Source organism: Chelonia mydas, chromosome 22, assembly GCF_015237465.2.
Source record: "Chelonia mydas isolate rCheMyd1 chromosome 22, rCheMyd1.pri.v2, whole genome shotgun sequence".
NCBI lineage: Eukaryota > Metazoa > Chordata > Testudines > Cheloniidae > Chelonia > Chelonia mydas.
This window is the reverse complement of record NC_051262.2, coordinates 14,774,705-15,244,308: the sequence shown is the minus strand read 5'-3', so window position 1 is coordinate 15,244,308 and position 469,604 is coordinate 14,774,705. Positions and strand designations below refer to the sequence as shown.

Genomic DNA, 469,604 nt, shown 5'->3' with positions numbered 1-469,604 from the left:
CTTACTGGATTCACAATGCACAGCCAGGCCTACAGTTTGAACTGCTACGTGGAGTTTCAGCCCTAAATTCTACAGAAACGGCCAATGCCAGGCTAACTTTCCTGCTTACAATCAAACATCTTAGAGTAACCAGATGATATAGTTCTCAGATAAAAATGCAGCAGATGATCATCAGGCATCCAATGCCCAAAGTTACACAAACAACTTTCCTTTTTAAGGGTAGCACCTATGTTTTTTGTTTATAGAAGCACCCAACGGCGCCGATCACGATCAAAGCCCTGTTGTGCTGGGCACTATACATAGAAATAATAAGGGGCAATCGGCTGTCTCAAACAGCTTACAAGCTAAATAGACAAAGACTCTGTTCTTTAGATAGAGGCTTAAATGTTGGTGTCACATTCCACCCTCCCCCAGGCCCAGACCATCCAGCCTGTCACTAGACACAGCAGCAGCTCCTCACTCTCAGCAAGTGGATGATAGGAACACTCATGATTAATGCACAGGAGCTCCAGAAACAGACACTGTGCAAGACTAGCATACGTCAGCCCTTCATGCCTTGCCTTTTTTTTTTTGGTGGCACTGTCTGTTCTTAGGAGATTAAAGGGGGTAAAATAAACCCCAGAGGCTTGTGTAATGAATGCAGGTCCTGGAGAACACAGCACCAATTAGGACTAGCTCTGGGCTTTTTAAAATATTATATATCTACTGAGAAACATATAGTTCTGTTTTCAGTCACTTTATTGCAGAACCTCGAGCATTGCCAGCAAGGAAAACATCTTCAAACCCATACTGGAGCACAAATGTCCTGCCGAGGGAGGGCTATCCATCTATGCCTAATACTCTTTTAATGTTATATTGTTGGCAGTTTAACAACAGCTAAACAGCGTAAGTCCCAGCAAGAGATTTCTGAGCTGTTTTAAGTATGAAAAGTATGACATTTTAATTAAAGGAGAAGCTTTCCATTTGTGGCATGCACCCCCCTCTGTTTGATCTGGAATGCAGAGTCCACCTGTAATTTACATGTTTCTGTTCAAAGGTGCATTAACCAGAAGCCAGGGCCAGTCTGAAATGAGTTTTGTAGGGTCTCAGACCAGTGCCTTCTGGATGGAGTCTACCACAAAAATGCTGTCATCATAACTGGGATTAATTGCCTCCCTTCCTGGAAGGCTCAGCAGAGAGGCCAGTCATCAGCTGGACCTGGAATGTTAATTGCCTGATCTCCTGATTCACACTGCGGTTGGGGTACAGCTCATATGACAGCAGTCCAGTGAATAGAGACAGGACATAAGTTTTCAGGACTTGCACTGAAATTGACTTGTGAGATGATAATACTGGCTGATCACAAGACAATGGCTGCGTCTGAGGTCAGGACAACAGGTGTAACAAAATAAGACATTCTGTAGGAAAACTTGTTGGGCCAACTTTTGCAAGGAAAATGTTTGGGTCAGATTCCCTCAGGGTGCAGATGCATGTCATCAGGAATTTGGACCACTGAATTAGTTGGATCAATTAATTATTGGGTTGCAAAGTTCCCAGTGTTTATGGTGCCCTCGTGTTTATAAACCAACTATCTCAGTTGGACAGACTGGATGATTCTTTATAGAAACTATACTTATAACAAAGTTTAATTATTTTCTAGAGGTATATAAAGTATGACACACACTGTATCTGCTCCGCTGCGACTGATCGCACACAAGCTCTATGTATCACAGTGGGAAATGTCAATTGTAAAGAGAAGACAAGTGGATTTAAAATCTCATTGGTTATGAAGATGTTTTAGAGACAGAGTCACTTTCTCCACTGCCCGTTCCCCGTTTTACCTACCCACCTTGAAATGGGAGTTGCAGGGTCTTGGATCAATGGCTTTTAACATTTCAGTTCTCCCTGTTACTTCTGTTCTAATTTTTTAACAGCAGTACTCCATCCTCAGTGAATCCAATTGTGAATGACCTTTTCAATGTCCCACTTGCAGGCTCCCTGGCATGTAAAACAGGTTATTGCCTAGATTTGTGCCTCCTGTATAAGACATGGATATGAGTTCCTGGGTGGGCAGCACCGTGTTTATCTTTCTATTCTATTCTCTTCCGTATTGGTTCTCATACCGCCCATAGCCGCGTCCCTTACGGTAATGCATTAAGTGCCATGAACAACATCTGTCCTTGTGTGAGTGTGTCTGAGAGTGTGTGTGTCTATCTCTAAAATATGGCTGCATTAGATGGAATTTTCCTTGCTCAATATATTGACAATGGAACTGGTGTCGAGGGATTAAGAATTACAGCAAACAGACAGAACAAGAATCCCATCATGTCCCTCCTGCAATGAACAGTTGTGAGTAATTTCAGCGCATTAAATTGCCAGGCTTTCCCCAGGCACTTAATGAGAAATGACTGACACCACCAAGTCATCTCCACGAGCGAAGGGCCTGTTGGAAGAGAATGGCACTCGGAGAAACGACTGGGACCTTGGCATTTAGCCTTCAGTTAGCTGAGTTCACGCAGCTCCTGAGGCCCTGACTTCATGCGAAAAAGACAATTATCCTTCCTCCATTTTGCTTCATTGACAAGTAAGAAACAAAAATAGCACAGAGGCAGCTGAACACATCCAGCAGCCATGCCCTGGGCTGGAGCTTTGACAGCACTACCAGTCAACATTGGCAGCACGCTCCCTAATTTAAGCAGGGCTTGCTAAAGACCAGGCTCATGGACGTAGAATCAGGGGGGCGTATTGCCGTAGTGACGGAACGGGAGGAAGGAGCCTATTCAGCCGTTGACGGTGTTTCTCTGCAAGACACTTCGTTTACATCAAACATTTTAATTGCTCTGCTTTCTGTGCCTCTCTCCTTCACACCAACAAAGAACTAACCTTTGACATGAAAAAACCGTGGTGCCCACAAGTTCTGCATCACGCATGCAGTCTCTCTCTCCCTCCCCACCTCAGCCTGCTGTGCGGGCAGGCTTCAAAGAGCCAGCCCCATGGCCTGCTGGGTAGAGCCGGTCGGAAAACAGAATTTCTGGTTCCTTGGACATTCTGACCTTTCCAGATTTGCTGCCATTCCTAATTTCAATGGAATTTTCAAAAATTTCCCATGGAATGAAAATTCTGACAAATTGTGATTTGAAGCCATTGAAATATGTCACTTTCATTCATTTCAACTTACTCATTTAATATAATAATGTTAAAACATTATAATATAAAACATTAAGCCTGATGTATGGATACATATAATCAAATATAGTGCTGAAAATAATATACTAATCTAATATAAAAGTCCAAACATAATGAATCAGATCAACAACATGAAACATTTTTACCTTATTGAAACAAGAAAATCAAAACAATTTGTTTAACAGAATCATAGAAATGTAGGGCTGGAAACGATCTCAAGGGTCACAGAATTTAAGGTCAGAAGGGACCATCTAGTCTGACTTTGTGTGTATCACAGGCCACCAACACCATGCAGCCACTCACACACTAAACCCCTCACAACCGAAATTAGACCAAAGTCTTACCGGCCTCAGGAGACTACGCTATTTTATGCTACAGGCAGAGACTAGGAGGGATGGAAGTGCACCAATGCCTGAGGGCTCTAAAATGGCAGGGAACTGGTTAATTGATTTGACAAGGTCCCTCACCAAAGGCTCTTCAGCAAAGTAGGCAGTCATGCAATAAGAGGGAAGCTTCTCTCATGGATTGGTAACTAGTTAAAAGATAGGAAACAAAGGGTAGGAATAAATATAAATCCATAGTACGCCCACAGCTTGAATACTGCGTGCAGATGTGGTTGCCCCATCTCAAAAAAGAGATATTGGAATTGGGAAAGGTTCAGAAAAGGGCAAGAATAATTATTAGGAGTATGGAACGGCTTCCGTATGAGGAGCGATTAATAAGACTGGCCCGGAGGCAGGGAACTGGAGGGACCTAACAAAAAGGCAGAGCTACTGATGTTGGCCCCAGTGTTCCAAGCCGAATACTAGACCTCTCTTCTGACCATAGCAACAAGCAAAGGCCTGCCAGCTCTGTGCAGCAGAAGATGGGAAATGGAACTGGCCGTTTTCTGCATCCATGTCCCGCAAGAGAAAAATAAAAATCACATTTTAATTAGCGCAATTAAAGCGCCGCATCTAAACCCTTCGCTTCCCAGCCGGCAAAATGTCAGCATTGTCTAACAGCAAAAAGGTGGCTGTCCTCCCTTGGATTCTCTTCACAGACAGACAATGTCCAAAGGGAGACGAAGGTTGCCCCCATGCAGCTAAACAGTGTCAGGGACTTGCCGGGGAACAGGGTCCTCCCGTCTATCGTGTTTGTCAATCACTCCCCAAAAGGCCAGGCGCTTGGCAGCTACAACCGGGCACAGGCTGTATCCTGTCGCAGTTTTCAGCAATGTCCTCGTTGCAAGCTCCCAGGCAAAAGCAAAGGGAAATACATGCACAAGATTTTTAAGGCCAGCAGGGACCACTGTGATCATCCAGTCTGACCTCTAACATCACACAGACCAGAGAATTCCAGCTAGTGGAGACTCCACTCTGGAAAACAGCAGCTAACTGGAGCAATAAATAGGGACATAATTCAGACTGTGAAATAGGCTTCAGTTTTCATAAGGTATTTTTAGCTCTGTCATTTCCCTTGCTTCCTCCTTTCCCTGCTCTAACCCTCATCAGCCCTTCCAGGAGAAAACCATATGGTGATTTATTGGACTAACCATGTCTAGATATGGGCACAGTTAAGAAATCCACTGTGCCCCTCAAACAGAACCTTATCCGAATAGGGTAACCCGGGCTCCTGCCTAGCAATGGAAAGCAGCTCCTAATCCCAGTCCTGCTCACCTTTATTTCCCTGGGGTGAATTTCACCACCATCCCCTTCCCCTCCGTGCAGAGAGCTGGCGCCTCTCAAATCCCACCTCAGACTAGGGGCCTGGCTAGAACTCCCTTTGCGTTAAAGCTGTGTTGGTTCTTCCAGTGCAAAATTAAATTTCCTTTCAGTCTGAGCACAGCTACCAGGGCTTTGGTAGCTTCAACACTTCTTTGTCCAGAGCTATGAAGTCTGCTTGTCTGGTGCCTACAGCTCTCTCATCAAAGGGAGCAAACGAAACATTTACATGGTCACTTAGGTCTGTTTGCTGGGACAGAAAGCTTAAGCTGAGGGGAGATGATATTATTTATGATTTCCTGAGCTCCATGCTATACAAACATATGTTACAAGCCGGGTCAGAACCTGAGTAATGAGAGCTGCATGAGCAAATATACTGTGGCCTTCCATCATCTGGGAAGGGTGAGATACAGCCCTTGCAAACAAGTTCATCAGGAAAGATGAGTCTCCTCCCACCTGGGGCTACAGGGTTGTTTATTTATAACACTGCTTCTCAGCAACTGAGATGACAAAGAAAGAATCACCATCTCGGGCATGTGCAAGTTGACAAATTCATCATTATTTCAGAGTTCTCACTGGATAAAATAAGGGCCATCAAAGGCTGCTCAGAAGTTTTCACCCACCATTGTAAAGGCAATGTGTGCACAAAAGACCACACTCCAGTTAACTGCCTGTCTTAGGAGCAGGGGCACTTCACTCAGAAGCCGTAAGGCATCCCTGCAAATAACCGATAGCCCAGCCAGAGGCTCCTTTGCAAAGAAAGGCACTGCTAAGTTGCTGAAAGCAGCCCAGATGGGCTGCCTGAAAGGAGCACAAGGCTGGGTTTCAATGCAGCGATTCTGGGGAAAGGCAAAGCTGAATTTCTCTAAGCCTGGTGGAATGATTGCTCTTCCATCTCTGGTTTCACCTGGACCAGTGGCACTACAGAGGCTGGAGTCTGATCCAAAGCTCATTGAAAGATTCCCATTGACTTCAGTGGGCTTTGGACCAGGCCTAAAATCCACCTTCCAAGCAAATACTTAACGAGAATTAAGTCCCGTTAATGCTTGGGCTAAAATGAAATTCTCTCTCGCAATACAGTGCATGTGGACCAGGCACTATCGAATATCGTCAATATATTGCAATTAATATCTAATATATTCTAATAATTCATAAGAATACAATGACTTAGTTGTGATGATGATGCATAGAGGACTGTTCCTCTCCCAGTTCCCCAGCGGGTCATCCCCCTTAAAATCACATTTCTTCTCTGAGGCCTGCAAGGTCCACGTATATAATTCAAAAAGAAAAACACACTGAGTCCTCTGTTTCCTGGCTCTTCTATGTCTCTCTCTTAGACTTCAAGCTCTGTCCTCATTTTGTGCCTGCACAGTGCTGAGCACAAAACAGACAAGTAGTAAGGAATTAACCTCTTGGGTGCTGCACTGCCAGGTCGGGGCCGCACACTGGTTACTGCAGCCCTCCACCATTGTTAGGGATCTAGCAAAAGGCAGAGAAACCAGCTGGCCAAGAGAAGCCACTTTTTCCCCTCCCCATCAACAAAAGATGAGCTGAAAGACCATTTCGTCCCACACTCCTCAAAACACTGGTCCTGGCTCTGCCAAACATGAGGCTGGAATAAAAGGCCCCCCTTTTATTTATGTATTCACAAATATATTTGTGTCCCATTGCTGTGCCCTGTTCCAAGTTGCAAACTGATAAATACTCTACACCATTCCCGGCTCTTGAAGGGCAAGCAGAGAGGAGACCAACTGACCCCGTGGGACCACCCTCTAGGAAATCTCCCAGACAGCTGATCAAGAATCCCAGTCTAGCAGAGAAAACACCTTGCACCGTTTCCTGAAAGCTGACGATTCTGTTGCGTAACAATAAGTCAGTGCTGATCATTTGGAGGCACAGCACTGGCTCATTTGGGCCAGGCAGCCTCCTGCAGTTATCTCTTCAGCATGGAGAGGACTAAACACGCGAGCAATGGGAGGAATTTACCACAGAACCTTTTCTGACCCCACACACAAACACACGCAGGCCCAAATTTTCAACAGGGGCTTCTCATTCAGAGCTTTGCATCCCCAGGTTTGGATATCCAGTGCCTCTCTATAGAGTTGCTGAGCACCTCCAGCTCCCATTGTCTTCATCCGCTACTCAGCATTGGAGAAAAACAGGACATCTCAAGTCGGACACCCAAAATCAGAGGCTGCTTTTCAAAGTCTGAGCATCTGTACCCACATACTGTAAAACTCCACTCCTGGCTCAGATATTTGTGGACATTTCAACAAATCTGTTGTGAACTAGTATATCAGTGGCCTGGAGGGACAGGGGATGAGGGTTGAATTCATGTTCACCTCTTAACCCATCCCTAGAACCAGCCCCGTGGCGGTAAGTCCTCTGCTCAATGCCTCAAAGTGTGGAGAAATCTGAGGACATAATTTGAAATGGTTAGAGAAACACTCTCTCCCCTTACCCTTTTGGTGGGAAGAAGGGAGGGGAATTCTTTTAGGATTTCCCCTCCCTCACCCCAGTTGTCCATTTCAGGCATTATTTTTCCCTTAAGTCTGTTTTGTTTCCTTGTTTCATTTGCAGTGGCAGCTGCTGGTATGAAAGTGGGATGTTGGAATAATGGACACATAACTGCACCATATGCTCTGTGTCTATTTCCAGCAGTGGGTGGGAATCACAGGGCCTCAATTCCTGCTTACACTAAGGCCCCTGTGCACCACTCTGATTCCTGTAAAAGCTTCCCATTTAAGGGAGGAATGGAAGCAGGAAGCTCTGTGGGAGACGTGGGAATGATTGTCACCAGATGTAACTCCAGCAGGGTCCATACAAACAGAGGTGTGTAGCTTTTGCATCCACTTCCATCTCCCAGATGAAATTACTAGCATGGAAGCACATACACATGGGTCAAATCCAGCACTCCCACCCCCAAGCCTTCAAAAACATGAGTCAGACCCCAAGAATAACCAGTGTTGGGTTCTTTGCGTTTGCCCTCAGGCGCTGGAGACTTTAGGATTCATGTCCTCCAGCTTTTCTCAGCAAACACGTGAACTAGAAATGTATTTACTTTTAAAAAAATGAAAGTTGAGATTTTCCTACAATCGCCTGACTCCAAGAGCTAGTGCTTGAAGAAACAACATCTAATACTGCGAGACTCAACATAAAATTGCAAGAGTTGGTGACTCTACAAATCCATCCCACCTGTTGACCATGTCAGGGGTGAATTGGAGCTCACAGTTTTAAGCTTTTTCACCACTCCATGTCACCCTGCTCCCCATGTTATTCACTGGCAAGTCCTTGCCTTGCAGCAAGGTAGCAATGTTTTGCTTCTGATTCCTAATGGCCAGCTGGAGGGGCATCCAGCCCACCTTGTTCTTAACATTGATGTCTGCTTTGTGCTCCAGAAGGTTGATGGTGCTCAGGAAGGCACCCCGCTGGACCGCGAGGTGGAGAGGGGTCAACTCTGATTTCTCAATGATGTTGGGGTCCACCCTACTTCTCAGGACCTCACAGACCACAGACTCTTTGCTGTAGCGGGTGGCCACATGAAGAGGTGTCCAATCCATGCCTCCTTTGACATTCAGTTTAGCGTGGTTGTCTCTTAGCAGACAGACGATTTTGATGCAGCCCTTAAAACAAGCCAGGTGTAGGGGGGGTCCACGCTTTGTCTGTCCTCAAGTCCACATTGGCCCCGTATTTGATCAATTTCTCGCATATCAGGTATTTCCCCTTCACTGCGGCCATGTGCAAGGCACTGTAGTGATTCTCATCCAGGCGATTGACAGATGCCCCACTTTTCAGCAGGTATTGGACCACCCTGAACTTACCCCTCTCCACGGCAAAGTGCAGCGGGGTCCGGTGGTTCTTCTGCTTCCTCTCCAGGTCAGCTCCTTAGCTGGCCAGGAGTTTCACAAGGCTGACGTGTCCGAAGCAAGCTGCCATGTGGAGGGCAGTTCTCCCATCATTCTCCTGGCAGTTGGGGTCAGCCTGGCGGGAAAGCAGAACCTGAGCCACGTTCTCGAAGTTGTTCTGAGATGCCAAGTGGAGTGGAGTCCAGCCTTCATGTTCTTGGGAGCCTGCCTGCGCCTGGTGGTCCAGCAAGAGGAGCACAATCCTGTCATCCCTGTTCTGAGCCGCAAAATGAAGAGGGGACCAGCCGTCTTTGTCAGCCACGTTGACATCTGCGCCGTGCTCTATTAGAGCTGAGCAGATCTCTGGTGACCTCTTCTGGACAGCCACGATGAGTGGGGTGTAGCCACAGTCCAGCTGGCTGTCCACGTTGGCCTCCCGACTCAACAGAGACTTCACCTTCTCCACATTTCCTTGAACCACCACGAGGTGAAGCAGGGTGAGGCCATTTTCCTGGGCTCTGCGGACTTCCTTGGACATTATGAAGCTCTCCAGGCCCTCGACCTCGCTGGTGGGGGAATGTGGGTAACCAGTCTCTAAGGACAGAGGAAATGGAGTGTGAGAAAGAGAAAGCAACTGAGTGATATCACAGCTTGAGGGCTCCCAAACTACGGTGTGCATAGCACTGGGGAATTCTGGATGCGCACAGCTCAAAACAAAACCCAAGCATGTGGATCTGCAGGGTCTAAAACCAAAGGAAATGCACCTGCCTGCCAGTCTGCTATGGGACAGGACTGTCTGGGTAAGAGCAAAGGAAACACTTGGCATCTCTCTCACGAGGACTTTATATTTGTTCTTTTTTTGGTTTGCACTTTTCCTTAACCTGAAATTAAAAATCACCCAGTCCGAAAGCCATGGATTGCTTTTTTGTATGGAGACTATCATAGGGGAAAGGTGGGAAACAGGGCTGTTCTGTTCTCTTGCCCACTTGATTCTCATCTAAGGTTTATGAGCAACAGTGCCCCTACTCACCACTACTACTTGTGTCTTGGGAGAGGATGGATCCTTGTCTTTGGTTCTTGTTTTCAGGAAGGAGAGATAATAGGAGAAGAACATTATGGACAGTTTGTTATTTGCAATTTACCATTTGTGTGTTTCATGTTCTTCCCATTTAGGGAGCTAGGATTTTGTGCCATCATTTATGCATAATATTGGGGGGGTTTTATTGTTACCTGAATATGGCTTCTTCTGCATAAGAACCTCCCAAATGACAATCCCAAAGCTGCAGGCAATGAAAGATCACCAGCAGCCGTCCATGTGGCATCCTTTTCTTAAATAAAAATTAATCTCACTGCTTGGTGGGATACTCTCATCTTCCCCGGGAATGGATAGATTAGGGAAGAGGCTATTCAGATGAATCTTATCACAAGGGAACCAGCCCCCATGCCTCCAAAGGGGAGGATTTCTCAAACCATCACAGAAACCTCAGATAGCCCAGCACTGCCAGGCTGCGCCAATGCCAGAACTGAGGTTTCTCACTGTAATGGATTGCTCCACATGACAGCCGCTGCAAGAATCAGGCTCTGAGCCCCATTGTTTTGACCCAGTTCCCATTTGGAACCTATGCTTGTCGACGCCAAAGTCCCAGCATTCATTTGACCCTGGGATGATTCTTCGCCTCTTGTTCCGCAGTGTGTCTGCTAAACAGCTGGTGCATTTCAGGGGTGGGTAAATGGTCCCCCTATATCTAGTTTGGGATGTAAGGAACAAGGGGAACCGAAGTCATTGGCCTTTCTCCAGTATGGCACCCCATACTGACCAAAGCTAAGCTGATACCCAAATGCAAAGCCCGAACAGAACCTCAAATGCTTCAGCACCAGCATAACTCTAAGCAATGCCTGTTGAGCAAGAGATCCCATGCTGCCTGCATTGTGGCTTAATATTATTCCTCTCCTCCAACCGCTCTTGCTGACCTAACAGGGTGTGATGGAACCGGAGGCAATGCAGCATACAAGTCGTGCCAGGTCAGAACTGTACAGAAATGCAGCTGGTCGGAGCCAGATGACTCTCCACAGATAAACTCACCTTGATGAGGGGTAAGCAGCACATGTCGCTCTTGGCATGTTCCCCACCAAGTACATTATGCAAGGAAGAGAGCCAGAATGTAAACAAAATTAGGCGATGCACAATCACTCTCACGTCATGCAGGAGTGAGATGGCAACTCTGGCTGACCCCGAACAGATATCCCCAGCTGCTGCTGCCTCCCATCCAGTCACTCCGTGCGCAGCCCTTACCTATACTCATCGTATTCAGTTCCTGGAGGCCTGGTGTTCTGGAGAAACATTTCGGGCGGGATGTAGCTCAGGGTGCCCCTCAAGGCTGATCTCTCAATGTACTGCATCCGGCTCACTTGCTCCATCCAAGTGGACAACCCGAAGTCTGAAATCTGAAATCAGGGCCAGTTATAGCCTCCCTTTTGATCACCCAGCACACACCCCTCTCCCTACTTGCTCTAAACAGCTGTACCCTAGATGGCTACAGACAGAGGGAAGGTTTTGTGATTAAGATGTGGGGAATGAACTCCCCGGCCTGTTGAATCAGGGAGAGATTTGCCATTGAGCTTGATGGGGGCCAGGATTTTACCCTGGATTGGCACTGACCTGCATTGAATTTCCAGCTATGCCACAGACTCCACATTTGATCCTGGGAAAGTCATTTATCTCTCTGTCTCCGTTCCCAGTCCCACCTTGTACGTTATATCCGTGACTTCCATCCTCTCTTTAGTTTGTCTATTTCAGCTGTCAGCAAACCAGGGCCGGGGCTGTCCCTTGTTATGTGTCCGTCTCTGATGTTCTTTGGGGTCTCTAAGCAAAACAAGTAATAAATAGCACTGGTAACAGAGAGAACCCATTCCTATGCACACAGACCCAATGCCTTACCTTAACGTGCACATTCCCATCTAGAAGGATATTCCCCGGTTTTAAGTCTAAGTGAAGTAAAGGTGGTGTCGTGTTATGCAGGAAATTCATAGCCAACCCCATCTCATGGATAATGCGGAACTTGAGCTGCCAGGACAGTTTGTGGGTGGGGAACACTGTCTCCAAGGACCCCTGGGCCATGTGTCCCATCACTATCCCCAGTGGGCTGTTGCAAATCCCATAGATGGAGACAATATGCTGCAATTTTATTTTCTCCATCTTGGCTGCCTCTTTGACAAGGCAGTTCATGCTGGTTCTGCAGGGAACATAGAACGGAGAGATATCAGTGCGGATTCACAGGCAGCATGATGGGGCTGCAGCCCAGAGCACACCCAAACTTCCCGAGCAGACTGGCCCTGTACACCCATCCACCTCCAGGATCAATGACAACACTCCGAAGCAGCAGCCTGTCAACCAGGCTAGCGTGACCCTGCAGATGGCATCTGGAAATGTGTTGCTCTGTTGCAGGCCAAGTTCTAAGCCAAGTTCTGCTTTAAAGGCCATGGGTTTCCATAACCAGCTGGCAACTGTACATGCCAAGTATCTAAATGAAATAGGTCAAAGCATATTGACCCCCAGCCTTCGAATAATGCCATATCGGGGACCCAGCTCTCAGAGCAGTTCACAACCTTCCCATCAGTTATCTCACAAAGCCTCTAGGTGTTGCTGCCGCTACGCCTTGATTAAATTCATAAATCACACCCACTGTGTCACTCAAGTCTATGCACCTCCTAACCCATTTGACCGGTCTGGGTGTTCCCGGCATGTTCAAGGCAGCAGAGCAGTTCATGTCAAGAATTCAGTTACACAGGCAGGTTGGGAATGAATTGCATAGGGGCACTAGTACTCTCAGACCCAACAAAAAGCAGAGAGAAATCTAGACAAAGGATTTGCTAGTATGAACAACACAGTTAAACTCAGCTGTGTTCAGGGCAATGTCTTTCATGTTTCAGGCCAGGTTTACAATAGCGCCCCAACTCCAAAGCCCTGGTGTGGCATGCAGACAGCTATACACACATGCAGATGAGAGCTGGCACGGGCATTTTACCACTTTTGGAAGTCTGGCCCTCAGTGTACTCCAGACACTATCCCAAGTGAAGTCTTCCAGTCACAGGTATTACAGGGCAGATCATGCCACAGCTGAATGTAGGTACTCAGGGAAATCAGGGGAAGTAAGCCACAGCCGAGATCCCCTTTTGTGGCTTCCCTGCATCTCAGCTTGGTTGTCCAGTGTTAGCCCAAGAGCAGGTGGGTGCGGAGAGAGGCAAAAGGTGTTTTGAACCTGGGTTCTGCCCCCATCCCAGGAGCCACCTGGCTCATGCAGCCCGGGAATAAGCTGCGCCCTGAAGCGAAGGATGCTGCCGATTCCTGTCGCCCATGAGCAAAGGGAAAGCAGAGAATGAATTTTACCTCACTGAGTCACAGTTCCTTCCTTGGGCTCCTCCTGGGGCAGTGCAGTGTACTCAGGGCTGGGAGCAATGGCTCAGTCTAGGCCTGAATTACAGAGAGAGAGAGATGGACAGGCTAAGCTGTGGTTTGGGATGGGATTTGAAATCAGCTGGCCAGTCTGTAACAGCAAGGTTGTACTGATGCAAAGGAGGTGGGTTTCATTCCCCGCCCAGTGACACTCTGAGACAGAACAGAGAGGAGGCACTGGCAGAGGCTAGACAAGCCGGGGGAGCAGAGAGAAACTGAGCTGCATGCCCCGGTCTGTCTGTATCCCTCTGTTGTCTCTTGTTTCATACTTAGATTGTCAACTCTTTGGGGCAGGGACCATCTTTTTGTTCTGTGTTTGCACAGCGGGATCCTGGTCTGTGCCTGGGCCCTAGAGGCTACGGTAATAACAAACAACCACCACCACCCTAAAATGCTCCCAGTGCAGGGTTCTCAAGCTTCTCCCCTCCACAGCACCAAGCCCCTGCTCTGGAAAGGCCTCCAATCCAAATCTGAGACTCTTTCCTGTTTCATGTCCCCATAGCATTCCCCACCCCAATCGGCGCTCTGGACTCCAGAGTCTCCTGGGTGAGTAGAACAGGCTGGCAGTCAGTCCTCAGGCACCGCCCGTTCCACTCGCCAGGTCAGTGCACAGGGAGGCTGGTGCCTGTTCTATTTGTTGCCACCCACATGTGGCCATGTCTCCCATCTTCCCACTACCTCAGCCCCCCTTTCCTCCTGACAGGTGAGTCTAGCTGAAGTTAGTAAGCTCACTGACAAATGACACCTCCAGTTTGAGTGACTGGTGCAGAGAGGTCACGCTGAGACAGAGTGTGAGCGGATAGGAGTCTCTACCAAATGCCTCCATTCATTACTGATCTGTCAGCAATCGCAGCCTCATGGTTCCTGGCCAGGTACTCAGGTGACTTTTAAAGGCTCTCTTGAAATGTGCTACTCTGTCTCTTTACAACAGGGTTTCTTCTAGCTAATTCTTTGAATGGTTTGGAACCTTTTCTCTTCCTCATCTTGGGGCCTGTATGGAATACAACGGTCCATCTAGCCCCATATCCTGTCTTCCGACAGTGGCTGATGCCAGGTGTGTGAGAGGGAATGACCAGAATAGGGTAATTATCGAGTGATCCATCCCCTGTCATCCAGTCCCAGCTTCTAGCAGCCAGAGGTTTAGAATCATAGAATATCAGGGGTGGAAGGGACCTCAGGAGGTCATCTAGTCCAACCCCCTGCTCAAAGCAGGACCAATCGCCAACTAAATCATCCCAGCCAGGGCTTTGTCAAGCCTGACCTTAAAAACTTCTAAGGAAGGAGATTCCACCACCTCCCTAGGTAACCCATTCCACTGCTTCACCACCCTCCTAATGAAATAGTTTTTCCTAATATCCAACCTAAACCTCCCCCACTGCAACTTGAGACCATTACTCCTTGTCCTGTCATCTGCTACCACTGAGAACAGTCTAGATCCATCCTCTTTGGAACCCCCTTTCAGGTAGTTGAAAGCAGCTATCAAATCCCACCTCATTCTTCTCTTCTGCAGACTAAACAATCCCAGTTCCCTCAGCCTCTCCTCATAAGTCATGTGTTCCAGTCCCCTAATCATTTTTGTTGCCCTCCGCTGGACGTTTTCCAATTTTTCCACATCTTTCTTGCAGTGTGGGGCCCAAAACTGGACACAGTACTCCAGATGAGGCCTCACCGATGTCGAATAGAGGGGAACGATCACGTCCCTCGATCTGCTGGCAATGCCCCTACTTATACATCCCAAAATGCCATTGGCCTTCTTGGCAACAAGGGCACACTATTGACTCATATCCAACTTCTCATCTACTGTAACCCCTAGGTCCTTTTCTGCAGAACTGCTGCCGAGCCATTCGGTCCCTAGTCTGTAGCGGTGTGTGAGATTCTTCCGTCCTAAGTGCAGGACACCCAGAGCATGGGGTTGCATCCCTGACCATCTTGGCTAGTAGCCATTGATGGACCTAGCCTCCAGGAACTTATCTTGTTCTTTTTGGAACCCAGTTATATTTTTGGCCTTCACAAAATCCCCTAGCAACAAGTTCCACAGGCTGGCTGTGCGTTGTGGGAAGAAGTACTGCTTTATGTTTGTTTTAAACCTGCTGCTGATTAATTTCATTGGGTGGCCCCTGGTTCTTGTGTTATGTGAACATGATTTATTCCTCTATAACACTTCAAACAGAGGGAATGTGCAAGCAGACAGAGGGCCTCCATCTTACTTACACAAAGGTCTTTTTCTACCTCTCTGGCAGCATAAAAAAGGAGCCTGAAAATAGGTGCAATCTGTCCTCTGACAATACCCAGCTGATGTAGAAACTGCATAAAAGCTCTATAGCAGTCCTACGTTCAGCCCCTGCAGTTGGAGGCAGATCTGGGGCATGGCCAGAGACACTGTGGCTAGTCTCTGTATCCCAGGGGCCATGGAAGCAGAGCATAAATTAGAGCAGCCCCAAGGTTGCTCTGAGTTAAACTGAGGGCTAGGAAGACCCCCTTGCATAACCCGAGAATATGGAGGGTGCAAAGGTGGCTTAGTTCAAAAACAGAGTAACTTAAATCCCAGAGAGATCTGTGCAGTGTATACTAAAGGGGCACATTGATAGGTAGTTAATCCAAACTTAGGTTTCAAAGTAACAGCCGGGTTAGTCTGTATTCGCAAAAAGAAAAGGAGTACTTGTGGCACCTTAGTCTCTAAGGTGCCACAGGTACTCCTCCTCTTAATCCAAACTTAGGTATTCAAGTATTTTTCAAACCCTAGTCACAGTGGAAAAATTGTAATGATTTTCCTTTATTACTTCTCCCCTGCTCCTCAAAATGTAACTATCTTTTTTTTTGCATGTAGGGACTCCTCTGTGGTTTATCTACAGAGCTGTGCTAGTTTATGAAAACCATTAAATAAAAGTTACTGGGAATGCCTCTAAACAAAAGTAAAACAGACTCTTCTGACTTCATTTCCCAAGTGGAGTGAAATACAAACAAACAAAGAGCATAAACAATGCAAACTCAAAGAGAGACAGCTAATGCTCAGATTAAACGATCTGAAACATCATTAGCAACATAGAAAAAGGGAGGTTTATATAATATGTACGCATGTGCAAGAGAGATTTAACCTCACAGAGTCCTACCAACATAGAGCTTATAACTGGTGAGGGTCAGCAACTTTGGTACTTTTTCATCAGGACTCCATGAGTTACAGACACACTCTCAGCACTGGCTTGGAATTACCTGTTTTTGCTCTGGGTCTGTCCCAATGCTGAGGGTTAATGACATGGTTCCTCCTCCATGGGTCCATGCAGGGAGCTGAATTAAAGTCTCTGCAAGTGTGAGTCTTGACTAGGAGTTACTGGGAAGGCAGATGCGCACAGCAAGGAGCACCGGGAGTGTGGAAGGCAGGGCTAGTACATGAGCACAGAGCATTGTAACTAGGAGCTCTCTGGGCCTAGCAAAGACACCTGGAATTTATACTTGTCTGCGCTGCCCTTGTTCTTTGTTCCAGTCACCTTTAACCCTCTCTAAGCACTGGCTAAAAATCTGCAAACCCAGGGACTTAACGTTAGGCATCTAAATCCATAATTGGATATTTAAACAGAAGCAGCCCAATATTTGAAAACATTCTCAGCTCCCACAAAGCCCACTGATGTCAGGAGGAGTGGCAGGTGCTCTGCACATGGGGAAATCACTTGAGGCATGGCCAGAAGCTGTTATGGAGGCACCTACATAGATTTTGGCCTCCAGGTTTCAATGTTTGGGCCAGTTTTCTTTGTATTAAATATAGAGCTATGTTCATTTTGTGCATGCGCATATGCACACAAAGGAGAGAAAGCAGATAGGATTTCATCTAACAGTTAAGTTTCCTAATCCCTTCTGCTGCCAAGGAAATGATTCCGCTCCACAGGGGGCAGATGGAGAAGCTCTGAGAGCCCTTTTCCTTAGAGCTTTGTTACCAACTCAAGGCAGCTGGGGCCGTATGGCAGGTTGATTGACACCTCAGACTGAGTTCTGAGGGACTGGGGAGTTACCTGTCTGAGCTGGAATCCGGCAGCAGACATTGGGAGCATTTCACAGCATAGACCATCCTCCACCGCTTGCGCTTCACTTGGTACACCTGCCCAAAGCCTCCGCTCGCCACCCTGACCCACTCCCCTTCAAAATCCTCCTTATTAAAAACGGTTAAGCTGCCCAAGCACCAGTCCTTTTGAAGCCACGAGGAAGAAAGCAGCCCTGCCGGCTGCCTCCTGCTGGTCTGGAACCCAGGGAGAATGCTTCCTGCTACTCATTTGCATGAGGAGGAGGGTGGGGAGATATGTGAGATTTGTGAGCCACGTTATACACTGACAAGAGCTGGGTCCTAAATGTGACTTTTAATTGTCTGCCAAGGAATCATGTTAACAAATCCTAGCAGGTCACAACAAACCCTGAGCAGTGCTCAAATGCTATAGCATTGAGGCCAGGAGTACCCCTGGCCCACATCCTCAAAGAGAGTTAGGCTCCAAACATCCATTGATTTCAATGGAAGCCTAAATACTTTTGGGGATCTGGGCCTCTGTCTTTAGGTTTTTATAAGGTTGCCCATCCCTCTGAGTATTTGAGTGCATATGGATAGATACAGTGGAAACTGCAATGCAAAGAGGAACCAGGCAGATAACCCTTTTGCACCAAAACTGCACTGTCGATAAACATAGGCGTGTGCTGGGTTGAACAGGATCTTGGATTTGCAGCTAAGAGAGTCGTCCCGGGACTCTCAACTCCTCACCAGGAAGTTTGCAGGTCAAAGGTAAAGGGGGGTTTATTTAAATCCAGAAGGTTCCAGTGCTGCAGATTTGCAGTGTTCCACCTGACAAAGGGGAAACACGGGGGTAGCGGCTGTAAGTAAGGGAATATGAAAAATACTCCAGGTGACAAAGGAGAAGACAAATGAGAATGGCTCAGTACAGGCCCATGGGGAACGCTGGAGCATGAACCTGAGAAAGTGTTAAAAGAAGTACAGAGAGAGAGAAAAGAAAGGGCTGTTACCTAAGGGATTAACCTGATATTCAAGTGCCTGAGAAGCAAGGGGCATTTGAGGAGATGAGAGAAGACTCTTGAGAATTGGTCAGAGGAGGGGGTTAACCAGAAACTGTGTGAACTCTAGTGTTCCGAACAAATTATCTACATTTTGCCAATCTAAATATTGTTTCAATAGGCTAGGGTGCCCTGCTGCATCTCTTCCTGCATAAACTATGCTGTCTTGTGCTTCTCAGCAGCTACCATGCTTCAAGCATGGCTGCCTTTCAATGGAGAATGAAGTAATGCCCATTTATAATCACATAGGGCCTGATTTTCACTGGCACTAAGCTCTGGCAGCATAGAGGGGCCTTAAAGAGGGCACAGACCCCAGTGTCAATGAGGATCAAGCCTATCATTTGTAATCAGCCATTTATAAATTGGGTGAAGGGATTTTTGTTCCATCTTCTCCTGGAGAGAGCCTGCTGCCTTAAATGGGGAGTAGATCTTTGCAGCATGCTCTCACATATCCCATCCATCACAAATGCATCTGGACTCCTGAGACTATACTTCAGATGCCTGGATAGACACGTACCTGCCAAAGCAGACACAGGTGTGCGTTGCATGGTACGTGACTTTCACTGCTACCTGGCAGAAGCAGGGAGCTTCTCCGTCTTTGTCTCCTGATTCTGGTTGAGGTTCTCAGGTGTGTTTACATTTCTGAGGCCAACGCCCCTGGCAATGGAATCCTTGCCTCTTGCACAATGGGACTGCACATGTTTTCTGCTTCTCAGAAGAACAAATGTGGTTTCATGGCATGCCACAGATTGTTGCTGGGTTTCCTTGGCAGCTCTCCATCTGGCTGGATCCCCATCGGAGCTCCCCCAAGCTGAATCTTTCACCCTGTTGACTCACTTCCTCCTGAGAAAGATTCCCCTTGACTTCAATAGGCTTTGGAAGGTCAGGTTTCATGAGACTCAGAACTGAAATCTGGGGTTGTCATTCTTTCACTATAAATAGGGTTTCCCTATAGCCAGATTGACTGTGTGGAGTACCGCTGCCTTAGAGACTACAGGCAAAGACTGAACATCTACACTGCAATTTTACAGCCCGAGTTAGCTGACACTGGCCAGCCCTGGTTTTTAGTTGTGGTGTAGACATACCATAAGACACAGTCTTTAAGAGGCTCACTGCCTGGTCCGAATGCTTTCAACCAGGAAGGTCCTAGATTATAAGACTAAACAGATGTTCTAAGTACAACCATGATCTTAGTACTAGTGCCACAGCAACAACATGTATCTAAAAAAGATAATGATTCCTTTAAGACTCAATATTGATTAAAACTCTCCTGATAACTCCTCATGAATGACAAGTTCTGCATTAGGGCTTGTCAAGGTTCCTTCCCCACTCTGAAGTCTAGGGTACAGATGTGGGGACCTGCATGAAAAACCCCCTAAGCTTATTTTTACCAGCTTAGGTTAAAACTTCCCCAAGGTACAGACTATTTTACCTTTTGCCCCTGCACTTTATTGCTGCCACCACCAAGCGTCTAACAAATATATAACCGGGAAAGAGCCCGCTTGGAAACGTCTTTCCCCCCAAAATCCTCCCAAACCCCACACCCCCTTTCCTGGGGAAGGCTTGATAAAAATCCTCACCAATTTGCATTATGAAGAACACAGACCCAAACCCTTGGACCTTAAGAACAATGAAAAAACCAATAAGGTTCTTAAAAGAAGAATTTTAATTGAAGTAAAAGAATCACCTCTGTAAAATCAGGATGGTAAATACCTTACAGGGTAATTAGATTCAAAACATAGAGAATCCCTCTAGGCAAAACCTTAACTTACAAAAAGACACAAAAACAGGAATAACCATTCCATTCAGCACAACTTATTTTATCAGCCATTTAAACAAAACAGAATCTAACGCATATCTAACTAGATTGCTTATTAGCCCTTTACAGGAGTTCTGACCTGCATTCCTGCTCTGGTCCCGGCAAAAGCAACACACAGACAGAGAGAACCCTTTGTTTCTCCCCCCCTCCAGCTTTGAAAGTATCTTGTCTCCTCATTGGTCATTTTGGTCAGGTGCCAGCAAGGTTATCTTTAGCTTCTTAACCCTTTACAGGTGAAAGGGTTTTTTCCTCTGGCCAGGAGGGATTTAAAGGTGGTTAGCCTTCCCTTTATATTTATGACAGGGCTGTATTCACCAATGCACTCTGGCTGGTTTGCCTCACTCCCCTGACACAAAGCAGCTGTAACTCTGGGTGAAATGGTGAATTAAACCGGGTTTAAAGATGCATTGTATTGCTGTAGCAGCACAAAGAAGGCAGAGCCTCCTGGTTTATCTGACCCATCCTCTTCAGATCAAAACCAGACACTTCCTCACCTTTATGGTGTGGTGTAAAGGGCCATTGTTTTTATGAACATATGTTCTCTTTTTTTCCTTCGCATTCCTGGGCATTGCCATTCCCAAGCGTGTCTTCCCAGACAGTGACAAGCATGTTAAACAGTGCTGGAAGGCAAACAGAGTGAGTATTTGCCTTTCAGCGCCTGTTTGCAAACTCAGGTGGATGAAGCTAAAAGGTGTTTCGGCTCATAGTGAATTAGTGCATTTGACAAAAGGCAAAACAGAAATCAGGCCACAGCATTTTAAATCAAACCTCTGAATGCTAAAGCCTGAGGATTTCGGCTTCAGAGCACGGACCAAGGTTGGCATTTTTGGTCAAGCCAATTCTGATTAGGAGTAACAGGTAGGAAGAATCTTTGCTTGGAGAATGAATAAGACAGCTGTCAAGTGGGAGCAGTTTATCGAAAGCAATATAGGAGATTTAAAAAATGTAATCTACTTTGATATTCTAAAGACTGGCGTATAAGATACTGAATATATAAAATATCAATTTGAATGATGATTTTGTAATATGGAAACAAAACATCGGTCACCGTTCAGGCTCCAATTCAGTAAGGTTCTGAAGCACATGCTTCATTGTCAGTCTACTTCAATGGGAGCTAAGCACATGCTTCAAGTTAAGCAGCTGCTTGAGTGCTTTGCTGAATCAGGGACTTAAACATTTCATAGGTGTGTGTGTGTGTGTGTGTGTGTGTGTGTGTGTGTTTTACAAATTATTAGCATGGGGGTAAAAGAGAGATGAGGAAAAGACTAAAGGGTGGAAGATCCTTTGAACACACCCATGCTTAGCTCTGCTCACGCAAGCAGTCGTAGCGACGTCAGAGAGACTGCTTATGTGAGTAAAGTGAAATATAATTGCGTTTGCAGGATATTCTCCTAGGTGGATTATAAGTGTTAAAAAGCAAAGACCCTTACCCCAGTATATGAGAATGACAACAGCTCTTCTATTCTGTTTTAGCTAGAACAGCACTACGAACTTGTCTTTGATTTTACAATTGTTTCATATGTGGTTGGACATTCCGCTCCCAATGAAACTGCAGAAAGCTCCTCTGCATTGTGATAAGGGACCAAAAAGGCCACTTGTTATGGAGCAGATGTCAAAAGACGCAGCAAGGACACTAATTGGAGACTCACCTATTCCTGGTTCTGCTGTGTGATTTTCAGCAAGCCACTTCATTTCTCTGTTCCCGCTCCTACCACTTCTTTATTTAACCTGCAAGCGCTTCAGGGCAGACTCTCTCTTACTCTGTGTATGTACAGCAGCTAACACAATGGGGCCCTGATCTCCCCTGAGGCCTCTAGCCCTTCCCTGCTTCTAGCTCTTCCCCATTTTATTTTAAACATTAATCCTTCAATGAGTGATGAACAAATAGGGCTGAGTGGCTCCTTCCTTCCTAAGTCTGCCACACACAAGGAACTTGGGGGCATATTATCAAGTCAGCTTTTCCTTTTGTTAACTTTACTACATGAAAGGGAGGGAAGACAGGTCTTGAATCAGGAGCAAAAAGAATCACTCACCAGACAGACCAAGCAGCCCAGCAACAATCAGAAAGAAGACAGGGAATTTCTCCTGCATTTTGCAGAGCAGCTTCTGATTCATAGCCCCATAGACTTCGAAGTACTGACAATTTGCTCAGACAGGTAGCAGCTGTCCCAAGAGATGCTGCTGCGCTCCCTTTCAGCAATGGGCTTTGCACAGTTTTGCTCCCTAAATGGGAGCAGAGTACTGGGTTACTTTATATCAGTTTAGGCCAGGGAGTAGCCAATAACCCCATCCAAAAAAGGCTGCACCAACTGGGACATGCTGATTGATAACAAAGGGAGTGAGGCAATGACAAAGTAAGAGGGTCCCTGTCATGCTATTTTTCTATCCCAGCTTATTTTGAGATGAGCAGGAGCTGGGCTCACAGAGGTGGGACTGATTCTTTCAATACAGTTTTTTTCTGCCTCAGCACAAGTCATCATTTCCCAGGACAGTGGTTGGTTTCAGGGGGGCCGTGAGCAGGTTTCAGGGAGGCCGCCAAACAGGACCAGCATTAGACTCACTGGGGCCCAGGGCAGAAAGCCAAAGCCCCACAGCATGGTACTGAAGCCCGGAGCCCCAAGCCCTGCCATCTGGCGCTGAAGCAGAATCCTGAGAAACTTAGCTTCTCTGTGCCCCCGGTGGTTTGGGGCCCTGGGCAATTGCCCTGCTTGCGCCCCCTTAACGCTGGCCCTGGCTTTTGTATGCAGAGAACCAGATGTTGTGGCACAGGTCGGGTCAGGGGGGCCCTCAGGAAAAGGTTGAGAAGCCCTGTCCTAGGAGACTTTACTTATTTCAGAGCTGTTGTCTGCACACAAGCGTAGATTGAAAAACCAAGCATGGGGACCTGATTCTCTGTTGCCCTGCAATTTACATCTGTGACAAAAGGGTGTAAAACACTATTGTTCTCATGGGGGAGCATTTTGTACTCACTTTTCAGTGTTATAAATGACTGCAGGTGAGTCAGGTCCTTGGTGTTTAGCTCTGTTGCGTACCTGGATATGGAGGGGGTCAGTGCCACTCCACGAGCTAACGCAGATCAGCGTGAATCAGGATCTACCCAAAGGCCTCTTTATATTTTTTTATTTTTAAATTATTTTTTGAAAAGATCCCTTTACTTGAAATTTTTTTTTTTTATTTTGGAACAGGAAACTAGCAAACTCCTGATTCTTCATGCCAAATCTAGCATCAATGGAACATCAAGGCTGAGAAATCAGACAAGCAACAGTCAGAATTAAAGTTGAAATTATGCCTTTTGGGAGCATATTGCCTTAAAACATGGTCTCTCCTTTTACCATTATAAAATACTCATCAGTCAATACAATACACAATATAATACAAACCAACATTTCTCATGCAATCTTACAAATGGTGAGTTACAATGCAACCCAGGCACGGTCTGATTTTCAGAATGGCTGAGCACCCACATATTCCATTGAAGTCTCTGGGAGCTGCATCAAACTGGGAGCTCAGCATCTCAGAAAGTCAGCCTTGCACAGGCTTCAGACTTGACATTATTTTCAGTCTCAGAGATCTATAGAGCAAGCCAAGCTCTGCAGGAAATCATTTCAGTAGTTGTAAAGTCATTAATGCCTAGCGTCAGCAAGTTGAAACTTTCCTTTAGCCTTTTCTTCAGCTCCCAGCTAAAGCAATCCAGATCCAGTCCTGCCTCTCTCACCCCAACTTTGCTTTGCACCTGAGCGTGGTGAGCAGCTCTCCCTGCTCCTCCAATCCTGCCCCACCACACCCAGCTCTGCTGGTGCACCCCCCATGCCCTCTGTACCTGCTGTCCTAACCCGTGCCCATCACACAGCGCTGCCAATGCATTTCAGTCCTTTTATGCAGGGCCTGTGCTGTTCCAGTCCTGCTTGTTTGACTAGCACCACGTGATGCAGGAAGAGCTGCAAGAAAAGGAATTGTTAGAGGCTGAGAGGCCAGGCTGAGCTGGTCCCACTTGAAACCAGACCCTCTTTCTATCATTCAACTCATCCTGCCAGCTACTGTGCTTGCTCCTCGCCCAAACGAAAGAAAGGGGGACTACAGACTGGAATCTCTTCCTCCAGGAGCGTTTTCTGATGGTCAGAACAGGAGACTAAGGCTCTGGATACACAACAGAGCTTGCAGCTGCGTCGCTGTAGAACCGCTAGTGCAGACGCTCAAAGCCGACGGGAAAAGCTCTCCCAACGACTTAGTTACTCCAGCCTGCGAGCCGCGGTAGCTTGTTGGTGGGAGAAGCTCTCCCACCAACATAGTGCTGTACACAGGGGCATTTAAGTCAGTGTAACTGACATCACTCACAGGGTGGCTCATTCAACCCCCCCCCCCGCATGACATAACTTATACCGACCTAAGCCGTACTGTATAATAGCCTCAGTTCTAATACTTGTTTTGAGACCTTGGGCCTGAGTTTTTCTCCCTGTGATGTGGGGATCATCCTAGATACCTACATTCCCTGGGTGTTCTGAGGCTCAGTGACTCAAATGCTTGTAAGATTCTTTTAAGATCCTCAGTTAAACTATATAGAATACGGGTGGCCAAACTTGCTGGCCCTCCAAGCTGTATATGACAATCTTCAGAAGTTCAAGAGCTGGGGTGCCCCTGCCACGGCTTAGGGCTTCAGCCCTGCGGGAGGGCATCATGGGGCTTCAGCCCTGCAGGAGGTGCCTGCCAGGGTTCGGGGCTTCAGCCTCACTCCTGCTGAAGCCCCGAGCTGCAGCAGACACACCCCACAGGGCTGAAGCCCCAAGACTCCCTTCCCCACTGGATAGAAGCCAGAGGCAACATATAGGGGGGCACGTGCCCTGCTGATTTTTGCCAGGGTTTGCTGGACCCGCTTGGTCACATGGTGCCATCAGGCTCCCACCCTGCACAGCAGCTGCTGGAGCCGGCAAGCTGGGAGCTGAGGCCATGGGGAGAGGCAGCGGCAAACAGCTGGGAGCAGCCAGGAGAGCTGCTGCTTTTGCTCCTACCTCTTCCCCACTCCCCCGCACCGCCCCCTGCCCAGCTAAAGTAGCAGCCCCTCGCAGCAGGTCCCAGCTGTTTGCTGCTGCCTCTCCATGAGGACCTAACACCTGGGAGCTGCAGGGAGGGGCTGCTGAAGATAAGAGGGGGGGGATGTGCCTGGTGGGGGGGTGTTCCTCAAGCTGTTGGGGGGTGGGAGGGTGAACCTTTTAAATTTTTCCCCCCACTCTCAGCAGGCAACAGTCATCTCTGGCAGAAACCCCAGGCCCCACCACCCCACGGCAGGGCAGCAGCGCCGCGCTCCCCCGCAGTCAGGTAGGCAGAGAATGGGGGGAGTTCCGCAAGCCCCACTTTAACTGTAAAAGAGGTGCATGTGGCTCGCAAGCTGCGGTTTGGCCACCCCTGATATAGAAGCACAAGTTGTTACGATTTATTGGGTTAAATTTAAACGTGAACAAACACTTACATTCCCTACTTCAGGGGCACTTCAGTTGCTGATGGTAGCGCAGCTTATGGCTATAGCCATCTCCTCGTCTGGCGGCAAAGAAAATTGCAGAGCAATGCTTGATTATGCTCAACACGTTCGCTTAATATGATTTGAAATATCGGATAGAAAAATAATCCTCTCAGGGAGAGAGATTTAAGCTTTTACCCAGCAGACTGTAGGCAGATTAAAAGAGCTTCCTAATGAAATCTGAAAAGGTTGTATTTTATTTCAACCCCCACCCCCCGCCCACACAACCCCACCCTCTTTAACAATCCGTTATAGGTGGTATCTTTGCATTGCTGCTTATTAGACAGGACTGGAAATGGCAGGACTGTGACAGATCAGCTCTATTTAGCACACTTAACTGTCCTGAAATTCAGGGTCAAATTTAACTCAGTCGTATATGGACTCACTCCCATTCATTGCACCCTGCTCCATCTGCAGTCATTTACCAAGGCAATATAAGTGGAAACTGCTATCAAATCAACACAGTAGCATTAGATTAGATTAGAGCTGGTCAACATTTTTTGCAATTGTTTTTGGAATGAAAATTTTCCTTACTATTATTATTAGACGGACGTTTCCACAGACATTTTCAGAACAAATGATTTCTTCCCCATTTCTTGTGAAATGTATCATGGGAAATAGTTCCCATTTCCCAGCCATCTCTAGTAATGATGAAAGCGGCCTGCTCTTTAGTGCCATAGCCTGGAGGCACATAATTGCTGGGAGTTGGGGGCTGGTAATATAATACAGAACTTTTCACAGCTGGAGTCAAGAGTTCATACCCTGCCCAGGCTAACAGGGACCAAAAATTGTTGCCATAAGATGGCTGCTCAGTGGCCTCTAGGAAAAGAATTTGGAGGTGTTGGTTTGGTCCCCCTATAGAGGTCACAGCAGTTACTATTACTCACACTAAGACCCAACCCAGAATGGGACGCCATTGTGCTAGGCACTGCACAAACAGTAGTAGAAACCACAATCGTCCCATTTCTTTGACCGTCTTTGCTGAGACACAAAGGAGAGAAGACACTTTGCCTTTTCCAGGTGGGGTCCTCCAGGGTAGGGCTAAGGCACCCTGTTGTGTAGGCATATGGCCCTGCTGCTGGCTGTATCAGTTCTGTGGCTAAATAAATAAAGGGCTTTGTTCTCCAGACCTGCCCAGCCAGCACCCTTTACCAGACCTCAGTTCACCCGGCAAAGAGAAATGCTGACTCATGACAACACAGCTATAGGAAAGGTTTGTCATGCTAAAGTAATTAATCCCCCCTGCTCAGAGCTGCCTGGACTAATATTTCCATGCACTAGGATTACAATCAGTTCAGCCAAACCCCAGCACAGGCAGAAGGAGGAGGAAACAAATACCGCCCAATTGTTTAAAGTGTGAATAATTTATAGCATACTTAAACAACACCATGGGAAGAGCAATTAAAGGCTCGTTATGAAAAAGCCACGTTTACAGGCCTGGAAATGTTTCCTTTCGGAAACAGTCATCTCTTACGGGATCACACGTCCCTGTATTCTTGGCAGTATTTGGATTATGATAGAAGCTGGAGGCCCTAACTGAGATTAGGACCCTATTGTACTAGGATTTGTACACACGTAACAGGAGACGGTCCCTGTCTCAAAGTGCTTGCTGTCCAAACAAAGCGTGACCAGTAGTGAGCATTATATTTACAGCAACATGTGCTGGGATTGTGACAGATGCTGCTTCCCAAAATGGGCAAGAACTCAGATAAGGGGCATGGTGACAGCACAGGAAAGCAACTAAAAGAGACATCAAGCAGGGGGCCTCCAACCGACAATAAACCATTTTCCATCCTTCAGCAAACCACTTTTATGCTGCTGTTGAATGCAGACTTGCAAGAAAAAATGATATTTCTCTCTTCCCAAAAGCCTGTCTCCCTCTTCTGATATTTTATTCTGGTGCTGGAATTTCTGGATTCTTTCTGAGAACAATTTAAAGATATGTGTTTTATTGCAGCCTGTTTTACAAAAAATTAAAATTCAATAAATCAGCTGTAAATTTCAGTAAAGTTTAATGGCCAACTTTGGAGAGGCAGCATGATCTTGCGGTCAGTGCACTGGACTAGGGGTCAGAAGATCTGGTTTCTACACTAGCCTTGCCACATATCTGCTGTATGACCATGGGCAAATCACTTCACCTTTCTTTCCCTTCCCAGCTTTGTGTAATCAAACTGGAAGCTCTTGGGGGCAGGGACTGTCTCTTACTATATGTTTGTACAGCACCTAGCACAAACAGGGCCCTGATTTCTGTTCAGGGCTCTAGACACTGCCGTAACAGATAAGGAGGACTTGTGGCACCTTAGAGACTAACCAATTTATTTGAGCATGAGCTTTCCTGAGCTACAGATCACTTCATCGGATGCAGTGAGCTGTAGCTCACGAAAGCTTATGCTCAAATAAATTTGTTAGTCTCTAAGGTGCCACAAGTACTCCTTTTCTTTTTGTGAATACAGACTAACAGGGCTGCTACTCTGAAACCTGCCATAACAGATGATAATTTACCAAATTGGATCCCAGGTTAGAAGCGTCCAACAGGCTTCAGTTTCCAGGAGGGGCACCTGTCCGAGATCTGTTCCACTTGTTCCCCCAGCCAGTGTTCTGCAGGTGTCTTGGGACTTCTCTGTGCACAGCTTACACTGGGCTACAAAATGTTACCCAGGCTGAATGTGGTGTAGAGGTCAGTGCAGACCAGGAGAAACCATGTTCTGACTCATGGCAGCTGTGATTAAGTCTCTAAATTTATAAGCCATAATTCAACCTATAAATCAGGCTGTTTGACGTGTAATAACCATTATAATGAGTCATCAGGAGACACTGAATGTGGGACCTCTGATACAAATCCACTAAAGAAATCTATTTGCCAGCTACCTCTTCTGCTTAAATTGCAATTTCAGTTGCTGTGCTATAATCCATATGCACAATACCAGGCCATAGGTTAGTTTGCACAAATGCTGCAATTACTTTCATTCAGTAACTTTGGGTCAGCTCTTTAGCTGGTTTAAGTCCACGTAGTTCCGTTGACACACGTCAAGCTTAACCAAGGTGTCCAGGGTGAATCGGTATCACCTGCTTATGGTGAGAAGGAGCCTTGTCTGTGCCCAATGGGGAAAACACTGGTTGCCTGCAGCCAGTGGGTACAAACCAGCCCACTGCTCGTTCCCAATGCAGGCTACCACTTTACATACCCTTTGTGACGCTCCAGTGCCCAGTCCCTTGTCTTCTGGACACCCACAATGCACCCTGATCGGCTGCACCCTAGTTTACTGGTTTCACCTCAGTTCAACTCTCTTTGCAAAAGGCACAGACATTTCTACAGTAAAACCACACTGAAGTTTATCTAACAAAGCTTGGGTTAAACATTCAAATAAAAGTAACCAAGTGGATTTGGATACACAAGTTTATGGGTAAAAGAAAAACATAAAATGCAAACTGTAGCCTACACTAATTAACAGGTTACGTTCCTGTCTCATAAGGTATTTCCCAGACAGTGGTCAGTCCTCACAGAACTGGTCCAGTTCAGAGAGCTGGGATTCACTCTTCAGGAGCCATTCCCACCGGCAGAGTATCTCTGCTCCCCGAATGGATAACACCGTATGCCCTTTCTTCTTCTTCTCTTATACGCTCCCAGACTTTTTGTCTCATTTCATAATCAGGCATTTCTTGAACTTTAGCTCAGCCCTAAAAGTCTCCTGTTCAGACTCTTTTTGTGGGGTTCTTTTGTCTGTGTAAACATTCCGGCCTGCATCTGTCCAGACTGAAAATACGGGGCTGGACTGGGATGAAAGATGTTGACTGATCTCACTCTTGCCTGTGTTGGTGAGGCCCACAACATCTCAGGAGACATGCTTCATCTCCAACACCTTGGAACAGAATATTCTACCATTTTCATCTCTCAAAATATTTCCCGTCCAAACATCTTGCAATAACCATGAGGTTCAGCTAGTTCTTAGATTTCAGCGAGACCACACGAATTCCTCACTGGTAAAGTGTCAAGAAGCTGCTCCAATATACATGTAACATTCCTGCCTGGGCACGCCTATGTCACAACCCCAGACAAGGACCGGGCCCCTTGTTCTGATTTCACATGGGGATTACCATTCTACTTTTCACTTCTGGACTTGCCTCCCTAGGCATTTCCCAAAGGAAACTTTTGTTTTCAGCACCAACAGACTGACTCCTAGAGCCCATTAGCAGTTTACCACCTGATTAGAAGCATTAGCACCACCCTCGTTCAGAACTAAAGCATGGGATTTAGGGGGATGTTCAGGAATGCTGACTATCTATTTGTCAAAAACATAAATGGCTCACATGGACTACAGCAGCAACAACCTCTCTGGCAGAGTGACACACCCCTCAGGGGAGAGGTACAGAAACAGACACAGTGGGTTTTGATCAGTACAACTATGAAGAGCCAATTACTGCAGACGAGGTGGCCACAGCAATCCTCCTGGGAATTTCCCCACTATAAATACACAGGGGCATTTACTGTAAGCCAAACTAACCTCCCAGATCACTCCAACTTCCTGGCTCACATTCCTGTCTCTTGGGCCTCAAGCTAGAGCTGCTGCTGCCTTTGCTTTCACAGTCACTGAACTCCCAGCCACGAGAGCACTCCCTGATTCCTAAATACCAGAGACTATGGAAATTCCCCACTCAGTTCTATTCTTTCCATCCGTTTGAAAATGTAACGTTGCCCCATTGCCCGGGCCCTAGAATAGAGAGAGGGGCAGGGCATCGGGGGCAATTTTTAGAGAATCTGACATGTAGATCGCTAAATATGGATCGTTGTAGGGTTTGGTATTTGCACAGCAGAGTTGTCAGCCTGTTGCTGGACCCACAGCTTTCATGGATGGCCTTCCAGTTCCTCAGACTTGCTTCCTGCCTCTACAGTTCCACAAAAGCAAAGCTGCAGTTGGGATCACATATTGCAGGGCGCTCACTTTACTGACCTTAAATGGGGGATGTAGTGATCAATATACAAGCGATCGAAACATCAGTCATCCCATTCCCAGTGGGAGGAAGGAATCCCCTGTCCCATATTCTGCATCATACACTGTGGCTCTGCTCTTCAGGGTTGTTCAGTTGTCAACATTTGCCCCCCCAAAAAAGTGGTGGAAGGTGCAATGGGCAGATTCCCCCAAGTCACAATAGGGAAGAGGCTCTTCTAGGAGGTACTGGGGACAAGGCAAAACTTTGATTGCATTAGGAAATCTGAGAACCTGAGCAGAATTTAGAATTCTGTTCTAATGACTTTGGGGCATGATTTTCCATGACACTATGGATCTTTGCACTACACTGCTGTAGAAACAGCCCAGAGGAGCCTTCAAGTAGTTGTGCTTCCATCAGCCCCTTCATGTTGACTAGCCAGTTGTGTGACTACAATGGGCAACCACCCACTCAGCAGTCCTGGTAGTTTTCAACAGCGGAAAGTCATATGACAGTTCTCATTATTGTTCCCTAGGTCTTTCGCGAAGTAAACATACTTCTGTTCAACTGGTGCTCTTTGGATTGTTTTGGTAGAACCAAACATCTCTGTAAGGCTCCTCAGCTATAGGACTGCCACTGATGTCAATCTGTGCTCTGCTTTTTCCTGTAACTTTCATCTAATTGCTCAGTTGGTGTCACCTGGATATTGTTCCTAAGTAAAGTAACTGACATATTTTTCCCCACAAACTTAAGCTATTTGAATACCCTCAGGGCTAAAGAGTTAAATATGAGTAACCAGTATGCCATCTAGCGGCTGGAATACAGCACCAGATTCCATAGTCATTGCATACATCAAGGTGAGCACAGCAGTGGAAGAAAAGATGATTTTGGAGCACCAGCTGTGTTTGTGCAATAGGAACCACTATTCTGCAAAGCTCACAGGTAAACAGGCTTCATGTGCTGTGGCTTAGTGCAGTTCTGCAAACACCCACCTGCCCATAGATCCATGAACTACAACAAGGCTGAAGTCTTCAAAGGGAGGAAAAGGAACCCAGCCATAGAATGATAATTCGGCTCTCGCACTGGCGTAAATCTGGAGTAACTGGAGGACTACCAGAGTAAAACCAGAATCACAGCCAGCGTATGTGACAGGGAGCCTCTGAGGATGCCCATGACTTGGCTGATCAGCAGAAGTGGCCAAGGGGAGGCTGTGACTCCTCACTTCATGCTGGCAGAAATGGCGACAGGTCTGTTGGGCAGAACACCTCTTTCTGATAATCTGTGGAGCATTGTAAGAATCCCACAACAGTAACTCCTTTTTGGGCACCTACCTAACTTTCTGGGCTCCTTTGAAAAAAATCCTAGCCTGAGGTTTCAGGAAGCTCACTTTGTGCATCCATTACTCAGCTTTTAACACACTTGCTAGCCGACAGCTGCCTTTGCATACCAACGTCAATCTCATTTTTAGGCAACGCCTTTGGAAAATTTAAAGAGGGAAGAGCTCTTCAAGAAGTGAATCAGACACTGAACAATAACATTATGTGTTTGTTCAGTTGATTTCCCATGCTATCTGCAAGCCAATCCCTGTATTTTAAGGGTAGCGGGATTAAGAATGAGACCATCCCAGCACTTCAGATTACTACATGTACAATATCCAAGGAGAGAGGAAAAAACCCCAGGTGCAGCAGCATTTCCTTCCCCTGAAATAGGAAAGATTAGTGTATTAAGCTGCTATTCCAAAGAGAAGATAATAATATATAATTTGACAGCCACTACTCTTTGGAGAAGAGATTACATACATAATAGCCATCTACAAGTGTCACAGAGGGAGAAGGGAAGAGTCTATTTCAAAATGAAACAAGACTGTCCTATGTGCTAGCTGCTTTATATAGGTTTCAGAGTAACAGCCGTGTTAGTCTGTATTCGCAAAAAGAAAAGGAGTACTTGTGGCACCTTAGAGACTAACCAATTTATTTGAGCATAAGCTTTCGTGAGCTACAGCTCACTTCATCGGATGAAGTGAGCTGTAGCTCACGAAAGCTTATGCTCACTGCTCAAATAAATTGGTTAGTCTCTAAGGTGCCACAAGTACTCCTTTTCTTTCTGCTTTATATACATACACATTATATATTTTCTGTATTGCAAGCTGAAAGCTAAACATCTAGCAAAGATACTGAATTTACCATCATAAATTCTGTTCTTGCCTAGTTTGGATTCTGCAGACTCTTACCAGAGACTTTGAGGTGTGTGTATGTATATAATGGGGTGCCTCTTAACAGTGACTACTATTGCTGCTCTTAAGTCAGGGCTCAGTGCCATATGGCATCTGCACTGGACATATTTTCCACATCCTGAATGCTAAGCCAAGCTGTCTTTTCCAATTCACTGACCATTAGTGGGTATGCCCATTGCCTCATCTTGATCCTACCTTTCTGATTCTTTAAAGCTGCCAATCTACTTCAGCAATAAAGAACCCAAACACAATTTCAGATCCTACTATCTCTTTAGACAAACCTCTCAGTTATGTGGTTTGTGCCGCCGCTACAGAACAGTGTCTAGTTGCAGTGGCTTCTCTCTCAGCCAGGTCTTCAGATGATTAGTAGTTATGGTTTGATTTAGCTTTGAAGAGATTAGAACAATTGATTACAGGATAGTTTGCCAGATGGAGTTTTGAATAGCCACTAATTCAAGGCCAACCACTCCAGGAAACAGACAAAAAAGAAGCACATGCTATTTGCATTATTATATTTTAAATCATACTGAGTTTGATTATACCGAGGATTGGAACTGTTGAGTTTATAGAGATGAATAAGAGAGGATGTGACAGAGGTAAATAAAATAATGAATATTAGTGAAGGTAAATTGGGTGATCCTATTTATTCTCTCAGAAGACAAGAGCAAATGGAAGTGATGAAGCTGAAAGGCAGGAAGCGTAACACTGATACACGGAAATACATGGATATTTTTGATATCAGCTGATAATTAGCCTGTGAACTTCATTGCCACAATCTCATTGAGACAGCGTTTGGCAGAATTAAAAAAAAGATGACATTTATATGTAGCAAGAATATCCACCATTATGTTCCATACATTTGAAACAAGTTATATAAACCCTCAGGCTTCAGGACTTAGCCAACCACTGACTGACAGGGGTTAGGAACAAAGGCAGGTTATTCAATAATTGTCCCTTATGGGGACTCTCACACCTTCCAGTGCTGGCCACTGTCAGAGCCTGGAAACTGGATAAGATGGACCAGAGGTCTGATCTGGTCTGAGAGGTGGTATGGTGCCAAGGAACTGACTTTCATTCCCCTGGCCATGGGAGCTGCAGTTTGATAAAGGACTGAACGACTGTTTAGTCTCTTTGAACAATTTTTATTAGAGAAGAATGAGCAACAGCAAACAGAATACTACAGTATTAACAACCTATATTCAAAAACATTTGGGGAATTCAAAGACCTTGCACGTATTTCATAGAAGAGTTAATGATTGCCATTCCATTGAGCTCCCGCAGTTGAAGAATATGCCTGCAACAACCACAAAAGAAAGCAAGGATCAGATGTCGGCAAGGATGGCATAGGACTGACATGCAAGAAATCTAAACTTCCATTGCTCTATTACATCCCATGCACAAGCTGTCGGGAATCGTTAATGCCTTATCCAATAGATTCCCCATAAGAGGGGAGCAAGACAGACAAAGCTTATATATTACTGTTCCCCACACAGCAGGAGAAAATAAAAGAACATTAAACACACAGAGATACTTTATAAAAATGTTCAAGCAGAATAGTAGGTTTTAATCTATTACAGCAGACATCTAAGGTCAGTAGAAGTAGTAAGAGTGAGGTCTCTCCCTTTTACTCTCTAGCAGCTTCTGATCAAGGGTTTGCACTACATTTTCTCTGCTGAAAGATTCAATTTGGGAACATTTGCTCTAACTGGCAGAAGTGAAGAACTCATCAACTGGGAAGCCGAAACCTTACACCCTGATCTTTATTCAGTAGCTCAGCATATATATTAGTACGTCCATGCTCAGCTCCTATGACTGGACTACAGGGTGTACAGTAATTAATGGGTAATGTGCAGTCTGCTAGGACCTCTCCGTCTCTCTGTAAACATTCTTTCCAGACGTTTACGCTCTTGTTTTGCTCTCAGGTCACTTCTCTGATCTCTACAATTTGTCATACCATTCCTTCCTCTTTCATTCTTTCAACAGAAGCAACATTATAGAGCCGTGTAAAACAATTCCCAGAAAGCTATCCAAGCAAACCAACAGTGAACAACACAGACATCCAGTGTCTTCTGGCTTCACCAACATGCAAAGACCCATTCAGACAGCAATGTGGACAATTAACACTCTGCCTGCTAAGACCACTCCAGGCAGCAAAAGCAAAGGGCACACATGCACTGCGATACTGACTACAGCTAGACGGGTTTAGCTGGAACTATTATATGCACTAGATGGACAACTATCATACAACCCCATTTTAAGCCCTGGGATCCTCTACCCCATGCTTTCACACTCCCTCATGCTCATAAAACATTTTGTTTTGACTTTTTCTAAACATTTCTGAGATGGCCCTGGAAATCCACTCAATGGGGAGTCAAGGCTCCCAGGGCATCTGGGCTGCTAAGGAGCTGGAAGCCCTGGCTCTGGGGCAGGGGATCTGGTGGGCTGCTCCAGAGCCAGGGAGCTGGGTCTACAGAGGTGCAAGAGATCTGGGAACAGTTTTCCCAACAACACTGAAATATTCTGGCAGACAAGTTTTGATTTTGTGGAAAGTAAGTTTTCTATCAGACAATCATCCCTATGGAAAGCTCCGGGTCTGCTCTGCTGACCAGAGCCTGTGAATCTTCTGCAGCAGCCGAGGGAAGCCGACACGTGTCTGGTGATGCTCCGGAGGAATGAGCCTGTGCTGCCCATAAGGCTCCAAGCATACAGAATACGGAACGGACAGCATGCCCCCTCTGTCCCTCCCGCCAGGAGACAGCATGAGAGCTCTCTACTCCCTGTCAGGATACAGGGGCAGACGGCACCTGCCCAAGGAGACACAAGGTGGGGGAATGTCCAGAGACCTCCCATCCCAACACCCATAAAACAGGGAGATGAGGAGACAATCTCTCCTTCCGAGAAAGTAAGAAATTAGGAGGAAAAGAGAGAGATGCCTGCCTCCCTACGAGCAACTGAACCCACAGAATGGTGAGAATGCCAATGTACTTGCCATGACTGAAATGAAATTTGGAGCCTCCAGGCAGGACTCAGGGACAAAACCTGGTGGGAATCCCAGCTAGAGGGAAGTTGATGGCTCTCTCACTATTTCTGTAACATATATGGTATCCGCATGGCTCTGGGGGCCCTGGTTTACCTCGGTCCATGCTGCTGGATCTCCCGTCTTTTCCACAGACCTCTGGTGGTAGAGTTAGCTCTCTAGCTAGTAGGTACCTGGTAAGTTTTCAAGCCCTGGTGCCTTAATATATGTATTTTTTTAGGAAGACGTCACATAGGCTGGACGGTGCCCAAGGATAATAGGGATCAGCCCCATAATACCTTGGCTCGGCAGTGCAGAGCTTTCCTAAAGCAACTGCTGCGTTCTCTTGCACAGAGGTTTTCTTGGCTTCACCACCTGCATGTTTTAATAAGATCATCACAATGTTGGAATTCAGCAGGGATGAAGCAGCTCCAGGTACTTCGAAGCATCTGCTGAGGCAAAAAGCAGCGTTCCCCACCACCATCTCGTTCTCGGAGGCCAAGAGCTTCAGCAACACATCAAACTCTGGGAAAAGAGAAAGGAACAACTTGGAAGGGTTGTGGTACGTCCAGCAGAGGGCCAGGCCCCAGAGACACCAGCAGAAATAGCTCTTTGAAAATGGATGGCAGAATGGAATAGTGACATCTGATACCATGGTGGCAGCAATAACTAGTCAGCACTGGGAACTGGACAGAGAAGAAAATGCAAATGAAAAGGAGAGCATGCAGCATGGCAACGCCCCATCACATGGGGCTGCCCCACCCAGACCCAAGACCCAGTTTTGGGAGGAGTTGCAGGCTGCTTGCTCTGTGGAGTGGATAGCCAAGCACAAGATCTTGGTATCTGGGAGTAGGTCAACCAAGTCGCTCGTGCCCATTTCACTGAGCATCACTGACACCAACCCCTGAGGAAACAATCTAGTCTCCCATCATGGCTCAGTGGCAAATGAAAAAGGAGGGAATGAATTGCATCAACCTCCTCTTCTCCAGCTGAGAGCCAGGTGTGGTTCCCATGCAGAGAATTAATACCATCCTGAGTGCGATCAGAGCGGGGTCTGACAGCTGTGCAACAAGCTCTTTTTTCCTCTCCCCGAGCATCCTCCCTTCGCTGTGCTCCTGCTGGCCACGGAGTTCTGCACTGAATCTGAAATTCAAAGTCCAAGCCCTCTTCTGGCAGCATAAGCTCAGTTTATGCATCTACAGCCATGCTAAGATGGAAAGCCACTGCACTAAGACTACCACCAAAAAAAAAACAAAACAAAACCAAAACCAAAAACAACAAAAAAAGCGCAATGCATACAGCCAGATCCTCAGGTGGCCTAAAGCAGCACAGCTCTGCCAGCTTCAGTGGAGCTATGCCAATATACACTGGCACAGTATCTGGCACACCATCTTGGTACGGAGCTGCGGCGCTGTTGGCAGCTCCTGCAAACAGCAGCAGCATCTCCTAAGGCCACAGGTTCCAAACAGCATTCAGAGAGGCTGCTTTAAAAAAACAAACAAACAAAAAAACGATGTCCTTCTCATGCTAAAGATTCCCCACGGGCTACACAAATCTGCTCTGATTTTTCTTACATCGTCCCTTCTGTTCTTCCTAATCACATCATCCTTTCTCTTTTGTTCTGCTGTGACAATAGCTCCCGAGAAGCTGGGCTGCTCCAGACCGCAGCAGGGGCACCAACAATGATCCGTTTCAGAAGCTGAACTTGCTAGCCTGATTGGAATGCAGTTTAATGTCAGAGAACTACAGCTTGACCTAAAAGGGCTCCCGGCAGCAAAACAAAATCTGGGCTGCTGAACTGAGCTGACAGTATAATGTGACTTAGCACAAGATGAACACCCAGAGCTCGGTTGGAAAGCATCACATTGTAGCATTATTAGTAACACGAAGAAAGGACGTGCATCTCTCCACACCCCACATCAATTAACAGCACTTACATGGGGTGTAAAAAGGAGAGAAGGTGCTTCAAGTGGCTTTTAATGGGCCAGAGTCCTTAGGGTTCAAGTTCCTCTTGACTTTGAAATCTTTCCCTTGATGCTACCAGGAAACAACGCTCTCAGATATTTCTTTGTAATTGGCTAGTGAGAAATAAAGATCTAAAAACCTAGAGATCTGCTCTGAACCCCCTGCAAGAATGAACTTGCAAATAAATAAACCCCAGCTTCATTATGCTGTTTCCTTGTCATCTCATCTTCTCACATTAATGGGGCACCACACTGTATCTCATTACCCAGTCGAACAAAAGGGAAAGAGAAGCATAGAGTTTGGAATTAAATGATCTTTTACTTTTATCAACATGATCTGCACTCAGTCTGTCCTTAACAAAGAGTTGGTTAGTCATGCAATTAGGATTAAGGTCTCTGGAGTTCCTAGAGGAAACTCTAAAGCACTGAGCCCCTGTGGGATAAAGTTTTACTCAGTTCTGCATCTGAAGTTACCAGACACAGAACAGCAGAAGCAGGTCTTTTGCTTCCAGACTGTTGGGGCCAGTGGATCAGACAATGGCCTGTAAGTCAGGAGATCTAGACTCTATTTTCATCTCTCCCATTGACTAGGTGGGTGACCTTGGGCAAGTCTCTTGACCCCTCAGCTTAGTTTCTCCATCTGTAAGTGGTGGATAATAACGCCTGCCTACCTTTGCACAATGCTTTGAAATCTGACAATGAAGAGTGCTACATGCAGGCTAGTTATTATTATTAGTAGTAGTCAAAGAAAACTGAGGCAAGCTTAATTTATATAGATAGAGGGAGCAGGATGAAAATACTATAAAAAGGTACCTACAGAGCCATAAGAATTAGTCTGACAGGAAGGAAAGGGATAATCCATATTAGCGGAGATCATCAAAATAAGGTGGTATGGCCCAAGAAGAGGAAAGAGAAAGATGTGACACCATGCATCTTTCTGAGTGCAATGAGGCATATCTGAGATTGGAATTCGCTGCTCAGAAAGAGAATCTCAACTACAGCAATAGCAACATTCAGAAATAGTAGAGGCAGATGTCTACTGCGATCCAATAATGATATCGGCAGTTGGACCAGGTGATCCAAAAGGTGCTGGCCAGGTTCAGGTATAACACAGGCATTCTAAGGTCCTGCAGAGTGGAATGGACTAAAGCTAGATTTTCAAATGTTCTGAACAGTGGTACTGCACACGATCACAACTACATACTCAAGTGCTGATAACTCAGAAAGACTTAAAGGCACTAACACGAAGGAAACGTTTGTGGTGACACTCCTTCCACCCTCTGTTATTTTACTTAGGCCAATCTTTCAAACTTGCAGTCCAAGGGAGCTGGAGCTGCATGCTACCTCTAAAAGTTAGGCCACTTTTTCAGATGCCTAACTATGGTTTAAGTATCTTTCTTCAGTTGCCGCACTGGGAAATCTGAACCTATTTCTTTAGCCTTTTCTAGTAAACTGCTGACTGGATTAATTCCCGTTAAATGTTGTTCAATGTATTTCTCCCAGTCTGGGGATCTGCAGATCGAGCCATTTTACTAAGCTAAGTGCAGCCTCCATATTCTACATTCATTATCTGCTGTGCACATTTCCACTTGCACATGGCTGGAAGACGAATGAAGCACTAAGCTAGGAAGTGAAATGGTACATTTTTCTGTAAACATGGTGGCATCTGTATGGGAGTTTAACAGAATTAATGCTCAGCTCCATTTTAGAGGAAAGAGCATTTCTGTGATGGGAGCCCTGGGATAAACCTCTGCATTCAATCTCGGGCTAATAAAGTTGTCACTTACTTTTATCTGAGTTCACCACCTCCTCTTGAGCCTGGCTGTTGCTTTGAGTACAGACAGCAAGGGTCTTTATAGCATAACAGGATGTGGTCTGTCCACCAGCCTGGATTTTAATTAGGATTAAAAAAAAAAAACATATATAATTTACAGTCCACACATCACAACTTTTGCAAGAACAGAGAGAACATCTCAAGTACTGGAAGGTTGTTTGTGGATGCTTTATGCCTGGGCATAAGTATCAAATCAAGATCCTTCTAGGAGATGCTGATATCTCTTTTAAACCCACCAGCTCATAACTATGCACAGAAATAGACTTTCAGCAACTCAAACCCTCTTGCTATAATCATCTGACCTTTGATAGGACTACGTACACCCACAGGAATAAATCTGCTATGCAAATTTAAATTAAAAAAGAGCATTGTCATAAACGAATAGCTGATAAGGGAATAAATCCATCAAAGGGCTAGATTTACTATCCCACAAAGGTCTTTCTTTATACTTCCATGTACGAAACTCATTTGTTCTCTCTGCTCTGTGAACATTGCAATCTTAAATCACTTCAGGAGATGAAAAGCTAGTGCATCTGCCATTGAGTCACCAGCCCACTGGATATCTTTTGTTTTGCAAGTGACATTTGAAATTAAGAGCTTTGAGCACGTACACATGGGGCACATTAGCTTCTATGTTCTTAGATAGCGCTCAAAGTGGCAAAAGCCATCTTCTCCCTGCACGGAACACACAGGTACGACTGCAAAGCCAAAGCTCTGGTATTGGACTCATTTCAAAATTGGTAATTAACTCCATTACCATGCCAGTTACAAAAGCTGAAGCTGGCGTTGTACTTTTCCATGCCACTTATTATTTGTATTACAGGAATATCTAGAGCCCCAACCAGGCCTGGGCTCCGATCACCTGGATGCTATACAGACATATTAAAATCACAGCCCCCTGACTTGTTCCACCGTTCATTTAAGATTCAGTGGAAAAGTTCCTGTTTACTTCCATGGGCTCTGAACCAAGCTCCCTATATTAGGATCCAACTGGATCTGCATCAGTGGACTCCTGTGTTTGCTGAGAGCCCCACTGACTGAAGTTGGGCTACATCTGAGCACAGGTGTCTGCCCCACATGGACAGTTACAGAATTGGGGCCTTAGCTAAAGACAAGAAACAACAGGCGGGTGAGACACGGGCAAGGGAGAAGGCAGCAGGTGTGTATGCTTTCGTATGGACTAGCTATGTGCACACTGTCTGTTTAACACGCTGTTCAGGAGGAGTGATCACAATCCCTGCCTAAACCTTCTCAGCTGGCGTCACCACAGAAAGGATTTGAAGGGAGACTGGTTAGTGGCTTTACAGACTTTCAATTAATTTATTTCACCTTTGAAGCTTTTGGGCATTGGATAAGGACACTTTTCTGAATGTTCAGTTAGTGACATACACCCAAATGATTTATAGGGGATGTAATATCTATAAAAAGCAATGCCCTGTTTCCAGTCAGTCCTGTAAGATTCCTCTGTGTCTCCTTCACATTTTTACAGGTGGGGTTCTCTAAACAGAGAAAAGAAGAACACGTAATAAATATAATAGGGTGGGATTTCTGCAGTCCCAGGGAAAACCCTGACTCTGTGGGAGTGCTATGAAGTGGAATCAGTTCAGGAAATTACCTTCAAGAATCTAAGCATTCTCTTCACCACACCTCCTGTCACCGCCTCTTCTACTGCCATTGAGCTCGCTGGCAAGATGTGACTTAGAACCCCAATGGCTCTCTTAATAAAAATAAAAAAATTAAAAGGTAATGACTTTTCTCTTAAGCGATTATGTCTTTCTGCCCTGTGCTCTTTTATTAGGCGTCCCAATAAGTCCTTTGTGTAGGTGGCTGGGTAAGGCCAAAGTGGGAATTAAAGGGGCAAGAAAAATATATATCCTTAAGGAAATGTTATTACAGAACAATAGCTTTAGCATGTTGCTCATTTTAGTATCTAGACCCAAACTCAGCAAAGCTCCTAATGGCTCAGCCTAGGGAGAGGTGATTCCAAGCTTCAGCATGACTCCCGCCAGCTTGAACTATGGGAAGAGTTAAAAGCAGCTCAGTAGAGCTACCACTGTTTCAGAGTGGTAGTAAGTAAAATAGATCAGCATGGCTTGTATTAGTTCAGTCAGAGGAGAGATATTCCCAGCTGACACCGCATAAGCACCACCAGCTTGCCTTGGAAGAGCTGGTATTAATGGGAGTTACACACATGTATGGACTGGGGTACAATACCCTGGAAATGATTCAAGCACAACAGCTGAAACAGAAGACACCGAGTCTGCAGTTGGTGCTTTGCTTCTGGATTCATTTCTTTGCCTATCTCTGGAAGAATTTTAATAACTAAAACCACCCTGGTGATAATACATTGTAAAAAAACTTCCCTGACAAGCTGTTCCAGTCACAGAACACAGAGAGCCTCTTACATCAAAATAAAAGTCCAAAACAGAGCAAGGCAGAGAACTACGTTGAATTTGTGTTCTACATCAATAACACATTCAAAAAAAAAAAAAATCTTGGCTTTAGGATCATTATGCCCTTGATCCTGATTGTGCAGATTACCTTGACTGGAGCCACAGAGCTAAATCCACATGGGTGCAACAGCTTGACCTAAAGAATTCAGTTGTAAATTCAGGGCCTGAAGCTGCGAATTTAGTGCAGGGTTGGTTACACAATCTTCCCTTAGCTCATAGGTATCCACTTACCGTCACAATCCTTCCGTCTTTACTGCCAAGCAGAGACAAACATCTCCTGCTAACATCCACAGCATGCTCCTGAAACAATAAGCAGTATTAGAAATTCAGGTCTAAAGGGTCACAATCAAGCTTTAATTAGAAATGGCATTAAGAAGGCAATCACATGGCAAGGAAGCTTTCAAGGGAGATTTCCACAGCCACAATTGACAGTAAGGTGCCTAATTGCCATTTGTGCAGTTGAAAAATCTCCCCCTCAATCCTTAGGGCATGGGTAGTTTTGGCTTCAATGAGCTTTGGATCAGGCCCCAAACTTGCACTCAGGCAATATAGTTGAGATCGTGAAATAGAATACAACCTTTCCTTGGTGGAGAGGAATGAATGTGCATCATTCAGATTTCCACTGGTCAGGCTCTAGAGAGGAACTTTACACTGTACTTTCTGCCACAAAATATTAAGGAAACATTAAATGTTTATGTTAAAAAAGAACGTAATCAAAAAGGATCCCAGAGTTCTCCTCACATTAATCATTTTACAGAGGGAAAAAGGGGACAGGGTGAAGAGCCTTGGTAGAACAGAATGTTAACTGCCCGAGGGCTAGCTCTTGAGCCCCGAAGTTCACTCCCATGTCTGCTGTGCAACAACCATTTGAAACAGATGTTCCTGATCCGTAGCAGTGTAATTAAACTTTCCTTCCCAATGCAGACTGAGAGATTCTCAATATCCACCAGTAGGATGACCACAGTAGTTCTCCTTCCAGCCTCCTAGTCCATCTAAATGCTCTGAGATTGCAAAGACTCCCATTAACTTCAGTGGGCATTGGATAAGGTCCAAATACAATAATGAGAGAGAAAGGGGCTGGAACTGTTCCTGAGGCTTTGAGGCTTCAGGTAAGTGGTAAAAGCAATCAGGAAGCTTCTTCAGAACATCAATAAACCTTGCATGCCATACCTGAATGACCAAATTTGATTCCAGGGATAAGTTCATCATCAGGCCCAGCACTGCGAACAAACACTCTTGGTATCCTGCTGAGTTGCCAGTGAAGCAACACTCATCCTACACAGAGGAGAACAGACTATTCAGCATCTGATTCAAAATGAACAGGTTCAAAATCATGGATGTCCTCAGCCCACCTCACATCTGCCTACTGATCAATAATTGTCAGATGCTCTGAGATCCCTGGAGGAAACACTGTTGAACTAGTAGTATTCATTAAGTTAATTACCACAAGCTTTAAACAGGCCTGCCAGCATTCCTGGTTTTCAGCCATCTGCAGTCGGATGACTGCATCAGCACACAGGTCCCCCATGGTGCCAATGCACTGGGCGAGGGCTGGCTGGTTCACCTGGTTGATGGTTTTCTTTAAAAACAAGAGTAGAGAGAAAGAATATTCAGGACAACAGTGATGAAACAATAATAAAGTGCAGAATACTCCTTTGTCATTGTTATTCCTGCTGCTTTAGCTGTGGAAACAGGAACTCTGTAATTACTCCTCTCATATAAATCATAGAGGTGCATCATACTTGGCAAATTACCTTGACTGAAGCCACAGAGCTAAATCCCTGCATATCGTTTCGAAAATTTACACCAATGGGGAACTAGCAATTGTCTCTCTGCATCCTGACCTCAAAATGATAAAACTCCCTCCCCCACCAGGTTGCGTCCAAACTGCGTGACAGACCCAAGGGTAGTGACAGTTAACAATTTTAACATATTTTCAAAGGGAAAACAAAAACAGGTGAATCCCAGCTATTGTTCCATTTTCTCGTCACTCATTTCAAACAGTAGAGAGAGAGTTTTTCCTTCTCATTATATCCATTTTTGTCTAATGCAACCCATGCCTAACCTGAACCACCTCCTGCTGTTCCAACAGAGGCCTATTAAAGGACTATGCATTTGAAATGTGAATAAACTATGGCTAAAGAAAAGATCAAACCACTAAACCCATTTAATTTGTGACCTAAAGTTGTCTTCAGATCCATATCTCCCTAAATAGGAAACATGTAGAATAAAAATCAGTCAATGAGACATTTGAATCTGGGACAGGGTGAACTAGTTAGTGACAAGTGTATCCAAAGTCACAAAAAGGACTGGGGGGAAAAAAAACCCTCACACAGGGTGAAATCTTGGCCCCACTGAAGTCAATGGAAGTTTTGCTACTGGCTTTGTTAGAGCCAGGATTTCATCTCAGGAGTTTTGTAAAGTTGCTTTCTTGCTTCAGAGCATAAGCCAACTTCTAAATATTGGGGAGGAAACTTTCCCTAGGGGTAGGATGCCCTGTAGCAAGCAGCTGTGGGATTTCTTGCAGCTACTGGACTGGAAGGATCCTGAGATGATTCAGCATGGCAATTCTTACATTCCTAGGACTGACGAATCATGTGAATTCCAGATGTGAACAATCAGCCCCAAGGCTAAAAGGAACTGATAGAGCAGAAATTATGCAAACAGCACTTTTCATGCAAAATATGGAAAAACTAGGCTCTTTCTTACCAACAACTGTGCGAACAGAGGCAAAACACTTGTGGAAAGTTTGATACGACACTGGATTTTGAACCTGTTGGCAAAGCAATATTCATCAGCCAGTTGTGGATCTAAACAAAATTAGCACAGAAAAATGCACCTTGTAGCAACCAAAAGGCTGGCTCTAATCTTATCCCAACTGGAGAGGATTCAAAATAACAATATAAATGCAATTTTACACAAAACCATACATCCTTGGTTTTCCCAATATCCGGTTTTAATTTTGCATAAAAACTTCCTTACTATGTAAGAGTTAAGGAGTGCCCTCAGCCACACTTGTGCAAATCCAATGGAGTGACACTGGTGAGAGTGGAAAACCTCAGGTTACTCTCTTGTAAAAAGTGCAAGATGAAAAAATCCTTCCATTTTTGCCAAGGCCTCGTATTTAATAGCACAAGCATGAAATGGCTCTTTGCCCTATCAGACACATGAAAAGAGTATTCTATATGCAGCTCCGCAGGTTGTTTTTTTCTGACTTAGCGTTGTATATTCTGGGGCTAATCAAATGACCTCACAATTCTAAAAAAAGTGAATGGTTTAAGAAGTACAAGTTACTTTTCCTCCTTGATTAGGTTAGATAGCAGGCTCATGGCAGAGCTAGCTCTGTCATCCATAACACTGACGAATGCAATCAGCATCTGCAGCCACCTGTAAGAAAGTTAATAATGCTCATGTCAGATAGATTATACAAATATGCACCAGGGGTAACATTTACAAGAGCACCTAACTGATTTAGGAGCCTATGTCCCATAGAGTTCTAGTGAGATTTAGGGCCAAATCCTCAGTTGGTTTCAATCAGGAAGCCAAGCTGATTTACACAGCTGAGAATCTAGTGTAAAGTTTTCAAAAGCACTTAACCGATTTAGGAGCCTAAATCCTTTGAGAGAGATTAAAGCTTAGTCACTTAGACTCATAGACCTTAAAGTCAGAAGGACCATCATGATTGTCTAGTCCGACCTCCTGCACATTGCAGGACACAGAACCTCACCCATTCGCTCCTGTAACAGACCCCTAACCTCTGGCTGAGTTACTGAAGTCTTCAAATCATGATTTAAAGACTTCAAGTTGCAGAGAATCCACCATTTACATTGGTTTAAACATACAAGTGAGCCGTGACCATGCACCTGCAGCTCTCAGTGACTTCCGTTGCAATTGTGGATACACAACACCTAGGAGAATCAGCTGAACGTGTGCATTTTGCACACCTGACTCTTTTTTGACAATCATGCACAAACTCTTTCTTCATACAAGGAGCTGTCATGATATTTTACACCATGAAAAAATTAAATGACATTATTATTAATAAATGCATCCAAACTTTCCTTCAGACATGGCTCATCTCTTTAACCTTCCTTTTGATTAAAAATGTCTCTGGATTAATGTTGTACATATTTTACTAAAGTATGTACATCTGTTTAATCTTTTCTGCTCATCAATTATTTCCAACTATTTCATTTAAACCAGTCCATTAAAATTTATTCTCTGTTTAATTGTAGCAGTAGGCAATGGTACAGTAACAGAGATAATTGACTGTGGTTTCTTTCTCCATTCAGTGAGTCACTGCAATCCTCTGAAAAATCATAAATTTCAGTTACTGGACGATGAGAGACTCAGCTTGAAACTCAACACATTGAAAGATAACCTAATAAGCTCTTGATGAAGAGAGAGAAGTGCACATATTTGATTTTCACCTAAGGAAAGGTTACTTGAGAGGTGCCCTGAGGTTATCTAAACTTTTCCAGTAACAAGCCCTTTTCTATTCAGCTGTAAAAACATGCTTGGATGTGAAATCTGCCATGTGCTGCAGAAAGTTAGGATGTCTTTCCCCACACCGCTAACTATCTTAAGTTGAAGCATGTTGCATGGTATTCCTCTCACATTGCTGCTCTCTTTGTTTTAGTGCGTTTGCTCAGCTGGGCCTGCCACTTCAGAAACTGTCCAGGGATAGTTCTGGTGACAAGCTGAAGAAATCAGGCATGACTTGGGGGAATTCAAGAATTTTTTTGATGTTAGTTTGTGAACTTAGTACTGGTGAAAGCTGCCTGAAGCGCTCTAATACCCTGTGGTTAGGTCACTAGCCAGTGGGCACTGGAACGCAAGAGACTTGGGTTTAAATCTCCTGCTCAGCCACAGACTTCCTGAGTGACCTCAGATAAGTCACTTGGTCCCTCTGTGCCTCAGTTCCTCATCTGTAACAGAGGCAATTGCCTCACAGGGGTACAGTGAGTATAAATGCATTAAAGATTGTGAGGTGGAAATGGAGGCCACATAAGTACCTAAGATGGGTAGACAGCTGAAGTCCAAGCTTCCCTGTTACTGTGCCTCACCCCTGATCTGGGGATACCTTTAGGGAAGAGTGGAGTTAAGCATTCCTGGTCTAGTCAGTCTCCGGCCTCCAATGCTGAGGCAGACAACAATTGTGCCAATAATTGCCACCTGTGTTGGTGATTTCTGTCTCCTGAACAAGAACACAGGAAGTGGGATGAGATTACCATATTCATTTGACAGAGGTCACGAAATCGCCATCAGAGGGAACTGACTTTCAGCCACTGTTCACCTGGGGTAGGTTCAAATTCATGAGATGTTCTGTGCTGTTAAAGTCACGAGCCAGAGCTACAAAAGACATTCCCTGTTTTCAGGCCAAAATTCTCTCCAACATCACTGCAGCCTTCAATGCGTATGTGGCACTCTGCCCAGGTCGTATCAAATATGACCATGGGAGCCAGTAGCAGAGCCAGGTTTTGAGCAGTGGTGGAACCGCGGGCCAGAGGGGCACGTGATGGTAATCAGTGGTGCCACTTTAATTATACCTGTTGACTTGAAAAGATGCCACAAAGTCTGCCAGGTGGGAAGAGTCACTCTCCCATTAGCTCTACCACTGGAGGGAGCCACAGAAGGTCCACCCAAGGGAGAATTTAGCTTCTGGAAACCTTTTTTGCCTGGACCAGGGGTCGGCAACCTTCTACTTGCAGCCCATCAGGGTAATCCACTGGCGTTGCTTCCCGCAGCTCCCACTGGCCGAGAACAGCGAACTGCAGCCACTGGACGCTGTAGGGGGCTGTGCCTGCGGATGGTCGTAAACAAAACATCTTGCGGCCCGCCAGTGGGTTACCCTGATGGGCTGCATGCCAAAGGTTGCCAACCCCTGGGCTGGACTTTATATTCCCTTAGATAAGATGTGGATACTGAAGTGCTCCCCCTATGGGTTTGGATGACCTGGAGATAATGGTGTTGGAAATTTTGTCCAGGAATCCAATAATTCTAATCTAGTTGATTTGGGCCATAAATTTCAACTTCCTGAGTGACACGGCTAAGCGTGAGTTCCTTGTTGTATGTTATCCTTTAGCTGTGGACTGCAAGCGTACAACCGTTTATGGATTCTAGCAGAATACAGTACTTGGTTAGGTTCTGGTGCCTGACCAGCAGACTTCTTCCATTCTCGGTCTGAGAGTACAGAGACAGCAATGCCAAGCTCTGCTTCTGGATATCAGGCACGTCAGATGATAGCAGCACGGGGAGCTGCACATTCACATCAGGGTGAGTTAACAACAATCGCTGATTCTCCTCTGAAAAAGAAAAGGTCTGCGTCGTACATCATGTGCCATAAAATCCCTCTACAGCAATTAAATCAGAACCTGTAGAAAATCATTCAAATGTATTATTATCTTTATTTCATCCACTTAGGGCCCTTACTCTACGTGACTGGCATACAGGAGTGTTCATGTCACATAATATCATTTCAGGAAAAGACAAGGCTAGAGTACTGCCCTCCATACATTATTCAGACTCTCCAAAATGGACAAAGCAGCTGGTCCCTTAGCATATTCACGCAATATTCAAAATCTGCTGTCATTTGCACCAGTTCAACCTCTTGGATATTAGCTGGGTCATGTGGGGGGGTAAATCAATGTGATTTTGGCCCCAAGTCTTCAAAATGTTCAATATTTTCCTTTTGTGCCATTTGGTATACCATCCCTTACCTTGCTATTCCCTTTCTGCCTACCTACAACCCCTCTAGAATTACAGGATTGAGGGTCCTGTTACACACCCAGTATGCTGTGCAGGTGAAAACAGATTTTCTGGGTCTTAACAAGTTGTGCTTTATCATGCTACAGTGGCACCTATTTATGGCATTCAGCCTTGCATTGCTGTAACTGGTTTAAGAAAAAGGACCTCAGCTTCCAAAAAGAGCATAAACAAAAAAAATATGGATCTTCCCATGAGTTTAATACTATTCCACAGAGAAATTGTACATGGAATCTCACCACCAATATTTTGCTACCACTCTTGGTATCTGCATGGAACTTCCAGGGCAAGAGAACAAAATTTTGCTTGCACTATTAGATGTCCTCTGGCTTCCCATTTTACAAGAACAGATATGAAAGTGCCAAACTGTCTGTCTGTCTGTCTGAATGGGCCCTTCATACCATATAATAAAATGGAATGAAAGCTTCAAAATTAGAAGAATGGGCAGAATGCAAGCCAAAATCATCCATAGTCAGACACAATGAGCCACAATTTTAATTTAAGTAGCTACACAAAGTCAACAGAGCTATGTTGATTTACTCCAGCTAGGTATCTGGCCCTCTGTTTTAAAAGTTAGGCCGGAATGGATCAAAAACACACTGCAAAACATCACTAAGGCTTACATTTACTCCAGACAACAGAATACTCAAGAAGATAAACAGCAAATGACTTCTCCTTGCTGTTCTGCACTGGCTTTGTTTGTTGAGGTGCACGTGTGCGCAGCCCTAGAAGGGGCTGGCTGCAAGCCTTCGTTGCTGCACACCACTCCCGACATTAGCTAACTAGAGCTAGAAATTCCAGCAAACAGGGAAGAATTTGCTCCTGACAAATAGGTACTAATGATGGAAGACATGAACCCAAGAGCAAATGATGTCCCCAGAACAGCAACTCACTTCAGCCTCTGCAATAGCTTTAAGCCATCCATTAAAATAGATAATAATTTCATTGCCTAGGGGATCCACAGCCATAATTGTATTTTCTGCTAGCTCTATGCCTGCAGCAGTTGCATCTGACCTGTAAATCTGTGGTGTGCTACAAGGTCTAGACCCAAGTTCTCTGGGGAGTGATATTAATTGAAAACAATAATTTCAGATGTCGTCAGTGCCATATTAGCAGTACATTAACAATGATTAATGCTGATTACACAGCCTTACCATTCCCAGCACAGACTGCTTGCCAGAGGATGAGAAGAGAAATTGACAATTCCACTTCAGCGGTGTTTTTCTTTGCTACAGAGAGGCCCCTGAAACGAAAATATTTATCTACAAAACAGCAGAGGAAAATGTGGAGTTAGAGAAGCCCATGGGGTTTCTCTACCTGAGGATCTGCCCCAGGATTTTTTCTTTAAGTTCTCAAGCTCCAAATCTGGCTATTTTAATAAACATGTTTAGGAACGCTGGTTCCATTTCCCAGTCAGATTCCTTTGCCACTGGCTTTGATATATTGCCTGTATAAACTGGCTGCTTCATGGACCCCTACTGAGACAGAGTTCTGAGCTCATCCCTGCACTCTATGGATCAGTGAGAGCTGGGCTCACCAAGAAGCCACATACTTATGTGGGTAAGGGGGCAGATTGCTTCATATCTCAAGCCACCACCAGTGGCTGACAGAGAGTGATTCTGATAGACTCTGAAGGGATCACCATGATGCAGCCTTATTTGGAATCCTAATGCGCCACTCCCATCCATTTCAACTTCTTGGGACCAACTCAAATCTCTCTGTGCTAGACCAGTCTCAAACCAGCAAAAATTTCTAGTCGTCATGTCTTCTGCATAACATTTTGCAGCCAATACCTCACCGAACCTTTCCAAATATATCACCAATGAGTCCGTCATCTCTTTCCCAAAAGAATTTCAAAAACCAGATTTCAGCACTAAGCAAGTGGCTTTGATCTCATGCAGAGCATCTATCCTCTCATCCATGAGGCAGACTGAATAGCAAAGGGGCTTAAAGTGAAATAAGGTCACTAGCTCCTGTGCTTGACTAGTAAAGTACAATACAACAGGCAGCCAAGAATATACAACTGATAAGCAGCAGAAAATATAAATCTTGGAGGATGAGCCTCTCCCTCGATTATAGGGCTGAAACGGGGGCCCAGAAACGGTTGTACAGCTCACGTTACAGCACTACGGAGCCACATCCCCAGCTGGTATAAGTCAGCATTTGGCATCAGGACAGCTCCATCCATTTACCCCAGCTACGGACCTTGCCCTCAGTCCATTAAGTAACTGAGTTTCTACATCTGCGATTCTTTTATGTTAAGTTTTACAACCCTACTCTCATCTTCGCAGCTACGCAGAGAAATGAAAAGGACTAACCCTACAGGAGTACCCAGGAGACTAAATCTGAAGCACAGCAGGTGTTTTGTCCGTTATATCCAAAAGCGCATTATTTGTCTGAAGGTCAAATAGAAGTCAATATAGTGAGACATGAAAAGGCTGTCACATTATCTTTTGATCATTTCATCTGAATTTCATGAGAGGCGATTGTGTTTCTTTAAAATATCTTTTCATTTCCTCATGTTGTAATACCGCACTGTTCTCCTTACGAGATCCCTTACCGTCTTATGACCTTATTGTCACTGATGATACTGAATCCATTGTTTGTTCTAAATAAAGTTTGTTCAGTGCCTGAAACAAATTCAGAGATAACCACATAAGCCCAGCAATCCATCTGCCTGATATATCATCATGAAGGCACACTCCTGTTCTCTGGAAACAGAGTGTTAAGTGACAAGGTTACAATCAACAGCTTTGGGGAACAAATTATACATATTTATATCGCAAAAAGGGAAAATCCTCTAAACAGTATTTGGAGCAGAAACAGCACTCTGATTCATGTCTGTAATTGTACAGAGTGACTGACTTAATTTAAAGTGCTTTGCAAGGAGTCAGGAAGATTTAAACACCAGTCAGGCTTTGCAAATCAATTCATTTCATCTGTGAACTGTAAACATTTTTAAACAAACAGCTGTTAAAGGATCCAAATCAACACCAGAGTCCACATGGGACTGGAGGTGATAAAGTAGGAAGAGCCCAACCATCTCACTGAGTCCAGGCCCTTATTAAAGCAGAATACAGGTCTGAGAGAGAGGACATCTCACATACTGGATGCTACCCAGTTAGAAGAATGTACATTTAAAGGGCCAGATCCTCATCTGGTGCAAGTTGGGTAGCTCCATTGGGAATTGGCCTAAAATTTACAGTATGCTTTAAAATTAAATCGTAAAAAATCAGCTCTCCCTTTACTTATCTTGTTAGACCAGAGTTTTACAACAACTGGTGATACTCAACCACCTGAACTCTTTGCTGTAGATTTAGCAACATTATCAACACATGCAATGGAAACACCTGAACTCAGAACTTGTCAGGATTTCAGTAGAGATGAGTCTAAACTGTGATGATCACATCTGATACGCATTTGTCCAAAGTCTGAGTGGCTTTGGGTCTAACATTCTATTTGGAGCCCATTTAAAAGCCTTTCAAATTCAATGTTCTCTTCAAAAGGCAAAATGTTGGTGATTTATCTGATCATTTACATTATGTTAACAAGGATTAATTCACTATCCCAATGAACAGAACAATAGTGGCCAGTTTCAAAAGAAAGCTAGAGTACTGGATACAGAATGGATTCACGTGGTTACAGTTTACCATACATTTATGAGAGAAGTTTGCCATCTGGGTTTGTTCCTGAACATTTATCCTGATTTCCCAAACTATGGGGTGTCTTCTCCTTTGATGTGGCACATATCTCCTCAACGGTCTTGAGAGTTAAGTGCAGATCTCCCATTTAGGGGGAAAGAGAGCTGCCTTTCAATATTGACAAAGTAAGCTCTTCATGTTATTCTGCACAGCATGCCCAATTTGCACACAATTGTGCTCAGATTTTAGGCCCAAAAATATGTGAATGTTTCATACATGCATTTACTGGCCCAAAACTTTTGAAATATCAAGCCCATAATGTACATTTTTTTAAAAACAGAGGTAGAGTTTTTATAGGCCTGATCCAACTCTCATTAAAGACTGCCATCTATTTGAATCATGCCCCAAATTAGCACATTAGACAGACAGATTTGCATAAAATACTTACAATCTTTTATTGATTCAGTCAAAACTCTAATCCCGCCTGCATAATAAAGGATATTCTGGTCAGGTCTATTGAGTTTCTGGAGCAGCTCTTTCACAGACACAGCAGTGTACTTTCCAGACTGAAATTCCTCCAGAGCTCTCTCTTCCTCTTTTGCTTTTCTTTCCTGTAAGTCTACTTCATTCATGCAGTCTTCAACACCAAAAGAAAGAGAAACTAAAAATGAAATTCAGTAAAGAGGCCACAAATTCTTGATACACATTAAGAACAGTGAGGAAAGAAATGAAACGCCATTTGATATCCTGATGTTGACCAATATATGTTGGGAAAAACATATATAATCACATTGGCAATATGTATTATTGACACCACATATATTAATATGCATTAAGCATACAATATCAGTATAATGTTATATTGTATATATTTCTAGCAGTTACATATCTTAAACTGGCCTATGTCTTTCTATAATCCTGTTCATTTATGCTAAGAATCCTGCAACACTTTTCAAAGTTGAAGTCAGCTTTGGCATGAGAAAATAAGAAGCTTGTCAAAGGCAAAATGTTCTGCCCCGCAACAAGCTGGGAAGGTACCTTCACAGGCTGGTCCCTGGAATGCCAGTATCGAAAACAAAGATAAGGCAGGTACAAAACAACAAATTAAGAAACTGGCACAAATGAATGGGTTGGATTTTAGTGAAGAGTTTTGGTAACTTGTAAAATCATCCAATAAATACTCCTAGCTAAAATGCATAACTTGGGAAGCACACCTTCTGTGTAAAGTGAAGGTAACAACACAGCACAAGACAACTTCTTGGAAACTAGCATTGTATTGAACCTTTTGTCCTGTGCTATATTATTACTGGCTTTTAGCAATAAACCTGACTGATATTGGTTATTTGGTCTCTTGAGTATATTTCATAATGAACCAAAGAACAGTCAAGCAACTGACTATATCATTTATCAACCATGTCAACTGTACAGAAAGATTGCGAGGCAAAGAGGGAAGAAGTGGCTCAGTGATTTGGGGCAACATTCTACTTTCTGCACATAGGCCAATAAAAGTAGAATGACTCTTAGCTGTGGCCAACCACGGGAAAGGTTAGAGAAGAGAAGTTAACTGGAAGAAGAAACAGCTGGATACAGAAACTGGATGGAAAGAGTCCATAGAGAGGCTTAGAATGCATAAGGTTGGTTTTTAATTTAAGTTCAATTTTGATGACAGGATAAAGGTACCAGAAGGACCCTGACGTTAGACTTCTTGCCTTTAAATAAAAATAAAAGGGGTACTTGTGGCACCTTAGGTTTCGTGAGCTACAGCTCACTTCATTGGATGCTTATGCTCAAATAAATTTGTTAGTCTCTAAGGTGCCACAAGTACTCCTTTTCTTTTTGCGAATACAGACTAACATGGCTGCTACTCCAAAACCTACCTTTAAATAGACTTTCCTTCTGGGGATCAATTTCTAAGATCTTCTGATAGGACTTCCTGGCCTTAATAAAAGAAACCCAAGGCTATATGGTTAGTTGAAAACAAAACGGAAAAGATTATGCAAAAGATGTCTAACTTGACTGGGTCTGATCTAAGACCCTTTGAAATCAATGGACTAACTCCCATGGACATCAGTGGACTTTGGATCTGGACTATAGAGCTTTAGTCTTTGTTCTTCGCTCCCTGCATTTTTTTATTTAACATCTCTAATCCAAGTCGTGACTCTGAACTCAACAAGGAGCAAAACATGAATTCAGACCCCCCTTCTTCTGGACTCTTCAAATCTATGAAGTTGGGGAATGCTATTTTTTTACAGCCCAGAAAAAATAAGCTTTATAATATACAATAGAATCAATCTGCAGCAAGGATGGTTAAACTTTCATGGTTGAAAACACTAGGCAATCCTCAGTCAGTATGTCATTTTAAAATTAACAAGATAGTCAAAATATAAATCTAAAAATCCATCATTGGGAAAAACAGAATGAGCAGATCATTCTCTGCGAGAAATGAACAAATACCAGCCAACAAGTTAATAGCAAAAGAAATGCAGCTACAAAATACAGCACCAAATGTCATGAGAACTGTACATCTTAGATTATTTCTCTCCCAGGTCTAGCCTCAAAGTATAACCAATTTAGTAATTTCATTTTAAAAAATGATTAGAAGAGTTCTTTTTACTGATTAGAAAATCAAATCAAATTATATTTTAAGAACATTCAGGTTATAGCTACTGTTCAGCATAGGCAGGAAATGTAGAATTAAATGGTCTATACAACACTTAACCCCTTCAGAGATTTGGCAAGAGTAAAATTAATATTAGGGTCTTCACTAGCATACTCCACCCTAACAAATCCCAATGTGCTACACTGGGATCACTTCACCCACCACTGAAAGGCACCCACTGCTGAGTGAAATGCAGCAATAACTGCACCACAGACTCCTGTAACAACTCAGAGGAATGCCACCTATAGAATCACCACCACCATTTCCTGCAGCATGGACATGTTCTTTGGAGATCTCCCAAATCCTAACCCAACCTAGCCCTGCTTTAATTGAGGAAGGCAGATGGGGCCACTGCACAACTTGCTGGTATAGCTACAAGTCAGGTTCCAGGGCAGAACTGGCGCCAGGTATAAGCAGATGAAGCAACTGCTTATGCCCTGATCTGCTCAAGTGGCCCCCCTATTTGCTTTTTATTATAAGAACTTGCCTGTTTTAATATTGGGTGGGGACTATTCCTGCTTAGGACCCCCAATGAGCTAGCGTCAGCTCTGTTCCATGACCTATCACGGCAGAATCCAGTCCAATGAACAGGAACCTGTCCATGCTTTTACTGCTTATTGGTCAGAAATGTGGGATGGAGAATTCGGTTATTCTGTTTCCATCCAAAACTGACCAATAATTTAAAAAGACAGAACCACTACAAGTTATTATTAAAGACTAATACAAAGTACGACAGTGAGGAAGGGAGAAAAAAAAATCAAATGTACAACAAAATAGGGAATAATTGGCTAGGTGGTAGTACTGCTAAAAAGAATTTAGGGATTCTCGTGGATCACAAATTGATTATGAGCCAACAATGCGATGCAATTGTGGAAAAGGCTAATATATGGGGGGTGTATTAACAGGAATGTCGTATCTAAGACATGACAGGTGGCTCTGCACTGGTGAAGCCTCAACTGGAATAGCATGTCCAGTTTTGGGTGCTACACCTGAACCTGATAAGAGACTTCAAAAACGTGTTAAGGACTGCTATAAAGAGAACAATCAATCGTTCTTTATGTCCACTGCAGGTAGCACAAGAAGTAACTGACTTAATCTGCTGCAAAATAGACTTAGTTTAGTTATTAGAAATAACTAACTAATAACATTTTGTCCCCCAAGCAACCAATGTATGACAAGACATTAGCATAACATGCTACCATAAGTCAAGTGTTTAAGACCATTTCTCTCTCTTCCATTGCCTTATAATGCCAAACAATGGGCAGACATATATTCTGCTTATTCTTATACTGGTATAAACCTTATCTAAGTTGCTAAACCAATGGAGTTACTCCAGATTTACACCAGAGTATTTAAAAAGAGAATGTGGCTCAACCCCAACAAGGTTTGTGCAGCTTACCTCATTGTAGTCCTTCAGGGCCAGATGAGCTTTTCCCATATGGAAATAGGCTTTAATACATTTTTCGTTGCACTGCATTAAAAAGAATTAATCAAATAGTTTAGAATGTTGAATCATTACACACTGCTGTCTAACCTCCTGGCTAATAAAGTTACAGCAATTGCCCAAAAACCTATAAACATGGAGTGTGCTGCCCTTTAAGTGAAGCTGGCTGACTTTCAGTTAATTGAATAACACTTAGGCTGCCCTCTGTAACACAATCAATTGCTATCATACGGAAATTTCTCAGTATACTTTTCATTTCTATTCATACAGAATACTACTAAGGACCAGATCTGGTGTAAGTTGATGTAACTCCATTGATTTCAGTAAAGATACACAGATTTACACTAGGAGAAGACATGGCCCCACATATTCGATTTTTCAGGCAGGAACCACATCCATATCTGGGAAAAGCAGGGTCACCCTTCTCCCACAGCACCCTATAAACTGCAAAACGTAGACCCAGTCTCATCATTTGATAGCCTTAGGCCACAACGGGAAGAAATCAACAATATGACATTAATCATACATACAGACTAGTGGTTTGATCAGAAATAAGAATGTGGACCCATACTCCGCATATATTAAAATTCTTTAAAAACCTAGGACCATATCCTCTGTGGGTGTTAACTAGAATACTGTCATTGACTTCAGGATCATAACTTACATTAGATGAGGATCAGGACCACCGTTCCCTCATACAAAAATCAGACGTCAAGAATTATAACATTCAAAAACCAGTCGGAGAACACTTCAATCTCTCTGGTCACTCGATTACAGACATAAAAGTGGCAATTCTTCAATAAAAAAAACTTCAAAAACAGACGCCAATGAGAGACTGCTGAATTGGAATTAATTTGCAAACTGGATACAATTAACTTAGGCTTGAATAAAGACTGGGAGTGGATGGATCATTACACAAAATAAAACTATTTCCCCATGTTTATTCCCCCCTCACTGTTCCTCAGACATTCTTGTCAACTGCTGGAAATGGCCCACCTTGATTACCACTACAAAAGGTTTTTTCCCCTCCCCCCGCTCTCCGGCTGGTAATAGCTCACCTTACCTGATCACTCTCGTTACAGTGTGTATCGTAACACCCATTGTTTCATGTTCTCTGTGTATATAAATCTCCCCACTGTATTTTCCACTGAATGCATCCAATGAACTGAGCTGCAGCTCACGAAAGCTTATGCTCAAATAAATTTGTGAGTCTCTAAGGTGCCACAAGTACTCCTTTTCTTTTTGCGGATACAGCCTAACATGGCTGCTACTCTGAAACTAGTTATACTCTGTGTCCTACCAACTGATTGAAGAAACGGCAAAGCACTTACCTTTAAAGCCCATTCACAATCATTGATTACTTTCTTGTACTCCTGCAACTTCATGTGAGCCTGAAATAAAGCCAAGATGGGATACAGATCAGCAGACTTATCAGCCCAAAGAAGAATTAGAATACTGTGTATCTCTATAATGTTTTTCCAAGTTCAAAGCACAGACATTAGTTTAATTAAAGTGATATGCTTTAACCCACAAAGAGTGCCAACATATTGACTGATACATAATTAACTGCTTCTGGTGTTTTACCATGTCTGTACATCAGTGTGCAGTGGATTTTCAAGTGAGTTAAACACAAACCAAGCACAAAACTCACATGGGTCTGTGCTAAACTTAGGGCAGGAAAAAGTCCTCATTTCACAATTAAAAATTTGACTCATCTTTCCAAAATAAGGTAATTTGAAAAATATATATACCCCACTGAACTTTCTTTTCATGTCGTGGTGCGGATGGGGGATGACCTGTGCATTGTGCTGTCATTGAATGTGGGGTGGGGGGGAAGGGCAGAGCAATGGAGCTTGTGGACAAACAACCCTTCCATGATTAGGCTTCATTCTGACCCTCCATGCAGGAGACAGGCTGCAGTCACAACAGGAATAAAATGAATTTAAGAAGACTGCTGAATCATTCCCACATGGTCAAGGGAGTAGCCAAAGTCTGGGTTGTGTCTTTCAGGTTTGGTTTTGCTTCCTGGAAGCCAGAGGCACAGGCCAGGAATTAAAACAATAGCTGTCCAATGATTTTCTGAAGTGCAACTTTTCCTTTGAGATTATAAAAAGGCAATGAGATAACCTGCTGAACAGAAATAAATTTACATCCATATTAGTACCATAATCTTCTGGAAAGGACCCAACCACAGATACCCACTGCAGGCAAAATGCCCACTCCATAGGTTGCATGCCATTGAGTGAAAGTTTCACAGAACCTACTGCTTCTCACATTATTAGTAGTTTTCTCAACACAAAATCGGCTTATACTAGTCAGTCCTTTAGCTAGAGAGGGAGAGATCTGTGCAACAATGCTGAAAATTTAGGGTGCAGGCCCTGTTGCTGATGCATGATAGGGAGGGGTCTTACAGTTACACACAATGGAATGGGTTGCAAAGCTTTTGGAAGTGGTTTCAGCCGTCAAACATAACATTGACTGGAAGTACTGAAGTAAGAGCAGGATTTACACTTGGGGAAGAAGGATGCCCCTGGGTTTAAAGCTAGGAGGCATGAGACTTGAGTTCTGTTCCCAATACAGACTTCCTGCGTGACTGACCTATCTAAGGTGTGTGAAATTCTATGGCCTGTGTTATGAAGCAGGTTAGACTAGATGATAAGGTCTTAGGGGAAGACACTAGCTCATGACAGAGGCTCCTAAGGGCTATGATAATACAAATAAATAATGATCATCCTAAGGTCCACCTTCTGGCCTTAAAATCTATTAGTCTATTATTAAAGATATAATATTTGGAAAATGGAGCAGATAGGAGCTCTGCCAGCCCCCCTTGGCATACAAGGTAGGTAAAGAGCTCATCACCTGTGGTAACATTCAGCTCTCTACAGCCTATTTAGAAAATACCAGGACGACAGATTCTTCCCTTCATATGGGCATGTCAGAGAATTAGCCTCCATTAGAGATTATGATAAAAAGAGAGGCAAGGATGGTTAGTGGCAACAAAAGGGAATATAGAGACACTCCTTGCACAAAGTTACAAAAGATGCATGACTGATTATTTTTGCTTCCTGTTTTCCTTTAGTACCAGCTATTGGGCACTTAACAGCAGGTCTCTGATACCATGGCAATTGGCACGGTATACGAGGATGGATATTACATTATAGGCTGATGTTCATGGCTCAATACTTTCTGTTAGACACTTGCATAGAGAGAGCATAAAATGTTTCACATGACTGAGGAATTAGTTCAGAGCCATAAAAGGCAGCATGATTTGCATCACAGCCTCTCCAGTGAAGCTGAATTCTTGATCAGTGCAAGAAACTAAAGAGAAAGTTTCAATACAGAGCTTAGTCTAAAGTACTTTGCTGGTAACTTTTAATCATATTAATATTCACTGTTGCTAACACGGCAGTAAAGTAGATCCCATCAACTCCTGTTAGCAAAAATGAGACCTAAAGCACCACTGTGGAGAATGGCCCGGGACAAACTACCTTATGTGCTGCTCTTCCTCCCTTTTCCAGTTCATCTGCAACACATCTGAACTCCTGAAATTGGCTTAGACAACAGAGCAATGATTCTCATGTGCCACCTGCAGGTAGCTTAGGCTGTTTTGTACCTAAACAATACATCTATAGCAGATTTTTCACACACTGACCTGTGCTCTGTTCGTGTACAGCACCTGCATATCCTTCTGTTTCTCCAGCCCTTCGGTGTATCGCTGGATAGCTGTGGCATAGTCTCCTTTACTGAATGCATCATTTCCCTTGTCTTTCAGGGCTGCAGCAACAAGAGTCATGTATTGCAAATGTCATTATTTCCAGTTGTAAACACAGTGGACAGAAACCATGTTCTCCTGCTGCAGCTTGCCCTGAGATTCCCACTGTATTGCCTCTATCGGAACTGTGGTCATCGGGCATAGCATGCAACAGACTTTTTTCTGTGCATTTTCATTTACGTGCCCCTTTCATGTCCTAAAAGACAAACTCAGGCCATTTGTATTTTCTCTTTATAGCCTATTACTTACATCTTCCCACACACCACATATCTCTCACTCCAAACCTTAAGTCTCTTTATCATAAAGGGGAGAGCCATTAAGAGGAATGCGTTCCAAAAGACCTCAGTACCTACTATGTATAGCCCATGTTCTCTTCTAATCAATGCTATACATAAGATCATAGGTACTATGGAACACCAAATGCCTGCTTCCTTGTCCCCAGTCTCATCAATGTGCATACACAACGCACAGTCAACCTGTGGAACTCCTTGCCAGAGGATATTGTGAAGGCTAAGACTATACCAGGGTTAAAAAAAGAACTAGATAAGTTCATGGGGGATAGGTCCAGCAATGGCTATTAGCCAGGATGGGCAGGGGTGGTATCCCTAGCCTCTGTTTGCGAGAAGCTGGGAATGGGCGACAGGGGATGGATCACTTGATGATTACCTGTTCTGTTCATTCCCTCGGGGGTACCTGGTATTGGCCACTGTGGGATGACAGGATACTGGGCTAGATGGACCTTTGGTCTAACCCAGCATGGCTGTTCTTATGTTCTTACGTTCTTATAAAAATGTGGCTAACAGGCTAGTTTACCAGCTTAATTCAGCTCTGTTCTTTTTAATAGTGCTTAGTGGACATCAAAAATGTAAAACTTCAGCAATTACCATTTGCCAAACGTTCATTTTTCTTCCTTCTTTTGGCTCGTTCTTTTGCATCTTTCTTTAATGCTGACATGAAGCTGTCTGAGAGCCAGCAGAGTTAGGGTAGCATTTCAGTCAATGAAAGAAAAGATTTACTCATTACAATCAAATTGCAGATGAGAGAAAAGTCATTTCTGAGACACGTTTTCTCCATAGAGAAAATCTTAAGGACGTATTTCATTAATTTGATATAACGCGGAACGTGTGTGATAAACTATTACACACAATGGCCATAATGCTGCCCTAGATTTGCATACCTGCCTCTTTAAGTAGCTCTTCTCTAAGAGATGCCTCTTTTTGATTCAGAATAATGAGGTTCTTAGATGAGAGGCAGAGAATATGCTGAAAATATTCTTTACTACGCACAATCCAGCCAGGCACACAGGACTTGTAAGCAATTATAACTTTCTGATACAGCTCTCAGAGTCAACTGAAAGATTCACATTGACTTCAGATGGAGTTGGATCAGGCCCTGCATGAGGCAGCTGAATCAGGGAAAGCAATCTGCAATCCTTACTCTAGCTTTACTGATACAAATTGAACAGGGGATAATTACTGGAGAGGTGAACCCTGTCCTACCTCGTCTCACTGTCTCCATATTCCGCGTGGTCTGAAAAAGTTGGATGAGTGACACACAAACACAGATACAAAAAGGTTAGGTTTGAACTGGAATGAAAATAAATTTAAATATAGTTATTTCTAAACTAGCTGCAATTTTCATGAGAAAATATGGATTGCAAAAAATAGAGCACATTCATTTTTCAAAGCAGCTTAAAACGCAAAAGTATAACAACATGAGTCTAGTAACAAGAGAAGCATTTTTTAAACTTGTCAAAACTAACTCCATCAGACGCATTTAAAGTCATGGAACAAAAGAAAACAGTTCAATCCTCAGGTGTCCTCTTGCAAAATCAATTTGGCTAAGAATTTCTGTTAGACTCTTCACATGGGAAAATTCACCACTGCAATCTGATTATTCTAACTGCAATAGCAATCTGCTGGGGTACACTTCATAATAAAAGCATTTCTTTTAATAAGAATAGGCGCAGCCGCACAACACGGAGGGCCAGCTTTCAAAGATATGTAGATGCCTAAAGATGCAGATACATGCTTCGTGGAATTCTCTAAAGTGCCTAAGCAGGATAGGCGCCCAAATGCTATTGATTTCAACAGGTGTTAGGTGCCTAACCTGCTTAGGTACTTCTGAAAATCCCACTAGTCGACTATCTGAATCTTTAGGCACCTGAAAATCTAGCTCCTAATGTCTGAATTAAAGCCTCTCAAGACTTTGACTGGCTTTGGATCAGAAAGCAGCAAACAGTTACATGTTACAGCATCTAAGCACCTGCTTCTTCTTTGCTATTAGCACCCAGTGATCTCCTGTCGATCTCCTGAAGAAGAGGTATAGGCTGTAAAACATGATGTGGGGTATTCTCTCATATGCTTTCCAGTGAGGAAAATTAAACATAGGTTTAAGCTACATTCGACCTTTATTTGTAACAATACTTATGAGGTTTGTCTTGGGTTTGCATAAGTGGCAAGATAGCTGCACTTATATCATTTGAAAGACTCTAACTGCCTACATCTGATACTCGAAAAGAGATCATAAGTCTTACCACATCTTGTGAGTAAACAACTGTTCTGTTCAACTTGGTCTTGCATTCTCCATCATCTCTGACCTCCTGGAGATGAAGTCTTTTCTCTGTATCAGAGATGGCTTTTTCCTGGACAGCTGGGTCTGTGGAGTTCAACCCTTGAACCAAGTTGGCTAAAACAAAAACAAACAAACATGAAATAAAATGAACTCAGAGAGACCAGGAGTCAAGTTTTCCCTTTGGTTACACATGCCTTTGAAGCCAGAAGGAGCTGAATGTATGATTGAGAGTATGCCCATGCTCTGAGGTGGGGCGTGATTCCCAGCTTGAGGAGACAGTGCACTAGTTCTCATCAAGCCAGCACACTAAACACAGCCACACAAGCTGTGGTACTCAGGGCAGCTAGCCAGTTTATAACCATCTGAGATCCTACACACATACTCAGGGTGGCTGGCTCATTTCACAGCTTGTGCTTCCACGGCTACATTCTATTTGTAGTGTGATTACTCAGTGACAGCCAGTGAGAGTATGTCTCCTCAACTTGGGAATCACACCCCGAGCTCAAAGTGTAGATGTGCACTAAAAGACGTGACGTAACATACAGATGACAAGGACAACATTTATAAACTAAAAAAAAAAATCATCTGTCTTTGGCCTTTTGGCTATGGTTCAGGGTAGCTTCGTTTAATATCTGATACTCCCTCCATAGGTTATAGCTCCAAATGTTAGCAGGGGGATGGACTCAATCTAACAAGTTTTTTCCCCATCTCTAAGTTCTACCAATGATTTACATGACTCTAAAAATAAAATAATAACCGGAGGCATTTAGAGCCATTGCCAGTATCTGGCAAGATTCACATCTCCAAGCACTCAGAGATTTCAAAAACTAAACACAGTGATCAAAACTGTATGATCTTTTCTTCTTTTGTTTTTTCTTCCTTTTGCTCTCTAATTCTCTTTATTTGTCCACCTCAAATGATTTCGGCTTTCTATTTGGGTATTTATCACTGAACAAAGATTAAGGCTATAATGTGACACAATAACCAGCATTTCAGTGAGGGTAGATGCCCAAAGATCAAATTTCACTGACAAAAATAGAGCAGTTTCAAAAATACAGAGTTCTTTTCTGTTTAAAATACAAAATCCCCTATTTGGGTACATTTTGATTTATTTTTTATCATTTGTTATACGTTCAGTGCCAAAGACACTTGTTTTCTTTTGCCTCTGGCTGGGAGTCTAACTTCAGAAACAGCAACAGGAGAGAACACAAAAGAAGCCTCCAAACCATAGTGCGTACTGCTGTCATTTGGACATCAATGAAGTTTTCCAATCTTAGTAAGAAAGACAAATATGCAGGTCTCTCAGGCAATTCCCTTTTAGACCTAAATTTCTGCTGCAGTTTCAAGTGGCTATGTTATTCTTCTAATTTACTTCCTGTCCTAAACTGCTGCATAGGATTCCTATGCTCTGCTAAAAAAACTGTGGCAATCCTTCCAGAGATGGCTACAAGTCAGTGGTGGGTCCCTTAGCTACTTCACAGAGGTGTTATAAGACTTCAGAAGTTAATGTCTGCAAAATACTTTGAGATCCTCAGATGAAAGGGGCTACAGAAATGCCATCTATTACCATCACTTATCAAAAACTCCAATTTTTTAATTTCACTTCTTTGTTTGCTAGCCCAGCTACTAAGACCCCCATTCCTGGAAGTGACTGCCTGCATTCATGAAGTGCCCCACTGCCTTCTGGACTGGGGCCTCACTCTATGAGAGTATTTTTTATAAACATTGTTATACATAAGGAAAGAACATAGCCAACATTTTCTAAAGCAAGGTCTGATTTTGACTGTTCCGTTACCTGGTGCCCAACTAAAGACCATTTGGGTCTGGTTTTCAGAGGTGCTAAGCACTCACAGCTCTTATCACGATCAGCTGGAGTTAGGAGCTCAGTATCTCCGCAAATGTCTTAAGGTGGGCACTAAAACCAGAAGCCAATGCTGTCCTTAATGCAGTGACTTCACCTGAGCAACACTCCGACCAAGTGTAAATCTGCCCCACCATGTTTACAGTACACTTACTAATTTCATCCACATCTCTCAGGAATTTCTGCAAATCTCTCTCCTCCAGCTCATCAGCCATCATGGTACAGAATGACTAAGGGGGTGGACTGGAACCTAGAGGAAGGAATAACAGAAGGAGAAAAAAAAAAAGAAACTTACAAAGCCTAAAAATAACCTCCTGGTTATTTTAATACAGGTTTGCCGCCACATCTGGGGAGACTGGATGATTCACAACATTCATTGGAATGCATCCGATGAAGTGAGCTGTAGCTCACGAAAGCTTATGCTCAAATAAATTGGTTAGTCTCTAAGGTGCCACTAGTACTCCTTTTCTAGTTGGGAACATTGGTTCACTTTCCCTTTACCATTCTCACTTGGGCTTTGACAGCTTGTTTCCAGCCCAGAACTAGAGTACCATCATACAGTTACTCAGAGTATTACATAATGTCAACCTCAAGCCCCACAGGACAGGGGTCTGTGTCACAAACTCACCACCACTACCAGCACTTAGTTGATCACATTTTCAAAAGTGGTCAGGACCCAGCAGCTCCCACTGAGAACCAAAGAGAGTCCCCCTCCACCCTACCACTGAGAATGGAGAAACCTCATTTAAAATTACACAATCCCTCCCAGTCCCCATTGAGAACACTGCAAGCTGAGCTCCTTTGACACTCTGGCTCCACAGGCCCCTTTCAGACAGCATCATGCCTGAGGGATGATTGGGATATGGAGACTGAGTTCTCCTGTCACACTCCCTACTCCACACCCAACAGGGCCAAAGTGGGCTGGCAGGGGAAGCTGGCCCTGCTGCTGCTGCTACCCCAGCAGACCAGAAGGCTCCATCCGCTAGCACCTTTGTCTGCAAGGAAGTCATGCACAGTGGCCCGTTAGAGCAGGGAGAGATGGGGCACTGTAGGGACAGGGGGCTGCAGGCGTGGGGGAGGTTAATGGCAGGGAGAGGCTGGGGAACTGGGAGGTGAGAGCAGAGAGAGGTGGGGCTGGGAAAAGTTGGGAAGCAGTTGGGGTACTGTGGGGTGGAGCAGCAAGGCTGTTGGAGGCAGTGGTAAGGACTGGGGGGCTGCAGGGTGGGGAGCAGGGAGAAGTGCGGGCTGTGGGGATTTGGGGTGGGTAGAGATGGAACAGAAGGCCACAGGGGGAGGTGGGGGCAATGAGGGCACTGTGGAGATCAGGGCGAGGTTGGGGCTGGAGGGTGGGGAGCTAGGAAGGAGATAGAGGTGGGGGGCCTGCGAGGTGGGGAGAAGTGGGGCAGGGGCTGCAGGAAGTGGGGGAAACGAGGGTGCTGTGATCAGGGAGAGGTTGGGGCTGCAGGGTGGGGAGCTGGGAAGGACGGGGTGGGGGCTGCAGGGAGAGCAAGCAAAGGTCAGGACTGTATGGCAGCATGGAGAGGTGGGGCAGGGATTGCGGGAGGTGGGGGGCTGGGGAGCAGGGAGAGGTGGGAATGGTGTGGTGCTGCCCGGAGGGAGGAACGGTGGGGCCACAGGATGGGGAGCCTGGGGAGTGGGGAGAGATGGGGGATGCATGGGGGGGGGGGATGGTGTGGGCAGGGGGTGGGGAGCAATGCGGGGCTGGAGAGCAGAGAAAGGTGGGGAGCAATAGGGGCTGCAGAGAGGTGAGGACAGTGGGGAGCAATGGGGGCTGCGCAGAAACTGTGGGGAGCAATGGGGGGATGGGGGGCTGCATGGGGGAGAGTGGGGGTGGGTGGGGGGAGAGATGGGGGGCTGAGGAGAGGCGGAGCAATGGGGGCTGCGTGGCGGGGGGCGGTGGGGGTGGGCAGTGAGGAGCGATGGGGGGCTGGGGAGATGGGGGCTGCACGGAGGGGGCGGTGGGGAGCGATGGGGGCTGGCGAGAGGCAGGGCGACGGGGCTGCGCAGAGTGGGAACAGTGAGGGCGGGCGGTGGGGAGCGATGGGGGGCTGGGGAGAGGCGGTGGCAGTGGGGAGATGGGGGGCTGGGGAGAGGCGGGGGCAGTGGGGGACTGGGGGCTGCGCGTAGGGGGGCGGTGGGGAGCGATGGGGGGCTGGGGAGAGGCAGGGGCAGTGGGGGACTGGGGGCTGCGCGGAGGGGGGCGGTGGGGAGCGATGGGGGGCTGGGGAGAGGCGGGGGCAGTGGGGGACTGGGGGCTGCGCGGAGGGGGGCGGTGGGGAGCGATGGGGGGCTGGGGAGAGGCGGGGGCAGTGGGGGACTGGGGGCTGCGCGGAGGGGGGCGGTGGGGAGCGATGGGGGGCTGGGGAGAGGCGGGGGCAGTGGGGGACTGGGGGCTGCGCGGAGGGGGACGGTGGGGAGCGATGGGGGGCTGGGGAGAGGCGGGGGCAGTGGGGGACTGGGGGCTGCGCGGAGGGGGGCGGTGGGGAGCGATGGGGGGCTGGGGAGAGGCGGGGGCAGTGGGGGACTGGGGGCTGCGCGGAGGGGGGCGGTGGGGAGCGATGGGGGACTGGGTAGAGGCAGGGGCAGTGGGGGACTGGGGGCTGCGCGGAGGGGGGCGGTGGGGAGCGATGGGGGGCTGGGGAGAGGCGGGTGCAGTGGGGGACTGGGGGCTGCGCGGAGGGGGGCGGTGGGGAGCGATGGGGGGCTGGGGAGAGGCGGGGGCAGTGGGGAGATGGGGGGCTGGGGAGAGGCGGGGGCAGTGGGGGGACTGGGGGCTGCGCGTAGGGGGGCGGTGGGGAGCGATGGGGGGCTGGGGAGAGGCGGGGGCAGTGGGGGACTGGGGGCTGCGCGGAGGGGGGTGGTGGGGAGCGATGGGGGGCTGGGGAGAGGCAGGGGCAGTGGGGGACTGGGGGCTGCGCGGAGGGGGGCGGTGGGGAGCGATGGGGGGCTGGGGAGAGGCGGGGGCGGTGGGGGGCTGGGGGCTGCGCGGAGGGGGGCGGTGGGGAGCGATGGGGGGCTGGGGAGAGGCAGGGGCAGTGGGGGACTGGGGGCTGCGCGGAGGGGGGTGGTGGGGAGCGATGGGGGGCTGGGGAGAGGCGGTGGCAGTGGGGAGATGGGGGGCTGGGGGCTGCGCGTAGGGGGGCGGTGGGGAGCGATGGGGGGCTGGGGAGAGGCAGGGGCAGTGGGGGACTGGGGGCTGCGCGGAGGGGGGCGGTGGGGAGCGATGGGGGGCTGGGGAGAGGCAGGGGCAGTGGGGGGCTGGGGGCTGCGCGGAGGGGGGCGGTGGGGAGCGATGGGGGGCTGGGGAGAGGCGGGGGCAGTGGGGGACTGGGGGCTGCGCGGAGGGGGGCGGTGGGGAGCGATGGGGGGCTGGGGAGAGGCGGGGGCAGTGGGGGGACTGGGGGCTGCGCGGAGGGGGGCGGTGGGGAGCGATGGGGGACTGGGGAGAGGCGGGGCAGTGGGGAGATGGGGGCTGCGCGTAGGGGGGCGGTGGGGAGCGATGGGGGGCTGGGGAGAGGCGGGGGCGGTGGGGGGCTGGGGGCTGCGCGGAGGGGGGCGGTGGGGAGCGATGGGGGGCTGGGGGCTGCGCGGAGGGGGGCGGTGGGGGGCTGGGGAGAGGCGGGGCGATGGGGGGCTGCGCGGAGGGGGGCGGTGGGGAGCGATGGGGGGCTGGGGAGAGGCGGGGCAGTGGGGGGCTGGGGGCTGCACGGAGGGGGGCGGTGGGGAGCAATGGGGGGCTGGGGAGAGGCGGGGGCGGTGGGGAGCGATGGGGGGCTGCGCGGAGGGGGGTGGTGGGGAGCTATGGGGGGCTGGGGAGAGGCGGGGGCAGTGGGGAGATGGGGAGCGATGGGGGGCTGGGGAGAGGCGGGGGCAGTGGGGAGCGATGGGGCGCTGAGGAGGGGGGCGGTGGGGAGCGATGGGGGGCTGGGGAGAGGCGGGGGCAGTGGGGGGCTGGGGGCTGCGCGGAGGGGGGCGGTGGGGAGCGATGGGGGGCTGGGGGCTGCGCGGAGGGGGGCGGTGGGGGGCTGGGGAGAGGCGGGGCGATGGGGGGCTGCGCGGAGGGGGGCGGTGGGGAGCGATGGGGGGCTGGGGAGAGGCGGGGGCAGTGGGGGACTGGGGGCTGCGCGGAGGGGGGTGGTGGGAAGCGATGGGGGGCTGGGGAGAGGCGGGGGCAGTGGGTGGCTGGGGGCGGTGGGGAGCGATGGGGGGCTGAGGAGGGGGGGCAGTGGGGAGCGATGGGGGGCTGGGGAGAGGCGGGGGCAGTGGGGGGCTGGGGAGAGGCGGGGCGATGGGGGCAGTTGGGGCACGGGGGGCGGGGTCCCTGCTCACCCCTGCGAGCCGCGCCCCCCACGGCAGGCCGGGCGGGAGCCGGCAGTTACGGGTCAGCAGCGTCCTGCTGGTCGCCTCGGTAACGAGCCCGTGATGCTCCGCCCCTTCCTCCCTCGGGGCCGCCGCGGCGCCGTCCGAAGGCGCAGCCAATAGCGGCCGCCGGTGGGCGGGGCCTGGCCCCAGGGAGGAGGCGGTGCTGTGCCGGGGTGGGCGGGGCCCCTCAGAGGGACCAGGCGGCGGGGGCAGCTACGGAGGAGATGCAGAGAGAACCTGGGGGGGGGCAGAGGTCAGGGGGCAGAGGTCATAGCCTGTCCAATGGGGTTGGAGGAGCCAGTAAAGCACCATGAAAGCCCCTCCCTTCACCCCCAGAACAGAGCCCCCCCCAGCCCGGGCAGCGCCACCCTCCCACAGCAAGCCCCCAGCCCCCAGCCCAGGCACTGCCTCCACCCCCCATTGCCAGCCTCCTCCGCCGCCCAGCCAGACCCTGGGCAGAGACAACAGCCGGGCACATGGCCGGTGGGGGGCCGAGTGCCCATGGCCACACCCTGCGGCTCAGCGCCCCCCACGGCCGTGACTGATCCGATGCAGCCAGGTTAATCGCAGGCGGCTGCGCGGCCCGTTGCCAGTCCGTGACCAGGCAGCGTCCTCTCCTGACCTCAAAGCCAATCAATGTACGGGCACTCTGTCTCCAAGGCAGGCGGCGTATTCAGAGACTGTTATATGGCAACAGCTTCAACCAAAGCTGCCCCCTGGGCCCCGCAGCGCCAGCCACGACTCCATCAGTGATCCTGGGCCTTCAGAATTGTATCTTTATTTTAGTTATGAACTCTAATAAAAATCCCTCCTCCCTCACTTCTCGCTCTATGGATTTATTCGCTCTTTGAGGGACGGCCAACAGCTATTTTCTCTTAAAGAGCACATTTCATTTAATGGTGTTTTCAGATGATGTGACAAGGGAGACAAGAAACAAGAAAGAGCTCTCGTGATGAGGTGAACCCACAACTGTCATCAAACGCTCAATAATAATTGTCAACAGGGAGCAGGTCAGAAATCCCCCCTGTGAACCATCAGTTGATACAGAAGAGGAAAACTATCATTCTCTGTCAGAAATAATGGTTCATTTTCATGCTATCTAGTGGCAAGTATTCACTCTGAAGAACCAAGTAGGCATTGCAGAAATACAGAAAAGCCCTTTGTTCTCATTGTATATCGAGCTGGAACCAACTAGAACTCACATTACACTGTCGTCTGTGTTGTAACACTTACTCAGGGAAACTGGAATTTTATTTTTAAGCCTAGATAAACTTGCTCATGTGAAACTAGAAATTGGTCTTTCTTGCTGCGATCATCACGTCTCAACGGAAAAAATACTTGGAAATACTGATTTTTCTAGGGACTTGTCTTTTTGTTGTACAGCACCTAGAACAACAGGGTCACGGTTCATGTGTGGAGTACTTAGGTACTACTGCAGTACAAATAATCATTTTCATTTTGCTTCAGTTTGTGTGTTTGTAATGTGCTTTGATATCCTCAAGCAAAGGATATTTACAGTACAGAAATGCAAAGTATGAGTTCATGTAACACAAGAACACCAGTGTAAGCACAACTGGATACCCAAATTATGAGAGTATTTTGACTTTATAGAACAAAAATTTCTTAAGACTGTTGCAACATTTTGTTGACTTTTTCTTTGCAAATACAACTCTGATAATGATTTTCTTTAGATGACCCTCCTTGTCATGGAGAGGAATCAAACAGCAGCAAATCAAACAGGAACATTTCCTAACAGAGGCTTGGATGGAAAGCTCCTGCCCAGGGAGGTTGAAACGGCTGCCCGTCTTGAAAAGCCCTAAGACAGCATGGCAGTGCCAGGTACCAAGCCCCAGCCCTAAAGCTCAGGGTCCCATGGTTTGAGGTGAGCACATTACTGCTCCGCAAAGCAAAGCACAGTCCGCAAAGCAAAAATCTGATATGCACTAATCCCCAAATTTTGCTGTATTCCCCAAAACTAAGTTGCTGGCCTTTTGCAGGAGCAACATGTGTTTACTGTAGCTGTCATTTGCCTCGGCAGTTGAAAGGTCTCCAGTGGAAGGAGCCCTGTAATGTGTCACTTACAGTACCCATCTCAGGAAAGACACAGCTGCTGGATGTTGCAAAGTAGAATGCAGCAAAATCCCCAGAACTTTCATAATGGTGCTCCTTTCCCCAGGCTGACATTCCCCAGTCCCCATGTAAAGTGGGTCAATACAGCGTTCTGCCAGCTGGTGCACAGGTCCCCCTTGTGCACACAACCATAACCTTTCAAACATCCCAAAGCTCCCTAATTACTAGCCTGCTTTCTATCCGTCCACTGTGATACAGAAGAGCCAGAGGGGCAGTGGGAGAGTGGTCGAGGGGAGATATATAAAACCTAGGCTAATTAAGGCGTGTTTCCTTGTAGACTAAGGAAGGTTACTACAGGTTAATTGGAGCACCTGTAGTCAATTATCAGAAACCTAATAAAAAACCCCTGTTTTAGGCAGATGGGGTTTTAGGCAGGTGTCAGGAAGGAGAGAGAATTGGAGTTTGGTGGTGTGTTGCTGAGAGCTGAAAGACCAGAAAACCAGAGGAAGGGAGACTCCTTCTCCAGCGTCAAGGACTGAGGGTAACCCTACCCAGAGGGTAAGAAACCTGTAGGGATTGAGAGGGGCTATGGCTCAGAGTGAGGTGTAAACCCAGACTGCTTCCCTCTTCTGTCACCTTCCTGGGCCACTAGTGGGGCCCTTGGTGCCCCAAGAGCAGGTGAAAGGGGTGGTGTTCTAGTCCCCTACCAAGAAAAGCATAGGACCCACCATACTAACATGGGCCATTCTGCCACACACTCTAACCACATGGAACAAACCTTTTGCTTCTCTGTGCCTATCTGGCTCCCTGTCCTATTCACATCCCATCTCCAGACAGGTCTTTTTCATGCTACATGGCTCCTGAACAGCCCCCTCTGCTGTAAATGTTAGCACCATTCACTCAGTCTTGGCTGAATGGAGGCTCAGTCTGTGAGTTTTCATCCTTGCTCCAACCTGTTTTAGACATTTCCTAAATCCCTTGAACTTCACAGGGCAGGGAAATTGATGCACAAATAATTGGCTCAAAGTCACTGAGACAGTGGTGTAGCTGGGAATAGGTCCCCAGAGCTCTGGCTTGGAGTCCTCTGCTCTAAATGTCATCTCTAGAACGTGAGCTTGGCTTTTGCACCTGAACCTTCACTCTTTCTATCATATGGTGAAAGCCCATGTTTCTGCACATCTCAGAGTGCAGATTGCAATCATAGTGGGAGTAAAATGTCAGATTAGAGACAATTACTATCTGCTTTATAAGCAACACTAGCATTTGATTGCTCTTGGGAGACTGACTTGATAAGTGCTCATATGTCCCCTCTGTATATAGTACATTATGTGGACAACCGCCATAAGGCAGGTGTACACTGCCCACATCTCGTGATAAGCGATCATCTCTTCAATGCTATCTGCTGGTAATTAGCTCCTCTTGGGGGTGGTGTCTTTGGAGCAAACTCACAGGGCAAGGAAGCTGTGTTCTCTGTGGCGCTGCCCGTTTAATCGCTTCCCAGTGTGATCGGGAAAGAGAGAAGCAATGTGACAGAGCTTGTGCAACAATGCTGCTGGCGAGGTAGCATCAATTTAGACCTGTTGCAAGCTCTTAGAGCAGCAGCTCAGGCTGGGAGAAGAATATGGAGTGTTCTCCCCCATCAGAGCAGCCCATCAGCCATGCCCAAGATGGTCTCTGGAATGCTTCCCCTTTGCTCACCAGGCAGGGCAGGCTACATAAAGAAATGCCCTCTGCTCCCTGCTTGCTTATTTACTGGGAGGTGTGAAATAATCATGTTAATTTCTCTCACTCCTCTCCCCAGGCTGATCATTGGCAATGCTCAAAGTTGCTCAAGCAATCAAAATGCAACATGGAAATCTCGGCCTTCCAGACTAAATTCAACCCATGCTGAGGTTCCCAGGTACTGCTCAATCCCTACTCAGCCCTTAATGTGGCCATTAAACCCTTAATGTGGTAGTTATTTGGTGATTAAAGCCTTGGGCAGGCTCTCTGTGCAGAGGTGATGTTTCCTCTGCCCAGAGACTGCTGGACTATTTTGAATGCCACCCTTAAGGCTTTTAGAGATGTGCTGCCCCAGGAAGAAACGTGTTTTCTGGGTCTCTTTTTACATGTGCTGTTTCATTACACCTTGTTTAACAGCTGCCTCTTCCCCCCCCTCCCCCTTTTTTTAGAGAAGTCCTTCTGATGTTATTGAATATTTATATTTCAGTTGCACCATGATGCCCTGACCTGGGGCCATGTGTGATAAGTGTTACACAGCAAGGCAGACATGCTCCCTGCAACTAAGAGCTTTCAGCTGAGCCAGTGAGGGATACCTTTGACAGGCAATGGGGCTCCTGCTCTCTAGGATGATACATATCCACTCTCTGCATCTTTCCTCCCAGACTTGAATAATTTATTGGCTTGAAATGTCACACAGAAATGTTTTCTCTGCCCCACAGCCTTGTTGAAGTGCCTCCTGGTTTTCCCATAATAAATGGGTCTGCACTTGCTTTGCAATTTGTTGCAAACCAAAAAGAGAAATCTGCTGCTGCCGTCTTCTGTTTGTCAAATCACTGAAACACACATCCAGTTAGATTTGCAAGGACCAGAGTGGCTGTCTGTACTGCTGTGAGCTCATCTCCTATAAACAAACACGAGAGGGTCACGTCAGCCCTTGCTATTTTTCTTCAGGGGACCAAGATGCTTCAGCAACCTGACAGCAAATTAAGGAGACCTCTTTGGTTAAAACGTAGCACTAGTTGAACAGGAGAGGGAGCCCATGGCTGGTGTTGAAGTGTGAAGCTGATCTGCTGGCCATTAGTGGGTCAAAGTTGGTTGTGAGGCGTGAAAAATAGAAAACACTGTTGTATGCTCATTTTATCAGCTTCAACAGTCTCCGCCCCCTTAGCCTTCTTTTTCATACCAGGGTGGATTTCTTCAAGTTGTCTGGTTCATGAGGATCCAGGTGGGGGATGGCCCATTAAGAGCTGGGGCCAGATCCCAAGCTGGTGTGAAGAAGAAATTCTGCTGTGATAGTGCGGTGTGGTGATAGGCCAGAGGCCACAGACAGATGTGGGTAGAACCAGTTGAAGTAATGGGAGGATGCACATGTCTCTGGATTGGGCTAGCGTGCTCAGGATCAAGACCTGACTGAGTACATGGGATTTATTGTAACTGCCTCTGACCACCTTTGTGAAACTTACTTTCATTCTCTTTGCTCTGAGAGCCTGGCATCTCATCTGCATAGCACCAGCGTCAGTGTCCACTGTTCCTCCTTATATATCAAATATTGCAAGTGTCCAGCTAAACTGCAACAGCTATGTTGCCATCCCCTCTCAGGTTTGCTTTATCCACCCATTGTGTCCTGCCATTCACCAAGTAAGCGCTATGGGACAAGGTCTGTATATACAGTAGTTAGCACTCTGGAGCCTTGACCAGAGATTCTCAGTGCCACTGCTATGATCAAGAATCATATATGGAAGGCCCAGAGCTAGCAGGTTTAAAGGGAACAAGAATGTGTCTGCTCCCCCACAGGAGAAAGGGGGAAAGCTAGCTTGAGTAAGCTTTACATAAATTATCAGATTGCACCAAGCAGCATCATAGAAATGTCAGGCTGGAATGGACCTCAAGAGGTCTTCTAGCCCACCCCCCTGCACTGAAGGAGGGTTAAGTACACCTAATCCACCCCTATGTCTTTGGGGTTGGGAGGAGGATGGGCCTTCTCCCCCGCCTCCCCCCCAGCTATTGTGCCACTTCCTGCAGTCACCCCTTCTCTCGGAGCATCTTGCACTCTGCTCACATACATTCCTGGTATAAAGGTCAACATGCCTCAGTGACCCAGGTTAAAAGTGAGCTTTGTTTTCATTGTGCCTTGAAGACTAATGCTGTGGCCATTCTGCAGAGGAACAGGGAGGAGGAAATCCAAAGGAGGGTCAGAAACAGTGAGGATGGCTTAGACCTGTTGATTACAGACCATAGAGCTGGACAGAAAGCCTGGGGAACTGACTGCATTCCTCCTGCATAGCTCTGCACCATGGATTCCCAATCAGCAGCAGATAGGCCTGTGCTGTTTCCTTGGCTGATAAGCACCATGTGTATCCTTGTTTCCACTTTGTTGCACAAAGCCAGTGTGATCTAAGGATGCATTTGGCTGCGGGCACAGCAAAAGACAGAGGGTGTATGGAAAAGCAGCTAAGTAATGCATGCAGCACTAGGCGCAACTGTTAAAGGGGGACATATCCCATCTCAGTTTCTTACCATCTTGCTTAGGGGGCTGGAGGACTATTGGATTGTCACTCCTAGTCCTCTACCGTTTCTTTAACTTGGTTACACCAGTGCATGCTGCTAAAGATTTTGGCTGGGTGACTGCATGGCTTTTCAGAGATTTCTCAGGCCTGAGGGGCTGTTTCCTGCTCAGAGAGGAAGTGGCTCAGGCCTTAGCCAGAGAGTTGCCTGTACGCTGGGTTACTGTTTCATTTGTTACACTGCCATGTTGAGGATTTTGAGGTGAGCCCTTCTCCTGGAGGAGCATGCAGTAGTTCTGCTCCAAGGAAATGCCTGGAACATTTGGCTTTTCACAGCAGGGGGTCCGGCTTTCTCCAGCGTTCGTCTCACGGTAGGGGCTGGGCTCCTCTAGAAGCAGGCTCTCACCCTGTACACTCTTCACCAGTGCCACACATCACTCATCTCAGATAATAGCTTCCCCCTCCCTCTCCTCACATGGACCTCTCTTTCCCTTGATTTCCATAAATTACCAGCATCAGAAAGGTGGACTCTAAAAAGTGGGGTTCTAGAGAACTCAGATACCATGGTGATGGGCACTGCAGAAAATCCTAAAGCTAGAAAACCTCTTCCCCGCACCATACCAAGCTAGCTCTGCTGTCCCCTCTGCCGCCTTCAGGTTTGCAGCCAACACAGCAAAAGGCCAGTGGTCACATAAGGTCAGAGAATACTGAGCTTTGGCCCTTGGAAGTGTCTCTGTGCAGAGGATTCTGAGCATCCAACAGGCCAGCCATGTAACTGAGCTGCACTCATGCACCCAGGATGAAAATGGAGCACTACCTCCACCATGTGGAGACTAGGAATCACAAGGTCTCTGCAACCAGCTGCACTGAGACAACCCTGCCAGCTCTCTGGCTCACTCAGAGGCTGGGTGCTCACAGCGTGTGTTGAGATCCATGCATGGAAGGGGCTGTAGAGGCGCAAAGAGCGGTCATGTCCCTGTCCCCAAGACTGAGTATCCAAAGCCAGGTAACAATGTGCCATGGGTCCTGTAAGTGACATTTTGCATGAGAGTGCAGAGTCCTGATCCTGTGTTAGGAGGTGAAAGGGTTAAACCTCCCTCCTTTGGCAAGTTGGGATCCCAGGTATGCACCCTCAGTGCAGAAATTGGGCCAGGTGGGGGCGATTCTTCATCAAGAGGAGCAGCCATAGCTCAGCAAGCAGAAGCAACAGGCTGCTTGCTGAGAGGGGCTGATATCCCAGGAGCATGGTTGGGCTGGCTGCTGGCAGTGGGGGCAGATACCACAGAATCACAGTAATGTAGGGCTGCTAGGGACCTCAAAGTCATCAAGTCCAGCCCCTGCGCTGAGGCAGGATCAAGTAAACCGAGACCAATGGCTCTCAAACTTCATTGCACCGTGACCCCTTTCTGACAAGAGAAATCACTACATGACCCCAGTGCCGTGTGTTACTCAGAATAGTTAGTATTTTAAATAAAAATTGCATTACAAGGCCAAATCTACACAATCCACCATATCTGCCGCCCATGAAGCTGTGGGCTGGGGCTTCAGCCCCACCACCAACCCTGGAGTTCCTGGCTAGGGGTTTCTACCCTGGCAACCCCATCAAAATGGGGTCATGACCCACACTGAGAACAGCTGACCTAGACCATCCCTGACAGGTGTTTGTCTAACCTGTTCTTACAAACCTCCAATGATGGAGATTCCACAACCTGCCTTGGGAGCTTATTCCAGATCTTAATTACTTTTTTGGACTACCAGGTTTTTCCTAATATCTAACCGAAATCTCCCTTGCTGCAGATTAAGCCCATGGTTTTCTAAACTTTTTATCATTTTTGTTGCTCTTCTTTGGACTCTTTCTAATTTATCCACATGCACCCTGAATTGGACACAGTACTCCAGTGCCCAACAGAACAAGATAATTGTCTCCATGTCTTACATATGATCCTCCTGTAATAAATGCCAGAATTATATTAGCCTTGTCATAAATATAAAGGGAAGGGTAAACACCTTTAAAATCCTTCCTGGCCAGAGGAAAAACCCTTTTACCTGTAAAGGGTTAAGAAGCTAGGATAACCTCACTGGCACCTGACCAATGAGGAGACAAGATACTTTCAAAAGCTGGGGGGAGGGAAAAACAAAGCCTCTCTGTCTGTGTGATGCTTTTGCTGGGGACAGAACAGGAATGGAGTCTTAGAATTTAGTCAGTAATCTAGCTAGATATGGGGTAGATTCTGTTTGTTTAAATGGCTGAGAAAATAAGCTGTGCTGAATGGAATGGATATTCCTGTTTTTGTGTCTTTTTGTAACTTAAGGGTTTGCCTAGAGGGATTCTCTGTTTTGAATCTAATTACCCTGTAAGGTATTTACCATCCTGATTTTACAGAGGTGATTCTTTTTTCTTTTTACTTCTATTAAAATTCTTCTTTTCAGTAACTGAATGCTTTTTCATTGTTAAGATCCAAGGGTTTGGGTCTGTGGTTACCTATGCAAATTGGTGAGGATTTTTATCAAACCTTCCCCAGGAAAGGGGGGGTAACGTTTGGGAGGATTTTGGGGGGGAAAGACGTTTCCTAACGGACTCTTTCCTAATAAAATAATACCGGTTAGACGTTTGGTGGTGGCAGCGAAAGTCCAAGGGCAAAGGGTAAAATAGCTTGTACCTTGGGGAAGCTTTAACCTAAGCTGGTAAAAGTAAGCTTAGGAGGTTTTCATGCAGGTCCCCACATCTGTACCCTAGAGTTCAGCGTGGGGAAGGAACCTTGACAAGCCTGTTTTGCAACTGTTTCACATTGTTGGATCTCATTCAACTTGTGATCCACTATAATCCCCAGATCCTTTTCAGCAGTACTACCCCCTAGCCAGTTAGTTCCAATTTTGTAGTTGTGTATTTGATTTTTTCCTTCCTAAGTGTAGTGCTTTGTACTTGCCTTTCTTAAATTTCACCTTGCTGAATTCAGACCAATTCTCATCCTGTCCTCCAAAGTGCTTGCAATGCAACCCCTGCCAGCTTAGTGTCCGCTGCACATCTTAAAAGCATACTCTCCACTCCATTATCCAAGTCATTAATGAAAATATTTAATGGTACCAGACCCAGGACTGACCCCTGCAGAACCCCATCAGATACATGCTCCCCATTTGACAGCAAACCGTTGATGATGACTGAGTATGGTCTTTCAACCAGTTGGCACCCATTGTACAGTAAGGTCATCTAGACTGCATTTCCCTAGTTTGCTTAGGAGACTGTCATGTGGGACTGTTTCAAAAGCCTTACCAAAATCAAGATATAGATCTACTGGTACACACCATCCATTAGGACAGTAACCTTGTCAAAGAAGGCAATTAGGGTGGGTTTGGCATGATTTGTTTTTGAAAAATACAGGCTGGCTATTCCTTAACCCGATTATCCTCTAGGTGCTTACAAATTGATTGTTTAATATGTTCTATCTTTCCAGATATCAAAGTTAGGCTCACTAGTCTGATCCCCCAGTTCCTTTTTGTTCCCCCTTTTTAAAGATAGGTACTATGTTTGCACTTCTCTGGTCCTCCAGGATTTCACCCATTCTCCATGAGTTCTCAAAGATAATTGCTAGTGGTCCTGTGATTGCTTCAGCTAGTTCCTTAAGTATTCTAGGATGAATGTCATCAGGCCCTGCTGACTTGAATACATCTAACTTTTCTAAATATTCTTTAACCTGTTCTTTCCCTATTTTGGCTTGCATTCCTTCCCCTTTGTTAACCTTTTTAGTGAAGACTGAAGCTAAACTGGCACTGAACACCTGAGCCTTCTTGCTATCATTACCTTATTAGCTCTACCACACACCATGTCCCACATCCTGTAAGTGTTCCTGGATGAACCCCTATCCAAGGACTGACCTACACTCACCCTGCTTAGCTCCTGAGAGTTGAGGCGATCACAATACCTGGCCATTGGGCATAAACTGTTTTAATATATTACACATATAAATGACCAGAGCCACAAGGAGTCAGGTTTCACCAGCAAGATCTTGGTCAGCATGGCTTTTTTTCCCTTGGCAACCTGGAAACCTGTGCCTATTGAAAGGGCCACAGAGTGGCACCATCTACCCACACAAAACAAGCAGCTGGCTGTAACTCTGAAACGTTCATTGTTTTAATCCCATGATCACCCACATTCCACCCAAAGGGGGGTGTCCCAGTCAGGTCTAGTGTTGAAAATTATTTGCATCAGAATTAGTCATGGAACTCATGTTGCAGAAAAAACAAGTTATTGGGTTCAATACAGGGGAAAGTGGGTGTAATTTAATAGCCTGTGCTATACAGGTGCTCAGACAAGATGATCTAATGGTCCCTGCTGGCCTTAAGTGCTATCGGACTATGAAGAGTCCTTTATACCAAAGGAAGGAATCCCACAGTGTTTTCACTTCCATACCAATTTGGGAGACCCCTTACCTGTGTTCCACCCACTGGCCCTCACTGTCTTCTCTGTGACAGGGTTCAAACACCTTGGGGATTGGAACTCCTTTGTTGGGGAGGAGCATTATCCAGACCTCGACATTATCCAGACATTCAACAGGAAAGTAACACCTGGCAAGCTCAGGAGGCTATACTGCAGGGACTAGTTCTGCACTGGCCCCAGGGAGATTGACTAGCTGGGCTAGGTCTGCGAAGTCTCTTCCATCTCCGAGGTCTGTGCTACATAGAAGGTGGTTAGCAAATGATTTGCTGGTGGTGCCACCTAATGTAAATGCAAAGGCCTATGCATGAGGGAAGCTCTCCTAGGGGCCCCACTTCTCCACTGTCTGTACCACATGCCCCTGTGGTTCCCCTCCTGCTGTATGTGTAATAACCCCCTTCTTCTGCAGCAAACAGTGACAAAGAGTTACAGTCCAACAGGGCTTTCCCCAGCCCCCTCCCCACTGGAGCTAACAGTTAAGTTTGGGGCTTAAAAGACTTCTTAGCATCTCTTTATGGTGGGATTTTCAAGGACACGAGTCCCATTGCCTTTCAGTGCAAATAGCAAACTGGCTTTCAGTGGGACTTGTGCTCCCATGCACACTGGCACTCTTGAAAAGCCCACCATTACATTTTGGCATAGGTTGGTCCAGGCTCACATCGTCCATCTCTAACAGGAAATGGATATGTGCACTGTTTGACCTAGTGGTTCCAGCAGGGACATCAAGAATCAGGACTCCTGGGGTGTAGGGACTGGGGCATGCGTGGTCAGAGCCACACTCAGAAGCTAGGAACCAAAGCCAGAGTCAGAATCACCCCAAGGTTTCAAGGCCAAAGTTGGGGGTCACACCAAAGGATACACCAGAATCCGTGTCAGGAGTCACACTGAGGGTCAGTTCAGGATTGGAGTTGGAGTCAGACAGCCATGCCAGGGGTCAAGCCAGAGTCAGCTAGCAGTTGCAAAGGTCAGACTGGAGATAGGGTCCAGTCCAGCACAGCAGCCCATCAGGACCTCACTCAGTTGCTCAGAAAACTTCCTGCGCCTCTTTCTGGCTTAAGTAGTGTGTCTAGGCCAATCGGTGGAGCCGGATGTCTGCTCCAATCAGGAGCTTCATGGGTGGAGCCCCTGGTGGGCCAGAGTTACACTAGCCCCCTCCCCTGCTGGTGCCAGAGAGCTGTCACATGGCAGTCATGGTCTGCATACCACTTGGGGACCCACAGGCCTGCATTCAAGCTCTGCGCTCTCTTATGCTAAGTTCTATCCCTTGCTCTCAGACCAACAGAATCCAACCCTAAATTAAGGTCAGTGAAAGACTCCCACTGACTTCAGTGCGGGTCAGACCAAGTTGTAGTTGTGTGTCCTTCTGTAGGTCCTGCCTCTCCCTGTGCCTCAATGACAGGAGTTGTAAAATTGGTATGCTGGTAGGCCAAACAGTGTATAATTCTCAGTTCAGAATGCAGGCTGTGTATTTGTCTCTAGGCATGTATTGACAGCTGACTGCTCCAGGGGTGCAGTGAAAATGAATCAATGCTTGTAAAGTGCCGTGGGACCTTTGAACAAAGACAAGCATGCTAGCTGCCCATCGTTATGATGTTACCAATAAACCTCTTATTTCCCTGGAGCTGCTATATTTTGGCCTCCAGGTAGGCTAAAATATTTGGTTTGCTTTCCTCCTTTAGTTTCCCAAGCTGAGCCAAGTGCACTGATTCTCTGCATGGAGCGAGTATGGGGTTTGGATGCCTCATCATGGCAGTAGTGAGCTTAGCGCTCATGTCATGAGTGGGAAGAGGGGCCCTGGTTAGCGAAGCCTGTTGCTTGCATACACAGCTCTGCCCATGCACCACTGTCCTGATCTACTACCCCCTGCTATACCAGCCCTGGGCTCCTCACCACAGCTGCACAGCTTGGGCGGTGCATTTCAATCCTGACCTGAAGCCCCCACCCTGTATTCCAGCCCTGCCTGCCCATCCTGCAAAGACTTCCAGCCCCATGGGAGGCCTCCCAGTTCAAACTGAGCAGCATCCGCTGCAGCCCACGTGTCTGTTAGAAAGTGAAATGAGATCAGCTGCTAAATTATGCTCTAGAGCTCCTTCAGCAACCTGACCATATCGAATCTTCTACTGGGTGAACCCTTAGTAGGTTCTGGGGAGGATGGACTGACTGGTGATGTTCTGGATGGATCTCTCCATCCACCACCACCCTATTGGGACTCTAGGTCAGGGCACAGGAGAAATGAGACCTGCCATTCTCCTGGATTTGCAAACTGCCCCAGCTGGAAGACACAGCTGGAATTTGGAAATGCATTCCATGCTAAGAATGTGTTTCTGTTCCATGAACAGGGCAAAGCCCATGCAGTGATCGATGAGCCTGATATTAAAATACAACACTGCTGTATTAATCTAAACCACAGCAGTGAGGCTATCAGAAGAAATGCTGCTTTGGACCATTTCTGTAGAATAGTGTAGTCATTTTTTATGAGTGGAAGCAGTTGTGTGCTACCACTGAACCACTAATTTGAATTCAAACAGTGGAGCTCTGCTGCAGGAAGCATTTGTAGTTTCCTCCAAGGCACTGTTTGCTATGCTAAATTGCCTGGCTTCGCTCTGCTCTCAATGGGCGTTTCCCTTGGCATGCTGTCAACACACCCTCTGATTTGACACATACCCAGATCCATGCCCTGTAAAAGCAGCTTCCACCCTGCATCATTTGCTGTCGTCATTATGGACACTGTTGTTGTTGCACTTGTAGAAGGTGAGGCTTTTAGAGATGTGAGCCTAACTTGGCTTTCTTATCACTTGGTGCTAGAACAGAAAGGGATGAGGGAATTAGTGACCTTTAAGAGTCTTTGGGAGACCAATGAAAAATCACCTGCCAAAGGAAAACAATGAAGAGAAAATAACCAACGATGAGACACCGCTACAGAACATGTTAGTTCCGTGCCAATATTCTCTCTTTTACACCCAACTCAGCAAGGCAAGTAAGTAGCTAATTAGGTTCCTAAACCATTGACAGTGTTGTGCAGCACCTCTGGAAAGCAGCCTGGTCCAGGCTTCCGCCTTAGCTGATGGGATTTGTGCTGAAGATGCGTCCTTGCGACTCAGTTGGAGAGCGCTGGCCTGGGGTGAAGATATCTTGGCTGTCAATGGAGCCTGCTGCTCAGCACAGAGTTAGGTGCCCAGCAAGCAGCAGCTTATTGGCTGATTTTAGCAACCAAGAGCAGCTCATTGGTTGCACAATGTGCTGAGTGATGATGCAGAAGGCAGGTAGATCGGAGCTGGGTTTTCCCACCCTGCACAAAACTGTGGCTCTGCAGGCCACGGCCGCCAACTGCTGGCACTTCCACACTTTAGGCAACTGCGCCACCTATAGGAGATGCCCCAGCTGCCTTGATCTCACATCCTTAGGCTCCAGTTCTGTCCCGATTATGGTGTCTCTGGAGTAAAAATTCTCCTGCACCGTGACAATACTCACAGTTCCTTTGGCTGCTGAAATTTTCCATTACCCTATACACCACCTCTCCCCGACTCTGGTAGTAGGGCCTTGTGTTAAACGGGGACACGTACCCATCTGGAAGGTGACGTTGGTGCCAAACAACCCCAGGGAAGTCTATGGAACTGTCCTCTTGCTGCTGGCTTGGGTTTAGTTTAACCCTTTCACTCCTGGGAGGCTCTGTGCACTGGCTCTATCAAGTCAACTTTAGCGAGAGAACAATTCCATGGAAACTGGTGCAACCTGAGGATGCACCTGATCAGTCATTGGCATCTGGGAAGCCCCAGCTGCTCTACCTGGATGTATTTGGACTCTGCCTCTGTGCATGTCAGTGTGAGCTGGATGTCCCTGGAGCATTCAGCAGCTGACCGGTATGGTCTAATTCACCTTGCCTGCAATGCTTGTCAGTGGAACTTAGCTGGCCTGCTCTCCCCCAGCCCGGCACTTTGGGCTCTCCTTTACACATGTGCAAAGGGCAGCCAACATGGGTCTAAACTGCTGCGGAATCAGAGCTCTTCTCTCCCTCACCCCTTTGATAGCATTTTTAGGCTCTCTGTGCACAGGGGTAACTGATGGCGTAAGGTACAATCCAATGCAGGATTCATCTTCGTGTGCTCTACCAAGCCATGCTTACCACACTGGCTCTCAGAGGCATGTGTGATTCCCACAGAGGATCTGAATAAAGAGGATTCAAAGGAAAGGCTTAAGCAGACTCAGGGCTAAATTCAGCTAGACAGAGCTTCCCCCCAGAGCTCGACTCCACCCCTGCACTGAGCAGCTAATGCTGTTATTTGCATCAGCAGAGGATGCCAGGCTGTTTTCGGTGTGAGGAACTTGCAAACAAGGCGGGGGCTAAAGCAGCAGGGAGGGGTGTGTTAGAGCAGCGGGCATGGTTCTTGTTCCTGGCTTGGCCACAGACTCACTGGGTGACTACAGCTAAGTTGCTTCAGCTCGTGCTGCCTTGATTTCCCTGTCTATGAAATGGCAACATTACTGACCCACCTTTGTAAAATACACTGAGGCCTACAGTGGAAAGGAGCTGTCAGTTCAAAGCACTGGTATTATCTGAGAAGTGCTGTAAGTCAATGTATCAGTGAAGTGAAATGGGAGGGGTGAGGTTTCTTTGCTGAAGGCTGGACTGAATCATCTTCTCCTTCCTAAGTGTTGTTTCCCTTCTCCCTCTCTCTCCAGCCTATTTAGCCTATAAGCCCAGCATGACAAGAACCGTTAATCACTCTGCACATCATCTGGCACAATAGGGCCCTGATCTTGGTTGTCTCTGCGCACTACTATAATACACCTAATAAATGAAATTACAAGGTTTCTCTTCCCCTTTGACAAAGCTTTGCTAAATTTAAGCTTTTGGAAACAAACGAGGCATTTCAGCCCAGGCCTTGTGGTATGCAATAGTTACTTATCTCCAAGGCGATAGCCATGAAAATAACTCTCCCCCCCCCCCCGTAAATAATGGGTCACAATTCTATGGCCATGCACCTCACAGCTTACTGAAGAGCTGCAGCCAGGTCTAAAGCTGCCTTGAACAGGAGGTGTGTCCTTGGGAAGGGGCCCACAGCCTACAGAGAAAAGTGCAAGGCATGTCAGACATCAGGCTGTTCTCTTCTCCATGAGCTCAAGTGCTGACAGACTAGGGTCAGGCTACTGTAGGTGCAAACTTCTCCTGTCCATTGGCCCATTCACTAATGTGCTTCAACTCTGCCTTGGGGGGGGGGTCCCCCTGCAGTAGGGGGCATGGAGTTAAGTTTCTGTGGCCTAGGCAGACCTTGCTCTGGCTCCCACTGAGTGGACTACACAGTAGCAGGTGGGGTTTTGTGCCATGGACACCTGGCTCACTAGGAACTGGGCTTAGATACCTCCAGCCTGTTTCACAATGGCCAATGCGCAAGTGGGAGGGGAGCGTTTTGGCCACGAGCACTTGGAGCAGCTTGTTCCAGGCTGTTGTGTTTCTATAGCACCCATCACCACCATATCTGCAGCCCCTGCACTTCCTGGGGGGCAGGAAATGCCTCACACTGTCACCACGCTGGTCCCAGTGGCCCCGATCAACAGGGGCTGAGACTGTGGCACGGACAATGCCTTTAACCTCAGAGTAAGAAAAGGTCTGGGGCAGCTCTCCAAAGACCCTCTCTGTTGCCCTAGGGTCTCTGGGGGAGCAGGCTCCAAGACTGGCTAATCTGACGGTGGAGCTTTTGGAGGGGCAGGAGACCAAGTGGGGACCATAGGTCAGAGGATGGGATTCAGGAATCTCTGGGGTTTCCCCGAATCAATGAGAGGAATAACATTTCTACGAGGTGAGTTTAGCAATCCTCCTTCCTGTGTCCTGCGGCTGACCTCATGGTCTGAGCCTGTGCACTGACGCTGCACTGAGAGCTCCGGGGCGGGGAGCTCATGCTCTATCTCCACGCCCTGTCTCGACCACAATGCTAATGCTCTCGGGAGAGGAGGCTGGGCCTGGAGTCTGCTCTCCTCCTGCTGCAGGGTGGGGCTTGCAAGGTCTGGGAGCTGCCACAGCCTCCCAGAAACAACCCCAGAGCCCAAAAGGTCAGCAGTAAATCAAGTCTTATTAAAAGCGCCCAACGTGTCTGAGCGTGAGAGGAGCTGGGAACGTTGTGACGGGCCTGTTGGGTTTGCAGGGTCACTTGGCATGTCAGAAGAGGGCCCAGCTCAACAATATGAGAACAGATGGAGGGGAAATAAAGAGGATTTGCTGAGCTGCACCTATCCAGCCAGCACCGTGCAGCAGCCTCATCCATCTCCCTTTCACGAGCAGGACCCTGAGCACTGGCTATTCACTCAGCTAATTAGCCAGCGCTCCAAGGCCCCCCTGGGCCTGCAGCTGCGTGAACCTGGCTGCCTGGAGCAGCAGAGAGAGAAAGGGCTGCCTCCGACTGCACTGGGCTCGCTGCTCCCAGGGACCCCGGGGTCTGTCTCCACAAGGCCAGGGCAGTATTGTTGTGTCCTTTCACTCCTCTTGGGCTGCTTCCACGGGGGATGAGCGGATGCTGCCAGCTGTCACTCGGAAAAAGACGATTAGTAGTAGTGTCAGCGTAGCACCTAGAGGCCTCCGCCAAGAGCAGGGTCTTGTTGTGCTAGGTGCTGTACATACACATAGTGAGAGATTCCCTGCCACCAAGAGCTCCCAGTCCAAGGCGACAAGACAAAAAGGGCAGATCACGAGCCCCATTAGCCCCACAATGGGGGCCTAAGGTACAAGGCCAGGGACCCACCAAGGTACTTCGGTGCTTAGGTAATAGGTACTGTCCCAGGAGAAGAAACGCCCAGACACTGCCTGCAGCAGGTCTGCTCAGAGCAAGGCTTAAGCACGTCTCTGAAACAGTGCAGAAGTCTTGGCAGCATCTGCCGTTAAGCCATAACCCTGAGCACTAGCTCAGTTGCACTCATATTCCCATGCAACTGCAGCCAGTTCCGGGTGCATTTCCTAGGGGAGATCAGGTTTAGACAGAGGCAGCCCTAGTGCTGAGCCACGCCAGTCCCTGGGGCTTGACTAATTTGACCGTCCTAGTTTCCTAGTTCAGAATCGACTGCCACGGAGTCCGGTTCATGGCCAGAAAGGAAAAGCAACAGCGACACCGATAGTAACAAACCTGCAGCATTTCCCACCGGTTCACACCGAAAAGAAGATAAATACCGTCACAGTGCTGATGTCACACGGGCTGGCCATGCTGCCTCAGAGCCAAGCAGGCCCAGCAGAGGAAAGGGAAGAGGGCATGCTGCCAGGGGAGAGGGCTCCTGCTAACGCAGAGAAGGAATAACAGTCATAAAAGCCTCTGTGCGACGTTCCTGCTTTGTAACTGTGCTGGATAAAATGATGTCCTAAATTTCTCCGAGGACACGATTCCAGCAGACTCAGTCTCAGATAAACCGGTGCGCTACTCACAGAGTAAGGCACTACTTAGTGTGAGCAAGGGTGTCAGAATCTCGCCCAACATTTGGGGGAACCCCCCTCCAACCCACTAATATTTCACTACCATCCCTTTGAACTCTGTCCCAAGAGGTGAACAGGTGCACATCCAGCCACACGAGCACCTCACACACACACGTCCCATACAAGGCCCCGCTTCGCAAGCATACTCCTCCATACAAGCAGCTACACAGACAGAACCACCCACCCCGTGGCCTGTACCTGACACATCCATGAACAAACACACAAGCCAAGAGTGTGTCACACCCCCATCGCAACGCAGTTTCTGTGGCACGGGCAGAGCCAGTCGCATTATTTCAAACCCCTCCAGGCTGTGGAAGGCCAGGGACACTGTGCAGAGCGGGACACTGTTCCCAGCCTTCTTGCGCCCTGGTGATTTGGGCTTATAATCACAGTCACCGTGAGCTCTCTAACCTTCAGAGTCCAGAGGGGTTTTTTTTTTTTTTTTGCTTTCTTTGCCACTACAAAGTCTATTTGGACCCTAACTGTTCCCATGGCCCTGCCAGGTGCCTGGGGGCAGCTGCCTTTAATGTGAACTTGGGCTGAATGTACACACCTTTCCCTGCAGCTCTCCAACAGGCCCCGGCAGCTGAAGGGAAACAGACAGGTCCAGTCGCAGCACCTCAGAAGACGTGCGGGTCCGTCTGGCTCTTTGACCAGGTTATGGCTCCTGTCTGTAATCATAACTCAACTGAGCCATCCAGCGTGCATTTCGGTTGACAGACTCTGCTGCATACGGCCAGGCAACAGCATCTTATCAGGAGGGAATGACAGCAAGCTTGATGGCAGCCACGGCTTAGCACAATGCAGAGGATGGGCCCGGCCTTCACTGGCATTACAGAACCACAGGGTAACTGTCCCTATATGACATATGGCCATCAGCCCCTTATCAGTCTGGACTCCATGCAGTATGGCCCATGGCTCTGTACCTGCTGTGGGGACAGTGGGTGGTATAGCTCCATGCCGTGAGTATTCTCCACATACAAATCACAGCTTCATAGTTGCGGTCTCCATACAAGTCCTAGATCCGTAAGCGTTGGTCCTATATCAGTTACAGAGTCGTACCGTCCCCATACGAGAGCCATGGGTGCAGTACCCCTACGAATGATACATTCCAAGCACTTGCATGGGGATAAACATGAACGCAGTGCTACTGGCAGCCCACAATGGTAATTTAAGCTTACCAAATTGAGACGTGGGCTATTTATGCAGCACTCCTTTGTGGCATAGGGGAGCTGGCATCAGTGACAGGTACAGTAAACAATCATGATCGGACATATTGACATGTGACACTATGGTCATGCCAGGACACACGTGACACATGGCGCTACTGGTGGACGTAGGAGGATCTTCTGGCTGAGGTGATGGTCTGATTCCAGGTGGCAAAGCCTGCCCGTGTTCCTAGTTGCAGGATGGAACACTTTTCTGGGTCCCTATTTAATGTAGCCCTCGTAGCATTTGAAGCAAGATGAAGAGGATTCCTGCCTCTCATCCGATGTAAACCCACCAAGTTGTGTTAGGGGAGATTTAGGGTTCCTTTAAGATTTATCGGTAAATCATGCAGGAGATGCTAACGGTGCATTTCTGACTCAAGCGTGCTGGGTTCCTGTGGCGCTGGCCTCAGACCAGCTGCAGCCAGTCAGTTCCCCTTTTTAATGATTAATTCACAATTCCCCAGAAAGCGCCTTTTTAAAAGCCGTGCGTGGCTCAAATGCTTCTCGCTTGCCTTTCGCTGCCACCTCTCTAGCACCGTGCGGAGTTGAACATGTCACAGCGAGAATGAAGCACTTCCCATTAATGGAGAGCCGAAGGCTGGGCTGCAGAGTCGCCCGCTCCTTTCTGCTAATTTATAATCATCTTACAGGGTTGGTGATTAGACACAAACCAACAGCAGGTCACCAGACACTTTGCACAGCTACAATAGGAAGCAGAAGAAGTGGCTCTACCAGACTCCCTACCTAACCTAGGCAAGTAACTTAATCTTTCTCTGCTTAGCTGTGAAATGGGCATAATAACGCTGCCTTTCTCTCACCCACCACCTGCCTTGTCTATTTAGATTGGAAGCTCTACAAGGCAAGGGCTGTTTCTCACTGTCTGTACTTACAGCACCTAGCACAATGCAGCCCACAATGTCCCTCTCGCTTGGGGCCTCTAAGTACTACTGCAATATAAATAATAATAATAAAAGCAGAGCAGTACCTCCGCTCATCCAGGTCAGAGATTTCTAGGATTTAAACACTTTGAAGAATGCTTTGGCCAGGTCTCAAGGAGCCTTGGGATGTTACCTGTAATAAGGCAACATTGTACATTTTGATATTGACCATAATCTAATCCAATCTAGCTTGGTGTGTATGCGGCTAGATAATCTAGCTCTCTCTCTGAGCTATTTATATGGCCCCCCAATCACTATAGTATCTGAGCGACTCTCAACGATGAATGTCAAAGCCATGCTTCTCATTCTGCTCAAACCCAGGCTGAGCTGGGCAAACTGTTGGAACTGCAGAGCACAGCTCACCCATCTGCCTGCAGGAGGATCATTGTGCCGTGATCGTTGTTTGTTACGAGCTGGCAACGGGCTGTTCAGAACAAGCAGTAGGAAAAGTCTCTGCCCCGCGGCGGTTACATGCTGCTAATCAGTTGATCAGAGTGAGCTTTCACATTGGTGGGGGCGCAGTGTATCTGGTGTCATCCAGTCCTTGTCAGAGCTATCCTTGGAAAGAGCCTTGGGATTCCAGCAGAAAAAGGCAAGGATAATAAATAACTAGAATAATAAAACAATTGTTTTAAACAATAAAAATAGGTAAAGTCCGGGTTAAAAAGGCAGATTTTAAAAAATGTACCAAGTACCACATTTTATTAACATTTAATTTGAAATAGAAGGGTGGGGGGAGGGGAGGCGAGTATGAAATTAACGAGGCATGTGCTTATCATCCTAAGTGCCTTGCTTGTATCTTTAATCCCTTTCCTTCCCCTTCATCTTCTTCAATTGTAGGTACTTCTGGAAGGGCCTGTGCCTTCCTAATTGTTTGTGCAGAGCCCAGTTCAATGGAGCTTTGATCCTGATGGGGGACTTTGGGTCCTACTGGAATGTAAACAGTACATGAGAATGCTAATACTAACAGGTCCAGTGCAGTTTGGTTCTACCCTGTTGTGCCTCCTAAACTTGGACCATGTTAGAAACTCCCTGCCATTAGCAGTAATGCCTCAACTTTCTAAGTAATTGCTCTCTTTAATTCTTAATGAGCTGCAATTTCAATTTACTCCTCTTTAGAGCACTTGCTCTCCTGACACATCCTCCTTCATTCTAATTGCTTTTTTTATTATAATTACACCAAATGAGAAACGTATCCCCGGGTTCCTGCAGGACATCAGTTATTTATTTATTGAACTCACCAGGTTTAAGAGCTTATGGCTGCAGGCCCCTCTTCATCAGCAAACCCATGCAAACGTGCTCCAGGAATTTGGCCATTACAAATGTCAGGCTTTTAAAGGCGGTGGTGGAGTTTGCTTTTTGGTTGGTTTGTTTTTTAATCAGCTAAATCTGCAACAAAAATAAAAATATTGTTAAGCACCAGAGAGGGGATGATGGGAGCTTTAACATGTGGCTCTGAATTTCGAGCTGGGAATTCAGGAGGAAACAGGCAGGAGAAATGACTCCAAAATAGGATGCTCAGTTTCTCTGCATATTCAATTCCATAGTCCTAAACTGACGGCAGCATGGTAGAATTCCTCATTCACTGAGCAGCTGTGACCTTATGCCCTTGTGGGTGGGTTTGAGACTGTGTTTCAGACTAGAATGGAGACAGCCATCCATTTTACTTCAATGGAGCCAAGATTTCACCCCCGATCTCCCTGGTAGCCACGGGGGCTCACAAAGTTGTTTAAAGCCTGGAGAGATCTCTCTAATTTAGCATCAAACCTTTTGATCTTCTCTCTAATGCTGGACCCACAAAGCAACTCATGTCCTGGTCGCCACTGGAGGTCAAATGTTTGCATCAGAAGCTGGGAAATTAACTTTGCTTTTCACAGCCATGTGATGCGGATGGGATCTGGGTGGGATTGATGCATATCCTTCTCTTGCTTGAAATATGTCAATGGCAAAGAATTATTCCTGCTCTTCGCCACTCAGATTACAGTAGATTTTTATGCTCTCCTCGCCTATTTCCAATTGCCACGCATCATCAGGTCCTAATTTGGGCTGTCATGTCATCTGAATTGTTTAGTTTTTAAAGTGTGATTTTATGCAAATTTCCCTGTGCAGGAATGAAAATTACCCACTCTCACATTATCCAATGATTTATCAGCACAGCCCTCCATTCTCAGTAAAAAACAACATTCATCTCCCAGGAGCTTAACCTCTCAGGTGCGGAGCTTCCTCCACCCAACTGTGCCAAGGAGGACTGAGACCCAGCTAAGGCAGCGGGCTCCTGGATTCATTCCCTGGACTGGGGATTTCTGATGGAGAGTGGAAGCATGAAGACCAAAGGGTTCAAACTGGTGAGTCAACACAGCAGAAGAATTCAGCAGCTGAGGTTTGGTGACATCTCTCCCAGAGCATTGGCAGAACACCGGGAGGATGGACAGCCAAGCATATTGTACCATGTCTATATCTATGCAGGCTCATGGCAGAATTTGTTGCATCTGGGGGCTTCTCCAATAGAATCATAGAAGATGAGGGTTGGAAGGACCTCAGGAGGTCATCTCGTCCAACCCCTTGCTCAAAACAGGACCAATCCTCAACTAAATCATCGCAGCCAGGGCTTTGTCAAGCCTGACCTTAAAAACCTCAAAGGAAGGAGATTCCACCACCTCCCTCGGTAATGCATTTCAGTGCTTTACCACCCTCCTAGTGAAAAAGTTTTTCCTAATATCCAACCTAAACCTCCCCCACTGCAACTTGAGACCATTACTCCTTGTTCTGTCATCTGCTACCACTGAGAACAGTCTAGATCCATCCTCTTTGGAACCCCCCTTCAGATAGTTGAAAGCCCCCCTCATTCTTCTGCAGACTAAACAATCCCAGTTCCCTCAGCTTCTCCTCGTAAGTCATGTGTACCAGTCCCCTAATAATTTTTGTTGCCCTCCGCTGTATGCTTTCCAATTTTTCCACATCCTTCTTGTAGTGTGGGGCCCAAAACTGGACACAGTACTCCAGATGAGGCCTCACCAATGTCGAATAGAGGGGAACAATCACGTCCCTCTATCTGCTGGCAATGCCCCTACTTATACAGCCCAAAATGCCATTTGCCTTCTTGGCAACAAGGGCACACTGTTGACTCATATCCAGCTTCTCGTCCACTGTAACCGCTCGGTCCTTTTCTGCAGAACTGCTGCCTAGCCATTCGGTCCCTAGTCTGTAGCGGTGCATGGGATTCTTCCGTCCTAAGTGCAGGACTCCGTACTTGTCTTTGTTGAATGTCATCAGATTTCTTTTGGCCTAACCCTCTAATTTGTCTAGGGCCCTCTGTATCCTATCCCTATCCTCCAGCGTATCTACCTCTCCTCCCAGTTTAGTGTCATCTATAAACTTGCTGAGGGTGCAATCCACGCCATCCTCCAGATCATTAATGAAGATATTGAACAAACCCGGCCCCAGGACCGACCCTTGGGCCACTCCACTTGATACTGGCTGCCAACTAGACATGGAGCCATTGATCACTATCTGTTGAGCCTCATGATCTAGCCAGCTTTCTATCCGCCTTATAGTCCATTCATCCAGCCCAGACTACTTTAACTTGCTGGCAAGATAGTTGGGGCAATAGTTGGAAGACATGCCCCATGGCCAGCTGCACTGTGACACCACAAAATTACAGACACTAAGTCATAATGCAATTGACTCACACACCCTCTAGCTCACTCCAAAAGGGAGCCCAGAGGTTGCTGAATCAACCCAAGTGTATTGGGAACTGGAAGCAAAGAAGCCAAAGGCTCTGAGAATCTAACTTGCAAAGCCCTAGTGTGATGGATTTGTATGCGTCTACATTTATCTACAGCAAGCTGCAAACGCCATTTGTTCTGCAAAGGTCATTTTGATTGTAAACCTGTTTTGGGCCTTCACCTTGGCACTGTAGCCTCCACACTGAACTGACACACACAAGAGGTGTCAGGTGAAATTCTTGCATCTAGTAGAGGGCTGTTAAACCTGGATGCCCTTTCATTGCCCCGTGGCAACCTCAGTAAAGGTATCCAGTATCCAAAACCAGGCTGTTCTGGCACCTGACTCGGAGGCCAAACTTACCTGCTAGCACAGCCAGAGGAATGGATAAAACTAAATGGTGTGCATCCATTCATCTCAAATGCAGAAGGGACTCACCCTTCAGTCAACTCAGCAATACAAAGAGAATCCCCAGTAATCAAGGGTTGTACGTAGGAAATTGATGGCAGAGGTGCTGTGGATTCAGCAAAGGGAGAGAGAAGTAAAAATTCCTCTGGAAGGTAGAACTTGAGCTTGATGAATGGTTGGAGAAAATGCAAAGATCTAAGGAGGATTTTTTTTCAGTCCTATTTGTCATTGAGCACAACCCTGACTCCAGGGATTGAAACTCATCACCTTAACACATAGGCCTGTGCTCTGCAGCAACAGTCAATTGGGGCAAGCATTCCAGGTGCCTCTATTAATCTCTTAGCGAACAGGAAAGGATCTCAGAGCCCATAGTTCATTAAGACACTGCAGCAGGAAACAGGCTTAACACCAGGCAGTGGAATCCAACCATAGCTAGGCCCTGCATGGCTGGGGAAATACCTGCTCTTGCTGGCTAGCAGGAATATGATCCAACATCAGAGACTTGCTTATGAAAGAGAAGTGTTGGCTTATCGATTAAAATGTCCTTGCTAGAGTTTGGGGGTTAGTCTAAAAATTGTTTTTCCACTGAAAATGATTTTTTCACTGCAATGGAAACTTTTGCCCAAAAAATCTTGTTTGTTGAAAATTATGGTTCTGTGAAGAAAACACTCCCCCAGGCCAAAAAAAAAAAAACCCTGAAAAAAATTCCAGTTTGAACAATTTTTGACAAAATCCCCCAAATTTGGAAGAAAATGTCAGTGAAAAAAATTTTTTTTGTCATCCAAAATTTCCCTTGGAAAGAAAAAGATTCCTGAGCATTGCCAGCCTTTGCCCCTCTCCTAAAGCAGTAATATAGTCAGTTTCAGAGTAACAGCCGTGTTAGTCTGTATTCGCAAAAAGAAAAGGAGTACTTGTGGCACCTTAGAGACTAACCAAATTATTTGAGCATAAGCTTTCGTGAGCTCACGAAAGCTTATGCTCAAATAATTTGGTTAGTCTCTAAGGTGCCACAAGTACTCCTTTTCTTTTTGCGAATATAGTCAGTGTCACTGGGCAAGGGGATGCTAGGCTAGCAACTGCATGACGGCACGAGCTGGCCTTATTTCACTAGGAGGGTGAGGAAACCCTGGAATGCGTTACCTAGGGAGGTGGTGGAATCTCCTTCCTAAGGGGTTTTTAAGGCCCGACTTGACCAAGCCCTGGCTGGGATGATTTAGTTGGGGTTGGTCCTGCTTTGAGCAGGGGGGTGGACTCCTGAGGTCTCTTCAAACCCTAATCATCTTTGATTCTATGATCATGGTCAGCTGTGCAGTGCTATCAGTTTACTGGGTGTCCTCATTAAAAGTGAAGCATTGGTAGCATAGCAAGCATCAGTTTTCCCCACTAACAAACAGATAACAAAATGGTATTGCAATAGGGTGCTCTCCCTTTAAGAGCACGGTGGGCTGGGACCCATCCCCAAAGTATAAACGAGAGGATTAGCAAAGGGAAATCAGTCTAGGAGCAAAGGAAATGACAGCACTAACAGGGCCCCTCCTAGAGCATCAATCTGCACCAGTGAAGTCAATGGACAGGGCGGATGCTGGCAGTTATGTCGTTGACTTCAGAACCAGGCACCTAGTAAAGGAACCTGCTTTGTGCCTGGCTTCTTTTTTGTATGTGGTTTTTTCCTGTGGCTAATAAACTGGGGGCTGCCCATGTCTCCCTGGAGACTTTGCAGCTTTTAAACTGAGGGCTCTGGAAGCCAGATGACTCTGCATCACGGGCATGATTTTGGAGCAGCGGCAGAGTGGTGGCTCCCTGAAATTAGAGTGAAGCTGGTCCCACATATTCTTGGTGTGGGAAAGGGAACAATAAATCAAATGATCCAACGTGATGCTCTCATTCTTGACTGCAAGTGGACGCGGGTGAATACCTAGGAGCTAGCACAGAGCCGGATGTATATTATAATGTAAATCCATTGTGACCCCACTGCAGTCATCAAATGAGGTCTAGGATATCCAAACTGAGTGACCTCCGTAGAATATCAGGGTTGGAAGGCACCTCAGGAGGACATCTAGTCCAACCCCCTGTTCAAAGCAGGACCAATCCCCAACTAAATCATCCCAGCCAAGGCTTTGTCAAGCCGGGCCTTAAAACCTCTAAGGATGGAGATTCCTCCACCTCCCTAGGTAACCCATTCCAGTGCTTCACCAACCTGCTAGTGAAATAGTTTTTCCTAATATCCAACCTAGACCTCCCCCACTGCAACTTGAGACCATTGCTCCTTGTTCTGTCATCTGCCACCACTGAGAACAGCCGAGCTCCATCCTCTTTAGAACTCCCCTTCAGGTAGTTGAAGGCTATCAAATCCCCCCTCACTCTTCTGCAAACTAAATAACCCCAGTTCCCTCAGCCTCTCCTCATAAGTCATGTGCCCCAGCCCCCTAATCATTTTCGTTGCCCTCTGCTGGACTCTCTCCAATTCGTCCATACCTTTAAAAAGTGTTTGACCCCCACCGCAGCTTATTGATTACACTCCACAGGATCCTTCAGTGATATTTCCTCCCACACGTCTGCATTCTGATGCTATGTGGCTGCCAGCAAGATTTTGCTTACATAATAGGAAGTTTTTTCATAATGAAAAACCACTGTATGCTATTCACTAAATGTACAAGACCAGTTTTTGCAATCATTTTGCAAGCGGCACAGCAGATCAGCACACTGGTCACATCTAGGTCATCATGACTCTTCACTGGACCTCACTCATCAGTTCCTATGTAGAATGCATTCATGCCTGTCAGGCTATTTCCCTATTAGCACTGGGGTTAGCTGGAATTCATGCTGTAGTGTAAAACTCAGGAAGAGGAACTCATCAGGTGATAACAGCTGGTAAAATATTAATAAAAGAGTTTTCTTTAGCACACATTGTCCCACACTGAGCTGGGATTGTGGGGAAAACGGCTCTCCACAGATGGAAAGCAGATTATTAAGACTCATTCCGAGATATTTTTTTTTTTAAATGGGAGCCTAAAGCCAGGCTCCTTAATTACATCTTTAGGCACTTAAATTAAGTAGCCTGATTTTCAGATGGTCGCAACACATGATAGGCTCCCTCTAAAATCAACGTGGGATTTTCAAAAGCACCAAGGTGAGTTAGGAGCACAAAATCCAAGTCAATGAGTCTTATGCTCCTCAATCATATAGGTGCCTTTGAAAATTTCAGCCAACAGGGACTGCTGGGAACTTGGAGCTTTTGAAAATCTGCCCACTGTTTCAGGTGCCTACATATATGGTCTTTCAGGCCTCCATTTTTAAAACCCTGACCTATGGCTTCACTGCATGTTGCATGGTTTTCTCACGCGCAGTTTTAATTCACTATTCAATCAAAATGACCCGTGAACTAAGTCAATATTGCTTCAGGCTGGGATGCAGCCCAGATGTACGAAGCGCGAGGACCCTGGGAAGTAGCAGTCGTTTCACAAGCCGCCTCGTCGCTGAGTCTGGCCGCAGCGGTGCGGGACTGTTTTCCTCTGGGTCATTGCCGGGACACTGTTCAGTCACATCAGCTGCAGTGAATGTGGAACCAATCAATAACCATCGTGCCGCCAACCTATGCAATCTGTAGGGTAACAGCCTCCCTGCAGGTTGCAGTGTGGAATATCAAAGCAAACGGACCAGGAGAAAGGGCTATTCTGATGCATTAATAAGCAGAGTCAGATCAGACTCTTGCCTTTTGTATTTCTCTTTGTGAACGATTTGTGCACCCAGGTACGGATACAAATCAGAGTTCTAATCCCTCTTACCCCCGTGTCCCTGGAGATCAAATCTGGGGACTGAATTACAAGTAGTTAGCTTCATCTAGTGCATTAGTTGAAGCACTTTTGGCAAGGTAAATTATAGCGCGATTTCCATAGGAAACACTGTCAGCAAAGGAATCCCAGTTGCTGCTCATTGGAGCTGTTCTGAGAAAGCAATGAGATGTCGGAGAGCAGAGTTAACTTTACCCACAGGAAAGCAAATTGGAGGATTCTGTGTGATAGGGCCGCATTCTCCATCATAAACAGATATCGCTCATTACAGAACTCACACCTGGGAAATGCTGGTTTGTGATTCAGGATGCTGTTTACAACAAACACATACCCAGGTATGTGCATGGTTGGTGAACTGGCTCACAACCTTTCCAGCTCACTCTAAATCCGCCTCCTGGGTTCACACTGGGAAATGCTGGGCTTTACTGAACATTTCCACATTAAATGTCTTGAGGACAGAATCAGGGGCTGAAAAGACCCAACCTTAAAAATATTCTCCTCTGTGACTGGGTTTGAGTGTTTTACCAAGCGGTCTATGAGGTGGAAGAAGAGCCTCCAGCAAAGGTGAGGAACTGGAACAACAGCTGGTCTTGGGAGAGTGCATCTCACAAGCATCACCTCTCCCATGGTACAGATCCAAATCCTTCTCTGCTAAAGAACATAAGAACATCCATACTGGGTCAGACCAAAGGTCTATCTAGCCCAGTATCCTGCCTTCTGACAGTGGCCAAGGCCAGGTACTTCAGAGGGAATGAACAGAACAGTTGAGTAATCCATTTCCCTCCACTCCACTATCACGATGACTCAGTCTCTTAACTGGAACTAACAGTCCCTATTGTCACCACTGTGCTAGTAACAATAGAAGTTGGTGCCTGAACCCCTTGAAGGATCAAATATTAAACACTAGAAAGGCTCTTGTGGGCCTATGTTTGGACACACGACACACCAGGCAACAAAAAGCTTAGACTTAAGTGGGCTTTTTTTTTTTTGTAATTTTTATTTGAACACAAGTATTCTGACAGAATGCAAAGTCAAAATTCTCAGTTAGTATCAGTATTTACACCGGTGAGAATGGAAATAAAGGTGGTATCAATGTTTCACTTGGTAAAAAGTTTTTTGTTTTTTTATAACAAGAGAGAAGGCCCCCAAAAGTAGGGAATGCTGGGTAGGGATGTCAATGGAGGGTCTGAGAACCACTATCAAAACAGCCTATTGCGAAAACCTGGGGTCCGAAGGCTCCATATAAAAGTGTGAAAATAAAACTCCAGCCTAAAAGCTGAACAATTGGATGGGCTGTTGTCTTGGTATTGTACGTATGGTGCACCATGAAATGCAGTCACTCCACTACCAGAAGCTGATCAGTCTCGGTGGCTATATAAATATATGTGTGTGGTAACAACACATATATAAATATATACAATGTAAATGGTGTCAGGTTGGTCCCTCTTCGAAGATTAAAAAAAATAATGAGGACTAAACTATTTTAGTTCAGAAAAGTGGAATGTTTCTAAATTAAAATGACATTCTCTGGTTATGGAAAAGTATAACAATGCTTTCAAGAATCGATACGCAAGTACTGATTGTTGAGAAATCTCAGGTCAGCATTGACAAGGGGCAGAATGGATTTGTCTCCTAGTCCAGTAACCACAGCTTTTGCGGATATCTAGAAATGATGTCCCACTTCAGGAGTCTCAATTCAAAGCCCACTGAAGTCAACGGGAGTCTTTCTTATTGACTTGGATGGGCTCTGGATCTGGCTCTGAACTGGCTTCCTATTTGAGACAAATGCCAATTTAGGTATCCATATCACAAGTCCAAGTACTTATCAAACAGACCTTGGCCAGTGTCAATGGATTTGTATCTAATCATTAGGATTGTGCAGTATTTGCCTCATAACAGCTGCTCAGCTCTCAAGGGGTAATAACTTATGAGGTATAGAATATAGTTGGCAAAGCAAGTCAAAGCCATCAACAACTTCACACGAATGATGAACAGATTCTCTTGGTAAACTGAGGTACACACACTCTCTTCCAACTCATCGATTCCCCCATGGCTATGCGGACTCTTCCTCTCTAGAAGCCACGGTGGCCTTTCATGCCACATTTGATCAATCCATCTCTTAAAAAAACGTTTTCTTAGGGACCATGGGCCAAATCTTCCCCCTAGTTATACCCACACTGCTCCAATGGGGATAAGCAAGGGTCAGATTTGGTCCAGGATGTTTAATCAAACATCCATCCATCCTAGTGGCATGTTAAGGATGGGCGTTGTGTTTACATCTATGTTTACATAGATGCACACACACAGATAGCCTCCATTTCCATCCCCAGGAGCTGAGAAAAAAAATGCAAAAAACCCCCACATTTAGCAAATGACAAGACCATTATTTTTCACAGTTTGAAATTATAATCTAGCGATGCCACTGTTAAAGACTGCGTCATTATAAGAGTACACTGAAAAGAGTGGTTCAATGTAGCTGAGCCAAACTGCAGTCTCCCCACCCAAAATCTTCTTTCATTTGTTCATTACCATAGCACAAAGGAATATATGCTGTAGTCAGGTTTGTTTGTCTCTCATTTAAAGGCTTCTGTTCCTTATAAGACTTATTCTCTTTATTTATTTTCCTGAATAATTTTTTTTATCTGCACTATCCGCTACACCTTCCACATCCAAACTATGTTGAAGTTTTTTTTTATTTTCATTATTTCAATACTATGACAAAAACCACATTTCACACTAAAATACTCACGCGCCCACAGTGCACAAGCTTGCAGATCTAAAGTAGAATGGAAAACAAAACAAAAAAATTAAAACCAAAAACAAAATAAAAACCCAAAAAAGGGGGAAAATTTCTATACAAAGGCTGGTCTTCCCCCAACCACCCTCTCTTACTCCTCTGCCCCACCCCTCATTCGCTCTTTTTCGCACCCAAAATTTGCAGTTTTTCTAGGATTCCAAATAGCAGTTGTCACTGATGTTGCTGTAAGAGCAAAGTTCACCCCTGTGCAAAGCTTACGCACCGCATCAGCCTCATTTTGAGCACTACAGCTATGATCCAAAGGCCAATGAAGTCAATGGGAGTCTTTCCATCAGTGTCAAGAGCCTTCGGATAAAGTCTTTAAGGCCCTGATCCGGCAAAGCATTAGTGGATTACTCAGTGAGCATCAAATCATGCAGTTAAATCTTTACAGGATCAGACCACAAACGTGGCGCATACACCTTGTGTTGGTGAATTTCACTCCTAGTGAATGAAAGGACTTTTTAGTGTTTCCACTCCCCCAAAGAAATACTAGTTTCCTGAAGTGCACAAGCTCTTTCCTTTTAAATCCTAGAGTAAAAGAAAATAGTATTTATTTACTACTTTTTTTTTCTAAAAAGGGGGAATTGGTTTATTCAAACATCTATTCACCGAGACTAGACCAGCCCTGACTGCACAAACTCCCTTCTGCTTCTCAGAGCTGAGGGAGGATTCCTGGAAGGAACAGGGGAGAATGTCTAAGAAAAGTAGAGAACATATTTCTCTTATGCAGTTGGTCCCCGGGCCAGCAAAGGACTTAAGTGCATGCTTAACTTTAAGCATACCAGTATTTCCATTAACTAGGCCCATGCTTAAAGTTAATGCACTTAAATGCATTGCTAGTCACAGGCCTTGGTTGGTGACAAGTTGTCCACCCACCAAAAGTAAAATGAACGGTGTTACTTATCTTCTTACTCCAGTAAGAAACAATAATTATAATAATAATAATAATTAAAAAAGATAAAGGGGAAACAACTATTGTAAACATCCATATTTTAAAATGTCTCCCTTTGCAAAGCAAGCATGCTAGTAAATCTAATATCTATAGACTGTATTTACTTTAAAAAAAAGGCAGCTATTTTACACGTACATTTAAACACAACAAAAGTAAAAAAAACATTTGTCGATTGTAAACACTGGAAAAAACAAAAGTTGGCAAAAAGATTTAAAATAAAAATTTTTAAAAAAATGTAAAGTCTGAATACTGCAAATTGAAATATATCCCCAAAACTGCAATTTTGGCATTCTTCCTAAAAATAACAATAATAATAATAAACCCCCAAATAACGGTCTAAGCTGGAGATTGGATTCAGTCACAAAGGGCGAGAGACACTTTGCCTACTGAACAAATATAAAGTGAACAGAAATGTTAACTTATTTACGAGGCTTTACATATTTCAAACTCGACTGAAAAGTATAAAAATAAATTGTGGACTTTGATCATTCAGTACTGGCCGTACCTGATGGTACAGCTGTTTACTCTGTTAGGCTAACCAAAGAAAAGTCAGGGTTAACTTCCCACCCCGCCCCTAAATCTAGTAGGTTTTGAGCTTCCTAACCATTTCGCAACTGATGCTTGTGACCTTGTTTGTTTGAATATATGCAGGGCTCGTTGAGCCCTGATCGGGTTGTGGGATCAACCTTTTTTTAAAAACATATTTTATTTTTCCTTAAAAGCAAGTGCACAACAAACAGAACCTTCCTACAAACCTACAAAGAAAAAAAAAAAAGAGATCCCCATTTATGTATTTTTTCATTTTGTCTGGTTTTCTTTTAAAGGCAAAAGACACTAGAGGAATGAGATGTGTGGTGTGTTTTAAATGCTCAGGTGAAGTTGTTCTGTCATTTTTTTTTTCTTTTCTGTTGCTGATCATGCTTTGCTCTCGTTTTCATTTGTTTGTGTGGCTTCGTTGGGGACCGTCTTGACTTCTGCTGGAGGTGTCTTAGGTTCCGTTGCTTGCACCTCAGATTTTTCTTCTACAGGGGTTTTCCTGTGGAAAAGTCACCAAAACAGCACAGTTTAGAGAGAGTTTATTTACTTTTTTAGTTAGATGTGCTATATACTTCTGGAATGGCTCCCAGGTGTTCCATACAAAGCATCACCCCACCTTCTACAGCAGCGTGACTAGAGCTGGGGGAATATTGCAAAAGACCTTCAGCTTTGGAAATACATTTGCTTGGACTTCATCCCCATCCCCTTTGGGTTTGCTTTCCATGAATGCTCCACAGAACCAGGCTGCTGCCAGAAGCATTTGCAGGAAATGCAAACGCCGTGTGCATCTGCAATGGAAACTTGATTCTACAAATCACCTCATCCAATCAAAGGACAGAAAAAATACCGTGTGACCTGAGCGCCCAATCAAAACCGGTTGAATTTTGAATAGCGGGGGTTTTCTTGGAGGAAGTATTCTGAGAGTAAATCTGAGAACACCATGGTACATGGGCAGAGAGAAAAAGGGATGGAGTTTATTCTCCCAGCTCTGAGAGTGACATCCTCAGAAATGAAGGCTGTAATTCCCAAGTGCAACCTCCCGGGGCTAGCAAGGGGACCCAACTGAGTTAGAGAAACCACAGGGCTACCTGAACGTACACCAGCTACAGTGGTGCCATAGGGGCTCTTCTGCTGGGGGAGGGGAGACTGGTACAATGCATGCACCCCAGCTTCACCCTCAGCCAGCCCTGGGCCCTCACGTGGCCCTGTACAGCAGCTTTAAGGTGAGTGCCCTTCTCCAGCAGTGCAAGCTAATGTGAGTAGAGACTGAGGATCTGGCCCTAACTCTGTGACACAAGAGAAAGCAGTGGGGGATTTCTGGATTTGAGCGACATCTACCTCGGCTTCCTTGGGAGCCTCAGATCCTTCCTGCTCGCAATTAGTTCACTTTTTTCACGTTGAAAACTGTGACCTGGGATGTATTTATCTAACATGAATCTAAATTCCAACAAAGCCAGTGCATGCTCTCCTCCCCCCCGGAAACGGGGACAGCATGCATGTGGGGGAGAGGCCACAAGACTCTATCGCCACCAGCAGAGGTTGCAAAGCTCATTTCATGCTGAGCCAAGCAGGACTGGAAACCAGGTATCCACAGATGGAAGCAATCCCCATCCGTTGCTCCTGCCAGGCTGTGTGGTGCATTTACAGCACACTGGCCATCTCCAGCTGAGGGGTCTAGCTAGTGAGAAAGTTTCCTGGGTTCACTTCACAACCGCTGCTTTGTTAGCTGGAGCTGTGGACCAGCCTGCTCGTTGTTACTGATGTGACTGGCTAGGGACGGGGATATTTGAAGTGTAGAGATTTCCTCTCAGAGTCTAGGATGCAGGCTGTGAATTTGCCCAGGGGTTCCCCTCACATAGCCCTGCCGGCCGGGGGGCAGACTAGCCAAGCGAAGAGAATACCCTGATGCCAAACGGGTACATTGCAGGGATGCTTTTTAGTTCCTACCTTGGATTCGTTTGAAGTGGGCAGAGGGCAGGACTGGAAGGACACTCTGCCTGTGCAAGTGGGAAGAGGGGCTGCAGGTGGACACGCCGGCTCGCTGCTGGCAATGCATCCCCTGAGCTTATTTCACGTTCATCCCAGCAGCACATGCTACAGCATCCTAGCACTTAGGCTGCAAGCTCTTCAGGCCAGGGACTTCCTTATATGGTGTCCGGCACCTAGCGCAAGGGGGCCCTGGCCGACAGGCACTACTGCGATACAAATAAGTGAACGAGGATTCCTCTGCCATGGAGTCACTTAGCTTTGGTCACTACAGCTGTGTGGTCAGACCAGCCCAAGTACATCTGCGGTGCTGCTGACCCTGCCAGGCTGACCGTACCTGCTGCACTGTGTGGGGCACGTGCTGCCCCACTGAACAGTCACTCTCCAGGGCGTTAGTGGACGGAAGCAGCACGGCAGGCTTGATGGGGTGACCAGAAGCCACGAGGTGCCAGGCACCTATAGCTAATGCTGCGGATCCGCACATACTCTGGCAAGAACTGCCTGCAATCTGCAGAGCGCTTAGGGCCTGACTGAGCACTGCCCACACCAGAGGAACTGCACTGAAATCAAACCGGAGTGCCAGGCCTGTGCTTTGTCGGTGCTAATACACAAAGCTGTGAGCACAGGGGTATTTTTCCTGGGAAGGGGCCGGGGGGGGAGTTCCAGCCAAAGCCACGACTCAGCATCGTGCCGCATCAAACCAGCTTCTCCAACAAATCTGAGCTGTTCTTCCAACACAAGAACCTCCTTTCCCTCAGGAGGGTACCAGCCCGACTGCATTTGGGAAGGAGTGGTTGCTTCCTTCATCTGATCCTGTCTCTGACAATGTGCGGCACCCAACCAGGCAGCCAGAAGGCAGTGCTGAACCCAGACAGTGCAAACACCCAGAACAGGAGAGAGAGTCCAAGAACTGCCCATCAGCACTCGCAATGCCCCTGCTTTGCTGGCTCTCCCAGGAACTGCTGTCCAGGCTGAGCCAGCAAAGCAGCCCTATCCTCCCACCTCGCTCAACCTTCCCCCACACCACCACCCCCAAACCAACCAGAAATAGCTAATGCTGCAGCCAAAGTTATCTGCAACTCCCAGCAGCACAGTGTCTCTTGCCAAACACAAGGCACAGGGTGATGCCCGGGGGTGGGAGGGGATCCCGTCCAGATGGAACGAGGCTGTGTCCCTTCATGCCTACAGGCTTAATGGCTTTCTCTTAATCGCTTGTGGGAGCCGAGGGGAGACTGGATGGAGGGAAATTCATCACTGGCTCACCAGGATGAGACAAGGCCAAATGGGCCAGCCCCAAACAGCTGTGCTGGTCCCTCAGGCAGGCTTGCCCCAGGTCCCTCACCATAGCGAACTTGCTAACGTAGGGCCTAATCCTGAGACGTACCGAGCACCCACAATTCCCCTTTTGGCCAGGTTATGCCTTGCCTTGCGATAGAGTAAATCTGGAGTGACTCCAGTTTAGCTGCTCTGGATTTACATTGGTGAAATTGAATTTGGTCTGTTGTCGCCAGTGAACTTCAGGAGCACAGTGTTTCTCAGGATCAGGCCCCTTTTTGCCACAAGGAAGTGATCCTGAGCTCTTTCCCAACAGAATCAGGAACAGGATGGAGCTACTGGGAAGTCTAAAAGGTAACACATTATTAATCCATTTCTTCATCTCTCTCTGGGGACTAGACACCTGTCTGCACTGCACCCAGGGGCCCCCTACTCCTCCTTTCACCTGACCTCCCTAGTGCTGGGTCCTGCCGTAGTGGTTAACAGGTGAGTTAGTTTGCTAGAGAAACAATGAGGTTAGTTCAGAGAACATCCAACAAGAACACAGCACTAATGCACAAGACACACAGCACACAACCCACAGAAGATTAAAGGCAGCCATACTCGGTCTTTGCAGGTGCCAGCGGTACAGAGCTGTCTACAGTGGAAGAAGCAAGCTCGCGAGCTTGCCCACTAGCCACACTGGCAGGAGCAGTAGTGCCAAGAGCTGCAAAAACATCCTTTGCAAGGTCAATGTCTGGGGTCTTGAAGGTCCCTTCGTCCATTTTAAAGTCCTCGTTCTGGGAGGGGTTTGTGGTGCTGCCTGAGGCAGCCTCGCTCTTCAGGTTAGTTGGGTTCTTGGCTGTTTCTGTTGGACTCTTCACCATGCTGGGCTGTACAGCTTCCTTTTCTGGGCTTTTGGTGCTTGACACCTCCTGCTTGGGCTCTGAAGAAGCTGGAGGGCTAGTGGGGTTTGCAGGGGCTGGGGCAGATGGCTTGCTACCAGCTGGCGCCTTTGAGGCCTCAGCCATGCTGGTGGCAGCGCTGGGGCTGAGCACCGCCCCTTGGTTGGCCAGGACACTCGAAGACAAATTACTAGTGGCTGGAGTAGAAGTTGGGGTGTCGCTGAGGTCAACAAGGGGGGCGACTTTGGGGGCCGAGGACAGTGGCGAGGAAGCGGAGGTGGCTGCCCCTTTGGCCGGAGTGGCCTGGCTGGGCGGCACGGAGTTTGAGTCAGGGATAGCTGTGGCTGGCAGGGCAATACTGGAAGTCAGGGTGGTGGTCTCGCTGGTCGGGCTGTTCTGAGCAGTGGCAAAGGTTTCGGTCATAGTGTCAGAATTAGTGGTGCCCGTGGTTACGGAAGGCAGCATGTCCTCCACCGTAGCTGTGGTGTCAGCTGGGTGCCTGCGAGGAGGACAGGAGTAGAAGAGAAATAGACAATGAAGCCCATAAATGATAGGGGGAAATGAGTGGAAGCGCAAGAGGGCGCGAGAGACGGCGCAGCGCAAGCAGCAGCGTAGCATGCGGTTGTAATGCACACAGAGGACATAGAAGCAAGAGAAGAGGAACCTGCTGAGGCCAGATGTGCAACTGGGACCAGGCACCAAGTGGGCAGATCAAAGAGCGACGAGGAAGAGGAGGAAGAGCAGAGAGTACATGGCATTCCAGGAGCAGCTTGCTCACATGGCGTTTTGTGCATCAAATCTCAACCCAAACTTCACCCCAACCTATGCCCTGCAGAAAGGCTCTTCTCCCCTAACCTAGCCTCCCTCCTCCTCAACAGCCCATGGACCCTTGTCTTCCTCCTGCTCCTGAGGCCCCAATCTTGTGATCCAGTAACACACCTCGGCCTCACCAATGTTTCTGGTCCTGATCCAGGGCCCTGAGTCCAAGCCTCCTGCCTTAGCCCTGCCCTGGTATCTGTGCACCTCTTATTTTCATCCAGCCTCAGAGAGTATGAGTCCCACACACTTTGGGCCAGCACCTTCCTCCCTTTTGACCAAGTCTGCCTTTAGTTTGGTTCCAGCTAGGGTCAGTGTTACTTCAGGAAGACGTGTGACAGCACAAACCATGCTTTGGCAGCCACAATGAAGCCTAGACAGCTTCACTGATGGGAGCCTTTCTGAAGCTGGAAGCTTTAATGAGGAGGGAGAGGGAGGGAGAGCGGGAGGCACGCTGCTGGAAAGACAACGGTTAATCGAGAGAGAAGCCAGCGCTTTCCACACCACCGCTGCTGGCTTATTAATTGGGGGCAACCTCCATAAAGGTTAATCACGTCATTAAAAGTTCAACAAAACAACCCACAGAAAGCTCAACACATTCAACAGCAAGAGCACACCCCAGGCCAGTGCTGTTGCGTAAACATGGCTCCTGCTTCTCTCCTAGCCAGGCCCAGACACCCAGTTCGTCAGCAAAGCCATAGCACCAGTTATTCTCACCTCTCACCCCAGCAGGGAATAGAGCAGCACTACGGATGGGGAAGCCTAGAGACCCAATGACTTGACAACCCAGCGAGGAAATAAGAAACCCACTGGGTCAACCCCAAACCAGAGCCAAAAAATGAACTGGACATAGACATTATTTCTTCTTGGAGAGCTCAGATGATATCTATGTCCTGTTCCACAGAGCCCAGGAGTGTCTGTAAGACACTTTGCATCCACACACAGAGATGGCCCAATACCCTGTTAGAATGGGCCATCTTCCAGCAGGTTTAATAAATGCTTAAGGATAAACCGGTCCATCACAGCCAGTTTAGTGAATTCAAACAAGTAGATACAGTTCAAATACTCTGCCCATTTCTGCCACACAGTACACCGGTGGCCTTCTGAAATCTCCCAACATGCACTGCTTCTGGGAGCTGAACTGGGAATGATGGAGTAGGTGCCCAGAGGCCACTGCAAGTACCACAGTTTAGAACAGTGCTAAATTGGATGCTGGGCAAATCTAGTTAATCCTGGCTAGTGTGGATGCACCAAACCATGGCTCATGACCAAATGGTTCCTTTCTCTGGTGCACACGAGACCCATGGGTAACTCCCAAACCCTCTCTTGGCCCAGTGCGCAGGCAGCCATGTCTGAACTTGCTATGTGCCCTCCACACAGCTGTAAATCTGGCACAAATCCAGAGCACAGCTGCTCTGTTGCTATCAATTCCAGGAGGCCCTTTCGCTCGGGGCAAGCAGGCGTCGACGTGGTATCGTCAGAGCAGCACTAACCAGCCATTGGCACAGCATCACGCCGCCAGGAGGCAGCGTGATATGGGGCATCTGCCCCGGAGCCCTTGCAATAAGCAGGGCTGGGTGACATGGAAAGCAGGGCTATACCATGGAAAGCACTTGGCACCAACGCTTTGGTCTCGTTCTTTGCAAACATTACAAAGGAAATGGTGCCGAGGGAGAGAGGAGCTCCTCACTATGACAGGGCAGGGACCCAGCTCCGAGCCTTGACCGTTCTCCTTCTCTTGCCTGGGTTACCTACGTGAGAGGCCAGAGGTCACAGTGGCAGATGGGGCTGCACTGACCACGCACTAGAACAACCGAATGTCAACCTACTCAGGCTCCGTCAGCGGCGTGGTCTCGTTGGGCTCTGTGTGTTTGCCCCCGTCATGGTTCGGGGTCCGCTCCTCCTCAGTCCGCACCTCCACAATGGGCTCCTTTGACTCGTCTTTTCTGAAAGGAGATTGCAAGCTTGGGTGAGTGGTTCACAGCCTCAAACAAGCACCCTTCCCTGAGGGTGGGAGGGCCATGCTAGCAGCAACTCTCCACATGGTAGGGCGAGGCTGGCCTGGAAAGTGGCTTGGTTCTCAGTCCTAACACATGCCCCCTTCCCAAACCCAAAACAAGGACCATGGCAGTGCCCAGTGTCAGTGAGTAGCTCATCCCCTCCCACCCCGAGTCACCCTGGGACGCTGCATACGCAATGCCCTCTGCCCCTGACAAGGACGTGGCACCTGGATATGTGATCTCCTCCAGCCGAGCTTGCTGGATTCTAGGTCAGTCTGATGCTAGCTTTGGAGGAGAATGGGGCAAAAAAAAAAAAAGGGGGGGGGACCCCAGAAGAAACAGCAGAGCAAGAGTGACCCCCAACCAAATCCCCTCCCTGCAGTAACCCCCATGCAGTGCCAGAGCAGCACAGCTGAAGTCAGCCCGATCACCGGCTTCCCCAGAAATGCAGCCTCTTCCGAGGCTGGAATACGCTGTGGGGAGGCATGAATCTCTTGGGGGAAGGGCAGCAGCCTCAAGGCACTGCGGGAGCTTGTGGCTCCCAGTCAGGCCGCCACTTGGCACCTGTGGCTACAGGACTGGATTAGAGGGTAGAGGTGTTGCAGTGGGGGGCTGTTCCACGCTAGGAAGTTCATGGTTAAAGGAAGGACAGGTCAGAGGCGAGCAGAGAGATTACTCACGAGAAGGCAGCTTTGCCCTCTTCCATGTCTTTGCCCTTGGCCCCAGGCCCGGACTTGCCGCACAGGTTGACAGCGATGCACATCAGCAGGCCGCACTTGTTCAGGAAGTAGCAGGTGATGTCCACAGCCACCAGGAGCAGCACAAAGATAACGATGAGGATGCCCACGATGGCAGCAGTCCCGAGGCCTGACGTGGGGCTGGTGCTGGCTTTAAAGACCAAAGGAAAGTGGGAGAGGTGATGCAGTTAAATGAAGGCAGTCTTGGTCCTGGAACTGCAGCAGTGCTGTGGGAATAGCTATGATGGTGCCTTGGCCTCTGCAAAAATTTTCAGTGACCAGGGCTCTGGGAGTGGGATGGCGTAGGGGGATCTGGCCCCACCCTCTCTAGGAGTGCTGTTATTGGTGGCCCCTTATCCTGGGAATAGACTGCTCTGGCTCCCGTCCTCCTGTCAGGGAAGGACTGGACAGGGCTACCAGGGCTTTTCGCAGCTCTGCTGGGCAAAGGTCTGGAGAATACACTGTAGGGAACTATCCTACCCAGTCCTCTGGAGCATGAGATGGACAGGAAGAACCTAAAAGGTCTCTGTCCATGTCTCCCATCTGAGTGTTCTCCAGAGCTTTCCCCAGGGCACAACCTGCCAGGGCTGTACAAAGAAGGGCGCCATGCGGGCACGTGAAGCCCGGGCTCTGGAGAGTGGCTGTGTCACACTGGTGCAAGGCCATGTTAAAAGAAACTGTAGGGTCTCAGCACTGGTCTGTCCTTCACTGGGGAGAGGGGGAAAGGCACAGGGCCCAGCTGACTGGCCAAGAGACTCTATTCCGAACACGGTTATTACAAAGGGGCCTGTCGCCACATGGGACTCACTGCCCCTGCACATTTCCCTGGTGCCAGGCAGACACCAACACACCAAGTGTCCTTGGGAGTCCTCTCACCTGACACCCATTCCTTCTAGCATGGATGAGGCTGATGGGAAGCCGCTGGGGGAAGATGGATTAACACTCCCCAGCAGTGAGGGGCCCAGCTGAGGTTGCGCAGGAAACTGTGGGAGGAGCTAGACCTCTCTCACAGTGGTGCTCTCCTGCTGCCCTGCTCTAAGAGTGAGCGAGCTGTGCACATTTAGGCTCAGCTACTGAAGTCAGCCTGAGAATGCCCTCAACTCATGCAAATACATGGAGACTCTTTGGGGCGTGAAAGCAATAAACTACTCTAGGATTTTTGAAAACAAGGGTTTTTGGGAAGCAGCATGAGGGAGCACGTGGGGCAGGGAGAGATGTGAGCCAAATTCTGAGACTTCATTAGCTACTTGGTGACCATGGGGGCTAGCACCTGGCCTGCGCTGAGGGTGGGGAGAGGTGTGTATATGAGGATGGGCAGAGAGCTTGTGGTATTGCCTGGCATCTGTTGCTCACAATCATGAGTATGAGATTTGTACTAATAAAAAAAAGTAAGTGATTTTGCAAGGCTGTGACTAGTCATTTACCAGAGAAATCTCCTGTACAAACAAGGGATCTATGCATGCATCTATGCACACAGATCAACTTGCACCTGTGCCCACACACGCGCATTCTAGCTGCACTGGCTATATATACAAAAGAACGCAGAGTCCAATCACTACAGTGTAAATGCTCTGGCCACACAATTGCCTCACTTGTGACTGCAGAAAGCACCTGGGAATGCTGTGTGTGGCCCTGCCTGGGATCAGGCTCTTGGTCTCGAGAGCTTCACTAGCAGAGTGTGACACAACTGGTGGGAGGCAACAAAAAATGTCCAGGGAGCAGCAAAGACTGACTGACCAAAGAGAGAGACAGTCTAGCCAAAGCACAGTGAAGTCAATGTGAATTCTTCTTCTGCCTTGAAAGGACTGGGCCCTAAAAGGGTTAAATCTGCATCTCTTGGCTACAGGGTGGCTAAGAGGTCTATGAGAGAGAGAGACAAGGTGGGTGAGGTTAAGATCTTTTACCGGACCAACTTTTGTTGATGAAAGAGACAAGCTTTTGAGCTACACAGAGCTCTTCTGCAGCTCTGGGAAACTAAGGCTATGTCTATATTAGCACTTTTGTTGGTAAAACTTATGTCGCTCAGGGGTGTGAAAAAACCACCCTGTGTGACGTAAGTTACACCAAGAGAAGTGACGGTGTGCACAGTGCTATGCTGGTGGGAGAATTCTCCGGCTGACATCACTACCGTCGCTCTTGGAGCCGGTTTTATGATGTCGATGGGAGAGCTCTCTCCTGTCACTACAGCTGTGCCACTGTAAGCTTGTTAGTGTAGACATGGTAATATCAGGGAAGATTTCCTGACAGAGAGACAGGGGAAAGTCTCCCAAGGAAAATGAGGGGGGTCCCATTGCTGGAGACATTTAAGTCCTATGGTAAAGACGAAAGCCCCCATATTGCCTTGAAAGTGACACGCCTGCATTCAAAAGGAAAGCCTTGTTGATCCTGTAGGTGTTTCTGATTCTCTCTGGCTTCCCTGTCTCAGAGACCAGCCACATGCTGCACAGGGGAATCATGCATCTTGGAGGGGAACGTCAGGATTCCCTTGCCTTGTTTCATTGTCGGCTGGTTTTCCTGCTGCTACTGACGCTTGCTTCTAGTATTTTTAAAGAGGAGAAAACCATTTTCTATGAGCTGACTAGGGGTGTATAAACAATCTACACCACGGAGGCACCCAACACAGCTCCTTGGGCAGCATCCAGATTTCAGCGCTGCTCCTGAAATTCTTATGGATGTGCTTAACTTTCCTGACATGAGTAGTCCCTTTGAAGACATTGACATAAGTATAGTTCAGGTTATGCACAAGTGTCTGAAGGAGCAGAGCCTGGGTTAGGAACACAATTTAGCCTCTAGCACAAGGAAAATGCTTTTTATGCTGCATAAAAAACCTTTGAGCAAATCTGCCTGGTAGCGGGGATAGTACGCTTCGTCTAAACGGGGCAAGGCAGCAGGTAACGGGTGTTACTTGGCACCTGGCAGTGGCCCTGTTAGACACAGTTTGTCTGCAACCATTTCTTGGCCCAAATCTTCCAACAGTGCACCTGAAAATGCCCCAGATCTAGTACAGTGGTGTATGAAACTGCCAAGCTTAGAGAACTTCAAGACTTAGAAAAGGGTTGGACGTTTATGTGAATAACAAGAACATTCAGGCTCACAGTAACGAAGAGCAAAACAACCCAAAGGGTTTTGGGTGGCACCTAAATCTTCCTGCTTCAGGGCCTAAACCAGCCTCTAATGGCTACACTGCAATTAGACACCTGGCCAGCTGAGTTGGGCTGCAGGGCTGTTTATCTGCAGGGTCCTAGAGCCTGGACTCCAGCCCGAGCCTGGACAGCTACATTGCAATTAAAGAACCCCACAGCCTGAGTCAGCTGGCATGGTCCAGCCGTGTGTGTCTAAGTGCAGTGAAGACAGACTCTTATTAACAGGCATCAGGAGAAAACTTTCCTTAAGGTCACGTTCCATAATTGCCTACTCTACTGCAGGGATTCTTGTACCTTCCCTCTGAAACACGTGGTGCAGGCCACCAGGACAAACAGGCCATTGAACTAGATAGACCCCTCTGATTTGGCCAGTCCTGTGCACCTAGTTAAAACACTCTGTGCTGCATGCAGAGGGGCTGGCAGCCTGAATGAGTCTGGCTGATGGGACAAATTCTACATCTTCCTCAACGGAACAAGGTCCCACTAATAAAACTTTGGTTTTAGTGCATCTGTTCAATTTATAAGGTCAGTGACTATGTGTCCCATTGGTCCCTGTTGAAGTGTCTTGGGCACAAGCTCCTGCCCTCAGAAAGTGAAGGCACAAGCAGTAGCAAGTTCCAAGAGCACATGGGGTACAAAGATCAAACAGATCTGACCCAGGTGACTCCCAGAGCCACTATGGTATCAGACCATGGTAGTGTCAAAGCACCTGATGCCCCCATAGCCCAGTTAGACCTTCCTGCATGTGCGTGCATGCAGTTCAATGGGTGCTTGTGGGCTACCAGCATTAACATCTCTGTGGGCTAGTGTCCAATGAGCTTGAAGGCTACATGGTGTGTTCAGGTGTCACAAACCCCTTCAGGGATAAATCCTGGGCTCTCTCTTTTCCTCTGTCTGGGGGAGATGGATTTATGGCTCGTCTGGTTTCCACATGTAAATTCGTCCTGGTCTAGAATCCTCAGCTCTGGCAGGAGATGGCAGCAGAACAGAGTAAAGACCGGAAATGGCCCACAGGGGTGAGACTGGGGGCAAAGCCCACCTCCAACTAAGAGATGGCTCAGCCAGGAGGGTCACAGGAAGAGGAGTGGGGAGGAATGTTTCATGGCCACCTATTTGCCCAGCTGAAGCGATGGGTAAATGACCCATAGTTTTTCTGTGCACCTGGGAAATGCAAATAACAATGTGACGTGGACGCTCAGATACCCTAATGCCAGGAGCCTTCCGAGAGGTGAATTGGCTGGATCGAGCTGCATGTAAAGACCGACAGATTGGCACCACCAGAACTGCACTGAGCAGGACACGGTGCCACCCCATAACCATCTAATCATTATTCTGACTTCCCTTTCACAAACATTTCCTACCTGGCTGTTCCTCCCCCTATACCACCTCCCTATTATGGAGAGGCCCTGAATTCTTAGAATTGAAAGCCCTGCAAGCACTTGCTTTGCCAGACACTGCCCCGTGCAGGAAGCAGCTGGGACATTCTTGTACTCCGGCAATTTGGCATAATGATCTGCAGATTAATGTGACCCAGCCCAACAGCAGGTAGGGGGTACTGAATACTCCAGAAGGGCAGAGCCATGGGGACACTTGGGACTGTCTGATTCTATTCCTGGAAGCCAAACTATGCTGCCATAGACTGACACGCGCCACGAGGTCCTCTCCTTCCCCTTTGCTAACCCAATAACCCGTCTCTTATCCATGGCCCTTGACTCCCGCCATAGCCAGATGGTGTTTCTTGTTTACCCAGTTATAAAACAATGAATGCAGGACAGTAACTGGGGCAATTAGCATGTCTAAATCCCAAGGCCACCTGGAGTACAGAGAGGAGGCATGGTCCAGTCGTTAAGGTGTTGGCCAGAAACCTGGTTCAGACCCCATGTGACCCTGGCCAATTACTTAGCCTGTTTGTGCCTCAGTTCTTCTCCTGTAAAACAGGATAACAGCACTGACCTAGCCCAGGGTGTTGTGAGGATAAATACATTACAAGATCATGAGGTGGTCCCATACGGCAGTAATGGGGGCTGAAATGCACTGGACATAGCCCTTGAGTACTGGTTGGTCTCCCTAACTGCTCCCGAAGTGCTGTGTGTCCTGCGGGCAGTGGGGTGGCATGGACGTAGTTCCATCTGGGAGCTGAATTCCCTGTGGCCAAGGTGGGCAGCAGCAAGCGCAGTCTTCACACAGCCAGAGCGGAGTGATTTCTCCCAGAGTCTTGCCACCAGCCTGTGCACACAATGCATTTTAAAGCAAGCGACTTGCTCTTCATGTTTTATTCAGAATTATTCTTCCCAAGCCATTGAACAGCAACCGCAGCATTTGGCACTAGCGCAGGATTCATCAGACCCACCCAAGAGCAGCCATTTAATACTCCTGCCAACTTCAACAGCTGCACAGTCTGCTTGCGCTCGGCCCAGGCACGCACGGATGGACCATGCAGCAGAGTTGGTAGCTGACATTTATGTGGAGCTGGCTGGAGCACTCTCCAGCCTCCTCACGGTTAGTTTTTTTAAGAAGTCAGGAGGCGATTCTATTGCTTTCTATTTATTTTCTTACTGCTAGTGAAAGGCGCTGGATTGGCAAGCCTGAAGACTCTCCTCCTCTATCCACAGTACAAGCACACCAGGGAATGCTCCGCACCTGTTTTGGGGCCAATGCAACTTCGCCGTGCCATGTGGAAGGACCAATGCTAGGCCTGAGAGAGGGTTTCCCCCCTCCCCACACACATTTTATTATTTGGGGATGGATGGAGAGCACATCCCCAGCACGCCCAGAGAAATCTTGATCCCTCTTGCCACACTGACAGGTGTGTGATCCGGGAGTTCACCAAGACGGGTCTTTCTCTCTTCAGCTCTGTCTAAAAGCTGCTTGCAGGGCCAGATGCTGATGCTTACATGAGGAGGCCATTAAATACTCTGCAGAATGTTTGTGCTCGAGAAAGCCGCACCCTGCCAGCACCATGCATCAAGCTGCATAATTAAACACATTCATCACCTTTGGTACTTGCAAAGAGAGATGGTGCCATACATTCGCCTCCACTAATGTATTCAGAATTCATGCCTGGCTGGGATTCAGTAGTTAAGTCTTTCACTTGGACCAGCTCCTGGGGGACAAACTGTGTGGTGTGTGTGGGGGGTGTGTGGTGTGGTGTGTGTGTCAAACAATCCTTCTGCTCATCTGAAACGTCAGACTGGGAATGAGAAACGAGTTATTCCGCATGGCGGCGGAAGATGCACGATCGCAGCCCTGTGTGGACATGGGGCTATGCCTCCCTGCGGTGCCTGCAAAGAGCTCTCAGCTGAAGGGTTGGGTTGAACGGGTCCTCCGCACAGTGTGACCTCGTACGTATGGTACGTGTAAGATCACACTGCAGAGAATGCCATTTTGTAGAGCAAAATGGTGTCCTTCACGCATCGGGACCTCACATAGACTGTACGCGTGATGTCATGCCATGTGGTGCAAAACGGTATCCTCTTCACACCAGGGATTACTGCAACCTCCTCTGCTGATGGCACGACCCCATCTGGGGTCATGACCCACAGTCTGGGAACTGCTGCACTATGCCATACAAATCCCCAAGTGTACTCCAACCCCAAAAGACCACACAGCTGCTCTGTGGCTGCAGAATAACCCTTCCCCTGTACAATCTTGTTTAGATCCTGGACGTTATCAATGGAGCCTCACTAAGTGCACGGCATGGCTGCTGCCTGCCTTGCACTGACTAGCCGAGATGAACAACACTGGAATATTCATTAAAAATGTCTCAGTGTGAACTTTAAAGAATTTCCTGGTTCTCATTTAATACAACATGACAGGTGGTTAAAATGTATTAAACCAGGAAAGAATGAAGGATGAGAACACAGCCTGGAAGGCACCTGCTCATGGACTTCCAAACACTACCTTTACTAATTTGATCCCCAAAGCCTCCTCTGGGGTCTCTTCAGTGGGATGAGCTAAGGGTGGCTGGGACAGCCAGGAAAGGGTTAAAGAGCTACCTGCCTGTCATATGACCTGGCAGGTGGTGTGGGGCAGAGAGAAGTAAGGGGAAAGCCTCTGGGGGCGGCAGCCCTATTGGGCAGGGGAATCCTTTCATTACTGCGTTACACATTTATGTTTGGAACAATAAGTTGTATACTGAGGCAAGGGCCTGAAGTGGACTTGGCTGTGGCATTGGGCCTTTCCTCCAGCTTACAGTGACTCGAAGATCTCCCACACCGGCCTTGGTTTACTAAATCTAATTCTTCACATACGTTGCAATTTTAAAGGCTTCAGAGTCCGTGGAGATGCATTAACACTTGAGGAGGGTTTTACTACCTCCGGTGGACCCATGAACTTGAAGGAAATTGCTGCTGTTCCTATTTTTTAACGTGTCTGGAATTCTTTTGTTTTTTGCAAGGGCCCAGGGAGACATTTTAATTGTTATTCCTACAACTGGTTTCTGGTTAAAATGAAGTGACCCACAACTTTAAGCTCTACCCTTCACAGCACCCCACTGAATCTAATATGGATTTGTATTCAAGCACTCTGACAGTTAGGAGGAACCCATCTCTGCCAATGGAGATACGGCCTCTTTTTAAGAAACTTCACTGGAGTGTACATGGGCTGCTCTGAGCCATTTAGTGCCAGGCAGTAAAACCAAAGAAGAAGAAGAACACATCAATAAAAATTGCTGTTGTCATGCACATTGGTGGAGGTGGTTTCTGGCCTGATCCAAAGCCCATTGAAGTTGACAGGAATCTTGCCACTGACTTCAACAAGTGCTGGATCAAAGCCTTTTCCTGGAAATTTGGGGCAGGGAGAGTCTTTTTATTCTGAGTTTGTACAGCACCTAGCACAATGGGGTCCTGGTCCATGGCTGGGGCTCGTAGGTGCTAAGTAATACTGATGATAAATAATAATACAGAAAGCAGCCTAACATATATGGCCCATTCCCATATGCAGAGTGTGTTATTTTGCGAACTACAGACCCAAGTCAATAGCATAAAACTGTCCATTTTTCCCATGTATTTTTTTCTATTCTGGGGTAGAGCATGGAATCCCTTCTACAGGTCAAACAAGTGAACACAAATATTAAAAAAATGATTGAGTCTTTAGTTCTAAAGGAGTGGGAAAAAACCATTTCATTTATTAATCGTAAATGATTCATCAATGGAACATAAGCTTCTGTCAAGAAAGACCTTTCTAGCCACCCTCGCTTTACAACATACAATAAAACGTCCCATAGGCTTTACTCCTCACATACTTTACATGCATCCATCCTGTCAAAAAGGGCTGTACCACTCAGATAGATCCTCTCAGCAGGAGGCCCAGCTATAGTGTGCATAGGAAGAATAGATGTAGGCAGGATAGAGAAAGGACAGGATTGGACAGAAACAGGCATGATTCACAGGCCATAAGAGAGGCAGCAAATGCATTTCAAGGGTTCTGCAGGGTGTTTGGTGTCAGTGAGGAACACATGAGATAAATGAATATTCATTTTGGTGCATCATGGAGAAAAGTACAGCAGAAGCCAGGTGAGCATAACCTTTGCTATCAGAGGATAATTTTCCTTTGCAGATACTTTATAAGTACCTTTCAGCCTAAAAACACCAGATTAGAAGGATTTCATTGTCTCCTGTGTCCTGCATAATTTACATCAGAGAAAAGCAATAATGGCAAATGCAAGCTACCATCCATCCCATGTGATTAGAGCATCTATTTTCACATAGAGAGATTTGCTCACTTTAGTCTCACTTGCTGGTAGCAGAAAGACGTAAGGGTCATTGGCTGCTGCCCAGGTGATAAGAGAGTGTCTGCCGCTGTTTAAGTTATGAAAAGTGGGTATTTCCATTGAGTGCTAAAGGCCAGGTGTGACACTGCACTCCATATTCTTCATAATGATATGATTATGACATAGTTATGATGTATTTTATGCAACATAAGTCATGTGAGATGTCATTGGAAAGGTTATTTTTTGCTGAATATAATTATCCTATTTGTGTGCATGTATCATTTTTGTCCCTGAAGTTATGAATATTGACTATGTCTCTGCATTTCAAATGTAGTTACACTTGGGGAACGCCCACTAGACAAGATGCTTTTGTTCTATACAGTAGGTTGGGAATGGGCCATTAGGAAAACAGTAGGCCTTGGAAGAAGCTTATCTCCCACCTGGGAAGCCTTCCTGAGAACGCTCCGAACAGCCTGTGAGGGATGGTTGCCATGACTCTACAAGGACATGAGATCAGACCACATGTCTCTAGATTCCATCACTGGATGTCAATAATTTTCCACAGACCAGTCTGGGGACCAAGCTTTGAAACAAAGGGTTCCTGCCATGTGCAAAAGCTATATAAAGGTGGGGAGTGACATCATCAGAGGTTCTTCGCTCCCCACATAAGACGACTCCTGCAAACACCTGAAGAAGAAAGACTGAACTGGGGGAAGTGCTGGACCCAGGCTAAAGGGATTTTTAGCTTGTGAATGGAACACCTGGGGATTCCAAGCTGTAAGCAAGTGCAGCTTTTCCTTTAAGAATCTGCAGCCTGTTTGTATCATCTGTTAGGGTGAGAATTTGCTAATTCATATCCACTCTATTTAGTATAATAAGCTTAGTTTGTGCTTTTTGTTTAGTTGCTAGGTAATCTGCTTTGATCTGTTTGCTATCCTTTATGCTCACCTAAAATCTATCTTTTATAGTTAATAATAAACTTACTTTTGCTTTATCTAAACCAGTGTGTGGGAATCATAACTCAGGGGCAAAGGCTGTTGCATATTCCTCTCCACACTGAGGGAGGGGGTGAATTTTATGAGCTTACGCTGTACACTTCCCTGTGAAGCTCAAGATGGTATATTTTAGGATTTATACTCCAGAGAGGGTGCGTGCCTGAGGAGCTGGTAGTTGCCCTAGCTCTAGCCTTCCCATGCGGGGGCTGGTCAAAGAGCCTGCATGTAACTGCAGTTGGGTGTGTCCCTACCTGTAGGTATGCCGATGAAAGTGCAGGCTAGAGGTCTTTGCAGCTTGTCACAGCAGCACAGTGTAAAAGGGAGCCCAGGCTGGTGGGACGGGGGGTTCAATGCCAATTCCAGGGGGAACCTGTCACACCAGGTTTACCCAGTGTCACTCCATTAACTTGAGTGGTGCTACTTCTGGCATATAACGTAAACAAGAGCATTGGGCTCTGTTCCATCTCTGGAGGGAACTTCCATTTGAATGAAAGAGGGGACAATGGACATACAAAGAGAAAGCAAGAGAAATTCCTGCTTTGAAGGAAAATACCAAGTAAATCTAAATACCCGAGGGATGCGGGTGGGAGTTTACCAAGGCTGCCTTTTCTCTGCACTGCCCATCCCACATGCTGTACGCACTGCCCTTGGTTCCAGGGGCTGCTGCAGCTCACTGCACTAGCTCAAGAGCCATCAGGTGCACCTGGAAAGTTTGGAAGTGTCCTTTAGCGCAGCGAAATGCTGGATGGTGTTGAGCACATAGCTGAATCATAGTGAGCCTCATCAGCCACGGCACTGCAACTGAATTTAACGTAGCCAAATGCCTGGATAGACAACGCTGAAACCAAGCATTTAGGGTTTAAAACCAGCTGTGGGACAACAGCAGCTGGAATTCCACTGGCAATGTGAGATCCTGCAAAGCCCTGCAGTTCATTCTGTGAGGAGCCAATGACACGGGGTTACTCTGTCTGATGGCTGAGGTCCGGTATTCCCTTTTGCAGGTATGATTTGCTCCCACAAATCTTGTGTTTGCAAGGCGGATATCTGCCTAAAAATCTGAGCATTTGTACCACTCTAGCACTCCGCTTTGCATGCAGATTTCAATGGTAAGCACCAAAAAGGGAGATGGCTGTTCTGAAAACTGTGGCCAATAAAGCAACAATTACACTTCGGATCCTATCAAATCTCGCCTCTTACATGGTGCACACCCACGGATTATCAAGTACAATGTGATTTTCCTTGTAAACTGGCAGCAAAGACAGCAGTGCCATTCGTTAGTTTTGTGGCTATAGAGGGGAAACTCTCTTTGTAAAAGGGGTTTTACTCCTGTATTCGCTTTACACAGTCAGTTAGCAAATTCTGGACAGCTAAGAGGAAGCCCATGAAATGAGCAAGGAAACTCATCTACAGAATAAACTCAAATGCATCGGACAGTTCATTTGACTCGTTATTTTAATAATGGAAATGGGTAAACATAATAAAGGCCTGACTGATATTCTACATGTAAACATTGCCATGTTAATAACCAATCTGATGAGATATTGTAGTATAAATATTGCAGGTGTGAACACACCAACCTAAGTGACATGCCCACAAACTACAAAGCGTGGTATGGATCCGAAAGTGGCTATGGGAACTCAGGGCCCTTCGTTCGCATTACAGCAGCCTTCACTGAAAACTACAGTCTTTGTTGTATCAGGACGGTGCAACGTAACAGAAATTCCCAGCAAGTTTCACAGGACACCACAGCAGCACGTTCTGCATTTTCAGTGCTGGCTACTGTGCATATGGTCAAGAACCATGCAAAATATAACTGTGTAACTGTTAACACTTGGCACAAGCAAGACACACTGACATTTGTTCTTATGGCACCTCACGGGAGTGACCCTTGAGGCAGTCCCTGATGAGATTTTGCTTGGCCATAGCAATGTCCTGAGTAGGTAGGCCTTCCCCAGAAACCTTCATTACATCTATTGAAAACTGTGGGTTTTCCCAATGAACCTCCATATGAAGTTGGAGTTAAATGCACATGTAACTACACCCCTTCTGCACACCTCGTATGCATGCAAATCAAGTGGTCTTCCGAGTCTAAAGGTACCCACATTCATCTCTGAGCTACATACTGATCTCTCAGCCTAAGCAGAGGTGCATAAACACTGCCATAGGAAAGATCAAAAGGGTTTTTAATGGAACTTGGTGTTGGAATATAGTTTATACAGCACAAAGCATTTAAAAGGGCATTTTGATGGATGGTGAGGTGTCCCCTTCTAAAGGGAACTGTTTGTGTGTGAGACACACACACACACCTGTATGAAGTTTTTGTTTAAAATTCTAAACAGAAACGAATGGCGCAGATTCCAGTGAACAAAGTCAGACTAAATTTCAGAGACAAGATGTTATATGAAATGCATAAATTCACAACTAGACATGATTAATAGGGGGCTTGATTTGGTTTTGTACCCAATCGGGAAGATTTTGTTAGAAAGGAAATTAACCCTGTTTAAGAGCTTTGATAGCGTAAGAGATTCCGTACAGAGGTTTCCCAACCATGTCCAATATATGTTTCCAGTCTCATCCTTTTCTTCCCCAGGTCCTTGCAGAGAGAGAGTGAGAGTGAACACGAGAGAGCTGTGTTCTCAGAAAGGCTTAAAGGAGCGGCATAGCCAAATGGCTTTCCCCGTTACAAAAACAATTCATGAGGGACACCACATTAAAGAAAAGGAATGTCAACTGAAATTGCTAGAATGAAATGAGATACACAAGACTCAGAGAGGAAGCTGTAGATATTGCATCAAATTACACCACAGATTAATCCTGCCTGGTGGAGTGTCAAACGCACAGTTAACCATGAATATTATTAAGGTTCAGTATTAACCATTTAGCCTCTCAGATTACTTGTTCCCAGCTAATCTTTTTTTAGTTAAAAGGGAAGAAAAGCCGTTTCTATACTGATTTGACAATAAAGTAGTGGATAGCCAGACAGAACGTTAGACAAGCATCCACTGTAAATCTGTACACTCACAAGCGGTGTTATACTCCAAACCCCCACATGTCATGGTCTTGAGATGCCTGATTACACAAGGGCCAGTGAGGCTCCAAGGATTCAAGCACATGAAAGAAAAAAAATAATTCCTCAACGCACATCTCAACAAGACACTTTAGGTCAGACAACATCCTCAGAGGGATGTTCTGATGACCATGTGTTTGATCCACGCGCAAAAGCCCTTGAAAAAAAAGACCTCCAATTCAGGCACCCCAAATGGTGATAATTGCCAAGTTTTCTCTCTTTTTAACCTGTATTAGGTGTACGGATGGGGCTTTAGAAACCTTTTTATTATGGTTACCATCTTTGTAATATCATTCATAGGTATGAACAGACAATGGTAATCAGCAACAGATGTGTGGAAACGTCAATAGAGACCAGGTTTTTAAAAGCTTTCAATATCATACCTTCCTATAAAAAAAAGCCAACAAAAGATTTTTCTTTACATCCATTACAAAAGGGCAAATTCATTATAAGCAACACAAAAAAAATGTTAGCGAGAAAACGCTTGGTTTAAGCTTTTCTTTTATCCTCATTACAAAATACTCAATCTTTCCAATAAAATGATCTGTTGTGTTTGTTTTTCTTGCACTGACATGATCCTCTGAAGGAAAAACTATCTGCTTTCACACCTGGGTAGGAACCAGGCCTTTTTAGGCAAATTTGTTTGTTGTTTATTTTTGTTGTTGTAAAAAGTTTCTAACAGAGCAAAAGCAGAGTCACTGCAGAAAGAAGCAATGAAACAAAGGAGGACGACGTTGATGGGCTTCCCAAGGTCGCTGCAGGTGCCAAACAATGGTTCCCAGGAGGGGGAAAAATGGTTGTTTAAAACAAATTTGGTGCATGTGGCAAGTGTGGATGTTTCCCGTGAGGTCCAAGGTGACATGTATGACAACAGACACAGGAAAGGAAACAAGGGGGAGGGGAAGAGAAGAAAAAGAAAGAAAAAGAAAGAAAGAGAGAGAGAGAAAAAATAGATAAAAAGAAAAAAATAGGTCAAATATAGAAAACATAAGAATTAAAGGTTTATTTAACTTAGTAAATTAAAATGGCCAAAGGTTAGAGAAGAGCTTTAGCGCAGTAACACCAGCAAAAAGGCCGACGCGGCAGCTCAGCAATGCCAGAAGCAGCACAGCAAGTTAAAATTCAGGGGGGTGAGGGGTTAGCGAGCAAATGGATCAAAATAAATGACGGAACAGGAGGCTCAAATGTGAAACATGAGAAAATGATTAGCTGGTATTTGAAAGGACAACGCTGCCTTTTTCTAAGAAAAGACCTTTTGGAAGCAGACACTGCACCTAACAGCCTGTCCAAGTCCTGACCCAATGCTCACTACACTGAGGGTTTGGGGAAAAGATACACTTAATTACAGCCTTGCAAAAAGCAGTATGGATGCAGGAATACCTTGCTGGCTCTTCCTTAGAGAAATCAAGCTCCACTGGCTGGAGTGGCTGTAGACTACCCTCAAACATACTGCTTTTATAACCATCTTTCTCCTTATGTCAATTTGAGGACACCAGAAAACTGGCCCCAGGACAGTCTCAAGGGGTTATATATAACAAAGATATGTTTTGTCTACATGAACGATTTTCTTCTTAATGTAAGAAGGAGCAATGCTGTGTTGGAAACATTGACTCCAACCCCTGCCGTGGAGAAGTGGGGGACTCATTCTGGAATCAAAAGGGAAATACTAAATAACCGGCTACGAAATAACTAAGTGGCCCCAATGCAGAACCAGATCCTTGGCCGATGTGAACTGGCATTACCACATTGACTTCAACGGATTTACATAAGCTGGAGATTTGGCTTGATGTTCTTCCCCAAGCGCCCATTAGGGGGATCTGCCCACAGAGGCTCTGAGTCTACTAATTATGTAAACCACAGTCCTAAACAAGACCAAACAGCTAAAGCAGCAAAATCTTCTGCCCACTGCAGGTAACATGAATAATTTCATTGCATGAGGCTCTCCTCTCTGAAGCAGGCTTCCATTCTGAGAAGGCAGAAAGGCCACGTGCTGGAGTACATTGAATCGACACTGAAGGAAACTACACTCCAAAACAAGGACCTCTCCTCCAAGAACTCACTTAGATGGTTCCCACTCATGTGGCTTGCTAGTACTTTGAACAACAGCATTCAAAATGGCATGGTGATTCAAAATCTGGCTCCTCCTCTCCTTTACAGTGGAGTAACAACTCAGAAGTAGTTCCCCTGAAGTCAATGTGGTTACATCAGTGAGATCAGAATAGGGCTATTTGAATCCATCTATGGCTTTATTAAGAAGCCTATAAATAATGTTATCTCTGCACTCTGCCTGGCATTTCAAAGACTGCATTTTCAAAAGGCCTGTCTCGCTGCTCCTGCTATCCTTAACCACTTAACTGTTACCTGAATGTTCCATGTACATCAACAGAGCCGCCAGGCTGCTTGGTCATTGCTGATACATCTGGGCAGAACATACTAGTTTCCCCAGGTACGTTCCAGCATTCCATTGGACTGCAGTGGAGTGCTAATAGACAATGCCAGCCCAGGACATTTGCAGGGAGCCAACCTCAAGAGGGCTGATGGAACTGAAACACCATTCAGCACTTGGACGCTTCCTCTTCAGAGACCCCCAAGAGCACAAAGTAACTAATTTACTGCTGATCTCAGCCTACTGCCATTGGTTTCCTAGACCTGAAATGATCTTACGCAACTCCCCACCTCCCTCCCAGCAATCTCAGTTGTCCTTCAAATGCATGAGGGTAATAAGTATTAGAGCTATTGAAAATGCAAAACTGAGAGTGAGTTGTTTAATGAGTTACCAAATGTCCTTCCATCTGAAACTACAGACCTGTTAAGGGCTCATCCCACTCTCTCTCTCTCCTCCCCCCACTCCCTTTCAAGCCCCAAGCATCCAGTGTTAACAGGTCACACTCATTTGTATGCTTAATGCTGCCAGTGGGCTTTACCCAGTAAAGTTTTGTCATGCAGACTGCACAAGCTCTCAGCTGCATCCCTTGGAAAGGGGAGGGAGGAACAGACCAAGGCCTAAAGTCTCAGCTACAGGACAATGTGGGGAAAATTTGCTAACTGCTTTGAGGAAAAAAAGTGAGAGACTCACAGATAAAGCTCTAAAGAAAAAAATAAAATGAAATCACATCCTTAATACAGATCACAGGCAATGATCGCAGCATGGATGCTCTTCACTCAGGATATGCAATGAGGCTGTCTCTACTGCTCCAGCTTGCCAGCTTTCAGACTTGTACATCTAACGTTAACTTAAAATCATTGCTGGTCCGAGGGTCTTACCCCCAAAGGAACTTCTGTGGCTGAATTATTATACGGGCCAAGAGAGATCTGGAAAGGAGATTCTCCCAAACCTTTTCTCTCTCCTGCAGGCTACCAAACTGCTGGCAAATCTCTGTACTTTAGGGACTGTTTGGCTATTGCAGTATTTGTGGTTGCACCTCGCTTTATGGGGAAAGAAATCCATGAAGGACGCATCAGTCTGTCTGCAACAGCAGCTCCCAAAAGGACTGCTGACATTATTCAATTTCTTTTGCCTAATGGGCTACCCAGTGTAATTATTTTAGCAGCAGGTTCGCTTTAGGAAGTGCTTTAATTTGGTCTCCATTTCATTTAATAAAGGCCATGCAGCACAGAACAATTTTAACCACACCAGCCAGCTCTTTATGCCTTTATGCCACTGACAACTGTCTTGTATCAGCAAATGAGCAAAAAGCAAGCAGAAAGCAGGTTTGAAGGGGCAATCCATGTTGTGAAAAGCACAATACCAGATATCTGAATTTTCCCTTTGCCTTGGCTTGAATCAGGGACTCTATTTGCTAGTTTCAGAAATGCATTTTCTACCCAACACTTTTCTCATCTGCATGTTTTGTTAGTTTATACTGCTACAACAGCAAATATTTCCTGTGAATAGTCAGACAACAATTTTTCATGGAGCATTCCTACCAGGTTTTTGCTGTGCTATACATATGCTTCGAATGGGTAACCAATTATGATAATGTCTTTAAGCAAGCAAGTTGTCAGGGTTTATTCAGGCACATTAAGGGATGCAGCATAGTTGCATTAATTGGAAGCAGAAAACAATGGTAAAGCTTGTGGCTGTCATACCTGGGATTACAGTAGGCTGAGCTGAAGTCCTGAAAGCATAGTGTGCAGGCTTGGATTTCCCTTGCTGGTTCTCAGCTATCACGTAGACCTCGTACTCTGCATTCCAGTCTAGGGACTTAAGCATTACGTGGTCGCTGCCAGAGGGGAGTCTGATCTCTGGTTTCCAGTCTGAGGAATGCTTCTGGGGGATGGTGAGAGGAGAGATGGGGATACAAAACACAGTGCATGGTCTTAATGGTCAGTTCTGAGATAAGAGGATGATCAACTAATAAACATCACACACGATGTAAAATAAACAGGGAGGCTTTTAAAAAGGCACTGGGTTCTCAGACAACTCAGCAGGTGGAAAATGGGAAACCTACTGCCAGAAGCAGGTGAATCTGTCCCTAGGAAGGGGTGGCTTTGATTGAGAATTTATGAAATCTAAGCAACATCTTCCCTACTCATTTCCTAGTACAGATCTATCCTGTCTAAAGAAAACCCTGCTGCTTGTTCCTCTCCCCTCTGCCTGACACCAGATCACACACCTGTTTTAGAAAGACCAAGCCCCAGACTCCCCATACACATTGCCAAAGTGTGAAACATACCAAGGATTTTCAGAGGATTCTTTGCAGCACTAGTACATAGAATTCAGACCATTTTGATGACAAAGGTTTGCTTCCAAACCGGGGGCGGGCCTAGCTTACCAGTTTTGTCTAGTCTGCTCTCTGTAGTCTCTTGGAGATTTTCAATGCTGCCTAAAGAGATCTGGATTCCTAATTTCCAATTTTAATGGAAACTGGGTGTCCAAATCCTTTAGGCAGCTTTAGCAAACCTGTTACCAAGATATTCGGCGCACTCAGTCTCCGCTGAGCTTGCTATTCTATGGCATCTCGATGGCGGATGAGGGCTGCCATTATCTCAACTCTTGCACAGCAAAAATGCAATTTAAAACCCAGCAGTGAGTCCTGCTACTTGCTATCATCACTGGGCAGCTCCTTTGCTCTTCTACTGAGCCAGCAAGAGCAGTGAAATGGCAGTGGTGACCCTCAAAGACCAGCTGCTTGGTTTCTCCTCACAGCCGAAAATGTGCCCCATGAAATAAATGATCCATATAAAGGACGGGTCTAACAAGAACTTATAAAATCACGTGGCCTCCTCAGTGGCCAATTAGCATCCAGGATTCCACAGCATTCCAAAGCACTTGCTATTGGGGAACCTCACTTTATGGCAAAGGGGAAGCCCTCACATAGACAGAAAGAAAGACAGAAAGACAGAAAGAAAAAAAGAAGCTTTCTTCTCCTAGCTCATCCCCAGCTGCATGCATCAATTATTCTACCTAGAGGTACTTGCATGTAAGTCAGCTATTTATGGTAATATTTCAGGCCATTCATTGGGAGAGGGAAGCCAGTTAATACACAACTCAGTTTAGTGGGGAAGTTATGGTAATCCACCAACAGATGAGCAGAGAAGACGGAAATGTGCAGCAGGGCTGGGAAAAGCCTTAAGAGGCTGGAGAAAATGCCTTCTACTCAGGGCAGATAATGTCATGAGCCAGCAGTCAAGCTTGGGACAAGGTCACGTGGGTACATGGCAACACTTTTTTTTAAAATGACCTGGTCATTAAAAACTAAGCGAAAAGGTTTTCATAGATTTTAAGACCAGCAGGGACCATTACGCTCATCTAATCTGGCCTCCTGCATAGCACAGGCCACAGAACCTCAGCCAGTAATTTCTGCATCAAGCCCATCATATCTGCTGGAGCTATAGCATAGCTTTTTAAAAGACACCCTCAAGTGACGAAGAATCCATCCCATCCCTGGGATTTACATCCCTGAAACTGGAGGTTGATAACGTAATGGATTTAATCAGGGCAACAAGTTACAGCACACAAGCTTTCTATATAAAACATCATTTCTTCCTCAGAGGATGAGCAGCTTGTTGGTTTATAGGTGGGTCACTCATTTTAATTAATTTCAGCATCAACAAATTAGGGAATTGTCCTAGATGCAGAACAGTGTATGTGTGGATAAAAACAATACAGGATATCCCATTTTTTTTATTACTACTGCAAGGTATTCTATGCAAGTTTTTTGTAAACCTTTCATGAAAGAGAAAACCAACTCAATTAGGAACAGTCACAGTGCTGGGTGCATCTGAAAAACCCTCTGAAGCCTATCTACTGAGATCTAGTGCTTTTATGTACCTTGGAATTACCTTCTGCACACTGATCACAGTGACATCTAAGCACTCTGACAATGGAGAATTCCTCCACTAAGTTGCAAACAAGCCTTCTCATTAGCGAAGGAGGGTCCCCAGAGCAGCGTAACATGTGGCTGCTTCAGAACATTGGCAACACACGGTTTAATGAAAAAATGTGAGGTAGAGCAGCGGAGAGAACGCAGTGGGGAAGTCTGGCTGGGTGGGGTTTCTTCCTGGAGGAAGATTTGTTAGTGCGAAGTGGTGGGGTTGGTTTTAGAATAATAAATTTAAACAAAAAAATCAAAACAAAAACCCACCAGCAACTGAGAATGCTTACTCTGTGCAAGCCCCTTCCCTTGGCAATGGCCTAAGAAAGATGGCTTGGGTGATCTAACAGGTCTTCTTCTTTATCTTCTGGATTCTATGAAGCTAAAACACCTATTAAGAATTTAACAACTCCCTCCTGTCAGAGGGGTGTTGGGAGGGCCCCTGGGGGGATGCAAGAGTGCCTATGTCATTTCTAGCACAAGTGCCAGGATTACTCTGCTTGCTTCACTTAGAGGTTCACTCACCCCACTGCACAAGATGAGTCTTACTGCAAAAGTGGTTTCCCGATGGCTGGTACAGAATTAATTCATGAGAGGGTCTACCAGGCTTAGTCTTTAAGATCTGCTTTGTAAATGCCCAAAAACTTCCACTAAAGGCTCTGATACAGTTTAATTGCTACCAGGCACATTAATATTGGAGCAGATTGTCCAGACAATAGAAACAGCATCAGTAATTGTTAGGAAAACTTCCCCCAGCCCTAGAGATCCTCCGGACCTCAAGGCTACTCCATTTCATTCTTATTCCTTAAGGCTGAGCTGTCATGTATTCTCTGATTAGGTGCTTTCCCTGCTGTAGAACAGAGGACATCAAACATCGCCTAGCAAAAGCCAAGGTTAAAGTTGCCTTCATTTGTTCAGCTTGCAGCAATGTTACCTACTCATAATAAAACAATCCTTCCATTAGGCATTTGCTCAAAATACAGCAGTGTGGGTTTCATAACCCTAGGCAATTATAGAGATTTAATTTAGTTAGGGCCCAATGAGGAATATCTTCAGACAGCGCCCCCCAGATGGCCATGAATACAATCGCCCTTATATTGTCTCCATCTAACGTTGAATACAGTTGATCCAGTCACCTCACCTCGTATTCTTTTTTTAAGTCACTAGTGCACAATAATTTGTTAACAATATGTGGATTATCCAAGCATATAAGGTCAGCAGGGAAACGCAGCACGAAAGTTGTAAATTGTTACGATAAGAGTCTGAAGTTAAATAATGCCCCAGGTTTCAAGCCACTGACTAAGGCCTATTCAAAATGTTGCTGGCTATTATGTTTCATAAGAACATGAAGTTAAAAAAATAATAATCGATGTGCTTATCATCACCCATAGCAGTGGAGCCAGGGGGAGAGGGAGGAAGCAAAGGAAATGAACGGTCAAGGTCAAAGTCAAGGAGAAAGTGGTGAGAATTTTCTGCTAAACTCCGTGTATTTTAGTGCCTATCTAATCCAATGCCACCTCATTTGTCTGTTGAGTCCATCGGTCATTTCCTGATGCCTAGACTGCAAGCTCCCTGGGGTAGGGACTGTTGTGCTTTGTTACTTGTCTGAATAGCACCTAGCACAGTACTGCCCTGGGTCTTGACTAGACTTCCTAGGTGCTATCTAAATACAAATCAACAACAAAAACAGCCCAGCAGCCTTTGCTATTGGTCATACTTACAGCTTTGTATTTGATCAGATAGTGTCTGATTGGGGAGCCTCCATCATCCTGCTTGATAAGGTTCACTTTAATGGAGTTCCCGTCTTCTCCAATCTGGCCCTCCAGTTTGGGTGCGCTGGGTTCCCCTGAAATAACGGTTTGACTCATATTTAATTTCCAGCCACTTCATAAAAATAAATGCATAAACAAACCAAAGCCAGTAAAAGTGCACCATCATCCTGAAACGCTTATGGGCAGGTTATCTGCTCCACCCTGGCTCACGTTCGCATGGAAACGCAGGTACACAGACGTGAGAACGCATCCCCGTGCTCCTGAGAGATTCTAATATGTGCAAGGGTTAGAATTTTTAGCAGGTATTTGTGCTTACAAAATTCAGGTGAAATTTTGCATGTGGCTAACCAGAGGTAGGGCAGAAGCTGGGCTTAAAATATAGCTCCTTGGTGTCTGCGACTCAGAAGCAGTTTTAAAGGTTTTCATTCTGAAATTCTTATGTTAAACAGCAACAAAACAAAGTGAGTGAGAATCTGTCAAACCAGCAGGGCCACTCTTCTGAAGTTTACACAGAGCAACCTCTCTGTTGAAAGTGTCTAGCTCGCCTCTCCACTGAGAGACATGTTCCTCCTATATCATTTTTCCTGGGTCTGCACATTGAATGCTTTTCAAATTTGAAAAAAATCTCAGGATTCTCCCTCACCCTGCACCTTGTACTATCATGTACAGCAGTGAAAAGTGGGCATAAAATATTCCTGCATTAGAATAGAAGCATTTTACACTCAGTTTACATTGGTGTAAATGGCTACACAGGATGCCCGGCAATGGGGAATCAGCCCCCTTGTCTCCAATTTAGTAATTTTTAATTTTTTTTTTAAAAGAGAAAACATTCTCCTGATTTGCAGCTCAGGCCAAGAAGAGGATAGTCTCCTCCCTAAGACTTCCATTTACCTAGGGCCATTTCCTGCCATTCACAAGTGGTGGTTCTTGTGATTCTCAAGGAAAATGGTGAGTCAATTCCTGCCTATCACATTTGTACAAGACCTGCAGAGGACACTTCCTCACCCCCACACAGTGAACATTTCCTCCTTGTGCTTTTATAATGTCAACTCTTCTGCATGAAACAAAAATTAACTCACTTGACTTAATTATGCTGTTGCAAGTGCTAGCTCCCATCTAGAGAGAATGCAGCTAGAGTCAGATTTCTGTGTACACATTCCCTGTAATACTCCCTTGGGTATTTCTCCAGGTTTCAGCTGTTTCTAATTCATATTGATATTATTTACCCCCTGAAGTCTGTTTGGAACTGGCATTACTACTATTTTGTTGTTTATTCGTGGATTCTAAGGCGAGAAGTCACCATTGTGACCATTTAGGTTTGACCTCCCGTATAACACGGGTCATAGAACTTCTCCAAAACAATTCCTAGAGCAGATCTTTCAGAAAAAAACCCCATTTAATCTTGATTTTAAAATTGCCAGTGATGGAGAAACCACTATGATCCTTGGTAAATTGCTCCAATGGTTAATTATGCTCTCTGTTAAAAATTTATGCCTCATTTCCCATCTGAATTAGTCTAGCTTCAACTTCCAGCCACTAGATTGTGTTAGACCTTTCTCTGCTCGACTGAAGAACCCATTATTAAATGTGTGTTCCCCATGTAGGTATTTACAGACTGTGATCAAACCACCTCTTTTGCAACAAGAGAAGAAAAAAATCAATGAATACAATTTTCCAAAGCACTTAAATGATTTAGAAGCCTTAGTCTCATTTTTAAAAGTAACACAGTCACTTGGGAGACCAATTCCCACTGACTTTCAATGAGATGTAGGTGCTTTTGGAGATTTTACCATTCATCTTATTGAGAGGCAATGGGATTTAGGCTCCTAAATTAATTTGAAAACAGGACTTACTGTAAAATTTTGAAAAGTGCTTAAGTGAATTAGATGCTTAAGTCCCAATGTAAGTGAATGGGTGCTTTTGAAAATTAAACCTACAGGCACCCAAGTAACTTTAACACTTTAGAAAATGTTATCCCCAGTCTTGCTGAAAGTGAAAAGGACATGGCTCTATTCTGTACTCGTCCCCTTAGAATCTGAGTGCTTAAATCATTCTTGAAAATGTTACTTAGGCAATTTAGAAAGTGTTACCCAATGTCTTTGTGGGCATCCACTCCGTGCTAGTCTGAGTCTACAATTAAAGACCCAACTCCCAGTTCCATGAATCCAAAATCCATAAGGACGACAACTCTGGAAGTTATCAGTGGTGGGGTACCAAGATATGACAATGACTCACTATTAAGACTCAAATATTTGTTGTGTGAATAATTTTGGCTAATGTGATTAAAACATATGCTATGTTAAAGAGAGCTAGCACTGGCCTTATATTATAAGTGATGGAATGCCGTCAATCTACAGGTTTTAATGATAAAACAAACCAGACTTCCATCTAGTCCAGAAAAAGCAATGTGACTGGCAGGGACTTTGTCTCCTTGTGAAGTGAGCTCGGGCAAATGCAGAGCTACAACATCACAGTAATTGTTTCACTGAGAAGCACGCACCATGAAAACACTCACTGTCTTCTCCTTTCCATAGCTTCTGCATCAATGGGGTTTTTGTGCACATCGCCTCCAGAAACGAGTGTTCCCTCAACCCCCCCTTATTTGTTATGGCATGTTTTCTGCAGACTTAGTTCCCTTTGGCACACGAAGGAAAAAATAAAAAGGATGCATGATGCAAGTGCCACTGGAAGCAGGGAAATTTTCATGAAGAGAGGCTTAAAAAATAATCAAAAATAAATCTTGCCTCAGCCATTGTAGAGAGATGCGTATAAAGTACACACAGATTTTGCTTCCTTAAAGAATTACTAATGAAGGCAGATGAATCAGTCCAGAGAGTAACAGAATCCTGGCACTACGGACTAGCTACCAAGTACAGGTCTACACTGAAAAGCGGATCTGTGAAATTGGCACCTTCTTATTCACCAGATCTTCTCCCTGAAAACTTTTGGGATAAACCTATGTTTGTAACTACTTTCTACTCCTCTTACCCTTGTGGATTCAGCACTGCTAAGAAAAAATGAGCTGGATTCTTATTCAATGTCACACATCAAATAGAACTATTAACCATCTCCAGTGCCAGTTTCTGCCCTCGGTTATCCTGTGCAGCCCCATTGAGCTAAGGGCGGCATGTGGCTCACAGAATTTTTGTTACTGGGGATGTAATGCATGAGAAGTAAAAATCTGAGCTTGACTCTCAGATCCCAGCTTGAGTTTGCAAGGCTGGAACCTGGAAGAAAAAAACCGAATACCTATTGTAAATTGAGCAATTTACTGTGGAGTCGTTCCCGGGCAGGTTTTCAATGGGAGTTAGGCACCTTGGCGCTTTGCCTATCTGCATCTTATGGCACCTAAATACCTTTGAAAAGATTTTAAAACAGAAGAATTAATGAACTATCTGATCTCAAATCTGCAGCTGCCATTGCCTGAAAGAGCATTGGACTTAGAGACCTCAGACCAGGAGGAGAAAGGATAGGCCATTGGGTAGGGAGATCGCCTACAGCTTGGAAGAGCTGGGATCAGTTTCTCACTCTGCCAAACGTCCTGAGTGAGTTTGGGCAAATCAGTTAGTCTCTCCTGGCCTTAGCGCCCCACCTGTAAAACTGTTCTCACCATGGGGTCTTTTGGACATTAATACATTCATAGATATTTAGGTAAGAAGGGACCATTATGATCATCTAGTCTGACCTCCTGCACAACGCAGGCCACAGAATTTCACCCACCACTCCTGCGAAAAACCTCTCACCTATGTCTGAGCTATTGAAGTCCTCAAATTGTGGTTTAAAGACTTCAAGGAGCAGCAAATCCTCCAGCAAGTGACCCCGTGCCCCATGCTACAGAGGAAGGCGAAAAATCTCCAGGTCCTCTTCCAATCTGCCCTGAAGGCAAATTCCTTCCTGACCCCAAATATGGCAGTCAGCTGAACCCTGAGCATATGGGCAAGATTCACCAGCCAGATACTACAAAAAATTCTTTCCTGGGTAACTCAGATCCCACCCCATCTAATATCCCATCACAGGCCACTGGGCCTATTTACCATGAATATTTAATTACCAAAACCATGTTGTGAGGCACCTGGATACCAGTGGGGGCTATATAGGTGCTTACATAAGAACAGCCATACTAGGTCAGAACAAAGGTCCATCTAGCCCTATATCTTGTCTTCTGACAGTAGCCAATACCGGTGCCTGAGAGGGAATGAAGAGAACAGGTAATCATCAAGTGATCCATCCCCTTTTGCCCATTCCCAGCTTGTGGCAAACAGAGGCTAGGGACAGCTAGATAGGCGTGATACTCACAGGGATTCTGCTTTAGTGCAGCACTGGAGAAGTGGGATTTGCCTTTAAAATGTCCTTTTCCTCATGTGCATTATTTAAATATTCCTGCGCATAAGGTTACAGGATGTTAGCTATTAAAAATCATCTCTCTTTTAAAGATACTGAGCCACAATATATTACACGGATAGCCCCCATGCGTCCCTTGCCACTGCAAGTCTACGTCCGATTGCTGGCTTGCTAGCTTTGCCACACCACTCTGATTCTATATTGCCTCCCTGCAATCTGCCTGCCAGCTGGGACAGCATAATGATGGAAGGTTAAATCAATAAAAACCCTCTCAGCATGCTGTACTCCACCTTTTTGGGACAAATTGATTTACATCTGCTCTGCCATTTGCTCCTGATGACGTGCCTTTGACTGCTCTGCAGTATTTCAGCCCATGATGAGCGATTACCGCCATTAAATTACTTTGGATACTTGTGACCAGGATTATTTTATAAGATGAACAAAAAGAAAAGAAAAATACCAGAGAGCAGCACGAAAACTCAGGCCTGTAACATTGAACAGCAGAGTCTCGAAAAGGGCCTGATTAAAAGCCAATGAAAATCAAAAGGAGTCTCTCCCTTGACTTCAGTAGGGTTCAGATCATAGCTCCATTGACTGCTAACATGCACACCATATAATTCACACTCAGAAAAGCTGTTCCCTTCTCTTTTCTCAGCAAAGATTTTAACAGCAGAGGGCAGTTCTAAGGTCTTGTAGTACTAAGATTTCCATTACTTCTGCCAAAGATATTACAGTGCATTTGTTACTAGTATATTACAAAGCGGTGTTAAAAATAATGGAAAATAAATTACAGTTGTCAAAATAAATGAACAAAGTACATTGTGAGAGGCATTATCCTAGACTCTTTATTATTCATAAACTCATGGGTAATTTACATTGGGTCTTCCATTAATTAGTGACTATTAATGAAGATGTCTTGCATATCCATGTAGTGCTAATCCCAGGTTTAAAATGCCAGGGTATGTAAAAGGCCAGGCAAACTATTATGGTTTCACTAAAAATGTTTTAATAGCTGAAATTATTTATAGATTTCCTGCATGTTTCTATTTCTCGGAAAGATACTCTGATTGACTTCATTATGGATAATTTTAGCAAAACCAATGCTATAATTATTTGTAAATTAGAGTTTACAATTCAGCTGCAGTCGGCAGACAGGGCTCCCAGCAAACTCCTAGGACTAATTATACTCTATCATCTGGTCTCCTTTTGGAGCCCTAATTCTTGCAGATATTTTATCTAATCATTAGAAAAAGCATCTCTGTCAACTATAATTATACAAATGTTGAACACACTTTTTGGTATGAGTATTTATTTATTTGAGCGTGTCTTAATGCAAACCACAAGGGACCAAGAACAGACACTATATATGAGAGGCAGGCAGTTCTCACATGCAGCTCTTCTCATTCCTAACCTGCAGCATCCCTGCTATTCCAGCTCTGAGCCCCCACAGCTCTGTACCTCCATCTGAATGTGCAACACTCCCTGTTGTTCCAATCATAAAAGACTGATCCCGGACCACTGAAGCTATGAAAATCTTAAAATAACATTTTGCCACAATTTGGTGTGACTGTCAATCTCTGCTCAAGACAGGCCCGTGGCTGGAACAACAGGGAGTGTTGCACATTCAGATGGAGGTACAGAGCTGGGCACAGGATCAAGTTCAAAGAACGACAAGGCTGAGGCATTAAAGACAGAACATTTGTGACCAAAAAGTCTGATCCAACATCCTGAATAGGAAACTCAGATCTATAGTTTGCTCGTCAGACGTTGTTCTGTTAGAAGATCCCAAAACACGTGGTGGTTAATAACCTGTAGGCTTTATTAGGATACAAATGCACTTGGAAGTTTAACTGTAGCCAATTACTAGGAATTTGCAGGATGTCCCTTGATAGGAAGAGCTCACCTTACATTCTCATGTTTATCAGTTTGGATTTTGATTCAGATATTTTTCACCAACAAATCAGAACCCTAGCTTAGTTGGATGACCATGCCTGGAGCAGTCACTAGATCACTGGTCCAGTTTGAAGCAAATGACACACAGAAAGAGTTTTTTAAAACTCCACTCAGGGTTTCCCCTGGTCTACAGCACAAGGGCTGCCTTATGTTTGGGCCTATGCACTACTGCTGGATATGCACCCATCATAAAAAAGGACAGGATTTGATGAATTGATTACCAAACTGGCCATCTAGATTTTAATCAAAGGGGTTTGTTATCATTGCTGCCAGTTTCCTGAGACCATATGTTTGCAAATCTCATTTCAGCTTCGGTTTCTCCAGGAATTATTAGTGCTTGGAGAGTGAATGCCATTACACAGAGTGCAAATTAAAGGGAAACAAATGAATGTTCACAGCAAATACACATTTAGTTACTTCTCCTGGGCATCCTGAAAACACCAACAGCTTAACTGATCAATTCTTTTTTGTTCCCTCCCCATTCCTAAATGAATACACAACCAGGAAGGTTACTACTTGTCATTATTGAGTTGATTCAAGTAAAGGAAGCTATTACAGAAATAATTGCACCAAGATTATTAACCAATAATTAACCAAGACCGAAGCAAATGTCTTGCCCAACCACGCTGTTATTTAAAGGGAGTTTAAATGCTTTTCCAGACTAGCAACTGGCTTCAACAACAAACCGGGGCACCTATCGCTACTTATTACGCTGGACACTGAGCCATTTAGGCGCTACTGAAATATCCATGAGCTGCAACGCTTAGTCCTGTCCCCATACTGTGGCATCTTCGGCAAACTTGATCAATGGACCAGTAGCTAACACCAGGGATAACACCAGATCCACACGTCTCTGTTATTCCCTCCCGCCATAACCTCACAATGAAGAGACTATATTAATACATGAATAGATCTGAAGGCCAGAAGGAACCATCTAGACTGACCTCCTGTATAACACAGGCCAGAGAGTTTCACCCAGTGATTCCTGCATTGAGCCCGACAACATGTGGTTGATCTAAAAAACGTCTCTTAGAAAGATGTCCAATCTTGATTTAAAGATTTCAAGTGATGGAGAACCCATCATATCCATTAGGAAGCTGTTCCAATGGTTAACTACCCTCCTATTAAAATTATTTCCAATTTGAATTTGTCTACTTTCAACTTCCAGCCACTGCACCTTGCCAGGGCTCGTTCTGCTAGGCTGAAGAGCCATCTACTACCAGAAATGTTCTCCCCATGTAAGTACTTACGGCCTATGACCAATGACAATCAACACCATGTCTGAAACCAAAAAAATCATAATAGTGCAAACCCAGGTGAAAAATATTCACATCTCTATCCATATATATTTCACATATTTGTCTCAAAAAGGCAGGTGTAATCCATACACAGGGGCTGTAAAATAAAAGTGTGTTAGTACAATGTTTCAACCAAAGAAAGAAGAAGTTTAGTGTAAAAACTTTAGTCCGGCAGAACCAGCAATCCTATCATGAGTCAGAGTGTCAGTAGCTGAAGAGAAAAGGTCATTATAAGATTAGAAAGAACTCATGCTCAGAACATGCATCTCATCCACATGAAGAGGGCTGGCAAGCAAGGGTGCATTAGAGGGGTGTTTATACACATGCCAGTCAAGTTCCCATTTACATTGTGGCTCCTATGGATACTTCAGAAACTTGCTTACGCTTGTGAATTTTGGGCTCCTTATTGGAAACTCCCTTATAACAACTCTATGGGCCAGTTTAAGGACATTCCTCAAGGGAGTCATTTAAATAAAGTATTGAGCCTGTTAGACTTGCTCTGTATAATCAGTTTACAAACACAATCTGCCCAGGGAGGAAAGCCTTTTGGGGAGATTCTGCAGGGGCAGTGCTGCAGGATGGGAAGGGGTTCTGTGCTAGCTCTGGAGATAAACCACGAGACGAGACCTTTGTGTCCATATAGATTCAATAGCTCCAAAGGACACATAAGGGGACAGCAGCCTTTATTTCAGCCCAGAGGCTAGAGTATTAGCCATGCAAATGGGGGTTGCACGTGTTATGGTGGGTAATTTCCAAGACCCATGTGCTTAATTCCCCACAAGACAGGGGTGGATTTCACCCAGGTATGTAAAACATACAAGTTTAAAATCAGTCTCCGCTACTCTGCCCATCACTGGAGACAGGCAGGCTTATCCCAGGTCTGCATTTGCCCCCGGGTGTCTGCTCCAAGAAGTGGAACTAGAAGTAAGCCCAGAAATGCTTTAACTGTGAGGATGAATTAATAGCTGCAGACGGGAAGCGATGCTTGTTCTCTTTCCCAGGGCTTGTCCTATTTCCAGCTGATTGCTCTCTCCTGAGTTGAATATGAGAAGAACTTGGGTAGCTCGGGGGGAGCCCAGCAGTTTACAGGGCACCGAATACACTGTGACCAGCAAGGCTCTTCCCAGCATTTCATCCTGCCACTGCACAACACGACAGGTTAAGAGTAAACTATGTCACAGTATGGGCATCTTGGGCATCCCCGTAAGCACTGCACTACTTCTTCCAGCGTCCAGGTCTGTAACTTTGGGAAGGAGAAAAACCAATGCTTGGCTCTGCTAAGAACGGCAAAAAAGCATTCACACCTAAAGTGAATCAGCTGCCTTTCTTACTCCAGGCACCACCATCTCAGAACAGGTCACTGCTGTAGCCACACTGGTTTATCACTTCCACAGCGGCCCACACCTTATGTTTCATAATGCATCTGGACAACTCAACAGGGCTGTACATGTGTGAAGGGGGCATTTTTGACTATCCCAAGATGCTGATCATTTGCACCATCATGAAGCATCAAGGTTCAGTCTTAGCTTTTATACATGGCTAATGTAGTGCAGATATCATTCCTAGTCATGTTGTTCTTGAATTCTTTTCTGATTCTTCCTGAATAATTAGCGTCAGTAATATCCTGCTGCAGTGAATCCCACAACCTGCAAAAATGCTTCCTCATATCTTTGTTAAATAGGCTGCCTTTTTTTTTTTAATCAAGTGCTTCCTTGATCTCACGTTGGACCCACGTGGTCAGGATTTTCAGAAAAGGCCAGTGACTTTGGGACACTGTAAATAATCCCTAACTCTTATATAGCATTTTTCATCAGTAGATTTCTGAGTGCTTTACAAAGGGAGGTAACTATCATTTCCCCCTTTTTATTGGGATGGGGAAACTGAGGCACAGGGAGGTGACATGACTTACCCAAGGTCGTACAGTTGGCCACTGACAGAGTAGGAACAGAACCCAGATCTCCTGAGTCCCAGTCCATTGCTCTATCTTGAATGGCTAAAATGGGTCTTATTTTCAGAAAGTGCTGAATATCTGCCCTCTGAAGAGCAAGGCCTTTTAAGACAGCTCTAATTGGGCACCTGAAAATTGAGGCACCCAGTATTATCAGTCAAAACACTCAGCCATCTGGCACTAATGCGAGATCTGGCATCTTTATTTCTCAGCACACACAATTATAGTCTGGTTATCTATTTCATTTTTTGCAAAATGTGATCAAAGGAGCAGCTCACTTCCTTACCCTGAGCCACCAGGTAAATGGGACTAAATTGTGACAAAGGCTGCCACAATTTGAAACACAGAGCAGCCACATCTACACAATCAAAGGCATCAGGAGTAGTAAATACACTAGAGTTGAGAGAAAGAGAATAGGAAAGAAGGCTACGTAATGCACACAAGAGAAGCAAACGAAAAACAAAACAAGAACAAAAGGACATGCAAAACGAGACAGCCAAGTCTTCATTCCTCATGGATGTCGCCCAATCAGTTTTAAGAGCGGGATGAGGGGCTTGGGGCATTGGGGGAAAGGAAGGGACTGCTTCCATGCATGTGGTAAGGTTACTGGTGTTAGTTTTGTTTCCTAGTAAAACCCCAGCCCAAATGCTTTCCTGGCAATGTCCCAAAACAATAAGATGATTTAGAGTTAATGGGTAAAGAGCCAATTGCTTTGTGAGTTTCCAAACAATTTGTTTGCCTTACCAGGGAAGCAGAAAAGCAGGGGTTTCCCCCTCTCTTTACAGTGTGCATGGAGTGTTAAGTGAGGTTGCAACAATCACAATGTTAAACTAATTATTTTCTGGCTGCCATGAGCTTTAATTAGAAGTAATTTTATCTCCTTAACTGCAAGGATCAACCGTTTGCTTCCTGATTTCCTGGAGACCACCAGTTGCTGTAACTGTTAAATGGCTCTGATCTGGATTAATTCCCTTTCCTGACTGTGACAGATATTGTGTAGGAAGGATACAGTACTTTGGCAGGTGATGACCAGCAAAATATAACTTCAATGGCATTACTTCCGATGTACAAACTTTAAAGCTTGGGCACTGATTATAGTGGTGGGTGGGTGGGTGTGTGTGTGAATATAGGTTTCTAAAAACAGTTTCCATTCTTGCCACATTTATGCTTTTCTCATGATAAGAGAAAGTTCTGGTTTATGTTTATAAATGGATTAGCTTTTGGCGGGTTTTCATAGGCTTTTTTATTTTGTGCCTTTTCATAAGCTAAAAAAATTAGGGTTATCTAAAGAAAATCATTATCAGAATTGTATTTGCAAAGAAAAGGTCAACAAAATGTTGCAACAGTCATATGGAATATGCTGCTTTACACTAGCTGAGGATCTGGCCCATATTTTCAAACAAGCGTTAAGTAAAATTCAGAGGACAAAATCCCATCCCCACTGACTTCAATAGGGCTAGGATTTCACCCAGAGTATGCTTCCAAAGATTACAGTGTTCCCAGACAGCTGATTCTGTTGTGTTCTCAGACTGAATGAATCAAAAGATTAAGCCATAGGTTTTCTGCACATAAAGCTATCTTTCTAGCTCAGCGCAGATGACTGGCTTTTAGTTCTTCACATGCAGATAACAGGTGGTGAGCAATCTCTCCAAAAAGTTTACAGAAGAAATTTTGAGCAATGGAATTTAGAGGTCCCTAATTGCCGGGGGTTTTTAATTCCCCTGAGATCTAGTCAACCAATCAGAACAAAGTTTTTTACCTTCTGTTCACCAGCGTGGACGACATCATCAGCACCATGCAAGCCACATGACAAAGTCACATGATACGCACGCACATGATTGGTTGAAAGGAAAGTGGAGGAGGTCACATGGAAAATACAAAAAATTAAAAAACTGATGTAAACAATGGGCAAGGGAAAAAATCAACAACAGAATTACAGACTAAATAAAAGAGAAACAAAATTAAAATTAGCCAGTATATATAAGAAACATTGGGGAGACAGTAAAATTGCCTGGAAATAGAAGAATATTAAACCAGAGAAAACACTGAGTTATGACACCAGTAAGTGTTAGGCATAGCTGCATAACTGCTTATTAATACCAAGTCAAGGAGCGAATAAACATTATTGAAGTGAAGGACCGTTGTCCCCGAACTTGGACAGCAGAAGGAATCCACAAGACTGTTGAAAAGAAAAAGGGAAGACATGTTATTCAGTAACAACCCAGGCACAAGAGGAGACACAGAAACAGTCATCGCCAATGGTCTAGCAAGGATGGACTTTAGCATCTCGTATCAATTGAGCCTCGATTTCTGTAGGAACAAAAATCTTTCTTAATAAGAAAAAAATCCATTCATTACTGGAGGCTGAAGTTGCTAATCACTAAAATGCAACCACGACTTGCTAAGTCCAACAATCAGTTCTAAAGTACATAAGCTGTATCTAATGAAACCAGCCTAAAGACTCAGAAATAGATCAAACAAATCATACCAAAAAAATCCCAGTGATAATATGACATGGGGGCAGTCCATGAGTAAGGTGTTGATTTGCACTGAAAGTTAATGACACGTATGGCACAAGGAAGACATGGACATTGCTAAATGGAGAAGGGAAAGTGAACAGATTGCGCAAGGAGGGAATCCAGGACAGGAGGGAATGCTGGACTGGAGTCCATTAAACCTATTCTTGGGTTCCCTCTGCCCAAATTATTGTCCCCTTTAAACTTTACTGTCTGCATTAAAGTGTTTACCTGTCTTTGATTATACTTTGGGCGGTGATTCCCAATCACATGAAAGCTACTCTACACCCTGCAGTGTAGCCTTAGTATAACTGAGAATTAAGCCATTGGTCTTCAAGATGCTATTACTTGGCACGATAGGACTTTACTACTTGGGCAAGGAGCAATGGTTAGAAAACAACAGAATTTTTATAATCTTTTTCTATTGTGACAAAGTTCCTCTTCTACCTTGGTGGGTCTTGCATTTATTGGAGGATTTGCTCACCTCGGAGATTCTCGGCAGCCCTCAGTTTGGCCGTTTTCATGAACCCCCAGTCCAGGTCAACTCCTCCTGTGTCTGACCAGGAGTTGGGAGGTTTGGGGGGAACCCAGGCCCGCGCCCTACTCCGGGTTCCAGCCCAGGGCCCTGTGGAATGCAGCTATCTAGAGTGCCTCCTGGAACAGCTGTGCGACAGCTACAACTCCCTGGGCTACTTCCCCATGGCCTCCTCCCAACACCTTCTTTATCCTCACCATAGGACCGTCCTCCTGGTGTCTGATAATGCTTGTACTCCTCAGTCCTCCAACAGTACATGTTCTCACTCTCAGCTCCTAGTGCCTCTTGCTCCCAGCTCCTCACACACACGCCACAAACTGAAGTGAGCTCCTTTTTAAACTCAGGTGCCCTGATTAGCCAGCCTTAATTGACTCTAGCAGCTTCTTGATTGGCTGCAGATGTTCTAATTAGCCTGTCTTAATTGTCTCCAGAAGGTTCCTGATTGTTCTGGAACCTTCCCTGTTACCTTACCCAGGGGAAAGGGACCTATTCAACCTGGGGCTAATATATCTGCCTTCTATCACTCTCCTGTAGCCATCGGGTCCAACCCTGTCACAAATCCCCCCGCTCGACTCAACACCATGGGGTTGGGCAACTTGGGACATCAGGCAGTGTACTAGTGACAAGCCATCTGCATTGCCATGTTGGCTTTCAACCCGGTGTTGTATGGTGAATTGGAAAGGTTGTAGGGACAGGAGCCATCTGGTCACCTTTGCGTTCTTCTCTTTATTTCACTGCATCCACTGGAGGAGTGCATGGTCAGTCACAAGGGTAAACCGTCGTCCCAAAAAGTAATAACCTAGTGTTTCGATGGCCCATTTCACAGCTAAGCACTCTCTTTCAACCACGGCATACTTCTGCTCTCTTGGGAGGAGTTTCCTGCTGAGGTAGAGGATTGGGTGTTCTTCATCTCCGACCATCTGCAATAGGACAGCTCCCAATCCTACTTCAGATGCATCTGTTTGTAAAATGAATTCTTTGTTAAAGTCTGCGGTTATAAGCACAAGGTTACTGCAGAGGGTTGTCCGTAGATCCATGAATGCTTTCTCTGTGTTATCTGTCCACGTCACCATGTCTGGACCCCGGGCTTTTATCAGGTCTGTCAGGGGACTCGCTCTGGTAGCAAAATGGGGAATAAATCATCGGTAGCACCCCACCACACCCGGGAATGCCTGGAGTAGCTTTTTCCAATTCGGCCGGGGCCAATTTTGGATAGCCTCTAGTTTGTTTAGTTGGGGCTTGCCCATGCCCCTTCCTACAATGTAGCCAAAGTATTTAGCCTCAGCTAGCCCTATAGCACACTTGGCTGGGTTGGCTGTGAGGCCAGCCCATCTTAGCGGGTCCAGAACCGCTTCCACCTTTTCTAAGTGGGTTTCCCAGTCAGGGGTGTGAATAATCATATCATCATCCAGGTATGCCGCTGCATAACTGGTATGGGGCCGTAGAAACTTGTCCATAAGATGCTGGAAGATGGCAGGTGCCCCATGCAGTCCAAAAGGAAGAACCGTATATTGAAACAGACCCTCTGGGGTAGAGAATGCTATCTTTTCTTTTGCATCTTTGGCAAGGGGAATCTGCCAGTATCCCTTTGTTAAATCAAGGGTGATCAAAAATCAGGCATTGCCCAGGCGGTCAACTAACTCATCGATACGGGGTACGGGTTTGGATCTCTCACTCAGCTGGCGAAAGTCATTACAAAACCTAGTGATGCCATCGGGTTTGGGCACCAACACAATCGGGCTTGACCACTGACTGTGGGACTCTTCGATGACTCCCAGCTCCAACATCCTTTTCACCTCTGCCTTGATCTCCTCCCTTTTTGCTGCTGGGACCCAATAGGGCCTTAAAGTTACGTTTGCCCCAGGGTCTGTGATAATGTGGTGATATGCTTCGCTGGTCCGACCTGGTTTGGTTGAAAATACGTACTGGTACGGTTGATCATCTCAGTTACCTCCTTCTTCTGGTTTGGTGTCAGATCAGTGGATATGCTGATCTGCTCCTGCATGTTATTTCCCTGGATCAGGGTCTCTTGGGCCACTACACATGCCTCTCGTTGGTGCCAAGGCTTTAAGAGATTAATGTGATAAATTTATTCTTGTTTCTGGCGTCCTGGCTGCCGCACCTTGTAGGTTACTTCCCCCATAGGTTCAACCACCTCATAGGGCCCCTGCCATTGGGCCAAAAGCTTGCTTTCTGCCGTGGGTACCAACACCATCACTCGATCCCCTGGTTGGAACTGTCGGACTTTTGCCTGACGATTGTAATGGGTTCACTGGGCCTCCTGCGCCTTTTCCAAATGTTCCTGTACAATAGGGGTGACCCAGGCTATCCGATCTCACATCTGCAACACATGGTCAATTATATTTCTCCCCTCATTGGGTTCCTCTTCCCAGATTTCTTTTGCAATATCTAGTATGCCACAGGGGTGGCGTCCATATAATAATTCAAAGGGGGAAAACCCAGTTGGGGCCTGAGGTACCTCGTGGATTGCAAACATAAGGTAGGGTAGTAGAGTGTCCCAATCCTTCCAGTCTCGTCTTACCACTTTCCTTATCTTTCCTTGAGGGTTTGGTTAAACCTTTCTACCAGCCCATCGGTCTGCGGATGATAGACTGAAGTTCTCAGGCTATGTTTCTGGAGCAGCATACAGAGGTCCTTCATTAGCTTCAACATAAATGGAGTATCTTGGTCTGTTAATATCTCCTTAGGTAGCCCCACTCGGGCAAAGACCCCCACCAACTCTTTAGCTATTGTTTTAGAGGCCGTGTTCCGCAGGGGAACGGCTTCTGGGTAGCGAGTAGCATAATCCAGAATGACAAGTATATATTGGTAGCCCTGGGCTGTCTTCTCCAGTGGTCCCACTAGGTCCATGGCTATTCGCTCAAAGGGGACCTCTGTGATGGGAAGGGGTACTCAAGGTGCACTCAAGTGGGGATGGGGACTGTGCAGCTGACACTCCAGGCAGGACGCACACTACCTCCGCACTTCTTCACATACTCCGGGCCAAAAGAATCATCGCAGGACCCATGCCAGGGTCTTCTCTACCCCCAAATGCCCCGCCAAAAAGATGACTATAGGCCAGACTTAATACAGCATTCTGGTGTTTTTGAGGTACTAGGATCTGCTGTACCTCCTGACCCTGTACTGGTGCAACCCGGTATAAGAGATTCTTCTTCATTATGAAGTAAGGTCCTGGTCCCTGGGTTTTTTCTTCCACGGGGACCCCATCTATTTCGGTCACCTCCTTCCTAATGTTGTCGTACCTTGGGTCTTCAGTCTGGTCCCATCCAAAATTTCCTCTCCCGGGACTAATCTGCCCAAGATCTAGGGGGCCAGTCTCTGTTGCCTCTACTGGTTCAGAGGCATTAGAGTGTGGGTCAGACTCGGGTCTTCTCCCTCCTGGGTGGCCTCCTTTTCAGCCGCTCGGGTCCGCCTCCCTACGAGAGCAACCCTCTGGCTTTGGGCCAGTATTCGGGTTCCCAAGGCCTTAGTTGCCCTCCTTTCCCTTTTCAACTTTCTACCCTCTCTGGGAGTGGAGAACAAATCTGGGGATATTTCAGAGAAGACTGGGGGTTGACAGTCTATTGTGGATGCCTCACTAACTTCAGGGCTTCCCCCTTTCTCCAATTCCTCTACCAGGAGTGAGTCTCCAAACCCTGGGAAGTCCCTCCCTATGAGCACTGGGTATGGGAGTTTAGGGACTACACCTACTGCTACCTCAGTAGTCTTCCCCTGAATCTTGATTTTTACTGGGATGGTGGGGTAATAACCAACTGTCCCATGGACGCATGTTATCCCCGCACACTTAGCCCACAGCAGCTGACTACACTTCACGAGCTTCCCAGAGACAAGCATGATAGCACTCCCTGAATCAACCAGTGCTGTGGTCTCCACTCCATTTAGCTTCACTGGTCTGGTGTACATATGTTGGGTTAGTGAGACCCCCCACAAGGTGGATTAGGGAGCATAGGTCTGCCCAGATCCCCAGGTTACACTGCATAGGCTCCTCAGCATTGGGACACTGTGCAGCTATGTGTCCCCATTCCCTGCAGGCGTAACATCTGTATGGAGCCCTAGGTGTTCCCTGGTCTCTTGGTTTGGGTAGTCTAACATCACGATCCTCTTCCCCCTCAGTGCTCTGACTCTTTGTGGCTTCTGGTGGGCCTTCAGCCCCTCTCTTTTTCCACCTGGGTTCTCCTGGTGGCCCAGTCACCTGAGCTCTAGGGCTTGGTGCTGCTAGTTTAACCCGGGGTGCTTCTTCCTTAACTGGTCGGGTCAGCTCCCTCGCCGTCCTTTGCCTTTCTACCAGCGTGACAATCTCGTCGCAGGTGGAGGGTTCATTCTGGCTTACCCAGGTGCGAAGGTCTGGCGGTTGTCCTCTCATGTACCAGTCGATGACAAGAACCTCTCGTATCTCCTCCAGACTCCGGGACTCAGTTCGTAACCACTTTTGTGTGAGATGGATGAGGTCATATAATTGGGACCACGGGGTTTTGTTTTCCTGGTACCTCCAATCATGATATCGCTGGGCCCGCACTGCGGTCTTTACCCCAGATTTGGCCAGGATCTCTGCTTTCAGCTGGGGGTAGTCTGCCGCAGCCTCTTCAGGCAAATCATAGTAGGCCTTCTGGGCCTCCCCACACAGGAATGGAGCGAGGATGCCAGATCACTGTTCTCGGGGCCAAGCGTCCTGCAGGGCTGTCCTCTCAAAGGCCAGGAGGTATGCCTCCACATCATCCTCCCGCATCATTTTCTGCGGCCAATTGCTGGCCCGCATGATCTGCGTCCCATCATGGCCGCGGTTCAGCTCTGTAAGGGCCTTTACCTGGTTTACCAGTTCCCGCAACATAGCCCGGTCTTGAGCAGCCTGGTCCATCAGCAGGTAATTAGTCTCTTGCTGCAGCCGCACTGCCTCCTGTTGGGCGGCTGCCTGGATACAGGAAGCCTCCTGCTGGGCAGCCGTGGCTTGTATCAGTGCCCGCACTCCCGCCTCCATTGTGGTGAGAAAGAAAAAAAAACCTCCCCCCCGCCTTTTTTTTTTTTTTTTTTTTTAAAAACACCCTCCTCCTTCCACCACACGGAGATTCTCGGCAGCCCTCAGTTTGGTCGTTTTCGTGAACCCACAGTCCAGGTCAACTCCTCCTGTGTCTGACCAGGAGTTGGGAGGTTTGGGGGGAACCCGGGCTTGTCCTCTACTCTGGGTTCCAGCCCAGAGCCCTGTGGAATGCAGCTGTCTAGAGTGCCTCCTGGAACAGCTGTGCGACAGCTACAACTCCTTGGGCTACTTCTCCATGGCCTCCTCCCAACACCTTCTTTATCCTCACCACAGGACCTTCCTCCTGGTGTCTGATAATGCTTGTACTCCTCAGTCCTCCAACAATACGAGTTCTCACTCTCAGCTCCTCGTGCCTCTTGCTCCCAGCTCCTCACACACACGCCACAAACTGAAGTGAGCTCCTTTTTAAACGCAGGTGCCCTGATTAGCCTGCCTTAATTGATTCTAGCAGCTTCTTGATTGGCTGCAGGTGTTCTAATCAGCCTGTCTGTCTTAATTGTTTCCAGAAAGTTCCTGATTGTTCTGGAACCTTCCCTGTTACCTTACCTAGAGGCTAATATATCTGCCTTCTATCACTCTCCTGTAGCCATCTGGCCCGATCCTGTCACACTATGTAATTATGCCATGCTCACAATTACAGAAATCCAAGTGGGCAGACTACAGGTACACTCCTCTGCCTGCCTTCTGAAAGAAGAGGTTTTGCTTACAAATTACAAGTATATGTATTAATTATTATGACAAATTCACAGGTTTTGCATTTCATGAAGGAGGTGGGGAGCTTAGTGGTCACTGCTGGTTCTTCTAGAAGGGAGTTCCATGGCTGTAGGACAGCTGCTGAGGAGGGTATATTTCCAAATTCCCTATCATCTCACCTTATTATTCTTTTGTACTACAATTATTGTGGATGGTTTGGTCATGGACAGGAGAGGTAGCCTCAGAGATCAGACCACAACCTGCCTAGTGAGAACTTTATTTGAGGATAATATTTTAAAAAATGCCTCGAAGTCTTAGGAGAATAAGTCTTATTGAAAGCCATGGGGATGTAGGATCCCAAGTCACTTAGGCATTTCTGAAAATTTTACCCCAAGACTAGAACCTTAACCTTTATCATGTACTTGGTGGGCAGTCAACCAGGTGATCAGAGAACAGGATGATTGCTCCAGCCATGGCTGTGTTCTCTGCACCAGATGGAATTCTTTTGGAGTCTGATCTTTCATTTCCAGGTAGAGTATGTAGTGAGAATCTGGAGGTCATGGATACATGGGTCACTATGGCCATGTCTGCATCACACAGGATGGAGCTAAGCAGACTGACTGCCCAAAGTATTTTCAATCATGGGGTCTTGAGCCCTCATTATCTTATGTGTGTGTGTTATTACGGCACATTCCTGGGTCTTGCATTGCAGCCTGAAGGTGGCAAGCTTAGCGGTCATTCTCAGTTCTTCTGGAAGGGAATTCCACAGTTGTAGGGAAGTTCCAGATTCCCATTGATTTCACCCCATTATTCCTATGGATTGCAACTACTGCAGGTGACTGTGATCACAGAGGGGTACAACCACCAGATGAGACACTACTGGGCAGATTTTCAAACATGCCTAAGGGAATTAAAGTCTAAGTCTCATTGTAAGTCAGTGGAGACATGCTCTTAAATCCCTTAGGTGATTCTGAAAATCTCCTCCCATATGCTCCATATCCTGCACAAAATAAACTCCAAAACATCTGGCCTCATCCAAAGTCCATTGTAGTCAACAGCAAAGTGACTTTGGGAGGCTTTGGATAAGGCCCCCTGTTCGTTTTTCTGTTCTGCCTTTAGGACTAGGGGTATTAAGTAGCTATTCTCATAACTGGTTGGCCTTTAATTTCACCCAGTCTCAGTTTGAAAAAACGTTAGGGCAATACTTGCGCTGCTGTACCAGCATTAACAGTAAGAAAATGGCGCTAAGCCTCTGGAATGGCTGTTGCCAAGGTGGGATTTTTTTGGTCTTTGAATACAGCACAGTAACATGCTGTAGAACAGCTTAGCATGGAAGGGAACCCCTCTGCTATTTATATAAATGAACTGAATAAACTAACGACAATGGGGCAGTAAGAGGCAGGACTCTGCACACATCTAAAAAGCTAAACTCCCATTCACGGTAAAAAACAGAGACTTTATCTCTATATTTTTAATTTTTTGGGATGAAAAATGTTTGACACAAACTAACAGTTTGCATATTTCATCTGAAACAAGCCATGTTCCTATTAAGCCACACTAAAAGATTTTGCATTTCTGACAGGGAATTGTATCTCCTAACTGTATCTGAGTCCAGAAATTAGGGAAAGGGCTGCAATCAACCCTTGCTTCCTGCAAGAAAAAAAAAACTGCATTAGTAGCACTACTTATCGCCCCTCCAAAAAAACCCCAGGGAAACAGTGTGAGCGGAATAAAAAATACTCTTCTGCAAAATGGAACAGCTCCCATTTTAAAAGCATTGGAAATTAGAATTCTGCCCATTACACGCACAGGAAAGACACAGAGGAAGGAACTGTTAACTGCGTTCACTGGCAGAGAAAAGGCGATTCCATGCTATATGCAAGACCAAAGACAGGGCTTGTGAAACACAGCATGTTTTTTTTTCTCTTCTTGCAGCTTTGGACTGAACATCCTCCCAACCTCCCCTAAAAAAGACGCGTGTTTCATGCTTTTAGTATATCTGCTTCATAGCTTCCAACCCATTGCAAATAAACACGGCTTCATCTCAGGCAAACACACACACACACACACACAGTGTTACTGAAAACCAAAGCAAGCTAGCACACACCTGCCTGAGACTTCAGTGTTTGCAGAGTATATAGCTATGTTTTGCTCCATCATCTTGCCCCATCTCCCAAGATTGTATTGCAAATATTTGCCTGGATTGGTATGAAATGTGAAATGCTACAAAGCTCCTGAAGATATGGATTGTGCAAAATGCATCTGACATCCCTGTTCAGTGAAGTGGCCTGTGTGTTGCTTACCTTTCTGCCAGACACTGTGCAGTAAAGCAGTTTGTGTTTTTTTTGTTTAAAAATCAACTAATGACACTGTGCTTTTTAGCTGTTTTTGTTATTCTGCTCAGGTTTGTCACTGGACTATCTAGGCCCATGAGGAAGAGCAGTCTAGTGGATAGGTCACTGAACTAGGATTCAGGAAACCTGGGCTGGATTTCCAGCTCAGCTACAGACTGATCTTGTGGCAGCTGTTTATTCAAGCTTGTGCCTCAATTCCCCTCTGTGTAAAATGTGGACAGTATTCCCCTCTTGTAAAATAAAATCCATAAATGATTTGGAGGTGCTTGGATACCAGGGTGATGAGGGTCATGTAAGTATCCAGACTGATCCATCGGGAGAATCCCAGCCCTCCTGATGAGGAAGTGCTCCTACCTCCCTGTGCTTCCTTCACCACTCCAATGCAGTATAGATGGTCAGAAAAATCATTCCATGAGCTGCCTCCCTGATGTTCTATTTGCTAACAGTCCTTCCCCTTCTGACAGTCTGTCTCCTGGTCTTTGGTCCGTGTGCTGTTCTTGGTCTAGCCGATGACTTCAGCATGGCTGTGCAGGGAAAACCGCCAAGGGGAGTGACGGTAGACAGCATCCTGAATCATCATCTTCCTTCTCATCTGCATCACCACCACCACCACCACTTCAGTTTTGACTGGATTCCCCTCAAACCCTCTCCTCAAAATGCTTGACGGAAAACGATCCTTTGGGGAATGAGTGGATGTGTTCATTAAACGTTAGTTTACACTGTTTGATTTTTAAAAACTAAAAATCTCTGTGTTTCTAGTAAACTCTGTGTTTGCAATTTCCAACAAATGCTTGGGATGAGGGAGTGGAGGCGGGGGGGGGGGGGGGGGGGGGGGGGGGGGACATGCTGGGGCCTTATCACCCTCATGCTCACACATCCATTAATGCCAGATTGTTGCTTAAGCCTTAAAAGACATCAAAATAACAAGGCATGTGTTTTGATTGCTGATGATGGAAGATCTACACTGTAACAACCAACACTCAGGACCAAGGGGGAGCAGTTCCCGTCTACTCACTCATCTGCTCTGTGCTTTCGGATCTGGTAGGAGGCTGGGTTGCTATGGAAACAGGAAGGATAGGACAGGACATGTAAAGGTGAAGCATAGCATGAAAATAAAAAAGGGGTGGGGGAAGTAAATAAGGAGAAATGAAGCCTAATGAGGAGACGACAGTCAGGGCTGCACACAATCCATGCCCCACATTTATAAATATTAAATAAAGGTTTCTATGCAAGTTGCATCATGCTAGGATTCCCCACCCCCACTGCAACATCTGAATTCCACAGACAAACAAGGGGCTCTTCCCTGTTTTCAGAACAGTAAGGCTGTGAATGCAGCTGTGTGGTTCTCAGAGATGACAGAGGCTCACACAGACCTTCGCAACGGCTTTGTTTCCAGGGATGCTTGTATCCCCAGAGTTCTGAGCTCGAACCAAATCTCAAAGGAGCCAGACAAAGCTGCTGCAGTTTCACATGTTTTCTACCCAAAACAATCATCCTCTGGCATTCTCTGAAACCCAGCCCATGTTCACCCTAAACTTGGCTCTGTCTAGACCAACATCAGAATTGCCAAGAAACCCTCCAGTGCAGGATGCTGTCTCCGACACTGGCAAATACCTGCTGCTTCAAAGGAAGGTGCAAAAAGACCCCACAGTGGACAATTATGAGATAGCCTGCCCCGCCGAGATGGTTCTTCCTCGCCCTCATTTCCCCCAAAATAAAGACTTTCTAACCCTTCTATATTTGTTGTCCCATGCAGTGTGACTGGGTGTTCTCTGCCCAGTCCCTTATGGACTCCCGCTGAGCTCCTGCTCTCAATATTACCAGTGCCAGTGAGTTCAGGAGCATCACAAACCTCTCAGTGACCTCAGGCTGACTTTCAGGGTTTGAAACACAACTTTTGCACAGAGCTGGCTGTGACAGACAGTGGCAAAGCAGCAGCAGGCAAACCTCCAGCCTTACCTCCCTATTGTACCTAAGTATTGCCACACGCATGGCAAGCAGCATTGAGCCACAAGGCAGGGCTACACGAACCAGCTCAGCTCTGACGGAACATGGCCTGTCTTCTGCTGTTTGTGTTACAACCTCCAGGCTCCTTTAAACTCGTCTGTGCTGCTTGTTCATACCCTTCCCCTCTCTTTCTTCCAGACAATGGCCATACTGGGAACTGAGGCAGAATCGAAAGAGGTGAGGTCCCAAGGGAAGAGTTCACTTTCACTCTCCAGAAAAAAAAAGAATGGCCTTAGAGGAAGCAATAAAATATTGCACAGGTGGCATCTTTGAAGAATGAAAGATTCAAAGCCCCTTACAAATGTTATGAACAGCAGTCGTCACTCCACACCAGAGGGGAAAGGCAGACAGCACGAGCACGAATGCCAGCATCACTCCTGCATGGATCACTAGGAACAGTGGACCCAGAACAAAACAAGTCTCCATTTCTAAATCCCAGAGGGGCCACAGCATGACCCACAGTTGGGAGGGATCTTTTTTTTTATAACACTATGTAACATCCTTATTTTTTTTTAAAAAATAGAGGAGCTGATAGTCTTCCCCATGGGGCACCATAGCTAGTGCTGCAGGCTGGTGTGTAGGCAGCTAAGCCTGGGTTTAATTCCTCCTCCTTTCTCATGCTGGCATCAGTCTTGCTGACCTGAGCCAAGAATGAGATGGGAGAGAGCGATTCGCAGCCTAAATCTGATGATGCAGATTTAAGAGGATCAAACAGGATTGAAAGAAATTATTTCCTTCCGCAGCCCAAGGAGGCAACTTAGCAGCAGGCTTAGCTGTTAGCCATTAACTGTTATCATTTCAGTATTTCCCCTTTTTGGCTAAGATGCTAACCTCTCTTGCTATCTGTTTTGCCAAAATGAGCTCTGGAAACTACCCTTTGACCGCACCAACAGGATACCCCCACAAAGTGGGAATGGAATGCAAAATGCTAAGGGTGAAAGGTCCCACTGAAGACCATGGCAAAACTCCCAATGATTTCACTCTACATCTTTCTATTGACTTCTCTTCCTCCATCTGGCTGGAAGGTTTAGTACCCATTTGCCTTCCTGTCTAATGCTTAGGAATTCAGCTTATGCTATCCGCAGTCTCTTTACTGAGAGGGTTTGGTCTTCGCCCAAGTAAAAGCAATGATGTTAGGCAGACTGCACCGCAGCTGGTGGTGAGACACATGCAGAGCACAGCAGAGAAAAGCCAAGGCTTCCGTCATACTCACTGTCTGCGAAATGGAAGGGAGGGGCAACAGTAGTTGCTAAAGAAAGAAAAAGGAAGGTGAAAGGGGGAAGAAATTCTTGTTAAATGCAGCCAAAGGAAGGAAAACAGGAAAGAGTGAAATGGCAGGATCCCCTTGGAGTAAGGACTTTTTGACAGGCCTGTGCATAAGGAGAGAAGAATGAAAGACAAAGCTACCTTCTGTTAAAGGGAAAGTGACAGGCTCTGTATCTTGCAAGGCCTGTGTTCCTCTAATGTAAACTAATTTCTCCCCACTGCATCTCCACTGAACACCACTTACCTCAATAAGTTTTTCCAGCTGTACATCATGAGCCCAAACCAATGGCCATGGATTGCTATGGAGATCATGGCCAATGCATCAGGCCTTGTGTAAGTGAGAGCAGAATGTGGCCCCTGTCAACTCCTGCAATGGTCAATTCCATTGATAAGAGACAAAGCAGGAGAGAGACATGTGTCCCCTTCCTCGGGTTTAGGGGTGAGGGGTGTGACCAAGTGTTATAAGGGAAGCAGAATCCTGAACTTGGGTCTTTGCAGATACAGAGTAGTGAAAACTAGTGTCATCCTTTATTTTGTCTTAAACTGGATTTATTTGTAATTTTTAATCCTTACGTGGGTCTGGGATCATTAAAGTGTTGTTCTTTTAAACTAAGGCATAAACAAACATATTTTAGTTCCCCTTTGAGCCCCACCTGCACTGCAGCAAGAAGCTCAAGGGCCTTGAACTGAAGCAGCACGTGAGGCAAGTACGCAGCTCATGTTTGTTTTCAAACAGCGAGGAGGGATGCTAAAAATGAGTCTGGGGGGGTGGGGGAGTATGCGACCAACAAACCAAACCAGAGGCATCCTTCCAGCACCACAATCTGTTACACTATTAATGATCTGGGGGCCCATATTCCTCAAGGTTAGGGAGAAATGGCTTTACTCTGGTGATTAGTGAGAAAAACAAACACCTCACGCAATCATCACAACAGCAGACATTACAAAACCGCATCTCTTTGACATTCAAACAGAAATTCTAAACAAGAAAACAGAGTTTTGGCTATACTAAAATGCAACTCCAGCATTCCCGTCCATCAGGTCTCTTGAAAGAAACCATGCTGTGGTCTCTATGTCAGACTAGACCCTACTCCTCGAATGGTATGCTAAATCCACCCATATGAGACCTTCCATGTTTATTCCAGATGGATTTAGTTCAACAAACAATGAGATTACAGTTAACACAGATTTCTCTGCATGTAAACACAGTAATAGTTATTCCTTTTAATTTCCAAAATGAATAGTAAGTATAATATATAATTAATCATCCAAAAGCAAAAGCTTTCTGTTTCAGAGGTTTTCCATTACTATCTACTTTCTCCTTCTCGCTCCCCAGCGATGCAGCAAATTAAGAAGTAACATTCAAGCAATTAAATTCTAAAGGTTATCAACTCAATCACTGAGGAAAGATTTAGTGACAAATCTTAACAATACTGACTCTCCAATCTTTATTCCCCTTACTCTCTCCAAACTGCAATCAGTATGTTCTTAATCAAGCAGATTGTCTGTTTTCCAGCTGGCAACATTTGATAGCAGATACTTAAAAAAAAAAAAAAAAAATAGAAGAAATTGGTTGCTGTGTTTAGATAGTTTCAGGGAGTGTGTGTGTGGGGGGGGGGGCAGGGGTGGAGGGTGTCTAGCCTGTGATGGCTTGTCACCAGCCAGCTTTGCTTCTTGGTTAATGGTATCACAGTACAGGTTCAAATCACTGATGCTTTCTGTAACAGAATGCACCTAATCTGGTGGCCAAATACGTTCATTTTAGGCATTCGGCCTTGGACAGCTTCGTTCTTACATGCCCTGTTAATGCTCTAACTAGTTTAATGTATTAATGCGAACAAAGTTCACACAGCAGACAGCTGTCAAAAAGGTCACCTTGCTGGCTAAGAACATGTCCCATTTACCAGTATGTCTCACTTTATTCTAAGGCACAAGAATCAGCTTTTCCTGATGTGATGTGTTAATACAGAGTGCATTAGCGCCAAGGCGGGAGCTTCCAACCCACTGGGCAAAGAGGTGTCAAACAGAATTTTGGATACGGTCCAGTGGCCAAGCTCACATTTTATTCCTTGAAAATTCCAAGCTCACTGGATTGTCCCATAAGGGATCTGACCAGTGACTTCAGCTCTATCTCACACAGCTGCAGCTCTTACTCCAAGTTCAAGAAGTACACACTAGATTAATGAAAAACAGCTGGAATAGTAATAACCTGGAGGCTTGAACACCTTGGAGAGTCCTCAATCTCACCGATGTCCATGAATTGGGGGATCAATCTTTTTGAATAGGTTGGAATTGACTACAGTAAACAGCTTTGCTTTGTATGTTTGAGCAATCCTGATGCTACTTGCAATCTGGTCAAGAATGCCCATAGGCTACTGCTGTTTTATGAGATTTCCCACATGGTGCTGTGATGGTGTCAGTCACCAAGGGAGTCAGGGTGGCATCTGCAGTAACCATGTAGTAATCTGCACCTGTGCTTTCTGTTCACTGACTCTTCTTAGGGGGTGTATTCATGTAACATTATGCTGCCTCCTCCACAATTCACTCTAAAAAGTTCTTAGACTATCAGTGGCGGTCTAAGATGTCAGAAATGTTGTATCATAGGTGTGAAGCCTTTCCTTGAGGTAGCTCTCTGCGGCACAGCTCATAAGCTTGCTCTTGGCTGGAAGGTCTTCATGCGACCCAGCTGCACCAGTCCGCTAAAGTGGTTTGTTTTGTTCTTTAATTCTTTAAACTCATTCATTTAAGACATGGTTGAGGATCTCAACATTATTGCTAAGCTACCCCTCAAACCACAAGCCGTTTAAGAGCGCTGCCATCTCACTTCTCTCATGGTTAACTAGGGCTGGCTGACTCACTGCAGCACATTGGGAGAGGTGTGACCACCAATATATGTTCATAACCCCAGGACAAAACAGTGACAAACTCAAACGTGTTTTGTTATTCTATAAAGGTGTTTGCTCCTGGAGTTTAAAAATATGCTCTAAGTTTCGCATCAATGACGTTTTCAATAGCTTTCAAAGAATAAACTGAGATGATGATGATTTTTTGAAGCATTTTGTCTTTGCTTCTGCAAACTTATCTAAATGGCAAAAGGGGCATTTGGGACTAAGAGCATTGGCTACTGTTCCTGGGGCAACTTCAGATAATGAAACGGAACTGAGCTTAACCAGAACATTTTCTGTTTTTCTTCCCGCTGAGTAGCCATGTAAGAACTGTCAAGAAACTGGTCGTCTTTAACTTGAATTAACTTATTTATCAGGATTGAGAGACAGAATATAATGTATTTGTCAGGAGTGACACGTTCTTCGTTATCGGCTTTAGATTTAAGAAACATATGCAAACCTGAAAATCTTATGTCAGTATCATCGTGCAAATCAGTTACACAATCCCCTACAAAAATAAGTGGTAGGGGGCTTACAGCATTCTTTTTGCAGGACTCACTTTCTGTCTGGAAAACTGCTGCCTGATAAGTAGCCATTGCTTCCTGCCTTCCTGTTGAGGGCCAGATTCTGATCTCTTTACTCATGGGGAAGGCCATCGTTACTCCACAAGTGGTTCCACTAATGTCAGGACTATTCTATCCTTGTCTTTTTAAGTTCTTTTGCAGCTCTCCTAAACTGACCACCAACTTCTTTCGGGGAGAGAGACAAGCTTTTGAGCTTACACAGCTCTTCGTCGGGTGTTTCTCTCACCAACAGAAGTTGATTCAGCAAAAAGATGTTACCTCACCCACCCTGTCTCTCTAATATCCTGGGATCAACAAGGCTACAACAATGGTAGGATTAATAAGTCACGTAGGCATTTCTGAACATTTTACTCACTGTGACCAGCATCTGTCAGGTGTGGTTCTATCTTTCTCATTTCCTGTCACCAGGGGAAGTCATGCTGAGTTTTCAAAAAAAATGGTGTCATTAAATATTTTACATACCCCATGCTGTGTGTTTATATTAGCATGGACCAGGCTGACGAAGACTACTCATGGAACAAAGTCCTATTCAGCATGAATAAAAGCATGAGATTGTGGCCCTCAGCATCCATCTCGGACTCCTTTCTGCTACTCCTTCTACAACGCTGAGTCCTCAGCCCAAGACCCGAGGAGGCAGCACCGTGCCCTGCTTTCCAAGGAACCTCAGCGCATCACATACATCCAGCAGCATTCCCTTGGGGTCCCTTTGCCACAATATTCCCAAATAATTTAGAAGAGCAAAGCTGGTGTGAAATTCCTTCCCAAAACCTTGCTGACTCCCTGCTGTGAGACTATGAAATCCCAGAGGGTCTTTCCTGGTCTGATCTTCAATCAGTTGCATGAACAAATCAAACCATTTCAAAAGCCCCTGAAGTAATACAATGCAGTGTATTCTTATGGAGCCACCTTCACGCCCACATTCACAGAGAACACAAGAGTCTGTTGTAAGCTGAAGAGGAAAGGAAAGGAAAGTTGCGAGGAGAGACTGAAAGATGGAGGAGTATCAGAGGGAGAGACAGGGTTTCTGACAGATAGGGTGGTGCCAGTGAGTGGAGTGCCACTGTCAAGGGAGAGCTGTCAGAGAGGAGGCCAAGGTGGAAGGAGCTGTTCACAGGCAGGAGAAGTCGGCTGAGGCAAGGCCATGATAGGCCGTGAAAACCAGGAGGGCAACTCTGAGCTTGACTCAGAGCAAGGTGGGATGGCAGAGAAGGGGATGGGAGCAGGTAGGAAAAGAGTGAAAAGAAAACGGTATTGCAATAATGATGCTCCAATCCCTCAGAGCTCTTCTGCTAAGCAAGCTTGTCCAGTGTCTGCTCTAATTTCCTCAGCTCCCTAGAGGCACTGGGCCCTGCACAGCCTGATCTTCATTCCTTATCAGGGGACTGATTCTGCCACCTGATTCAAGTGGCATCTGGTGCTTAACCAGAGTGGTCGCAATGAACACAGTGGGGTGGCCTATGTGAGTACATGCCACTCACCATCAAGATTGCAGAGTTGGGCTCGAATATTAGAGCATGTTAAATCACTATTCTGGTTAGATTTTGTGCACTTTCAGGTGCTCGATCCCCACAACAGATTTCAGCCATCCTGTCTACACAATCACAGGACAGATGACTGTGTCCAGCCTGCCTGACCTAGGCTCTATGAAGTTGCACCATGGCGAGTCTCTGTGATCATCCATCATCATTTCCATGGGTGTTTCTACAACGACCTACAGGAGAACCCGACAGCACTCCTGACCAAACCTCTGACATAATTTATCCTCCTCTCTCATCACTCTACGCTTTGCTCCTCCTTTCACGCTATTCCCCCACATGGAACAACCTCCACACATCATTTCACATCTCCCCCTCAGGCCTGGTCTCCCATCACCATCTCCTCGTCTGCTCCAACAATCACATTGCAAGAGATAAGCGGTGCATTTGTCTGGATTACACTGTGAAAACTCCATGACCAGGAGTATGTCTTAGCCTGTATCAGCTGACGTGCCAGGGCACCTGCAGCTCTGTCCCATCGAACCGGAGAAGATACATTTTGGTCCAGAAAACCAAATTCTAGATGATGGCGCCATACTTTAAAACACAGTGGAAAAATGCCGTATTACAGGTGTGATTTAACTCTTCTGTTGTAAGAGCCACAGAATTGTCACTGGATAATGAGCAAGTGGCTTGGCAGGCATATCTGGAGCTATGACTGTGAGCATGGCTTTTGATATCCGTTTTTGCTGCCTAATTCAGCCCCCCTCCCCCCTTTTATGGTATTCATCATCAGAGATCTGAGTGGCTGTGTCTTTATCTCCCCAGCATATCACTGCTGTTGTTCAATTCAGAACACGCTGCCAAACCAATTGCTAGATGGATATAATACTAACTGTGATTAACTCTGTATGAGGTATAAATTACTTCTGCTAAAATTACAGGTTCCAAACAATGTAGGCAGAATACTGCACACATGTCCAAGAATCACAATAGGTATGACATTTCTTCCCATTGACCTTATCCTATTTGTAACTGGTACAATCACAAATTCTATCCAACCATCTCTATACAGATCTATCTAGCTATCTGTTAGTCAACCCACTGATCTATCTAGTGATCTACCCAAACTTCGATTTTCCTAGAGGGCCACAGTATTTCACCACCAATAGCTCAAGACTCCTATGGGTAAAATCCCGGCCCTACTGAAGTCAACAGCCAATCTCTTAACTTCAGTGAAGCCAGAATTTCACAATATATATCTACTGATACACTTTTTGGGAGCTGCAATATCTTCTGGCAAGTTTTTGAGAACACAAACATGGTGGTAACAGCCCAGTAAAGGCTGCCAATAGAATTCTGGCCACCGGATCAGCTCACCAGAAGGGGGTATGTCGTAATATAGCAAGCAGCCGCTACTGCAATTCTCACCCAGCTGAAGTGGCATCTCCTCACTGCCATGCTGTTAATCTGAAAGGCAGGAATAGCTATGGAATATGTGATGAATACTTTTTGACTAAGCCTGGATGATAAACCTAAGTGTTCTAAACAAACAAACACATCAAATCCAACATTAACTGTCTTCAGTTAATTTTGGATTTTTGCTGGTGGAGAAGGAGATATGTCTGTGCACTAAAGGGAAAGTGGCTGCAATCCATTTGATTGCTGGAGGATTGCAAGTCCTATTAAGAACAGAGTTTGTTAAAAGGAGGGGGGAAATTGTGAACATTTTCTCAATTTTTCCCCCTTTTTACTTCCAAATTTTGAAAAAAATTCAGAATCTTTGAAAATTTCTGAGTTGGCTGAAAAACAAGAAAATTCTTCTTAAACATTAAAGCTCTTTGCTGTTTGTTTTCTGAACGTCTAAAATTCATGAAAACTTAAAAAATGTTAATGAGCGCTAACCAAGAAACATTTTGCTACTCTACTCTGAAACTGCTGATCCAGCAGTGCCGTTACCTTTAGAAAAATCATTGCAAGCGACGAACTGTTGATACTGCATGCTGCACAACGGGGAACAGGCCTCTGAGCTCAGTTCAACAGAGAGCCACATTAAGCAGAGCAGAATGGCTACTCTAGGGTCAGTGTTATTAGGAGATGGATAGTATGGGCTACGTTTTTCCTAAGGACAAGGAGAGGGAGAAAAAACTACATTAAATGCTAGAGCTCTGGCACGTTAGGGGAGCATTCCAGGGATGGCTAGAAAGAAAGAGATGCAGTGAGGCACTTACGTGAATGAGGAATGCCTGCGGTTTTCCATAGATGGAACACAGACAAAAAGAAAAGAGATACACCCAAAAACAAAAATGTCAAAGAGATGGAGAGGCAACAGAGACCATGGAGCTGGAAATTCAAAACAACAGGTGCTATACTCAGTGGAGAGGGGTCAGGCAAGGGGATTACTGCAACAAGGTGAGAAGCTTTTCTTATGGGACTGGGTTCTCTTGGAATATGATGCTTGCTCCATTCTGTAGAACCTGCACTGTTCAGTGCTCCTGGGCTTGATAGGCAGGGTGATCAGGAGTGTGGCTACCTTTGGGACTGTGCAAAACTCTCAGGAGCTCCAGAATGATCAGTGGCAGTGTACTAGAGCATCATGGAGGAGATAGCTCTGAGCTCATGACAGTGCCTGCAAAGCATCATTAGCTTGAGCAGAGTCAGGAGAGCAGGAGATGCATGTGGACATATTCAGGCACATCCCTATGAAAGGGGTGAACGCCACATCAAACACCATGGGGGAGCATGGCAGGAACTCGCAAGGAGTCAACTCGGGCTGACCCAGGATCTTAAGTCCTTGGCTGGGATCAGATACAAAAGAGGGAGGGACTCCATATAAAGCAAACATCAGCTCTTCCCTTCTGGCTCCAGTATGCTTCTTCATGTACACGGAATGTCATTATTTTCTCTTTTTCCCAGCTGGCAGAATTCACACTGAATCCCACCTCCAAAAATCAAACCTGATTTTGACTCCAGGGCTTTTTGCTCATGATCAAGATGGGGAGGGGAGGCCCCAGGCTGCAGAGAAGCATCCCACTGACAGAGGGAGATGATGCAGAGCAAGGCAGGTGAACATTTTAACAGAGCAAACAGCGGCGCAGTGAAATAACCTTCCCTCCTTCCTGCAGTTTCGAACACATTCTCATGGCAGATTCTCTGACACCCACCCGATTCCTCCTCTAGCCCCCAAGCAATGAAAATAGCCTGTAGCTTCAATTGGGAAACCCAGCCCTTCTCAATGGGCTGCTTGCTTGTATTATGAAAATGCCATCTGATTGACTGCTGCCCAAGTCTCCTGGAGAGTAGAACATTTGTTGCAGTCCTGGGGGTGCGGCCCAATACAAAATCTCACCCTAGGGAAAATATTAATGATGGAATCTGGCAAAATCATAAAAGCTCAATAGACTTTGCAAAGGGTGCACCAAGACCTGCAAGAGAAAGAGGGGGGAAGGGCTGGTTTTTACTTACGAACTGGCTGGGTCTTGAACTCAGACACCGGACTGATCTCTCCCAGGCCTTTGCCGTTGATGGCTGACAGTCTGATGTTATAGATTGTCTCTGGCTTCAGGCCCATGATGGTGATCATGCCCTCCATGTTTGCTGTTGCAGAAATGAGAGAGGGGAAAAGGGAAGAGTGGGGTTTGAATGGACAGTCAGTACAAGCCCATTTTCATATCCTGTAATGTCAGGCAAACAGATGTAGCGCGGGCTGTGCCTGGCCCTGCATGAAAGCCCCAGGAACAAAGCCACCCTCTTTTATGGATAGTGTAAAGACTGCAGGGCTAGCATTGCCGCCTGGGCCTCTCCAAAGGAGATGAGATGAGGTGAGGCCCAGAGCAAGCACCAAGGGGAGCAACCGCTGCACCCGTCACTGGGGCTCTCCAAGGAGTGATCCTACATACCCCAATGCGGGGCTGTGGCTGCAGAGTGCACAGAGCCCAGTGCTGGTCAGCTGCTGGAGTGTGGCTTCCAAGCCCAGGCTCCCCGAACGTTTCACAGAAACAGTCCAGCAGCAGCCAAAGCAAGGCAAGTGACAGAGGGACTGGGAATGCAGATGTGGCAGCACAAGCATTCACATGGCGTGTCTGTGTGCGTAGGGTGCATACCTACATCTGCTGCATCCATGGGAATGGATAGCTTGCTGTATTTTAACCACACTGTGGAATAAAGCCACTGCTCTCCCCCCCAGACAGAACAAGGGGTCTGCACAGCATGGGGGCACGTGAAGAGCCAGGCACACTCCAGGCTCCTAAGTGTTCCCATCTACCCCTTTAGCCCCTCTTGCATCAATGTGCAAAGCTCAAGGTATGACATCTGGGCTTGTAATCAGTGCAAGTCACTGAGAAAGAACCTGAATGGGACCCTGCAGTGAGAACAGGAGCTTTGTTCCTGCATGCTGGGGAGCATACATATGCAGGGGAGGCTGATTTGTCAAGGCAGCCACAGTGCATCTCTGCTTAGCTGACAAGAATAAACATGATGTGCTGGATGGGTGAGCCATCAAAGGGAGGATCCCGGCAATGGAAAAGATCTGGGAAAAATCACTGCTTTCCACCTGAATGGCTCACTGCTCGATGTGCACGCAGGGTTTGTACTTCATGTTATTTGTGGGCCATTGCTTGGCATATGCAAGGCAGAATGTCTCACTCCCCTTACAGACCTCCCAAGATTCTGGTTGTAGGGTCTAGGCCTCGTTGTGTTGCATCATACAACTTAGTATTCAATACCAGTTGGGAAAAGCAATGCCTCAAGGGGAAACCAGACCCCACAGAGCACACCGTCACTGTCACATGCTGGATTCTTTAGAAGGAGGGGCCGAGAAAACCATTTGCTATTTGTCTACAGTATCGTGTGTGATGAAATGGGCAGAGACCCTCAGTTTAAGCTTTGCAGGCTGGTGGTACTCGACAGGCTCTTGCAGATGCAGCCAGACTAGAGGTTTTACACATCATCTGACTCCTAACCCAGCTCAAAGGTTGACAGGAATAATTTTGGATTCCTCACCTTGCCCCAGCTACCACAGCCTCTGCATGACCCTGAGCCATCACCGTGGGGAGAGATTTCCCTTCTTCCTGACACAGCACAATTTAAAAGCAGAAACCCTGGAGGCGCAAGCGATTGATGCGGGAGAAGAAGTACAGCTATCTGTCTGCTCAACTCCTGTCGAACTGACTGGGAGCCAAGCCTCCAGCAAGAGAAGAGGCTGCAACCCTCCCTTAGGAATCAAGCCGTGAGGCTCAGACACAGTTTAAGGAGAGAGGTGGGCAGGGGGACTTAGTGAGGTTTTTATTGGCTGAACTAAAGAAAATCTATTTCCACTTCATAGAAAGGAAGAAATGGAGAAACCCAACCTGACTGTACCTATGGCGATGTAATTCCTGTGGGGGGAAAGGACTCTAGTGTGCTATGGTAATGCAAATAATAATACATATGGTAGAACCCTCTGGAACAAGATTCTCCCTCCACCAGTGCCAAACCGCCTTGGTTTACTGGACTCCAGGGGGAATTTAAGGTGTATAGATTTGCACAGACTGTCGCCATGCTGCATGATTTGATGGGCGTTAGACCTCCTGGGGGAAAGGGAATTTGGACTCTGCTGACTGGTCGCTTTCTGTAGTTTATGGCAGCGCTGCACAGAGTGCCTTGGGCAGGAGATACAAACCAATATACATGAATGAAACCATTATGCAGATTAATGGGGTAGCTCCATCTGGGTTCCTGTGTGCAGAGCTGGTCACCCCATCTTGAATAGGGTATTTAAGATTCTTTAAGTTTTCACTGAAAAATTCCCAGGCTTTAAGAAGGTATTATTTGGTTTTTTACTGATTTTCACCTCAATTTTGGACCAAATACATGAAAATACTGATTATGTAAAGAAAATGCAGCACACTATGCTAGGCAGATGTGTTTGTTAATAAGTTAGTCTAAGTGTAAATGTGAGGCTGTCTGTTAAAGGAAGGCAATATAGTGGCAGATAAATACACATATGCGTTCATATGTGTATGTATTGTTAATATACAGTTCATTAAATAAACCATAGCATTAAACTGCTTTTACGTTCAATACTTTATTTTTCTCTATTAGTTGCTTTTATTCGGTTTTCCAGTCCCCCAATGTTAAATGTGATATTGACCCAGAAAAACGTGACGCTATTTTTTGCATTAATTTTCATCCATTTTTAAAAATTTTTGTAGTAACACTTAAATTCCTGAGAAATTTTAAACAAAATAAAAACTGAAAATGAAGGACCTTTGGGATATTCCTGAACTAGGGAGAGTACAGAGACCGGCAAAGAGAATGACTGGGGGCCTTGGAGGTTGAAAGGCCTGGGACTATTTACCTTAGAAGACGAAGAAGAGGGGACTTGATAAAATTATATAAAATAATGACTGGTCTAGACGGGACAGACCAGGAACTTCTGTTCTCCCTGTTTCACAACACAAGAACAAGGAGACGTTCAATGAAACTAAAAGATAGGAAACTCAAAACTGAATAAAGGAAATATTTTTTCATGAGTGATTGGATTGTGGAATTCACTGCTACCGGATGTCACTGAGGCCAAGAACTGTGCAAGATTTGAAAAGGGATTATACGTTTGTATGGAGAAAGAATATCCCACTATAATAGTTAACACTAACAAAAAACTTTGGGAGGGATATTAAACTTCATGCTTTCGGTCTTAATCCGATTATTCAGTATTAGAGATTAGGATGAGACCTTCATAGGCATGCATGTTACCACACATCTGCCCACCATGGGGTTTCTCACACTTTCCTCAGAAACAACTGGTACTGGCCACTGTTAGAAAAAGGGCACTGGGTTAACTGGACCATGGTGACTCCTATATTCCCAAATAATGTGTTCGAATGAACAATATTTTAGTGCTGAATCTGCCCATGGAATGTCCCTGACAGATGACCTGGAAGGTCCATTAAAAATGTTAAAGCTGGAGTTAATTCCGATGCTTAAAAGGGAGGGTTCTTCTTAACCACCCCCGGCTATATAGATTTCTGTCTAATGAGCGAGTCTCTCTCTCTCAGCCCAGATTCATCCTCCCTACGAAGCATGGTGGTACCTTTCTCTTAAATGAGCTTCTTGCAAACCAGTCTGATGACCCTTTGACCCAGGGAAAACTGGATCTGGAACTCAACTGGGTTTGGCTTTAAATGAAAAGATCAGGTGAGCACAATACTATTTCTGTTGCTTAGATCACAGTTACTTAGACTGCAAGCTCTTTGAGACAGGGACTGTCTTTTCACTTGTGAACAGCAACTAGTACAATGGGGACTGATCCTTGATTGAGAAATCCAGGTAATACTGCAATACAAATAAATACATACGTAATAAGAATAGGTCTAGAGTCTTTGTTGACACTATTGTTTTCTGATCCTGTAAGTAGTGGGGCTCTGCACTGCTGAATGGCAGGAACAGAGCACACAGCAGGGTAACTTGAAGGCATACACTTCATACCAGTGGGAGTGATTTTAGAATACCACCAACACCTGACCATGATGTGGATTCCACTTTGGGAATCCCGAAGAGCCTAGAATGGATGCTGAAGTTAGAGGGGGGGAACTTTCTCACTCCAAAAACAAGAAGCGACTCTTGAGATGCTAAGAGGGACAATGATTTTTCACACCCTACCTTCTTTGGCATCATACCACCTGGAATGCCAATCCTCCTCGCCCCGTGCTCTCCATTCTGCCTTATACTTGAGGATGGGCACCCCACCGGTGGCCTCGGGCTCATCGAACTCCACCTGGGCAGTGCTGGAGTAGGGCTCCACTCTGTCAATGGAAGGAGAGGACGGAGTATCTGGGGGAGGAAGGAAAATAATAAGCAGTGATGTGGAGAGGGCAGGTGGCAAATGTCCATACAGCCTGTGCCCTTGGAGAGCAGGTGTCTGTGGCAATCCCAGAAACGTCTGCCTGCATTCTGCCTTGTGCTCAGGCCCACAGGTGGGACCCTGTCCTCATCCAAGCTTGCTACAGGGACTCCTAGGAGGCAAACAGGTTCTCTGTGAATTGTGGAGTTTTCATTTCCTCCCTCCCATCAGGGACAAGAGACTCGCAGCATTTCCCTCCTGGTCACTTATTTACTCTGACGAATAAATACAGCTGGCACATGGCTATGCATGCACCCTGGAGACTATTCTGCTGCTTCGGGCCTTCCTCACACAACATTTGAACGCACAGCTGGGTAATTCCTAACTATTTCCATGGCAACCGGGCACATTAATTATTGAGGGCACTCTGAGTTCAGGATAGTGGAGCCCCTCCCAGCCTGTTTGGTTACCAAGGCAGGTGGAGACGCCTGTCTGGCTGGCATGTGCTGCTTTGGGATTTGTGTGTGGCAGCAGTTTTATGGAGGATAGTTCACGGCGCTGCTATTAAAAGCCAAAAAGCAAGATTCTGTCACAGCACCAGTGGGTACTGTTGGGTGCATAATGGCCTACTCGGGCAAAAAGCAGGCACCTCCAAAAATGGGGCAGCAGCCAAAATTCCTGGAATTGACACCACCTTCAAACTTGTGAGCTACAACTGGCTGCTCTGATACCCCTCCAGGCAGACACTTGGAGTAGAGAAAGGCTTTCCCTTCATCACACCACTGCAATGACTGCCTGTGCATCCCGCCAGCCCTCCTCCTGTCAATGGATCACGGGGCTGTGTGGGACACTCACCTGCTTGCACAAGGATGAATTCTGAGGACTCCTGGCCGATGCGATTCACTGCGGTGCAGTTATAGTTCCCAAAGTCATTCTCGGAATCCGGTGTCACCTGGACGTTTAAGGATCAGGAGTGGAGGTGTTTAAGGATGCACCCAGATCTCAAAGCCCAACTTCCCCAACCCCTGCTGGGTTTTATTGAAGGGGGAGATACCAAGGTACCATAACATGGATGCTGAGCATCAGAGACACGTGCAGGCTGCCCAGGGGCCCTGTGGTGATAGGTGAGAAGCTGAAGAGAAGGCCCTGCCTCTGCTCCACAGGCTGTTCAATTTACAGGGGTCAAAGGGCCTTCTTTAGCCTCCTGCCCTGTTATCTCCTCCTTTCCTGCACGCTCTCTCCTTTAATCAAACTGCACAATGACACACACATGTACCACAGTGAAGAGGGAGAGACTGTAGATCAGGTGTCTCCACAGATATCGTCCCGAGATACAGAGCAAGAGACTGTGTCTTCCTAGGGCTCTGTGCAGCACTCAACATAAGGGGGTCTCAGTCCTGACTGGATCCTTTGAGAACTACCAGAATAGACACAACAAATGAACAACAATTCTATTTCATTTGTAACTTGGGTGCTTCCTCCTGATTCCTTGCCCTGCCTACAATGATGCGTCACTCTCACGTATTCCCTCTTGTCCGACATTTAGACTGCAACCTGTTCAGGGCAGAGAATGGGTCTCTTACTGGTTTGCAGCCAAGCATGCTTCTGACCACTAATGAGCAATCCATTCTTCAGCCCTTAATTGGAATGGTCCTGTCTCTTGGCACACAGTGTGCCATCTCTGCTCCTGCCACAGGCCAGGCCATAACTTCTTGCCACTAGGGGGCTGGAAATGCTTCTTCCCTGTTTACAGACGGGGCAACAACAGACCGCACAGAGTGACAGGGAACTCCCATCAGGGCTCTCGGTGCCACAAACATACATTAATCTATAACTCACGAAGGCTGTACATTCATATCCCTCCCCTTGAGAGCCCCCTTTCCTCACCTCCAGGTAGCTGGCTGATGGGGTGTTGTAGATCTTGATGTTACTGTAGTTGGAGCTTGGTAGCAGCTGTCCATCCCGGAACCAGGAGATGACAGCACTGGGGTAAGCAAACACCTCGCATGTGATGTTCACTTGATTCCCCTCCCAGGTGTAGACTGCCACAGGACCCTGCAGCTTGGGGGCATCTGGGAACCAAGACAACATCATTTGAGGCAACTGGAGCCATAAATGCCCCCCTGCACCAGCCCAGTTCCCCAGCTGGGGTTCTGTACTCCCATGCAGGAAATCCAGGTCTGGTTCCTGGGCCTGCTGTCCTGACCTCCACTCCTTGGCAGGGGATAGGAGTTGGGACTGGCAAGGGCTGGGAATGCTAAGCTCCTGGGGGTGGGGCTCAGCAGACAGTGCATTACACATCCAGGGAACAGAGTGTGCCTCCTGCCACTCACCCCTGGGTGCACGCCCTCCAGCTGCTCAGAGAGCACCAGGGGATGCTCTACCAAAGGGAATGATACCATGGGTGGAGGACGTGGAGCAGAGGGCTCCTCAAGTCCTGCCAGGCCTCAGTTAGGCTGTTCAAAAACGGAGTTGGGGGAAGGTTTGAAGAGCAGCTGCCCTGCTGTACCAAGCCAATGCACGAGGACTGAGGAGGATCTAGCTTCCTTGCTCTACCTTCAGGAGGCACAAACCTGGCCCACAAACACCTTGGGACATGTAACCAGATGGTGTAAACTGATGCAGCTCAGGACTTGCACTGGAGTGGTGCTGATTTACACCAGCTGAGGGCCCAGGGCCCTTCATTTGCGCACACAGAACTGTTTATGGATCCTGCTTTATTTGTCTTCCTAGAAAGCAATATGGCTGGTTCTTACCCCAGAAACTGATTCTAGACTGCGTGGACTCCCATGACCTTCGCTGAAACAGAACATGGCTCACTGCCATCTAACAGGCATCAGCCTTGGGACAGCATGCCCTGCGGCCACCTGAGCCACTCCTTAGGGAATCAATACTGCCCCCTCTGCAGACAAGAGCGCATTGACCATACTTACATTGCACTTCAAGATACATGGCCTGGGAGTCTTGCCCGATGGTGTTGCTGGCTGTGCACACATATTCTCCAGCATCCGTGTACTGAATGTCCTTGAGCGTCAGGGAGGACACTCGGGCGTGGCTGTGCACCACTATGCGCCCATCCAGAGTCTAGTAGGAAAGGAAGACAGTACGAGACTGGGCCCCTGTGGCTGCTTGGGGCAGACAGGGTGTAAGGAGGCCGGGCCGCTGTGGCACCAGAGTTTAATACAGTTCTATTCCCCCATCAGCTCTCCCTGCCCACCCGCTTAGCCCCCCATGCTCAGTACTTTAGAAGCGATCACCTGCAAGCAGTCTAGAGCTGTATAGTAGTGAAATTTACCAAAGCAGCATTACTCCTTGCTGTACAGGGCTGAATGCAGCAATCCCAAAGCACCAAGGAAGTGGGAGAGGAGTTACCTATCCCACGCTGGCACATGTCAAAAGATACGCAGCTAAGGAAGGTGGTGTCTCCTGTTGAGAGGTGTCCAAGCTTGGCAAGCCATGGCTCTTGTGTTCAGAGTTACAACGCAAGGCTTGATAGATACTAGCTAAGGGATTCCCCACTTACTGCACTCTTGTAGAGCCCTACTATGACTAGGTCAGTTTCCAACAGACCTGAACACCAAGATCGCAGGCTTGATTCTCCTCTCACTTGTATCCGTTTTACACCGGAGTGACGCTACTGATTTCAGGGGAGTCATTCCCAATTCACATCAGTGTAAATGAGCACAGAACCAGGACCCTGAGTTTGAATCAGAGGCCATGTAGTGTGAAAGTTCAGTGCTCCTGTCTGAACATGGGGCTGACCAGCACAAGATTTGTAAACAGGGTGGGAAAATATATGAGTCTTCGAATACCCTTGCTTGAAGTTTTCGTAGGGTCTGTGAGTTTAAACAAGTTCTGTAATAAGGTGATTGGCTTCAAGCCGATTTAGGAATTGCTCCTACATGCGGTGTGTGAGTATATATATGTCAGGCAGCATACAGATAGGGAGCATTACATCCCGGTTACAAGGTGTTCAAAGAGATTACAACTGTCTGTCAGAATCACCTTGTTCCTTAACAACTGAAATGTTGCAACTCCCAACATCCCTGAATCGTAAGAATGAATCATTCAAGACAGGCTCTTCCAACCCATATAACCATGGAACTTTGTCACCTTTCCCTGCTCCTTGCTGCTTTTGCCTTACCGACTACTCCAATTTAAGCCCTTTGAAACACAGACATCTACTTGTTTGTGAGTGCCTAACAAGCTTCTGGGCGCTACCAACTGGTAAATTGCACTCCCTTGTGTGTGCACAACTGCGTGTTGTGATTACAACAGTAAGTGCTCCAAACTCCCAGCTAAACAGACTTACAATCGCGAACCCCAAAGAAACTCTAAGCCTTAGCAGAGAGCGCTCTATTGAGATCTTGGGTGCACAGCTCTTCTGGGTCTAAGATATCTTTTTGTTTAGAGGTTGCAGCCTGGGAAAAGCTCGAGGCTGAAAGAGTTAATTATAAGTAAAGATGATCATCCAGCTCTGAACAAGGTGTGCTGAAAAGACAGGCCCCGCTGTTTCCAGCTCTATCTCAATCCATTAACTCAGCACTTTTTTGTCCTTTAAGCCTTTCATATCTACAAGCAGAAAATTGATATCCATTGATAAAATATGGAAGCAATTCTGCCTCTCTCTCTCCTGTCCCCCCTGCTCCAAGAAGGTTTGCGGCAAGCTTGACGAAACCAAGCCAAGGCCACATGCTAACAACTTTGCCCTCTCTCCCTGGCACAGTCTCCAGGACACAGAGACATAGAGCTCTATTTCATGCATGCATGGGACAGTGTGCCAGTCTGGATCATTACGTTTGGTAGCTTTACAGGCGCTGTGAAAGGTTTCCTAATGAGGCATTAGTCTATCGCACTATGTTTTCCATGTGAAACCATATTTTTTTGTCTTTGCTCATTGTGCTGTGGTCATAAAAGTCAGACCAACAGTACATCTAACCCAGTATCTTGTCGTCCACCAGTGACGGGTGCCAGATGCTTCAGAGGGAATGAACAGAACAGGACAATTATCAAGTGATGCGTCCCCTGTCGTCCAGTCCCTGCTCCTGATAGCTGGAGGTGTAGGGACACCCAAAGCACAGGGCTGCATCCCTCACCATTCTGGCTAATAGCCATAGATGCACTTATCCTCCATGAACTTATCTAGTTCTTTTTTGAACCCTGTTATAATTTTGGCCTTCACAACATCCCCTGGCAACAAGTTCCATAGGCTGACAGTGCATTGTGGGAAGAAGTACTTCCTGATGTTTGTTTTAAACCTGCCACCTGTTAATTTCACTGGGTGACACCGGGTTCTTTTGTTATGTGAAGAGGTAACTTTTTCACTTTCTTCACACCAGTCATGATTTTCTAGACCTCTGTCATACACCCTCAGTCACGTCTTCTCTAAACTGAACACTCCCAGGCTTTTTAAGCTCTCCTCACATGGAAGTTGTTCCAGACCCCTCATCATTTCTGTTGCCCTTCTCTGTACTTTTCCCGATTCACAGGGCATTAGATGCTATCAAAAGAGTTGGCCTGGTTTTCAATACTCCAGAGCTAAAGGGACATTTACTCCTATGTGGGTCAGGAGAGTCTGTTTTTAGGATGTTTGAGTCCTCTCCAAATAGAGCACACAGGTACAACCCCTTGCCCCCGCCCCCTGGCACACAACTGCCTCTCACACATATTGGCATCATTAGCAAAGTGGCAAGCACCACCAGGCAGAGTCACCCTGAAATATTGGACACAGTTGGAAAATCAAAAGGAAGGAGATGAGGGACCGATCCTAGCTCTGCGCTTTCATTATCCCAGTCAGAGTGCACTTAACTGGGAATTAGCTTTGCCTTGCACAGATATCAACAAGGCACCATTAATTTGGGACTGGATTATGTTGGAGTGGAATGTTTCAGATAAGTCCAGTTCACAACTCAAGCCATAATAAGACTGTCTGTTTTGCCTTAACTGAGCTTTTAACAGCTGTTTGTGATAACACTCTGTTTGGTTCATATCTGCTGCTAACTTCTGACGCTCTCCCTTTCTCCAGTACATTCTGGGCTGGAATGATGAGGGAGGATTTACAGGGCTATGTCGAATGAGAGCATGGCTGATTGGGGTTCGGAAGCACAAGTAGCTAACAGCTATTTCCCCTCCAAAGTAGCTTACGCAAGGCAAGAGTATAATAAAGTATCCTTCACAGACCCCCACTCAACTCCTTTAGAAGTCAGGGAGGGAAACGATTTCAGACCGACTAAGCTTAGTAGCATTACTTTTGAAATTAAAAAGGCATGAGATACACAGTGCAATGTATTAAAGAATATACAATTATAACATGAATTAACTTAGGCATAAAGAAAGGAAACTTATTAAAATTCCAAATCCTCCAGTAGAAACCAGCATGAATATTCTACGTCTCCATCTTCCATGTTCATGGCTCTCCAACATACTACTTCAGAACAGGACGAGGCAAGTTCCCATCGTCCTCACCTGAAGCAGATGTTGATGGGCTTGGGTAACAGCCGAACCTTGTCTAAACCACATCGCCCTCTCTACTTCCATTGGGTTAAGATACTCAATCAGGCTTCCAAAATACTGCTGCTAAGAATACAAAATGCAGTCACCAAGCTCTAACCACCACTGCTATTTGCTTGGGAATTAGGTTCCCAGGCACATTTGGAAGGAAGAAGTCTCTCTACAAATCATGAATATGTAAAAATAGAATATTTTAAATACATAATTTCATGTGAAAAATATCAACCGATTTGCACCAAATTGTGTTATTTAAGTACATTTAACTCCCCCCAAGTTTCCCCTCCTCCCCACAAAGAGATACATAGATAAGGTAAATTTAGGAGCATTTTGTGGAGAAACGCAGCCTGGGGACATGTAATTGCATTGCTTTTGAGATGGAATGTGATGCAATTGTTTTTTAAGAGAAGACTGAACCTAATGAGAGCAATGAGCAAACAGGTGAGTTGGACTGGAGTGGAGGCAGCCAAGTTCTTAGAGGGAAGCTACTTTCCCAAGCTACATGGAAGGGAAAGTCTCATAATTCCAGCTAAGTGCCACCTCTCGGGTGGCCATTTGGCTAAATGGGCTTTTGTCTATTTGATTTCACATCCACTGAAAATTACAGTCTTGTGGTTTAAATGGCAAGTAGGATTCTCACGCATGACCTCTGCCAACTCCTGACACAGCTTGTTTGCTCATCCAAAGATGCGTCACTATAAGTCAAGCAACTTCTACCACTATCAGCTGATCTTTTTTCTTTTTTTTAATACGGTTAAATTACTAATACTGGTTTAGCTGGCTTGGTTACTGTACTAGCGATATGTTAATCTGTAATACTTTTAAAAAAACCTAAAGGGATTGGCTATTGGTCTGGTAATCTTATACCTCTTGCTTCTCGGGCCGAGTCCACGAAGCCTGGAAAGAACAGATATAAAACACACACACACAAAAAAAGCAATAGAAGTTTATCAAGTGTTGCATTTAGGTAACATACTGTATGCATCACACTGCATTCTGTGCACATGCAGGCTCCAATTTAGATCACTTCTGGGAGGGGAAAGGGGAAGATGAGGAGGGAAATAGCACTGATATTTCCATTTCCCAATATAACTTCAATTTGGATTTGCATTCAGCATTTTAATTTTTTAAAACTGATTTTAAGATGAATTATTAATCAAGGGCTAATGATATTTGAAGACTTTGTGCTTCTGCTGTTGCACATTAAGCAACTGTATATTTTGCTCTGGTGCATCTCACCACTTCTATAAACATGTCCCATGGAAGGAACTCCGATGACCCAGGTCACTCAATGCAAAGATATTTATAGAACTGGTTTCCTAACGCTGATTTTGTTATTTGCACAGATACACTGGTTATTAATGCTTGCACTGTTAACACGGCCATGCATTTGTACCATTTTTACATGCATGCTTTGTCTGGAATAAGAGTTCTCATATTACACAGCTGAGGAAAAATGTGAACTCCAGAATCAAACAAAAGACAACAACAATGAACTCTTTACTCCACTAGGTAATTCTCCAGCTAGCAGTCCACTTAGGGATGCTCTCAATCCTTACTGGGGATGAAACAAACAAATAGCAGGCACTCTCTCCAAACATGCACTAGCCTTATCAACAAAGGTAAGTTTCAGAGCGAGCCAGCAGCAACCTAGGTCATAATCACCCCTGTTCAGAAAGACCAGGGGTTGTTGGGTTCACTTTTCCTCTATCAATTGGCTTTTCATACACTTTGTCCTGCCGTCTGTTTCATTTGCAGCTTGACCTGCTTCCATTCAGGAGTCAAAAATCACCTGCTAATATCACAGCCGTGAGGGCGTTAGCGTGCGACCCAAAGGCATGAGTATCTCTGACGGTTGGATGATAGCGGCATACACAAAGAACAGGAGATGGCAGAGACAGAGATGGACATTCAGTTAATGAGGATGGGAAATGCACCATTGTTTCCAAAGTGCTTCCAGTGAAGTAAATGTGATTAGCAAACAAAATGAGATGGAAGTACTAACATACAGTACAGACTTGCCTGATTTTACATTCTCTACTGTTAACCCATCAACTTCTGCACAAGTTGGGACTTCTGCATGTTGATTCCAACCCCCGACCATTTATATTTATCTGTATCCCAACCAAGCTCAGGTCCCATGGAAGCCTAACAAGCAAGTTACACTAACTCAGCATCATCCTCATTGTATATGTCTGGACTCACTGTGGCTACTCTACAAAACGTTTATGCGATTTCCATAGATAGGTCCTTCCCCTACCCCAGAACATTCATTTCATTTCAAATCCCCTTAGAAGAGGTTGCAGAGCTCCCATATGAAATGCCAAGGAGCATTCCAACCTGACATCATCCTAAACCTTTGCCTGTGGTTTTATGCCAGGGCATTCCTTCGCTGGCATTCCCGGCTACTGCACTTTGTGTCAGTGCATGGATCTCATTGCAGTCATGTATTAATCCCCCTCCAAACCCTTTCATCTGGGGAAGAAGGTTTTAGATGAATCCAATTTGGGGTGGTGAGGGCAATGCACCCGATACATCTAACATCTCCTTGCAGCAATTGTCTAACTTTCCCCTTAACTGGTTTACAGTCCCTGCAAAGTTTGCAAGCAGATGAACATAACATAAGAACGGCCATACTGAGTCAGACCAAAGGTCCATCTAGCCCAGTATCCTGTCATCCCACAGTGGCCAATACCAGGTACCCCAGAGGGAATGAACAGAACAGGTAATCATCAAGTGATCCATTCGTTGTTGCCCAGGCCCAGCCTCTGGCAAACAGAGGCTAGGGACACCATCCCTGCCCATCCTGGCTAATAGCCAGGGATGGACCTATCCTCCATGAATTTATCTAGTTCTTTTTTGAACTCTGTTATAGTCTTGGCCTTCACAACATCCTCTGGCAAAGAGTTCCACAGGTTGACTGTGCGTCGCGTGAAGAAATACTTCCTTTTATTTGTTTTAAACCTGCTGTCTATTAATTTCATTTGGTGACCCGTAGTTCTTCTGTTATGAAGAGTAGTAAATAACACTTCCTTACTGATTTTCTCCACATCAGTCATGATTTCATAGACATAAATCATATACCCCCTTAGTCGTCTCTTTTCCAAGCTGTAAAGTCCTAGTCTTATTAATCTCTCCTCATACAGCATCCATTCCATACCCCTAATATTTTTTGTTGCCCTTTTCTGAACTTTTTCCAAGTCCAACATATCTTTTTTGAGATGGGGCGACCACATCTGCACGCAGTATTCAAGATGTGGGGATACCATGGATTTATACAGAAGCAATATGATATTTTTTGTCTTATTATCTATCCTTTTCTTAATGATGATCAACATTCTGTTTGCTTTTTTAACTGCTGCTGCACGTTGAGTGGATGTTTTCAGAGAATGATCCACAATGACTCCAAGATCACTTTCTTGAATGGTAACAGCTAATTTAGACCCCATCATTTTATATGTATAGTTGGGATTATGTTTTCCAATATGCATTACTTTGCATTTATCAGTATTGAATTTCATCTGCCATTTTGTTGCGCAGTCACCCAGTTTTTGAGAGATCCTTTTGTAGCTCTTCGCAGTCTGCCTGGGTCTTAACTATCTTCAGTAGGAGAAAGCCCAGCTCTCTCTCCAGGATAGTTGGCCTATTTCTATGCAGCAGCCTTTACCTTTTGGGGCTGGTAGCAGTTCAAAATTAAACTAGAATTGCAATCTCAATCCTAGACAGTTTCATGCTGATTGCCCAATCCCCCAAAGGCCAGGGAAAAGGGGAGCCCAGATCCGTGCTGCATAGGACCAAAGAAGCTCAAGAGCTTAGTAAATTCTTAGGAAGTTTCTCTCTCTCATTGGATTCAAGCAATTAAATGAGAGCAACTTAGAAAATAAGGGATTCCTGGGAGCATTTAATGGAATTAACCCTCCTGACTATTACATTTATATATGGATGATTTTGAATGTAATTAAAAGTGGGGACACATTGCAAATCAAGATTAGGAAATCCCATGCTGAAGGGGCACCATATGCTTGAGAATCAGCACAATGAAGATTCTTGCTTATGTTATGAATACCACCACGGATTAAAAATTAAGGGACAGATCCTCAGTTGGTGTATCTCGGCATAGCTCCACTAAAGTAAATGCAGCAGTGCTGATTTACACCAGCTGAGGAGCTGGCTCAATTTTTAACCTGTCTCCTATTTCTGTTTATTTCTTGCATTTCACTTAGCCTGGACCATAAAAAGGAACTAGTCACCCTTATCCACTGCTTCTCATGCGCTAATCCAATGCTGCAATGATTGGGTTGCAAATGCTGCAGAGAGAAGTGCTGAAATTCCAACAAACAACAAACTCTGTTCTCACTGAAAGTCTTTCCAACTAATTTCATTAAAACATTTCCAGATATTAACCAAAATTGGTTGATTTTTTTAAAAACAAAAACAATTTGGGGTCTCAGCTACCCTGCAGCACTGCTAATGCCAACAAATCCCTGAAACACGGCTAGACTGAGGTGCTGGGAAATTAATCTTAGAGTAGCACCAACATACCTGTGCAATTCACCCTAGAAGATCTATCGGTCAAATTAGAACATACACTCCTTTAGCTAGACCAACTGGTACCTACAGAATGTACATTTCAGACTGTTACATTCAGGAAGTATGAGTTTTGCACAAGCTTCTCTACATCAGTAACTGTGGACCTTGTAAGAGAGCCTTGGTGAAAAGAAGGCTTAACAAGATGATGTTGACACATCCACTAAGCTCTCAGTAGCACAGAAGGAGGCAGAGAATCCAGGGCGGGTTCACTATGCTCTTGAATTATCATTCCAGATTTTAGCTATTTGATTAGGGAGAGACTCAGCATGGGATTGTATTGGCAAGAATCATTACCCTTTATTCTGCATCTCCACTGAAAGGCAAAAATGAGCCTCAATACTTATCTAAAGTGCCAAAGGGCTTTCCCAAATTAGGGGAGAGGGGGGCTGGTTAGGATTGGATTTAAGAGGACAGATTGTTTATTGCCCATTTCTGAGGTGTGTTTTCACACAACCACACTGGCGAAAAACAAAGCAATGGCACTGCATGAGGCTGACATCTTCCTCCTCCTCCTCCTCCAGGCTTTTTAGTTGATAACTTCAACACTCCCTCATCTGGGAACAATGGGCCAGGATTCATGCTTGGCAGAAGCAAACCCTTTCATCTTCCTAAACTGGCTTTGATTTGGCCCAAACCTCTCACTCACTCTCTTTGAAGTGCTATCTGTGACTACGTAGGATATGGCTAAGTGCTGACCCTCCTTACAAATACCACATTCCCACAGAGAGCTGGGCATGGTGGCACTCCTAATCCCCTTCCAGGGGGAAAACTAGCACAAAGCTCTCATTGGCTGTATGATCACTGATTGACTGAGCAGAGCAGAAGGCACTGGCTCCCACACTGACTAATGAGAACATGTGTACTCTCTCTTTGGCTAGCACCTCTCGTTTGCTGTTAGGCAGATGGTAACGGTAACATGCAATGCAGATTCTGATGAGAGGCTAGGGAGCAGTAATCCTTCAGTATATACCTGGCCAGCCTGCCACCAGCATCGGCAAGATTTTAACAGCAGATACTGTACCCGACGACATTATTTTTACACAGTGCAGCTGAGAATCTTGCATGGGAAACCTTCTTTTGTGCATTAACATAAGACACTCAGCTAATGTTTCCTGGGCACGTGTGTAAGAAAACAGCCTGGTTAGTGAGAGTGTCCATCTGGAAACCTAATAGGAAACAGGACTGTAATGTCTCTGCACTGAAATGGTGAAGCCTGAACATACTGACATATACCAGATCAAAACTAACTTTACTGCACCCTAATCATTGTCTTGCAAGAGGGACAAAAGAGAGTGGACTGAAATATAGCTAGCCACTTGCCCTGACTGTACGGATATTTCCTCTTGTATCATGCAAAAAGACATGATCCTGTTTTCCAACACAGCAGTGATAAATACTCAAGAGAAGATAAACAAAAGGTATTCCAAATCAATAGGAAACCACTCATTACACCAACCACTCCCTTGGGCTATCTCTGCTAGCTAAGTTCTTCTGTAACGGAGATAGGCAAGTATTTTAGGACATGACTGCACGGTTCTGTAGACATGCCCGTAGTCTGTCATGGCCACAGAATTCACCTGGGTTAGTTGTTTCCACAATAGTGCTTGGGGAAAACTGCCCAACTCTCTCTCTCTCATTTAGAACATATGCATTCATTCTTCTGCAAAACACCAGACTCACCAGCAATAGGAATCTTATCCCAAAAGATCTCAGCACTGACAACTTCAGTGTTCACTGACTGCCATTCCTGCTCCCATTGTCTGTACACTAGATGATGAATTCTTTGAGACTGGGACATAAGATAAAGTGTTCAAAGTGCCAAAGTGACTTAGGTGCCTAAATCCCATTTCCAAAAGCAACATAGGGACGGATTTTCAAAAGTACGTAGGCACCTGACTCCCAGGTAAGCTCCTAAGTGCCTACAGGCCAATACCTAAGTCACTTTTGATTTGGGCACTTTGAAAACAGCACTCTTTGTCCCAAAGTTGAGGCTTATCTGTTTCTCTGAGCTTTGCAGGAGCAGGTGAGGAGGTAGGGGAGGGGAGAAGGGTAGAGAGTGTCATTTCCTGGACATTTTGACCTATTGAGTTTTTTTGAATGTCTGTATCATTAATCTGCACCTAACGCATTGCATATGAGCTTTTAATAAACAGGAACCAATCACATAAATACCTGCCGGGAAGGTACCTAACACACTGGAGATTTATACATAAAACAAACAACCCTGGAATGAGGGACTCTGCCAGTACATCAGACATATGGTAGTAGTTTGAATCTTTGCATTTTCCTCCTATCTACATAAGGAACTATCCAAATACGCACCATAGTTCCTTAATATAGATCACTGACTCAACAGCATCAAACAGGATATGTGAGTCTCAAAATAATTAGCAGTTTTGCAGCTGAGATCTCATTAGCTAAATTGGGCTAGACAGGCAGAGGAATATGGAAAGAGCGGGTTCCTCTGGGAGATTTCTATGCGATTTAGTCTTCTGTTTTCAATTTCTATTCACTACACAAAAGTTCTTTCCCTAAGATGCAGGAAATCAAGACTCCAGATCCCATTGTCCCTGGCTTCTCAAATACCTTTCCTGGATGGAAGCAAACCTGTGAATACCCTGGTCCAGTTGCCCCAATGCAATATGGGTCTGAGCCAAATACCACTGAAGGCAATGGGATCTTTTCATTGACCTCACTGAGCTATAGAGTAGGCCCTCTATTGAGCCCAATGGAACTTATCCCTTTCCTAAAGGGGAGGGGGAAGCCTGGTTGTTTTTGATATCTCAGGCAATGGATTATGCATCATCACTACACTGAAAAGAGGAGACTGATGACACAACACAAAGGGCCCATTACCGCAGGAATAGGCTGTGTGGTTGGTTCTAAGACAGTGTCTTGCTCAGTCTATGTTTCTACCATGCACTCCCAAGTCCCCTTGTCTTCACACTGACTCAGATCCTCTAAAGGGTTCAGGCCGCTAACCACTACAAGTGGCCTGTCGTTACAGAATTAGCAATGAGCACTATCTAATTTACTATTTGCCTAAAGGTAGTTCAATGTTGAAGCTAGGTTCTCCCTTCTGGCTCAGTTGCCTTTTATGTGACTCTCATAACAATGGACAGAGGTCCCCAAATCTCCACTTATTACGCCCTTAAGACAGCTAGTGTAAATAAACCATTATTTACAGAAAGCCTGCTAATTATTTTTGCCTTTAAAAACAAAATGATATCAGTATGTGATTCACGATACAGGCGAACACAAAGGCAACCAGTGTCTGTGCCCAGAGTACGTGCAGTGGGAGTGTATGATACAGGGGGGCAAGAAAAAATTAACAGGCTCATTTTGGTCCATAGCATCTTTGAGAGATGCTTTTTTCCCCTAGGATGGTTCTACCACCATGATGAGGTCACTGAGCACACTGGAATTGGGCACCCGTTTCCACCCACCACAGTGGAACCAAAGAGTGGACCGTTTCCTGGAAACTCCTGTGTAAAGGATCCCCAGTTCGGTGCTTTAATGCAATTCTCTGAAGCCTCAGTAGTAGGAACTAAGGAGAGAGAAACATGGTGGGGGCAGAGCTGCAACGAAAGGGTATAGCTCCACTGACTTCAATGCAGCGAGGCCAATTTACACCAGCCAGGGCTCTAATGACAAATACCAGGCTCACAGGTGCCTTGTGCAGCACGGCAGGGTCTTATAATAGACAGAGAGGGGGAACTGCCCGGATTTCAGTGTGCATCTGCATGACATCATCATGTCTTTCTGGCTCAGCAGAGAAGAGTGGGAGGCATGGCAGACATGAGCTGCTCTGAGCCATGTTACTGAGGTCCTGGCTTTGGGAGCTGTTATACCTTCTCTTCATTGCTGATGTTCCGGGTGGAGGTTCTCCAGGTGATGGAGGGGATTGGGTCCCCTGAAGCCTCGCAGGTCAGTGTGATCTGGTCCTCCAGTTCCATGGCAGTTTTGTTCTCCACATAAGTGATTTTGGGTTTTGCTGGAAAGGAAGCACAATGGGTTTTTTGGCCACTGCTAAGAAGCAAGGCTGCCTGGAATTAGCTAATTCTGAACTGAAACCATCAATTAGACAAAAAGGTTTTTGCATTGCTACTTTCAGAGAGAATTGCTTCAGCAGGCTGAGGGGCAGCATGGTGTGCCCTCCCCTCCTCTGCTCCAGCTAGCCCTGGCTTCTAGTTGAGCAAAACTAAAAATGAGCCCAGCTCAGCCCCTGGAGCAAGCACACCGAAGCTGTTTCAAGAAAGCCGGGAAGGAGACTAGAAAAGCTAAGGTTAACTTTTGTTGTTTGACAACCACCTTTGTGTGAGCTGGGTTTTTTAACTCAGATCTCTGCACACCTGCACACACACACACACACACACACACACACACACACGGTCGTGATAAATGGCAATAAACAGCTGGAAGAAACTGACAACTTCACAAGGGCTAACTATAATGTTTTCCCTAATGCAGCTAAGGGTGAAATTCACCCCAGTGCAGAGCTTTCAAAAGTCCCACTCAAATCCTAAAGGCTTGACCTAATGTCCACAGAAATCAAAGGGAAAATCTCCCATTGACTTTGGATTCAACCCTAAAAGCTTGAAAAGCATCTGAGTGGCACACAGCCTAGTGCTGACCCCCGGCAGGGGAGGGTAAAATTTTAGCCATAAGAGACAAGAAATGGAATAGACTCAGTATTTCACAGTGACCATCGGCATCTCTTGTCTGGTACACAGCATAGTGCTGGCATGGAGGCTGACACTAATTCAGCAAGCACACCCAGTGTCTGAGCCAGACATACCTGCTGGGTAGGTAGGGCATGCTGCTTCCAGTTTATAGCAGTGAGCTGCCAATGGCCAGCTGGGGTCTCTGACCAGTCTGTAGGGAGTGGGGTGGGGAGGGAAGGAGCTATATCAAGCCTGTTATTGCCCTGTTTACCGAAGACTTTGAGGTGGATAATGGCATCCTGCTTTCCGGCCTTGTTCTCAGCGATGCAGGTGTACTCTGCCTCATCGCTCTTCTCTACCTTCTTGATGGTCAGCTCGGAGCCATCATAGTTGAAGTCATATTTCTCGTCATCGTCCCCCCGTTCTATCAGGTCCCCATCCCTGCAGGGCACAAAACAAGCAGGTTGGGTGGGAAGTTAATGCTGGCTGGTTTTTAGAACTCATCTGTATTTCTAAATTTAGCTTCTTTGTTTGGGAGGAAGGACAATTTCCGCATGGTACCACCTGTCTCACACTTGTTTTCCTCCTTTGGTTGCATCCTCAGTACCCTTGCCTTGGGGTCCTGTGCCATGGAGTTCTTCACCTGTAAACATCCCTCATGCCAACTAGCTAAATTAAAATTGTGCCATTCCCCGCTGTGACCGGCTCTGCTCAATCAGAGCTGCAGATGGAAGCAGCACTCACGTCGAGTGCCTCAGTTAAAACATCCATACTCTTAAACCATGTAAACTGTGCTTAGAGTATCTTACTTCATCCAGCGCATGGCTGGCTCAGGAAAGCCATCAGCATCGCACACTAAGGTGACAGACTGGCTGAGGTTGGCCGTAGCATTCATGGTGTTCTGTCTGGCACGGACAGAAGGAGGCACTGGAAGAAAAAGAAGCTGAGTTAGAGAGAGGGGAAAAGAACAGGTGGGTAAAAAATAACCAGGTAAGGAAGTTTCCTGCCCTCTGCCATACACACAAATCAGCCCAGTGAATCACAACCTTGCGCCAAAGGGAGTACGTCACCTGCAGGTTTGCACCTATACATTTGATGCACAGGGTCTCTATCAAATGGTGGGAGGAAGAGGACCCACATTGCACAGAAGATGGTCTGTTGGACAAAACCATCCATGAATCAAAATGAGGGCCATCTCTCACTTTGAGCTATGAGACATTCAAGCTTACTCCTGACATGATAATTTCCTGTAAACATCTTGTAAATGCCAAATTGATTTCATGGGTGTGTTTATTTGACACAGCAGAGTGAGATTAATAAGCCTCATGGATCATGATTCTGACAGTTCACGAGTGTGAACTGATGATCATGTCTCTCCTTCCAAGACAAGTGTGCAGCAGCCTAGAACCCAAGTAGCACAGGTCCCCTCCACTGCCAGGGCTCCAAGCTGCTCACCATTCACAATGACCTGAATATCCTTGAAATTGACCTCCCCACGAGCCAGGATTCTGCCCTCACAGCGGTACGTCCCCTCATCCGTTTTCTTGATTCCCCGGATTTGCAGGAAGTTGTTGGGCAGGACTATAAATCGGACTAGAAGAGACAAAAGGAAGCTTCAGTCAAGGATCATTTAGAGAGAGCTCTGCAACCAATGGGCACTTCCCCACCCCCCTTACAGCTTGGAGACAGAACTTAACGTAATGTAACTTCCCTTTCCATCAGGGTAATGAAAGTCACCCCCATAATCAGATCTGACATTGCCAGGAAGAACTCATCCAGGAGAGATTCCCTCACACAGCAAGCTAAGAGGCAGTGGGGACAAACCGCTTTGTTATTTTACAACCAGCACTTTTATTTTACTTTAAGTTTAATCAATACCTGGCTTGGGCCAATGAACCATTTACTGCTTGTCTCCCAGGGGAGTGGAGTCTGGTCTTAAATAATGATAATACCTAGCTCTAATATAGCATTTTTCATCAGTAGATCTCAAAGCACTTCACAATCCTTTAGTGCGTGTATCCTCACACCACCGCTACGAAGTAGAGCAGGGCTATAGCCCCCTTTTCTAGATTGGGAGCTGAGGCACAGGCAGGCTGAGAGACTTGCCCAAGGTCTCACAGGGAGACTGTGGCAAAGCGCCTAGACTGACGGACTGGGAAACGCTGCAGAGGCAACACTGCTCACATGCTCAGGGGAGACAGTGCTCTGGAGTGACATCAGCCCATAAAATCCATAGATGGGCTCCACTGTGTGCGGCTCCTTGGCCCGGGGTAGGGGAAATGGGAGGGCTCTGGCCAGGACAGGCTAACTACTTGGCGTCTTTAAATCCAGACTGGATTTCTCTTTCAACTCTATTTCAACTACTAGATGCTGTTTTTTAATGCAATTCCTGGGTGAGGTTCTCTGGCCTGTGTTATGGAGATCAGGCTGGATGATCATAAGGGTCCCAGGAGGCCAAACCTAATGTGTGCCATTTTACCCTCACTGCTCTGAGTTCCCTGTGCCTACTTGTCCATTTGCCACCCCGGCAGACCTACACAAGGCCTCTGAAAGGGCAAGTGCCAAGACCTCTCATTCCTTACCATCTTTTTTCAGGACAACGTCCCTGTCCTTATGCTTCCACATAATGGTGGGAGGCAGCGAGCTGAGCACATCACACACAATCACAGCATCTTCCCCCTCCTGGAACTCCTGAGGGGTGGGAGCATTCCTGAACATCAGCTTCTCTGAAAACAAGGAGACCAACAGGACAATGGAGCTGCTGCCCCAGCGAGTTGTGGGCACCATCTGAATTGCAAGGCACGTTGCCAACTAAAAGCACAGATGAAACAATGATACACGTGCACGAACCCACTTGGGATGCTCACGCCATAGCAACGTGTGTAGCTTGGCATTGGCATCCTGCACTATGGTACAGGAACCCTGTGCTAGTTACACACCAAGAGGCAACTGGATTCACAAGAGTGTCCATATTTGGATGTTGTGTTATGGGAAAGCCAAACGCAAAACCTCCCAGCTGGTAGAGAAGGAACAGCTAGGATAGCTTTGCCAGCTGAGGGCTACTATGAGCCTCCTGAATGCAGGATCCCCCGTGGGGCTGTGCTGAGCCCTGATCCTGCCTCATCCCAACACTGCCTGATCTGCACCAGGCACATCATTCCATGCTTATCTCCCAGACATTCATGTCACATTGGGCTCTACCTTCGCACCTCACTATCTTGCATCAAAGATTTTAGTGGGGTCTCCAGCAGGGGTGAAGGACCCTTTCTAAGTTCCAAGCACGTTCTGCAAACTGCAAAGACCACGGGATTGTCCAGCTCTGTGATTTGGAGATTCTGGCTGTTCTGTTTCTACCCAGGTCTCAAAGCAGTGGGCCTGAGGGCAGAGGCTCCAGAAAGTGGCTACAACAACCTCTGTTGTGGACAGGGACTGCTGGAGCTGGCTGTCTCCCCGGCCTACTTGCTGTGCAGAGACCCTGGGTAACAAGAGGCGAGCAAAGCATGTACGATAGTAACAGACATCACAGCCAACCAACCCCTTGCTTTATCCGTCGCACACCATTAAGCAGGTCAATGCAGGGTCGCTGAATGGCTTAAGCAAAGGGTGTGTTAGGAATGGCCTTCCTGGCCCTGAACTATTCAGCTTAGCCTGTGGATCCCTTTGCTTGGCTCCTGACAGCAGTATGGGCCAGGGACCATTCACACAGCCAGAAGTAACCCTCAGGATGAGCTCTCAGTCTCCCCGCTAACAGCATGTGGGTGACACCAGGAGGGTCTGGTTTGGATGGAGGAACATGAATTAGATGGGGAAGCGCAGCAAATGAGGAACGTGGCCCTGAGGCCAACCTGACAAATCACAGGGTTAACTGAGAGGAAATATGGAAGTTGCCCACTGCTAGCTGGCCAGCTTGAGACACAAAGGCCAGCCTGGCCTGGGCAGTGATGTAAACACTGTCCACGAATGGCTTTTCAATGCTTCTGTTTCCCTCAGTAACTCTGACAACAGAGATGGGCGGTGGGGGGGTCAGTCAGACAAATACCATGACTACCTCCGTCCCATCTCCCTTTGTGGGACAAACTCTCCTCTTCCCATATCCTTCACAGACCAGCCCTTCTCCTAGCTTCTCACAGGTGAGCGTCTCCTCGCAGGCAAGGTTGCCCACCACTTTCCAGCCTCCTGTTCATGTCCCTCCCCACCCTTCTTCACAGTCAACACTCCCCTCACTGCTAAGGGAGGAATGAGCTCCACTTTGACAGCCTTCCACTTCCCAGTCTGTTTGGGAGGTAGCTCCCCTTCCTGGCCACCCCTCACTAACAAGAGCCACACCTCCCCAGCAAGTCCCTTGGCCTCCCCGCAGAAGAGCCCGACCCCAAAGCAGGCTCCCAGAGCCGTGCTCTTACGGAAGATTTTCACGTTGACGGTGGCCTCGGAGTCGCCCTCCTCCTCACTGGTGACGACACACTTGTAGATGCCAGCATCATCGATGTTGGCGCTGTAAATGGTGAGGGTGGAGGAGAAGTCATCGTTCCGCACCACTGAGATGCGCTGCTGGTTGGGCGTCAGCTTCTCGCCGTTGGGGGAGAACCAGGAAATGTCTTTGGCTTTGGCTTCCCCAGTCACTAGAGATGAAACAAAGCACATTGGACCTGCTCCCTCTCAGCCAGCCAGGGCCCTGGCGGCCATCACCTGCAGGGTTGTGGAAAGGGCCCAGACCAGGCAAAGGATTTCTGATGCCCGGGCAGCGTGGGGCATGCTTACTGAGCTGGGTTTGTGAGAGTGCCTACCCCACCTGAGGGGGCACGTTTAAGCCCCCTTGGATTTGTTGACAAGCCCAGATGCCAGAGGGCTAATCCCAGCAGTGTTTCACACATTATACACCATGTTCTGGCTCCACCAGGGACAGCTCCCCACCCTCACAGAAAGACATCTATTAGCTGCTGCCCCATGCAGCCAAAAGGAGCAGCTGCCCATTTCAGGCTTGGAATGGCCTCATATACATCCCTTCGGTCTTCTTCCCCCACCCCGCTCAGCATGGAAACACAGCACTCCTCCTGCTCCAATAAATATCCCTGTTTGCAGGTTGTGCTGGGGCATCGCATTGCAAACCAAGCTGGTTAAATTGCTGCACCAGCACATCAAGCAAGTTAAACCTGCCACTGCATCTGATGCATATCAAAGCAGCTTGTAAGGACCCATCTCTTGGAGCTCACGTTTCATGGTTTTCCCATGTGGCTTTGCTGTTTGTTCAGAGGAATCTGTCAGAGGAATTTTAACCAATCCCATTTGCTGAGACCAAGGTAGAGTCATCATAGTAGCACTTACTCAGAGGACACTTTTGCCTTCAAAGCACTTTACATACATTAACAAATGACACTGCGCTGCGCTAGCCTAGGTCCCACAGCCTCCTCCCTTGCTCTAACGAGGAAATGCTTGGGGAAGTCAGACACTCCACCACTGGAACTTGGCTCCAAGCCATGTTTTAATGTTTGCTTAGTGTCATGCTTTGGTTTAGGGGTGACCTAGGATCATTTGTTATCATGCCAGTGTTGCACCCAGGCAACCAATTCACCCAGGCAAACCAGGCCAGTTGCTTTACAGGGAAACCTGTAGCCAGTAGCATGTGTGTGTGCTGAAATGGGGTGTGCTGCAGTAATTGTGCAGTACCACACGGGATGCATGCTTCTTTCACCCAGCTGGTTGGAGCAAGTGGCAGGAAGGGTGATATTAAAAATGCAGGATTCCTGTGGTATTAAAATCCTTGGGGGCTGAGGTGGAGATTTTCAAAGCTGCCCAAGGGGCTTGGAATCCAAGCTCCCATTCAAGCTCTTGGAAATTGGGTATCAGAATCCCCCAGATGATTTTGAAAAATCTCGGCCCTAATACAAATACTTCTAAAACAAAAAAGACCAATGCTGAGATGTGATGTAACACATTTCTGGGGCATCTCTTCTGGGGTCTTCGGGGTTCTGCGATGGCTCGTTTTTGGTTGTTTTATTGTTACAAAAACCTGCTAAGAGCTGCCTTCTCTTCCCAGCCCCAGGAAGTGGATCTTTACTCTCCCAGCCCAACCACCTCTGTCACCTTTGCTATTATACCTGCGATTGCTTTTGATCTGCTTGAATTACAAAATAAAAAACCAAAAACCCAACAACATGGAGAATTAAATGGTATGTCCCTGTACATGTGAATATGTCTGGGGCTGAGTGGAGTGGGTTCCCCAAAAGCGACTCAACAAACATGGCTGGAAAATCCTGACAGCAGCAGCCGACAGCACTCACCTTGACATAAGAAGAATTTGGATTCTCCTACGCTGATCTCCACCTGACTTGGAACAATATCCACTTGTAGAGACACTGGGAAAGAATGCAAAGCAGGAGTTAGGCAACTGGAGTCATCCAGCAGAAAACCGTCCTGCCTCTTGGGACTCTGTCAGCTCAGAAATGGAAGGGCAAGGGCTCTTAACTCCAGTTCTAACGCTCCCAGCCAGCATTTGATTATACACAGCCTTCCATCCTAAGGATCTCAAAGAGCCTGTAACGATATGAGCCACTTCCACCTCTTCCTGTGCCTACACAGAAAGGCATGGAAGGAGCTGTGTTACCTGGTGATCTGTTGTACACCAAGATATGGGCTGCACGTCATGCTTGGAGGTGGACTGGAGAGTGCAGTAATAAGACCACACCATTTGGGCACCCTATTATTTGTGGTTACTGCATCACATGGAAGGCATCGTGGAAGGAAGGGGCTGCAATGAAAAGAAGGTGGCGGCTTAGTGGGCTTGAAATGGGAGGGTGTTCAGTGCATAAAGGGGAAAGCAGAGAAAGGAACAGAGCTGGCAGTGGGAGAAGAGAATCCCAATTTGAGTCTGGCAATGAAGTAACACGCTTCAGGCTGTTCAGCTGCTCAAGTATATACTGACTCTGTGCTTTCCCTACACACTCAAGGTTTGTGTGCTGCTTAGCTTCACAGCTGCTCTCACCCTGCCATGTGTTTGCCTCACATTTGCATACAGAATTATTGCCATAACACACACGTATCAGTGCTTGTGTCAATCAAAACAGCAACTGCACTGTCCAAGATATGGGTGTGAGATTCTGAGCATCACTATTTTTCTTTAAAGTTTGCAGGCATCATGTGTTGAGCACTGGCAGACAGCAATGACACATTGTTCCTGTGACTTGTGTTGAGGGCTTGCAGCTCAGCAGAGGACAGTCCCTATCCTGAGAGACTACTAATATTCACTCTTCCTCAAAACAGGGCAAAGCTACTGGAAGTGGAGCAAGCTCTGCGACAAGCAGAGCAGCATTCAGAGACAAGTCATTTACGCCTCATAAGGCTATTTAGGCCTCTTCATTTTTGCATTGTCTTTGCTCTTTGTGTTGCAGAAGCACAGTTAGTATCCGAATGATCTAGGACTGGACTCCTTGGCAGGCTCAGGCTGCTTTGCACTGCCCTGGCAGCTATAAACCCAATTTAAATGGCCCATTAAACCAGGTTAACGGCTGCTCTGTGTCACCAGAGCAGTGCAACACGGCCAGAGGAGAGTACCAGCGCATCTGGCCCTTTGAGTCCAAAGAGAATTGTTTTAAAAATAATCCAGGTACGAATGTAAACAGGCTGGATCAAGAGTCCAGAGAGAACACTGAGGACCCTTTGGCTGTGAGAGATGAAAACAGTTCTTAGGACTGCAGAGCTCCAGCGCTTTAAATCCTCCTCTTGGAAAACTCCACTTCACTCACACATCTTGTCTGGAGGTTACTGTCGCTCCTTCCTGTTTTCAATAAAGTACAGGCTGCCCTTTTAGCTCTTGCATTCAGCCCATTTTATTTCTGTGTAATCTAATTTCTCTCAACCATATTACCTTAATATAATTCACTCCCAGACAGAACTGCAGGTACAAAAGGCCAGACATAATAAACGGCTAAAGGTTTATTAGATCCAGTGCAGTGAGAACTAAATAGCCTAGTTCTATTAATCCTCCTGACATTGTGCAGTTTACACCATGCATCGTGTATGGAGTAGCTCCTTCTCAGTGGGTCATTGCTCTGTGAAGCAAGTACAAAGGTATTAAAAGAGTTCTTACCCTTTGAAACCCAGGCCACCAAAACCCAGAGCACCATGTCTCCGCAGCACAGCTATGGCTGCTTACAGGGGGATTAGCATTCTGCTTCAGAACAGAACTAGACAGAGGGGGACACCATCAAAAACTCAAGGCATGTCAGTCTGCAGCAACTGCAGGATTCTCAAAGTATGGAAAGATGCTACAATGATGCATTTATACGGGGGCTGAGTTTTAATGGTTCCTAGTATAAATGGGCCCAAGTCTAAGAGGTAGGGTATCAGGAGAGGAGAGGCAAGTTTTTATAAACTAAATTAAAGCCCACTATTAGAGCCTTTATAAGAGGTTTTCAGTTCGATCAGTTTAATCTATCTTGGATGCCATTTTGTCTCCAGATTTTGAATGATGGCTCCAAATTTAGAATTGGACTGTCTGGACCAACGAATCCTTAGTATGGCTCAAGTGCTAACAACTTACTAAGAAGCGTTCAGGAATCTCTGAGTGAGCAATTTGCTGTGTATTTCTGTGTTTCACTGAAACAAGTTCAAAGGCTTCGGTAATCAACATAAAACAATCCTAGGTAAATATTCAGTCTATAGCTATTCTGGACTAGGCAAAATCTGAAACAGAGACACAGGCTAAAATTTACAATGGCAGGACCCTAAATATTGGCTCCTAAATTGTATTTAGAAATCTAAACAAGAAGCCAGGTTTTCAAAAGCAACCAACAGCTCTGATTGAAGGCATCTGGAGCTGCGGGGTGCTCAGCACTTTTGAAAAGCAGGTCACTTAAGTAAAGATTTAGGAGCTTACATTTAGGTACCTATGACTGAAAATCCAGATATTTTTTTAAAAAATGGATTAATATTTAACAAAGCAAAGAGAAGCAACTGATCAGTAATGTCAACAAACCAAAACAAAAAAGGGGAAATAACATCTACTGAAATAATCCTGTTTGGGTCCAGCAGGGCGAAGGTTGAGATGCAAATCAACCAACGGAGGAAAGACAGGGCCACAGCCAATTCCCCCATCCCAAACTTGCCCAGTCCTGCACCTCACTATAATCTGAGCAAGGCTCCGAGTTTCTGCTCATTTTCTGGCTTCTGTCTGATTTGCGTTACTCTTGCAGCACTATCATACAAACAAGAAAAGATCCTAACTCACCCTTTCCTCTGCATCCCCAATCGAGCAGTGCTCGGTGCTCAACACCCCGGAAGACAAATGCCCTTTCTTCCAGCACCCTGAATCTCAGAGCACCATTCCTTCATGGTGTAAGTTATGAGGCATTAGAAATAATTGGACACTCGCTCTCTGCCAGATGGAGCCTGATGCTGCATCAGCTCCCTGGCCTAACAAGACCAGGTCAAATAAGAATTTCAGGAGGCCAGACCTAATGTGTGTTGTTTTTAAATCGCAGCCATTAGTTTGCAGAAAACAATCATCTAAATGGAGCTCTTTTTCCATCCTGCGTTGCCAGAGCATTTCTCATCCCGTCTACTGCAAATGCTTTATCTGTCACCTTTAGTCTTTTGGTTCCACAGTATTTGTGGCCTTTTCCCAGGGGCTGCTCACTTTACTGTTAAACCATGAAGACATTCGTCTCAGATGCCTGCTCTTTCTCAGTCTTTAAAACATTCCTCTCAAAGGAATCGCCGTATCTCATAGATCAATGGCATCGTTCCTTATCACGACCGAGGAAAAGGACATGTGCTGCTGAATTACTCAATGACTGGACTACAGGCATTAAGCCCCAGAGCTCTTTGAATATACAGAACAGATGCAGGAGCTTTGTCATCATTCCAGTGTTCAAACAAATGACTAAAGAAGGGCAAGAAACCAAATAAAAAGCACAAAAATAATAATAATGGAGGTGGATGACTATTTTCAAACATCACAAACACTTAGCTCTCACTTTTTATCTGCAGAGGGCCTCGCTCACTCAGATGTAAATCCCACTGAAGCCAACAGAGTTTATTATAAAAACACAGTACAAAGCTTTTAACAAAAATCCTTAAACATAGTCCATTTGTCACCCCAGTGCATGTAGTCCTTAAAATCCCACAGCATCTACTTCAGGTGAGCTGGTAATGGAAGATGATAGGAAGGCAGAGCTGCTCAATGCCTACTTTGCTTCAGCCTTCTCACAAAAACATATGACCAGACAACTAGCGAAGTTACCATAGACAATAAAGGGGAAGGGATGCAGATCAGGATAAGAAAAGAAGACATCAGAGATCTTCTGACCAATTTGAATTAATTCAAATCAGTGGGGCGGGATGCTATTCACGCCAGGGCACTGAAGAAATTAACTGAGGAAATCTTGGAGCCACTGGCAATAATATTTACATGCTCATGGATGACAGGAAAGCCCTTCTCCAGTCTTCCAGGGCCTAACATAATGCCCATCTTTTAAAAGGGGGAAAAGGAGGAGCCAGGAAACTACAGACCAGTCAGCCTGAGTTCGATGCCTGGAAAGCTACTAGAGCAATGTATAAAACATTCAATTTGTGACTACCTGGAGGATGAAGGGGGAAGGTGGTGGACATAATATACCTGGACTTCAACAAGACTTTTGACACAGTCCAACATGACATTCTGATAAGTAAGATGGAGAAACGCGGGCTCCGCAGAACTACCATTAAGTGGACACATAATTGGTTAACAACTGAAAACAAAGAGTAACTATTAATGGAATGTCGGATTGGAGGGAGCTCTCAAGTGGGGTTCCATCTGTTCTGGATCCAGTGTTGTTTAACATCTTTATTAATGACCTGGATGTAGGTACAGAGAGCAAGTTTGATCAAGTCTGCAGATGACACAAAGCTAGGGGGTTTGGAGGATAGAGCTAAACTTCAGAGGGATCTTAATAAATTGGAGAACTAGACTATAAACAACAAAATGAAATTCAACAATGACAAATGTGAAGTGCTACACTTAGGGAAGAAAAACCAAATGCAAAAATACAGACTGGGGGAAAACTGGCTTGGCAGCAGCACTGCTGGGAAGGATCTGGCAGTTGTGGTGGATCACAACTCAACATGAGGCAACAATGTGATGCTGTGGAGAAAAAAGCAAATGCAATTTTAGGTTGTATTAACAGAGGCATAGCATGCAAGTCACAGGACGTGATAATACCATACCGCTCTACTCAGCACTGGTTAGGCCTCAGCTGAGCAGTGTGTCCCATTGTGATCACCAATGTATGGAAAGGATGTAGAGGAAACTGGAAAGGATCCAGAGGTGAGAGACAAACATGACTGAAGGGATGGAATGCAAGCCATACGAGCAAAGGCTGAAGGAACTAGGTATGTTCAGTTTAGGAAAGGGGAGATTAAGGGGGGACATGCTAGCCGTCTTTAGATACTTGAAAGGCTGCCACAAAAAAAAGATGGAAAAAATTGTTCTCTTTCGCCACAGAGAACAGACAAGAGGCAATGGGTTCAAACTACAGCATAGGAGATTTAGATTAAATTTCAGGAAAAAACTTCCTAACGGTCAGAACAGTAGGACAATGGAACAGAGGCCTCGAGAGATTGTGGAAGCTCCTTCACTTGCGGTTTTCAAAAGGAGGCTGGAGCCATCTGCCTTGGATGGTTTAGACACAACAAATCCTGCATTTTGGCAGGGGCTTTGAGTAGATGACCCCTGCGGTCCCATCTAACCCTATGATTCTATGATCTGCTTCATTTAAAGGGGCCAGTCACCCTGTGACATATCCTTAGCTGAAAAGAATAGGCTCCTGCATCAGGGCTCAAATTCTCAGGCTCTGGCTAAGTGTTTCTACAAATTACATCCTCTAATACATAAATTGTGGCTGAATGTTAAATGATTCCTAATCACGCTGCACATGCTGCCTATCCAGGCTGCGGAGTGTCACTTGACTCTTGCTGCAACGTCCCACAGGGCTCATTCAGGCTTCTAACGATCCAAGAAAATTGTTCGCTCAAGACCACATGGAGACAGGGCATTTTGGGGTCCTGGAGAGCCCCAGAACTTGTCTGTATCTTGTTCAGGCAGCACTCCACAGAGAAGAGGAATCCCAGTGCCATGGCAGCTGCAGTGGGGTGTCAGATGAGAGTCACACTTGCTCGCATGCAGAGTTTCTGTCTCTTGTCATATAGTTAGACTTGAAGCTCTCTGGGGCGGAGAACGTTTTTGTTGTTTTTGTACCACCTAGCAGAACGGGGGCCTGGCCCATGACTGCAGTGTCCACACGTTAATGCAATGTAAATCATCATCATCTCCTCCTTACCCAGCCAGGTGGCATATTTTGGAGGGGATGTGCCTGGGAAAGCAGCTGAAAATACTTTCTGAAGCAGCAGCTCTTCAATTTGCTTCATGCTGCATCAGCATCAACAGGCTGCACACCCCACTCTTTCCTCAGCTGTTGGGTGGGGATGAGGGAGGCAGAGAAAGGGGTTGTTGGTTGAAAGCACAATAAGGAAGTCAGATGTATGAGCAGGACACTCCCAGCCAGTCAGATGGAGACAACTCTAAGCAACACACAGACACAGACTGCCCTACGTGGAGAAAGAGGATGGCTGGTTGTAGCCTGACATAAGTATTTTGCCTGAAAATCCCCCTCGTGCTTATTGCATAAAAGGCGTCTCATGCTCCAAGCCAGACGATAAAGACAAAGAAAAATCGTCTTGGTAAAAGACATTTAAACAAATCCACCCCTCTGGCGTCAATGGAGATTTCACCGGGTTTAAATCTGTCCAGCGATAGGAAGCCCATGCAAGATCAATACCTGTTCACAGATGAACTTTGCCATATGACTTATATGAACATGGATGGAATAGCCAGGTGGGTAAAAGTCCCCACCCTATACCATGCGTTAGAAATGAAGGGCATTCTTTTTCTCCTAAAACAGCTTTGCCTAAAATATGTAGAGATTTTTTTCTACCTACAATTTGGGTCTCAATTCAGTTACCCAGAACAGTTGGCAGCTCTCCTGTGAGTGACACAGATGTGAAACAGAGCACAAGAACAAAGCGGGGTAAGAAACAATCATTTCTCAACATTTTGGATCACTGTGAAACTCACCCAGGGAAACAGAGATAAAGCAACTAACACCCCTCCCCTCAATTGCTCAGCAAGACACGGTTACTGTTTTTGTACAAAGTCTCCCAGAGGGCTAAAAGTGCATCCACTTCCAAAGCACATCCCCCTTTGAGGTCGAAGCTGCTTGAAATTAAAATGACTGAGCACAGGAATCCACTAGCACCAACACATCATACACAGCGTGTTGCTTCCTGACTTGCGTGTCGATCCTTCCACCTGCCAGCAATGGAAAGGGAGCAAGCAAGGAGTTCAAGTGACCCATGCGACAGGGGCTGGCGGTGTTAGCGGCAGCGTTGCTGAGAGCTCTGCTCTCTGCTGCAACAGGAACAAGGAGAAGGGTTGCAGAGCTGGGCACTTCTGCATCTGATGCTCCTGATTTACCTTGCCACCAGAACAGCATCATTAACAATGTCACTGTTTGAAACTAATGCCAGGAGGGGTGGGGTCGGGGGGGGGGAGAGAACCTTCATACACAAAGTTATAGGCCTCTTCACAATTGAATTTACAATCACAAATGGTGACCCCATCTAGCAGCAACAAGTCAACACACCAACGAATTAGCTCCTGCCAGATGGCAGTTTGGTCCTTTTATCCTAGATCGACCTTCCAGTCACACAGGTAACATGCAAAACCAAAGCCAACTGCTAACCAGATGTCTGCTCTGCCTGAAAGAGCCAGTGAGTCCTGGCAGGTGATCACTGCTGAATCACTGCAAAGACAGCAGCTCCCACTTACAGCAAAATAACCTGCCCTCCCACAGCGTAGCTCCACGCGGCGAGCATCTGCACTCTGCAAGCAACGAGACAATAAATCAACATGGGGCATCTCCTCTACACCACAGTACATCAGAGCTAGATGTCATCAGAAAGCTACAGCTCAATCCTCCTCCCATGGAAGTCAGTGGCAATATTCCTTCAACAACGCTGGCTAAGGGCATGGTGGTCAACCACCACTAGGTTTTGGGAATGTCTAGAGCCAAGCCGATTCCTATCCTTGGGCCCATGTCTGATGTTGCTTCTCTTTGCAGGTCCTTCTGTACATATTTCCCAAATACACCAACACCTTGAGAAGGCACACACACTTAGCAGGGTCCATACAACCATTTTACAGATGGGGAAACTGAGGCACAGGGAGGGGCTGTGACTTGCCCATGCTCTCCCAGCTGGCCAGTGGCTGAGCTGGGAAAAGTATCCAGGTCTCCTGAGTCTCAGTCCAGGGCTCTGTCCACGATGCCACACAAATACTCAAGTTTGATTCCCCATGGATTCTGTGGACAGCGATGTGTGTCCCCGTGGGCAGTGATTCGTTCGCAGGAAGTGCTGCAGCAGGCAGGCAGAGTTGGAAGGTAAGAGATTTTTGTTAAGCATGCTGTGAGGCCGGTGTGACATAGTAAGGCTCTCTGGTTTGAGAGGCAGCTTCCTGGCACCAACTTGCACCCACAAGCCTCTGGTGCCACCTACCATACTCAGTTCCTCCTGAACCCTCTTTCTCCAGTTCCGTCCGTCACACTGCAGAAGGGAAGGGAGGAAGCTTAATTTTCATGTACGGTTCTGCATTAATGAAACAACTCTCCTCCATGCACATGTCACCCCCGTCCTCCGGCCATCCTGTGTGCATTATGAACTCATGGAAAATACAGAATCAAATCTTCCTTCCTGCAAAGCTTCATTAATGCAGGGATTCTGACGGTGTCCCAATCTGACCAGATGCAACTGCTGGGCCCCCATCTGCACATTCCCTGCTTTGAAGAGTCATTTCTCCGCCTTTATTTCCCATCTGGTGTGTGTCTGCTTCCTTCAGCATGGGGAGATAAGCTGAAGCAGCCACACCTCAAAGACTTTTATCAGAGAGAGAAAGTGATGACTTGCAAGAAGCTGCTCCCTCTATATTTGATTTACCATATCCCAGCACAATGCTGGCATTATCCCTATAAACGAACCCTTGCTGTCAGCCATGTTGATCTGGCCTTTAAAAATGTCAGTGTCTCATCGAGAGCTGCTATTAAGCAGTGACAGCTTGACAACAAAACTTACAGTGCAGATGGTGCTTTGTTAGTAAGGGACCAAGGAGAGAGTACAGAATACAGCTAGCCTAGCCCCATAATGGAAAATAAAAGTCACTGAAACACATTCAATTTCTTTTATCCTCTGCTCTGCTGCCCTGCCTGTTCTATATAGGGGGGGATTATGTGTCTTCTGTCCTAGTGATAATAATCTGGCTACTGATGGACTGTGGAAGCTGGGGGGCTACTGTTGGACTGTGCGGCCAGTTTTGTTCAACATTTTCATTAATGATCTGGATGATGGGAAGAATTGCATCCTCAGCAAGTTCGCAGATACCACTAAACTGGGGGCAGAGGCAGATACGCTGGAGGGTAGAGATAGGGTCCAGAGTGACCTAGACAAATTGGAGGATTGGGCCAAAAGAAATTGGATGAGGATAAGTGCAGAGTCCTGCATTTAGGACCGAAGAATCCCATGCACTGCTACAGGCTGGGGACCGACTGGCTAACTGGCAGTTCTGCAGAAAAGTACCTGGGGATTACAGTGGACAAGGAGCTGGATTTGAGTCAACAGTGTGCCCTTGTTGCTATATTGGGCTGCATTAGTAGGAGCATTGCCAGCAGATCGAGGAAAGTGATTATTCCCTTCCATTTGGCACTGGTGAGGCCATACCTGGAGTATTGCGTCCAGTTTTGGGGCCCCCACTACAGAAAGGATGTGGACAAATTGGAAAGAGTCCAGCGGAGGGCAATGAAAATGATTAGGGGGTTGGGACACATGACTTATGAGGAGAGGCAGAGGGAACTGGGCTTATTTAGTCTGCAGAAGAGACGAGTAAGAGGGGATTTGATAGCAGCCTTCAGCTACCTGAAGGGGGGTTCCAAAGAGGATGGAGCTCGGCCGTTCTCAGTGGTGGCAGATGACAGAACAAGGAGCAATGGTCTCAAGTTGCAGTGGGGGAGGTCTAGGTTGGATATTAGGAAACACTATTTCACTAGGAGGGTGGTGAGGCACTGGAATGGGTTACCTAGGGAGGTGGTGGAATCTCCATCCTTACATGTTTTTAAGGCCCGGCTTGACAAAGCCCTGGCTTGGATGATTTAGTTGGGGTTGGCCCTGCTTTGAGCAAGGGGTTGGACTAGATGACGTCCTGAGGTCTCTTCCAACCCTAATCTTTTATGATTCTATTATTCTAAGCTGGTTTGAGCCACTGTGGAAGAATGGCTGTGGAATTCCTTTCCTGAGGGGAAAAGTTTGGGCCTGAGCGGTCAAAGAAAACAGCATATGTACAAAAACTAAATAAACTGGACCCCAAAAGGGGACTGTTAATTTAAGTACTTTGTACTGAAAACAACTCACTTGAAAGAAGCAAAAGGAAGCTGAGGACAGCATGCCTGAGGGCCTTCCTCTGTGTCACAAAGAGGCATGCTCTGCGATGACACCTAACATAGGCACCCGACATGACTAGACAATTCTTGAAAATTAAGCCCTTCACATAATCTCAACATTACACAAAACTCTAAAAATACACTGGTGCGACTTAGTGTATGCACTGATTCCCTCAAACTGCTATGGGGTCTGCGGGAACACTCTCAAGCGCAATTAGTATGACCCTGCTAACAAGCCTTGATAGAAATTAGGAACCACTACTACATTCAACCCTTGATCAGAGGCTGATAATAAAGTACTCAAGAGAGCAGCCTCCCATTAAATATGTGACTGGTGTAGGTTTGGGGACACTGGGTTTCCTATAACCATCTAAATGCCATCGCACTCAGTCATAAACACTGTTAGAGACATTCATAGAAACTAGCTATTCATTTGCCACAAAGTCCTTATAATTTAGGCTGCTAAATTCACATAAGGTCACTTGGTAGGTATCTCTCATACCTGTCCCCCAACTGTTTTGTCCACCCTTGCTACAGTATTATTTCATTAGAGACTCAATTTCTCAGTTCATAAAAATGACTTTCATATGAAGGTACATATCACACAAACTGTTGGGTCTCGCAATCTGAAGTGACACAGCAGTGCCAAGGCAGGACAGGGCTTTCTTTTATACTTGAGCAGCTCCTATTGCAAAGAGACCTGTACAAACCTCATCCTCAAGATGCAGACATATCTTTTGTCAAGCCAGGACCGTCTTTTTTTTTTGCCAGGGTAGGAGCCAGACCCAGACCTACAGCATGCGTTTCTGAATGAAGATACAGAGCTGTACAGAACATGAAAGTGATAACACTGGTGAGCAGACTCATTTTGCATTTTTTAAATATATACCCGACATAAAGGAAGGGCCTAATTTGAAAAGATGGCTAATCAAGAGATTAGGGTGCTAGCCTGGGAGAGTTGAGTCTGATTCCTTGCTCCACCACAGACCTGCGATGTGACCTTGGGCAAATCACTGTGCCTCAATTCCCCCTCTGTAAAATGGGGATAACAGTGCTATCTTATCTCACAGGGGTGTTGTGAGAATAAATACATTGGAGAACATAGCTCACATGCTGTGGTAACAGGGGCAGGATTTTTCAGAGGTGCTGAAGTCACACTGAGAACTACAGGCCAGGCCCGCGGTGGGTTGATTTTATTTACAAATTTGAAAGAGGAAATAAACCAGATATATTTAACGGTGCCTGTCAATTGTCCAAGCTTTGTCTCTCCAGCACTGCCCCACATGAGCTCTGAGAAAGTCAATATATTCTATAACATTTCACTGAACGGATTCCGTCAGTCATGCATATTATACACACCCCAGATCCCAAGCTATTTAGTGTCACTATACTCTCTATTTATAGGAAAGGTCAAACCCCAAGGCCTTGTTAGATCCACTGAACAGCAGTCTATACTATCCTGGGCCCTGAGAATTATTGGCTGACATTGAAAACAGGTCTTGTAAATCAGAGAGATGATTACTGCTCTTTCCACTCTCCTTTGGACTAGAAAGGAAGAGCTGAGAATCTGCCCCGTCCTCCAAACTTCAGAATCAAACTAACAGCCATGGTCAGATTCTTAACAGTGCTTAGCCACCACAACTGAGGTCAGATATGTTGGCTGAACATTGGATGCTGAACTCTTTGGAAAAATTAGCCTTAAAGCATCACAATGGGAGCTGTTGGGTCTATGTGTGTAAATAAAAGAAAATAAACTGCACTACTTGGAAACAACATGGTGGCAACAAAGTAAACAAACACACTAACAAATACATAGATAAAAGCAAATATAATACAAGTCTGATGAATCAAATGTCCAAACAGTGGGGCAGCTGCATTTGGGGCGATGGGCCTTGCTTCATCTAAAGGACAAAGCTGTAGCTTCAGTTTAGTGCCTGGAGAGGTGACTTCAATTGGTCTGAGTCCCCAGTGAGTTTACATGGTGGGCCTCTTGTCTTGGAGCACACACCTGTCCATACGACAAAGCCGTCGCACAATTAAGAACCAGTAACACACATTGTTCAAGAAAGGCCGAAGACTGCCACATGAAGGGATGCTGCAGGTCAGGGCTGAAGACTATTGTTAGAGCTGTGGGACACATGGGACTGGAAGAGAAGGGGGTTCTGTGGGCCAAGAACAAGGCTCATTGTTGGAGGGCATGGCTACCTTAAACACACAGTGTTGCCAGTTAGGAGAAGTGCATTAGCAGAGTTATGAGGGGGCCCTAGCCAACCTGATTGTTCCTTTCTTTTCAGGCGCAGTAAATTTCCAAATATTGAAGACAGCCAAATCAGTTCATCTTCAGTCAGGAAGATTTTATATTGAGTCCCTCTGTGTTGTCAGGATTGAACGTGGATCGCTCAGCAGTCCGACTGATGTAGTGGTGGCCACATTTGCTAGTGCGAAATCAGAACACAGGTCCTTTTATGTCGCAAATCAATCAAAGCCCATTTGCAAGCAAGAGCCAATGAAGATTTTAGATACTGGGCATGAACGAGAAGAAGAAAGGAAAAGAAGAGATCTCAAATAAAAGGCTTCTCAAGTGGGGGGGGGGGGTTCCTCTATTAGTCTTTCAAATAAACACTATTTGTTTTTGTTTCTCCTGGGTTACAAAGACCATTCCTAGGGACTTAAGTAAAGACTTCAGTACATCTGTGTTAAGCTGGTGAACTCCACTGATTTCAGTGTAAACTGCAGTAACAGAGGTGTGAACCAGAACGGAGGTAAGTGAATTTCACTAGTTGAAAGTGTTCTTGCCCAAAGTGCTAGAAAAGAAACTCATTGTGAAATACCTCTGTTTCTTTTCCCAATACCTGAATTGGCACAAATGCTATTTGTATTGATTATTTTTAATCTCCAACCCCTCAAAATGCAAACCTGATTTAAAAGGCCAGAAATGAGTCCGTCAAACGACCTGTCAATTTCCAGACATCTGCCCTGAGAAACAGCTTTAAAAATATGACTTCAAAACTTTTCTACATATTTCTAACCACCTTCTTAGTCCCCTGTCTCCACTCTTAGTCATGGCCATTAGCTCCTTTAAACCTCCACAAAAAAACCAACAACCAACAGATCAAAATAAGCACGGACGCTGCCTGCCCCTTGTCCTTTTATTAGGCAAACTAGACAGACTAATTAGTGGATGATATTATATCCCCTACTGCCAGGATGTATTTTGCGCAGGAGACGTTTGGAGCCATCCCTATTTTTTTGCATCATTCTGCAGCACAGTGGGTGAACTGAAGCCAGTGTAATTTTCCAGCTTGTTTTCTTGTCTGCAGTCACATAGTTGCTGAGCTATACAGACTTAATTCTACTCTCAGTGTGTCACAGCCACCTACATTCTTACATGGCATCACCACCCCAGAGTAACAGCATCTAGACAAATATAACAGATGTAAATAGGTTCTTATTTAACGCCTCAAATCATAAGTAATGCTGATCATCCTTTATCCCTTATCTTAGGTATCTGCACTCATCAGGTCATTTGTGGCAGAAATGTAAATGAAATATAGATGCTATGTTTCTCAGACCAATCCAGACAAACCATTTTGCATTGTCCTCCCCTCTACCCCCCTCTTTCCCAGTCCACTAATCCAGCTAATCTCAAACACAGCCTGAAGTGGCGAGAGTTAATAGCTTTGTATAAAATCAAATCAAAGCTGCACAGTTAAAGGTGATTTTTATTTCAGTCTGTCATTAGCAGCAGGTCTGCAGAATTAAAGAAACCAGGGCTGTTTTATGAAGCACACACAATAGGCTTAAGCATTCAAGCTGTTTAAAGTGGCAAAAAGACAGTAGCAAGGTAATCCCTGGGGCAAATGCAAAATCTCAGGCAGATCTCACTGTCTGGTATCACCACCTCATCCCCAACCCTTCAGAGCTGACAAACCTCTTCTGCCACTGTGGGTTTGCTACTGATAGGTATTTGGGGCAGCTCTTAGATTGCTGGGGCAATTCTGAATGGCTAGGAGGCTACTTTGGTAGGCAGAGACAATTCTCCCAAAAATGTATTAGGACTGGGAACAATATTTCACCAGACAGCACTTTACAAACAGTGGGCCTGATTCTGATCTCCTCTGCAATGGTGTAAACCTGAAGGAACTCAGCTGAAGCCAAAAGACTAACACCATAGTAAATCCAAAGTAACCAAGAGTGGAATTTGGCCTATTCATTCCCTGCAGGCCACCAGACGTGGTTTTTGCAAGCTAAAATCATGGTTTTTACTACACCAGGAAAAACTAGTTAGTCCCTATTTAAGGCATTTTCTATTTTATACCCTGTTTCATGACTGAACAGCACATTACACTTAGTTTTAGTTACACATTCAAATGGTGGTTACATAAGGCAGTAGATTTGGAGATTAATTTAGGGCTGTACAAACAAAAAGTAAAACTGCATTAAGAGTAATACTAATAAATGTAATTATAGTGCCTAACATTAGAACTGCACCTACTTTGGTTGGGTATTTTCTCAAGGAAGTTATACATGTCATGACTCATATTCCAGTTTCCAACATTATAGAAACAAAAGTCAACCATTCGATTATATGAAAATGACAATAATGCAGTGTTATAGGCATGAACCATTAAGCAATCAGAAGCAGGCGGAGTTGTAGACAAGTCCAGGTTCATTTGCCCTGGAGTATTCCATAGCAGAAGATCAACTTTGATGTAGTGGACAGACTGAGTCTATTCCTCAGTTTTGACACTGATCTTACTGCACCACCAGTTCTATGAAATCAGATGGAATATGAGTCTTCCTTCAGATTTTGTGACTATGTTACAGGGGACCTCTTCCATGATAGATTAAAACACTTGTTTTGGATACAGACCTTCTACTTTAAATGCATGTAAATATGGCAGAAAGTCAGGATTTTTGCTGAGCAACCACTGCCTTGCAATTTCTCGTTCAGTTGATAATTTCCTTCCTATGTATTTTGGATGAGGGAGGCTGGCTAACATATGACAAGAATAATGGCCTTAAGAAATCTCTTCTGTACGTCTGCTTTGCGTGGTGCAAGACCTTCATTTATCAATCGATTCAACGATGCTTCTCATGCAACAGCAATTGCTGATGTGTCCCTTTGGAGTGTGCCAAGTGCCACAGCAACTGGTTTCAACTGACTGATCAAGTTCTTCAATTCTCCATAAATCCCTTGGTTATTAATTATACTGACCACTCTATCTTCGAGTTCTGGCTAGCGATCACTCACAATACTGAGATAATGTGGCCAATTTTTTACATTTCCAGGCATGTTATTTGACAGTTCCAACATGTCATCGGGGATTTGGGTTTTTACACATCCTTGGCTGTCTTTTATCGAGGCTGATGGTGATTATAAAAGTGTGTGTAAATCTATGTGTATTACCAAAGCACTTGACATAAGGTCTTCTCCAAGTAGATTTAGCCAATCTGACGCACACGTAACCAAAATATCATCTTGTTCCAAATCGTTTGTCATACTTAACAATACAACCATACAGTTCTTTTGCTAATGCTTTAGCTTCTTTTGCCAGCGTAACATTTCTTTCCAGTCTTCTTATCAATTGCTGATACATAAACCACAGTTTTCTCTGTCTGCACATAGTTAGCTGTCTCTGGGTCATTGTGCACATTACTCCAGCCATCTTGTACTAATGTAACTGCTTTTCCGTGTAATTTGTTGCATGCGTCCATCCTCAAGCCAACAGTAACAGAATCGAACAGTTCACCTGCTACTTGCTTTCGACTGGGTGCTTTGTAGCCTGGCCTAATGCAACTGATCGTTGCTTGGAAAAGTTGGATGCTCAATAACAGAAAAGGGAATATTATAGCCATAAAAAAAAATCTGCAAATTTTCAAGTCTATCATTTGTTTCCGTTCTAGCATTGTTTTTGTTACAAACATATTCACATGTGGTTGAAAAACCATGACACTTCCTCCTTGCTGTCCTGGATCTGTCTTTCTTCTGATTTGCTTGGCAATGGCAAAGCAGCACTATCAGTATCTTTGTCCTCTGAGACTGATACTAATAACCAGATACATTTAGTCAAAGTATCTGTTTTTTCCACTGCGTTTTGCAAAATGTTTCTTCATACAGTCTGCCTTCCCACTCCCTTTTTCTTTGCAATTTCTGCATTTAATACACTCTGTGCCATCTTTGTGAATTTTCTCAACATAGCCATGAATTGGATCAGCTGGTCTTCCGTCTTTGCTCATGCTGAAATATTTTGACTTGCTTCACTGTACTCACTGAATTCAGTTACAGCAGCTGCACTCCAGCCAGCCACACCAAGGGACAAAGTACTGGACTGGACAGTTTGGCAGTTTACCTCAGAAACGGAAACGTCTGAATCTCAGAATTCACCATCTGTTTGCGCTAAAAAATATGTAATTTTCATTGCTAAACAAAGGAGGACTTCCCAAATTCAGAAGTTTCTGTTTGGCAAGGCAAAGCACACAGCTTTAGGCTGAAGCTCTTTTTAGGCTGAAGCTCTTTTTTGTTTTATTGTATTTCCCTTAATGAAAACAATTAAATTATCTAATTGCTAAATAGTTTTTAGTAATTTTCATTCGCATTAGTCTAATAATAATTTTATTTTCCCAGTTTCAACCAGTATCTACCAGTGCCCTGTCCTAGGCTAGTTCTTCCCAGGACACTGCCAATCTTGCCTGCAGGACATGCAGGTCTATGCCTCCATTTAAAATGCTCCTGCGGCACAGCATAGACATTTATTACAGCAATAGGAGGGGTTCTCCCAATCATTGTAGGTAATTCATCTCCCTGAGCTGTGGTAGCTAGGTTGACAGAAGAATTCCTCTGTCAGCCTAGCACTGCCAGGGGTTAGGTCAGTTTGATTGTCTTTCAGAGGTGTGGATTTTTCACACTCCTGAGACGTAGCTATGCCAATGCAACTTTTCAGTGTAGACCAGCCCTAGGTGTTACCAATAAAGCATTTAAGTGACTTGACCAAGGCCACAAATAGTCAGCATCAGAGCAGGGCCTAGAACACACAGGACTTCCCGGTACTGTGTTCTGGCCACTAGGCCACAATTCTCATTCCCAGTACATATTACATATACGGATGAGGGGATTAAACCAGATGCATAACTGTCTGCACTATTAATAACTCAAAGGCAATACAAAATGTAAAAGAATTACCTTTTCTAAAGACCTACCTGAATGATACACCGTGCTGGAAAGGCCTAAGTAATGCAAAGTGGGTACAAATCATGTAAATTGCTCCATTGTTTTGAGAGAACAAAGCAAAGCAAATAAAGGAGATAAGGAACAGAACATTCCTTGGGCGGTGCAGACTTCTCAGGGGCACAGTTTACAGACATTAGGAGATTGGCATAAGGCTACATCTGCTACAATCTTCAGCACTATAATTCCTCGGCAGCCATACAAAAGAGAAAGTGCAGCAACGCCACTGACTGATTGCTTCTCCCATAACAGACTGAGAGATTAATATTATGTCCATTGTGGTATAACGAAAACAACTGGAAAACATCCACCAGGCTAGTCATTTGGAATTGGCCTAGTCCCAAACTACCACATAGGAAACATCATAAACTCATTCTCACACACAACAGAGACCCAGAAACACAAAAGCCCCGTTAGCTAATCTGAATAATTTTCAACAAGCTTTCCTATAATTCTATAAAAATAATGTCCCCTCAAACCAGAAGGCTAGCTTAATGAGAAAAACAGACCCCAGCACCTTTTCTCACTAGCAATGAGGATCATCTCTGCACTTGGCTCAACTGGTCCCATGAAACCATTGCAAGACCTGGAAACTTCCCACTGTATTTGTCCAGAATCTGTCTTCCACTGGAGACCAAGTGGGCCAAAGGGAAACTAATGTTTTAACACCTTAGGTTTGTGTTTAAACATAGATCATTATATCTATTTATCAGCTTGGGGCTGATGTGAAGTTTATTTCACAGCGATATGTTCCAAGCATATTCCAGTTGCCAACAACAAAGGGCTGGGGGGAGGGGAGATAACCCCACAGCATCTGTTTTGGAACGTCTCCAGTCAGCACCACTGAGATCTTACTGCCCACCAATATCACTGCATGAAATCAGCACTGATCAGAAAGGAGGTTTCAAATATTCATACCTGCATATATGCCTATATGATCTAGTCACTACAGGAGCTTCCTTGGGATCTGAATTCCCATCATTGTGCAAGTGGGTTCTGTACATGAGCATAAAAAGGAGATCACATACTCTGGGGCAGCGGTATTAATGAAGCCTAATTTAAAGCGTGGAGGCGGTTTCCAGAGCATGAAGGGATATTAAAGTTTGAAGATATTGCCACTCAATAGGGCTTTTTAATCCCTTTTTTCTATCCCTTCCCCAGGAGTTACGGAGTCTGAAGGATCTATTACAGCTCAGTACTACAGATGGGTCCCACAGGTCTCCGACGACATGATGCCCTAATGATCACATGTATGATGAGCACCAGTATCTCCTCTTCCAAGCTGTCGCTCTATGCTCACTTGCAGATAATTTCAATCTGCTGCATTGTGAAATGCTTCCGAGTGGCAGACTGTGGGCACATAACAAACAGCAGCAAAATAACTAACAAGCTTTTCATTCTGACTGAAAAGAGTCCCATTTAACGACTTATAAAAGTGCTCCCAGCATTGAAATCAGGTCTGTCCCGGGTATACCTCATCCCACAAAACTGTACTTCTTTCCCCAAGCACCGTGTCAGAGATCTGAACATCCCAGTGTAGGTTACAGTGGAGCCAAAGTACTAACTTTGCCCACTGAAAGTACTGTGACCGGTTCCCCCCAGGGTGCCACCAGGAACTGGGGTACCACTGAGCCTCCTGATCCACCAGCCTGTGCTACCTTTCACACTGTACTGCTGTGACAACCTGAAAAGCCCTCCAGCCTACACTTTCACCAGTCCACATACCAGTAGGGACACACCCACCTGCAGTTATATGCAGGCTCTCTGACCAGCCTCTGCATAGGAAGGCTACAGCTAAGGAAACTCCCAGCTCCCCGGTGTGCACCCCCTCTGGAATATAAACCCAAAATTATACCATCTTGCGCTGCACAGAGACCTGTACAGTGTAAGCTCATAAAGTTCAGCCCCTCCCTCAATGTGGAGAGGAATATGCAATAGCCTTTGCCCTTGAGCTATGATTCCCACACACTTCACTCCAACTCACTGGTTTAGATAAAGCAAAAACAAGTTTATTAACTACAGAAGATAGATTTTAAGTGATTATAAGTGATAAACAAATCAAAGCAGATGACCTAACCAAAAATGCAAACTAAGCTTAATATATTAAATAGACTGGATATGAATTAGCAGATTCTCACCCTAAGAGATGATACAAGCAGGCTGCAGATTCTTAAGGGGCAAGCTCCACTTGCTTTACAGCTTGGAATCTCCAGGTGTTTCATTCACAGGCTAGAAATCCCCTTAGCCTGAGTCCAGCACTTCCCCAAGTTCAGGTTTTTTTCCTCAGGTGTTTCCAGGAGTCTTCTTGCGTGGGGAGTGAAGAACACCAGTCCCTCCCTGCCTTATATAGCTTTTGCATATGACAGGAAACATTTGTTCCAAAGCTTTGTTGCCAGACCAGTCTGTGGGGAAAAATACTGACATCCCAAGATGGAATCCTGCACCAGGTGGTCTGATCGTATGTCCCTGTCGAGTCAGAGTAGCTGTTACTCATCAGCTGTTTGGAGTGTTCTCAGGAAGGCTCATCGCCAGCTGGGAGATAAGCTTCTCCTAAGGCCTATTGTTTTTTCCTAATAGCCCATTGCCCCAAATAGGCCCTTTCCCACCCACTATCTAGACTGAAAACATTTTGTCTACTGGGCGTTACCCATGTGTAATTACATTTGAAATACGGATACATATTTAAAATGATACGTGCACACAAATACAAAAATGATACCTGCCTAGAAATAGGATAATCATATTCAGCAAATCCTAAATTTTCCAATGACACCTCATAGGATGTATCTTGCATAAAATACCTCACCATTATGTCAATCATTTCACATCACTATGAAGAACATGGGGTAGAGTGTCACACGTATATCATTGCCCAGGGCCACGCCCACATGCCTTGTGCAGCCACCATGGCCACTGTTGCCAGTGAGCATTTAGGATGCACCAGGGATACAGAACACCACAGATGGACAGTCTCACGAACAAGGTACAAAGCCCAATTGCATTTGAGACCCTCACGAGGAAGGGAAAAGCACTTTTTATGGACTAGGCCATCATCTTTTGCATTCCTTGAAAATAAAGATGCTTGCATTACAAAGGAAGCCCGCTCAGATGCACAATCACATTTTATTTTATAAATATACCTCACCTGTGCTGCTAATACTGACCCAACTGAGATCAGTATAGATACATACCAAGTACTAAGAGGCTCTTTAATTTAGTGGAGAAAGGAACAACAAGAACCAATGGCTGGACATTAAAGTCAGACAAATTCATAGTCAAAAATAAAAAAAAAATTTACAGTGAGGCTGATTAGCCATTGGAACAATCTACCAAGGAAAGAGGTGGGTTGTTCATCTAATGAAGTCTTGAAATCAAAACTGGATGCCCTTCTGGTCTAGTCAAACACGTTATTGGGTTCAATGCAGGAGAAACTGGATGAAATTCTCTGGCCTGTGCTATACATGGTCAGACCTGATGATCTAACAGTCTCTTCTGGCCTTAAACTCTATGAATCTATGAAACTAAAAAAGTTTTAGTAATATCATGGGTTTTCTGACCATTATGATGTTGCTTTCTATCTGCAACTTGGACAGTGCAAATAAAATGTTCAGTATCCTTTTTAGAATCCTAGGCACTAACCTTGTTGGGTTTGGGTTTGACAAACTGCAATATCAAAATCTCTCTCATGCTCTTTCCACTGAAATGATTAAAAAAAATCCATGAGCACATGCTTACTCATATTAGAATCCCTACATCAGGCTTTCTAAAGCACTGAGGTGTAAATTACTTGGCAAGGTCCCTTTAGGAGAACATAAATCACAGTGTCTCCATTTCAAAAGTCTGCTTCAAAAGCAAGACACGCACTTACAGATGGTATAAATAAAGGCACATCTTAAATTGAAGTTGCACCAGTCAAATGCCGGGGATGCTTGTATATAATTGCAACTTACAAGCCTGCAGAAAAAAGGACAATCCTGCAACCCGAAAGGTGCAGTGGTTTCTCCGGTGTAGCAACTGAATAGACTACCAGCTCAAATACATCATTTTTGGCATCCTTTCCTTGTATCACATTCCAATGCAGAGTTTAATAATTAGTTTGTTAGGATTTTCCACTTTACCTGAAGGCACCAGCTACTGAATTCCCTATACTCTAGAAAGATATAATTATTAAATGCCTAAATTAACAAAAATCAAGTTTCACCTCCTAAAGCAGTTTCCACTCTGCTTCCGCTGCTTGCTATTTGATTGCATGGATTTTAAGGAAGTTACTGATGTATTGACTTCAGCTGACACGTGAATGTCTTGGTCACATTTCCAGCCACATGCAAGGGATATTTTCCTGTGTTCCTTCACATAAATAACCAGGGATAACATTTTCAAAAGTAACTAAGTGATTTGGAAGAATAAATCTAATTTTCAAAAGTGACAGATATTTAGGAGTAAAGTCCCATTGACTTTTGATAGGACTTATGCTTCCAAGTGTCTAACCTACTTTAGAAAACAGGACTTAGGCACCTCTGAAAATTTGGCACCCAGGACATTGAGTTTAGTTTCCTTAAAACTGATGCAGACAGGACACTCTGAAACCTACAGTAGAGGAGATCTCAACAGCCAGCCAGTATGGCCTTTATATTCTGCTGGAATGCTGGTAAACCTGTTTCTCCCTGAGCCTTCTCCACTGCTCCTTGTGCCACAACTGAATTGCTGAAAGTCACCAAAAATCTTTCGAACCTGAACTACACCCAGTGCTCATGGGTTTCACCTTCATGCACCGATGAGGTTATCAAGGAAAGGCTGGGCATATATGCACTGCAGGTCATGTATGGTGCACAGGGTGACCAGAGAGCAAGCGTGAAAAATCGGGATGGGGTTGGGGGGGTAATAGGCATCTATATAAGACAAAGTCCCAAATACCGGGACTGTCCCTATAAAATCGAGACATCTGGTCATCCTAATGGTGCACTATGTACACATGGCCCCTAACAGCTCCCCCTTGTTTGTTATCTGAAACACTGACATGCAGTGCGGAAGAACTGAAACATTAGGAAGCCAGGAATCTGCAATTAAAGGAATCGGCATAAACCTGCAAAGCGATGTTTAAGCTTAGCGCCTTGCAGGATGGAGTCCTCACTGCACAAGGTGCAGAGGCTCATTCTCAAGGGTCACACCATGCTGTTGCCTGTCCCACAGCAGAACACAAACACATCTGTGAATCTTTTTGAGCATTATTAATGTGCTAGCGTTTTTAGTGCATTTTCACCATCCTTCTTTCCGAGGACAAAGTGAGGCGGTAACAAGCGTGAAATTCTTCTGCATTGACAAACTACTGCTATTAAATAGCATCACTTCAGAGGGGGAGCTTTAACTATTTGCAAGGCTGGATTCCAAAGCTGACCCAGCAGTCCAGCTACGTGGGCTGCAGCCCACTGCCGTGGCTCTGAAGATAGAGGCGCTGCCACCATTAATTCTAGGGTTTCAGGAAGCTTATAACTCCACCATCAATATTCACCTGGTGTTTGGTTTCTGAGATCAAAGACTGTCAGTAGGTTTGCAACTAAACTTTTCTCTCAAATTAATCCAATCTATTTATAATGCAATTAAGCGAAAAACTCAAGCCACTCTGTGGCCAGATTGCAGCCTCCCTAGTCATACTGAGTAGCACTTCTCTGCACAAGCAACTCCCCAGAGATCAGCCAGGACAGAGTGCTATTCAGTGAAAGAAGGGGATCAGGAGCTAGCTCTAAGGGCTCATCTCTGAACTTCCTATGCACCCACACTGGGGAAGAAATGTAAGGCACCTACTGACCCCTTTTCCTTGAGCAGACTACTAACATTGTGGGTCACTACACCAGAGCAAGAAAGCATCCTCTCTCGAGCTGCTATTCCCTTTCTGGGCAGGTGAATAAGCGATGGGCAGGCAGGGACAGGGAGCGGATGTGGCCTTGACTCAGCCCCACTGTGTAGCGGTCAGTGCAGCGGTGAGGGAAGTAAGTTGCACCAAGAAACGGACTGGCACATTTAAAACTCTGAGTCATGATTTGTTCCCTGCTCTGCTCCTGGAGCAGCACAGCAGTACGCAGGACACATGGCAAAGTGCCAGTCCAGCCCATAGCCATGTCACCAATCAGCCCTTCTTCACACTCTAAAAGCCTTTATCCCACGCCCAAGGCTGCTTCCACTGAAGTGAAAGGGAAAACTTCCATTGAATTCATAGATTCCAAGGGCAGACGGGACCATTCGATCCTCTACAATGACCTCTTGTATAACACAGACCACAGGACTTCCCTGAATTAATTCCTTTGAACTTTTAGAATAGACAGCCAATCTTGAGTTGGAAATTGCCAGTGATGGAAAATGGACCACAACCTTTGGGAAGTTGGTCCATTGGTTAGTTACTTCACTGTTAAAAATATACACAATATTTCCAGTCTGAATTTGTCTAGCTTCATCTTCCAGCTACTGGATCGTGTTCCACCTTAGTCTGATAGACTGACAAGCCCACTATCAAATATTTGTTCCCCACGTACGTATTTTTAGACACTAATCAAGTCACCCCTCAAGCAATTTGTTAAGCTCACTAGATTGAGCTCCTTCTGTCTATCACTATAAGGCATGTTCATCAGGCCTGACATGTCTATTTCTCATAAAGGAAACAGCTTTTTTTCAGTTCTCTGTCAATCTAATACACTCTAAACCTTTCCCAGCGCAAGCGCTTACCTCTGCTATCTGTTTGGTGGAGTTGGCCCATTTACAATCTTGGTTACTCCAGCGTAAATCTGGTGTTACTCCAGGTGCCATCAACGATGGAGTTATTTCTCCTTTATGTTAGGGTAGCTGAGATCCAGGATCTGATCCTATGGATATAGTCTGGAGTGCGGAGAAGAACCCCTGTTTTCTGAGCTAATTGTGGATTCAGAAGCTCATAAAATCAAAAAAGTTCATCAAATTGAATGTCTCAAAATGACAGCAGCTTGGTGCACAGGAGTGCTTCTTTCTCGTCCTCCAAACCATCACTGTAAAGCAATTGCCAATGCACTGAACGCATCAGAACACGAAGGGAAGTCAACATGTTCTTCACTGACACCATTTGCATTATGTATGAGATTTCTTTATGCTTTATTTTTATTCCCATTGGGGGGAAATGATTTGTAGAACTGGTCATTCGTAAGATTGGGGCTTGTAAAATTAAAGTTAGACTGCAAAAGCCCCAACAAGAGCAAGCGTTTAGTGTTCCAGATAGAAAGAGCAGCGCCAGGGACACCTGGGTTCTGGTGCCAGTCCAACTACTCTGGGCCTTATTCCCACTGGTGAACACTTACTCCTATGAGTCATCCCTTGGAATCCAAGGGGGCTCCTTGTTCGTGTAACTGCTCACTACTGTGAATAAGGAGCTCATAACTGGGCCCTATGTGAGCCTGGGCAAGTTGGCTCACCTGTCTCTGTGCCTAAAGCCCCTCCTCTATGTAGAGGGAGTTGAACGTACCCACCTGAGACAGGTTAATGCTTCTAAAGCCCTAGATACTTATTCCATTCTGAGTGCTGAGACACAGTCGGAGCTGTCAGGTATGGATCATAGCTTGCTAAGTGCCTCCCCGTTACCATTGTATTATCTTTCCTAGCTCAGGGTTATAACACAATGACCAAAGTGTAACTGCAAACTAAAGTGGCTATACTAAAATCCCACGCTGCTCCGATTTCCATAGGGTTGGTGACTTCCTGGCACTCACTCACCCAGCAACATGTAGGAGGCAAAGTTGCAGAGGCCAAGCACAGTGCTTAGTGCCACTGCTTGCACTTGGAGTGCGCTGATGCTTCGCTCCCATGAAGAGAGGCTGGTGGAATAATCCAAGGACCCCTCTTTTGGCAGGTCTGAGCCACACTCTAACGAGCCCATCTTGAAGGAGAGGAGTTGCTATTGCTTGCTCCGTGCAGCATGGTTTGGAACGGATTTAATTCTGCCTTCACAAGCCTCTCAGTGTCCTAGTTTCTGGTGCGCTTGCGACCATCGCTTGGGGACCTCTTAGCGCACACATGTGCAGCCTCGTGGGACACAAAGGAGCTACACATCCAGCCTGAACCCCAACCTGCCTCGATCCTGTGGAGCTACAAATGGTGGTTGAGCTCAAGAGGCGCCGGCGGTGGATTTTGTTCTTGAGGACACCGTACAAGCAGGAGATGGGAGACCGACGCTGCCTTCGCCACATGCTCTAGCTTGTCTCATTACAACAGGGGCCAATGATCTTGTGTGAAGAGCTGCATGTTATAAACATGCAAAACAGTAATCAAACCAGCAGAGATGAGCCAGTGTTTTGGCCTGAGCAGCATTTTCCTGGTTCTAAAAGCGGTGCAGACAGCAGTTCCTCACTTTCGAAGAATGGCCATTGCCTTCAATGGGACAAGATGCTATTCATGAGAAGAAAGGGCATCAGGCAACTGGCTCGTAGTTATTAAGAATATCGCAGCCATGTCCCTGAGAACTCTCAGGTTGCCATTCTGTCCTAGACTTTCATGGGGGCAGATTACCCCATAACAGCCCACTGCAGGGGTTCTTGCACCTTCTTCTGAAGCAGCTGGTGCTGGCCACTGTCAGAGACAGGATTTATCCCATGGCAGATCCAGTGTAGCAACTGCTCAGTTCTATTGAAATGCTCTCCCTAGCTCCCAGACATAAAGGAGCACTGCACCTGGATGTGTCTGACCTCGACCCACCCCGCGATACAGAACAGCCAACCGCAACACACCCAACTCAGGGAGACCTGAACGGAGGCACAGAAATCAGGCAGCTTCCAGGAAGCTGCTTTCCTGTGAATTATTAACGTGATGCTGATCTGTGCTGTGATTTTACATCAGGGAGAGTTCAACCCTAATTGTTCTACCAATAAAGGCAGGTTGAAACGGTCTGCCAACATCGTAACCTGGGTAAACAGATCTGTCTGAGCTATGAATTATATTACATAAAAATTACTCCCTTTCTGCAATACTTTACTGCTTAGTATATGATTGGGGTAATGAAGCCAGCCCTGCTATGGATTTTAATCACTAGAACATAAGAATAGCCATACAGGGTCACACGAATGGCCCATGTAGCCCAGTATCCTGTCTTCTGACAGTGGCAGTGCCAGATGCTTCAAAGGGAATGAACAGAACAGGACAATGTATTGAGCGATCCATCCCGTCTTCCAGTCCGAGCTTCTGGCAGTCAGAGGTTTAGGGACCCCCCCCCCCCCCCCCCCCCCCGCCCAGAGTATGGGGTTGGGTCCCTGACCATCTTGGCTAACAGCCATTGATGGACCTATCTTTCATGAATTTATCTAATTCTATTTGAACCCAGTTATACTCTTAACTGCACAATATCTTCTGGCAATGAGTTCCACAGGTTGGCTGTTGTGCATTGTATGACTGAATGCACTTCCTTATGTTTGCTTTAAATCTGTCTATTAATTTTATTGGGGTACCTCTGGTTCTTGTGTTATGTGAAGGGGTAAACAACACTTCCCTATTCACTTTCTCCACATCATTTACAATTCTATAGACCTCTGCTGAGCTCTCCCTCTTAGTCATCTCTTTTCTAAGAGTCCCAATCTTTTTAATCTGTCCTCCTAAGGAAGCTGTTCCATTCCCTTTACCATTTTTGTTGCCTTTCTCTGTACTTTTTCCAATTCTAATATATCTTTTTTTTAGATGGAATGACTAGAACTGCACACAGTATTCAAGGTGTGGCCATTATGATATTTAATGTCTTATTATCTATCCCTTTCCTAATGCTTCCTAACGTTGTTTGCTTTCTTGACTCCCACGGCATACTGAACAGCTGTTTACAGAGAACTACCCACAATGACTCCAAGATCTCTTTCGTGAGTGGTAACATAGTTTAGACACCCCCCCCCACCCCATTTTGTACACACAGTTGGACTTATGTTTTCAATAATACATTATTTTGTATTTATCAACACTGAATTTCCATCTGCCATTTTGTTGCCCAGTTTTGAGAGATCCTTTTGTAAATCTTCACAGTCAACTTTGGACTTCACTATCTTGAGTAATTTTGTATTGTCTGCTAACTTTGCCACCTCAGTGTTTACCCCATTTTCCAGAGCATTTCTGAATAGGTTGAACAGCACTGGCCTCAGTACAGATCTTTGGGAGACTCTGCTATTTATCCCTCCCGCCTGTGAAAGTGGTTCAATTATTTCTGCCCTTTGTTTCCTGATTCCACAAGTACTCCTTTTCTTCCTGTTTCCAGTTACTGATCCATGTGAGGCCCTTCCCTCTTATCACAAGACTGCCTACTTCACTTAAGAGACTTTGGTGAGCCTTTTCAAAGGCTTTCTGAAAGTCCAAGTACACTGTATCTACTGGATCACCCTTGTGCACATTTGCTGACCCCCCTCAAAGAATTTGAATAGATTGGCGAGGCATCATTTCCCTTTATAAAAGCTGTGCTGACTTCTCCAACATATCGTGTTCTTCTATGTGTCTGATAATTCAGCCAATTTGTCTGGCACTGAAGTTAGGCTTACCGGACTGTAATTGACTAGTTAATCATTATTTTTCCTTTGCGGTCTGGCTCGTTCGGGAAATTGAGAAGGACTTATTTTTCTACTCTTCCTTTAATAGACACTGTGAGCCTATTTGTATTCTGCCTCCAAGTTCATGCAATAAAGGCCTTTTTAGCATCACATAACTCCATTGAAGGGCTTCTTCTCAATCACACAATAACACTTTTTAAGCTCTCCCCACCCCCACATATTTCATCTGGATACAAAGTTCCACAGCCCCTAAATAAAGCTGAATAATTCCCCATTGATTGAAAATGCTGCTAATGCAACTTCATGATCAGCTGTGGTTAAATATAATTAGTTTTGCATTTCAACAAAAGAAATGAGCTCAAATTACCCTGTGATTTCAGTAAGAGGTGGGTAAGATTTCTCCCTGCTGGGCTAAGACTAAGGCAGACGCAGCAGGCTCTACCTGCTCAGTTAATAGCATCCCATTTTAAGAGGGGAAAAATGCGTTAATTGCTGGGTATCGTTGCAATAGCTGTCTAAATTCACGTGGACTCAGAATGTAAACGGTTCGCAGAAAGGGGCGGTGCCCCTCTATGTTCGAATCAGAGGCAGGAGGTCTCAGGCATACCCTCACCCAGCAATCCCAGCAGATGCCATGAGACCTTTGTCATTCCAAATTACCAGCTACTGTGATTTGCAGCACTTCGTCAATGCAACAGAAGATCACGTGAGGTTCTGTCCAGCCCTGCACTGTAGACCATATGGCTCACTATACTGAATGCTCCCCTTCCTCACCATAACAGCCACAGCTCCTTTATTCCTGCACTGCTGAGTTTTGCTACCGACTTCAATTAATGCAGAAGTGATTTTTAAGTCTTTTGGAGGTAGCAGTCTTGCTTTGACAAGTCAGCTGTGCTGTTCTGAGTCAACCACAAGGGGGTGATAATGCACAACAGATGACTGCAGCCTCTTGGCCATGTCAGCTGGGAGTTGCTGCTGTTCCAAAGGAGTCAGCAAGCTACTGCATCCAATGCAATAAGGCAACAATGGGATCAGGCAGAATTGTAGGTCAAGAAGCAGAGCCCAGAATCAAGCACTGTAGGACATATTCATACCCCCGGAGGGGTAAATTCAGTTGATGTCTTCAGCAATGGACCTTTCCTCCAGGAGCCTAACTGCACTCTTTTGCACAGCACATTCATTTCAATACAATGATGGGATCAGTCCATGGAAAGATGTGTCCTTTCCAGACAGATGCCCACGTGGACAGATGGACAGAGCATAGATGTATCCAAAGCAAACAGCTGGATGTGCATTGCTGGAGAGAGGTAAGAAAGGGTTTACCCTCCCCAAGCGCACTGCAGGAGTCTGTGGGTTGCTAGATTAAGTAGCATACGTCACCCATGCATTAAATCCATTTAGGCTCCTTTGAGCTGGTCTAACCTCTTTTCATGTCCTCTCCGGCAGCTGGGGCTCGATCTAATTGCCCCCACCCAGGCAGTGATGGTGGGACACTCTCTATGAAGGGTCCTTGATTTGAGAACAAATTCTCTCCACCAAAACTCCTTGGTCTGACAGCGTGAACTGTCTAGCATTCAGGGCTGCATGGCCCATCTACTGAGGCCTTTGCCTGAGGGATTAGGTTGGGGAGAACTGGGGCTGTTTCTTTTTAAGTGTGGTGGATTTTTACTCAGGCTCTGTCCAGCCATCTTCTCTCTCAAGGGGCCAATGCTATATCATCTCGGAGCCTTCATACTGGTTTGGGAAGGGGTGTAAACCCTCCCGCTTCAGAACAAAAGTGAACCTCCAAGTAACCGGTTCAGCGGGCAACTTCCCCTGTGGCAGGTTATCCCATGACTGCTGGGTTTCGTGGACCTTCCTTGGAAGCAGCTGGTGTTGGCCACTGTTGCATGCAGGATACCGGTCGAGGTGGTGCCCAGGGCTGGTTCACTCTGGCTATTCCTATGTACACCTTTGGGTGAATGTGTTACTTTGGGTTCTGTTCATGGACTTGAAGAAATCAAATAAGCCCATCCCTTAGCACGTCTCTTTGGGGACATTAAATAGATTAGTGTTGTGCTGCCCCTGGAAAAAACAATGGTAAAATGCCAAAGACCCACCTCTCACCTGCCAAAAATAATAAATAGAAGTCCTCATGTGTCTGTCTTTCACAAACGAAACAAAAACCCTCCATTTGTTGAGTGCAGGAAATTCAGTTGGGGGAACTCACCACAGGCTTCTCCACATTTGCTCAAATTACCTTCCATTTTCTCATCATAGTAGCACAAGATAATACAAGTACTGAACAGTATCCCATTTTAACCAGTTTCAAAGTATCCCTGCTCTAACACTCCAGGCTTCACTTTCGTTCAGACAGAGGCTGTTCCCCTACAGCTCACTTCCAGTAAATGCTGCAGGTGGGACTCTCAGTAGCACTCAGTGTGAACCTATTTCTCCTCCCTCCTTGACTTTGACGGGCATTTGACCATTGATTTCAGTGGGAGTCAATGGGATGAGTGCTTTTGGAAATCCCAAGTGCTTATTCCAAGCACAGGGAAGTTATCCTCCCAGCCAAGCCTATGTGGCATTACAGTATAAGGGAAGATTTCCCCTGACTAGTAATTCCCAGGAGCACCTGTTGGAAATCTAGCAGAGATGAGCTGCAATATCTCACGGTAGGCTCTCGGAGTGAATCAAGGAGGCTAGATTCCGAGGCCAGAGTCCTGCGCTTAGAGCGGAAAAATCCCATGCACGGCTACAGGCTGGGGACCGACTGGCTAAGCGGCAGTTCTGCAGAAAAGGACCTGGGGATTACAGTGGACAAGGAGCTGGATATGAGTCAGCAGTGTGCCCTTGTTGTTGCCAAGAAGGCTAACGGCATTTTGGTCTGCATTAGTAGGAGCACTGCCAGCAGATAGAGGGGAATAATCACTTCCCTTGATTTGGCACTGGTGAGGCCTCATCTGGAGTACTGCGCCCAGTTTTGGGCCCCCCCACTACAGAAAGGATGTGAACAAATTGGAGCGAGTCAAGCGGAGGGCAGCGAAAATTATTAGGGGGCTGGTGCACATGATTTATGAGGAGAGGCTGAGGGAACTGGGCTTATTTAGTCATACACACAGGCCACACGGGGATAGAGCTATTTCAGTCAGCAGGGATGGACAGATATAGCAGAAGGAGTGGGGGGGGATGAAAGGATTAGTGGTCACTGCCACACACACAGCAGCTTCATTGTCACATGGTAACAGTCCCTCTCCCCTTGCGCTGATGCGGTTTCCTTGTGCTTTGATACAATGTGCCAGACTTGCTCCAGTAACAGGCCATGTCAATGTGAGATGTCCTCACAGCAAAGCCCGGCAAATGCTGTGTCATCCAGATGACAGATCCCTTCACAGCCCAGCATCTGATGGCAAGTAAAGCTGATGCTGCCCAGCTTGGCTCATGCTGTGGAGCACTTTCCACTCATACTCCCGAACGCACAACTGGGACCTGGTTTGCACAAGGGCCAAGGCTGAATTTCATTTATTTTATTCTCATCCTCACTTCATTTGGCAACCATCTCTCCCAGTCTAAACGACAGCCCCAGTGTTCACACGCTGCCGAGGCACTCGTCACTGTAGTATGGGTACGTATGCACCTCTCACAGGAGGCAGGATCGCCTCGGAGACATCCCTGGCTCCTTCGCAGTCCTGAGGGCAATCACACCTGAACAAGGGGTTCATGATACACAGCTGTAGTACAGTGGCCAGTCCCACAGAGACATGTTAGGCCCATAGCATCCTAGGGGAAGCCGTCATAAAACATTACGTCTCACCCATTTGCAGTATTCACTCTTCTTTGCACGTCTCTTCCTGGCTGTGATGTGGAACAATTCTGATCACAGCCTCTGCTCACTGCCCACCATCTACCTCTTATTTTTGTAGACGCTGACCTCCTGTCAGGGTTAGGAGAGGTACCAGGAGCTACATTTCAAGACACAAGGACACCCCATCCTGGCCTCACTGCACGTCCCTCCACAACTCAGGAATCAAGGCAATTGATTTCACCTTCTCTTCTGCTTGGGAGCTGTTAGCTCATTCAGCCACCAGGGTGATGTACTGAAACAGCAACAAGACATTGCCACCATCTTTGCAGCACTAGCACTGTAGTAGCTGCTTGCTGTGCCGACATCAACAACAAAACCCAGATGGATTGTGGGAACATCTGCAGCGTTTGTGACTGACCTACATATTGCTGCTTTCGCCTTTATCTCCTCGCAGCTCATCCTTTCCCAGCTGTTACCCAATTGGCTATTAAATAGCATATAATTTTTTCAGGGAAACAATGACCCTCTGGACCATTTACACCTTATCTAGGAAGGGGAGGAAAAGACAAAAAGGGAGCTCTCCCTGCTAATCTCCAATGTTATTTATTAGGATAGGGACTTGCCACCTCTGGAACAATCTGTACTGATAGCAGCAGGCTCCCTTCTCCTCTCCCAGCATCTGAACAGCCAGCTCGAGCTGCTTATTATGCATGTGTTCCAGCTCTGATGCTGTTGCAGTCTCTCGAAGATTAAGCTGTCTTCACGAACAGTGACAAGACAGGAGACTCCCCTCAAGCCAATGAGAAGGAAGCAGAGACAAGGACTGGGGCAAAAGCTCACTGTTGTGTGTTTTCAGCCAGGTTTCCAAATGATAAATTACAGTAGCTGTTTGGCCCCTTGCATGGAATAGGCTGAGAACAGCCTATTCCTCCTGCCCTCCTTGACGAATAGAGCAACTCAAAAACAATGCACAGAGCACCTGAAAGCAATCTAGGGACAGATCCTCAGTTGACAGAACCTGGTGTAGTCTCTGGACCTCCAGGCCTCAAAAGCTTTTTCTACCGTAAACAGAAGAACACTGACCACCACCACCTCAAATAAAACCCTGCCCCAAGCAGGGCTTTCTAGGGAGAAAGTCAGAGAGCTCCATAAATCCCACTAGGGATTTTGGCATTACCTATTTATTTCACCTGGAAGGTGCTCAGCCAGAACAGTGACACACAATAATATAAAGCTTTAAGAGAGACATAAGATCTGGTCCTAAATTCATACAATATTATGCGTGGGCCCCTGTGTATGATTTCAGTTGTCTGGATTAAAGAGGAAGAACAATACATTCTAATACTACAGTGAGAAATTAGTTTCCAAGTGGGCAATATCTAACAGATACTCCTCAGGAGCTGCATCTTTCCCTGTAACACAGACTCAATGCACAACTGATATTTCCTATTAATCTCTCTGCAACCTCCAGTGTCATATGCCACCTGGAAAATGGAAGATAAGCCTTATTTGTGGAAGAGGGAGAAGTACATGGAGCTCCTATGAAACACTTAATCACAATATAAGGATGAAGAGATACCCAGACTAAGGAAATGCCCTGTAACCAAACAGATGCAGAGAAAGCTAAGACTGATGACATTCCAGAGCGAACATCACTACATTTAAGAAATGTATCACAACCTTTTTCTTTAGACCTTGTCTGATGGCAAGACTGACTGATATCTGAGTTCTGTGCTAGACAGAACAAGGTAACAGCAATAAGGTGAGAATTCAGAAATGCGTGACTTTTACACCTTCTGGACAGCATCTGCAGGGTGACAATGCTCTTGTACCTTTACCTGCACCTGTCTCAGAAATGGGTGTCAAGGAACATTCTGTTTTGTGCTTAACACCACTGGGCTTCTGATACCAAGAGTCAAATTCAGAAGGGATACACAGAATGGTGTAAGTTACCCACCCCCCATGCTTCCTCAGAACAATTCCAGTCCATTCTACTTGATGTGTAAAGGAGTCTAAGGGCTTGTCTAGACTAGAGAAATTTGCACTATTATGTACCGACATCTTTATGCAGTTACAAAGCCCATGTAGTGTGCATGGACAAAATCCTCTGCTTTACCTCATAGTGTGTGTGTGACCTTGGCAAGACACAGTCTGTCTCTCAAGTCCCCATCAATAAAATGGGTGCAGGAACTGCTGTAGATACAGCAGTGCCCTACCTCATAAGGGCCTCTGTCAAGATAAATACATTCAAAAGAGAGAGCAAGGCACTCAGATACTACAGAAACGGGGCTATCAAAGTACCAGATAGACAGGAAACTAGCAGCACCAGAGAATGACTTAATAACTATAAGTAGCCAGAAGGGTAAGTATTAACTATGAAGCTGGAAGGACCCTGTAAGAAAAACAAGAGAAAAGGCAGAAAGACGAGTAAGCTTAAATCTTGTGGCATAAAACTTGCAATAGGAAAAAAAGAGCAGTCAGTCAATATGGGATCATCTCAGCAGAGGTAGATACTACAGTAGTGAGGGTCAGAAATTCCTTGGTAGATATATACTTAGATAGACACTTGAGAGACTAAGACACCAGTAAATCTCATCCATTTGTTTACCAGTTAAGTTCTGCTAACAAACTATAGTTCACACTTACCAACCATCTATCTAAAGTACACGGCTCTCAGCTCTTCCTATAAATACTGCCAACATGCACAATATTTTTCTACATGGGTCTTGGATCCACCTCAGCAGTGGAAACAGTACAGCGCTAGCCATTTCCCTTGCAGGTCAATATTCTGGTGGCTATAGTAGTAAGTTTCTCTCTCCTAGAACTAACAATTAGCCCTTGAGAGAATAAAGATTGACTGTTCCCAGCCACTTCTCTCAGATAGCTTGGGCACCGAGACTCTATTCAAACAACGAGCCACTGTGCCATCGATTTGCAATACAAGGGCCTCCCATTAAGGCCAGAGGGATCAATGCACATATATAAGGGGAGATCAGGCACAAATGACAATAAGGCACCTAGCTCCCCATGAAAGTCCATGGGAGTTAGGCACCTTACAGCCATTTGTGCCTCTGAAACTCTCCTTCATGCACTTGAAATCTATTTTCCTTGGGGTTTCTTCTACCCAGAAACACACTACATGGGGAGAGCACGTGCATGTGTCTGCGGTCAGTTCAGCCCCACCACAATTCCTGTGCTTATCCACAGCTCTGGCTAATCCGTGGACAGTATGTGGTAACCTCTTTACAAAAGCTGCAGTATGTAAGCAATACAATTCCTCTGTGCATCCGATGATGTGAGCTGTAGCTCACGAAAGCTTATGCTCAAATAAATGTGTTAGTCTCTAAGGTGCCACAAGTACTCCTTTTCTTTTTGCGAATACAGACTAACACAGCTGCTACTCTGAAACAATTCCTCTACTATTTCTTGCAATTTCCTTCTTCTATCATTAATACACTTGCCACGGACAAAGCAAGTGGGTCTTTCCACTCATAAGACCCACAGTGCATATTGCAATTGCAGTGCATAATAGAAAGCCACAGCAAACACAGCTCTGTTTTACATTTAATGGTGTGGGATTTGGGCTGGATCCCGACAGGATAGCTTGGGATACAACCAACCAATGTCCCTCCCTTAGACAGATGTCTTATAAAGTGGCTTGAAGCTCTAACAGTTAGTCAGAACTTTTACAAGGTTTTTTCAGACTCCAGATTTTTCATTCTCAGTCAATATCCAAAGGGAAATAACTCAGATACAGAGCCACTTGCTCATCACTCTCCAGACTGGAGTTTGGTCTGAGGGCAATACAAAAGAATAATCCCTTGAATGAGTTTCTTCCAGGCCTAAAGAGGCTACATGCTGAATCCCTTTGCGGTATATACCTGACCAGCACATTCATTTCTGAACCAAAGAGAAAACTGTCACCGAATTTTCATTAAAGTGCATCTCAGTCCTTAAAATTTGAAAGCCACATCAAACAATGCTTGAGTGACAGCTCGATTAGCATGTCCATGCCAGAGCATGGTCCACCCTGCTTTTCCTCCTGGCATCCTGCTTTTAACCTCATATGTTCAGAATTACTGGATTGGAATGCATTGCTGTTAAATACTCAATTCCCTTTAGGTAGATAAGGCCCTGGGATATTCATCTGCCTTGGTGCTGTAAGACTCACAATAGCCTGGAGTGTGCTTCGTTGAGGCTCTTCCTTTTATATAGGTTCTGGAGAAAGAATTGCCGTGCCAGTAATATATGGAATGGCCTAAACAGGCTGAGGATAGGGAACAGAGGAAGCTAAGTTCATCTCTTACATCAGCACGATGGACAGGATTGCAATAGAGAAGCCACCCACCACAGAATGCTGAAGCAAATAAAACTCTTTATGAGCCGAGCCTACTGCTCATGCACCATTCCTGTTGTTCAGTCATGGGTCTCGCTACCATCTCTTAATGCCCCAGGGCCATATTATTGACCAGACACCATAACTACTGCATTTGTTTAAAAATTGCTTTGTTATGAAATGGGGCCAAAAGAAGAGATCACTCATCTTGCGCAGTAACTGTGATTCTTTGAGAGGTCTGTCCCTATGGGTGTACCAGTTCAGGTGCACCAGTTCAGGTGCACGTGCACCTCGCAAGCCCTTGATATGCCATCGGTATACAGGGCTGCACGGGCAAACCCTCAGTTCCTTCTTTATCCAAACGCCCAACAAAGAACAGTCCAAAGCAGAGGGGAAATTGGGCAGGTGGTGGAACACACATAGGGATGCACATCTCAAAGAACCACAGTTACTGCCCAAAGTGAGTAACGTTTTTCTTCTTCTTCCAAGTAGTGTCCCTGTGGGTGCTCCATTTCAGATGCCTCCCAAATGATTGGAGGAGGGAGCTGTGGAATCAAGCCCAGGACTGAAGACAGTACAGCAAAACCAAGTGCCACATCAGATCTGAGGACATGGACCAAGGAGCAATGTTTAGAAAAGGTATGCACTGAGGCCCACAAAGCAACTTTGTATAACTCAGATACCAGAATGTTTTTGAATAAAGCTGTGGAAGTTGCCAATGATCTGGTAGAGGGCGCCATCATCCTTTGGGGAGATAAAGCACCAATTGCATTATAACAAGCAACACCACACCCAGAGATCCACTCGAAAGTCTGAGAAGAAACTGTGACCCCTGGGATCTTTCTGCAAAGGAGACAAACAGTATAGGTGATCTCCGAAACTGCTTGGTCCTATCCAGATAAAAGGCCAATGTTCATTTCACACCTGACATACAAAAGGAGGTCTCACACTGAGATTTATGTGGTTTAGGGAGTAATACCAGTAGACGAATAGACTAGTTAATATGGAAATCTGATAGCACCTTAGGTAAAAAATTTTTGGATGCGACCCATAAGGAGACCTTGTCCTTGATAAATATCTTAAATTGGGCATCTGCCATTAAGGCCCCAATCTCCCCAACCCTGGAGGCTGACATGATAGCTACTAGAAAGGACATCTTCATAGATAAACAATGCAAGAAGCAGGTTGTGATAGATACCTCACGGGACATCTGTTTGAACCTAAGTACCAGGCTGAGATCCCAAGTCAAAGCAGGATCCTTAACCTGGGAGTAATGATTCCCCAACCCCTAATAAATCTAAAGGACATAGAGTGAACAACTACAGAAAATCCCTTTCGTGGGGAATGAAACGCTGATATGGCCAGATGAACCTTCACAGAGCTAACTGATAATCCTGATTTCTTCCAGTCCAGCAGGTAATCCAAGATGGCTCAGAGCAGAGAAGACTGAGCTATAAGGTGGTGGCGGTGACACCAGTGATTGAACCTTTTCCTTTTCTGAAGGTAAGTAATTCAAGTTGACTCCCTTTCTTCTGTTTAGGTTTACAGAAGAGTTCAGCACCCAATAAGGCACCAAATTAAGTACTCAGATTTTCAAAATAGCTCAGCATGTTGGCTGATAAGCTCTTTTGAAAATTTGACCCCATGTGTGTCTACCTACTCATGCTGCTTTTTCAAAGATTATCATAAATTTCATGGCCAGAAGTGACCATAGTGATGATCTAGTCCCATCTCCTGCATCACACAGGCTATAGGACTTACCTGTATTCACTTCTATTCTGAGTCCAATAGCTATGCTCAAACTAGCACTTTTTTTTTTTCCTTTCTTTCTTTTTTTTTTTTTAAAAGAAAAAACCATCCAAACTTGATTTCAACATTTCCAGTAATGGAGAATGCACCACAACACTTAAAGTGTTCCAATGATTAATTACTCTCACTGTTAAAAGCTTATTCCTAGTCTGAGGCGCAAATGTTTCTCTGCATGCGGAGTAGTTTCACATTGCCAGTACACTTCTTGCTTTCCACCCTGTGGAATTCTTGTTTCTTTAGGGCAAGGTAAGGAGTAGAGATCACTGAATCCTCTGTGTATCATCTCAGCTTTTTCTTGAAAGACAAAAACAGCTTAAAAAATCTGTTAAATATTCATCGTTCAAAGCGGCATCTATCCCAGTGCATTTTCCTTCTGGAAAACCAGGGACTGGCCAGCCACCATTTCCATTTGATGCCTCTGCACTTGCTGTATTAGCTCAATTGCAGCTAAATTTACTTCACTTGCTGATGCTCTCACTATTCCCCGAGTCCCTAAGCTGCAAAATTAGCTCTGAGCCACGGGAATACAAGTTTGTATGCACCCACGTTACCATCGTAACCTGAAGTCACAGATGTGACACTTTTCCACACAGCCAGAGGAGGCCAATTTAGTTAATGACATTACAAACAGGTTTCTTCATCTTTCTGCAAGTACCAACCATCAGAAATGCCTGCTTTTTGGGATGCTCATCACAACCAAGTCTGGAAGTTACCTCTTTACATTTTATTCATGTAAAATAAAAATAAAGATGCAAATTTCATTAGAACTCACTTCCAGGCTCTTTGACGCTGGTCAGAGCAGTATAAAGGGGCCTTTCTGCAGATGAGAGTACACCCTGCTCAGTGTAATGAATTATAGCTGCTCATTTTGCTGCATGACAATTTAAAACATTCAAATACTGTAAATCAGCTGCAACCAGATTAAGAACAATCATCTGCCATCGCGTGGATGATCCTTCTTCTGCTAAACTAGATGGCATTTGCCACTTGGAAACAAATGGATTTTTTAGGAAATTCTTGGAAAGAAATATAGAACAAAATGTAAGCCAAGCAATGACAGCACACATGTTACCAGGTAAAGCATGACAGTCTCATTATTTTTACTGTTTCCTCTTTGGATCATGTTAGTTTGGGTACACATATAAATAAAGGGAAGAAAAAGATACGGTTCTGGCAACAGAAAAATAGTGAAAGTAGAAGGAATTTTGTGAACACGAGAGGTGGACGGGTGGGTTAGCAAGACTTAAGTGGTGTACGTGCCTTGTGTTCAGTGACAAAGTGTGATTATTATTGTTATTTATTATTTCTATTTATATAGGGTCTAGAACCCTAGTCATGCCAGAATCCCATTGTGCTAGGTGCTGCATAAACACACAGCAAAAAGATGATCCTTGCCCAAAACAACTTATGTACCTTGTGGATAGTTCTGGGACTCAGGAGACCTAAGTTTTATTCCGAGCTCTGCATTGTGACTTGGACAAGTCCCCTCATCACTCCATGCCTCCCTCCACTCCCCTTATCCTTGATCTATCTTGTCTATTTAGATTGTAAGACCTTTGGGACAAGGACTGTCTCCCACTGCATGTACGTACAGAGCCCAGCGCCGTGGGCCCTTGATTTCAGTTCGGGTCCCTAGGTATTACTGTAAAATAATAATTGTATTGGCCCTCAGCAGAAGACTGAATTTCACTAACTGTGCTGGAATAAAGATTTGTGCCATTAACAATCTGGGATCTCAAACAGATTTTTTTTTTTGTTTTGCTCGTTTCTAGTGACAGTTGAATTGTGAGCTGTATGAAGTATATCAGGAAAAAAAACAATCGTCAACCAAGTCTAATGCAAGGTTGGGATTTGCAGGTTAGTGAGCTCAGTAGATTAAACGAAAATAGTGAAAGTGCTCAGGATTTAATACAACAAAAGCCTGAAAAAGACAGATCCCTCAATGTCACTTTATTAAAACTATGCAGACTGCTCTGGAGTGGGAGGCAGGGATTGATCTCAGCCAGTTCGCAGATCCAATTCCTCCACCAGTTGCCATGGTAACCACTCTACTCCCAGATGTATTAGAGGAGAGGAGAGTTGATAGCTTGGGGGAATATCAGAACACAAAGATTCAGAGAGGCGGGGAGCAGCGGCTTACCACAGTGCCATGTAACAAAGCAAGGAGGAAGAAATACTGTACAGGGCAACATCTGGGGAAGGGTCTGCAGGAAAATGAGGTCTGTTGTCTCAGCAGGGAATTGCAGCTGGCGCATGCTAGGGAGATGCCAGTCCTCTCCCAGGGGTCTAACTCCCTCCCCCAGGTACATCCTCCTACACAGATAGGAGTTAATTCATCCCGCATGGAGCATAGGGACCAGTCTGCTGGTCACTCTCCATCTGGCTTCATGGAGGCTCTCCTGCCAATGGTAATAATTGGGTATTAAACACCAACGGCCTTCTCCCATTTAATCAGCATTGGCACGGGATGGAATCTGCCTTCAGGGCAAGGACATCAGGGTCAGGGCTTGCCAATGAGGTCACTTCCTGGCAAGATGGCTGTCACCAGCAGTAGGCCCAATATAGCCAACTAGAACGAAGGCACCATTTTCTAATATGTTTCATAGCTGAACACAGCTACTGAGGAGGGTCTTCCTCACTGTAGCTTTGTTGAGCAAACTGGATTTTGTTCTCCTTAAAGTAAACATGCTCTAAATCATTATATTAATAACACGCACAAGCCATTGCAAAACCTCCCAAGCAACACTCGCAAGCTTGTTGTTTCGGTCTCCAAAAGCTCTGGTATTTCTCTAATATGCAACTCATGTATTGGGTCTGACTCCCCATTGCCCTGCTCCTGATGTCATCACTGACACAAGTGGAACATAAGTTTAAATACTTACTGCTGTCATTTAGCAGTGTTTTTCTCTACTTTGCATTGGTGTTAATGACTAGACAAGGTATAGGGCAATACTGAATCCAGCGCTCTGTGCCTGAATGACCAGTGCAACTGATCTGCTGATGAATTCCAAATATCTGGAGGACAATTTAACTCCATGACTAATATTACTGTATATGAATGGGGAAGATCATTTTAATTTTGCCTCCATAAAGTTATTACTATTAATAATATGTATTCGGACAGTTCCTGGCAATCCAAAATGAGATCAGTACCTCACTGTGTTAGATGCCGAACTAACACAGTAAAAGAAAATCCCGGCCCCACAGAGTTCACAACCTAAATGTACAAGACAAAGGATAGGAGAAAGGAAGCATTCCAGATGGAGACTTGAAGCAGAGGGAGAATACAGCCCCAATCCTGCAAATTCGCACATACTTAATTTTGAGCATTTCAGTAGCCTCGATGACTTCAGTGGGACTGTTCATATGCTTAGAGCTAAGCATGTTCTTAAGTGTTTGCTGGTGAGGGCCAAAGTCATTTGCCACAGGTCACACAGAGAATCCATGGCAGGGCAAGAAACAGAACCCAATCACCTGAGTCCGAATCCTGTACCACAATGACAACCCAATCTTTTGTACCTAATGAATTTTATCCCCATTGGTCTGAATATATTTTATTTTTTAAAGTGACCCTCAAATTGCAGTAGAAAATACATTATCAACATACCCTTCCCTATAGCAACCATAAAGCACAGCAAAGCTTCTCAGAGATATCAATAATTTTATAAGGAATACAGTTTTATGCCTCATCTGATCATGTTCTTGATAACTCTTCTGCTATGAGGTGGGATCATAAAACTAATAGCCCTGCTATTTGCCACGGCAAATATTTTCATTCATCTGAGGCAGAGTAAGCCAAGACACTTTATGGAGCCATTAAATCAGACCACAGACAATTTTAATTAAAAACTAAAGGTGGCTACATTTTTCTACGAAGAGAGGCATGGATGGGTGAAATCCCGTGGGAGGTATATCTCATAGTCCAGCGAGGATTTCAGAACAGAACAGAGAAGGTAAAAACATTGCGTGCAAAATCCCTTCATTGTTACGAATTGCGATGTAGCTGGAGCAAGTTACTCAATAATTCTGTCTTACAACACACACAATCATTAACAAATGCTAGCCTGGACTTTATTCATTGACAAATTAAGCAGATGTTGAATCAAGACCTGATTCTCCAGTCAAGAGAACTGAATCTTTTATCTTGAGTAAATACCTGAAAAAAGGCGAAACAAAAACAAAACAAACGTTCTCCTTTTCTACCACATGACACTGGTTAAAGTAGGGCTGGTCAAAATTTTCTGAGGGAAAAAATTTATTTCAGCAGATTTTTCCATAGGGAAAAAACCCAAATCAAAATATTAATTTTGATAACATTAATCTCTGCATCTACCAGAGTGGCCATGGTGCCTCATGGGAGTTTTAGTTCCGGGTCCTTCATGCCACAGTTCTCCATTCCCTGACTGGACTACATCTCCCACCATGCAGCAGTTCTCCCTGCAGCTAACTTGCCACAGGATATCACGGGAATTCTGCATGGGATGGAGACTGCATTTTTCAGTCAGCTCTAGTTAAAAGGAAAAGGGAGGAAAATATATTTTATATCCTATCCCCTTTTTGTCTCGCCAAACAGGCCAATTATTGGCAGAAAATTTAGCATGTAGACATTGTTTCTCTAAGTACATTTTCTTAACTGACATACGAAGGCATTTTCAAAAGCACTGGTTCGACTTTGTTCCCATGGAATTCACTGGTAAAACTTCCACTGACATCAATGGGAGCTGAGTTAGGCCAATGCCGAGCACCTTGGAAAACGCCACCGACAAAGAACGAGACTTTTTTTGTTAAATTTGTTCTCAGGGTTGACTAACTTCTGATTAAGGAATATACCTTTTCCTAAAGTTCTTAAGTATCAAGGTAACAGGCACCAAAGAATGAGCATCGTCAGATCCAATATGGCAAACAAGCCAGACCTTTTCTGCTCTTTGATATCGGGTGTATGTGCCTTGCTTAGAGTTCACTGGTTTGTACACTACTAATGAGGGAAGCAGCTGTAACAATAGGTGAAAGATCATGTCAGAATCAATTCTGTCTAATCTGCTGCTTTGCTACATTGCTGTAAATTAAGAGATCCCATGGATACAGTAGTTCTGATCTTGACGACAGAAGCTCTGACAACTAACGTCATACACAGCCTTTTCTAACCTATAAATCCTTTCATCACAGGACTAAGAGGAAAAAAAGCAATCTGAGGATTAGTGGGAGAAGATACAGGATCAAGATTCTCCCTCTCCCCCATAAGGTGACTAGCAATTTTAGGAGCCTCACTTTTTGGATGCCGAACTATGAACACCTTAATGAGATCTGATTTTCAGGGGGGAAAGCGTTCAGCACTTTCTAAAAATCAGAGCCCTTTACATTATTATTCCTTGTGTTAATCCCATGAAATAGGTCTGTGCTACAAGTCTCCTCCCTCCAAAGCGCTTTTGTTCAATACCATGTCCTCTATCACACCACAAGTTAACATCTCTTCCTTTATGACATCCCACCACTTCTTAAATCAGCCTCCATGTCTTTTCCCCTCAGTCTTAATCTGTTGGACTCCCTTACCCGCATTGCCGTCAGGACTGCACTTTACGTGGCCGAACTATCTGAGACGATACTCACTCTTTTTTTATTTATAAATGTAACTTTGAGCATTCTTCTAACACATTCCTCATGTCGCCCTTCTTCTACCACTCATCCCTCCCAAAACTCGCATTTCTGTGGAACAGTCATTTGCTCATGTTTCTTCTTTGGTGCCTAATATTCAGTGCAATACAGTCAAACTGGAAGGACCCTGTTTTATAGGCTTTCCCTTTTAAGCTTATTGGTGTCTTTCTGTCACATACTATACCATACTTTTCTCCCTCCATTTGCTCCAGGCATTTATTACCCTAGCTCCAATTTCATCCTCCATTTCCCTATTATTAATTATTATTTGTATTATAGTGCTGAAGAGCCCCAGTCCTGGAGCAGGACCCAACTGCGCTAGGTACTGTACAAACACAGAACAAAAGGACAGTCCTTGCTCCAGAGGGATTACAAGCTAGCATCTCAAATTGAACACCTAAAAACACTAGCCACTTCAGAATGTATTGCCTACAGGCATTTTTGTTCCTCTAAATTTGTTTGCCTTTGTCAATAGACAGTGGCTTTCCTGGGCTTTGTGTAGATTCAAGATGTACCATTCCATCCACTTGTCCCTTTAATTCAATTTAGAGACTCAACACCTGGCTTACCACACTCAGCATAGGAACAGTCAGAACAATCTCACCTTAACATTGCCATAACTGGCTCACACACAAACAGTTGCCTGCAAGTTCCCTCTGAACATCTTTCCCTTTATAGATGGACTGCAATTCCCTTTATAGCTGCCCTCATTAAGGGGGAAAATGTGAAAAAGCTGCTCTATTGAATATCAATTCCAGCAATACTGCCTCACCTGCAGAGTATAACTGGGGATGATTAATCAATTATTTACTTAGTAGGCATCTTTTTCCTCATCCCTTAAATCATATTTAATATCAATCCATTATTCTCCATTATCAGCACTGAGCCAAAGCTCTTTACATATTGTTTGGCTAGGAGAGGATTTCACACTTCTTCCATCAAAATCCTTAAGTGCTCCATGTATATTTCACAGACATACTGGCCCTGATAAGCTGTGGTTCATATACTCACTCCAGAGAGAGCTCTATATACTCTAATAGTTTAGTTTCATATCCGGGGCCATTTCTGGCCAAGCACAAAGTGACAAAAATCAATACTCCATTTAACTTGAAAATTAATCTTTCATATCTAGTGGGACTGAAGCAATCCCCTGGGAGCTGACTATTATCATTTATTTAATTGCATGTTTGAAAGAAAAAACACCTCAAAGCGTCATTTAAATAATATAGATTCATACTGAAAACCTCAGCTAAAATAAAAGCTTTTCTCCTGATAGGTAACATACACCACAATTTAACAGGAATTGTAACGACATAATCCCACTAAAATATAGTGTATGATGCCTAAAAACAAAGTAAGGGTGAAAAATTCCTGATAGATTCATAGCGAAATTTGGAGCTGTGTGACTAAAAAGCTGCTCTCAAAGTGATTTTCTTTCAAACATGCAATTATTTAATGGAACAATAATAAATAACTAGTTTTCATCATCATGTGTAATGAGTCAAGGCCCACAAGTCATATTCAGAGATCTCCCCACCATGCTAGGTAATGTACAGACACAACAAAGACACGGTGCCCCTGTCTTCAAGAGCTTGGTCTACGCAAAGTAGAGAAAGACTACTGAGTGTGTAACACATGTCTCAAGAGCAACTATTTGGAGGTGTGGTCCATTCAATTTGCTCTTCAGAGTAAACAGTGCTGAACTGGACAGCACTCTTCTGGGGGCAACGGGAGCTTATACTTAGACATGAGATGATGTAGCCCACCTATGGGAGAGCCTTTTCATTCTGAGAATTAGTTGACGTGATGGAGGGAGGCAGAGCTGGAAGGTGGTCGCCTGCTTTTCATTCATCCCACATTCTTAAACCTGACCCTCCCACATTCTAAAGAAGGTTTTCAACGTCACTGACCTCATTCAAAACCTATTACAAAGTGATAGTTTTATAGAGGTTCTGCGGCCAAAATCAGGACACAGAATTCTTAGCCACATGCAAGGTAATGGTCTTACATAGAGAGGACATTTATAGCAGTTACTACACGTGTCACTCACTGACAGACTCCTTGCACCACAGAGCAGCCTGTCCAGAACGCTCCACGCTACCTATGCAACACTTTATTCTACATCACAATCCAGCTTTGGTTGTTATTGCAGGGAAACTGGGATAGTTAAGGGTGGACGATGCTAAAGATACTCGTGACGATTTTTCAGTACAGCCACAGGGAGAGCCTTGTATGCTTGTCAGCAATAATGAAATGGAAAGATAACCCTGGGTACAATTATCCTATATAACCCTATCATTCACTCTCTGTACACATTTAACTCCAGGCAATGAATGTTTGCCCCTACTTACACTTCCAAAACTTTGTGCAGTGCATTGTGCGCATCAGGGAGACTGATGGTACTATAAACATAAGAGGGAAGGAGGAAGCATGGATGGGATTGAGACCAGAAATATACTTTCCCCCCCAATGTGGAGAAGACATGGAGCTAAGCTAAGAGGTGGATGCCTTGTGCAGGGGGCACAACTTGGGCTTCTGCTCCTAAGGTCATAGATTTTAAAGCCACAAAGGGCCACTGTGACCATCTAGTCTGACTTCCTGCATCATATCTCAGAATGAATCTAATAAACCACTTGTTTTTAAGACATTATTCTCTCTAGCATATGGCAAACCAAAGGATTCCTGACTGTGTAACGATGCACTCTGTCTCTGCAGGTTTCAGAGTAGCAGCCGTGTTAGTTTGTGTATTCGCAAAAAGAAAAGGAGTACTTGTGGCACCTTAGAGACTAACCAATTTATCTGAGCATAAGCTTTCGTGAGCTACAGCTCACTTCATCAGATGCATACTGTGGAAAGTGTAGAAGATCTTTTTATATACACACAAAGCATGAAAAAATACCTCCTCCGGGTTTGTGGGGGAGGGGTGAGAAAACCTGGATTTGTGCTGGAAATGGCCCAACTTGATTATCATACACATTATAAGGAGACTGATCATAGAATCATAGAATATCAGGGTTGGAAGGGACCCCAGAAGGTCATCTAGTCCAACCCCCTGCTCAAAGCAGGACCAAGTCCCAGTTAAATCATCCCAGCCAGGGCTTTGTCAAGCCTGACCTTAAAAACCTGTAAGGAAGGAGATTCTACCACCTCCCTAGGTAACGCATTCCAGTGTTTCACCACCCTCTTAGTGAAAAAGTTTTTCCTAATATCCAATCTAAACCTCCCCCATTGCAACTTGAGACCATTACTCCTCGTTCTGTCATCTGCTACCATTGAGAACAGTCTAGAGCCATCCTCTTTGGAACCCCCTTTCAGGTAGTTGAAAGCAGCTATCAAATCCCCCCTCATTCTTCTCTTCTGCAGACTAAACAATCCCAGCTCCCTCAGCCTCTCCTCATAAGTCATGTGCTCTAGACCCCTAATCATTTTTGTTGCCCTTCGCTGGACTCTTTCCAATTTATCCACATCCTTCTTGTAGTGTGGGGCCCAAAACTGGACACAGTACTCCAGCTGAGGCCTCACCAGTGTCGAATAGAGGGGAACGATCACGTCCCTCGATCTGCTCGCTATGCCCCTACTTATACATCCCAAAATGCCATTGGCCTTCTTGGCAACAAGGGCACACTGCTGACTCATATCCAGCTTCTCGTCCACTGTCACCCCTAGGTCCTTTTCCGCAGAACTGCTGCCTAGCCATTCGGTCCCTAGTCTGTAGCGGTGCATTGGGTTCTTCCGTCCTAAGTGCAGGACCCTGCACTTATCCTTATTGAACCTCATCAGATTTCTTTTGGCCCAATCCTCCAATTTGTCTAGGTCCTTCTGTATCCTATCCCTCCCCTCCAGCGTATCTACCACTCCTCCCAGTTTAGTATCATCCGCAAATTTGCTGAGAGTGCAATCCACACCATCCTCCAGATCATTTATGAAGATATTGAACAAAACCGGCCCCAGGACCGACCCCTGGGGCACTCCACTTGACACCGGCTGCCAACTAGACATGGAGCCATTGATCACTACCCGTTGAGCCCGACAATCTAGCCAGCTTTCTACCCACCTTATAGTGCATTCATCCAGCCCATACTTCCTTAACTTGCTGACAAGAATGCTGTGGGAGACCGTGTCAAAAGCTTTGCTAAAGTCAAGAAACAATACATCCACTGCTTTCCCTTCATCCACAGAACCAGTAATCTCATCATAAAAGGCGATTAGATTAGTCAGGCATGACCTTCCCTTGGTGAATCCATGCTGACTGTTCCTGATCACTTTCCTCTCCTCTAAGTGCTTCAGGATTGATTCTTTGAGGACCTGCTCCATGATTTTTCCAGGGACTGAGGTGAGGCTGACTGGCCTGTAGTTCCCAGGATCCTCCTTCTTCCCTTTTTTAAAGATGGGCACTACATTAGCCTTTTTCCAGTCATCCGGGACTTCCCCCGTTCGCCACGAGTTTTCAAAGATAATGGCCAAGGGCTCTGCAATCACAGCCGCCAATTCCTTCAGCACTCTCGGATGCAATTCGTCCGGCCCCATGGACTTGTGCACGTCCAGCTTTTCTAAATAGTCCCTAACCACCTCTATCTCTACAGAGGGCTGGCCATCTCTTCCCCATTTTGTGATGCCCAGCGCAGCAGTCTGGGAGCTGACCTTGTTAGTGAAAACAGAGGCAAAAAAAGCATTGAGTACATTAGCTTTTTCCACATCCTCTGTCACTAGGTTGCCTCCCTCATTCAGTAAGGGGCCCACACTTTCCTTGGCTTTCTTCTTGTTGCCAACATACCTGAAGAAACCCTTCTTGTTACTCTTGACATCTCTTGCTAGCTGCAGCTCCAGGTGCGATTTGGCCCTCCTGATATCTTTCCTACATGCCCGAGCAATATTTTTATACTCTTCCCTGGTCATATGTCCAACCTTCCACTTCTTGTAAGCTTCTTTTTTATGTTTAAGATCCGCTAGGATTTCACCATTAAGCCAAGCTGGTCGCCTGCCATATTTACTATTCTTTCGACTCATCGGGATGGTTTGTCCCTGTAACCTCAACAGGGATTCCTTGAAATACAGCCAGCTCTCCTGGACTCCCTTCCCCTTCATGTTAGTCCCCCAGGGGATCCTGGCCATCTGTTCCCTGATCACTTTAGATAAGCTATTACCAGCAGGCGAGTGGGGTGGGAGGAGGTATTTTTTCATGCTTTGTGTATATATAAAAAGATCTTCTACACTTTCCACAGTATGCATCCGATGAAGTGAGCTGTAGCTCACGAAAGCTTATGCTCAAATAAATTGGTTAGTCTCTAAGGTGCCACAAGTACTCCTTTTCTTTCTGTCTCTGCAGTGATCCTACTGTGACTTCCACTGCAAATGTACATACTGCATTCTGTGACAATGACTAGGACTTGCATGCACAATGTGATAGTGGTGTTTGGTGAAATGAAATTAACATGGCTGCATTTGTTTGCCCATTTTGGCAACAGCTTTTCTCCCATCAGCTAACAAGAATTTTAGTGTAACTGATATTTTAGATTGGAGCCCGTTAGATATTTCTCATGTCCATAGTCAGCTGACTGTGTCAAGCACATTTATAAAGATTTTCTTGGTGAACATTCCAGCCTTCACTTTCATTGCATTGATGTCTTACTATACTGACAGGTGCTACTTATTCCAAATTAAATTGTGCAGTTTTGTTTTGTTATTTTGGCTGTAAATACTCCTGGGAATCTGGAGCCATTGGTACTGTATCCTATCTTATCTACCCACTCAAAATGACAAGAACAAAACAACTAGGTTAAATAATACACTGGAATATATTGCACAGAGTCCCAAAGGGAAACAATATGTTAGGGAGGAAGATGTGTGTCTTTGTGTGTGCATGAATGGGTATGTATGCATATATGGATCAGATCCTGTGTTGGTGTAACTGGTGTAGCTCGACTGCTTCAAGAAGCCACGCTGACTTACACATTTATTACTACTTGTATAACAGTAGTGCCTCAATCCAGGATTCGGGATCTATTGAGCTGGCTGCAATACAGACAACAAAAGAGAACAGCCTCTATCCCAGAGCACTCACCATCAGAATGACAGACCAGAGGTGGACAAACAGATCTGGCCTGTATGTGGGTGGAGGTCAGAGGCTAACAAGTAATCATTCAGCCTGTAGACCACCTTATTCAATGCACTGCAGATGTGCTAAGTATTCTTAGTAATTATTATAATGATGGTATTCTGCATGCATCTTACTGACTGTTCACAGCAGCACAGAGTGAATCTGACAGCGAGACTTACTTGGTTTCTCAGAGCAACACAAGAAAAACCTATATTTTATTGAAATTGATATTAAAATTAGAAAAAGTATTTTAAAAACGTAGAATGGCAAAGCTGCCAAGATTACTGCCCTGGCAGTCAAACTACATACGTCAAACACACATACACATTAAGAGGCTAGAAGTGACAAGAGTTCTCAGACGTAAGGTGTTATTTTAATGTAAGATATTATTTGAATTCAGGGAGCCACAAAATGGCGATGGTACACAGTGTTACAAATTATTGTACTTTGCATGCATGTGAGCAGTGTACAGCCTGAAGAAATGTTGTATGATTATCAGTAGTTTTGTTATGTGGGTTATTTGGGGGAAACTGTTGCAAACAACAAGAACGAGTCTGCTCTGTCTTAACCTCTCTAATGAGAGTGAGTTGCTTCCTAGGAGCTTGGCCTCAGCGTGTTGGCTGAGATTTGTGGAAGAGGGGATTGACTGCCGGTTTGTTGTTGGTGACAACCTCTGTTCAAGGACTGGTGTATAGTGTGGGATTAAAACAAGTTACACTATGAAAAAAACCCATTCTGCATGACTATTTCTCCACCAGCTAGAAACCAACTGCAAGGCCTCAAAAATCTCCTACCCCTTTGCAGAAGGATAACATTCCACTCGGGTACTGAGTTGAAACAATTGTAGTCTCTTTGAAAAATAGTGATACATAAGAATCAGACTAAGGTTGACTCCACCTGGAACCTAGTGTCAGCTGCTGTGTTTTTGGAGGGTCTTGACTAATATGGCTCTTTTCTGATGATTTTGGGCCACAATCTGAATCTGTGCAGTGAAAACCTGAATGGCACTTATCCACATGCTGTGCATTGTAGTCTGCCATACATCTGCAAGACAAAGTTCTCCAATGTACTTCCCCCTCCCCACAAAGGAGCATTTCCCCCTCTAGAGTTAAAGCTAGCATTAGAAGGGTGTGTGTATTTTTTTCTTTTCACTGCTCAATACAATTCAGATGTTTCATTTGCATTTTCTCGCATCCCCCCTCCTCCCCAGAGCTTTGTTAACTGCTCTCCTTCTGTTGTCTGCAGGACATGGGAAGAAAGATGCAGTCTGGGAACTGTCCCAGCTCTGTCCTGTTAACTTGACTGTACATATTTTTCAAGTGCTTCATTTGCAGCAAAGCAACCTTTCATCTGAAGAGCATTTCAGATTAAGGAAATGCTTTTAAAAAAAGTTTAATTCCCCTACTGGGATTTCTTTTTAAAGTTCTAATTAATTGGGCACAGTAATGAAACCTGTTAACTGGAGTGTTTTATTAAAACCTTTTTGAGCTACAGAAGGACCTAATAATGAATCTACCGCAACCCAGTATCAAGGCTGAAAAGAATTAGGAAACCTCCATTCGAAATTATTTTAAGAGCTGTCAACTCTTCTCTCAGTGCAGTATTACCACACCAATATTTGGTGCTTAATGCTCACAAAATGTCACGCTAACTAGTAATTAAGGTTTGCACACACTGCTGTTTTGCTCATTATCCGATGGCCAGAGAAGTAATGCAAAGCACAGCCCATTGGAAAAACCTCCCAATGAAGAACAGCTTACAATAGTTTTAATTTGAAAATCACCCACTGCTGCTGGTTACTTAATGGTTTTATTTTAATGGTCAGCAAACATTTGGCTTTCCAGATAGTTTAGCAGCCATCCAACACAAAAGTTACGCTCATTTTCCTGTTTGTTCGCATTCATATTAACGAACCTACAGCACAGATCATTCCATAGCAGGGTTTCTTCTTTAGCCGGTCATATTCTGAATATTTTCTCTAGTAGCAGCAGTAACTATTTAGCATGATTAGCTGTTTGACTGCCTGTTAACGTTCGTGGAGAGTCACTCATCTGAATCTCACTGCATGTGGGTCTGGATCCATATTGTAGATATGAGGGTACACTGGGAATGAGAGCATTCCGCAAGCAATCACTCATGCTCTCGTTTCTCTCTTCTCATAAGAAGAGAATGCAGAAATCTGATTAGTTCATTATTATTGTTTAATGCCAAACAAAGCTGGCTCTGCTTGTCACTGACACACAGGGGATGCCACAGTCCCTGCCCCAAAAAGAATACAATCAAAAGACACTGTTACCAAATTCCATTAACATCACAAATTAAACATATTGCAGGGACTCATCGAGGAAGGTTTCTCATCTGGATTATTAGAACAGAGTTTGCCTTTTTCACCCACAACCTGGGATAAAAACCTTTTCTTCTAAGTAACTGCTCATCTCAATGAATGCTTAGCTTTGGGTCTTCGATCCAGCCTGCGGGTAATCAAGTGTTCAATCCTGCGAAGTGCTGACAAGTCAGGCCCTGATACAGAAAATCGTATGTCCTTAACTTCAAGCATGTGGGCAAATCTGTTGTCTTCAGTGGGACTAATACATACTTTAAAATAAACATGTGCTTAAGCGCTTTGCTGGATCGGATCAGAACACTCAGCACCACACCCTTACATTATCTAAGGGAGTTTAAAGGCTCAATTCTGCCACATAAGTATCCCTGCAAATCAACTGGTTCACAGGCGTGTATCCAATTATCCAAAGTACACAGCCTTGCCACAGAGCCCCGTGCATGCCACTGGCCCTTGCACGTACTGCTGCCTACATCAAAATACATTATCTGCTGCCAGTGGAAATAACCTCGACTGCCTCAAAGACTTGCATTCAACCCCATCAGTTTTGAAAGAACCTGACTTCCCAATGTGAATATGATACACATTTAAGTACCAGTGGGCTCCCATGTTAAAAATACCAAGATGCCATCGTATCGTTGTCCAGAAGTCTTCTCAAAGCAGTTTTAATAATTCATCTTAATTGGTCTTTCCTGTTAATCAGTAAAAGTGCCAGCAAACCAAACAGTGCAATCAAAAAGTAATATGGAGTCACTGGTTTTATATAGTCCCATATAAAACAGGCTATTAATTGTACTTGATTATCTGTTGGGAAGCACAGCTATGGGCATATATCATGTTGAAAGAACTACAGGATATTCTACTTTCCCTGGTGAGAAGGATGCTGCAAGAGCATTCTTATGCCTGATTTAAACTACAGTACTCAGAGCCATCTTTAGAAAACAAGAGGAGGACATGATATATACGCTACATTATTTCAAAAGAAAGATACACAAGATTTGGCTGGGTAATCCCAGAAGGCCAAACCTCTCCTGGTGTAACTTGACTGAAGTCAGCGGCATTACACCAGCAATGAATTTGGCCCAGAACGTCTAACAGCTGTATCTGAACATAGAGATACTCTAGCCTGGTTCATTTTCAACATCCTTAAGAGCAGCACCGCTCCTGGTGCATACGCAGCACTGCATCAGCGTTACTGAAATAAACCCCCTGATTTCAAGAGTTTATCACTTGGCTATAAAAATTCACCCTGAGCAGAATCTTGTCATACAAGCTATTTGGCTCTGCAGTGTTCAGGAAGTCAACTGAGCAAGAGCAGCATAAGGAAAGGAAGGATTGCATGGCAGAGGAATTGGGCCTGGGGAAATTATTTTTGCTGCCTGTGAAAGATGGGTAGGGGTAGTCAAGGAAGTGTGTCAAGCATGCTAGCCTTGGCATATCGCTAGCCTTGGCATATCTCTAGCCATATGGCCTGGCCAATACCGTTCCTTCTAGAGACCTTGTCTGACTGTCATTAGTCAAATTAGGATTTGTGAAGTATCCAAGTTGGATGCAGCCACTAATGAACACACAGACATTGGCCACGAATGCAACGTTCAGGGAACAGAACTTCCAAAAAGTGATCTGTGAGCATTTATCAATGGTACTGCAACCAGAAATATACTGATTGCTATCAGGGAGCCAGACAAAATGAGACATGTTTAATACCAAGCACAGGTAACACACAAAAATGAGTGCTAGGAGGTTTTTAGCCAACTTCTGTCCAACAAATGGGAATTACTGAGTGTGCCTTACATCCAATATTGCATCAATAAATGTTTCCAATTTTTCTCACTGTAGTATGCCAATAATAAATATAATTCCTTACCTTTACATTGGGATGTCAGTCAGATGCAAGTTATTTATTCCGCCAAGAGACAATGAAGGGAAATTACATTGGAAGACGGTGAAAGAAAGGAGAGAAGAAAAGAAATGTATTAGTTTTGGGGGAACGGTGAAATATTTTCATTAAGGTTAACCGATTTAAAAGAGCATCTCAATAACATACACATAGCAAAGCTTGTTATAATTACACAGGCTCCTGACATCAACAGCTTGCTTAAGATGCATTTTATGGCAGATATCTGTGCATTCAGGAAATGACTGATTTATTTCCATCTGTCGATCTTTCTCTCTCCCTCCATGCATCACCAATTACCATGAGACGTGAATGGTGACCATGCACAACAGAGGATGCCTAGTTAAGCTCTTCTCCTTAAAAGTGATGGGATCTTACAAAACAGTTCTCTCTATAGTGCCAGTTTATCAGATCATTACTACTTGTATTCCAGGAGCATCCAGAGGCCTTAGTTGGGATCAGGGCTCTATTGTGCTAAGCCTTGCGCAAATGCAGAAGGTGGCCTATGCCTTAGGGAGTTCACGATCTCAGCCAGGAATCTCTAAATCCATTGTTGAATTCAGCTTGATTTCCAGATTCGATGAAAGCGGCCTTTGCTGTCCAGGAAGTAACCCACAACAATTCCGCTATAATCAGCAATGGAGTGGATTTCCCCACACCAATCCGCTGGACTATGATGCAGCAGTTGCGTGCTCTAAGATGCTTCCAGTGAGAAACACTGAGTGACCACGGAAATCAATCTCTATGGCTCTGCAAAATGGTGATGTCTCTGCATTTTCAAAAAAAGAAATAAAATCTACAGCCTCATCTGAACACATGCCTGGTGACTTGTTGCATAAGAGCCGGGCATTCTGGGAATTGGATCACAATTCACAAGAAATAGGAAACAAATGTTTTCAGACTTTTGCGGCTGAGAAAGGAAGGCAGCATTGTCAGGACTCCTCAGGTCTATGACCAGCTCTGCCACTAAGCCACTGTGTGACCTCAGGTACGTCACTTACCTGGGTACCCTCAGTTCCCTTAATCAGTAAAATGAAAGTGACAATACAAGGCACTTGCATGCCACGTTTTCAAAACTCTGAGGAACTGCATAGAAAATGCAGGGAAAAGACACATCTGTGGTAGACATTGTGATTTCCAGATGGTGCCTAGTACAGTAAGTGCACAAAGGTGAGAGTAGCGGCAGCCTCTCCCCTCTCACTACGCACACAGGCAGACACTGACACAACTGCTAATGCTGCATCAGAAGGGAAGACATTCAAAGTGGTCCTTGGAGGTCTGGGAACCGCTGTGCCCCTCTGTAGTACTCTGTGTCCTTTGGAAATGCCTCTTGGGCACTTCAAGGCTCAACCAAGCCCTTACCACCACCTTGGTGCTGTACAGTAATGAAAAGCCACTACAAAGCCAAAGGCAATGGCACTTTCTAGGAGGACAAAGGCAGATTTACAACAGAAAATGCATTGCAGTAAAGAACAGAAATGTAGAGACAGTCCCAGGCTATAATTGGCCACTACTAAGAATTCCTTCATTTGTTTGCCTTTGAGATTTTCAGCTTTGAAAGCTATTTTTCCCTCCTGTTGCACCTGAGGAAAACCAGAGAAGATGACCCAAACTGGCCCACAGAATCCAGCTGAAAGAGGGATAGCAACTGACTAGCCTTCAGAGTAAGAAGGAAAAGTTCAAGCTGAGTTCATCAGTCAGCAGAGTCATTTTACTATGACATTTTCCTATTTCTTTAATTGTTCTTCCTCTATCCTGTGCAAAAGGCCCAAACAAGCAACAGGTGTAACTGACAACAAAGTGATTATACCGAAGACAGTAAAACTGACTATATACAAACTTAAAAGGACAATGCACTTTCTTCTCTAACGTCTCTCATTTACAGTAATTGTAGGTGTCACTTAGTGATCTCAAAAAGCCTATATCAGGGAAGTGAGTTTGTGACAGTGGAGGGGTGCCCCGCTCTTCAAGCAGCATATTTCACTAGTTTGTGCTGGGATATTTTTTATGGGAAACTGCTTCTTCAGAATTTTAAGACATATCAGAGTAATCAACAACTGAGGCCTTGACTACCCGCTGGGACAGCTATTATAGCACAAGGAAAGGAGGAAATATAGAACTTAGGCTGTAAATGCTCTTTGGAGTGGGGGATATCTTTTTGTTCTGCATCTGAAGAGAGCCTAGCACAATGGGGTCCTGGTCCATGACTTGGACTCACAAATGCTACCACAATATAATAATAAAAAAATAACTGCTGGTAGTATTAGAGTGGGAGAGGGTATTTTGTCCCTTAGATCTCTAACGTAGTCACTTTGCAAGCAGTCCCATACACATCATGAATAAGGAGTTCTAAATGAGCATCATTTGTGTGTTAACAGATTTTGAAGTTTTGGAGAAAAACACCGAGCTAGATTGGTGCCTACACAATTTGGGGAGGGGGGAGGGTTTATAGGCTTCACTCCAGCCGCATTTCTGAAAAAACAATAGCGTAAAGCATTTTAACTGAATTTTATTTTATCGCACTGGGCCATCTTCAGCTGGGGTTTATGAGGATTTCTTCCTGTTGACACCTATTCAGAGGACGATGTAACACCGTTTTCTTTGCGTTTCAGGATGTGCAGCTATATCCCAGGACAAACAAGATCCCAAACGTAGTCCTTTTTCAGCAATTCCGAAAGGTTAGAGAACACTGGAGAAATCCAGTGTAACCACACAAGTAGCCAGAAGAATACTCACATGAGTAAAGCAAATGGGACTTGCTATGTATAAAATAAAACTTTAAAATAAGGATTGGACTTTGATACATGTGTTTGTAGGGCTTGCAACTACTAAAATATTAATGCATCAGCTGTGATCTCACCAGCAATTCGTATTTTTTTAGATTCTCTGTTCTGCTTAGAGGAAAGCTGCAGAAATCACAGGAAAGCACCTCACAGTACAAATATTGGCTTGAGCACCTGATGGAGCCAGGACCCCTTCAGCAGGAGCACTGTGTATAAAAGCCACTCGTTTCCCAGTGGAAATGAGCATCTCCCAACCTCTGCTACTTGTGTTTCATTGCCTCCATTCTGACTTCCCTAGTTCCTGCCTCGGTGTTAACGCCAAACCCTTATCTGATCTCCTCCGCATCTGATGGGGTGGGAAAAGCTTCCTCCATCCCGAGTCTTTATGAGAGGAGCCAGGAATGATGGCAGCACACAACAGTTCTCCCTAAGAGGCCACTGGCCTGGAAATAATTTAACAGGTTTCAAAACAGGATGACAGTGTTGTCACACTGATTAAATGAATGGCAGAGAAGCATGCTGGCAAATGCAACCTGCCAAATTCCTCTCTGGAGAAATTCCCCGGTCATCTGTGGGGTGGCATCAGGGACAGGCTTGGCTCAAAAGGCCTGGCCCGTTGAAAGAGGTAGCAATTTTCTGGGCTTGTAAGCTACAGTTTAAGTTTAACTTGAAATGTGCCCTTCGACTCTCTCCTTCGGGGCCATTAATACCCATCCCAGAGTCCTTGAAATTCAGCACATAAGGGACTAGACATATTACTAACTCCATCTGCCCAGACAACCGCTATTGCAGAGGTTCTCTCACACAGCCATCAGTCCGTTCATCACTTTGCCCTGCTAGAGTTTCACAAAGTCCCTGTGGTGGGAGATCTCTGCCAGACCCACAGCTGGACATACACTATGGAGATCTTCTCCACAAGCTCCACTACTGGCTGGAGCTCAAGAGCCTGCCTGTTGTCCTAAACTGGGGGCTGAGGAAGAAGGAGAACAGCTGCAGTGGGCCAAAAGAAACTTTGGAAGGGAGAGATGTCCTGCTCCTTCCATGCCCCCTGTCCGGTCTAGCCTAGGAGATCTGGATAGAAGAGAAGAAAAACTTCTGTCCAAGCACCCAGGAGGGCTTCTTAGAGGCAGAATTGAGAAGCTTCATGGCAGAAGGTTCAGCTGGGGCACATGCAGGGGTTACCCTGGCCTCATCTCCCTCTGAGGTCAGGCTGCAGACCATGGGAAGGGTGCCCTCAAAAGATCATTCCTCTCAGGTAGAGGAAGAGAGGGACCCATTAGGCAGCACAATATTGCAGCTTCCACTGCGTCTTAACCTCAAGAGTTCTTGCTCCCGCCCCATCCTGCCAGGTCCTTCTAAGGAACGATTGCTGCTTTTGCCATCCCACAGTGAGCTGAGTTACTCAAGCCCGTGGAGCCAGGAAAGACTGATGAGAAGTGGCACACGGAGCCTGTGAAGGGGGAGTGCTGGGTGCAAAGCTTCAAACATCTGGCTGGCTGACAAGCGGAATTAGCGGCCCCTGCTCATGACCGCAAGAGCCCACAAGCTGCAGTCTGCATTTCGTAACATTCCAACACAGGAATCTCAGCAAGAAGGACAGACCAAAGTATGTAACCTCACAGCCCTGAAAACTAAAGGCAGGGCTTTCGGCAGCGATCACCACTGGCTTAACTCCGCTCCCAAAGAAATCAAGGGCATCTTGACCACAGACTTCAATGGGAGCAGAATTAAGCCAACGCTGAGTGGTTTTTAAAGTTCCATCCTACATGTTTTATAAACATTCCCCCGGTGCTAGAGAACAAAGCAGGACCAGCTCCTACCGTGGACACACCACTATCTAAGACACAGGGAATTAGACCTTGCCAAGATGGTGGATACTTCTATTTGTCCTCTGGAATTTCAGTGACTCACTTAACATGCTGGTGGCTTCTGAAATATTGCTGTAATTGATGGTTATGCTATGACAATATTGAAACCCATGTGCTAACTGGAAGACCTTTTGCGACTACACCACTTGCACCTTCAGAATTCCAGAGACCATCAGAACTGTTAGCATCATTAAAAAAAATCCATGCCTTGAATACAGTGTAAAGCGTTAATATAACGAACGCCAGAAACTGAAAGATTAGGTAGAATAACATGCTAATGCACTAGCCTATTTGCTTAACAAGTATAGGCCTGAAAAGTGCCTCAAGGCAAAGGTGAGATTAGTTTGTTTACTGCCTCCTTTGTGGCAGTGTTTTCAATTGCACAGTCATGTCAAAGAGATGTGATGAGCTACAAGCTATAAATGTCTGTCCTTTCCTAGCCTTCACAATGCAGTCACCGTAACACTTAGAGAAGGAACAGCCTAACCAGACTCCTCTTTAGAAGCCACTTTAATGGAAAAAAAGCTCAGAAAGGAGCAGTCCTCAGGAAAAATAATCAATTCAACATAGAATATTTAAACTTGTATTTGCATCACAGCTGTGACTGATGGGATAGGTCTCTAAGCTAACTGCCAGCAGGCAGGAAAATGTAATATATCTATTCTTGTCTAGAAAGTATCCAGGAAACTCAATAGGAATCCACACCAGCAAATATAAAAACCTAATTTATGTTCAAGGACGTAGCAAGTGGCTTTGTACAGTTATACATGGAAAACTGCAGAACCGACAGCACCAAAGGAACCACAGTTGCACTTCCAATAGGACCAATCCTGATCTCAGATAACAATATGATAATGGATAGTTTCTCTGGAAATTTACTGACGCAGCAAACCTTGAGGCTCCTCTTCAAAGAAACAGCTTCTCCAGGCAACGTGAATGTGGAAGGAAAAGCTCAGTGGCAGTGGGCTAGTCACTCAAACGCACTCAAGCCACAGCATCACAAAAACATAGGACTGGAAGGCACCTCAAAAGGTCATCAACTCCAGCCCCCTTCACGAAAGCAGGATCAAGTAAACCTAGACCACTCCTGACAGGTTTTTGTCCAACCTGTTCTTAAAACCTCCACTGACATGGCTTCCACAACTGCCCTTGGGAGTCTATTCTAGAACTTTACTGCCTTTATAGTTAGAAAACTTTTCTTAGTATCTAACCTAAATCTCCCTTGCTGCAGGTTAAGCCCATTACTTCTTGTCAATGGTCATTGAGAGAGGAGAAAAATTGCAATGAACGCACAATCTCCTTGCTCAAGGAGCTGAATACATTTTCCTGTCTGTTCACCCTAGTCCTTATTATCCACATATGGCCTGTTACATAAAAATGGCTGAATTTGCTGAGCACTGTCTGAGAGATGGTCCCAGTAAAGCCATGCAGGTTTCTATAAGATTCTCCCTGAAGTGATTCACCCCTACGAATGGTCTCATGTGTGTCACTGAAAGAGCTACTTTCGTGTTCTTTAGTCTATGAGCTCTTTGGGGGAGGAACGGTCCCTTTTCAAATGTCTGGAAAGTATCTGGCACATTGTGTATGCTACTGTGAAACAAAGAATGGTGAAATAATTATCCTCAAGGTGGCTGCTGCCTGGGATCAATGTCAGGGGTCAAAACTATCCAAATCTCAACCACCAAAATGGGTTTTTAAACTTGATTCAGAGCAAGATGGTAATTAAAAAACCCAACCTATTTAAGCTTCACAATCCCAAATCCTGTTTTACCATGCAAATCAATCAGCAAGTAGGGCAGCTCAGTTTTCCGTTACACTGTACTTAGGGAGGCATTTTTTCCACAATTGATCTCTCCACAGTTTTAAAAGTACACTGGTCTCTAATTTTATTTTTAGTTGGGATAGTTGTGTCCAATGGGAATTTTCAACCCGGCATCCTCCCTCCCTCCCTAAGCAAAAGGCAATGCTATTTCTCCCTGGGCATTGGTAATCTTTGCCTCTGATCTTGTTATATTTCTTTCAATTATCTCCACCTCATGAATTATGTAAGGCAGAGGAAAAATGAGTTAAATGAACATTTGTACTTAAAAATAGTAAGGGATCAGCAGCACTGAGAACTGAATCTCACTGGATTGCTACAAAGCAGGTTGCATATTTGAGGCTTGCTACTTAAAGTCACGTGATCAACTAGGAATGCTGGGCTTGAATCTCAGCTACTTAGGCCCAGATCCTTATTGGTATTTAGATACCCATTCCTGTAGATTTCCAGGAGAGTTAGGCTTCTAAATATCTTTGAGGACTGGGCCTCCGTTCCTATGCTTGGCATGGGAACGGAGGACAGTAGGGTTGTTTAAGCCAAGCTTAAGTCAAGCTTTTGAGCTTTTCGTATTCTGGGTCTGTCATAAATATAAAGGAAAGGGTAAACACCTTTAAATCCCTCCTGGCCAGAGGAAAACACCCTTTCACCTGTAAAGGGTTAAGAAGCTAGGATAACCTCGCTGGCACCTGACCAAAATGACCAATGAGTAGACAAGATACTTTCAAAGCTGGAGGGGGGGAGAAACAAAGGGTTCTCTCTGTCGTTGTGTTGCTTTTGCCGGGACCAGAGCAGGAATGCAGGTCAGAACTCATGTAAAGGGCTAATAAGCAATCTAGTTAGATATGTGTTATTTTAGCAGCCATTTAAACAAAACAGAATCTAAGTTGTGTTGAAGGGAATGTATATTCCTGTTTTTGTGTCTTTTTGTAACTTAAGGTTTTGCCTAGAGGGATTTTCTATGTTTTGAATCTGATTACTCTGTGGGGTATTTACCATCCTGATTTTACAGAGGTGATTCTTTTACTTTTTCTTCAATTAAAATTCTTCTTTTAAGAACCTGATTGCTTTTTCATTGTTCTTAAGATCCAAGGGTTTGGATCTGTGTTCACCTATGCAAATTGGTGAGGATTTTTATCAAGCCTTCCCCAGGAAAGGGGTGTAGGGTTTGGGAGGATTTTGGGGGGAAAGACGTTTCCAAGCGGGCTCTTTTCCTGTTCTGTATTTGTTAGACGCTTGGTGGTGGCAGCAATAAAGTCCAGGGGCAAAAGGTAAAATAGTTTATACCTTGGGGAACAATAAGCTTAGCGGGTTTTTCATGCAGGTCCCACATCTGTACTGTAGAGTTCAGAGTGGGGAAGGAACCTTGACAGGGTCTATACAGGGGACTGCCATTTTTAGTGCAAATTTGAGTAGCCTTAAGGCTGCTCAAACACACACTCTCTGCAATCCAAGGCCCCCAGGAAATGAGAAATAACTGAAGTACAGTGCACTCTGGATGCAACCTGAATCTGTCCCTTATCCAAGGGACTGGGAGGACAGTGGGAGTACAGCCTCTGTGCCAACTTTGCACTGGCAAGGAGCTCCCTGCACAGGGGTATGCGAAGGGGCCATTTTTTTCCAATTTAAGGCCCTATTATACTGCCAAAGTGACACAAAAGGGTCTTTGTCAAACTGAGAATCAGTTAAGCTACAGCAAGCTACATTAAGCTACAGCAGCCACTGGTTTTAGTATATAACAGTTACTGCAGAGTTAAGAAGGAAACCAACCCTTAATAGCTGTGCAGAAAATAGATTTCACCATCACACAACAAGCATGGATACATGGAAGGAATTAGTTTAATAAGCTTCTCTCAAATGGCTTCATTCTTGTCTTTTTATTTCCCAAAATTAACCTGGCTCATAATGGGACAGTTTCACTTTTTTTTTTTTTTTAAAACCTTCAAAGAAAAACTGCACATATCCCAGTTCCTGGAGTTAATCTACATACTATTCTTCCATAACCCATCTTGTCTATTTTGGGAAGATGGAAACATTACAGCTTGTGATCATCAAGACAAATTAAAGAAGCATTATTTTTTTCTGGAAGTTGCAACCAAGTTCAAAAGATTAACATAGTCCTGTTGGTAACAGTTTGTAGGATTCATGGTGGAGATAAGGACTGAATTTCTGTATTATTTGCGTGACCATCTGCTGATGGAAAGAGATAGGTCAGGTCAGCCCTTCTGGCCTCACTTTTTGATTGATCTGTAGACAACAATCTACCCTTGGCATTTAAACTAGATGGAGTGTTGTGTATCCCAAATGCCCATCAGTCCATAAAGCTGAAAAGATCACAGGAAAGAAGCTTTTTATTTTTGCTATTGCCCATGCATGATATTACTAAACTCTTCAGTATAATAAATCCAAGTCAGGGATGCAGAGCAACTATGAGACCTAGACCTCTTCTTTACCCTGTCTGCTTTGGTGACCGGAACATAGAAAAGGCAGTAAAAGCTGAATGGACTAGATTTGACCAAGTGATGAATGGACTCAAACCAGTGACTTGATGGGGTTTTGAAAGCTAAATCCTCAGAGAGAGGTCTAGTTTTTTTTACATTTAACCTGGACCCCCTATCCAGTTAATCTGCACAGACCAATCCTCTGGTGCACTAGGAAAACTCAAACAGAACTAAGAAGTGGTTACATTTGCTCATTTATGACTGATCAGATTCACTTACAATCACCACAGCAGAAAGGAAGACGCTCTCAGTATGGTTAGAGTGACTTCAGTTACAGTGTTGGCTGCAGGCATCAAACGCTCTACATATATAATTGATACCACATATGTGCAACAACCCATAAAATATGAATTCTTTGCTCCAGCGATTTTCAAGGGGAAGAAAACAGGAGAAAGATTATAAATTATGAAAATTGAGGCTCAGTTATGGCTAATGTTGCACCAAGATCAGACACTGACAGCCCTGTCTTGAAGCAGCAAGGGGTTTATAAGACAGCCGTCTTCAGCCCCGTTTTAAAACCACGGCAACCCCACTGCAGTGACCCACCAGAAATTAGGCCCACTGTGGTAATTCTATCATTTTAATTTTTTCCACATTTTCTTCCTCGCCCCCTCCCTCCCTCCCTCTCTCTCTCTCACACACACACACACACACACACACGTTCGTTATGTCTCCACTTCTATCGTCATCCTTCCAGAACTGACATCAGAGGATGGTGATATCTGAGCAATTTGGCATGTGACATTCAGAGCCTGGTCAGGAACGACAAGATCCCTCTGTGTGTCTTGTAAAGAACTCCCTCAAAACACCAGGACATTTTAATGCCCACTCTCTCTCAAGTAGGCTATTGTTATTCCCTGTGCTACTCCAAGCCCTTTCTAGAATGCAGTGTTTGTTTCCATAGTAATGTCAATCATGCCCACCCTTCATAGATTTTGAAGAAAGAATAGCTCAGCCTCAGCTAAACTTTATCTCTTCAGCATAATAAAATCAGCATGAGAAGTGAGTCTAAGTATTTTGATTACTGCAGTGATGCAAGAGGCCTGTGGTGCTCATCATGCGGCAGCTTATAGTTTTATTTAGTGGCTAATTATGACATCTGAATAAAATTAGTGAGAATTCATGTCCCAGCTCTTTAAGGTATGGATTATTGCAGTAGCTTGCAACTGTCTCAGTCTTACATGCAAGAGGGAAGAGAACTGCTATCAAGCAACTACATGCCTTTCCAAACTGAGCTTACTCTCATCCATAATAAATAATATCTACCTACATCATCTATAGCACCTTTCATCAGTAGATCTCAAAGCAGGTCAGTATCATTAGATCCATTTTACAGAGTGGAGTAACTGAGGCACAAAGAGGGGAAGCAACTTGCCCAAGGCCACCCAATAGGTCAGTGGCAGAGCTGGGACTAGAACCCAAGTCTCCTGGGTTCTACTCTAGTACACTGTCCACTAGGCCAGACCTATGGCAGAGACAATGGTAGAGACCTGAAGTCAGCAACAGCATTAATGGAGCAAGTTATTCCTCATAACAGTTGAAGTTACTACAACAGCAGGACCAAGATTTTCAACAATGAGGGCCTAAAACCTGGGTTGCCACCCTATGATTTTCAAAGGAAAATAACTCCTTTAGGCTCCATTAACAATCTCACCCCAAATCCACATTTAGGTGCATAAGTGCATGGCCTAATTTTTAAAAGTGTTCAGTGCTCAAAACCTTCCACTGAACTCAAAAAGAGTATGCAAGGTTCTCAGATGTGGAGCCTAGTTCTAGGAACTTAGGAATGGCCATCAGAGACTGGACTAGTGCTACATCTAAGATCTTTGGGGCAGAGACTGTCTTTGTTCTGTTTGTACTGTACTGAGCACAATGGGGTCCTGTTCTTGATTAGGGCTCCTAGGCACTACGATAATACAAATAATAAAAAAAAAACCTAGTTCACAGTCTTGTCTCTAACAGTGACTGGTACCACGTGCTTCAGGCAAGAGCAAGAAAAAAAATGCATGGGACAGATATGGCACAAACTGCCCCAGGGAAAGATTCCTCCTGACCCCTATAAATTAACGGTTGGATTATGCCCCAATGCATGACGGTTTACCTCCCTTCCAAAGTTCCTATTTATTTATTCTTTAATATTCAATACGTTTTAATATTAAGCCCCCATTTTTGAAAAATTTTGCCTCAAGACATGGCTGTTCACCTCTCACAGTTAATTTTTTTTCCTGGTCAATCAACTAGTGCATTTTAGTAGCAGAGAATTGTAATTCTTTTGGACAACAAAAGGAACACTTTAGATTTAATTCTTTTGTAAATCTGTGAGTTCTAATTAAGCCCTAAAGCCAAAACAGTAAATGCAAATGTTCCTCCTATTGCACTTTCATTTAAGTAGCTTTTCATTTTTCTCTGCATTATAACTAAGCATTTTATTACTGGAAATGAGAAGGGATATTAATGCAACCAGCCCCGGAAAACTGAATGCAGACAGGATGATGCTCTGGCTGGATTGTAAATCTTCTAGGCTGACGTTAATAAAACTCTGTTTATCTCTGGTGTATTAAAATAATATTTTATAGGAAATATTCTGGGTAGCACAGAGACGACATATTGAACCCACTGACATTTAGCTAAGAGAATTTTTAATAGAATCGAGCTGGCCTAGTAGACAGGAAAAAAGGAACAAAATGCCAGCCAAATGAGTCCAAGGCGAAGAATTCATTTTGGTTTATGTGATATTAAATATCACTTCTCCAACCAAGGTTAACACCTGTATTAGTCTTAATAAAGCACGTTCCTCCAACTTATTTCTCTTCTTCAAAACTCTGCATAACTACCAATCTTTCCTATGTTCCGCCAACACATTTTTGACAGCACAGGGAGGCCACATGGGTGCCACAAAAAGTTAAAAATATGCAGTTTTGTAGGCAGCAGCACAAAATCAACACGTTTATATTGCTCATATACTTATAGTTTATAACCACCAGGAAAATAAAAACCAATGCACAAACATTTCTGAGAGAGTACACCATAGAAATGCTCTAGGTAGTAAATTAGTAACACTGGTTACTATACAATATGGTAACTACCTTCTTATCCACGGTAATTCTAGGTTATCCATCACTAGTGGGTCAGAGAGGAAGGATGGTCTTGTAGTTAAGGCACCAGACTGGGACACAGGAGATATGGCTTCAGTCCCCAGCTCTGTCACTGGCAGACTTTAGGCAAGATTGTTAACCTCCTGCTATACCAGTAGCCTCCCTGAAATCATGGTGAATAGGGGGTTCATAATCTGGCTCTTAAACAACCTGTGCCTCAGTATCCCAATTGTAAAATGGGGACTGTAAGGCGTCTTCCTCCCACTCTTTGACTTGTGCATTTAGATCATAAGCTCTTCAAGACTTCAAGGGATTGTCTCTTACGGTGCGTATGTACAGCATCTATCACAGTGGGGCCTCTAGGTGCTGCTGTAATATAAATAGTAGTGGAACTGGTCGCGTTTTGTTATTTATGTTGCAGTAGCACCTAAGAGCCCCAGTCATGGACCAGGGCCCCCTTGTGCTAGATGCTGTACAAACACAGAGAAAAAGTTAGTTCCTGCCCCAAAGAACTTACAATCTAAATAACTATTAACCCGTTAGCCATTGAAGGGCAATTTTAATGTCAAAGAGATCAGATGTTCACAAGGTCAGAGAATGATACACAACTGGGATACAGCAGGCAGCCTATTCCTGAGTGAGTGAACATGACCAGGAGGCGTTACAAGGCCAAGCAATTTTAGGCATTCAAGAAACCCAGTAATGCCTTAGACATGCACAGCATATTAGTGTAGTTATGACCTGCATTTTTAAAACAACATTCCCCTGTGCTGGAGGAACACACATCACCCCAGAACCTGTATGTAATGGACCCCTGCAACACTGGAGGCTTGTCTTCACTGCAAAACTGTATTGTGTTAGTCCACAGCTGTGACGGGCCATGGTCGTTAACACGAGGCTCACCATGACTGTGCCGTCAGTGTAGACCAGAGCAAGTCACGTTCAGCATCCTGTCAGCTAGTCATGGACAAAGTGATGGGGAGCGAGAGTTTGCAGATGAACCCCAGATTTCAATGTTCTGATACTTTGAGGCAGCTGTGGAGTCTCCATCAAATAGCGCCCCCAAGGCACCAAGTAACTCAACAAAAGCTCTGATGTTGTACACTACACAACGGCAGAGGGGTAAGTGCAGCAGGAATGATATAAATGTCCTCAGAGTGCAAGGAGAAGGAAAAGATGAACAAATGGGGGGGGGGGGGGGGGAGAGCAAAGTAATCAATGTAGAGGGTTGTTGAAAGAGTAAAGCTAAGTAACGTACTGCCATGACTGAAAATAGCAGGAGATAATGTACCAGTAAAAAAACCTCTTAGATTCACCATTACCATTATTAATCACTCTTTACGCTAAAAAGTCCCCAGGGAACACTGAGATAGGTACAGGCAACTGTTTGAGATTCCCAAATAGAATATCCTGCTATTATCAATGAGCCAAGATTTGGTTTTACAGCCAATGTCTCAGTATTTCGTTCCCTAACCTTGCCTGGATCCACACCTATGCAAATAATCACTCTCTGTGATTTGTCGCAGATTAACACTGGTTAGTTTCGATCCATTTATCATTTGCATTCAGTTCAAACTCAGAAACAACAAGGGAAAGGAAGCCTCCCAGATTGGTAAGGGATAGGTACTTGTTCCTCTAGTACATGAGATTTATGGGTGACGCTCTACGTGAAAACTAAATTGGATACAACAAAGTTGTTAAAGTTAAATTGATAATTTCCATTACCTTTACTTCCCCAGGGCACAGCCGCAGCAACCAACAGCATCGGTGGAGAGTAGCTGAGCAATAAAGGCAGGTCTTTGAGGGCGGCACAGCAGTCCCCTTCCCTTCCCAGAAAATATGTGGGTTGGGTTGGACACTTCCACAGAACTTCCCAAGAGGAGAGTCGAGACACGGGGCCCATTGTATGGGGGAACTGGGAGGATAGTTATATGTGGAACAAATAATGCTACAAGAAAATAGGGTGAGATAAATAATTAAAATTAGCATGCCAGCTCTTACAGGGAGAGTCTCTCACCATTTGTCTGTACAGTGCCAAGTACAAAGGGGTTTCCTGGTCCACAATGCAATCAAAAAACATTGACTAAAGCATTCATAACACTTCTGGCCTACAGAGCGGACATCTGTGGCCTATAATAACATGGTTGAGAGACGTTTGGGAAATCTACTAGAAATTTACATTTTTGCATTCTGAACCTGAATTATAGCACTAGAAGTCTATATTCAGCTCTCACAGAAGTCTATGACTAGTCTCCCATGGAACTTAAATGGAACAGGCCCAAACCCAAATTTAAATTAATGTGTAAAATCTGTAGCATGTGCCATTCAATAGACGCCAAAGATCCTGTAATATTAGCTGGGGAGACTAGGACCATCCGTGTTACTTTCGACATTATTGCTGAAGAGCAAATGTCTATTTTTAACTTCAACCCATGGGTGTTGTATTTTCTTCCATGAATTTCGTTTCCTTTAAATATAATCTGCATGGCACATTACAAAACATACAGCCCTGACCAAATATATCTATATTTAGGCTGCCATCAGCATGTATGAAGATTGACTTGATGCATATTTAGGCAGCGAAGAAAGGGAGCTATTTTCTTGGGCATGTGAATATTTTTGAGCACATATGAAATTTGGAAACAATTATCGGCAAGACCACTGGCTCTTTTTTGAGACAATTATGTATATGTTATTCTGGACATGTTACAGTACTTAACCAATAGATATCAGCATTCCCTAAGGCATCTGTTGATGTTCATTGTATCAGGGCCCAAGACACCTTTACACACTGAAGCTTCCAATCCTGCAATCAGATCTCTGTTTTGAACGCAGGATCAGGACCTAAACCACTGAGTGCATGGAAGATTTGCACTGAAATTGTGTTTTAAAAGCAGTGTTCAACAAGGACTGCCTGACTCAATATGGCTGTGTCTGAACTCAGTCTCAGTCAAACTCTTCACTCCAAGCTGTGTTGTTCGTTGCAGTGTGTAATTCTGCACACTATCATTTTAATTTAATATTCAGAAGCATATATGAGACATTGTGGATACTGTCACCCTGAAAACAGCACCAGACTTTTGAGTTACGGGTAGCTACACTAATCCTATGACAGCACGGAACATCTATTGATTTTCCAATCTGAATACAAGAACCACCTGGGAATTTTATTTATTTAAAATGCAATAAATAAAAATTTAATTTTAATTTTGCTCTTTAGAGGAGAAATAAATTTTGAAGGTCTCTCGTCCCCATTGAATCATAAGCCCCTGGAAATAAGGACTTAAGAGTGGGAAGCATCAAACAATCTAAATTATAATGTATTAAATGAGTGCCTACACAGTTTGTGTTGGATCATCTGGTTTGGGACTGGGGGACAATCTACCTCTGTACTGGAGCAAAGAACTATTGATCCAGTCTGGCTCTTTAAAATGAGCAAAGCAACGCTTGACTAAGTCCTTTGTGGTATTCTGTAGCTTTAATTTTACTGAGTCAATAAGTTTAAATAAATCAAAAGACAAAATGACGTCACGGGCTCGCTCAGTAAACAGTGTTTCTTTTGAAGCCCCCACACCATAGGAGCCTGATGAACCTAATTTTTGCTCCTGAGATCATACAAACTAGTTCTGGTCTTTGTTTAGCTTCAAGCTGATGCATTTGGGGACAATGATTTTATTTATTTTTTTCTGAGCTTGGCTGGGAGAGACACCCTGGATGAGGGCAGCCTTCTTCTTAACCTCTCTGGCTGCGAGTTAAAAGCTGGCTACGAGATTGGGACGACCATTGACATTAATGGAACTGGGAGTCTGGGCAACTTGAAAAATGAACCTGTGTCCCCCTATTTGCAAAGCGGGGTCGGAAGCGTCTTCTGTACCTCCGAGGGGCTTGAAGGATTAATCAGATGATGTTGTGCACATATCTGATGGTGGGGTGTAAAATATTAGTGCTATGGCTATCCTTTTTACTGTTTGGTTTTACACCAAGCCATACCCATTCCTCTATATCTAGAGCCTTTTTGTTAATGAAAAAAGTATTCCTTTTTCTAAAACTGACTTCACATCCAAAGGCTGTTGCCAGCAACTGATCACTGAAAAGTTGTTCCTGCCAAGACTGACCTGTCTCTAACCATGACATAGAAATGTCATTCCCCTCAGTTCCATGTGTCTGCCAGTAACAGAGAGCTAACTCAACCAGGGATGCCAGCAGATGTTCTCACTGTCATTCCTTTGGAATTCGAAAGGAAGTCAAAGAAGTCCACATTTCTACACACCTGCAAGCACGCAGCCCATTCCCTTCCTATGGCCACAGAGGCAGCAAATGTCTCCAGTGCAACATGCCAGAAAGGGAAACATGGTCCCTGTCCCAGCCAAACTTAAGACTGGAATTTCTAGTCACTTGGATGTGGCAATCCAACCCTTGAACTTCCTGATGTCACTGAAGGTACAGGATTGCCTATGGGCATATATATATTGCAAGCCAGGAAGAGAAAAGCAGGTGTGTTACTATACAACACTCCCTGCCCCTGAGGAAAACATGATTGTATGGTTACAAAAGAATTGCCCTACGAGATCACACCATCTAATCCAGTATCCCACCAGTACCAGGTACTACAGAGGAAGGTGTCAAATATTGGTAATAGACAATTTATGCACTAACATGCCTTGGTTTCTCACTCTACCCACCTGTAAAATATGTATTGCAATAACAATCAATCACTTTGTTCGCAGGGATGTTGTAAGGATGAATTAACTACAGTTTGTGTGCTTCCAGCACTTTTCATCCACAGACACAGCAATATATTTAAACATCATTAATGGTAACTGCACGTCCAGCATGGTTCCTAATTTAGAGCCAAAGCGTGCCACCTTAGCACGTAGTATCTTATTCCATGAGCAGTCCCTCTGAAACCAAAAGAGGGAATTTATATTCCAAGTGAAGAAGGGTGGCATAATCTGGCCCTCATCTTTACAATACTGGTTGGATGGATTAGCATCAGCAGATGCTTCCACCACCAGAAAGAATTAGCTGCTGACCTCTCTGTTGTGGCTATATCTTGTTCAGTTCTCTACTTAGTGCATGCAATTAGTGTACGTGTCTACCACTTAGATTCAGACGGAATCTATCAAACCCATATGTATCATCCAGTAAGAACCAGGTGACACTTTCTTTGGAGAATCTTTCACAGATGTATAACATACACAATGTATTTCATAATGGTCAGCCAAGATTGGCATTAACAGATGCTGCAGAAATGACTGCACAAATTTCCTTTCAAGACAGAAATCTGTCTGATTTGTTCGATTGAACAATAAAAGTAAATGCAATTATTTATTAGGCCTTTTTGATATTATTTTGAAATGTAAAACCAGCAGTAACATAACCTGTAATTACATATATTAAAGCTCATCCATTATTCAAAAGCAATGTGCTATGCTCTGATGAGAGCTCTGCATCACCCGGTGATTGGATGCCTTATCTTTTCATCACCGTTGCTCTGCGACAGAAAGAAGTTATCCATCTGTATTGCTCAGTGCAGACATGAATAATCCACTAGAGGGCATATGCAGCCTACAGCCCAGGGGAGGAGAACCTGCTACCTTAACCGCAAAAAATTACCAAAGGTCAGTATAAGTGGGATGACCCAATAACAGGGGGGACTCAGGGGAAGATTAGGAAGAGTTAAAAGAGCAGCAAGAGCAATGACCAAGAGTCAAATTCTTCATCAGAGGAGCACACATCAGAGATCCTCACTGACTGGTGAAAACTGATGGCTCATCAAGGTGCCTCTAGTTTATCCTGTTCTATTCCATCGTTTATACTGTGCCCATCACGGTGATACTGGAGGCACCTGAGATCCAGTGAATGAGCTCCAACCCCACCCCTATCTGCTGGAGATTGCTTGTTCCTTAAATATGTTTTTTAAACTCCAATAAACCTCTGTCTACGCTCCCCATCTCAGTGGGTGTTACTGTAAGATGTACTCTTCTGCCTTAGTGACTAATAGGTGGTGCTAATTAAATGCAGCTGGGCCATTTTTTGGTGAATCCCGAGCACTAGAATACTTCGGCCCATAGGCATGTGTTCATGATGTAAGCTCAACCAGCCTGGCTGAAACAATGGTAACTAGCTTCTGCATCAAGTGTGAAATATACAGCACTGCAGATATCAGTGCAACTCACCCAGCCCAGCCCCACCCCACAAGTTGAGAGTTTTCTATTTCTCAGAACCGTTTATTTATGTAGCCTTATTTTGTAATCCCAGCTAAAAGAAATGGGTTTGCCAAACCCCGCTCAACCAGACATTATTATATGCATTTTAAGACATTCATCACTGCCTTCTGAGCAACAATCATGCAATTTAAGAGAAGATTCTTCAGGAGGGGAAAGCAATACTCTGAGTCCTCCCCAAAACACAGTTACATGCCATTACTCCATCAAAACTAGGCCCTGCACCAGTTTTGTAGAAGACCTCCTAGAAAAAGTGAGGCAAGTATTGTGTCCTAAAATCCATACATTTTAGTGCCAGAAGGGGCCCTGCGATCATCTAGTCTGACCTCCTGTATAACACAGGCCAAAGAATTTCACCCAGTGATTCCTGAATCAATTCCATATCTTGTGGGTGAGCGAGAGCATATTATTTTAGAAAGATATTCAAAGCTGACAAGGGTCAGCCTGACTTTGGACTCAGCCAGATCCCAGGCAGCCATGCATTCCATGGTTTCTCAATGAGAATACCCTGTATTTGCATTCACTGAGTTTTAACCAGGTTTCTGCCAGCTTCCCCATACCTGACAAGTGCAGGTGCCATGGTGGGGCATCCTGAGTGTTAGTCCAGTGGCGGTATGGCTGGCTCCCAACTGGACCCACTCCGGTGGCTGCCCACTCCATGTTGGACCAAGTCCAATTTCCAGGCAGCACTCAGGGGTGAGCCTGGCTAAAGGACATTGCAATGACATGTTTGTTGTTTGACTAATACATGGATCTTGGTGGGCAATTCTGCATCCAGGGCGCAGGCACTTGGCCACCTAAGATGAGTTAAACATGCCTGAATCTGCTGCTATCCTGTGTTTCAGTGAACAGCAACAGACTCCAAGCTGCATATGTCCTTCACCATCCGAGGGCATGTGTCCCCTGTCCAGGGTGAGAATAGGCATATTGTTAGCTTCACAGATGGCTGCCCCTGCTTTCCAGCATTGCCTCCATTATTCCTGGATGACTCTTCAGCCAGCTTTCTCTCACACAGGCCCCTCATTCCCTCAAACACCAAGGGTCCTGGGCAATGTTATAAATCACTGAAAGATGACGGCAAGAGAACTACCAGTTAATTTTGCACACAGAAGCCACCTGCTCACAGACTGCTCCATTCCAAGGTTACATAGCAGAAAAATGAATGAATCAATTTCAATGAACCTAAACCTAATTTTCTTAGGTCGCCAGTTAATTTTGTTATTTCATAATGCAGTCCCCATAGCATATTTATATAGTACTTGGACAGACTCTGTCTTATGAGACACATTCCCAATTCTAACAGAACCACCCCATTTCATGGTCCTCTAATCTGGAACAAGACCTATTCATACATATCATGTAGACAGAGGGGGCCACTTGACACTATGTCCAGATATAAAACAGGTAATTTTCTTTACTTCTAATGCAAAATTAAAAACAGAGTATCAGCATGTTCTTAAACACTTGTCTGGTGTAATGAAGGGGAAAGAATGTGTCCTAGTGAGTTAAAACACAGAGGGCTAGGAATCAGGACTCCACGTTCCAATCCCCAGCTGTGCCACTGATTTGCTGTGACATCACAGGCAGGTCTTTTCACCAATATGCCCCAGTTTCCCAATATTTCCTTAACTCAGAGGGATGCTGGGAAATGTAATTAAGTTGTGCTTAGAGATTCTTGAATGAAAGTCACAACGTAAGTGCAGATTATCAGTACTGCTACTAATAGAGTACCTCAGCAACAATCTGCTACATCCGTACAGATAGGAAAAAGTTTCAGAGTAACAGCCGTGTTAGTCTGTATTCGCAAAAAGAAAAGGAGTACTTGTGGCACCTTAGAGACTAACCAATTTATTTGAGCATGAGCTTTCGTGAGCTACAGCTCACTTCATCGGATGCATCCGATGAAGTGAGCTGTAGCTGGTATGCATCCGATGAAGTGAGCTGTAGCTCACGAAAGCTCATGCTCAAATAAATTGGTTAGGTATGCATCCGATGAAGTGAGCTGTAGCTCACAAAAGCTCATGCTCAAATAAATTGGTTACTCTCTAAGGTGCCACAAGTACTCCTTTTCTTATAGGAAAAAGTATGAACCTTGCTGATTGCAAAATGTACCACCAGCTGAACCTGTAAAAATCATTTTGGAATAAAGTCAGTGCCCATCCTGCAGAGCTGTGAAGTTCACTCTCTTCCGCAAAAACTGACCTGCTTTATAAACTAAGATGGTTCCTCTTATATTTCATTTAGTTAATGAAGTCTGAAATGCTAGATCATCCCTGTATGGCTGATGAAATAAGCGAAAGCCTATTTAATTTCCTAAGTGGCTATATCCTATGTACCTCCGGCTCTAACGTGACTTTCCTGCTGATATTTAATTTAGAATGTAATGAGGTTGTTGAGAAGTACATCGGTAAGATACAATTCCTGGACTGTTCTAGGATGAGGAGTTACAAAGGGAATGTATTGCATCTTCCTGTCTGTTTCTACCCTCCTGCTACCTCCTCCTTCCAATCCATTCCAACCATGTGTACCTATCTACCTAAGGTACTTATTTGGCCACCATCACAGCAGTATCTGAGCACTTCCTCATCATTGATGTATTTATGCTCACAATTCCCCTGTTAGGCAGGGCTACTATCCCCATTTTACAGGTGAGAAACGGAGGCACAGAGAGACCAAGGTTCACAAAGGCTGTTTGTGGTGCTGCAGGAATCAAACCTGGGTCTCCCATAGCCCAGGCTAGTGCTTAATGCTGGAACATCTTTTCTCAATTGCTTCACTTTGTTTCAAAGGTCTTATCGTCTACGTGATGCACAATCTGTCAAAAACCAAAAGGCAAATAACAATGTTTTTTATTCATTTTAATCTCATGATTTTTAAACCAATCATGATTTTGGGGGACCTAACTCATGATTTTGGAACTCTTGCAGTTGTCAATACTGGATAGCTGAAGAGGCCAGCATATGAATGTCACTTTGATTGCACTCTGTATCTTGCCAGCTTTGCTTCAGTAGCTAAAAAATGTACAGCATTATTATCTTCCCAAGTGATGATCAAATGCAGGCTGCTTGCCCATCCCCCAATCTGAGGTTCCTAACTATAGCCACTGCCCACCTAATTAATCACACTTACCTTACAGGTGCTGTGTTATAAAGCTGGAAAAACCAAAAAAATAATTCTGGCTTAATGCCCTACTGCCTTATAACTGTGACTTCCATAGGAATTCAAGGCAATTATGAGGTTTGTTTTGGTGGGGAAGGGTTTCTCCATTACTATGATCTTATTTTCCAATGTTATCAATGGCACTGACCTTATTTCCTCACTGCAGTGCAGGTAATGAATAGTCCTCTTTGCACTCCAGTATGTCTGTAGGCCCTGATGAAACTGTCTGAACATGTGTCAGATGTGTCTTACAACATGTGCCTTACAACGCTGAGGAAAAAAGGTTCAGATTCCCAGCCCACAATGAGCATTATACTGTCTGGCTCCAAAAGAAGTCTAGAGAAGGGAAATTAGGAAAATGTCTTACCTGTCAGTTTTTCTTTTCTCTTTACAGAGCATGTCCACCAGCCCTCACATGTGGGTTATTCCTGCTCTGCTGGGATAAATCAAGGGTCAACCAAGCAAGAGGCCAACACCCAGAACACAAGCTTCCAGTGCTGTAAAGGGGGCTACAATGATTTACACCAGCTGAAGGCTGACCCTTAACCTCCAATTAGAAAGGCACACACTGCTTTAGCGTCAGATCCTGCACTCATTAACTCCAGTGGTGCAGCATGACACCTTCATTGATAGGGAGTAGGATGTGGATTTAGGATTTGCAATTCAAGAGAAAATACGTTGATTATTTAGAAGTCTAGATAACATTGCTCTCCATTCACTGTCACATCTCCAGATGTTTTCACATCCGTCCTACGTTTCATGAACAAAAGTACGCTAAGCTAACTGACCACTCTGCACACCGCATCTGGCTAAGCCTAAAATCACTCTCACAGGATCGGGGGAATGCACCTTGATTTCCTGAAAGGGACACTGTAGTTATTCTTCCAGATAAATAAGGATCTGATCCACTAGGAGCTTGTTTTCTTTGAAGCTTTCTTTCCTGTACTTCTAGGCTGTACCGTTACAAAGACAGCTGATTTTGGCCTCAAGGGGTCCTCAGATAAACATCCAAGACAACTTACCTAAAGACAATTTACAAGCCCTTTTTCCCCTCAGATTCAGGATGCAGCAGAGGTGATAATGCTAATTCCTGCAACCTTTGAGAAATGAAATGTGGTTCTGAATGGTGCTGGAATCCTTAGCACCACGTTATCTACAAGAAATGCAGTTTGTTTCTTCTGCTGACAAGGCACCAAAGCTGAGGAAACCTCCTGTGAATGAGAACTTTCAAGAAGGATGCTTTTTAGGATATGGGTGAAACCTTGCTGAGGGATTCATATGCAACGGTGAAAGGGGATTACAACCTAGTTCAAGTCCTAAATGGGGCATATCCCAAATCTGAGGTGGTTTTAATGATTTTGCTGCATCCGATTACAACCTAAAAATGAACATTCCCCTTCCCCAACCCCATGAGTGCATGCACACAGTCTGCTAAGGATGGTTGGTTGCACCAGCCAGAAACACCACAGATGATGGTGCTGCACTGAGCATCATGTAGTGAAGTTCCCAGATCTGACTCTATCCTGTGAATCCATGAATCTCTGGGGCAGTCCCGTAGGTGCCTCCAGGTAGTGTCAGGGGATGCACTCCTCCGCACATTGATGGAAAGTCTACGTACACCGTGACCTGGGGTGTGCCTGTTCATCCTGGTGACATGGCCAAAGAGCACACAACACTGCTTTTAGATATGACAAGTGACTGAAGAGAGGCCAGATGTTTGTGAGATTGTGACATTCTGCAAAATGTCAAACCACTTTATACCCAAGATTTGGCACTGACAGCACATGCGGAAGGTCTCTAGCTGCTCCAAATCTGTCAGAAAGATGGCCCAGGTTTCTGGCCCATACAGTAATATAGGTCATAGACAGGATTGATAGTTACTGAACTTTGTCTCAGCACAAAGCTATTTTTGCACCTAGAGGGGAGATGTGGACTTCATGCAGGAGGCAGCAACATTCGGTTTGCTACAACTGTTGGAACTCTGCTTGCAGCCTAGGTAGATGAACTCGTCAACGGTCTCCACGGTACTCTATCCCACCTGCCCTGGAGGTTCTGGTGACCCAGCTCTGAGGCTCTGGACATTGTTCTTCTGCCTTGAGATATTGTGCCCAATAATGGGGGGGGCATCTTGGAGAGCAGGGCTGAAATTCTCTGACTTCTCCACAAGCAAGGCGGCATCATCAGCATAATCTTGATTGGTAAGCCCTTCTTGACCAACCTTGATTATGACGTGTGGAGCGGCAAGTCCTAGTATCCAGTCGATAGCTCGACAGGACAGTGCCCCACCCCTGCCAACAGGAATAGGAAGTGGTAGAGAATTCCTTTTTAAAAACTATTAAAATAAGACCAGCTGATGTCTTTTCACAAACATACCAAGAACCCTGTAGGGGAAATACATGTCCAGTGATCCATACCAGGCATCATTCAGTCCCACTTAAGTCAATGAGAAAGCCTCCTCTCCTGGAAGAGGCTGGCTGATGAGCTTGGTCAGAAAGAAATTCCCACATCGCAGCCTATTGTGAAGCAGCATCTCAAATGAGGCCCTAGAAACAATGCTGCTCCCCACCACCTTAGGTAAATCCTCGGCATGCAGTGAACTTTATCAGGTAACATCTCTCAGTTCTTCTGGTGCTCTAACTATGTGCTGTAATCCACACCCTGGAAAAATCACTATGGATTTTAGACCATCAGGTTTGCAATTAATTTGGGTATTACGTTCTATTGCCTTGAAACACCCATAACACAGTGCAAGAGTACATCATTATGATGAGGCAGAATTTTTTTTTACCTACTCTACAGAACACAAGCCTATAAATAGCTGCATGCATGGATTCCAACTGGAGTTTCTGAATGCTCTCAGCTCCTCTGAAAAATCAGGGGGCTAGCTTTAAAGACACCCAATTTTTGAAATCTGGGACTATTTTCCACTTTCCTTTGTGCAACCATTGTTCTCTCTCAACAGCCGGTTGGTGCATTTTCCCTATTGGATGAGTGGGTCTTTTGAAAAGCAACAAAGGAGAGAAAAAACAGTTTAAACAATAGTAAATCTGACTGTAAAACCACAAACACTGGCATGGGGGAGAGACAGGAGCAAATGAGCTTGATGCTGGCTTTAACTCACTGTTTTCATATTGATCAGAGTTCAAGCTGCCCCCTTGTGTAATGGCACTGACATCAATGGTGCTCCCATACATTTGCACCAAGGTAACTGACAGCAGGATCTGGCCTAGAGTAGTCAGTCTTTTTTTTTTTTTTTTTTGGGGGGGGGGGGGGGAGGAGGAGGGCACAGAGCTCTGAGCTCTTTTATATCTGTTTAAGTACCAAGCTGTCACTCCAACATGCTTTACTATTGCGTGGCTCAGGCTGTGAAAATATTATCGTATGTAAGCCCTACGATAGTAGCAATTGCACAAACACATACTAAAAGACAGTCTCTGGGCTGTAGAACTCACAATCCAAATGTTGAGAGAGACACAGAGAAGGTAAGTCAGTTGTTCAAGGACATAGAGCAAGTCAGTAGCAGAGCTGGGATCAGAACCCAGTCTTCACTTCCAGTTCAATGCTGTGTCCGCTAGACCACACTACCTAAAGTCTCTTGCAGATGCAAATACTCCTGTGTTCAACAAGGCTTCATCCAATGTATTACTCTGTATACATAGCTATAACTGGGTTGTGATTAATTCCCATAGTTTCAACAACAGCTTCCTGTTTCTCAAGACAGTTCTAAAGCCAGCACTGTGCAAACCACTTCATCGGTTCTAACCCACGAAAGCTTATGCCCAAATAAATGTGTTAGTCTCTAAGGTGCCACAAGGACTCCTCGTTGTTTTTGTTGATACAGACTAACATGGCTACCACTCTGAAACAAGTTAGGAAAGTAATTTATGAAGGGCTTTGAGATCTTTGAATAAAAGTTGCTCTATAAGGCCTGATTCTAACTCCTTTGAAATCAAAGGAAAGACTCCCATAGATTCCAATGGGCTTTGGATCAGCCTTTGTGGGCAAAACAGAATGTATTTAAATAGTGAGTCAAAGTAGCCCTCACCCCACTCTGATACTCAAGTCTTTACCCTTCTATCAGCAGCAACCACTGTGTGGTGGTGTTTTGACAATATATACGAATGAAAACTGGGGTGACCTCCCAAACTCATTTTCAGCTGGAACCCAAGTCTCCTGTGGAGAAGGCCAGTTACCAAGGCCATGCAGTAAGCTGGTGACAGAGCCAGGAACAGAACCCAGATCAGCTGGCTCCTACACTATGATCTCTAATCGACAGTGCCCCACTGCATCCTTACAAAAAGGTCCAAGTGGCATCCTGAAAGTAACATGGCACAAAACCAGAACCAAGAAATAACAGCTGCTACACAGGGTGCCCCAAGAAATGGCAAGGTTTATTAAAAACAGTGTTAAGTCTTTTCATTTCAGTATATTCCTTTCACAGAACCTTAGGGGGTTCTGATTTTACTTTGCTGCTTTGCTGATTAAACATCAAAAGCACTTCATAAATGTCAGATGTTTCTGTCAAAAGAAAAGCACTTTCTTCATCTTCACCTGGGAGCAAAACAATGCTCCAAAACCCAGGTGTGCATGGAGCTTGATCTTAAATAGAGAACATTTTGAAAGAAGAATTACAGAGCTTCATTTGCATGAGAAAATGGGAGAACGGTTGATGAGAACCACAAGATTCCAGACATGGTTCACTGGCTGCAGATGGGAAACACTGATTTACAGCTTTGCCTCCCACTCTGTGCCATTTCCTAGGGTGACCAGAGTTCAGAGAAGTCTCAGTCCCTTTTAGTTCCAGTTACATGTAAACTGAACATGGTAACACTGGTAAATCATTAAGTAATAATGATAAACCCACTTCACTAGGGAAGTGCTAGTTTAGGAACTAATTTAACACAGAAGCAATATCACACTCTTTGTTTGAAGTCTCATCATGCCATCAGTCTTAAGATCTTCAGGTGGCTGGAACTGAAGCAGGGGAAGTGTGCTGTGGCTGGAAGTTCAGCAGAGGGAGGAGAAAGTGACAGAAAAAAGGCACATGAAGATTCAGCACAATAAGGAAATGAGCATGGGACCTCAATCAGACTCCTCCTGGGACAGGGATCCATGCTATCAAATCGGATGCTGGATCAGGGTGTTTAAGGCAGCAAGGATCAAAGCAGAAACTGAGACATGGACACTACCAACTAGCAGCGGTGCAGAGAGGGAGTTTTTCTACGCAACAGGGAGGCTAGTAGCAATCTGACAGTGAAAAAATTAACAGCTAATGCTGATAATGAAAACGTCAAGAAAAATAGTTCAACTCACCCCCGAAGTGTTCCTAACTCATTCTGGTACCTAAACATTTCCCTCTGGCACTGATGAGTTGTAATTTTTAAAAAAAATGTTTTATTGCAAGAGTTAAAGCCAAATCTCTGCCTTGCTACTGTACAAAATGGGCTGTGCTATGCACACTGTGTATAGTGAACTGAGATTCTGCCAAATTATGGTGAAAATCACCACTGAAATCCCTCCAATTATATTTTGAAGGCATACGTGGCACACAGCCTTCCACTGGGGTGAATTTCACCCTGAATAAATGTCTCGTTTCCACAAACTGCTTCTAAAAATGTACCACTATCAGCACAAGTAGGAAGAGATCTTATGGACAGAAATTAGCATATAGAACAATCAGCTGTGAAAGGTACAAGGGAGTCATTGTTATTTCAAGTCATCATCATACCATTTAGTCTCCGCCACTTCGAGTAACAAAAGAAAAAAAAGAAAGAATTATTGATAGCTGCTTTGGCTTTTCTCTTGTCAAATTTGAGTCCCTTAAAAGATTTTCTTTAGATCAAAAAGATTCCTCATCTTAACCTTCCCCTTTAATTACTGCTGTTATTTGTGGTACCTTTAGGGAAACAGGTAACTCATGAATCTCAGATATTAATGGAAAATGAAGAGGAGCATGTTTACTGAGAACCACAATGAGGTTCTGAAGTATAAAGTTCCCTATGGTCTGATGGGCTTGAATTGATCCCCTGCCTCTGCACTAGAGCTGTGCTAGCTTTGTCCTGTATACCACTGTCTCTGACCCTGATGCATCCTGCACAGCAGAGAGATCATGGACATTACCCTCTTATGGAGAAGAATCACATTGCCTTCAAAAAAACAAAAATGAAATACTTTAAAAGCTGTTGTCCTTCTACACAATTAGTCAGATCCCCAGCTGATGTAAATCAGTGCAGCTCCAGCGACTTCAATGGGATTGAATTATTTTGTATCAGCAGAGAATTGGCCCAATATATTCTTAGCATTTATTCCAAGGCCATTCATTCAGCCACCCATTATAAGTAGGAAACAACGGATATTCCCCTTGCCCATGAAACAGAGCAGGACCCCTCTATTACACTCAAAGGAGAGCTAAAAAGAAGTTTCAGAGTAGCAGCCATGTTAGTCTGTATCCACAAAAAGAAAAGGAGGCAAACTAACAAAAATAAATTTGTTAGTCTCTAAGGCGCCATAAGTTCTCCTTTTCTAAAAAGAAGAGTGAGCTAACATGCTGGCCCATGTGTATCATTTCACACAAGTTGACTTGTCTACAGGTTAGCAAGCCTTGTCTAGCAAGCTGGCATTTTAGCCAAGGGTGCCCTGATGCTGGCAGAATCTCTGCTTCCCTTCACATCACCAGCTGGGCAGGACTTGGTTCTAGGGAAAGACCTAACATCCAGATTAGATCAATAGGTACAGAAGGTCTTTACTGCACCCATCACTGTGGGATCTGTACATTTTCAATACATATTGACACAAATCCCTGCAACCCCATCTCTTCACACACTCTCACTCTCTCTCGCCTACTAATTTGGATATAAAACACCACTCTGCAGAATAGCATGTCTTTGATAACTAGGAAGCTACCTGACTTCATGCAGTAGAAATCAATAATATATAGCAGCCAATACAATTAACTTCACAAAGTGATTAGGTTTTGTATAATACATATGGGCCCAGTCCTTGGCTGGTTTTAAATCGGTGTAGCAGCACCAACGTCAGTGCAGCTGCACTGATTTACACCATATGAGGATCTGGCCCAAAATTAAACCTGTCTACTGAACTTTGGCTTCTTGGCAACACCTATGGTTTTTGTTTTATTTTTTTCTCCCCACAAAATGTTTCTATGGTCTTTAAACTTCAAATAGGAATTCATTATAGCTGCCCAGTGCTTATCAGCAATCCTGCAACAACAACCCAGCATGTGCAAGTAACTCTACAATAACAAACCAGTGTGCATGAACAATGAGGGAGAGAGGGAAATTCTCAGAGAAACAGATTCCAGTTTCAAACTTCTCATGGAAAAAACATTAGGAAATGAAGAAAAATTAGCAGGATACCTTTAAGAACAAGGATATCAAACATTATTGTTACTGATCATATTACAGCATCAGGAGTATTCATAGAGCCATATGCCAGAAGTATGAATGCAAACTGTAAAACTGTGAACTTTAAGTCACATCTGGGCTCTTACCTTCACAATGCACAGCAAAGACAATAAAGCAAGACATGGTTCATGCAAATATGTATTAATCCATGAGTCTTAGGTAAACAGATGAGTTGTAGTATGAAGAAAACCATGAAAAGGAAATAGAGGTTTTGTCAGGGTGTTAATTAATGCAGCATCATTCACATTAAATTACTGGCTGTGAAGTTAAACAGAGAATATAACCAGAGACTTCAACCACGGTAAGCAAGCTAATGGTTCCATCAAACAACAATGTCGGACATTCTGCTGCTCTGTTAAATTGGGACTTCTTGTTGTTATAGTGCAACATTAAAAGGAATTTACTGGCACTTCTACATTCACTTTTGGGACATTACAGTATTCAAATTATTTGGCATTCAGCGTCTACTGCAACCAGGAATATTTTGTCTTTGGTAAAGCAAATGAGAACAGAAAAGACAAAGATAGAAAAAACAAAGAGAATCAGAAGAATTACAAAGCAACATGACTGCACTGAAGAGAATATCATGTTGGAATTTGGAGTGGAAACATGTCTCAAATAATGGCAAGCAGCAGAGACTCAACGCACACACAAAAAATTACACTGCCGGGGTAATCCCATTACTTTTCAGCACAGTTGAATTAATACCATATACAAGCATACTAAATAAAAAACAAGCAAGAGAAAAATTTTAGGTCAGCCCCTTTTGCTCTATCTGTGCTGCACACTGATTTACAACTATGCCCTGCAAAAGCTTCTTTTTATGTTTTACTTGAAAATTAATCTAGCTCAAGGCTGGATAAAATTTCAGAGGAACAGCTTGGCTGTCAGGGTTGGGAGATGGAGCCAATAAAAAGCTGTTCATGTTTAAAGGGAAAAGAAAGCCACTGTTTTTCATAAGCCGGGTTTTCTTCTTTTCAGGAACATTTGTTTATATTGATCTGTACTGTTGTGCAACAGTGCCCAGGCTATCTTTTAAATACATACTAACCAATAAACACATGTGTCAGTTACCCCCCAGATCCGATAACCTGGAGAAATCCACACGCACTGCTACCCAGTCCTATCCACCACCCTTCTCCTTATCGGTTGATGGGTAACCAAGTCCAGGGACTGCAGACCAAAGGTGAAATTCTAGCCGTACTGAAGTCAATTGCAAAATTCTCATCAACTTCAATGGAGCCAGAATTTCATCCCAAGAGGGACAGCAAGTTCCAAAGGCCCTAATGGAGAATCACCGCCAGCAGCCCCTTTGCTTTTATAGCAATGGATCTCCAGCTCAGATGATTCTGCTGACCACCACTGTAACAAGAACTCAACTGCTTGTCATTTTAAATACAGATGTCAAATCACGCCAGTCCAGCAGTTAATGGGTAGCGTGGATACTAACCATGTGATGAACTCAACGTACAAGACTAGCTTGTTCCGCTGGATCATACTTATTATTGAGATAACTTCCTGGGCTTGGAGAATTCTAGGTGGGTAATTCTAAGGGAATGGGGAAGGTTTATCCCACAGCACCAGCCATCTCCTCCTTTTTGGGAGGGAAGCTCTAGTGCTGCGGATGGTGCGAGTGGGTGTCATGTCTCACATGGAACAGGCCCTTCTGGCTGTTTGGTGCAGTCACCTGTCGGTAGGAATGCTCCTTGTGGGATAATGGTGGACCTGGGAAGGCAGCAGCCTCAAGATTGTGACCTTCTGGCAGGGCCTTTGATAAAATCTCTCTGTGAAAGGGCAGCTCTACAGGGCACCCAGTAGGATACAACATGTATTCTGGTTTGCAGGCTTATAGAATAATACCCTGGTTTCCTGCCACTATCCATTCATGAGACACTGTCTGATTGCAGGGGTGTTTTCGTGCTCAGCCTACATGGTTTTCCCTTCAAATGTAAATGGTGTGGTGCTTGGATGTGTTCGGTATAACAGGGAACTATAGCAGATAAGGAATACTGCAGACTTTAGAGGGCTCTCATGTTAAATGGTGTTATTCACAGAACAGCATTCTACATAGCACATGGCAAAGCAAGCATTTCCAGCTACGAAGTAAAGCATGGAGTATGTTGCATTTAAATCTTCCCTACCACCATTAAGCGGCACAGTGGCATGCACAAAAACGCACACCGAAAGTCAAGGAACAGTAGGTGTGTAACAATAGTATGGGCTGGGATTTTCAAAAAGCACCGAAGTCTCTTAGGAACAGAAGTCTCCTAAATATCTTCTGCAAATACCACCCATAATCACATCAAAAACCTACACCACTGTGTTAGGAAATGGAGACACTACAGGCCGGGGTGCAACTGAACTGGAGGTGAAAACTACTTTACCACAAGCGTAAATGAGAAGCAGGAGCATTCAGCACCGTTTCAGAGTCAGTTGTTGAGCCCGGGTTGCAGATGAGGCTTTTCTGTCCTCTACTCTGCACCACTGTTTGATATTTCCCGAGAACCCGTGAGAAGCTTAATCAATATTGCACAAACAGCCCTCCCCCTCCCCGATGAAAAGCAAAAGGCTTTGGTATCCGACTTCTCCCTTAATTCCACCCAGAAACCCCATTGACCATCACTACGACCTAGCTGACACAACCCCATCAGTCATGTATACAGTGGAATGTTAGCATAACTAAAGCACACAGAGAAGGGGGCATGAAAAAAAAAAAAGCCGCAAACAAGAGTGCTCAGGTCACTGCAGTAAATCACAGCCCCTAACGGCCAGTGAAAGAAGGGAATGCTGGGCTGACACAGGGCTCAAAGAGTTCTTTGTTGGGGTGGAAGCCTGTGCATAAATATGTTGGAGACAGCTGGAAAAAGGAGGTTTAGAAAGGAAAATGCTTCTGAATTTTGGCCTTATTTTAATCCCATTTAGACAGTAAAAAAAAAAGCTAAAAATCAGGCAAATAGCTAATTAAAAAGAAAATTCTCAAATCACTAGCATTGCACAGATCATACTTATTATTTAGATTTCAGTCAAACACCACACCAAAAAGCACCCTTGTCACGCATTTAAAAATACAAGAGCATAGGAAATACAAAGCAAAAAAAAAATCAAATCGAGCAAAAGCACTTTTTCCTCCCACCCGACCACAGGCCATCTGATTACCAGTCATCTTCTTAATGCAGCTGAAAAGTCCTACTGCACTATCTCACTAGATAAATCCCTAATTAGTCAAGGACCAGCCAGTTCTACATGCCAAGCTTCTGTAAAGTTGTTGGGTTGATTTCCCCCTCAGCCCCTTTCATTTATTTATTGCAAAATGGATCTCAGGCGATGCTATAAATATCATAACATGCTTGTCTCCCCTAAGAAACATTACCCCTGATGGTCTGCTAGAAATCTTCCTACAAACAACACTGACCAGGCTAGCACAGATAACTGTCTTCAGGATTGGTGGGAAGAGACTTGTTTTTGCTGGACATTTGGTCATGAGCTCCCATTTATTTAACAGAAACCGTACACGGAAAGGTTATATTTGACCAACGGGGTAACTGAATTACCACAGCTGCAACTTCCTCAGTCTCAGTGCTGTATTTTTCATTTAACAGCCATCACACAAGGGATGGACAGAGCCTTCAGGTCAAGAAAGCCAAAAGCTAAAAAGTCCAGGGCATTATGATGGAGCTGGAAGACTGAATAATTCTAAACTCTCAAAGTATCAAAACAGAAATATATTGAGGGACCATAGCATCTTCACAGCAGATTAATGCAGGTAGTCAAGGGAAAATTCTCTCCTTTCCAGGAAGGCAATTGTGCTGAATACAGAATTGATGTGTGCTTTACTTATATCAAGAACCTATAACCAATCCTGCAACATGCTCCACATCTATGTTGTTCTTAGAGGGGAATTTCATATCTTACAACATTTTAAGACAAAGAACGTGTGAGGGGAAATGGGAGCATTTCTAACAAGAAATGAACTACTCTATTTTCTGACACAGACTGCTGGGATCTGTAATTAAATACCCGCAGAATAGATGTGGAGGTTTTCTAAAATCGTATCCCACATGAATTACACCCTCGCAAGTGCATACTACATTGCTGTGCGTTACAAACTGAGCAGCTATCAGCACATGATCTGGCTGGTAATTAAAACAGGTGGAAGTAAAGCAGTCACACTCTTATTCCTTAGGCACATACTCTATGCTTCTCTCCAAAGGAAGAGAGTCCATTTCAGGATGGCAGTTTAAAAGGCATTTAACTTTTCACCATACACTGGTTGCTTGTTGACAGGCTCTTCAGGCCAAAGATCAGATCCAGAATATGTTCAGCAAGTCCTCAACCTTCATCAGACGTGCTACCAAATGCAGCTCCATAAAATGATTTTTCCCCAGCTATGCATGTTTTGCCTCTAGGAAACCTTTAGCCTTTAAATTACTGTAACTGCCAACAATTCAGGACAGAATTCCATGGTCTGTCATTAAGAATAATACCACAAAGTTAAACCATTCCAAGGGCAGCAGACACAGATGATGGGCAGCCTCCTTCAGAAACACCACCACTTCCCTGCTCTCTCAAAGATCAGCAACAAAATGGTGGCATAAGAGAGAAAAAACACTTCCAGTCCACCACAGGCGCCTCTTCTCATGCCCATTCATTGCCTTCCTCTTCCACAACCTCGGTTAGTTTAACAAATATGCTAGTGAAGAACAACAAGTAAAACAAATCACTATCCCACCAAGGAACTCAGTACTGACACTAGCCTCGATCCTGCAAAGTACCTGAGCACATGCTTAACTTTAATGATGTGAGAAATCCCAGTCATTTCAGACCCTCACTCCAACCGGAGTGATGTAAAGGGGCCATAAAAGCCACAAATCCAGCCGAGAAAAGATTCTCCCAGACCAAACACTAAAGAGACAGCCAGAAAGCCGCTTCCCAAGGACCTCCTGGCATGTCCTGGTGCAGGCGGAATGCCAGGGGGCAGGAGAGGCATGTTGGGACCAGAACTGCAGCATGCAGCACTACAATCCCCAGGCAAGACAGGGAGACTGCCATAATTCAGACAGACCCCCAGAACTGTCTAAGTTACATCAGGGCCATCTCCAGCAGGAAACATCCCACGATCAGGAGGGGACACTGCTGGCTCAAAGCCACCCTTACCATTCACACTCTGGGCTGAGAGTTCTGGCCTTTACTCCATTCTTCTCTTCTTCACCTGGGCCTCTCTGGTATTGGGAGCACTGAACAAACCCTAACTCCTGGTTTGGAGAAGGAAGTACAAGATCCAGGCACCGCCAACAAGCAAGGGGACAGGTTTTCATACATGCTCAACAGCCACAATTGGGGCCAGATTTTCCAAAGGGCTTAGTACCCATTTAGGTACCTAAATGAAACGGCCAGGTTTTCCTAGGAGATCAGCAGCCTCCTACTGGTTTGGCTGGGAAAAAACGGTTACCTACCTTTCGTAACTGTTGCTCTTCACGATGTGTTGCTCAAGTCCATTCCATTCCAGGTGTGTGTGCACCCATGTGCGTGGTGATCGGAGATTTTTGCCTTATTGATATCCATAGAGTTGGCCAAGGCACCCTCTTGAGGGCCACACTCATGCGTCGGTATATTAGGCACTGCCAGCCCTATGCCCTCTCCTGGAAGTTCCTTCTTGCTGGCAACTCCAACAGAGGGGCAGGAGGGCAGGTAATGGAATGGGCATGAGCAACACGTCTCGAAGAACAGTTATGAAAGGTAGGTAACCGTTTTTTCTTTTTTGAGTGCTTGCTCATGTCGATTCCATTTTAGGTGACTCATAAGCAGTATCCCTAGAGGTGGGCTCAGAGTTCATGGTCGTGCGGCTTGAAATACTGCTCTGCTTGCTGGGTAAGCACATAATGAGACGTAAACAGTGTGGACAGACGACCAGGTAGTGGCCTTGCAGATATCCTGAATCTGCACCTGTGCCAGGAAGGCTGCCGACAAAGCCTGTGCCCTAGTGAAAAACTGCTAGGTCTCGCTAGACAAGGAAAAGATGCTCCGATTAAACACCACGGGTGGTAAGAAGGAAATGAGAGGACGTAAGGCCGTCGGTGCCTAATATACTGATGTATGAGCGCGGCACTCAAGAGGACATCACGGCAGATCCTACAGATACCACTAAGGCAAAAATCTCCGACCACCAAACACGTGGGCACACGCACACCTAGAGTGTAAATGACATGAGCAAGCACTCGAAAAAGAACTGCACTTCTGAAAATCTGGCTTGCGGCTTTCATACCAGCATTTGTAAGAGAGTATGTAAATCATGCAGAGTCCACCAGCCATAAAATCAAGTCATCTGAATTATAAACTACCATTTACCAGTTCCCCACATTCCAGTGGCTACAGAAAGAACATATTCCTCCATGAAGAATTGCTTCCCGCTGCATCTCCGCTTTGAAACCTACTGCTTCCTCTTGGCAACTCTCTCTCCTATAAAATACATGCATTTTTGTAGATTACAAAAAGAAATGCAAAACAGAAAAGGTGGGGAATTTATGAGAACAAACAGAAGAAACATAGAAAAATCAGGGTGTTTTTGTATTGTCTCCTTAGGGTAAGCTTAACTCTAGTGTAGACACTTTATTATTATTTATTTGTATTACCACAGAATTTAGGAACCCCTGTCATGGAACAGGAACTCACTGTGGTACGTGCTTTACAAACACAGAACAAGAAGACAGTCCCTGCCTCAAAGAGCTTCCAAGCTAACTATAAGACAAGAGACACTACCTTCTTCCTGTTAAAGCCAAAGATTTGAGACAAAACCTATGACACAAGACAAGTTCATTCACTAAAATCATTCTGAAATACTGTTTGCTTTTCATTATGGAAGTTTTCTTGGCTCCTTGCTTATTGAAAACATCTTGGGACAGATTATCAGCTGATGTAAAGTTGTGCCAATCTACACCTGTTGATCATCTGACCATTTTGTTGTCCCACACCCTCTTTGCTTCCTGTAAACTTCCTCTGCCTTCCATTTAGTGCACTAACATTTAGAAAATCCATACATTGTGGAGCTCTCACAGAGAAAGAAAATGGGCATGATACTAATTCATTTAGCCCCTTGCAATGATCAGGTACTACCTTATGGGAATAAAAGGAAAATGATAATAGAGAAAAACAGCATTCAGTAAACAAGCAAGTCTTGTTACTGTCAGTCAAAAATGAATTAATTTTGATCATTTTTGAGATTCGAGTCCATTTGGAAATCCATGATCTAATTTATGTAGCACAAGCTGGACACAAAAAGCGGTATGTTTTCAAAGCCCCTTTATACCTTTGCCAAAGGAAATACGCCAATAAAAAGCTTCTCTTCTTCAAACCACGTTTTCTTGCATTATTGTGCAGCGATGCAAGGCTTCTCCTCTAGTGAAGATGTATTGTTCTTGATCCCATTAATATGGGTCAGTAATAGCATAAGTCATAATCTATGCACTGCGAAGTCATCATGAATGTTAACTCAAATATACTGCCAATAACCAACACAATACATCTTTCATTCCAAGGTACTCGAATGCATCAACTAATAGTCCACAGCAATCAATATTATTAATGGGTCAGAGAGAAAGGTTCAACATTATTTTCATAGAATAATTATGAGCTGGGTCGTTTAGATTTTCAGAGATTACGTGAAACAGGAAACATGTTTGGGCTGTCTTTGAAGTGGGGGCGATTTCATGACAAAATGAAGATCAGTGGCCTTGCACTGAATATATGGATGAGAGAATTAGGCATCTCTGTACAATAATAAAGAAAGGCATAGATAATAGGACCGAAAATATCATGTTGCCTCTATATAGATCCATGGTACGCCCACATCTTGAATGCAGCATGCAGACGTGGTCACCCCATCTCAAAAAAGATATATTGGAATTGGAAAAGGTTCAGAAAAGGGCAACAAAAATTATTAGGGGTATGGAACGGCTTCTGTATGAGAAGAGATTATTAAGGCTGGGACTTTTCAGCTTGGAAAAGAAACGGCTAAGGGGAGATATGATTGAGGTCTATAAAATCATGACTGGTGTAGAGAAAGTTGATAAGGAAGTATTGCTTACTACTTCTCAAAACAAGAACTAGGGATCACCAAATAAAATTAATACGCAGCAGGTTTAAAACAAAAGGAAGTATTTCTTCACACAACGCAGTGTCAACCTGTGGAACTCCCTACCAGAGGATGTTGTGAAGGCCAAGACCATAATAGGGTTTAAAAAAAGAACTAGGTAAGTTCATGGAGGATAGGTACATCAACGGCTATTAGCCAAGATGGGCAGGGATGGTGTCCCTAGCCTCTGTTTGTTAGAAGCTGGGAATGGGCAACAGGGGATGGATCACTTATGATTATCCGTTCTGTTCAGTCCCTCTGGGGCACCTGGCATTGGCCACTGTTGGCAGACAGGATACTGGGCTAGATGGACCTTTGATCTGACCCAGTATGGCCATTCTTATGTTCTGTTCTTAACACTGTGGCAGTGTTGCCCATTTATGACAATTTTCAGTCCCATATACAGTCCCGAAGCAGTGTAAAGGGACCTCCGTGTAAATGAAAATCACTCCCATCTCCGAAGGATCTCCTATTTTCTCATTAAAAACATATGCTGGGACTGCATCCAAAACACAAATAAATGAATATTGCTCATCCTTCCATAGAACAGTAAAATAGTAATGGCAAAATTGTAATGGGAGAAGCCTTATTTGATTTGCATGCACACTTTTCTCAACTCACCAAAACATTTGTTCAAATACAGCAAACACCATAGTGCTGATTTATTCCTCTATATTAGCTTGAGCATGCCATTACCCAGTTAGCTATTACTACTTAATTCACCTTTCTGCACCAAAATGACTATTTTTTATTGATTCCAAGCTGCTAACCCAGACTCTTTCCTACAACTGTGAGTCATGTCAACCCTTACATTTTGAAAGTGCTACACAAAGTCTGAGCTACATGAATCTCATTACCATTACTGGGACATGAGTAGCTAAAGCTCCATGTGCTGCTTTGAAAATTTAGGGATCATTAATTCTCACTGACAGTGAAGATCAGGAGATTCAAATTTGCCTGAGAGATGTGGCAGGGGAAAAAAAAGTGAATACTTTAATAAAAAATTAATGTGAAAAAAGAACCCAGATCTTGCAACAGGCTGGTAATGCTCTGCTGTGCATACACCCTGCCAGCAGACAGAGAGACATTATGTCAATCTCACTCACTCTGTCACTCATTAAACTCCACCATAGACATAATGGAGGTGGGAGTGGTCCACTAGTCGGAGATGTCTTGGATCTACAGCAAAGAGGACATAAGGTGTGGGCTGAACAACCATGAGAGAAAAAAACCTCAGAACAGCCCAGCCTGGAAAGAAGGCTTGGGCTGAACTTTATGTTGCCTGATTGTTATTTTTTTTGGTTAACCAAGCCAAACCCTAGGAAGGGGTTGAGTTTTGACAGTATGTGAGGGCTGTACTTTAGAGCAGGATGGGAAAAATATCTGCTCACAGACCTTTTATGAGGTGAAGAATCAGCTAAGAGGAGGAGTAGGAGAAAGCACTCCAAAACTATCACACCCCTGTCTGAAAAGTGATTTTTAAACCATTCTTCTGCTGATGTAAGGAGATCTCCCTCCCCTTGTCAAACCCACAGTAAGATATGGTTTCACCAGTAGATTGTTCATGCCCCTCAGTAAAACACACTGTATGTCGCAGTTAGCAAAAGGCATGGTGGGGTTGCACTGTTTGTTGACAGAATGAATGCAATTGTGCACACACAATTAAGAAGCCTATGAGAAAAGAGGTGGATGTTAAAAGGCAGGGCTCATAGAACATAGAATATCAGGGTTGGAAGGGACCTCAGGAGGTCATCTAGTCCAACCCCCTTCTCAAAGCAGGACCAATCCCCAACTAAATCATCCCAGCCAGGGCTTTGTCAAGCCTGACCTTAAAAATATCTAAGGAAGGAGATTCCACCACCTCCCTAGGTAACGCATTCCAGTGTTTCACCACCCTCCTAGTAAAAAAGTTTTTCCTAATATCCAACCTAAACCTCCCCCACTGCAACTTGAGACCATTACTCCTTGTTCTGTCATCAGCTACCACTGAGAACAGTCTAGATCCATCCTCTTTGGAACCCCCTTTCAGGTAGTTGAAAGCAGCTATCAAATCCCCCCTCATTCTTCTCTTCCGCAGACTAAACAATCCCAATTCCCTCAGCCTCTCCTCATAAGTCATGTGTTCCAGTCCCCTAATCATTTTTGTTGCCCTCCGCTGGATGCTTTCCAATTTTTCCACATTCTTCTTGTAGTGTGGGGCCCAAAACTGGACACAGTACTCCAGATGAGGCCTCACCAATGTCGAACAGAGGGGAACGATCACGTCCCTCGATCTGCTGGCAATACCCCTACCTATACATCCCAAAACGCCATTGGCCTTCTTGGCAACAAGGGCACACTGTTGACTCATATCCAGCTTCTCGTCCACTGTAACCCCTCGGTCCTTTTCTGCAGAACTGCTGCTGAGCCATGCGGTCCCTAGTCTGTAGCGGTGCATGGGATTCTTCCGTCCTAAGTGCAGGACTCTGCACTTGTCCTTGTTGAACCTCAGATTTCTTTTGGCCCAATCCTCTAATTTGTCTAGGGCCCTCTGTATCCTATCCCTACCCTCCAGCGTATCTACCTTTCCTTCCAGTTTAGTGTCATCTGCAAACTTGCTGAGGGTACAATCCACACCATCCTCCAGATCATTTATGAAGATATTGAACAAAACCGGCCCGAGGACCGACCCTTGGGGCACTCCACTTGACACCGGCTGCCAACAAGACATGGAACCATTGATCATTACCCGTTGAGCCTGACAATCTAGCCAGCTTTCTATCAACTTATAGTCCATTCATCCAGCCCATACGTCTAACTTGCTGACAAGAATACTGTGGGAGACAGTGTCAAAAGCTTTGCTGAAGTCAAGGAACAACACGTCCACTTTCCCCTCATCCACAGAGCCAGTTATCTCGTCATAGAAGGCAATTAGATTAGTCAGGCATGACTTGCCCTTGGTGAATCCATGCTCACTGTTCCTGATCACTTTCCTCTCCTCTAAGTGCTTCAGAATTGATTCCTTGAGGACCTGCTCCATGATTTTTCCAGGGACTGAGGTGAGGCTGACTGGCCTGTAGTTCCCAGGATCCTCCTTCTTCCCTCTTTTTAAAGATGGGCACTACATTAGCCTTTTTCCAGTCATCCGGGACTTCCCCCGATCGCCATGAGTTTTCAAAGATAATGGCCAATGGCTCAGCAATCACATCCGCCAACTCCTTTAGCACTCTCGGATGCAACGCATCCGACCCCATGGACTTGTGCTCATCCAGCTTTTCTAAATAGTCCCGAACCACTTCTTTCTCCACAGAGGGCTGGTCACCTCCTCCCCATGCTGTGCTGCCCAGTGCAGCAGTCTGGGAGCTGACCTTGTTCGTGAAGACAGAGACAAAAAAAGCATTGAGTACATTAGCTTTTTCCACATCCTCTGTCACTAGGTTGCCTCCCTCATTCAGTAAGGGGCCCACACTTTCCTTGACTTTCTTCTTGTTGCTAAGATACCTGAAGAAACCCTTCTTGTTACTCTTAACATCGCTTGCTAGCTGCAACTCCAGGTGTGATTTGGCCTTCCTGATTTCACTCCTGCATGCCCGAGCAATATTTTTATACTCTTCCCTGGTCATTTGTCCAATCTTCCACTTCTTGTAAGCTTCTTTTTTGTGTTCAAGATCAGCAAGGATTTCACTGTTAAGCCAAGCTGGTTGCCTGCCATATTTACTATTCTTTCTACACATCGGGATGGTTTGTCCCTGTAACCTAAATAAGGATTCTTTAAAATACAGCCAGCTCTCCTGGACTCGTTTCCCCCTCATGATATTCTCCCAGGGGATCCTGCCCATCAGTTCCCTGAGGAAGTCAAAGTCTGCTTTTCTGAAGTCCAGGGTCCGTATTCTGCTGCTCTCCTTTCTTCCCTGAGTCAGGATCCTGAACTCGACCATCTCATGGTCACTGCCTCCCAGGTTCCCATCCACTTTTGCTTCCCCTACTAATTCTTCCCGGTTTGTGAGTAGCAGGTCAAGAAGAACTCTGCCCCTAGTTGGTTCCTCCAGCACTTGCACCAGGAAATTGTCCCCTACGCTTTCCAAAAACTTCCTGGATTGTCTGTGCACCGCTGTATTGCTCTCCCAGCAGATATCAGGGTGACTGAAGTCTCCCATGAGAACCAGAGCCTGCGATCTAGTAACTTCTGTGAGTTGCCGGAAGAAAGCCTTGTCCACCTCATCCCCCTGGTCCGGTGGTCTATAGCAGACTCCCACAACAACATCACCCTTGTTGCTCACACTTCTAAACTTAATCCAGAGACACTCAGGTTTTTCTGCAGTTTCATACTTAAGGGAGCAGTATGACTGCTCAGAGCTCACATACAGTGTAACTCCCCCACCTTTTCTGCCCTGCCTGTCCTTCCTGAACAGTTTATATCCATCCGTGACAGTACTCCAGTCGTGTGAGTTATCCCACCAAGTCTCTGTTATTCCAATCACATCATAATTCCTTGACTGTGCCAAGACTTCCAGTTCTCCCTGCTTGTTTCCCAGGCTTCTTGCATTTATGTATAGGCACTTGAGATAACTCGCTGATCGTCCCTCTTTCTCAGTATGAGGCAGGACCCCTGCCCTCTCGTGTGCTCCTGCTCGTGCTTCCTTCCGGTATCCCACTTCCCCACTTACCTCAGGGCTTTGGTCTCTTTCCCCCGGTGAACCTAGTTTAAAGCCCTCCTCACTAGGTTAGCCTCATCAAGTGATGCATGCAAAGAGACCCATGAATGTTTAACTCGGGGGTGGAAATGTAAACAGCATGTTGCATATTTAACTGTTTTCTGCTTTGAATCTATTATTTGACCAATGCTTCTCACCTCGCCCTTCCTTCCGTGCTTGTTTGGAAGAGTGGAAGAAGATGGCAGAGACAGGCAATGGGAGGCAGGAGAGGAAAGGAACAGAGGTCAAATCCCCATCTCTTCAACTCTCTTGAAATGCTTCTTTGCCATCTTCCCTTCATGCTTTTGCTACAAAAGCAAATTTCCATTAACGTAAAGAGGCTAATGCCGTTACCAGAGTTAGACAGCATGTTCAAAGCAGAAGGAACCTAAGTATGCTACTATCCTGATGTAGCATCTTCTTACTTTTTTTTATTATTATTACTATTATTTCATGTAAAAATAACAAGGCTTCAGGGACTGTGGAGAAGAAAAAGTGGAAGCAGCCTCACTAATCGCTACACGAACTGTTTATCCAAATGTTAAAGCTCAGAGTCAAATTTGAAAAAAAAGCAAAGAGAACATGGTTAAATGTATAAATCACTGAGAGCTGCCAATGAAAACGCACTTTATAGTATATCAAAATCAGAAAGCTTTTTAAAGTAAATGCTCTTTTACAAATGGGTGAGAATAGCAAAAAGTGTATGGAAATTACTTAACAGATTCTTAAACAGTCATGGGTAACTCCTTAAAATCTGAAGGTCACACTATTTCGCTACAAACAGAGGCCTAAACACTGCTCTCCAGCAATAGATCTGACTCCCACTGGAGCCAGTGGAAGTTGTGTAGGCACACAAAGCAGAATCAATCAAAATTACTGGACAACAGACTGAAATACCTGGGTGAAATTCATCCCTGTGCAGAGGGGTCACCAGAAGTGTCTATGCGCCATTTTAGTCCCCAACCCTGTACACAGGACCTGCACAAGGCCTATGTACTTACAGGGCTTAAGTCAGACTGAAGTGGCGCATAGACCCCTCCGCACATGGGTGAATTTCACCCTTACCACTGTATAGCTGTCATGGACATCAATGAGGGAGATGTAGGTGTGGAGAGAATACAAAGAATTGGGAAAATTTTACACTGTGGAAAACAAAAGAACAGAGTCATCATCAGCTTTTCTGGGTAAAATGTAGAAGGTTCAATATTTAAGTGACAAAATTCTGACCTTAGCACAAAAATCACGCAACTGCACAGCGTAAACGTTTGGCTTTCTCATGCCCAGATTAATTTTTCCCAAAGGAAATTTTCTCTCTTCACTCACGCAATTTGTAATATCCTATCACTCAGGGATCATGAACAAAATATTTCGATTAAAGGTATCTAAACAGGATGGATTAGAATCTTCACAACAGCTTCTAATACAAAATGTTTGACCGATGGGAATATTTTGAGGATCTAATTTTGCGTTTCATAACTTAAAATTAATTTCAGAAATAGGAACTTTCAGTGAGTGCCTCACTCAGCCATGACTAGAAAGCCAAGAATCCTATATAAGAATTTTTCCAGCCTTTCTAAGGCTCTTATGAAGAAACCAAGATTCTCCACAGGCAACGCTTAAAAACGTCAGTTTTGACAAGAGAAAGAATTGCTTTCATTTCATTTTGCAGGAAGCATAAGCTAGTCTCTAAAACAGAGGTCAAAAAATCCTAGCTCTTGGGTTCTCTTTCCCAGTGTGATGAAGATTTTCTGCACAAACTTGAGAAAATGGCTTAATCGCTCTGTGCCTCACTCTCCCAATCTGTGACACGGGGACAGTAACGCTCAACCACCACAAAGGGAGGATAGGTGATGTAACTAAATTAACTACCTGCTCAAAAGCAATTGGAAATTCTCTGGTGAAAGATGCTACCTAAGTATCAGGTATTATTACAGTATTTACAGATTACTTCTATATGCACATCAGAACATGATTCCATGCTCTGAACTATGATGCACAACTCTAGCTGATGTTGCAATTTTAAAAGCACTTCATGGAAAAGGAAAAATTCAGGTGAAGATGCACTATCTACTAGCTAGGGCCATGTTCACATCCTCAGAAGAATGCAAAGTGTGAAAGACTCAAAGCTAGCTGGAAATTGAAACGAATGCTGGTTGCTCCAACACCAGCTAATTTAGAATCTTTCGAACACACAAACCTGCTTTCTATAGAACAACTAAGCAGAACAGCAGCACTCCCGGGTGCAGAATACATTTTTACGTGACCTTGCAAAAGTAGGTTCCAGTGACCGACACGATCTAGCATTGTTCAGCATTCATTTGAATGATGCGTCAGTCATGTTCTCTGTGCACAATGCCTTCTTGCTTTTGTTACTTTTTATGAAAGGTTTAACTGAATTGCTTATTAAAACTGCTTAATATAAAACCACCCTATTTGAAAGATCTCCCTGGCTTGACTCCAGATCAATTAGCAAACTCTGTATCAGCTGATGAAAAGTAACAAGTCACTATTGGATTATAGGTAACAACTACTCACAATAGCAATGCAATTGAACCTCAAGGTATAGGGTTTTGAAATAAAACACTCCAAATGACATTTTCATGCTAAGAAGCCACAGCTTTGCACCAAACAAAGAAAAAAGCCTCAGATGAAGAACCTCTCTTTTCTTATCTTGTGAATTTGATTTTTTTTTTTTTATTTACAAAAAAAAAAAAAAATCAGAGAAGTGGTACCTGGGGTTTTCACAATCTAAGGATTAAATACTCTTAAAAGCATTCAGGAAACTGAGCCATCGGAGAACAGCAGTGAGTTGCTACAGATTCACCACATGGAAATCTAGAACTGGAACAGCAAGCATGCTACAGACCAGGATTCTAAGGTGCACGGGCAGAGCTGTGGGGAGACCCAGAACATGTATAGCAGGGGGCACTGCAGCAACAAAAGATTGAATGATAAATACCATCACCTAGCTAGCTCTGATCTAGCACTTTTCAACCACAGGTATCAAAGAGCTTTACAAAGGAAGTCCTCACTTTACAGAAGGGGAAACAGACACAGAGAGGGGACGTGACTTGCCTAAGGTCATGAAGCTGGTCTATGGCAGGGCCAAGAACAGAACCTAGGTCTCCTGAGCCAAAGTCCAGTGTGCTAGCCACTACTAGCATAATTGCATGTTGCAAGCTTACACAGCAGGCCACATGATCTGCTGATGTAAAATGCTACAGGTCCATTAAAGTCAATGGAATGCCAACAATTTACATTGCAAGAGAATTTGGCGCTGCGTCTGCATATACTAGGAGATCAATTCCTGCTATGAAACACTTGTTGATCGCTGCAAGCTGCATGCAAAAGACCTAGACCAAAAATATTATAATCTCGTTTTGAAGATAAACTCAGTGACAAAAAAAAGTCCCAAGAAAACATGAAGTTATTTCAGAGCTTATCGATTAAGCACGAAAACCCAGCTTCATTCAAGCCAATGGGAGTTTTGCCACTGACTTCAATGGCATAGGATTTCATCCTGAGTGACAATATCAAAGGTCATGCCTCTGTGATGATTATCAAGATTTATGATCCAATAATGTTTACAAGTGCCAACAGAGAATGCACAAAATACTTCTAACACTACAGCAAATGACTAGATTATCTGAAGTTCTCCTCAGCTCAAATATTATCATGAATGTGTGTTGTATTGGGTGCTCTGACACTGGGCACTGCAAGAAAACTAACTGAAATCACTCAACTAGTCAAAAAGAGAGACACTGACATATTTCCATACAAGCATTTAGAGCATGCTCATCAACATGGCATCTAAGCAAGTACCTGACAAAACATCCCAGACTTCATCTGTAGTATCCTGGTTTGACTAAGAGCTCCTTCCCCTCTGTACAATCTTATGGTTCTAATATCCTCCCAAATTATCAATGAATGTAACATTGACTAGATATTGTCTAAATGAACTACCCACTGAGTGTACCAATGCACACCCTTCCCCAATCTACCCTTTGTGTGCTTGACAAAACATTAAAAAAGTAATAATTTTATTCAAAGACTCTATTACACTCTTCATTTTTTTAAAAAAATCTTCATATTAACTGACATCAATTATGAAAACTGTATTGAAAATAAACCTGTAAAAATAATGACCTACTACCTGAAATAACTTAACTCCACTTCTTGAAAGTGACTCAATTTCAAGTTGATGGCATTCCATTCATGCTTATGCATTAATTGGGCACAGTCAGACTTTCAAAGAACACAAAGTAACACTTTTGTGCCTGTAAATAGTTATGACATGCTAAAATTTAGCTCAAATTGAAAAAAGGAGTAATTTTCAGGATTTCATGTGTTTGGTTTGACAGCCCCACAGTACCTGGATGCACGTCTTTATACTGAAAATTGATTAGGGGAAGTTGTGTGTGTTTGTTTTTTAAGAAAAAGAATTTCTCTTTAGAACCATTTCTATATTGTTGGTAAAACTAATTGTCCAAAACATCAAAATTCCATTATTACTGACTACCAGGTAAAACTGCCATTTTGTTAACTGCTTTTTTCCTCCGCAAATGTGTACGGATTTATTGACTCGAAACTGTCAGCCACAACAATTCCTTTGTATAATTTTCTATTCCTATTTGTATAAGGAAAATATAACTCAATACTTTCCTTTCATCTTACCACTTAGAACAAGAATTACACCCCAATCCAGCAAGTCACATGTATGACTGAAAGCATGGGCAGTTGCTGCCGTGTAAGAAAGTGCACCACTGAACCGGAAGGAACCCCTGGCCTGCGCTGACAGGGAGTAAACTGCAGTATACAGCAGGCTCTATTGTGTTACTATTATGGAATAGTTAAACAAAATTCTTGTGGCTCCAATGCAAAGAACTGAACCAGACAGCTAGAGATGCTATTTGTTTTGGACTTCAACAAACAGGAAAACACACCAAAGGATTCTCTGAGGGGCTCGTGTAGATAGTTCTCCAAGATTCAGGTTCTTCAATAGGCTTTGCTGCAGCAGGTCTGGCAACAGTGCTAGAGGAATGGTGGTCCAAACAGGGACCTTCACAGCCTGAACAAAGTGTGTGAAATGAACCCTCTTGCCCTACTCTTCTTCAAATTCTGGGTTATTGAAGGCTATGGAAGGAATGCACATACCAGCTGGATGTGCCAGCTGACTTACACAGAACACACCGCCTTGGCCCTAGAATCTTTCTAGCATTCAGTCTTGCCCGGCAGCACTCTTTACACAACCAGCTAGGAAAACCTCCATGTGCAACTGACCCATCTTAAGTGTGCAGACTCACAAGGTCTCCCAGGCAGATGCACAAGTCCTCTTCTCTCCCAGAATTAAAGGGGAAAGCCATCTCTATGGGGCCATTACTTCCCCTCCTTCCCACTCCCACATGTTGGTGGACAAGGTTTTGGCTCCATCTCCAACAAAGCAGCCAGTACAGCTGAGACACTGCCCCATGGGCAGTAATCTATACCAGCCTTATAGCTGGCTCAGATTATTCCCTTGACAACGCAAAGAGGGAACCAGGAACCACAGTGTAACTGAGTCACATTATGGTTCCCGGTTTGCTCCTGTGGGAGGAATCTATCCCTAGCTACATGATGCAAAGCCACAATCCAACCCTTAATGTTTTACATTATGTTTTTAGACTAATGTCTTAATTTAAAATATTTGTTCCTCTCACTTGGAATTTGAATCTTGCCCAGAAGTCATGATGATGGGCATCCCATGCAGCTCTATAAATAATTAATGAAGCTATAAGAGGCCACATACATTTTTAACATCAATATCTTTGCACGTTTGCTTCAGCTATCAAACCCTGACCCACACTTGGTAAGAGGTTCCCATTACTGAAATCATAACTGAACACACAATGAGCAGAAATAGACATATTACCATCCTTTCATAGCACACAACTCTCATTCATAGTATAGCACAAAGTCCTTTCAGAATCCGGACAATAGGGTTTTTGGGGAGGGGGTAAAATCTTTTAGGAAATAAAGGAAATTGCCCAAACAAGATGCAAAAAACCATAATGGAATAATGTCATTTTTTGTTTGTGTAGAAGGAGATCTTTAAGCTGAAGACTCAAATTCACTATATTTGCCTCCTAAAGTAAAATCTGTTGGTGTCTCAGACTATTTTACATTAGCAAGGAAGAAATATTTTGGTTCAGACAGCTGCCTAGCCAGTGCAGTATCAAGAGAAATGGTGGGTTGAGAATTGAGAAAGGAAGAAATCCTGAAAAGTGCTCAGTGTGTCAACCCCCCTAAATGACTTCACTAGGAGGCAAGAGCACTCAGCTTTTCTCAGAACTGGGGCCTGATTATCAGAGAAAACACAGTGGAGGGAGAACACCCACATATGTTTAATTAAATGAAACACAAAACACATCCTATGCAATGCACTTTGTAAGCAGATCTATTCCTGAAACACAAAAAAGCTATAGCATTAATATGTGAAAAAGTAATGCATCCAAAATGAAAGGTTTTCTATAAGAAAAACAGAATATTCAAGTCCCCAGTCTACTAACTTGATAGGATGACCTCTCCTCTGGATGTGTACAGGAAAGCACGTGCTTTGAAGTCAGAGACTTTAAGGACATACTTAAGTGCTTTCGCCTGGGGTTTTCAAAAGCATTTAACTGATTAGCAGCAGAAGTCCCCAGTGGGTTCCCTTCCAGCATGAGGATGGACACAATTACGTTCTTAAGTGCCTTCCTGAATCAAGGCCTAAAGAACTGAACATGGGGCTTATAGGTACAGGACTAGTTCTTGAAGCTGCATGAAGTGCTCAGCATGATCCAGGAGAGGACAGATGTTACCCTGGGAGCAGCTGACTCGTAAATCCTAGAAAAGGGGCTGAGATACTTCCCCAGATCCAAGAGTAATATTCCCTCCTTCGTATAGCATTAGTCTTCCCCCCAGTGCACTTCCTACATCATCAAAATCATCGTGCATGTCCAAACTGTAAAGTTGTTTTTTAATCATCAAATGTTAATATCAGACTTAGCTGCTTAACAATAAACATTTGGTTACTTGCTCACTAAGGTTATGGGCTTGTTCAGTTTTAAAAAAACAAAACAAAGGACTCATACAGTACAATGAATTAAAATCAATATGCTAATTATGTTAGTATGATAGAACGCAATTGATAAAGAGAAAAATTAATTACAGATAGTCTCTCTTCCAATCAGCTTTACATATTCCCTTTTTCAATTAAGTTACCCTAACACACTTCAGATTTAGAATCAATAAGAAGTCATATATATATTGTATATTTTCACCTAAATAATTACACCGCAGTCCTCTTACTATGAAAAAGGGACATAATGCATTCTGCCATTATCTCAGGGCTCTCGCTAGAAGTTGTGTCAATAAGACATCCCAGCTAAGTAGCTTCACATCTCATTTCTCCAATTGTTGATGTGGTAAACTAACATTTCACAGATGAAAGTCTAAAACACTGTGATGCCCTTCTCATCCCAAAGTAACGATTACTTCTACATTAATTGTTCATCCTCAGTCTACAATAAACTAAGGCAAATTTAATCAAAGCAAAAGAAGACATAATAAAGGGTGAATCATGATAGTTGTATCGAATTATGGATGAGTACATTTCACAACAGAACCACCACCAGATCTTCATGATCAAATTATCCCTGTGAAATTGTTTACTTGGATAATTAAGCAGCATGATGAAAAGGTTTGTTCTGAAATATCAATATATATTAAATGTATTTATAATAAACAGTTCATAGCTTGTGATCTTATACAAGCTTAGTACAGTCTACTAAATGCAGCAACAAATATTAACAGTATGTTGTGAGTACAGAAGAAAGGTTGTTTATTGTGTATTGAAGCAATTTTCCAGGTGCAGCACAAAAGAACATACTGCTGCTTTATCGCAAGGCAAAGCAGATTTGGGAGTCTTGCAACAAATCAATTTCCCATGGGTAGAGAATTCAGTGACAGAGGTAGGATATTATGTAGTAATGTATTTACAAAGTGTACACCAGCCCTATTTGTCGCGAACAGAGGTAGTCAAAGCTGCACACCGGCAACATCTCATCCAAGACACCACTGTTCTGCTAGCCAGTATCATCACCCGTTGTCGTTTTGCATCTTTTTCTTTATAAATGGTTAGGATCACTGTTCCTTTCTATTTCCCAAGACCCTGAATTTTCAATCAGGGAGAACTGACACACAAATTTTATACATTACACCACCACCTATGCCTTGACAATACAACAGGACAAAAATTCAGGGCTACAACTCACCAGCCCTTCTCAATTCATCCATTGTACCTTATGGCAGTGTGCAGTGGGGTATGGTGTATAAGACAATGCTTGGAATCCCTACCTCCATCCACACACCCAATGACTTTAATAGCAATTTCAGTGCTGTGTTCATTTGAGACATACATTCTATTGGTGCGATGAAAAGAGAAAGAAAAAACCTACCCCCAACCAGAGCTCTTTATGAAGAAGCTAGAGATTCCATGATGTCCACTAGGAATTGTTTTGACCAATCTATTTTATGTGGAAGGTGCTCAAATTATACAATGAGGGGTGGGAATATATGATAGGTAGATACGTAGGACAAAGAACTTGAGAACATACATACTGCAGGAAACAATCCTTCAGTGGCCCACAGGGAATGGATTAGATGTGACCTAAGTGGCCTTTTCCACTCTCAATTTCTATGGCCCTATATAACAAGGCTATAATACATACTAAATAAGAAGATCAATGAAATTTTAATGAAAAGCAATATGAAGTTGCATGAACACATTAACCCTTCTTAAGGGACTGAGCCCACAAGTGGCAAGTTTCAACATCTCCAAAAGAGTGTTTAAAATGGAAATCCTACTATAACCTTAACTGTGGGGTACGATCAGAGATGCCAATTTCTCGACAAACTAATCCTCAGACTTGCAGACTTCTGCATTTGTATTCTATTGAAATATTAATGCTTTATTTACTATGAGTTTGGAAATGCAAGGACGATTATGAAAAGCAAAAAACAGGGGGGAAAATAAGAATGCAATTTTTATGATAGGCAATCTCTTAATGAAAAGAGATAGTACTGAAGAGACCTGGACTTCCCATTGCAAGAAAATATCATGCCGGGCGGGTAAACAGCTCCAGAAGAAACCCAATGAGATGACTGGCAGATTAAAGACACATCCAAGCTAACAGAGACTTACAAGGCAAATCAGAATTATATTGTGCTTCTAATGATCCCTAGAAGATATTACCTAATTCTCCCTTAGAGTAGAAATGTGTTTTGAATTGCTCTAGTTAACCAATTAGTAATTCATAAGATCTGACATAATACAAATACATTCATTTGTACCATTTGGCAGTCTGTAAGCAAGTAACATAGCCCATGTTTTCATACATTACAAAGGTGTGTTATTAGCAGCAGCATGGAGAAATGTGACTGTATACAGCACAGGGAACATAGCTACATGTGGGAAAACCAAGTCCCAACAACAGGACATGACAGAGGAGTTAGGTTTAAAATGTGCCTAGTCTGTTTATCTGTCTCTCTCTCGCTCTCTCTCTCACACACACCCCCCTCAACCCTGTGTGAAGCATGAACTCAATGGACCAACTAGAAGCGCTTGGTTCAACAAATGATCTTCTAATCAAGGTGATACAGAATTCCACGCCATCTGGGCCCCATTCTCCTCTACAGAATGTATTCTCATGTGGAGTCTCCTGTGTGGGAATACATTCCTCCCCAGTGGAGGAAGTTGGGGCATCACTCTGAAATCTAACCACAGGGAGCAAGAGGCAGCTGCATGGATGCCTTTTGTCTCTGCTGTCCAACCCCATCAACTCCTGCCACCCTCTGAAAGCACAGAGAAGGAAGCAGTTTGGCCATGAAGTGAATCTGGAAGAGACCAGTCCGCTCTTCCCACTCCACCCACAGGCTCAGTTGCCCCTCAGAGGGGCTTCCACCTCAGAAGGGTGTTAAAAGGAAAGCAAACCAAAGCATTCTAATGGATGCAGGCAAAGACAGGAGTAAGGGCTCCATCTCAGAGAACAATTTTTGGCTGTCTCTTAAAACATGGGGTTGAATAATGGTGGTTTCTCATACAGATTTCACCATTTTAATATATGGACTGATCCACAGCCCACTGAACTACACAGGACTTTGGATCAGGCCTTAGTTAGATAGCCATGTAGATATATATAAAGAAACACTAAGGACCAGAGTCTGCTTTCCTTATGTTGAGCAGTCCTTTACTCTGCAAGTGGAGTCGTAGAATTGTAACTAATATGATGAAACCAGAGCAAGAGCACTTTCTAGTAATGCAATCTTCTGTATGTTGAGATTTATTTCAGTGGGGACTAGTCACAGAGTGAAGTGCTACTCAGCACAAGAATAGGTGGCAAAATCTGACTCTAAAAAAAGACAGCTGCTAAAAGGCATTGCTATCAATGCAATAAAAAAAACTTTTCAGAACCCTGAAACTATTTTTCATTGATTGGCAGTTCTATATGGGATTTCAGCGTTGAAGGAACCCTATTTTTAATTAGCCCAACCTACAAATACCTTAAGACATTATCTCCAGTGCTTGCATTTTAACATGTTCCCCTTCAAACATACTGACGTGCACATTTGTATTACAGGAAAATGAATGAGAACTTTGTTATCCTTTACACACAGCAATTCCTTGAAACCTTTTATAGTAACACAATTTATGGGGGGGGGGGGGGGGAGTTGTTCAGAGAAGCAATAAGCAAAAAAGGTAAGAAACAAATATAATTAATAAAGTGAAAGTAAACCAGGTAATAATAATTATAATCACATGCGCATTAATTTGTTATGGCTGTCAATAAAGCATCCTGTCACCTAGGTCAAATACTACAATAGCAGATTGGCATGTACCATGTTCTGTGTTTGTACAGTGCCTAGCACCAGAGGGCCCCAAGGTGCTAAGAATACACATATAATAAAAATTATGAATACTGTTGTTTTAAAGGCCTTATGCATGGTTTGAAAATATCTGCCATTCCCTTAACTCTCTAAACCGCACACCTATCCTTTCGAAACCAGCAGTTTGAAGGCAGGCTGTGAAATTTTCCTGGTCTGGTAAAGTAACATTAGTCAGGATGCAGTGTTAGTCGCTGGGGACCAGGGCAGAAAGCTGAAGTCCCACCGCATGGGGCTGAAGCCCAGGACCCTGAGCCCTGCCACCTGGGACTGAAGTTGAAGCCTGAGCAATGTAGCTTCCTGGGGGGCCCATGTGGCGTGGGGCCCCAGGCAATTGCCCAGCTTGCTACCCCCTAATGCCAGTCCTGGCTTTTATATGCAGAAAACCAGTTGTGGCACAGGTGGGCCGTGGAGTTTTTATGGCATGGTGCGGGGAGCCTCAGAAAGAAAAAGGTTGAGAACCCCTGGGGACTAAGTCACATTTGACTCCCAGGGCTATTTTTGTCCAAGTACCAATAGACTGTTACTTTACACAAAGAGGAATCAGAACTATCTACGCTTTTCAACCTTAAATGCAGTGAGGATTTTCTAAATTCAGATTTCACTGGACGAAGATTAAGTTAATAAACGAGACCTGTTTCCATTGAAATGGTACCCAGAACATGACAAAGCTGAGACTTTTATAGCCTCAGTCCACAAAAATAGTAGCGGATACATAACTTTTTTTAACCATCTGAATTTTAAGATCAAGTTTCATCTGGGCCATTCAGTACAAATAGCTGATTGATATTATAGAAAACTAAGCCTTAATAAACTAAAATAGCATGGGGCCATGCTATAAAACACTGTTCCTACATTTTTGCTCCATATAATTCCAATGCTACAATGCAAAAATATTATCCAATACAGAATACGCTTTTCTGGACTGGGACTCAGGGGACCTGGTTTCTATTCCCAGTTCTGTCACTGACCAGTTGTGTGCCCTTATCTCTTTGTGCCTCTGTTTCTGCTCCCACCCTTTATCTGTCATATAGCAAACTTACCGGGGATACCGTCTACCTCCATGGGCCCCTGACACCGAGAGTGTCTACTGTAGACAAATATTTATTCATAACCACCAACAACAACAACAAAATGAATAACACAGGTGACATGTAGAATTGTATATCACGCTGAAAATACATCTTTTACTCTAGCTGTTGGTTACTTGTACCTGGAAGAAAAAACAACTCACTGAATGTGTGTATGTGTGACAGAACATCAATCAAAATCAAATTTGCTTCTATTAAAGACACTAGACATATATAAACGTGTCAAACAGACTACTCAAAGGGCTGTATGCTGGCACTGTTAGAAACCAAAGGATGCAAAAATAGATTTCACCACATGGTGACGTAGAAGACTAAGGAAAAAAATTAATCTCAATTTTGCTTATGATGGTACATTTTCATAGTGGTCAAATTCATTCTTAGTTTCGTGGCTCAGTTTTCCCCTAAATACCCACAAATGTATCACTAGAAAGAAGAACCACCACCTAAGCATTTAAGGAGCTGGCACTTTATAGTTTCTCCTCTTTTTTTTGGTGCAGAGAAGGAAATATTTAGGCGGCCAATATGTGTCATCCAACAGCCTCTGTCTGCAATCATCCGTATGAAAATTCTCACAGACCTAACTCCCTGCTAAATAGAACAAAATGGTGCTGACCCAAAGAGGAGCACTGCTGAGTAACTCGCTCCTCTACCCCAGTCCTGAGCAGCATTTTACATGCCGACAACAGAGATATTTGCATCTATCTTCCAATGATTATCATTGTTTACTCACATTTCACTGAGATCTAGCAAAGGTATCTGAATAAAAATGCAGGGATATGGGACTGGAAAGCACTCAGAGTATGTCTCCAAGGCAGAAAAACCCCGCAGCAGCAAGTCTCAGAGCCCAAGGTTACAGACTCAGACTCACACTACACCACCAAAAATAGCTGTACAGACATTTGGGCTCAGGCTGCAGCTCGGTCTAGGCAGCAGAATCCTAGGTGACTATATTCCCAGAGGCTGCAGTAGGAGGCAACAGAAACAGTAATTTAGTTGGAGGGTTTACTTTTCTTTTATCCTCCATCTAAAGTCTCATATCTTTTCTTTACTTTTTCTGCCAAATGCTTTAGGAAGAAAACCTAAAAACAGCATGTATTGATTTCTTACAATTAGACTCCACATTTCAAAAGGGTTTAGTCAAACTGAGGAATGGCAAAAATTTCCAATTACGCTGGAGTCTCCTTATTTACCTCTACGCTAAGAGGCTCCCTTTCAAAAATGCAGGGTTTTTAGCCCATTACAGTGAATGGGAGACTTATGTCTAAACTTTCAAAATGTACAACATTTTCAAAATGTACACAGCAGGACGTTCTGTACCATGAACCGGACTGAGGAATCTATAATCGTGTAATTTTATACTGTATTTGATTTTTAAAGACTCACACTAATGCACAGATGAAATCAAATATAAATTTCATTGAAGTTCGCCATATTTTCTATTTCTCCATGACAAAGAAATAACCAAATCTGTCGGCATGACATAAAAAATCCGACTAAATCCTAATTCCAAGGGCTAGAAAGGATTAAAGTTACAGAAGCAGATCCTCAGCTGGTGTAAATTGTCATAGCTACAATGACTTCCCCATAATCCTCCTGTACATATCTACATTTTTATTCTGAGACTACAAAGTCCCAACACTCATGGTGAGGAAAGACAGATGTGTGGCTGAATATATAACCAATACTGTGTGTACTTCTAAAAATGCTTTGAAAGATTAATGAATTCATTCGTGCAATAAATACCAAGTGATCGATTTCCACGGCCAAGGACATGTTATTTGAATCTCCTTCGCTCTCTCGCTTAATGCCATAAACTGCACCCTCTAACACTGGGGACTGAATTCATCACTTTGGTATGCCAGTTTTATGTTAGTGTAACTCCACTGTGATTGTGATAACATTACAATGGCATAACACTAGTGTGAGAATCAGGCCTGTCAGTGTTTTGAGGATTTTGAGGCCAGCTCATTGGCTAGTATGAGTCACAGCTGCTACTCTGAAACCTATCATAGCTCTAGTAACTTCAGTGGAGGAAAGCCAAAGTATTCCAACTGAAGATCTGACCCTTTGTATCTAAATGTAAAAGAGGAGTCTTTCTTTGCATTCAAATATTTAATGTGGAAACTTCTTAATGAACTGGATTTTACCTGCTGTAACACATCTAAAAATGAAAGAGCTTTGTTACAGTGGGTACAAATGAATAAAAATTTATCCCAGGGATAATTTTTATGTAAACTTAAGAGTACTGTGTTTACAAAAAGAAAACAAAACCACTTGCAACACTTCTCTGTAATAATTACAGAGGTAATACCTAGAAAACTTTTAAAAGACACCCACATTAGTCAGAATGTGCTTTTTAAAAAAATATAAACAGACATACAAAGTTACAATGAAACAATATTAAACATGATGGGTCACATCTTGCTTTGTATCACACCTGTGGTGTAAAATGACCTAAAGCCAGTGTAACCAGCCCAGGGAGTGAGCACTCTCTGCAGACACATAGCCGGCAAAGAGGCCACTCTTCTTCCTACTGCAGCAGGGAAATGAGGGTGTGGGCAGAGAAGAAGGAACAAAGATGCCTCTGTTTACACCAATCCCCAGCTGCATTTTTAGATCACTGGGCCCATTTGCAAGTGGCATAAAGGAGAATAGCTTTCAGGCTGCTCAAACCCAGTGTAAGGCTGCCCCTCTACAGCGCTACAGCAAGCAGAGAGCTACAAGGGGAAGCCATACGCCTTTGCTCTACCCAGACACAGTGAACAAGGGCATGACCAGCCAGCACCAGTTAGAAAAGCCAAGGCTCAGGCCAGACCCAAGAATCAAGACCCAGAATTGAAATAACAGAAGGATGCCACCTTAGGCCTCCCAGGGAGCTTCAGGCTACACCTCTTAGCTAAGCACTGAGCAAGCATACTCTGGAGGTAACTTTGTGAGGCGTCTGACAGATCCTTAGTGTTATTTTCACCTCGGTTTTGAGCTGTGGTATTTTAAGAGGTGACAACTACTCTTGCCCTTGCTTTTAATAGGTACAAATGAAAACAGTAAAACTTTGTATAGAGTTCACAGATTTCATGGCACTATGTGGTGAAAACAGGTCTATAACAGGTCTAGAAAAGACACTGATAACAGAAACATGTGTTTTATGTGACTAAAGACACAAAGATTGATATTTTCAGTTATGCTAGATGGATGCATGTCTAAATCCCTTAGGCTGGTTTGAAAATCTCAATCCAGAGTTTTAAACCCTTAAAATTAGCTTTATAACAAAAACATTTCAGGACCCTTACTTATATAGTAAAAAGAAAAGGAGTACTTGTGGCACCTTAGAGACTAACCAATTTATTTGAGCATGAGCTTTCGTGAGCTACAGCTCACTTCATCGGATGCATACTCATGCTCAAATAAATTGGTTAGACTCTAAGGTGCCACAAGTACTCCTTTTCTTTTTGCGAATACAGACTAACACGGCTGTTACTCTGCTACTTATATAGTGGCACTGCCAGTCAATGATATAACTACGGGTTACTGTATCACACTGAAGGCTGTGAACCTTCTGATTTTGAACTCTAATCATATGGGTAACTACTGATAAGAGGATAACAAGACAAGCTTTTAAAATTCCCAGTCTAAACCTGTTAGTCTAATCTTCAAATGGCCATAATTTATTTTATTGTATTCTAGTATTAAATGTTTAATTTTCATCACTAAAATAGTAATGAAGCAATAAAACACAACTAGGATTGTTTTACTTAGAGGTAGCAGCTTTGGTGGTGTTACTTCCTTCAGTGACTTAGGAATTGAGTCCAACGCATCATCAAGGATCTATAACCTATCCTGAAGGATGACCCATCACTCTCACATATCTTAGGAGACAGGCCAGTCCTTGCTTACAGACAGCCCCCCAACCTGAAGCAAATACTCACCAGCAACCACACACCACACAACAGAACCACTAACCCAGGAACCTATCCTTGCAACAAAGCCCGTTGCCAACTGTGCCCACATATCTATTCAGGGGACACCATCATAGGGCCTAATCACATCAGCCACACTATCAGAGGCTCATTCACCTACACATCTACCAATGTGCTCTATGCCATCATGTGCCAGCAATGCCCCTCTGCCATGTACATTGGCCAAACTGGACAGTCTCTATTTAAACGAATAAATGGACACAAATCAGATGTCAAGAATTATAACATTCATAAACCAGTTGGAGAACACTTCAATCTCTCTGGTCACTTGATTACAGACCTAAAGGTCACAATATTACAACAAAAAGATTTCAAAAACAGACTCCAGTGAGAGACTGCAGAACTGGAATTAATTTTCAAACTGGATACAATTAACTTAGGCTTGAATAGAGACTGGGAGTGGATGTATCATTACACAAAGTAAAACTATTTCCCCATGTTTATTTCCCCCCACCCACCCACCCTCCCCTGCTCCTCAGACGTTCCTGTTAACTGCTGGAAATGGCCCATCTTGATTATCACTACAAAAGGTTTTCTCCCTTCCCTCCCCCCCGCTCTCCTGCTGTTAATAGCTCATCTTAAGTGATCGCTCTCCTTACAGTGTGTATGGTAACACCCATTTTTTCATGTTCTGTGTGTATATAAATCTCCTCACTGTATTTTCCACTGAATGCATCCAATGAAGTGAGCTGTAGCTCACGGAAGCTTATGCTCAAATAAATTGGTTAGTCTCTAAGGTGCCACTAGTACTCCTTTTCTTTTTGCACATAACTGTAGCCTAAACAGGTCTGGCTGCATCTGTAACAGGACAGCTGCTACTCCTTGAAAAGTTCACTAACTGAAATATTCCCACAAGCATTTTTTTTTTTTTTTTTTACACAATGCAGGTTAAAAAACACAGGATGAAATACTACCTATCAGGACACTGGAGCACTTCTAGATCTGGCCCCATACTTGTGTTCTTGCTCCCTTTAACCAATAGGCAGAGAGGCAATCTTGCGCATCACTCAATAGCAACACAGTGAAGGAGCACCATTGGTGGGAGCTGAAGAAAGCTATCCAGTCCTCCACCACCAGAAGATTGGTGGTTATGGATGGAGACATTGCTAAGGCTCCCAGGGTACCAGAGGGGAATATAAACCCTTCTTCACCTAATTTTGAAAATACAGTACTACGGACATTAATTTAGGCCCCAATCCTGCAACACTTACTGTTGAGCAATTTTACATATCTGAGTAAATTCCACTGAGATCAGTGAGACTTCTCGTGAGGATAAAGCAACTTGTGTATGTAAGTGTTTGCAGGATTACAATCTAGGAGCCTTATATTTACCTAGACCCCTCCCCACTGATATCTATGTAAACTCCAGACGCAGCACTAGGACTGCGTATACAGGGAGCACTTAGATTCCTGAAGCACCTGGCCTGAACTCTAAACCTGCCAACATACCATCCTGGTTTCAGTACACATACCAGGCTTTATCTTGCACTGTGTACTACAAAAAAAACATTGGCTTCTCATGTGCGTTCTGCCTGAGTGTCCTCAGCTGGCAGAATACAACCTAGGGGGCTAAATCTACCTGAGGTTAGTTTGTCTGCTCTAAGTTGCAACCAAGGCTAGTTTGTCTGCTAGGTACCCCCAAAATCTAAGGGAACACAGAGGTGGCTCAGAGCCAATTTTGCCTTCCCACGCCCCTGCAGCTGAGGACTGAACTCCACATATCTTTTCTAATGTGAAAGACATGGCAATAGTACATTGTGTATAATTTAGAACAGCAAAGAACCAGTAAGTCCAGCCCCTGCCCTCTAATTATGGCAGGACACATTTCATTGTTCCTAAACCATCCCAAAGAGGCATATATCTTGCCTCAACCTCAGATATCTCCCAGGATGGCAATTCCATAACTGCTGTTTGCAGCTTATCCTACTGCCTAGCTAGTCTAATAATAATAATTCAGTGACCGATGATACTGGCCTCGTTACAGCATGGTGATGGGTCTTGTACACTGATTACAAAGCATTCAAGAATGTTCAATGAATCAGACCACTTGACTGGCTGAGCATGTGAACATCTCTTCTTTAGAAGGGAAACAGCTCATGCAATGGAGCCAAAACTTAATTATAGTAAGGAAATAATCTTGTCTTCTGTCAAAGTCAATCATCTGCTGCGGAGAAAAGGGGCAAATGGCAACTGCATCTCTTAAAACAGTTTTTCATTTACTTTAGCTCACCATTGTTTGTAGTTCCCTGTTCAAAGCCTAGAAATAAAGTTTATTTTCAATAGATTATGGGCCTGTTAAAAAGCTCACTGAAGTCAACTGAGTGTCTATGGACCCAGCCTTTGTGTTTTCCCACCTACTAGAAAACATCTTTCTCTTGCCCACCTTTCTAATGGAGCTGAAACAAACATCCCCTGCTTTGTTTGCTTCCTTCTTCCTTGCACCACTACTGCTGACCTCAGGATATGCTATAAGTAGCCAGCACTGTGCTGTGCATGACTCTGTCATTCTAGTGCTAGCAGGAAAATCTTATGACTTCGTTCCATGTGTGTCTCATCAAAAGTGTAATAGTGGTTTTGGCTTTCTTTACAACTGATGTGCAGATTTTAAACAAAAATACTCGTTTAGATGGGTATGGCATTCTTTACCACATTTCAGAGATCTTAAACTTAAATCAAATGTAGGATTTAAATACTTTAGAGGGTCTGATTAAGTTTCCTTATTTTCATTAAAAGCCTTTAAATAATTCGTATTGCTACAATAGATAAGGCTGCAGTAGAAGCTAGTGCTATCAATCTACTGCTATCAGGCCCACCTAAGGGTTCCTCTTAGATGGGATTCTTTTAAGTGAACTCTTCTGTGTCACATTTGCACACTTCTACAGGCTCAGGATTTGAGATTCCAGGGCATAAAATCATAATTATAATAAGACAACAAACCTCCTGCTTCTGGGCTTAAGCCAATCTCTATTGTAGATCACGAGACCCAATGCGGGGGACACATTATACCATATCTGCTACTGCAGGGTTCTTACACCTTTCTCTGAACATCTGGTGCTGGCCACTGTCAGAGAGAGGACACTGGGCTAAATGGACCTTGTCTGATCCAGTCTGGCAATTCCTATGTTCCAGTGTAAATCTTTAGGCCAACAGCCCATTCCTCTTTTGTGTGCCCCAAGGTGATACAGGCTCTCCAAGGAAAGGGCTTTTTCTTCTTCTGACCCAGGATAAAGTTATTACAGTGCAATACAGGCTTACTGTTGAATTCCCTTCCTTACTGTTGAATTCCTTCAAGTGTTTAATTACTTTATCAGCAATGCCTTTGACTGGACATCGCTAACAATTTTTAATTAGGAATACTGAGGCATGGTCTATGCTTAACAATCAGATCAACCTTGCTAGGGCTGTGAAAAATGTCATGCCCTGTGAAATGTAGTTAGGTTGACCTAATGCTCAGTGTAGACGCAGCTTGGTCACTGCAAGAATTCTTCCATCAATCTAGCTACCACCTCTCAGAGAGGCGGATTAACTACATCATTGATGTAGGAAGCGTCAACGCTATGGTTCTACAGAAACACAGCTGCAGCACTGTAGCTGTGGCGTGTAGCCAGTGTAGTGTAGACATACGCCAAATCACTTAAGAGTTCGGGTCCTCTTAGCAGGATTTCCTCAAGTGAGCTCAACTGTGTACGACTTTATAGTTACTGATCTTTACACTAAACCAATCATTTATTTTCATTATGCTGTGCTAAACTGTTTCACAAACTCCAAAATCAAGTGTTTAAAGACTTTTCATGCACCAAACTTAAAATATCTTTACTGTACAAAGTAGGTGTCTATTATTTAAACTTGGTCCAGAGACTGGAATTAAAAACACCCAAGAAACACAGCATAGCAGGTGGTGAATGCAGATAATATCAATTTAAGATGTTGGATATTCCTGTCTATTGGCTTTGGCTTTATTACCTGCAATAAGGTACCAATATCTAACAAATGGAAATCTAGCTCATTTATTTTTCTTTAAATTTTTCCCCACAGAGAGATTTTAGCTTAGAATACAGAGCTCTGTTTAATGACTCTCAATAATTCATCATGGAAAAAAAATGCTCGAAGGAAAGTGTCAACAACAGAAGGCTCTGGAATTTAGAATGCAAAGAAATGTTCATATTTTTCTCTGTGTGTGTGAAATTTGTGAAAATATGTTGTTAGAGACAGAAAGGTAAGCTGGAAAGTGAATTTAAAGAACAAAGGGATGGCTTTATGCCTCAGCAGTTGCTGGAAGTTTTCCTGTTGGGCACATTGTATGTGTAATAAATGCAGTATTTCTGTGAACTAGCTATGACTGCTTCTGTCACTGTCACCACAAACCATTACTGACTACAGACTTGGAGATTACTACAAAGGGTAACCTCATTTCTACATATCCCTCTCTTAAAATGATAGACAGATGAAGCCTGAGACTCAGTGAAAAGAAAAAATCTTTTGTGAAAAGCACTGAAATATATTTGATCCATGGTGCCTTGATAACCAGACTGGCATTTGACATACAGGCATGCTAGCAGAGGCTCCTTTCAGATCATACACTGGTTAGGTAGGATACATTTTGTTTACCACTTTTATGAGTTTGAAAGTCACAGCTGTGACCATTGTTTAACTGCCTTTTAAGGAACAGAGGAGAAAAGAAGGCTAAATATTTTTAAATAAAAGTGCATTATTCGTAATTCATATTGTGCTTCTGGTAGATGACCCACCAATTGAAGAAAAAAAAATAATGGAAAATATGCTGTTGTCCCAAGGGGACCACAACAAGCTTGACCTCAATTCAAAGCCAGAGTAAAAAGTAAAGGAGCAGGTTGGAATGTTTAGATATTTCAAGACTTCTGAAGATTCTAGAAACTTGAACTGATATTCAGTCATGGGAGCCACACTGATTCCATAGTAACGAGGGATGGAAGGACAGATAATTCTTATACAATAATTTTTTTTTAATTAACACAATTAAAATATTATTCCTGTATAGCCAATTATTAGTGCAATTTCTAGCACTGTTGCTTCTACCATTTAAGATAGCATCTCTGGCCTACCAGTCCAGAAATTATGGACTTTTTAAACCAAACAAGATTAGAGGAAAGGGTAGCAGTTCTGGAGCCAAGATGCAACTTCTTAATCACTTTAATGATAATAAATGCCATGACAAAAAGCTGACCTTTAGATTTAGATTTATTCTTCTAAAAGAGATTAAAGAATCTACTGTCCTGCTTTACTGCCTGCCTAAGACAAGGAAATCAATATTATATCTAATTCTAACCAGTATACTACTTGATTTTCCATTATTCTGACAAGGTCACAATACTTTGAAAAACAACATACTGGCAGCCAGACCACCTTGGGATGTGATCTCATCCTATCTCACAGGCTAAATAAGGATTGGTTTGGTCACTGCTTGGCTGGAAGCCTTGGAAAAAGCCAGGGTGATGCAGAAGTAGCTGGTGTGCATAGCGGAGGAGAGAGAGAAGATACAGAATTACTGTATAGATACTGAGAAGATACAGAATTACTGCAATAGAAGCCCTATACTCATCCCCTCCCTTGCTGCACACTGGCATAGGGCAGCCAAAACAGAGACCTGGTTATACACCAAACGCTATGAGACCATTCAGAGTGGTTCTAATGATTTCCCCATCCCTGGTGAACCTAACTGTCTTGGGTCCTCACTGTGGATCAGTTGCCCATGCTCAGAGAATTGACCAGATCCCTTTATATTTTAAGGGATTTCAAATGAAAAATCTGGTGTCTGTCTTACCCCCTGCCCCCCGGCTCTCCAGAAGAGTTGAGTTTCCTTCCATAATTTTATTTACAGACCTGCAGGGGCGTATCCACACAGTACTACTAATCTATGTCAAAAGGTCCCAGCTCAACAGAAAGAGGATGAAATGCCATAGCTTATTTTACTGCACATGTTGCACAATGGTGTGGCATGAGACATGAGTCATGATGTTTCTGCTTACAGAGCGGGCTGGGCATGTCACACATGAACCCCTCTTCTTTCTATCCATTAAGCCACTATTTCCCTCGCTCCATCTACTAATATAACTGCCAGTTTTGGCCATATTACTTATTACCCCTTCCTGCCTTCAAGGCACTGAACCCTCTCGCCCCTTACTGCTTGCATAACTTAAGGCTAGTGGTTCTCTGTTTAAAGCCCTGGCATCTACCACCCTCCCTTGCTGTGATGCAGTCACTTTGTACAGTAATTGCCAGTAGAATAAATGGCAGTCAGGTATGTGCAATGTCAAGGAAAGTAGTCTCCATCATGGCTTAGGACAGCAAGAGGTCATCATACAAGAACAAAAATTCTCCACAATCCGTCCCCAGGAAGTATTCTCTCTTTACAAACCCGACTGTCTCTTTTCAAAGGTAATACGTAATTCTGAATGCTGTCTTCCTTTAACAGCAATGGCCAGAGCACTGGTTTAAAGGAATAGTTCATTATGGGCCAGAATGTGCGTTGAACACATGGTCCTACACAAGTGAAGTCAAAGGGAGCTTTGCCAATGGCCACCAATTTAAACAGATGCAAGATTAAGCCCTTGATGCACAACCCTGACAAAGGGGTGGTGCATATGCCGGTTGTGCAGGTGAAGGGAGGAATTTGCTACATCCCCTTTCAGGACACACTTCGCACTTCACTGTGTGGTCACCCGGCTCTGCCAGCTGGAACATGGTGAGACTGGAGATGGCTTGCCCCTTCCTACACATTTGTTCCTGGGTAGAGGAGCTGGCCTACAGCCTCTGTGGCTCTTCCAAGCACCCAGACCTAAAACCTGGATAGCCCTTATGAGGCTGTGCAATTGGGGAAGGAATCTTCTCTCTCTTGCATGGCTGCGTTAGGACTAGTCAATACCTACTGTCAGGCCAATCTGATGACTTTGGAGACACTGTCCAGGACCATTTTAAAACATGTTCTCTACCCATAGCTATGAAGTTTTATGCATCCAAGTCCTATGCTGGTGCTAATGGGATTTTTTTTTTTTTTTCCTCATTTGCTAACACTGGCAAAACTGACTGGCTGATAATGTAATACAGTTAAAAAACAGAGCCTTTTCTCCGAGGAAGATTTATCTGCGTTGTCTCATTTCTTTCACCTCAAAGAGAACAGCATATGCTTGCTGGCTCTGCTTAAACAGGTTGGGTCAAATTCATCTCTGGTGTGACTGCCACTGACTTTGAAAGTGGCACTCGGAAGGGATCTGGCCCATACAAATCATATGAAGTTAGAGGATTTATCCAGCTTGCATCTGTCACCCAGGAAAAGAAAGAATAATTTATTTCTTGTATTTGAAATATACTGTTAAATCGAGAGGTATACATAATGCATAGAAGCATTTCAGAATTCCAGATTAATGCTTGAAAGTGTTCCACAGCTAGATACTTTGTAGTCACAATGTATGAAGCTTAAAGACAAGTTTCTTACCTGCTAATGTAGTTCCTTTTGAGTTCTCCTTTACTTACTATTCTAGATCTTTTCTCTGCCCCAGCAGGTGGAGACAAAAACTTTCCAATGACCCACATCCCCAAACTGTACCCTGAAAACTTTATTATAGATCTGATCTTGCACTCATTGCAGTCAATGGCAAAGCTCTCATTGATGGCAGTTGTGCCAGGTCATGCCCTTAGAATACTTCACTGAGAGTGAAAGCTGAAATGACTGAGATATACTTAGTTATGTAAATATTTCTCAGTCTAAATTTTCCTGCTCAAACCTTCGCTGAGCTGTCCTTGGTAATTAGAATTACTGCAGGAGAAATCTGAGAAGTTGTATTAATCAGTAACACCGCCCTCTTTCATTTTCCTATACAAATCCAGATGACTGAACGAGAAATGCTCAGTCAATACATGATCTGGCAACCTACAGACAAAAGCTGCTCAGAGACAATATTCAGCCATGCAAATAAATAAATAAACAAACACAAAGACATCTCAGTATGTCTGATCCATTTCATTTTGCATCTGACCTGGGCAGGCAACTATCCAGGGTTGCTTGAATTTACAATCCCTCCTTCCTGAGGGATGTAGTCATTATTACTATAACCGTCGCAAAAATCCAAATATCTGATGCCATAATTTGTTCCAGAGATGGATAATGAATACAGAGATGACTTGGATATTCATTACTCTATTATTGATGAAGAGATAAAAACAAAATCAATGTGCCAGCATCATTCTTGCACCAAGATAGGCAATTTACAGCTCCCTGATTCTCAAGCTGCTCTATCCCTTACCTAAGTTAGGGGGAGCTTAAGAACTGCTTTAACTCTCACCAGCTGGTCATGTTGGTAAGGGGACCATCTGCCTGATGAAAACTGTCATGGTAAGGTGCCACAAGTACTCCTTTTCTTTTTGTCATGGGAGAGCGGAGCTCTGGCCTTCCCTCCTCTCACACATCCTGTACGGAAGGGAAGGCAGCAGAGAGGCTGATGTAGAAGCCTACTCCTCCAGCTTTCAGCTACTTGAAAAGATCCTCTCTTCTTGTGGAATGCTCAACTGGCCAGCTGAAGCTTGATTATTCTCAGAGAATTAATCTAGAACTGAGAATCTGGAACCCCCTCCCCCCTCCAGATCATAAACATTAACTCTGAGCTGTCTGGGTAGAAGTCTAGCTAAAGATCCATTATTTTGGCCTTGACCTGCTGGACTAGTGGAAGCATAACTGGAAAAATGGGCTGAAAGAAGAGAAGACCCAAGGCATCATCTAAATAAGAATGTCTAGAGACCCTCTAATTAAATCAAAGGTGGAGTCACACACCTCCCATCAAAATAACACAATAATGCCAAGAGCATCAATAATATGACATGCACCCAGCAAGGAATTTATTGGGGAGCACTGAACCAAGGTGTGAGCAGGAAAGACAAGCAAAATCCTCTGGCTGTTTCATAAGCAGCAACAGAACATTAAATTAAATTTAAAAATGAGAGGGATTTTATTTTTGTTTCCTTTTGGCTGTAGCGACTGGCATGTTAAAAATTTATTACACCTTTAACCACTCATTTGGAATCAATTAGTTTGCAATCTTGTTTTTTCGCGGTGGCTTTTGTGCAGCCATGTTATCTGAATTGGGCCAGAATGCAATCCAGCCTAATTTAGCTGTGCAGAACAGCAACAGAGAAGTAAGTCCCCTTCCCTCCCAGAAGCAGCTGGGTTGCCTGCATTGTAGCAGAGGTGCATGGGGAAGAGAGGGGACAGTGCATCCGGTGGGTAAAAGAGGGGTGAAAGGAACAGGGAGTGATGGAGTAATGGCTTCATCCCACAGTTTGCAGATCATCAGATCTGAGCTGGTTTGAGGAGGGAGGAAATAATCTGCATACTGTGAAGGTGAGCAATAAAGTACTTCCCCCTGGGAGCAGGGAAGGAACTTGGACTCCTAGGGCCAAGCATAAAGACTCCATTCTAGCCCACTGAGATTCATAGTAATTCTCCAGTTTTTCATAAATGAGCTGTCATTCCATGTCACTCTTATGAAAAGACAGTATGATGGCTGTATTCAGGTCCTTTGAATTAAATATCTTCCCTCTAGGTTACAGTTTACTGAGCATTACAAAGTGCAAAATACATCTTAATTTATTCTTCACCTTGCTTTCCTTAATCACCTTCATGCATGCTATATATATTCCTTTTCTTAGCAATGGTGGATAGCGATATAAATATTTTAAAGAAAGTTCACAGGCCATTTATTTAAAATTATCATCTGTCTTATTGAACATTTAGAAAAAAAAGCAGGGTTCTTCCTTTAAAGGAAATAAACAACCTGGGTCAGATACTTTATATTCACAGATACTTTCACATTAATCTGAAATATGAATTCACAGCAAGGGGAAAAAATAAACCACTCTTACCTTATATATATATAAAATCATAAATTGAAATGCAACCACAAAAACCATTCAGATACGCATCATTCCAACCACAGAAGATTACAGGATGGAGAGGAAGAGAAAATAGAAAAACAGAAAATTGATTAGTCTTTTGCTCACCGTGTCACACCACATTCTTCTGTGAAAAAAGAAGTCAGAAAACTGTCAAAATTTGCAAAATTCAGCAGTGTTTATCTATCATTTTTAGTAAACTGAAACGCCTATGGAACTAGATACATAACATAGTACGTTTAAACAAAATAGGCTAGGTAATTGCCGTAACCATGTTTCCCGATTCTGCAGGCAACAAACAATATAAGAACAAAGTAATAAGAAAGAGAAAAACAGGTCAAAGAAGCAAAAATATAAGAAAGATCTGTGAATGATTTTTTTTTCTTTTTTCAGTGGAGACCAAATCAGATTCATTGCAGTCATACAGATGTTTTGTACATCTGAATCCTCTTTCTTGGTGAGGCATGCAATGTATGCAAACTAAAACCTTGCTAATCCCAGCTTTCCAGAGCTTGATCTCCAGAAAACACCAAAGATCATTACATACCATCACCTCCAAGTTGCAAGGGTCAACAAAAGCAACTAGAGCAAATGTAACTTAATGACTACTAATTATACACTTATAAGATGGCTGAGTATGGCACAGGCTTTCATCTGCAGCAAGAATGTTGTTGCATATAAATACATGAGGAAAAAAGTCAAAATAACATTCATAATTAAAAATTGTTTTATTTCAGATAGCATGACCCTTGCCCTTTTGAAGCATAGTAAATCTGACCTCAAATGAACTACTGGAAGAGTGTCTGGAGCATTACTCATCCATTACACTGATTATTAACAAGAAACATACATGCAACTTCATACACCTATGCTCAATTCTTGCTTTCCTGTTTTAATATTATGAACGCACAGAACCACAAAGGTGCTTAGACAAAGTACTCAGGGCTATGAACACATACAGGACTCGTTTTTCAGGTAAAGTTATGCATAGATATTGAAATTTGGTAAATTAATCACTGGAATCTTCTACTATGTATTTAGTTCTGCCACTAAAGTGGGGGTGTGTCTCTCTCTCAATAAAGGAAAGAGCTTTAGCGATGACCACAGCTTTCCTTAGCTCATCCATTAACATCTTTTACCCCTTGAACAAAAGTCAAGGCTACTGCCACAAGACATTTATTTTGATCACTGCCCCAAATTCACACAGTCTCAATGGCAAAGTTAAACAGCTGTCCGCATGTTTGGCACTGCAGCCTTTGGTGAAGAGCTCCATGGAGTCGCGCCTCACTATTCCTTCCCGTCAACAAACCTAAACGATGACCTTTGAGCTGCACTTGTTTTGAGAATTCATCCTGAAGGTGGGGGGGGGGCGGGGCCATAATTTCATGGCAAATTTTACAACATAAAAATCAGGAAACATCCTAAATGTTGCTTTATGCTGTCCTTCATCCTGTTGCAAACAGGCCCTTCTATTCACTTATTTGCCAAGATGAGGTGATCATCACTGTAAAGGGAAGTGTGTGCCACCAGAAAAAAAATAAAATACATAAAGTAACCAATGGTTCAAATGCATCCATTTATTCGCAGCTCAAAACAGGGAGGGTCTGTATTAGAGCTACACAGACTTGACACACAGCAGAAGACTGGGTACATGCTCCAGGTTGACTGACACCAAGAACGCAAACTATAATGTCTCAAAGGTCCCCCTTAAAGGTTCATTTGCTATTGATAGGTGCATGCCATCAACCTTACTAAGAACTTGTGCATTGTCAGAAAGAGAGCCTCTCTTAGCTGAAACATGTTTCCCTTTCGCTATGGGCATGGAAAAACTTTTACTAAACCCTATTATGAAAATCCAGTGTCCTCAGAACACAGCAGTAGAGAAGAACAGTACCTGAGCTAAAAGCAGGGCCTTTTGCAAATAGATACTTAGAGACTTCTCAAGCCCAAGCAACACCTTCCTTAAATATCACAAGAATATCTAAAATTACATTTGATGGGAGTACTTGAAGCCACATGTGGAATACGCATCAATACACTTTGAGCAATGGCTCTCGTCTATTAGATCAGGAGTGGCCAATCTTACTGACCCTCCGAGCTGCACACAATCATCTGCAGAAGTTCGAGAGCCACAAGGCATGCACAAGCTGCCCTGTGGGGCGGTGCCTGCTGGGGCACGGGGCTTCTGCTCCAACATCTCCCTGCAGGGTTAAAGCCCTTAGACTTCCCTCCCTCCAGTGCAGAAGCCCCCAGTCCCACCACTCCTCTGCAGGGCAGAAGCCCCGAGCTCCCCCCACCCAGTCTGGTAGGTGGAGAATGGGGGGGGATGTCTAGGGGAGCTCTGTGAGCTGCACTTTACATGTAAAATAGCTGCATGCGGCTCACGAGCCACAGTTTGGCCAAGCCTGAATTATAATAAACTGTTACATGTCGATACACTTAATACGCAACTCTTCACCCGTGATCCGGAAAATGAAGACCTTTATAATAGAAGGAAAATAATTTCATGTTTAAAATGCAAGGGCCAGATTGTGGTGGCACTGGCACAGCTCTGCAAGGTGTAGGAGAGGATAATGGGAATCAAAATGTAGGTGCTAGCATTCAATGAGTGCCAGAGGTAGGAGGAAGACTAGCACAGTCTTAGGTCATGCACACCCCCTCTGGGAGATGGGCGGTGCTAAGATGGTGGCCAGGGATAAGGCCTTGCCCCCTTTCACCACTGCTAGGGCAAGACTAGGGAGATGCATGCCTTGCACCCTTCAAATAGGTGTTGTTCCTGAGTGGGCTCCAGCAGCTCCTTCCTGCCAAACATAGAATTCTGCAAGTAAAATGATGCCAGTAACTGCAGTTCAGGACACACTTCCCCACATACGGCAATGGCTGTAAAAAAACAAACAAAACAAAAACAACCCAGCACCTAAATAATCATTTAAAAGACCCTAGTTTAAACCATAATTCTGAGGTCAGAAATACATTTGGGGAATTCAAGTACATTAGTCAAACACTGAAATCACCTTGCACAAATTACTCAACCCTACATTAAACAGCAATTGCTGTACAAGTGATGGTAAAACCAAGACAACCACATATTACGTATCCTTGTTATTTTCAACAAAAGAGTTGAGGGTTGACAACAAACAAAACAGAAAAGCAAATCTGTAACACTAATTATTACAGATGGAATTTTATCCTTTGTAAACTTCTTGAAACCTGAACTTAAGTCTCTATCCAAACAGCGATATATTTTCTAAAGATGCACAGACACGAAGAGCTCCCATGTAGAATACACAGAGCTAAATCCAGCTATCAGCCATAATGTCATGCCACTGAATAGTCTCACAAAATCCTGACGACATCAGTGGGACTCCACACAGGAGTCATGGTCTGTCAATACAAATCTCATTGCAGGATCATGGGCCAAGAATATCAGTATCCCGAGAAAATATATGCACTCAATGATCTATGGAGAAATCCACTGTAAGAACGGGGATGTGCATGTATGTATGTATGTATGTTACAGGGGATAAAAGGGTTCTGTGTTTGTGCTACCAGAAAATCGAGCTCTCGAGTTGTAAAATTCCACATGCCCTACAGTGTGAATGCCATTAAGTAACATCAAGTTACTGTTAAAAACAAACAAACAAACACACACACACACACCCCCACACACACACTTCCCCTTCCTTTTGGCCAGGTGTGAATTTAAAACTTGAGAATTGCACAATTTATCTGAACTGTCACATACACACAAACACACCTGTGACTTAATGGCTTTGCACTCTGTGTGTCTGCATTTCTCCATTAAATCTGTTGATTGTTCAGCTACACCCTTTGTCACTATTCCCTCATTATCTCTTAATGCATCTAAACAATACTAAACTGTTAGGGTGCTAAAGTGATTTCTAGCACAAGTTTTCTGTTTTGCTTTGATTATTTTTTAAAGCATTTTTCTACCAGGTAAATAATAATATATAATAAAAAACCATCCAAAACATTTCACAAAACAGATCTTTCATAGCCATATAATGAATGGCTGTACAGTGAAGCAGCCAATTGTCAGCCAGAACTAAGGTACTAAATTAACTGACAGGAGAAAAGAATGTTTCAATTATTTTGTACATCAATATAAAAATAAATTAAAGTATGCCTAATTTTCAAACGACTGAACATGTTACAGAGCGTACGGTTCCATGCCTTATGGCTCTAACTTAAAGATCAGTCAACTATATTTTCATCGGATACACTTCTTAGAGATCCAATCAATTTCAATTCATTTGATATTCGACAGACAGCATATTTATTTGCCTTATGAGTGTAACAAGCTTCACCACTTACTCAGAATATAAAACACATGCACTCTGACTGATCTCAACAACCTAAGACAAAGACTTGTTTCACCAAGAGTACAAGGCTTCCATTCACCACGAAATGAAGCTCACAAGCAAAATTGTTTTTGATGCTTGTAGTGACAATATGAGCATGAGCTAATGGGGACAGAGTGCCTCCCAGAATTCCCCAATACATAGGGAGAGCCGAGTCAATGCTACACCTCCTTTGTGGGTGGAACAGTCAACCCAACTCGCAGAATACTGCTTCCAATCCATGGGCCCTGCTCTCTCTCCACCTACTTTGGGATGATGTGTGCCCCCCGCCCCACAGGAAGCTATGTAAAAACAGTGATGAAATTGGGCCAGGCCCCAGGGAAGCAGTTCATTTTGCACTCTCTCCCTCCTTTGCACCCTTTTAAGGGCCAATAATAATCTGTAACCTACTGCATTAAAGCTTATCTAGTAATACTGTTACACAGATACTGCCCCAAATTCTCCATAGTTACATGCATGCCTCCCCTGCTTAGTTCTCTGGTGCTGTGCAACATGTAAGCCACCACAGATTTCAGCTCCTTAGTTCTACACAATTCAGCAGACTGGATTGCCCCAGAAATGCCTCCTCCATGTTCTAGAGTCAGACAGGAGAATTGTTCAGCAAGCTCCTTTACACCGATTAATTTTAAACTTTATATTATAGGCCAATCTTTCTGTTTACTGATGTGAATGATGTTACTTGAATAGGAGCAGACTTCAATGGAGTTAGACAACTTATGAAGTACAGGATTTGGCCCTACATTCTTTATCACCGGCCTTTCTTGTTTCCTTATTACAATGAAGGTCAGTGTGCTTTCTACATGGGCAATGGACCTGAAGTTAAGATCAGGTACATATTCTCTAATATCTTGTTAGAGTGCATGTACCAAAGTTTTATATATTTTATAGACCTCATGCCTTTTAATTTACTAGGGATCTTCTTCATGTAAAAATCTTCAAACTGTATTTGAGCCTGGTTTGTGTGTGGAAACAGGCACATTTACATGTTGCATTGAGTCAGTTTCTGAATACTTTAACAGAGGATATTCTTCTGGTTAAAGCACTGGATTGGGACTCAGGGAGGTCTGGACTCAATTCCTGACTCTGTCACCAACTGCCCGTGTGTTCTCTTAGGCAAGTCACTTAATCTCCCTGTGCCTCATTTCCTCATCTGTAAAACAGAGCTAACAACACTTCCATCCTCTCTCCCAGCCCCCTTCACTTGTCGATTGAAACTGCAAGCTGCTTAGGACTGGAATTGGCTCTTACTATGGGTATGTAAAATGCCTGGCAGAATTGAGACCCAATTTCTGTTGGAGCATCTAAGCACTACTCTAATAACGTATGCTGTATTTAGTACACATGGTTTTCATGACCTGAAAAAGGAGAGACTTATTTTTCAATTTCCTGGGTAACAAAATAAATACACACATTTGGTGTGTTCCAGGGCAATACATTATATCAGCATGTCTTGATCTTCCATATTTGCTTCCATAATTAATTTTTCGGTACAAAGAATAGCTCTCTTGTTCACAACATGGCATCATGAAGCACAAGCTTTAAGCCAAGTCTTCCACTAAGCTAAGGAAGCTGCCATTGAGGATGAAACAATGGCCAGACAAGGTTTCCCTTTGTACTCCACTTTCCCCTTCACCAGAGTCATGCTTACAATGCTGTCACTAATTACAAGTTTATGAACTCCAAATAAAATGAGCTCAAGGAAACCTTCCTTCAGAGCAGATATGCAAAGAATCAAGTTCACACAAAGAACACTATCGAGGGGAAAATGGTAAAAATTCTACATGCAGAATACTGTCTGCTACTTCCTCTAGAATGTGTTTAATAGTCTACAAATATTCATGCTGCATTCTGTATTTCCCAAGCAAATTATAAAACAGACAGCAGAATAAATTTCTGGTCTCAGATACTCCACTGTAAATGGGAAACAGCCCCTTCAGCATCAACTTGTGTGAAATATGCTGAACTAAAGTTGACATTTATTAAGAAAAAGAAAAATCAATCTCTTTGCATGGCACCAAATTAAATAATGGACAGACAAATGGGAACTTGGGTGACGTGGCAAAAAAATATAATGTACTTCACTAAAAAGTTTTAAAATCTTTCTCATGCACACTCCCTATCCGTAGCCCCTCACAAACACACCCACACAGGCACAGTGCATAACAACTGTACCAACAAAAATCCATTTCAACTACACCACTGGAGACAGGCATGTTCCTTTTCCTGGTGATATATAATTGTGATAGTTTGCCACATGCAAAAAAGAGATTAAATGGTTCCTGCCTGAGTTGATTGATGGTTCTTGACTTTACAATACCTTAAAAGTCAGAACCTGAATGTCCCAGTCATTAAACTCAGAAAAAATACAGCGGTTTGTCAGAAAGAAACTTCCTATTAAAATGCTGTGTGTCCAACAGAAAAAGCTTTCCCACATCATGAGTGGATACAGGTACGTTCTATATTATATTCTAGCTACACTTCCAACATGAACCCATATGCTCCCCCCACTACAGATATAACTCCTGGAGAGGAACAGGTGTGGGGCTTGAAAGCCACAGAACGAACAGCCATATTTTATCCTTAACAACAAGGGCTTTGTGCCAGCAGAAAAACCACAGGGGGTGTGTTACCCTGTAAACTCAAAGCCTGAGCATCTGCATGGAAATCAGGTTCCCAACCCACAGATACTGGGTCATCTGCAAAAAGAATGCACTCCTAACCACACAGCTCCCTGAAAGGCTACATTGCCACTGATTCAGTTCCCTGAGGTTGCACACAACACCCTATGTCCATCTCTAGGTTAAACATAAGGCTGAAGTAATGCTGCTTCTAGCAACATTAACTACCATGGTTGGCTACCCACTCAAGAATCTGCAAATGTTTGAGGAGAGCAAGCTGGGTAAATCAGCTGTTCAGTTATGCAACATCCCAACTAATACTGTTAGTACAGAGGGCCTTTCCACAAGCTCCCAGGGAGTAAGTAGTCAGCATGCTGCAAAGCCCAAGGACTACAAGAAAGCTGCTAACCTTTCACTACTTCAAGGGCATTCTTGCCCCTCTGTATCCCATTTGTTCCCTTCCACACCACAGAGTGAAGAAGACAGAACCTACTAGTTACCGTTAATAGGCCTCTTTTCCACACACTAATTTTTATACCCATTTTAAGTGATTTTTAAAAAGGAAGACATTTTGGGATTTTTTCCCTCCAGCTACAGAATAATGAAGATGTCACATCTTCACACTGTTAGTAAAATTATAGAGGTGACAAGATCCTTATATATTAATACAGGTGTTTTTAAGCTGTTAATATCAGAAGGAAAAGATCTTGCGTTCATAGTTTTGAAAAACTTTGAATAGATTTTCTTGGGTTAGGAGTGTGTTTTCAACTGGAGATGGCCATTGAAATGAATAAAAAGCAAGCAAGTGCTGCCAAGTAAAGTCTTGGCTCTAACTTCTTCTGGAAGTGCTTTGTGGGTAGACAGCTGAATGGATCACTATACAACTAGTGGTGTTGGCATTTAATTATTTCCGTTCTTCTGTTCTCTGGCTGCATATTATAGTTTTGCTTGTGCAAGTGTCATTTGTGTGCTGAACACTGTTAATTTTTCTTTTGTATCATCCATATATGTCTTTTCATAAAGCTTCTTGTTAACTCCTTGCTGGACAAAAACTAAAAATTAGCTATTGGACCTCAGGTTCTGTAGTGGCATGGGTCCATATTTGTCAGAATATCCAGGGTCACATCCATCTGTGATTTTGGAAATTTGAAAGGAATCAAAAAACCTTCATGTTGCGCTAGATCAGGGGGTTACTGGAGGACCAGTCAAGTCCAATATTGTTTTAACAGGATAAAAGGAACTGCCTTACTTAGTGCCTAAGATCTGAACGATTGGTAGCAGAAGGAGCTTTTGCTTACTCTGTATGATTTAATATTACAGAAGTGTAATCTAAAGACTAGGAATAAAGATGAAGATAACAACAGTTTGTCTCTATAACCTTCGTCCTTAGAGTCAGCTCTCTAGGCTCAGGCAAGTTCACAGTAATTAATTTTAGGTCATTGGCACAAATAGTCATCTGAAAGGCAGCCTGCTCAGGCAATATCTGTAGGATAGCTATGCAAACTGTTATCTGAGTTAGAGTATTATCCAGAGCTTATTGCTGGAATGCAAATAATAATTATAAACTAAGAAGCCATTTCAACTAAATGGAATATCTGAGATTAAAACAACTTCCTTAGTTTCTGCAGTCATGTCAAAGGTCCTATGGATGAATATGAAAAATATATCATTAGCTGTAACTGCCCACATCTTTTGCACGTCTGTAGGTTTCCCTTTCCATATGCAGAAGAACAGAGGATACCACCCACCAACATACTATGCTCTTCACTCACTTTTGAAGTCTTTCAGAAGAGCATGCAGTCCAAGTTTTGTAAATGTCCTATGATGTGCACATTTCTCCAGTAGCCATTATCTTTGCTGCAAACTCACTAGGTCCTCTACAGAAATCGGGACTAGAAGTAGTAGCGACATGTTATTTTCTCTTGTACAATTTTATGTTCGACAGTGGAAAAATACCTTTTGCAGTGTTCCACTGATGAAGACCTAATTTATAGACTAAGCCACAATGGCAAGACTATTAAAAAGTCTGAAATCTTGTCTTGATACGACAGAGGCATGAATAGATTTTCACTGCACACCAAGCTTCTGCTAAATGTAGCATGAATCTATATGGTACTCATATATACATTTCAATGAAGACATCTGATCCAAAAAACCCAACCACTTATAGAAACAGAACTTAATTAAATAAATAGGGAAGTGTTATTTACCCCTTCACTTAACCCAAGAACCAGGGTTCAAGTGACTGAAAATAGGCAGCCGATTTAAAAACAAACATCAGGAAGTACTTCTTCACACAAAGCACAATCAACCAGTGGAACTTGTTGCCAAGGGATGTTCTAAAGGCCAAAAGTACAACAGGGGTTCAAAAAGGAATTATATAGGTCCATCAATGGCTATTAGCCACAAAGGTTAGGCATGCAACCCCATGCTTCAGATGTCCCTAAAACTCCACCTGCCAGAAAGGGGGTACTAGATGAAAGGCGATGGATCACTTGATAAATTCTTCTATTCTTTCCTTCTGAAGCATCTGATACTAGCCACTGTCAGAAGACAGGACACTTGTCTAGATAGACCATTGGTCTGAACCAGCATGGCCATTCTTATGTTCTTAAAGAAAAGCCAGGGCAGGCAATGAAAACTGCTGCTCAATGTGCACCAGCCGTTAAAGCAAATAGAACTTTGTACACAGATGTAAGATAATGACAATATTTTAATTACAGAAATCAATGGTAAACTCTCAGCTGGAATACTGTATTCAGTTCTCATCACCCTATTTCAAAAAGATATAGGTAAGAAATAAAGTGAGATTCAGACATGGGCAGAGAAAATAGGAACAGGTATTGAGAGACTGCCATGTGAGAAGAGACTAAAAAGATCAAGACTATTTACTTTAAAGAGGTGTTAGATCTGTTTGCATCCGATGAAGTGAGCTGTAGCTCACGAAAACTCATGCTCAAATAAATTGGTTAGTCTCTAAGGTGCCACAAGTACTCCTTTTCTTTTAAAGAGGTGATGAATCAGATGAATAGATGTACACAAAATAAAGCATGATATAGAGAAGGTACACCAGGCACTCCTATTTACTTTACCCTCTCTCATAATACAAGAACAAAGAACATATGAGGAAATTGAAAGACAATGCTATTTAAAACTGATAAAAGGAAATACTTCATTTAACAATACATACTTAGCCGGTGGAACTGCTTAACAGAATTCAAAACACAATTATACATTTATAAAGATAGATGACATTCTCAATTACATCAAAACAGGACTTTTCTAAATTATAACCCATCATTCTTCAGCACACAAGCCTGCCCGGGCATAGGAAGAGGTCCTTTGAAGGGGATCTTGCACCTTCTTCTGAGGCATCTAGTGTTGACTGTCAGACACGACAGAGGACTACATGGTCCATGGGTCTGGTGTAGCAATTCTGATGTAACCAGGAAGAGCTATTGCTTTTCCACATGCAAATAAATCAGCTTTGTGACAGTAGTGGTGCTCTTCCACCACTGAAGGAAGAGAAGAAAAAGTTTCCTTTAGGGCCCCGCCCCCCAAAGTGTTCGGCAGCTCCTATTGGGCATTAAATACCATGGACCACCCATGATATCAGAAAGAGTTAAGGGTGCTCACAGCACTTTTCAAGATTAGACCTTTGATGTACCGTTATTGTAGAAGGTGATAGATGTTGTAATTCACTGTGGAATATTGTAATAAATCAGTTGCCGTGTTGTTGTAGCCCTGTGGGTCCCAGGATATTAGCAAGACAAGGTGGATGAGGTAATATCTTTTACTGGACCACCTTGTCTAATTTAGTGGTCCCCAAGCTTTGTTGTGAACCCCCACCCCAAATAATGGAATCTGTCCACGCCCCCACTGGGAGTCACGGTTGGGAGTCAGGGGTTGAGGCCATGACCGGGAGCAGGGCCACGGTCGGGGTCAGAGTGAAATTGGGGGGTGCTCTCTCCCTGCCCCCACCCCGAATATTTGGGGACCACTGCTCTAATTATTAACACTTAGCACTAACATAGTTCTTTTAATCTTCAGAGCACTTGATAACCATTAACTAATGTTGGAGGGAGGGAGGATACTGGGGTGAGTACATAAACTATTAAAAAGTTGTCTCTTTTCCCAATAAATATATGAAGGTGACTGCATTTCCCATCTCAGTCCCGGACGAAGGTGAACCAATAATGAAGACCGTATTAAACAGAAAAGACAGAAAGAAAGACAGAAAGAATACTGACCAGTTGGCTTTTCCCAGCTCTTGCTGTCTTTGTTAAAAAGCCAAGAAAATTCCAGGCTATGTAACTTCACTATTAAGACCACCCACTGAGGATCAGGAACCACTTTTCTTTTCCTGGCAAACACTATTAACAGCCTTATCGACAGTCAAGCAAAAACCTAAAAAACTACTATGTGTACAGTGTATGTAAAATATTAAGAGATTTCTAATACACAGAATTACACTTTTCTTTAAACAAGTGGATCAGCCAACAAGTTTGGAGATCATTAGAAACATGCTAGAAAAGCTCTGCAGCACAGTTACTAACATTTTACATGAAGCAGAATGTCCGAAGTTTTATTGATATGGCACATGCACAAAAATGGTTGTGTGTTCAGGCACATGTTGACATATCAGTTATGTGAGAAGTTTAAATAAGGAATTTCCAAGCTGATTTACTTTTTTCCTAAGTTTTGAAAATATTTGAAGGAGAATTCATAACTCATAATAAAAGAATACATCTCACTGCTCTTATATTTAGGCAGAAAAATGGAAGCATACTGAGACAAAGTAAAAAAAAAAAAAAAAAAAGTCTATAGCCAGGATTTAAGAAGTCATGAACTTCCCAAAAATCACCACATTATAAAACTTGACCTTTGCTTTTTAAATCTATCAATTAATTGTTTCCCAGGACTTAGGTACAGAATTGCTAAAAAGGTATCTCATGAGTTCTGCACTGATTCATCTTTACAACCTTTACCAGCTGCTGTGGGAGCAATTATTCATACAGGACTGTCTTAGCTAAATGGGATACTTTCTTGTATAACAAGAGAAAACAACAATATCAAAAACAAGAAACTGAAGAAGGGGCTTGCTTAATACACCAGAAGCAAGGAAATTCAGCATTAGTAAAGCTGTATGTACTTAATTCATCCCACTGTGCCTAGTTACAGCAGCCTATATGGAAGTCTATTCACAGCTCTTGATTCATGTGTTAGTTCCATTGGCACTATAACGATATGGGTTAGATCTTCACAATCAGGGACAACAATCATGGGCGGCAGGTATAATAGGCGCTGTGGGCCGCCCCCCCTTCTGTACCAGCGGGGGTCCCAGGTCACCTCCCCCAGCACCCATGGCGCCCCCAGGCTGCCCCCCAGAGCAACCCCACCCCGCCCACCAAAGTTTTAGTCACAGCGAGTATTTTTAGTAAAAGACAGGTCATGGGTAGTGAATTTTTGTTTACGGCCTGTGACCTGTCCATGACATTAACTAAAAATACCCATGACTAACATGTAGCCTTAATGATCGTCACTCAATGAAAGTCAGACTGTAGCAAAAGCATTACAAGAAAAGCAGCTCCCTTCCTTCTCACTCTTTGGGCATCTGATGTGTCAATTCCTTTAGTAAAGCCAAATGGATGCCCTCATACCACTTTAGTTTCCATCTCCAGTTCCTAGCAGGGATAATAAAACCAAGTCCCAGACTGGTGCCTTCTTACCAGGCAGCCTGGACCTTTAAAATGAAGCTCTGCCTACAAACTCCCTTGGTAACACAGAGCAACATGGAGACAGAGCCATTTGTCTGGGTAGATTATTCTTACCCTTCTACATGGTCCTAGTCAATAAATATATTCTTTCAAGTGACTGCCCTACCTTTACTACTGGAGATGTTTCTATTTCAAATGCCATGTATGTTTCAGAGAGGCTATGTGTACACAAACCATTGCAGACGCATCGCTGTAGCATTTCAGCATAGCCACTCACTACAGCAGTTGTAGGGGGCTTCTCCCACCACGTAATTAGTCCACCTCCCAGAGAGGTGGTAGGTAGTTCGACGGAAGAATTCCTCTCTCAACCTAGAGCTGTCTACACCGGGGGTTAAGTCAACTTAACGTCACCTGGTGTGTGGATTTTTCACACCCTTGAGCAGGAAGCTGGGTTGACTTCACTTTTTAGTGTAGAACTGGCCAGAGTATAAAGGAGAATTACAGTCCAAAGACCACCCAGTTACATAGTAAACATATTTACAACCTTTTTCACTGCAGTCATATACAGTGAATACAAGGGAGTCATACAACTATACATATCCACAGTAATGGGACATAACTTCAAATATGCAGCACTCTGTATACATTTCTTGTCTGAATTAAGCTTGTTTTCCTTCAGATGCTCTGATTTTCCTTAAGAAAAACAGAATGCCTCATTTATCTTTGATTTTTTTTTTTTGCCCCCCAGAAGTATTTCTAAGTTCCAACATATTGAGAATACAAAAAAAGATAGTCTCTTGGTGTCAGGCTCTAAACTAGGAACATGTACTTATGTGCCCTTCATTTTAGATCCTTATTTTGTATCATTAAAATAGGATTAATTTAACATACATTTTAATGCTTCGTAATTCTTCACTTTGCCTCTTCTGCATGATGAAAGAGCAAGACTAAAGGACAAATATTGAAGTAAGCGTAAATTCTACCCAAACAAAAAAGCTCCAAAACAATATAAACCAGCAATTATTTTTGTAAAGAGCAATAATCTTTCTACTATACAGCTTATGTACGCTCATTAATAGGATGTACACAAGAGAACTGATTCTGACTCAGAAATAACATGCAAGGTGATTTTATTATCAGCCCTTGCCTCTTGGGACTGCCTAAACCTTTACCTCATCAGAAGAGAGATAATGAACTGCAATTATGACAAATATTTTCATTTTTCTAAAGAAAAATTAAGCTACCAACTGACTGGATACACATTGTAATGTGTGACCTACAGTTTTTGTATATAAAATATGAATATTTGTTTAATCAACGTCTTATGTAAGAGTTTGAAAACTGATATGACAGTAAAAACATCTCGATGTACATCATTCTCTGATCATTACAAAACAACAACTTGCAAACTACAACTTTCATCAATAGTAAATTCTGATAGTATCTCAGTTACCTGCTCTTCCTAAAATGTTGAGAACTGGCAAAACCAAGCCTCAGACAAATAACGTACAATATATAAAATGTAAAGCATAATTCCGCGCATACAAAAATAAAATGCAGTATGAACCTCTAGCCAATTGTGCCTTTTAATTAAAAGAAACCCCCAGACTACCATTGTCAATGGTTATGCAAGATCGTTATTGCAGTTAAGCTGAACGACATGAGATGAGGCAGTGCCATTAAACTTATAGGGCAAAAAGTAAAATGCAGCCAGATGCAATTCTGCGATGAATTTCTCATACATCAATTTGTGAATGAGAATAACCAAGACGATGATTCTCTTGGGATACAAGATAACAAAGCCCACTTCCAGTGACTGCAAATACCCAAGTAAAAAGATCATTTAGATAGTAATCCATTTGTTTTCCGAACTTCCTCCATGCTGTTCTTTTACATTCCAGGTCTACTTGGTTTCCCAGAATTCAACAGCAGTCCAGAAACTGAAGGCCCAGAGACGCCAACCAGAATTAGGGCCCCATTTTGCTGGGTGCTGTACAAAGACATAGTATGACAGTCCTCACATCATATGTGCATCTTCCAGTGATTACTTTAGCAATTAGATTATCATTGTCTTTACCCCGCTATGAAGACACCTGCACCAGGTGCAGGTATTTTAAATCATTGTTTCTGACAGCAGTGTAGAGCTGTTAGTTTATGTCAAACAGCCTACAAATGTAAGTGATATATTGGTAGAATTTTTCCTTTTCCCTACTACTTTCTCCTTTGAAAACACAAACAGAAACAGAAGTCCCCTCAATCTCCTCTCTTACATACCATCCTTTAAACCCACTTCAGCCACCATAACTAGATGTAATTAGGCAACTAAGATACTCTTTGTTAGAAAAGAAAAAAAATCACCCTCTTTTCCTACTTCCAGTCAAGGCCAGGCCCTGTTTGGGTAACTCTGTAATATCGCTGATACTATCCCCATTTTCTCTTCCCCACTGCCTCTCAATTCTTCTTGCTTACCCCTCATTACATCACATTTAAGTTAACTGAAAAGTTCCTTGGGCAGAGAAAACATCTTTTCTGTTTTGGGAAGCACCTAGGCAAATCTCAAAGTACTAAGAGAAAGTATAAATAGCAATGACTTATGTACAGAGCCATTCTTAATGTTTGCCACCTGGAAGTGAGCTCTCCTGTACTAAATTACAAATTCTCCCCACCTACATCTGTTTGGTCTATAAACCTTCTCTGTACTACAGCTCATGAAATTCTGCATGTCCACAGAAGAACCCATGAGTACTCTCTGAAATATTAATCAACTATCTCCACAGGCATGCCAGCACTTAAACATATCCCAGGCAATATAATTTTATTGAGATTTTTCTGAACCACACTTTTAAGTTGCCTCCGTGTGTGGTAAGAATTTTTTCCCATATCTAGTATACCATGCACAGCTCTTCTTGTGAATCCAGCTGGATTCTTCTTTGTTCAGAGAGGACATTTTGTTTTTCCTCGATTCTCTTTAGCTTTTATTTGTAGGCGTTAATATGTTGCAGAATAAAAAAAGCACATGTGCTGAATCCTTGACAAGAAACATCACTTTAAATGTGTTACACTTTACAAGTAATCAAGTTCCGTAAGTCAGGCTGTAAGTGCTTTATTTGCATCTTTTTTATTCTATCGCAATGAATAGTAAATAAAGAAAACTGCAATGAAAACCTATTCCAGGTTACAACCCTGATTCTGACCCCACCCCATCCGATCCAGACATCAATGTACTTGACACAGCTGTCTGTGATGGGCCAGATCTCATGAGAGCAAAAAAGCCCTTGCCTGAATTTGATTAGCTGGAAATGACATCATGATTTATAACACAATTTTCTAATTCTAAAACAGTAATCCATAATGAATTAGACAAGGCTCATATGGGACCTGCTTAGCTTTTAACTGGAAGTAACTGCATTACCTTTTTTCCTTTCATGCAAAAAAGAAATGTGATATCTCTTTCACAACAGATAATGAGAAAAGTAAATCATAGCTGCTAAGATTAAAAATCAATAGCCATCAAGTGAGGAAAATATGTAACAAACAAGAACAATCACATAAGTTGTTAGCCAAACTTTCACTAAAAAGTGGACATTTACTATAAATGTGAGAAGACGTGATTTATTCTCCTTAGTCTACAATTAACTTTTATACAGTGTACTTTCCTTATGAATTAAAAGAAATAAAGCAATTACACTTGTTGGCACACCTTCAGATTTAAGTCTCTGGGACAAATATATCCCTCATACTTCCATTGGTCTGGGACTCAGGAGATTTTTGTTCTAATCTCCATCTCTATCCAGGTTGGACTGATTTAAATAATCAATTTTAATCAACTTTTCCATTTGTACTTGAGTTATTTTTGAAAGAAAGGTATATTCGTCATTGGTTGCTATAACCAATAAAACATGTTGATTTACAACTAGAGAGCCTTAACACTAGATTTGGTATGTCTTTTTGCTACCTAGGAGGGTTCACTATAGCTATAAACATGTTTATTTAAGCAATTATATAGCTTAATATTTCCATATTCTTATCAATTGTACATTTTTAGTATATTAGAAAATGGCGAATTACATGTTTCTTATTTACTAGGTAATTAACTTTTTGCTCATGATTTGTGTCAAGCTGCATTAAGATTGTAACTAGAATTTAATTAAACACAACAACATAAAATTTACTTTTATTAAACAAAACAGTTTTGGATACATAAATTTCTATCAAAACATGTTTCACATTTGCAACTAAATGATTTATTTAACAGAGGGATTAAACGTAATCAGCAAATTAAATTAAATATTTTGGATCAACCTGGGAAACTTTTCAAATATGCCTAAGTGAAAAGTGATTAGAGCTTAATTCCTAGTCTCACCTAAGTCTCTTGTTATGTAGGCTGACTTGTTGTGCCATATTTACAAACCTTGACCTCAAAGGTTAGAATCAGAGGACAGACATGTTCCTTTATATAGGAAAGCCACCTTTAACTCCAAGTTTTTGATAAAGACTCATGGATTCAGCATAGTTTTATTTCATTTAAAGGTTTTCAGAGATAAGAAGTTTAGGCCTTAACATATTTTGTGTTCAACTGAGATTTAATTTTACACAGGTTTATTTTTAAAAAGAAAAACTTATAAACAAAATAAAAACACTATTCCCCCGCCCAATCAATTTTTAATCTATCATGCCTCTATCACAGACTTTCAGTGTGACCTTGGGCAAGTCACTTCCTCTCTGTTCCCCTCTTACCATATCTTGTATATTTAGACTGTAGCTCTTTAGGGCAAGGACTGTCCCTTGCTATGTTTCTGTAGAGCCTGTATCTTGAATGGGGCCTCTCAGTGCTACTGTAATACAAATATTCATTCACAATAATTGCTGAGTATATACCGAAGACTGTAAGCCTAACACCCAGTGGGGTGATTATTCTCTGCATGAAGGAATCAAAGGCCCATACTGTACAATATTATCATCTCCGTGACTCAGTCAGCTTTACTATCCAGAATGGCAGTCTATACAATGGTAGGCATCTTTTTTAATACTAAACTTTCCTTAGAAAGGAACAAAAATGTTTCAGGGAAATCTGGTGAAGGGTCTAGTAATAGAACCCTCTGTGACCATATAGGGTATTTAAGTTTAGGACTCTCTTTTAGTCCTTTGTTCTCCTATCAGTTGGCAGCATAAAATGCCAGTAAGGGAGCATATAAACCCTGAAGGAGAAGTGTGTATCACTTTCTATTGACCCCTTCAGCTGACTCAAGAGCAGCCCAGATGAGCTCCAGAGTCACCTCTAGCCCTTCTTGGTTGGAAGGGCAATCGGTCTGCGCAGGCTTTATGTTGGAGAGGATTGATTCTTCAGGAGCCAAATGGGGCTGGAAAACAAACCTATACTTTCACAAAAAGCATTATCCAAGTTATACTGAAGTGGAGGAATTTCAGAACAGTTGAAAAGTAAATAACTGTTAGAATGAATAAGTAAATATATAGAATAAATGGGACACTCTTTTACACTGAAGCCCCTTTTCACTTCTCAAATAGGGCTTTAAAGTAAGCATAAACAACATTTACACCTGTTTTGAAGTCCTTTTATACTTCCAGTGTGGTGCAAAGGGGCATTAGTGTAAGGGAGACTCAGGCCCATTATTTTGTACTCACTAAAGACAAGACATAAATGGAGTATGTAAACAAGAAGTTATCCCATTGTTTGCTTTCACTGAAGTCGAATAAGAAGCCACAGGAGATGCAAGCATGAGGCACAGATCTACATGAACAGTTCCCTTTATCACTCAATACCTTTTCAAAAATTCACCAAGTATAAAAAAAACTCACCAAGCCACAATCCTGTGCATACAAGTGTGCCTTTATTTTAAATGACAGGTTTCAGAGTAACAGCTGTGTTAGTCTGTATTCGCAAAAAGAAAAGGAGTACTTGTGGCACCTTAGAGACTAACCAATTTATCTAAGCATAAGCTGTCGTCACGAAAGCTTATGCTCAAATAAATTGGTTAGTCTCTAAGGTGCCACAAGTATTCCTTTTCTTTTTATTTTAAATGGAAACATGCACTAACAATTAAAGGAAGTGCCTACTGAGTCACATGCCGTTAACGCAAATGTTCATTTTGGATGAAAATAATGGAGATTTTTAACCCTTACAACAGCCAATTATTCCCAGCACATCACAAAGCATCTCATTGGTGTCCTAAGAATACACAAACAAATCCAAAGTGTATTCCTAGAAGGCTGTGGTCTACAGAACAATACCAATGAACTAATCACCCTCATTAGCCATTCTTATCTTATTCATGCTTTTTCCATACATTTAATACATTCAGCTAGGCTTTTATATGCACTGTCTTAACAGGAAAGCCCAGCTAAGCATCACACAAATTTGTTTCCAATAACCAGAAGAGACTTACAGCTGGAGTGTTTTTAGCTATGTTTATTTAAAAAAAAAAAAAAAAAAAAAAAGGACGTTTAGGTAAAAGCTGTTCTCAAAAACTCACATGCAAACTCATAAGCACTATTTCCTATCTGTTTTCAAAGAATGTCAAATAACTTAGTATTCCTCCTTCTGTCCTGGAAAAGGGATCTTGCATTCACACCCACCAGGTCTCCACTGTAAACCCTGACTGATTATCTCAATAGAAAAAAACCAAACAGACCTAGATATGCTTCACTGAATTTCCCCTCGAGACTGATTTACATTTAGATTTGTGATATGCCCAGAGATTCAAACAGCAGCCCTTTGGTCTCCAACCAGCCTCAGAGAGAAACTATTCCCACCACACTTAATATGATCCAGTTAATCAGAATGTTTTAAAAGGTTGTGCAGTGTTAAAAATAAAAATGTTCCAATTATTAGAGTGAAAACCAGAAAAAAAAATTGCTAGATGGTAGGTGGGATGAAGTGGCTGTGCAGATTTAAAAAAAAAAAAAAAAAAAAAAACACATTACAGGTATGAAAGCTTTTAGGAAATACAATGCATTGATCCAGAAATATCCACAATATCCATGGATACGTGTATGCTTAAGCAAGTTTCAGGTGATTACCTATCTTTCATTAGTGTGTGCGTTTGATATGCTTTCCGTGAGTTACTTGTGGGTTTAGTAGTTTCTATTCCGATGAGTCTTTCTTGTTTTTTAATCTTAAACCAAAACCAACAAAAAACATTAACTACATGGCTAGCATGAAATTCAACAGGAGTGATTTATACCCCCATTTGTCTGCCTCATCAAATGTCAAACTCATAAACTGCTCCAACTAATGTAAAAATTAATGGCATTAGCAGAAAAACAAAAGAGACAAAAAGCCTGGCTGTTTTACTGGAGTGAGTTCATGTAGTTCCCAGTGTGAATGAGAACTATAATTACTTCTAAAGAACCAGAATCTCAACTGAACCTACAATAAGTTTACATATAAAAAACTAAAAAAAAAAAAAAACCACACAAATCAAACTGCTTCACAGTACTTAACAACATAAAAGCCTGAAGGCAAACTGCCAACCGAATGAATTGAAAATGGATTTTAATTCTGCCATACTCTAAATACATCATTGTATGTCTGATTCGACTCCTAAGAGTACAGACATCTTGATGCAAGTTCTGGCGGCGAGCAGACTGATAGCACTGGGTCAAAAGCCGCTCTTCTCAAGGTGATTTCAAAGTGTTTGCCAGCAGAGTGGAGGGTTGGCTCGCAATGGAGGTACAGTGGTGATCCTAATGGCTGGTGTCAGATACTAAAACCATATTGCTGAACGCTCTGGAATTCCCCAATGTGCTGTGCAGCAAAGTGGGAAATCGCTACACTACTAGCTGCAGGAGCAGATGCCCTAGTGTGCCCCCATGGAATGACAAGCCTCAGGGTAAATATATGGCACTAAGGTAATCTGCCTCAAGTGCCGCACTCCATTCCAAATGCAAAAATCCTTTTTTAAGTACAGAAGCAGGAGACTTTTGATGCTATATTTTGAGCCACACAATTGCTTGCAACCACTGATCATGCTTAGTGATATCTCTAGCTTAGGGAAGTCTGCAGTTCTCCCCAAAGACTTTCTCCCTTCCAAACAGAAGCCACACTGGAGGGAAAAGGAGAAACTGCTGAGGGTAAAAAGAAAAAAAAACTGCCTTCTTGGGTAGAAAGAACTGTATGCAGAAGGGTTTCTCTCCCCTCATGAAGGCAGAGAGAGTAGGGATGGAGTTATCAATTCAGCAAGTATACTAACCAGGGAAGCTTTTAATTTAAAACAAAAAACCGTAAGGAGGAGGAACTCTGCCGCCATTTTGCTGTACTAGATAATCATAACTCATGGGTTTTGCTATGTCCAGAGTGGTCTGGATCCTTCAGGGAAGAAAGGCACTGCCCTCCTCCCTAACCTGATAGAAAATTAGGTAAGACGAAGAGTGTAAATTAACATTGAGGAGAACAGGACACTACTCAGGTGTGCTGGAACAATTTGTATGGTGCGGGTGCTGAGAGCCATTGAACCAAACTGTAAACCCTGTATGTGATGGAAACCACTTCAAGCCAGGGGGTGCAGCAGCACCCAGGGCACCCTCAGTTCCAGTACATATGCCACTACTTGACTTTGAGAATCAAATACCCTGATATCTTCCTGCCTGGCTCAAACCTGAGGAACTTATGAAGCCCACACAACAACCTTCCCGTCAAAGGCAGAGTCAGGGATAAAGAGAATGAGGTAACCAACTAAGTGCCCAAAGGGCTAGTTGCTACAGGGTGAAAATCTACAGTCAACACCAGGCTGCTAATATAACCAATGAAATAAGCCTGACTTTTGAAGGCATTGATATTCATAGGTTTTAAGGCCAGAAGTGACCATTGTGATCACCTACTCTGACCTCCCGCACAGCACAGGCCAGAGAACATCTCCAAAATAATTCCTAGAGCAGATCTTTTAGAAAAACATCCAATCTTGATTTATAAATGGTCAGTGATGGAGAATCCACCACTACCCTTGGGAAATTGTTCCAATGGTTAATCACCCTCACTGCCAAAAACTTACAGCTTATTTCCGGTCTGAATTTGTCTAGTTTCAACTTCCAGCCATTGAATCATGTTATACGTTTCTCTGCAAGACTGAAGAGTTCATTATTAAATATATGGTCCCCTGGTAGGTAGTTACAGACTATAATCAAGTCACTCCTTAACTTTCTCTTTATTAAGCTAAACAGATTGAGCGCCTCTAGTCTATTACTATAAGGCATGTTTTCTAATCCTTTACTCATTCTTGTGACTCTTCTCTGAACCCTCTCCAATTTATCAGCATCCATCTTGAAGTGTGAATACCGGAGCTGGACACAATACTCCAGCAGCAGTCGCACTAGTGCCAATACAGAGGTATAACCTCTCTATTCTTATTCGATTCCCCTGTTTATGCATCCAAGTGCTGCACTGCCGCTCTGGGCCGCAGCATCACACTGGGAGCTCATGTTCAGCTGATTATCCACCACAATCACCATAGCTTTTTCAGAATCATCATGCTTTGTCCTGCTTAAAACAGGGTGCCCAAATTAATTCCTTTGGAAAATCTCATTTCTCATTGACCCCAAAACTTTCATTAACAGCTGATTCAGAAAAGACTCCAAGTCCCCCTTCTCAGAATGACAAGATGGGTGAGGTAATACCTTTTATTGGACCAACTTCTGTTGGTAAGAGACAAAAGCTTTCTCAAGAGTTCTGTATGACTCGCAAGCTTTTGTCTCTCACCAACAGAAGTTGGTCCAATAAAAGGTATTACCTCACCGAACTTGTCTCTCTAATATCCTGGGTACAACTACACCTTCTCAGAATTATATTTTGGGGATGATCAGAGAACATACCAGTATCTTTTTGATCAAGTAGTCATCTTTGAACAAACAGGTGTAACTTGGCTCAATATGATACATAGAGCCTCTGTTGAGAGCTCAGTCTTTGTATTCACTGACAACAGAGAGAGACGTAATGGCCTTCGGTACCCATGTTGCTGCAATAGAATATGCTCCTGTGAAACCCAGCGCTTTAAGGCCTGGCCATGTTGATACCATTTTGACATTAATCAAAGCCAAGGCTAGAAGTTGCAGACTTGGTAATCCATTACTCTAATGAAAACACTATCTGGGAGTCAGACCAAGCTCCTGGATGCTGAAGTGTTTGAGAAGGGATTATGGAGTACTTGTGTACCTATCAATGGCCTTTGAGAAGCTGAATGCAAAGCCTCTTTCCTGCCCATGACCTCAAATTCATTAATTGCCTGTGCAGTAGTGAATATTAATTCTGTACAGTGCAGCTAACCGCACCATCATTTTGGAAATGGGTGGTAAGGCATTTACTTTGCAGAGCAGGAACTACTATGGTTTCTTCAACATGAAGAAGCCACTAATGTAAAGAATAAATATGACTGCAGAGGTAGAATTCCCAGAGATCATCTGGACAGAGAAATGTACAGCCTATAACATAGATCTGCAATACACTATTCTGAGAAAGCAAACTTTTAAGAAAGTTGTTTCCTTGGTATGGTTCTTGAACACTTGATCTAGTATCATCTAAATTGATTCTTGCCTAGGAAAAGGGAGATCATCAATCAAAGTAGTACAGAATAGTGGTAAATCAATATATCCATGTAATAACTTTAATTTCTTGTTACTTTCTCTATCCTCATATTCTGCTTATATTACTATCTCTCCACACAGTCTGAAACATCACCTAATTTTTCCAGGGCTTTTCAATGCTTGTAAGCGTAAAAAGTTCATGCCCTTTCAAGAACGCAGTACCATCAAGCAGATACGTGTGTATTGCAGATTTTCATTATTTTACTCAACTTCACGGTTTTAAAATTAACATCTTCTAATGTATACCACCGGGTCCATTTGGTCTTCTCCCACCAACAACATCATTCTACACACTCAATAAATTAGTGCCATCTAGCGGAGTTCAAAGAATTTCACTTGGGCCAGAGCTTTCAGCTATAACTGTCTCTGGTTGTCCTGTCTTTAATTTATGACCCCTATAAATATTAAAATGAACTGTGAACTGAAATATCCCACAGAGCTTTTCTGCAAAGCACACAGCTGATCAATCAAATATAGCAGCAGATGTTATAGCTTTAAATTCTTCCCTGTGTTCTAGAAATCTCTAGAAGCAACAAAGGAAGACAAGTAAAATTCTCATCTTTAGATACTCATCTTGAAACGGATGTACAAACACAGATAGTAATGTTGCAATCAGGTACAGTACATGTGGACCAAAAATAAACAGATAAGTTACAGTAGTAAGCAAAAAATCAAATACTCTATCAACTTGCAACTTTTTTCAAAACTTACTGAAAATAAGCAAAACGTACACGTATTCTTAACAGGATGTCTTATTAAATCTGAAAAAGAAATTATTACTTTGCAATTATATAGCTCCAGATTCTAGTCTCTCTTTCAGAGATGTAATCTCCTATCCAAATATACCAAGAATATTATGTGCTCCTCTGTGTCCAGTATACTCCTGCAATTACAGACACTTTAAATTCAACATTATAACTGATTGAGAAGTCTAGTAAGTTGTATTCCACATGCCCCATGGGAGGAGAAGTTCAACTCTACGATTATGGAACTCTCAATCTACATTTGGTTTTATCTTTTTCCCATCCTGCCCGCCTTATAACGATCCACCCACCTTAAGTGGCCCTTTGAGTTTCTTTTAAACAACTTTCATATGGACTCCTATTAACACCACGGAGCCTCTGCTAAAATTTTGGATTATTGCTATATTCTTGGTTATTTGTATGTTGCTAATCACCATTCTTGCCACACAAGAGACAAAGACTGCTGTAGTCAGACATTGGTTTGGGGATACAATGCCTAATTTCTAACAGGCCATCACAGTTGAGCGTTTAAGCTCATAATGTGATTGAAAAATGTGTGCGGAAATACCATTCTTCTACATTTCTTTAAAGCACAAGGACTGCAAATTCATAATCCTTAACCTGATATTTCTACAGAACATGGAAAAAGAAATGAGAAAAGAATCTGAACCCTTCTAGATTTTCCACTTCTCTTCTTTGAAACAACAACCATATTTCAGCATAAATTTGCATGTCTAGCAACACAAAAATATCTCGAGGTAGGAAACTCTGAATGTCCTGAATGAGACAAAAGAAATTATGTCATTTTTCTTGAAGAGGAAGGAAGATTAAGAATGCTGTGGTAGTTCTAGCTTTGCTTGAAGTGTCAAGCATGACATACAGCTGGAATTTCTAACAGACATGCTTTACCTAATACAGTACCCCTGAAATTTCTAGATGAAAGAACTTACTTTATGTGCCTCTGTACTTGTTTATGGGTTTACTGTTGACAAGCGTTGTCTCTTCCACTTGGTTCCTGCATATTAAACCATATGGCAAATAGCTCTACAGAACTTGGAGACTATCCTTGTTTCTTAGACTGTGGTTTGTCATTCCTTTTTCTCAGTGGAATCAATGACTTTGTATGGTTGGTGTTGACATATGTTTTCATCAGTCTAATAAGCATCAATTATTTCTATTTATGCTTTTGACAAGAAATGAACTTGCTAACTTTTGTCTTGTATTACTACCAAATTATATTTCCTTAAATCAAGGAAGACAACTGATGTTCTCAGACTGACAGGATTCCTTACTATCACCACAAAAACAGCAAGGTCTTTCAAACAAGACCCGGATGAAACTGTACTCAATGAACTGCAATTGCTCAAGAATAAGAAGTTATAAAGCTCACTATATGCATTGAGTCTCCTAGCATCACAGAGCTTTTTGATAGGAAGGACTCGCACATCACAAGCTTCCACAATTTTAGTTTTTATGTTCTACAAGAAACAGGATTTTTGAAGTGTTCCTGTGTGTAAGATACACATATAGACTGCTTGTTTTCTTTTATTATAAAGGTAGGCTGTGGTTTTTCAGTGTTTGTTGTTGCTTGTACACATTCCAAGTAAGTAAATAACTCCATACGTGGGTGTATTTATATGCCTTCCACTTATAGAGGCAGCTTCCAAGAGAGGAACTAACTCCAAATACCTTATCTTGTAAATGGAAATAAGACTGCTTTAAGCATTACCCTGAGGAACGTTTGATTACATAGTGGAGCATAATGGTAAGCCTTGTTCAAGTCATTAAAGTAAGTAAGTGTTTAGGTCGGATGGTATTTTCCATTTCAATGTGTTTCTTCTTTTAAACGATCATTCTTTTCATAGAAAAAAAGTGTGTGTCCATCATACAAAACTAGCATTATTTGGAAAAAAAAAAAAAAAAAAAAGATTCTTGTTCTGTGCCTTATCACAAGCTGCAAAGATAGTACCTCATACAAACAGGTCCTGGCAACCAAATACTAGTTTCTTTCGGAATAAAAGAAAAACATTGCATAGTATTAAGGTCTACAGTTGCTTATAAAGTTTAATTCACAGACATGGTGGACCCAAAACACCAAGGAAGCAAACTTGTTTATAAATCCTGTTTATCTGTTTTTAGAATCCTTTCCAGATCTGAACCAGGAAAAAAAAAAAGGGGGGTGCGAGGTTCTCTCTAATATGAGATGCCTTTTAAGAGAGGCTTAATATTAGTTACACTAAAGTAACTTCGGTGATTTCATGGACCTACACTAGCATGAATCAGAAGTGAGACACGTATCTGGCATTATGTCTGCTGACCAAGATCTCTGGGAGATAATGAGACACCAGACCCCAGTTATAGAAACAGAAGCCAACATCAACGACATCTGGCCAGCAAACAAAGATATTTCTCTCTTCCAAAGACTGGCAAACAGAATAAAATACAAATGCAACAAAAGTACAGAATGAAGTTTAAACTGTAAGATGGCCATTTGTGGTAATAGAGATCCAGATTTTAGATTAAGTAGACAATGTTTATTTTGTTTTCCCTCATTAAAATTGAAACTATGTTTTACAGCAAAGACATATAGTCTCATCTCAGACCATGTCGTCATACCACCATTTAACAAATGTTGGAGTTAAGGTGAATTAATTAGCATTACAATTCATCATTAACAATACAATGACTTACACAGAAAAACATCTAACTCTGCTATAACTTCTCGGACACAAGCAGAAGTAACCAAAGCAATCACATGTCATCTTACTGATGTAAACCTTGCCCTTCTCCATGCTGATTTATTAGCATTTTACATCCACTTTTCACTCACTATGAAAAAGGTATAGATGACTGCACACTGCAATGAAGAATCAGGCATGTCATCTATATTTGTTCTATAAAGTACAATGCATTATTTATAGTGCTGAATAAATAGCTAATAATTAAGATGAGAACCATCCTGCCTACATTCACATACACAAAGATTACAACAAAAGGTTAATATTTTGTTGCTGTTAAAATTTTGACACAGGTAATGGAATTGCACACACACATAACTACCATTACATTTTCATTCTGAAATGTGTGTTCCATGTTAAACGTATATATCCCTAAAAATGTACATCTTAGATTACATCCAACGTTCAGGTGTTACAGTAACAAAACTGTTAGAGAGAAACTATGCTTTAGAATGCCCAAGTGTGGATATTTTCATTTACCTCAAATCTACAAATGCAGATATTTTAAAATGCGTCCTGACCTGGTACAATGTCAGACAGAGCTATTTTTAGTTCTAATCCACTTAGAGTGCTAAATTCCAAGGGAATCAGCAGTGTAGCTTCACTCATCATTTGAACTAGATTCTTGTGGTCCCTACCCTCAAAATGTAGTCTTCAAGAACAAGTGATAAGATTTTTTATTATAATTTTTTTTTCTGTTGCACTTTTCCCCCCTTTTAAACTTGCAGCTACTTGTATATGCCCCAATAAATAACAAATAACTACATTTGCAGATAACAGACATTGCAGAGATAAACAATGCAAGGCCTGAACATACACAAGACAACTATAGTATGGGATTTACCATTTTGATTTTAGGACTCATTTGCATTTACTAATTTAAATCCATGAGAAGCAACTGTTATGCATCCACCAGGGCTACCAGATATGGCATTAATCATTCTGTAAACTTGATAGAATAATAGTACTGCAGTGCTCATCACAGACTGCAATCATGAAAACATGGAATCCTCATTTCATGGTTACTAGCGACACAAATTCCAGTGATTTGCTTCCCATTTGGCTTGTGGGTTTTGTTTAAACTATGAGTTGCATTCATAAAAAAATATTCTCCATCTATAGTGGTTTTCTTTAAATCCTAATTAATTTAAAAATCAATACATAGTAACATCTACATCTATAGGTAATTAGTTAATTCAGGTATTTTTAAGGGGTATATATTCTTCAAACAGGTATAAAAACAACTAAAACAGATATCCCACTGAAAATGTTTTGAAAGTGCTCTTGTTCAAGAGATTGGCATTTGCTCATTATTATTATTATTAATATTATCAGAAATGATAATATATTATTTACCTTGCTGGCTCTTCTCATTTTATACCTGTTCAGTGTTGTTAATTTTTAGTATTAAAGTGACAACACAAAAATTGTACACTTCTGTCTGAAAGATTTGGTTTCTACTATGGCTGCAAACATCTAAGATCACTGTTACTAGAAAAAGTTAGAGATTAAATGCATAAGTTAAACTTAAAAATTTTCTGTACTATGTATATAGTCACAAACCTTGGCAAGCCTCACCACCTTCTACTCCAAGTGCAAGACACATTTCTTCAACTCTGCTCTCTCTAATACACAGCATCGTGTATATTTCACAAAACAAAACCCTACCAAAAGATAAAATGTTCCACTGTACACACAGTTCTCTTCCTGGGGAAGAGGATAAGAGAAATAAAAACATGACAGATACGTCCTTAATGCATTCCTGGAAGGTGCTCCTATACAATAGTGATGTAAACTGTATATGAGCTAGAACAGTGGTTCTCAACCTGCGGCCCAGTCAGCACAGGGCTGTGGCCCATGAGACATCCTCAGGGACATACAGGTAGTATTGGATGCAGCCCACATAACACATTGTGGGCCACATATGCAGCCCACAATGGTAAACAGGTTGAGGACCACTGAGCTAGACTAGAATTTTCACTGTTACTACTATAACAAAATGCAATTATTTTAAACGTAAGATTCTATGGAACATAATCATTTTAACTGTTAACGTTACTGCAATTTAAGTGGAAGGATTGCTTACATGTAGGCTGCATTTTTTTTTCTTTGCAATTGATCAATATCCCTATTTTTTCCAGCATGTGTAAGGAGGTTGTTGCATCTACTTGCAATTCATAGGCACATCCTCCTTTGTGATAGCAGGGTGTGGGGCCAATCTGAAGATTTATGTGTATCTTTACTTACCTATGCAATTATTCTGAACATTTTGTAGTAAAAGTGTTGCTATGGTAACCAGTGGATGTGATCTCTGAGTACATGGGACTGGAAAGCATCTCAAAACAGTCACCACCAGCTAGGTTCTTAGTACAGGTTAGTACCAGCTAGGTTCTTGTACCTAGTACAATGACACAAGTATGTATATCTGTACTAGGTTCTTAGTACAGGTTAGTACCAGCTAGGTTCTTGTACCTAGTACAATGACACAAGTATGTATATCTGCAGATGTTCTTAATTGTGATGATGGAGATGATGGATGACCCACCTAAATGCTAGTGACCACAAAGAGGAGATAAAAGATAAAGCCCAAACACTTCATCAACACTTAATAATATGCACCATTTTCTTTTCGGTAAAGTATATTTTTAAGATCTATTCACTCTTTTGAGGGTTAAATACATACAGTTATATACCTTTTGCTTGTTTTAACAGTATTTTAGCCTCCTCATGCCAACAAATATCAAACCACCAGTGAGTTCATAATAAATGCTAAATGCCTCAGAAAGCCTGTAGCAAAGTAGTATGTTGCATCCTAGAGATCATAAAGAGATTATACTCCTACTCCATAGTCTCCTAAATGCAGTAATTCTGTATGTCAATTCACAATCCTTAAAACCATTATAGTTCGAAGGGATTATGTTTTAGAAACACCATAAATGAAATATGTTTACAGTAGTTTGTTCTTTTGAATTTTGCAGGCTTAAAACAATTTGTTAACAAACAATATACTTTGAAAAGCAAGCGTTAATTATATTTTCTTAAAGTATACATGGGAATCTGACAAATGTGATGTTTCTGCCAGTAAGTTCTCTGAACATTTTTAATTATCCAACAGCATGTGCAGTTATTGTTTCACTCGGAGTTATATTCTGTAACACAACATGATTGTTACAAGCAAAACTTGTAAATGTTATTAATAAATCAATTACTGAGAACATAAAAACAATGTTTATTGCGGTTTTCAAAATACCCACAAAAATCAGTTGTGTGTGTGTATATATAGTGTATGTCAGTGTTATAGCTATAATAATAATTCAGTAAATAAATATAATGTAGTTATAATTAAGGTGTGACAAATGCAAACACAACAGTATCCTTAGCTGGTTCTGTTTACACAGATATTCCAATCCTTAACACCATGTGATAGTTCTAAGGGATTTTGTTTTGCAAACATCACAACTGCTATTATATCGGTCTCTCATTGTATACCATATTTGCCAAAATAATTACACATAACTCTCAACACACCAAAGTGACAGGTGCTCCTTACAAATAAGAGAAATAGAAAAATGGGATAAAATAAAAACGGCATATCAGCCAGGAGTTTCTTTTAAGTACTGTTGTCATGACAGCAACATTACTTCGGCAGAGTTTTTCCATTATGAAGCCAATTTCTTTTCTACATCGGCAACAAACTGTACTATACTACTATATACATGCAGTGATGTGTATATTACAATTTACCCACTTCTGACTAAAGAAGAGAAAACCTGCTAAAGACACTCACATTTCTTTCCTCTTTTCTTAGTTGAACAGCATTGCTAAAATGAGATCTCTAATATGTTCCCAACATTAATTGTAGCTGTTCAGCTGAAAACACACACACTGCATACTTCTCTATTATAAAGGAGAATGAAAGTATCAGCAGTTCAGTTCCTGTGATTAATTTGTGGAACGACTTTCAAGTTCAAGAAGCTTCCCAAAATCAGAGTATAAAAGCTCAAGTATTTCTCTGCAGTCTGTTATTCAAAGGAGGATAATTATATTTCAAACTCCTTCAAATTTACACTATTACATCTATAACCTTGCACAATTCACAAACTAATAATTTTAGCACATAACTAAACTAATTAATTTAAGTACAAGAAAAGACACCCGACCACTGGGTAACAAGAGCTAAAGCATAAGCAGTTATAGCCAAGTTTTTACTAAAAAACAGCAGTCAATATTATTGATTAAATATGAATATAGGGTTAGTTCTATGGATTTTTGGGGGGAGATATCTAATGAACATTTTCATTTACCATCTGAATGATACACTGCCCCGTTGATAGATGTCTGTATCTCCACCTCCTCCCCACCTTTAGCACTAACAGAAAGTACCTAGTTATGGGGCCAGATCTGGACACATCTCTATTTAAAACTGCAGTTATTGGTTATGCCACTGGCAACCATGATCATCCACCCCAACTCCAATCCAGATCCCACATCTCCCACTGTGCATCAACCTGTGTTAAAATCCTAGTTCCACCACAGCTAAGAGTATTCTAAATATAATCACTCTTCTCCTTGGGCTATTGAGAAATTAGCCAGAGAAATCTCTCCCTCTTCAAAATGTTATCACTTCCTAAAGTTCACATTTTATAATCTCAAAAAAAAAAAAAAAAGATTTCTTTACTTTCCTTGTCTGGTCTCAACCATCAACTTCCCATTTTCCTGCCCCATATATAAAAGTAACAAGACCTTCCGATTTTGTTTTCAGAGTTTGAAATAATAGTAGTTGAAAAGGTGACAAAAAGATAACTAATCTGATTCACCACTGCAATTCTCCAGTTTTACACCTGAGTAACAGCCATGCTACTGTAAAACTGGAGTACTGTGTTGGTGAATCCGGTCTAAAAACCTCTTATTCTGAAAAATATGCAGCCTGAATATTTCCCAAATCACCAGTTTCCCTAGAGGAGTTTCTGATAAACTCACAATCATAATAGATACACATTAATAAAAAAAAGCAAACACTAAACTTTATACATTTCACCAACATTTTATTTTCATTCCTTTATACTTGATGATTCAATGATTATTTGTACATGCAATAGAGAGTATCTTTAGTGTTGTAGATTACATCATACAATGATGAGTCACTCCCCTTTTAACCCTATCTCCAGTGTTCGGGCTCCTTACAAGCTAGGACTGCTCCACATGAAATGAAGTGACCAAATGGGACTGTTCTTCCACAAAACACTGCACTAATTCTCCTGCATTCAGCCTTTCCACTTGAATGGAATAAAAACCCTTTTCAGAACAACAATTACAATTCCCCCCTTTTTTTCTCAGGCTCACTATGGGACTCCTCAGTGCATGCACAATGCAAATAAGGCAAACTTCCTTTCAAAGAGTGATTAATATGCAAAGACAGCCTGCTTTTTTAGTGCGATGTGAAGAACCACCAACAAGCATTTCTAAACTCTGAGGTTTCTTCAATTATTTCCACTGTTTATTTTTAAACATAAGATTATGCAATAATACCACACATTAGGACCAATTTGCCAATATTTTGTAAACAATGCCAAATTGGCTATTTTAAATACAATACAAAAGATCTAACATAGATTCTATTTTCCCAGCTAGGAACACAAAGAAAAATCTAGTTTTTCTAATTGTTCATCTTTAATAATAATACTTACCGTTTAGTTGCAAAAATTAATGATTGCATTTAAACCCAGAAATAACTAGCTGTACATTGCTTTTTAAAACTGAAGATTTCTTCAAATAAAAAAATTTACAATTCCCAACATAAATCTAATACTATTCCTTACTATATAGCAGTAATTATAATGACATTTAATACCAAAGTCTTTGTTGCTTATTAACACATATATTATTACAGAGTAAACAATTTCTCAAAATGTTTTTTCACAGTGTTTATTGGTGTTTGGACAAGTTATATGAGAAACAAAAACCTATTCAGAATTAGAGACACCATTTTTCTATCTTCATGAATAAAAGTTTCACCACTCTCTATTCTTCATCTCAACACCTTGTCAATGTCACTTCATTTATACAACTAAGCCAGGACCCTCCTATGGCATGAACTTTCCATTTCAAGTGCAATAAACGACACTATGCCCAAAATGACCTCAAACTGTAGCTTGAATGTGTTAGCTGACTCATTTCTCATTATGAACCCTTTTGAATGTTTCACAGACTTACCATCCTTTTTTGTTTTCAAGCAGTTTTGAACATTTTTCTTCTCCCTTGGAATAAGACTTCAAGTTACTGATCGAATAACTTCATGTTAAATTTAAAAGAGACTGAGAAATTAAGAATTGCATTTCTCTCTTTGACACTTCAAGGTTGATTCATGCATCATACAGTATAAAATTGTAATTGAAATATTTAAAACTGTCCATTACTTCTGTTTTACAGCAACAATCTGCATTAAAGAAAAACCAACAAGTCTTATGTACTACATAGGCAAAAATAATTAACCTGTGAAAAGTATCAATCTACTCTGATTTTTCATGGTCCGACTATTACAAAATAACCATTTACCTATGAACAAAGCGGTGGTTTTGGGTCAGAAAAGACATATGGATAACGATGCTAGATATTTAAACAAAACATTCTTTACAATACCTATTAAAATTTCTTTTGTTACTATTCTTTCCTAGCTTCTTCAATGTTAAATATTTACTTTGTCCAAATAGATGTGAACTATTCATGCTAACAAAGCTCTTTCCGTAGAAACAGCTGATGAAAATTAACAGGAATATTTATCTTTTAGACCTGTAAATAACAGTGCAAAAATCTTCAATGTCAGCAAACCTTTAAAAAACATGTGTAAGACTAAAGCTTTCCATGGTCACCCAGACTAACAGGCAAATCTCAAGGGTCACTTTTTGGATATTCTTTTTACAATGCACTGACGCTCAGTCCTATCAAATGTAGTAAAGTAAGCACAATAGTCTAAAAATAGTCTTATCAAATCTTTTTAGTAAAACAACTTTACTATAGACTCTATTTTTAAATTACTATTTAGTAGACAATTCACTTCTTGCCAGTCACACTATTTCCTAAGGATTTTATTTTAACTGAGTTTTGAAAGTTCATGTATCAGTTAACTTCTTGAAAGAATTTAAAATTAAACTGCCCTGTGGAATAGGTAACAGAGGAGATATAGCCTTTTAAAGATTTTTATTCATTGGTTTATGGAAATAATCTCATACAAGATTTAGGTTGGGGTGAGAACACATGAATTTTTTCTTTACATCACTCTAGCTTGTTTGTGATAAGTCAGGACATCCCCAGTTACCACTTTACAGTTCTGCAGATCTCTACAGCTGTCTTTTCTCTTCACAAGATCAAGGATCTGAATAGCTGGAAGACTAACTATGGCAGATATTGCATTATTGTATTTAGTATTTTAAACGTAACCTTCTTGCATTGGATTTTCAGATACCGGCCTCCATTTCTGTGACCACAAATTGCAGGTGCAAATAAATGCAAGCTCAGTATTTTGGGTCCAAAGTTTAGGTCACCATGGGATTGATCTAAAGCCCACTGAATTCAACAGAAAGACTTACCTGGCTTCCATGGACTTTGGATCTGACCTTTATATGCCTAGGTATCTCAGATACCCTGGCAATGAATAAAGACAGCATTAAGTCCCTGACTGTGAATAAAAAACAGATGACCATTAAAGGCTGATCTGAAAACCTAGCTCCTTATTCTTAAACCATGCTTCTGAGTATGAATATATTGTAGAAAGTTGAGAGGAACCAACACTACCTTCAGGAGCAAATATCCTGATTGCCTAAACTGTCCATGGCATCCTTGTTTCTGTTGCACATACAATTGTCTCTTAGTAGACCACATGGTTACCAGATATGTATATCAATTATTCACCTCTTAAACGTGATGGCTTAAAAAGCTGGATAACTCATTCAGCTAGCAAGTATTATGTGATTATTCCCCAAAGTATCTTCTTCAGTGTAGCTGTTGATGTACAATTTTATGACATTCTAGCTCTCGGCGGGAAGGGATGACTGCCTTTTTAAGAAACTAAATGAGACATTACTGGAAAGATGGCTGCTTTCCTCCGTTTATTTCATTTTTCCTACCTCAGGCTCTAGAATTACTGTCAAAACATAACATATACAATATTCAAATAAACAAGCCTCCTAAAAAACCTGCCCCAGCATCAACATTCTGCATCTCCCACACACTCCCACCTTCAGGAAAGGTCTGGGAGAACAGAGGAGTCTTTATAGCATGTCTTGGAGGTCATCAGCTACAAGAATGAAGTCCAAAATCTCCAAATGCCACCACAGCGGAAGGAATACCACTGCTGAAACAAAACCAGTCTGGCCCCCAGACCAATCTTGACAGCATAATTTCCAAAAATAGACAGCAACCATACATATGGGGAATTCCTCATCCATTAGAGAGAGAAAGAGAAATCCAGGGCTAAATTCAGCAGGCTTTACCACCAATAATCTGAAGTGAATTTGCAGTTGCTTAGAACAGGACTGAATGTGGGCCCAAGTCTATTCCTCTAAGCCTCTGATTTATTTGGATTTAGGCTATTGCTAACGTTCGGTCAGTCAATAATCCCACAATACATGTTACATGTGACCAAACAGAAATAACTGCAGACTTCAGAGCTGAAATCCAGTTCCAAAGAAAGCTATAGACAAAATCATAATCATCTTGGTCATTTTCAAATAAATTCTTATCTTCTTCAAATGTCACCATGTGTTTTGGCACAACTTTTGACTGCTTCTGTATACCTGGTAGTTTCAGGTATAACTCATCCAACAGAGTAAATATCTGTATTCCCATCCTTGGATGTGAGAGCCAGTATAAAGGACTAATGATTATTTCCATTTCCAATTTTTTTCTCTTGATCCCTTATCGATTCCTCTTCCTTTAGGAACACATCCCACCTTCTGTATTGTAAACTAAGAATTACATGTAAAAATCTCATTCCAGCAGTTAGTAGTGATTCCCTCAGACAGTTATAAATGCAATGCATTAAAAGTGCCTGAAAGCCCACCATTTGGCTCTCAGGGTAACATCAAAAGGCAATGCTACTAATGAGCAGCTGCAGCAGAGAGGCAGCATTTCAACACCATGAACTGAAAGAGTATAATGGCACCACCGCCAAACCCAACTAATTTACATCCCTTTGCATCAGCAACAGCTTTAAGATTTGGTAATGTCCTTTCCCAAACAAAAGAGGCCACAGCCAGCACAAATCTGACCTTCAAATTCGCTTCTGTGGTAGTTTTGATGTCTAACAAAAGTCTATGTGCCTAATTTTTCCCCCTCTCCCAGATTTGATGGATTCATCACTCCTTCCCCTTCTCCCTCCCCCCATTCTCAAGTCCATTGCAGACATACGCAAAGAATCTCATTCTGAAGCAGAGAGATGCCTGGGAGCTGTAGTTCCCTTCACAGCCACACCCTTCGCCAGGCTACTCCCAGACATCCTCTATATTTCAGAAGGACCAGCAAACGGTTTCGTGTGGTGTTTTAAAAAATTTCATTTTCACAGTAGAACATGTTTACTTTCCTCAAGGTTTACATCCTCATTGTAATATTAACAAACATCATTTTGCTTTAGTTGAAAAAGCCTTTATAATGGATCTAATTAAATTCTTCAGGCAGTTTCCTTCATATTAGCTATTGCATATGCCCCTGAAAGACAGCTTCTTCCCAAACTGGTTGTGTACAAGTTCATTAAAAATCTGTAACATCTGCCTTCCTGTCTGATAGGACAGAACAGAGTTCTGTTGACAGATGAAATTCATACTAAAGCATGTCCTGCAAAAACAGTATGTCAAAAGCCACACCAAAAGAAAAAGAAAAACAAAAACACTGCATACACTCCATAAACACCCAGATGTGAAAGTGATCAATAAAATGCAGGATGGCCTTTTTTAACAAGAAAATAAAATGTGCTTTTGTGTCTCTTGTTAGCGCTTCTTGCTGTTCCCCGCAGACTGATGGCAGCAGGTGCAGTATTCTCCTCTCCTATCTCCTCCCCCATCAATTGGTTCTGCTTTCCTACCTCTCAGCCAACACAAACCCATGGCATTTAAAAAAAAAGTTCATGCCTTCTTTTAAAACAAAAAGTCAACCTTTTCTTATACCCTAAGGCAGGAAAATCTATCTGTAAAATGTATTTCTGGAGGCCAGCCAAGAAAACATGAAGGCACTTTCAGTCTGGAGAGCAGCCACAGTTCTTTAACACTCCTGAAGACAAACACTGGGAATTCATTAAATTAATATTAAATTAAATGTTCTTAAAAAAATCAATTGGTCATGTCAGGAATCTTCAAGGCCATATGTCAACACTGTAAAGTTTATACAAAATGTTCTCTATTATTTAAGAAACCACAGTTCTCGGGATGTAAACGAAAGGAGATGAGCCATCTGTTGTGTCTATAAATCAGACTCTGAGTTATAAAAGAATGTTGTTTTAATTTAAGAGTAAGTTAAGGCGTTACTATCCCAGGACATAGAGATCTATACAAAAGAAGCTATTTTAAAAGATGCAGGAGGAATGCTTTTGTTCCCACCCCACTGGGTGACCACTCCTCAGACAATCCTCTGTTCAGGGTTTCCTCACTCGTAGACATCTATTCCCTGCTTTTTCCTACATTTAATTTACTGTAAAAGGAGAAGCGCTTTTTATTGGCATTATCATGGGCGGCATAGCTCTTTCTCTGCCTTGACTTTTCCTTCATCAGACTGGATTCTTCACCCTGCAAGCTTCTTCTCTGTCTCTCTTTCTCTTGGGGTAGGGAAGGGGGGCAGGAAAAGGAGGAGGTAAGGCTTAGCAAATTAAAGCAGGATCCTTTAGCATGGAAGGCACTACAGATGTGCTGGGTATTGCTTCTATTTTATGATGTGTTGCTGCTTTGTTTTAACATTTTATTTGGTTTTTACATTCTCCATTTTATACTGGTTTAACAGTTGTCAGATCTGAGCTGTGCAGCTCCCCAAGCACCTTGAGGCTCATTATTATTAACAAATAAAACATCATTTTGAAGGGGGCAGGGAGAGGTATGTATGTGTATAATTTTTCTTGCTTTTAGTGAAGCTTTACTTACCCCAACTGGTCTGTTCCCTGGAAAAAAACCACTTTCTTTCCCCCTCGCACAACTGAGAATGCTTTGTGTGAATAGGTATCTGGGGTGATTGTTGGGGGAAAAGGCAAGTATCTAGTGGTGCTTTGCAGAAGAGAAGACAGCGGTGCGGTGATTGTGATTGAAGGGTGTGGCTGTAATAGAGAAGGCTGGTGGCGGGGATTTGACAGTCTCCTTATTTGTTCATATTTGGGTTCTATGCCAATAAGTAGTAATAAAAAATATAAAAATTCTAAACTAAAGAGCAGCTGTGGGATGGTACTTATGGTACAGGGAAGCTGTGTAACAGGATGGGGTGATGCTGATGCTCACTAGGCAGCTTTGAGCTTGTATCTGACAGTGGGTTGGGGGGCAATGGTGAGACAGGGCAGGGTCTGTGGTAGTCATGGGGTAGGTGCGTGTTGCTGGCAGTGGGTTGGCATGGTGGCGATGGTTGGGAGGGCATGTGTTGATGGGTGGAGCAGTAGTAGCAGTAGTCACTGCTGGGTAGGTGAGGGACATCAGCGTGGGGTGATGTGGTGGAGAGCGATGGTACCCGGGGGCAGTGGGGATTGGGACAGTATGGGGCAATTGTAGGCTGAGGCGTGCCATGGCAGTGACTGGGGGGTTGGGGCACGTTGGCAGGACCGTGGCTTGAGAGTCAGCGTGCGATGGGCGTCGGGGTGGTGACGGCAGTGGTGAACGGGGTTGAAGAGGGGTGCTGGCCGCAGTGTGTAGCGCAGGTGTGCGACGGTGGGTTGGGTGGGGCTGCGGAAGAGGACCAGAGCAAGCAGCTGCGGGTGCAGCACTGGCACCCTCAGGTGCAGGTGGGGCGACGGCGGCCGCCGAGCAAGGGCATGGCAAGCTTTGGGGAGCTGTGGCACAGTGCTGGCGTGGGCGCCGTCCCAGGGCAAAGGGGGCTCCTGGCAGGCGGGGTCCCAGCGGGGGTAAGGCTGGGGGTGCACGACCCCTGGGGGGGAAGTGTCAGCGCTTGGATTTGGGGGGGGGCCGCTGGCGGCGGGAGGGGGGCTCCCAGCTGTGTGTGGTGGGGGTGCAATAGGGGCGGGTGCAGGTCTGAAATGAAGGGCCGAGGGGCGGGACCGTTACGAACGTTGGGGAGCAAAGCCCCTAACGGCGTTTCCCGCCCGGGGCCGCCGGCTCCTGATTGGCGGCGGATGCAAGCGAGCCACCCCCGCCCCCCACCTACCCCCCCCCACCCCACCCCGCTCCCCGCGCGCCGCAGCTCAGGGGCTCGCGCCCGTCCACCGTCGCCTCCCCAGCTCCAGCGCGCGCGCTCACGCACAGACACACACACGATCGCACCGATTTTTTCAGCACCACATTCCTCCCCCTTCCGAACTTACTGCACCCCCAGCAGCTCTGACCCCCCTCCCCTGCGCTCGCCCCCTGCAGTTCTTAGCCCCCCCCACCCCACCCTTTGCAGCTGCATTCACACCGCCCCTCTTTTTGCAGCCTCTTTATTTGCAATTGCACCGCCGTTACTTCGTTGCATTGCCCCCCCAGGACATTACACAGGCATCGTTTGCGGCGGGGGGCGGGGCGCCCTGCAAAAACCAGCACCATCCTTCAGCTATTCTGATAGAAATTTTTAAAACAAAGCCCCCTCCTGGCTCCTCATATGGCGACACCATTAACACATCGCACGTAGTACCCTCATCATTTCATTCTCCTTCCCCCGTTCCCCTCTCCATTGTCTGCGATTTGCAACACACACAACCTTCAATCCAAGAGGGGCGGGTTCAAAGAAGAGGGGCAATTCCTCCCCTTGCACTCATACAGATAGGTATCAACGTATAAAACCAGCCCCTGGCTCACGCCCTCCTCACCTCCCTCCCAACCCCTTTCACTTTCTCCTGTCAAATTGCAGACTGAGCCATCTTTCCCAGTCAGATTCCTCAATTGTGAACAATGTTTCCAACTAACTGGACGTCTAGTAAAGCAAAGTAGCACCAGGCACAGAAGGAGGGTCAAAAAAAAAAAAAACCACCCCACGTTTTCCTTATCTTCTAATTTTCCCCTCTATTGCAAACCGTTAAGACTGACTGACCATCCCTGGGGGAGCCAAGGCAGCGAAAATACCAAAAGGGTCTTGTCCACTCTGCAACAGAAAGAGGTTTCCTAGCTCCAGTGTTTACTCTGAACGATGCTGATTTGGTTCAGCTTGAAGATCTGGGGTTTATTCTTTTCTCCTCAATGTTTGCTCAGCCAGCACCTCCCAATCCTCCTCCCTAGCAGTCTCTCTGCCTCTCGCTCATCTCCCAGCTCCTCCACCAAAATGCTGCCTTTGAAATGCAGAGAAGGGGGAAAATCGCAAAAGTGCACCGCTTCCAGCCTCTACGGCTATCCCCCCAGTTCCAAAACAAAGTGGGATAAGGAAAGCACAACATTCAATATTTGGGGGAAACAAATCATCATTGTAAAAACACTGCATTCTAGGAAACAAAAACACTATTCCCCTGTTCCTCCAGATGAATCTAAAATTGCATCACAGCACAGTATTCAGAAGTGGTCAGAAATCAAATTTGTTCCCAACCTCCAAAAAAAAAAATTACATATATTCATGTACCTGCAGCTCCAAGGAAAAACAGAGTCCAGATGAGATCCTTAGTATGCAGCATTGTAATTTGCTGTTGGGGTGGAATTTTCTTGCAAATATATTTTTCCTTCAATTGGAGCTTGGGTGGATTAGAGAGAGATTTAGATGCACTGTAATTTTTTTTTTCAGAATTGTTTTTTGCCAGCTGCTCTCTAGCTGCTTTCAGAAGCTGATCAGAGAATGAGTGACAGTCGTAGCCTCAGCACACACACACAACAGAGATCCCTGCGCCGTCCTGGATTTGGTTTGGTGAGGTTGGAAAGGGAGGCGGCCTTGCACCTCACTGTGTTCTTCCACCCATGCTGGCCACAAATAGTACAGTGCAATAGGCATCAAGCAAGGAGGTACTGTAGAAAGAAGCAGTTCCAGTCGCCTGCAAAATATGGCATGGTTTTCCTAGGATCTGGAGTCACTCACGTTCTGTACACATTTCCATGCTGATAAGAGTTTTGCTAAAGAAGAAGCGTAGAGATGTGCCTCCAGACATATATATATGAGCACTTCAGGCATGCAGGCATTTTTGGGTTTTTTTAAAGTCACTGATGGGCAAAGATGGAGCTGTTTTTTGGAGGGAAGTTTCTTTTACAAAAGCGAAAGTTATCTAAGGTTCCATTTTATCCAAAATCCAAAGTTTGGTGTGGATTTGAGAAATGGTTCTGGTTTTGGTCCATTTTGTTTTCAAAACCTTGGCAGCAGGAAAATTTTGCAAAACTGGGGTGGGTTGGATCAGAATCCTATTTTATCCGAACTGCCAAAGTTTGTTGTGGGCTTAAGTTAGAGTTTTGGACTAAAAAAAAAAAAAAAAAAAAAAAAAAAAAGGCCTCACTCATTTGGAAAGAGAATACCTCACTCTGTGTTTACCTGAAGGCAGGTTTTAAAGCATCGTTCTTCATCTTCTGATGAACACTTCATGCAGTGTATTTCAGACAGAAATGTACAGCCAGAATTTAGCAGGGTCTCAGCAGTTCCATAGATTTTTGCAAACAATTTTGAAACAGGAAAAAAATTGTGCCCAGATACTTAGACTTATGATGAATTAGGGATGCAAATGTGATTCCTTAGACATCTACAGTTAATCCACCCATGTGTCAACCTCTCATACAAATGCCTCCAAGCCTTCTTCTGTGTAGCCCCCTACTCATGGTTCAATCTCCCTAAGCTCATCCACAAAAGCCCCTGTACAAACTACTATTAAACCCCACTTCTAGCAAGCCGTTAACAGTGAATCTTGTTGATTTGTATGACAGATCTGTTTGTTGTTCAGTTTCCTTAAGCTCTTCTGTCTGCTTTTCTGTCTGTCCTTAAACTGTTGTCTTCTCTAGGTAGAGACTGTCGTAGGAAGTGATTAGCATGTAGTAGGCACTACCCTAATCAAATAAATAATAACAATATTGTAGCCCCAAAGTGGACTGCAGGCAGAAAAAGCATGGGTTGCAAGAACTAGATTTGTAAGCACAATACTATGTCTGCAAAAACAGAGGTCAGTGGGCTGGGAAACTGGCCTTTAAAACCAGATTCATAGTGGGGGTGTTTGGGGTTTGTTTTTTTAAATCTCCCATGTTCAGATTGTCACAGCTTGATCGCCTTAGTGATATCCTTTGCAAAATACAGGAGCTTTTAGGAATGAAATTTTAGATCACGCAATGGACGGTATGTATCCCAAAGGTCTAGGAAAATCTGCTTAAGGGGGAAGAGGGGAGAGCTTTTGAGAGGATGAATTAATTGCAAAGGAAAAAAGGTGATTGTTTCTTTCAGGTAAAGTCTTCATTCTTTGTTCTCATTTCATAAATGTTACAGGAAATAACTTAATCTTAAATAGCCCATTGTTGCACATGCAAAAGAACTTGGCTTATGTGATTAATTATGGTTTCTATATAAAAAGTGAGATTTAAAATAAATATGACAGTTCTGTGAATACATAAAGACTCCTAATGACCGAGATATTGTATTGATAGGGCTCTGACAAGTGTAAGTCAATTCATGCAGAATACATATTTTTTAAAAAGATAAAAGGCAGCTACAGTAGGTGTGGAATGCACGGGGACTTTCACATTTTAAACAAATTTTGATACAAAGATGTTTAGGCAACATTAGTATAAACTATAAATTCCAGAATTTTGCTAATGCTGCCCTAATATGCCATGCCATGCCAGAATATATTATTTCATATTTACTGATTTTTTTCCTTTTGTAGCAGATGGAATCCTCTCCCCATTTTATTAAAAATGCTTCCCTAAAAGGAATGACAACATTACTTATTGCAGTGTGATTGAAAACATTCCTTCATCACCTCTTTGTCCCCCATAGCCCTTTGGTCCCATATTGAAATGATTATCTCCAGAGAGCAACCTTGCTCAGCCATTCCATATTCTATTATTCTTCCCCCTCCTCCAATTCACTGTGTGTACATACACCCACCCCCAACACTGCATTCTTTAGGTGTTTCCCTGCTAATGGAATTGCTTCAGGTTCCTTAATCAGCGAGGTACCCCTGTAAAATCTGAAGGTTTCAGGCACCCTCAGCTAGCTACTATTCAATGAAAAGCCAACCGTTTTCTGAGTGTGCATAATTTAGGGAACCAACCCCTAAGAAACGATGGCACAATCTATTGTTACACAGAGTAGGCCACTTTGTGTATTCATTTTCGTCAAGAAATGTGCTCCGAGTTGCCCTCAGGAATAGTATAATTCTAGCAGATTAAGCCAGCTAGTAACTGCAATAGAGACAGGCAGAATTTTCATCTATCATCCATCAGAACAGAACATCTTGCAAGGTTCTTACCCTGTGTTCACCCTCCTTTCAACCACTAGTTGACAAATATGGAAGATATAATGCCAGGCACTCTACTTGCCCTCTAGGGCCACAACGTCAACCTCCTCAATGAGTTTGCCCTGTCAAGAGTGTCCGGAGAGGATAACATTTATTTCACCAGGTGTTGACTTACCTTGATACCTCTTCTGCTGCTGGATGCTTGGTACTTGGAGGATTTCAGCTGCATCTCTGAATCTGCCGCTACACTTGAGGGAGTTAGATACCTATTTATCCACCACTTACATCTGGCAAGAACAATGTCTTAACATTAGTCTCTACCACTAAACAAAGAAGAAGTTGAATTGTCATGTTCTATTATTATTATAATTAATGTTACAGTAGTACCTAGAGGCCTTACACAAGATGAAAGTCATATGGTGCTAGGAGCTGTACATTGCACACCATAGGAGACAGTCCCCAAAGAACTCAACTCATTGTACCACTAAGAAGAAAGCACTGTTTGGGCAACTACAGGAGCAAGGGTCAAATTTTTCCATGAAACTGCTGTGCAAGAGAAGGAGCTATCAGTATAATCACAATTATGTTTCCATTATACAATTACATCGTGCCCATAGTTCTGCATAGAGCTTGAAAGATTTAAAAAGGTCCATTTGCCAAAACATTATACAAAAATAGAACACAGACATAAAAAAAAAAGAGAGAGAGAAGAGCAAGAATTACAGGTCATCTAGTCCCCTGCATTCATGGCAGGACTAAGTATTATCTAGACCATCCCTAACAGGTGTTTGTCTAACCTGCTCTTAAAAATCTCCAATGATGGAGATTCCACAACCTCCCTAGGCAATTTATTCCTGTGCTTAACCACCCTGACAGGAAGTTTTTCCTAATGTCCAACCTAAACTTTCTTTGCTGCAATTAAAGCCCATTGCTTCTTGTCCTATCCTCAGAGATCAAGAAAAACAATTTTCCTTCCTCCTCCTTGTAACAACCTTTTACATACTTGAAAACTTACGTCCCCGCTCAGTCTTAGGATTCTATGATTTAATAAAGATAATGGGACCCAATTTTATACAGCAGGTGGTTCATATAACTTCTGATAGTTAAAGGCTGAGATATAAATCATGCTAACTTCACTCCCATTGAGCAGTACTTAACTCCACAAGTAGCCTCCCAGACACCTTGCGATGTAACAGGGGAGGAGCAGAAAGCACAGCAATGGAAGTGAGCAGTGAAAAAAGCCATTAACTCTCGCCCACTTGCCTATCTCTGCCTTGCAAGGGGTCAAGGGATAAGTGAGGGACACTCTTTCACCTGTAGGGGACTGCCGAAAATGTGAACAACTCCTTGTATTTTCCTTTAAAAATATTGAGAGAACGGAGACCCCAGATAACTCAGCTTCTCGGGGTAGTTTTTAAGCCTCTAGAAAATTAGAAGCCAGTATTATGGAGAGAGCCTGATAGGTAACAGCCCTAGAAGCTTGTAGGGTCATTATCAAGAGCCTTGGATGTATAAACAGGGTAATCTTGAATAGGGGAGGGAGGTACTATTGCCTCTGTATTTGGTACTAGTTCAGAGGTGAAAGTAAGCCGGTCTGGTCTGGTCCAGTCCGACGTACCGGCAAGAGCTGGTAGGCCGTGCCAGACTGGACCAGCTTCCCCAGACCAGCAATTTAAAGGGCCTGGGGCGCTGCTGTGGTAGCGACAGCTGGGAGCCCCTGGCCCTTTAAATCCCTGCTGGAGCCCCAAGTCGCCACCATTACCCCAGGGGCTCCAGGAGCAGGGCTCAGGCAGCGATTTAAAGGGCCCGGGGCTCCGGCCGCTGTGGGGAGCCCCGGGCCCATTAAATCACTGCCCGAGGCCCGCTGCCAGAGCCCTGGGGTAGCAGCGGCAGGGCTCCAGCAGTGATTTAAAGGGCCAGGGGCTCCTGGCCACCACTATCGCAGCGGGCCTTTTAAATCTCCACCTGAGCCCCGGAGTAGCAGCAGCAGCCGGGAGCCCCTGGGGCTCTGTCAGCAATTTAAAGGGCCGGGACTCTGCTGTGGTAGCGGCAGCCAGAGCCCTGGGCCCTTTAAATAGCCCCTGAGCCCTGGGGCTCCCAGCCGCCTCTGCAGCTGGTAGCTCCAGGGGTGATTTAAAGGGCCTGGGACTCCCAGCTGCCGCTACCACAGCCAGAGCCCTGGGCCCTTTAAATCTTCATTTAAAGGGCCCAGGGAATTAAAGGCCCCGCCTCTTCTGGTTGAGGCCATGCCCCCTGCTCAGGACTCTGGCATACTGCTAAGTCTTTTAAGTTACTTTCACCCCAGTACTAGTGTGACCACTACTGGAATTTTGTGCCCATTTCTGGTGTCCACAATTGAAGTCGGATGTTGATAAATTAGAGAGTCCAGAGAAGAGCATGAGAATGATTAAAAGATTAGAAAACATGCCTTATCGACTCCAGACGCTCAAACTGATTTATCTTAACCAAGACAAGGTTAAGGTGGTGAGACTTGATCAGTCTAAGAGTACCTGCATGGGGGGGAAATATTTGATAACAGGCTCTTCAATCACTGGCTGGAAGTTGTAGCTAAACTAATTCACATTAGAAATGAGATGCAAAAGTTTTAAACAGAGAGGGTTAACCACCACTGGAACAATTTACCATGGGTTGTGATAGATTCTCCATCACTGGCAATTTTTAAATCAAGATTGGATTGTTTTTATTTCTAAAGATATGCTCTTATTCAAACTGAAATTAATCCAGTGATCCTATGACCTTTGTTATATAGGAGATCAGACTAGATTATCACAGTGGTCCCTTCTGGCCCTATAATCTATCAAAGTCTGAACATGCTCTGTGTAAATACCTGATTCATTTCACAGGATCATTTTCTGCTGCAGATAGGAGTCTGGACTATGCCTGTGCAGGTTTTTTACTCATTTATAAAATATTAAAGGACAAATCACTCAGGCAAGCCCCTACCATCAACCTCAATGGGTAGTTTGGCTTGATTCAAGATGAAAACCAGTAAGATTTGGTCCAATTAAATTTAGACTTAAGGTTAACAAAAATTGGGATGTTGTATGTCAAAGAAATGCTACTTCTAAGCTGGGGAACCTGAGAACCAGCGAGATGATGCACTAAATAGACAGATGTTGTACAGTGTGGATGGAGCTGCACAATTATAGAAACTATTGCAAAGCAGCCAGATCTTTAATTGGCATCACCTTTTTCTCAGAACAACAGTTTAGTAATTGGAATCCAATGTGAGATTATGGGATACACTGCAAATTCTGTCTGTAACAATAGCGTGAGAGCATTACGGGGCGGGGGGGGGCATCATTTATCAAACATCAGAAAGAAATAAGGACATGTGCTATGAATTTGCATTCCATCTTTCTCTAGGTGGCAGAGAAAACCTCACATTCTAAAATTGCTACAGAGGTCAGATCCCATGACTGCAAACCTGATGCAACAGGACAGGAATAATAGTTGCTATCTTGCAGATGTGTTGTGCAGATGATCACTGCAAAGTAGTGGAAATTATAATCCATTTGTCATGACATATATTTTGCTGGGACCACTAATGAGAGAGAGAATTTGAAGAATTCAGAATGAATTAGAAGCACTTGTGTTTTTTCCATGAGAACAATTAAATGCAGAAGTTACAAACCACAAAAAGTAGACTCATTACTTATTTGTGGACTAGTTTATTACCTACGTTCAAACGGTACATAAGCAAAACCTTCGGTCAGTTCCCTGGTCAGTGCATATACTATTCTGAATATATATTTATTGTATATTGGGTCACAAAGCTATGTAAAATGTTTGTCAAAACAATACTTAATTCTAGACATACAGTGTCATTTGGGAATATTCTCTACAAAACTCTTCTACTATTAAAGCAATTTTTCTGAAATCATACTTACAAGTAGATTATATATGAAGTAAATAACAGGCAATTGTAAATTACAGGGTAGTAACTCTCTGAAGGTGTTCTGGAGATGTCATAGCCCACAAGAATGAAAACAGTCACCAGAATCTCAGGGTATGTCTACACTACAAAATTATCTTGACCTAAGTTACGGTGATGTACAGCCACCGCAGTAATTGAATTGCTTTTGCATGTCCACACTACACTCGTCGTCAGTGCACGTCCTCACAAGGAGTGCTTGCACCAACTCAACTATCCATGTGGGGGATTGTGGGACAGCTTGTAAAAGGCAGCAACAGTTGTTGTAAGCAATGCAGTGCCTACCGACGCTGCGTCGACCTAACTACATCGACATTGACTTTACGCCTCTCGTGGAGGTGGAACTATAAAGTCAGCGTAGTGTGCGAGTTATATGAGCGGGAGCAAAATGTTAGTACAGACTCTTACAGAATTAGGCTGATATAATATTACAGAGCATAAATTCAAAAGCTGGCCGTTTTTAATTTTACATAATGCCCTGGGACAAACTCCAAATTTGATTTTGACTCTTGCTCTGCTTTGGGATACTGCTGAGCACATTCATGCAAGTGGATATTGATGCATTAATTCATGCACACAGCTGCAAAACCCCACAAACATGCAATAAATCAGATACTGAAATAAGGAGGGAGACAAACTTAAGGACAGGGGGTCATTCTGAATCATGGTGGAGTTGCCAACAGCAATATAATGACATTATTGGAAACTTTTACAGGTATTTTTCATTTGGTTTTGTAAGGGGTTGGGGGGGAAAAAAGTTTCCTGGCTTTGCACTGAAAATCTTATACACCAGTAGATACAGCCTTCATGCTTACAGAAGCAGCAAGGATAAATCCTTTACTTTGTAAAATGATCTCAAAATCATTTTCCATTTTTTTTAATCCCATCTAACCAACTCTGTTGGTGAAGTTAAGCAAGCCGAGAATTAGACTCTGAGCTGAGCAGAATCAGAGAACATGAGCATGATGCAGCAAAAAAATAAACCATTCAAATGTTTCCTACTCTAATCACGTTCTTCTACCATATGCATTGTGTTGGTATCGGACCATAATTTTTTGTTGTTTTTTTTTTAAATGAGTAAATATATTTTCAGCATGCTTACCACTGAAGTATCTATACGTCAATTATAGAACATCCATCACAGTAGTATCCAGGCATTTAGGAGGACAATGGTCCGTAGTTCTGCTATTAATTACACTGGGCGTTAATTAGAAGAAACTCCATTGTACTCAGTGGAGTTACACATATGAAACCACTGCAAATTAGAGTAGAATGATGGTTATGTGAAAGTAAGTTCACTATTGCTAAGCATTTGATAGTAGCATGAAATGGTTCTCTTAACTTGCAAATCCACCTATCCACCTGCTTTTAGTTAAGAATTTATAAATATGCCTGACATGAGTGTTCAAATACATATAGAAGTTATGAGAAATCCTATCAGCATGGAATTCTATGCTACATTTACACTTAGGGTAAACAGACGTAGTTCTTAAACATAAATGATTGGAGGGTTCTACTTGGGGCCATCTTAATGGGAATTTTAAAAGGTTAATAAAATTTTTCTAAGAGGCAACATAAAACTGTAAATATTTAAGGTGTTACAACTTGAGAACCAAGCAGAAATTTCCTTTAAATCATTCAGATTTGAGAAAGTTCCTTCTCTCCCTAATGAGACCAAGAATGAGGAGTCATTCATTCCCTCTCTCTGTGAGATAAAGGAATACTTTGTGCTAAGTTAAAGGACTTTCCTACTTGATTAGCCTCGTATTTATTATTTATTATTATTATTAAAAAGAAACTTCAGTGCTTTCTACTATTTCTAACAAGGGCTGCCACCGTCTGATCTTTCCTGATTTCTACATCTACTTCATAGCGTGAGATAATGTCATAATGGTTCAGGACTGTTCTCAGAGCAAACGATAATACTTTGCACTTATATACCACCTTCTTCTGCAGGCCTCCAAGCACTTTACAAACAGTGATTATTACTAATACTTATTTTACACAAGGACGAAGAGAGGCAAAGAGAAGTTAAGTGACTTGCCCAATGTCACATATTGAATGAGTGGCAGAGCTGGGAATAGACCCTCAGAATTCTGGCTCCCGATCTCCATCTCTCATTATTAGACCACCCATGGTTGAAGGCCTAGGATCATGGAAACCTTCTGACACAAATGTTTGGCATACACAATATGGCATACAGCTCTCTTCTGCATGAACTATCATCTCTCACTTCATCTGGAAATGCCCCCCAAAATGTGCCCGAGGTCGGTTGGTTGTTTCTGTACCAGCATTAGCTTGCTCACCTGAGCTGCTTTCTCACCTGAGCTACCCACCTAGACTCTCAGGTCTACTTTGGAAAAGTTATCCTTACTGATGTTATTACACTCAATCCTTTTGCACTGGCAGTCAGATTTCCCTCACACTGGAAAAATGTAACAATTTATCCAAGAGCTTCTTTTAACCTGATTTCTGTAGCACTCTCAGGAGTACAGATGAGCTGTATGTAAATAGTTGCTACTTTGAAAACAACAGAAAACCTTGGCTGCAGCAGAAACTTCCTCCCTCCTCCCACCGACATTTAGAATCCAAAGTGCTTTTTCTGTCTAGTTGTAACTATCTGGAGGGCGCTCAAATTGTATCCCTAGACTATTGTAGTTAGCCTGGTCTCTTTCAGCTCTCTTCATGCAAGTGGAACCTTGGAGTGCAAAAATAGAGAAATCTATTCCTTTATATAACAGGTTGGCTCCCTCTTAAGGGCTGGGGGGCCTAAGGTGGGCTCAGTTACAGGACGAGATTCACCTGAGAGGAATCGGGTGATTGAAGGATCAGGAAGCTGTGGCAGATTCTAGAGAGTGAGGAAAGGCTCCTGTAGGGAAGACCCTGAGACTAGTGGAGTTGCCTGAAGCAGGGAGAGATCCTAGCCAAGCAGGGGAGGGACTGCAAACGCCCCGTGAAGGAAGAGAAGACTTGGGCTGTGAGAACTTATAAATGGACTTTTTTTTGATTTTTTAAAAAATATATTTATAAATCCAGTCCACAAGGAGCGGTATTTTTCTGACCAAGAAAATTCTGACGTGAGGTTTATTTGACCAGCTCAAGAGGGGAAACTGAGGCAGGATGCCTCTAGCATGACCCTTGGCCACAAGGGGAGCAAAGGAGGCAGCTGGCTTGGTTACACTATAATTATCAGAAAACATTTTTTAATCCTCCTAATACAGAATTATTTAGTGTAGATGCTATTAGAGGGAGACAATTGGCCCAGCTGGTTCTGTGGCAGCTTTGCCAATGCACTGCAGGTATAAATGAGAAAAGATTTTATTTTTCCTTGACATGCTCTGGAAACCTTTGATTTGGGAGGTGCTTAATGATTTCACGTGTTACTTAGAAGTAAGGATCAGAGGTTTTTGAGCAGAGCAAATAAAGCCAGGGGCTGAAACAGCATGAAGAAACAGTGCTTTCTGATTTATTGTTAAAAAATGAAGGCCAAGAACTGTGTTGTGTTTTGTTGCTAAATAAAAGTCATTGAAGGCAGTGCAGGAGTTTATAATGAGTTAGACAAGGCAGGTGACCTTTCCAACCAATTTCACGAGTCTCCCAATTAGGGCTCCCCCTCCCACACAATTACTACTAAACCCCCTACTAGATAAGAGTTCCCCACATCCTCCAATCCACTGTAGCAAAGGTCAACCTGCACATTTATGGGGGGAGGAGGGGAAGGTACACACAAGCAGGTAGGCATAATGATCCAAATAAGAGAACAATGTAGGTAGCGAAGGTAGGGGCGCGTGCTAATAAATAAAGAGCAAGGACCTCAGCATTCATTAGATGAGGAAAATGAAGGTACAAGCGAATAAGAAGAATTATGGAAATGTGGTGGTGGGAAGGGACTGCTGAACATTACATTAAAAAGACAGCATCCACCTTGCAGATAATATTCACATTGCTACAGGAGTGTGTCATTGAGAGAGTATTTTAGTCTTTGGAGGAGTTCCATCTAACTAGCTGCCCCTCTGTACTGTAACCTCAAAGAACCCCTGATTAGTGGGGATTTTTCCTTACATGACTTAGCACTAAGAGGCTTCATTCTCAAAAGCCCCTCCATCCTTCCAGGGAGAGAGAGCGTCTTTAGCTTCTCTAGGGAAGCCCTCAACGTTCCCTTTGATTTGTTTTATTTCTGCCTGTGCTATCATAGAAACTATAAACTATAAACACTGTGCTATCATAGAAACTATAGACAAGGATTATATTACCCGCTAAAGAAGTGCAGCCATTTGTGGAGTGAAACATAGCAACTGTTTAACACTGTATAGGTTTTAATATACTTGAAACACTGTTCGCCTAAAAGGGAACTAAATACTACTGTTAGCTACATTAGAAATCTAGAGACAGGTAGCAGGCATCCATCACCCTTCTAGAAACAGAGGACTCTTCTTTCATAATCATCAGTGGGCAGAGGGTGCTGGGCAAGATGGGACTCAAAATAAGGCTTAAGGTGTGCCTTGGACTTGTGCTGTCTGTCTGCACGGAGTGATTTTCACCTTAATGAGGTTGTTAAGAAACAGATAGCTCACTGCCTGTAGTAAGAGCATGTGCAATACCAGATGATGTCATATGATGTAATTCTTTTGCAGATGTGTACCATCTGCACAGCAGTAGCTCCTTCTGAAGAGAAGTGGGGTCCATTGTGGAAAGGAACAGATGGAAGAGTCAATAATGCTCAGTGTACTCTTAAAAGACTTCATGATTCTGGTCAGGTAGCACAACTGGAGAAATATTGCACTTGGCAGCGTGCTGCTTGCCTGTGCAGAGCTGGCTTCAGAAGGGTGATCAGGAAAGACGAGTTCAGTTATAGTCAATATAATCCTCCTTTCCGCTCAAGCCTTTTGTTTTCAGGGCTTTGTAACTTGGCTGCAAACATTTGCTCACAGCTGAAACTTGGGGCCCAAAGCCTCAGCTCAGCAGCAAATTATTATTTTAACACGAAAAACCTCAATTCAGCCTAAGGTGCTGGACACAGGGGAAGTGGCTATTTTAAAACTGACTTTAAAAAAAAAACAAAAAACAAAAAAACTTTTGAGCCATTATGGAAATCTTATTTGCCTCTTAACATTTCTGGGGCAACTTATACTGTAATCTTTTACAAACAGCTGAGATTGACCTAAAGGAGCAGAGGATTGAGTATGACGATTTTTTAGTTTTATCCCTACTCTACCACGGATTCACCACATCGCTTAACCTCTGTGCCTCAGTGTCCCCAGATGTCAAATGGAAATGCTAAGACTTACAGTGCCTGTAAATCTTAATTAACTGACGTTAAGCACTTTTCAATATTTGTATGAAAGGGCACAATAGAAAGTTAAAGTAATTTTGTTCTCATGACAAAGGAAGCAGACTTATTTTGTTGAGACTTTTCTGAAGTCATTAAACAAAAGTTGTACTTTTCCTACAACTGGAATAGAAGTGCCACTTTATGACTCACCCATTCAAAAAGAGGATAAGGAAATGCTCATAGGATCACTCATTCATGGAAATGTCACAGGATATATATTCTTTCCTTGCTAAACTTCACCCTTGCATCAAGCCATATCTATTTAAAATAGCCCATCCAAGTGACATGGACCTGATTGCAAGCTGACCTGCTGTCTAAACCCAGCTATGATCTATATGTGGAATGCACCAAGTGTGCTGTTTGTCTAGAGGCCTCATCAAGTTATAAGTACAGGGTTTGTTTTGTGTGCTTTGTTTTAAGATAAAAATGCGTGTTTCCCAAATCAGAACCTGGTATGCTCTGTTAATATTGTTCAGACATCAGGGGACACGTAAGGTATTTTGATAAATCTCATTAAGGGGATAAAAATGTCCTTACAATTTCCTTACAGTTGAAGTAATACAACATCTTTGTGTAGGAGATTTCACTACACTACATAAATGCTGTTGGTGGACAAGTGATTGAAATTTTACTTTTGATTGCACGTCATTTCAGTGATTATAGTTAAGAATAGTAATAATGCATGGAAATAGAGGATATCCCAAAGTCCTTTTTGTGCTATGGTAGGGGGCTCATGCTAAGAAACTTACAATTACATAATAAGAGACAGTGCCTGCCTAGAAGAGTTTACAACGTAACTAAACAAGTCAGACAAAGTACTGTTAACTCCATTTTAGCTGTCAGGAACTGAGATTTAGTGACTTTATCTTGTGCTTCCACACAGGATGGTTATGGCAGACCTGGGAATTGAAGACTGATCTCCTGTGTCCCAGTCTCTAGTGCCTTAACTGTAAGGCCAACCTATCATTCTATTCTAGAGAACTTTTCTTTTTTGAAAGTAAACTTTAAAATCTATTTTATAACATGGCTTTAGTACAGTAGCCCTGGATGCAGAGGATGAAAGCGACTCATGCAGCCTCACAATCTCATGAATGAATATCAACTTGGCAGTTTCTCACTCCCATTACAATTTTCCTATCCCTGTTGGCTCGCCATGGTGACTTTTTGCAGCAGGGATTAAATTAAGCTAGTGCATAATGTGTTCTGAACTGCTCCTCTGTGGATTAAAGAGTGGTATTTGCTCTTAAATTACATTGTGCCTTGGATCGCCATTTTCAAGTTCTATGATTTGTGTTTTTGGCATCGTTTGCATGAACTATAAAAAAGGAGTCGATTTTCCTGACAGTGATCTGTGAGATGGAAGACAATCATCCCCTTTTTTCTTACATGTTGAATTAATATAGAGAAGCAGGATAGATGATGGTTTCACTTGTTGTGCCATTAGTGAAACATAAAACAGATGTGTGAAACACTGTATGTGTAATATGAACTACATTACATATTTATCTGCAGAAATAACGTCCTGAATATAAAGCAAGCACATAATGAAGTTTCCGTCTTGCCAGTCCTAGGTATTAAAAACGTATTAAATGTAAGACTTCATGCCAAAGCTAAATACAGTTTGTTCAACTCTACGAGAGTGTTAAAAAGTGTTTAAATAATGGCATCTTGATCTTGTCTGTGGGCTTTTTGGATTCTCCATCCCTCTAGTACTTCACTTCCATACTAGAAAGTAGAGACTGTCTCCTTGCAGAGAAAGCCAGTGCTAGACTATGGAATAAGGCAACATTCTCCAAATGAAACCACCACGCCCATCCTGCAACTGCAATCTGCAACTAGGACATCCTGAATTTCACAGGTTGCAAGTGTCATCTCACAGGAGGAAGTGGCTCATAATTAAGTTAGCAATCAATATCTGCAATGCATTTCTTTCAAAGAATTATGATGAGATTCAGATATGTCCACAGAATTAGTAATTAAATATGGCTGGGTGCGCCAAGTACTCGAGTTTGTCATTTACTTTATAAACCCAGTGGAAAGGTTATAAAAATCCTTGCACTTGGCAAGGAACTCAAACTGCCCAGGCCCCAGGCTTCTGTCTGTGACAACAGCCTATCTGCCTGGCAGGTTACAACCTACACAAAGAAATGGGAGAGCACTGATACAGCTGAGTCTGCTAGGTACAAATTTTTAAACATAGGTGTTTGTAATTGCCTTTCCTTAAATTAGGCATGCAAGCCATCCATGTGCATGCAAACAATGGATATCCAAACTTGGGTATTTGCATATGTAAAGCAATGCATGCATCGGAGTTTCAAGTCTGTACCTTAAACTTATGCAGTTGCCCAAAAAGGTTAGGAATCACTGGCTTAGCCCAAGAAAAATAAGGTAGTTCAAAACTAAATGCATCTCCTTGCTAACCCTTTCTAGATTGCACCCACAGTAGGTACTACAGTCCATCCAGCATAGTATGTAGCAATCATTCTGCAGAGAACTTTTCAAAAGCTGGGTACCTTGTATCAGGTTGGTCAGACACAAACTCCTCTTGTAGATTTCAATGTAGGATGAGATATCCCACCAGTATGTAACAGATGACTCCAGCCTGGAAGGGAATCAGGAACCAAATTACTCTCTGATAGACTTACTGTGATGGCCAGTACTGTCCAAGCTACTTCAGTTTTGTCTCAGGCTTTGCTCACTGTTAGGGTCTCTACTTTTTTGGCTGTCTTTGGCTTGCCAACATGTCATAGCTATCCAAATATTACCAGATGTGGAAATTTGCTGAATAGCTGCAGGACAAAATGCCTCACCCAAAGGAAAAAGCCAAGCTGCCTCTGTTCCACACTTCAGGAAAGGGCCTGGGGCAGACTTCATACATCATGGATGTACCTATAGGACGACAACTTTGCCCCATTCAAATCAATGGGGCAACTCCCACTGACTTTAATTGGACCCGGATTTCACTTACAGCCCCTCATGCTCACACATACTTCTCTGTTTCTGCCATGATCCTTTTGCTTTGAATACAAGCAAAAGACAACTTACAACCCAAATGGGCCTTCCTTATTTCCTGAGACATTAGACAAGAGCACAAAGGGCTTCAATTTACCGTTCTGGGCTGAAAAGCAATGTGAAGGTGAAAAGCTGACCCTTCCCCACGTGCATTGCTAAGCAACATGGCGGGTCTGTTTCAAGCAGCAGCTCCTGTTTTTGCTGCGAAGTAAGAGTCAGAGCATTCAGCAGGGGAAACAGAATGGTTTTATTTATAGCATTCTATATGAAACATGCCTATTCCACAGGAACATGTGTTGCTTATTTAAGCTATATGTCTTCCATATTGGACTTCTCCCCCTCCCCCATGTTGAAAGTACATTTGGAATAGTTCACAGTATTATTCTGGCCATGCTGACCTCAAGAGAAAATCCGGAGAGACAAAACCCATCAATAAGCAGAACAAAAAAGAGGCAAACTTCCCCTTCTACCGCAGCCCTCATGGATTCCAGATCAGCTAGCCTTTGTCACACTATAGCCCATACATCTTTTTTGATTGGCAGCCGAGCTCCTGGATGCTGTAGCCTTACTCATCAGGAGAAAAACTTCAATCAGCCAATGTCTCTTTCGACTTTGTGTAGAGCTCTGGTGTAACATGATATGTTGTATTCCTTGGCATCAGCTGCTTTTCAAGACTACAGCCTCTGAGGTACCACACTTGTTATCAAGCGGTAGACAGGCTCTTGCCATAGTTTCTGCACGTGCCCTACAGAGCTGGAGAGGGCCCTGCTGATTCTTATCCCAGTCTGCCTCTCCATTCTATCTTCCCACTAGAGTTGCTCGTTAATTTAATGTAGTTGACAATAAACAGATCAGAGATTCGGATGGTGCCTCCAAAAGTTGTTACTAATAAACGTGTAACCTACATCAGTTTAACAGCCGAAGCCAAGGAGTGTAACATCTTTTGGCCTTAGCTGTAGCCAACGATCCTGGAAGATTCAGATGCAAAATGGATTTAAAATCCTGCATGGCTTACATAGAAGCACTTACTGCTAGTCCACAAGCTGTTGCTGAAAAGGGAAGGAGTAACAGACCACTATATCACTGGACCTACAGGTGGTTCCTTCTTTTGGGGCTGCAGGAAAATACATCACCAGTCTATGGCTCAGAGGGCCAGTGCAGTTGCATTGGGACAATGTTACTGCCTGGGCTGTATTACTTTTTCACTGACATTTTTACACAGCTCATATTCTGAGGCAGAAGGAAAGTCTGTGTGTCCCAAGCCCCGCAAGGGGCTGGAGTGAAAGCCCAAGAGACTGAACTCCTCTATGATTATCCACAGAGGAATGTACAGCGTGGGCTGCAGCTCACCTTCGGAATCACGTCTCACAGACGTGCCCCACTTTTGTCTGGGTGGGTGCCATCTTTAGACATTCATTTTGTTTCCTGTCAATGACCCATTCCATCGGTGGTCCTGCTGGGGAGATCAGCAACGACAGCCCAGATGTCAAGATGGTGGAACTGGACTGAGGCAATCAGACTGCTTCTCAAAGGCTTCTCATTAGCAGCCACTACTAACCTGAGGGGAGAAAAGGAAACTTTAGAGACAAACAAACAGATGTTTCCCCGCCCATTTAAAAGTCACCTAACAAACCAAGGTGCAAAGTATGACTTTGCTTTTGTCAAGCTGATGTTGTAGTTAAAAGGCATAGGGTGGGATTCCCCCACAAAGAAAGTCCCTGAATTAATTTTGATTTGTTACCCAGAGACTCAGCATTCCCTGGATTTTTTTTCCAAGCAGACTTCTCATTTGATGCTCTCCCACCCCCAATCAAACGAAGAGGCATTTAGAGAAACTGGATGCTTTCTCAGTATCTAGATTCTGGTTCATGTTGTAGATTAGGACTAGAAGAGCCAGCTTTAGATCCTGGCTTTGCCAAACTCCCTGTGTGACCTTAGGGAAGTAATGGCATATCTGTGCCTCAGTTTCCCCATTTTACAGATGGAGATCACAACAGTACTCCTTCCTGACTAGTTGATTTACACTGTATTCTCACTGGGACAGGTACTGTCTTACTGTGCATTCGTGCACCACCTAGCACAATGTGGAATATTGCCATAAAAGCCTGTGTGTGCTACTGGAATATAGGCTAAGATGTCTGAAGTTACCTATGTACTGTTTGTGACCACCTCTGTTCAAGGTCTGGTGTGTAGAGTGTAAACAAAAACAATTGTCATTAAGAGGATACCCAGACTCCAACTCCATGTCACTGATTTCTCCTCCAATGGAAAGTCAACCTGTAAGGCTCCAAAATTCTGCTACCACTCAACAGAGATGACAATGCCTACTTCTGTAGGAGCTGGTCAAGCACTTCGGAGGCAGGTTTATTAAGAGAAAAAGCATAGCAATTTTATTAACTTCACTGTCATCCAACTCAGTCCAAGTCTGCTCTGGTTCCTGAAATTAATTCTGCCTCAAGAATTCTCTCTAGCTAGATTGATGAAGGCAGAAAGTAACCTCTCTTGCTGCTTGACACAGCTTCCCCTAATGTCATTACATCAAAATTATCAAACAATAGAGCATTTCTTCAAAGACTCAAACCCTAGGAAAAATTCTTAAGACTATGTGTAACAGCACCATCTGGTAGGTCCAGCCAGAACACTATTATGACTCTGATCCAATCCCCACAAGTCAATGGGGGCCTTTCCATTGACTCAAAGGGTGCAGAATCAGCCTTTACTGATTTACAGATGGAAATACTGAGGAAGAAAAAGGTGACGTGACCTTTGCCAAATCACAGTGAATCAATAGCAGAAACAGAACCCAGGTCTCCTGAATCCCATTGGTGTGCTCGAACTACAAGCACCAAATGCTGCTTCCTCTGGCAACATGTACATTAGGTTTTTAACAATATATGCACAAAGGTTTTGTCGCATTTTAATCTGCAGAGTCTTATCAACTTCGCCTTTCAAATAACCAAGCAGGTTTTTAGAGTGAAGAGAGCACAGAGATTCTATTTTTCAGATTATTTTGATAACTAACCTCCTCCTGCTATGAGCGCTCTGACTTTGTGTTTCCTATCATGGATGCATGCAGAGGGTTGGGGCTTGTTTTCTTGCTTGGGCTTAGCTGTATTGTGGTAAAGGAGCTGTAAGTGGCCTGATATTAGAGAAAAGTGTCCAAGTAATCACACCTTCTTTCCAGCTACATTGGTTATCTATGGCTGCCTACACTATCAGCTAGGGGAATCATACCCATAGTTCACGTTGGGCACACACAGAGGCTTACCACTAAACTAGGTGTTAGCATAGTCATTCTACACCTGTAACATGTAACCTGTCCTGACACCTAACTTTTTTTTATAAAGCTTTAAGATTTTTGAAAGCCAAGTGCTATGTAAATTCAAAGATTATTAATAAATACCATAAGTAAATTGAATCAAATAATGGGCTCCCTGTCCCAAAGAATTGACAATCAAATAACACGAAAAGATACAATATAATGCATTGCAATGCAAAAGAGACAAAGAACGGTCTTATAACTGGAACAAAGTCTCCCTAGTTCCACTTCCCACATGAACCACAAGACAAATTGAGCAAATAAAAGAAACAAGCAATCAGAAGAGTCTCACTCATTTCTGCATCCCAGTGGTCTGTTTCCAGATCACAGTTCTTCAACCCACAAACAAGACTAAGGCCACACTGCTAGCCTAGCAAATGAATCCTTTGCAAGTCGCCCAGCTCTTGCTATTTGTGTATTTCACACCAAAAACTCCTTGGACTCTATTTACAGGTGACCTTTGTGCTACAATCCTCATCACAAGTGACATTAGCTTTCCAAGTTAACTCCTATGATGAAATTAAAGTTGATCATGCAGAAATTCTTACTCAGTATTTTCAACAAATCTATTGAGGATGAACAGCCCAAGATAAACAGACTTTTGCTTCAAGATAAGCTTTACTTTCTGTCTGTGCAAGGGCTCATCTAGCCTGTGCGATGAACATTTATTAAAACCTCAGTAAATAGTAATTCAAAGAAGATAAAAATATTTCCACCTCAAAGTTAAGATGTCCTCTAAATATTATTTTTGGAAAGATGTTGCTAAAAAGATTGATAGAGTACCTAAGTCTTCAGCTGTTTACGTTCTGCTTCTCCACTCCCCATGTCTTCCCTGAGAGTATTAAGCTACAATAAACTCTGTTAAGCAATATTAAGGGTATGATATAAAGCAATGTTTACTAGGCAATCAAGAGTTAATAGGTAGCTGGTGTGCTGTGACCACAATTATGCTACTCAATCATGTCATTGTTACATTGTGCTTCCTTTGTAGGATTCACCTGTTCTTGTCATATACTTAGATTATCAACTCTTTGGGGTTGGGACCAGCTGTTGGTTGTATGTTTGTGCAGTGTCTAGCACAATCAAGCCCTGATTAGAACTTCTAGATACCACCTCACTGCAATAATATTTAAGATTAATTTAGCATTAAGAAGTCTTGACATGAACCCAAATATTTAAATTTGGTGAACTGAACATAACTTGATATTTGAATGTTGTTTAAAGATTTGGAGAATCACCAAATTTACAATTAGCCAAGTGACAGAGTTGCTAGTTAGATCACTTGAACAGGAGATTTTTCCCATCTTCCAAATATATTTTTTGGGGGTAAGGAAGGGGTTTAATACAAATTGGGATTTAAATACTCCAAAATAAGAAACCCCATCTTCCTTTTGAGCTAGGGTTTGTATGACAATCATCAACCCTGGTCATGTTTTTACAGGTGTTTAATAAATCAGGCTGTGAGGAACTCAGCCATTTCCTTTTTCAGGGCTTCACAGGAAAGTTTTCTTCATTTGACAATTCATGTGGGGTTTGCCCCTGACTTGGAATGAGTTTCACATTAAAACTAGGCTAGATCTTTAATTTCATAGGTTTTCTGAGACACCACCATAAGCCTCGGCCCCAGGTCTATTTAAATGGTTTGCAGTCTTCAGTGAAACTGGGCTGAGGCTCACGTTTATAAGAAGACTCAGGACTGGCTGATATTTTCACACTCATGAAAGGTGATATTTGAGCAATAATCCCCCCAAACTGGTTATTATATGTAAATACAGACCCCTCTTTGCCTCCTCATCTATTTATAAAGTTACAAAGGGAACTCCTCAGCTGTTGTGATACCAGGTATTGATCAAAATCATAGGCCATTTCTTCCCAAAATTTCCCCCAATAATACCAGACTACATAAGCAACAAGAGATAGAGATCAAAGCTCATGCTCAAATAAATTGGTTAGTCTCTAAGGTGCCACAAGTCCTCCTTTTCTTTTTAAGAGATAGAGACAGGCTAAAGAGACACAGCCTGAGCCACTATTGCCCTGTCCTTTATGAAGACATTTATTCCACTACAAAGTGCCTGTAAAAAGTCCTCATTCTGGCTCAGGAAGTATTTAACACCCTGTCCCTGGGGCAGGGCTTCTCCCCAGCTTACCCACACACACTATCCCACCTTTAAATAGGTTTATTGACCAAACATAAGCAAAGCAAACACAAGCAGTTCCTCAGCTCACCCTTCTCAGCCAGTTCTCATTTAACCAGTTCTGTTCACTGCTATCTCACTTAGTTTTCAGGAACAGCAAGTCCAGGATGACTTTCCTAGGCACTTAGCTCCACCACAGAAGTTACCTCTGCTCTGCACAGACACAGCTTACCCCAATCACTCTTCCCCTTCCTGCCCACTGAGAGGTCTTTATAACCTCAGGTGTAGCCCTGCCCCCTTTAATGGTTCAACTGCTCTAACACAAGGGTGAGAGGCCTGGTCTACTCCCAGGGAGCAGCTACTCTATGGTGTAAATAATAGCAAAAGGTATAGGGGAACGGAGAGTCTGGCCCACAGCATTCAGATCTAGATGAGGAGTAGTTAAAGGCTGGAGTTTGGAGTTCAGGTTTGGATTCAAAGATGCTGAAATCTCATAAACTGTTCTCATGTGGTTTCCATAATCTGGAATGGTAAAAGATCAGCATCCAAATAAGAACTGGAAAATATGTCCCTTCCACTTTTGGTTTTGACTCGGAAACAAAACTATGAGGGCAAATCTGGCTCTGGGGATTTGAATTTGAACACCTTCAGATTTAACCCCGAGGGTATGACCCACCCCTCGTGAAAATGTAACTTTATTTCTATTATTTTTAATTCCAGAAAGAGGTGGAACGAACAGTCCATAAATATATTAAATGCTAATTGTAAAACGAATATCTTTTCATAAACAAAGAAAGAGAAGAAATAGTAAAGATATATGGGATCCCCCTGTTCCTCTCTGGGGCGGAATGCAATGCAGCACCTGGGTGACAGCTCATAGCAATGCTACGCTGCAGTATAAGACAGGAAGTGGAGAGTACTGCATCCAACTGACAGTTTCTGCAGAGGATAGTTAGGGAGGTAGAATGTAATTACCTGGCTTGGAACCTGGCCAGGATACTGAATGAATACCCTATCTCTTGTTATAAATATGATGGGATCTTTAATCATCACCTGTTCATTAAAGTCAGCACCCACGTTTTGTATCTCATCCCAAAGACAGCACCTCCTAGCACCACACTGGGGCACTGATTCAGTACACACTCCAAGGCCAAATGTGTCATTTCCTGGATTGCTAATAGCCTGCCTTGCCTCAGTTCTGCCTTGGAGCTCTCCTATTCAAATACTGGCTTCACCTGGCCCCTACTTAGTTTGTGAGATTTGACAGGATTACAGCGCAGGAAGGTGCGCTTTGGAGAACAGCAGTTAGATCATGCTGCTCACATGAAATGTAGCTTGACTTCAAAGCTGATTAAAATATCATCCATTCCCAGTTTGCTGAAGGAAGGAGATTGCTGTGCGGGCTGCTTGCTTGTCTCACAGCTCATCCAGGATGTTGCCAGTAGCATTAGAACCTATGGCATTCAGGTTGGCAGAAGACTGAGCCCTTCCAGTGGTCTAGCTGTGGCATTCGTTTCCTGCATTCAGTCTATTATATGAGGTTAAATCAAACAGAATGCACCATGAATAGCAATGTGGGCCCTTGAAGCAAGTAGTACCGGATGTTCTGTTCTGCAGAGCACGCATTCCGAGCTCACAGAGCATGGATCTTAATATACGTGCCATTGGGGGGCGGGAAAGCTTCTTTGTTCCTTCAGAACAAAAGCACCTGAAGTCCACGTGACTGTAGGGTGGGGAACTTAATGAAGCCAGCCCTGTCGTTGTAGCATGAGGGACACCTCCCACCTCTGCAAAGCACATTCTGGGGCATGAGACTGCCAGCGGTGCACTTCTGTCACCACAAGGCCTCTTCGACATATTGCTCATAGCATTCAATAAAGCTCGCCAAGGTAACTTATTCTGAAAGAGAAGTTAGGATCTTTTCAATGGATTAACAGACTAGAAACATTCCCTGCATTCAGGGCAATGTTTTGAAAAGCAGAATGATTTTGTACGCTTTTTTTTTTTTAAACAATGAAACTGCTTAAGGCCTTGTCTACGTCGTAGATGTGCCCCAGATACAGCCTTCGGTGGCCTGCAATTGGAGTACCTGCAAAGTGCTATTCCTAGTGTAAGCAGGCAAAGCTGCTATTTGCCCCCTGTGGAGCTTATGTCTGCATGAAACCAGGGTAAATGGCATTAGTGCACATCACTCTTTCTACTCCAGTAGTTTGCACTGGTGGCCACTGATGGTTGAAATTGTGGCAAATTGAAAGGGTAAGCAAGGCCTAAATGGCACAAGGGACAGAATACACCCAAACCCTGCAAACTAGGGGTCTGATTTGCTGTTGCTCTGAGCCTTGTGTAATCATTTATGCCTGTGAAAAGTGAAGATCATATACAGCTAAACCAGAAATGTAGCATTTTATATCCACTTTGCAAAGATGTAAATGATCACATAAGGTGCAAGATACAGGGATAATCAGGCCCTGGGTTTCCTATCTGCAATCCTGAAGTTTAAAATTCTCCAGATGCATTTCCAGAGTACTTTTTATTCTCTCTGTGTACAGCGTCTAGCACAATGGGACCCTGATCCATGCCCGGGGCTCCTGGGTCCTATCGGAATACAAATTATTCATTATTATTATTATTATTATTCTTTTATTTTTAAGCAGATAGAAGTAACAAGAAAGCATTAGGACGCTGCAGCTCCTCTTCTCCAGGAGGTATCAGGCAACATGCTCCTTCCACCTGAGCTGAGCTGACTTGCTGAGCTCTTGTGCTAACACATCTGCTGAATTCTTCTGCCCTGATCTCCTATGCACTGCATCAGTGTGCTTCTACTTGTGAATTTTTTCCCCTTCTAATTAGCCAAAGTGTTTAATAAATAACAGGAATGTTTCTAGTAATTGAGCACTTCATTAGTGATGTATTCCATTATAGAATATATCACCGAAATCAGCTCTTAATTCAGACAACAAATTTGCTGTCTTTAGAAAAGATAATGGTGTCTTATTTTAATTACTTGAGCCTCTTGTAAACCTGAAAGTAGTCTTTTGCATTTCATTAAGATTTATCTTGACTAAGCGGGTGGACCTTTCAGAAAAGTAAATAAAATCCAGTAAAAACACCAGAGAAATGAAAATAAAATTACACTTAAGACAGTGCCTCTAAAGATGATCAGGGAGAGCCAGCTTGGCCATGACCAATCCCACAATGGAAAGAACAATCCAGTTTTAGAAAAAGAAAAGGAGGACTTGTGGCACCTTAGAGACTAACAAATTTATTTGAGCATAAGCTTTCGTGAGCTATTTTCTCCCTGCTTTCTCTGCAGAAAGTGGAACAGACCCACCTGGAAAAGTTAATCATTCATTGCAGGCCAAATTGCACCCTGGCATCCCAGGAAACTGCACTCCCACACTACTTCCAGTTACATTTCTACACTATTTCTGCCTGAGTGAGAGGCTTCTAGGTTAATCTTGGGGAGCTTCTGAGCATAGTGTACAGTAAATTGACTATGGACTACAAAGGGTTACTGGAGCTGGCTGACTTTGGCTTTTTTGCCATTACAATGTAACATTGAGTGAGCCCATGAGCTTTGCTGGCCACTGACAATTGAATCCATGTACACACCCAGCTTCAGGAGAAGACATGACACTGAGGTCCTGGCCAGTAAGGGGCTGTTCCAAAGCCCCCTGAAGTGAATGTAAAGTCTCCCTTTGACTTCAGTGGGCTTTGTGTCAGGCTCTAAAATTCCCAAGTTATGTTGCGGAAGAGTAGGGGGAAATTCTAAATCTGGAACCTTCCCACACCATCGAACGTTGCACAGGGTATGAACGATGTTCCACCATCCCTGTCTATTCTGGACTGCTCTGTGCAAATCCTCAGCGTTCTTAAGTCCCGTTACTCTTCCCTCTCTGAGTACCGTTCAATGGAAGGATTCTCTCCAGGGAGAGAGGTCTTTTTATGCTTTCCTCCAGCTGCCCAATGCCATGGCTGCCGTGGCAGATGCTCTGGCTTCATTCTTCACTTATGTCTCAGATAGTTCCATCTTCTTTTCTGGATGACTCTGTTGAACTCTCTGATGAATCTTGGCATTTGTTTTAAGTTCATTTAATTTAATGCCTAATGTTTGTGAGGCATTTTGATGGTGACGCATTTTGTTTCGGAGGAATTTGGACATCTGTCTATGCTTTATATGCTGGTCCAATTCCTCTCTGGGTAGTTATGTTCTGCATTTGTTTTACTGCCTCTCCTAAACTTCAGCCCGGCATTTCTATGGCTCTTGTACAGCTTCCATCTTCTGCTCCGGAGGCAGCTGAATTTCAGTGTGGGGTCTGAAGTGATGCCTGTATATTATGTAGTGTAAAATATTTTGAAATCCTTTGGCATGAATGGCTCTATAAATATACAATTACTCTTAGGCTTGGCAGTGGATTGGTCAGGGCATCTCGTGACAGCCTATTCCACCTGAGTATCACCAACTTCTGCCTCTGCCAGCTGTTACTAAGTGCCAGCAGCATGCTATGCACTGTGCAACACACAGAAGAGATGAAGTCTCTGCCCAAACTGACTTGCAGTTAAAGGCTTTGAGCCTGCAGGCCCATCCATGTGGACAGAGCCCGGGGCCTGTGTGGGGTTCCATGGAAGTCAGTGGGTCTCAGCAGGGGTTTGTCCATGGGGGTGAGTTTGCAGGAGTAGGGGGCTTACTTTTGACAAAATACATAATAAAGTACAGACACAGGGTCAAACATAATAGTGGCATGGATTTTGCTGTTGGTTTTTAGTGCGATCTGTTTGGATGGTGGATCATTATTGCTGGAAGGCCTTCACCTTCTCCTGTGACCATTATGTTCCATTTCAGTTCTTCATTTGCCTGCTGTTTGTACCTTCACTGGTATCCCCTCCGCCCCCACATCTCTTACTTCCCAGAACTGAAAACATGACTCAGTCCCTCTCAGTGATCCTGCGCATGACATGGAATAGCCATGGGCACTGGGGCAAAGGGGGTGGGGGATGGGGGCGGGGTTGTCTCAGCACACACAATTTAAGATGCAACTCCCAGGAAAGTCAATGCTAAAGCCATTTCCACAGTGTTTTGAAAGTCAACAGAAAGAGGCCTGACAGTAGCCTTTAGCCACAAGCGCTGAGTAGGTTGAGGGACCCTCCTGATTGAGGCGTTAGTTATTCCAGTCCACAATCACTGCAGGAAGAGGCCACTGCTGAGAATGCTGAGATGTAACCAGCTTTTGGCCTTTGCACCCAGCCAAGTTGCCATCTTCTACTCCGTTCTGTTATCTATTCCTGAAACATGCAGAAAGCTGGCGTTAGACCGGAACTTCTCTCAGGAGACTTGGATTCTGGCCTTTTCTTTGGTCAGCCGTGCTTGTTAGCTATGGCACTGCTGAGATGCACCCTGCATATTGCAGTCACATCTTCTTGCTGGGCTTCCTTTGCCATTTCCTCTTGTGCTGCCTCCCTGCCCGCTGCCCACGAGAGAGGTTATTACACTTGTCTGTGCACCAGGTATCTCAGGCTTTCTGCAGACGCTCTGGGTTGTTTTAGTGCAGCCGGTGACTGCCTGCCTCATTTGTTGCCTGTTACGAAATGTATCTTGAGGTGGATACAGACAGACAGGTCCACGTATCGCAAAGTCTCTTCTTCAGCCAGTCAGCGGATTTACCTCTATTTTTAGGTCATTCCAATGACTACACATAGTTCCTTGACCCCATTTAGTCTCTGGGGTCTTTGCCTTGTTCGTGTCTGGGGGGTGCATGTGACAGCCATGGAATTTCTTAAACACTGAACACTGAGAATCGGCAGCCTTCCTTTAGTGATAGACAACATTAGGGGCTTTTGATGGTGGATCAGCATTTGCTTCCTTCCCAGATTGTGTTTCCCATTTCATGTTGTCCAAAACTAATTATTTTAATCACACATCATGCCTCTCTTCTACTATTTGGCAAGACTGTGACATTTTTGTTTTAATGCTGCCAAATATGCAAATACTGCTCTGTGATTTTGCAATTTTTGAAGGACTGATTGCTTCCTTGGGAGTTTCAGCACCATTTTTACTTGTCACCCCTCCTTGCTGCTTCTTGCCATGCTGCCTGAACCCTCTTATCCCATGACTCCAAATCCTCTCTGTGCGAAAACCATCAGCTCTGCTCACCCAACCCTGTGTTCCCCTAATAATTCTCCCAGGAATTCAGCCTTTGTCTCCCACCTGTGTCTGATAAATAGGAACTTACCTAGTTATTTATATTTACATGTGTGTGTCTACAAAATGCTTTCTACAGATGGGAGAGAAAACAGATAGAGGGTTAATTCCGAGGCAGGTTTCTGTGGAAATTTAGGGAGGTAGGCCCAGCTGGGAGCTAATTAGGTGCAGCTGAACCTATTTAGGACCAGCCCCTTAAAAGGGGGCTGAATTTGCTCTGATGGGGGTGGGGGCAGTTTACATTGAGTAGAAGCCACACCATGAAGCTCTAGGGAACTGTCTGATAGCAGTAGCCTATTTATTTTGTTTTGGTAGTTTAGCAGCTTCCTAAGCCTTAGGAGTGAGGTAGCTACAGACCTCGCAGAACTGTATCATTTTGGTTAAACCAGATCTCCTGCAATAACTTTGAGAGAGAGAGATTAGTGTTTAAAGCTGAGTCTGCAATGAATTCCCTCTTGTTACTCCAACCCTGGGTTGCCTGCATTACATACAAGTAAAAATCCCCCAGGTCTGGAATAGATTCTCAGAGGCCTTGCCTAACAGTCCAAGACAATATCAGTGGAGTAGCAAGAACAAAGCAAAGAGGAGTGAGGGCTCTTGGGTTTTACTTTGTCTCTGCCACTGACGTGTACAACCATGGATGAGTCACTTAAGCCAAAGTCTTTCTAATACGACCAGTAATTTTGGCTTCCTGAGTAGAGACACATTGGAGCTAAAATGTTGCAAAAGTTCTCTGTGTCCCAGTGAGTTCTCAGCACCACAGAAAATCAAGCCAAAAGAGTTAAGCACCTTAAAAAAAAAAATGGAAACACTTAATATTCAGGGCTACCCTTGAAAATCTGGCTGAGCTATGCCTCAGTTTGCCTCCTTTTGAAAGAAAAGTTATGATAGTTACCTACTTCCCGGGGTGTTGTGAGGCTCAAGCCTTGTAAAGTACGGTGAGAGCCTCAGTTGAAGGATGCAGGAGGTTGGCAAGCTTGTTTCCTGATACCATAGCAAACCAACAGCATAGGCATAGATATCCATGCTGGCTGGTCAGCTCTATCTCAGCGGCTTTCAGTGGTTAATATCGCCTTCTATTCATTAGGTTTCTATGGTATGGAGTTCTGCCAAACCAAATACCATGAGGTGGACTTCTGCATTGAGTACTATGGGTCAGTTCCACTGACCTGCAGGATATCGATCACTAGGACTGATGGGCTCTGTCGCAGCCATCGAGCAAGCTCACTGGGTAATGCTTTGCTTGGCAGGCAGCCCACCCCCATTGTTATCACGTGTGTACCGGTGTCACATTCATGCATACTTAGACTTGTGGCTGGGAGCGTTGGCTGCACAAAAAGCAGAGGGAGTGGGTGTCTGTCCCTATCTCTGCAGGGTAGAGAGCAGTCCACAGCTCTGGTTCTGCTCTGCCTTTACCCAACTGTTATCCACCCCCTCTCTCTTGCCTTGCTTGTCGTATTAATAAGTGACAGGGACTCATGGGGGAAGCAGATTTTCTTATTTTGGAGAAACTGCAAGATTTTTCCTTTTTCTTGAAGCAACATTTGCTAGTAAGTCTGCGTGCTCGCATGCATGTGTGTGCGTTGAGCAGTTTCTCTCTATCAAATCGCTGTGGGTTTAAACCATGACTAGGATCCCGAGTTGCTATCCAGAGCTTATGCTGTTTTGGGAATGCAGAACTGGCTCCATGTTTGTTAGTTTAGCCAGAGTGTGTGGTGCAAATAAACACATGCACACAAGAAAACAGGCCAGTCACGTTTCGAAAGAGACCCTGCACCTTCTAGGATCACAAAGGGCTAAAACCTGAGGATCTCTTGCATATTGTATTCTCTGTTCCCTCAGGGTGAAATTCACCCTACATGCAGACAACTACCACTATCCTTGGAAGCTGGGAGTTAAATGGTGCCCATTGCATTGACATAGGGTGAATTTCACCCTCTGCAAACAGCCAAAGTCCCACTGGAGTCCATCTAAACAGTTGTCGGAGTTTCAGAGAGATTTCTGGGGAAAGAAAACAAACAAAACAAAAATCCACCCAACCAAAAATACCCACCCACATCCTGAGTTACTAGCAAAGCTTTGTTTTGTACTGAGAAATAAAACACAGCAACCTCCTCCCCTTTCCTGCCCCTGCCATATTTCTTCCAGCCTCTCCAAAATAAGCATGGGGCAGGGCAGAAAGAAATTAGGCCCAGGACTGCTTGATAGATTGCAGAGGTGCTGCAAAATATCTACAACCCATTTTGGTTTTGTGCAGACAAATGCTCCCCAGCACAATCTCTAAGTGTATATGTATTAATGTGATGTCAACAGGAGCTTTTGTCTAAGTAAGAAGCTCAGGGATAGACCTGCTTTGTGAATGCTCTATCCTGCCGTAGGCACACGCTCCTGTTTCCCTTTGTCCACAGGAACATTGTCTCTCACCCAGGAATGCCTGACATATTCTCACACCCATTCTGAGCACCCTTAAATAGGCACCTTCCCCTCCCACTGTTAGTAACACATAAGAAAAGATCCTTATGGCAAAATGACTAACCAGTTGTCATGCCATGGGATAAGCACATGCTTTTTGGCAGTGGTCAGTTTCACTTTAGGCACCCACCTGAATGAAGTGACTGGTTGTTAAGTAAAAAGAAAAGGAGGACTTGTGGCACCTTAGAGACTAACAAATTTATTTGCGCATAAGCTTTCGTGAGCTACAGCTCACTTCATCGGATGCATGTAGCTCACGAAAGCTTATGGTCAAATAAATTTGTTAGTCTCTAAGGTGCCACAAGTCCTCCTTTTCTTTTTGCGAATACAGACTAACACGGCTGCTACTCTGAAACCTGGTTGTTCAGTGGCATCTGCCGGGTGCTGTGAGCACTTTTTAAAGTCCTGGCTTTAGTTATGGGTGCAAATTCCTTGTGAATAAAATGGCCATAGATACTTAGGTGAGAGGTGCTATGGAAAACTCCGAGACACACACACATCATTGTTGTCTAACTGTATTTCCTTTTTAGGGTGCAATTAAAAAGGGAGCGAGATTTCACGGCTTGGACTGGGCCCAATCCTGCCCTTTTTAAGCCAATAGGATTTTAACAAGGATTTTAGTGGATTGATGATTGGATCTATAGTGCACTGACAGATGCAACAGTGAAATTGCCAACTATGAGTATATCCATGGCACAGTGTTTATATGGTATGGATAATAGAAAACCCATTAAAATGCAGCATTACAAGATAAACTGATGTAATTATGTTTTCTGGTAGCGATGCTGCACTTATTGCAAGATTTTAGTGTTGTTTTGATGCTGGGAATATTTGATATTGCTAAAGAAAGAGACAAGCATAAAGGAACCAGATGACAAAGTGGCAACCTCTCCTGAATGTTTAGGTAACAAGACATTAACCTTCCAGCCCCGAGACAACTAATTTGGGTGAGAATAGCTTTAAGTCCTATAAACGATGACCGTTAAATATTTACATGTTTAATGGTGGATGGCTAGTGGGATCAGAATCCTTGGACTTCTTTGTAACAACCATTCAAGTAATGATATTTTTTTTTCTTGTTCTTGCATGACAATATATTGTACTTGCCTGAAAATGAAGTTGCTGAGATTCATGATAGGGAGGATTAGATTTCCCTCCTCGTTAATAATCCAGAAGCATCTGCAAAATGGAAACTGATTCTTCTGCACGGCAAATCTCCAGACATTAATTGGAACTTGGATTTTGCTAGTAAAGGAAGCTTTCGTGTCTGAATTTGTGCATGTGTTAACATTTCAGATGTGGTTTCTTTTGACTAATTTGTTTGCCTTTGTGTGTGTTGTCTGATTACAAAACATTCCTCCATAGAAAAAGCATAAATATTTACACATTGGCCTACATCAGAGCTCTCTGTAATAGCGATATTTCACCTTTTACTGTCTGCAAGTAACACTCACCTTGCAATTACTTCAGTGAGTTGCAGGCACTAACATCCAGGAAACAAATCTAGCACACTTAGGTTTGATGTTATAATCATTTGCGTGCTGCTTGCAGACAAAGCACAAGAAAGCTGTAACTATTGCCTATGAGTTATTTAAAGGCTGTACAGGAGCAGCCTTCTGACTGACAAAACCAAGTTCAGATCAGCCAATGAAGCAATTTAAAAAGTGAGTGGTGTGAAATATTCCTCTTCTGTTAGTTTTGGTTCAGTGTATTAAGTGGAAGTGCTGGCTGCTGGAACAAGGAATCTCACCTTTATGAACTCATCGCTGGTGAATTTGAACCCCAGCCAAAGTGAATGTGAGCTTCAGTTCCTGCTAACCCTGATTACCATATGTTTCAGTTCATGAGCAAAGCGCTTACCCAAGGATAACATGAGTTTTGGTTCCCATCAGACCTTTGAAATGAGTTGCAGTGTATGTTACAAGAGGTGTTTGTAAAGGAAAATTGAAAACTTGCCATGCAGCATATGGATGAAATCCAATGTGAAAAGGGGGTCATTGGGTGAATGCAGAGTTGGAGGGTGGAAATGCACATGGAGGGGGTTTCTCTTTAGCAGGCTGCTCCCTATTTCATGTGCATCAGGAACGGGTCATGGCTAGTTTGGATTCCCTTAGTGGTACCAGTTATATTCACAGCATGCACACGCAGGAGTCAGATAAAAGTATAAATACTATTGTTGGAAGGGCACAATGTAACATGACTTTATTGCTTAGAATTCAGAATGATAACATATGAGAACCCAAAGCCAGAGAGAGAGAAAGCAGGCTGCTCCCTAAGGCAGAGAGGCACAACTGCTGTCTGCCTGCACGTAGGATCAGAACCATCCCCGCTTACAGTGACAGCTTTCAATTCCAGCCAGTCCTCAGTACACCACAGTACCATGCTGCTGGGGCCTGACTCTGTGGTTCTCCTTGCTTTGCAGGTTGACAGGGCATCTTTATCAGAATAACATTAAAAAAAATCCCTGTCTGTTTTTAAGTGAATTTTGGCTCAGATGAAAAATGTTGGTTTGACAGCTCTGGAAATGGAAGCTCTCTGTTTATCTCCAAAATAGGGCAGCAGCAGTGCCCCCACTTTCCTCTTCCCTCCCCCTCACCATGGCAAAAGGTGCCCTATCCTTGTAGTACAGAGAGCAGCCTAGGGATGAAAGTGGGGGAGCTCAGTCTGCAGTCCCTTTAGTCTTTGGTTTCTCTATAGAGGTGGCTACCAAGAAGGCCAGTTAATTCCACTCATGGTGGCTGTTTGAGTCAGATGGACCCTTGTCCAGGAGTAACTGGAATGCAACCCACCCGTCCATTTTATGTAGGCATCAGCAATTATGTTTGGATCCTTTCTCTCTCTGGAATGACGGAAACATTTAGTGTGTAGTTATCACACTGATCTTTTTAATCTTAGCTAAAACAGCAAGGAGTCCAGTGGCACCTTAAAGACTCACAGATTTATTATTTAAGGTGCCACCGGACTCCTTGTTGTTTTTGTGGATACAGACTAACACAGCTACGTCCTGATACTTAATCTTTGCTGTTTGTAAGGAGCCTCTTACCTGGGTCTCCACCAGTTCTACCAATTCAGTTGTGTATTCTTCTCTTTTCATACATACGGCTATTACTGGTTTCAGAGTCGCAGCCGTGTTAGTCTGTATCTGCAAAAAGAAAAGGAGGACTTGCGGCACCTTGGAGACTAACAAATTGAAACACTCAGTTTAAGGCAGCACATGAGCCCGGCCAGCATTTCTCACTGCCACACCAATTCTCTCCCTGTTTTGTTGCTGAATTGTATTTGCATGCGAGACTGATGCTTTAGTAAACGTTTGCTGGGATATGCTTCTCTTTGGAGAGTGTAGACAGCTCAAGTGGAGTGAGTTAGCCTGGCTCATACGTCTTGCCCAGTGCTGGGTTTCACTGGGCAGTGGTCTCTGTGAGTTGCACTTCACTCCCAGCGGCACCCAAGGAAAGCCTGTGCTTTGTGTTAAATAATAAATAATAGCAAAAACATATGACATCCTCAAAGCACTTCACAGATATATGCTGAGATCTTCAAAAACCAAATCCATTGAAATATCAGCCTACCTACAAATGGGAGGTGGAGCCAAATCCACTGAAATACTGACCTAACTACTACACTACGCTCCTTTGAAATCCCAGCCATTTACCCTCCCCTTGACTCTTTGTAGGTGGGTAGGTAGTCAGCATAACTATCTCAATTTTACAGAAACTGGAGATAGACAGTATGGCCGAAGTAACTAGGCCAAGGACGTACAATGTCAGTAGCAGAGCCAGGACTTGAATTCAGGACTTCCTGACATCGACTCCTGGCTTAAACTATTGGACACTTTGTCCTCTTGCCATCAGCTGCTGAGCAAACCCCTGCCGGTATATCAGTAGCTCATGCATGCCCTAAAAGGTATGATGCTCATTTGATGTGTCAGGATGCGTGTGAGCCCAAGGTGGGGAGTGGCTCTGGGGATCTCTGAAGGCATAGGAACTATTCCTCTCCCCACACACACTAATGCTGGAGCTAAACCAGGCTCTTTGTCATCTGTAGCCAGTTACTGGCTTAACTCTGTGGGAACTGGCCCAAAACATCTGAAGGGCAGATGTAAAATGTGTACGTGGGGAGAGCAGAACGTGGAATATACTTACTGTAGCAGTGCAGCAAGAAATCATGCAAGCGAGGAGGAAGAGAGAGTTCCCAAAGCCCGAGGCCAAAGCTAAGCTCCTAAATCTGTTGTGAGACGAATAGCCGATTTTCAGGAGTGCCGAGCACCCAGCAGCTCCCACTGACTTCAGTATGGAGAAGGTTTCCTGCAAAGCAGAATAAACCTAAAAAGGGAGTGCAGTGGCTATAACGCCTCTCGGAGACAAGGACGACCAGCACATGAGTAGGTGATTGGGGCATTTCAAGCTTCTGCTGTTCCCTGTCTCCTCATTTCTTTGTTTCCATAGGTGGCGCTCTCTCTAACGGACTTGTTCACACTCATCATGTCAGGGAGCTTCCTCTAATGGCTCCATGGACGCTCACCCAAGGCAGGGCTCTCTTGCTCCCTGACAAGCCGGCAGATACCATAACTGCACGCAGTACTGAGAAGGAGCTGAATTCCACATTCCTGGATCCATTTGAAGGTGCCTGTATGAACCGACACATTCATTATTCAAATGGTTCGGCTCCCTCCTGAGCTGTGTGCCTGTCCTTGGCGTTCATTGGCTGCCCACTTGCATTTGTCTTCCCTTCTCCTGGGAAAACGCAGAACTACTGCACCAGTGCTAGTGTGGATGGCTGTACGTGCCATATTCTAGTCTCAAGACTGGCCAATCCTAATACATTACTCATGTCCTAGTTTCCCTTGGTGGGCCTCTTGCAGTGCTCCCTAGCATTTCTAGCCTGTCAAATCCCACCTCAGTGACACCTCTAGTAGTAATTTTTCATTAGAACTACACTTTTTGCATGGACAAGGGAGTCCTGCTGTAACCCTCCCACACCAATATGGCCAGACTGCTGCTCTTTAGTCACACAGTCTGGCTTTTCCCCCATACGGGTAGGGACCTTCCTTCCCAAGTCAGACAGAAACACTGCCTAATCCATTATGGTGCAGTGACAAGGTGGGTGAGGTAATATCTTTTACTGGACCAACTTCTGTTGGTGAGAGAGACGAGCTTTCGAGCCACACAGATCTCTTCTTCAGGTCTAGTAAAGGTACCCCAAGTTCACAGCTAAATGCAAGGAGGAACAGGTTGTTTAGCATAAGTTGCAACTTGTTAGCATTAAGGGACCATTTGAGGTAGAGTGGCCTGTTTACATGTCTGCAGTCGTAGGAGAAAAAGAGGGGGGGTTAGGCCACCTCTATGCTACCACTTATGTCGGCAAAACTTATGTCGTCGAGCGGTGTGAAAAAACACCCCCCTGAGCGGCATGCATTTTGCTGGCATAAGTGGTAATGTGCACAGCACTATGCCAGTGGGAGAGCTTCTCCCGCTGACATAGCTACTGCTGCTGGTTGGCAGCGGTTTAATTATGTCAATGGGAGCGCTCTCTCCCGTTGGAATAGAGCGGCTACGTGAGAGATCTTACAGCAACTCAGCTGCATCGGTACAGCGGTGCCGCTGGAAGTGCACTAGTGTAGACATGGCCTTACAGATCTTAGGAAATGCTGCTCAGGGAGCAACTGCAGACTCCACGAGCTTTTCTTCAGCTAAGTGCCCCCTTACAAATACACTGGGTGGAAATGACCCCAGTTTTGGGAGCCCTGCAATGATACGGGTGGGGTTGTTGCTGGTGGAGGCACAACAAAGGCACGATAGTTCTATTCCGTGGGGCCAGCTCTCATCGTCCGCTTGCGAGTCTCACAATGTTTGGAGTTTTTCTTAAATCTCCAACCTCTGGAATCACAAGGGTGCATGAGAAACTCAGCGTTCATTTACAAAACACAAAAAGGTTGCAGAGAAAACCTGAAAATGTGAAACAAGTTGCACCCTAAAGGCTCAAAATCCAAAGGGCAAAGAAAAAGGGTCCAGCGTTTATTTTTGTAAAACTATCATGATTATTTTGGGGGCCTCAGTCATGGTTTGATTTTTTGAATGCTTGGGGTTGGCAATACTGTATTATAGCACCATTGTTTCCGGGGTAGCATTGGCCAGTTTGTCCTCGCTACTCTTTCCAGGAGAGCATTGCAATCTGCTACCTGTACCAGTTCTATTTTGTGTGCATCCTTCCTATGAACGAAAGCTGCAGTACCTCTCATGTTGGGGACCATGCTGCTGTTACTGCCATTGTTCCCTTATGGCTCAAAGCAGAGCTCCCTGCAAACCCTGTGCTTTTTCTTCTTTTCTTTAATCTTTTTTTTTTCTCTTTGGTTGCAACCGTTGTTTTTGATAGTCTCTGCTCTCCCGCCTTTTGGCACCCCATGCTGCTGTGTCAAAATAATACATGATCCCCTCACTCTAAAAGTAAAGGAATGCCTGTTGTATGTAGTGGTATATTTCCACATAAAAAGTGGTATTCAGAGCCCAGCAAGAGTTGCCGGGAGGTTGTCAACTAATTTTTCATTAGAGTTCAAATATGGGACAGCCAAGGGACCGCACTGGGGCCTTTCCAGCATGCATCCTGATGAATTAGCGTGAAATATAGAGGCATGTTCATCCGGTAAGGAGGGTTTTTTCCCCCTTCAGTGTTCTGGATGTTTCAACTCCTTATCATTCTGAGTCTTCATCAGCTAGGTCAGTGAATTTCCTGTCTTCTAGATCAGGTTTAAAGCATTCTGCATGTTTCCTTTCCCTACGGGCGAGGGGGCATTATTGAGACAAGGAGTCAGACTGTTTAGAAAAACCAAGAATTGCACAGAACCAGAGACAAGAAGAATTCCTAACTTGGAAATGGCTCAAGGACTAAGAGAGCCTCTTCTTGATATCCATAAACCTCTCCAGTTGAACTCTCAGACACAGCAGAGCCTGTATCGAGGGGGGAGAAATGCAGAACAATTTGAGCAAACACGGACTAGCGGTTTAAGAGAAGAGAGGCCTGGGTTTTATTCCTGGCCAATGATCTGTTCCGTGACCTTAGACAAGTCATATTCCCTCTTTGTGCCCCTGGGTTTGTTTTTTAATCTGTCACATGGGGATGATAGGATGTACCTACTTCCCAGGCAGTATTGGGATGCTTGTCATTAGCATTTGTAATGCATAATTCTTTGTTCATCATAGTAGTGCGTAGTGGTCCTAGCTGAGAGCAGGTCCAGCTCCTTGCTAGGTGCTGCACATAGTAAGTGGCAGTCAGGCAGCCCTTGCCCTGAAGAGTTTGCAGTGTAAATAGATTATCTAGACAAAGAAAAGAGCACTCCCCCACATTTAATAGATGGAGAACCGAGGCCCAGGGAAATTAAGTGACTTGCCAAAGGTCAAACAGGGAGTCTGTGGCAGAGATGGGGAATGGAACCATCATCACCTGACAGAACAAATCGAATGACTTGATCTTAGCGTGAAGGCGTGTGAGACACCGCTCCTCTTTGTACGAGGCTGCCCCTATTCCCCCCCGCCGCGTTTCAAGAGGCTTTCACGGCAATGCACACGCACATGACAGGCTTGTCAAAGCCTCTCTTTGGAGCCAGACATCTGGAGCTGCTATCGGGAAAGCGTCAGCTTGTATGAAAGTGTCTCTGTCTCTCAGCACAGGGCCGTTGTCACTGACAGGGGATCAGAGGCAGCCAGCTGCCTTGTAAAGCAATGCAGCCACGGCAGCGAGGAGGCCTGGATGTTTTTTTTTTAAACTAAACATTGACAAACAGGAGGAGGAAGTAGCATGAATCGTCCATTTGGAGCAACAGAAATGACAGCGTATGAGTAAAGTAACGCAGCCTGGCATTGGCATCTGGCGAGCTGTTCCAGCAGGTCATCACTGTATCTGCGGATATGCTGTCAGTACAGCCTACCTTCCTGTCCCGTCCTGGGGTGGAGGGTCAGTCCCTGCTCTGGCCTGGGGCTCAGTTCCTCATTGCCATGCCAAACAATGGCTTCTGAACTGTGGCTACCGCAGGGATTAGTCCCTCTGCCAAAATCCTCTGGCATGTGGTCCTGCCTGAGGCAGAGCCCAAATGCCATTCCAAGATCTGTAACAGCTGCCGGGTGGTGAGATGTCTGGGAGTTTTACAGCGGTGAGAGGGAGGCTGTTGGAGAGTTTAGGCTCCAAACATGTCTGAATGTTGTTAGAATGTGTACATCACCTCAGGGAAACAAAAACCCCAACAGTTTGTCCCGGAGTTAACAAAAAGTATTAGCAACACTCACGGGGTTTATGTAGGACCTACCAAAATGTGCATCCCTTTAATGCTTCATCAGTTAATTACTTCTCAGACAGTATTGCTGGGGCTGTGGATGCAGGTGTGCTTACTAAGAAACTGAGAGGATCCTTGTTGGTATCCACCTTCATGAGAAATACATATGGGAAGGTGGAATGGGCATGCCACCCCACACAAGGCCTGGAAGGGTTAACATGGCTAAGTGGGCCAATTAACCACCCAGGCTACACCTGGGAAAGGAGACAGGGAGCAGGGATTTAATTAGAAGAGGTTCAGCTGGGCAGGAACAGGGGGGGTCTGTATAAGCCAGGAAGCCAAGGGGTTGGAGGGAAGGGGTTTTCAGTCACTTCCTGGGAGAAAGGAGGTGCATCTGGGGCTAGTGGCAAGTAGCCTATGACTACTCCCTGGGCTGACAAATCCAGAGAAGGGGGAGAGTCAGAGAGGTAGGCAAGGCTCAGAGGAAAAGCAGCAAGGCATGGGGTATGTCAAAACTTGGCTGCCAATGATAGGGCCCCTGAGCCCGGACCCAGAGTAGAGGGCGGGCCAACGGTCCCTTTACCAGCTGTTGAAGAAGCGGTACCAGTGGGGCAGTGAGTAGGAAGACTGCCTGAGTCCATTAGTCAAGAAGAACATTGATACCCCAGAAGGGGGGAACACATATGGTGACCCAACCGGAGGGCCTGAGTCATCAAGAGGAGGCTGTGGTTCCTGGAGTGAGAGGGGTCCACAGGGCGAGAGGAAAACAGGAGAGAGACCCCAGTGCCTGGCCAGAGCTAATCCCCAGGGCAGCTAAAAGGAGGTGCTACCAGCAACGAGCGAACCCTGTGACCAAAGGGGAGAAAAATCAACAGGCAAAGTTGAGAGATGGGAGACGCTGATCTTGTGTCAATGACCCATTTTTTAATTATACTAAATAAATAAGGTAGAGAGTGGGACTGATCCCCTGAGTCCTCTGTGCATGGGACTCACCTCTGTAGATGGGAAAGCTGCAGAGCTGAGCCCTGAATTATTTTGTCTGATGATGTGGGAAAATCGAACCTCGACTTGCTACCTTTGGACTGGCACAAAGAGTTGTCGGAGTGAGCTGCAACCTGCTTGAGAGGAGCTGATCTAGGAATCCACTATTTTTTAGGCAGATGGTCCTTTTCTATCCTGGGCTGAGAAGTTGTCTCTCACTCTGTCCTTAGTCTCTCCCACTCTGAATACAGACACATTAGCAACCAAGTCGATATTTCAGTGCTAAGGTGTCCCAAAGGACTCAGAATAAGGCAAAATAACTTGGATCATCCTGACCAGAGGGGGCAGAAGCCATTTCTTTTTCTGCCCTGTACCGTATGGTCCATGCTGATTCCCTGAGCAAATATATATAGTAATCATTGCTTAGTAAATGAAGCATGCATTACAGGGACTGCGCGACACCTCTCCAAAGCCCGTTGTAATAGGAATGCATGTTGAACACATATAAATGAGTAACACCAGGTTAGGAATCAAGCTGGTACAAGCTGTTGTGCTCCAATAAAATATAGCGATTTGTGTCTAGCATGTTTGATGGTACTCAGCCCAGCTCCACACGGACCCGTGTGTCCAGAGAAACCACTGCCTCTGATGCTGATTTGCCCACTTTGTTAGTAATCTCAGCAAAGAGGTCACGGGGACTGATCGCCCTGCCCACCTTCTGACCCTCCAGGGCAGAGATGAAGCCTGGTGTTTGGGGACAGGGTGAAGGTATCTCACCTCACTGCCGCCTGGGCTGTGATTCTCTGTCGTATCAGCCCCCACTCTCCCCCCCGCCCCCAGTGCTCTTCCAGAGCATGGAAAAGCAACAGCAGCTAAACGCACATGAACAGACAAACCAGCCCCACACCAGGCTGGGATAGGCAGCAATTCCGCAGCTTGGTCTTTGGAGCAGTAAGGTCAGATGGAGATTGCCCTGATATCAGGTAACTCTGCTTCACTCGTTACCTGGAAGTGTCTTTGGAAGAAAAATTAAACATTGAGATGGCTTGTTACTCAGAGGAAAATAATAGAGTGGATGACACTGCTCTAACTAGACACAATAGGGCCCTTTACCCAGTGGCATCTGGGAATTACGGTCATGGCAACCAAACAGCTCTCAGAATGTAACGGGGCGGGGGGGGGTGCATTTACCTACACAGTGAAGTGCCCGTGTCTCTTGGTGGCTTGTGCAATTAGAAATCTTCCGTAATCCAGCTTCTAGCGTAGATTCATGAAGCGGATGCAGCTACACAAGTCATTTGCAGCCCTATATCTCTTTATATATGCTGCACACATGCTATAGGCAGACAAAGTGGACCCCACGCTGCATTCATTTATCTCTATAATATAAATCGAGAGCAGGAGGGGATCTGGGCTGATGTCTTATTGTGGTTTCTTTAGTTATTTTGTGGCATGCCCTATTGTTTCTAAGATGAACAAATAAAATCTCACAGCATGAGGTTTCTGGATGGGGGGCAGTGAATGCGGAGCTTTCCTCCCAAATATTCCCTTGTATATTATTGGGAATGGTTGTTATTTCTCCTGCTGTCTATTCTGTGCTGCAAATATGTGCTGGAGCAGGATTCCCCACAGGGGAAGGGGTGTGTGTGTGCATGTGATCTCCACAAATAATTGCCTCTTAATATATTAACTATGCGTGTGGATTATATGAAGGGGAATCTCTTCATATTAGTTTATTCATAAAATTAGCATATGATCTAATTTACTCAATGTGTGACATTGATGCCGTTCACATAGCGTTCATACACAAACATAGATTGTTCCTCATGGACAAATAGGTGGAGGGTAGCAAGTATTGGGTTGGAATAGCTGCAGTGGCCCACTGACAGGGCTCTGGAGTGGGACCTGGGAGACCTGCATTCTATTCCTGGCTCTGCTGTGTGACATTGGCTAAGTCACTTGCCTTCTTCCCCCTCTCTTATCCTTTATTTGTTTAGACTGTAAGCCTTTTGGGACAGGGACTCTCTTTTTATTTGTAGGTTCAGTAGTACCTCGCACAATGGGGCCCTAATCTCAGCTGAGGCCTCGATGGGCTATTGTAATGCAAATAATACCGTGTTGAGCTTGCATTTCTTATGGGGTTTCATAAGCTCTTTCCCATGACTGAGTGAGTGATGAGACTTCATTTTGAGGCCCAGGATTTATTTGTACTGGAAAATCCTATTCCGAGACCCCGTCATTTGTCTCTTGGCTGTAACATTGCCATAGTGTCCCATCTCAGGGGTGTACTATCTCTGTATTGCGGTGGTTTGAATTGTTTACTAATTATATTAGGAAATGCTCTTCACCTCAAATGTCAGGTGTGGGATCTTTTGAATGTCCCCCAGTCCAGGAATGTCACAAATCACTGCTCAGGGGTCTTTTCTCCCCTTTAATATGTGCATAAACTCCCACTGGGTGAGGAGATCAACAGCAGACTAGATCACAGGGTGGGTTGAACCTACAGTTCTGCAACATCCCACTGTAGAGCCTTAACGATGCTACTCTGTGAAGTGTTTGGCAGTGGACATGTGTGAAGAGACGGCTCGGTTACTGCTCACAGTATCCCCGTCACTTGGTAAAGACTTCCATGGAGTTTAGCAACACCACTCCCAGTGTCCATGGGGCTAGTTTCTGCCTTTAGGCCCAGCTCTGGGGTGGCAAATAAGCTGCGCTATCCCAGCCTCCAGTGCACCGTTAAGTCGCAATTCTTGCCTTTGCTCTGGTGGGCAGTAATTTGCTCTTGGCCATACCACCGCCTTCGATGCTGGCTCAACTGCGCAGCCCATTGAGTAGCACGGAAGGGGCGAAGATTCCACCCACCTTTCACCCAGTCCCTGCCCACCTGCTCTAGGCTGGGGAGAACGCAGGTGCTGCAGAGGGGGGTTGTTTATTCTCTGAAGCAGGCATGTAGTCCACTTTACAATCTTGCCCTGTCACTAGGGTGACCAGATGTCCCGATTTTATAGGGACAGTCCCAACTTTTTTTCCCCTTATATAGGCACCTATTACCCCCCAGCCCCGTCCCGATTTTTCACACTTGCTATCTGGTCACCCTACCTGTCACTGCAGTTGTGGGGCTAACTCACATGCCACTCTTTGGAACTGTCACATGGTTCTTGTCATTCAGCTGATGAGAGATTTTTCAAGTGGAATAAAATCTGCCGAGTTAGTAAGCGTGAGTGGTCCGGCTGGGATGGTCTCTGCCTGGCTGGTGCAATGTGTTGCATTAAAGCAATCAAACAGCAGAATCTTGATTGCTCCAAAAAGGGACGAAATGAACAACAGTCCCATCAGCAATGCAGTCTGGCATTGGAGAAAGGCAGGGGGAGGGAGCGGTAAATACCAGAGGAATGTAGTATGATATTTAGTATTGATTGCCTGAGCAATTTCTACTAGCTACAGTGGCAAAATCTAGTTGAGAGGCGCTGACTGGCAGCCCCCCGGCTCCTGGGGTTTGTTGCTAGGCTCTTACGTAGGGCAAGGGAAAAGGAATCTATCAAGGAGAAATTAAGGTATAACGATATTACAGGGGAATAAATCCATCAGAAGCGCAGTTTAAAAGCCACTGGCATCAGAGTTTGGGAGCCTGAGAACAGTGAGCTGTGTAAGGTATCAGAAATGAGCCTGGCTTTTTACAAGCTTGAGTCTGAAACTCAGATACCCCCCATGGGAACATGTGTTGCTTCTAGGTCACTGGGCCAAGAAACTTGCCATGATTTTAAAGATTAAATACACACCATTCTTCCATATAGTGCCTGGGGGATGGGGAATCACCTTGTCCCACCCCACCAATAAAATGGGAAGTTAAGGTGCTGATGTTATACTGGAGATTTTCAAAGCTCTACTGTTAGTTAACATGGGCTTGGTCCCTCTGAAGTTTTTGGGAGGCTTTCCATTGTCCTCAGTGGGCTCCTGGCCCCCCCAAAACTGTCTTCATCATTGGGGGAGGGAGAAAATGGATTCTGACCCTGTCACAGTTCATTACTTGGTCCATTTCAGGGCAGCACCACTGTGCACAGCCCCTTCCTCTGAATGGTGTGTTTCAGCTGAATGGTTGTACTTCTCTAGTCACAATCGAGCCCATAATAATTAACGATTTGAAAGATTTCAGCTGGCTCCATTCTCAGTGTTTTAAAACCTAAAATAAGGCAGCTTGGAAAATGTTTGATTGGCCATGACATTGTATAGGTAATGGGGACCCGAGTATTTCATTGCCATTCATTTCCTTCACCCCCATCATCATCATCATCATCATCATCATCATCATCATCATCAAACACTCACAGTCCACTGAGGACTGTTCCTTCTCACCGGCCCTCACTTTATTACTGGTCCTTACTAACAGTAGATGACTTTTCTGTCCATGGTGGCTGACGGGGGGAAGCCCTTGTCCTCTTCACTCTCTGCTTCACTCTCACCCACCTGCTTCAGTGGCTGCCCTTCCCCACCTATGCTGTGATTCAAGCCATGGTACATAGTGCAGGCAGGGAAATACAGTGACCTTTATGTCCATTTGCTCCCCAGCATGTAGACATAAGGCAAACACTGTCCTTGCCTTATGTTCAATGTGTTTTACTTGCCTATGTCCTAATACTTTCTATCTGTGTTTTTAATTGGTGCAATTGTCTCTACAGACGTATGAGAAACGTACACTCCAAAGAATCTTCTTTAAAAAGTGACTGGCCAAAAGAGATGATATTTTTCTAATGCCTTCTAACTCTCATAGGCCTCCTGTGATGCATCATATAAACCGGCCTGCATGAAACTATATTGCTGTGCATTTAAGACCTGAGTGAATTCAGATCATGCCCGTCCGTGGTGCTATGCAAGTAATAAATAATAATAATCATTTGCAACTATTTCCCAATGTAATTTAGCTTTTAAAGAAGAGCTGAGAGTAACCTTTCTTCTCTCTAAAGTGGCTGTAATGCAGGCCCCAGTGGGGCGGGTAGATATTTAATTGTGGCACTAAGTAATTTATCTGATGGAGAACTTTTGGAGCTGAAGCTGAAACTAGCAAGTGGACCATATTAGCAGTGGGGATATCAAACTGTCACAGGACCTTTCCCAACATTCAGCTGTTGTGAAGGTATTTGCAAAACTGAAAAGTGACTCTCTGCCTTTCGGGGCTAAGCATCGCTGCCATCTTTTTTAGGCCACTGAAATTTGTGTGAGAGTTTTAACCTCAAGGTACCAGTAGTGGTAATGGATTCAATGACACTCTGCATATTTAAATCTAACTGGGGCATGAAGAGACCCTGAGAGCTCTGTTTTTCTATCAGATGTAATGACAGCCATGCCTAAAATGAATTCCATGTTGCCAACGACTCCGTGTCTACAGGGAATGATCCCCTAAGTTGCTTTGTTGCAGAGATGCAGCATCTTTAACGCATGTCACATGGCAGTCTTTAAAATTGTGGTCCATGTTAATACTCCAACATTCTGCTTTGTTTAAAATCATAATGCAGGATCACTGGGGCATTTGCTGGATATACCTCAGACAGAGAAGGGAAAGATCCACCTCACCACCACCCTCCAAATGTTCTTTTTTTGGATTCAGCTTTTATTTGTGGTATACGGTGTGACTTCAGTATTGCCATCCTCAAGCATTTAACCATCAAGAGTTGGGCCTCATAAAATCATGAGATTTTAAAAAAAATTATAGATTTGAGGCTCATTTTATTTGTTTTCTGGTTTCCGAGCTTTTAGGGTGCCCTGGGGCACATTTTAAAGTTTTTCCCTACAACCATGAGGGCTAGAAACTTACATTTAAAAAAAAATCCAAGCTGAGATTCTTGTGAAATCATGTGAATCCAGGAGCTGGGGCTTTGAGAAAAATTCAAATATCTTGAGACTGGATAAAATGACGAGAGTTAGCAACACTGAGATGTCACCATTATTTTCAGGCACACTGACTATGCTCTAGCACTGGATTGAGCCCGTTGTTCATTTCTCTGTGCAAGGGGTGCCATGTTGCAGCACCCCTACAGGAAAGGCCCAAATCCTGGGAGGTGTCATAATGCCTCCCTTGCTCCTGTCTTGCTCTCGGGGTCGGGTAATGATTTGCTACAGCGCTTTACAAGGCGCAGCATGCTCCGTGCGCCATCATGCAGGTGCACCTCTGCTGGCTTGTAAGATGGAAAATTGATCCAAGACTCTGGTCACTCCCTATCCACACGCTTGGGAAGGTCAGAACAGGATGCATAGTCCCTGCTCCCTCCCCCACTGCACAAGATGTGAGGCTGCCAGGTAAAGTGATGTAATTCTTGCTGCCCCTTATCTCCCTGTGTGAGAACATTAGGTTCAGGACAAGTCTGGCCTTAAAAATTGGATATTAATGACCTGAACGTTACGCAGGAATGTGGTATTTTGCATGTGCTGGAGTGCATATGAACCTGCAGTACTGCCAAGTGACTGGAACATGTACAGTGCAAGGAAATGAACTGCAAATTTTTAATCACAATGTGTGAGACCAGAGGATCGTTTTAACTAGGTCAGCTTGCTTCATAGACGAAGGCCTGGAGAGCAGCTCCAGTGACCTCAAGCCAGTCTCTCCTGGGGGTAACACTGAATACACCCACAGTCCGAATCCTCGACACAAACACATCAAGCCTTGAAAACACTGGCTAAGAAGATACACGGCGGGACACTTTACTGAGGATTTCAAAGGCTGCAATTAGGATACAGTTATGGATGTGAAAAGGGATGTTATGTTAAGTCCAAGTGACATATCTAATGCACTCTATTGAGAGCAGGAGAAGTAACCCATTGGGGCAATGTCAGATCTGCAGTGCTGCACCTTGGAGGATGTTGGCTGGACGAATACTCTTCCAACCAGACAGCAGTGTCTAGTTGGGGTCCTACCTGTATAACATGCTGATTTCCAATAGCTGTCGAGGGAATGCCCACCCCTCCTCCAAACTGTCGAGGGAGCAGAGAATGGTACGTAGCCAACAGTACATATGGGCCCAGCATTCACAGAGAAGCAGGCTTCTGTGAGTGCTATGCACCCAGCACCTGGCTGGTTTCTCTGCACTGTGCCGGTGAATGATAGAAATGTAAGGCTGGAAGGGACCTCAAGAGGTCTTGTAAACCATCCCCCTCCTCTGAGGCAGGACCAGGTAGAACTTAGGGTCTCATTCAGTTCCCATTAAAATCCCATTAAAATGTCAATGGGAGCAGATTAGGCTATTGGTTAAAATCTTTCCCCCATGCTCATATTAGGCCTGCCTAAGCTATTGGAAAGAATGGGGTGGAAGCAGTTCATTTTTCAGGTGGAAAATTAAAAAAAACCCCACCACACATAGTGAATTGGGGCGTACAATAGTTCCACTGATACGTGCTGCATTTAACAATGAACCTGGCCAAGATGTGCCACGGTTTGGGAGGAGGCGGAGATTCATAATTAAAACCAGGCTGAGAGTGAAAAGGGAAAGGTTGGGAGAACACAGAGATTTCTGCAGAAGCACCAGGGGAAGCAAATGCCTATACTACCTTCACACAATGGATGTTGCCAGTCATTTAAGTGTTTTGAAACATGAGAACACACTGTAAATGATGAAGGCAGGTCTCCACTGAGGAGATGCTGTGTGGTACTTGCAAAACTCTGTGATCCAGGAAGTTCCAGTCCCATGTCAGAGGTGGTGTAAACTGGCTTTGGTGCTGCTCCTGTTCTAACTGCCCTTATAGCAGTATATTCCCCTTGCACCATAAAACAGGGTATTCTCCATGCTTCTCTCGGCTGGAACTGCAGCAGAGTTACATTGGTGGAAAACTGGAGTCATGGAGTGGTTAATCGGACTCGCAATGTTTTTCATGGCTCTCCACTGAAATGCTGGCTCCCTGGTTCAGGGTCCCAACTCATAATGAAAGCTCTCTGCCAGCTTCAAACCAGTTAGTATTCCATGGGTTGTTTCTGGCCTTCATAAGTTTTAGCTATGACCTGGCTGGTAGGAAACTTACCTGCAATTCACAAGTTCTGTGGCTGCTGTCTGCTTTCCTGTTCCACCAAAATACCTGTCTAGCCAAACAGCAAATGAGCACTGAGATGGCTGAATGTGCTGTGTGCTACTCTCCTGCGATCTACCGCTGCTGGTAAACAGAGACACTTCCCAGATAAGAGATGGCTGGATTAGACTGACCAATGGCTTGATCCAGAAAGGCAATATGTCCAATGCTGGGTGAAAACGCCCATTATGCTGCCGGACTAATTGAAAGGAGGGGATTTCCTTCCCGACTCCTGCAGTGGTCAGCTGATTTTCCAGCCTTATGATTTCTATGGGATAGAAGTGAATGAGCGGAAGGGATAGCTCAGTGATTTAAGCATTGGCCTGTTAAACCCAGGGTTGTGAGTTCAAACCTTGAGGGGGCCATTTAGGCATGTGGGGGGAAAAATGGGGGATTGGTCCTGATTTGAGCAGGGGGTTGGACTAGATGACTTCCTGAGGTCCCTTCTCACCCTGATATTCTATGAGATGAGTGTACATAAGGCAGGTACCTCTCCCATCCCCAGCAGAGCAATCCTACCGTGCTTTCCTTCTGGTGCCTGACAATGGCCAGCCAAGACTGGATTAGTGTCTCTTTCTCTTTTCACAAGCACATCACACTCTTCCTCATGTGCAGCACCTAAGAACTGAGGCGAATAGCAATGAGATTGTAATGCAGGCTGGTGCCTGGCTTAACTGCTGCTACACAGAAAAAGCAAGGGTTGGCAGGTTTCCTTCTCGCGCTCTTTCTTTGTCTTTATCTCTTTTCCTTTCTTGTTCTTACAAGGAAAAAGCCCTGATCAGTGTTAGGCTGTAGGAATTAATCTGAGAATGAGAATAAGTGTATTTGAAATTCAGGTCCCTTCTTTACCTACCTGCTAAGCCCTAAATTGAGGATGATGTGCCCCCTGAAATGTTGCTGTTACTATTCTGGTAACATCATAGTTGCCCCAATCATAGTTCAAGGTTCCACCATGCGAGCAGCACAGAGAAGCAGCAGAGAAGACAGTCCCAAAGAGCTTGCCGTGTAGGCATCAGACAGGATGACAAGACAGACTGCTGGGGGTAGGCTTTGGAGGGGATGAGGTAACAATAAAACAAAAAGGGCTTAGCAGAAACACAAGAAATTTCAGCTCACCTCGTTATCTAATCAGTGCTGGACAGCAGGGATTTGCAGGCAGCATAGCAGAGGCAGTTTGGAAGGAGTTAATGACATCTTAATCAACTAAAACCACTCCAGACACATGGTTAATTGCTTTACTTTTGGTGGCTGTAGGAGGCAGGGAGGTGATGCACCCTATAATGCATACGTAAAACTTCTTATCAATATATTTCAGAGCACACTTACAAAGGAGGTCAGTCTCATTATCCCTATTTTACAGGTTAGGGAAACTGAGGCACAGAGAGAAGTGACTTGCCCCAGGTCAGCCACCAGACCAGTGCTAGGAATAGAACCCAGCTCGCCTAAGCCTTACTCCAGTGATCTATCCACTAGACAACATCACATTTCTCTAAGGCCTGCTTAGGCAGGGGGCAGAACAGCAGTATGGAATTCATCACGTTTCTAGAAAGTGGTGTTCCATGTCTAACATGGGCATGGCACTGAGAAAGAAAGAGCTCATCAGAGACATACAAGGACAACTCAAACAAAAGGGGAACAGATTGGCATTTTGCCTAATGTGTGTCATCGCGGTTCTTAACAAGAGGCGGATGCAATTTAATTGCTGTACGTTACAGTTGCAATTATAAATCTTCATGTTTTATTGCCTAAACACAGTCAACCGTCTTAAGAAAGAGCCTGATACAGGAAGGTAGTGGTGACAATAGCAGGGGAGGTTTAACTAGGGATGGCAGCTTTGATCAGTATCCCTTCCTTTTCAGAACAAATCTACCTACTTACGAGGTAGATTCACTGTAGCAGCTGAGCATCTCCCAAATATTTATGGACTCATCCTTATAACACTCATAGACTTTAAGGTCAGAAGGGACCATTGTGATCATCTAGTCTGACATCTTGGAAGAAACAGAAGCATTAGCCCCATTTTGTAGATGGGGGAACTGAGATGCACAGGGATTCAGAGACTTGGCCAAGGTCGCATACGGAGTCTAAGGCAGAGATGGGAACTGGACTCGGAGTCCGGTGTCCCAAACCAGAGCTTTTAAACTGTTCTTCCTCCCAACAGCGGCAATCAGGTTCTGTAGTTTGTTTGCTGGGGCATATGGGACTCATCTCATTGTAACCCAAGACAAAGTTTAGGGTTAGATCCCCAGCTGGTGTAAACTCCAGTGAAACTGATGGAGCAGTGCTGATTCACACCAGCAAAAGAGCTGGCCCTTTGTATGACCCGTTTATGCCTGAGAGTTGACTTTCATGTTCAACCTGAGAATCACTCTTAAGTGTCACTAATATTTTAAATGTCCATGCTGGGTCAGACCAATAGTCCATCTGTTCCAGTGTCTTGTCTTCCAACAGTGGCCAATGCCAGATGCATCAGAGGGAATGAATGGATCAGGGAAATTATAGGAAACAAAGGGTTGGAATAAATGGTCAGTTTTCACAGTGGAGAGAGGTAAACAGCAGTGTCCCCTAAGGAGCTGTACTGGGACCAGTACTGTTCAATCTATTCATAAATTATTTCGAAAGAGGGGTAAACAGTGAGGTGGCAAAATGTGCAGATGATATAAAATTACTAAAGATAGTTAAGTCCAAAATGGACTGCAAAAAGTTTCAAAGAGATCTCACAAAACTGGGTGACTGGGCAATAAAATGGCAGGTGAAATTTGGTATTGATAAATACAAAGTAATGCACACTGGAAAATAGAATCCAAGCATACATACAAAAGGATGGGATCTAAATTAGCTGTTACAAGTCAAGAAAAAGATCTTGGAGTCATTGTGGATAGTTCTCTGAAAACATCTTCTCAATGTGCAACAGCAGTCAAAAAAGCTAACAGGATGTTAGGAGCCATTAGGAAAGGTGTTGATAGTAAAACAGAAAATATCATAATACCACTATTAAAATCCACATCACACCTTGAGTCCTGTATGCAGCTCTGGTCACCCCATTTAAAAAAAAATTTAGGGGTAGGGAACAGCTTCTATGTGAGGATAGATTAAAAAGATGAACTGTTCATCTTGGAAAAGAAATGACTAAAGGGAGAATTATGATATAGGTCTATAAAATCAAGAATGGTATGGAGAAAGTGAATAGGGAAGTGTTATTTATTCCTTCACATAACACAAGAACTAGCCTGTATGGCACCCCAGAAAGAGACAGGGTCACCCAACGAAATTAATAGGCGTCAGGTTTAAAAAAACATAAGAAAGTACTTCTTCACACAACACACAGTCAACCTGTGAAACTTGTTGCCAGGAGACGTTGTGAAGGCCAAAAGTGTAACTGAGCTCAAAAAGTATTAGAAAAAATTCATAGAGGATAGGCTCATCAATGGCTATTAGCCAAGATGGTCCGGCATGTGACTACATGCTCCTAGTGTCCCTAAACCTCCAACTGCCAGAAGCTGGCACTGGTTGACAGGGGATGGATCCCTTGAAATTGCCTTGTTATGTTCATTCCCTCCGAAGCACGTTGCATTGGCTGCTGTCAGAAGACAGAATACTGGGGTAGATGGACCATTGGTCTGATCCAGTATGGCCATTTTTATGTAATGAATAAGAGTAAACGATGCTTATTATCACTGTGGTGTAAAACTACTGCTTGTGGGGACGTGACGTTAGCTAAATACAGTGTGGACAAAGGATATTAAACACATACCTGGGGGGGAAACCTCTAAGCTTTGAGACCCTTGGAGAACATAAATGTGAGTCACTGTATAATGGACACTGATGAGACTGCTCATATGCTTGAAATTAAGCATATGTGGTTATTAAGTGGTCTGCTGGATTAGGGCCTGGTGCTCTAATTAACATGAGTAGGCTTGGAAGGATTAGATGTTTATTGGTAAATGTCAGTAAATGTTGATTGTATACCCAAACAACAACAACAACAAAAATTTCCATCAACGATCATCAAAATTTATGGATCGTCAAAGTAAGAAAAAATGCTGCTTGAGAACTTATTAGCGTCTGATTTACAGATATTTACTCTGTCTATGTTGACCTATGATGCTGACAATTTGTGTTTTAATGGTTATAAAGCTTTTAACTTTTTGAAAATCAACATCTACTGTCATTAAATAATTATCTGACGTCCCCTATAACTTCCCACTACTGTGAAAAGTTAAATAGATAAAAATTGAAAACAATGCTTAAAACCCATAATTTTGTGTAACTGTGACAATTTATTTTTAAAGATATTTTTATCAATTTAAACAGATATTATTTGTCATAATTATAAAAAAAAGAAAAATGGAATTCTGTCAAGCCTAACAAGGGTAGGGAGAAATGGGCCCAGTATGATCATATTACATCCATCACTTGCAGCAGGAATTGTCCCGGTGTTTGCTTATGGGAAAATATAGCCATTGGGCTTGATCCTGCAGCTATTGAAATCAATGGAAGAGCTGCCAATGCATGTAAGTTCATTCTCCTAGAGTTCTGTATGTTATTAGGTAATTGCTTTGTGTTATATACATTTTTTTTAGACTGTGTGCGCGCTTTTTTAAAAAGCATTTGTTTTATGCATTTCGGCTAAACAGAAATAGCAGAGTCAGCCTTGAAATAGAGAAAACCTTTGAGACATGCTGTCGGATTCTAAAATTGTATTGGAAGTGGCCTCATGATCCTTATCTTATCTCTAGGCAGGGTCTTGGCTCTCATACTAGACTGAAAATAGGAAAGCATGCATGTGTACGGTATATCATATGTTTTCCCTTTTAGATGATTAGATAAAGTTTTTTTGGACAGGGTTACTTGATATAGGACCGTCAACTTTTTCTCATTTATCAGCATGTGCACCATGGAGACCCACAAGTTAGGTTTTATATGAACTGGCTTTACATTTCTATTTATTTGAGGGCCCTTCTCCATTAAAATGCAATAAAATAAAACAAAACAGCAATTACTGCTCCACAAATGTTTGTTTTTATTTTTATAGCCAGCAAAGATAAAAAGATTTTAGCAACCTGTCCAGGGCAGAAATATCAGGGTGGGGCTGAGATTTTGAATGTTACTATAATCACACTTTGGGCGTTGTCCAATTTTCTAAAAGCAGAATGAATTCATACTAACCACAATGAATTTCTACCAGCATATGCATCAGGAACCAATGCTCCTTAGTCTGTTGCATATTATATTGTCTTGGCTTTTCGGAGGACACATTTGGAAGAATGGCTGTGCTTATAGATTAGTAACCACTGAGCAATTATAGTTATTGAAATACTTCAGGTATCTCCAGGTGATGCCTATCTCAGTGAGATACAGCTAGCCCCATCATCTGGCTGGGGACGGTCTGGTGGTGATCGATGATGGATGGTCTGAGATAAAAAAACACTTTCAAATATTATGCGGGATATTTTAAAAAACAAAAGAAAACCACTGTTTGTCTTCCCAAATCCCATGCTCTGCAAGGTGATAAAAGATCTGAGCCAAAGTCAGTGAGAATTAAGCTTGCGCTTCAAGATAAGCGTGTGCTTAAATGCTTTGCTTAGTCGTGGCCTGTGTCCTAGGAGCACATGGAAGACAGAATGTTCTTTCCCAACGCTGTGGAAATCAAGGTTTGCCACCACTGGTTTTAGTGCAATAAACATCTATCTCAATTAGTGCACACCCAGAAGCCTACCTGAGCCAGACAAGTTTATTACAGCCTACTAAATTCTATGGCAGGTAAGTCCTTAGTACCATTTCTATGGCAATCTGGTGAAACATGGTGAGTAAATGCAAACAACAACTGAAAATGAACTGGATGAAAATGAACAACTGAACAGGCTCATAGCACAAAACCTGGGAGAATTTGTCTTCATGGTCAGGAGGAGCCCAGGGCTCAAACAGCAGGGAGAATCACAATTCCGGGTTAGGAATCAGTTGATAATCGAGTCCCAGGTGATAAACCATTTGCCTTTCCAGTAATTATCTTCCTGGCTTCCTAGTGTATTTCTCCTGATTTCTTTTACTGGGGGACCAGGGAATAAAATTCACAGATAATGCAAAGCTCCTGACCGTTTGAAAAGATGCAAAGCCACTCTTTTGTTGGTTATTCCCTGAGGACTGGACCGAGCCCTATATTTTCTACATAGATTATCTGATGAAATTGTACGTACTCTTCCCTGCCTTATGCAGGTATTAAGGGAAGGGTTGGTATCTCCATGTGGGGAGGCCTGCCTGTAGTGATTCTGACATGGCTTCACAGTACAGGGGAGGAACTGGGCTTAAATCCAGTCAGCAGTCATTGCAGTCTGGTTCAAATGCTGGATAAATGCTAAAGAAGCACGTTGAACCAGGGCTACAGATACTCGTTACTGTACCTTCACTCAAGTCTCTTGCTTTTCAAGCTTACTTTGTATCTTCTATTTTGCTTTCCCTTGCTACTCCTCTTCTATTAACACACTCCATGTATTGCAGGGAGAGCATTAAAGGCAAAGCAAATTCTCTTTCCCCTTCTTTTGAAATCTAACGAGTTTCTCTTGGACAGTGTCACATCTGCTGACAGCTCCGAGACAGGTCATTTTCTCAGAAAGTATTGTGTTTGTCTGGGCTTCGACAGATGAACTCATCTCTGTGTTTTTCAGACCTGAGGACAATTCGTACAGCACAAAGTTCTTCCTGCCTTTACAACCTCCGACAACCTCCCACCTGTCACCATTCATTATCCACGGGACAATGCAACAGTTTTGCTAATGTTTTGTGTTGGATTTTTGTATTCACAGTTATTTAATAGGATGACTGGTGCAGACAAGAAATTCAGCCTAGCAGGTTAGGAAGAGAGATGGTTATGTAGAGCAAATCTCAAAAAATGCCACCATGACTTAACAGCAGAGAAAAAGAGGCAGTTAGAGGCAAAAAACATCCTTTAAAAACTGGAAGTCAAATCCTACTGAGGAAAAGAGAAAGGCGCATAAACTCTGGCAAGTCAAGTGTAAAAGTATAATTAGGCAGGCCAAAAGAGAATTTGAAGAGAAACTAGCAAAAAGCACAAAAACTAACAGCAAACCCAAGTTCTCCTGAACATTTTTTAAGTACATCAGAAGCAGGAAGCCTGCCAGACAATTAGTGGGGCCACTGATGCTAAAGTCGTGATGCTAAAGGAGCACTAAAGGAAGATAAGGCCGTTGTGGAGAAGCTAAATGAACTTTTTGCATCGGTCTTCAGTGCAGAGGATATGAGGGAGATTTCCCCACTTGAGCCGGTTTTTTTAGGTGACAAATCAAGGAACTGTCCCTAACTGGGGTGTAAATAGAGGAGGTTTTGGAACAATTTGATAAGTTAAACAGCGGTAAGTCACAAGGACTGGATGGTATTCACCCAAGAGTTCTGAAGTAACTCAAATATGAAAGTTCAGAACTACTAACTGTGGTATGTAACCTAGCACTTAAATCAGCCTCTGTACCAGATGACTGGAAGATAGCAAATTTAATGTTATTTTTTTAAAAAGGCTCCAGAGGTGATCCTGGCAATTGCAGGCTGATGAGCTTAATTTCAGTACCAGGCAAATTGACTGAAACTGTAGTAAAGAACAGAATTAGCAGCCACATATATGAACACGATTTGTTCTGGAAGAGTCAACATGGCTTTTGTAAAGGGAAATCATGCCTCACCAATCTATTAGAATTCACTGAGGGTGCCAACAAACATGTGGACAAATTTATATAGTGTGCTTGGACTTTCAGAAAGCCTCTGATAAGGTCCCACATCAAAGGCTCTTAAGCAAAGTAAGCTGTCATGGGTTAAGAGGGAAGGTCCTCTCATGGATCAGTAACTGGTTAAAAGATAGGAAATAAAGGATAGGAATAAATGGTTAGTTTTCACAGTGGAAAGAGGTAAATAGCAGGGTCCTCCAAGGATCTGTACTAGGACACGTGCTGTTCAACCTATTCATAAATGATCTGGAAAAAGGGTAAACAGTGAGCTGGAAAAGTTTGCAGATGATACACAATTACTCAAGATAATTAAGTCCAAAGCTGCCTGCGAAGAGTCACAAAGGGATGTCACAAAACTGGGTGACTGGGCAACAAAATGGCAGATGAAATTCAGTGTTGAACAGTGCAATGCAATGCCCACTGGAAAACATAGATATAAAATGATGAGGTCTAAATTAGTTGTTACCACTCAAGAAAGAGATCTTGGAGTCATCAGGGATAGCTCTCTGAAAACATCCACTCAATGTGCAGTGACAGTCAAAAAAAAGGCTCTCTGAATGTTAGGAAAGGGAAAGATAGGGAAAGGGAAAGATAATAAGACAGAAAATATCATAATGCCACTGTATAAATCTGTAGTATGCCCATGCTTGGATATGTTGTGTAGTTCTGGGTGCCCCTTCTCAAAAAAATCTATTAGAATTGGAAAGGGTACAAAGAAGGGCAACAAAAATGACTAGAGGTATGCAACAGCTTCCATACGAGGAGAGATTTAAAAAGACTGGGACTGTTCAGCTTAGAAAAGAGATGACTAAGGGGGGATATGAAAGAAGTTTATAAAATTATGAATGGTGAGGAGAAAGTAAATAAGCAAGTGTTATTTACTCCTTCTCATAACACAAGAACTCAGGGTCACCCAGTCAAATTAATAGGCAGCAGGTTTAAAACTAACGTAAGGAAATACTTCTTCACACAGTGCACTGTCAACCCATGGAACTCATTGCCAAAGGATTTTGTGAAGGCCAAAAGTATAAGTGGGTTGAAAAAGAATTAAATAAATTTGTGGAGGATAGGTCCATCAATAGCTATTAGCCAAGATGGTCAGGGATGCAACACTATGTTCTCTGCATCCCTAAACCTCTAACTGCCAGAAGCTGGGACTGGATGACTACGGATGAATCACTTGAAATTGCCCTATTCTGTTCATTCCCTCTGAAACATCTGGTGCTGGCCACTGCTGGAAGACAGGATGCTGGACTAGATGGACCACTGGTCGATCCATTATGGCCATTCTTATGTTCTTATGTTAACTTTAAATAAATTACACAGCCTTCCCTCCTCCCAGATCTTTATCATTTATGAACTTGTTAAAAATGCAGGTTTTCACAGATTATTAATTTAGTTTCATTCTTTTGGGCCACCTGGGGCTATGATGATTTACAGCAGCTGAAGGGTTGTGTCAATTGACACTGAGTATCTGGACCATAGTCACCAGCATATTGCATTCCAAGCTGAAGGCTCTACTCAAAGCTGATCTTAACTCCGCCATTGTTGTCTTTGCCTACTCCTGCACCTGCTCCAACTCTCTTCACTCTTCCCCTGATTCTCCCCTCACCCCTCTGTGGCTCTGTCTACACTAGCCTTTTTGTAAATAAATCAATCTCGCACCATTGAACTCCCACCTGGAGTAGCAATGACAAGTGCGCTAGAGTAGAAGCTGATATTCCCACCACCATGTCTTCTAACTCTGCTCAAGGCAGGCCTAATCACCAAGTTGCTGAATGTGACTGACACCTGTCTACACTAGGGATCCCAATGTTGCTAATGCCAGTGTGAATTTTTTAGAAAATGTCCCTACTATTTGACTGGGCCTTCTCATCTTTCAGGGTAGATGAGATTTGCATAATCAAGCAGGACTCCCTCTGGGCCTTTTCGATGCAGATCAGAGGGGCCCAGAGTTTCCATTTTATTTTCCTTTGTAGTTCATGCTTTATACTGTGGACTCCTTGGCACAGCAGCACCACCCCACAGAGGTGGTCAGTGCTTTATCAATATCAACTCAGACTAAACTAAGATGATATGATTTTCGGAGCCTAAGGGAGTTCATGTGCCCAAATCCCCTTGAATTCAGCTTGGAGTGCAATAGGGAGTTCGATGCATTCGGTTCAATTTCGGTATCTAATTCCTTTTCGCTTCTTTGAATATCTCAGCCTAAAAGACTGACTGAGGGATTTGTATATCCAGTATTTCTCTCTTCCTTTTTCACCAAGCTCCTCCACCCAGCTGCTGCATGTCTTTGCCTCCAACACAGAGAAGGGAGAGAACAACTCTCCCTGGAATTGCTGCAAATAGCATTCTGTGAATTCTTCCTAGGGGAGCGCTTCACAGCATTGGCCCATGATTACTCACTGTGCCCATCCACCACCCTCCCAGCCATTGCCAGTGCAGAGCCTGCTGACCTGACCCAATTCCTCTGCAGAACAGAGCTCTCTCCCCCCCTCGATTATTTGTCAGGGAAAAGTTGCCAACATTTCACAAACAGTGGAAAGCAAAGTGTGTGGACGTGTGTGTGTGAGAGAGTGTATGTGTGTGTAAGAGCACGTGTGCCGTGTGTGTGTGTGTACATGACATTGACAGAGATTGATTGTTGATGCAACATATCTCTGAGCATAATGTAAACAGTGAAACAGCAGATGACTCGGTGGCTCAGCAAGGCAAGTCGTTCAGTTCCAACTGAAATTTGATTCATTAGTTGCAATGGCTGCTGTAGCAAACTAACCTGCAAGCATGGAGGAGGCAGAGGGAGGTGGGGAGGAAGGCTGTGCTTTGCTTTCCAGGCCATTATTGGAGAATGGTAGCATACAGGGAGGTTTCACAGCCCATCACTACCTGCTGCTTCCCCTCAAAGGTGTACTGGCAGCTCTCTGCAAGGGGGAATATGGGGTTTGTACCTTCAAACCCTGTGGGTGTCTGTTAGCTCTGGCCTTTATTTTGTAAATGTAACAGTGGTTTCTGTACAGCTGGGAATCAATCTGTTGCTTTGTATTTCAAAGCAGAATCAGGAGTTCAGGGAGGTTTCCTTTCAGAGAGTGCAGCAAAGAAATTCAAATGCAGAGCCCATAGAAGGAAAAGCTCTTTCACCCAATGTGTGATTAGACTGTGGAACTCATTGCCTCAGGATATTGTTGAGGCTAGAAACTTGGAAATCTTCAAAGAAGGATTGGACAATTATATGGATATCAAGAGGGATTGGACAGGTATGATAGTTAATGTGAACATTTTGGAAGGGATATTAACCCTAATGCTTCAGGATTTAAACCAATCTCTAGTTTTTAAGGATTAGGAAGAGACTGAGACCTGTATGAGTGGGAGATTATCCCATATCTCCCCAGCCTGAGAGATCAGTGGTGATAGCTCTGCATAGCCATGTGGGAGCCTCAGGTTCAGGCACTGAATAGCCTGTCACTTATACCAGTAACTCCTTAGTTTTCCGTACAGTTACCCCCGATTTACACTGGTGTGGGCGAAGAATCAGGCCTTCTTTGCCTAGTCCTGGTTTCAGTGGAAGGGTCATAGCCCTTGCGGAGATGGGTAGGGCATGTCTTCAGCTGGCTAACCATGTCTCCTTTGGTGACTGGAGGAAGGTGTCATGTTACAATGAGATCTCAAGGGTGTGGGAGGTTATAATTGCTTTCGAGATACAAAGCTCCCAGGGCCACTCATCCACTTGCTATCGCTCTTGTGACTGGCTTTGCAACAAGCTGATATGAACAGACAGGATTTGGACCTGGGCAGGCACATTGCACTTTTCATGGGGAGCAAACTCAATCACTCTCAGTGGCCAGATTTTTCCAAAGAACTCAGCCTGTCGTGTGCACATTGGGTGCTGAGCACTTTTGAATATCCCTCGGTCAATTAGGTGACTAAATAGAAACTGAGCTCTTTGAAAGTCGGGCCCTAATTACAGGGGCTGAGCAATTGAAATTGTGAGCCTCAAGTCCCTTGCAATCCAGCCCACAATAACCAGTTCCGCATCTCTAGCTTGCTTGGAACAGCCTGTCAGTTCCACCCTGGCTCCATGTGGAAGTCTAGGGCTTTTAAAAATCTGCGATCAGGAAGCAGGTGGCTTTGTAAAGAGGAGGGGGGAATCTTTGGGGCTCTAAGGAGGTGATGCAAGCCTCTCCCAAGCTTGGCACAGCTTTTGCTACAGCTGGTAGCTTCCTCAGTCAAAGCAAATGCAAGTGACACAAACTTGTTAAGCGATCCCCATGGCTCAATAGTTAAAGATGTCATGAAAGGTCGTGAAAGGAGGAGGACATGTTTGCTTCTGGAACAATGGGATCACAAAAAGTATACACTGCAAACAGTTTTCTGCAATTAGAGAGCAGCAGTTATCATAACGCTGTTTTTCTTTCTTAACCAGAGTGTTTCTTTCTCTCTCTCCTTGTCTTGTTTGTTGCTGTTGATGTCAGGGCAGCACAAAACACACCAGAAGCACCCCTGAAAGAAATGCATTTTCACAGTTTAAATGTGTTCTTGTAAACAATGAGCTAAAGCCTCAGCAGGGCAATGGAAAACATCTCATTGATAAAACTGCTTATGGGAAAATATGCTCAAGGCCAAGAGCAAGGTCTTATATAAATGTGACTTTCTCCACCTCCCTTCTAAGTGGGGAGAAACGCAGTAATAATGACATGAAAACATCCAGGCTAATTCAGCATCATGGGCTTTTTCTCTAGTTGTTTATTCTTTCCTAAGTTTGTGTAAAAGTTGACCACCTCTTTGGCTACACGATAAACCCAAGAGTATACACATGGGATAGCAAATCAGCCATGGAAAGCCCCCTCTCTCCAGACTGAGCCCTACCACCCATTGCCAGGGCCACAGGTACATGAAAAAAGTTGTGGTGGATCCAGTGATTGAGATTTTCGAAGCAGGGCACAAAGTTTAGCCAGGCCCTCTTCTTTTTAAAATTAGCGGTTAAGTCTATTGCACCGATATGAAAATCCCGATGATTATGGTTAGTGAATTGAAGATGAAGGCTTGGGGTTTTGGAATGGAGGGGAGCTGCCAGCGCTCAGCACTGCTGGAAATCCACTCCTGGAGCATTCTGGGGAGGGAATGAGGTGTTGCACTCCTAGCAGAGGTCCCAAAAGAAAGCAAAACACTCAGGGCTTGAGTTGCAGAGCTGCTGAGTACACACACACAACACGTACTGGAGTCAGTGGGAGGGGCATAAACTCAGCATCCCTGAAAAGCAGAGTCTCAAGGAGTAGGTGACCAAGAGCCATGTGGAAGAGATCTAGTCATGGGGATTTACCATTAGAAGGGACAGGAATAGACAAGATCAGGTCTTGTAGATTGTCGTGGAAAAATGGAGGTCTGTTTGCACAGGGAGTTATCCCACAGCATTTCCGTATGAGCTAAAGCCTGGAGAGGAGATTTCCAAGGTGAGTTGTATGAGCTAAGGAAATTTAAGCTGAATTATCAGGAGAAACTGGTTGATAGTCTCAGACTGTGGAACTGTCTCCCAGCAAATTGGTGGAAGCCCTGTCACTTGTCATTTAAAACTCACTTGGAAAATGTATTCTAAAGAACAATCCAGGATTGGCTGGGAAGATGGACTAGATGTGGCCCAGGAGGTCTTTTCCAGCACTGATTTCGGTGACTTAAATTCTGGGGGCTATACCTTGCCACCAAGTTCTGTTTAAAAACCGATAGCCCATCTCCATACAAATCCTCTGCAGTAGGCTCTCCTCCTGGCAGATTGCATTGTCTGCCTTAGTGCGCTATCTCTAACTGCTTTAGCTGCAGTCACAGGACAAATACTATACTGTACACATTTTGGCTGATTAAAAATTATAACCACATTGCCCCTGTTTCAACTTAGGCCCATCGCAAGGTGCCCTTGGCTCTCACATTGCATGAATCCTGGGATTTATTTAACAGTTCTATTGGAGGCCACTCCTCCTTATTACTCTTCCTCAGTCACTCGCATGCATCTTCATGAGCTTAGCTGGGATGAATTAATTTGTGTTTCCACCCTGCTCCTCCTCTCAAGGTTAGCATCCTCATTTTTGCCAGACAGAGTAGCCCTGTAGCAGGGCTGCCAGAAGTTGGAGACACGCCCCGAGATCTTGCTGTCAAAGACTGATTACTTGGCACCAGTAAAGTGTTCAGCTTCCTAGCAGCTGCAGAGAGACAGAGCAGAGGTTTAAGGAGCAGTGAGAAAGCAGGCAACATTCACCACAGCAGTGGCTCTGACTTCCTGCTACTAAAAACCGGGCACATACCTCATGATACTGTTGGTGCCCAGGGTAAATTCTGGGGCACCTCACCATATTCCTTGTATTTTCCAGTCAGAACTCTGTTTTAGCTGTAAGTATTATATGGATTATAAATGCCGTCTGACTGTGAAGCAGTTAATGATGGCTGGTTTGGAGGGATGGGGGTCTAAATATTCTCTAATTAACCTATTAGTTTTAATTACATACCTCAACCACTTATTTTCTCATGTGAGAAATGCACATTCCAGATGCAGAGAGAAGGGTTTTTTCTTCTTTTTTTATTTGGTGAAATGTTTTAAATGCCTTGTCAACACAGAAGGAACAAAAAAAAGTGACATCTGATAACAGATTGAGGAAAATGGGGAAGAGTAACAAAGCTTGATAGGCGGACAATTAGAATAAAAGTGAAGCATCGTTAGTATTCATTACCAGAAAACACAAGGCAGAGAGGATCCTGCAGCTGTTGGAAATCCCCAGTATTCGACTGTGGCAGAGTCATTTTAAAAAGTGGGGGCGGGGGAAGGCTTGCCCTTTTCCTTGGTGAAGGAAGTTGGCAAAGCCTGGGATTAGCTGCTTTTTGTTGCCTCTTCATCTTGAATCTTAGAGGCCGGTTCTCCTCACAACTGAGGAAGGCCAGTTTGGGATCTGCTTTGGAAATGTGGCAAAAGTAGGCTCCTTTTCAAGGAGTCTCTTGCTCTTGTAAAGGCTAATAGTTTATGGAGAATGGGGACTCATCTCCTGTCTAGAACCAGTGTCCCAGGGAGGTGCCAATATCTGTTCATTTCTCCCATTTCTATAATGATCAAAATGACTACATAAAAGGAAAGCAAAGGAAGAAGGAATGTACAAAATAAAGACAAAGTCTGCACTTGTATGGTTATTTCAGGCTTAGAGATGAGACAGGCTTTACTGCAGGTTGTAAATGAGCTGCATGTGAGAGAGAGGGAAGCCAGGAACTAGATCAGAAACCGATCTCTGAAGAACTGGGGCCCTAAAGTTATTGCCAAGACCAGAAGGGAATTAAACACTATGACAATGCTCGGTCACTGCATAAACAGGGAGCCTGGGAATGTGATGTCACAACAATGTCATCAGCTGGAATATGCTGCTAGGTGGGAGCAACCAACAGTCACTGTCATCTGACAGCTGGTTGGTGGCCTGTGAAATGAAACTATTGGCTGGTCCTGGCCTGAAAAACGTAGGTGTCCCCGTCACAAAATTCCCCAGTACCGTTGACACAAATCAGCACCTTGTTGGACATCTGAGCAACATTGACCAAGCAGGCTGAACTCTTCCCTTGGCCAAGGTATGAATGGGCCATGGAGAATGGATGGATGCTGTTCACTCTCTTCGGACCTGAAATGACAGTTCTGTGCTTTTCCTGCAACGGCCGTTGATGTTGCTAACATGTACAGCAGAATAAAGGAGAGAAGGGCCTGGAAATGTTGGTGTGTGATCTAAAGCCATGGGGGGAAATTAAACCCTGGACTTGGGTCTTGGCAGATAAGGAGGCTCTTTTTCAGCACATCTTGAGAGTAAAACAGCCTTGCGTAAATGCACCGTGCTGGAGGCTCCCCTAAGACGGAAGCCGGAGAGCTGAAAGTTTGAACTGCCTCCTTCACGGGACCAAATACCAATTCAGATCCATTTCACGTGCACACATGAAGCGTGTGAATTGCTCCTGTGGGTCCTTCATGGTGCTGTTAACTGCAGCAAGGCCAATTGTTTTGTTGTGCAGTTTTAAGTCTCAGGGCAAGTAAAGAGAAAATGAATCTTCTCCCGAACAGCCATACACCAGAGGCAAGAAGAGCAGACGTTTCCACTACTCTGGCACTCAGACACCAATCTTCTTGGCACCCATTTAATTTAAGTGAATTTGTTAAACAATCTAAAATGAGCTGATAATCTCTCAGCGGCAGCTGAATGATAAACACATGAATAAGAACACAAGATAGAGAGTGAATCAGGAAGCAGCAGGAGGTCTCTCCCGCTAGAAAATAATTTTCTGAGCCCTAATCTCATAGTAAATGCCATAAACAATAGGAAAAACAATAATATTGCACTGGATATATCAGGCCAGAGCCCCTGCTGTTATAAATCAGCCAAGCTCCATTGAAGTCAATGGGCTATGCTGACTTTCCCCAATCAAAGATCTGATCTGCTTTAGTGAATTGGACAGGAAAGGTCTCATTTTGACTGTCACTGTTAAAAGGGAAGCGAAGGCACCATTCCTTCACGGAGGACAAGCAGATATTAGGGAAAGGTTGTATGCGGAACTGTGGGCAACAACTGAATGATTCTGCAAGGGGCCACAGACTTGTCGAAATTGCACCTGTCCCTTTGTCTCTGTGTGTGATCGTCTCTCGAACTCGTTCATTAAATTCTGGTTTTGATGCTGTCTTTTCAAATTCCATCGGTGTGACACAAAACGACATCGATCATATGAGCCAGACGTGTGTAAAATGGCATAGCTCCGCTCAAGTCAGTGGATCTGTGCCCATTTCTACCCGCAGAGGACTGGACCCTATATCTCTATGGAATACGATTCCTTAAGCATGTGCCTTTCGCGTGTCAGTCACTCTGGCGTCGGTTGTTCGGTGAGAGGCATCTGATTGCTCCAATCCTCCATTCAGCCATGGGATAACATGTTGCAAGGACCTGCCCACTTGCCACTTATTTTCAGTCTTTGAAGCTGCTGCCTGTTGTTGGGGCTGCTACTTCCAACCTAAGTCCTGCCAGTGGGAATCCAGGCTTCACTCTCTGCAGTTCGAGAATCTTTTAGCCCAAGTGTTCATTCACCTTTTGGGTTGCTTCAGCAGCAGCACTTCCATGTTTGAAAATCTCTGATTGGGTTGATTAGTGGGGATTATTTAGGGCTGTTTCTCAAAGTGCTGCTATTACCCTCCAGTACGGAAAGGAGATGAAAACTAGCCCTGGCCGTTTATGCTTCTGTTCCAAACACAGCCTTGATACTAAAATGAATCTTACGGCATTCAAATGAAAATGCAGCCAGAGTCTGTTGGATGAGCTGGTGTCTAGATCCTGGAGGTGATTTGTAAAATCAAAACACGTATCTGCATCTGTGCATATGTTGTGTGTGTGTGTGTGTGTGTATATATATATATATATATATAGAGAGAGAGAGAGAGAGAGATGTGTGTAGACATATTTTATTGTTATTATTATTATTATTTATTTGTATTACTATAGGATCTAAGGGCCGTAGTCATGGACCAGAATCTCATTGTGCTACGCATTGTACAAACACAGATCAAAAGACAGTCCCTACCCCAGACCTTACAATCTATAGAAATCTCTACACAGACACTACAATGTATATCACTGTATGGGCCCCGGCTCAATGGCTGTGGCTTTCGTTTCCGTTCTTTTTAATTCTTCCACTGACTTTAACCAGTCTCTCAGATCTGCAATAGCTCCCACCTGAGAGCAGAAGCTCAGCACAGTTCATGCTAGCTCAACCATGGGTAAAAAGCTACTTTCTGAGACCAGCTCAGCAGGGTTTATGCCAGCTCAGATAAAGGGAGATGACACCCCTCAGGTCCAGCTTGGCAGGACTCCTCCCTGCTCATACTGGGAGAAGAGGCTCCCTTTTGTGCTCCCCTTGTACCTCTGGCCTGGTTCGAGTCAGGAGGGATACACAGCAAGCTGGGTGCAGGACGAAGGAGCCTGTCAGTGCCTTGAAGGCAGTGTTGTTTGCCTGCCAGTTGGCAGATACCAAAAAGCAGCATCAACTTATGCCTTACTCACCGGGCCTGTTACAGCAGCGCAGAGAGCCAGACAATCCAACCATTTTGTTTACTAACCCTTGGGGGCTGGAAAGCAATACCTCACGAGGCACACACTCTACGACCTTGTAGATATTTGCCTAATGTCTCTTTCTCAAGACTCTAGGGTTCTGGCCTCGGAATTGAGCTATACAGTAATGCAATCTCATATGGATGTGAAAAAAAGCAGTTACCAGTGTGCATTTGCAAGAAACGAAGAGTCATCTGTGGGATATGCTGTAAGGTTGCTTTTTCCAGTCCTCTGATACTCTCACCAGCTCTCTGTTTTGTGTCCTCTGATTAGCAGGGTGGCAGTGACTGTGTCTTGAAGCCCAGGTTACTGCTTTCAGGGCCAAGAGAACTCTTTCTTTTCCCTGGGAGAATGCACCTATTGTTACCATGGCACGTGCAGATTGCACTAATCCGGCAATTGTTATGGTCCCTGTTTTATTGTGGCATTTGGATATCTTTGAAGTGCAGGCAAATGATGTGCAATTTCCTCATATAGCTCTGTCAATGCATCTCAACCCAGTCTTGTAGCCGTTTCTGCTATTCCCCTGCTAGGCTCAGGTACTCTTCTCGGTCCTGACCTGCAGCATACCCTGGTCTTGGGTTCCCCACACTCTGACAATTCCCCACCAACCTGACCTGCATCATTCCTGTGACCACATCCTCTCTGAAGCAGAGGCTGCTGATCATGCCAATTGATGCGGTGAATTTTCCATGTGGGCAAACGATCAGTAGGGACCTGAGTGACTCCCACCAAATTCCTTTTTACTTGCTTGGCTTGTAGGAGCTGAACCAACATGTCCCAAGGCAAAGACCTGTCAGACAGCATACTGCTTTGCTTAGCTCCACATTCCCTGTCCCAGTGAGTCAGGGGACTCTGGCAATAGGTTAATTACCTGGTGTCTGATAACAAGGTTACTACACATGATGTAACTTTTTTGTGCACTTGTGTGGTGCAGCGTTTCCCTGTGGTGCAGAGGAAAGAGCTCTCTGTGGGGGATGTGGATTCTGTACTTGGCCAGGATACTTCACCCAGGGGAATGATCTGAGCTGGTAAGTGTGTGTGTGTGTTTAGGAACACTAAAAGAAGAGGAGTACTAGTGGCACCTTAGAGACTAACCAATTTATTTGAGCATAAGCTTTCAAGAGCTACAGTTCACTTCATCGGATGCATCTGATGAAGTGAGCTGTAGCTGACGAAAGCTTATGCTCAAATAAATTTGTTAGTCTCTAAGGTACCACAAGTCCTCCTTTTCTTTTCGCGAATACAGACTAACACGGCTGCTACTCTGAAACCTTTAGTGACACTGGTTCCTATTCCTTATTCTATTCCAATTTGCTTGAGGCCTCCAGCCACGCTCCACTTACAAACTCAGTCAGCCAACTGGGCTCATTTAAGGAGCCACTTCAGTAATATTAAAAGGTATTTGGGGCCCAGTGTGAACAAGTGTAGCTAGTGCCCGGAGTTCAAGCCTTAACTATGGTAAAGGACCAGCTTCAAATGAGGCTCATAAACCATTAAGGGTTATGCCATGGCCCATTGGAACATCAAAGGTGCGTGGATACAAGCCGACCACATGTCTGCCTGAGCAGGGGTTCGTGGAAGAAGAAGTCTCTCCTGACTTTCAAGTGGGTAGGGTTTGAAAGCAGAAGGAGAAAGGAACCATCTTTTTGTTATGTGTGGACAGTGTCTAGCACAATGGGGCCCTGTTCCCTGGCTGTATTGTAACAATAATAATTAAAGCTAGACACTCATGAAAGATGCTAGCAAGACCCCTCAGTCTGAAACAGCATCTTTAAAGTTACGGATACTTAGTAACAGACACTGGCAGTCTATGGTACATTGAGCTGTAAAGGAGGGAGGGCCTAGTGATTAAAACTGGGGACCAGCATGCTGGGTTTTATTCTTGGTTGTGTGTGACCTTTGGCAAGTCACTAGACCTCCATGTACAACAGGTTACCCCTGTGTCAACCAGGGAGAATGACACCTACTCTGCAAGGAGGCTGGGATGCTTAATTCATTAATGTAGGGAAATTGGTCTGAGATCCTGAAATGAAAGGCACTATAGAGGAGCAAGACTGTATTGTGGTAAGCAAACTTGACACAAAGAGCTCAGATTCCTTTTCCTCCTCCCTGACCACTCCTCCCCATCAGCAATGTGGAGCTGATGCAAATGGTGCTATGGGTTGCATATTGGTGAAAGTGTTTGTAACTTGATCATCAAGGGGAGATTGCAGCAAGAGGGTGTAGGGAGGTATCAGATAAAGCCGGGATCCCTAGCGCCTTATTCCCTTTGCCTTTCTCTGAAGGACTGAACATTTCCAAAGCAGTGTTAGAGTGCAACTATAATCCAGCTGCTACTCCCCAGCGGCTCAGGAACCTTGTGATGGCCTTGCCTATAACTGCCTTTGATTCAGCTATAAGTGGTTCAGGTGAGTCACTCTGCTAATTAATGCCCTTGCCTTTGTAAATGAAGCAGCTCATTGAAGCTGGAGCCAAACAAATTGGTCCCTGGAGAAGGGAGAGATGGGTAGCAAAGTAGGTTGCATCAGACAAACAATGTCATCAAAACAGTTAGGACACTTCACTTCCCACAGCATGGGCTTTCTTGAAAGGAAACTGAAAACTAAAGAAGCCCCTGGAGACGAAGTGGATAATACACCTGTGTGTGTGGACCATTAGAACGGCGCCAGCAGCACCACTAGAGAGAAGGCTGCTTGGGCTTTTCTGCCGTGTGTTTGCTGTTCAACATCACTGCCATTTCAGAGCATGTCAGGCTAAAACTTATGAGACAAGTTGCAGCTTAATTGGGAATTTGGACAGAGGTGGGGCATGAGGAATCAGTCGCAGCCTCAAAAGGTTCCTTAGCTCAAAAGGTTCCTTAGCTATTTAAAGGCTGTGGTGTTCAAAGGAAATATCCCATTCTGTGTCTAGGTTAGAGACTGTAAGCTCTTGGGAGCAGGGAATTGTCTCTTACGTTGAGTTTGTACAGCCCCTAGCACAATGGGGCGATTTCAGCTGGATGCACAAGATGCTACTGTAAATCAAATAAATAATAATACTAAAGAACTCTTCCTTGGAAGCCAGTGGGAAGACCTGCTTAGGAGGTGATGGCATGACATACCCTCTATGCTACTGGCCCTTGTGCTCCGTCAGTTGGCAATGGATTGTATTAGCTGCCTTAGGATTTCCATGCCCCAGCCTCTGTGGATATGTGTTTCAACCATGCAGGTATTTGAGCTCTTTTTAAATATTTGCACGGTTAAGTTTTGATGATCAGAACCCGCTTGACAGCATGGCATTCACAGCGATGCCTGTGTGATAGATCTTGTGTTGTTTGCCCAAGCCACAATTTAAGACGCTGAGAGATGATTGGCCTCTCCCCAAGGCATGTGGTTAAAGGGCAGGATTTTTCCTGGAAACTCTAAGGAAACGTGCATGTTGGTTTTGTCTCCAGGGATGCCTTTCTTTTCTCCTCCAAGGTCAGATTTTCCTGAACCCTCAGCTGTGGGGCCACCACAAACTGGCTTCTATTACATTTATGCTTGCAGTGCAGCAGGCTTCCATTTCCCCCTATTAACTTACAACTGATACACCAGTATCATTTCATTCTCTGAAATGTTTCCCTAAATGCTTGGAGGAGCCTATGTTAATACTTTGCGACGCGTACACAGCTCTGCCTTCTATTTCTCTTCGCTAGCTCACTAGTTTGGCACCTACTACCTTAAGCACAACCATAATGTGGTCTTGTGGTTGCATAGAAGGAGTCTGAAGTGAGAAGTTCCCAAATTGCGGTCTGCAGAGCACTGGTGGATCTGCCTCCTCCTTCGGCTGCTAGATTGCATTGAAAGAACACTAAATACTTCTATAATGTTACCTTCCCCTTGAGGTAACTGCATTGGCTGCCGCAAGGATGTTGCAAGATGGTGAATGGGAAGGGAGGTGAGGACAGGTGACCATGAGTGGAAAGGGAGATGGAGTCAAGTTGTTACAAATGGGAGCAGAGGCCTCTAATACACAATCTCCATGGCCCACACTCTAGGAGAGTTTGAGAACCCCTGGTTTGTAAGGTTGACTCTTTATAACCCTGTGGTTTACATTCACCCAGCTTAGTCCCTCTGCTTTGTGAGGAGACTATTCACCAGCTAGGGGTCATACTGGTAACGCCGGGTGGGTGGCATCCTTTCCTCTGAATTGCTATCAAACCGAGGGCCCCAGGCTGGTGCTAGATGATGCTGTGCTGTTGGAGGCACCACTTTTCAGATGACATGCAAAAACGAAGTCCAAAATATCTGTGGACATTAAAGATGCTACAGCAGCCTTTTGGGGGGAGTCTGGGCATGAGCACTGTTGTCTTGTGCAAATTCTAACTTGGGAAATTACTTTCCACTTCCTGAAATTCCTCCTGTGGTTTTAGTTGGGTCCATACTTTCCTTCACTTTCTGTAGCGCTGCTGCTGTGAATTGCTGCCTTTCGGGGTGGGTGGCTCCATTCCTAGATGCCTCTTATTAAAGTTCTGTGCAATGCTTTGAGATCCTCAGATGAAAGTTGCTACAGAAGTGCAACGTGTGGCTATCCCTTTTAGTACATTCAGTTCAGCCACCCCCATAATCATTCAATACAGTTCTGTGAAAAATCTACAATGGATTGTCCATTTCGAGCTCCCAGGGGAAATCAAAAGGATAACAGTTCTGTCATGAGGGCCCGTGTCTTGATGGTGACTGCAGTGTGTCTCTTCCTTCAGGCCCTGTCAGCCACAAGAGATGGATGCAGCTCAGACACAGAGAATAAAAGTATCAGGAGGAAACTGGAAGCCCTGCAGTGTCCCAGATCAGTAAGAAGAAGAACTGTATGCTGATGAAATGGAAAATTCTAAAGGACACTATCAAATCTCTTTCTGGCCTACGGGTTTGCAGATTTAGGGCCTGATTCTTTTAGTGCTTACCCCAGCTCATCTCTCGTGATGTTAGCAGAATAGCTCTTAGTTTGGACTGGTGTAAGCAAGGGCTGAAATCAAGTCTTGTAAAATTGCCGGCGGTCAAGATGAAATGGAATTTGCCACTGTAAAGCTAGCTCCCGTGAAACATGTCCGGTCACTACCTCAGTGCTCTACACCCTCCTGGTCAGTACGATAAAACAGTGGGTCTCCGGCAGGGAGGAATGTCAGGTTTCATTTTACAGACTCAAAGGCTGAGCACGTGGGGTCTCTGCAGCGACTCAGCCGGGCAGCTCCCATTTACCCGAGTGTGAGGCAAATGGCATAAAGCCCAGCACACTGAGCTGAATCTGTATACGCTGTCCCTTCAGTTTGATATAATTTTTAAACTAACACTGTTCTCAGGAGTAAACCCGAAACTTCCAACCCAGCTACAGTAACATTCAGCAAATTACAGCCTGGGCTGTAAGCAGAAGGCCGTTACTTAAATCTATTTCCCAGAGTGACGTTCTGCGATTTAAAGCGTAACAGAATAATGTGCCCTCCTCTGACGCAGCAATGGGCTGGTAGGACAGGCGAGTGATGGATCTCATGGCAGATGTTAGACTCATTGTCCTGGAGTCCCTGAGCAACCAGAGGGTGAGAGTTCTGTGCATGTAGCATGCTGAGCCCTAAGGAGCGGGAACGACTTGCTGTGTCCAGCTGAAGGACTGGCATCAGAAGGCTACAGAGCTGGAAGGAGTCATGCCCAGTGCAACGCTCTCTGGTCGGAGGTGGGGCAGGGATAGCGGGTTGTCGTGAGGCAGAATCTCAGAATGGGGCAGTGCCAGGGGAAGGTGAGGGGGATAGAGGAAGACCCTTAAAAAGCACCCACTGTCACTCTGAGCTGGCTTGTCATGTCTCAGTACGGGAATCACGAGCGGGAGCCGGTGATGCACTAGCTGAGACGGGGTGAATTATCAGCATTCTGTGTCAACACTACCTGTGGCTAATTACTGTTAATAAATTCAAGCTGTGGAAATCAGCAGCTTAATTTATGCCCAAATTAAGGCACATTGTTTCTGTTGTTTTAACTCTGCTGCCTCATGTATAAACACAAGACTTATCTACCGTAAATAGACACGATCAGCTTTCTGCTGACACGCCACATGCACTGGGCGCACTCAGAAGCCCAGCCCATGCTGAGCTTTCACTTGGGCCAGTTGCAGCCTCACCCCGTACCTCAGTTTCCCCATCTGTAAAACGGGATAATCATACTCACCTCCTTTATAAAGCACTTTGACATCTTCTCAGTGTTCTGAGCTGGGCTAGTTTACTTTCTGTCTGGGGCATTGGAGCCGGCTGATTCACTTTACAAGCCACCTCACCCAGTGGGTTAAACGCCCTCTCGACATGCATAAGTCCTGTAAGCAGCTGTTTTAAGATATTCATTAGGGACTGGATCCAAAGAGCATTGTGAATCTTTCCATTGACTTCACTGGGCTTTGACTCAGGTCCTAAAATTCTCCCTTGTTGTGGTAAGGAAATGCATATTTGAACAAAACCCAAACATTTGCCTCTTAATTTTTTGTTGGAAAAAAAAGAGAGAAAATATTCATAAAAATTGAGACTTTCCCCAGGGAAAAAAATCCTGGAAAAAAATTAATGGGGTGGGGGGGAGAGAGAGAAGCTGCATTTGCCAAAGCATCCAGGCTCTTTCCATGGGCAGATTCACCAGCGTTCATGCACAGATCATCCTTTGCATGTGGCTGCTTGTGAAAGGAGGCTCTGATCCTGTCACGCAGCTCCAGTGTTCTGTCTTTACCTTGGAAATGATGTGCCCAGTTTCAGAACTGCAGTACTCCATGAAACAGACAGCTCCTTTCATGTTCAGGGGACAATAGAACTCAGAAGGTCTGGATGCTGTACAAACACATGCTCTATTTCTAGCCTCAAGTGTTCAAACATCATGGCATGCCCCCCAAAACCACGAGATTGGCTTAAAAAGCATGAGATTTTATAAAATAATAAATGTTGGGGCCTTTTATTTGCCTTCTGCTGTTGGAGCCTTTAGGATTCATGTTTTCAAGCTTTTCTCTGCAACCACGAGGGCTAGACACTTTTTAAAAAGAACGAAAGCTGAGATTCTCAGCTATTCACCTGACTCCAGGAGCTGGGGTTTATAGAAAAAACACCAAATGTTGCAAGACTTGCAATAAAATCACAAATGTTGGCAGTGTAGCACAGTCCCTGCCTCAAAGAGCTCACAGTCTGAGAGATTGTAACCTAGTTCTAAGGGGCCATGTGGGGGAGGATGGAATGGGGCAGAAGAACATAGCTACCTACGTCCTGCCAGATCCCAAGTGAAGGCACGGAGTGGAGACACAAAGCGAGCTCTGTGGGCAGTGGGGAGAGGACATTATCATCCCCTGTTACCAGGTGGGTGGGAAAGGGGAGGGCGCCTGGGAGTGGAGCTGTGACTGCTCATTCTGGGCCTGGCAATGGGCTGATCTAGCCCATCCTGCTGGGTAACAGAGGAGCTCAGTGAGGATGGTGGTTTGAAGGGATTTCTCTAAGGGAAGGTACTAAGACAGTTCACTGGTTCTTCTTCTTGCTGTCCTCTCCCCGACATTTCAAACAATCTTACCATCTTTTCCTGCACCCCATCTCCTGTGTGTCTGTCTCCTGGAGTGGAAGGCGTGCAGGATAGGGCCTGACTGCTTGAGTGTGACTATACAGCCAGTTATGCTTACTTATCAAGCAATAAAAAACACTCAAAGCTCCAGTAGAAACATCTTGCTCTATTATACAAAACTTCTCGGTTCAGAAGTGTGAGGCATACATTTTAATATGAGTGACATGTGCTGTTTTTGAAATGCATGACTGAATTTTCTTTCTGAACTACTGGCTCAGAAAACTCACTGGAAGCTACGGTGGGAAAGAAATGTTTGACCCACTGAGTAAAAGGGTCAGTGTGTGACTCATTTTGAGATTGCTTTCCCCGTTTAAGAATCAGCTTTCCTAATCTAATGACAGGTTTCAGAGTAGCAGCCATGTTAGTCTGTATTCACAAAAAGAAAAGGAGTACTTGTGGCACCTTAGAGACTAACAAATTCATGCATCCGATGAAGTGAGCTGTAGCTCACAAAAGCTTATGCTCAAATAAATTTGTTAGTCTCTAAGGTGCCACAAGTCCTCCTTTTCTTTTTCCTAATCTAATGATACATCATCCCGAGGTCGGTAGCAAGAAACAGCACTGGGTTTCTCTAAGGGTTGCTGGTGCCGGCAGAGCAGGATTAGTAAAGCCCACTGTGCTGATGCAAACAGGGGAAAGTAACAAGAAGCGTCCCATTGCTTTCATAAGTAAAAAACCCTAACACCCAAGGAACAGAATTATCCTGTCATGGGAAAAGAGTGTTATGCTGTTGCGTAGGCAATCAAGCAGTTAAGGTCCAATTTAACTGAAAATTTAGCGTCCTGACAGACCATTCTCCATTGGTGTGGCTACATCAGAACAAAGGTGCCCTTTCCAAACTGCTATGTTGGAGCATCACTGTCCAAGGCTATGACATGGGAACCGCATAGTAAGAGAAGAGAAAATGTAGTGGCAGACAGGAAAGAGGTCATGGTCCACTGTCTACAAATCAGCCAGTGGTTGACCCTACTGCCCATTGCAATAGGGGAGGTTTGACTCATGAACCCCTCAGTGCCAACAGGCAAGGGGGTTAAAAGAATGTCCTGATTCTGGTATGTATGTTCTGATTCACCTAAGAATGTCAGGTGAGGTGTTAAATGAAAGCTGGGGTCACACTGGTCATTAATATCATTGTGAACTGTATGTACAGATCCTATGTCAGGAGTAGAGTTGACAAACAGCGTTTTGGTCAGACAATCCTGAATCTTTGATAAGAAACGTATGATTGTTTTCACTATAATTCTATTTCAGTGCTGCGGTATTAAGCTAGGTGCTGACCATGAGTTGAATCAAACAAGCTGGTGTATACGCTGTTCCCTTAGGGACAGCAGATCTGGCATTTCTGTATTAGTGGGTAAGGAGCTGGGCACTACAAGGGAACGCTTCAAAGGGGCTCAGGGACTGGGGTGCACCTATTGTTACTCTGCAAGGCCAAGGAAGGGCGGATCTGGCCCAGAGGTGATTATTTGGGTGGCTGTCAGGCTAGTGGCACAAAGAAGCTGACATCTAGTTCAGCACAAGCAAGCCTTCCTCTCACTGGTGGCACAAGGGTAACAAGGTGTCTCAGTCCCAGATACCCCGAGAATGTCACAACATAGAAACCCAGCTGAATAATATTTACTCTGGCTGTGTGCCTATTTCCAAGCAGCCAGGAGCCACTTGAAGGAACAACAGCTGGATTCAGCTTATGCTCAAATAAATCTGTTAGTCTCTAAGGTGCCACAAGTCCTCCTTTTCTTTTTGCGGATACAGACTAACACGGCTGCTACTCTGAAACCTAACATCATGAGGGAAACCTCTGAGTTTGACTGGGCATTTGTAGATTTTGATTGCATGAGTAATCTCACCTAAACCAGGAACCAGACCCTGATGATTGCTCCATTCTAAAGCTTCCTTACCTGCCTGGCACATCATCTCTTACAGTTCCCTGCATCCCAGCCCCTGGGGCACACCTGGAAAAAATTAGGGACCTGGCCAGGACATCCCTACATCTTCACCTTCAAGGGGCAGACATGGACCCTTGGTGCTGGGTGCTCCTGGGCAGAATCTAGTAAAGCCTTGAGACTGCTCTAACTTTCCCCAGGTCCCAAGTCGTTTCCCATTTGCTTCCCTAATCCTAGTGTCATGATGGTGACTTTTAAAGATACTGTCGACCCCCTTCTGATCCTTATCCTGTGCCCAGCACAGCTCTGCTCGGGGAGAAGGGCTATGCTTACGCATTTTTAATGCGCCCATCACTGTAACAACCAGCAAATTGTTTATGCACCTTTGTCCTGGGAAGGTGACAAAAGTCAGCAAAGGGTAAAACAATACATTTTGCTGCAGGTTGGCATTTTCCCTCCATTTACTGGAGGTATGTAGTGACGAAATGTCAGCTTCCCCTCTGCAGAACCCTTCATCAGGTTTCCCTAAAGCTGGTGATAATTCAAAATTAAGTGAAAACAGTGTTTCATGGTTTTTGTTAAACCACAAGAAAAATATCATATTTATGGGTTGGTTTTGGCAGCTGTGAAAATTTCTGGCACACGCATGGACCCTTCAGTTCAGAATGAAGAGAACTCGCCACACATTTTAAATCAACCTGGGCTAGTTCTCTGACATGGAGCTTTAAGTCACCTCCTGTTTTGTTTCACTTCCATCGCAATGATATCACTTCACTTCAGACCCCTACCTCGTACTTGTTCTGCCCATGTGGTTACCTCTTGTTCCCAGAGTTTGCACAGATCAGACACTAATAGTGATTTAATTCTCAAGATCAGTGAATTGATTCCACTAGTGGAGATTGCTGTCATTTGCACAGCTGGTTTTATGATGTTTCTCTTTCTGCAGAGTGGAGCTATCATCAGCAATGCAAATTGCTGATTAAGATGATGGCCTCCCCCACAACAGATGTATTTTTTATGCAGCAGCAGCTCAATAATGCAATAATTAATGCCTCATAATTAGCCTATTTGATTGCATTAGTGGGTCTGTTATTTTATGCTTGTGACTGCTTGAAAAAGTGCAGTGGCTCTCTCATACTGTACAGATGGTTGGATTCTGCTGGGAAGCACGAGACAAACGGGGTTTAGTCAATGTATGTGAGCCGAGCAGGAGCTCAGAAAAGATGAGGGATCCTCTCTTCCTCACTGATGGCTAGTGAGGTGTCAGGCAGACCTGGTATCACTCCATTGACCACCCAACAGGCTTAGCTACTGTGAGGACTTTGCAGTGTTCTCTTGTGATGCATGGCTAGAAAGGGTTAAACATCCTGCAAAATAAATAACCCTCGAAAGACATGTGGGGAGATAATGTTTGTGTTTCTGTGTATTTACATATGTATGAGTTGGGTCCACAATGTAATCAACAGTCCCTGTCTATGCTGTATTCTGATATCATTTAAATGAATTGTAAACACAGGATATCTCGGTATTCATCTGTCTTTGAAATGTCCTGTGAATAGCGGAGGAACAAGCAAATGGCCTTATGTTAATTCGTATAGCTAAGTACCAGTGATGGACCTCCTTTAAAGTCATCCTAATTATTTTTTGTTCCCTGAGGGAATCCCAACTTGTCAAAAGACATGAAATTGTATAAAAGATCCTTGGATCCTGATTTTGTCATCTCAGATCTGCTTAGACTTCATCAGGGGAAGTTTGAGTTGCAAGACTGAGATCTCAGGTATGCTGGTACGCCCTGAATATGAGATTTGGACATTGAACTATGACCTATGAACTGAATTCTAGAGGAACTCTTTGCAACTACAGAGCTCCCCATCTCTGCTGTGAATCTGAACCTCAATGAACTGAGCTCATGTCTGTATGAATATTGATCTTTTAACCATACTCGCTCTCTCTCTTTTGTTTTTTAATAAATTTTAATTTAGTTAATAAGAATTGGCTGTAGCATGTATTTGGGTAAGATCTGAAACATTTGTTCACCTGGGAGGTAACGTGTCCGATCCTTTGGGATTGGTAGAACCTTTTCTTTTATATGATGAAATAAGATTCACAAAAATGTTCATCATATTTGACGTGCGTACCTGGATGGAGGCCTGAGGCTGGATCACTTTAAGGGAACTCTGTTGTTTGGACTTTTGAGTAACCAGTAAGGTAAATAAGAAGCTGTTTTATGCTGGCTTGGGAATCTAAGTATTGGAATATCCACCAGCTTTTGGGGGTTTGGCCGTCCTATTCTTCGCAGTTTGCCCTAATTGAGTGACCATAGATGGCTCCCACTAGGATCCTGGTCACAGTGGTGTAGTCATTCTTGGATACACATTGCCACAGGCTAATTGGGGTTTTGGATCAGAACCACATGCTTGTCAATATTTAATTTTGATATTGGAGACTTTAAGGGTTAAAAATCAGTTACAGTGAGTGACCCATGATCAAGATCCTGACAGAAAAAGCCTGAAGAATTGGGCTTACAGAGAGGGTTGTATTTTAAGCAAAAGGCCCCAGAGCAGGAACTGAAAAATCTGTTAATCGCCAGTGATAAGGGAGCAGACCCAGAGAAAATGCTTCCAGTGAGAAACCAACAGCTAGAACTTGAACAAAAGCAAAAAAATAGCAGTTATGGAAGGAGAAGCTGCTGAAAGAGAACGCCTGTGTTTTGAACATGAACAAAGAATGGCATATATTCGATTGCAGGAACTAGAAGCTAAGGCAAAAGTGGACAGACTTAAGCTCCAACTCAAGAGAATAAAGGAACAACAGGAACTGTATCATCCTGAAAAAACAGTTCCTCTCAACAACAAAGATGGGGATGGAATCTATCCAGTTTGTAACAGATTCTGTCAAAGAGGAAGATTATTTACCACATCAGAGTGTGAATATTGTAATCCTCTATGAGTTTACTGTAAGTGTGGCTTTAGCCAGAATCCATCTTGAATGGAATGGTGTTAAACATGAAGTTTCAGAGTAACAGCCATGTTAATCTGTATTTGCAAAAAGGAAAGGAGTACTTGTGGCACCTTAGAGACTAACCAATTTATCTGAGCATAAGCTTTCGTGAGCTACAGCCAAGTTATAGCTGGTGTAAGGAAGTTATTGCCTAAGGATCTTTTGATTGGGGGGCTGATATTAAAACTTTGTTCAGTCAAGTTGATGACATAAACCAGTCACAGGAAAGAAATAATCCTGAACCTGTGTCTACTAGGGGCAAGGATTTGCCTATGGGGGGTTTCTCCAAATGTTTGCATGAAGAAGATGGCTGTGTATCTGTGCAAAGAAGCAGTGCATATGTGGAAAAATCAATCTGCCCAATTGATTGGGGAGGGAAACGCATTTCCATTTAATGCTGAAAGGAAAGACGTGCCCAGGCTGATATATGAGCTACAAACGCTCCTGCATTTAGGAGACTTTTTTTGAATCGGGCACTGAACTGCATGGATCTTGAGTTGAAAGTGTTCATCACCCTCAGATCCCTCATATCACACTTGAACCCCCACCCCATCCCTAATAGAATTCCAAGACTGCCTGCTTGCATCTCAGATGCCCTCTGGGGGCATTGGGAATCCCAGGGCACTGGTGGTCATTTTTTCCTATCAGTGAAGCCCCTTGCTTATTTCATCCTTACTCTGAAATTCAATCTTTCAGCTCAGGACTGTGGCCTAAAGTCTGTGCCAGGAAATGTCTGTATGTCATTACAAGCCCTGTCACTTAAAAGGCTAACCCTGGTAACCAGCAGCCTTTACAGCAACACTATTCTCCAAAGCCTTGTCCAATAAGATTAAAGGGACTTGTGGATTCTTGCAAACCACAGGGGATATTTTCTCCCAGTGGGGATCAGGTGTTTGCACCAGGTGACAATTTCTGCAACTGTGTCTTTGGATTTTAGGAGCTATCTAGTGCTAATCATTGGTGAGACTTTGCCATTCTTCTCCTGGGATCAGATGCTCACCGGCGTGGCAGTTACTTAAAGTTAAAACTTTGTGTGACAACAGTTCCAGGGATGCAAGATTGCTTCAGTGCAGCCATTTGTGTAAATAACTTGGACAGCTCACCCCCTGGAAAATGAATTCTTCCTGATTGGTTTGGATAATAGAGAGTGATCAAACCCCATTCTTAGCAAATCAGGTCCCTGCCTCTCCTGGCTGGTAAAAGCCAGTTCAGGCCACCCGTTTCCATTGCTAATGGAAATCATGAAATGCCCTGAGGGAAACAAGCCTGTCATCCTTCCTGCAAGATGCAAAAGTATTCTGCATTCTCAGCCATCATTAGATGCAGAAAACTTTCCAGCTCTGACCCCATCTCCACCCTTGCTTTCCTAGGCAAAGACATTAAGGAAGAACTCTCTATAGTTAGACAGTGCATGTGCTTCTCAAACAGCCTCCAAATTTATGACTGTTTTAAAAGGCTTTGTTTTAAACAGACAATTTTACTATCCTCAAATGGCGAAGCATTTTATTAAATACTTGTCTTTTATCAGTTGTGTTTATTAAACCAACTGGCTAAAGGAAAGAGAAGATCTTGTTTTATGGCAGCTGTAGAGTATTTAGGGTAGGCTCCTTCCACATGGAGTTAGAATGGCGTTCCTGAGGGCCTAAAGTTCTAGGGAGTGTAAAACTTGTCTTGAGAAATATAACAGCCAGATCCTCATGTGGTGTAAATCAGCATAGCCAGGGCATACCGGACCAGCACACGTGGAAATCTGAAACATTTCTGAAATGCCACAAAACGGCATTGCCAAAGGCAAATATCATGACATCTAATTCCAACGAGGCAGCTGCCTATGTTAGTGCTGCCTGCTATTTGTGGAGGGAAAGGGGCTGTTGCTGCTACACGGGAATGCAGCGCCCAAGGATGTCTGAGGGATTGGTGGCGAGCGATGTTGTTATGCAGCAAGACCAATTGTTCAAGTAAAGACATTCCATCTTTGTCAGTTGGGGCTGCCGGCCGTAACAAGCCTGGCTGGCAGCAGAGCGAGAGAGACAAATTGAGAGCTGGTTTTCTGGAGGGAGAAAGATAAAGAGGGATGGGAACGCAGAGATGGGTCTGGGGGTGAGGAGTCCAATAAATTCTCTCCACCACTAAAGAGAGTGAAAAACCTTGCCTACGCCGGTTCAATAGAGGCACAATTTTTTTTTCAATCTCTTTTGAAAACCAAAGGCAGATTCTGTACCATGTGGAGAGAGCCTGGGTCATATTCCCAGGGTCACAGAAATAGCCTCCCTACATCAAATCTGTAACCACAAAAGTGTAAAGGGATGGAGAAGGAAGAACCACGCTTTGGGCAGGGACCATCTTTTCATTATGTTTGTACAGCTTTCAGCACAATGGGGTCCTGATCCCTGGTTATGGCCGTCATAATCATTCCACGTATCACCAGCATTTATGAAAGTGAAGGGCTGAGGATTAACAGGTGGTAAAAGTCACACAAAGACTGAGATTTTTCACCTCATCACCTCCCATCTTTCCACCCATTCCTGCTTTTCCAGCACAACATTACAGTTTCCTTGCATCTTTCTACCTCCTGCTAAAGGCCACATGGCTATATTTATGGAGTACCAGCAAGACCTGTATCCAGAGTTCTCATTGCTTCATTGGAAACTCTACAGTCCAGACAGAAAACCCTGCAATGAAAGACCCCCAGAGTAGAACCAGGCAGGGCCTAACTCCCCATGATTGTCCATTCAAAGGCTGTTCCTCTGACTCTGACGGGAAGGTACACTCACCATGGTATTTATAGCACATTAGCTCAGTTTACATTCACTGGGCCTAAGTAACCTATGCAACTGGTCCTTTGATAGCTGGTACACCAAACCACTTACTGCTTATACTGTATCTTCTTGATCTCTCTTTCATGCCCCCAAAGCAACGGATATATATATTTTTTAATGTCTGGGATAAACTCCATCCCAGAGTTGAACATCCTGAAATCATCACTTTTTTCTGGTCCATCAGTTTTAGTTTTTGCTTTGTCTGGAAATGATATCCTAATGTTTACACCTACACCTAGTGTCTACACTGTTGAATTCCCCGGTGATAATGGTCAGTTCAACACGGATGCCAGCTCTGTTGCTCGAGTGCAGGCATCTGTCAACAATGGACAAAAGTTGTTTGGAGCTCTGGGCTCTCTGGTTCACAGCTTGAGGTCTGCACAAAGGATGAGCTGAGTAGTTTTACTTTCTTTGGAGGTGATCTTGTACTGGCTGCAGCTTTCAGTGGTTTGTGTGGAATCCTAACAATGCTGGGTTTCTCTGCCAGTGCTGTGCATTGCTAGCCCAGCTCACAACTCAAATGTGCCAGTCAATTATCCTTCCATCAAAGAAAGCAATTGTCAGGGATTGTTGGTGTTTTGGAGGGTAGCAGACTTTTCTCCTCAACTCTTCTCGCTATGCCATGTTACTGACGATGTCCAAATCAAGTCCAAAATGCCCTGTGTCCCTTAACTCTTTCCTTTGCAAACTTACGCGGAGAATGGGATCATTATAACCACAAATGTGACATTATGAATCTTTGCTCATTCAGGGCCTGTGCCAAACTCACTGATGTCAATGGGAGTCAATTCCATGGACTTTGGATCAGGCCCTCAGTCAAAAGTTCAACACCAAGTGCATCCCAAATAGGACTTGGGGGTGCTTGCTGCACCTACATAACCTTAGACCACTGGGAATTTGTCACTACCACCTCCTTTTCCGTGAGCTCGATTCTATCCACGCCCATCTGAATTAGTGCATTGCCAATCGCTTGTGCATTTGTTTCTGCTGGCCTGGCTTGCTAACTTGGTGAAACCCAGGAATTGCTCTCACACAACAAAACTCCCCTTTATCTTGAGATGAAGCATCTTTGCCAACTCGGCCACTCATTGCCAGAAACATCAGCTGATTCACGAGCAATTACTGCGAAACAAAGAGACGAGTCAATTCTCTTCTGTGAATCAGAAGTAGGGAAAATTCCCACAAATGTCACCAATCCCACCATGCCTCTGAGGGGGACATGAAGGTAGCACATTGGCGGGGCTGTTTCTCCTGCATACTTGTGCAGTTCTGACGGATCAATTATAGCACCAAAAGTCAACTCCTTGTCAGGTTGTTGGCAAGATTAACTCCTCAGGAAATCACTTTTGGTTCCTTTCTTATTTGTTCTTATATGCAACATTGAGCTGAGTAACTCATCTCTTTCCTGAAAGTTTCCACTAAGATGGAAGCAGCTGTAAGTTTATTGCCTGGTTGCAATGCTTGTGCTTCTTGGCTTCATGTATCAGCCATGAGCACCTTGAGGGAGCAAGAACTTTAGCCCCATCTATGTTGTGCAAGATGGGCATGTTTGTGTAAAAGGTTCATCCAGACACAGGGTTAAGATGCCTTGCCAGGTCTGTGTGGGCCAGGCAAAAGAGGGTTAAATCCCAGTTGTGAAGAGTTGTTGGCCAGTTAAAAAATTTCCATTCAGGGGAAAAAATATTTCAATGGAAAATGGCCTTTTTTGAACACAGTTTTTTTGTGCAAAAACTGCCATTTTAAAAAAATTGGGGCTTTTGGTTTTTAAACAAAAACAGAAAAATAGGGTCAAAGAAACATTTTGAATAAAACAGCAAAACCAAAAGTATTTGCAGTGAATTTTTATGGGAAAAAAATTCACTTCCCGACCAGCAGGGCCGCCCAGAGGATTCAGGGGGTCTTTGGTGGCGGGGGTCCTTCCGCTCTGGGTCTTCGGGGCACTTCGCCGAAGACATGGATCTGAAGGACCCCAGCCACTGAATTGCCGCTGAAGACCCGGAGCGGAAGAAGCGGTGGCTGGGTCTTCAGCGGGGGGTCCTTCACTCCGGGTGTGTTCGGCAGCACTGAAGGACCTGCCGCTGAAAACACTCTCGTGGGGGCCCCTGAAAACTCTCGTGGGGGCCTCTGCAGGGCTCAGGGCAAATTGTCCCACTTGCCCCGCACTCTGGGTGGCCCTGCCGACCAGCTCTATTAGATAAAAACAGAGTCCAGAATAACTCGGCCAGCAGGATCTGTGCTGAGCGGTTCTCCTCTTGGAGTCACTCTTTGTTGATCCAACAATTTGCCTGTGCCTGCTGAGGCCCTGTGGTGATTTAGTTTTATATGAAGTGGGGAAAAACCCAACAGAATGCAGAAACTGGCCATGGTGAACTGCCAAGGAAACAGCCCGTAGATAGGAGAGAAAAGCCCGTAGATAGGAGAGAAAAGAATCCTTGCAGAGAGTTAGTTAAAAAGACAGAGTCATCTGCAATTGCTTACATGCTTCATTCCAAGCACCTCATAAGAACATAATCTCACTGCAGATGAACTAGATAGAAAAAGGACAAGTCCTTCCAGAAAAATTGTGCCCCAGAAACATTCTCTCCCAGTGCAACACTCACCCGGCCAGCTGTGAAATTGAGACCATTAGCGGCATTCTCATTGGAGCGGTCTCACTCTTCCCTGGCTAAGGGGAGTGCTGAGCTGTGGAACGCTCCTTCCCAGAGTCCATTGATTGAATCCATCCTTAAGTCCCTACCGGACAATTAGGCTCACATGCATGAATCAGGTTATAGCTCTTTGCGTTAGTGAGATGCTGCGCTAAAATATAACCCTTGCAGGAGACTGCTCAGCACTGTCTAGGTGGCACCCTGGTTCCAAATACTCTTGATAAAATAACTAGCTGGTCTTGAAGTAAAGACTCCGTTTTAACTGCCAATCGGGCAGCATTACTGTTTCCTCCACCACAGAAGGTTTCATGCTCCAATTTACCAGTTCTAGGTGTTAATGGGCTTGGTATGATACAGAGGTGGACAAAACATGACAAGATGTGCAGACCACATACAACCTGATTTATCCCTTGGTATCTTTGCCTCTGTTGCACTGAAGCTCATGTGTAATAGATGGGTTTGGGCCACATAGTCACTGGCACTAGTGGAGGAAGGAGACAGGCCCAGGACAAAAGTAAACAGTGGAATATTTCACCCTAAAATGGAACACGGGAGAAGAGATACAAGGGCTGGTGGGATAAGCACCTGCTATGAGTCATCAGCAGGTATTGGGAGCTCTCAGACTAAATACGTGAACCTCTGCTACTTGAGCTAAAGGGCTGAGTTCCACAATTAGCAGCTGTAGTGGACTTATTAACCGTGTATTTGAACCAACCACTAGAGGGGGACATTCAAGCAAAGGGTTGACAGCATGGTAAGGAAGCGGGAGGCAGCACTGAGTCTCAGCTGGTGACCAGAATGTAGCCATGTGTCAGTAAAGTTCCCTATTCCTCCCCCTCTGCACTGCGTAGCCAAGCAGCCTTTGTGATGTTCTGCTGGTGACTGGCACCCCTGGCCCTACGGTTTGTTGCCAAAGGCTGAAGGCTGTGCAGCCTGAGAGGGAAAGGGCAGGAGCAGAGGAGCTTAAAAGACTTTTCTCCAGAATGTCTCTGAACCCCCGCAGGATCAGGCCCAAAGGGCAGGACACCTTCATCTCCTCCTGACTTCAGAGACTGAGTGGAAATTAACGGTTGACACAGACTGGTTGCTGGGACTTCCAGCCTTCTGTCTAACAGCGTCCTCCCCTCTACCTCCCTCCAGGGCTCACAGCTGGCCTGGGTTCTGACATATGGAGAAGCAAAGGGCTGATCTGAATCCACTGGTGATGCAGAAGCTATGCCTGTTCTCCCCTTACCCTGATCACCTGTGCCCCACCGCCACCTCTCTCCTGCACAAATGCAGTTACCTTGCTGGTTATCCCTTACTGGCGTCACCCTGACGGCTGGTGCATCGGTTCTCCAGGAGAAGTTTTCTGCGTGGTAAGGGAATCAGCGTCTGTCATCCGCACAGTCCTCACCCTTCAGAGAGACAAGGTCCAGTAAAAGATATTACCTCACCCACCTTGCCTCTCTAATATCCTGGGGCCGACACAGCTATGAGGACACTTCTCACCAGCTAGCCATTTGTCACATCTCCAACTGGGAAGGCAGCATGGCCCGGTGGGTATGGTCCCGGGTGAGAGTCAGGAGCCCTGGGTTCTGCTGCTGACTCACTGTGCGACCTTAAACAAGTTGCTTTCCCCTCACAGTGCCTCAGTTTCCTGCTGCGTCAGGTGGGGTTAGTGCTACCGGGGTGAAATTCTTCAACCTGGGTTCTGCAGGTCAGACTAGACGCCTTTCTTTGCCAGACACTAACGGCCAGAACTGGCTAGCGGAGAGCTCTACCTCTGTCTGGTCTCGAACCTGAAGCCAAGATTTTAGCATTGTCTCTTGCCACTTCACTGTAGCTATTCTCCACCTTGCTAACACAGCTACAGATGTAACTCCCCCTTCCTCCTTCTCCACCACCTCACACACTTCACAGTGCTGCAGTTGTGGCTGGGTAAGTGAGAGCACTTCAACCCCACGCATCCTTCAGATTAAAGAGAGATGTTTGAACTGCGGGCAATTTGCACTTTGATGGCCCTCTGAACAAAGGCCAGGCCGCCCAAGTACCCAGGCAATACCAAAATAAAATGAATAAGTGCCTGTTTGAGGCAAGGAGGGAATTTGATGCTGCACTGGGGAGTGAGATGAATGTACCAGAAGATCCAAAATTATTCTGTGATGAAGGGAAGAGATTTTACTTAAACAAAAAACCACCCCCAAAATATTGGGCAGCCGGGAGATAAATGTCAGCAATCTTTGGGAGATCAAAGTGTCTTAGCCTCAGGCACAGAGGTAGAAAAACTTCACAGGAATACAACTGTAAATCACAAATCCCCAGACGAACACACAAAGTGCAGCCTTCTTTTCACAGATAGGACGCTCCTCGTGATGACTGGGTGGGAGTTTTTCCACTCATCATCATTTGCAGGCCCTGGGCTATGGCTCCAATCCCAGCTCAGGAAGATGTTGCTGATCAGGAACAAAAGGTGTCTACTGGCATTCAGAACGGCAAGCCACCAGCGTGGTGGAAGGATGGTCCAGGGGTTAGGGTGCTAGCCAGAGACCTGGTTTCAATTCCTTGCTCTGACACACTCTCCCTGGGTGACCTTGGCCAAGTCACTTAATATCTCTGTGCCTCAATTCCCATTTGACAGATGGGGATCGTAGCTCTTCCCTACCTCACAGAGGTGTTGTGTATAAGCACCTTCGATAGGTGGGGACAGTGAGTTGATATAAAGCGTGGGAGGCCTCTGGCTATGATGTGCCATGAGAGCCAGAGTTAATCAGATGGTCATGACTCTGCCATGGCCCTGTGTAAGAGGTAGCACTTCCCGGGAGCAGGCCAGGAAGCGGAGTAGGACTGTGACGGTGCTGTGCCTCGGTTTTCCACCTCTGTAAAATGGGGATCCAGGAGGGCACTCTCCTCGAGGTGGTGTTGGGGCCTGGGTAGGCCGCAGCCCACCCCCTTAGCATCCTGTCGCACCCAAATCTGAGCGGGGGTGAGCAGCCGCCACACTCAACGCGGCGGCGAAGGAGAGTGCTGCAGAGACACATGAGCGCCCGGGCTGGGCTGCCGCTCCGCCCGGCCGTACCATCAGGTGGCTGACACGGGGGTGGGGCGGAAGGATTGGAAAGGAGGCGACGGGAACCACCCCCCGCAGACGGAGCGCGGGGCCTGGGCCCTCCCCCCACGCAGAACGCAGCATGGGCCGTTTGTGCTGGGAAATCCACCCTGCGCGCGGTGAAGGGTGGCCACTGCGTTATCTCCCCCTGCCCCCCCCCCACGGCTGAAGGGGAATGGTTGGGCCCTTCCCTGCAGCTGCTCTGAGCGGGGCGGCGGGGGGGCCGCGCCGGGTCCCTGCGAGCTCCAGAGCGCGCAGCGCCGCGTCCGGCCCCTGCGGGCGTGGAGGAGGGGCCAGGGCGCCCCCCAGGAGAGGGGAGCTGCGCCCGGCGGAGAAGGAGTGGCTGGCAGCGATTGCCCCAGGTGAGGCGTGCGCGTGCCCGCTCGGCAGGTGCAGCCCGGTGCCTGGGGGCACCTGGGCTGGGAAGAGGGCTTGGCAAAGCTGAGCACAGCCTGGCATTGCCCGGCCACCCGACAGTCAGGGCCCATCCACATTTATACTCCTAGCCACGCCACTGTGTTGGGGCGTCACTCGTGGGTGCGCTTCTTTAAGACCTTCCATTTCAGCATGTCAAAGCACTTTTAAAGAACAACGACACGCACCTTTATGCCCTCCGGATTTTGGGGGGGATAGAAGTTCTGCCTCCCCATGGCCCTACGGGACCATTCTAGCAGCTGGGGATTGCTGGAGCATAGGGACACCCTGCCTATGTCCCCGTTCTCTCCGGGATGTCCCATCCATCCAGGACAGAGTTGAGAAGCTGGTTAAGCCGGCTTTCTGGCTACGTTCTGTTGCTGGAGCAGATCCAAGAACTGGGTCCTGGTGTCTGAGTAGCATCCAGTTGTCTCCTAGGAAGGATACAGAGCATCAGTCTAACTTAATAACGTGTCACTACTTATTCCCCATCCTACATGGCAAACCCTTCCTGCCCAAGGGGCAGAGCTAGCCTCTGATGCTGGTCTCTGGAAATATGCTAATACTTGAGGTCAAATCTCAAGTCTAAGGAATGGTGTGAAGGGACATTATAATTATACTCTGCACTTCTATTGGGCCTTTTGCTGGAGGACCTTAAAGTGCTCTCTATGCACCTGAGTTAATTTGCTAATGCAGGGGGATCTCGCCCATCTGTCCACAGCACGGATGCAATAAAGCTCTTTATAAAGAACATAGGTTTAAATATTCATGGGATCCCCACCTTGGTGATGCTGAGGGCCACTCTGGCAGCAGCCTGAAGGCTACTCCTGATTGGTGGGTACACTTATCATTCCAAACTTTGGCCTCAGTCCTGCAATGAGCTAATGTGGTGGGTGAAAATAACTGTCCATGCTGTGCTCATCCAGGATCAAGACCTAACTAGGTCCACTCCTTAGATGTGCTAGTGCTTGGGTCTTCCTTGAGAGATGAACAGAAACTGCAGCAGTAATTGCCTGCAGTGGATCAGCTTTGTTCTTGCCCCTTACCTCCACGGCGAGGGTGCCTTATCCACCTTTTAGGAGCCTCTTTGAGTCCTTTGGTCACCAGATGTGCATGGCTGTGAGACTGCCGAGCTGCTTCCTCTCTCAGACACCAGCACTCTCCCAGCATTTCTGCTGCTGGAGTTTCTCTGAGTTGATGAAAATCTGCTCCCCAGCCATAAACCAGCAAGTCACCTTATTTTCATGGAGATTTCTGATGCCTTTTTCTGGAGGGCCAATGTGGCAGCTGAGCTGGAATATTGAATCAACATCTCAGTGACATGCAATATGATGTCTGGTGAAGAATAATAAGCTATTTCTGAGCCCCTGTGTGCACTGACATTTTCTCTGCAATGCATTTGTTTAAAACAATACCTTGCCAAAGCTAAACCCCAGAGATGCAGTTCCTGTTGTTTCAGTGATATTCTTGCACATGCTCGGATTTGCATAATGGAAATTCTGGTACCATTTCTCTTTCCTCTTGGTTTCAAGACAGACTTTTCTCCATGGGAGTTCATTGCAAAAAGATTTTAAGTCTACTAAAAATTGAAAATATAGCACCAAACCCTGCTAGCCTCCTCCGTGTGAATAATCCCCTTGAAGTCAATGGGATGACTCTGAAAAATAAAGAGAAGAGGATTTGGCACACTAGGGACCTACATTATTCAGACCATTATATTGCATCCCCATAGTTGCGAAACCAAACCCAATCTGTAGAAATGTGGTTGACCTGAATTAATGAATTTAGAGAACTGAAACAACACAGGCCTAGATCCAGCAAAACACTCAAGCATATGCTTAACTTGTAAGCAATAAAGGCATTGTATTGTAAGATTTTGGATGTGGTTGCAGAGACCATAGAATGTCAGGGTTGGAAGGGACCTTAGGAGATCATCTTGTCCAACCCCCTGCTCAAAGCAGGGCCAATCCCCAATTTTTTCCCCAGATCCCTAAATAGCCTCCTCAAAGATTGAATTCACAACCCTGGGTTTAGCAGGCCAATGTTCAAACCACTGAGCTATCCCTCCCTACGTTGAGCTGTCCCTCTGTGTTTCTATGATTAACCAAAGGTCATCCTCCATCTTGGAAGGCAGGGTTTTGCATGACAAGGTCTGCGCAGAACAGACAGTGGGCAGGCAGCCACTTACTGCAGCCTCCAGTTGCTATATTTTATAATGTATCAATGAAAAATAATATAATTGTTAGACACACACCCTGTCATTGCTTTCATGGGAGAACATCAGTGGGTTATTAGGCAGGTAGTGTGGTTTAATGGTTTAATGTGGTTTAACACTGAACTAGGAGTAAGAAGGACTTACGTTCTAGTCCCAGCTCTGTTACTGACCTGCTGGGTGATCTTGGGCAAGTCACTTGGCCTCCCCGTGCCTCAGTTTCCCCATTAGTAAAAATAGGGATAATGTTGATGTCCTTTGTAAAGTGCTTTGAGATCTGTGGATGAAAAGTGCTGTTTAAGAAATAAGTATCATTATGCAGATGCTTAAAGTTAAGCACATATTTAAGTGCTTTGCTGGATGCCAGTTTCATCAGGTTATCAGCTGAGCTGTTAGAGGAAAGGCAGGCCAAATGGGATATACAGATTAAAGTTGTCATTGATATAACCAGTGTTTCCAATAGTCACAAGTGGTATGATATTTGTTTTACTTAAAGCCCCCAGCTCCTGGAGTCAAGCAATTAGGGGACAATCTCATTTTTAGAGGTATGCAAGTTTCTACAACCTCAGGATTGTGGAGAAAAGCTCGAAAATGTGAGCAGAGTGCATCCGAAAGACTCACCTACCAGAAGGCAAATATAAACCCTCTCAAATTTATTATTTGACAGTCTCATCATTTTTGATGGCCTGGATCATGATTTGTGAATATGTGGGTGTGACAATACTGTATGACAGTGGCACAGATCTTCAGCTGGTATAAATTGGCGCAGCTGTATCAAAGTCAATGGAATGATGCCAGTTTACACTGGCCGAGGATGTGTCCCAACGTGCACACTGACTGTAACTCCAGACCTATACCTCCTCACCTCTGCAGCGTTCCCTCATCTTTTACACCCGTCACCTCATTGTAGTGGTTTTGTAAGGAAATAATCTTGTTGTTTCGTTAGGTGTGTTTGGGACCGAGTCTCGATAGCGTTCCCCCAGCGGGTTGAAAGGCATTGCTCCTCTGTCACATTGGAATAAGAAAGTGGTGAATCAGACCCTTTGCCTTCAATAGAATTTTAGGTTCCAATCCTGCAAACTCATCCATGCAGATAAACTTTTGCACCCACTGAAGACAATGGGCTTTGCCTGGGTGCAGGGGGCTGTCTGTTTGTAGGATTTGGGCCTTACTAATTAAATGGAAACATGGAGTCCTTACTTTTAAATACAAAAGTGACTATTTTATGTGGCTGCAGTCTTCTCTTTAGGTTCTTATATCTTGCCAGTCCCAGTGGTTATCTTGAGGGCTTTCCAGGGGGTGTTAAAAATGCATCTGACAAGGGCACATTTTGATCTGGCTGTTTTCCCATCGCTGCTTGCTCCTCGTTGCTCTCCTGTGACCTCGGGATGGGGCGTTTTTGAAGCCAAGCTTAGTGCTTTGCCAACTGGGCTGTTAAATATTGAGGAAATGTGGAAAGTGAACAACATATTTGCCCCTTCAAAGCAAATGATAGATTTGCTTCCAGAAAAGCCCCGGATTGCCATGCTTTATTCTCCTTTATTCTGTATCCCTTTACAAGTAAAAAATAACGTAAAAACCCCTCTTATTGAATGTATTTTTGACAAGATTGATTTTTGACCTGAATGTGCCCTAGCTAAATGAATCAACATAGTCAATTTCCCCTGCCTGTGTCTGAAGAACAGCCAACTTGATAATGACATTTTTCTTTCAGTTGAAATGTTTTAGCGGTGGCCCTTGTTTACCAGCCCCGGATGTATCTGCATTGTGTCAAAAACAGCTGCTTGTGAAATGGTAGCATTCACACAGAAAAGACAGGGGAGTTGCATTTCCTTTTGAGATGGCCCTCACCTGTTCTGATCCTTTTCAACAACAATCAAGCTGGTAGTTTAATATGGGATATTTTTACACCCGGTATCCACAGCACTGAGATTCCAAGTGGGAAGCTGTTCTTGAATTCTTCCAGCTGGGTTTGGAAGTGACAGACATTTTATGAAATGACCTGTTGTCTTATGAGGCTCTCTCTCTGGTATTGCTGATTTTAGAGGCTCAGTTGAGCATCTCTACTTTCTGCCGCTTATCTGAGCTGAACCCAAACTCAGTCTTTTAGAGTTCATCTCTCCATAGTTTGGAGTAGGCTGGATTGCAGAGAGTTCTCACGATGCCTACTGTTCTTCTCTGAGACAGAAGGCAGCTAGCATAGGAGACAGAACTCAGGGTAAAGCTGCTGCCCTTTGACTCATTTCTAAGCAAAACAAGAGAAATACTTTGGGATTCGCACTGGTACCGATGAGATCAACTGATATGATAACCGTAAGCATTGTTAAATATGTAAGGACTGAGCCATTGGGTTTTGCTAACAGGAAGGAAAAACAGCTGGATGCTCTCTTCTTCTGCCAGCTACAACTGGACTTCAGAATGCCTGGCTCTGTGAGTTGGGCAGACTTCCTATTCCCCCGGGGCAGCCCCTTTCTGGTGCGTATCTGAGATTCCCTCACAAGCACGGAGGGGTTTCTGGTTTTATGGCTGATGCTGTAGGGCCAGAATCACAGCCTTCCTGGTGATGGGTCTGGGAGATTTCCATTTCCCAGCTGCTGCCTATCTTCCTTCCACCCGCAGTGCCTCCCTGCTCAGGGAGAATGTGAATCTGGGCTGCCCAGCTCTCTCCATGGCTATGAGTGGAGGCATGGAAGATACGAAGAGATTCTGATCTGGTTCCCATTACTTCCCCCCTTAGGAAGTCTTTCTTTCATTTCTGTGGTGGGTTTTATGTGGCAGCTCCTAATTCTTCTCCTATTCCATTCTGCTCTGTGGAGGGAAACCCAAGCTGCATATGTCCCGTCCCGTGGCTGGAGTACAGGAGGCAAAGCCAAGCAATGGCACGTTTCTATGGAGAAGTTTCCCAAATGATTATGAGCTCAGATTCCACCAGAGAAGACGAGAGAGAATAATCCTGACATAAGTACAGAGGGAAGAATGAGTTTAGCTCCCTTTTCCAAAGCCTATTATCATCAGTCTTACTATTTATTATTTGTATTAGGGTAGCATTTAAAAGCCCCAGACCAGGACCTCCTTGTGCCACAAGGAAACACCACAAGTCAACAAGATGGGCAGTGATCTCACCAACAGTCTGACCATTGTGCAGGTTTCGGTAGGCTTCATGGCAAGCCAAATCTAAGGAGGGATTTGAGGGAACTTTGCAGATGGTTTTGGGAAGCGTCTCCCAAGCATGAGGGTCAGCACAAGAGGAAGCACAAAGGTTGGGAAATTTAACATGTGAGCGACGGACCCAAAATCCTCCTAGATGCTCACTGAATCTTTTGGCACCTAAATACCTTTAACAAGATGGGCCTTTGGAGCCCACGTCTCAGAGGAAGTCAATGGGACTTAGGTGCTTAGAACCTTAGGCGTTGCTGTACTCAGCATCACTGTGTCTAACAGATTGAGGTGCTTACTTCACATTTTCAGGAGGGATTTAGGCACTTAAGAATCTAAATTCCATTGACAGTTGATGAGATTTAGACTCCTAAGTGTCTAAATCCCTTTTGAAAATGAGATTTAGGCTCCTAACTGACAGAGGAGTGAATAGAAAATTCAATGCTGAGTGAAGCAATGGCCAAATAGCTTTAAAAATCTGGGCCTAAGTGTCCATGTCACTTTCAAAAATGGGACTTAGGCACCTAAGTCATTTAGGTGGATTTGAAAATTTTACCCGAATTTTCATAGGCAGGCTGGGGCACAGCCAGGAGCAAAAGCCTTGGAGACCTGATACCAGTCCCATGCCCTGTTCCCCTTTCTCACCTCCCTGCTGCCAACACAGAACTCCTTGCTCGTGTTCGTCACGGACGCCTGTTTCATGTCACACTGCACATCCTCACTGCCCTTTAAGCCCATGAGGGCTAAATGTCCTGGCTAGTCTTGAGTATATGACGCCGGTGTTAGATGTGTCATTGGGATATAGGGCCAACAAATTGTGGCCACATGCACGGTGAACACTTTAGAAAGGGATTGTCTTTTTCTTCTGTGTCTGTACAGCGCCTAGCACTAGGAAGTCCTGGTCCATAACTGGTGGTTCTAGGTGCCATTGCAAGACAAATAATAGCTACTAGTTCTGACCCCACAGCTGTCACTGGGATTGAACCTTGGACCGTCAGCACCACCTTACAGGCCTCTAACCATGTGAGCTAATAATCCCCCTTTCATCTTTTACTAATAAGAAAGTAGGTGGTGATATAGCTGCTGAGGCTAACCACTAGACGGCGAGATGATTGCAGATATTAGGCTGGCATTCTTTTACTCACAATGCAAATGCTAAACACTCAGTAGCTCACAATCACTGCTTCTTACAAGCAGGTCAAGTACCTGTGGTCACAGAGCTTCATGCATTTGTTAAGAGCAGGTATTTTAAAAGTGGCAGATTTGCATATTTATATCCACAGAAAAGAAGCTAAGCCAGGGAGAATAACCTTGACAGAAGCCTGGGGACAGAAAGGCACTGCGAGCTTGTTCAATGGTACTATCTGCTCCAGATAAGGTGATACGTGATGCTGCTGATAATAACACCTGGAAATATGAGATGTTAAGTATCCAGCTAAAGGTGAAGTGCAAAGAAAAAATGAAAACAGAGGTCTTGTCTATGTGGAGAAATTGACTGGAATAGATATAATGGAATAAACTATTCTGGGGTAGCTCCCTATATAGACACACTATTCCAGAATAAAATGGAAGCAATTCCAGAATAGATTATTCTGCTACAGCTATTCCAGTCATGCCCCATGTAGCTAATGCCTAAGTAATGACCAGGAACATATGAACTCTTCCACAAACCAGCTGTTAAGAAGACTCAGACCACAAGTAAGTTTTACAGAGGTGATTTGAAATTGTTCTTTTCCTCCCACTCTGTTATTTATTTCCCAGTTCATTCTGTGACATACCAACCCTTGCATAGCATTTGGAATGCTGCCTTCTGGGATGTGTTCTGCTAACTTGGAAGGAGTCTTGTTATTAAAAGGGGATGATGTTTTCTGAAATTTGATATTTTTTTCCATGAAATTTTCTATTTTTGATTAAAACACAAACTTGAGAAAAATGTTGGTGATAGTTTGGAAAAAATTTGGTGTGTGTTTGTCAACCAGCTCTAATGATTATTATTGATTTTTGTATTTATTATCCAAAAGGGGTGTGTGTGTGTGAGGGGGCATAATTTTAGAAAGTTTAGCTACAATGTGATTTCTGTACTGAATGCCCCTGCAGACTCTTTTGTTGGGGACATGTAGTAGGAATTTCTGGGCTTTCATTTTGGCTTTGCAGTTCACAGTGGAACAGCCTCTCAAGGTACAGTAAGCCTTTTAAAACAAAGCTGTTTCTAACATAGAGACGGCCCTGCGGTTGACTCTCCTGGGTGTTGTGCATGATCAAAACCCTGTGAGCATTGGCCTCGGGAGCTGCCATTACTCCTACTGGAAATACCAGGATGAAATGAAGGAAAGGCAAATGCCGGCTAAATATCAGGTCAGAGCTTCCTGGCAGTGAGCTCTATTCTACTGTGGAGTAGTCTTCCCAAGAAGAGGTGGACATATCCAATATCCTCACACTCTCTTTTGTGGTGTCCCTTAGCAACAGTACGGCCTCTCCTTTCTCATGAACTGAGTGCCAAAGGGGGCAATTGCAGAGCCTGAGGTTATCCTCTTGGTTCCTCCCTATACCTTTGCCCCTGGCATTTCTTATATGTCTGACCTTTTTACTGGGCAGTAAGCCAGAGTCTCAGCTGGTGTAAATCAACGTGAGCTCCATCAAATTTGATAGTGCTGCATTGGTTCAGAGCTGAAACTCTGGTCCTTTGTATAGGTTTTTATTTTTAATTTGGCTCCTCAGTTTAAATGACTACAGACATGAGTGAGTCACAGGAACCCAAGAGTGGTCTTTCTCCCAGCCTGCCTAAGCAGGACTCCTCAACTCCATTCCTGCTCTGTTCCGCTCAGTGTCTCTTTCACAGTGTCAGCTTTGAGAGATCCAAGGTTTTGGAGGCAAGACTGAAAGCCTGAGAAATCCGACAACAACCTGCATCTCAGGCCAAAAGCTGAGATTAGTTGGTGGTGCAAGTGGCTTTCCGTCCACTGCCAAATCCCTCCTTGAAACTCACTTCATGGCTGTAAAGCTCCCTGGAATGATTCCTAGACACTTCCACACTGTTTAGAGCTGCTCAGTGGTTGGATGTGAGTCTCAGACTGGAGAAGACAGTGAGGTTCTGGGTCTTCAGTGCTTGCACTCACTGTCCCTGCCTTCCTTGTCAGACTGGACAGCACAGGTGAAAACAGTGCTGCCTGCAAGACAGACCCATTGCAAGCTGCAGCCTGTGTACTCCCTGCCTATTTAATTCCTTCACTTGCTCTGCAAAAGAAGCATCCTGACAGCAGCAATCTGGAGTCACAGCAGGGCTGCTGCAGCATGTCTTGCGGGCAAGAGGATAAAGAAGTCATTGGCTGCTCAGGCTGTGTGCTCAGCCCATAGGGAGGGGAACGCCTTATGTAGCACCCAATGACCCCCCTGCTTGCATGACTGGCCAGTACTCAGAATGATATTGGCAGATTCAGTGGAAGGGAAGTTTACTGGAAAATATCCTTTGAGAGTGGGGATGTGATGGGGTCAATATTTTCTTTTTGCAGTGCTTATATGAAACTAACACTTTGGCGTAATTATTTAATGCCAATGCTTAACATTTCCAGTTCCTCTGGGCTAGCAGTGTGTGCATGCGTATTCCTTGGGATTGCCCCAACACACCCAGTGCCGACTGCAGGAGGCGGTGCCCAGAACAACTTCTGAACTAGCCTCAGTGGCTGCATGTGGGTGTTTCTGAAGCTGAGATTTGTAAATCTCAGCACGTGGCTGAAGGATAACAAAGACACAAGTGGAATTATTGCTGATGCTGTCTGGTGGTGGATCTAGGATAAACTGGTGGAGCCTGGTTTTCTGAATCGATAGGAAGCCAAGACACTTGTTATTGTCAAGGCTCAGGAGACCAGCATGGAGTTGTGCCGTGGTCCTTGAGGCCATTAGCCAGTAGAGTTGGTGGTAGGTGCACCACTCTAGATCTCCAGTGATAGCTTAAAATCCAGCACTGTTTTATTTTCACTCCTCTGCTTTAGAGGTGCCAGGTTTCATTAAACTGAAAGACCTTATTTCCAAGGACTAATGACAGTCACTAGTGTTTACACTGGGATCACCCATGACTGCATTATGACTACCTGTCACACTCCTGGTGATTTTCAGTCAGTCCCAAATGGTTCCTGAGGAGAGCATCTGACACTGGCATCACTGAATGTGACAGCCAGAAGGTAGGAAAAAGAAATTCTGCCACAGGGCAGAGTCAGTCCAAGGGATCAGGTGTGCTGTAGTTTAATATCTGATGCATCCTCCACCGCGTGACGATACCCAGCCCTTACTGGGGAATGGATGTGGTGATCTAACAGAGATGGGAGAGATCCAGTAGGAGCTTTTGGAGGCCTAAGGCACTTAAGAGCAGAAACGGCACTGACCTTCTGTGGGACTTGTACTCCTAAATCCCTTATGCATGTTTGAAAAACCAGCCCTCTAGCTTCTGTTGCCCTGCGTGGCCCTAACTGATATTTTCACAACCTAATATGTCAATTAGATAAAGGACAACATTCCATGAACAGTACGGCGCATCAAATCATTGTCACAGGTGCTCCCAGACCAGAGACTTCCTCACCCTTCTCAATGTGAGAACTGCCATCAGAAGGGTTCGACATACACCTGAACAATTAGACCAGAAGTAGGAGTGTCTGGAACCCATGATTTAGAACCCACTGGAACGTCATGAGGTTCTAGATTTCTAAACCTTGCAGAAAGCTGGGTTCTGTTTTGGATAGAGAAATAGGAGATACCGGGGGGGGGGGGAAGCAATGTTGTTGAACATTTGTATTGCATTAGTTCCAAGAGGCCAACCCAACTGGGGCCTCATAGACCAACGTAGAGACAGTGACACCCCCTGTCCCAAAGAACTTACAGTCCAAAAGACATGACAGATGGAGGAGACAAGTGACAGACCAGGGCGAGGGGCAGGGAAGACAAGAAATAGAAGGTATGCAATTCTTAGCTAATCAGGAGTAGTGATTGCAACTTGCCACCTAGTTAGCCATTGTCAGGTCGGTGGCTGTTATAATTATTATTAAATAATTAATTACCGTAGTGCCTAGAGATTCCAGTTAGGGGCCCCCATTGTGTAGGGAAAAGCACACACACAGTAAATAGACAGTTCCTGCACTAAAGAACTTACCCTCAAACTGCACGCAAGGAGAAAGCAGGGTTGGGAGATTATCTGAAGTCTCAAAAACACTTTAAATGAAAGCGGAGGAGATTTTGACACACCTTTTAGGACTCACTCCTCATCTTCTGTTTTACAAAGTCAAACATCGCATTAAATCTGCTTGAACGCATCTTCCCATCTCACCTCAGTCCTTTCATCCTAACCCCAGCATTTAAAACTAAAATGTATTAAGTATGGATGGCACGGAAACAACCTCAGAAAGCGATTTAGAGGTCAAGAAATCACTAGACATTTTTCAATAGTACCCAGTTTCCATTCTCTTGCCTCTGGTGAACATTATGATCCCATGTGGCTTTTGCATTGGCTCATGAACTGCTCACCATTAAATGATCTTATTTAACAAACCTTGATAGTTGAACGTTCTGTTCACAAATGTTTTCTAGATTCTCTGCTTTGTGTTTGGTTTTAGCCGTGGTCCTTACTCTGGGCGAGCATTACCTAAGACCCGGCAATGGGCAAGGGGCTTGCCCATCATTCAGAAAAAGTCAATCACATGGACAGCACCTACATCTTGAAAAATTGCAACCATAAAATTGGACTGTGTGTGTGTGGGGAACATTTCCCCATTGGTCCACAATAGTAAGACAACAACCTCTGGCATGTAGGACAGGTGATGGGCAGGGCTACTGGATAGGGTATGAGAGAAGGAATGGGGCCTACCACAACTGACATACATGTCCATGGATGCCAAGGAGAGACTTTTGGGCTCGTGAGGAATATTCACTGTCAATAGATTAAACAGAAGCTCTGGGAGAAGTAGCAGGAAATGTAAGAACTGTAGCTTCATGCTGGAGTATTGGAGACCTGTTCTAACCAAATAGCAACTTTGTGTGGGTGGGCAGTTTTCTTGGGCTTTGATTTGGCTGTCTTCCCTTCTATCTTGTTGAGATAGGAATTCGGGACAGGACAAGTCTCCCTGATGACATTTTCAATCAAAACAAAGCAGAGAGAGAGAGAAAGAGAGAACCAACAGGCGAGTTTGTGCCAGTTTTTATGGCACTCACAAGCGGTCACTTTGAATCTGCTTTACGCAAGTTGCTGAAGGAAATTGGGAGGAAAACATGTGCTCCTAGATCTTATTTTTGGGTTCTTTGTCTAGCTCACCTTTCAACCTTTGATGCCATTTGCAGAGACAGAGAGGAGATGCCCACCCTCCATTCCAGCCAACAGGTTCCACTTTGTATTAAGGTTCCATTTAGAAATAAGATATAAAGGGTTAATAAATTAATAGATATTTTAATCAATGGTTAATCAATTGTAAGAGAGCCCAACAGCTTGCTTATAACTATGGGTTAAAATCATCTACTGATGTCTCCTAACCATCTCTAACAGATCTCTGTGACCTGCTTATACCATCTATTTATTAACTCTTTATAAACCACATATAAATTGAACCTTAGGATATAATGTGACTGCCCAGAGCACCTTTGGGTTACACCCACAGGGGAATCATGTCCCAGGGTGCACAGGTGATAGCTCACCTGGAGGAAGTGCACCTGAACCGTTGCATTTCTTCTTGGACGCTATGTTGACAGGATATTGGCAAGCTCCAGGGGACTCAAAGAAGAGAACCAGCAATGATCAGAACAGTAATGACAGTGTATGAAGAAGAATTAAGCAGAGCTAAATATGTAACCCTTGACTAATGAAAGGGGGAAATCTTGACTCCATTCTTCAAATATCGGACTGTCAACTCCAACGACAAAGAGAAGTGACTTCGAGTGGGACAAAGAGCAGTGGGGTGAATTTCAGGAGAGGAAAACATAAGACAAATGTTAAGCAAAGTTTCCTGACGGCGCGATCTATTAAGCTATGGGAGCATCTGTCTGAGGGGAAGGCTGAAAGTCTCATTTCTTGGGATCCTTTAAACTAAACAGACAAAATGTACAACGGGGAACAAACTTTGAAATTTCAGGCATATATAGAGGCAGAAAAGACCTGTTTGGTTACGGAGCTCATGGCAAACTGATCCTTATCTCTGAGAGCTCCAGGAAAATCAGCTACCTACAGTCAGGGCTGCCCAGTCAGTTGAGTCACACAAATGGCTTAAGAGTGCCCTGTTGAAATAAGCACCCAGTAATGTGTCTTGATTATTTCCATAACCTATTAGTTCCATCCAGAGCACTCAAGACCATGCTCACTTCTGTTTGAGCAGAGGACTCTTGAGTTTTGGTAAAAACCTACCTCTGCTGTGTTACCTACTAATCAATGCCATTCAGAACTGGCTGTGAGTACTACACCTTGAGACTACTAATTTATGCCAATGCACCTATCTTTATTGTTATCTCCTGACCTGCTTCTGTTTAATTTTTTTATACACTTGCTGCATTTTAGCCTAATCCCAGATTGTGAGCCGTCTGGGGCAGGGATTGCCTTGGTCTTCTTTGTTTGTCCAGGGTTTTGCACAACGGGTCCTCGATTGATGCCCCTTTGTGCTATCATAATGTAAATAATAATGATAGTCATGGCTAAAGAATGACTTTAGCTTTGGGCAAGTCCATTTCCATTTTATAGCTGGGAGGCTGAGGTTAATAGTGTTCACAATGGGCAGCAATGAAATTGGGCATTTACAGTTACAGCTATGCGTGTGGTATTTTCCATTCTAAACAGAGGGATTGCCAGGAACGCTGTTGAGGAGTAAAGCTAGATATCGGGTGGGGGTAGAGGTCTATTTTCCGAAGGGCATCCGCTGTACCATCCCTACAGGAGTGTTGGGAGGGTCAGCTAGTTCACAGCTATGACTAACAGCCTTGCTGTATTCAGAACAAACTGTAAAGCCCATCTCTTCAATTTAGTTTTTCTGCAATAACCTTCCCAAACATCCTCGCACTTTCTGTATAGAATTTCAAAATAAACTCCTCATTGTCATCAAAATCCCAGCACTAACTTTGTTTGTTCTTTCCACCAGCTGGGAGAGATCTTTTTGTGCCCGCCCCCCGAGTGGAACATGCTCAGATGCCAGGATGGTGGTGGGTGACCTTATTAAAACCCCGACAGATGGATATTTGTAAAATGCTACAGGGATGTTAAACAAAGAGAAAACATAGGTCAAAAGCAGAAGTGTTTTTCTACCATCTCTCCCTCCTAGCCCAAACTTTGGTGGTTTGAAATAGACTCATCCCTAGGTTTATTTTGCAAAACCAAACTCCAGATGATGTGGTTTTGCAAAGGCCACACTTGTTTTTGTCCATCTCGAGTGCATCCGTTGGTGGCAGATGGGAGAGTCTCTTTCTCTCTCCCTCTCCAGAGACTCTGTCTGTATCACTCCTTCCCCGAGCTGGAGATGGGCCCCTGCAGGGACTGAATACCGCTTTAGCACCCGCCATAAATAAAAACTGCTTACTAGTAGAACAAAGAGCCCTGCAGGAGCTGCCCAGACGGGGTTGAGTGACGGGGTAGTCAGCGGGGCAGATGCGGCTGCATTTGGCCAATGGCTGCACAGCTGGGGGGGCCTTGGGGGGATTGTCAGAGTGACACCTGGCTTGGGGAGGGGCTGCCCACTTTTGATTTCACACTAGGGATGCACAGATGCACATTCACTTAAACTAATTAACTGGATGGAAGCTGCCTCCTCATCTGGCTTTGTCGACGGCTGGTGAGAGCTCATTTTTGTATCGGTTTATTAGCTCTGATAGCTGACCTTATCTAATTAGATTGTCTCCTAATCACGACTGGGTTGTGTATTTACAAAAGATACACAACCCACCACCACCAAAACAAACCCCAAACCTCAGACCTCCACTTTCTTAGCTATCTTTGCTGTCTGTTTTAAGGGAGAAGAAGGTAGAATGGGACTGGACCTGAAGGATATTATTTCGTCCCCTCCACATGCAAACCTTTCCTGATCTTAAAAAGAAGCAGCAGTAGCCTGGTCTGTCTTGATCAACTATGGTAACACACTATTAGGGAGTTTGAGCGCCTGGGCTGTGGGTTAATGGTACGGAGAGAGGATTAATAGGAATCCTGCCTTGATTAGAGTAGCTGGTATTGTAGCTAATATGCTGGAGGGCTAATTTTTTAATATGCTGGAGGGTTAAGATGGATGAAAGATGGAATAATTGAGAAGTTAAAAACACAGGCAGGGAAATATCTCAGACATGAGGACAGAGGGTCTAACATAGGCAGTGAGCAAACAACTGCAGCCTACTGGAGCATGGTTCTGAAAAGGCAAGAGTCAGGCCTGCAGAAGATAAGAACGGGATAGCTTTCTAAAACAGCTCAAACAGACGTTCTGGGCTTGAGGCGGGGATTACTTGGGGAGGTTCCGTGGCCTGTGCTATGCAGGAAGAGGGTTGAAATGATCAAAATAGTCCCTTTTATATTGGCCCCATCATTATAGTATATAAGCATGACCCAAACATTAATGAATTTCTCCTGCATGGGGTAGGGAAGAATTATCATCTCCATTTCACAGATGGGGAACTGAGGCACAAAGAGATGAATGACCTGATTTTCAGCATCGCTGAGCATGCACAAATCCCACTGCATGCAACAGGCTCGAGAGGTACTCAGCTCAAGTGACTAGCCCAAGGTCACTCAGGGAGTCTGTGGCAGATATGGGATTTGACCTCAGATGTCCTGACTTCTAGCCTAGTGTCTGAACAACAAGACCATCCTTCCTCCTTGTTAATTAAAAAACAAGCGGGAGCTGTATGGGTGGGTAGCTTCTGCACAGCATTAGATTTTAGCTTCCAATATACTTTCTTATATGACAAATATATTGTTGGGAATTAGTGATGAAGAAGTTTAGGCAGAGAGTGGAGCCAGGGGTGTGTATAAAATGAGTGCCACCAGGAGGCTGTGCTGGGGACCTGATAAAGACCTACCTCCTTTATTACCTCCCTTCCCTGTGCAAGTGTCTGTTATGTGAATTCTCCTCCCTCAAGAATGGTTTGTACTTACTGACTGGATTGTATCCACACCCAGTCTTGAAATCAATGGTGCTATCGTATTTCCAAAGCAATGTCCTATGCAACATAAGGAAGGATGGGAAAATAGGGCCCTTAACAATGCCCACTGAAAAATCAATTACATTTGGGTCCCCAAACTCCTGTAGGCTCATTTGAAACTCCCAGCCATATTATTTTGGTACATCGTATGGCTTCCTCACCATAGTATCTGAGCCTTGCAATCATTAATGGATTTTATCCTCATAACACTCCATTAGCCCCATTTTACACATGGGGATCTCAGGCAGAGTGAGAGATTGTGACATGTACAAGAAGTCTGTGGCTGAGCTGGGAAGAATGTCAGAGGAAGAAGTTTTTTTTTTTTCAAGTTTTGCCCCAAGTGGATGCCTTGTGGGTTTGGTTGTTTTCCTAAATTAAAATTCAACAAATTTCTGGACAGTGGAACATATCATTAAATAAATGCCCACAGTGAAACCAGAGTCACAACTGCATCTTAATTAGCTGAAGCTGCTGGCAGATACAGCGACATCTGCAGTCATCAGTGCACAACAGCTAACCCAGGCCAGTCACTTGGAGACAGTGAGACTGTGACAAAGTTCCTCCTCTGCCTTGGTGGGTCCTGTGCTCTTTGGCAGATTTGCTCGCTCAGAGGTTCACGGCAGCCCTCAGTTTGGCCGCTTCTGCTAGAGGCTCAAACCTGCCATTCACTCAGCTAACCTCATCACTGGCCAGCATGGGGGAAAACGAAGAACAATCCCCACAGTCTTTGTGTCCCACCTAGTTCAGATCCCTTTCCAAATTAGGCCTTCCCATTTGGTGTTGCTCACAGACCAGGTCAACTCCTCCTGTGTCCGAGCAGGATTTGCAGGGGATGGGGGGGGAACCCAGGCCCACCCTCTACACCGGGTTCCAGCCCATGGCCCTGTGGATAGCAACTGTCTACAATGTCCCCTGTATCTGCTGCATGACAGCTACAACTCCCTGGGCTACTTCCCCATGGTCTTCCCCCAGCACCTTCTTTATCCTCACAGCAGGATCTTCCTCCTGAAGCCTGATCACACTTGTATTCTTCATAAGCTTTCGTGAGCTACAGCTCACTTCATCAGATGCTCAAATAAATTGGTTAGTCTCTAAGGTGCCACAAGTACTCCTTTTCTTTTTGCGAATACAGACTAACACGGCTGTTACTCTGAAACCTTGTATTCTTCAGTCCTTCAGCAGTATACCCTTCTCACTCCTTGCATACCTTCCACTAACTGATGGGAGGTCCTTTTTAAACCAGGTGTCCTGATTAGCCTGCCTGCCATAATTGATTCTAGTAAGTTCTTAATTGGCTCCAGGTGTCTTAATTAGCTTGCCTGTCTTAATTGGTTCTAGCAGGTTCCTGATTGCTCTAGGACAGTCCCTGCTTTGGTCATTCAGGGAACAGAAAACTATTCATCCAGTGGCCAGTGTCAGGCTCGGAAGCTCTCAATGGAGATGAGGAACAGAAGCTAGTTTCCATGCCGCCCAGCAGGGTTTGTTGTTCTCACCTGCGTGGAAATTGCCTGCATTGTCACAAGCTCTACTGGAAGCATTCGCCAATGTGACTCCAAAGAAGCAGACTGTGTATAACTTGCCTTTGCCTTTCACAGCTGTTACAAATCTCCAGCATAAAGCCCTGTAGCCTGTATTCACCAGCCTGGCTGGCAACTGCCTTGAAATGATGCTTGTAACCACTGGGGAAATGAAGCCAGAAGGAAGACCGGTTCTTCCAGAATCAGCACACTTCCCTCATGCAATCAAGTAAAGTGCCTGGTATTTGCAAGCAAACTAAACAAAAAAGCAATGTTGGAGGGGAAATTAAAATGGGAATCAGTTGGGAACAGAGGCTTAATACTGTGTTTAGCTTTGTTAGGCACTGAAAAAAAATGTTTATTTCAAGCCTGAAGGGCTTAATAGGGGCCACAGAATTAACAAGCATCAACAGTTAAGGCCTCTCTCTATGAATCTCTTCTGATTCCAGTGGGTGACTGCAGCAGTCAGGGAGGTGCGAGCTGGGAATTGCAGCCATGGTTAGTTTACTAGGAACTGGACATGTCAGTCTCATATAGAATGATCTTAATTGCAGATGCTTATCTAATATGTGGCCCCAGGGAGATGGGAATTCCAGCAGCAACTAGTTTAGAACTGGAAACATCAATCTAATTGTTGAAAAAAAAATTGTATGATATCCAGATTTGCAGAGGAGCTGTCCCATTGACTTTGATGACAATGATGAGTGCCTTTCAGCACCTTTAAAAAGCTGCTCTAAATGGGTTTCAGTTTGAAGACTAGTTTTCCCTGCGATGCTGAGAAGTTGTAAAACATAATGAAACTGCACCTGCCAGGAGAAAGAAGGAAGGAAAGAAAATCGAGACCATATTTCTATGTCATCTGCTGGACAGACAGATCTGTGGGGTAGTGAGAATTTCTGCCAAGTCACTCTGCTTAGTGTTTTACCAGTTAAAATATGAAAGAAGGCTCCGACCATGGCCGTCATTGTTCAGTCTTTGACTGCTGTCTCTTGCCTGCAGTACCACTGTGGCCCTCCAACACTACCCTGTCTGCCATGTGCATCAAAGTATTGGCATTCAAGTGGAATGCTGGTGCCCTGAAGGATGCTTCAAGCAGCAGCATGGAGAAAAGCTTGGGTGCAAAAGCTCCGAGACGCTGCTCCTCTAGGCTGCTGAGAGGACTCTTAGGTTTTGCAAAGTCTGACTTCCTGCTTTATTGGCTACACTGCTGGAGATCAGTAAAGCCTCAACTGAAGGAAGCGTAGGGCAACTGAAGTTAGCAAGAGCTCTGTGCAGAAAGGCGAACCTGCCCCCGGTGAGTCACCAGGAAAAGTGACTGTCAGGGATGGTTTGAATCTTGTTGCAGTAGAGTCCCATTCAGCTTCCTATGCAAGTTTTTCTGGGTCTGCCTAATCCTCCTAGTCCTCCCTCCTCTCCCCAGTGTTACATGTACCTCAGGGATTTTTTTTTTTTTGGCCTAGACATAACCTTGACTGCATCCCCTCTGTTATACAGCAATATTTGTCAACTGCATGGCAATGCGGCATCTTTTTATTGCAAAGGTCCAGTGTCACCCGTACTAGAGAGTGGGATTTTTGTTGCATATTAAATGAAGGTCAGCATCATTAACGCTTTCTGTGAATAAAATAGTCGCTCGGTAACAGCTGGAGGAATTGCACATGGCACCGTCTTACCAGCTACCTGACTGGTTAGACATGTTAATTAATCCTTGCACTGCTGGCCATCCCTGGGCAGCTTCTGTCAGGCAGACAAAGCCAGGGACGCAGGTGCGATGTCCCAGCACATACGATGCTCTGTGTATGTTCAGCGTCACACCTGAGACGTTCTTCTGGGCTCATTATACCTAGGGAATGTGGCTGCTCGGCAGGTACATTTTACCTGTGACTCTCAACAGCTGGAGATCTAAACTCATGCAGGGCGCACCCAACCTAAGACATTTGGCAGGAGCTGAGAGCCTTAACTTTGGCTCTTCCAAAACTCAGCTGAGTACCAGAAAGTGCATACTACAGAGAAAGCAGAATTGTTGCCAATGTGTCAGGCTGATATGTACTTTCCATTGGATCCGTGTGGCTTGTATAGCTGGACCCAGTATGTTCTCCACAGCAGTTCTGGGGCAGAACATATAACTTAAAACCACATCAGCTACATCTAACGCTTCCCCTTTTATCTACAGCAAGTCCCTGAAAACAGAAGGCTTCTGCTCTTAGCTGCAACGCGCCTGAGCCGTTGGGAGGGAGGAAAGTGTCTGCCTTTAGTCTCACTCATCTGTCAGAACTAGTGACACAATCACTGCAGGTTTTACTTAATCTGCTGAAATATCAGGAGCTGCAGAAACTCCTCAGGATAAACCTTAATAAGGCAGATGAAAACATCCAAGGGGGAATGGAGTTTGCGGTATTTTCAAGCTAGGAAAACAGTAGCAGGTTCTATGGTCAATGGAAAATAAAGGGCAGGGCTGGGGGGCTGGAGGGAGAAGAGATGCATGAATAAAGCTCCCTGTGTGTGCACCAAGTAAACTCTGTGGGTCGCAGGGAGCTCACAGTTGGTGCAGTTTTAGCAGGTGGCTCTGAAGTTTCCCTTGGCTGGTGTATTGCTAAAGAAGCCGTCTTTCTCACGGCTCCTGGCGTCAGTTAGTGCAGCCACAGGGCTGTTCAGACATCAGCTGGCACCGGCCCCTACAGACCAGTCCATTGGCTCAGGACTGATGGAGTACAGCCCATTCCAATCCTGCCCCAGAATATCTGGGCAAGGAGTGGGGTGGTCAAGAGCTGGCTGTGCTGGCTGCAACCCTGGTGAAGAGGAATCCTCAGTGCCCCCTCTAGTGCAGTTTTTGGTCTAGGGGTGCACAACAGAGGCACCTGGGTGCAGGATCTGACTCTGTTTCTGGGGGCTCAGACTTTGCCCAGGTTTAAAGGTGCGGATTGCAGCTGCCATCCACTTTTTATAAAGCGGTACTGCGCGTGGACAGTACAGGTCCCAGGTGTAATGTGCTGCCTTGAGCCAAGCAGTCTGTCTGTGCATGCTGGGACATGGAGACGAGACAGGACTGACTATACTGGCAGCCACAGGCTGGATTCCCAGGCTTCATGGGCTGCACTTTGGGCATCTCGGCTCTAGAGGGTCAGGGGGCTCCTTAGCTCCATGTAGTTCTCTTTACAAGAATGCACCAGCCAGCTCATGCAATGACAGCACATCTCAATGCTGCGCAATGCCTGGTCACTGAGCCTGCTTAGCCTTCACTCAGTCCTTAAGGGCCTTTTGGCTAATCTGGTGCTTAGTCTGTCACATGGCAACTCCTTTCACTTTGGGGAGGGTTATTCAGAACGTGCCCCACATGTCATGCAAACAGGCAGGATTTATGGGAGGAAGGGTAGCCTTGTTGTGGGCTAGTCACTGGTCTGGGTCTCAGGAGATCTGCATTCAGTTCCTGCCACTGTCATAGGCTCCCCACGTGACCTTGGGCGAGTCACTTAATCTTTCTGTTTCAGTTCCTCATCTGTGTTATGGGGATAATAGCACTTCCTTTTGCCTAGCTTCTGTATGTCTCGGATTGGACGTTGTTTGGGGCAGGGACCTTCACTTACTGCATGTAGGTACAGTGCCCCGCGCAAATGGGCCTTGTTCGCAGCAAGGTCCCTAGGAGCTGAAATAATTTCACCTGTCTGAATGTCTGACATGGACATGTCCCTGGGAAAGGGGGCAAACCATCCATAGTTTCTTTTAACGCTACTTCAGCTCAGTTGAGTCTCCTGAATGGCAGCTTGGTGCCAGTATACAATGCAAAAAAGAGCAAGCGAGAGAGAGAGGCAGCCCTTCCTGTAGAATGTAAGAGAAAATGGTGATTTTTCTATAGGTTTATTTGGACTATCCTTAGAAGAGGCTTTTGAAAGCCTATAGAATTTAACGATAGAGAATGAGACGCTTGCTATAGGGCTGAAAAGCTATCAAATTCTATGTAGGGATATACTTAGTTACTACAGAGCCCTGCTGGTTTCCTCCCGATACAGTTCTGTAGCAGGGTGTTTCCAGAGGGCAGCTGGAGGGGATATGGACAGCATGTTTGGACTCCGTACTGCCCACTGCGGGAAGCACTAGCACAGAGCACACTAGGCTTCCCTAGGCCCTTTCACTTCCTCCCTCGCCAAGAAGGGGGATGGCAGGAGCTGTGATGCTGCGTGTTTGCATGGGGCTCTGTCTCCATTCTCTGTCAGAGTCGGCGTGCAGCCCAGAGCTGTCAGGCCCCAGCATTGCTATAGAAACGAGACGAGGGGAAGAGACCGGCTGGAATCTCTGAGTCTGACTGAAGGTAGCTGCTCGTACCTACAGGCCACAGAGGAGACCTTTAGCAGAGTGACTTTCCACTGTTAGCCTCCTGTCTCAGAGGAGAGACACTAGCTCTCAGTTGTCCCTGTTAGATCTTACCATCCCACCTGCAGCTCTCGTTGACTTCAGGAGGGGTGGTAGGATGCTGAGCACCTCGTAACCCCTAGTGGTCCCATTGCAGGGCTGGATTGTGCAGCATATGTGGCCATAGCAGCTGAGATATTGGTGCCAAGTGATCCCAGTTTAAACCCCTGCCCTGCAGGTGGAGACGGAGGGAGGGGAACTGTGTAAGATATGCCTGAGAAATTACTTCACCATTGCCTTTCAGTCTGAATCACTAGAAACATGATACTCCCTGTTTGTCTCTTTCAAAAGCAGGGACATTTCAGACTGATTCCCAGACTCGGAAAGAGCTATAGGTGAGGGTGGGAAATCTTCCTTTTCTGGGTGAGGAACTGAATGTTGCCAAACTCCAACCCCTCCCACTTCGAAAGCAGATAACAAATTAACACTTCCCTTTACAAGACTGGAGCCTTTGCATTTTGGAACTGACATACTCATAAATATTGGATTGCAATTAGAGCAATTTTTCATGTTTAAATTTTTTTCAGGGGGAAAATGGACTTTGTTTTGATATGACCATTTTTGCTGCTTTCAAAAATTTCCAGGTTTTTCGATGAAAAATGACTCCCCTGTCCCATTATATCTCATGGGGTTTTTTCACTGAAAAACTGGAGATTTTCCATGAAATTTTTGAAAAAGATGCGATTTGTTCATTTCTTTCCAATTGCTTGGCAGAATATCCTTCCCGTCCTCCAACCAGCCCTGACTGTGACAGGCTGGGACTGTCCATCTGTTGCCAATACATAGCAAGAATCCAGAATGATCACAGCATTTATTCGTTAACCAGATGCAAAGGTCAGGTTCTGGGAGAAACTGTTATTCTGTGAGGTCGGGGATCCTTTGACTTCTGCTCGCTCTCTCATGAAAGTACAGCACCAAACCCTGCTCTCCAAGGCAAAGTATGGGTAGAATTTGGCTCAGTACCTTCTTCCTAAACCAGCAGCTGTGTGCGCTCACTGGAGATGCTAAACCAAGTTAATGAGAATCGGTTAGACTGTGCTGATCTATTGAAAGCATTGAGCCTGATTCTCCCCACACTTAGCCCACTATAAACCAGGAGTAAATGCATTGATGTCAATGGTGGTAGATTGGTGTAAAGCCAGGGAGAGGAGAATCCAGTCCTTTGTATTTAATCAGATGCTCTGGCTGCAGATCAGCTTCCTTGGCTCAGCATCTGCTATTGTTTCTCTTGCCTCAACATGGGAACCGCTGGCGCTTTGATAAAGGTATTGGAAGTTCCACTCCTTTTGTTGTCGTGGCTAGCGGAGCTTCTGGAACTTCCTTGGGAACACTGCATTGTAACTCCTCCAGCAATGCTGCTAAAGGAATTGCACCAGCTAGCTCTCCCTTTGTCTCCTACAGCAACGGTACACTAGGGGGACTATTTCTCCTCTTTTTCCCAATGGTGACAGCTTCCCAAGCCCGTGCTGCATCAGAGCTCTCTCCTTCCCTGTGCTGACACCACTCTCTAGGGCGCAGTTGGAGCTAGGGACTGAATGTGCTGCTTTGCAGGCCCTCTGTCTGTTTGGCATCCAGCCAGGGTTCTCAAGAGATGCTTGGGAGAGAAGACTCTTTGAAGTGGTTCCACCCTTTGCACATTGTCTGGTCGTGTGATTTATGAAAGTTATTCTCCTGGGAATCTTGTGGCTGAAAGTCCCTGATAGACCCTTTAGGAGACCTGTGCACGGGGCTGTTCTTTCCCCATTTAGTCTGCGAATCACACTGCTCTTGTTTGTAGTCCACTGATGTATGTTTAAGATTATTCCAGAGGGGCAGGATCACCCCTGGGGGTCACACAAGTAGCACTAGGGTAAAGAACCCATCAGACTTACTTATACTGAAAGGTGCTTGGGCCAAGAGCTGCCTTTTTTGTATGTGTACAGTGCATAGCACAATGGAGCCCTGATCTCTGACTGGGGCTGCTAGGTGCTACCGCAGGACAAATAAATAATAATAAACCTATGTCAGAAACAGGTGCATGTGGGTCTCGCTTCCTGTGGGATTCCAAGGGCCCAGCTCTCCCAGGGCAGGAAGTTGTGTTTCTTGTGGATGCAGAATTGTCCATGGTCCTTCATCTTTCAGTTACTGACCCAGTGATATCAGTGTATAGGGGGTTCACTGCAGTGTTATTCCAGTTAGTGATTTCAGTGGTGAGTTGGAGATAGGTAGTGTATTTAGAGCAGCAATGGCCCAGTACATCCTTCTGCCTAATACAGCAAAGGTCACGCCAGGTATATTGGAAGAGGGAGGTGCGTGGGAACCAGATGTTGCTACTTCAGGTTCTGTACCTGGTCTGGGATGGAGGATGTTGGTCTTCAGGACTGTCAATCCAACAACTTCCATGAGAATTGACCTTCGTTTCGCCCACTGGAAATACAGGACATAGTTTGCATAACATTTTTTGTGAAAACACTTTTTCATTGAAAAATGACTTTCCCCGCCAAAGATGTTTTACTGAACATTGAAAATATTCACCAGAAATCATTTTCGAACACAAAAAACATTTCACAGGAGATTAAAAAAAAAACAGATTTTTTTTCTTTCATTCCCCGCCCCCCCCAAATTGTCAACCAGCTCTACTTTGTCCATCTAAAACATCCTGCAGCAACTTTACTGGCAGAGAGAGACCTAACTTTTACAGACTGCGTGTGCCCCTGAGGTGCAGCTGCCAGTCCACAAACCAGTCCAGAAATTAGGCTCCGAGAGTGGCCTGTCCCAGCGACTTTGGGGGGAAATCCCTGCAGTGAGCAGTGGTGGGATAAACTGTTCCCAGTTAGGAACTCTTCTCTGATTATTTAGGAGGAGAAACACAGTATGCAGGGTGCTTTCTCAGGTCTCAGACACTGCAATGTCTGGTCACACACAGGGGTGTCTTGTTCTAGCCAATAGCTTGTGATCTACTGTTTAAATTAAATCTCAGACAATGTCATTTTATTCTTCTTTCCCCCTCCCTTTACAAGCTCTTTAACTCGGCCTTCTTCACTGGGCGCCCTGTTGCTCCTCCTGGGTGGGACACGGAGATGTGTCTTAATATTATTGAATTCATTAAAGGGCATAATTTTTGTGTCTGCTCAGAAAAGTCACATAAAGGCAGACGGTGTCTCCTGCATCGTGAGTGTGAAGGGGAAAAGAAAAGACACTCACCTACCCTCCTCTTTCTCCTGAAGATCAGCAAAGTCCAAAGCAGTGTTGCTGACCATGGATGACTCCAGACCAGCCTTTTAGTAGTGAGCAGGGTCAGGTCTCAAAGCAACAGACTCCTGCCAGTTCATCCCCATTCTCCTCCTTGACTGAATCCTGTCACAGTAAATAGCACAATCTCCCAAGGAGATCTCTCTTTGGTTTTGATCGCACCGTTAGCTTTAAATTCTGAAAAGCGAACTTTGCAACAGGGGATTTGCTCATGGTGATAGGGATAGCTCCAAAGGGCCCAGCAGCTAGTCTGAATTCCCAGAGTTTGATCCTGGCATGCCAGAGGGAGAAGCATAACTTAAAAGGGCTCTTTTTACCACTTCCCGCCTCCTTTCCCCACCCATCCACACCTTTGCAGAGAAACATAAGGGTGAGCTGGGTTAAAGCAGCAGAGCCATCCCACAGATGCCAAATGCCAAGGATCCTGAATTGGCAGCGCTGTCCAGATAGGAAACCAGACGCCTCCACAATAACTCGCACAGCACAATGCGCTGGTGTCTCATGGACCCACCAGTTTGTGGGGCTGCCAATGGCAGTTACACAAGAGCAGACTTTAGGCACAGTAAAAGTGCAGAATGCCCCCAGCACGCTGGGCTTCTTGCTGTGACAAACCGGGACCCCGGTGGCCTGTAGGGAGTGAACATCCCCTGAATGCTGTGCTGAGAGTCACTATTTGCGGGTCTTCCACCTTGAGCAACCCCTTCAGCTTTGAAAAGCCCAGGGATAGAGATGGCAATTCCTGCAATATCCTGGCCAAACCTTGCTGAATTAAGATGAACTTCATTTTATTTATCATTGTGGGTCAGGCCAGGCATCGTCATCAAAACCATGTCTACTGAGAACAGTTGCACCAGCCGGAGCTACCACAGTTGACGGTGTTGCACCAGGCGGCCTTGGTGTTTTTGTCGTGGTCTTTCATGGCTGATTGGCCCTCCATTTCACTCTGCTTCCTTGGGGCTGTGGAGATGTAGAATTGTGGGCCAGGGATTGTGTGTAATTCAATGTGGGAGGGGGATCATAGCCCTCCAGAAACTGAGAACAGTGGCGGGTGAGTAGGCAAATTCATTCAAGAAATAATACCTCTAGAGAGCTATCAACACCTGGAGAAGCTCAGACCTACAGGTTCAAACTGGATTCTCCAGGGACTGACAGACAAATAAAGGGTTTTTGGATGAATAACCTGAGTGTAAATTGACTCAGGACCTTTGTTCTGATCCAGCAAATGGACAGGACCTTCTGTCCAAGGGCAAAGCCCCACTCCTTAGGGAAGGGTTGGAAGTACTAACACTGAATAGGCCCTTTATGGAGATGGAGTGGAGAGGGGTCTTTGCTGTCTAGCATGTGGGTAGGTTTTTATTATTGTTAATATGTTTTCTATGTAATGTGTTTACCTTAAGAATAATGGTGCTTGCTTAGAATGAGTTGTGTGGTAATTTAAAACCATAGGCAATTCCAACTGTTTATAGCCTCAGAGGAGAAAGCAGAGCACAGTCTGGCCTGCTGGAGATATCACAGTGAAGGCAGGGAACTGTACAGCCTGAAAAAGCCCCGGTCAGGAAGGCGAGATACGCAATAAAGGGTGATGACTGGAAGCCTAATAGCAAGTGCTTTTGCTGGACTATACAGGAGGAATACAAGCGCAGTTGCCCTGAACTATGACAAGCCTATCCCTATATGAGTTCTTTCTTCAAATACGGCCTTGGACACTGGGGTTCTTTGCACTTGGTGGGATCTTTAATTTTTCCCTAGGCTGTCCCCACAGAGAAGAAGACAGTACTTTGTTTTAGTGTCTCCTGTAACATCAGAGCTTCACCCTTTCCTTATTGCTACATTCAGGTGTCAGTTCATCACTACGATACAAGGTGCCATAAGTAATACCTGTACAGTGAATCAGTGGAGAGTCACAGAAGATGAGTGAGAGCTTGACAAGCTGTGCTAAAGTGATCAGCCAGGAAAAACAGCAATTTTTTAAATGATTTGATTATTCTGAGGGCCTTAAAATCCTGTGCAGATGACGCCAATAGGAGTTCAATGCAAGACCCCCTTCCGAGGCACCAGTGACTGAACGTTCAGGGCAAGGATTCCCTTCCCCTGAACCCAGCTAACAAGTTTCTCATGACTCAGAGCCGGTCTGATATTCTCCCTAGGTCTTTTCTCTCTTATTTGCTGGTGCATTGGGTAAAAACAAACAAACACCCTTTGAGGCTAGCAGGTGTCGGCTAAACTGATTGGCTGTGCACTGACTTACACTACGGTCCTTTGGAGCATAGCAGGGTTCTCTCGTGAAAGCAAGAGCACACTGAGTCATTGTTGCTGCAGTGGGCTGATGTTTCCATCACAGCTGGTGCTTCAGACTCTACAAAGCAAGCATTTCTGTCCATCTACTGCTCCTTCCTAAATATAGACATTTTAGGGGCTATTAGGCTTCATTTCCAGCAAGCAGAGTAAGGAGGGAGAGTTTAAAGAGTTATTGCAAATATGAATTCATTAAGACCTGCAGCATCTCTGTATAGGCAAGTGGCACTGGGGTATCTTTACCTACCACAATGCAGCCATTTCTGGGGTGGATGGTGGCACAGCAACACCATACGACACTTACGAGCAGGAAATGAGGCATAATTCCATAGCCAGTATGTGTGAAATTATAAGGGGGACATTTAGGGAGGCAGAATGTACCATTAACAGAGTTGGCATTTCTCCAGCATTAGGGTTAATATCGAGACACTTAGGGAAATGTGCAGTAGGATAATGAATGAAAACAAGAGAGAGGCAGGAGCTATTTAGGGACATATGGCTAGAAACAGTGGTTGGAATGCCACCTTATGCAGCGATTCCAGCACAAGACCCAGGCACTACCAAAATCCTATTTAAGCCCTATTGTGGGGATTTAAGTGGGAATTAAGTAGCAGCTGGGCCTTGTGCTGGTCCCTCTGCTCAGGGCTGTATTGCACCCACTGGGGAGTAGAGGGAGCAGGGTTTTTTCAACCAGTTGATATCACTGTCTCCTGGGAAAGCTTCCAGTCTCCTTTCCACATGTCTGAGCTCTGAGATCTCTTTTATTTAGCGCATTGGGACACATGCGGTGAAAGGCACTCCTTGCAAACCTGCATGAGGGTGGATGATAATAGTAACAACCTCTGGCAACATCAGCTCGATGCGCTTCTGCTGAGTCAGGGTGCCGTGCAGAACCTGGTTGCTTGTTGATTGTCTGCTGCCCTCACACCGATGACAGACGAGGATCTTGTCAGTATCCACTGAAAGATGGCAGCCTCAGTGGGCTGCAGGCATGGAGCGTGCTGTCAGGCTCAGTGGCAGTCTGATGGGCTAGACAGTTATCAGGGGCACGGCATGAGACTCTCCACAGAGCCCAAGTGCAGGCGAGGGAAAATATGGAAAATTAGCTGTTTACGCTGCTGTCACTTAGGAAGGGGGTGATATCCACTGTGGCCAGAAGAGATGAGCCAAGCAGCTTATGAGAGATCCAGGTGGGGGTAAATATCTTATCCTGGGTCCTCCTGCCTGCCTGCCATGGGACACCCCTATATATTTTGTCTGGTAGCCCAATAAGCCCCATCCCCAGAGCTATGTTGCAGGAAATGATGTTCTCAGTAGGAGAAATACACATCATGTCTGAAATATTGTGAGCCCTGGTTCCGTTCCCTCCTCTCCCACTAGGGATCCCGCTGGATTGCCCAGCTGGCATGGAGATGACATGGCCAGCTTCTGTATCACCCTCACTGCAGCCCGCAAGGCAGGGGGGCACGTCAGACTATGCGCAACTTTTGGAGGTTTCAGAGTAAAAGAAAAGGAGGACTTGTGGCACCTTAGAGACTAACAAATTTATTTGAGCATAAGCTTTCGTGAGCTACAGCTCACTTCTTCGGATGCATGCAGTGGAAAATAGAGTGGGGAGATTTATATACACAGAGAACATGAAACAATGGGTGTTACCATACACACTGTAATGAGAGTGATCAGGTAAAGTGAGCTATTACCATCAGGAGAGCGGTGGGCGGGGGGGAAGACCTTTTGTAGTGATAATCAAGGTGGGCCATTTCCAGCACTTGACAAGAATGTCTGAGGAACAGTGGGGGCTGAGAGGGGGGAATAAACATGGGGAAATAGTTTTACTTTGTGTAATGACACGTCCACTCTCAGTCTTTATTGAAACCTAAGTTAATTGTATCCAGTTTGCAAATTAGTTCCAATTCAGCAGTCTCTTGTTGGAGTCTGTTTCTGAAGTTTTTTTGTTGAAGAATTGCCACTTTTAGGCATGTAATCGAGTGACCAGAGAGATTGAAGTGTTCTCCGATTGGTTTTTGAATGTTATAATTCTTGACGTCTGATTTGTGTCCATTTATTCTTTTACGTAGAGACTGTCCAGTCTGACCAATGTACATGGCAGAGGGGCATTGCTGGCACATGATGGCATATATCACATTGGTAGATGTGCAGGTGAATGAGCCTCTGATAGTGTGGCTGATGTGATTAGGCCCTATGATGGTGTCCCCTGAATAGATATGTGGGCACAGTTGGCAACGGGCTTTGTTGCAAGGATAGGTTCCTGGGTTAGTGGTTCTGTTGTGTGGTGTGTGGTTGCTGGTGAGTATTTGCTTCAGGTTGGGGGGCTGTCTGTAAGCAAGGACTGGCCTGTCTCCCAGACAGCCCCCCCAACCATGCATCCGATGAAGTGAGCTGTAGCTCACGAAAGTTTATGCTCAAATAAATTTGTTAGTCTCTAAGGTGCCACAAGTACTCCTTTTCTTTTTGCAAAGACAGACTAACACGGCTGCTACTCTGAAACCTGTCTTTACAAAGTGACACTGAAGGCTGGGTTTCCAAATTAGCTGCTTAAAGTGCTCCACAAAGCACTTAGGTTGGAAGCTCTTCACAGCAGGGGAATTTTCCCTTATTTGTCTGTAAAGTGCCATGCACATTCCTAGTGCCATATAAATAATAAATCATAAACAATAATAAATATGCATGTGCAAAGATGCTGAGAGCCTTATTCGCACAACATATGCGCATATTTTGCAGTGTAATTTAGGGATCCATTTTTCAAAACTTGGCCCTAAAGCTGCAGTGTTAAAAATGATCAGCGGGATTCTTTGGTTTTGTTTGTGAAATTCTTACCTCTGTTCTGTCTAAGCAAAGACCTGTTTACGATCATTCTTGTGAGATGTGGTCCTACATATAACACTGTATGGAAAACATTTGTGTCTCAGGTGCCTGTGACCAGATAGTTGTGCAATTCTTTCGGTAATAATAGTATTAGAGCTGGGCAGGAAATGGTGTTTATATCATGGGAACATTTTCAAGATTTCAGACATTTTTCCCATCATGAACCAGGGTGAAAAGTTGAAATTTTGCCATATTCTGTGAACTGAAATTTTGAACATTTTTTGGGGTTCAGATCAATTAAAATGTTTCATTTGGATAATTTCTAAATGTTTTGTTTTGACCACTTTTTTAAAATTTGTACTCTAATTAGCTTACATTTCTCGATGAAAAGTTGTTTTGAGCCGGAAAAACTAAAACGTTTTGTTTAGAAAATGTCAAAACAGGATATTTCAACATTTTAAAAACATTTGTTGCAAGCATTTTTCCTAACTAGAAATTTGTCGAAACCACATCTTTCCCACAAGTTTCAGTTTTGATAAATTGGCATTTTTTTAATTTAAAATGTTTTATTGGAAAGTTCCTGACAAGCTCTAAATAGTATGTGTGTAACAACCATCTACACAGATTGTCATCAGAGTTTGAACGCAGAACTGTCAGCACCATAGCGCAAACCTCTGCCATCTGAATTAACGGAAAAAACCCATTAGCTGATAGGAGTAGTAGGTTGTTATCATCCAGCGGTCAACTACTAGAGGGAACATGGCGCACACACCCACGCAGGCTCCTTCTGACAAAAACTGAGATGGCCCAAACTCATTGTCTCTGCACATTCTGTCCTCCTGCAAGTTGCTAATACTTCTTATTCCGAACATTATTGTCATTGAAACCAAATTGCATTTGTCAGTAACAATTGTTTTAATAAATGGTGCAGTGCGCACAACCTCATTCTTGTGCCTTCCACAGAAAGGAGATTGGAACTTCATAGAAAACAAGTTTTCAATGGCTCATACGTTCTCTCTTCATATGAATGAGATGCTTATTTAAATGGGGTTTCACTTGCTGATTTCAAATAGTGCATTCAGGTGCAGAAGGAACTTAGAGTCAGATCCTCAGCTGGTGTAAATCAGCATGGCTCCATTGACATCAGTGGAGCTATGCTGATTTATGCCAGCTGAGGATCTGGCCCTAAGTATGGAAGAAAAATCTGTGTTCTTTTTTTATGCCTCTTCACCTTTCCATACACATTACTGAACTATAGGACCGTAGCCAAAGCTGCCCTGAGCAGAGATGCACCATGCTCAGCTCTGCAAAAAGGGAAGCTCTCCTTGAATTGCAGAGGTGCTTTTAATAGCGTGAGTAGGCCACACAGGTTTGCCCTCTGTGATTCGCCGTGACAAAAAGCTAGAGTAAAAGAATCTTGTTGCAAGCCACCAGCCGTGCCAGAGGCAGCCAGTTTCCCCAAATAATTGGCTTTCTGGACATGCTCAAACTGTGTGCCCTCAGCTGCCATCACAACTCTGCCAGCTAAGGCAAATTTGTATGGATAATGCAGTAAAGGTAGTATGTACTTCAGCGGGTAGATGGCATCTCCGAGACTATTTATAAGGAAGTTCCCAAGCTCAGTTGCCAGGTCATAGGTATGAGGCCAGGGAGATCCCTAGGACACTACTGTCAAGGTCTCTTCCCCACTTGTCGAGATCTGCTGGGTTTAAGCTAAAGTAGTGACAAAGATCATCCTTCTCATCTATGCCAGTGTGAATCAGGAGTCACTGATGTGGGTGAAAGGCAGAATCAAGTACTCAGTGGAGAGGAAGGATGGGCCAGGGTTTATGGTGCTGGTTTGGGACTCCAACATTTAATTCCGGCTCTGCATTTTATGTTAGTTACTTAATCACTCTGTGCCTCCATTCCCCACCTAGGACATGGAGTTAACTCACAGGTACATTGTGAGGAGAAAGGCTGTGAAATGCTCAGATACTACCGTAATGGGGACATGTAAGTAGCTAGAGAGCAAGACAGTGTCTTTACAGCCCAATCAGAGTGGCTCGCTTGGCTATTGGCTTTGTTCTGTGCAGCACAGAGCATGCGATTTCATTTTCTGTATCAGTGGGCTCGTGCCACACAAACGCTCTAGGGTGATGGTCACTCCTGGGGACAGAAGTAATGCATAGGCTTGGGCTGGCCCTCTGCACAGCAGTGACTGTCACCCTAGGTGGGGATAGACACACAGGCCCTAGAGACAGAGCAGGAGGGAAAAGACCACCCAATCATAGATATTTCCAGAACCTGAGTTCAGCAAAACAAATGAGATGAGGCCCCTTGATTGCTTTTATTTCACGTAAGCAATTAAGTGATAAGCCTGACTTGCTAAACGACATGGCCAACACTTTGAAAGTGTTTAGGAAACTCATCTGCATTTCTTCTACCCCTCTGAGCCAAAGCCAAGCCACTCCCAGAGCTGTGCGGCAGCTTCTCAAAACTGATCCTTCAGCGAGAGCACTTCTTACAGGCCGGGGGACAGACCCTGCTCGGTTTGGCCCCTGCCTCTCACTCTTTTTAAGGTTAATTTCTCCACTGTGTAATTTCTGGACACAGATTGCCTGCTCAGTTGTTCAAAGTCAGCCAGTGTGTTTGCAGAACAGCACCTGCCATCATGTTGCCATTCATGCTTGTTTGGAGTGACTACCATTTGTGCCTTGGTCTGATGTCTTTCCCCCTCTTGATTTTTAAATGTCCTTTGGAAGTTTAGCTAATGTTCGGTTTCATTGTGTATGACCAGAATGGCAAAATCTCCATTTAAAGCAAGACAGGACTGCTTCCACTTCACGGTCCAGTAACGTACTCTGTTCAAATCAGGCTGCCTTGGCAGGATTCTTTTTGGGAAGGATACACGGTATTTGCA

The 469,604-nt window shown here is 44.3% G+C and overlaps 3 protein-coding genes and 2 long non-coding RNA genes across 16 annotated transcripts; 1 reads left to right on the top strand and 4 right to left on the bottom strand.

Moving 5' to 3' along the window:
* Positions 1-8,101: 8,101 nt before the first annotated feature.
* ANKK1 (ankyrin repeat and kinase domain containing 1) lies at positions 8,102-19,106 on the bottom strand. The gene is given in 7 exon segments (XM_027822889.2): positions 8,102-8,515; positions 8,517-9,307; positions 9,944-9,993; positions 11,007-11,158; positions 11,652-11,940; positions 17,171-17,394; positions 19,050-19,106. Coding segments are annotated over 7 exon segments (1,977 nt in total).
* A 14,717-nt stretch (positions 19,107-33,823) lies between these two features.
* Positions 33,824-69,340, bottom strand: TTC12 (tetratricopeptide repeat domain 12). 4 transcript variants are annotated; one of them, XM_037882459.2, is made up of 22 exons: positions 69,036-69,340; positions 64,840-64,935; positions 62,787-62,938; positions 61,750-61,780; positions 61,135-61,212; positions 60,131-60,252; positions 57,810-57,869; positions 56,434-56,505; positions 54,253-54,313; positions 52,824-53,012; positions 51,295-51,364; positions 49,889-49,977; positions 48,106-48,274; positions 45,264-45,356; positions 44,679-44,742; positions 43,414-43,548; positions 43,140-43,244; positions 42,201-42,269; positions 41,132-41,233; positions 39,470-39,569; positions 36,018-36,243; positions 33,824-33,996 (listed from the first exon to the last, which is right to left on the bottom strand). In XM_037882459.2, the coding sequence occupies exons 2-22, from the start codon at positions 64,901-64,903 to the stop codon at positions 33,921-33,923; spliced, it is 2,127 nt and encodes a 708-aa protein (XP_037738387.1). In that variant the 5' UTR covers positions 64,904-64,935; positions 69,036-69,340; the 3' UTR covers positions 33,824-33,920. The 4 variants fall into 4 exon arrangements, with proteins under 4 accessions (XP_037738387.1, XP_043390035.1, XP_043390037.1 ...); XM_043534100.1 differs by lacking the exon at positions 41,132-41,233 and having other exon boundaries at positions 69,036-69,189; XM_043534102.1 differs by lacking the exons at positions 61,750-61,780; positions 64,840-64,935 and having other exon boundaries at positions 69,036-69,186.
* A 2,222-nt stretch (positions 69,341-71,562) lies between these two features.
* LOC122463549 lies at positions 71,563-75,451 on the top strand. Its single transcript, XR_006287017.1, has 3 exons — positions 71,563-71,696; positions 72,940-73,038; positions 74,047-75,451. It is a non-coding gene; the product is annotated as an uncharacterized LOC122463549 (long non-coding RNA).
* Positions 75,452-98,619: 23,168 nt separating this feature from the next.
* NCAM1 (neural cell adhesion molecule 1) lies at positions 98,620-366,394 on the bottom strand. Of its 9 annotated transcripts, XM_043533907.1 has the most exons (22): positions 366,324-366,394; positions 365,728-365,816; positions 189,084-189,158; positions 187,206-187,424; positions 185,388-185,531; positions 184,261-184,398; positions 183,615-183,732; positions 183,077-183,246; positions 181,993-182,135; positions 174,419-174,448; positions 169,978-170,128; positions 168,932-169,116; positions 167,900-167,996; positions 166,864-167,034; positions 162,688-162,819; positions 154,420-154,422; positions 130,261-130,385; positions 126,312-126,492; positions 109,251-109,458; positions 108,400-108,516; positions 105,474-106,253; positions 98,620-102,108 (listed from the first exon to the last, which is right to left on the bottom strand). In XM_043533907.1, exons 1-22 carry the CDS (start codon positions 366,377-366,379, stop codon positions 101,988-101,990), a joined length of 3,453 nt encoding a protein of 1,150 aa, XP_043389842.1. In that variant the 5' UTR covers positions 366,380-366,394; the 3' UTR covers positions 98,620-101,987. The 9 variants fall into 9 exon arrangements, with proteins under 9 accessions (XP_043389842.1, XP_043389847.1, XP_043389843.1 ...); XM_043533912.1 differs by lacking the exons at positions 105,474-106,253; positions 174,419-174,448; XM_043533908.1 differs by lacking the exons at positions 154,420-154,422; positions 365,728-365,816; positions 366,324-366,394 and adding an exon at positions 351,128-351,550.
* A 737-nt stretch (positions 366,395-367,131) lies between these two features.
* Positions 367,132-371,927, bottom strand: LOC122463531. The gene is made up of 3 exons (XR_006286980.1): positions 371,772-371,927; positions 367,577-367,784; positions 367,132-367,194 (listed from the first exon to the last, which is right to left on the bottom strand). It is a non-coding gene; the product is annotated as an uncharacterized LOC122463531 (long non-coding RNA).
* Positions 371,928-469,604: the final 97,677 nt, after the last annotated feature.

Coding starts and splice junctions, on each gene's coding strand:
- TTC12 (XM_037882459.2), bottom strand. CDS start 64,903: ATGATGGCTGATGAGCTGGAGGAGAGAGATTTGCAGAAATTCCTGAGA. Junction 48,275..49,888: donor AGCAGTCTGTGCTGGGAATG/GTAAGGCTGTGT, acceptor TTTCTTTTTCAG/AGGAGAATCAGCGATTGTTG. Junction 33,997..36,017: donor CTCTGCACTGCCGAGCCAAG/GTATTATGGGGC, acceptor TGGTTGTTGCAG/GCATATTCTTCAACTGCGGG.
- NCAM1 (XM_043533907.1), bottom strand. CDS start 366,379: ATGCACGTGGGGAAGGGTCAGCTTTTCACCTTCACATTGCTTTTCAGC. Junction 189,159..365,727: donor TCTGACCAACCTGATACAAG/GTACCCAGCTTT, acceptor ATTCTTTCCCAG/TGTCTCTACAAGTGGATATT. Junction 102,109..105,473: donor CTGGCACCTGCAAAGACCGA/GTATGGCTGCCT, acceptor ACTTTTCCACAG/GAAAACCCCTGTAGAAGAAA.